The sequence below is a fragment of the Pleurodeles waltl genome, chromosome 1_2 (genome assembly GCF_031143425.1).
Source record: "Pleurodeles waltl isolate 20211129_DDA chromosome 1_2, aPleWal1.hap1.20221129, whole genome shotgun sequence".
NCBI classification, from domain to species: Eukaryota; Metazoa; Chordata; class Amphibia; order Caudata; family Salamandridae; genus Pleurodeles; species Pleurodeles waltl.
Window position 1 is genome coordinate 883,482,261 of NC_090437.1, and position 517,663 is coordinate 883,999,923.

Consider the following 517,663-nt stretch of genomic DNA (forward strand, 5'->3'; position numbering starts at 1 on the left):
TTGACAAAGTCCATACCACAAGAGAAGAAGCATTGGCAAAAGTGTGACCCATTTACTTTCCCACTGCTTGTTTAATCTTTAGCATCAGAGCAACAAGAATAAACTAGTTGAGCAGCTTAGACAAAGAGACCTTTATGGTGGCTGTTGCTCCCTATAGAAATTTAAAATGCTAAGTAACATAATATATGCATTAGTTACATAAAAGTGTCCTTCCCTTAAGCTGCCCTGTTACCCCATTCGAGCCTAGAAGCTTGATATAAGCAGTGTCTACAATTAGAGACACAGATCTTGAATGCAGTGCTTCAGAGGACATCTCCTTAGAGGAAACGGGTTCAGAGGAAAATCAGCAAGTTGGGCAGCATAAACAAAACAGAAAACATTGATTTTTTTAAAACAATTTTTATTTAAAACTTAAGGTATGGTAGACACAAATAACCAGCCACTTGAAGTAACAAAGACAATATGTATACTATTAAAAGATCAGTAGTCTGACAGACTTCATCACTGGGGATGCTAATTAGTCCACATGGATCGCAAAAAGCCACACATGTGGGATATTGCAAGCCCTAGGACCCCCTAAGTGACATCCCCGGTTGAAAGGATTTTTTTTTATCTCAACACTATTGCCCATGTAAATTAAACAAGACAATTAATACTCTTTTTAAAATGCTGAATATGTTTCAATTTTTCCACTTCTTTTTCCACTTAATTTGCACTAGTAGCTGATGCGATGTCCAGATTTGCAACAGGCAAATTCTGTGAGGCCTGAAGGAACAAATACAGGCAGAAGAGGTATCCAGTATTCTTTCATATGGGTTCTCAATGTTCTTCTCATTCGAAAATGTACTTTATTAAAAATGTCTCCAAATAATACTAAATAAAATCCCAGCATTGATCAATCACCATCCAATTCATAGGAATATTGCCTAGAAAGAGTTAAATTATAGAGACATAGAAAGACTCCAGGAATTTCTTACACGTGTAGTGTTAGTTGTATCAAGACCACCAATCAAAGTGATGCAAAGTGGCGCATGACAGAGTATTTTCTTTCCAGCGCAAAATACGTTTTGTGTTGGAAAGTTTCCCTTTCTGTAGCGCAAATAGAACTTTGAGCTATATTGTATCAAGAGAGCGTTCCATGACTGGTATTTGAGTATTCCATACATAGCACCCATGTTTTTTGATGCAAATCTAGATCTGCAGTGATAGTCAGACCTGGCATTGCGTCAAAAAGTAACGCATCCTGAGGCAGGCCCAAAGTCTGAGAAACTTTTTATTTTTTTCTGTTAGATTTTTAACCACTGTACAACACACATTCAATGTGGGAAATCTTACAAAAAATGTCCAAGCATAGAATATGCGCCTCAGTCGCACATTTGCACAGCCCTGGCCATTGGTGTTATCAAGCATGCAGACCATCCTTCACTTAGTGCTGCTGAAATCCCTACAGTTAATGTACCACCTCAACATCCAATCTCGGTCTGAGTGTTAACACCCAGGGGAAGTATTTGTACATAAGAAATACCAACTATGACCAGTTACAGATAATATAGGTGCCCTTTTCCAACATGTAGACAAGATTTACTGATATTTGGACTTTTTAGCAGTCTAATGCATAAAGTTGAAAATCAGGTTTTGCAAGGTCTCCCCCAAAATATAACTCGAGTTGGGCCTGCAGACTCCAGTTCAGTCCGCTTTCAAGCACGAAAGGCTGAAGTTACAGTGGGATTTCCGGACTCAAGAGTTCTCTAATCTTAAAGTTTAATTTACTGGAGTGGAACATCCTCTACTATGATGGGTTTTAGGCTGTCGGAATGCTAGTTTTAACTGTGGGAACACGAGTGATCCTTGGGGAAGCAGGAGGCAGCAAGTGGGGAATGTCTTAGCAGCCCTCAAAGATGTAATTTTGTGAGTGTTCCCCAACAGTCACAGCTTGTAAGCCCCTAACCTTAATGGGAAAACTAGAGTAAGAGTGTAAATGGAAGTGTAAAAAGCCAACACATAATTGCATCGGACGGCATGGAAAAGGTGTTCATCACATTGAAAAAAGGTATAATATGTGGTGAGAAAAAGCTGAAAAAAGTTAAAAGTACAAATGTACATTTCCGTTGAGAATATGCAAATGTTTCTCCTGCTACAGTGCGGAATTTTCAAAACTACAGTATCCATAACCTTTTTCATTCATCTACTGGATTTTAATTTAGAAAATGCACCTTCAAGGTTCTCCACGTGTGGTTACTGACACCATCTGGTCTTTCCAGTGTACGCATTGGTGCATCTGAGCGCTACCCCTGCATGTGGGGAAAAAGGAATGTTTTTCACATTTGGTGGTCCTCCCCACGCACTTTGATCTTTTTGAAGAACCTTTTTATTTGATTTAAATACCTGGGATGCAGCTGCATTTTTTACCTGAGGTTCTCTTACTGGAAGCCAGAGACCAGAGTTTGGAAACTCGGCTACCCCTGTTTGGTGATATGCTTTTCGTAGTATCTATGCTGGGTGTTGATTCCAATTGGAAGAGCTCAAGCATGCCCGAACAATGTGAATGCGTTAACAGGGTATGTCAATAGTACACCATACAGAGACTAACGTAATATAGGCACAACAGGGCCACTGAAATTGAGAATATATAGCTGGAATATCCAGAATGCATGTGTCCTTCCTTGCTGAACCTCTGATATCATGAGAAGATCTAGCCAAATATTACATGTTGATCACTTGCCTCTCTATGAGCTTCAGATGTCCACGCAAATGGTGGAGCCAATTCTGCTTTCCATTAAAGTGTTATCAGTCTTCTTAGTGATATTCAGATAAGTAAGGCCCTATCTCAGTGGTTCCCAACCTTTTGATTTCTGTGGACCCCCATTTTAACGTCAGTGGAACCCAGGGACCCCCACTGAATCATCATGGGAATCCGGGGACCCCCACCTGAGTCATTACTGGAAGCTGGGGACCTAATTTGCCAATATTTGTTAACATTTTTTAATTTTCTATGCTCTTGCGCACCCCCTGAGAAGGCTTTGCGGACCCCCAGGGGTCCCAGGACCACAGGTTGGGAACCACTGCCCTATCTGATTGGTTGAGTATCATACCTTTCCCAACTTCCTTGTTCTACAATGTATTTTTATAGCAATACACATTTAATCTAATTTACAATACGACCTCTGTGTTGCTATGAGATGTATTTTACTATTTAACTCTTATTTGTCTTAAAGTTTTCGACTGGAAAATATTGTCATTGGTCTACCACTGATATTTTTAAGAAGGGGTGTTTTGATACGTTCGTGATGTACAAATGCTCAATAAAAGTCACATCAGAAAAACTTGGCAATGTTAGTGAATTTGACAAAGTTAGTATTTTCTTTTTTTTAAATGGCGGAGTTTGAGTAGAGACAAAATCGGCATAAAATACTTTAGTGGGAGAGTTCTCTCGCAAAACAATATTTTAGGATATTTATCCTGTAAACAGATTTTGGGAACATCACTGTCTTCTTTCAGCTCTGAGGATGAAGTTTAAAACTTTGTACTGTCCAAATATCTACTAAACACACTTCTGTGCACTACCCACACAGACAATCTGCAGGAGTATGTATATGCGAGTAGACATATTCCTGAAAATTGATTGTTTTAAAACTACGGTTTCCTTGTGTACTACTGCGAATGCTTATGAATATGTAAAAATGTACCCACATCTTAGAAACCTATGGGGAGCAGATTACTGATTTGTTCAGATTCTTTTGGATCCAACCCTGCATATACTGGCGTAATGTGCTTGTTCATTTATACAGACCATCTCAAGTTATTGCAAACAGTGGCAGACATTGAATTGAGACTGACAGTACAAATCAGTTATGTCAACTGAAAGAAAAATAGAACTAATGCCAGAAAACAGCTGCTCAGCTGGGCGGTCGGAGCCATCCCTGCTTGATTTGGTTGCATTTTAAGCATGCATTCCACCCTGGAAAAGGATCCATTGTTCGGTTGTGGCTTTGTCCCAGTGACATTACACATGATGTTGTAAACATCTACTGATCGGATTGGAGCAGCTCTGAAGTTCGATTTGAAATCTGAAAAAGTTAAAACAAAGGCATTGGCATCTGAGCAACAAAGCATGCACAACCGATAGAGTTCGTATGCCAAGTTACTTTCTGTCATAATGGAAGTTAAGATCAACATATCTACATTTGTCTCTTGAGCTGTATTCTTACCAATTATTTTGTAACTATCTGAAACAGTTGCCATTAATGCAGACATTTCTTAGACCTTTGGTATGTACTGTACTCAAGAAAAAGGTGCCACACTTGAACCAACCCTAGAACTTTTAGAGTGCCCCTACACTGGAGTAGCCATCTCTTGAAGTTTTTGAGAGGGTTTGTAGTGCTTCAGTTTACATAACATCTAAGCCCCTGCACATCTCCATCACAGCTGATCGGCACGATGAGGTCAAATTAAAGCAATCATTTCCAAAGATTATAGGTCTTGCCTTCAAGAGGTGGGTCTGAAGTATTTGATTTGCCAATTATTTTTTTCAATGGCACTTCTGTGTTCTTTATCGTTTATTTTTACTTCACTATTCTAAAATTGGCATTGCCCGTGTTAGAGTGGTAATATAAAAACGCCAAAATGGCTGCCGGGAAGCACCAGACGAGCAGGGAGTGCAAAGATAGGAGTGTGGAGGCCCTTATGTGAATAGAAAAGGAACTTTAAAAAAATGGGAAGCAGAACAAGGTAGCAACAGACAAGTTGAGGAGGGTGGAGCAGATAAAGCAGGGGACAGGGATGGTAGGGAGAAGAAGGGACAGTGAGGAGGGCACGGAGAGAAAACGTGCATTCCTATGAAGTGCTGTATGGATTTTTTTTTTTTAAATAGTCTCCTCAAGAGCAGTGGAATGATACAGTACATCTGATAAGAAGCAATGTAAAGTAGCAAATCTCCAGGGCTGAAACCAAAACACAACAATATAAAGAAAAAGCACTGAATAAGGAACAAAGAATTGAGACAGGTAAGAAATCCACGTAGTCATCAGCAAAATCCTAACCCAAAGCCCATTTTATGTACTGTTTTGTAGATAACAGGTCTTTAACATCACACTGCGAATGTGGTTCGTAGGCGAGACCTAAAAACAGAAACATAGCCACATTTTTGTAAAGACATCAGTCATCTTGAATCATCAAAGTCTGGCCTAGACTCTTCGTGCACAACTTTAAACCCTGGCACAGCCAGACCCTTGGTGTGCATGTTTGGCTGCTAGTACACATACATTTCAGTAACGCACCTTTTTTATACACTATTGTTGTGCTAAGGTTGACTAAGCAAAGTGCAAAATGATCAGGTTAAGGGCAAGCTTCAGAGAAACTGCAACATGGGAGAATATGTCTAGTTATGAGTTTTTATCAGGCATTTTCTATTGAAAACATTATAGACGATATCCAAATGGCATTTCAAGCTACTTACAGACTGACTAACGACGGGTTGTAGAAACATTGTGAATAAACACACTGCTGCTGTCCTATTGTTGCTCCGCTGGCGTCCCGCTTGGCGCAACGCAGGCGGGTCGGACGCACAGCAGACATAGCATGGGTCAGAGCCAGGCAGAGCCAGGCAGAGCCAGGGGACTGCCATTCCTTTCCGTAAGGCTTACCTGCAAGTGCCAGCATGCCAATCCGACGTCCGACGCCGCCATTCTTCTCCCTAGGGAGGCCCTGTATTTTCCCTGTTCCTCAGGAATTCTGGGTCCCATTAGGCATATGTGCCTAATCCAACATGGCCGCCCAACCTGTATCTAAAGCTTCTAATCCAATATGGTGTTCCTTGTTTCCTGATGTAATTTCCTGGTTGCAAGGTATAAAAAGGAGGCAGTCCTTTCTTACTTGCGTCGCAACGCTGTCCAGTTTTCCAAGTGTGTTTTCTGCCCCCTGTTTCTTCTAGGAGGTTTTTGCTGTCACTTTGTTCCTGATCATTCACCGGCACACTCCTGTCTTCTCATCCTATCATCCTGCTAAGAAGTGTTGCTGTCCTCAGGAGGTTTTTCCTCCTCTTGAGGCTCCTTCCTGCAGGCACTATCTGCTTCGGCGCTAACTTGTGCCCGAGGCACTGTGTCTACTGGAAGGGGTCACCCCTTTCTCTGGCAGACAAGGAGAGTCAAGACCGGGGCTTTCCATCCTACCCATCAAAGGAACCCTCGGGATTGACAGCAGTATATTGACACATATAGCAAGAATGATAGAATGCTATGTAGAATAACCATGTGAAAGTAGGAAGAGAAATAAACAGGGATAGACTGGCATGGCATAGGCACTAGGAGGTGAGAGAGTGTGGCGTTGCTGCTATGTAGGGGGGGCTAGGAGGCAGATGTCTAGTTATGAATATAGTGCCCTCTTTTGGTGAATTAAAGTATATTTTCAATCACAGAATTCACAAATAGCTTGCTGGAGTCTCTGAAGGTGAATAAGTCTCCCTGCCTGAAACATCATAGGGCTAACTAAGGAAGGGAATCCAGAATCCTCCATGGCAGTCTGAAATTCTGGACTGGCTCAGCAAATCATAATTCTTAAAATGCTTGCACCAATTACTTTTGTTTGCCTAAAGTATGAGTTCAGTCAGGGTGTGTAGAACTTTAAGCACACCACGCATGGCTAGTGGTCTCACCGTCTACCAGTGTTGGGTGAACTTAAGTAGGCCTTTTAGTCCATATGTTGTCGGGATTAACATTAATCGCTCTTCCCTTCATTATGCAACCATGCAGTTCGAAAGTATGAAGGTAAGGTTGTAAAATTAGCAACACTTACTATCCTCTGCAAATGATGTTAACCACAGACAGGCAGATCCTTCGAATCACAATGGTTCTCTCTCCATAACTAGCTTTGCAATAGGTAAAAAAAGGTGCATCTTTGCCACAGCAAGGTGCCAGATACTGTCTGGATTTTTTCTGTCTATGAAAAAACATCCAAACAGTGTGTGGATTCCTGCTGGGTCACAAACACACGAATGCACATTATGAATGGAAGGAGCTTTGTGTCTGTGCCCCCGTAGACAGCCAGACAATGTTTAAATTGTTTTCTTAGTCAAAGACGGTAAACATAGACCCATATTTATACTTTTTTAGCACCGCATTTACATCATTTTTTGACACAAAAGCGGAGCAAACTTACAAAATATAATTGTATTTTGTAAGTTTGCACCGCTTTTGCGTCAAAAAACGATGCAAATGTGGCGTTAAAAAAGTATACATATCGGCCTTAATTTTCTGTGTTTCTGCTCAGCACCGGCATTTAATTGTCAGCACTGGCTCTTATGATAGTCCACCACATGGTGGTGCTGTTTGTATAATTTAGAGACAACAGCAGTTGTTTATTAAATCAATATACATTTAAAATGAATAATCCCGGCTCCCTAAGCCATTCTTATAGCTGTGGGGCTTGGAGTAGTCTGAATTGTCACACTTGGAGAAGTGTGATGCATAATAGTTCTGTTGGCATCTTCATTGGCAGCACTGGTAGGGGCAATGGGAGGTACAAGCTGAAGGAGCCTCCTGACAAGGGCCCTGGCACCTATTTTTTCACAAATTAAGTATTGTTTATGCTAACTTGCAATTTGCTGAAGCAGAGGTGTGAAATCAATTGTAGATTCCTTTACTCCAAAAAAGTAGATAAGTCTGAATTCAGCAAGTGGTCATTTGTTTACAATGTTATTTTCACTGTGTAGCAACCAGGCATCACTTTAAAACTCAAATAAATAGAAATTTGGGTGAATGAAATAAAAAAAAAATGTAATGCCCCCAAAAATCTCAGTTTATGAGTCAATGCTTTTGTGGACTTGACTTACAATAGGATGTAAAAAATATAGCAAAAGTCAATAGGTAATTGCAAATGTCCTGTCATCCTGCTTTGCCACGCTTCTCCCAGTTCCAGCTGTACATCTCAAGCATGGGTGAATAATTGCCCAGAATAGGAAAGGCCTAAGAACGGATGTGTGAAAAGTGCAAGACTAAATTTTGATTTGAGCCGACTTTTGGATTGTGGGTATTTGTGGTATTTGGTCCAAGCGAAGAGAAACATAGAAACCCGAGACATTTCTGAAAACAAGATACCTTGGGGGAGTCCAAGGTGACATAGCCTGTGTTGATGAAATCAGTTTTACTTACCCAGAATACCTTACAAACTTCAATATTTGGTTAAAAATATATAATTTAGCCACTTATCTATGACAGGAAGTTTCAGACTTTGTGGGAAAGGACTCACCACCATGCATTTGCATACTTCAGTTGATAAAAACAGTACCGTACATGTGTGCTAGACCTATTACAACCGACAGAAAAAAGGACAAAATGGTGACCATGTGAAGTCCATGTAGTGTCAAAGTGACCTTCACATGGTCAAAAGTTTGGCTTATTCTTGTCCTGTGCAATAAGCTCACCCATACATTTGGGGTCATTGCTTTCATTGGTAGACTTTTGGACCATAGAATGAAAGGACTTTTGCTATTTGCTGGTTGTTCTGGAGTTTCGGTCACATAAAAGTGAAGACATTGTGCTTTTGTAACCTAAACTTTGACATTTGTGAGGCTTTCAGGGTAATATAATATGTTGGGATTCATGTAAACAATTAACATAGGTTCCGTTGGATCTCTAGTTTTTAGAAAGGTTTGGGGTTGGTAGGTTTCCCTGACTGCCGACAGACCACAGACACAAACACTGCATTCACTGCCAATAGAATATCCCCCCATCAAAAAACATTTCCTGATGCCTAGTGGGTGGAGCCCTACTCAAAATCATTGGAAACCAACACATGCTTGGTACCCCTATATGCAGATGCAGGTTAAGCCTTGGCAGAGATATATTCCATTGAATTATGTTTTAGCAAAAAACTGTTGAAAATGTCAGTCGTTGAACATTTTATGTTCAACGCATTGTCAGGGCCAGCCAATGTGAACCAGAGAGATCGGGCACCTAGCTGTAGAAACCCTAGCATGTGTAGATGTTGAAAATCCATGGTTGTTGTACCTTTCCATAGAGTCCAGGGGTGACACCTGTGATAAAAAGATTGGTACAATATAAATGGCATTTTGTTTTCCAAATTTTCCATATGCACTGCAGCAAGCTTTCAGAAACCATAGAAACCATCCAAGCTTGGTAAATCCACACCCAGTAGATCCAAACAAACAAATATTGTTGTCAAGCAGAGAAATGTTCCTACATGAGAGAGTCTAGAGGAAGTTACCATGTTTTAGAAAAATCGGTAAAAATGTGAAAATGTCATGTTCAGCATATTCTTCTGGTTAAGCCAATCAGAGCGTGGGAGGTCTACCTTACATCAATACATTGCTTAGACAATACAGAATTAGGAAATACAAAGGTTTTATACCTTCAATATAGTGCTGAATTTGATATTGTCATCACATGAGCAATGCATCATATAGGATTCTGACACAGTTTAGTGATTTGTGCTAATATTCGAATATTGATTGCACTGTTTTCTAGCAAAATCTACATATATTTGGTGTTTCCAGACTACAGGCTTTTAGAGGTGCATTTCCTTGATCAATATTCCTGGATTTATGTGTGTTCATTTGATAAAGACAACATAAATTCTCTGCTTGTTTCATTATAGTTTATGGTTGTAAGGAGTTATTAATGTGGGGGTAGCACCAAAACAAAACACCAAATGTGGCAAATAAAATCATATACTTCATATCGGTGCACAAAGCGACCAAAGAGGTTGATATATTTGAACTTCCTTATGCTGTTTATTTGTTTTTTTAAACACCCTAGCACAGTGGTGTGTGAACACCGCAGCAGTGATCTGGTTATTCTTTACCTAGAACCTATTGCAGTCATGTTCAAGAAATGCTATTGACACATAGCTTTCTTTGACATTCTCATCATCTAATGTTTCAACACCTGGCCCAAACTCTACAAGTCATTCAGAAATGGATGAGTTTCCACCATTTGGCAAAGGCTCCCTCAAATCGAGGGAGCCACACATATGGTGGGCCTCACGAGGCCGCAGCTGGGGGTCGGTGCTGTGCACTGCTGCACTAGAGTAGGCAGGTGGCAATTGGGCATTCCTGGGTCACGGTCCCAGATGCACTTGGGATGCTTAAGGATCATGTGCCCTTGGCATGTGATGGCCAAACCCATGAAAAGGGCAGCAACACCGCAAGCGTTCTGATGGGGTTAGGTTCCCGGAGCTGTAGGAGAAATGCAGGTTGGTATGTTTCACCCGGGAGGGCCTGGTCTGGCTGATGCAGGAACAGGTTGGTGTTGGGGGTCCTGGAGGTGGGCGTGTGGCTCTGAGGCTAACTGGGGATGGGGTTGGGTGGGGGGGGCATGGCTTCATCGAGGACAGAGCAGAGTGTTTTCCTACTTGGCCGGTGCTTGTCTTTGTTTTGTTCGTCCTTACTGTAGCAGTGGGTGGTGTAAGTGTCCTGCTGGACACGTTCTAGTGTTTTGCCAGCCACTCTGCTGAGGGCTGGCCTCCCATCTACACCCCACACCCACCCAACACAGGCGTCACTGATCAGGTGACCCTGCCAATAAAAAGGGCCGGGCGCACGTGCCCAGGGCTAGTTCTACAGACCATGCCACTGTGTCTGTGTAATCTCTTTTAGTAGCGTGAGGGCCTAGGGCCCCCATCACTACATTGGCGACGAGGTGGGTCTGACCCACCCCAGCAGTAATTTGGGCCAGAAGCAGAGCATTTCCTCATGAGGAGGAGAGGCCCCAGCCTGAGTGACGAGGGCACCGAATGAAGAGGAGGGCAAGGACAGCACCAACAAAGTGCCTGCTAACCCCACCAGGCATGAGGTGAGCCTGGGGGTACAAGGAAAGAACCCTCCCATCAGTGCGTGCTTTTCCCCTCTACAGACTGCCGCTGCTGAAAATGAGGAAAGCGCAATGCAGCCCCAGCCTGACTAGCACTTGGGAGGAAGGTAAAGGCTGTCCTGCTGCCCCTCCCCGCACTTGCCCTGAACACCCGCGTGGGCAATAGAATGAGCGTTCAGAGGTGCACCGAAAGAGGCGTGCACTAATGCCCAAGGCTGCCCCCCATGTCGAGTGAAGCGCGGCGTGAAATATATAAAAAAAAAAGAAAAAGGCACCTACCTGCAGCTTCTGCAGCGCCCTCCAGAGCCCCCTCCAGCCTGGTTCCTCTCCGGTGTCTGTCTCCAACAAACGAGGCACAAGAGGAAGAAAGAGTGTCTTTCAAGCATGAAAGAAGTGCACTGGTGGCATCCAGTGGCCAAAGTCGGTACTGCACCCTATTTCTATTTTAAAGTGGACAAACCAGCTTTGTTAAAAGAAAGACTACAGCAACACCCCAAAGAGTGACTGCACAAGGAGCGACGCGGACGACGCTGCACAGGGAAGGAGAAGACTGCAGCTGTCCCAGCCAAGCTGCAACGGTGGGAAATAGACGCAAGTGCCACGTGAGGCACGAGGAGAGCTCGCATGGACTGCACAGCCCCTGGCGGCCATCCACCGCCATCACCGAAAGAACGCCACATGTCCCAGCAGTGATGGACATCACCGCAGGACAAGAAAGGGACATGCCAGGCAATAACAACGGACACCCAGGAAAAGAGACTATGTCATGTGTGCAGAGAGCTGTGCCAGAGAACGTGACAACACAGGCAGAAACCCGCGAAGATGAGAGAGCACCCGAGAGCGTGATGTAACGCACAGGATGAGAGGCCGTGCCAGCTGGCCTTTCTGCACCACAAGATGGCCACCATTGGCCCATCACACAGCAGGTCGAGAGAAGCGACCAACCCTGAAAAGCACACCCAGGTTCAAGCAGGACACAGTGCCGATATGGCACTGCCTTAAGACGCAAGCACTGCGCCCTCCAGTGAAGAGGAGGCGGAAAGGAAGTGACCCGCCGTCACTGCCCTGCAATGTGCCAGAGACTAACCAAGGAGTGTCCTCCCCCACACTGCCTCAAGATGGAGTCAGCAGCAACGCGCAACAGGCAAGAGGAGAGGCGCACACCCTGAGTGGCACGATGCCACCACTGCAACACGGGGAAGAGCCCTTAGTCCTTTGACAGGACAGGACCTTCGAAAGGTCCACACAAAAGGAAGACAGGTGGCCAGACTCCACAACAAAGGAGTAGAAAGAGTGGCACAGCACCATGCTATGAAGAAGGAAGAAAGGAGATTGTGTGACATCACCTGTCACACTGCAATGCCTGACGACCACAGAAGAATAAGAGCAGAAGATCAACAGGGTGGAGAGATAGAGGACTCATGCAACAAAGGAAGAGTGCATCCATTGACAAGACAGCCACCGGGGTGCGGTGACGTCACTGAAGACAGCTAAGCGGGAGTACCAAATGTAAGACGCCATGCGCAAATCGCGTACTTGCCCCACGCGTCAAAGTGTGACCATCCAAACCACCTGTCACCGGCTGCTTAAAGCAGATGGTATCACTGCCAGCATCTGCACATGAGGAAAAGAAAGACTGCACTAGCTATGGCGAAATTCCTCCAATCACCTTCACTCCAGCAACATCACTTGTCATCCAGGTCTCCGAATGGCAAGCACCATCGTTGCCATGTGCATCACAGTATCCATCAAAGGAGCAGTTAAACAACCAGACTGGATGCCTACATCACTGCTTTAATGCTCTGAGGAACCAGTCAACCAATGACCACCTCCTCACCCTGCCTGTATCCTGCTCTCGATGGCAAGAGCAAGTCGTGACCTAGACCCATCTACACCTGTGATTGCACGAGCGACTAGGCAGTGGATCCTAGAAGGCCTTGCAGCTGCCCTATGTGGCACACAAGCAGCCCCAGCACAGACCACAAGCAGTCCCGTGGCAACCCAGACAAGGGTCCTCCCAAGCTTGAGAGAGGACTGGACATTGCCCCACTGATGAAGTCAATGAGACAAGCAAGACTGTGCAATGGAGACTTCAACAGGTCACAGCACACCAAGACTGTCCTCAGTGAATTAACACAACACCAGCTAGACATCCTCCTGATAACGTGAGAGACAATTTCCCTAAGACAATCTGAGAGCCCACCTACACCTGGTCCAGGTTGGCAAGCGCCCTGACTATGAAACATCCACCCTTGTGGTTGCACGAATGATTTGACCGTGGCTCCTGTCGGAGAGCCTGCAGCGGCCTGCTGATGGCCCACACGCAGTCCAGCACAGTCCATGCCAATCCCGTGGCAAACCCATCGAAAAGGCCTCGAGGAAGTTCCAGAGTGAAGAATCCACAAACGAGAGGTGGTCTGGAAGCAGCTCTGCCAACAAAGTGTCAGGATGTACAAAGGCTTCAGAGGAGGACTTCACGCCATCACAGATGTCATCCGTCTTCGAGGGATTGGCCTTCATGAAGCCAGGATGTCTCGGCAAGCATATTCACAGCGGACTCCACTAATGCTCGTGATGCACCAAATTCGAATGACGCACCCAATTTGAATGACGCAGCCAATTCGAATGATATGCCCTATTCGAACAAATTGAACTGTAAACACCACCAGCTTCGCCACGAGTGCCCACAGGACTGAACCACAGTGCATCATTGGACACTTAACCAACCATCTGACTGTCAGAGTCCGGACTTCTTCCACACAGTGTTCGTGCCCGGCTGTGCCTGGTTAAATCATGGACTCGTGCTGAAGCATCTGTGTGCTCCCAGCTGCAACTGCCCACTGCAATCCTGCGGCCTGCCTTCTCGAGGCCGAGAGACTGATGGTGGTGGTTTTCTGTTACTGTATTTTCTTTTGCAGTTTGGACTTTGTTTTGTTCCTCAAAGTTTTGGAGGAATGTAGAGTCCTGCTGGACACGTTCTAGTGTTTTGCCAGCCACTCTGATGAGGGCAGGCCTCCCATCTACACCCCCCACCCACCCAACACAGGCGTCACCGGTCAGGTGACCCTGGCAATAAAAAGGGCCGGGCGCACATGCCCAGGGCCAGTTCTACAGACCATGCCACTGTGTCTGTGTAATCTCTTTTAGTAGCATGAGGTCCTAGGGCCCCCAACACTACAGGTGGTACTACTTTATAGTTGCTGAGTCTCTTTCTGGGCACCAGTGAATGCGGGTGGGTATTCTTGGCAGCGCCATGAAACGTTGTGATGGTTGCTGGGGAATGGTTGTGACTGCTTAGTGATCGATATAGCAAGATGCACATATTGAGCCAGTTGGGGTGATATGTGTGAAGCTGCCTGCGAAAGTGTTGCTTTCCGCTGACTGGAAAAGTTCCGAGCAGAAGTCGGGTGTGATGCCAGTGACGTGCACATGGAATGTTTTGGGAGATCCGTGCTAGTTGTCTTGCCCTGCTTGCACGCCTATAGGGTAGGTTCTGTTCTCCACTGGGAAGCGATGGAGGCTCGTGGAACGGTGAGGTCTTCAGGCCTGGTTTTACTCACATTTCCAGGTGAAAGAATTGTCTTTGCGGTGTTCTGAATGTTTTCTTCATGGCACCAAGCTGAGGTGGAATGGGCGGAGAGCCAGTTTGAGTATGTGTTCATATATTGAGAGAGGGTATTACTGCTGCTCATCATTTCTGCCTGATTGGTCCGTAACCAGGAATCATTACGTTACTTGGATGTGAGGCATTTGCGGAACCTCTTCTGCTTCTATTTCTCAATATCCTGTCCACCACGCTATCACCAAGCCACAGGAAGCGGTTCTCCTCCAGCTGATCGAATTACCTTCCATCCCTGGGACTTCTTGGGATGTTGTGTAGATTAGGCCATGGATTCTGCGGGTAATGTGAGGCTTAAGGCTCTGTCTTTTCTTACCGCGCAGGAGGCAGCATCATTTTGCATCTTTGACCAGACTGGTGACTGGGTGCCTTGACGGCCTGGGTCCGTACTTCAGACTATTACAAGTAACAAATAATCCTTTCCGTTATTAGTGTCGTTCTGCATGAATATGCTGTGGCTGAACAACTGGGCAAACACAACAAAAGAACCCATGCTCATCTGCCATGCATACAGCAGTGCAGATGTTCACAAAATATTTTTTTTTAGCTTCAAATGCCTTCAATTGCTGCTAATAGGGTCGCAGTTAGGGCTCTCAATGCATAAGAGGAAAAGGAAAGCAGATTACAGTGTTTCTTCAATAATGGGCCGCTTAGGTACGTTTTGGACAACTTATTTCACACGAATTTAGGTCTTGTTATTGGCTACTTTAAAAGCCTTTCCTTGATTAACATCCTCTCCTCTGCTCACATGGCCTGAGGGTCATAGAGGGAGGGCTGGGGGGCTACACCCCCATCAAGAAGTGAAAGATAAGAGAATTAAAACAATGTTTGAACTTCAGGCAGTAAATATTAGTAGAGGCAAAATATGATGGAAGGGCTGGAAAGTCATTTTACAAATAACATTGTACAACTTTGTTTTAAAATAGTATTGAGTACAGAGGTATCGTAAGGATTTGTTTAGGAGCAGCTAAGATCCATTTTCGACTCTTTCATGCTGGCTTTGGCTGGGTCGATTACAGTGTACAGGGACACTCTTCCAAATTCTATCCTAATGTGTTTGAAAATCATATTCATGAACAGTGACGTGTGTTTTTTTCCATATTACATCACAGCAGCGGCTCATTGATATTACTGCAAGTAACTGACAAACCTCCATGCCTGGCAGCTTCTCTGATTTAGCATCATGAAGATGTAATGATGCTCGAGGCTGCCTGTTACAGGAGGGTATATTCGGAGAAGAGATCTACCTTCCCGTCGGTTTGTGAAGTGATACTTTCTTCTCCGCAGCTATCCAGGACATTGTTTCAAGTCAGATAGACTACATTTTGCCAATTCAAAGCATGTTCCTTGCAGATTATGAAGCCTGTACAGGTGGCCTTTTGGAGGTAGGCTGTTCTGGTCCTGCAAGCATGTAAGTCGGGTGGATGCTGATGATGAGTACTCTACTTCGAGTTAGACTTATCAGTGGGTAACCTGTGCTTTTGAAGGCATTTTACCTTATGCCCCACTTGTTGATGAAGGTGGGCTTGAAAGATTGTTCATTGAGGTCTGTGCTCATTGTTATCTCCAAATAATTTCAACGCGGCAGAACAACGCAAAACTTGTGGAGAATAGGCATATGACTTTCAGTACAATCGGTCATAATTTACATGTTACTATACTACTGGAGATGGAAGGGAGTCCCAAGTAGAGTCATTGGCAGGGTTTCGTTAAAGGGTTTCGTTTTAGGGGGCATGTGCTCATTTAGAGGTATCCGGACTCAGCTCTGAGTTGGGGCCCTAAAGTACGCAGGTTGGACCTAGTACTCCAAACAATTGCTGCCCATGTTTGTGACTGTCGGACAGTTTGTGGGATATCAGGTAATGTTGTTGATGGGGAGCTTGTGCTTGTTCAGTCAGAGATGGGTGTTGCGCTACCTCAATGATTTACTCTTTCTGGCGGCCACCTAGAACAGGGAGGTGTGCTGCGGCCTTGCAGTCTTTCTGTGTCTTGATGGGAGAGCGTGGGGGTTCCACTGGCGCAGGGCAGAATGCCAGGGGGGCAGCAATCACGATTGAGTTCCTAAGAATAGAATTGGATTCTGTGGCGGGGGTCTTGATGTTTCCATGGGGGAAGGCTGAATGCCTTTTCCAAAGCCCTGCAAGCACACTGCACCAGTTACAGGCCTTGGTTGGACAACTGAATTCCGCCTTGCAGATCACTACCATGGGTTGCCCTTTCTCATGGTCCATTGCCCAAGTACCATCACAAGGGGTTGTCCTCTTGTGGGGTCAGACGGGATAGGAGAATTTGGGAGACATTTCTGTGGGATTCTGATTGGAGTGTGGCCTGGTCAACCCAGAACCAATGAGGAGATGGGTCTCTTCTCTTATGCAGCAGGAGGCAAGTGTTTCAGGGCTATCTAGGGTCCACTTGATTTATGCAGCGGTGGCTTGGTGAGTGGGTGCAAATTGGGCTGCATTAATAACATTGGTTCCTACAGTGTCCATTTGGCTTGAACAGTTCCACAACTGGTCCGTTGTGTTCCGCTCTGACAATATGGCAGTAGTGGAATTAATCAACAAACAGGCAGCAAAATACAGGATGATTTTGAAGCGGTTGTAAGAAATTGTAATGAAGTGTTGAAAAAAAATTTGGATGTTCAAACCCAAACCTGTACTGCATCTGATACATCGTCTTGTTCCAAGATGCAGGCTTTCAGGGGCAACGGAGTCATCTGTGCCTTTCCTGGGACACTGGTGACAGATTGGTGCCCAGTCCTACCAAACTGCAAAGCAGCAAGCCTGGCGCTAAGGACCAGGTCTGCTTACGAGGGGGCATTAACCTCATAGTGCAAGTTTTAAGGGTATGTGGGGGTAGGGGGTTGGTTTAGTTTCACCTCAGTACTAGCACTGGGGTCGCTAAAAGGCGAGGGACTGATCAGTGGCATGTGCTAGGGTACCGCACTGGGGAAACATACTTTTGCACAAGGGCTGGGGGAGTGTTGAGGGGACCAAGGCTTTCTCGGTACAAAGGGCCTTGAGGGGTTGGCAGTTTTAAGGGATCAAGCCTGATTTGAGGGCACCCCTTCGAGGCACGCAAGCTGGCTGCCATTCTGGTATCCTTGGGGGGCATCTTCAGGACACCGGATGAACTCTGCCTAATTAGGGTGGTATTTACCCATGCCGTTTTGGTGGGGGTGGGGGGCAGTTGGTGGACCATGACAGGAGGAATCTTGAATGGGGGTTGCAGCTAGTTGACATTTGGTGTTTGGAAGGGGCCCGGTTCTTTAATATCCCCGTTCCAAGGTGGAACAGGTTGGCAGGAGCAACCAATTCATTTTGCATAGGGCTGCGGGTAATACGTGTTACCCTGGGGATCACCTTGAGTCATTTCTCATGCACAGGCCCAAAACACCAGTTCTGTAGAGGGTTTAACTAGGCACTGCAGGCGGTGGGTCACGACCCTGCAGAGTGTGGGTCTTGCACCTTTAGGATAGGCACAGCTGCTGCAGCGACAGCAATGGGGTATTTGGGCTCAGCAGTGTAACTAATTGGCCTTCAGTCTTTGAAGTGCTGCAAGGGCTATGTTTGATTGCACAGGTTGTAGTGGATACACTTGATCCTAGTCTGCTCACCCTCCATGAGGCAACGGACATTATGAGCATGATGGTTTTGGACATTCTTACGGGTGGAGCGCAAAGGAGGTATATGTGTCAAGTGCTTTCACTACCGGGGCGCATCAGAAGTCCTTGTGTGGTGGAGGAGGGCTGCAGCTGGTCATCTTGAGAACTTCTCTGGACACAGTATTGCCCAAAGTTTGCACACACCCCAGACTCCATCATACAACGTCTTGGTGGTAATGATCCGAATCATAGCGGCAGTAAGCAGTTGCTTTGAATTGTTGCTCCCTGGGTTTGGCTGGCTGCCTGACATTCCCCTCAAGCGGTGCTTGCATGGTCAACATTTTCCCAAGATTACAGGGAGGTTGAGAACTCGGCCAGATCTGAAGAATGATTCAATGATGTGATATACCAAAATGGGTAAGCTGTTCAGGTTCCCCAGGTTGGCGTCTGTACACAATGGTTGAATAACTGGCTTGTGTACGCTGGTTAAGGAATGGGAATGAGATGTTTCTTCAGAACGTGGTTAGCATGGTTACTCTACCACCTGCGGTAATATTGGTGGTTCGGGGGAGGCCAAATAATAGGTGAACTATGCTATGGGACAATTCAGGTCCATATATGGTATACTATTTCTTAAATAAAATGACAGTGATGTCACGGGGCCCCCCGAACGGGTGCTGGCGGGGACTCAAATGGAGGATTCAGGGGCGTGGGAGTTGTGAGTGAATGCTGGCACCTGCTCCTTCTGGCCAACCACCCGCGCATGCCCACTTGACGCAAAGCTGGCAATGGTACGTGGGTGGGTAATGATGGGTGTAGGGGGTGCACAACATAGGTATCCTGGCAGGCAGGCTGGCCAGGCCCCCTGCACAGGTTGAACCCCTGGAAGGGAATGTGGGTGGATGGGGTCCTCTCTTAAGGAGGGACCCACCACAGGAAAAAGGTAGGTGATCTCACACGAAGGCCTCAACTGTGATACACAGGAACACATTTTTAGATAGTGCTAGGAAATCTAATGTATAGCATCTCTGTTAAGGCTAGTCATCAACATTTGTAATAAAGCTGTCAATATGAAGGGTTACTGCACATGAACATTGGAAATGTGTGTTTTCCTAAATGCCAAAACTTTTCCTTTGTTATGTATAATAAATATGCCCAGGGGTTTCACGACCCCCTTGATCCAAAAGAAAACTGTGTGAAGATTTGTTTAACTGGTGGGGTGTAGGGGATGTGTTGGTGGGAGAAGGGTGTATTAGTAATAGTGAAGGCTTCGGCGATATCAGACCATATGGCAAAGGCTCCACCAAATGGGGGGAGCCGCACATGTGGCGGGCTTCGCTCCGTTGCGGCAGGGGGCGGTGGCGCTGTGCATTAGAGTAGGCAGATGCCAATTGAGCATTCCTTGGTGACGGCACCGGATGCACTTGGAGCGCTTCTCGGTCACATGCCCTCAGCACGTGTGATTGCCCTGCCCATAAAAATGGTAGTGAGACCACAAACAGGTCCTATTCTCCTGCTCGCCGCCTCTCCTGGATGCCGCCCATGATCTCCTAGGATCCGTAAGAATTTCTTTCTCCCACCCACCATCCCCATAGCAACTAGGAGTCCTGTGTTTGATTTTCCAGGTGTGATTGTCTTTGCACTTCGTGCATGTAACGTTAACCAATTTTTTCCTTCTAGAGTATACTACATTGTTGTATTTATTGTATGTTGCCTAGCGGGTGAGGTCATGATTGGTGGGACAATTTGGGTCCTTATAAGGCATAATAGGCCAGATGTATCAAAGGGTTTTACCCATTTTGTGTCTATGGGAAAATGTGTTCGTACATATGGCCCAATATTTCTTAATAAAATGACAGTGATGTCACAAGGCCCTCCAAAGGACTCAAATGAAGGAGTCAGGTGTACGGGGGCTTGCGAGTGAACACTGGCATCTGGTCCTTCTGGCCAACCACCCGATCGTGTGCAGTTGGCATGAAGCTGGCCCTTGGGGGGGGTAATGTTGGGTGTAGGGAGTGCCCGAGGTAGGTATCCTGGCAGGCAGGCGGGCCTCCTCCACAGGGTGCTCCCCAGGTAGGGGATGCAGGTGGATGGGGGTCCTCCCTTCAGGAGGGACCCACCAAGGGAAAAGGGTAGGTTCTAAGGCAGGAGACGACAATGGGACCAGACATGATCTCACTCAAAGGCCTCAACTGTGATACGCAGGAACTAATTTTTAGATAGTGCTAGGACATCTGATGTAAAGTGTCTCTGTTAAAGCTAGTCATCGACATTTGTAATAAAGCCGTAAATATGAGGGTTACTGAGTATGAGCATTGGAAATGTGTGTTTTCCTAAATGCAAAAAGATTCCTTTAGTAATTTTAATAAATACAGTATGAGGTTTAATGATCCCCTTAATCCAAAAGAAAACTGTGTGCAGTTTAGTTTAACAGGTGGGGCATAGGGGAGGTATTGGTGGGAGAAGGGTGCGTTAGCAATGGTGGAAGCCTCAGCGATACCAGGCCAAATGAAACAGCTCACAAAAACTGAATTTCACTTTCCTACTCCCCTTCCTTCTGCTGAAGTCCTTTCTGAAAGTCCGGTATCAATCAAAACCTACTGCTACGTTAATAACACTCCCACCAGTACCTTCACTGTGCTTTCACAACCTTCAAGCCCCGCGGTCATGGAATTCCCTCAATCCCTAATCAGACACATGTGTGGCTGCCTTTTGAGCCAAAAAAGACAGAAATAAACATATTGGTTCCTGAGGAATCCAAGGTGCATCACCACCAGCTATCTTAGATGCCAGGCTTCGCTCTTTCGAACAGCTTGTTTTCTTTATAATCACCATCAAGACATTCATACCCCGCTATGCTGTGCCAAGAACCAGTGCCCAAAAAAGAACATGTCCCTCGGTAGGGAGGATAAGGTCTGCTGGAATTGCACTTAGTAATGAAAAAGCCTTATTCTCTTATACTGGGTACCTGGGGCTCCCCGTGGTTGGTGGTCACTCAGTAGTGGGGATTAATCAAGCATCACTTCATTTTGCAGTAGAAGCTTTTTACTCAATAAGCTGCCCCATCCACAGTGCTCTCCCTTTCTCAGTAACCTTTACCTGAGGGGACATGTTATGGCATGAAAAAAGTATCCTTTTGATTCTTCTTAGGTTTTGGTTTCCACTACCACCTTGATCTGCTTATTTGACAGATAAACTCTATTTTTCACTGCCACATTCAACTGAAATACCTATCCCAATAGTAGTGTTTAAGTTGTGGTCCCTCACACAACTGCAACCCGCCAATCAGTGCAAATTTAATTGAACTCGCATTCCCCTCCTGTTTAATTCTATTAACTTCGCTGGACATGTTTTTGCAGTATTCAACTCTTACATGATGTTCTATTTAAATAACATAAGTTATCAAAAGATATGAAAAATACCAGTCTGTCTCCTATATTGCCCTGCAATAGCGCTCTGTTACCCCTTTCCCTCCAATTGCTTCCGTAGAAACACAACCGCTTTCCTGGCGCTCCCAGTGACTGTACTTCCAGACTTCAAAGACTGGGCTTCTGCCTGTGGTAGTTTACAAAACACCCAAAACTTGTGCTATTTAGACTGTACACAACTTTGGTTGTACCTGTCTTTTAAGATTTCACTTAATAGAAGAGATCGCACCCGGAACGCTACCATGTTCCAAGGGACAGCTGATACATGGGATGGTTAGTAAATTACCCAGTAAATTTTAACAGCCTATACACAGGCCGTGTTACAAAGCTTCCAAAGACCGTTGAAACCTCTTGGCCTCCCTTGTTTCAACATATGTCTGCAATGGCAATGGACAGCCTCATATATTTCCAATACAGGCATCCATGCATTTTTGTCTGCCCTTGAGGAAGAGGGAGATTTGAAATCAGTCAACATAATTGAAAAATTAGTGAAGGGTAGTACTATGGAAGTTTTACAAAAGGGGTTGGAAGATTCCAAGGGCCAGATGTAGCAAAGGATTTGCGCCTCGCAAATGCCGAAAATCGCCGTTTGCGAGGCGCAAATGCCTCTTTGCTATGCAGAAATGCATATTGCGAGTCAGGACCGACTCGCAATATGCATTTCAGAATCGCAAATAGGAAGGGGTGTTCCCTTCCTATTTGCGATTCTGAGTGGTATGCAATACCATTTGCGACCGCCTACGCGGTCGCAAATGGTGTCGCAGTTACCATCCACTTCAAGTGGATGGTAACCCACTCGCAAATTGGAAGGGGTCCCCATGGGACCCCTTCCACTTTGTGAATGGACCCAAAACTATTTTTTCAGGGTAGGTAGTGGTCCAAGGGACCACTACCTGCCCTGAAAAAAACCCGAAACTAAAGGTTTCGTTTTTTTTTTAAGTGCAGCTCGTTTTCCTTTAAGGAAAACGGGCTACACTTAAAAAAAAAAAAACTGCTTTATTGAAAGCAGTCACGAACATGGAGGTCTGCTGACGACAGCAGGCCTCCATGTTTGCGCGTGCCTATACTCGCTATGGGGCCGCAATTTGCGACCCACCTCATGAATATTGATGAGGTGGGTCATTGCGACCCCATAGCGAGTCGCAGTCAGTGTCTGAGACACCGTACTGCATACTAATTTGCGAGTTGCAAATTGCGAGTCGCATGGACTCGCACTTTGCAACTCGCAAATTTTTTATTTGCTACATCTGGCCCCAAATCCTTAAACGGACTGAAAGGGAACAGAGCAACAAACATAACTGAGCAAATGAGTGGGACGGTCTGTGATAGGGCTAAGAGAATCAAAGGGAACGGTGGTGAACAATGAGTAGTGGTACTGAGATTGAATGATGATCAGTGTGAGATGAGGGATCCATAGTAGAGTTGACACCAAAGCAAAACCTGTGGTTGTCTAATGCTGAACGAAGAGGCGGACATTAGTAATCAATGGAAAATAAGAAATAGGACCATGGTAGGGTCCATAGACAAGCTGTGATAAAACTAGGGGCATGATGTAGAATTTGGCAGATGGGTTAATCCATCACAAATGTGACTGATATTCAATTTGCCTTATCACAAATGCATTATATCCTAGGGCACTTGTAATAAAAACAGGTGGAATATCCACCAAGTTTGTAACAGAGTAACCCAACCACCAAAGTCTAGATCAGGCCTTGAGTAACATTTATAACATTAGTGAATATGTTGGACTGAACTGTCTTAGGCTATTATTCTGAAGTTATTTTTGCATGTGAACAGATTACAATGATTTTTAATAGGCAGATATTATTATTACATGTGTTTGTTACCTGGCCCATAAGCTAGGAAGAAGCCTCTCATCGCCATGAGTTCATTATCGTACCCGTGCCATCCCTGCTGCCACGCCTCACTCTTTCCATTTGTTCCGTTGTTCCAGAATGGGAGGTGCTCTTTACTCTGGAAGTACAAAGATGTTTGAAATGTTTGAGACTATGTAAGGCGTAACCTGTATGGAAAATAATGAGAGTAGGAAACCAAAGTAAAGTTTTTTTGAGAACCGCACCGCTGCTGCTGCCAAACACTGGGATGTTGAACTTCACCTCGTGCTTCTTTTGCCCACCACTTGACACTTCCTGCCCATCACTCTCCTAAGTTGTTTTACACCCCCCTTTTCTATCTCGGCCACTGTTTGTCTTTGTTTCGCTACCTTTTCTCTTTTCTGCCTTTCTCTGGGTTGAAGTTTGCTGATGGAAAATTCCTTCCAGTCCCCAAAAAATTACTGCTGGTGCCCGGCACCGGCAACCACTGGCACAAATTAAGCAGTTGAGCTACGGAATGAAAAGCGCACTTGCATCTGGATATTCAAAAGATTTGAACCTTGTCAAGTATTAATCAACTGAAACAGCCATACAGATTCCAGCAGACATCATTGCTAATGCTAAGAGGACGGTTGAAAGAATCAAATTTTTCTTCTCTGCACTGGCTGTAGAAAGAGTAAGGGATTGTTATGACTTGCATATAACCTATCCTTGCGACCCATGTCAGTCTGGTTCGCCGAAAAACTAAATAAATATATATATATATATATATATATATATATATATATATATATATATATATATATATATATATACCAGCATTAAAGCGACGCTAAACATAAAATCAGGGTACATTTGCATTTCATTACCCCCTCACTAAGGCCCGAAGATTCCAACAATTTTCAGTCAATCCATTCCAGCAAAGTGCGTAAATTTATTTTTAACCGCCTGCTCAGTATGACTGTATGAGCACCCCATTCCCACAGTATGAGAGGATTTACACTCATTAACCTCCCAGGAATCAGAATTCTAACACCTAAAGGGCTACGTCACCATCACAAACGTCTATTTATGGTCTATCCCAAGCACCTCTGGCGTCCGAGTTCTGCTTATTTCAAACTAGACAAAATAACATGCTCAGCCTATTCTCAATCACAGTCAAAATAGACACAAAAATGTAACAGTGTTAGACAAGGACAGATTCCATGTTTCTAAATTCTACTGTGTACAAAATAGCGATGACATATTTCATTGGTGCAGAGAAATATTTTATGTAGACACGTGTGGGTAAAATACAATTAAAAAATGTGAACTATTCAACGCATTGAAAAGAAGCACCCACAGATGATGACAGCATAAACCGGTAAATATTTTACCACTCCATTTCAAGTTAACTGGCTCATTGAATTTGATAATAATTGCCATTTGCTCGAAATGTTCTGTTATGTTTAAAAATGGAATTTGGAAGACCGTGCGGATGTTGGTATATACATAAAGTCTTAGCATGTACAACATATACTCAGCCATATACCTGCCACTGTTACATTCCAAGGCTGAAGGAGCTTGAAAAAACTGAAATTCAATGTCAATTCATCATTCAATTGAAATTCTGCAACAGAATTAGACATTTTACAACTCAAATCACACGTTTCACATTATTACCACATTTTGTCCCCTATTCTTTTTTTAAAATGGTGTGTCACTTATGCAATAGTCTGTTCATGAACAGTCACAATAATGCAAGATTTCTCACCAAATGATAGAATTACCTCGAATCCTCATAAAACATATTTGTAAATTGAACAAAAATGTCCCATTAAGATTACCCCCATATAGTTGCTGAAAAAAATAAGCCAGCCACTCTTGGTATTTGCTTCCTCCTCTATTTAGTTTTTAAGTGATCATATTTCTCAGTGGCAGCTCCTCTGCCATGACGGAAGAGCGTCACCCCCCCACTAGCAGCAACCACTGCATATCCTTTAACACTGAAAGGATAATACATTTATTATTCTTTCATTGTTAAAGGGGCGGGGCATTGGGGACGACCAGCACTGAGGGAACTGCACTGTGCACTTCCCTCAGTGCCCATGTATGTTTGGCTGGTCGTCTCAGGCCGGCCAAACACACATGCGCACTGTGCTCTCTCCAGCCCGGCACTGAGTTGCAGGGCTTGATAGAGTGGGCACAGGCTCCCAGTCTGCCTGGGAGCACACTGGCTGGGCGCTCCCAGCCAATCCTAACACTGCTTTGAGCAGCGTCAGGATTGGCCGCAGGGCAGGCTGATAGCCTGTGCCTGCCTGCTGCTGAGACAACGAGGAGTGGTGGCAAGTTTTAAAAAAATGTGTTTATTTAATTTTATTAACTCCCCCTCTACGTGCCCCCCCACCCCACCCCTAGAAACCTCCACGAGCCCCGACTTTTGCTTCTGCCTTGTCTTAATCGGTTCTTGTTTGCAGCCTCATGTCTCCTTTATTTCACTGTAAGAACCCAAAGATGTGAAAACAAGGCTTTGATGTTTTGCAAATGTTGCCCATTGGTAATTCCATGGACTCAAAATTGACATTAATCTAAATTATAGAGCAGTGGCTTTTGCTACAAAGCCGCTATCAATAATCCTTGTGGAGTAGCATTACAGGAGCTGATTTTTAACTGCAACATTTCCCAATTTGCTAAGTGAACATAATAAAACACCAAACTAGACTAAGCCTAGAATGTTGAAGGCTAAATGTAAATAGGAGCATCTGACAAAATTTGTCATTCTGTTGAAACATCAACACACGCCCATGGGCGTCTGCAGAATTGTTTTCGGGAGGAGGAGCGTCTTTGACTGTTTTTGGCGATTGCCACGGCCATACTAATGCAGGGAGCATAACACCATGACGGCCTTAGCGTTATGCTGCACTCTGAATCTGCACACCAGGTTGGACCTATACCCGGGGGGGCAAGCGCCCAAGCTTGCCCTGCCCTGTGGACGCCCATGTACACACTGGAGTTGTTGTTGTCAAAGAAATCAGTATGAAAATAGGGATGGGTGAAACATTCCGTTCTGAAGGCGGACTTCGCAGAATTTTGCCCATTCTGATTTCCGCTTCGAATGCAGTGTTCTGGCAAAACTCCGCCAACCGCCAAGTGGGGGAGTTTTTTTCTGTGCGTGCCTCACTCACATTAAATTGGTGAGCGCAGCAGAGAATTTGCATCCCCTGTTGGGATTTTTATTTGCTAGAACACATCCAGGCGAGATTTCTCAAAGTGGACGGTCACAGCAGGTTGTGACTGTTCGTGTTAGAAAAGCTGCTTCTCGAATAGAAAATCTACTCAAGCGACAGAAAGAAGCAACACCCTCTGGCACGCCACATGGTGCCGGCCGTGCTGATTTTACTGCACAGAACAAGCTCCCAGCGCTAAACATCAGCGCGAGCAGCGTGACGTGCCCAAATTCCGATCACTCGTGGAACTCTGTGGAATCTCACAGTGCTTTAAATAACTACATAGAATTCCGCTGAGCGGAACTCCATGAGTTCCACCCAGGCCTTTATAAAAGCAGAATAAATTTGTTTGCCACAATATTTAAATCTCATACCAAATCAATTGTTTTTCAAGGCAGGATTTTCACTAACATATTTTGCAGAGGATCAGTAGTAACTGAGATTGAAAAGTGCTGATATATTTCATGTTTCAATTTGAATCGAACAACAGAACGAACATTAATAGCAATGGCCTGAAGAAATGAGATAAATGCATGAGTTATTAAGGTGATAATAAAATGTGTTTGTATAAATTAGGATAAATAATAAAGTTGTATTGTAAAATGTGTCGTTTTTTTTAAACACGAAAAATAAAAGAATGTTAAGATACACAAATTTTGTGTATCTCGTCCTTTTAAGGAAAACCCTTACCCAAACTGCAGGCCATTGTATATACACTTGTATATAATGGGGGACCCAGAATAGGATTCTGAGAATTTGTTTCAATGTATATTGAGGGAAACTTCAGAATAGTTGACATAGAATTCTTGAATATCTCAGTCCACTGAATCTCCAATTGTTCTATTTTCTCCAATAGTTAAATTCAAGTGTAGAGGGGTACAGTGCTCTCAAGATATTCTTAAAATACAAGTCAGCCATTAGCTCTTGAGTGGCCGCTCTCACTACAGCCTTTCATCAAATTCCTGTCGCCTTGCTATTCCACCATATCCATCACTTTTCTTATAAGATTAAAGTCCATCCCGATCACATAAGAGGAATGTATGAAACTTAGGGCCAGATGTAGCAAAGGTTTGCGACTCGCAAACGGGCAGAATCGCAATTTGCGACAGTGCAAAATCAGAAATGGGATGCAAAAAGCCCATTTCTGACTCGCAAAAAGCGATGGGACCGTTTGCGAGTTGCATCCGTTGCGACCCCATTTTGCGACCCGCAAATACCAAGTCGCAATTTGCGAGTCGCAACCCTTATGCAATTGCAACTCGCAAATTGCGACTCGTCGCAAAAAGACCATTTTGCATGTCCCATTTACCACTAACTCAGAGCAGGTGGTAACCATTACCAAAGTATAAAAGGAGACCCAGAAGGCATCTGGGTTACACAAGATGGCGGAGATATACCTGATAGCAGTGAGAAGGAGAGTCCACGCAGCCCAGCAGAGGAGGAGGAGGGGCCACAGACAGGAGAAGATATATAGAACAAGGCAGACTCTTTTTCAGCAAACTGAGGAAGAGATCTATGACAAATACCGCCTTAGCAGCGCAGCCATCCTAGAATTAATAGATTTACTCAAACCACAGCTAGAGCACCAAACTCTGCGTGGCTGCGCCATCCCTACGCATGTGCAAGTGCTATGCTCACTGCACCTCTTGGCCTCAGGGAGCTATCAGGGGGTCATTGCTGTGGCAGGTGGGATATCCCAAAGTGCAGTGTCAAGGTTCCTCTAGGCCTTCCTAGATGCCTTAGTCACGCACATGTCCCACTTCATATACTTACCAAGGAATGAGGCAGAAATGAACAGCACCAAGCTGGACTTTTACCGCATTGCCCACTTTCCCCATGTCATAGGGTGTGTAGATGGGACACACATTCAAATATGCCCCCCTGCTAATCTAGAACACATTTTCCGCAACAGAAAGTGTACCCACTCACTCAATATTCAGGTTGTTTGTGACGCCCATTATGTCATCACTGACATTGTAGCTAAGTTTCCAGGCAGTACCCATGACTCATACATTTTTAGGCATAGTGGGATACATCAACGCCTGGAACGTGGGGAATTCGGAGACGGTTACCTCCTAGGTAGAGCCACAGACACTTGCAGACATACACACAGGTCACTGTGCACGACAATCTGGACTTCCTAACAGTGTACTTTTGTGCCCAACAGGTGACAGTGCATATGCTCTCAGGCCTTGGATCATGACTCCGTTTTTAACACCCAGCAATGATTCAGAGAGGCAATACAACAGTGCACATAAGAGGACCAGGAACCTCATGGAGCGCACCTTTGGACTCCTGAAGGCAAGATTCAGATGCCTCCACCGCAGTGGAGGTGCCCTCCAATACACCCCCATTACCGCATTTCAAATCGTGGTTGCATGCGCCATCCTCCACAACATAGCCACCCGACGTGGGCTACCTCTCACCCCTGCAGACCCAGATCCTGATGATGAAGAGCAAGAACAACCACATCGCCATCATGGGGATAGGAGTTTGGCAAATCAAGGCAGACTGAGACGGGAACACAATATTTTGGACGGTACGTGTCAACTCCAACCATACTCACCTATTAACCAAAAACTCCATTTGTTAAGTGGCAAAAAAATAACTGTTTTATTAGTGTATTAAATCAACTATTCACAAGTGAAGATTGTCCATGGGCAGTAAAATGCCAACCAGGCATGTGGAACATTAACGTCATGTGCCACATTTAATGGTCCAGGGTGATCTCTAAGACCTTCTGCCCCTCCTGTGTGGTTTCTGGAGTGTTCTGCTGCACCTGTAAGCAATTTTCAAGGTAATCGCAATTTGCGACACCTACTCGCTAATTGCAAGTTCGTTTTTTGCACACTCGCAAAAAGCGACCTCGCAATCTGTGGACTCGCACACTGCGTTGCGAGTCCGGGTGCGAGTCGCTATTTCGGAACGTTTTTTTTCCTTGCATTACAAATTGCGACTCGCATTTTGCGAGTCGCATAAACTCGCAAAATGCGAGTCGCAATTTGGCCCTTAATTCGCTCCATCACTGCAATTACTACAAAAGATCAATCTTATAATATTCAGCTGAGCCAGTGCCCCTCTGCCATAAGTTTCAACATTCTCTTTAACACATAATTCACCATTTCACCAAAATAGCCACAATAAAATATGCTTTATTCTGGCCTCTGGGTTGAACATGACTCCATCCTCTGTACTGTCTCAATAAAACTCTGTGACAGATTTTGGAGGAACATGGAGAAACATCTACAAACCTGCCCGAAATAGGTTTACTAAAATAAATATAAGTCAATGCCCTCCTAATTCTTACAATATCATCTGAATCACCCAATGGTTGATTATACTGTTAACGTTGAGTTTTATTAATGAATATTTATTTATTCTGAGTGTTGAATTTGCATAGAAAATGTATTAACTTAGAGAAAAATAATGCAAGTATTTGATGTTGCGGCCATGTAAGTGAACGGCAATGCTCACGAAGTGTACTTATTAATATGAAATGTTGAGCTTATGTTTGATTAATGTAGTAATATGTCATATTACGAGTTATGCATTTTGTATTAGCTTTATTAATTCGTAGGCCTTAACTTAGCGAAGTCTTGGGCCTAGTTGCAAGGCCTCATGTCAAGCTGCATTTCTTAGGTGACTGATAAAATGGATGCTTAGAGAATTAAATTGTGATTTTCCACTGTACTGTCCATGTGCTCGTAGCTGAAGTTCATTCTTATGACAAACTGCTTGCAGGAAGATGCTGTACTAGCTAGGATACAATGTATAATGTAGTATATGTAAGACTGACCTTCCCAGGAAAATACGATGCATGCACTGACTGGAGTATAAGCTGCAACAATATTGATACCTGACAAGCCGAACTATGAGAACAGGAGAGGAGAAGCCAATCATTGACATGTGAACCATGGAGTAGTAAACTTTAGATTTGGGGTTTTTATTTTCATTGGACTAAATGTAAACATGTGATTCTTTGACCAATACGGGTGTGGGAAATAGCTTTAGGAAATCTAACTTAGCTGGACTGCACTGAGAGTAGAGAGACACTTCACCATTATTTTCTTGACCGTCTGGAGAAGAGACGTGCTTAACTTTATTGCTTAAAGAGACTTTGCTTTTTTGGAACTTTGATGCTGAATCCTGATGTCTTGCTGACTGAACTGATGTCCTATTGACGAAGACTGTCACAGCTTGCTGAAACATATTGAGTACAGGTGTAAGACGACGTTACTGTGTGTTATGTCTATTTGCTTTTGTTTCTAGGTACCAACTGCTAATTTTGATAGAGCCATAGTTAGATGTTTTTCCAAATTTGTGTGACTAAATTGTTTTGCATGAAGCCCAAACATGCTATTCTAATTTGATTACACTTAGGGTCCTCACTTATGAAGTTCGCTATATGTAATGACAGTTGATGTCTTCCCTTTGCTGAATCTAAATGCACGCTATTTCGTTTGCGCAGCTATTCGTATTATTAATTTGTACTGTAACCTTAGAATGTGTGGTAGCTCAGGCTCTGATTAGATTGCGATTCTTTCACTGCTTTGGTCAGCCAGTATTGTTTCTGAATGTTTATCATGTGATTTTGAGATTAAGATACGTGACAGTAGCATTGTTAACATAGGGAAATAAACATTCGAACTTTTACATAAAGGTGTGGTTATTCATGGCTGCAGGTCATGGTGTGTGGAAATTTCTGACTCCTATTGATTATTGATGTCATTGATTGTTATTTGCTATTGGTTTGTGTCAATATGGGATATATGGTGGGAACAACTCGAAGCCCAGTCAAAAGGTCCATCGGCCTATACGTGTCTCCTTTGTAAGTTTACATAATGAGGTCTGATGTGCTAACAATACCACTCCACTGAACCTCTCACAACTGTCGGGGCAAACCTAAAGAGCAAATACTAGCCACCTCTCTCCTTGATATAGCCACAGTCAGACAAACTCATACTTTGAATTACAATAGGACGTGGAGGAAGAAGTTAGGGAAGGGATGGCAGGATGTTGATTCCAATGAAGGAAAATGGTCTGGTATTCATCTGATAATGCACAAGACTTTGCACAAACTTTAAAATTGTAAGGTAAATCTATGGGACCTATTGTTGAGTGACTGTGATGAATCAAGAACGAGCACCATTTTGGAAGTAGCTGGAAAAATACTGGGGATACGTTACTGAAATGAAAGGGAAGGCAAACAGGTTGACAACTATTTTTTGACAACTCTGGTTGGTTCCCATAGCTGGTCACAGTCTGTCACACACAGATAAACACCTGTATTACTGCTTGTGATTTCTATACACAAATAACACTGGCTTTCTATTCAAAATCTTTCCACAGTATTCAGAAATGAATCTAGGTTAAGGCAGATGGCACACGGACCTCACATCAAGTCATATGCCAGTTTTAGCGGGTACAAACATGACTTATGCACCATGGTTATACTGGATCTTGCCATAAGTTAGGGACTTGATCAAGAAGAAGAGAGAGTAATTTCCTGAACATAGTGTCAATCCCAATACTTCTTATGCATAGTCAATATAAACAAATATCATGGACAAGAATATTTATTAACAAATAACAAGGATCAGAATAAGAACTCACAAAGACACTCTCCAGCCCTAGCCTGCAGGGCAAATCCATTAAGCAACAACAAAAGTAGGTTTGAAGCAATATTCCAAGTTCTAACCCACTGGAGTATGCCAAAAACTGTACCTCACAGCAGTCAAACAAAGGAAGAATGATTCTTCTGCTCAGATAGCTGCTGCCAAATGGGAGGGGAATGTACTGCCATCTTAATGCAACAACTGATGTTGATTACCGGTGAGTTGGGGTGGCTTGGCCCTTTTATAGGACATTACCAAAAATGAACACTAGTTATTGCAAGAACACGGAGATCCCTTTATTCTTAGGAAGACTCTTCTGTGGACCACAACAGCCAAGACCATGAGCCTGAAGCAACTATCTCCCTTTGTCCTTATATAGCCGTGGCACAGGCCAAAGAGCGGGTAGCGGCAAACCATGTGTTGCTTGATGTTTGCCACCCATTGAGTACGGGGAGGTGAGGGTTGAAATCCAGTGTGGGCAGGCATGGAGGAGGATCATGACATAAACTATTGAGAACCCTAGGTTTAGCCAACCTCTAACTCCATCTATGTTCTTATCTTTGAGCTACATGGTCCACTTCTTTGGTAGACCCTGCTAATCCAACTCAAAGGTACCCACCATTTTTTCTGAATGAAAAAAAGAACTCAAATCTCTCATCCTGATTCAAAAATTACCCAATGCCTAAAACCTCCAAATACCATGGCACTTACCACTAAAAGAAAAATGTGCAGAAATGTAAATTGTACTTCTAAAAAGGACTGTGAAATCTACGCATCTATTTGGTACCTCATTATCTACATGTCTCTGTTCTAGTCCCTAAAACCTCGGCTAATGTTCACTCCACCAAATTAACCACCCACTCTGTTAACCTGTTCATACGTGTCTCCTTTAGTAAGGACTGCCTGATCTTTAAATAAACACATTTGAATAAAATAAATATTGAGACCAAGAGTGTATGAAAAGTGTCACTGCAGGAAAAGGCAGAGCATGATAGCCCTCAGATACAGCCACACAGATGAGCTCACTGTGAACAACAACATTTCTCTTGGACTGCCGACAGATGTGCTGATGTTCCCACTCCTTGATCATTTCATAAGAGAACCAAAAGATCCCTTGTCAGTGTGGTAGTCATTCAAAAACAGAACTTCCTAGCCTATACTACTCCTCAGGATTTTTGTGACTGAAATTCATATGATATTGCTACCTACCTAATATATCTCTCTTCCAGCTTTTTTTAACCTGCACTTCATTTTGTACACTACAATTGACACTTCACAGCTATGACCAAGCTTATTCTAGTATCATTAATGAATCAATTTACGAGCACTAGGCCAAGAATGAAAACTTGTGGGCTTTCCTTCTGCATGAACTTTGTTAATGAGGGCCAGGGCACTTTTTTCCTAGCCTCTTGTCAACTCAGTTTTCTAGCCAATGTAAAAAGCATTCCTACTTTCTATGTCTCATCACCGAGGCATGTTTAAAATCTTTTGTAATTCTAAATTGATCGATTTCATTCTTTCATGGTCTACTTCCCAAGTCATACTTTCAGAAACCTCCATTTAAAGTCCCTGTCATGACCATCTGCTTGTGGTACTGTGTAGCTGGGGAGCATGGTTTTAAAGGGATTGGACGATTACTTCCTATAAACTGAGTGCATTTATTCCCACACCACTGGTGTCAGACTCACTGCCACGTAGCTGACAACCTCTTTCTTCCTTCTGTGTTTGTAACATGGAACCATTCCTTACTCTTCCCTTCTACGTTTGTAGCACGGAACTCTTCCTTCCTCCTTTGTTTGTAGCATGGTATCCTTCCTTCCTTGTTCCTTTTGTTAATTGTAGCATGGAACCTTTCCCTCTTTCTTCCTTTTACATTTGTAGCATGGAACCTTTACCTCCTTCTTCCTTTTACGTCTGTAGCATTGAGGGGCATATTTATACTCCGTTTGCGCCGGAATTGCATCGTTTTTTTTTACGCAATTTCGACGCAAAACTAACTCCATATTTATACTTTGGCGTTAGACGCGTCTAGCGCCAAAGTCCATGGAGTTAGCTTCATTTTTTAGCGTGGACACCTACTTTGCGTTAATTATATGCAAGGTAGGCGTTCCCGTCTAAAGAATCGACTCCGAGGCATGTGCGTCGGATTTATACTCCTGGGCAAAAATCACGCCCGGGAGTGGGCGGGTCAAAAAAAATGACGTACGGCCGCTTTTGCGCCGTTTTTTAGCGCCTGCAAAAGGCAGGCGTTAAGGGACCTGTGGGCTCTGAAGGAGCCCAGATGTGCCCTCCCATGCCCCCAGGGACACCCCCTGTCACCCTTGACCACCCCAGGAGGACACCCAAGGCTGGAGGGACCCATCCAAGGGACATTTAGGTAAGTTCAGGTAAGTGTTTTTATTTTTATTTTTTTGTGGCATAGGGGGGCCTGATTTGTGCCCCCCTACATGCCACTATGCCCAATGACCATGCCCAGGGGACAGAAGTCCCCTGGGCATGGCCATTGGGCAAGGGGGCATGACTCCTGTCTTTGCTAAGACAGGAGTCATTTCTATGGGGGTTGGGAGTGAAAAAAAATGGCGCAGATCGGGTTGAGGCGAAAAAATTGCCTCAACCTGACTTGCCCCATTTCTTGACGCCCAAGCCCCATATCCCCCTACGCCGGCGCTGCCTGTTGTACGTCGTTTTTTTTAACGCACACCAGACGGCGCTGGCGGCTAACGCCGGCTAACGTCATTCAATAAATACGGCGCCCGCATGGTGCTTCAGAATGGCGTTAGCCGGCGCTAATTTTTTTGACGCAAAACTGCGTTGGCGCAGTTTTGCGTCAAAAGTATAAATATGGGCCTGAATCTTTCCCTTATTCTTCCTTCTGTGTCTGCAGCATGGAACTGCCCCTCCTTCTTCCTTCTATGTTTGTTACATGAAACCCTTCTTCTGTTCCACTGTAACGTTCCTGTTCACCCTGGGTGATAAGAATTCCCATTCTAAGCTCCTTTAGCTGTCTAGTTCTAGAACATAAGTATGTATCTAATTTGGTCCATGCCCAAAAATATAAAGCAAAGTCCATCTGGAGTCTTCCCACTCTAAATGGACGAGCATCTACCCTTTCCTCTCTGTACATTCTTCAGCAGCTTCTCTGTGTTCACGCCCCCCATTATTCCGCTCAGTTGTGACTCGTTTAAGAACCATGCTGGTTCGGCCATTCTAATATTGGTCATTAGCTAGCATGCTCACTTTTAAACCTCACAGGACCGCTCATACAGACATTTCCTTCTACAAACACCTAAAAAGAGAATCTTTCCTTAAAGGATTTGGCAATAACCTTCTTTCTATGCCTTTTCACTTCCAATTGTTCTGCTTGCATCTCTCTTTTTCCAGTCTTTTAGTAACCCTTGACTGCAATAGGCAAAGAGCGTCAGCTTTACCACACAGTTCATGAATGCCTTTTGTCTTATTGATTGCCCTCACAGAAACAGGCACCCACAACTTGCAGAGTCCTATATATTTTCTGAAAATGGCATACCTACCTATTTGTATACCCCAATTCAGGGTCTGAGTGCACCACATCTCAATAACAGCAGGGGCCATGCTTCTAGGAGGTTTGAAGATTTTTAACATTATTACCAACAGGGAAACATCCTTTTTTACGACTTTCTTTTTACGAAAGTCGTGGTTAACGAAAGCGCAACAACGCTTTTTTTAACCACGACTCCGTTATTTTGTGCCTTAACTACGTATGTTCTGAACAACGAACATGCGTGGTTAAGGTACAAAGAAGGGAGTTGGCGAAGGAGGACGACGCAGGTGAGAAGGGGTCGACTAAGGTAAGTGGTGCGTTTAGGTTTTGGGGAGGGGGTGGTGGGGGTAGGGGTTTTTAGGTTTTGGGGTGGGGTTGGGGGGGTGGGGCGTTTTTGGTTTTGGGGAGGGGTGGGGGGTCAGGGGGTTTTAGGTTTTGGGGTGGGATTGGGGGGGTGGGGCGTTTTTGGTTTTGGGGAGGGGTGGGGGTCAGGGAGTTTTAAGTTTTGGGGTGGGGTTGGGGGGTGGGGCGATTTTGGTTTTGGGGAGTGGGTGGGGGGTCAGGGGGTTTTAGGTTTTGGGGTGGGGTTGGGGGGTGGGGCATTTTTGGTTTTGGGGAGGGGGTGGGAGGTCAGGGGGTTTTAGGTTTTGGGGTGGGGTTTGGGGGGTGGGGTGAGGGATGTATGGTGAATGGTGCCTATTACTAATGCTTTTATCAGGAATGCCTTTACAACGAAATATTGTTGTTAAGGCATTCGTGGTAAAATCATTAGTAGTAAGAACGAGGTCGGTGTTCCGACCTCGTTGTTAAGGCAGTAGTTGTTTTTAAACTCGGTGTTCCGTCGTACAATCTTACCAACACGTTTAGCATTAGGATACACAGCCTTCCTTGTAGTGCTGTTTGTAGAAGCAGCCCCCTTCCATAACTGTGTAGGTTTCCATCTCCTTCTCATTATTCATGTTTCAATTTTGTGGCTGTGTTGTAGCACTGTTGGGATTCCTACCCCTGACCGAGTTCCCACTGTGGAGGATTTGTGTTTCTCGACACTATTCACCTCTCCCTGGGTCTCTAATTTAATACAAGCCCCCTCTGTCAAGAGAAAAAAATAATTTCTCATGTGTTTCCTGGCAGGCAGTGTCTGTTGGTCACAACCTTCACATCTACCACTAGGGTGGCCTTGCAGATCTTTTTTATACCATGTCTGAACTGCTTGCAGGCAAACAACTCCCCGCTTAACCTATCTAACTTTATATGTGGAATTAATTCAATGTGATGAGACTCAATTAAAATCATTAATGTTTTTATTTCACTGATCCCACCAGTACATAATGGACTGAGAGGACACAGACCAGTGCTTATAAACGAGGAAACAAACATTTAAGCAGATTTTCATCACATGCCTTGTTGTTTTTTCAACCTCCTCAAATTGAATGGGTTATCACCACTTTTAAAATGGTGGTAAAGTATTACTGATTTGTATCTGGAATTGAGTTGCAAAACAGTAATACATAACAAACTGATTCAGTATTTGGAAATGACACCCAAAAGACGCCCCTTCCAAATACTGACTCGCAAATGCACATTGTGATAACAAGTCACTGAATCATATTTTGCATTTTGGACATTTGATAAAGAATTTATCCGGCCGTAAACAGCCTGATTCTGCAAATCGGGCCGCATAGGACTGGAAAAATGCTTTGTACATCTGTCTCCAAGTGCTGCATAATACATACAGGTTTAGACATAAGAATGCATAAAGCAATTTCCCGTAGTGTTGTCAAAAAATCGTTCAAAATGTTAACACTGTTTACAAAGGTGATCAACAGGGTGCTCTAGACAAAATTCCTCTGCCTAGGATATAATTTGCAACATCAGGAACTAAATAAACTTTATTGTTTGTGTCATCTGTCTCTCTTGCTTATTACATGGTTCTGCTACTTGACATACAGAAAGCCAGATGTTTTAGTGAGAATAGTTTTGCCATTCTTAACATATTCCTGGGCTCTAGAACATATTTAGATACACAATTATGCAATTTAGGTTCCACCCACTTTCTGTCATTGAGTACAAATTTTGAAGATGTGACATTTCTAAAATGTACAAAACAGCAATAAAGGAGAATTAGCACTTCTTACAAAAAAGGAGCAAAGGTTAAAGTGCAAAACCAATGTATCATGGTGTGACAGATCTACGATTCACATGTAGTATCATGCTCAGAAGAGACTTTCCATTGCTGTAGGTAGAAAGCTATTAGCCAGGTCCCGCTTTGATCTGCAAATCAGTGCTCTTGTTTCACAGAGCCATGTATGAATACTTGACGAAATACTCCAGAAGTACGCTTTTACATACTCCTACATGTCTTGGTGTACCAGCACAAACACTCCCAATTCCCTGTTAGTAAAAGTGCAAAGAGGGCAGTCCTTTTCATTTGTACTGGCTGTATGAAAATATTCCCTGAACTTTCGTTTTGATTCCCATTTTAGAGGTTTGAGGGCCAATTCACAAAAGCATTTAAGAGTTCCTGAAGTACTGCTGCAGGTGTACTCCTGAATACCTTTGGGAGATGGCCCCCACTGTACATGTCTGATGATTTAAAATCTCCCAATCATAATGTCTCCAAATTCCCATAGCCAAATGATCTTTCCCATTTTTGATTTTTCTTTTCCAAGGGAAAGATGGCATTGGGCTAGGTGGCCCTGGATGAAGCTTTCAGCAGAGGGATCTCAATGTGAAGGCAACTTATTCCTAAGAAACGCCATTAGAATAGTAAAATCTTTCTAGGCATTGAGTCAGTGCTATTTTGGGGGGCTTCAGGTGAAGCAAATGTTTGAGCTCCCTCTTCTGGATTTCTTTCTTACAGTGCCTTGCTACACTTGTGCTCATACACCTGTTGATACCACTTGCGTCAAGGAGATCCAGGGTCGATGAATGGGGCCAGGTTGGATATTAGAAAGCTAAAGAAGCGGAGCAGATACACTGCCTTGCTGGTGTACTGCGCACAAGAAGCCAGAAGCAGGCATGCTTAGTCCATTCAGTGCCGGTATTCAGGAAGCATGCATCAGAAAGGAGTGAATAGTGGCTCAGCAGGTAAATCCTGAAAATGCATCCTTTATTTACAAGGGCATTCGCTAGGAAGGAAGGAAGGACCCACTACAGAGGACAAGACATTTGTGGCCATTAATTACAGGCCGGCCCCTAGTCTACCAGCACTCACAGAGGCAGTCCTGCAGGAGTCGGTCATACACATGTGTTCTCTTCCCCTGCTCCTTTCAGAACAGCACTATGTGATGTACGTAGGACTTTGCAGCTGAACTGGTTGTAGTTATTCTCATTGATAGCTCCACTTCCTTGCAGAAATCAGAAAGATGGTGAATAGTGCTTGGTCTGCCCTTTGTCACATGCCAATGGGACTTCGATACTTTTTCCAAACTGTTTGAAAAATAAACCTAGTGAAAAACATATGAAAGGCTCCCCTTTCAAACAAGAAATGTCAAGTTCAGCAGCTAGGACAGACTGTCAGTTGTGTTGCACATACCATCCCAACTGTAAAATCTTCTAAAAGCGCTTGGTCCAAACATATTTCCTAACATGTTTCTTTACATATTCTATAAGTCTTTATAGTGCTCAGAGCAGTGGGTTGGCGCGATGATTCAACATGTTAAGGATCCTGCTCATCGATACAACCCCAAGAAACTGAGATGAGCACCTTAACCACTGGAGAAAATAGGAAGTCATCTTCAGGGACGCCTTTAGGGTGGGGTGACCTGTGCAGCCGCACTGGGCTCTGGCCTGCAGGGGGCACTGAGCTCGGGGGGAGGGGAGGAGCTGTGTTTAGCAATAACTTATGATTTTAAAGCACCTTCTGTTCAGCTTTCAGGCAGCAATAAAAATGTCAACATAACTCTTGTGATTAATGTTCCTGCTATTAACAGAAATCGGAGTTTTGTCTAGTTCTAGTTTTTGACTCGCCTTAAAGTGGTGCAGAGTGTTAATGTGCCTGCTGCAAAGAACAGATCTGTAATTTATGTGGATAGCTGAGTGGATTAGTAAAGCCAGCCTTTACCAGTGCTTTAAAACAAATTAAATGATTGTGAGAGAGGGGATATGGAGAGATGAGGGGAACTTTTGCTGGGTGGTAGTGAGGGAATCTGAAGAAGGGGGGGGCAGAGGGGCGAAAAAAGATTGTCACACCGGGTGCCACCAGCGCTAAAGGTGGTTCTGGCCATCTTACAGGAGAGAGTTAATTTAACTGTCATCCCTTATAGATGTGCAAACTGAAGAAATGAGATGAGTATCTTAACTCCACCTTGACTGCCTGCTAAATCAATCAAAATGCAAATGTTTGCGTTTTATTTGATTCGCAGCTCCTAGTGAATCAAGTCAGTTAGCTAAGTAAAACTGCTAACATAAAGCATCCCTTATGATTGGGCTCTTAATCTAGAAATGAACATTCAAAGGATACAAAAGAAACCTGCTTCCTTCTTCAACACTGAAATGAACGAGCCAACACCACTCTTATCTTTAATCTATTCGCCCTGGGACAGTATATTGTTGCTGGCATAAAAACAAATTATTTTAGATCAAACACGCATTTTCATTCAGCCAGACAGTCTAGGATGCCTTGGCGACTGGAGCTAAAGAACTGTATACATAAACTTAACACAAAATTAAGCCTTGTCCTTTTGCACCACCCAGCAAAATTACAAAATCCCTATTGGCCCTGAGAGCGGTGCCATTTCTGGCAAGTAAACAGGATAAACAGTTCCTTTGGCAGTCCCATTTCCGGGTTCAATTTCCTCATTAGGCATAGAGTTACTCTTTCCCCAGTTGTTTATCTTCTCAGCTGTTTAGAGAACCTCAACCCAAGGAGAGCGGGACGGGGAGACGGATGGGAAAGGGCATCTTCATAATGATGTATCAATTTACTAGGTTAGTGATATTTTCTAAACAGACTACTATCCAACTTAAACAAAAGGCGCTGGCGAGAGTGCTATATATTCTTTTTTTTCTCCCTCTCCATCCCGACTGGGGACTAAACCAGGTTGATCCACCACTGTGTCAATTGCAGATGCACATAAAAAACAGGGGTTCCCCAGGGTGTGATCAGGCTGCGTGGTAGAGGGTCACCGGTCGTGTGCTGCAACAGGAAAATAAATTCACAAAAAACGTAGCGATGTACATTGAAATACAGATATAATTGACACAGGCTATTCAGTAATCCTTCAAGACGCCACCTACAAAGAAGCCACCTGGTAAATTTTGTCAGAATAGGTCTCAAAGCCCAAGCTGACATCATCAAACAAAGGAACATTCTGGAATGCCTATTGTTAAGCACTGTTAGCGGCGCAGGCATGGGTAATGACTACTGTTTCATTTTCTCTACACTGGGTGGCCACTTTAATTCAAATGAAGGAAATCCCTTGCCCAAAGCAAATAGTATTTGGTAATTAATAGGATCTTGCAACTCAGTGGATCAAACAGACAGCAAGAGGCATGGCATGGAGAACCTCTTGGACTCACATTGAGATTTTGGTTGTCAATTAGATGTCCACGGGTTAGCCATCAATAAGGCTGAAGAGAAAAGGCACTGTCTCACCATCCTAGCTGCGCACGGTTGCCATATATAAATATTTCTGCCCGTTCAGCAGAGGTTTTTTTGTTTTTTTTTGCAAAAGTGCTTGTGCCATGTTTTTATTTTCATTAGAAAATGTGAGCGGGATTAATGCAACATAACAAGAAGGACACATCCTACATGTAATTCTTGTCAACAGAATTTGTTTCCCCAAATCAATTCATACAGGTAGTTCTCCAAACCCTGAAAATGTGAGAAAATTCAATGAAACAATATTTAACATAGTGAACCAGAGAAGAATAATTGATTAACAAGTTCCTTACCTTCTGTAACGCTCTTTCTAGTACAGACTATCTAGCTGCATTCTCCTCACCTTTTGAATATTCCAGAGGGATCAGACTGGATACGGAAACTTTTGAGCAGTACCTCAGCACACCTTCAGGTGGCACCATTTGGCTCTGCATCGACACCTTTCTGGAAATGATGTGAGTCAGTTGCTTTTGAGACTGTCTGTACCCACAGATGAAGAGCTCCAAGGTCAAATTGGTTGTGACCAGTGTACAAAGCCCTAGTCTTGGGATCTTATTAATAGAGTCCAATTACAGAATGGGGAAGAAGGGATTGAATCTGTGGCTAGATAGAGTTTCTACAAGAAAGAACATTACCAAAGTTAAGAAACGTGTTCTTTTTATAGAGACTTCTACCCACAAATTCCTCACCTTTTGAATATATATCAAAGTAGTCCCTATTTTGGAAATTGGTCTGGGAAAGGACTCAAACCAGAAAGTCCTGCAAGACTGAACGGGCAAAATCCCCCTCTCAGGGAAACTGGCTGACAAGGGAATAGTGCTTCCTAAATGTATGGAGGGACACCAATGTAGCTGCCTGGCTTATGTCTAGGAGAGGGACTCCTCATGCTAACACAGTGGTAGCAGCTTTGGCCCTGCTAGGATGAGCACGCGGTCCTTCCAGTGTCTACTGTTTTGCCTGTGTGGCAGAACCTAATGCAGAGGACAGTCTAGTGTAAGATGGTTCTCAGAAAAAGATCTTGCATCTGGTGTTCTTTGGTATGATCAATATAAAGGCCAAGATCTCTTTCAGGGCCCAAGCGATGGAGCTTCACCTCCTCCTTAGAAGGGTGTGATGGAGCATAGAATGCCAAACAAATTAGAAAAAAGTACCCCCCTATATATATTCCTTTTAGGTCTGGAATGAGGGGGAAAACAAGCCTAATCAATTACAAAAAATGTACATGACCTATGTACTATTTAGAATAGCTTTCAATGCTGGAATGGACTGACCAACAACAATATTCAAGACATATTATATAATTGAATTCATTGTTTTATGTTTTCTTTCTATTGTATTCAACATAGTAGGCAAACAGTATTTACTGTTATTTTTTTTTCTTTTTTCCAATTCATCAAAACCACATTAGTACACAGAAGACCATATAATTAATGTATGCATTACAAATACATTTCACATAAAAACACTGTAGAAACATATTAACTGTATTTCCAGTGATAATGTTTATCACCCCCATAACTCGCTCCACTCTCTCATGCATACACACAAAACACACATCCTCTCATGTCCTCCACACATTTGTGTCCCAGCCACCTATAACATACACTACACATTTCAACTTGAAAAAAACGGTGTCTTAGATTTTCTGCCGTTGTGGTGTTGCAGGCTAAGATGTCTCAATAAAGCAGTCAACGTACATTTCGGTGGATAAAGAGTGGTAATAATCCACCTTCTACAGAACAAAACAACATAAACTATATATTGAGGTGGGTCAAAAAAGGGGGAAATCTGCAAAGCAGCATATAAAAACAAAAAGGTCAGCCCAGTAATTAATTTCTTTACCGTAAACTGTTAATTCTATTTTTAGAAAAAGTCAAAATAAATTAAACAAGAATCCATTGTTTGAATGTATTGCAAGCTCTCCGGTTACAGGCCTGGAACAATCCTGAAAAATGTTCTTACTCACACTGTGGTCGTTAAAGGTGCAGTTCTTTAGGAGTGTGCTTTTTGTTACACCACTATTGCCAAGTGTGTAAAAAAAGAGAGAGAGAGGGCCTTGTTATACGATGGTCATTGGACCAAGTACCAGTGTGAGGGGAAAGGAGAAAAGAGTGGCACAGGGTGGAATCAAAATGCCAGCCACCGGAGAACGCGGAAAGCCCCTGCCCCTCTTCCATGCAAATCTTTCCCCTTTTGCGTGTTGCACCTTCTCCAACATCTAGGGGCATATTTATACTCCGTTTGCGCCGAATTTGCGTCGTTTTTTTCGATGTAAATTCGACGCAAAACTAACTCCATAATTATACTTTGGCGTTAGACGCGTCTAGCGCCAAAGTTCATGGAGTTAGCGTCATTTTTTTGCGTGAACACCTTCCTTGCGTTAATGATATGCAAGGTAGGCGTTCCCGTCTTAAAAAATGACTGCGATGCATATGCGTCGTATTTATACTCCTGGGCAAAAATGACGCCCGGGAGTGGGCGGGACTAAAAAACCTGCATTTGCGCCGGATTTTAGCGCCTGGGTCAGGGCAGGCGTTAAGGGACCTGTGGGCTCAGAATGAGCCCAGAGGTGCCCTCCCCTGCCCCCAGGGACACCCCCTGCCACCCTTGCCCACCCCAGGAGGACACCCAAGGATGGAGGGACCCACCCCAGGGACATTAAGGTAAGTCCAGGTAAGTTTTTTTTTTGTGTGGCATAGGGGGGGCCTGATTTGTGCCCCCCTACATGCCACTATGCCCAATGACCATGCCCAGGGGACAGAAGTCCCCTGGGCATGGCCATTGGGCAAGTGGGCATGACTCCTGTCTTTGCTAAGACAGGAGTCATTTCAATGGGGGATGGGTGTCGTAAAAAAATGGCGCAAATCGGGTTGTGGCGATTTTTTTGCCTCAGCCTGACTTGCACCATTTCTGGACGCCCATACGCCATTTTCCCCCTACGCCGGCGCTGCCTGGTGTACGTCGTTTTTTTTAACGCACACCAGACAGCGCCGCCGGCTAACGCCGGCTAACGTCATTCAATAAATACGGCGCCCGCATGGCGCTTCGGAATGGCGTTAGCCGGCGCTAATTTTTTTGACGCAAAACTGCGTTGGCGCAGTTTTGCGTCAAAAAGTATAAATATGGGCCCTAATCTCTAAATGTCAAACCCGTCTTTCACATGGTGGTCATATCGTCCTCTTCGTACACCTTTAAATAGGTTATAAGGATTTTTCAGACCTACAAACAGGTGTCCCAGGGGGCAAAGAGAATTTTTTCTATTACATCGCTTTACTGCATATTTTTTACTTATTTCTAATGTGGATACTATGGGTGTCTTCCCAATACCTGCTGTATAAACTGTTGTAGACTATAAATGTTCCTCTCCTAGAACCATATGTCCATACAGCGGCGGCCAGCAGCTTTAGGAGGGAGGGGGGCGGGTGGGGCACACACACACACACTCATTCTTTCACACACAGACACGCACGCACATCCATTAACAACACTCATACCATTCAAACATGCACACACGCACCAAACATTCATTTTTAAAACATCACACACACTCATTCTTTCACACACGCACGCAGGCACATCCATTAACAACATTCACACCATTCAAACATGCACGCACGCACCAAACATTCAATTTGATACATCACACACATACACACACACTTACCTTCGGCCTCCAGGTCCCACGAGGGTTGGGACTGCTGCCTTCCTGAGGGAAGGCAGCAGTCCCAGCCTCGTCACAGAGTGGGATGGGGTCAGTGAGACTGCTGACCCCACCCCACTCTGTGACGAAGTGTCACTGATTGACACTCGCCCTGGGCACTTCAGGGCTTAAACTGAAGCGCCCAGGGAGAGTGTCAATTGGTGACTCTTTCCTCGTCACCCAGGGGAGGGCCTCGAGGCACCTTTGCTGGGCTGAGGAGGTCACGCCCATAGGAGCTGTGACCTCCTCAGCCCAGCAAAGTCCAGCTCAGGCAGCCAGGAGTGTGCGCAAATCGCGCATGTCTGCTCCTGGCTGCCTGAGCTGAACATGAAGAGTGTGTCAGGCTGACCTTTGTTCAGCCTGACAGACACTCTTCATGGGGGGCAAAAGGTGGGGGGGTGTGGCCCCTCCGCCCTAAAGGACGGGCCGCCACTATGTCCATATCTTGCCGCTTTTGCCAAGAAAACAAATGCCACCTATGGTCAAACGAAGTCCGCAGCATCAATCCTGAAAAGGCATAAATCAGCCAGTAAACCATCCAGGTCAACTATTGCCGGGTTGCTACCTGTTATCCTGCTAATGAGCTACTGCTTGTGCTGAGCCTATTGGCATTGATCCCAGACAGCCTCTACAGGCGTGAAAAGGACACTTGCTAAAACAACCTAATTTCTTCATTGCTGGCTGGAAGCCACCTATTTGCAATCTCGTATGTCTCTGCTAGAGTACATACCCATCTGATGTTGCCTACACGTACCCTATGTGTAACCTAATCTATGTGTCGAACACTCTTTCTATACCAATCTAGAATGCCAGTAGGGTAATAGTCTGACTGACATGGAACGAGGTCATAACTTTTGGTAGAAATTATGCTCTCGTCTGCAGAACCAGTTTGTCAGGGAAGAAAGTTGTGTATAGTGGATTAACACAAACAGCCTGAAGCTCACTCACACGCCATGCCAAGGTGATGGCAACGAGGAACACAGTCTTATTAGTGAGGAGCTGTAAGGGACAGATGTGAAGTGAGTGCACATCAGATAAGTAAGGACCAGATTCAGGGTCCATTGGTGCATCATAAAGGGAGAAGGGTAAAACATATTGCCCTATCAAAAAGCACCTCTCAATGTTTGACTTAAATGATGAAGGTGGATTTGGCCAAGGAAGCTGAAACGGTTAGCAGGTAACCCATAACCGTGCCTATAGCAAAGCCTTGCTCAGCAAGACACAAAGCAATGATAGAACATCAGACAACCTGGCCTGGAGAGGGTCAATCCAGTGTGTTCTGCACCCAGACACAAATGTGGCCCTTTGACAGACATATACACTTTTTGTTGAGGGATGGCTGCTGAAAATTTGAAATTAACCATCTCCGGAGGAAAGTTGAAGGTGTTCAGCTGCTGCCGCTCAATCTCCAAGCATGAAGGTGGAGTCTGCGATGTCCAGATGCAGACCCTGCCTCGTTGCTGTAACAGCAGTGCCTCCTGAAGGGGCAGACTGATCAGAAGACATCTGCTTAAGCTGAGGAGTTCTGGATACTATGCTCTCCATGCTCAATCAAGAGCCTTTAGGATGACTTGGGTCGGGTCAGTCCTGATCTTCTTGAAAACGCGAAGGAGGAGTGGTATCAGCGAAAATGCACACTGAAGCCCCAAGTTCCATTCGAGGCAGAATGTGTCTCTGAGCGAGAGACACCTTGAAAACTCCAACGTGAAGAAGCACTGACAACACTGTTGCAATTGATCGAGCCAAGGTTTACCCAACTTGCGGAAGATACATTGCTCCATCTCCTTGTGTAATTACCATTCATGATCCTCTAGGCATTGACAGCTGAGTTCATCTACCCTGGTGGCATTCAAAGAGCCCACCATGTAGTTCCTAAGCAGGAAAATGCCCTGACGGTCCAGCCATTTCCAAAGGTACAATGCCTCCTGACACAGGGGCCCATATTTATACTTTTTGACGCACAACTGCGCCAACACAGTTGTGCGTCAAAATTTTTACTGCCGGCTAACGCCATTCCAAAGCGCCATGCGGGTGCCTTATTTATTGAATGACGTTAGCCGGCGCTGCAGACTGGTGTGCGTAAAAAAAAATGACTCACACCAGGCAGCCTCGGCGTAGGGGAAAATGGAGGTTGGGTGTAAAAAAATGGGGCAAGTCAGGTCTGAGGCAAAATTCAGGCCTCAACCCGATTTGCGCCATTCTTTTTTACGCCCAACCTCCATTGACATGACTCCTGTCTTAGCAAAGACAGGAGTCATGCCCCCTTGCCCAATGGCCATGCCCAGGGGGACTTATGTCCCCTGGGCATGGTCATTGGGCATAGTGGCATGTAGGGGGACCCAAATCAGGCCCCCTTATGCCACAAAAAAAAAACCGAAAAAAAATACTTTTTTACCTTGGGTGTCCTCCTGGGGTGGGCAAGGGTGGCAGGGGGTGTCCCTGGGGGCATGGGAGGGCACCTCTGGGCTCCTTCTGAGCCCACAGGTCCCTTAACGCCTGCCCTGACCCAGGCGTTAAAAAACAGCACCTATCAGGCTGGGCGCCGTTTTTTAAGGCCTGCCTCTTCCTGTGTGTCAAAATGACGTCAGAGTATAAATATGGGGCACAGGCCTTAAAGTCATTTTTTGGAAGGGAACGCCTACCTTGCATATAATTAACGCAAGGCTGGTTCCCCCTTCCAAAAAATGACGCACATGGTGGAACTTTGACGCCCGCAGGGTCGGACGTCAAAGTATAAATATGGGGCAGGGTTTGCGCCGATTGTGCATCAAAAATGTTGACGCACATTCGGCGCAAACAGAGTATAAATATGCCCCAGGGTGTGAGACCCTGACCTATTTGTTGCAGTACCACATGCCCTGTTGTTGTCTGTGAACATCTGTACCAGACTTCCTTTGATGGATTGAAGGAAGAGTAGGAAACCCTCAGCTCTAGGAGGGTCATATGGAGCCGGTTCTCCACTGGAGACCAGAGGTTCCTGATCTCCACCTTTCCCAGACTGCCGCCCCAACCCCCGAGCAGCGCATTGGTCATCACTGTCAAGTCTGGGTGGGATTCAAAAAGGGGGCTACTGTTGACCCAATAGCCATCCAGAAACCACCACTGCAGGTCTTTCACAATCTCCTCTGAAATGTGGTCAGAGAGCTCCACTTGATGTTGGGACCACTGGGATTTCAGTTCCCACTGCAGAGCCCCACATATTCCACCTAGTGTGCTCAACCAGCATGATACAGGAGGTATCAGTCCCAGCAGCCTCAGAGTTTACCTCACTGAAATCCAGACGGACTAGCAGTAGGGGCAACTCTACCAAATCCATCAAAGGAGCGGTGCAATTGTTGTGGTTGGCAAGGTGGGGTGAACAGGCCCAGAGACCGTGTGGTAGTTCTGCTCTCTTTAAAACACTCTAGAGAATCAGTCTTCTCCCCTTACAGGCAGATCTCATTGAAGGGCATGTTGTAGAAGTTAGTCCAAAACACAGATAGGATTTTTCTGGGTTCCTTATTAAGATTATCCACTGCACTCTCAACAGCAACAGCTACTCCTCTTCAGCCTGCGGAAAAAGCACCCCCTTACATTCTACATGTGATGTAATACATCTCATATACCACACACCTTCCCCCCAATAAACTTGAACATTACAAAATTAAAAACAAATTTGAAATTCCTACAGATTTAAAATTACATAACAAAAAAAAAAAAAGAAATATAGCAAAATGACAAATTTCATGTAACACAATTCAGGTTCTATATCCTCTCATCCTTAACCTTGACAGCATTCCTGAAAAGTTTAAAAACTTGGACCCATGAACTTACTTCCACTCTTACTTAGAGTAGTTTTTTTTAACCAAAATATCATCCCCCCACACTTATGCTAACATCAACTACACTCTAACTTCCATCATAATATTCTTTCCTTCTTTCCACACATTTTTTCTCACATTCATTTCCCCCTTTCACACCGGACCAGGAAACACAGTCACTTTTACCCCATGATACCCAACCAGGAGCTAACGACCTCTGAACACCTCAAAGGGAACCTCACCAGTCGTACTGTGTGATATAAACCTGTAAGAATGCAAAAATTCCTTTAAACTTTCTTTCCAACTCCTACCTGCTGAAACTTCTAACTGTACACATTCTTTCACACTTTTATTGAATCTCTCAACAGTACCATTCCCCTCAGGATGATACAAAGAACATACTTTGTGCTTAATACCTCTGCACTTTAGAAATTCATCCATCTCAAAAGAGACAAATTGTGGAGCATTATCAGTCACCATTGTATTAGGCAGACCTTCGTGACAAAAAGCCTCATTGAAAAACTCAATAATTCTCCCAGTTTCAATACCACTGACAATGCCTATTTCACCCCACCTGAAAACTGATCTACAATACCAAAAGATAGTTGGACTCACCTTTTCCATGTATCAGTCCCACAATATTGACCGCCACTACATCCCATGGCTTGCTGGAAAACTCTCTAACACACATCGGAGGTACTCTAGCTTTGTACACTTTATCACTGTTACAACAGTCAGGACATTCCATGACCAGTCTCTCTATCATCAGGTCCATGCCTGGCCACCAATAATTGAGACAAATTCTGGCTTTAGTTTTACTCATCCCTAGATGTCCCACATGTCCAAACCCAATAATTATGTCAATCAACACAGACGGAACAACCACTCTCAAAACTCACAAGAGAAAACCGTCTACTACAGACAATTCATCTTTTACTCTCCAGTAACCTCCCAGAGCTTCCTCACGCTTCACATTTGAACTCCACCCATTATTTAGCACCTCACAAACTTAATGTAAAACAGAATCTTCAGCTACAGCTTTCAACCACTCTTCTTGTTCCACTATCGCTTCAGTCATACTACACACACTGATTTCACTCTCATCCTCCTCAATGCAATTTTCAACATCAGAGCTGAGTCTTGTCAAAGAATCAGCAATTTTGTTGTTTAGTCCAGGAACATAGAAAATTTCAAAGCAAAAATCTTGAAGACCAACAATCCCTCTACCTAACCTGCTAGAGATCCTGTCCAAACCCTTCCTCGCAAAAACCTCCACAAGTGGCTTATGATCAGTAAAAATTGAAAATTCTCTTCCCCACACAAAATTCTTAAGCTTATTGATTGCCCAAAACACACTCAGAGCCTCTCTTCCTATTGTGGAATATCTTATCTCTGCTCCTCGTAATGTCCTTGAGAGATACACCACAGGCCGGAGATCATCACCATTTCCAGAATCTTGCAACAGTACACCCCCCAGACCTTTCATACTGGCATCTGTCATGATTACACACTTTTCCCCAGGATCAAAGGAGCTCAATCAACTCCTGACAGCTCTTTCTTTATACATTCAAATTCCCTTTCACACTCCTCATCCCATCTGAATTCAGTTCCTTTTTAAAGCAACCTTCGCATGTGTACTGTTTTGGAAGCTAAATTAGGCAAGAATTTAGCATTAAATTCTACCATACCAAGAAAGGATAACAACTCATCTTTCCCTTCAGGATTATGTAAATTCTAAATGTTCATGACTAGCTCACGTTTTGGACATAAACCATTAGAAGTCATTTTGTGACCTAAATATTGAATTTCTGTTTTATTTAAAGAACATCTTTTCAATTTGAGAGTCAAACCATTGTCTCCCAATACAGTATGGTTAAGACTCTTTTCATCCTCAAATCATGTTCCATTTCAGTCTGCCCATGAATCACAGTGTTATCTTGAAAGTACTCAACTCCTGGTTCCGATCCCAATAAATTGTACATCATGTGCTGAAAAACTGCAGCAGCTGATACCAATCCAAAAGGCATCCTTATAAACCGATATGTCCCAAATGGAATGATAAATGTAATGTAATCTCTTCAGTCAGGATGTAACATGACTTGATGATATGCAGAAGTCAAGTGTAGAGTAATGAAAAACTTTGATCTATGTAGAAGTGAGATCATCTCATTATGTTGGGAAGCGGAAATTGATCACTCACTACGCATTTATTAAGACACCTCAAATCAATACATAACCTGATATTGCCAGATTGTTTGCGTGCAACGACAATAAGCGCAATCCATTCAGAACATTCTATTGGCTCAATCACACCTTCTTTACACAGTCTTTTGATTTCATTCTCAACATCATCTTTCATAGATACAGGAATGGGTTGTACTTTAGCAACAACAGGTATAGCCTCTTGCTTGATCTTTATACGATGTGCATACCCTTTCAAACATCCATATTTGTCACTGAATACCTCTTTAAACTCATTCAAGAATTTAGGTATTGGTGCAATCTTGTCACTTTGCACCGCAAGTTCATGCACTTCCTTAACATGTAACCTTTCCACAAATTCACTTTTAATCATTACAGGTGTAGAAGAATTTGGATCTAGAATGACATTCAACTCCCTTTGAAGTGGCCAACTCAGAACAATGTCCCCTTTTACAGGAACATATACTTTTCTAAAAATAGTGTTAGATTTGAAAGAAATATCAGATTCAAGATATCCTAATAATTCTATAACCTGGCCCCCATAGGCACCAGGAATCACATCCGGTTCCTTCAAATTCACTCTGTGACTTAATTGCTTGTCAAACAATTCATTGGCTATCAAAGTCAACCATGTCCCAGAGCCAAACAAAACCTCACTCTCAACACCCAATATAGTAACTCTATCTCTTGGAAGTTACTTTTATTCAGGTTCCACAAAAACTGCTAAAATACAATCCTCAACAATTTTTACTGGTGCTACATTGGGGCTCTTGCCTGACTTATAACATTTAGCAAAAGGACCCATTTTATTACATATCTTACATGTCATGTTGAGAGCTGGACATTTCTTATACAAAGCAAAATGGCCAACATTACCACATGTAAAACATTTGGTATATCTGAATCTAGCCCATTGACCTTGTATATTTATCCCATCATCTTTGTCACCCTCTTTTCCTTTACTTTGTTCAATCTTTGGAGAAATGTTATTCACTGCAGGATTTTTGTTTTTTTTCTCAATTCTTCAACACACGCCAAAGTGTGTTCCACACCTTTGGCCAAAGAGAAGGATCATCCTTTCCCCAGAGTTCCTGCCTTATTTTATCACTGCAACATCTTAACATAAATTAATCTCTAATACACTCTTCTATTTTGGAGCCAAATCTGCAAGATGAAGTCAACTTCCTTAGAGCTGTAACATAGTCTTCTACACTTTCATTAGGTTTTTGTTCCCTCATGCCAAAATGATAGCGTTTCAAAATTGTACTAATTTAGGCAAGTAATGCAGATCAATTTTTTTTAACATATCTCAAACTCATTTAATCAGGTAATGTTTCAAAAACCTCCTGACCTTTACTTCCAAGGCAGTGCATAAGTAGAGATATTTTTCTTTCGTTAGAGAAGTTGGTACCACATACTCTAGAACAGTGAAGAAAATATTTTTTCCACTTAGACCAAATTATGGGCGGATCCCCTGGCATAGTCAAAAAGAAGGGTGGAGGTGGAATGTTCTGCATTATTACTGTGAATGCAACAGAAAGAAAATGTGATCCTATGAACTATGGCAAAAACGTTATAAACATAAACAGTGTATAATCAAAATGCGGCTTCCCCTTTCAAAAATATGCATATAGATGTAGATATACACATTTCAACTTCAAATAGCATGTATATCACTGCTGTGATGAATAGAGTGTGTACTGCTACATGGCTTCAGCAACAATACACGTAAATGTGATGTCCGGAACTGAAATCCAAACACTTCATTGTACTAACGTAGTCACGTAGGAAAGCAAAGAGATTACTTTCTGAGGGATATGCGATTGTTTCTGTCTGGCATCCAACATCGTGTGTCACAGAAAGACCCATATGTTTTCGTACAGCAGAAGCAGAACAAGCCCGACGCATTCTTCGAACCAAGCATTCTGTAGTTACCGTGGAGCCACGAGGAATTGACAATGAGTTTATTTTTTAAACGGAAATGCGTTGAGCACCCAGATGAATAGTGTTTCTAATAAAGTGAAAGAAATTACATAATAAAAAATATATAGCTTTGTTCACCAATTCAGTTCAGATGATTTGAAATTGGTAGCAAACAAGCAAGAACTGTAGTACTCACAAGTGAATACAGCACTTAACGAATTAATCCAGTGTTTATCATAGCTAGTTCCCGGTCACAACTCCAAAAAAACAGGTACCTCTGCACCAAAGACGTTCCTTTGTTAGTGAGAATATAGTCCATGGATATCATGCTTGTTAATCAAACCATACCAGGCAACAATCTTGAATGTCGACTCGCAGGTTTCCAGAGTAGAATTCAGAAAGTAATGTTCAAGCTGCAATGTGTTGGGACACTCAAATCCTTTCCCTCAACTTGTCGCCAGTGTAGAAGTTAGTCCAAAACACAGATAGAATTTTTCTGTTTTTTTTATTAAGAGTATCCCATCCACTCTCAACAGCAACAGCTATCTCACTTCAGCCTGGGGAAATAGAACCCCCTTAGAACCCCCTTACGTTCTACATTCTAGATATGATGTAATACATCTCATATACCACACATGTCCATCAGGACGGACTGGAGATCACCTGAGAACTCAGTTGATAACTGCCACGCATTGCAATGAATGGCAACACTGGTGCCGATGGCCCACTCAATGGAATCAGTGGTGTCCAAGCCACAACGAATCCTGAATTTGGCTGCATCACAACTGTCTTGAATGACTTTAGTAAGAACAGGTTGGAAGATCTTCAGGCACACCAGGAAACACTTGTAACATCGAGTCCCAAAGAGCGTGCGAATAGCATCTTAACTAGCAGCTGGCAGCACTGATTGAGCTGCCAGACTGGTAGAGGAAACATTTCCAAATGCTTAGATTCCCTGTTGGGGGAACAGCCGGGACAGGTATTAGTGTTTGATCTGCTTGTGGAGATTTGCACCACTAGATTATTAGGAGAAGGGTGTTGAAAATAAAGCAGGGTCACCTGCAGCAAGGTGATGGCACCTGTTAATTTGTCCATTAACTGAAGGGTCAGAACAAGGCTTAGCCTAAGCCTCTAACAAGGTATTGGTCAGTGCCTCATTAAATGGAATAAGTGGCTCAGAAGATGTTTTCCCTGGCTGGAGGACTTCTGTTAACACAATGGGGGAGCTTTGACAGCCCTACATGTTACCATGGCATAGGAAGTGGATTCATCTCAGGCCGGTCCAAGGGGTGAGAGTAGACCTGTTTCTGAGAAGGTATTAAGACCATTAGCCTTCTGCAAGTCATTAGGTCAATGATCATCCTGGTAGGACTGAGCAAACTCATCAACCAGGTCATATTTGTTGTCTGAGTCCATACTAAAAAGGGAATGCAGTGCATGTGTTCTCCCTTGTGGAGGCAGTCAGTCAAGCACCTTGGTTGGGATTTCAGAGAGAACATTCGGGACCTCCTCTTCCAGTGTTGATGTAGTCGACATTGGCATCAAAGTGCTCAGGGCCGGCATAGTTTAAGTGCCGGGAGAGGGTTCTGGACTGGAGCCAGAGTCAAGGCTTGGTGTGTCCAACCGACGTCAAGGGTGAACTGCTATTGGCAGTGCAGATGGAGGGCCTCTCAGCACCTTGGGGCACAACGGCACAATACAGGAAGTCAATTGGGATCTGAAGAGCCAGAGCATAGCTGAGCAGAACTCTTTCATATGATGTAGCGTGACTGTTGGCCCGGGAACTCAGGTTGTGCTGGGACCAGCTACAGGATCGGCTCCAAAGTTGGCCAGCTTCGGGAACGAGGTTGAGAAGTGTAGCTAGGTGTCTGTTTAGGCGAATGCAGGTGGCAGGAGGAAGGCAGGATCCTGTTTTGATTTTTTGTGCTTCTTTTCAGACTGACTTTACAACTTGGACTGCGATGAAGGCAGATCTCAGGAACATCTTCCTCTACTTCAGGAACAGGAACGGCATAAAACTTTTGACATGGACTATGACTTGGAGGGATCCAGGTGAAGAATCTTTTTGCGCTTGGTGATGTAGAGCTTTGTCTCGAGATCCCCAATGGCCTTTGGGTTCATGAAGGCGTTGGAGTTGTGGCTCAACCGCAGGCATAGGTAGTGGGGATTTGACACAGACATTTGCTTGCAATAGTCCATACAGGGCTTAAAACCTGTTGTTTTGTGGGTGATATCCCTTGCACAGTGAAAAACTTTTTTGAGGGAAAATGGCTCTGAGAGACACAAAGAGAGCACCAGATCTGCATCTGGTGGTGAGGAAAGAAAGGAACTGACGTCAGCGTGCAGGGGTGGCACCGACATAGGCTTCTCATATTCTTTTGAAGAAGAACGGTATAAGTGTGGAGCCACAGGGTGCCATCTGATGGTGTGCTGAGATACTGCTGTAAAGTTTCCAGATTCAGGGCCTCATTGTGAGTTTGGCGGGCGGCGGAGGCCTCCCACCAAAATCGTTAGGTCGGAAGACCCCCAGTTCGGTCTTCTGCCCACTGGCCCTATTATGAGTTTCCCGCTGGGCCAGCCGGCGGAAACAGAGTTTCCGCCCAGTGGGAAACTACCCACGACATTGATGCCGGTTCGTAATCCAGCTGGCAATAATGTTACGGTGTGTTGGGTGTGACAGCACCAGTTGCACTTTTCACTGCCTACAAGTCAGTGCATTCGCAGTGCAGGGTTCCCCATGGGGCCCGCAGCACCCTGTCCCTGTCAGCCTTTGCATGGCAGTGGAACCACCATGCAAAAGTTGGTGGAAACAGGAGTCATAATCCCCATGGCAGCACTGCCCTGGCAGATTAAAACCACTGGCACTGCCAGGCCGCCGGCCGGCAAAAAAATGGCAGTGCTGACAGTTAGACAATGGCGCTCTCGCACAGTCATAATGTGGCTGTCAAACTACCGCATTAGCCGCGGTCCGACTGCCACCATGAGTCTGGCGGTCCTAGGACCGCCAAACTCGTAATGAGAGCCTTAGACTGACATCTGGTTACTACATCAAATATTTAAAAATCCATAGATTCTTTCAACATGCTACAAGGTTTAATGCACAATTAGACAAAACATGATTTTCCAGTATGCAATTTATAGAAATAAAACTGCTTGCCAAAAATTAAATTGCTTAAAGAGCTTGAACAGAGTTAAATGTTCTAACCTATTGAGATGCCCCAAGTCTTGTGCTAGATCACAATGATCTTGATGCCATAATACACACTTCTCACAGCAAGGTTAATTGTTCACTGGGAGACCACCCCTCAATCACTGATATTTTATTTTACTATTTTACAGGCATATTTCAGGTAAGAAAATAATTTTCAGTTCCTTTCATTTTCTCATAGATGAAGATTCTGTTATTTTAAAATCACACTTCCAACCAAGGTGCAATCTTGTAAACACACTTTAATTCAATAATTCAGAGCACGTGTCAAGGGGTCGCACACCTGTATTATTTAAAATACTCTTAATCCTGCAATATACTACCAGGTAATCACAGTACGTTTTATGCACCAGGGGGTTCTCAGGTATTGTAATACTCTAGAAATAATTAGGGTGATAGTTGTTTCCCTACAAAATCTCTGGGCACCGTGGCGTGTTCTTATCCCAAGGTTCTAAAAGGCTTCAGTGAGTTCACTTGGTTTCATAGCGCTTAACCAATCATTTAATTCTATGCTCATACAAACCTATATCAGTGCAACAGTTGACAACTCACCTGTTATTCCCTGTGATTTCCAGTCTTTCAAATGCACCTGTAGATTCTGTAAGGATCACTATCTGTCACTGTGGTACCCCCAAGAATCATTAAATCCTCAGGGGTCTATTCAAAAAGAAAGTCTGAAGTACATACTGTAGTAGTTCTTTAGTACTCGTTTACGCATTGTTCCACATGCCTTTGTGAATTGGCCTAAAACATCTAAAATAGAATAAAATTGGAATAATTGACAATATTTGTATAAAATTAGTACAAATAGAAAGGGCTCTGTCCTCTTTGCACTTTTATTATTAGGGAGTTGGATGATTTGGGGCTGACTCACAAAGGCATGTAAGAGTGCATAAAGGTGTACTCCTGAAAGAACTACTTCCCATACTCATAAATGATTTTGTGATTTAGCCCCTAAGTGTATACACAAAAATCACAATATAAATGAAATGATTGTCCTATAGTATTGTTTTCCATCATTTGTGTAGAATTTACTAACCCGATGTGGGACACTGAAGTGAAGCGCTATAGTGACCTTTGTGGATTAGCTGCTCATTCTTAGTATAGGATCAAAGATAGAACATGAGTGAATAGAACTGATTTGAAAAGCAGCGATTGGGGTATCCTTCTCAAATGACATATTTGCTAGACTGAAGTTCTGGGGTCTTATCAGGTGGGCACAAATAGGGATAATGAAAACAGAACACAAGAAACAGAGGGCATGCGTCAAAGTTTAAGGTGCCTGAATGCGAGTTCTTTCTTTTAAGGCACACTCTAGGTTAAAGCCATGATGTAACAGATTGGGTTATGCCCTGCTGAGCTCTGCAGTGAGGGACTACACATTTTAACGAAACAGCTCTCGGAGACAGAGCCTGTATTTGTGTGGGACAATGCTGTTTTAGTTACTTATGTACTCCTACTTGAATATATGGATGTGCGCAAGAGTGTAATAAACCTATACACAAGGAGGGCTTTAAGGAAAGCTGAAAATGCAGTGGAATGAGGGTTGACAAAGCCAATAGGTCTGGCTTGGTCTGCGGACAGTTGTGTAGCCCATTAGAACATGTTTCCCTAGACTATGAAATGCACATAGTAGTGGTTTATGTTTTAGACAGAATAAAAGAGGTATTGAGATTGAAAACATCACTTTGAGACCACACAAACTGAGATACTCTTTCACCCTACACACAGTGCTTATTTTGAGCCGGTGGCTGCAGGCGAGACCCAGCGGCAAGAGTGAGACAAAGGTATCGGATGTGCCTGATGGTGGATTAAGGAGGCATAAGGAGGAAGAATATTGAAGCCTTGGTACGCAACATGCCAACATTCAATAGTACCGGCTGAGGGCTTCTGAGCAAAACGCTGTGCCCCGGCATTTCATCTCTTACAAATTAATCGTCTTTTTTAACATATCAATTACATTTACTGTAGACAAGCTGGAATGCATCGTGAGCACTGATGCCACGACAGAGAAATCAGTGCCAAAGTCTCATTAGATAAGGAAGACTATATTGTAGGTGAAAGATGAAGAAAGGTGATTGAGTGTGTTTCCAGTTGTACCGAAGTTTGTCTCTTACAGACGCTGAACACATTGATGCTGTGTGTCGTGCACTATGGTATGATCACCGTTTAGTGTGGGAGGAAGCATGCTGTCCAGAAGCAGCAACATGAGCCTCTGCTGTGCAGATAAATGCACCAGTAGTTTTCACAAAAATTCATGTTTTCTAACCATGGCTACAGAGATGGGGCTCTGCATGCACCTGGAGTTAATTTTGGCACCTCGCTTTTTCCTGACATCACAGCTAGAGGCAGACAAGACACTGGCTAATAGACCCAGATAAGGAACCCCGGAAATATTGCCTCTCTTTATAGTGAAGAGGCGCACTTGAAATCACAATCAACAGTGAAACATATTCATTATCTGTACACATACCTATTTTTATTTTATTTGTTCGTAGTGCTGAAATAGTCTGTACTTCCTTACAAAATATCATCAAATCTCACATGCTGAGCGCAAGTGCGGACAGGGTGCACTCTGCCCATTACCACTAAGATGGTAGCTTCATTTGAATCACTCACAGAGTATGAGATGCTCATGCAGCAGTGAATGTTTCATGAGTCACTGCATAAGTGGGGTAGAGGAGAATATAGTAAGGGAAAAATTGGGTCTGGGTACAAATCGGAGAGGGAGAGAGAGAAAAAAAAAAAAATAACAATGTCAGAAATGGCGTTTATCAGGCATCCCGACTCCAAGATTTTGAGGTGGCCATCCTGAGGTAAGGCTTTATCACTCTGCAAAGGGATAGCCGAATAGAATGGCCATCTTAAATTCAGGATTGCCTATGAGTTGTTAATGAACACCTGAAAGCATACTTCTAAGGTTTGAAAAACTAAAAAAGGGTTGTTGTTGCTATGCAATTCACGTATAACAAACAACGTGATGTGTGATGACTGAGTTTTAAATGTGAAATAGTTCCAAGGGCGAAATTGTTCCTGGGTAGCTTGTGTTCCGGTTCAGGGAGGACCTGACCTGGCGGTCAGGGCTAAATTGTTCTCATGAGGGCTGGACTGTTCTCATGAGGGTTGGATCCAAACTGAATGGCATGGCGGGGAAAAAATGATGTATTGGTGGCGGCCTGATCAATTGCCAGTGACTGAGATTATTTGAAGCATTCCATCCATCAATATAAAAACACAGAACATGGTAATCAAGTATAAAACAAAGGTGATTTAAAGTGAATACATAAAGGTTTGCCATCTGGCCAGAACCAGTATTTTCAATTTCTGACTGGTACAACATTTAGGAAAATAGCCAAAAGTAATCATTTCCCTCCTTATCAGTACATACTTAAAAACTAAATATAAAAAGAAAGCACTGTAAAATATACTATGGTCCCTGACTGGTAATTAAAGCAAACAAAGACTGAGAGGCCAAGTTAGAAATGAAAACAGACGATTTTATTTCAACTTCGCTTTAAGTAAGATATCTGGGCTTTTGCAGAAACTTAAAAAGTTAATAAAAGACCAGTATTTTTCTTTGGGATGGATGGCAACCCTAAATTCAGATGGGATGCAGAAATCAAGATTTATTAGAATAAAATGGTCCGCAGCTGTAACCTCAGAAGCGTATAACAGGATAAATATGCAAACAGAAGTAATCAAATGTGAATAAACGGGTTGGTAAGAATCTCTAAACTAAAGATACCATCGAATGCGAGCCTTCAAAATACGTCACACTGTGTTTATTTCGTACAACGTCTCAAATAAAGGGTCAGATATGAAGAACTCTCCACCCAAAGCTGTTCATTGCGGTTAGCACAAAGAGAATAATGGCAGGCGTGGTCTAAAACCAATATAATTATCTGCAGTTTATAAGGTAAGTGTTTATAGAGCAGAACCTATTCAGTTTGCCAAGGTGGAGTATTTCTGTGGTGACATACACAGATGACTCAGGGCAAAGCATAACAGACCTCCTCTGGTGGAGGTTCACTGGATTAAGAGGGTAGTAGTTAAGTACTTCAGGATCCTGTACCGGACCCAGCCCTTGTGAAAGCAAGACGCACGTCAGCTTATCACATGCATCAGACAATCACCTCTGGGACTCAAGAGTCATCTAACAACATAAGTTCACAACTCCATCAGACAATCACCTCTGGGACTCAAGAGTCATCTAACAACATAAGTTCACAACTCCATCAGACAATAACCTCTGGGACTCAAGAGTCATCTAACAACACAAGTTCAGAACTCCAAAACGGAGGTTTTAAACAGAGCTTTGTGCTTAAAGGATCAGGTAAATTCTTGCCTCGGAGAGGGCCCACGTGATGTAAAGAATCCATGCGTGCTAATACTTATCGATCTTGTGGAATGTGAATAAAGCTAGTTCAGGCCTCGGAGGCGGAGTGTATGAAACATACATCAAAACCAAGCTCGGGAACCAGGCAAGAACAGACAGGAATAGCAGGTCTACTTTGAGAGGCAGACGAAAAGTGAGGCCTTACAAGGAAATAATGACATGAGGTCATTGCAGCAAGGAGTGGGGATTAAGAATGTCCCTATGATGAAAGTGAGATGAGGAAAGTCACTATGGATGAGGACAGTGACTAATGAGTGTACAGGACGACAATAGTGGCCACAAATCAAGCGCAGGTGAATGAAACCTGGGGTCCTGGTTCAGGACCCTGCAGACACCAGTGTGGCTGGGTTAGTGCCTGTTCACCAAGATGGCTTGAGGAAAGACTACACTATGCAGACATTGACAACATTATAAAAAAAGACTTTGACTGAATGCAGTTTCAAAACATATGCAAAGTAGGCATTAAGTAGTGGACTTTACTTTCTACAACAGTGACTGAAACTAAACCACAAACTTGGTTCCAGCCGCTTTGATGTCTAGTTTTTTATTGAATTATTTGCTACGTATCAGTTCCTAGTTTCTCTCTTAGGGCCAGATGTAGCAAAAAAGCAAATTGCGACCTGCAATTTGCGAGTCCGTTCGACTCGCAAATTGCAAGTCGCAATTTGCTATGCAGAAAGGTGTCTCAGACACCTTCTGCAACTCGCAATGGGGTCGCAAAGACCCACCTCATTAATATTAATGAGGTGGGTCGCAGTTTGCGACCCCATAGCGAGTCTGGGCCCTCACGGGGATGGTGGCCTGCTGGAGACAGCAGACCACCATGTCCGTGACTGCTTTTTAATAAAGCAGTTTTTTTTTTCTATCTGCAGCCCGTTTTCCTTAAAGGAAAACGAGCTGCACTTAGAAAAAAAACCGAAACCTTTTGTTTCGGTATTTTTTAGAGCAGGCAGTGGTCCATAGGACCACTACCTGCTCTGAAAAATTATTTTTGTTTCCATTCACAAAGGGGAAGGGGTCCCATGGGGACCCTTTCCCGTTTGCGACTGGGTTAGCATCCACTTCAAGTGGATGGTAACTGCGATTTCATTTGCGACCACTTTCGCGGTCGCAAATGAAATTGCATAGCATTGCGAGTCGCAAATAGGAAGGGAACACCCCTTCCTATTTGCGAGTCAGAAATGCATTTTGCGAGTTGGATCCGACTCGCAAAATGCATTTCTGCATACCAGAGAGGCTTTTGCGCCTCACAAACTGTGTTTTTCGCCGTTTGCGAGTATCAAAACCCTTTTTACATCTGGCCCTAAATCCTCACCTGGGCGGGCCAAAATTGGCTCAGATAAAATGCTGAAGAAATATAAAGTGCTGATGACGAAGACTCAAACAAATCTTGGGTCTTAGTCAATATAACTTCACTTATTTGGAAAACACTAAAATCCTATGCTCTTCTGAAGTTATTCAGGATTTATCATTAATTAATTGCGGGCTTTCTTCCTCGGAGTTAGGGTTATGGCTAGATTAATTTTTTATTTGGTTTAAGAAGACACCTTGACCGATCTAACTCTGTCAGTTCTCATTGTTGGCCCGATTAAGAAATTTGCTTCCGTATTGGTACTTAACGCCTGGAGCACATTTCTTATTCTATGCAGCTTCACATGCTGCAATAATGGATTTAGATATGTAATGCATTACTGAATTTTCATTTGCTTTTTTCTTCTTTTTTTTTTTTGTATTTTGACAGCAAATGTAGTATTTTCCTGTTGGAGAAACAGCGCCTATTTACACATTCAACAATTTGAGGGATGATCTTTTCCACCCTGAAAACGCATTTACTCCTGCTCTCAAAAATCTCCAGACTGTTTTCATGGTGACAAGCATTTTGTAAATACCCCCAAGCTTGCAGGTTTACTGGAGGAAATTCAATCAGACGTGAATTTATGCCATATTAGTGTAATTGTACATATGACTAAATACATTTTTGAGTGCAAAATCATGTTTTTTTGACTAACAAACTTAATCTGCACTTCAGTGCATTAGTACCTTTGTGAATCAGGTCCATAGCTTTCTAGTGGTAACAGCTCAAGAATTATCTGTATGTTCTTCATTGTTTATTCAGCCCTGAGCTCTCTACACGGGGTTTACTTCTCAAATTTAGAGTACATACTCAAAGGCTATCCCCAACAGGGGAAACCTTTACAACGCGTCCAGAACAACGCAATATCAATACCATGCATCCATTACAACGCACGCCTCTTTTCCACGCATGTCTTTACCATGCTAAATTTTACAACGCATATGCCTTTACCACGCATGCCTTTACAATGAAAATCTTAAATTTGAGTATTTCTCAGGTGGGTATATATATATATCACTTTAAAAAAAGTTACAGGGGCATTATAGTTAGGCTCACATTTTAAATGTACAAAATAATTGAAAATCATCTGTTATGGTTAGAGTCATTTCAAGTAACTATAACTCGTGCCCTAAGGTAACTATATCTCACACCCCTGCCATGCACAGTTTTCTCATCAATAATTGCACTGCAAATGTTGTAGTGATATTATCAATGATGTTATAAAAGATGTCAGGAGTGCTGCAATATTATGGGTAATTAGCAGTGCATGGCAATGGCACAAGTTATAGTTACCTTAGGACATGAATTACAGTTACTTGAAATAACTCTAATTAATAATAGGTGCATTTCTATGGTTTTGCACATTTAAAATGTGAGCCTAACTATGAAATCCCTGTAACATTTGTTTTTTAAGTAAATTTCTATGTTTGTTTTAAATTCTATTTCTTAACTATAACATCCCTGTAACCTTTTGAGTGATTTTCTATGTTTTGTTTTAATGTAAAATTATTTTAATTACTGTACCCTACTCTACCCCTGTGCCATGCACGGCTGAGGTAGGCTGCAGGGCCTGGCCTAAGGGTTGGCAGCAGGACTTGGCCTGTGGTCAGGCCCTGCGGCCAACCCCCTACAACTACCAAACACCTCCATCAAGGTTTACAGATACCTCTTCAAGGTGAAAATGCAGAGGAAACAAACTGTGCCATGCCTTCACCATGCACAAACAATTTGGATGATTCGTACTTTACAGAAATGGAGCTTCAACTTGGGCACCTGCTTTGCTCATATACGTAAATGCTTTCCATTAAGGTTTAATTTCTGTGAAATGAGCATCATTCCAGAATGAATCCTGCCCTGCCTATTTATCCAAGAGGAGGCCAGCATTTTGTGCAGAATGTCTACCAAACCAGAGTACTTTCTACTATTTAATTAGTAAGTGCTACCTTTTTGGGTAAATGTATAGTGCATCTCCTACACTACAGCTGCCTAGGTGTCTCCAGTTACCTTGTGTGTCTGTAACTTCCCAATGTGATTGTTCCTTGAGCGTCTCCATCAGATAATTTTACAAGGTGGAACAGCATAGAAAACACAGTTGGATGATTTTTACTTTATAGAGGGGAGGGACCGAAGGGGGGGCCTTTAAGGCCCTCATGGTCCAAGCTGGCTCCCTGCCTCCTGCGGGAGGTCTGTATGTCCTCCCCCCCACATATTTGTTAAATATAGCCCCAGGCTGGTTGGTGGTCCCCAGGGCTTTTAACAGCCCAAGGAGGGGGGCCCGAGAGCCCCATCCTTAACCATCAAAATAAGTATGTCCCCCGGACATAGCCCACCTAGGGGCGAAATGAAAAGCAAGCTTGGGAGACTGCTCTTGCTTTTTTTTATTTTTTATTCACAACAAAATTTGTTAATATCTGTGAGATTCGCTATGAATTAAAAAAAATATTTTTCTCTGGCGGGGTCCTGGCTGGACCCATGGCCAAGGCTAGGGGGTTGGGTAAAGCCTCGGCCAGTGATCCTGGCTGGCCCCTGGCCAAGGCTAAGGGGTCTCAAAATGGCTGCCAACACTTCCTGGTTGAAGTGATGGCAGCAAATCAAATCTCTGCTCGAGATCGGGAGGATTTGTGAAGTGTTTGCGCTTCTAGATATACAAATTTGGTTTTCCTTTAATATCTCTAAAACTACTGAATGGTTTAATATCTCCAAAACTACTGAATGGATTTACAGCAAATAAAAAATTGAACCTTCTGGACTAAGAACTACCTTTCTGCAAAATTTGGTGTCATTCCATCCAGTGGTTTGGGCTGCAGTCGTGTCTAAAATTCCTAGGAGAATTAACATGGAAAAAACCCTTTTTTTGATCCCTCTTTTTGTTAGGCCTCACTTGACGGATCACCCTAAAACTTTTCATGCATAAGACCCAGCTTGACACTTTTTTTGGAAAATTTCGTGAAGATTCATAAACAGCACCAAAGATACAGGCAAGTCAAAAAAGGCTTTTTCCTACAGAAACTACATCCTAACTATAACTACTACTGGCAACCACCAGTCGGTAATATTTATATATATATGTGTATATATATATATATATATATATATATATATATATATATATATATATATATATATATATGTATTATATATATATTAGGGCAGGGGTGTTTTTAGGGTGTAGGGGTGGATGAGGGTTTTGGGGGGCTAGGGTATTTCTAGGGTTCAGGGTGGGTGAGGGTATTAGGGTGACATGGGTATTTTTAGGGTTTAGGATGGGTAAGAGTATTTTGGTGGCAAGGGTATTTTTAGAGTTTAGGATGGGTAAGGGTATTCGGGTGGCAAGGGTATTTTTAGGATTTAGGGAGGATAAGGGTGTTTGGGTGACAAAGTTATTTTTAGGGTTATGGGTGAGTAGGGTTTAAAGGGTTGGGGGTTGATAAGGTATTATATATCTATATGTATTTATATATATATTATATACAGCTATTTACACACACACACACACACATAATATATACATGTGTGTGTGTGTGTGTGTGTATATGTGTGTGTGTGTGTTTGTATTTATATATATATATATACACTTTATACTTTCCAGCAAAATACTTACATTTTACATTTGTGTTGTAAAGGCATGCGAGGTAAGGCATGCGTTGTAAAGACTTATACTTGGTTAATCCCGCTTTGTAAAGGCATGAGTCATAATGGCATGCGTAGTTTCGTCATACAACCCCCCAGCAATACTCCCCATTCCTTATAATCAAAGACTATCTTACCATCTGAGCTCAGTTAGGAGGAAGCCATCTTAATGGTTCCATCCCACTATGGCTCTGCAAACTGGCCCAAGTACAACCCTCACAGCACATGACTCTCAGGGCACATTGACAGGCTTCTCTCGGAGGTAGAGAGGGGGCAAGAGCTCGGAACTCAACAAACAACAAACACAATAATGAGATCTCCAACCCAGTAATTATCTTTTATGAAAAAGAAAGTAATTACACATAAAGACTAAACACTACACAACGAGAATGTAATATTGGATTGTAAACAGTTGCATCTTATAGTAAAGCAATACACCTCCCTTCTCTCTAGTGCCCCTCTCCTTCCTATTATGGTAGAGGTTCCACAGTTCCCAATGCTTTACAGAGTAGACAAGGGTTCTGTGTAAGTGCAAATAACTCAAAGCAGTCTCAATCATGAGTGGAGCAAATCAGTTGAATGTCTTTTTCAACCCTTAGTTAAAAAGGCTTAAGTGGTGCTGCACTTGAATGCACTAGTCAGTCTCTGTCCACTTAAGCAGGCTAAGCCATGCGTTTTCATGCTGTTGGCTGCATTGCAGACCAAGCTGTATGGTTGGCATGGGATGCCGTTCAACCCTACAACGCTATACCTTTCTTTACAAGGGCCAAAGTGGCAGCCTCATTCAGGTCAAGGTTTGTGAGCAGACTTGCTGGGCAGGGTAGGCACAACATTCTTCAGCAGCTCCTGTGATTGGCTTCAGAGTGATGATTGGACAGGTGCAGCAGCTGCGGCCTAACAGCTGTTTGTTTACAGTGATGTTTCTGTGGCAGTTACAGCCCCCAGGCTGATCCTGGGTTCCCACTTCAGTGGCAGTGTAGCTTTTGTTTTCTCTGCTGACAGCAGCAGTACCAATAGCTCAAGCCTGCAGTAAACACCCAGGAGAGAAAGGAGTTTTCTCTCTGGTGCAATCATGATGCAGTTCACTCTGGAGCTGCACAGAGGGAACCGGGGGGCTCACAGCATGGGTCACTTCTGGCTCACTCTTTGTTCATCAGCTTCCTCTGTATGCTCCTCGTGCCAGGAACATGCTGGGTCTCCTCCCCCACACAGTCTATCCTTCTGCAGGGCAAGTCATACTCCTTCCCTCTCTCAGCAGGCAGGCAGGGTTCTAGTGCAACATTTAGATGATGTCCCCTCAACTTTGGGAGACTGGCTGCCAGGCTCACAGCAGCTGTGGTTACACAGCAGTGCTTTGAGTGCTCTGCAGACCCATCATTTCCTGAGTCAGGAAGCACTTCGGATGGGAACAAAGTGGGGTAGTTTTTACTTTAAAACTTGCTCCATACAGGAGATGTTGATCCATTGGCTAAGGTTTCAGAACTAGTTTGGGTTCGGTATCATTTAAATACCATGCTTAAGCTGCTCTCCAACCATAGCCTTTGTGCAAAATTATGTTTTTCACAGGAGCTAACGATGGTACTAGCTCCAAGCTGGAATACCAAAAATATGGCCAAAGTGAAATGTGAGTTGTTTGCAAATGGCTGTCACCAGGCTTTCTGAAACTGTAATCAGAAACAACCTATAGGGCAGGCCCTGCCTACAAACCACCTCATATCTACAGAAACGGGAGTCCCACCACTCACTATCCACTAAATGGCAGTGTGCAGAAAGAGCTACTTAATTGTCCTTGACTAATAAGCAACTCAGAATTTCTGAAGGGAGCCTTGTCTCTATACTCCCCAATTCATTGTCTGGGTGTCCAAACTCTAGCCACAGGAATGCTGGCATTATATTTCCACTGTCTGGTGATGCTATCTTCAAGCTCCATCTTGTGCCATCCTAAACCAAGATTATCTAGAAGGGATCACCAGTTCTCACACTCTTTAGCACACAGACCTACATGCACTTCACATACACAGGCTTGCACACACTTAACATGCAACCCTGTTCCCGCCAGCAAGGTTCTGGTGGTCAAAACCGCCAGAACCAGGCTGGCGGGAAGGGGGTCGGAATCCCCATGGCGGCGCTTTACCGCCGCAGTCAGAATTGGCCTGGATGCACCGCCAGCCTGTTGGCGGTGCATCCGCGGTCCCCGGCGGTCCCACGTCAAATCAGTGCGTTTGAATGACCACAATTGATAGTCCGGCACAGCCCGCAACACTGGGACAGATTAATTTGTAAGCCTGCTCCCGCAGGCCACACCGTGCGGTGAGCGGGAGTGCAACAGGTAGGTACCGCCACACAGCGACGCCACAGAGTTAGTTTGTGGGGTAGGCGCCCTAATACGATGTGCCACTGCGCAGCGCTTCCTACGTACCAGTGGATCTTGTATGACAGAGTTAAGGGCTGTTATTTGCCAAGGATGCGGTGTTTAAAAAATATTGGCCGCAGCTTGTTGGGCCTGGCGATGAGAGTTTTTGCACGGTCCGGCTGCCAGGTAGGACGCGGAGCGCGGTGTTGCTTCCGGTAAGCGGGAGGGGAGCCGGGACATGGATTCCCCCACCAGCTACCTACCTCGAGGGATGGAAGACGGGTGAGCCCGCACCGGCAGGTCTCAGCCCGCGAGGGGCCTCGTTGCTGCAAAGAGGATCCAGCCGCCGCCGCCACCCCGGAGTGTCCTTCCCGGGATGGCGCGTGACACCAGCGCCCAGGTCCAGATGGAATCCGCGGCGGTGCGCCCAGTAGGTGCAGCGCGAGCCCGAGCTCCAGCCGCGGGTCGCGAGGAGAGGCGTATCCCGCGCGGCTCGATCTCCGGGCCGGCCGCGGGACGCAGTGTTGTTGCCGGTAAGCGGGGGGAGCCTTGGCACGGAGATCCCCTACTGCTATCTACCACGAGGGGTGACGAGCGGGTAAGCCTGCTCCGGCAGGGCTTAACCCAACAGGAGTGACGCTGCAACAGAGGGGGCCCGGCCGGCAACGCCCCACCAGAATGTCCACGGTGGGTCGGTGCGCGACACCACCTCTCACCTCCGGGTAGAATCCACGGCGGTACTCTTCAGCGGTGCAACGCGAACCCGCGCTCCAGCCTCGGGTCGCGAGAGGTATTTCGCAGCGCACGCGGCGAGCGTGCTATTTGTTGATCGGGTACAGGCCGCGATCCGGCCGAGTGCCATCTGCGCGTTGGTATCTCATTTCCGGTCGCGGGCGTCAATGCAGCCCCCAGGCAGCGCACTAAGCGACGGACAGACCCACTCAAAGGGGGGCCCGGGTGCCGCTAGCAGGATGTTTGTACGGGCCAGGGATCGGAGCTGCAGTTTATGCAGCCGCTCCGGTCGCCATCTTGGCCACGCCCCCCACTGGAGCATGGTCTAAAAGGCAGATTTGCCCTATATCAGCCTTGGAGCTAGGCAGAAGTAAAGTATTATTCACCCAGATGTTATCGGTTCATATCGAAACTTCTCTTTGTCTTTATTTTGTACTCTGCAGTTGTCCTGTAGCCTTAGGTCTCTTAGATTTCTTTTCAGTCTTTTATAAAAGGCTCCTGTGTGTGATATTGGTTTTTTCACCTAGTTGGGGGTCTCACACTACCTTATTCTCCCATTGTCACCAAGTCTCCTTCTGCAAATTCTTCCACAACACCTGTGAAGTCGCACGAGAAGGCATCTTACCATGAACTTGGTGCTTATATAATCACAAACATGATCAATTGTTGTTCTAGCAATCCCTTGACCAATAGGGTCCGTCCCTTCATTCTTTCCTTACGTCTTTCATTTCAAATGTTAGTGACCCCCATAGGAATTATGACACACACCATTAAGCTTTGTAGTCCCAGACGAGTAGAAAGCCCATGGATATCATTTGTTGTGTAAATAGGTCTCCTCAGTTCCCTAGAAATGGGTTTCCTGCAAGGAGAATTTAATTGTTTCACATTTAGTGTTAAGCATTTCAACCATGTAGGATTTAACATGGTGTCAAGCTTGTTGTAGCCCTTCTCTATATATCACTTTTAGCGAGTTATGTAATGTAAATGGTGGTTTGTTCATGTTTGACACACAAAATGTGTTGGGAATGAACATCCCTTTGTAGTAACCCTCCAACAGGGAGGAGTACAAAAAAATTAACAATGTAAACATTAATGAACAGGTATAGAAATAAGGTGGTGCAAAGGAGCCCCCCCAATTCCTTACAGAGTGATTACCTAGTGCAATAACTCAGAGCATCACCTCTTACCGCCTGGCGGTCCCCAAGCAGTCCAATGTTGCCCCCTTCTCGTATAAGTGTAGCAATGAGTGCAGTAAGAGGTCACCTCCCATGGTGTAGGCCCATATGGCTTAGAGAACAGAGTCACAAGGAGTAGCCAATGAATCCATGAAGCATCAGGTCCAAGGGATGGATCCAGCAGTATCGTATTTTGTCCTGTCACAGTTTATCTGTAATGGGTCAAAGCTTCTGGCATCATGCTAGCAAGTACTATATCGTGAAAGAGATCACATTCAAAGTCTCTATGTTTAATAGGGCTCAGACCTCTACCCACTGCTAGAACTAATCATTTTTTCTGGAAATCACTAAATTTGTCCCTTGCACTCTCGAAGTTGCCTGACGAATGCTGGTCAACTCTAGGAACTCAGTCCAAATGGATCTCTTCATGCTACCCCTTTGGCAGGGTTGATACTATTTTCCCCAACAAACTGCTGATAGTGCACCCCCTCCACACCCTCCTGAAGCCCTTCAATCCAGATGTTTTCCTTTCTTGAGTGATTTTCAAGGTCCTCCATCTTCAGAGTCACCATGTCTGCCTGCAGCTGAAGAGTATGCTCAGTTAGGGTATGATTGGAGGTTTCCAGTTGTTGGATTTTAGCTTCTATTTTTACTACCCTACTGCCTGTTCAGTCTATATCTTGGTGGAGGTTGATATTTTCTCATTTGGATCAGTGTGCAAAGTTGTAAGTTTCCGCGTCAGGTCTGACTTTATATCTACTTGCATTTCTGTTGTAAATGTTTTGAGGGTATCTATCAAGTCAGCCTTTGTAAGCACCAACATCGGGGAGTGAGTCCACAGGCATCCCACTGGAAGGACTGAATAGAGTTCATTTTGCGTCAGAGTCAAACAGTGCTTTACCAGTTTTTGGAGTGGCTTTTTTGGCGGGATCTTACAGGACGATACTGAGTGTCGATAATGAGTTTTATCAATGCTCTGAGTGGCAATTTGTACAGAAGTGAGGCACTTCAGTGTTTAGTGGGCCAGCAGGGGGTCCAACCTAAACAACTATTTTAAATTTCATGTTGTAGTGAACCACCTTCAACTCAGGTCTCCTAGTTCTCTTGTTCATTAATGTCCAGATACATTAGAGGGTTCAAGTAAATTCAGACCTGGCACTGTGACAAAGGGCATCTGTGCTCAATCCTATTTACAACTTGCTGTGAACATCCCCACCACAACCCATGATTTTCCGACTCCTTGACTTAAAGCAGAGATGGTCATCGCAGAGAGGCCTCTCTGGTCTCTCTCCAGCACTTAGCATTTTTAGGCCACTCTGTGCTAATGGTTCCCCCTAATAAAGGTTTAGCACATTGATATCTTCCTTGATCTATCGATTTGCGCAATTTCAGAGAGTATTTGCAGTTTCGCTCTGAGTGTGTTTGTGGCGATGGTGAGAGTGAGGAGTGCCTTCACCCCTGGGAAAATCAGGCTTCCCACAGTGAAAAGGCCACGCTCGCTTGTCTACCTCCACCCACGGCCCTAGCATCCTCCCTTTCTTAGAGGCCAGGGGTTGAAGGCTAGTAACAACGCATCCCAGTCAATTTTATTAAATGTGACTGTTCTTTGCTGTTACTGCTCACCTCTCAGGTCCGGCGGAGTCTGCCTCTCCGTTCTTGTCCAGCACTCTTGCACTTGGGGGTCACCCTTGGCTACTTGTCTGCCCCAGCCCTTCGTTGCTCTTTTTCCACTGATGCCTGGGTTGTGGGCTGAGAACTAGCATAACCGCTATCTGCAGGAGGGCTAAGTTGTGATCATTCCAGGTTGTGCTTCTTCATCCCCGGGCGTCACTCTAAGCCTCACAGGTGGAGTGCCCATTGCCATTGTTCTGTTTATTCCTTTTTAATAACACTTTTTATTAATTTTAGATGCAGAACCTAAAATCATAAATATACACAAATCACAAACAATAACAACAAAGCAATTATGGCGTCTAATGCACAAGGACCATTCAACAATTACAAATACAGTATATATGTCACACAGTGTTTGTAGATCAGTTATTCCAGCCTCTCCCAGACTTTTTGATTGTTCGCTGAATATCCTCTGGATTTGCACACAAACTATCCTGCATGGGCACATTAAGTCATTCCACGAGTCCACTCTTCTATTGAGGGACCCAATTTGGCCCTCCGATGCTTCGCCCTGTCTTTTTTGGCAATGAGGCCCATAGGCACCAGTAGTCTACTATTGGTCGTTCCTCCCTACTCATCCATTAAATCTAGTAATACCATTTTTGGCTCTGGTGTGACCGGTTGTCCCACTATCTGGGTCAGAATAGTTCATATATAACCACATTATCTCTGTATTACGGAACATTCCCATATTATATGAAAACATTTTCCCAATTCCACTTTACACCTCAGGCAGTGAGGGTTCATTCAGACTGCTCTTCTTTTTGTTTAGTGTTGTGGGAATGTAGTACACCAGTGCAGGTATTTCAGATGGTTCCTCATAGAGACTGCCAATATTCTAGGGGCCATCTTTGCCTTCACCCATCCTCTTCTTTCAGGGAGCCAACATCTCACCCACATTGCTCCCTCAGTATCTGCATGGCATCTGTGGTATTATTCACTAAGGTGAGGTACATTTTGTATGTCATCCTAACTTGCTATCACATCTGTCTTCTGTAAGAGGAGCTAAAGCTTGTTTCTTGTTCAGAAATTACTGTTTTAGGTAATCCAACGCTTGAAAGGATTCCTGGGAGTGATCTTTGTAGTTGTGCTCCTCAAAGGTACCACCTTTGGATATCTGATGGCACGATCTACCAGATCCACGATATACATGTTGCCTGAAGCTGGGGGGGCAGAGGAGGTTAGGGTTAAATGAACCAAGAAAGTCAATACACATCCGCTTGAATGGAAGCCTACTACTGGCAGTGACACGAATGGCATCTTGGTGTTACCACCTATTTGGCAAGAAGGACAAACTCTATTGAACCTCTGTGTGTCTCTGCACATCCCTGGCCAGTAAAAAGAAGAATCCAACCTATTCAAGGTGTTTAAATGTCCTGTGTTAGAAATGGGGTCTTTGGTTGGCAGTCAGGTTACGCCCTGTCCAAGCAAGGACCCTCACTCTAGTAAGGGTAAAGGAGAATACCCCCTTGGTAGCTTGACACGAGCAGGCAGGCTTAACTTCAGAGTCTAGGTGTAAAGTATTTGTACCAACACACACAGTGACTCAGTGAAAACACTACAAAATGACAGGTTTAAAAAAATAGGAAATATTTATCTGAACAAATAAAGACAAAACGACAAAAATCCAACATACACAAGTCAAGTTATTAATTTTAAAGCAAAAGAGTCTTAAAATTTTTTAGAAAACAGGTAAAACACCGTTAGCATTGAAAAGTACCTGGGTAGCGTCAAAATAACACGCACAGGCGAGTGTGCGTCGAAAAAGGTAAGCGGCGTGTAGATTTCTCACCCGCAAGCGAGACTGTACGTCGCTTATCCTTCTCCTGTCGGGTTGGCGTGTGTCATTTTCCCTCCCCGCGGGGGGAGCGATGCGTCGATCTGGGCAGCACTCGGGTCTGGGCATGCGTTGCGTCATTTTTCCACACCCAGCAAGGTTTGCGTCATAAATACTGCCGCATGGTATCAGCAAAACCGCGCAATGTGGGTTGCAACATTAGCAGCCTCCGTCAGCGGGTGTTACGAGTCGTTCTTCCAGCTCCGTGCGTCGATTTTCCAGCTGCAATGCCAGTGGAGCGTCGATTTCTGCCACGAAGCTGGCAGCACATTGTTTTTCAGCTGCGTCTCGGAAGGTGCGTAGAATTTTTCCCTGCACGGCGGTCGGTGGGTGGATTTTCAGTCTTAGTCTGCCAGCTTCACCTTTCAAGGCCCCAGGAACTGGATAGGGCACCACTTGGCAGGGCAGGGGTCTCAGCAGAAAGTCCAGGTGCTGGCAGGAGAAGTCTTTGTTGTCCCTGAGACTTCAACAACAGGAGGCAAGCTCAGGACAAGCCCTTGGAGATTTCTTCACAAGCAGGAAGGCACACAAAGTCCAGCCTTTGTCCCCTTGCACAGGCGGAAACAGAAACTGCAGGATAGCTCTACAAAGCACAGTCACAGTCAGGGCAGTACTTCTCCTCAGCTCTTCAGCTCTCCTCCAGGCAGAGGTTCCTCTTGATTTCTAGAAGTGATCTAAAGTCTGTGGTTTTGGGTACCCTTCTTATACCCATTTTGGCCTTTGAAGTAGGCTAACTTCAAAGGAAAATCTATTTTGTTAGTGAAATACTGCCTTGCCCAGGCCAGGCCCCAGACACACACCAGGGGGTTGGAGACTGCATTGTGTGAGGGCAGGCACTGCCCTGTCAGGTGTGAGTGACCACTCCTCCCCTCCCTCCTAGAACAGATGGCTCATCAGGATATGCAGGCTACACCCCAGCTCTCTTTATGTCACTGTCTAGAGAGAGGTGCAAACAGTCCAACTGTCAAACTGACCCAGACAGGGAATCCACAAACAGGCAGAGTCACAGCAGAATGGTTCAAGCAAGAAAATGCCCATTTTCTAAAAGTGGCATTTTCAAACACACAATCTTAAAACCAACTTTACTAAAAGATGTATTTTTAAATTGTGAGCTCAGAGACCCCAAACTCCACATGTCTATCTGCTCCCAAAGGGAATCTACGCTTTAATCATTTTTAAAGGCAGCCCCCATGTTAACCTATGAGAGAGATAGGCCTTGCAACAGAGAAAATTTAATTTGGTAGTATTTCACTGTCAGTACATATAAAACACATTAGTATATGCCCTACCTTAAACTTCACCATGCCCATGGGGCTACCTAGGACCTACCTTAGGGATGTCTAATATGTAAGAAAAGGGAAGGTTAAGGCCTGGCAAGTGGGTACACTTGCCAAGTCGAATTTGCAGTTTAAAACTGCACCCATAGACACTGCAGTGGCAGGTCTGAGCCATGTTTACAGAGCTACTAATGTGGTTGGCACAGCCAGTTCTGCAGGCCCACTAGTAGCATTTTATTTACGGGCCCTGGGCACCTCTAGTGCACTGTAGTAGGGACTTACCAGTAAATCAAATATGCCAATATGGAAAGCCAATTACATACGCATTTTATACGGGAGCACTTGCACTTTAGCACTGGATAGCAGTGGTAAAGTGCCCAGAGTAACAAAAACAGCAAAAACAGAGAAACAGAGGCAAAAAGTTAGGGGAGACCACGCCAAGGATGACAAGTCTAACATCCTGCTTAGGGCACTTCGTGGTTCACTGACAGCAGGAAATACATGTACATTAAGGGAACCACCAGCCTCTTGCTAGCTCCTGGTTCAAGATTCACAGGCTCACAGTAAGGTAGTCCATCTTCACAGACAACAAAAGGTCTTCTGTCCACTCCTTTGCTTCCCTGTTCCTGGGCTTTCCATCTAAAGTGAAACCAGGATGGGGGACTCAATTTGTGATTGGCTGAGCTCATCCCAAGTAGTTTGTGTGGTAGCTAACACAGTCTACAATGCTGGCAATGACTTAGACTCCAACACCTGGCCTGCTTCAAGTATCTCATCTTCCTCTCCTTCTGGGGCAGAAGCAATGCACTCCAAAGGCATGTGCCTTCTAAGAGTCTGCCCGGATCGGTTCACTACCTTTTGTTGGTCCTTGAAAATCTGGGAGGGTCCCAGTTTCTTTCTGAGGCTTTTGCTCTGGACAACACAGCTGACGTGGCCCAAGCTATAAAAGGTTTCTGGTCCATTTCTAAATTAGGACACTCAAAACAGTGCCCAAAAGCCATCCAGAATTTTCCTTCTGTCTCACCGCTATATAAACCATTGCCAACTTGCCACTAATTTCTATCTCAACTTGAGCAATTGGCTATTCCATGTCATCCCCACTAGCTACCAAGCTTGTGCCATTGGCACTAGGGAGGCTCTCTCTGGCTTTGAGATACACCCTCCTAACCAAAATCATGTAAGCACCTGTATGCCTCAGCACAGGAATCTTCCTCTCATTGATTCTATTCTCCTACGTAACCCCCATGGTATTTGGTTGAAAGTTCTTAAGAGCATATTGGTCCTTCTTGCAAATGTACATTGTTACTAAGCTGAGTACACTGTGTCCCTCCTGTGTCCCTTCGCCCATACTCCTCAAACTTGCTATAATGGGTGCAGCTGGCAAAAGGTCTTTTACCTGACAGTCCGTCATGTAGTGATCCTTCTTGCGATACCTACAACCAGTAATCACCATTGGCTGGGAAGAGCCTTCCTGTTCTCCCTTTTCCTTGTGTTCTAGACTTGGTATTCGAATTCCTTCTTGCCTGTGTCCACACTTTGAAACTTGGGAATTGCTGTGGCAGCTACCCTCAAGTTTGCAACCAGTTTGTTGGTAGTTACTTTCTCCCTTTGGCTTAGAACTATGCTGCTCTAAACCTTTGTTAACCGTGTTAGCTAACCAAGTGTTAGCCAACACTGAACGTTTCCAGGATCCATATCTGTCAAGTCTGAGTTATTGCCAATGTGAGGTAGAGTAATCCTCCTTGACCCACAATTTCAGCAATAACTGGTTAATGGCTTGAAAACCATTGGCCCTTGTGGGTGGCTGTAATCTAGTGATCGGATGCAGTAGTTGTGGCTTCCCATTTGAGTTTCTTCACAATGATATCTTTGTTGAAGATGCAGCCCCAGGCTGATCCTGACTTCCTCCTTCAGCAGTGGTGTGGCTTTTGTTTTCCCTGCCAACATCAACCCATACCACTATCTCAAGCCCATGCTTGAATGTCAGGTGAGACAGGAATCTTTGGTCTGATCCACTCATAGTACTGTTCACTCGCAAACTCTGCAGAGAGACAAGGGGCTTGACAAAACAGGTCACTCCTGGCTTGTTCTCTTGGTTCGTCAGCTTCATCTGGGTCCTTCACACACTAGTAAAATGCTGGGCCTCTCCCCCTGGAGAATGTTTCAACTGCAGGGCCAGGAATACCTCTTTCCTCTCTCAGCAGGCAAGCAAGTTTCTAGGCTCTTTAGGCTGATCTTCAGTTGTTCCAGCATGAAGTGCAGAGTTTAGGTGATATCAACTCACCTCTGGGAGTCTGACCCCAGACAACACAGCAGTCCTGGTTCCACAGGAGCTGTTTGCGTACACTGAGGAGCACTCCCTTCCATAACAAATTATGACTGGAACAAAGTGGGTTGATTTAAATCCCACTTGATACACATTTTACACACAGGAGATGTGGCCCACTGTCTTGGGTTTCAGAAACTGTTTGGGTTCGTTCTCTTTTAAATTCATTTCCAAGCTGCTCTCCAGACAAAGCCTTTGTGCAAAGGGATATTTCTCGCAGCATCTAGCGATGGGGCTTGTTGGAACCAGAAGTACCGAAACATGCGGCACAATACCATACTGGGTATTGTGCCACATTTTGTGCTCTTTGTGTCTTTTCTCTCACTCTTTCTGTGACTTTTTTTTGCTATTTTTGTTACTTCCTGCTACTTAGTGTGCCTTTTAGCTTGCTCTTTTTGCTTTTCTCAATCTTTGTGACATTTCTCTAGCTCGCTTTCTGCCCTTTGCCATTTTTTCACACTTTTTGACCTTTGTGTTGTGTCTCTCCGTCTACTCTGCATGCCCCATTCCCAACCCACTCTCCCACTCTCTCTGTGCCCATCCTTACCTGTACCTCTTGTCTCTCTACGTCCCTGCTGTCAAGCTAGCTCCACCCACCACTCCCTGCACCCCTGCCCCAGGACCTACTTAATGGCAGACGGAAAGCCCGTCTGTGCCTGTTAGCGCCCAGCACCAGAAACCCGGGTCCTCCCCCGACACACCATGACCCCACCACTCTCCTTTGGGATTTAAACCTCAGAGGTCGTACCACCATCTGCTGACACGTGATACCACATAACACAGAAGGTGCTTTCACCTGCTCCCTAAGGCTTCACCAGCACCACTGCTCCCAAAACTCCAGCCACAAATTCCAACCACTAAAAACACTTGCACCCTTCACAGACCAAGATCATGCATGATCTTCACCACCCACTCTCTCTGCATGCACATCATAGAGATCTGGGACCTGCTAGACAACTAAGCCTGGACCTCATCTTCCTCACTGAAACATGGTTGACCTCAACTTCAATGACGGACATAGCCACTGCCATCCCTGCTGCATACGAGATCACCAGGCAAGACTATCTAAACAGACCTGAAGGAGGAACTGACATCCTCTACAAAAACACCTTCAATTACGCTGCCTCCTCTGAAGCGGGAACAAACTACATAGAACATCTCAACTTTAAATTACAAATCATAGCTAACTTCATCCTGAGTGGACCCTAGTCTCGACCGCCACCCCCCCCACCCCCCTCCACAGACCACCAAGCCAACTTCTCTGGTGATAGTACAAACTTCATAGCCACCCTTAGTCGTTGACTCCAGCACATTCATCCTCCTAGGAGACCTCAATTTCCATGTAGAAGACTAGACTGACCCCCAAGACAGCTGCCCTTCTTGACATCCTCGGAGACCTTGGACTAATTTAATGTGTCACTGAGCTCACCCACACTGCAGACACCTCCAAGATCCCATCTTCTCATCCTTCAACAACATCAGAATCAACAAATCATCACCTGAACAGAACATGCCACCATCCACAGAGAAGAACCTCCACTGCGGGTCTAGCATGCCAACGTTAAAAACCTAACAGATGCAGATTGGACCGTCCACCACAAGAGCAAACTGGAACCCACAGGCATCCTGGCATCCAACGTTGGAAACTTCAGCAAGGGGATCACCAATTGTATCTTCACTGTGGCCCTCAAGAAGCAAAGTGGCAAAGCAAAAGCTAGCTGGTAAACAGAAGACCTAAGAATGATCAGGGAACACTGCAAATAACTGGAACGAAAATGGAAAATCACAAAGGTGAAATAAAAAAAGACACTTTCAAAGTCACCCAGAGAAGGTACCACAAGCTAATCGGAGAGACTAAGAGGAAGGCCCTAGTCAAACAAATACATGTCACCTCCAACAACAGCAAAGAAATCTTCATAATTGTCAAGGACTTCCTCACACCTACAGCTGCCACCAACATCAGCCCCTCACAAGATCTGTGTAACAACCTCTCAAACTTCTTTTGCAGCAAGATCACAACCATATACAGCAGCTTTACCCAGCATCAGGAACCCGATGACCGTCTCCAAAAGTCTCCAACTGATGAACAAAGACAACACAAACCCACATGGGACACCATTAACACGGAGGAAACCACAACAATCAGGAAGACTATACACTCTGGGGCCCTGGTGGACACTTGGCCCCATTAGGCCTTTGACAAAGGAGCAACCCTATCAGAGAGGCCCTTACCAACACCTTCATGAGTACAGCCACCTTTTTAGAACCATGGAAACATACAGTAGTCAACATCCTCCTAAAGAAACTCCTTGGCCAACCCAACCGAACTTGCCAATTACGAAGAAAAACCCATCAACAAGTGCCCCTCTGACCACCTCCCCAAACACCAGCTTCTTGATGTCACACAATCAGGATTTAGACCCAATCACAGCATGGAAACAGACCTCATAGCAGCAACAGATGACATCTGGTTGATCCTCAACGGGGGAAAGCCTTCTTTTTCTGGACCTATCAGCAGCTTTTGACAATGTCTCCCATCCCTTTCTAATCCAATGACTCCACGAAACAGGCATCCAGGGACACACCCCTCAAATGGATCTGCTCCTTCCTCACCAGAAGGACCCATACTGTCAACATGATCCTCCATACTCCCTGATGCATTAGATCTAATCTGTGGATTCCCACAGGACTCATCACCAAGCTTGCCACTCTTCAGCTTCTACATGACTCCTCTGGCTGATGTCATATAAGCTAAAAACCTAAACAACCTCACATACTCTGGCGACATGCAATTGATACTGTCCCTCTCAGACAGACCAACCAACACCAGAAGCACGTTAACCACATGCATGATCAAAATGACCACCTAGATGAAATCCAATTGCCTCAAACTGAACTCGGGCAACACCGAAAAGGTGGTCTACAGGAAAGACCTGCACCATGGGACTCCACCTGGCGACCCACAGACCTTGGACCCACCCCCATACCTGTCTCACAAGCAGGGAATCTTGGACTCATTGTAGAAAACAAACTGGACATAACCACCCAAGTCAACACAGTTGCCTTGTCCTGCTTCAACACCTTAAGGATGGTAAAAACAAATCTTCAAGTGGCTAGTAGACAACACCAGGAAAAGGATCACCCAAGGCCCCATCACCAGCAGACTAGGCCATGGGGACACTCTGTATGCAGGGATAACCAATTAGCTCACAAGAAGACTGCAGACTGTCCACACTGCAACAGCCAGATTAGTTCTCAACTTCCCACTCAAAGCCTGCTTCACAACACACCTTAGGGAACTCCACTGGCTCCTCATACACAAGTGCACACACTTCAAGATCCTCATCTACAGCTACAAAGCACTCCACACCACAGGCCCTGCCTACCTGAACCCCTACATTCACTTCTACCAACCTTCCAGACACCTCCGCTCTGCAAGTCTCATATTAGCACACACCCCACAGATACAAAAAGCAGAGCAGGGGGTGCACCTTTTCATATCTGGCTCATAAAGCCTGGAACAACCTCAAACAACACATCAAAGCCTCCTCTTCTCATCTTTACTTGCGCAATAAGCTGAAGACCTGCTTGTATGAGTAAGTCCTCCAGGGCTGGCTTCACACACCTGCTACAAGGCTCCTGGATTCCCTGGTGATGAGCATGCTATAAAAACACACATAACACATATCATCATAACATAATATACGCACACAGATGTCAGTTCACAGTTCTGGGTTTTGCATAACAGCTGAACTTTCCATGGTAGAGCGTGGTAGACTGTGCTCTCACTAACTCATAGAAAAAGTTCTGGTCACACTGCAAATTCACATAACACTGTATGCTGCCACGACTTCTTTACACAGTGGACCCCTGGGAGGAACAGTATCCACTGATAGTACGAGGGCACGCTTGGTGTGGCCCTCCAGGTCACAAAAGAGGGCTGGACCTCGCATTGTCACTGAAAGGCCTAGGCTTCTGTTCATACACTCAATTAGCGTGACACCAGGGCATACCAGAAGTCAGGATACTATTTTCACTTGCAGCTGGGCTCTCAGGGTGCAGATACATACATGTCTGGTACATTGCAGGGAACTCAGAATAATGACTTTGGTATTTTTCGGTTGCTCCCTCTGAATAGTCTTACTCTCTTTTCTCAGTGTCTCAGGCAAAAAATATATACCATACCCACCTTATGTAAATATCATGGCCATGAATAAGACATTTTTCAATGTAGTCAACTTTATTTCTCAACATGCACATTATGAAGAACAGGACTGACCAAGGCTTTCAATACAGTAAATTAATCTACCCAAACAGTACACGGTGCCCCATATGCATACACAGCAAACAACGCCAGTTACAGAATAAATGACTGATATTTAAAAAATGCCCGCCATGAATAAAGTGAAATCTAATTTTAATTTGTATGGATTATTTCTGATGAACCTTTACCAGCACTTTGCTCACTGTCAAGAGATATATGTTTAGCTTCCTGACTATGATCAATGAAATAAATACTCAACGCATGCTTTATGTGCAATGCCCTCTACTATGTGTGAAGCAAAACTGTGCCAAGGACCGATGCATTTCCTTTCATGCTTTACAGGTCAATGAGAAATCTGGTACAAGTGATTTCTTAGCGTTTTTCCCGTTATTAAATCAGTACCACAAGTCCCAGAATACAAACAAACAAAAAACTCTGCTGGGCCAGGGAAATGTGAAAGTTTTGAGAAACTGGAAGGAGTGGTTGCTACTGAGCAGCACTGAGTGCAAAGCAGAATTCACTCCAGAGCAGGATGGTAGCAGTGACAGAGAATGAACATTTGAGTAAAACGAGGAGAAATACAGGGAGATGAAGAAAGGTTGATCCTGAGAATCATAGAGTTTTATAGAGCATGTACCTGAGTAATGAACCAGCCTTCCTCGGCAACAAGAGTTAACGGAGCTACAAATGTTCCATTTTTATAGTGGAATCTGTCTGGGATGTCCTTTTTCTCGTACACTTTCATGTGCTGCACCGGTTTCAACTTCTGATATATCTGTGAAATAGAAGGAGTAACATTGACCTAGAGCATTTGCATCACAAGTTAAAATTGAATTTGAAATCAGTATCTCCATTCATCACAGCTCTAAGGTGGCCAGAAGGTAGGTGGAACGATGCATGAGGAATCATACAGGTAATTTCTAGTTTATCTTTGAAAAAAACGCAGAGCAATGTAATTTGCTGGCTTTCCAGAACTGCCATTGACAAAACCACTAAGCTTGGATTGTATTTTGAGTTCTGAGCAAAATATTTAAAGACAATCATGCTGCAGTGAAAAAACTAAACAAAAGTTTAATTGCTTCCGTTAAACATACATCTAAAAGATCAAGAATGTCATGTGATCTTTCAGTGTAGTTTTTGGATGTAAAAGAGTCCCTTATGCACTGCAGTGTAAGCACTCATTAGGAGGCAGAATGATGAATCACCCAACAGCATGAGGTGAAAGGGAAGTACTTCTGTGGGGAGTAGCCGAAGCCCACTCTATCTATACATTAAAGATGTGTTGGCAATAGGTAAATTAGACACTGCACTATCAAGTCAGACCTAAAAACTCAGTAGTACCTTCCAAACTTTGAAAGTGCCCAGGAGTTTTGGGCTTAATATGATACTATCAGACCAAGCATACCATACAATTTCTGTTAATCCTTGTGGATATGTATGTATAAAACTAAAGTTATGGCCTTATTTCTGTTGTTACTGATTTTTAGATATTAATACAGACAACACAATGTGCTTGTTTGTATTTGTTTTTAAAAATGGAAAAAACACAGACAATTTGATTCTCATATGAGTGTCTCTCCATGGTGTCAGCCATGACTGGCTTCCAGTAGCTGAGTACAAGACAACGAGACAAAAATAATATTTCTTAATAAAGTTGGAATAGCTGTAGATGTTTATATGCTAGTTACAAAATTCTAATATTTTCAGGTGTGTGTATTGCGCTACTATTTATGTCTGCCTGGCACACAAAGCACCTAGCACTAGTTGTAGGAACAGACACGTCATAAAAAGTCATAACAAATTGCACCCGGACGTTTTGCAGCCAGTCATTCATTTTGTGGTGGCACCTATAGGGTGTCGAAGAACCACCTCCCTAATGAATATTCATTTCGAAGGCCTCTATCTGCATCCCCCTATGAGTAGCAACGAGGAGAGGAATTATGGTCTGCACAAAACAGCATCCCATCATCCCTGTGTTTGCATTTCCAAACAGGAAACGTTATCATTTTATGGCAGGCTGTATTCCTCAAAAGAATCAGTGCTGCTTTAAAACTAAACATAATCCTTTTTGAGAAGACGTGGTGGGGAGCAGGCAGTGGTCCTCTGGACAACAACCTGCTCGCCGTGAGAGCGACATCATTGTCAAAGGTGAAGTGTCTACTGTTTCCCCTTTCGACTCTTTTACCACCCCTTTTGACGAGTTGGTAGCACTTCAATATTGATGAATCTCCTTGCAAATCCGAAATAGGCGGACACTCCCCTTTCACTCTCATTCCTATCTGCAATTCGGATTGAGTTGTCAAAACCATTTTGCGACTCGGAAAGGCTTTTCCAAATTGCAAAATGGAGTTACTGCATGACCAAATACCATCTTGTGGTCACAAAATGTGTGATTGCATGGCTCGTAGAATCTTCAACCATAAAATGTAACAAATAGTGTTCTACAACTGGCTGTTAAACCCAAAATTGGCATGTAGGTGCACTTTATTAGTTAAGTCAATGTGAACATATAGTACTCGTAACTTTATTTTTCACCTATTGAGAAATAAGAAGCGATTAAAATCACTGAATGAATGGTAATTAGTAACATTGCTATTTGTGACAAACACAAATAGTGACTGATGAGGAGCAGCAGACCCACCATCCCTGTGCATGCCTTCCTAAATGGAAAACATTTTCAAAGCAGTTAGTGTTCCTTGAAGGAACCAGGGCTGCTTTAAAATAAATCTTGTTTGGGAAAACATCAGGGAGAGCACACAGTGGTCCCCTGGACTACTGCTTATTCTTTATGGGAGCACCCTACACTATTCACTGATCAATGGTTTGCCACGACACTCGAGGTCATACAGTAATGCATGCCATACTGAATCACAATTAAGATGTGATGCCCCTTTTATGCCTCTTCCTAATTGTGATTTGACATGCGTCTCTGGACCCATTTTGTAAGTTGGAAATTATTTACAAACTCAAAAGATGGGCTACTTACCCATACACTATTTTGTGGTTGCAAACCCCGTGATTTTGTAAATTGCTTATTTTCTGATTGCAAAATGGCTCTATACCCAAAAGAGGATCCTGTCTGCTAAACTCTAAATCGGGCCCTAAAGAAGGACAGCCTGGCTCTCGATAGGGAGCAGTCCCCAGAGATGTGTTATCAAGGTGAAACTTTAAGAGTTTATAATACCTTCCTTTCTGCTGCCACTTCAGTGAATGATTGGTTGCACAGATGAAATCCAGTACATTATTTTACTGGTACTCTCATAAGACTGTGAAGAGATTATTATAAGCCAATCTTTGTCCACAATAAAATGTTTCTAGAGACCCTGCAGAACAGTGAGAGGCCATCTATGAGTAATAGGATTGCCCAAAAGAGTTTCCAAAGAAAGGCAGAGAAGCTCGCTGGGCTCCCAAAGTTATGATCTTATATTATGATTTTAATGTCACTGCTCATAGTTTTGGCAGGTCTACGTCTTAAGGTTTGGATGTCTCTTCTTAAAAACAGTGCAAACTGCAAACATTTCAACTTGTGTTATCTAAAAACTGCTTGTTCCTGAGAAGTTTTCATTATCCTTAAATAGGTTAACGGTGGGGTGAAAATAAATTGTCTTTCCCCCAATACACATGCTATTGCTGTCTGAAAGAAAACCAAACTTCTCCAGGAGGAAACCATAGCTTAACATCTAAATTACTTTTGATTTGAGGATTTAAGGAAAGACAATGACCATGAATCACAACCAGTTTAACAAGAAAGTCGAGATTTCTAAGTCTATTTACATAGTAGTATTCGGCATGACACTGGATTATAAAGAGGTCTACCAAAAACCCTCTGCCCAAGAGCTCACTTCCATAACTCACCTTTTCACATTTGGGCAAAATTGTATTTTTTTTAAAGCTGCAAAACAGTTCTCTTAACTCAGAAAGGTTGCGGTGACAAAATATGTTTTGCTACAAATTTGCAAGCAACTTTGTTCATCAAAATGTGTATAACAATTGTCAAATCATGATCTGCTTCCCTTCTACTAAAGAGATATGGATCCACTATCTCCCTGCAGTGTGTTATTGTTGTGTTGTTCAGTTGTTGTGTTTTCATCATTTTGTTGTGGTGTGCACCGTTTTGTTTTTGCTTTGTTTTTATCTTGATTTGTTTTATATCATTGTACTGTGTTCCATTGTTTCCTTAGACTCACTAAATTTTTTTTGACTTTTTCTGTCAAAACTAGCACATGCCTTTATCTTTTCAGTGACAAACAACTCTTTACAACTGTCTAGGCCGGTAAAATAACACATCTTGAGCTCTTCATCAATTTAACACATCAGTCAGCCAAAGGAAGTCGAAAAACGGTCCTAAATCACCTTTTACAGTGCTCATTTTGTGTGAACCCATGATTTCTAAATTTGTCACCCTAAGTGAGCAGGGCACAAACAGACATGAATCCCTTGCTCATTGCGCCAAAAAGGCTAAAACAGTACCTCAATGAAGAGGGCGAACAAAATCAAAGCATGCCAGGAGTTGCATGTCTTCTCATTTAGTGGCAACTGTGGCTAAGAGGTTAGGGCTAAGAAGCCAACTTTTGGGAACTGAACAAGACTGAAGAGCAAATTGCTACCCACCTTCTGTAGGAGCACCAGCAAACTAAAAACAATGGTTAGGAGTGTGCCTAAAGAAATTCGCAGTGGTTCTGATAAACTGAGTAAGTAACCTTTTGCCTTCATTTTCCAGATAATTATGAAAAAATCGGATGCAAATTACACACTCACTAATTTGCAACAGCGTGTGCTAACTAGCAGGTGGGTGGTTTATACATCCAGAAATGGAAAATAATGTGCAATTTGCACACAATTCCGTACAGTACGAGCAGCATTTTGCACAGCTTGCACCTGCAATTTGTAGCAGGGCTGGCAAACCACAATTTGCAGAAGCAAACACCTGCCACTTTCACCCAGGTGCTAATCCGGTTTTGCGCCCACAATCACAATTACGGTGTCCCTCATGACTGAAGCCTTTTAGTCTCTGAAGGTACCATGTTTTAAACTTTGTTTTTTATAAGGTTGGTAAATAGCACACTACAAGTTAAAACAGGATGCAAAATTGACCTAAAGGTTTCTTGATTTAAGTTCTTTTTTTTACAAAGGCAGATATTTACTGTCCTTTATAAGGGAAGCTTTACCAATCATTAGCAAATGTTTCACCAACACAAAGCACACACAGGCAGCTAAATTAAAGACAAATTGAACTGAGATCAGAAAATGCAAAAAGTAGAACTAACTAGCATGTCGGAACATAAGGCAATTGCTGTTATGCTTTATAGCAAATTACATATTTCATCAACTGCTCAGGCAATGAGTGATGGGTCTATGTATAAGATATTTCCAATTCAATGAACAATCAATAATCATGTCTGTAAATGTGTCTGTTGAATGGACCAGTCAGTCTATGCATTGCACCATGCTAAATCGCGCAAAGAAAAGTGAATAAACAGAATTAGCAAATCAAAATATAACATTTTGTTAGTGCTTCTACACCCTGACCCCGCATCTCCGCTCCACCAATCGCACCCTCGCAACCCTCCCACGTGTCCACAGAACTACAACCGGCGGTAGATGATTCTCGCACCTCGCTCCAAAATGTGGAACACCCTCCCCACCCACCTGCGCCAGACCAAATACCTCCTTACATTCAGAAAACTTCTCAAGAACTGGCTGTTCGAGCAGTAGCAGCACCACCCTCCCACCCCCCCCTCCTCAGCGCCTTGAGACCCTCACGGATGAGTGGTGCGCTTTACAAATTCCTGATTGATTGATTAATTGATTCATCTGCACTTCACTTGGTGCAAGAGGGCAGAGACTCTGAACAGGGAGTGTATCATGGCCTACTTTGTTAGACATATTTTGTACTTTGAGTGAGAATAGTGCACCATTAACCTTTAGAACCCTCGAGCGTTACTGTGGCAGGCGTATCACGGCCTCGCCCAACGGATTCACGTGGAGGCGACAATTTTTATTTGTGTGCTTTAAAAAATAGGAAATTCTCTCACGAAAGAGCATGTATACAATAAAGGGTTTGCCATATTACAGGCGAATAACCGTGCCTCACCCTAATATTGGCATATTACACGGAAGAATTGTTGGGTGCATTGCCTTTTCCCTAATAAATATTAGCGGATCAGCCTAGAAAATGTAAAGTTGTTGAAACACGTGTCGGCGACAGTCTGTTATTTATTGCATGTAACAATGTACCTACATAGTAAGAATTGGAAGCACGTCTAAAAGTCTTCATTATTAAATGAACTTTGGCGTATTCCGTATTCACTGCAGATGTCCTGGACTCTATTTGTACTGTTTGCACTACTTGATATTGAATGCTATGGTAGAAATATTGCAATACTAGTGAAACTAAATCCAAAAAATAAAAAATAAAAAAGTGAAACATTATATAAATTCTGGTTCATAAAGACATGTAATTTGGTTCTGATGTAGCTCTGCGCAGTTGCTTACCTTCTGTGGCTATTATTGCTGTGCAATATCTGGGGGAAATCATTTTTTGCTACCAGTTGAAGGGTTTGGCCTGAATCTATAAAGCCTTGACAAAAATGAAACTGAGTTGAGAAAGATGGTGGTCTGATTTCACATTAGGGCATAGATTTTGGATCAGTATTCACTCTTAAGGGAGGGAGGTTACTTGTACCGTTGCTACTGCTATACTTGGCTGAGTGCGTTCCTATTCTGATGTGTGGGGCAGGAATTTGGGGAATAGGTGATCCATTACCTCGACAGAGGGAAGAGAATTGCTTTTTGAGAACTTATTGAGTGATTATATTTGAACCCGCCCTCCTCTTTTGCGGCTGTCTATTTTACACATAGAAGAGCATCCTTGACTAGAAGTGTGGTGGTTGATTGCTTGGTGTATTGCAGAGGCCTTTCTAGACCTTTGTAGAAAAAACATATGAAGAAATTGGTTTTGCGAATGTTCTTCTGTTTTGTCATCTGGTCCCCTCCCTGGGAAAAAGCAAGTGCAGGCCCTAGTGTTTGAGCTGGCGCAGGTAGTAAAATGTGGAAAAGAAGGTGTCGAATGCAAGTTATTTTCAACTCATTTCCGAGGTTTCTACCACAAGTTATCTTTGGTATATTACCGGGAGCTGGGACCGAGCACTGTTTTTTCGCTTTCGGTCAGGCATTATAAAGTATTATTTATGCTTCCAGTTGGGTCATCAGTCCAAGCTCGAGTCCAAAATATGCCCTTGCAATAATTCTGCCAAACAGTCTATGACAACTTTCTCTTTTCTTGTAGTTTTTATAAATTGTACACAGACAAATATTTAATCCCATTTTTGCGAATTAAAAAGCTCCGGCACTGCGCTCAGGCTCATGGCTTCCTGATAGAGTTACAGGATGAGGAGACGTGCCATAGTGTAAGTTTGTTTCTGCGTGTGGTGGTCCGTTCTGGAAATGCCACGTGCCTTGAGTACTTTCAAATTTTTCTATAGCTGTGTATTTGTGCTGAGATGGATTATCGTTTTAATGAGCATCAGTTTCTTCTTGTGTGTCACTTGGTTTTAACAAATTATCTTTATTTTGATGAGGTGCTATTAATGTGTGACACTTTTTAGCCTTTTTTTAACTTTGTTATCCATTTTTAAAATCTCTTTTTATTATTTTTATACATAGTTAAAAGGAAAAACAACAAGGTTTAATACTACCCCCCACAGCAGGAGCTAACACAGCAGTCACTCATCCCCTTGTTGAAGAACCTGAGAATCAACCCATGATCAGTCCATTACATCTTTATTTGCTCCAGACATGAGTAGGTAAGTACCCGCATTCCCTCACCCACATCATCATGAACCCTTCATTTTACTCTCGCTGATGTTCCCCATATCCTCCCCCAGCTCTCCCTAAAGGCAGACCTGATCCATGTTCCACTCAGCCAAGCCACCCTGGGTCATGCTTCTATACATTAATCTATGCAGTAGCAGGTCAGTCCTCGTTTTCTTGAGGGACCTAAGGCAGCGCCAAGAGCTCCCACGGATGAATCAAATGTTGCAGTATGGCCCTCACCGGGTCATCCACCTCCTCCCTGAACCAGGATGCTGCATATTGCAGGTGGTAGGCCCAATAATAAGACCAAAACTCTGGGGCTTGCATTCCCCCGACGCTCCAGGGCAGACTCAAGCCATTCAAGCGTATCCGTGCACGCCCCATCCCCCAGTAAAGTAGTCAGAGAAATTCGTCCAATTTACAAAAGCACTTTTCTGGTATGTTCATCGGTGTGTGCTGCAGTACGCATAAAACTCTAGGTAGCATTATCATTTTACTTATTGCTATCCGTCCCATTAATGACATGGGGAATCACAGCCATCTGTTGGTGCTTTTCTCAAGACCAAGCAGAGTCCATTTACTTACCTCATATGTCTCAGTCATATCTAAAATTAAGTGAATTCCTAAATATTTGAACTGTGTGGCTTGTACCTGGATCGTACTCATGTGCTGCTCCCCCCAATACTTATACATTCTGGTTCCCAGGTCTGTGACCCTGGTTCACATCTTGTCCATGTCCTGACGCAGCAACTTTAACAATGTCTAACAATGTCACACCATTGATCTTTTTGGTTATGGCCTTGTTGCCCCCCAGGATCAGCGCTTTTAGGTCCACATGGACAGTGTCGTGGCTTCCCCTATTTCCAGCTCCTCAGCAGGCATCGTGCTGTTTGCCATTCCGGCCAATCAGTCCTCAACTGTATGGTGCGAATTGGGGGCCGTGCCCGCCACCCCTTTGGGCCTGGGTGGCATCTCCGCCCCAGCTCTCTGTGCGGCAGGGGGTCATCCTACTACTTGCTTCTACCTCTCTCCAGACAGTCCTCTCTTTTTGAACGGGGTCCTTCAATATACCACTGTGAGCCGCTGTGTTTTGTTCTTAGGTGCCAATCCCCGCCACACTGCTTTATTGCACCCCTGGAAAAGGATGGAGCCCGCATATCTGAGTAATGTCCTCCACCCCCCCCCCCATCTACAAACACCCTGCGGTTGTCTCTCTTCATCCCCATTCATAGGCCCTTTGACCAGAGAAGGGCAGGCCCAACCCACTCCTGGCCTCACACTTGCTTGTCTGAACCACGAGACCAGCTCACCTGATCTAGTGTCCAACATGCTACACCATGGCTCTAGGCTCCATTCTCCAAGACCCTTTAATGATTGCAGGCTGGGCGCTTCAGGGCATTCAGGGCTCAAGGACGTTCTTCAGGGCCTTTTGATTACTGCAGTCTCAGTGCCCAAGGGCTGCCGTCCGTATAGGCCCAGGTGGGGCCACTACAATGGAGGGTGGGGCCTTAGGGATTCCCCTCTCCGGATCTAGATGCTGTGCTCAGCTACCCTTGTTCCTCGGTCCGAGCAACTGACTGCCTACCATTGCAGGCCTCGCCGTCGTTCAGCACCGAGGCCGCACAGCACTCAGCTCCTCCGCCAACGACCTCCGTCTTCAGCCGGCCACATCTGGCAAACCACTGCTCCAGCCCCTGCGACGATTTTACTAACTCGGGAGAGCCCAGCAACTTTGGCACCACCGCCTCTTTGTCACCCGGCACATCTTCACTCTTCTCGCTGCCGCTCCTCCAGCTGGGTCATCACCAGGCCGCGTCACTCCAGTAGGGCTCCTAGTGGCGCTGTCCCGGGCCCAACTCGCTTGAGCATAGAGGGATCACCACTCATGTCATGGTCACAGTGGCATGAGGGCCCAAGTGGTGGCTTCCTCCTGAAATCAGTCAGAGCCTTGGCACTGCACGTCTGCTCAGGCAGCCATCTTGGCTCCTCCTCCCTATCCAATTTGTATGATGGTTTACACATGTGCTGTTGATAGTTTTGTATTTATTGTTTTCCTTTATGGCAGCCGAATAAAGATGTTTTGTCTGTCTATTGTCACTCTTAAGTCCATGCATGCAGAAAGCAAGGGGTGTGGACAAGCGGCGCAAGATGGCGGATGCACAGGACTAAAGCTCTAGGGAGAGGACCCGATATCTGGCAACATCTGATGGCCTGGGACGAGCAGTTACTCCTGGGGTAGGTGAGACACCTCTCTGTGAATACAGTCGGCCTGTGGAGGGCCCAGGGAAACAGTGCAATGCCTGTGAGACTGAATCCCACCACAGGAATGAAGGCAGCATAATGTGGCATTTGTAATCAGTGAATGATGAGAGGGGCCTCCCTGAGAGCCGTGGATGACCGAACAACACCCCTTCCTGTCCCATTGTACCTGCAACTGTGCATGACAGTCCCAGAGTTATTGCCTGTAGTGATCGGAGCCTGGGAATCAGAGCCCATAGCCCCATGACTGGGGTGAAACTGGGGAGCGGGGGGGTGGGACTGTCAGAGGCGAGACTTTGAAGGCACCTCCCAGTTTTAACATCCTTACGCTATTACACCTGTGTTGGCAACATCTAGGCCCCACTGCTAATTCCCTCCATATTGTGCTGGACACACGCATTGTGGAGCCTGACTCTTGGGCTGTACATCAACCTCCTCAACTCACGTCCCCTTGATGTGCAGAGGGTATCTGACCATTAAAAAGAGTGGCCATTAGACACTTGCAACCCCAGTACAGGTGGGTCTGGTGTGTGACCCTGGTGGTTGGCGGGCCTCAGATTGCTACAACAGTAGCTCTTGAAGACTGTTCCTACTCTCACCTGCGGGGAGATATGTGGTGGTCACTGGTAAGCGATAAAATATGGTGTGGCTGAAGGTGGGAAGGTCCCGTATTGAAAAATCGAATATTGGAAAAATGGCCTTTGTGATTGAGATAGCAGCCACCAAAACCGAGGCACATACACTGTAATCTCTGTCATGAGTCAACCCTACAGCTGTGAAGCTGGACTCAGTACTAAATGCCATAACTGAGACCATGCTTGACCTCGGGGGAAGGGTGGACATAGTGGAGCTGGAGGCAGGACTTTTGCAAGTGGATCAACGAAAGCTTTCAGACAGAATGAAGAACATGGAAATGACCATCTGTGACCTTCAGCTGCAACTGCACTCCCTCAATAAACATATCGAAGACCTCACCCACAAAGTCAAATTACTGAAGGAGGAACTCAGTGATCTTGAGGTCAGATCCAGGTGCAACAACATTTGCATCATTGGCTTCCCTGAGGACGCAGAAGGCGCAAAGTCAAATTACTGGAGAAGGAAATCTGTGATCTTGAGGTCAAATCCAGGTGCAACAACATTTGCATCATTGGCAGAGGGCGCAGAAGGTGGTGACAACATCGCCTTCTTTAAGACTTGGATCTCCACTCAGGTTTAAACCAGGAGGCTGTCCCCCACTTCACGGTGGAGCGCATGCACAGGGTGCCTGCATGATGTCCCCACCTGGCACCACTCCGAGACCTAAAGTGGCCAAATTACTCAACTTTAGGGGCAAGAACACAGAACTACTGACCGCCAAATGCATGGGGCGCATCGCCTATGAAAATGTCCAGATTCTCCTTTTTCCAGACTGCACCATAACGGTTCAAAGCAAATGAGTGCCCTTTGCAGGCAAGAAGTGTAAACTAAGCGATGTGGGTATCAAATATTCCCTGCTATTCTTGTGAAAAACTGAAGGTGATGGTAAACAGAAAATCCGACTGCTTCACAGATCCCCGAGATGCCTAGGACTGGGTTGAATGGTGGGGACAGGACTCTCCAGAGGTAAGCGATTCTACAGTACATAAAGATGAGCCAGTGCTACCTTGTTCCAGGTCAGGGGTCTCCAGCCTTTTCTGTAGCGAGAGCTACTTCTGATCAGTGAAAATTATCATGAGCTACTGAAGGCTAAACAACTCATGCATTAGATGTATAAACATGTGTGCATATGAATGAGTTATATGTGTATGGTGACTGACAGCCAGTGTCATATATACTTGTGGCGCAGGCCATACCTTTCACCATATGTGGCATTGTTCCAAGCACAGCACAAACATACAGCCATGTTTTTAAATGGAAGTGTAAACTGCAAAAATTTTCATAATGTGGAACATTTTTCTACACTTTAAATTTCTCACATTTAAAAAATGATTGTATTTTTCAGTTTTTGCCACTGGCCACTGGGAGTAAGAGGTCTGCTGTTTGTAAATGCAACACTTTGAAAAATAATTTGAGAAAATTAAAATGAAAAGAGAACTTAATTATAAGGTAACTTTTCATTTTCTTTTTCTCAGATACAAAAGCATTGAGAAACATCATTTTGTTTTCACTTCCAAAACTGAGTTGACAAGGGCTTTTATTTAGGAGTTAAATACCTCAGTGCTTCAGTTCTTCACCTCTGTGCCCTAGCTCATACATCTGACTCCAGCACTGCTCCCTATCAGGCCCTGCTATCTGCAGTCTGGTGATAATAACGTCAAATAAACACAGCCTTCCCTTAACTTTAAAAGGAATAATGTGACCTTGTGCATATTTAAAAGTGAACTCCAGGCTGTGAGGTACACTGAAGGGGTGTGGGAGCTACTGGTAGCTCGTGATCTACTGGTTGAGGACACCTGTTCTAGATGCAGATGCCACCGGTCACCCACATCACGCAGACGGGCCCCCAGTGTCTCTAGTACTTTGTCACCTGCACAGGCACAATGAGGGAGACTCCTCCCCATAACCCTGAAACAACCTGCTTGTCTGGGGATTCAGACAACACTTCCTCTGACAAACACTCTGAAACCTCTCAGCTTAGTATGTCATCTGCCCTGCTCCCCTTGGTTACTCTGCAGACAGCTGACAATATCATTTAAATATCAACCATTGCTGGGTAATACACTTGAATGGAGTGCAGTGTCAGAGTTTGGGAGGGCCTCCCCCGTTGCCCATGTCGAGACTCCCATCTTTGCCCGTACATGTGGTGGGGTTTGCTTCCATTAGAATGCCCTGGAAGCGTTCTGCCCACTCACCAGAGTCCCTGCACATACAATGGCCCTCTACACAGGTCCATGGCCAGCTGTCAGCACATTGTACCTACACGCCCTCTTCACCAACACCACCAGACATAAAACGTGCACCAGGTCTAGTGGATGCTCCCTCACCCCTTCTGCTTCTCTGCAATGGTGCCTCTGAGTCCTCATGGACATCCTATGGATAATTTCAATCAGAGTCATTGCTGCTGTTACTTTTTCTTATGCTTGGGTAGCCAGATGTCACTCTGCCCCCTAGGGTTGGAATGTTTATGTTAACAAGCCTATATTGCATTAAACTGTTTTGGATGTCCTGAGTTGGTGTGTCTGTACACTATTCTGGCCTCCTCCCCCACTTAGGGGTTCTGCTCCTCCCTCACACTGCATCACAATACACTGACTGAATGGGTAAAATTAATTTGCTAACTTGGAATGTCTGTGGCATGACCATGACTCAGAAACAACACTCTGTACAACAATACCTTAAGAGAAGGGGGACCTACATAGCCTTTTTACAAGAAGCACACCTTGTTAAGGGGGGGCACACAACTTCAAAAGCACTTGCGGGGCTAGTTCGGAACTGGATATTTGGGGTACCCTGCAGGGGGCACTTATCTGGATCCGACGGAATGTTACCTTCTGACTTATCACCATTGAATCAGATCCTGAAGGGGCGATATGTCCTGGTGGAGGGAGTGCTGGATAGTACAACAGTATTGCTGGGATTCCTATATTCACTAGACCGGATAATCCACTTTCCTTGCCTCCCTTTCAGACCAACTGGTACATTGGACCCACATGCCCTGGATAACTGGGGTTGACTGTCACTGTGTTCTTGTCCCTATGCTGGACTGCTCATACCACCTCTACCCAAATCCCATACAGCCCATGCTAAGGCTTCATTGACACGCTGGACTACACAGTGGTCTTTGCTTGACTGTTGAAGAACTTTACATCCCCACACTAGGGAATATTTCTTTTAATACCTCCACATGACCTACACATAAGGTTGGACAGATTTCTGGACTACACAACTACTGGTTACAGATGCTGAGAACTTGGGTAGGATCTTATCAGATCATAACCCCCTCATACTTCACCTTATGTGGGGGGGTTATATACTTCCAGTACCCATATGAAAATTACAGCCCACAGCCTTGGAGGATCAAGCTTTCTGAGCAGCCACTTAGGATGCCATTACCAATTACATAACAGAGAACACCAATACTACTACCACACAACTCATTGAATGGGATGCAGTGAAGACAGTAGTACACAAACAATGCATGCACGCCATAGGTGCAAGTGTTACAATAATCTGAGAACTGGACCAACTCAATTACTCCCTGATTTGACCTAGAACGAGGCGCCATGGAGACTGAGAAGGCTCCACACTAACGATCAGAAGCACAGGAACACCACAACCACCTTTTTGACTCCCTCTGATGTTTAGATTTAAAAAACACTACGAGACCACAACTCACACAGAGGGAGATAAGCTGAGTTGCCTTGTAGCATGGCTTTTAAAGCCCAAGGTTGCCACCACACTAGTGACTGCAATACGCAATGGCTCTACCTGAGTTGTCTTCTACCAGGACGACACCCACAGTTTGTTCTATATGCATTACCAAACACTGTATAATTCTAGACAGGCCCAAGACCTCCTGCTAAGACTAGTTTCGCTCTACTGTCACACTTCTGAGAGTGACAGTGGAGCAAAGTCAGCCCGTAACCACCCCCATAACCGAACAAGAGATAAGATGCGCCATACGTGACTCTCCCACGTGCGAAATCTTGGGACTAGCTGGGCTACCCATTGAGTTTTATAAGACATATGCCCTAATTGGCAGAACTGTATTTTGCAGCACTTGTCTCCGGCATCCTACCTAGCTCCATGATGGAAGCACTACTGTTCTCCTTGCCTAAGCCAGGCAGAGACCCATTGGAGGGGGGCTCATATTGGCGATGATAGGATATGTCTACAAAATACTCCGTAAAATTATTGCTACAAGCCTACTTGCTTGCATGCTCCATTTAATTCTCGAGGACCAAAATGGGTTCATACCACGTAGATCCACATCCCTAAATCTGAGGCAACTTCATAGGCTCCTCAAGGAAGCCCCAGATACTCAACTTGCCTGGGAAAAAGTATTTGCCATGCTTGAATGAAAGTACATATTTGCAGTTTTAAGGAAGATGGGAGTGGGTAATGTGCTGATTTAGCCAGTCAAGCTATCATACATAGAACAAACAGGCGAAGTAAAAATTGGATAGCTGATTTCTGCCCCCTTTCTGGTGTGGCACGTGACAGGAATGCCCACTTTCACCATTGTTTTTTGCTTTGGAAAATGGAGCTTCTGGCACAGCAACTATGCCAGTCTGTCCAGAACTGAGGAGTGCTGAGGAGTGCTGAGGAGTGCTGTTCTGCGGCAAGATACACTCAGTCTTAACTGCTGAGATGGAATGCCTTTGGAGCATGGCGGCTGCTGAACAAGCCATGCATTGCCTGACCTTATGTTACCCTGAGAACTGGGTGACACCCTGTCTCTTGGATCATGAAGGTTATTCTGGATAATAAGGTAGACCCACTTGCTGGGCTATTCGGTCAGTGGGAACGTGACCTGGGACATCCTTTAACTCCCAAGGATTGGCAGCCAGTGCTTCACTTCCTGTATAAAGTCTCACAGGACGCCCATTTCCAATACATTTAGCATAACGTCCTACATCAAGCTTACCTAACACCAGCTAAGCTGCATAAAATGTATCCTATGACTTTCCAAGAGTGTCCTCAATATAGACACTCCTGGGCAGATATATTGCATATATTTTGGCACTTCCCTACTGCACACATCTTCTGGGAAGAGGTCTTTACTATTCTACAAAAGACCATGGGTGACAAAAACCTGTTCAAGATAGATCTCTGTCTCCTCTGCCTCCACGGCCGCCAGAGGACATGGGGGGAGGGGTGACAACAAGCTTTTTTGATCTGGCGCTTGTACTGGTCATATGCACAATCACAATGCGATGAAAGGCATTGTCACTCCCTGGGGCCTCACAATGGCAGATGGTGATGCTACACTGGTCCGCATCCTGGGCTGATGATCTGCATGCATTTCAGAGCAATCCTGATTTCAACCCTGCCTCGCTGTAACTGCGGTAATGACCACCAGCTCATATTGAGGAGACAACTATGACATGCCTGGTGGGGCTGTCACAGTACAATCCACACACCAATGTTTCTGTACCTGAACAATGAAAATAGCGGTGCTTAATTTAAGCCAGTGGTTGCCAGTGGGGGGAACCTTCACTTTTATTTGGGCACTAGGACTATTTCTGCATCAAAAGTGAAATAGAGGTAAAAACACAGAGATCGGAAGATGGAAAGACGGCAAAACCGCCACGAGGGGGAAAGCAGGGACCTGCAAAAATGAGAGAAAGGGGCAGGGAGTATCTGATAGATTGAAAACTACCATGCTTGGTTTGTGGCACACTGATGTTTAGTTACACAGGCTGCCGGCTTCTGAGCAGAGCTTTGGACACTGGAACCTTTTCTTTCACAAATTAAACACCGGAAACTTAGCTCAATGTTGATTCATTTGTTCCCTGTTTATTCCCATGCTCCATTGTTTGCTGTGATAACTTGCAATGGATTTCATGATTATGCGATGGAATTGCTAACACTGGCTATACACAAAACATCATAGACCAGGGGTCTCCAACCTTTTCTGTAGCGAGAGCTACTTCTGATTAGTGAAAATCATAATTTGCTGCCGAAGGCTAAACAACTCTCGTATTATTATCAAACACTCCCACGCCAAACTTCTTTGACTTTAAGCCTAATGTTAATAAAGCCAGATACTATGGTTTGAAGAAAATACTTTGACTAGGGGAACTATGAGAGGGCTGCCTTGTGTGTCAGTGAGAGTGTGGTGTTTGGGGATGTATGAACATGTGTGCATTTGAATGAGTTATATGTGTGTGGGTAACTAAGAGCTGGTGTCATATGCACTTGTGGCACAAGGCATACATTTTGCGATATGTGGCACCATTACAAGCATAGCACAAACATACAGCCATGTTTTTAAATGGAGAAATGTAAAGTGAAAAAATGTCTTTCATGTGGAACATTATTCTACACTTTACATTTTTCCAATTAAAAAAATTATTGTATTATTCAGTTATAAATATTGCTCAGTGTTCTACTGGCCACTGGGAGCAAGAGGTCTGCTATTTGTAAATACACTTTGACAAATAATTTGAGAAATTTAAAATGAAAAATCAACTTAATTATTAGGTAACTTTTCCTTTTCCTTTTCTCAGATGTAAAAGCATTGAGAAACATAATTCTGTTCTCACATCCAATATCGAGTTCACAAGGACTTTTATTTAAGTGTTAAATACCTTAGTGCTTCAACTCTTTCCCTCTGTGCCCCCGCTCATAAATCTGACTCCAGCACTGCTCCTTACCAGGCTCTGCTATCTGCAGTCTGGTGATAATAATGTAAAATAAACACAGCCTTCCCTTACCTTTAAAAGGAAACTGTGACCCTGGGAAGTTTTAAAAATGAACTCCAGGCTGTGAGCTACTCCGAAGGGGTGTGGGAACTACTGGTAGCTCAAGATCTACTGGCTAGAGACACCTGTCATAGCCTATTGCCATTTTGGCTACCTGCATACTATGCTGTAATATGCAAAAACGTTCATAAAAATTTGGAAAGAATACAAGCAGCAAGCATATCTAGCTGGCCCTCAGTCAGTGTTTGTGTTATAGACCAGCACTAAGGGAAGTATTAATAGCAAGACTCTATTATACAGTTTCAGTAGTAAACTTATGTACCACGTGCACTACATCCTACTTCACTGCAGCTCTTTACCACTATATGACGCCCACGACTGCAAAGAACTATTCGGCATCGTGAAGGAACTCTCCAATCCGAAAGCCAACTCCAACGACATCCCGCCCTCCCAGAAACTCTGCGACGACCTCTCCACCTTCTTCCACCAGAAAATCACCACCATCCACGACAGCTTCATCACCGGTCCACCGCCAGACCCCACCCCCGACGTCTCCTCCCGCGACTGCCGCCTCACCACCTGGACCCACGTGGACGAGGCAGTAACCATAGCAACCATGAACACCATCCACTCAGGCTCCCCCACGGACCCCTGCCCCCACCATGTTTTCAACTCAGCAAACGCCACCATCGCCCCCGAACTCCGCAAGATCATCAACCTCTCCTTCACTTCTGCCACCTTCCCGGACAGCTGGAAACACGCAGAAATCCAACTCCTCCTCAAAAAACCCAAGGCTGACCCCAACGACCTCAAAAACTTCCGTCCGATCTCTCTCCTCCCTTTTCCAGCAAAAGTCATTGAGAAGATCGTCAACACTCAGCTCACCCACTTCCTCGAAGACAATTCCATCCTGGACCCCTCACAATCCGGATTCAGACGAAACCACAGCACTGAGACCGCCCTCCTCGCCGCCACAGATGACATCAGACATCAAATGGACAACGGCGAAACCTCAGCCCTCATCCTCCTCGACCTATCAGCCGCTTTTGACACCGTCTGCCACCGCACCCTACTGACCCGCCTCCAGGAAGCCGGCATCCAAGATAAAGCCCTCCACTGGATCTCATCCTTCCTCTCCGACAGAACGCAGAGAGTCCGTCTCTCCCCTTTCCGCTCCAAAGCCACCAACCTCATCTGCGGCGTCCCCCAAGGATCCTCCCTCAGCCCCACGTTGTTCAACGTCTACATGGCCCCCCTCGCTCAACTGGCCCGCCAACATCATCTCAGCATCATCTCCTACGCCGACGATACCCAGCTCGTCCTCTCCCTGACCAAAGACCCGCTCACCGCCAAAACAAACCTCCACGAGGGACTAAAATCTATCGCCGATTGGATGAACAACAGTCGCCTGAAACTCAACTCCGACAAGACGGAAGTCCTCATCCTCGGACGCACTCCCTCGGCCTGGAACGACTCATGGTGGCCCTCCGTCCTCGGACCCCCACCCACCCCTGCCAGCCACGCAAGAAACCTCGGCTTCATCCTGGACTCCGCCCTCACCATGTCCAAACAGGTCAGCACCGTCTCCTCCTCCTGTTTCAACACCCTCCGAATGCTCCGCAGAATTTTCAAGTGGATTCCAACAGAAACCAGAAAGACGGTGACCCAGGCCCTCGTCAGCAGCAGACTTGACTACGGCAACGCACTCTACACAGGCATCCCAACCAAAGACATCAAACGCCTCCAACGTATCCAAAATGCCTCCGCCCGACTGATCCTCAACATACCCCGCCGAAGTCACATCTCCCCTCACCTAAAGGAACTCCACTGACTCCCGGTAGACAAGAGGATCACCTTCAAACTCCTGACCCACGCTCACAAGGCACTTCACAACACCGGACCCTCCTACCTCAACACCAGACTTCACTTCTACACCCCAACACGTCAACTCCGATCCGCCAACCTCGCCCTCGCCATCGTACCCCGAATCCAGCGCAAGACATCCGGCGGCAGATCCTTCTCCTTCCTCGCCGCCAAGACCTGGAACTCTCTCCCCACATCCCTTCGCCAGACCCAGGACCTCCTCGCATTCAGAAGGCTCCTCAAGACCTGGCTCTTCGACCGATAAACCAGCAGCGCTCCCCTCCCCACCCCCCCCTCAGCGCCTCGAAACCCTGACGGGTACATAGCGCGCTTTATAAATACTATGATTGATTGATTGATTGAAAAGGATACAATATGGTGCTAGACGTACAAAGCACAGGGATAAGGGTACATGGCAAGAATTGGGGATTAAGGGTCATAAAGAAAAGAATGCGCTCTGGAAATTTGGCCTCTAGAGAATCCCAACACTCAGTGCTTAATTTGAGCTGGTGGTTGTTAGCACTCATTTTAGGGGACCTGCACTCATTTTTCCTCACTGGACATTTCCCAAGATCAGGAGAGGGAAAAACAAATAGAAAAAGAGGAAGACACTAAGGGAGAAAGCAGGAACCTGCAAGAGTGAGCTTAAGGGGCAGGGAGAGTCTGGTAGTTGTTTAAAGATGCATAAGGAGGATTCCATACAACTCAGCCTTGGTATTCGGTACGCTGACATTTATTAGCGCAGTTCGGGCACCGGCATTCATTCTTTTGCAAATTAAGCACTCCCGACAATCACAATGGCAGCAGAACAAGCAGAATCTAGAAAAAACTGGAATACAATAAAAAATAGGTCAAAACTAGGATTCTTTAAAAGTCGAAAAATATACTTGGATATTTCTTCTTCCATTTCTATTCTTTCCCAGTATTTTGGAATTGGAATGTACAAACATTCCCAGTGGTATATCTAGAAAGCTGCACTGGATGCTGATTGCCAGAAGTACTACTGGGACTGCATAATTGTGCACGGTGTACAATTATGCAGTGAACAAATGGAGCCGGATTGTTGAATGCAGCATGGTGTGCACATGCACATTTTTCTTTTATGTGCACATATTTCTTTTTTTTCTACGGGGAACATTTTTTAGAGGCAATCCATACTTTTCCATCCTTAGAAAGAGAGTTACTCCTACCCTTTGCTCGAGTAAAACTCCATCAATTCCAGGGTGGGAAAAGCGTTAGCTCGCAATTTGTGAATGGACACTTAGGGCCAGATGTAGCAACATTCAGAATTGCGACCCGCAAATTGCGAGTCAGAGCGACTCGCAATTTGCGAGTTGCAATTCTGAATGTTGGATGGTGTCCCTGACACCATCTGCGATTCACAAGGATGACGCAAAAGCCCATCTCATGAATAATCATGAGGTGGGTCGCAATTTGTGACCCCCTTGCGAATGGCGGCCCTCACAGGGATGGGGGCCTGCTGCGGACAGCAGACCACCATGTCTGTGACTGCTTTTTAATAAAGCATTTTATTTTATTTTTTTGTAATGCAGCCCGTTTTCCCATTTCAAAAACGAAAAATGAAACGTTTCTGTTTCATTTTTTCAGAGCAGGCAGTGGTCCCGAGGACCACTGCCTTCTCTGAACTTTTTTTTGCAGGGCCATTCACAACCCCCCATGGGGGCCCCTTCCCTTTTGCGAATGGGTTACCACCCATTTCAAAAGGGTGCAAAATGCGATTGGTTTGCGACTGCGTTCGCGGTCACAAACCAATCCTGCATTGCGACTCGCAATTAGGAAGCAAACACCCCTTCCTGATTGCGACTCGCAAACCCGTTTTGTGATTCGGTAACCAGGTTACTGAATCGCAAAACGAGGTTTGTGCATTGCGATGTGCTTTTTGCACGTTGCAAACAGCGAAATTCGCTGTTTGCGATATGCAAAAAGCTTTCTACATCTGCCCCAAAGTCACATGTTTCAGAACACTTACAAACTTACATGGCAACCCAGGCCGTGTTCTGCCCACAATTTGCGAGGGGTTTAGTACTGTATAATTCTACACATGCTCATGGCAGAGAATTAACCAACGGTGAAAGCCTTTAGGCAGTTCAGGAAGGTTAATTTTGGTAAAAACTGTATGTTAACAGCCAAAAATGCCTTTGTCAATTAAGTCCACATTTTTTTACACTAATTTTGGGCATATCACATGCAAGGCATCCTGTATAGTATGGACAGAATCACAGCAAAACCAAAAGAAAGTCACAATTTGAAAGCACTGAAAGTTAGAACTCATGTTGATTGCTGCACCAGCTGCTGCTGAGTGGTTGGCTGATATTTGCAAGAAGAAAATCTATAAAGATCCGCAGTATTGTGGAGACAATATCATGCTAAACTATTGTATCAAAATAACTTCACAGTAGGGATATATAGGTAAGCATAGGTTTACTATAAGTCAATGTATGTCGTTTGTGTAGTTAAGAAAAGGAAATGTATACCTTCCTTCATATACGTAACTTGATGGCATATTGGCAGTCAATACTGTGGTTACAATGTTTTTGTAGCACCATATTTAGCTCCCTGAGATACTGACATACAACCAAAGCTTTGGTATCCTCATTGAACCCAGTATATTAAAGTACAACAAATACACCTTTTAACATCCATTATCTAGTTTCAAGGGCCTCTGCGTTTTAGTGTGGGATCTTGGAATGAACTAGAACATAGGAATTGTTTTGTAATGTGTAAGGGTATCTAGTACTTGGGTTTAGCTGGTTATATGTGGAAAAATAGGGTGACAGTTATGGGCGGATAACAGGCACCACTACAACTGGCTGTGCCTAAGTATCACTGGTCTAAGGAGAGCTAGGCTTCCCAAAGTTTGTGCCTGAAACTGCCTGGTGTGTACCAAGGTGCATTTAGGAGAGTTTACTTGGATGACAAAAGGTAGGCAATGGCATGCCTTTCAGTGATAACTCAGGGCAAGTGGGCATCAGCTCAGGGAAGGGACCTGTAAAAAGGAACGAACACAGTTGGCCCTAGCACAATACATTACAAGTGCATCGCAGCAATAGAGCTACCAAGAAGACCTTCTAGAAATATTGCACAATAATTTATTTTGTATTTGTACTGCTACCATGGCTGAAGCTACGCCTGACTAGAGCCCAGAAGGGGACAGAGTTGCAACCTTTCTGGGATGGTGAAGGGTCTGGACTGGCTTTGGTGTGCCCTGTTACTGAAGGCCACGTCAGGCCTGGTTGTGTGAAACAGCAAGCACATCTTTAAGCTTTGGGTCCCTGGCATACCCTGGGTCCTGGGGAGGTGTCAGGCAGGCAGAAGTGGACACTGTCATCCAATTTCCACCCCAGGTCTACCAGGCTAGGATGAGGGATGTAGGGCTATTGTATGACTTGGGTAGGGTAGATGCTGTGTGCATGACTATATCCTGCACTTAAGTGACATCCTGTTCATACAAGATAATTAAACCAGGAAGCAGTGTGGATATTGGCCAGCCGGCGACCTGACCTCTTCTTGCATCTCGATGTGAGAATGGCCCTTCAAGACAAATTTAAGGGACATGTTAATGTACTACATAGGGTGGTATAGGCAGCAATATTTTCAAATGACAAATGACAAAAGAATGTAAACAAACCACAAGTCCCGAATGAAGCAATTTTGACTACTAGAAAAGGAATACGACTAACCAGAGTACTAAACAAATATCTGGCACAAAGTTACAACAGAAACCCATAAAAGGATAGAACACATGAGCAGACAATAGGCAGAAGACAATCAGATGGTAGATATGAAAGAAACCAAAAACAGAAAAGGAGAGAGAACATGACAATTGTCACAGCGAGGTGTGCCAAGCAGAATGAGAATACAACAGTTCACAGGATCACCTGGCGTTAAACTAGGTTCTCTAGTAACAGGTGAACAAAAGCCACTTTGACAGGCCCAGGAATCATCTTTGCCATAAGAGGACTATATTGAATTGCAGTAAGGTAGAAATCACGGTTCCCCTAGCTGCGACAGAAACTTGAGGGCAGGGGTCATTCGGTGACGCAAGGCTTGACAAGAAGACAAGAGTTTATCTAGATCTGCCTAATCAAGAATTAAAACTCTTTCAGGTAAGGATGGGCATCGTGCAACTCATTTGGTCTGGGGCAGTCAGACCTTGGGTACTCTACAAAGCCATCACAAATAGATTGTATTTTTTTCAAGAAAAAGGAAGAGTAAGACTCCACTGAAACCAGTGAAGGTTCAACTTTGGATTTTATCAACTTGGATATTTGCTAGAATAGTATTGCTTATTGGCTCATCTAAGCAGGTCATCATACTTTGGTAACTTGTAGCTGTTCTTAGGTTCTGGATCAGAATCTTACCTCATAGATCCTTCTTTGAGCAACAACACATTTGCGGTTATCAAAACTTTTGTGTCTTCCTAAATGAGCTGATTAGGTAGATCTTCCTGAAACATTACAGCAACTTCACCCTTTTCTACCAATCCCTGCATAAATGACCAGTTCTAATTTTTTTATAATACATGGGAGTCTGTAATCCCTGAGAAAATCGCCTGCCTCTAATTTCTTTATAATCGGTGACTTGTGACGCACTCAGTCGTCATTTAAAAAAAAATCATCAGAACTCGACTATTATAAGTCATTACAGTGGAGTTCTGACGTCACAATGTCTGCTGCTGGAGCCAGCAGCTGAGGGTAAAGGCAGGTCAGGTCACAGAGCATAACTGAACTTATAATAGTAGCGTTCTAACATTTTTTCTTTGTAAATGCCGACTGGGTGCGTCACAAGTCACAGATCATGCACCGAAGTTTTAGGTGGCTTGGGGGAAAGGATATGTTGTGGCCATGTAGTATATGGGATAAAGTACCCACTGGCGTACATGATAAAAATATTGCAAGTCACCTTTGAGTTCCATAACCTTATAAAGAAGCTCAGCCTTTACCATCGGTCCTCTATATGGTTACTGAACTCAATGGTGACTTGCAATATCCATCCAATGTATGGCAGTGAGTACTTTATCCCTTATATAAAACATGGAATTCTGTATTCCCTGTATAAACAGCAGTCACTAATTTCTTTTAACTGGCGCACTAAGTCGCAGATTATAAAGAAAGGACGTCAGAACTCGACTAGTATAAGCTTATTACAGTTGAGTTCTGACTTCACAATGACTGCTGCCAGCAGCCGAAATGAAAAGCAGGTCTAATAATGGAGCATAATTAAAGCTCTGTTTTAATAGCTTATAATGACAAACAGAGAGAATATTTTTTTTGTAGTCCTTAGCTAGAGTAACACTAGAATCTTTCTGCATGTTTCTACACGTTCCAAGCTACTGCAGATTTTTTTCTTTTAAAAAACCTGACTTGTATTGAACTGTTTCAAATAACTGTTTGCAACAAATATCTAACATGTTTTAGATGTGATTCATTTTGCTGCAGATGTTTTAATTTTTATTCTTCATGTTTGCAAACATACTCGCTCTTACATATTAAAGAGCTACCCACCAAGTTTTTAAGTGGTTTGTGGGAAAGGTGATGGAGTGACCATGTATTATAAGAGATAAAGTACCGTCTGGCATACATGATAAGGATATTGGAAGTCACCTCGATGTTCCATAACATTAAAAATGAACTCTGCCTTCAGCCTTGTTTCTCTATATGATTTTGAACCCCTCCATGACTTGCAATATCATTATTATTAATTATGATGTACAACAAGGGGTACTTTATCCCTTATCTATTTAAGTGGCATGAGACCGTCTAGTACAGAGACACAGTCATCAGACCATCAGGACTCGGTCACTCAAAGCAGATGCAGATTGACAGTGAGAATTAGCCCTTTGACATACGGATGATTCTTTGCAGCATAATGGGGGACAATCATTCTCTCCGTTAAAGGACTAGACAAGGATATAGCTTTAGATATATTTGCTGGCCATGGATATTGAACAGACTATACAGGACCCACAATGTAATATTTCTCTGCTTAGAGTGACATTATCACCATGGAAATCTAGTTATTCTGATGAAAAAGCTAAAATGGAATCTCCCAAATAGAAATTTGCATTTACTGCTTAATGGCTGATTTCAGGCTCAAACTGCTGTATGTATCCACACATACTGTATCTCAATTGTTACCAACAGATTCTAACTTTTGAAAAACATCAACAATGGAATTGCTACACTAAAAAGGAATGTGCAAGAGGTAACATCATAAAGGCCAGGTCTGTAAGGCACATTTCCTCTCCATGGTACTGCTGGTTCACCTAGTCAATGGGCTGGAATTAAAATCTGTAATGCCAGCATTTCTGTGTGGTTTATGACCAGGTGAGAAACCCTTGATCAGTTTTTATCCTGAAATTTATGATCTGAAAAAAATCAAAAACTGAAACAATGACAGCTGTATGTACACAGTTTCAAGTATACCCTTGAACTGACCCCGATACATCCTCTCTGGCAGCAACTAGTATAGACTGCTTTGAAATAACAGCACATTTTTCAATTAGAGAATGTAATTGGTCAAGCATGGTACGGCCAGAGAACATGTAATGCCAGAGTCTGAACGAAACAATAGATTACAACAAAGCTGCATTCCAGCAGATCTCAGGCCTACTGTACATCAATACCCTGGTGAAGCAGGACAAATGATGTAATGTACCAGAAATAAAAAGAAGAGTTATCACACCAGCTGTAGGCCGCTGACTCTCTACTAGTGACCAGATCTTGTAGCAATCTGCAAGCTATTGTGAACAAAAGGAAAGCTTATTTTAAACAAACTTCATTCAAGTGAAGTAAGATAAAACCAAGATAAAGATGTAGGGCATAGAACTCTGTGAGTTACTAAGGGAAGCTTCAGAAACAACTAGAGTGCTATTGACATTTTGGAAGAATTTACTCCAATTTCCGTCAATCCATCCCAGCCCGAATGAGACTAAGATAAAATACACATGGAAGTGATGGTCAGGGAAGCAGACCTGAAGTATGCAAAGACAAAGACAAAATCTGCATTAATGAAATACAGCTTAGGAACAGCTGTGTGAGAGAATTTGTTAAAACAGCACCCGAAAACACACTGCACCAAAGAATCAGAAGAAAAGCTGATGGACTCAGGATCTTGAAAAGACTGATCTTGTCAGAAGTACCACACTTCCTAAAACAGCAAAAATGACTAACAAGCACTACGGAGTAACTTGAGAAAAAAATATCTTAAGAAATTAGCTCCAGCATTATTTCACAATCTGTCACAATTTTGATAGGACAGGCTGTATACAGTATATAGGAAGGTGCCTAATATTTTTGCATACACAGAGAAAACTCACAGTGAACCGCAATAACAATTGCAACAGTCAGGGTGGTGGAGCTTGCCGCCGCGGAAGATGGTGGCTCTCTGCTAAGGCTCCAGCAGTAAGGATGAGGCCCCGGCCTTTCTTTATATCCCCTGATGTGCATCACCAAACTGCAGCACTGGATTTCTTCGTCAGAAGTGTCAGAAAATCCACAACAAACAGTTTTTTTTTTCCTGTGACACGCCCGTCATAGAGAACTTCAACTCCTTTCATGCGGCCTGCCTCGTGACCTGACATACACAGCTCAGAAAGGCCCCTGCATGGACACAAGCCCTTGCTCGACTATAAACAGCAGTTACATCTGATGATCAAGTGGTTGAGGTCTTCATTTTGAGGTACTGTTGTTGTGCTCCGGGCAACCAGAGAGGAGACGGGTGCATCTTTCCTTCCCTCACAAACTATGCTTAGTAAGTTTTACTCTCGCTTATAGCCCGCCTGATTTGGAGCAATAAAAACTTTAACCTGTGTATTTTAAAAATGTTTTTCCTCTCTTCAACCCTAGTACTCTCTCAACCGCTATTTGAGAATATTTCACACTGGCCGGACAATGTCTTTATATTTTTTTTAGTTTTGTGACATGCTTTATTATTTACATCAACCACAAAAGGCCTATTCTGCAGTACCGTTGCCTAAAAATTTAAGGAAATAAAGTAAAGAAAAGAAAAGAAAATACCTTCTGATGGCTCTAGGAGTCTGCAGCTTGTTAATACCTGCTACATCTAGGAGATATATTTTCCTAGCTTAGGTAGTATTGGACATTCAGACCTGAGATTCAGCCTCACATTATTTTACCCTCTTCTTCAATATCATTGACCTGGATCCAGTGCAAAGCAGAGAAACATTCATTCTTCTTGACCACTCATACTTTCATGTTGAAATTCAAACACATCAGACATTTATCATACAGGGAGGCTTTAATGTCAACTTCAGTCAACAAAGACCCCTCGACCACTATGGCAAGCTCCCTGGATCTTCTACCATCAGCAAAGGATACTCAACTTAAGGAACTGTTGGACATAAAACATGTGATTTCTTCAGTAAATAATGCAGTATCTGCGACTACCCTGGAAGTACAATATTTAAGGGGGTAAGTTAACCAGTTTCAATCGTGCATGCAAACAATTGATGATCGCCTCACTGAAGCTGAAAAACGTCTTGATAAAACTCCCAAACACAGTCAAGATATTTGCTATCTTCAACAAAAAACAATCAACCTGGAATGCCACAGTAGAAGGGACAGTATCAGAATTATTGGCCTTCCTGAACAATTGGAAAGAGACAACATCTTGCAATTCTTAACTAACTTAATCCCCACGGTAACCAAAATTACTTTCACTCTCAACTTGAATTCCAATGTGCTCACCGAGTACACTCAGGAAACTCCACTTATACCACGCAATCTCATCATATACTGGCCTGCTGTCTATGTCATCAACATGTACAATAAATCATCACAGAAGCAAGGAAACATGTACCATACTCCTATAACAAAGCACAAATTATAAACAGTGCAGAGTTTCAGCCCCACCACTAACCACAAGAGGAAACAATTCTTAGCACTTCGTCCTAGATGGAAGAAAAGAGACACTTAAAATACAGACTCCTGTAACCGGCAACCATTACCATAACACATAAAGGAAAAACGAAGAAATATTTTGACCCTCACAAAGTAGAATTATTTCTAAATGACATAGATGACAAGGAATCAGAAATGGAACATAAGGCTACTGCTTCATCAACTACGTGTGAACCAAGCAATACCTTTACTTCAGATTCAGAAGAATGTGGGAGATGCAAAATTGTTACAGTAACTGGTCTCATGGTGGTAAACATAAGGCTTGGAAAGGGTCCCAACCTAGAGGTAAATCAAGATCACATTTGAAAACTTGAACCGAGACAATTTTTGAAGTCAAGGGAAACAAAAATGTTAATTTTATAAATGTAAAATGTATCCTTTTATATCTTTATATAGCATTGTTTACCTGATAGGGGGCTTATTACTTTTTTACTTCTGGGCTGTAATTTGTAACCACTAAATCTTATGCATTATTATTTTTCTAGTTTGTTTATGATGATTCAATGTATTTGTATTCTGCTCAATATTATATTTCCACCTTAATTGTATCTTTCAATTTATGTGATGAATGGCTTATTTAGACAATCCTTTTTTTAGAGCTGATAGCCTCACCTCTTCCTCACTCCTTGCTACCTCATATGCACTCCCCCAACTAAAAGTTTTAATAGAGTCTATACTGTTGTCTAATCACATTGTGTTGGACATATTCCTAATTATTATTTGTATTCTTATTGTTGTTAATTCTACAACCACTAGGATAACTACTTTTCATTGTACCTGACTGTAAAATATTATAGAATCAGAGTTAATTGTCTCACGTTATCATCATATCCTGCATATACATTATTTTACTCACCATATACAACTTCAAATATATCTATTGACTCATACTTTTTCTAATTTCCTTTATCTTTCTCATATTTTTTCCTTCTTTTTTTACTCTTCTTACTACATAATTGCATTATCTTCTCCAATTGTTTGCTACACGCTTACCACCTCATGTATTCTTTACACATGAAACCACTAAAGATCACATCTTTAAATGTACATGGTGTAACACATTTTATCAAGAGGAAAAAAATACTTACTTATATTGGTCAGAACAAACTAGATATGGCAATACTTCAAGAAACCCATCTTAGTTCACAAGAAAGTGAAAAATTAAAACGAGATTGAGTTGGTCATGTCATGCAAGCATCATTCTTCATACAACACCCATTGACAATTCACCGCCATTCTCTTTAATAAATACTTACCCTACAAGATACTAAAAAAGTGGGAAGATTTAGAGGGTAGATATATCTTTGTCAAACTCCATTTTCACAATATTTTTCTAATTGTGTGATCAATATACACCCGACAGACTCTAAAACTATCTTTATATACCAACGATTATCATTTTTTGGATCCACTCATGTAATAATAGGAGGGGACTGGAAAGTTACCATTGACCAATTCATTGATAGATGAGGGAAACCTGACATTCATCACAATAAAGACAGGCACATGTTACTTGACTTCATCAAAGGTTACCATGGAGGCTGTTGCATCCAAATGAAATGGATTATACCTTTATATGATGCCCACACTCAATACGCACAAGAATTTACAATTTCTTAGTTTCTCCCTCAGTCCTACAACTGATAAAGAATGTAAATATTGTCCCTTGTAGCATATCCGATCACCAGTCACTTAGATATAGGCCTATCCCACTCCCCGAAGCCCCCGTGGAGACTCAACCTTTCCTCATATAAGTCTCCCAAAGAAAAACTTCAATTATGTCTGCATGTTGAACAATTTTTAAAAGATAATTAACATTCAGTTTCTAATGCATATACACAGTGGAGTGCAGGGAAAGTGGTAATAAGATGCTTGATAATGAAAGACACAGTACTTCATAAAATACAAACAAACTACATTAGAATTGGCCTTGAAAAATAAATCTCAACAATTACAAATACTTATTCCCAAACAGAATCCCCAGAAATATTGAAGAAAGGACTACCTTCAAAATTTACTTTTAACAATCTCTATACGTCTTATGCAGAGAAATGGTTATTCTGTATTCATCAGCAACACTATGAATGCAGGGAAAAATCTGGGAGACTAATATCTTATCAATCACGCCAACAAGAATCATCCAGAGTGATTCCAGAGAATTACTCATTCATCCTTCGGAGATCTTGTCACAATTTCAGAATTACAATGAAACACTTTACACATCCGTGAACTGTTTGTATCAGAAAGAAGAAGATACCTTTTTTACAAAACCTAATCTCCCTAAACTAACACAAGATTAAAGAAAAGACTTAGAAGGAGAAATCACAATAGATGAAATAGTTAAGGCAGTTGACTGTTTGGGTACTGTAAAGCACCAAGGGGAGATGGATTCCCAATTGAATTCTATAAAATTACCAAAAATTATTCTGTCCTAATCTTAAAACCTGTCTTCAATGAAGCATTACGATTGGGACATTTTATCTGCTGATTTGTTATGGGCTCACATTAGGGTAATCCCCAAACAAGGTAAAGACTCTTTAGCACGTTCAAGTTATAGGCTGATCTCATTAATACACTGATAGATTAAAATTCTAGCCAAAGTTTTAGCCAACCACCTTAACTCGATCATTACTTCTCATATCTATCCAACTCAAGTTGGCTTAATTCCAGGTCGATCCTCTGATAATCATCTCAGGACAATTTCACACTTATTATGGCAATTATGTAATTGTACTGAGGAGAAAGTCCTGCTCTCCTTGAACACAGAAAAAGCTTTTGACAGAGTAGAATGGAGTTACTTGTTCTATACGATGGAAAGGATGAGACTTGGTTAAATGTTATCACTTTTACTAGAGGCATGTACCATTCACCCACAGCAGCCGTCACATGCAGTAGCTTTATTACCCCATATTTTCATATCCATCATGGCACTAGACAAGGTTGTCTACTGTCTCCGTTGTTATTTCTTTTGGCTTTATTGCCATACAGCAAAATGTGGATATTAAAGGCACTGAAACCACTGAAACCACTGCAGAGGAAACTAAAGCCTTTTATTATGCGGGCAATATCCTTTTGACTCTTTCACATCCAAAAACATCTGCAACCTCTTTAATTTCACAACTAACCACTTTCTCAAATGTTTCTGGTTACAAACTTAATTGGTCTAAATGTGAAACCTTACCTATGACTCCCATTACCACTAGAGCCTCTATTGGCAATCTCCCCTTTAAATGGTTACATTCCAAATTAAAATATTTAGGGATGCGCCTTAACCCTGGCTTAAAAGAAATGATGATGGATAATTTGAATCCCATCATTGACCAGGTTAAAAGAGATTTTCACCGTTGGACATTCATCACTTTGGGTTAGAGTACAAATCTTTAAAATGAACACAATCCCTAAATGTAATACATTTTTTGGAATGATGCCAAATTCCACAATCCTTTTTCAAAACAATGTCTTCTATTATTTCTCAATTTATATGGGGTGGTGATAGGCCCCGCTTGAGCGGCGCAGAATTACACTCTTCTTCAATGAATGGTGGTCTACATCTTCCACAATAGAAAATAACTGGATTGCACAACAATTTGGGTTAAACTGGAACAGTCTTTACTCAAATCTGTCACTCCACTTGCCATTTATTACACTAAACGTCCACGATCTATGAATTTTTCTAATCCCATTACTTACTCTTCTCAGTTAGCATGGCAGAAGCCACACACCCTTACAAAAACATGTATGTCTATACTCTCAAGCCCCCTTATGGAATAATGCAGATATTATGTACAAAGGGGAAAGAACTCAACTGGCATACTAGAGCTAAACATAAAATACTCACACAACAATACTCTTTAAAATCCTTCACAAATTTAAAACAAGAGTTTTATCTCACTACATCACAATTCAATAAATACACTCAACTAACTTCTGTCCTTTCTTCCAGCATGGCAAAATCCCAGGACCTGACTTCCCAGTCACCAATTGCACAACATATTCACAGTTAGAAAAACTTCTGAGAAACTGCCTCTCGTATTTTTGCCATTCTAATTGATCACTCTTTGTTCAATTGAAATATCCAGTACACTAAAAAACTGGTGGTCCTCACGTTTGAACACAGCATTTTCAGATAAGGACTGGGACACCTTACTGGAAAGCTACAACAAAGGGCTTAGAGACTCCTGTCTTAAATGTAATTACTATAAAATGTTACATTGTTGGCAGTGGTCTCCAGACAAATTACGCTCAATTTACTATTTAATGAACTACACCTCTATTCATTTCTCCTTAGCAATCCTTTATCACTTTTGCATGATATTTCTGGCTTGTCTCTCATTCTCATTCATATCTTTTAGTGTCTTTCTACAGATCTTAGCTTGGAAAAAAATAAATATTCTAAGTTTCTGGAAGACAGATGTTACCTCGACATTTCATGCATGGCTGGAAGACATATTTTATGTGGCTCCGTTTAAGAAAATTATCTATAAGTCGAATGATAACTTACAACACTTTGATCATATTTGGGGCCCTTTTCTTGATACACGACAATCTTGAATTTGTTTATTCATGTACTATTGTTAGATCCATACTTACTAAAGGTATTTTGTCTATTTTAATATTTATGCTCGCTCCTAAATCTAATTACCTTGATGAGATGATTGATCTCCTTTGTATGTAATTACGGTATGTGAATATTATTTTTCTTTTTTTTCTTTTCTTTGATAACTGGTTTATATCTTCTTTTGTATATCATACACACTTTTTTTGTTTATGTAATGATACCTGTATGTGATTTAATATTTTTTCTTTTTCTTTCCTGAAAAATCAATAAAGAATTGAGATACAAAAAAATAAAATTGCAACCTTCAATACAAGCTCAGGAGTAAGGAAGGTCTATAGGATGGATACTCGCAAACATTTTCCCAGAAGCCAAAAAGTATGGTCTGTGTCAACAACAAAGGATGCATTGACATCAGCAAGGTGAGGGTCAGGGGTGATGTAAGGCCTTTGTCCCCTTAAGGGCTATTCGGTGATAGAGGGGGGCAAGCTACAGAAAGCTTGAGCCAGATGCTTGAATATGGCTCAGATAATTCTGGGCTCGATGATCCAAGAGAACTTTGAGCTGAGCCAGAGGCAGGCACATGTCTCGAGCTTGGCTCCAGCCTTCTGTGGCTCACCAATGCGGCTTCTGTCTGCAACTCATGCTCTAACCTCATGTGCCAAGAATTAAATACAGAGCATTACATTTTGATGTAAAACATAAGAGGGAAAGAGATACCCATCTTGTGGCTGAATTCAATAATTTGAAGTCAGGAAACCTGGGAACAAACCCAACGTCCACACTTGACCAAATTGTGTAATCCTAGGCAATTGTTTTATTTCACTTTGCCTCCTTTTTCTTCGTGATCACATATGTGAGCACTTTGAAATACATTACTTCAGGGTGTGTGCTGTACAAAACATTTTGTTGTGTTTGATTTAATAAACTATAATGTTGCTCCAAGTATAATAACAATCTGGGTTACCCTGAGGCGTGCAGATGACAAATGACTTGCATTTTGGTTGGCACTGTTGTCAGGGCGGGGAAGGCATGCATGTTTCTAAATTCATGTTTGAAAAACATCTCAATGCAGTGATATACTATGAAGTACTAAGGTGAAATGCTTCTGTATTTCAATCCAATACCCTTTTTGAATTTTGAAGAGTATATCATGTGTTCACATGTTTGCTGAACAATGTCTTTAAAAGTGAACGTGTTCCTGAAGCTACGTGGTGCAGGACACCTTGTTTGCTTCTTCCACTTTACTTTAGCAAATGTGTAAATATATTCTTAAAAGCGCTAAACACATTTGTGAGTGTTAGTGCTCTCTTAGGTAAACAGCAACCCAGAGCTGTGTTCACCAGGGGGCTGCATGTAAAGGTCAGGTTGGCTGCATGCTGCACCCCGGCTGTAATTTGAGTATCCCAGTTCTATAGTATTTCACCTAATTTTGCCATGGTATTGAATCCTAATAGGACAACCCCAATAGGCCTGGACTTCGCAAGCCCATTTTTAATTATTTTTTTTATTGCAAGCAAAAGTATGCCACTGCCTAGGTATGGCAGCCACAAAATAATAATAAAATAAAACCAGGATACCCTCCTGGGTGAGTTGTGCACTATGCAAATATGTTTAACATAACAATAGAATGTGATTTCTAGCAGGTAGGCATAATTAGAACCGGAATACCTTTTAGTTTAAATGCACATCACAGGAAAATATCATACTTTTTGGTGCAAAGATTACTTACTATTGTCTTTGAATCACTGTAATCTGAAAACATAGTTTCCTCATACAAAAGTGACAAAAACGATTAAAATCGAAAGAAAAATGCATTGGTGAAGTAAAGTATTGCCCCTCCAGCCCTGCCACTGAAGTGCACTACATTTTAGGCAATGGTGCACATGTGATCTGCCAAAATGATGTCACTCGCGGTGCAAGAACATCAATGCCTGAAGTGGACTGACTGGTTGCCTCAATGCTATATGATGTGGTTAGTGGAAGCAAAAGGTGAATGACAGTTGAACAGACCAATGAATGAAGAGTCCTATGTACTATTTTTTATTTATGATTTTTTTTATTGTCTGTTGATGCAAATAGAGCTGGCCAGATCTAAAAAGGCATATGATGAAATTAACTTGCCTGTTGGGCATGGACATTCATTAAGGATAGCTAATAATCTAAATAAGACAATCGATAGATAAACAGACTAGCCACAGTGAGGTGCAGATAAAAGTAAGGATTATGCTTCCTCCTACTGTCACCCTTCTGCACCTCATGCATCTCTCTGCACCTGCTTTAGGTATTTATCTGATTTATGCATCACAAGTGTTCACACATTTTTATATTTTGTTTCTTTGTTGCACAATTATTGAATGGTGTATTATACAGCTGAGCGTGAAACATCAGGATATGGCATTATACTGAAAGTGGATGGCTTTTTCCTGAATAATGATTCTGGTGAATTGTTAAAATATTGCAGTATATGAAGGCAGCATTGAGCTCCCACTTTAGGTCCTCATGAAACATTTTCATTCACCAACAGAATTGAAAATAGTTTCACCTATACCTGTTTGGATTCACTTATGATCAAGAAATTTATTTTCGGGAACTGCTGGACCTGATATCCTTGGCACAGTTCCCCCAAAACTTTGTCTTCCATCCTCCTTGTTTTTGCTGGTTTCGTTTAGCTGGTCTTAGGACTCTGTACACTTTACCACTGCTAACCAGTGCAAATATGTTTGCGTTCTCTTCCTAAAACATGGTAACATGGGGTTACACCCAATTGGCATGTTTAATTTACTTGTAAGTACCTAGTAAAGCGGTACTGTCTGTATCAAGGGCATGTAAATTAAGCACTACTAGTGGGCCACCACTTATTGTGCCACGCACTAACGAAGACTTTAAACTTGTCTCAGGCCTGCCATTGCAGCACTTGTTTGCAGTTTAATTCTGCCATTTTGACCTGGCAAACTAAACCTTTTGCCAGGCCTAAACGTCCATTTTAACACGTATAAGTCATCCCTAGGGTAGACCCTAAACAGCCTATAAAACAGGGTGCAGTGTATTTAAAACATTGGAGGACATGTACTCTTAACTTTTACATGTCTTAGTAGTGAAAAACCTTTAAATTCGTTTTTTACTACTGCGAGGGCTGTCTCTCCCATAGGATAACACTGTGTTACCTTATTACATTTAATAAGTGATAACTTTCAATTGGAAGCAGGTAGGAATTGTGAGTTTGGTGTCTAAAGAATTGTATTTTAAAACACTTTTTCATGGTAAAGTCAGATTTTAAGTCGCAATTCTGAAAATGCCACTTTTAGAAAGTTGGTGTTCTTGTCCCAACTATATTGAGCCTGCAAACTGTGTCCTGAGTCACAAGACTAGATATACCTGGCAGCTGGTCTTTGTGTATTGGTCCCAGACGGTGAGACAAAAGAGGAATAGGTTTTGGCAGGATGGTTCATCTCGGTCAGGATGAGAGGGAGGAGCTGACACTTGCACATCAAAAGACTCTGCCTCAGCACACTCATAGAGAGTTCTGCACTAGTCTTTTATGCCCGAGTCATACTGAGCCCAGGGCAGGGAGTAATGAATGTCAGACACCTCTGTAGGGGAGAAGGGCACCAGAAGCTTTACCCACTTCAAAGTGGGTACCAGTTATAAATAATGGACTCTCAGACCCAACTCTTCAGATCACGGACCTGTGGACTCTGCCAGGCAGAAGGACTGCCCAGCTCTGAAGTCTGCCCTCTGACCTGCGTACTGATCAAGGACAGCTTTGCCGCCAAAGGCCTGCTGTTGCTGCGCTAGTACTCTTTTGCTACCTTGAGCTGGCCTACTGATTTCACTGCCACAACTTTCAAAGCTACAGGGATGTAACAGGCGTCTTCTACGTCGATGCAACTCTTCCCATTTCGATGCATTGCAAAGCACTCAACCATCGACTCCAGCTCAGTGCGATGCAGCTCGTCCTCTATGCCAACACATTTTATTGCAAGTCCTTGCAAGCCCATGCATCTTCTTCAATGCCAACATAGCCCAATGCATATCAACACAGCTCAACACTGGCCCAAGGGGGGCGCATGTCATCCCTGCACCAACGCATTGCATCGCAAGTCTTCACAAGACCTCTGACTTCTTGTAAGACAATGCAGGACCTCACATCGCAAGCCTCGTTGATGGTCATCAAATCCACCAGTGTGTGATGCATCTTCATGCCGGACCTCATGTCGCAGCTCCCCATCAATGGTCCATCGATGCCAGCCTGTGCAGCTCAACTAAAGGACTTCGCATCTCGACGCCCAGGCTTCAATGTACTTTTAGCAGACTGAACTCAGTCCTGTATCTTGCCCACACTGCATCACAGTCCGTCTGAACTTGGATCCAGCTTCCCACAACCAGATAACTGCAGTGGGTGCTTTTTGCTTCCTAGTGCTTGATTTTCACAAAACCTTTAGAATTGTTTATCTCTGGTTCTACTAATTGGATTTGTTGTCATTTTGGTGTAAAATAATTTATTAGAAGATACACTATTTTTTTTAATTGGTGTTAGATTTTTATTGTGTTGTGCTTTCACTTTATTACTTTTTGAAGTGCCTCATAAGAACTTTGCACATTGCCTCCAAGTTAGGCCAAGCTACCAGAGGATTAAGCACAGTCCAATTTGGAGTTTGCTTGTGTTTCTGACAAGGATTGAGGTTGCTGCTTGAGTGAGGTTTCACCCCTTTCAAACAGTAAACCAATTTCTTACAGGGACCCCTGCTCAAACCAAGCTGAAAAGCCTCACTCAAAGAATATGTGAAAACAATCTCAATGGCAATTGGAGTAAGTGTAATCACAGAGTTTTACAATCCAAGGTAAATTTACAGTTTGCCATTTGGGTGTTATACTTCCCCTCACACAGATATTTATGAGGGTATTTGAAGCATTCTATAGCCATCTTTGGCCTCTTCTGTATGCCTAAGGAAGGTGAATATGGTGGCATAATGTAGCCATAGCCAAGATTTGATGTAATGCTATTGTTGGTCTTTGTATCTACCACAGTCATAATTTGATATGCGTTCAGTAATTTTGCACTGAATGTGGCTTTTTGCCCACTTTCTGGATGTCACTTCCTGTGATGATATTTTATGTGAAGTTATCCATCCAAAGGCCACATTGTTACTTTCCCATACCCTATGGATTTTAGTGACTTTGCATCAGTAAAGTCCTTGGAGTAATTTTAAGCTGCTCAAGCATCACTCTTACTGCTCAATTTATGTAACATTTTCAAGTTACTAAAACTGATATCATAACCTGTAAAAAAGCCAAGGATAGAACTACCTGATAGATAAAGAAATAGCTAAATCTCTTACCTGTGCATGCTTGCCTTCCGCTGGCCATAGATTCACAACAGGCCCCCTGTCCTTCATCATCACAATATCACTAAAGTTGATGTAATTCTGGAGCTCTATGACCTTCTCCATCCAGGACAGCTCTGTCATCCCATGATCAGAGAAGAGAATCACGTTCAGGTCATTCTGAAGGCCCTTGTCCTGTTTAAAGACACAATTATGACAGCTCTCTCAGATTGAACAAAACAGATGATTGGTTACATTAGCACACACATTTCCTACTCAATCTAGCATGATTTTGACATAATAAGCTCCAATACATATAAAGGGGTACAGTAAAGTTGAGTAGTAACTTCATCACATCTTGGTTTTACTTGCCTGCCAATAATGCGATCAAAAGCGGAGAACAAGTGTGCATTCTACTCAAAGGAATATTCTGCTGAAGGAATACACTGGCCATCATCACCATTACAGTAAAGAGAATGATGTGGACAATTTGTAGGTGAAGTTCACTCATAAATATGATCCCTATCCCCTGCTCTAATTGAATGGATATAGGAGGGTGACCAGGGAGCACTATAGGAGAGAACGAGAAGATAGTATTCTATCAATCCTTGGTAAATAAACCACTTAATCAGAGAAGCAGCCATATTCACTTAACTGAAAAGTCATATTTATCATACTTTTAATGGAAAGTATTAGGGTGCTTTATATGAAGTGCAATAATATTACAGTAATCAATGAAAACATACATTGGAAAACAATGAATACTCAGATGTAATCTACGGAATATGAAAATGAAAGGGGAATATATTTAATGGTTTGCATGAATTTCATATTAGCAAAAGGTGTAGCAGAGGGTAAATAATATGTATGAATCAGACCGGAGCTATGTGGGTGTAGGGCAAGCATTGGTTCATGAAGACGAGGAACAGTATCAGTATTAAATGGAACCACTGAAGCAGTCTGTGAATATGATACCAGAGAGATGTAAACACTACCAACGTCATCATTTACCACTCACCCTGGCAGGAAGAGATTCCCTTTTGTAATCCATTTCCATCTGGGTTTTAATAAAGTGGTAATTTTCATGTAACAGTTTGAGACGTCAAGTGGGAGATAGATTTGTTTGGAGTGCTCTGCAACATGCAATGCTACAACATCTATAGGAATAGCCTTGACTGCAGAAATGAATCTCTACTTTGTAAATCAATGTGATGCAAAAAGCAGCATTGGCTTACAGGGTATTCCTCAAACTGAAGGCCTTGCATTCCTCTAGCAGTATCTATACCAGCGGTATTACGTTTTACAGACCAGTGCATGAGTAGCTCATCCAGTGAAAGTTATTCCTGTGCATTTGGGATTTGGAGCCCTATTTATTTTGATATAGTACCAGACTATAATCCCCATAATATTATCTGACAGAAATATTGAGTCTTAAATCTAGTGCTAGACCCTGTTTGGGAGGTCATGGATCAGGCAGGGGCTACTGGGCATTGACTTTGTAGTTGAGGTAATTTCCCACTGTTGTCCCTAATCCAGTCATAGGCTCTGCAAACTGATCCAAGTACAATCCTTTCTACACTTGACTCTCAAGCTAAAAAAGGCAAGCAGTCACAGACTTCTTAGGGAGATAGTGTGGGGTGCTGGAGCTCAGCACACAACACTCAATGAATAGATACAGTGATCCTAATATCCAGGCCCATGCTTGTCCTTACAAGAACAAAACACTTTACTCAGAGTATAACGCTAAATAATACACAAATCAATGATTAAACAAATTATGGTCTTTGAGTGCAATACCCTTGTCGGTTCTACACCTGCCCCTCCCTCTCCACTCCCAAATGATTGCATCTAGCTAATGAGTCACCTTCTGGTGAGTTGAAGGATTAGCAAGTATCCTGTCCTGGTGTAGTTTTTATGTGGTCTCAGTCAAATGTGCTACTTTTTGTGGGTTTACTCCTCCATAGGATAGGTGCTCATCGCAGGCTGCTTTGTGCTGGTGGTGGCCCTCCTGCACACCAACTGGGGGTCACAGTGAGATGGCAAATGTTGCTAGAGGATCCAAGCCAGGCGTGGGTAATGTCAATCAGGTCAGTGCACTGGCCCAGCTCAATCACTGATGCTGTGCAGGTGTGGGCCCACATGCAACAGTCTTCAGATTGCTGCTAAAGTTGCAATGTGGCCCCAAAGTCTCAGAGGTTGCAGTCCTGAATGGACAGAAAGTTAGGTTCAGCCCTATGGGAGCCAATGGCAATCATAAAGCTGCAACCCTCAACCGGGCTGAAGTAAATCATGCAGATAAAGCCCTCATTTGGGTCTACAGCCTATGGGCACTTGTAGAACTCATCTTAGCCTACCACAAGTGGTCAGCTTAAGCCTTCACCCAGGCCTGCAGCAAACATGCAGCTGCATCCCCGACTGAGCCAACAGCAATCACACAATTGCCACCCGACTGGCCAATAAGGAGCGCGTCAAGGTTCTCACTAGAAACAGAGATGAGAGAGTAGGGTGGAGCCCAAAGGCACTAGCATCCTCTTAGTTTGCTCTAAAGTAGTCCACTCTTCCTGGATGTCCTACAACCACTGGAAAAACGCAGGTCCTTGCTCCTCCCAAGTGGCCTTTTCTCTTGTAGGGCCCAGTAGACTTCTTTCCTATCTCAGTAGGCAGATTTCTAGGCACATCCACAATATCTCCAGTAAAAAGTCCAAGCTTTATATCATATCCCCTTCACTCTGGGCTTCTAGTTGTCAGGCAGACTCAAGCCCTGCATGTACAGACGTCCTTTCAGTACTCTGCAGAGACCACCCTTCCTTGGTCATGAAGAACACTTAACTGGAAGAAGGTGGGATGGTCCCCCTCCCTTTCATATGCAACTTCTAGAGAGGGAATGTGGATCCACTATCTCAACTGTGTTCTCCTTTCAAGTCTTCTATTCAGGCTCTTCTCCAGAACCAGCCTTTGTGTAGAGTGATGCATTTTGTGGTAAGTAGCACCGTGGCTGCCTCCACCCTCATGCACCAATAGCAACAAAAAAAAAGGTCTACGGTTTCTGTATCTAGCTGTCACCATTCCATCTAAAGGATTAATCAGGGACAGGCAAAAGGGGAGCCCCCACCAAGAGACTTTTTCACCTTTCATATTGAAGTCTGCAATCTCACCCCTCACCCTAGAATCTACCAAATGACAGTACTCAGGTTGATAAATCAGCAGCTTTATTTCCGCCACCACCACTCTTGACAGTGTTCTCACGACTGTGGCAGTAGTCTCCTGCCAGAAATGAGGGCATGCTTGCTGTGCCTTCTCCTGGTCACAGGACAGGTCAAAGACCTCACATAGTCAGAGAAAGGCCTAGGCTAAACTCAGGATACCAGATATATGTGCAATTGGGCACTCAGGGTAAGGAAAGACGCCCCTATACCATGCTGGTGACATTTCCATCCCAATTTATGGTTTACACTAATTGGGGATAAAAATAGAAAATTTGCATCAAGTGGGATGATATTTTTATAAATTATATTTAGGACTCCATAAACCTGCAAGATTATATTTTTGCTAAGAATATTTTGACATACAACCAAGTATCCCATTATAAAATTGCACAGAAAAAAACCTGGACTAGATTAGCTACTCAAGCATGGATATGGGAAACTTGAGAGCTCTGTTACATTGCATTTAAAGCTGACCAGCCGTGAGTTTATATAGTGTGCTGTCCAATAGCATTATAGGAGAATTGCAAATATTTCAAAGTGCAGCATTTTCATCTAACCCTAAATAAAAAGCCAAATATTTACAATATGACAACGTGTACTGCCCAGGTTGGCTCTTCTATTTTATAAAGGCGTGCCTGCATGAAACAAACTCTGTCAAAATTTAAGTTGAATAAGGCAGAGCCTCGCCAGTATCACCCGTCCTGTGGACACAATTTTTCCCCCGCCCAGTCATCACCTAGATATCATCGTCAATTTTAACTCCTGCAGTTTTGTTTTTTTAAATCCAGTTCTACTTCTTTACATTTAAAATTCCTAATTCTATTGTGGTAAGGTCCTCTCCATGGAATGTTTTGATGAACATATCATGGATAGCTTATGGAGCCCTAAATCTCTTCCTTCATGTTATCAGAAATGTCATATTCTCATCCGTATTCCAACCTATGGAGTTCCCCTTAGTCTTTTGCTTATTTCACATATTCTGTCTGCCATTGGAACTAAGGTGGTGGTCAGGCAGTGCTATCTGCCGCAACCTTAGCTATGTAATCTATGAACTTTTTTCTATTTTTTTTGCCGACTGGGAATCTACCAAGAAAGCATAATTTAGCACAACAGTCAATGCCCACCACACTGATTCCTCTAAATATTTTACACTTTTTTCCCAAAACACATTACAGAACACACTATACACAGTAGACAATACGCACACAATTTGCTTTTGTGACACTTGTCATCTTTGCAAGAATTAACTTTACAAACTAAAAATAGTCACATTTCTTGCAGATTTCAACTATTTTCAGGTATTTGTTTATGTGCAGACCCTCATATTCTAGTCATCATCTTCAATTCATAAGCTGCATTTGATCATAAATGTATTTCACCAAATGCCAAGAATATCAGGTCGAGAACACATACTCTTCGAACTCCATCTGAATGACATCACTGTGTTGACTCAACCTTAGGTCCTCAGCACCATTCAATTCAATGCTAAGGGGAGTAGGGAAGTACACACAGCAAAATATGCTAGTCTACTTGGTCTATATTTACTTTTTGTTTTTGCTTTCATCTTTAAGACTTTCTTTCAAGATGAGAAGTAGGAAAAGCAAATGAGCAGTCAGTAATGCATCGGCTACTATTGGTTGCCTCTAACTGTCCTCCATACACCACTACCTCTTACATCTCTCTTTACAGTGGTTTCACCACAAACTAAAGCTACATATCATTCCAATATTTGCCCTACAGCCTCACAGGCCTTTCATTGCTACCAAGAATCTGCCATCCGCTGACCCAGCCACACTTTCCAACTAAAAACTCATCTCCCTCCTACCATACTAGGCAAAGGTCTTAGAGAAACTAATCAACCAACACCTCACTCACAAGTTCAGTAACCACCAGCTCCTCGATGCCATGCAGTCTGGATTCAGGCCCAACCACAATACAGAAACAGCACTCATCGCCGGCAGAGAAGACATCTGCATGGTCTTTGACAGAGATACAGCAGCCTCTCATACTCCTGGACCCTTCAGTAGCATTTCACGTGGTATCAAACCCCATCCTCATCAGATACATGCACAAGGGGAATTCAAGAACCCGCTCTCTGCTGGATCTGCTCCTTCTTAACTGATAGAACACAGGCTGTCAGCCTGGCATCTAACTCTTTTCATGTATGAAAACTCACCTGCGGAGTGCATCCTGGTTCATCACTCAGCCCCAACCTCTGAAACACACATATGATCCATCTGGTCATCATCAACCACGCACACAACAGTATGACCCTCTCTTGCGCAGATGACAGGCAACTCATACTCTCCCTGTTGGGCAAGACCCCCAACTCAAGAAACAGGTTCATGCCTGCATGACTGGAGTTGCTAACTAGATGAAAGTCAACTTTCGCAAGCTCAACACTGACAAGATGGAAGTAGTGACCTTTGGCAAGAATCCCTCTCCATGGGACAGCAACTGATGGCCGGCTAAACTCAGACCCACACTTATACCCAGAACCCCTGCCTGGAACCTCTAAATAATTATTGGCAGCAAACTGGATATGACAGCACAAGTCAATGCTGCCACTGTATCCTGCTTCCACACACTGAGGATGCTGAGGTAGACCTTCAATTGTCTCCAAAGAAACATTAGAAAAATTATCACTCACACTCTAGTTACCACCAGATAGGACACTGGTAACAGCCTCCACACTAGGATCACCAAGCAACTCGCTAGAAGACTGCAAACCATCCAGAACTCAGCCGCCACACTAATCCTCAACCACCCACACAGAACTCACACCACACCTCAGGGGGCTCCACTGACTCCCGATAGACAAACATTATCACTCTCCTCACAGACATATTTAAAGCACTACACAACTTAATCCCCACCTATCTGAGCTGCTGCATCTCTTTTTCTTCCAACCACCGAGCAGGAATACTACTCACACACATCACATGCATATACAGAACCAGATCTGGAGGCTGGGCATTCTTTTACAATGCTTCTAAAGCGTGGCACGGTCTCCTTATCCACATCCAAGCCTTGCCCACACTTCATGAATTCCACAAGAAGCTGAACACCTAGCTTTTGAATTTATGAACCTATCATAGGCAGGACAAAGCATACACGCCTGCCCAGCGCCATGATACCCTTACTGCTGACAGTGCACTTCACAAATACATATAACATAGCATCTGCACTCTCAGTTCTAAGCAAGTGGCAACCCTACAGAAGAAAGAGTCTTCCATCTAGTCCTTACATCTCATAAAACTGATCAAATCACACGAGAAAGTATTTGGAATCTACACTTCCAATAGTGACACAATCTTTGTTGGCCAATTACCCCTTCTCTTGAGACGAAAAGGCTAAAGCTATTATTTCTCCACAGGGATTTGTCACTGAAATACCCAATTAGGTCTACCTTTGTACAGCCACTTTATTGCAGGTCTTTCTAAAAAACCATGACAGGGTCTGGTAATTCTTTGATTATAGTTGCAGCTAGTGAAGTGAGATTGCATTGCTGAGAATGCTGTGATAATATGCATCCCTCCACCAACTAATCTCACTGTGCTAACAATGAGATGCATAATAGTATTTGTGAAAATCAGAGACTAAACCCTCCCCCAAACTCCTTTTTGTATGTATCTTCACCGTTCCCTTAAAGCACAACATCTCTAAAAATAATCTTGTTTATATTGCGTCCATTCTAGGGTATCACGGCTCTTGTATCATTGTGGTCATTATTCAGAAAAGATACGGCAATAGGTAAGAACGTTTATCAATGTTGCTATTGCTATACGACCTATTCAAGGAGAGGTGAGGTATGGTGAATCCAACCCTTTGAAACCTCCACTTTGATGATGGTTCTCCTCGGGTTAAATTGGCAAACCCCATCTTTGTAAGAGTGAACAGGTCCAAACATTAAAATATGTGCAAAACCACCTCTAGTCCCACCTCCAATAAGCACTCTCTGCAGAAAAGAGATAAGAAATACAAGAGAGCTTTAATACTATTTATGATCAGCCCCAGACAATATTTTAAATTCTTCAAAAGATTTAATCAAACCTCTGATAATAGCTGGTGTTTCCTTAGGGCATAATATAAATTCATGAACAGAGAGTGAAATATTATGCCTCATCTTTAGGGCATACATTTGTATTTGCCAATCTACGTCTCACCAGCAATGCCAGTGGCTCCATCATAGTGCAAATATGAAAGGTACGGGGGCAGCCTATCTGGATCTCCCTGTACTGACCAGCTCTATAGAGCACAGCTTGTTCTGACTTTTACCTCGATCACCATGTACATCTCCACCTATCTGGTGGAGTTAGGTCAAACCTGTATCTTACTATAAAATTAATCATAAAAGCCCAATAGACTGAACCTTCGAGACTGAGACATCCAGACTTCATACTACATAAACACCTGATTTCCTTTTTATTTTATTAAATACCAGAAAATAAACATATGCAGATTTAGAGTGTATTGTGCAATCTGCCCTGGTCAGCCTCCAGCTGACCATTTTGCTAACAATTTGTGTCATCAACAGCCACTGGAAAATCCTTTTTTATACGCTTGACGCATCAATTTCCTGGTTCTGAGTAAGAGTGCATGCACCAGTTGTGACAGTTTCTTCTTGCCTAGTGCAACATATACCCCACCAGAAGTTGGTGTGTGACTAATTCACTAAACGCCCAATAAAATTCTGCAGCGGCCGTCACCCATTGTTCAACTCAATTTGGGTTTTGGATATCCTGTCCTAATAAAGATGCTCTTGGTGTAACAGACACAAACATTTGTCCTTTCTACCTCATGTGGCTCCTCATGGTGTCTAACATTTCCTTCTTCTTCTCCTCAGCTAGAGTTAGCATACGCACATAGGTGAAAACGACATTTCAGAAGAAGAGAGAGCCAGGGCCCTGCCAGGTGAGACCACCTCATGTGCAACAACTGCTGTATTGACATCTGCTGTCTTTTTGCTTTCTGCAGAAACCCATCACCAGGGTACCTGAAAAGCACACATTGCTATTTCTATTGCCCGTTCACTGCTTTTAGGTTTAATTGCTTGACATTACTCCAAAACAGTTGTTTTGCCTCATAAACCTCTTGTTGCGTGTCCTTGCACTGATGGTGCATTTCAGGTTCTGATGTGCCGTCTTTGTCATGGTCACTGGTTTTTCATGGCACTGAACGCTGACCCACCCTGCTTTGTGTTCTTTGGTGAATGCACTCTTCACTTTGCAATGGAGATTACAGACGCATTTCATGGGATTTGGGTGTTGTTTAGTGTACGGTTATCTAAGGATTCTAGAACAGCGGAACATATTGGGGAGGAATAAAGGATTAAGAGATGAGGGATAAGTGCATTTTGAGGAGTTTACAGAGAAGCAGGAGATAGATGGTTTTATGGCAGGGGACTAGCACTTTAAAAAGGCAATGTTTTGTGATGCGAAGCCAATGCAATGGCACAAGATGTGAGGAAATATGTGGTCTTCTGCTAAGGCTTAAGATGGATCGGGCAATCACATTCTGAAAGTGTTGAAGACGGAACATAAAATAATATGGGAACTAATGTACAAAGAGTTACAATAATCCAGCCTCGCCAGAATCAAAGACTGAACTACAGTTTTCCTATAGCAGACTGGGATATGATGCGGAATGTTACGGAATGTTCATAGCACCAGAAAATAGGTCCTGCCGCGTTGGCAATCTGCTCTTTGAAAGATCATTTATTATCAAAGATGATATTCAGTTTGTATGCAGAACCAGATGTATTCAGATGAGCCCCATTCCCGGGACCACCAAGATGTACACCATGCTTTCCTCTCTCTAAGAATGACCTACTGTTTCATCTGAGTTAAGATGAAGAGAACTGTTATTCCTCAGTCGGGCTACAGGTAGAAGACAATCCTGAAAGTTGTCACAAGAAACTACAGAGTTGCAATCTAGGTGGCTAACTGCATATCATCTGCGTGCAAGTTAAAGGTAGCATTGCAATTCTCGATCAAAGCAGCCAAAGGAGCCACATCAACATTAAATAAAGTGGGACTAAGGGCAGATGCTCCGAGCAATACCACCACATGAACGCTCTATGAGAAAACAAGTGAGAGGGGGGAAGTAAATCATTGTTTTCCCTTAATAAGAAAGGTGGTGAGCCACTGAAGCACAGAGCCTTGAACGTTTGAGGCCCCGAGCAGCTTTCGAAGAATGGAACGAGAGACTGTGTGAAAAGCTACTGAGAGATCTAAGTCAATTAAAGCTAATTTACCCCCTTCATCAAGGATAGCTGAAGTATCATTGCCAACCATGGTAAGGACAGTTTCCATGCTGTTGGCTGGACAGAAACCCAGTTGCAAGAAGTGCAACGATGAAACAAAATGATAATTAGTCAGGATGGTCGTGTCCACAGTGGCTTTTTAAAAATAAATTTTAGAAGGGGGGAAGATAGGGTGAACTTCCAGGGTAATGTTACTTCTCCAGTGACAAAGGAGAGCTTACAAAGCCAAAGCACAGTCACTTTCTATGAAGCAGGCCAAAGACACTGGGCATGAATCCAGCATGAAATCATATTAATTTGAGTTGATTTTTGTCAAACACAAAAGTGACGTTATCACAAGGGGATTGCAAAGATTGAGTTCCCTACTGTTGTTACTTGCAGTTTCAATGTGTTGAATGTAATATTGCATATATGCAAGGTAATCACACTTTTGTAAATTCGCACATTCTTTTCATAACCAGCTTCCTTCTATAGATAGTAGATGAGGCGCCAAACTCTTTCCGATCTTTTACACTTTCTTTTCATGTCACCTAGCTCAGGGTTAATGACGTTTGTGGGGATTCTGCTTAAAGGACCTACACTATTTCTTTGGGATAACAAACAATCCTTGCTCATTAAGGCGAGGCTTCCGTGCAAGACTGGTGGGTGGCCTAAACAACTTTGTAGCCAGCAGGGACGGCTAACTCAATATTATGTACTTAAGAATCTATAATCCAAGCTTCAGTAACTAAGACCAGGCCAATGACATGTTTGATAACAAAATCATGAATATCTAAGGCATACTTCACAAGCGAGAGAGAATTAATAAGTATGCACGAAATAGCAAACTAGGCCAGCTCTCTCAGACCACAGGACTGAAGAAGCAGGAGAAGAGCTTTAGAAAGGTGTGGACAAGCACAATAAATGTGAGATGGCAATTCAAAGTACCTTAGGGTAAGTGAGAGATTTCATACTGGGCGTGATACCATGAAGAGAGAGAATGATGACCCTTCTGATTACGAAATGAAGGGAACGTCAACCAGCAGCATAACCTGCCCTCTGCCCGGCTGGTGTGTATAGGGGTGCAGACAGGTTTGCTTTAAACTCGCCATACATGTGCTACATGTGTCTAAATCGGGCCAATCCAGGAGGTCGCTGTGGATGAGGGGGTGGAGTCTGTCACTAGGCAACAGAATGTTAGTTGCTGGTCAGAAGATGAAATTTCGAGCCCAGTGTCTTCCATGCTGTGTACTGAAACTATTGAGAGCCGAAAACAAAGTAAAAACAAACTAACACAGTGAAATGACCTATAATAGAATATTGAGACGCAAGTGCACAAAGTAACTAAATAAAAGATTAAAATTACAAGAGTGTGGCTGGTGGGCCAAGCAACCCAAACTGCAAGGAAAATAATAATAAAAAAGGCCAAAAAAGCAAGGCTCACTATCAGCAGGTAATGATCACTATCATGTCTAAAATAGTCAGATCCGGGAAGCTGCGGAGGCCGGGAAGGCCCAAGGGCGAGGTCTTTACATAGGCACTAGAGCGCTAGACCGCGTAGTTGCCAAACAGAATATTACAAGTGTAGGCCAATGCCGTCCATGATGCGTACTGCAACTGCGCAGAAAAAGAAAAGCCAGAACAAAGCAAGACAAAGAATTGAAATATAAAATAATAAAAAGGCATGTGTTAGAGTGTGAGGTAACTAAAATAAAATAGTAAAGTAACATAGGGTGAAAGGTTGGCCAGGAAACCCAAACTACAAGCAAAAATAATAAATATGGTCAAATAAAAAGTAATTTTAACTCGAGCGTGTAAGTGCAGAGAGTGCTGCATGAACAGTGCAAACCTAGGTTTACCGTGGCGCCCAGCCAGGCTCCCACAGGGGTTAGTGCAGGGTGATCTTAACCTCTCATCTATGTGGAGATTTTGCACCACCTGCTACACGCTTTACAGGTACAACACTAATGCCACACTGTACTAAACAACTGACAAAGCCACATCTCCAGGCTTTTATTTAGTGAGAACATGCTCCCAGTCTCCAATAAAACAACCCAGGAAGCACGTGGGCAGCAGCACTGCAATCTTCCTTCACACAGGGAGCAAGTACTATTTAGAGCACAGCACTGACAGCATCACAGTTAGATGGCTAGCAAGAACGTAGATTACAATTCTGTAGAAGCTGCCCGCATTACTACGGTAATAGTCGGAGTACAGTCATTCACCAATGCCTGGACCTCTCCATCTGTCCCCAGGCACGGAAGAGGCCACCTCTGTGGTACAGTCCCCAGGATTTGAATGTGTGACCAGCTGGCTATGAACATTTATGCAGTAGATAACATTAACACACAGTGCAATACCTGCCAACATTGAATCTAATTCAAGTAACACCACTTTAGAATAACATACTTCGTTCACCTCAACTTAATTTCATGTCTCGTGAAAATGTACCTGTTACTTAGTGATCAAGTTCCAAGTAAATTTGTCATGTGAAAACTTATGGTCAGAGACCCAAGTTATGCTGTAGCGTTACTTGTGAATGTTGCACTTTGCTGTCCTTTCTCTGTAAACACCCACATGGAGGTGATGGACATTACACCTCCCTGCAGAATATATAACTTGCAATCAGGTTTTCATCAAAGAGATGTTACTGTATAAAATTCCCCGGCTTCTGTACAGCCCCTTTCAGCCACTCGCTTTGATCTGGTTTTCATGTTTTGCCACCATTTGTATAAGCTGTCCACCAAGGCCACTGCACAGCGTTTCGTGGATGGTAACTCTGTCCCATGTTTGTAATGGAGCATCAATAGTCTTTTTATTACACCGCATTTGCAGCATGATGTGTAGCTTGGTATTGAGCCCATGTACTTACTTTGCTAACTAAATGACATTTTAATGGCTGGTTTATGGCTTTTTGTTCAGAAAAAGTGTGCTTTTTTGATGCCTAAGCCTGTCATAAAGGCATGCCGTTATTCAGTAATTGGCCTTGTGCGTTCATTTGTTTTACTTCTGTGCTGTGATAACATATTGTTGGATTTACAGCTTTTCTTTACATAAAGTAAAGATGTGCGTGACTATAGGTTTTCATAAAGATGCAATGGAAATACCAACCTTTGTTAAACGTATCTAGCATGCACTATTTTGCTGTAAATGATTAATTTAAATGGCATACACAATGTATACTTAATCTTATGACTTGTTTTCTTTTCTTCTTTTAAACTAACCTAATTGTGCTGCCAACTGAAGGGTTATCTTTTGTTTCAAAGGTGGTAAGCTTGACTTTTATGACAACAGTTATGCATGTTCTTGCATAGTTAATTAAAACCTTTGCAAAACAATTTACACAAATTTACAATGAGAATTTAAAAGCATCCCAACAATATACATTTGGTAAAGTGTTGTTGCCATTAAAACCACTATATCTCAAATAAGTGTCAGTGTGCCAAGGTTCCAGTAGGAAAAGATGTGCTATCTTCCAAGTAAAAGTTCCCGGTGCCATTAGTGCCAGTAAGTAAAAGCCTTTGGGATGCACCATTTTGTTGTGTGTTAACTTAATGGGTACAGTAACCACCTAAGTAGATAGGATGATTCACATTTATTGCACACTTATCTAAACACACAGACTAAAATATAAAATTACCACAAATCCATGCAATATTGTGTGACTGCCATAGACTCAATTAATGCTAATTGGCTAAAATCAATTTCACGCTACTTGTGACCACTTCTTCCTTTCCAGCGTTTTCCTATGTTTTTAAAATCTGTTCCACCGTAATTAAGAATTTCACAAAATTGAGTTTTATGATCTTATTCTTTATTGTAAGATTTCATGAATGAAACAGTAAATACTTTTACTTACTTACCCTTTCCAGAACACCCTTCTTTGATAGTAGAGCCTAACTATGCCAATGGTGTGTTTAACATGGCAGCCCTACTCCCAGCTTTCATGCCATAGTCCTGGATCCCAAGATACTGCTTCGTTATGAAATGTTCATTCTAAGGCAGATGATTCACTCAAGTTAGGCAAATGCTTCCCTTAACAAATAGCCAGACCTAGCTCCTTGACAGCATTCATCTCTACTCGCTTCAGTGGATAGGTGAGAATTAACAACACCCTTAAAGCTCAGAGGTAAATCTGCACTTCTGCTCGGGTTCAAACAAATGATCTCAAATCCCTCCTCTGGATGGGTTCCACATCAATAGTGGGTTCAGTCACCCTATGTCTGAACTGCTTAGCCATAATTTCATTAATTTTAACTTTTAAAAACTGAGTGATAAACACAGTTGGGTCAGCAAATGCCAGACACTGTCTAAAACGTTCCCAAAGGAGGTCGAGTGAAAGGTGAAACCTTCTGCAAACTTGACATAGAAGTGAAGGTGCCATTGTAAACTCTAGATACACTTCCCCTGGTTATTCTTACGGCATAAGCCAGGATATCCGGTTCCCAGTGACAAGCATACTCCCCTGGTGATTCTTACGGCATAAGCCAGGATATCCGGTTCCCAGTGACAAGCATACTTCCCCTGGTGATTCTTACGGCATAAGCCAGGATATCCGGTTCCCAGTGACAAGCATACTTTTGGCTCGTCTCCCGACTCTCCCTTCTTTCTTTCTCTGAGCTTGAATCATTGTTTTATATTCACATGGCAAACACTTGGGAGGCGGCACGCCTGACTGGCCTACTGGAATAACGCGTTGGAGGCAGTGACCCAGGCGCAGGAATAGGGGTGCGGGGGTTGCCGCAAGATCCCCAAGATAACCTTGCAGGAGTTCAGAAGGGAAATTAGCAATAAAGATGACTTTACATTTTGTATTTATCTGGTCACATTTGCTGTGAGTTTAAAGACAGAGGTCAAATGCCAGGTCTTCTGCTTACTTAACATGGAGAACGGCGTTTTGAAGGAATGCTGGTATATGAACCAACCAAGTAACAATGGCGCTGAATTACAGGAAGTGTAAAGGAAAATGCTGCAGGATGTAAATGTTGTCTCACACAACAAATTGTGAATACCTATAAATTAACTTTACAAACGTTTCAAAATATATCAGCAGCAGAAGTTCAAATGAGGCACATACTTTTTTAAATATATATATTTTTATAGTACTGGAGGTTAATGGAAACAAATGTTCTATTAGCATCACAGCAAACCAAGACACTTTACTTGAGTGGTGCACAAACGATAAACATGAGCCGAAATCAGATCTCAGCACATTATTGTTTGTGTGCTTCGTAGGTTTAGTAGTATAGGCACATGCCTCATGAAATGTAGTAGCCATGTTAATGAAAAATGTGCTCTTTGCAAAGGCAGTAGCCTAGCACACCATGCTTCAGTCATATACGTGAGTCAATGTTTTCCACACTAGACCACTGGACACTCACTGCTCGCTCGCCAGCTGTCCTGCTGAATGGGTGTGGCTCATTTGCTACACTTTGTGAAACACTTGTTTTTTTTACAATCCCAAGGACTTTACTGACTTACATTGATTGTTTCAGTGCCACTAGGCAGGAAAGGAGGACATCTGAGAAGGCTATACTGTATTAGGAGCTACAAAGAGTTGCACTACCTACACTGTGAAAGTGCTTATTCCGTTCAGCACAGACCTCAAGGCCATATTCTCAAGCATAGTTTAAACAAAAAAGCAACCAATTCATCCTCGGCTTCTCCAACAACCTGAGAAGATAGCCTACATATGAGGAATGCACAAAAGTGTCCAAACATGATTTATTCATGCAGTAAATTTCAATGAGACTCCTATTGACATGTCCTTTCACCAAATGGTCTAGAAGGTGGACAAAACACAGAAGCATATTTTGTGAAAAAGTGCATTAAACAACAGTGTTTTCCACCCAAAATAAATTATCCTAGCAATAGCGGGACAGGGTGTGTCTCCCTCCCAAGCTCTTAGCAAGTATCTCTTAGAGGAGTGCGCAATGATACAATGGCGATCTTAGAGGCCAAGCATAATCTGATCAGTGCCCTTAGAAGGAAAACATGTCTGAGAGAGAGGGTGGCAGGAGTTATTGATATTCGGTACATCTGCACAACAGAAGGTCCGTAATGAACAGCAACTGGAAGAACCTGTTAAGAGAACTGATTCTCACGGTTAGTTAAGGAGCCCTCCTGACATCCACTGATATGCACCACACATACTTAACCGTGAAGACTGAAAACATAGCAGATAGTTAAAGCAGTTGAAGGAAATCACACCTGGGAGAGTCAGAGTAGTAAAAAGGGAGTTTTGTAAAGTGCTAGAGCAATATGAAGAATTCACAGAGAAAGTCCTGGAGAAAGTTTTCAAATTTAATGGTGTCATATTGAGTCCATGCATCTTGGTGGGTGGCAAGGTGGAGGAACTTGGGAGTCTCAGCATAAAAGCCCACTTAAGGGTTTAGTGTTCTGATGCATGATACCCGATGTGGTTCTTCATTAAGCTTTGGAAGGAAAGAGACAGCTATGCTCCACACTTCAGAAGTTCAGAGCACAGCATAAAAGTTAAAGAAAAGAACTCAAGACTTAGTTATTCTCATCCTAGCTGGCCTTCTGGGCCCCAGGATCACAGACTGGAATGGCTAAAGGACACACTTTTCGTAAAACTGGGCTTCATAACCTCTCCACTCATTTGCTTTGTGCAGAAAACAGACAAGAGTGATGGGAGATGTATCATTAAGGGAGAAGATGCACTTAATACTAACTATGTTAATCTCCTAGAGTTTCCTGGTGACCATGGTGGCACAATAGAATATTCAACAAAATTAGTTTTGTCTAATTATAATCGGAACCGGAAAAATATATAAGTGCATGGGTTGGAGATAATTAGGCAACGTATAAATCCATTTATTCATCTTTTATATCAATTTCCGGTGTGATTTTTCACAATAAGCAGAATTAGAAAACAATTATTTATATAATTTGGAGGTAATGCACTGCTTAACCAACCATTTCCAATTTCTTGGAGGTGTTTCTTGGCTCTTGGCAGTCCTGCTCCCTTTCCTCTTAGAAGATACTTTAGTATGTTTTGTAACATTTATATGTGGATAGTCATAAGCTTTAGGAGCCTTTTGAAATAGTCTGCAGCGCCAACATTGCTCACTTTTTTATCAAGATACAAGGTTAGTCTTCTGTCTGGTAAAGTACAGCATGGTTTCTTATAACCCCATCATGTTCACACCTATAAAAAAGGATCTCAGAATGCTCATGAAATTCAAGTGATGAATAAAGTCATTATTAGTATCCATTTTTCAGTTAACTTACCTTGATTTGTTTGATCAGGTCTTGCAGCATTTTGTCCACTACCTTTGTGGCTTCCTTTGTCTGCTGGGACAAGGGACCATTATGGTGGCCTTCCACATCAACACGTTCATAGTACACTCCTGCCATATCTGCACTGCCATTACTGCAAACACAGAAGAATTAAATCATCAGTGTATGTACCTTATTGGACACTTATCCAAGGAGGCTTGAAGTAGTTCTAGGATAAGCAACTGGTCCTCAAACTATTTCAAAATTCAAGTACATTTCATTATAAAAAGCAATTGAACATATTTTCAAGTGCTGTATTCTGAAGCACTAGGCCAAACGTTGACAAGAAAAAAGGCAACAGTATTCTTTATAGATTATCAGGTTTAAACAAATATTTTTTCATGTTCACTATTTTAAAGGTGAACATTTCTTTGCAGTTAATATTATAAAAAGGAAAACGTGTGTGGTCTTGGACGAAGCTGACAAAATATCTCCTTTAGAAAGTGAAAGTGGATAACAAGCAGAAGTTACAATAAAGGGCCACAAATCCCCTGAGGTTGGTAGCCCTCAGGATGTGAACCAGGTCCTGGACAATTTAGCACAAAACTGACACATAGACAGGGGCGTGTCCTGAGGTTATTTTAGCATTTATATAGGCACAATTATTTTACCTTGGGTCTGAGGCCTGTGCCCTCTCACCTAGTCAATTGTCATTTTATTCCTCTCATTATTATAGCAAGGCTTCATTTTAGTGGCGATGTTTTATAATTTTTATCATTTGCCGTTCCATTCAGGAATACAATGTCTACCCTACACAGAAAAATACGGGTTGTCACGGCTGGGCAGTTCTCAGCACAAGATGTGTTATTATAAAACAACATGCTGCCCCCACCACCTTAGATGGGACATTCCAGCCATACTGCAATCTCATTCTGCACGTCGTCGCAGTTTCTTCTGAAACTCCACGCTTCCTCTTCGTCTACGTGGATGGACTCCCAGCAGACTAACAGACCTTTTCTTTACATCTGAACACTGGTGGGGGGATTGGGCTTTCTTACCGGGACTAGATGGGCGGATTAGGGCTACCACTGCTATTTGCTCTCTTGTAGAAACTTAGTAGTGTAGGGAGGGATATTAGATACACTATTATGACAAAACGGTAGGACTCTTCCTGTTTTTCACTTTCCTGGTCACTGCTGTAATAGTGTTGAGTTTCATTATCCTCATAATCGTATTTCATGGCTTTTTACATAGAATGCATATGCTTCAATAAAACCTATTGAACCAAAATCCTGCTTCTGTTTGTCTTTGCATGTATGAGGTTTGTGTAACTGAGCGAGAGGTGTACAATCTGTTCTGCCATGACTTAGGGTGTTTGATAGTGTGTAGATAACTGTTATTTGATGTTTTCCTATTCTCTGGAGTTAAATGTTTGCTGTGTACCACTGGGCGAACTTCATAGCAGCCAGAGCTCCTAGGAGACATGAACGCATATAATGGTTTCATTTCTGGTAATACTTTTTTCTCCAGCAAGTGTGTTGATGAGTGTTTTTCCTTGTGAGTTTCACTTCACCATCTAGGAACTGTTTGTCTTGATGATCTAATACATGCTTCTGTTCATCCAGTGCTATGAAACAGGCATACCATTTATTACACACATGCAGAATATAGTCCAGCTGAGGAACATTATACGAGAGAACCATGGCATACCTTGAGGTAATAACATATTTTGCCTTATTACATACTTACCATACAGCACGAAATGAACAGCCGAACAGTCAGGGATAGTGGTGAGCCACAAAAGCATATAATGACAATGTCTGAATTGTTTTTATTATTATCTGAAACACACTTTCATATGCTACCGATTGGCATAGTGATGAACATCATCTCCAGACACAATTTCTTTGTAGCCATTTTTATTACAACAGTGAAATATTGTTCCTGAGCACGTGGCAAACTGAAGTATTGCAATATTTCAGTAAGTTTCTTCAGAATTGACTGTAAAATCTATTTTCGGCAAATCTATTTTGAAAAATGTGCTTTAAAATTCATGGTTTACCCTTGTTTTTCAATAGTATTTTTGAGGCAGAACTACTCTCCCCATCATGCCAAAAGGGAGCATGTAGCTACACTGCCTTGGCACAGTGGGTTGGTCTAAAATATTTCCCATTGGTGGTTTATCTTCACAGACCAACCTTGCCAAAATGAGTGCTGGCTGTCCTACACTGATTTCTGCATAATGCAGAGCATCAAGAACTAAGTCCCACTGATAGGAGGCCAGTCCTATTCATTCAATACATGAGTGGTGTCATACTTCACTAAGTCAATTTTTATTAGGCAAATTAACGTGAATGGCTTTTTTGTCACACTTATATACTGTCTGCAATAAGAGGAACATAAGGATGCTAGTTTAAGCAGCACTGTTTCAGTTATATGGTCAAAATGGATTTTGGAAACAATATTTAATTGGGTTTTGTAGTACATCAAAGCAGGGTAGCTTCATCAGTTTAGTTTAAAATCACTGCTGGTCTGCCTTAATAACAAAAGCAGATTGTATTTATTTTAGAGGTAAATGTTATGGAAATTATGAAAGATCCTTTTTAAAACTGACTGATTCCAAAAACAGTATTTACATTGAGGAAAAAATACTGCACAATTTAAATTGCTTCAAACGTACGTCGTTGTTCCGAAAAGATTAAGATGTTCAGAGGTCTATGCATCTTCCGCACTATGATTTGTGGAAAAAGAGGACATATGTGCGTTGTTGCAACCACTCCATGTTTGACAGTGACTACTCCCGGCTTATAGTTGTAATCCTTTGACGCAATAATCTTAGGCGTAGCGTTACCACTCTGCACACTCCTGTGACTAGATATATATCATGGAATTTTCAGTATGAATTTTCTATTGGGCTCCTCTGGTAAGAGCAGAGAGCAGTACTGTGCTATTGTAGTCGATTTAAGGAGAAATCTAAAATTCTAAATAAGAATCTGTACTTAGGACGTCATCACCAGTGGCAGTGCCCCGTATTTCAAGTCAGAACTCCTTTCTTTAACCTGAAAATTACTGATACCGCATGGTACAGTAATGACCCCAGGTGGGATTTTTCCCCATTACTAGTTTTGACTCTCAAATGACCATAAAAAAATCAGACACTGAGCACCAACGTGGTTTGTCCCCGTTCGCAATTCTCCAGGTTTTTCCTGGTCAATTTGAAGGGGTAAATTACAGAATATGTGGGCTTGGGGGAAACAATTTGGGAGAAACTTCTGTTTCTTCCTGAATCACCCCCGGGATTGAGATGAGGAGAATACTAACGATGAGCCCTATGCCGAGCCCAGTGGAAGGACAACCGCATGAAACCATCACTGTGGCCAATGCGAGAACACTTCATCAGTAATTCTGCACTTGTAAATACTAAAACCATGGGGTTCGGTGATCTCAGAATGCAGAAATAAGACACTGTTCCAAGTTTGCCCCTAAGGAATGGTGAACTAAACAAAATGCACAACATACAACCACAACAGTGGCCCCAGAGTTTCTTACCTCAAAGATTGAACAGCATCAATAACAGCTATCGAAAAATTGGCATCGGATGGCGTATTGTAGTACGCTCTACAATAGTTTGGTCTGACACCTAGGATTTCCACTTCACAACCTAAAATTATATAAAAAAACAGTACAGAGAAACATCTGAGAATTAATAACTGGAGTATTTAGGGATTTAAAAAGCATATGCCATTGCTCATCTAAAAAATGCCAACTGCATAAATAATCAGACCATGTGTGGTGTTGTCAAGCGCACAGTAGGTTGTTATACTAAATGTTTAGTGGCACTGCTTTTTTATGGTGTGTGGCAATGACAAAGTCACCAGAATCTATAATGGTTGCCCAATAGAAGCATTTAAATAATTAGATTAACTTTCTCTGTACGAGGTGTGCAGAGTTAGAGGTTGAGAGTACCCTTGTGGAGAGTCGAACATTTGGACCGTAGCCAAGGTAACCAACGAGCAGCTAGTTTGCAATTTCCATTTCCAGGCCAGAAAGTGTCACACGTAGGCCTCCTCATAAGTCACTCACATACACCAATTATTGAGACTCGTTTGATTGGGCCACGTATATAACAAGCATTTGCAATGCAATAGGCATCGCATTTGCTTGAGTTAGAGCTATTGATGTTGTGAATTTATAACTGGACATTTCTTGCCACATAAATTGATCAACCCTGCTTCATGATTTGGTATTTTCCTGCCACATAATTCCAGTGCCCTTGCATACAATTAAAGCACTTCCATTTACCTTCTTCATCTATCTGCAGCAAAAAATGAAAATAATGCCATTTAGCATCCTAATTTAAATCTGCCATGCTTATTCCAATAGAATACTACTTTTACCACCCCAGCATTAGAGTTGCTGGCTGGGCTAACACAATTCCCCAAAAAATAGACACAAGACAGCCACAGAGGAGTAACAAGAGGAATAAACTAAAAGGGTCACCCAAAAATATCAAGAGTGTTCAAACAGTTATAGTGTAACAAGGATGTTGAGTTGTCCTGAATCATGGCCATAATTGCAACAGGGAGAGATTATTAAAAGATATACAATTATCATATAAACTCAATAAAAAGATGTTTCAGAAATACATTTTTGTCATTAGACTGTGATTACAAATTAAGCACTGTGAGCTAAATGGGTTAAAAGTGGCTTTACATATATTAAAAATGCTACAGATGGCTTTAGAATAATGGTGACTCAGTATTCCCACTAAACCGCAACAGCTGCACATTGCACAGGAAAGCTTTAGGCAATAGCATATGATTATTTACAAATTAAGCACTGCAAGAGTGAGCTAAAGGGGTTAAAAGTGGCTGTATATATATGTGAAAAATGCCCACGATGGCTTTAGAATAATGGTGCCTCAGTATTCACACTGAACTGCAACAGCCGCGCGTTGGAAAGAAAGCTTTAGGCACCTGAATGTGATTTACAAATTAAGCACTGAGTGAGCTAAAGGGGTTAAAAGTAGCTGTATATATTTAAAAAATGCCAGAGATAGCTTTAGAATAATTGTGCCTCAGTATTCACATTGAACTGCAACAGCTGCGCATTGGAAAGAAATGTTTTAGGCACTGACACGTGGTTGTTTACAAATTAAGCAGTGCAAGCTAAAGGGGTTAACTGTGGCTGTATATATATAAAAAATGTCTGAGCTGCGCATTGTAGAGGAAAGCTTTAAGCAGCAGCACATCATTTTTTTTAACAAATTAAGCACTGCACTAAAGGGGTTAAAAGTGGCTGTACATATATTAAAAATGCCCGCGATTGCTTTTGGCTTTAGAATAATGGTGCCTCAGTATTCACATTGAACTGCAACAGCTGTGCGTTGAAAAGAAAAGCTTTAGGCACCTGCACTTCATTATTTACAAATTAAGCACTGGGTGAGCTAACAGGGTTACAAGTGGCTCTTTATTTATTAAAAATGTCCAAGATGGCTTTAGAATAATGGTGCCTCAGTTTTTTCATATTGAACTGCAACAGCTGCGCTTTGCAAAGGAAATCTTTAGGCATCGGCATGTGATTATTTACAAATTAAGCACTGCGCTAAAGGGGTTAAAAGTGGCTGTACATAATAAAAATGCCTGAGATGGCTTTAGAATAATGCTGGCTCAGTATTCACATTGAAATGCAGCAGCTGCACGTTGTAAACAAAATCTTTAGGAACCTGCACATGATGACAAATTAGGCATGGTGCTAAAGGGGTTAAAATTGGCTGTAAATATATAAAAAATGCCCGAGATGGCTTTAGAATAATGCTGCCTCGGTATTCACAATGAACTGCAGCAGCTGTGCGTTACAAAGGAAAGCTTTAGGCACCAGCATGTGATTATTTACAACCAGCATGTAATTATTGACAAATTAGGCACTGCTGCTACATATTATGGACACAGAGTAAGATTTTTAAAAAAAAGCGTCACATTGGGAGAAAGTATAAAATTGTCCATTGTGTAACAATCGTATGTAATGTGGCTACATAGTAACAAAAAGTAAAGGTAATTTATAGAAAAGGAGAATCAAGTGTCATGCCTACCATGGAGCCTGAAGGAGAAACAAAAGAAATAATGTGAAGTAACTGGTAGTCATGCAAATCTCTCCAATACTGCCAATTGAGTTCCCGCTGGGTAAAACTTAAATGTGCCATGGCTGCCATTGAGTGCCAAGGAGAAATAAAAGAAATAATGTTAAATAACTGGTAGTCATGTAAAGCGCTACAATAATGCTGAACGAGTTGGCGCTGTGCAACACTTGAAAGTGCAATGGAACGTGAAGGGGAAACAATGTCAAGTAACTGGTAGTCATGGAAAGCGCTCAAATACTGCCGATCAAGTTCACTCTGCGTAAAAATTGAAAGCGCCATGGAGCCCGAAGGGGAGGGACAAAAGAAAAAAGTAGTTCGCTCACAGTAAAGCATATTGACAATTGTGCAATAATCCATGTAACAGGGTTGGTCTTCAAGGAGTAACAAAGCAACCTGAAGGCGGGACAAACATAAAGCATGGAGCAATGACATGAAGGGATTTTTGAAAGGAAAGAACAAATAAAAGTGATGGGCTTCAGATGGACGTGGTTAAAAGCCACAGAATAGATAATGACTGGCTGCAAGCGCTTGCGCACCCAACCTAAAAAAGTAGGGAACATTTGCAAGTAATGTTGGTTGTTGAGTTGCCTGCCTTTTCCTGCAATGGCCCTAGCTGTTCGATCAGCAGTTTGTTTACATGTGACACTTGCATGTTTTTAGTGTGTTTATCAGGGACATTTTAAGGATTTCTGGGACCGTGGACCAAACGTAATTTAGGGGGCCCTATTTAGAACAGCTTTGAATTTATGATCTAATTTCAGCCCTCCTTGGCCAGGTCATTCACAGAGTACAGGCACACTAGTCCACAAATGTGTTTACCTGTAATATTCATGAATAGTGATGTGTGTTTTCAATATTATATAATATATTATAATCATATTTATATTATAATAATACAGCAGCAGCTCACGAATATTATTGCGAATAATCTCTGTGAAACCCCCTCCCATTTCTCAACTGTGAAGGCCTGTGACGGTTTAAATAAACTTTGCTTATGGATGCTGCATAGTGTGGAAAAATAAACATTTCTCTGCAAAATATCTGTAATTGACTCCCATGCATCACCCACATTAAAATAAATTAAAGGAAAACGGTATTTAAAACAACCTGTTTAAGAAAGTTTCAAGGTCATCAGGACAACACCCTCAGCTGAACAGAGCTGGCTCTATCAGGGCCCTCTGAAAGGCTGGGGCCTTGACCAGACCCCACCTTGCCCATGTTTTAAAACGTCTCTAGTGTTTATGTGTTAACAGGTCAGAGTAGTAACAATGAAAAACTGACTTTGGAACTGGCCTCTGTAAAGATCTATATTCATGTTATTAACTTTGCAGTCAAAACCACTGATAGATTTCTAGAAAATGACTGTAAACACCTTTAAAGTAATTAGTGTCAGCAACGCAGTCAATGTTTACGTGCCACAGGTTTTACTTCACCCTGAATGCCATAAGATAGCTGGCTCTTTGTAGAAGTTATGTTTGTTTTTTCACACAACATATCACTCGTGTAGTACAGAGTCACCTCCAGGTGTTGGACTGAGTTCAGGTTTTCATAGGTGTGTATGACTGGGTACCATTGACATGTGTGGAGCTGAGGCCGGAGGGAGTGCACATTTCTCACTGTGCTTGTCAGTGGGTCATGAAGGTGGTGAGACTATATGCTCGTCCAACTCTTGGTCTCTCACAGAGAGATTTTCATACATGTGTACATTGTAATTATGGGAAAGTGTGTGAAGGAAGTCTACAGCTGTAGAAATGTGGATGGCACCAAAGGAAGTGCAGTGCTTGGAGGTGGGCTGGTGGGTTATGTGTGCGCGCGGGTGGCCAGGTGGAGGAGGTGAAGGATGTAGGTGCAAGAGAACGTGAGAAGATGCGCTGGAGAGAAAGAGATGAGGTACAAGTGAAGCAGATGGATAATTTCTGAAATAAATGAGGAACCAAGGGGAGTAAGTGTCTAACAGAGCGGCAGACCGTTGAGGAAAGCAGTGTGAGGGGGAGTTAAGGAGTGAATGAGACACTCTGAACACCACTATTCCTTCCACAGACCTCGAAGATGTTTAACTCACAGTCTTATACTTTCAGGTTTGAAATATCTTGTCTCCTTTCAATGCCCTACTTGTGACACTAAGTGCTGCATCATTGCGAGTAGAACAAGGAAGTCATGTCCATGTAAGGACGTTTCTGAAGTGACGTCTCTTTTGTGTAATGGTTTAGACCAGTGGCGTGGCAAGGGTTCCATGTGCAAGTAAACAGAATTGGCCTCTGACCCCAGGCTAGGTATTAAAACACAATACCAAAAGAAAACAACCCAACTTCATGCTATTGGTTCCAGAAAACCAAAATCCCCATTGAGCTCTGAATACAAAGCTGAACACAGAAAGCAAGACAAAACCAGACAAGAGACAATACAATAACAAACAAACAAATAATCAAATATAATTTATTGGATAATGTCTACATAATATATATTAAATCTAATCAATTAATGAGTAAATAGAAAAACTAGCTGAAAAACATGATTAAAGCCACCCCCTATGTTAAAAACCAAAGGAAATTCACAATCATACAAACTCAATCACACTATAAAAATACACCTGAGTACCAAGGAATTGTAAACAAAAAACGAAAAACAGCAATGTTTCTACTAGTGATATAAATCAGAATAATGAACTGTAAATGTAGTGAAGAGACAAAAAAAAATAATCTTTTTTACATTGATATAGAGTCTCTTAGATTAATTGCTTTTGTAGTTATGGTGTATTAAAACACATCAATATCTATGGTGCAGGGGACTCTGGTCCCCTGAGGACTCTGGACACTGGTGCCACTACTCTGCTGCACCATTGATAGCTACACCCCTGGTCTCGAGAGACTCAAACTAGCTGCAGCGCTCCCGGAGAACATGCTCACTGGGTACACCATAATGTGTCCACTCCCAAGCCTGGTAAAGAATAGTACGAGGACCATACTCAGATCACAGGACAGCTGGCAGAAAGATGCAAAGGGAGAGGAGAGCCAAGAAAGTCTACTTATAGTCACAATATATGCCAAAGAAACGTAACCATCTCTGCATCTTGCCCCTGTGACTGCAGCTAGTGACCGTTCTGCCCAGTTTGACGTCTTGCCCCACCTTTAGCCCTTAGCAGCCTCGTATTTGCTGCTAAATGGCTGGGAACGGGCAAGAAATGCAAACTGCAGCAATTAAACTGGTATTTGTGTATGTGAAAAAAGGGACTTTATCTGTGACTTAACTACTGGGACTGCTGCCCCACCTGCTGTAATGGCAGCATTACGAGTAGAGTCCGACAAGCTTTTAGCATCCTCGGGCCTGACTCTTCAGAGTCAGGGTCAGTGTCTCCTGGTGTCTGCAGTGCACAAAAGTCTTAACCGAGTTCTCTTGCACAACAAATTATTGAATTTTCTATTATACACCACAACTACGTCGCTTTTTACTGCCTTCTTTAATACAGTACCCAAACCCTTTTATGTCCTGAGTACTAGCTTCTATCCCAGGAAGCCCTCAATCCCTTGCCAAGTCCTACAGTTGAATGATACTGGAGTTACACCCATAAGTTAATATATTTTAGAGGTCACTCTTCATTACTGCAGATGAACATGAAGTGTCCAGAAAAATAGTTCGAACCCATCACGCATCTTCATAGAATATCCACACTGCCATCACAAGACCGATCACAACATTCACAGCTTGAAACCCTACCATCACCCATGTTCTTATTCTTTCTAAAATGAAGAAAATACACAGTTGTTCACTGCATTACCTTTTGCAATGTAAATGGGGTGAGTCACGTATACCCATAAGTTATGGTATATTGTTCCCACATAACCTTAGTAATGAGCTACAAGCATCCTGCAGGCCATGGTGTTTTATAGGGATTTGTATTTAGCGGTTTTTGTTCCTCTCTCAACATTTGTGACATTTTAACACACAAATATCACAGTGGCTCAAACTGCATATTGAAGTCGAGTAGAGGTGTGCACCGCCTTTTCTGAAAAGGACAATCAATGTTATTGTACGAAAAGCAGTTTATTCTCTGAATCGCACTGTTTTTCTAAAAGTTAAAAAATGTGTTGTGCTCCAGTGGTTTTACAGTATGACTGCATAGTCCCCACCCAAAGGAATGCATGGAGTCTCGGTGTGGGGCTGAAAGTCAGTGTCAGAATGGCCAGATTCTGGGTTGGAGTAAGGGACAATGGCATTTTTAAAACTAGTTTGAACGACTTTAAAGATCCTGAGTTAGGTCTTTCAACAACGTGGGGCTTGCAGATGTCAGGATTCTCATCAAAGTGTGAAGATGGGGACATTCCTCAGTAGCCACTGAAGATCAAGGCGTGCCGGAGTAATGCACTTGGAGTGTGATCGCAGCATGTGACGTACACCTCCTGTCAGGGTAGTCCTCTTTCAGGTCCTATTGAATCAGTAGGGGAGGGATCCAGCTTTGAATTAGCTCTGGTGAACTCCTACGTCCTGATATTGTATGCACACCCACAACATGACAGCAAACATGAATCATTGTCCCTCAAACAGAGAGTGGAGTGAAATGTTTGAGAATTCTTAATGCTGAGTCTGAAATCACACTGTCCCCCAGTGTCATAGGTGGCATAAGTATGTTATATTTAGCCTCTCCATTTTTTGTGTGACATCAACCCTCTAGTCACCAGGCCCTGCAAATCTGACTTTTTGAAACATAGATGGGGATCTGCCTCTTGCATCCTCCTCACATCCCTAGCAAATCCCAAAATGAAAGAAGCATTTGCAATGCAATAGGTCTCACATTTACTTGAGTTGGCACTAATGGCATTGTAAATGCATAACAGGTCTTTTTTGGACACATTAATAGGTCAACCCTGCCACATATTTTAGTCCTTTGTGTCACATATTTCCAGTGGCCCTACATATAACTAAAGGGCTAGTAGGCCTACTGGAATATTGTTTTAAACAAGACCCTTAAAACACAAAGTACTCCCAGGTGCAAAACATATTTACCTGGCAATTTGACAGGTGACATTGCCCAAGGGGCAATGAATAAACAAATTGTACTCCAAGAATGCGTGCTTACTGGATCACTGTCCCTTTACTGCAGTCTGGGGAGTCGAACAAAACACCCATGATTTTTCGCACACCTGAGGAGAGCCACCTCACATGATATTAATGATCCTCAGTCAGTCTTGAACTGAAATATTAGTTGTAAAATATTGACCATTGTAAAGCATAATCAACTGTAAGCTCTCCTCAAGGTTAGTTTTATAAATACATGCACACACAGCTCACGTTTCACAGACTCAGACATGTGTAGTTAATCTAGTCAGGTTTCTGTTTTGTATTCACAGCTTGTATCACATTATAAAAATCAAACTACAATTTCCAGAATGCAAAACTGAAACATAAACTAAATGAGCAAATCATGCATCGAACTAGGGAGCTGGATAAGTAAAACTACAAGTCCCTTAATTTTACTAAATATGTGTGCTGCAAAGAACATGTACTAAGCAGATTAGAGTGCATATCATGTCAAAATGTCAAAATAGTTCTGGCGATTAATATTCATTCTGGAGAGACACATACTTTTGTCTAGTGGACGTCTGGACTCATTATAAGGTAGTGCAGGGGGGTTAATGTGCCTGCTGCAAAAAACGTGTGCTAGGCAAATCACAAAGTGCATGTAATGTAAAAATCTCAAAATAACTCTAGCAATTTATGTTCTTTCTGGCGAGAGAATGTACTTTTGTCTAGTGGAAACTTGGAGTCATAATAAGGTAGCGCAGATAGTTAATGTGCCTGCTGCAAAGAACGTGTACTAGGCAAATCACAAAGTGCATGTAGTTTAAAAAACGTCAAATTAACTCTGGCGATTTATGTTCTTTCTGGAGAGAGAACATACTTTTGTCCAGTGGAGCGTACTTTTGTCTAGTGGAAGCTAGGAGTCATCATAATATTAATATAATAATATATAATATTAATATTAATATGCCTGCTGCAAAGAAAGTGTACTAAGCAGATCAGAGTGCATATAATGTACAAATGTCCAAACAACTCTGGCAATGAATGTTCTTTCTGGAGAGAGAACATACTTTTGTCTAATAGAAGCTTGGACTCATTATAAGGTAGCGAAGAGGGTTAATGTTCTTTCTGGAGAGAGAATGTACTTTTGTCTAGTGGAAGCTTTGACTCATTGGGTAGCGCAGAGGGTTAATGTGCCTGCTGCAAAGGACATGTACTAAGCAAATCGCAAAGTGCATATAATGTAAAAATGACAAAATAACTCTGGCAAGTTATGTTCTTTCTGAAGAGAGAACATACTTTTGTCTAGTGAAAGCTTGGAGTCATCATAAGGTAGTGCAGAGGGTTAATGTGCCTGCTGCAAAGAACGTGTACTCTGCAAATCACAAAGTGCATGTAATGTAAAAATGTCAAAATAACTGGCAATTTATGTTTTGTTCTGAAGAGAGAATGTACTTTTGTCTAGTGGAAGCTTGGAGTCATCATAAGGTAGCACGCAGGGTTAATGTGCCTGCTGCAAAGAACGTGTACTAAGCAGATTATAGTGCATATAATGTAAAAATGATACCACCAATCAAGTTTGCACTCTGAGCGTGCGCAATGGCAGCCATGGAGCGCAGACAAAAGAAAAAAGTAGTTCGTCCACACTGAAGTATGTCGGCAATCATACAATTATCTCTGTAACAGGGTCGGTGTCCAAGGCGGTAACCGAACCGTCCCAAGCCGGGAAAAATGTGAAGCATTGAACAATGACATCAAGTGATGTTTGAAAGGCAAGCCCACGAACGAGTGAAAGTGATGGGCACGAGGTGGGAGTGGTTAAAAGCCCACAATACTTACAACAGGTCAAAGCGCTTGTGCGCTCGACCTAAAAAGTCAGATGTGAAAATGGAGAGCTGCACTCTCAAATCAACTTAATCTCAATACAGTAGAAAGAGTAAATTATGAGTGTTGATTATGGGATGTTGAGATCTTTATAATCCACCTGCCACCTGAAGTGGTATCAAGGTTTATAACTGAAGTGTACGTCATGCATAACGTGACAACATCGCACTTGATCAATGCTATAATTTTATAACAAAAAGTAGCGCAACTCGGTATATAAGTGTACAAGGATCTAAAAATATGATCATCAACCCAAGTAAATCCTGTCAGAGATAGCGAAGAAAGTTCTAGATTATTTTCTTTCATGTTGAAAGGAGTGATGCCTCTTTAGTTTGTAGGTGCATTCAATATATCCTAACAGTTTTTCTTAGACACACAGGAACATCAAATACATCTGACCATCAAATAGGCATTTTGTTTCATGGCGAACTTTTTCATGGCTGATCGATGGCCAGATCCATAGGGTATATCTGAACCTGAAATTGACAACTCAATGATCATTGGATGAAAAAAAAAAATTATCAGCTTTTGATGACGTGTTACCGAATTGTATAATGGAGAAATTCCACTACCTATAATTTAGACAACCTTGCACTTTCAATACCACAATTGAAAGTGCAAGGTTCTCTAAATTATAAGTAGTGATTTTTCTCAATTAAATGGCCATTGTTAAATAATTGATGAGTTGTGATAGGACATAAGTAAGTACGTGGTCAGCTGTGTAAACAAAGTGGGGAGGTTCACAGGTGAATAATGGGTAACTATGACTAAGTTAAAAAAATGAGAAGGCATGTGCCAGTGAGCTGGATAGGAGAGACTCATAGTGTAGGATACAAGTTGTCCTGGTATTTCTCCTAATTTAGTGAGGATGCACTGGAAAATGATAGAGCTTATAAAGTATATAAAAGGGCCTGATGTTAAGTCTATTACTTAACTAGAATCGATTAGTTACTGGTAACAGGGAGATGATGTAGTTTGTATAACCATCATGGAGTAAGGGCTGGAGGAAAAGTCAGCTGAACAAAAATTCGGGAATACAAAGTGATACAATGACTGGAACAAAAGCAGATGACATAAGGCAGTACCACTAACCCGATCAAAGGGCAGTGCAGACATGAAAGAGAGAGAAAGGGAGAGTGACTGAGAGGGGAGTGAGTGTGTGCGCGTGAGTGAGTGATTGAGGCTGCTTCCCAGTGAATAGGTAGTAAACTACTGTTAATTACATATGCATCTTGAAATAGCCCTTCTTCCATAATATTGTATCACAGCCATCTCCACAGATGGAAAGTGGATCACTCTTGGAAGGGAAGTATCAGGCAGTCTGGATGAGTATTCTATTATGTTTAAGTCTAATAGTAGTAGCAGAGTTCAAATATTAATACGCTATAGATATAATTTTCTACAGAAGTGAGTAGTAAAGAAAGAAACATGTAAATACTGTTACGGAATGCATAAAGATGGACATAAGTGATTGCCACATCCAGCGACCTCTGAGATGCTCAAAGCTAAAGAGATGTGTATGGACATGGTCCGCGTGATCTGTTAGTGGTATTTGGCGACCCCGAATAAGAGGAATTCATCATGGAACTACAGCTCTTTATTGTCTGTGGATTGAGAAGAGATTCTGGCTCTGTACAAGAAGGTTGCCTCTCCCTATCCATCTAAGTGCGGTGGTGCCAGGTCTGTGGGAGCTGATGACCCGGTGACTTGTGTGAATGGGTTTGTGCGGGCTCAGTCTGACAGAGTCTTGGGCGTAAGTACCAGTGAGACACTGGCCTCCAATGGCCTCAGGCTCTGGTGGCCGACTGGTATTGCTTTCAGTGCAGGCAATGCTACTTGGCCATGCTGAGAAGACATTCCCATTTTTCCATTGGGGTTGCACTCCGTGTGTGTGTGGGGCAGGGGAGGGAGATGCACTACAGATGCCAATGTAAAATGAGCTCTGTGGGGAATCTTGCTTGTCTTTTGCCCATGTAGTACTCTGTGTCTAGAGAGATTCTTGCACAGCTGCTGCTTATGCTTCATATGTCCTGTGTGTGTGATTGGAGAATGTACAGTTGCTGTATCTGTTATGGTTATACAAGGTTTTGGGGACCTCAGAACGCAGGGGTAAGAAAGACACCCACCTAACCTAAATCAACTTTTAGAACAAAATAGATAATTTTAGTTTTTAGTTTAAATAGGTTTTACCTACAACATCTTCAACACTGGGTAACACCCTATGCATGCATTTATTCCATTAATCTTTAAATACCATATGCTTTACAGATTTTCTTCTATAATTTAATGGAACTTTACTTATTAAAAAACCTGACAAATCATAAAAACACTTTGGAATGATTTTCTCACTACGTTAACATTTGTTTTAATCCTCCAATGCAGTATCACAAATCACTCATCTACAGCTCTGCATAAAGAATAGGTGTATCACCCCGGGGTGCACACACATACAGATTGCTTCTAGAACATCAGTTCTTTTAGAGGTAGATTTCTGCTGGTTTCAGTAGGTGCTACATAAACTATGAAGAGTTTTGGTGGTATTTCATAATGCCACTGCCTTCCTCGTAACACAGACACTCTCACAAATCGTTTACCAAAAAAAATCAATATATTTCAGGAGAGTATACTTTATATAATTTGGCCTATAATCTATTATGCAATAGGTGATAAGTATAGGAGACACTGTATATACTGTGCTAGGGAATCCTCCACCAGAGCACGTCTTTGCACCCTGCACACTCCCTGGCACCCTGTGTTCTCCCGTTGCCCTCTGAGATCTACTGTTGCACCGAGCTGTTCTCCAAGCTGTGCTAACATACAACAAAGGAACAGCATGGGCACTAGAGGTGCAAGTGTCCCTAATACAAAGAACAGTGAGCAGGGCAGGGGTTTTTATGGGGGGTAATTGGCATCTCCTACTGCTATCCAAAGCTATCTTCTCTGCCAATTGCTCACTTATACACATTTCTTGGCAGTATACAAAACCAGAATAATTGTTGCATGTATGACAACAAGGTAAGCCACAGGAACAACAGCGTGATCCTCCATCTATGACAAGATGGCCTGGTTCACTGGCTATAGTTTATAAGCTAACCTAGATGTACTCATGTGAAGTAAACTACTATTGCTGCCCTCCAGTCGCTCCCGTTCCCACAGTTGAGAAAAAATAGCCTTTACACAGTTACTACCAGCTCACGATTCCTTCACCTCTCCACATATAACTTCCAATGTACTTACTACAAACGCGTGTATGCTGTCATGGCTGGGTCGCCTACATTTCTTGGACACTACACAGACAGTGCCTACGGCTTGCTAAAAGCATGAACATGCAGACTAAACATGTCCGATGGCCATTATCCATACTGTGGAACATCTGGTTATTTACGACACCGCGTACTTCAACTTTAGTCTGTGGCAGCGGATGTCTTTTGAGTAAAGAGACCTTAACGTTACACAACCCAACATAAACACAGGAGTCACTCATTCTTATTAGGTCTTCTGACTATTTAAGAGTTTTACCCTAAAAGTATAACAGTTTTAACAATTTTCCAAATTGTCTGGCAAGCAGCCTGAAAATGTCCCATTTAGGGTCAGGATCGAAGAGGAACATGTTAACGCTGGATTTCAGAAGAGATATTACTGCACACGATATAGAGGGGCCTTGTCGAGACCTTGGTGTATAATAAACAGAAACTGATTTAAGGAAAGGATATTCCATAAATCAGACAATTATAGAATGTAAAACAATCTGTCTTTTCTCTCATACATTGACTGGTTGGCTAGGGAAACAATTTAATAAAAAAGCGGTCTACCCAGGCACCCTTTCCTACACAAATGAGCATGGGGAAGAAATAATACATAACAAACGACACGTCAAGGCTGAAATAAAGTAAATTATAGAGTTAAAATAGGGAATTTAATATAATGAATGGAGTAAAAAAAGTGAAAAACTTTGTTCATCATATTATGTATATGTAGTGTAAACTACGATCCACTAAAGCCAGGACATGGACGGCCTCGTAGACACTACAAATATTTCTTAGCGTCATATGCAGGTCTGATGTGTTGTGTGCAAAGTGTTGCTTTTGTATTAAGTTCAGTAGTTGTCATGTATGCAAGTGGGACAGTTTGTGCTCTATTCACCACAAGGAACATTAACACTTCTTTTGTAGATTTTAACAGAGCCATGTGCATTAAATATGTAAAACTACCAGAGGGCACATTTCTGCATATTTTTGTGCTGCACTAACATTTTCATGCCAAACGGCATATTTTACATAAATGCAAAATAGCACTATCTGTTTTCCATGAGCAGAGTCCAAGGTTTTTGACCCTTTGAGGTCTCTGCATGGCTTCTGCACAACAGCGGTTGCAGGTGGTTTGGTGTCACTCAAGGACACGTGGTACCCACTGCTACTTTTGTTGTGTTATCAAATTTGAGAAAGACAATACAGTTTGTGACACGAGGACCCAGGACTTTTGAAACGGGACTCGTTGTCCCACTAGCCTCGTGGAGGGTGCGGAGCCACCAGAGGAAAGCGGAAGCGCTCTTAAGCGCCACACCAACGCCTCTGCGCGGGACGTGCAGTTTGTGACACTGGGACTTGGAGTCCCAGGATTTTTTAAACGGGGCTCGGTGTCCCACTAGCCTCGTGGAGGGGGCGGAGCCACCAGAGGAAAGCGGAAGCGCTCTTAAGTGCCACACCAACGCCGCAGGGCTGGGCCATCCCTCTTAGTCTCAGCAGAGGGGGTAAATGATTGAGTTTTAGCCCTCAGACAGATCATGGACAAGGTTTTTTCTTGTATTATCCCTTTTATAATCCCCATCTGTAGTAAACCTTTATGGTGGAAGAAAGTTTTTGGCTTTCCAGCAACCCAAACAGTGGCCGCTCTCTGTGACTGACTTGAGAGGCATCTGGGGCACTTGAAGATATCCGTGAAGATGGGGAGGAGAAAGTCTTTGCTAACTGGGGATCAGGGAGGAGGGGAAAAGGGTAAATCAACTCTAACTTAACATTGGATTCCTTTCTAGGGCGTGCTGTTGGGGTAGTCACGAGAGAGCTTGACCTGGCTGAAAGGAGACTCTTGCTGGAATTGGGTGACTGGCAACAAACTTCTCTGAAGATGGTCATTTGGGGACCATCAAGGGTAAGGATGGACAGTCTCGGGATAGCCAGCGGGATTTGCCCAAAACCCAGAGCAAGTAGAACCAGAGGGGCCCGGGACAAAGGGTCTGTGAGGAGGAATAAGGAAGAGCAAGAGGCTTTTGATGGCCTCTTCTCCGGGCAATAGAAGCCCTCCTTCGAAAAAGAATAAGTCTGCAAACAGACCTGGGAAGAAAACTAAACTGCCCCAGCCTGCTAAGCCTAACTTGACCCCGTTGGGTTCAATGGATCAGTGCCCTGGTTTTTGCTTTGAAAATTTATTGCCAAAATTTTAAGAATTGATCGAGTCTTGTTTGGCCCTGGTAATAGAAGAACTGTGGGTGCTTGAAATGGCAGTCTCTCAGATGAGTGGCAAAAAGAGGCCAAGGCTGGCTTCTGAGAAAGAGGGCCTTTCAGGTCTTAGGTGGCAAAGCAGTGAGGCCGAGATGGTGCAGCAGCAAAAAGAAAAACCTAAATCCCTGTTGAGAGAGACGCAAAAACCTTTTAGTCACCCCATCTCAAGGGCTGCTGGCCTCCACTCAGAGACCGTTGTGGGAGTCTCCTCAGTAACCCCAGAGACAAATTGTAGGAAGGAGGGTGGGAGGATTTTTGGCAGTGGGCATACGGATATTGTGGGTGTGACTCAAGAAAGGAGTGAGATTCAAAACTCATATGGGGGAAATTGTCCCCCCTTGTCTGTTTAGAGCTTCCTCCAGCCTGTGCACCCTATGTGGTGGTGCTCACTGATGTTCCCCCCTTAGTATCGGGTACAAGTGAATCCACAGCCCAATTAAAGAATAAGACCTGCCATTGGCTGAGTAAAAATAGTGACTTTGTGTGTAAGGACTTTGAGGATATCCTGTTTGTCTGAAGAATTGACTGGGTCGGGCCCCGGGCAAAGGTTGACAATGGGGACTGTGTGATTATAAATTGTAGACATCCAGGCCTGGCCCAGAGGATCCTTTTGTCACATCGTTTGGCATTTCAGCTGAAGAGTAAGATTGGCGCTTTCCCTTTAGGTTTTTTCTATAATCACACCCAGTTGAGAGATGATACCTCAATTAGGAATCCTAGTCCTGGGCAGGGTGCCTCACAGCTAAATAGTCTGGGTTATGTTTTTACTCCCTCTAGAGAGTTGGAGAGGGTGGATTGACGTTATGTACAGAGTCACATGGGGGGGGTGATGAATTCTCCTCCTGATACCTTGAATACTGTAGGACGGGATGGTTCAAATATGAATTGTTGCCTCATTTCCTGGAATGTAGCTGGGTATGACTCTAGGCTCTTGGACAGTAATTGGTTGAAGTTTGTGGCACACTATGATTTTATCTTATTGCAAGAGACCTGGTCAGATGGGATGGCTGTATGGGATGGTTTTCTAAGTTTTACAGTCCCGGCCGTAAGGTCCCAAGGCAGTTGCCCAAAAGGTGGTTTAGTCACCTTAATTTGATTCTCTAAAATAGCTAGAACGTATCAAATTACGTGTAAACATCAGGGCTTTTTAATCACCTGGGTAGTCTTCTCAAACAAATTTAATGTTGTGCTGATCAATTTCTACAATGCTGTTTGGGATTCTGGGTGCCAAATTGAGGTGCTCTTCTCTGTTTTGCAGAAATTGAAGTGCAGACTGGAGGGGTTTGGGTTTGCTTTTTGCGCTGTGGTGGCAGGGGACTTTAATGCCAAATTAGGGAGCTACAGCACTATGGAGAACCCTTTTGAACAGGATTACAAGATAAAGTCAGTAGAGAGGACACATGATGTGATGGGTGGGGCATTGAATAAAGGCTTAAGGAGTCTGGGTTTCCTGAACTTCTGCGACCTGCGAGTGGTGGGTACATATCTGCTCCCACTTTTGTTGGTAGGGGGGCTGGAACCACAATTGACTACATTTTTGTGTCCTCTCCTTTAAAGAACATGCTCGTGGAAGGTGAAGTAGTAGTGCAGCATCTTAGTGATCATAACCCCCTCAGGATTTCTTTTAATTTCCCTGAGAAAAGGCAGAACTTAGTGTGGGGTGGGCCAGTCTCAGTGAGACCCAAAGACCAGGGTAGACGTCTCGGCTGGAAACAAGTTAACATTCAGCAATTAACAGAGAGGGTAGTGGGTAAAAACTCAAATATGTTTTTAGGAACTCTCTTGGCTGATTCTCCAAGCCTAGGGGAAGTCATGGATGCTATATCCAGAGTAAATAGAGCCTTTAAAGAAGGCATGACTGTAGCTGCCCAGCGCCCTTGTAAGCTTCAGGGGGGTTGGTTTACCAAGCCCTGCTATGAGGCCAAGCAATCTCTGAGGAAGGCCTTAAAGGGAAATCCGAGAGATATAACCTTAGTAAGAGATGCAAGGGCCCACTATAAATCTGTCCTGAGGGACAGAAAGCAACAGCTTAAGGAGCAAGCCTAGGAGGATCTGGAAAGGGCAGCTTTACTTAAGAACCCCGGCCTGTTCTGGAAGGTGGTCAATAAGGGCTCTATTGAAACAGAAACTTCTGAGGGTTTGGGTTGCAATATCACCCCTGAGATGTGGGTGGCCCACTTTTGTGGAATTTTTTCTGGGTGCCCTATAGGAGACCAAAGGGGTGGTCAGCAGGGACACTCCCCAGATCTAGCTATTAGGTTTAACCTAGAAGAGGTTAAGGAGGCGCTGCAATGCAGCGCAAGTCACAAAGCCCCGGGTCCTGATACTATTCCAATGGACCTATACAAATATTGTCCACAGCTTTGGCCACCCATTTTGCTCAATGTTCTCAATGCAGCGGTGAGTGTAGGAATCTCTGCTACTTGGAGATAGGCATGTATTGACCCTGTTTACAAAAAGGGCAATCGTAATGATCCGAAGTCGTATCACCCGATCTCACTATTTGCTCCTCAGCAAAAATTCTGGGTGGGATTATCCTAAAACGCATTGAGGATTGGATGTCTGATAACACAAATTTGGCTCAGTACGGCTTCAGGGAAGGGTTAGGTACCCTAGAGCAATGTTTAAATCTGCTTATGCTGATTGGCAAGTATACACAGGCCATGAGGGGCACCCTGTGCCTTGCTTTTATGGACCTAAGCTGCGCCTTTGATAAGGTAAATCGTAGTAAGCTCTGGGATAGGCTTACCCAGATGGGCATGGATCCTCTTATCGTGGAGCTGCTTCGCTATCTTCACTTAGGTACCAATGCTAATGTGAGGATTGGGCAGCATGGTGAAAGTACGGAGTTGTTTGAACTAAATAGGGGAGTGCGACAGGGGTGTGTTCTGGCCCCTACCCTTTTTTTGCTGTACATAAATGGGTTGTTTGATTTCTTAGCTGAGAGATGCAAGGACGCTCCTAAAATCAATGGCAAGAGTATTCCTGTATTGATATACGCGGATGATGCTCTTCTAATGGCCCGCACCATGAACAGTCTAAGTGAGGCGGTTAAAGCATACGAAAGTTTCATGACATCGTTAAACTTGGAGATAAATTGCAGCAAATCACATTTTATGGCCTATGGTAAACCTCTAGTTAAAGTGGGTGCATTAAAATTAAAGGAACAGGTAATTGGAAAGGTGCAGGATTTTCCCTATCTTGGAGTGATCTTTGATGATAAGGGTACTTGGAAATCCTGTATCACCAAGAGAGGGAGGATTTTTAACTCCACTGTAGGTGCTACGTTTGAATTTCCTGCCAGGGTTGGTAACAAACCTATAAAGCCCCTGCTTGAGGCATACAGGTGTAAATGCCTTCCAGTTCTGTTGTATGGGGCCCCACTCTGGGCTTACATGGAAAATAGGACCCCTGTGACTGAGGAAAACCTATTATTGATGAAGGCTATTAGGGGTGGGTCAAAACACTTCTGGGTTTTGTTTGCACCTTGAGCTGGATTTGGATTTTATAGAAGACACCATTAAATTAGCTCCCGTTTTATTGTGGATCTTAATATGGACAAGTGAATTTGCGCCCCTAAACAGGGAAATCCTGCGTTATTGTTTGTGATGCGATCACGCTAAGGAAATTCCCTGCCTGGCTTATGTAAGAAATTTTGTTAATGCATTGGGGCGCTCCGACATTTTTGATGCTCCAGAGGGTTTATCCAGAGCGGACAAAAAGTGGGTAAAGGAGAATTTTCTAAAAATGGCAATAGCTAGGAGGGAGGAGATGGAGCTAAGGAAGAAATCAGTGAGGGATTTTATTATGATAAAGATGGGGGTGGGCCCAGAGACCTACCTCTTGGAGGTTAAAAACGTAAGGGAAAGGACCCTCATCACACGATTTCCTTTGCGGGTGATCAGAACCAATCTGTGTTTCCCGCTAGGGCAGTTTGATCAGAACACTATAAAACTATGTCCGTGTGATGGTGTTTGCCCGCAGACCCTACTGCACTTTACTATGTTTTGGGAGCTATATACACCTTTTAGGAAACAATATTTAGTCCCCCTTTTGAGGGATAGAGGTTTTGTGCAATACTGTCCAGCTTTTTTGTGGTTATGTATGTCTTGGGAGGCGATGGTGTGGCGAGGGATTGGTTTCTTTTTTAAAGGGAGCAATAACTTGGCGGAATAGTGTATATTGTTTAATTATGCTGAAGTGTTTATACAAATTTTTATCTTAAGCATGGTACCATCAATTTTGAGCTTTATAATTCTGTTTTTAATTCTTTTTTTTTCTTTTTTTAAAATTGTTTCTAAACATAATTGGGGGTTATAAGGTTTAAGAGATTGTGATGTGTTGTGAATTCATATGTTTTATGGGTGAGAACCTTTTTTAACCGAATAAAATGATTTTGATTTTGATCTGTTAAATGTGTCTAACAATTGGGAAAGAGCCCTATTGTTAAAATTCGGAGCAGGCACTATGGGCCTCATTCCGACCCTGGCGGTCTGTGACCGCCAGGGCGGAGGGCAGCGGAAGCACCGCCAACAGGCTGGCGGTGCTTCCAGGGCTATTCTGACCGTGGCGGTAAAGCCGCGGTCACAAAAGGGGAACCGGCGGTTTCCCACCGGTTTTCCCCTGGCCCAGGGAATCCTCCAAGGCGGCGCTGCTTGCAGCGCCGCCATGGGGATTCCGACCCCCTTCCCGCCAGCCTGTTTCTGGCGGTTCTCACCGCCAGAACCAGGATGGCGGGAACGGGTGTCGGGGGGCCCCTGGGGGCCCCTGCACTGCCCATACCACTGGCATGGGCAGTGCAGGGGACCCCTAACAGGGCCCCATACAGATTTGCACTGTCTGCTTTGCAGACAGTGAAAATCGCGACGGGTGCCACTGCACCCGTCGCACCCCTGCAACTCCGCCGGCTCCATTCGGAGCCGGCTTCCTCGTTGCAGGGGCTTTCCCGCTGGGCCGGCGGGCGGCCTTTCGGCAGTCGCCCGCCGGCCCAGCGGGAAAGTTGGAATGGCCGCCGCGGTCTTTTGACCGCGGGGCGGTCATTCGGCGGTAACCGCATGGCGGGCCGCGACCGCCGCCCGCCGCGGTCAGAATGACCGCCTATATGTTTTATGTTGTTTTTTCTGAGGGGTGATTAAGGGAACCTTGAAGGGAGAAATGTGCTTGTGATAATGTGTCTTCTCAATCCTTATTGCACTTTGTGGTATTTTGTAAGCTGTATAAATCTTTTAGAGTTCAATATTTATTGCCTCTTTTTAAAACTCAAAGTTTTAAACAATGCAGAGTTGTTCTTCGATTTTTAAAAATTGCTACCCAGCACTGATGTCTGCTTTAGAATGGGCAGTTTTCCTAAAGCAGTTGTATCTTATCATAAAAGTTTCTGTTTGCAGATCATATCTCTGTATTTATTATTGTTCACCCCTACAGTATTTCGTATGTGTCTTTTATATACTGTGTATATTATCTCTTATGATTGTCTTTGACACTCGAATAAAGAATTGAAAATTGAAAAATTGAAAGACAATAAAAGTAACACAAAAGCCCAGCACCTCATGTCCAACACTAGTTGCACCAAGAGTCAAACAACCATGCCCTCAGAAAGAAGTGTATTGGGATACGGAAATGTCATGTCAGCTGAACAAGACCTCAAAACAAACAGCCAGTATTTATTTTTTTCACTTGTAAACGGAACTTTATTGCTTTGAAATCAATAACACAACGTTACATAGCCACGTACATAATGTTGATAAAATATGTGCAACTTCATCACAAGATACTCCTCAATGTAGCATTGCTCTCCTCGGTATTGCAACCATTTCCCCCACATTTTCCCATGTTTCTTGGGGCAGTCACGTCATATATCCACGTGGTGTGCATCTTCCCGTTTGGGACACCAGTCCATCGCCTGTTTCCAACGGACCAAGGAGGAGTGGAGGTGAAGGGAGTTGAAGGCAGAGTTTCACGTTTTCTCTATTTCTCTCTCAGTCAGCATGGTTCTGATTCCCACCAAGGTTGTGTCTCCCACTGTCTACTACTCACTCATCCAATCTAGAACTCCTAAGAGAGCTATCTCTGGGGTTGGGTCTATTGGCCGCACCAGTGCTCTAGATAAGGTGTCGAAGAATGCCTGTCAGTATTGTGCAATTTGAGGGCATTCCCATACCAAGTGGAAAAAATGTGCTTGTGGTTCTGGGCCATGTCCAAAGTCATGTGATAATTGTGCCTGCATTCCAGATTCTCAAGGGAATTAGATAGGTTATGTGAAGGAAGTTGAGTTGAATGAGTCAGAGCCTTGCGAATATGAGTAACACTCTGGGTGACATGCGTTACTCCAGTAGAGGGCCCAATTATCCCTCTCAGTGGGACTGCAATAGTGTAAAGTGGTCTGGAGAATTAAGTATGAGGGTCTTATAAATCTGCGAGATGCCCTTCTCCTCTAAGGGACCCATAAGAATTCAGGATTCTAGAGGACTAAACTCTGGGACAGTACCAAGAGAACTGCGGTGTTGCATTTGTTTACTCAAAATTATGACGTAGTTGTAAGTATTTTAAAAATTCAGGTTTGTGTAGGATGAAGTTCGCCTGAAGGTACTGATGGTACTTAATATGGAAACCATGCCATAGACCTCCAAACGTAGAGATCCCAATGTTGTCCCACACTCTAAACCAGATCAAGAAAGATGAGTCATGTAGCCATTGTGGAGTCCATAGAGGGGTCTCAAGTGTCTCCAGTGTGATCCATTTGTCCCAGCCAGTCCACCTCAATGCCAAGCGCCATCTAAGAAGGTGAACCCGAGTCTGCTCTGGAAGGTACAAGGGTATGGAGTTCCCATAAAGCTTAGCCCCATGTTTGCCACTTCCAGGTGAAAAGCTGGAGTGCTCCATCCCCACCACCATTCAGCCATTTATTGAGTACCTACTGATGGGCCACCCATTCATAGAAGCAGATATCTGCCATGCATCCATCATGAGGTGAGTGGACATATATACTGCATGCGATCTGGGAGGGATGGTTAAGCCATAGGAAGTCATTGTCAGCCAGTACAGCAGCTTGCTCAATTTATTCTCCCATTTGTAGACCCTGTTCATCAATGCTAGTCAGCGTTGGCGATCCTCACCAAGTGGCAGTTGTCAAAGTAATTCTATCTCCAAAGCCAGACGGTGGAGCTTAGATTTGGTCATGTGGGCATAGCCAATATATTCTAACATTAGGACATTAAGTTCCAGGTCAGTCATTAGGTGGTGTTTGGCCCATTCCTTTGTCTATGTGATTCTGCATATGGTGGCCTTAACTGCCACCCACAACACACTGGGAGAGTCTAGTGTGTCTTGGTTTGTAGTAATTGCCTATTTTTTTAGCAAGAAAGTTTCTAAATTCACGTTGTTGCATGTGCTATACACTGAGTCACCACATTGGTTGGGGTCCTTCTATCTGATGGCTGAAGACTAGGGTTACAGGAGCATGGTTGGATATGCCACAAGTTAGTATGTGGGAGCTTGTTGTGTGTGTGAAGTCAATTTTGGTGAGAAATATTAGATCAGTGCACAAAAATTAGTTGTGTGCTGCGGAGAGGTGAGTGTATGCCTGAACCCAGGGCTTCCACTCCCTTCAGGCGTCACAGTGTCCAAGACTCTCTGTCCAGCCCTGCAGCCCTCCACCCACTGTAGCTCGGTTAGTCTCAAGGCCCATGGAGTCTCGCATGGGGGTCATGATGTTGTTAAAGTCGCCTCCAATAATGGTAAGCCTGTAGTAAAGGGGGAGAATTGCCCCCTCAGGTCATCCATAGTGTGGTGAATCAAAGTGGTACAGACATACTGCTAATACAATGGTGTATATGAGCTCCTAGGGTTCCCTTGAGCACAACATACCGTTCCAGAGGGTCTAGGTGCACGATGGAGTTGACCAGGGGAAAGGCCTTATGGAGAAGCACTGCTGCTCCACTACAACCTTGTGTGTATCCTGTATGGTAGACTCTATCATATCCATAGAGGGCCAGGAAATGGTAGTTAGTGTCCAACGGGTGAACTTCCTGCAATAGCAAAACAGCAGGGCCACGGTGTTCAGCAAAATGGAGCACCGCCCTTCACCTAGTTCAGTCATTAAGGCCATTGTCATTCCATGTTATTAAGGTAAAGGAGCCCATATCAGGGGGGGTGGAAATATTATTTAGGGCCAGCATGGCCATTACTATGGGTCCTCTAATAATGGTCTTGAATTCCATGAGGTTTAGGTGTGAAGGCTGTAGGTACTGTGGCAGGTGTTGAGATATGTAGACCAAACAAAACATTGAAAACTGCAATTCGATAAAGCTGAACTCGGCTAATGTAACAATCCTCTGTGTCACAAATAGCGTTCACTACCCCACACTTCCCTCCAGAAGCATCTGTCGCTCCACCCCCCAAAAACAAACTAATTTAAACTGAGGTGTAAGTCCAGGTAAATGCTCCCCACTCAGGTCTGTGGTGGCCCATCATGTAAAAAAGATACAGGTGTCTCGACAGGGATCATGAACATCTTGGTCTCTAGAGACTTCAGGAAGTGTCTGCTATGTCTAGATGAGAATCTTGGTCTAGAGGTTTAGTTGGTGAGAGCCTCTGGGGCTGTTCCTGTGAGTGACAGAGCTCCAGGTCAGCTTCAGAGTTAGAGCATGAGGTGGCCATCAATGCTTGGTGACTGCGTCTTTGCAGTTTCCGGTGGCCAGTGGGGGTACATTCACAGAGGGGTTCAGTGCTGGAGCAGAACCCCAGGTGGGGGAGGGGTTGCACCGTAAGGGTTGTTGTTCCATTGCCAACTCCCACACCAACTCTGGATTGTCAAAGAAAAGGCGCTTAGAGTTGTGAATGACTTTGAGTGTTCCTGGGATTATTAGCATGTTCTGCACTTTCATTGCGTGAAGTTTTGCTTTAACCACTTCAAATGATTTCTGGAGTTGTTGAACATGATTGGGTAGTCTGGGAAAATCATTATGTGCTGTGACTGGTAGGTAACATCTCGTCTTTTTTTTTCCCTAAATCTATTTGATTAGTTAAAAACATTTCAACTGTTACAATTACATAGTCGGATGTAATGTATAATATAGTGTCAAAGACATAATCAAGGGGGAATGCATACATGACGATTAGGCACACAGTCAGAGCAGCATCTACAATATATTCTGGGAAAATACCCCAAGACATTCAGTTAGACTGATAGTAACAACTGCCATTACAGGTGAGCATGTGACGTGAGTGGTCGGGGTCAACGCCATACATCCATGATTCTCCCAGATCAAGCCCTTAGGGTCCAAATAATTTAACCCCAATTTCAACAGAGATGGGGATCTTTCTATACTTCCAAAGGAACTCACTGAAGGCAAGCATTATCCCGCTCTAAGCATGTGTGTTTTTGGGAGCAGTTAGTGTAGATATTCCGGTAGTCCAAAGGGGAGAATAGGTGTGCGTGCTCGAGGAGTCCCGCAAGTTTTTGGCCTCTTCAGCGCAGGTGAATATCGTTCTTAGCTTCAGGTGTCATTATGAGCTTGTCCCATGTGTCATAACCTGTGCCCAGTTGACCACTATCACGAAGGGATTTCAGTACACGTGTCTCTGTTCGCGCCCATTTCAGTGTCAGCTGGTGCCAAACGGTAACCTCCGGTGACGTGCACTTTCCGGCTTATGGCAATTTGTCTCTTGTACATAATAAATGCCGGGTCTGCCAATCTGTGGAGATGCCTGTCTTGTGTGGGCCGGGGATGAATACCTTATAGGCAGAACTCTGTGGTGCGGTCAAATACCTGGTCTGTTATGTCAGACATGTCTGCCACGATTACCCGCCACATTCTCAACAGTAAGGGGCATATGGTAAAATTCTGCTTCAGTAGTCCTGCTGCGTGGACAACTAGGGGACGAGGCACGGAACATGCGTTTAATATGGTGTGGAGACAGATATGTCTGATGAATGAAGTTAAACTGCGTGTACCGGAATCAGGGATTACAGGATACCTCTTTGTTGGAGAGCCTCTGCCCACGTTTTGGTCGACATGGGCTTTGGGAGAACCATATTCCATCTATTGAGTGCCACTTCCAGTTGTGTAGTACCGGGGATCGATAATGTGCTGTAAAGGAGTGTTATTACTTTTTTTCAGCCAGCGCCTGATAATAGTGTGTGAAGGATAGGAGATTGTGAAGGTTCCGTACCATTGGTCCCCCAAGCCACTCTGAGCAGTCGGTAGACAGCATGATATGTCAGGAAGTGTCCCGAACTCAGAGAGGTGAGGTTTGTGAAGGCCTCAAATGACATGAGGGCACCATCGTCAAAGTAGTCTCCTCCCGTCTCCATCCCTGCTTATATCCAGGAAAGATCATGGGATCTGGACAGATGCATGCTTTCTGGCATTTGGTCAATAGGAATTAAGGGGGAGTACAGAGGGAAGGGGCATCTGCCCGCACATAATGGCGCCAACAAGCATGGGCAGATTTCATGAAAATGTCCTCAACAATCCCCCATTGCGGTGCCCGCAGAGGAAGATGACCTTCTAAAGACACCATTGCGAGTTAAAACAGCAGGTGTGACAATGGACAGCCCTGTCTAGTGCCTCTACCAATCAGGAAGCTCTCCGAGATTAGTCTGCCTGTCTTCACCCTGGCTGACGGTTTAGCGTATAGGGCTCGGACCCATCTCAAGAATCCCTGCTCAAAGCCCATATGGTGCAATGTAGCAAATAGGAATTCCCAACTTAAAGAATCGAACGCCTTTTCGATATCAAGGGATAAAGCCACACTATCATATGCTGTGGATGGGGTATCATGTAGGATACATGAACCGGGCTATGCACCAAGGGGATAATTCTGTTCACAAGAAGCTTGCCCAATATTTTACAATCAAGGGCCCTCATTAAAACCCTGGCGGCGGATGATAAAGTGGCTGTAATACCACAAATAGGCTGGCGGTAATAAATATAAAATTATGACCACGGCGGAAACCGCTCAGACAGGCAGCAACTTTAACACACCGACCGCCAGGGCGAAACCAACAGGCACCACATCGGTAGCCGCCATCAGCCAGGCGGAAGACAATGTACCGCCTACTGTATAATGACAGTCCAATCCACCACCTTTTCTGGGGCGGTACCAACGACATCAAAAGCCTGGCGGAAACGCTGCACAGAAGGGAAATGACTCACCTCTGGACACTCAAGGAAGAATTACGCCGCCAAGGAGCCCGAGTTGCATGTCTTCCCCGTGCTCTTCTACCTTTTTCTCCACTACGAACACCAACACCGGCAAAGACGACCACGGTGAGTACTGCAGCCTAGCACACAGGGGTGTGGGGAGGAAAAAGAGAGTGACACACACACGCAACACGCAACACCCCCACCCTTAACACCATACAGACAAGCAGATGCAGTAACATTACATATTCACCCTGTAACCCTCAGGGATAATGCAAGGACAACTACTATAGTGTAAAAAGGCTGTAATCAGATAAATATAGGTGAAATTAGTGCATCCAAATCAAAAAGTATATACATATTTACAATGCAAGTGACACTGCCCACTCCTCAATATCCGTGGATCACATGGCCACATCACAAAGTCCAAGGCCAAGGCCCAACCTCACACCTGCAACAACACGGAGAGAACACTGCAGGGGCATCAGGTTGAAAATACACAGGCACCTCAGGGGAACAGGGAATGGGGGGTCACCTCAGCCAGAAGATGGAACACCACTGGTCCTGGAGGGGGCAACATACCCTGTGCTTGGTCCTGGGTTCCCTGGGCCTGTCATCCCCTGTCATACAGCAGTCCTCCCAGCTTCCCTGTTGTCCTGTGCCTCTGTCCCCTAAACCGTGTGCCCACTGACCCCAGGTCCCTGATCGTCCTGTGTTTGTGGGGTGGCCTGGGGTCCCTGTAGTGGTGGACACACTGCTAATTGGTGTGTCCTGGGAACAGAGGTATGGGCCCGCTGGGTGGGTTCTGTGGTGGTGTTTCCTGAGGGGGGAGGCTCTGTGGTGGTGGGAGAGTGTGCCTTGGTAACCGGCTGTCCGGAGATCCCTGAGGTAGGTCATCCAGATCCAGGGGAGCAGAGCTGCTGTCATCACTGTGGGCCTCCTCTGGGGGGGACTGGATGTAGCTGGCACCTCTTCTCCAGTGACATTGGCTGGGGGACCTGTGGTGATGTAAATGCAGTGTTATTGTATCTGCGTGTGACATCATGTGCATGGGTGCGTTGCCCTCTATGGTTGTTGTTGCCCTGGCAGATTTGCCTTTGAGTGAGTAGCTATTTGGTGGGCTAGGTGATTCTCTCCAGTGTGTATGCAGTGGTGATAGGTGTCCATGCAGGTTTGTGAGGGGTGTCTATGCATTGGTGTTACTTGCAGGGCTTGGTATTGGGATGAGTTGGTTGTGATGGTGGGGTATGTGGGAGGTGGTGAAGTGATGGGAGTGAGGGTACAGGTGGGGGTTTGTGATGGCATGCAGGTAGGGGGGTGACAGTAATAGAGATTTGACTTACCAGAGTCCAGTCCTCCTCCTACTCCTGCCAGGCCCTCAGGATGCATAATTGCCAAGACTTGCTCCTCCCATGTTGTTAGTTATGGGGGAGGAGGTGGTGGTACAGCTAGTTGGTGTCTTGCTGCTGTGGAACGTACCTTCCCCTGTAGGTCATTCCACCTCTTCCTGATGTCGTCCTTTGTTCTGGGGTGCTGTCCCATGGCGTTGACCCTGTCCATGATTCTCTGCCATAGCTCCATCTTCCTAGCAATGGATGTCTGCTGCACCTGTGATCCAAATAGCTCTGGCTCTACCCAGATGATTTCCTCCACCATGACCCCCAGCTCCTCGTCAGAGAATCTGGGGTGTCGTTGTGGTTCCATGGGTGTAGTGTGAGTGGTGTGGGTGAGGGTGTGTGGGGTGATGTGTTGGGGTGTGTGATGTGAGGTGCGTGCATGGTTTATAGGTGATGTTGTTATGTGGCTCTTGCTGTCTTTCTCTGGTGGCAATTCTTTCTAGTTGTAAAGGGTTGTGGGTAGTGTGTTTTATAGTGGTGTGGGTGTGTGGGTGTGATGTGTGTATGGGTGTCAGGTGTGTGTAGTTTGAATTCACCAATAAAGTGTTGTTTTGTTTGTGTGTGTGTATTTTGAGCACAGCGGTATGTACCGCCAATGGTTTACCGCCATTGAATGTCTGCCACGGTGATTCGTGGGTCATAATGCTGTGGGCGTAGTTCTGTTGGCGTAATGGTGTGAGTTTTGCTACTGTCAGTTTATCGCTGACCTTTGGGCTGGCAGACTTGTGTGTGTGGCTTTATAGTGATGTAATATGGTTGACGGTTATCCGCCGCTGCAGCGTTATGTTGGCGGGAGTTGGCATGGCTGTGAGCGGGATTTACCGCCAGTGTCATAATGAGGGCCAAGGTTTAGGAGGGATAACGGTCTGTAGGAGCGCACATCAGTGGGATCACGACCCGGTTTATGCAGCACTACTATTATTGCCTCGTGCTGCGAGCCAGGAACCTCCCCAGTGTCCATGCTTCCTCAACCACTTTCATCAGGGGTTGGACGAGGTGCGCCGAGTAGGTGGCGTAATAGTCTATCAGCAGGCCATCCGTACAAGGTGTTTTATTACGAGCTATCTGTGAGATAGTTAAACGTATTTCCTCTGGTTGCAGGGGTTCTTCGAGGGTCACCTTCCGCTTTGCTAGGGGTGTAGTGCTCAAGAATGCTTCCATCTGTTGGAGAATGTCTGCCACGTCTGTTTGGTATAGCGTACTATAACAGTCACGGAAGGCGTCATTAATGGCAGCCTGGGAGGTAGCCGTGTTCCCATTGGCTAGCTTAATCTCCCCGATTGGCGCATGCTGGTGTTCGTCGTGAACTAGCCATGCCAGCAATCTGTCTGAACGGTCAACCTCTGCATGTAGTCGAGTTAAATAATATTGATAGTCATGTCGGCAAAGGCGTAGATTAGCGTCATTAAATAATTTCTGCAATATGCAAAGCCGCTCAGGAGTCGCCAAGTGGTTCATGGTTTCTGTTTCCAGCACCTGTATGTCCTTCTCTAGTGCAGTGACTTCCCTGTGTAGTGAGTGTCAGACCTCCCAGGTGGCCCATATGCAGTGGCCCCTTACTACTGTCTTGTGGGCATCCCATTCCGTTGCTCGGAGAGCAGTTGAGCCATTGTTTTGCTGCAAATATTGTGGGATGCAACCGGCGAGTTCCTTTCTAAATGGGGTTTCCAGCAGTGCCTTAGTTTTCAGTTGCCACGTAGGAATAGTGGAGCGCTGTTTACCCCACTGTATAGTAAGCAGCAACGGGAAAGGGTCAGAGATCGTACAGGCAAGGTATTGCGAGTGCACAATCGTGTGGCCCAGTGATGTAGATCCCCATATTAAATCTATCCTAGTGTGAAGATCATGTGCTGATGAGTAGTAGGAGTAATCACTTTGTATTGGTTGTCCAGTACACCATATGTCTTAGAGCCCTCTGTCCTTAACCCAAAATGCCAAACATTGGGACGTCCTCCTACTGACTGCGCCTCATAGGGGGGGGATCGAACGGTCAAGTTCCACATTAGGAATGCAATTAAAGTTGCCTCCCCATCGGCAAGGGGTTAGCGGATCCCCATGGAGGGTATTAAAGAAGTCACCCTGAACAAAATTAGGTGCATACACCTCCACAATCGACAATGGTTTACTGTCGAACAGTTCCTCCAGCACAACATACTGACCCCCTGTACATCTCTCTGGTACCGCTGGACTAATGGTACCCCCGGCGCAATCCATACCATGATCCCTCTAGCAAATGCTAAGAATGAGGTGCCATATACCGGTCCCGCCACTGTTTCCTTAATTTCTGCAACTCACTATCTATGAGATGCTTTTCCTGTAATATAGCAATATGCACATTTCGACATTTAAGGAATGAGTGAATTCGGTATATTGTAACTAGTGTGGTCATACCACACACATTCCATTACAGGACATTATAGCTCTGAGTGATAATATCATTGTGGGTTCCCATAGTAAAATGAGGCCACTAAGCATATACAACGTGGTCTTTCCTCACAAGTGAGGTTATGTGTACCCACAACCGTCTATTATATGCATAGTGACATTTCAATTTCCCACCTTACAACCCCTCAGACAATAATCTGTTCTACGCCCTTTCTCTGCAACATCAATTCAAATAGAACCGATTCAACCAGTCTTAACAGCAAGCTGGTGGCACAGAGGCTCATCGCCATTCAGCCCCGTTAAAAAAAGTAGAACATTCAAACAGCATTCGGGGGGAATAACTGTCCATGTGGAAACCTTCGAGCGGCAGGAAGGGCGACAGCTCTCTTCACCAGATGCAGCAGCTACTTTTCAGGTTAGTCACGTTTCTATATCTTAAGTCTATGCCTGCAGCTTGGCAACCTGTCACCAGATCCCAGAGACGAGGGGAGAAGAGCAGGGTGAGCTGAACCTTGCCTCTTCTCTGATGTATCCGCAGCTGGGGAAGGGGGCCCAGCAGGTTGTCCCAGTTACGCGTAGCTCCATATTCTCAGTGGAGCCATGAGGCCATCGTGTTAATCAGCAGTGCTGTCTCAGGGTGATGGCCACTACTGATGAGAGAAAGGTGTCCGAGCTGCAATGCCATATTCACAAGACTCCCTCGTCACCCAGGAAGGTCAAGAAGGCAATTTGCAGTGCCCTCACCCTATCAGCAAAAACAGAAGCGTGACTTCTGGCCCGACCAGCCAGGACTTCCAACAAGGAGTGACCACCATCTTGGCCTATCAAGCCATGCACCCTCAGACAGTACATTTCAACAATCATTTATATTCTAGACACCAAGACAGAAAAATTACGATACTACTTGGAGCATTTTTTATTTTGATTTCTCCTCTTTTGAAATAATTGGTAGTCCTATATCTTACCAGGCAGAAAGGTATCCGAGATGTTACCATCAGTTTCCAATTAAGTATACAAGTAATAACTGTATCTAAAATGTGTAAACAAATTGTTAGTTTTTTCCAGATCCGTGAAGTTCTATGGACTGCACAACATTGCCAAAGGTGACACTGTAGGTGTTTCTCAGGGGCCAGGATGGTGGGTATCTGGTCTGAGCTGGAACGTGTGCTTCCGAGCATCCTTGACGCTATGCAACAGCATGGGCAGACGTCAAGGTCTAGAATAATGAAGGTGGTATGAAGGTGAAAATCAGATAAGTATAATGTTATGAAGTTATGTTTAGAATACCAGAGGGGAGGATGACGGTGACGAGGGAGAGGTAAAGCGAGTGGAAGTCGGCTGGGAAGAGGACGGATGCCATGTTGTATATTTGCAATACACTCATGTTGAACACTTCAAGAGATCTGAATTCTTTGGTGGGAGCAGCACTTCATATAACATAATTATTATAATTTCAGTAAGTCTAGTATGATTACTCGGAGTTGTTAAAAATGTAAAAGAACATCAGCTTTAATTACACCTTAAAATATATACACATAGTAAAAGCTCAATGAAACCGGAAGACATAACACAACACAAAAAGCATACAAAGTATTAACAATGAATACAAAATAGCAACACTGGGCACTAAAGTGATGATGAATATATACTGCTAGCAATCATTACATAGCTCACTTTCATTACTCTACTCATAATCAGATATTTATAATGTGGAATGATTTCTGTCCTCTCTTAGAAAACAAAGACCAATGTGATACTCCACCAAACATTATGACTCCCACTGTGAGTTCCCAACCACCTCAGTGATTGTACATATATGTTATCCGGGACGGATCTTGATCTTCTACTATTAAATCATGGACACATGTTATTATATGACAGGGGGATCTGAATGCAGGGCCAGACTGGCATTTGGGCATCTGGCATTTCCCAGAAGGCTGCAAGTTGTGGGGCTGCTTTTCAGTTTCGATTCAGCCCTGACAGGATCTTTAGCCTCAAACTCCCGTGGCTTAAAACTTAGTTTTCATTACACACAATTGGTGACCTTTCAAATGAAGCTACTAAGAATATGCATGTATATGTACTTAGAAAATGTAATCTATAGGTGATTCAAGCAGAGGGCTTGGAGCTGGAAGTCCCTTTGGCATCAGTGAAACTGTAAAAACAAAGCCACCACTGTGGAAGAAGGAAGTGCAGGCTCATCTAGGCCTTCAGTAGTATACTGCAGCTCTGCATGCTTATTAGTGGATGGGCCCTGAAGATACAATTGCATGCAACCCCAGTATCTGACAGTCATTACAGACCACCCATCTGTTAGTAGAAGAATAAGGATGGAAGTGTGAAGAAGCTGAGGTTGGTAGAATCATATCAATAGTGCTTACATTTGTAGTTTACCAGGGATGTATTTGATTCCTAGATACCACAGTGGTGCTGTACATACCTGGGCACTTTGGATTCTGGCAGGATGATGGTGCTGTAAAACCAACTCAATATAAATGGCTTCATTTGAATACTGGTTATATACCAGATAAATGTAAAATTAGATTACACTGGTGCTGTACATATTAGGGAAATATGGACTGTGCCATGAATCTGTTGATAGGTATACAGAGCTATATAGATTCTGGCATGACAGTAGTATGGCCACATGAGGATAGTAACCGTACCCAAAGAATACCACTAACAAGCAGCCTTGGAATGCTAAGCAGCCTATTGGCATGCAAGCCAACTACTACCACAATGAGCATCACTGTCCCTTTTAACCATTAAAGCATCACACTTGACAGAGTGACATTAAGAGCAGTACATGTTCAAGCAGCACCCATTCTAGGCTGGAATAATTAGTATTGTATGATTAGAGGGCATAAGATTTTGTATATAACCTAAACTAGAACATGGAGAATGATGAGCAGTATATGCTCGCACATACGATAAGCATGGTCTCAATTGACATAAACGTTGTTTAGGTTAGTGTGTATCCATCACATTATCTATTTTCAGACTCATACATGGTTTTCTATTTTGGAGAAATATTGGCCGTAGACACTAAGGCAGAACGTGAAGTATTGAAATACTGTTATAAGATGAAGGTGATGCATTTTGTGTGACAATCCATCAATGTCATCACCATCTATGCCTACCCTGGTAAGCATCAGATTGACAACAATGTCTGCATTTTCAGATTCAGTTAATGTTTTCATGCAAAGTGAATAAAGTTCACCTTCAACATCAACAGTATCTGCTTTTTCAAATTCAATTGATGCTGTTACGTAGAGCACGTCAGCTTCCACATCACCAATTGCACCATTTTCACCTGTGGTTTTAAGATCCTCATTTTTAAGAGACTTATAGAAGCTTCACCATCATCTACATCTGGAGACAATTCATGAATGTTTACCAAAGTTCGAAAATGTTTGGTCTCTTCCATATTATTACAGACAAATCAGCATTATTATCATAACAAAGGGAATCTAAACTAAATCAGAAGCTCCTATTTTTTGTAACATTATAAAGCATTTGTAATCAGCTTAATGCCTTTTAATCTTTTTGAATTAGTCGTTGAGCTTTTTCTTCACAACCACAATAATTGAAAAGTGAAATAAGATAAAAGAGAATAGTATTTTTAATTTATTTTTGGAGATAATATTCACACCGTGGACTTGATTATCATCCCTGGGATGCTATAATCATCATATAGTTTATCTTTGATTTATCACCCCTTTAACATATATATGTTTATTTAGGTGATGTTTTAAGTATAAATGCACATCTATAATGTTGTTATTCATTACAATGTGATAATGATAATTTGGTTTGCTTGAATATATTCATGTTTTTTTCTGTATGGACTGAATAGTCTTTCCAGTGACTGTTTTTAAATAATGATCATGGCTTCAAAGAAATTGACACCCTGACTTTTCACTTATTGTTTTCGAACAGTAAGCAATGATTCACAAATCTTAAGTAAGTGAATGGTCAGAAGGTCTTTACTACTAATAGTTCAATTTGAAAATGTTCAACAATGTTCTGGCAAACCATATAAACTAGACTAGAGGATTATGAACTAGACAGGAAAATCGTACCAGGCAGGGATTCAAGATGAAGGGTCATAGAAAAGCTGTTATTGTCTTTTCTTTTTGAAGGCTACATGGAAGGCACATTCAGCCTTCACTCAGACAATTTGAAGGCTTGTAGACAGGAACAGTAGATGCTATTTATTTGCAGAACATTGGTTCTGAATCTTCTAAAAAAGTCAAAGAGATTTTAGTGCTCAGCTTAGGTTAGTTTGCAAAGAGAATGGAGGGGTTGAGTATACAGATGTAAAGATTTGTGATAATATCATATTGTTACAAAATGTTCTACTATTCTACCTCCTGGCAAGTATCATTGACACTATTTTGTTTATTTTTATAACAGTTGCTATTCATATTGTGTGCACAATGATAAGATTTTGATTGCAATAAATCTTGAAAATATATTCCTGGTTTCCTTGTGTTCTTGAGTGTTCCTATTCATGATGAAAGAGATTTTGGGGTTCCACAAACTATCCCTGTGAAATTTTACAGGACTGATTGTTACATAGAACACACTTCACTAAAGTAGTGCTCAGTTGGTTGTGTCATGGTTGCTGTCCACCTGGTTCTCTGTCTCAGGTTGGCATACTGTCTCAGTCCCTGGTACCCGAGGGTTTAGAAAACCCATTTGTCAGGCCGTGTTCGGAACAGAAAACGCATTGGTGATTTATTAGCTCCAGATGTTAGCTGGCTGTAAACCCTATGCTTTTATTAGACAAAAATGTGAAACATTGTTTTGCAAAATGCAGTGTTTGGATTAATTTTTTGCAGATTTTGTTTTCTTTTTGGCAGAGAACCCGCCCCAAGCCCACTGAAGATGGAGTAGCTCAATAATTACATTCACTATTATTATCCAGTGCAGAGCTCGTTTGGACATTTCTGCCGGTCCTGGTTTTCGTTCCTAATCCAGCTCTGAACACTCAATGACTGCACAATGATCGACATTAGTGAATGATTGCTAGTACATTGGAATTGAACATAGTGTGCCCAGTTCATAAAGCCATTTGCACACCCAGGTTCACCATAGGTGCGCAAATCGCTGGACTTACTAAATCACAAGCGTAAATTACAAACACATAATATAATTGGGTGGAATAAAATTAGGTGGAAGTAAATCAGCTGTTAGGGCAGGGAATGGCAAGGAGTGGGTGTTCCATAGTGGACATTAGTGGAACACTGACAAACCTCTTCTTTAGTAACCATTCTTAAACTCTAAAAGGATACATTTCCACCACGGGTAAGGCTGGAGACTGACTCCTGGATAGCACTCAACCACGCACCCATACAACTAAATATATCTATACAGCAGTAACTTCAGAGTGAGAAAAGGCACTGTTGAAACCTTACCAGGCCAGTAATACATGAAGACCTTCTTTTGCTCCTTTCTCATGGTCACCCAGAGAGGCTCTGATCCATTCCACCACATCGGAAGCAGGCTGTCTTCATTAGCACCAATATCAAAAGATATGTTTGTCTTATGATCCCACATGTAGTTTCCAACCATCTGATGCACCTCAGTGTGACGACCTGTGGGGAAAATCAAAAAGAGTGTTAACGTCAGTGCATGATTGTACCCTTATGGCTCCTACAACAATCACACTTAAAAAGTTATTCAAAATCATGAGTTGGTCAAGGAGTTCAAGTTGGTTATTGTGTACACTCTTCTGTCTGACTTCCTAACACACAAAAAGTCCAAATGGAATCAAAAGAGAAAACAATGGAAGGCAAACCACTGGACTCCTCTATCGGTTTTGTTAAAGACTCTCACCTACACTATTAGGAGCATTCTTCATCATCGGGTCTCTTCCTGGTCCCTGTAAACTAAGATGGGCTCAACCATATTTCAGGGAGCCCTTAAGACTGAACAGAACTACTGTTCCCATGAGACCACGAACGTCACGTCATAAAATACGTTGAAGATGCTTCCGTCAGTCGGACCGACCACACACCAAATGAGTTTAAGAAGACCTGCTTGCTACCAGTTTATAGAAAGAGAAGAAAAAACCGGGTATATTTAGGTATTGAAAGGTGACATGGCATTCTTGATGACTGTGAGACTACTGGGGCATGCCCCCCTCTTCTTATGTCACACAGCATTTTCCCACAATAGGGTAAGATAATGATGTTTTTCACCATTCACGTCTTATGTGCGGTACATGTTATGCATGAATGGTGTTCTGTATGAAATGCATGTACAATCCAATTTGGATACAACTTGCATGTGTATGTGCTATGTGTGTCCAAAGGACTTGCAATGCCTATTTTGTTAACCAATTTTTATTGAGTTTTTAAAGCATATACATTGGTCAGTGTTACATTCGGATTTATCTGCTACATGAGCAGTTAATGTAACACATTTGAAATGCATGTATGAATATTCCGAGTGCCTAAGGCAAGAGTCATCGGTTTGATTTTAAACTGAAACAGTAAATAAACCTGGAAGTCAAAAAAACGAACAAAAAAAAAAGTAAGATTATTGAGTCGTTATTACTAACATCAAACTTAGTGGTAACAATTTAAGATGGCTTTGTACTTTTGTCGCTCCAACCCTTATCTGGTAGGAATTGCATACAGTGGCATAGAGGTAGTCTGAGTCATTAATCTGTCGCGCCATGTGTGTGGGTGAGTTGGGATGTTGAGAGAGTCCCAGCCGCAGTGCGCATCCTCCAAAAGGAATGCTCATAGGCTAGTTAATGCTTAGAATGGGAGTTGTTCTTTGCATGTCAGAAGCTCTTGCATATACATCTCCCACCTGGCTGTAATAGGGACTCAACACAGTCCTCGTGCTTCTTCCTGTTTAAGCGACACACAGTTTTGGCTTTACCCCATTTCAGTAACGCTTCACACCAGTGGTGTAGGCCTGGGAGAGTGTGTGATTTCCAATGCTGGCGATGATGAAATGGTTGGATACTTTTGCTCTTTTTGGGTGTTTAAAGAGGCCAACTATAATGTCTTCAATAGTGTATGTGTCAGTCCATTCTGCTAATTCTGTAAGGGCTTCAGCAATGTCCTTCCAGCAGTGGGGGCAGTCTGAAGAGGAACCAAATATTTTGCGTAGGGATTCTGGTGTGAGGTAGGCCCTGTGTAATATATTGTGCTGTACATACTGACATTTTGCATTCCTTGACAACTTCCTGGGGCATATCAGTGATCTGTCCCACTCTTTGCTTGCAAATTCTTTACCAATATAATGCTCCCAACTCTTACGGGTCAGTAGTAGGGGATCTTGGACCGTGTGTGACAGCGCTTGGGTAAACCATGTGATCATATGGCGACCATTGCCTATGAGATGGAGGGTATGTACCAGTGGGTTGTGATCAGGCCCTGAGTCTGTAATTTGCCATAATTCAGTTAGGACTGCGAGGAGTCCACCATATGCAGGAAAGTGTCCAGCAGGTATGTCCAGGTCTGTTTGTAATTGGTCAAAGGATATAGGCGCTTCATCTCTAAAGAGGGTTCCTAGTGTGCCAACTCCCTCAGCCTCCCGATGCCAAAGTCCCTCACACCCTAGCATTGCTCGAAATGGCTTATTGGCAGCTAGTCTAATTTCAGGGGAATATTGTGGGGCCACAGGCATAAGTCTGAGACTACACCCATAACTATTGTAAGCTACTTTCAGTACAGTACTGGAGAGCAGGGGTAGTGTAGCCAGAGGGAAAAATGTTTCCTGTACTACTCTTTGTTCACTGCTAAATGTGGGCTGTCCTAATTTTTCTAGCAAGCGACCCGCTAGCCATCAGGTGGGCCACTGGAGCTGGGTGACAAAGTAGTAGTGCTCAAAATTGGGTGCCCCAAGGCCCCCTTTTTACTTGCGTAGTGCTACTCAGAGCCTGCACCTATACCAGATAAAACTTCCCAATGCAGCATGTATCTTGCTGAAGAAGCTTCTGAGGATGGCTACAGGGAGATTGTGGAAATAGAACAATAATTGTGAAAGCATAACCGTTTTGGACAAAGCAATCCTGCCCTGGACCGTAAGTGGGAATGTGCCCCAGAAAGTCATCCGTGAGCGTAGGGATGTTGCGGTTTTTGTAAGGTTACCATCTATCAAGACCTGAGTCTCATGGTAAATATTTATCCCCAGATAACGAAAGGTGTGAGGCTCCCTGCGTTATGCCTGGAAGTCCACTAGGAAATGCTGCGGTGGACAATCTGGGTGCAGGGGGAACAGACATGATTTGGCCCAGTTAACTCCCAGTCCTGATGCAGCTCAAAATGCAGAAAGGATTGTTATATCATTGATGCCTTGTCTAATATCACAGATGTAGATCAGAACATCCTTGGCATACAAAGAGGCAGTGTGTATTGTTCCCTCCATTGGTATGCCCCAATCCCCAGCCTGCTGAAAAAGCCTCTGAGCTAGTGGCTCCGTAGCTAGGGCAAAGAGGAGAGGGGACAGAGGGCAGCCCTGCTGTGTTCCCCTACTCATCAGAAATTAAGGAGAAATGCATTGCCCAATCTTCACCCGGGCTGTGGGGGTCTACATGTAGGAGGCTTATAAAACTTTACAGATGGCCCGTGATACCCAGTGTTTTAAAAGTAGAAAACATGTATTCCTAGTCCAACATATCAAATGCTTTTTCTAGATCTAGTAGCTGGCATGCAGCATATGGCTACTACGAGTTCTATGACACTGTGCAATCTTCTAATATTGATCATCATGGCTCTAACAGGGATCTACCAGGAATAAAGCTATTTTGGTCTATTTGGACTAATGTGGGCATATGTTCTAGGTGCCTAGAGGCAATGATTTTGCTTAATATTTTGTCATCAGACCCAAGCATGGATAGTGGGCAATGTGAGGTCAGTTCCATTGAGTTCCGGTGGGTCTTTCCCAGTTTTGGGAAGGCATATCAGCAGAGACTCTCTAAGGGAAGGTGGAAGTCTGCCTTCTTGTAGGGCCTTCTGAAAAACATATAAAAGCTTAGGGGCTAACATAGGTATGTAGGCTTTCTAAATTGTATGGGAAACTCATCAAGACTGGGGGTTTTGCCTGTGGCTGCGTTTTTGACCACGCCACATATTTTCTGTGTTGTGATGGGTACATTAAGGTCTTCTCTGATTACGGGCCCCAAGATTGGATAACGTGACCACCCGGAGGAAGGTATATATGCTCTGTATCCTTAATACAGGAGAGAGGTTATATAAGGCTTGATAATATGTGGTAAAGGCTTCTTGTATGTCTGTCTCATTCCTGAGGAAGCATGAGGGGGAATGTTTAATCACTGTGATAGGTGATGCTGGGATGGAACTGCACAGGAGCCATGCTAGCAGATGACCTGTTTTCTTCCCTTCTGCATGCATTCTAGCCTGGCATGCTTTGAAGTCTGGGCATTTTCGTTGCTCTATTAATCGGGTGTGTATCTCTAAAGCAGCAACAAAAGCAGATCGAAAATGGATGTTAAACATAAAAAGGAATGCATACAAATAAATCAAGTATGAATTTTTTTTTAAATAACAGTGAATACATTCCTTAAATAGATATCAAAACATCAACATTTGTGTGGAGGTGGATTTCTTTTATTATATCAGGAAGGTCCAAATATAAGACAACTTAGGGAACTGAATCAAATACTTTAATCAAGGAAAAATACACTCAAAACTTGATCTTAAGTAAATAAAAGAGATGGAGTTGGCCCAACCCCTAGAGAGTATAATAAAGTTTTCCAACAGATGCTTCAACATAAAATAACAGGTATTTATGGACAAGGAGGGAACAGGTCGTGCCTTGGTATAAGAAACACTATTTCTAGGGCATTCATTTTAGTCCTGATGAAAACAGATGGTCCAGGGTAGCCTATACAAAAAAATTCTGAAACATGTTGATACTAGAAAGGGTGTATGGTCATTATACCCTGTCAACTCCCAACATCTGTTTTTATCTATGCCATAGACACCCATTACTAAAGGAATACGTGGGTGTCAATAAGATATTTATTATCTCCCAGAAGTCCCTGGTTGAAAGACTATCTTCCTGAAATATGGTTGAGCCCATCCTAGTTTATAGGGACCAGGTTGAAGCCCAGTAATGAGCAATGCTTCTTATAGAGTGGGTGAGTGTCTACAACAAAAACTATAGAGCTTTCCTGTTCCATTGTTTTCCCTTTTGATTCCAACTAAAAGGCTGTTGACCATAGGTGGTAGGATATCTTTGTGTGATGAGTAATTGATTAGGTAGACTGTATACTATATCCTGGAATTTCTGTCTTCCATCCCCGGTCATAAAACTGCTTTGCATAATCGGATTCAGGTCTATTGGCTTCCTGAATAGTCCAGAGCTCATTGTAGCTTGCATCGTCTATAGTGGTCATCCAGGTTTCCTACTAGAGATGCACAAACTACTTATGCTCACATAAACAAACACATATAAAAACACATATACATTTTAAAAAATCAAAATTTTATTTTAATAGAAAGATTGGAGCTTTTCTAAATTCAATTGAGACCATCCTTCATCCAAACTATATTCTGCCTGATTCACCTGCACTGCTCCCACGAATCAATCTGAATATACTAATTTAATTTTTAGCCTCCACTTAAATTCCTTCACATTTCTAGTATGTATTAAAATGTTCGTTTGTACATTTAGCTTTTTTTATTTATCTACACTTAATTAATCTGTTAATATTATTTAATTACCAGAGGAGGCTTTGCTGACCCCCACCGGTGTCCGGACCACAGGTTGGGAACCACTGCATTAGACAATAATTAATTTCACTGACCTCAGAGAACTGTATAAATAGGTATTTTGCAGTTAAAAATTAAAGTGAAGGGATATAAATCAGTGCCTAGGTATTTGTTATTAAGAAACAGATACTCTAGTATGTTTTAAAAGTGGATCCCATAACTTCTCAAGAATAGCCAGTTGCATTTGCATTTTAAATATTGTTTGTTCCAAAGTAATAATTTGCGTTTTTTGTCTCAACCAATATACTATACATTGGCACATGTGGAGCAAGCCTGGACTGGCAATACGGGGCATTGGGAGTTTCCCCAGGAGGCTGAAATGGTGGGGGCTGCTTATTTTACTCGGGGAAAGGTTTTGTAGCAGTACAGCAGATTTAAAAAGCATTGCAGAGTTCCTTGTAGATCCAACAGTTTTCAGACAACAATAAAAGTGCCAAGATAGTTCTGGTCCTTAATGTACCTGCTAGAGAAAGATCACAGTTTTGTCTAGTGGCAGTTTTGACTCATCTGAGGTAGTGCAGAGGGTTAATATGCCTGCGGCAAAGAACGTGTACTATGCAGATCACAGAACAGTATTTTATGTACAATGCTCAGTGGGATACTGCTTATGTCACAGAGATCCTTTTGTTACTGTGCAGTTCACAATCATAATCTAGCACAGTGAGCTATGAACTTCCACCAACGAGCTGCATGCAAAATGCGTGTACAGCTTAGAACATTATGTTTTTCCCCAGTCTTTGATTATTCTAATTTTGCTAAAAAAGGGTTTGTTTGGGTAGAAATAATTTGTTATTAGTAAAGTCAACCCTAAACACTGTGTTACATTCTGATTCCTGAGTTTATGCTTCCTCAGACTAAGCACACCTAAAAAATGCCTACCGATATGGATGACATGTGAATCCTACCCCTTACTCTCATGTAACATTTTCTATACACTGGTTCACACACATATGATTGTTTCTGTACGCACGTGAGATGTAAAGTTCTGCACCACCCTACGCTAGCAAGACAAGCGCTACAAAACAATTCAAATATATGTAAGAGAGGGGCTATGGAGAGGTGAGAAGCACTATTAGAGGGTGGTGGTGAGGAAATCATTGAAGAGACCCTGTAAAGATTGCTGTATCCTGCTGCACTGTAAGGCCATCACTTACTATGCTTTAAAAACTAATACAATTGAATTTATAATGAAAAATGTATGGTAGAATAACCGTTTTCACAATTTTTTCCCAAATTTTCTTACGGAGGGAGGGAGAAGCCTCTAAGCCTAATTCTAGTTGGTGTGTGGCTTGTCAGCTGAACATGGGGGACAATCCGGCCGTCATTATAACCATGGCGTTCATCAGACCGCCAGGGCCGTGGTGGTGGTCTGACCGCCTCAAAAAGAGGTGGCCCGACTGCGGTTAGACTGCCACATTATGACCACGGTGGTTGGGCCACGGTCAGACCACCAGCACTGCCAGTTTCCCTTCACTGGAGGAACTGGTGGTGCTGGCGGTCCTAATCTGCCAAAGCAGCGCTGCATGCCGCACCATCCTGGGATTACGACCCTCCCTCTCTGCCAGTTGCACCATGTAAATGCTGGTGGAGGCGGGGTTCAGGAGGGCCCATGGGTGCCCTTGCACTGCCCATGCAGTTAGCATGGGCAGTGCAGGGGCCCCCAAGGACAGCCCCGTTGTGCAGTGAAAAGCGCAACGGATGCTGTTGCACCCTACGCACCGCAACATTGCCAATTGCCAATTAAGAGCCGGCATCAATGTTGTGGGTTGTTTCCCGCTGACCCAGAGGGGAACTTGCAATGGGGCCTGCGGGGAAGGTGGCAGCACTCGCGGCAACCTGACTTCAAGAGTTTGGTGGGCGGCCTTTTCTGCCCCCCAAACTCCTAATGGCCCCCTTAGTTACTTTGCTCTGCTCTGGTCTGTACTTTTTCCTGGTCCATCTACCATCCGGGGTCACATCTAGCCCCAGGACTGTGCACTTGCAGACTGCTGACATCTCGGAGAGGGATCCCCTGTCATGCTGGGTGCTTTGTGGCCTGCAGGGGCCACCGAGAACCGGAGCAGCAGCTTTTCGACACATTGAGATGGCAGCTATAAGCCGCAACATGTGCTGCTGACTGAGCCTATTAACAGCTGGGCCCGAGATAGCAGCACGAACAATCTGAATGGAGAATCTTGGGGCACACATTGGTGCTCGACCCAGGCTTGCACGGTGGAGAGGGTCGCCTAGGCCCGCTAGGCCCCTTGTGCTTTGCTGCAGTTGTTAGGCAGTTGTATGGTCCCTGAGGTGACGGTGATAGTGAGAGACTAAAGCCCTGCCCAAGAATAGGTGGCGCTGGACCTGCTGTGTCAGGGCACTTGTCTGTGCCTGGCAGGGGGCCATATCTTGACTTTGGTGCACTGAGTCTTGAGGCTTCTATCACTGGTGGCAGGGATTGAAGTGCTGGCCTGCGGTGCTTGATAACCCTGATCCTCTGTCTGACCTTTCTGCCCCCCTGGTATCTGGGGCTGCTGGTCTAGTTGTGGAGGAGGGCCATGGTGGGCCCTGAGGGTGAAGTGCACTCACCTGATCACTGGCACGAATTCTGGTCTTGTTGATCCCTGGGCAGAGAGCAACGGGCCAGTCTGCCGTGTGCTGACCTGCAGCAGTTTGTCGGACCAGACTCTCTGGACAATATCGGGGAGCAGAGGTCTGGTTGAAAGGACGAAGATGCACTGGCCCCTGCGACTGCTGATACGCATCACTGACTGACGGGCAGCAGTGTGGTGCCTTCTACCCTTTTGGGAACGCCTGCGGTGACACCGCCCCAATTGGCATTGTGGAGGTCCCTGAAGTGTGAGACTTTAGATTGTGAGGGTGCCTAGGGCCACAGGGGACTTTCAAAAGCTGGACTTCCGTGCCTGGCACCGGCAGAGTGGCTTTTTTTAGACCCTGTTGAGGGGCCAAGGCACAATCCGCCTTTTGGTACCTAGTGGGGCTGAATGGACGCTACATCCCTGTCACTTAGCTGGATGTGCTGGCACTAATTCTGACAGACATTGCTATGCCTGCCCCTCTGTTTGCCTCACTGGCCTGTACTGTTGAAAGCTACACCACAGGCTTGACACTCCATAGATCAGAAAATGTGGAAACCCAAGACTCGACAATTAAACACTCAGGTGGGAGTGTTGGGCTAGGATTACCATTCAGGAAGAGGCAGAAGGACCTGAGGGCACATCTCCTTTGCTACAAGCGCAATGTGGTAGGATAATAGCCACCACTGCAGACACAAAAACTGCACTACATCAGGACATTGGTGCTGTTTCAGTGGGGCTGGGCATTCTGAGGGCAGAACACCACAGACTTGCTGATAGGGTAAAGGATGTGGAGTCGGGAATTGAAGAAGTACATCTGGCACACTTGGGCTTAACACGACAAGTTGCCGCATTGAGAGAGTAAGTGTATTGTAATACAGGGCTGAGGATCCGAAGGCCACAATCAATGGAATAATGTCCGCATAGTGGGGCCCCATGATGGCACCTAAGGCATTGAGATGGTGGCCTATCTTGACAGTGGCTTAAGGCAGAGGCCACGTCAGGGCATCTGACACACTTTTTTGTCCTTGAACAAGCACACAGATTGTGTGCCCGGCTGCCGGCCCCTGGAAAACCACTCCGCCTGTTGGTAGCAAAGCTCTTGCATTTCAGGGATAGGGAAACCCTTCTGCAGAGAGCTTAAAAAGATGGCCCACACAATGTTGGTAACAGCAAGGTGACACTGTTTCCGGATTACACAGCCATCGTACATGGGAGTGAAAAGAACACTTAGGCCCATATTTATGCTATTTTAGCGCTGTATTTGCATAATTTTTTTATGCAAAAGCGGCGCAAACTTGCAAAATAAATTGTATTTTATAAGTTTGCGACATTTTTGCGTCAAAAAGCGTTGCAAATGCGGCGCTAAAAAAAGTATAAATATGGGCCTTAGAGAGAAGGGGATCCAATACTCTTTGATGTTCCCCGCGAAACTGAAAAATATGCTGGAAGGCAAATCCCACTTTTATGATGACCCCAGATGGAGGATCGGCCCCCCCCAGGGCCCCGTGGTGAGGTGGGAAAAAATAACCGTGGACCCAGGAAAAGGCCACAAAAGACCCCTAGTAAACCGACCAGGATGGAGACAAAAAGGGACAGGGCGGCTGCCCTGCAGGCAGCAGCAGGCATCAAGACTAAGGCGCGGTTTAAGTTGGAGCCAGAATCTATGTCGGACAAGCAATCAGCAGACTCGGACTCAGCGGTACTGGTGCAGGCATGGGGAGATCTACCTATGGTGGCCTCCCCAGTCGTTGGAAGAACTACTTTGGCACTGAGGTCCACAGGAGCATAACACACGTGGTTGGGAAAAGTCACACCTCTGTTGTGGGAAATACCAGTACATGCAAGACAGGGACCTTTTTATTTGACTGCTCTAAGTGCCAACTGAGGTGGCTGAAAAGGTCCACTATTCGGAAACAACTATGTCACAGATCGACAAAAGTGTTTAAACAAAGCAAGACTAGCCCCTGAAGGACGGCTGCAATTAGGCCAGAGCAGATCTCTGCACCTTGCTTTTCTTTCCTCCAGCATCCCCTTCACTTAACCCCTTGTAGGAGTCTGGTGGGATTGGCTAATGACTCTGGTTTCTGGTTAACATAAGTTTGGGCGGCCGGTCGTTACCAAGCTGCTCTGGGAAAGGGAGCTTTGTTTTCTGTTTCTGGTGTGCTGCAACTGGGAAGACCGGGAGCGGGGGCAAAATGGACTCACAGAGGGACAAGCGGGGAATAGTCAGTTACAAGTATCCCAATGGCTAATAAGAACACAGTGTGAGAAACTGGGGCTGATTGCAGAGGCCCCATAACTTTTTGCCCCCATTTTCCACTTTATGCTGGTGTTTTCCTGACTCTGATGGTGCCCTGGGTACTGCTAACCAGTCCCAGGGCCTGTGCTCTGTGTAAAATGGATATGCAAATTAGGCTAATTATAATTGGCTAAGTTAACCTACCTATAAGTCCCTAGTATATGGTAGGGCATGTAGGTTTAGGGACCACAGCATAGGTGGTGCACACCTAGGTGCATTGCTGAGGTGCCCAGTGTCATTTTAAAAGCAAGCCTGCCTTGCTGGCTGCTTTTAAATTAAAGTTATATGCAAATTCGACTTTGGAATTAAAGGTACTTCCAAAGTCTTAAACTACCTTATTTTTACATATAAGTCACCCCTAAGGTGTGCCCTATGTGCCCCTAGGGCTGGGTGCCATGTAACTATAAGCAGGGACTTTATAAAAATAGATTTATAAGCCCTGGTGAGGTAAAAACAGCCAAATTCGTTTTTCCCTCATTGAAGTAAATGGCCTTCATAGGCTAGAATGGGCAGACTTTATTTTAAATTTTAAAGTCTCCTTAAATGTTACATACCAAGAATTTGGTATCAAATTGATTGTTGTAATAAATCCCACAACTTCCAGTTGTTGGATTTAATATAACTAGTCCAGGTAAAAAGTTTAGACTTTACCTAAAAAGTTGCCAATTTCAGCTCTGCATTGTTTTTGCTGCTGTGCTCTGATTGGCCAGCCTGCAGCAGCTTCTGCCAGGCTACTTTAATGAGGTGTGAAGTGGCCTGGCTTCACACAAAGGAATGTGCTTGGTGGAGAGAATCTCCCCTCAGCAGATGGTGAGGCAGGAAGGGGGAGGGCTGCCAAACTGGTCTTCAAAGGCAGAGAAGGACATCTGGAGCACCCAGCAACACCCCCACATCCTGCAACCCCAGACAGCTAGGTGCTCCCTTGATTAGATTAGGAGAGGGCAGGAGAGGGGTGTGTTTATGATTTTTAGCCACACCAGTGGGTGGGCTCAGCCAGATGTAACCTCCAAAAATCAGATTCATCCATGTTGGATTTTTAGAGACTGTTGCCTTCTGGGATGGATTTTTGCCACACTTCCCAGGAAGTGGTCATCACAGGGGGACGACCCTGTCCCTGATTGGAGAACCAGGGACCCCCTGCTTTTCACCCAGGAGCAAGGATAAAACTGGCAGACCTGCACCCACGCCTCAGATCCCCTCCAGAATTCAACAAGAAAGGAACTAAAGAAGAAGAAGGACTGCCCTGCTGGACCCCTGGCCTGCACCTGGACCCTGCACTCAGAAGGACTGCAGCAGCTGCACACTTGGGCTTCACCACAAGAAGGACTTTGCCTGGCTTCAACTGGTTCAAGGAGGGACTCCCTGTTTGCTACAGGTGAAAAATTGCTAAACCAGAGTCCCCTGCACCAACTCCTGAAGAAAGCGACCAGCTGACCACTGTCCAGTGGCCAAAAAGGAGTTTTCGCCAGGTGCATTCTGGGAGTTGAAGTCCGCACCCCCCAAGGACCATCACAGAACTTCTGGACCCTTGGGGTGAGCTGTGGACCCCAAAAGAACCTTAAAAGAACATCTGGGTGAAGCCCCAGAAGTTTGGAAAAGATTTGAGAATTTTTGGAAAAAGGCTCCAGAGAGGGACCGACCCGCCGCGGAAATTCTAGCCGGCTTGCCTCAACCGCGACCCGGCCTGACTTCGTGGTTCGTCCCGGTAAAGAAAAACATCCAAAAAAGAGACTAAGTCCGAACGTAAAAAGTTGACCGGGACCTCCCAGCCATCGTATCCGAGAAGGGCTCCATGGACGTCGGATCAAGATCCAGGTTTACCCCGGTCGAAGGATTTTCATCTCGAAAAAATGACTAAGTCCGAAGGTAAAAGTCTCCACCGAGGAAACCCACATCGCGTATCCGGACAAGGGCTCCAGGAGGTCGGATTCAACTGGCAGGTTCGTCCCGGTGAAGAAAAACTTCAAAATAAAGACTAAGTCAGAAGGTAACTTTTTAACCGAGGCCTCCCGCGACCTGTAGCCGAGCAGGGCTCCATCGCGGTCGGCCTGAAAGTTTGACTTTGCCCCGGTCGAGGTGCAACCAGATGACCCGATTGGCGCTTTTTGTTTCTAAGCGCTAGAAAAGTAATAATTCTTTAAAAATTCATATCTCCGGTTCCCCTGAACCGATTTTAATCGTTTTTGTGTCATTTTAAAGATAAAAATATAAACTATTTTTATAAATTGGTTTTGGATTTTTAAACTGTTTCCTGTGTTTTATTTAATTACTGTTTTGTGATATTTGAATGCTTTACACTTTGTCTCCTAAGTTAAGCCTTGACGCTCGTTGCCAAGCTACCAAGGGTAGAGCTGGGATTAATTTACTGAGACCTAACTGTACCTATGTGGAGGTTAGTGGCTTGTTGCTAGGTGTAGGTACCTACCTGCCCTACCAATAACCCATTTTCCAACACACAGGGTTTATATGCATGTCCTGGAATGTGTGAGGCATGGGATCTGCAGACAAACACCAAAACAGTTATAGATATATGAAATGCAGGGGTACACAGTGCTATGCTGCAGGAGACCCTCTTTACAGGGGTAGAGGTAGAAGGACTGAGCTCTAGATGGTGAGGCCAGCCATACGCCACTTCCCACCTTGCATATGCTCGAGGCGTGCTGTCATGGTTGACAGCCAGCACCCCTTTTAAACCCTTACAATCACGGATTGATGTGGCGGGGAGATACAAGCTGATGAAGGGCATGTTACTGGGGAAAGAAATGAGTATATACACACCCAACCATGAACAGTTGCCATGTTTTCAATCCCTGTCAGCCCCACTGGGGCAGCTAGCTGACAGAGACCCATTGGTGGGTGGGGATTATAACTGTGTCACTGATGTGATTCTGCACTGTTCTACACCCCCTCTACCTGGGGTGCCGGCCCATAAGATAGTGGCAGGTTTTAGGGAGTGGCTCCAGCATTGGGAGCTGACCTACATCTGGCAGACCCATCATGGTATGGAATGAGACTACTCTTTCTCTTACCCCATATATTCTTTACCCATCATCTAGACAGATTTATCTGTTCGAGAAGAATGATCTGATATATCACCTTCACATAATATTTGGGGATCACAGCCCCTTGCTCCTAGAACTCCGACTGCTGGTGGATATGCTTGTGATCCTGACATGGCGCTTCAAGACGGTGGCACTGGAGGATCCATGCTATCAGGAGACATTACGCACAGCCATTTTGATATGAATCAGGGAACTGCATCATCCACCTTGCTGGAGTGGGAGGCCTTTAAGGGTTGTAATCCGAGGCCACTGTATGGGACAGTCTGTGGGTATTAGTAAAGAACTTAGGCCCATATTTATACTTTTTTAGTGCTGCATTTGCGTAATTTTTTTATGCGAAAGCGGCGCAAACTTACAAAATATAATTGAATTTTGTAAGCTTGAGCCACTTTTGCATCAAAAAATGACACAAATGCGTCACTAAAAAAGTATAAATCTGGGCCTTAATGCAGAACTCCTCACTTTAGATACCACGTTTCATATGCTCAATAAGTCCTTGGGTCCAGATAAAACTATACATCAGCCTTTATTCGACATGAAGGAACGGTACAATATCATACTAGAAAAATTGTGATGCCACGATTTCAAAACGTACACAGTGAGAACTCAGGACGAAGAAGGCAAGTGAGGAAGGTGTGGCTCATTTGATCTGAATTATGGGGTACCCCATCACACACCTGATGTCATCAACAGGCATGCAGATCCATTCACTAGAGGGTATAAATTATGAGTTCCGACAATACTATGAAACATTGTATAGTGAGCCCTGTATCCTCTCAAATAACCTTTTGGATGCAGATGAGTTTTTCCTCCTTCCAACACTTGACACCTGAGGTGTGGGAATGTGCAGGGGTCCCAGTGACTGCTCAAGAAATTAGATGGGCCATCAAGGACATGGCTACTGGTAAGACCTGTGGCCCAGATGGGCTCCCAACAGAGTTCTATGCAACTTATAGGGACCTGTTGGCCCCTAGACTGGAGGCACTCGACGCTGTGTCCTTGAGGGTGGGCTGCCTCCCAGATACCACATAAACTGCAACAGTTATCCCTCTCCCCAAAACTAAAACTGCACGGGCACCCATCACTGCATTCTGCCCATTGTCCCTGCTTAACAAAATCATGAGTAAAGTCCTGGGCTACATATTACTCTCCTATATGCAGGTCCTAATCCAAACAGACCAGAATGGGTTAATTCCACACAATGGCACATCCCTTAACCGTAGGAGACTCCACCATGTCCTATATCAACCAGAGGTCTGAAACCAGTCGAACTCAGGCCCATATTTATACTTTTTGACGCAAACCAGCGCTGGCGCTGGTTTGCGTCAAAAATGTTACTGCCGGCTAACGCCATTCCTACGTGCCATGCGGGCGCCTTATTTAAGGAATGACGTTAGCTGGCGCTGCAGACTGGTCAGAGTAAAAAATAAGGACTCAAACTAGGCAGCGCCGGCGTAGGGGAAAATGGGGGTTGTGCGTCAAAAAATGGTGCAAGTCAGGTTTGAGGCAAAAAATCATGCCTCAAACCGGACTTGCGCCATTTTTTGACACCAACCGCCATTGAAATTACTCCTATCTTAGCAAAGACAGGAGTCATGCCTTAAAAAAAAAACAATGGCCATGGCCAGGGGACTTCTGTCCCCTGGGCATGGTCATTGGGCACAGTGGCATGTAGGGGGGCCCAAATTAGGCCCCCATGGCACTTTAAAAAAATAAAAAAAAATACTTACCTCAACTTACCTGTACTTACCTTGGATGGGTCCCCCCCATCCATGGGTGTCCTCCAGGGGTGGGCGAGGGTGGCAGGGGGTGTCCCTGGGGGCAGGGAAGGGCACCTCTCGACTGCTTCATTTTTTGGGCGGGAACACCTACCTTGCATGTCATTAACGCAAGGTAGTTTCCCTCATCCAAAAAATAACGCACACGGAGGAATTTTGACGTCCGCTGGCTTGGAAGTCAAAATTTGAATATGGTGCACGGTTTGCACCGAAGCGTCAAAATGTTTGACACACATTCGGCGCAAACAGAGCATAAATATGCCCCTCAGTGCTTATGTCAGTGGACCTTGAGAAGGCCTTTGATTCAGTAAAGTGGGTGGGATTACCTGATGAAGGTAATGTGCAAATCGAGACTGAGCGAGGCCTGGATTAGAAGGATCACCCTGCAATATACAGGACTTACTGCAAGGGCTAAAACGGGTGCCACCATCTCCGCCGCTTATGCTATATCCTGAGGCACAAGACGGGGCTGCCCACTGTCACCAGTGCTATTTGGTCTTGCCGTAGAACCATTAGGGGAATTGTTCCGAAAAGAAAGGAATGGTAGTGGCAATGTAGTGGACAGATCTGAACATATTATTTCACTATATGCAGATGACATCCTCCTTTATTTATCCGGTGGCACTGCACTTGGGAGGCTCATCTTCTGTCAGCTGTCAGTTTGTAAAAAGAATCTGATGCAAACCACATACTGTAATGTTTAGTTTTGTGTAATAAAATTGGTTTATTAAAATTGTTGGTTGCTAAAATTAAAAACCTATTAGGAGATAATGTGTGAGAGGGGCCCCGAAATTTCGACTGCCTAGGGGCCTCCACAGGGTTTAATCCGGCACTGCAAGTGCCCGCAGACACCCGGGCAGCAGTGAAAAGAACCAGGACAAGGAGATGCTGGCACGGAATTAGAAACAGGGAAACAGTCACTGGGATAGGAAGGCAGATAACTCCTCGTGCCAACACGTCCACTGGGGCAGGGCGCTACTGGCACATGGACAGGAGCAGGTGGAAAGAGAAACACCGGACCAGTAAGACAGAGACAATGGGACAGGGTAAATAAGCAGCGGTGCACTGACAAAGGAAAAGGTTACAGCACCTCACAAATCCTAGTGCAGTCTGCAGAAAAGCCGCACCTGTCCAGGCGCGCATCCCACCGTCATGTTTGGTGTGTGGGGCGAGAACGTATTAAACTCAATGCAACACAGTCCAATGAAAGACTACAAAATGTACCCTCTATTAGTTATATTATCAAGTGGACTGCGCTCCTCCAGAGAGATGGCTAAGGTTTCTCTAAAATCCTACAACCAATATATTAATAATATATATTACCCAAAATATCATAACAACAACCCTAGCTCTTCCTTTGAAAAACATGATTCTGCTCCCTGAAACAGAGGGCTATGTAGAGGACCAGAAGGGCAATCAGGATTTAAAATTAAATGCCATAGCACTGCTCCCCCAGATTATTTCTGAAGTCAGTTTGTGAAACTTTACCTTCCTTCTTTACCTTAATTTCCACGTCAGTGGGATCCACACTTGCTGCAGACCTGTGCTATTACATTTCTGTGCAAAGTCTGGTACTTGCACATAACCCCCCAGATCCCCACATCCTGAGGGTTACAATGCCAGAAATAGGATTCATTGCAAGCAATCTCCACCTATTGCAGGTATGGATTCCAAATCATCCAGCCTCCAGACCTCTCTGTTAGAGAGGAGCGACTACTGGCAGAAGGTGTTAGGAGGGCACAGATGCACAACCAGCATTCCTCTGCGTGTCAGACAGCCCGGTGCAGCCTGATGTGCTCTTCCTGCCTTGTTCATTCCCAGTGGCTACCTGTTTTCTTGCACTTTACTACTGACACTGCTCATTAAGGACAGCAGATGGAGATACAGTCTGCCAAGACTGTGAACCACTGGGTATGGAGATGGTCTGGAGAACTTCAATTTCATGGCATGGCATCTTTAGTCCAATTAGGCTTTAGCAAGGTCATACTCAGTTACTCTTGGAACACCTGACTAATAGGGAACCTGGCAGTGTATCAGTGCTATAGCAATAGCAATTGCAAAACTGGCCTCAATATATGGAGGACCAACAGGTGCGGAGGTGCCCACAGCTCGTACATGCATTCCATGGCGCATGGGTAAGAGCAAAAGAGAATGAGTGGGTAGCACATAGGTGGATGCTGAGAGAAAGCGGGAAAGAGATGGAACTGTCAGTGGGTCCGTCAATCAATTGTAGCTCATACCCCAAGCCTGGCCACACCAACCCACCAGACAGCACGGAAATCCTGAAATGCTGTTAAACATGGGCACTTAGGCAAATTGCAGGAACTCTGCTGCGAATGGAGCTCTTCTCTCTTCAGTCACACAGCACGCCTAACTAGAAAGTTACCTTGAGCACAAATCAGAAAGTGTATTTCTCACCCAGGGTGAGGTTGAAGACATGAAAAGGTAAGTCTCTCTACTAGTAGATCTGTTTCCTAAAAACACCGACAAGAGAATTAGGGAGCTATTGAAGACAGCAGAGACAACATCAGACCCAGTAGGCGCTCATTGGAAGGTACTGGTCTTCAACAACAAATTATTCTGTGAATGACTGGGGTTGAAAAGTCAGGAGGATCAGAAGGGGTCCCTGTACCAATCCTGAGAGGGAACTTTAGGGGTAGCTTCAGTACACATCCTAACAGCTGCATTTCAAACTGTATAGATCATGTCCATGGCAACAGTAGCAGCTGCTGAACTGCACATCTCCATGGGTTCTTCTCCCTCCGCTCCCTCGCCCCCAAACCATTCCCCGCAGGTCTTTCATGGGTTTCTTTTCCTGTGGAAGGAGACCGTGTAGGAGTTGCAGGGATTTCTTGGGGCTGCTGTGTTAAGGAACCAGCTTGGTCTTGACAGTGGGGTTTGTGGTGGTGTTTGAAGCAGGGATGTGGCGTTCCAATGCTGCAGTAGATGCTGCGCATGGTTAGAATAAGGAATGCTGTTTCAGTCCAAAGCTATCATGAGTGTATCTTTTGTTATCAATGTACATCCTTGTGGTGTGCTTCTTGTTCTGTTCGTTTAATAAAGACATTTTATCCAGATGATCCTGTCAATTATTCTTATCAATAATACGATGTTTAGAAATCTCAGCTAACTGGCAAAGGTGCCACACATAGTGCTGCAATGTATCAAGCTAACTACCATGTGTATCCTTCATACTAACATCTCAGACGCCTCAGATGCGAGGAGGGACAGCTCAGCAGGCTTGCGCTCAGGTGACTAAAAATTCAGAAATAACTGTGACTACAATTCAATCAAATGTCCAGCACTTAGACCGAAAAGGGGTGAAGTCAACAAAACAAATTTAGGCCGCCGTTTGACTGACTGCTAGATGTCCACTTTAAAGGTATTACCAGGTTTTGCTAGTTGGTGTTAGTTAAGGGAAAGCCCCAGTTAAGGCTTAAACTCGGCTCTTGATCACTGGAATTATAGCATAGGCTACTGGTGCTGAAGCTGGGCTAACCACAAAATAAATATCCCAAGTTTCCAAAGTTCACGAGCATGTACATTGAAACCGATTGGTCATGCGAAGGGTATGCATTGCCATGATGACACAGTGGACTCACTGGATCACCAGTTAGAACTGGGAACCTGGACTTTAGAGTATATGTCCAGCTTCAAACTCGGATTTTCCAGAATCATAGGAGCTGAGCACATGTTTGAAAAGGTACTAGAATCAGGCACACCGAACTCAATCCCTTTTTCAAGTTAGCAGAGTGAATATTCTCCGCGAGGCCAGCCTGACGATGCAGACTGAGTTTCTCCAATGCTTAGAAAGGCATCATGCAACGCAGACAGGCACTGGATGCCGGGCACCGCTGCAGTGCAAATGTTCTGGATGTGGATGCAACTTTCCTCTCCCATCCAAACATCCACAGAGTTTCTACAGTGTATGCCCAAGAAAAGCAGCATGTACGCTTTCTACGTATCCTCACTGGGAAAAGACACCCTAATGCAGGCCCAACATTTTTTACACCATTGGATTCTCGGAGGAACATACACCCATTTGCATATTGTCTCACATGAGACATGTGAAAGATGCCACACACGACAAAGACTGCCATTATGGGGGAATTAGTGAACTTTACAAGGCACAGTGGTACCCACTCTCTCACAATCCCCCACAGGGATACAGGCTTATGCTCCGTACTAAAATCAGCCTCAATCATCTATCAGTTTCTCTGTCACCAGGTATGAGGGCACAGTAGATGTCCATTTTGGAATCCACCATCAAGGCCTTTGTGCTCTGCTGAGAGATTAGCAATTAAAACACGGAACACCTCCAGTAGATACAAGGATTGTTCAGTCTACCAGGGAAACCCACAATTCTGGCAAGAAAATGTTTAGCATGGACAAGATAAGACAGATTTTCTTTACCTGCATACATTTATTTTCTATAGCATGTCCCTCCAATCTCCCTAAACCTTTGAGAAGGTTTGCCAGAGTTTCCATGTGAAAACCCTGCCTTAGGGTTTTCATTGTTCACTGCCATCAGCCAAATTGGGCATATCTGGTCCCGGGACAATAAAAATGAGTCTCATACAAGTCGGCTTTTAGCACTTTAAAGTTAAAAAAAATAGCGAACTCCTTTTCAATTACAACTCAGTTCTTTATTTTGGGTGAAACGGTAACTGGCTGCTGCCTCCTATTGAGGTGTCTCAGTAAAAATTTGAACCATTGCCCCTTGTCACAAAAGTCTGGGTAAAACGTTCATATCAAGGAGCTTTTATTAGGTTCCAGGAACCCCGTGTTGTTTTCTTAGTTTCCAGGGGGGCTAGAAGGATGGTCACTCCACTTTCACTGCGGTAGTGTTTGCGTGTTTCTGTGCAGGACCTTTAAAAAAATTGCTAAATAAATTGCTGTTATGTTGTTTAAACACACGCCTATTTGATGCACCAACACAAACTATATGTCTTTTCAGCATAGTGAGAACTATGTAAAAACCTAAATCACAAACCATAACCAGACAAATGCTGCTCCTCAAATGTCCGGAGTCCAGCAATGCCAAATATGAGTGGAAATCCTTGAAAATGTAGTCTGCACAATCAGTTCTACAATAGTAGCACAGATCACTAGACTGGGCCAGAACCACTGTTTATGGTGCACTGTTCACTTGATGGCAGATATCAATTGCAGGAATTTATGGAAAGTGTAAAAACTATACATTTTCTAATTCTGTAGGGCCTAAATAATCTATTGGTGCATGCCAGGCCTCCCTTGCTGTTATGGCTGGCCAACAGGACACACTGAACTTTATACTTTTCAGATTATAGTAATTGTTTTTATAAAATGGTAATTCCTCCAGTCTCCCTCAGACAGGAACATAGAACTGCCACAGCTTGACCCCTTAACTTTGTTCATCAGTGTCTTTTCAGCTGGGGGTACCATGTATATATTGATTTCCTTGGGACTCAGTGTACCCACAGGCAATAAACTGGGTTCAGTGCAGTTTGGAAATTTGAAACACAGCTGCAAGCAAAATACTGGTTTAGGCTCCCCCGTCCTTTGGTTGCAGATAACGCCCATGGCAACATATTTTTTTAACATCTACACATCCTAATGTTTTTATCGATGGGTGCCCGCCCTCCACCCAGACAGGCTGGCCAGGGCAATGCACTGAGCAAGACATTTGTCAGATATTCAGCATTCCTTTCCTCAAAATATGGGAGTTTCATTCAGTCTTCCTCACACAAAAACCCTTCCCTGCCAAGGCTTTGCCCCAATCTGTAATCCCCTGACTCTTCTGAGTGTGGGGTTATCAGATGTGTGGATGTCCATGGATTTGATCAGAGATCCTGAAATCACACCTGTATTTTAGCAGGAGACTTCATCTGGGATCTTTGCAGTGTTTGGGCCCACAGTCTCCAGGCACCCAGGAGACCATGCCAGATACAGACTTTTCTAAAACAAGCACCCCAGAGGAATATTAGGGAATTTGGCTCGCATGAATCTCAACATGTGTTATTACACAAGATTCCCTGCAAATGTCAAGGTATGGGCACAACAAATTCTTCAATTTCCTGCAAAAGAAAACACCAGAACATTAGGCAAATGGCAAATGGCAAAAGCCATACAATCCAAAGTTACTACATCTTTCAATAAAAACGATACCCCACATGTGTGGGAGAACCTATAACAAGGAGCAGGAACAGGGCAAAATTTACCATGTACAGACCGCTTTGACACTATTATGACTTCACACAGTCAGATTTTGTGTATTCCTGTCAGTTACAATAGTCACATCCACACAAGTGAAGTATTATTTTATTGAAAAATCTCTGTTTTTCAAATGGTTGCAGTTTGCTGCGTGCCCTGGGTAAGAAATTGTAGGGGCATCCCCACAAGCCACATGGTGCAGGGCTCCTCCAGGTGTCTAGTTTTCAGAAAGTCTGAGCTTATTTTTGTTAAGTGCTGGTTGATCCCGTCCCCAAATACCACAACTACCCACATTCCAAAATCCACTCTCATTCCAAACTTCTTTCTTGCACTTTCCAGAGTTGTGTTCTTGGAGCTTTTCTGTCTCGGGCAATACATGTGCATGCTCCCATTTTAAATGGGAGAAGTATAAGCATGCAGGATGGTAGGACATTTGCTATTACCTTTTACATTTTTCAGTATTTTTAGCTTCCTGTTGTAAGTTTGTTGATATAAAAGAACTCCTTAGGCAAAAATGTCTACAATGCCCTACCATTAGGAGTAATAGATTCTTGGGGTCATTTACAAATTATACAGCTTGTATTCACCCCAATCCAATTCTATTCATTAATTTCGTTATCAGGTGTTGCACGTTTAATATACAGTGTAAAACATTGCAAACCACATATTGATTGTAAGCTTTGGGTAACGTGGACTTTTAAACAAACTAAAAAAACTATGCATGTTTAATATAGAAATAATCTGTCAGATACAATGGTATACTATTTTTGAGGATCTGCACAATAACTTAGAATTTACTAGCTTGTGACTGGTATGCTTCTTTCCAACAATTTTGTGCCCCAAGGAGTAAAGCATTGCTTTCATTTTGTCCTAGGCTAAGAATACATCCAAACAGCATATGGCTCATCTCTGGGGAACAGGCACTGCTCTGTGCACCAGCAAAGAGTAAGGCACAGCTTCGATTGCTTCTTACTCTAATGAAAAATTCCAAATAGTGTCTGGCTGGGGCACAGGTACAGTTCTCTGCCCTAGCCAGGAAAGAAGTGTTGTTTAATTTTTTTCACAGGCTAAGAAAAATAATCAAGCCAGTCTCTGGTTCTTCCTTGGGCACAGACATGTGTGTTACATATGACAAGTAGCTAGAACTCATCAGGTTTACAATTCTCTATTTTGACTCATCTAATTATTGTACATCAGCCGTCTTAACTATCGGGCTGTTGGTCACTGCAAGACTTTATTGAATACTGTTATTTGGGTCCTGATGTAGAGTTTGTCGGATATCCCGTCCGCCGTATTACGATCTATATAGGCTATTATGGGATCGTAGTACGGCGGAAGGGATATCATTCAAGTTTGTGACGGAGTAACCCCCTGTGCCAAATCTCTCCAGAAGCCTGAATCCACACAGCTTGCCAGCACAGTCTATGTTATTCTCCAGGCGAAGGAGCAGTAACTGGTCAATGGCCAATTACCTGGAGAGCAATGGTCTCTTACCACAGATGCCCCAAGCCTTTGGGTAGATGAATAATTAGCTTATCGAAGTGCATTAAAACCTTCAACTTACAGGTCAAGCAATAATGAATGGTACACTTAAAATGCTGTTTAGAATTTACCAGCCCCTGGGCCTAATGCATAAACATTCATACTTTACCGACTCCTTAAAGGAGGCGGTAACCCATTTGCAAATCGGAAGGAGTCTCCAAGGGACCTCTTCCGCTTTGTGAATGGGGGCGGCAACATTTTTTCAGAGCCACAGACCACTGCCGACTCTAAAAAAATGAAAAGAAAACTTTTCATTTTTATTTTTGAAATGCATCCCGTTTTCCTTCAAGGAAAATGGGCTTCATTTAAAATAAAAAAACACTTTATTTAAAAAGCAGTCATAGACAAGCTAAAAAACATGAATCAAGAACTCATTAAAATAGGGATTTATAACTAAACCTAATAGTCAAGCCAGATTTTAACCTATTATGTTGAAAACTGCACTTCTAGAAAGTTGGCATTTTCTGTCCAAGCCCAATGTGCTTTTTTTGCCAGTCCCAAGGGTCCCCCTGACAATTAACAGCTCTCCTGTGGTGTGATGTGTATTGCTACCATATATTGGACAAAGGACTTGAGTGTGGGGATGTGTAGATTTTCCTGACAGGATGGTTGGGGAGGATTTGTGCCCTGTCATGACTGTACTTCAAAGGGTAGCCTGGGGCTGTACCCACCCCCTTTCTGACTTCAGAGGAAGCCTACCCTGCCAATTGCAGATGCAGCTCACACATGGGGATATCTGCACTTTGTTCCATTAGAAAGACTGGAGCCAAACCCAGGCGAAAGGGAAGAACTAACCAGAAGCAGTTTTCGAGTTAGACAAAAAGGCGTACCTCACCCACAGGCTGGCACAGGGCATAAAAGTGGCATCCCCAGAACCTGAAATCAGAGCACTCCTTGTCCCGTGTGGATTAGAAGAACTGTCCTGTTGTTTGAAGAAATTAAAGGAACACTGGACCTGGTTGCCTTGAACCCAGGACCCGAGAAGTGACTCCAAAGGTGTCAGCTGATCTCCTGTGTGAACCACAGGGATATAACAAGTACCAGAGGCCTTTCCTGCCTCCCAGCTGACCAGACTCAACTGGACGTGACCTGGTCCCTCAGGTGATGTCTGTGACCTCTGTGGGAATGATCCCTGACCTCACTGCTGTCCTCAAGGTCCTGGACCCTTGGCTGGATCAGAGAGCCCTTCTCCCTGTCTAACTGAAAGTTTCACCGGATCCATTGCCGTGTGATGCCGAGTTCCGCAGCACCTAACTGAAGACTTCACTGGATCTGACGCAGAGCAACACATAGCCCCACAGAGCCACACTGTGCATCTCCTGATTGGAAACCTCACCGGATCCAATGCACCGCAATGCAGAGCCGCATCACACAGCTCCTCATTGAAAACTGAAGGCTTCACAGGATCTGGCACTGAGCGAGCCGCACACAGCTGTGCAGCTCCTGACTGAAACCCTCATTGAATCTAGTGCAGATTGTCACAGAGCCATGCCTCACCATCCTCCCATCTAAGCCAGAAAGTAAAACTTCCAGTGGGATGAACCTTGTCCTGTATCTGACTCGCGCACCATTGTGGTGGACATGAACTTGTGAATTTGCTCTAGTCTGGTGCGTTTTGATGCCATTTTTTCCTAAAACTTCAAAAACTTTGGTTCTACTGATTGGATCTTTGCCATTTTTATGTCATTGTATTTATTCAAATGTACTCTATTTTTCTAAATTGGTTTGGGATTTACCTTGTGCTGTGTTTTTACTTTTATTACTGTTTGAGTGCTACATAAAGACTTTACACTTTGCCTCCAAGTTAAGCCTGACTGCTTGTGCAAGCTACAAGAGGGTTATCCACAGGTTTATTTAGTCACCTTTATGGTCCACCCTGACAAAGAATGTGATTATTAATATTTGAGATGGGTTCTCACCCCACTAATACTTTATTTATTACTCTCCTCTCTCCCTTCGTGGTACAGGGGAAAAAGCCTTGGGAGATGTTCATTTGCTTCTCCGGCTCCTCAATTTCTCACCCCACTTTACTCATTTAGCTTTGGATGTCCAACCCACTGCAATTGAGATCCTCATACTTCGCTGTATGTCTCAATTAAGGGAAGAGTTAAATGCACTAAGTTTTGAGATGAAGGTGGTACTTATTTGTTTATTCTTCATGGGTGAAGTTCTGTGTATGCTGTGTTTGCTCGTAAAAGACTATGGCTCACAGACAAATTAGTACCTGATCGTATCACCACAGTAAGGATGATGCCTTTCTAAGCAATCAAAATAAACATTTTACTTTTCTAGCTGTGTTAGGAAAGTTAAAATGCCTAGTTAAGGACTGAACATGGGAGGTAGCCAGGAAATAACAGCCTTGGCTTCCACTTTGGAACTAAGGGAACTTCTGACTGACTGTCATGCAATAGAGGAGGCAAGTTATTGTGTAAAAGAACATTGCCACATAATGTGTCAGACATGTTCACTACTTTTACTTACCAGAAGTCACTTTAAGACAGATAAACGCACCCATGGACCCTTCGCCTGCAACTCCTGCAAACGCATCTTCCACCACGCAACTACCACGACCACAAGCCCACGCGCCATCAACCACCTCAAGTGCATCCTGATCAACACTCGTTCCGTCCACAAGCACGCCGTTGAACTTTGGGACCTCCTGGACTCCACAGCCCCAGACGTCGCCTTCATCACGGAGACATGGATGAACGCCTCCTCTGCACCAGACATCGCTACCGCCATCCCCGAAGGCTACAAGATCTCCAGAAAAGACCGCACCAACCAAGTAGGAGGAGGTGTCGCCATCATCTTCAAAGACTCCATCAGCATCACCACCTCCACCGAAGACCCCCCCCTCGCCGCTGAACACCTGCATTTTCAGATTCGCACCGACCCAAGGACCACCCTCAGAGGATCCCTCGTCTACCGTCCTCCCGGACCTCGCGCCTCTTTCAGCGACGCCATCGCCGACTTCATCTCCCCGCACGCCCTCGCCTCACCGGACTACATCCTCCTAGGCGACCTCAACTTCCATCTGGAACAAAACAACGACCCCAACACCACCACCCTGCTCGACAACCTCGCCAACCTCGGCCTCAAACAACTGGTGAACACCGCCACCCACATCGCCGGACACACGCTCGACCCTATCTTCTCCGCCAGCAAACACGTCTTCTTCAGCCACACCTCTGCCCTACACTGGACCGACCACAGCTGCGTCCACTTCACATTCCGACGCGAGACCTCCCACCTCCGCACTCAACCCACCCCTCGTCGACAGTGGAACAAGATCCCTGAAGAGCAACTCTTCTCCGCTCTCGCCGCCAACCAACCCACCCTCACCACCGACCCCAACGACGCAGCTCTCAACCTCACAAACTGGATCTCCAACTGCGCTGACAACCTTGCTCCCCTCAAACGCACGCATCGACAGACCAACACCAAAAAACCTCTCTGGTTCTCTGACACCCTCAAAGAATCAAAGAAAACTTGTCGTGCCCTTGAGAAGGCCTGGCGCAAGGACCACACCGCGGACAACATGACCGCCCTCAAGAACGCTACACGCGAACACCACCACCTGATCCGCACTGCCAAAAGGAACTTTTTCACCGACAGACTAGACAAAAACAGCCACAACAGCAGAGAACTCTTCAGCATCGTCAAAGAGTTCTCCAACCCCAGCGCCAGCGCCAACGCCGTCACGCCCTCACAGGATTTGTGCGAATCCCTCGCCACTTTCTTCCATCGCAAGATCAGCGACCTCCACGACAGCTTCGGACACCAGACCCAACCATACACCACTGAACCCGCTTCCCCGGACATCACCCTCAACAACTGGACCCACATCAACACGGAAGAAACCAAATCCATCATGAACTCTATCCACTCCGGCGCCCCTTCGGACCCCTGCCCGCACTTCATCTTTAACAAAGCCGACGACATCATCGCCCCGCACCTCCAGACCGTCATCAACTCTTCTTTTTCTTCTGCTACCTTCCCCGAATGCTGGAAGCACGCTGAAGTCAACGCCCTACTAAAGAAACCTACGGCTGACCCAAGCGACCTGAAAAACTTCCGCCCCATCTCTCTTCTACCTTTCCCAGCCAAGGTAATAGAAAAGACCGTCAACAAACAGCTGACCACCTTCCTGGAAGACAACAACCTGCTCGACCCTTCACAAACCGGATTCCGAACCAACCACAGCACGGAAACCGCCCTCATCTCAGTCACAGACGACATCAGAACCCTGATGGACAACGGTGAAACAGTCGCCCTCATTCTCCTCGACCTCTCGGCTGCCTTTGACACCGTCTGTCACCGCACCCTAATCACCCGCCTACGCTCCACCGGGATCCAAGGCCAGGCCCTGGACTGGATCGCCTCCTTCCTCGCTAACCGCTCCCAAAGAGTTTACCTCCCTCCGTTTCGCTCAGAACCCACCAAGATCATCTGCGGCGTACCTCAAGGCTCATCGCTCAGCCCGACACTCTTCAATGTCTACATGAGCCCCCTCGCCGACATCGTACGCAAGCACGACATCATCATCACCTCCTACGCCGACGACACCCAACTTGTACTCTCCCTCACCAAGGACCCCGCCAGCGCCAAGACCAACCTACAAGAGGGTATGAAGGACGTCGCAGATTGGATGAGGCTCAGCCGCCTAAAGCTGAACTCTGAAAAAACGGAAGTCCTCATCCTCTGCAACACCCCGTCCGCCTGGGACGACTCCTGGTGGCCCACGGCCCTCGGCACCGCACCGACCCCCGCAGACCACGCCCGCAACCTCGGCTTCATCTTGGACCCTCTTCTCACCATGACCAAGCAAGTCAACGCTGTGTCCTCCGCCTGCTTCCTCACTCTCCGCATGCTCCGCAAGATCTTCCGCTGGATCCCCGCCGACACCAGAAAAACCGTGACCCACGCCCTTGTCACGAGTCGCCTGGACTACGGCAACACCCTCTACGCCGGGACCACCGCCAAACTCCAAAACCGCCTGCAACGCATCCAAAACGCCTCGGCCCGCCTCATCCTCGACGTACCCCGCAACAGCCACATCTCCGCACACCTGAAACACCTGCATTGGCTCCCAGTCAGCAAAAGGATCACCTTCCGTCTTCTCACCCACGCACACAAAGCCCTCCACAACAAGGGACCGGAATACCTCAACAGACGCCTCAGCTTCTACGTCCCCACCCGCCCCCTCCGCTCCGCTGGCCTCGCACTTGCTGCCGTCCCTCGCACCCGCCGCTCCACGGCGGGTGGGAGATCTTTCTCCTTCCTGGCGGCCAAGACCTGGAACTCCCTCCCCACCAGCCTCAGGACCACCCAGGACCACTCCGCTTTCCGGAGACTCCTAAAGACTTGGCTGTTCGAGCAGCGATAACCCCCCCTTTCCCCCCTAGCGCCTTGAGACCCGCACGGGTGAGTAGCGCGCTTTATAAATGTTAATGATTTGATTTGATAAATCAATATTTAAGGACAAGGCTTGTGAATGGAGCATGAATGGAGGGAATGGTCTATGAGTATTAACAGAATGACCATTCTACGTGAATTAAAGAAAATTATTCTGACCTGATTAATTGCCATGTCTTATCCTCTGTCCTTGAAAAAAGATATACTCTAGGTCACTGAAGAGTGTACTGAATATGCCTGGTTCAGCCGGATTAGATAGATGAGATATGTAGGGGTCACATTAAAAAGCTATGTGAACAACTATGAAATGTTCTGTCCATAGGCTCCTTACACTGATCCAAATAGGTTTATAATTTATTGGACTTCCCAGATATCCACGAGTCCTTTAAAAAATCTACCAGATGTTGATTTCCATCAGTGTCCCTCCTCCTGCACGTTTGCTTGCACTAATAAACACACAAAAAATGTGCACTAGCATACCAATCTTACTGTTTCCCTCTCTCTTCCAGGACAACCTTATTCCTGGTGGATAAACCCCCGAACTGACATCCTTTTAAATACTTAGGTGCTTCAGAACATTTCAATTCCATTTATACGCGTCCTCCGACCTTTTTATGACGATATATACTTGTGCTCAGAGGTGCAAATGATATATAGCCTGATGTGCATTCCAATTTACAGCCATGAACCTACTATGTGTAGGGCATATGTGCCTCCACTTCCATCTGAAAGCTATCCACTATAGGGTCCGTGTCAGGTGTAGAAGGTGTTAATACTGTTTAATTCTTCGTCATAAGTGTGCAGCACTACACAGTAGCAAATACCACACAAGGGTTAGGGAGTTAGCGGATCCGGGCTTCGTTTGCCTTGTAAGTTTGTGAACTCCCACAAACTCGTAAGTTTGAGGCCATTTATAAACTCCTAAATCACCCTTATATATCCTCAATATGGTTGGCGTTTTACTCAAGTAAGGGACTGGAGTAATTTCCCTCCCATTGTGAAAGGAAAATTGATTACCCACAAATCTGGGAGGGCATCCCGTTGGCGCAAAATGAGTTACCCACTGAGAAAATAACAGTAAAAAAATAACGTGGCTCACTTTGGACACTCTGCCACTGGTGTACCTTTCCAGGTGTACTAATGCAGAATTCTGTGTATTGGGGAAAGTCACAAAAAGTCTTCCGTGTAAAAATGGCTTGAAGGCATTTGTATCTGAAAGGGACTTGTAGATGATTTTTACTACTATATTTTTATTTTGCAAGATTGATCTGCATTGTATATGCGCTGTATTTGATGTAAGTTTTTTGATATTTAGTTGTAAATTTACTTCTGACCTTAACTTGTGTGACGTTTAAAGCAAGGTTTCAATAACAATGTCATTTGTGATGTACATATAAAATACTATGAAAAATTGTTGTTAAGTAATACAAAAATAATTTAAAGAGTTTAGTTTTATGAACGTTTTACTGCTATTTTAGTTGATTTTCCTCCCCCTCTGTAAACCCCCCCTGCCCCCCCCCCCTCCCCCACCCACCACCACCTTACTTATTTAGTCCTAAGTAACAGGCAGGAAAGGAGAATGCTTTGTCACACGAACAAGAAAAGCAAAGTTCACAGACACGTTGGCCATGAACACCAGAGCATCGGACCGAAAGCACAGCAACTAGGTCTAACGTTAACGCGTAAGAGCAAAGTGCAATTCTGCATGCCTGCGTTGGCATCTTAAACCTACATCTACCGCATTTACCAAAACTGTTTATCAGTTCATATGCATAATTCCACCAGCTAAAATGCAAGTCCTAATTAAAACATTTTTTAAAGTGGCAGCAGCGAGAAATATAAAGCAACAAGTATTGTTTTGGGGTAAAATGCATGTATGACAAAATTCCTCATACAAAGACTCAGTGTACTTTTGTGCATGCACTCCATAAGAGGCGGAATGATACACCAAGCAATCAATAGCATGAGGTGAGAGAGCAATGGTGCCTTAGGCAGAGCCAAAGCCCTTTCAGTATATAGTTCGGCTTTTGTGGACCCCATACCCAATCATTGTATGCATCCAGGAAGCTCCACTGTATCATTAATGGAATTCGGGGACCCCCTTCTAAGTCATCATTGGATGATTTGAAACGAAAAACAATGCACAAAATTACAGAAACAAGCATTCAAACAAACAAATTCACAAATTATCAAATATTGTATTGCATTCACAAACTATAAAAAAAATATGTATATATATTTAAATAGGAAGGTGGGAGATTTTCTACATTCAATTGGGGCCAACCGTTGTTTATACTATATTCGGTTTGGTGCCCTTGCATTGCTCCCATCAACAAGTCAGAGAGTGCCAACTTAATTTTATCATCTAATTTCAAGTTCCTTCACCTTTATAGATAGTTTTCAAAATTTCAGTTTTACATTTTGCTACTTTATTAGTTTGTTAATATTTTTTTATTTACTGAGCAGTCGCAGACCACCTGAATAGGTGTTGCAGACCCCCATTGGTCCCCAGATGATAAGTAAAGAACTGCTGGTGTAAATGATTAGCAACAACTGGTCACAACGCTGTACTGTTAAATCAGTCCTAAAATGGATCCAATGTGTATTTTGCCAATTTATCTTAAACAAAGGAAAGCTACTCTAGAGCACCAAAAGGAAATCTGCTACACATCACTATTCAATGCTTAATTTGAGCAGGTGTTTGCCGTTGGGGCCCACTGGTACTCATTTTTGGGGACCAGCACATATCTTTTCCTCATCAGACTTTGAGGGGACACAAAGCGAGAAAGCAGGAGCCTACAAGAGAGAGATAAGGGCGGCAGGGAGGGTGTGGTAATGGCGCGTCAACATTTAATAGCATCGTAGCAAACGAGACTTGGTCACTGCAACTCATTCTTTTACAAGTTAGGCACTGGCCACTATTTATGTCCTGTACACCCTGACCTCTGGCCTAATTAAATCATACAGTTAATGCTACTGGAGAGCATGGGAATGAAATCTTGGCCTCGATTTCCTGGTCGGTTCTTTTGTGGTTTAAAATGACATCCAGTGCCTGAAGCAGGGCCGCGGACTGTTTTTTTAGGAGCAAACTAAACAATGCATGTTCTTGTCCGCGCTTTCTCTCGGGAACGAATGTTTCATATTTTCGGGTGCCTCTGAGTAACTCTCTAATCTACCCCTGCCTATTCACGGTGCACCACGGAGTAATGACAAAGGCAACATCTTTTATTAAAACGAATCCGCCAGACTGGACGCGAGCCCACTGAGTCCCGCGGAATGTGTGTGCTCCAGACAAGTGACCCAGTTCGCACTGGTGAAGTACAGACGATCCCCACTTCTACCCGTAAACGTCACTACCTGCCCAGTGCTAGAGAAAGCACAAACAGAAATTCAAGTATTCCGAGCTCTGCATTGCTTTTTTTCACCTGTTATCACCTCTCCACTCAAAGCATTCAGAATAATTGACCACGTTCTGTCAACCTGAACATCAGAGAGCTCCGAAACCCTTCACCAGCTCAGCGATGATGCATTTAACCCATGAAATGCCAGGCCTTTTCACTTCCCGCCAAGTGCTAAGCTAATTTTCCATGTTTGAGTTCACAACAAAACGTCTATCAAAGCAATGATACCCACGGACATTTGTCATCTCCGTTTATGCACAATAAAATCCTGAGCAAAATGGTTTACTGTTTGTTAACATATCGCATAAAAAAGACAAATCATGTAAACGACATCTTTTCTCCAACACAATGTGAAAAATGAACCACAACTATTTTCTCAAAATGGTACTCCCAACATCATATTGCTAGAATTATGTTCAGAGCTTTCTGAAACGTACTTTAGGGAGAACAAAAGAAACTCTTTCCACAAATATATTGTTTTAGGTGCTTAATTTTGTCTTTTAATGCTATGTCATTTTTTTCTAATTATTTCAGACACCTAACTAGCAGCACTGTGTGTCCAAACAATCACCCTTTCTCCACAACAAAGCTAATATATTCGATTTGTGAATTCATCCAATTTTCACTCTCCTACAAACTCGATAACTGGTTAGGCAGATCAGTGTATTTTTCAGTTTCTGGTTTATTTAAAGGCATATAATCTAAGCTGTGCCAATATATTGTTGCCAACATGACACTTCTTTTTTAATGACTTGTATTAAAAGCAAAATATATATATTTTACCCCTTAGAAAGGCCTTGAGAGCTTTAAGGCACGGTGCTGTATATTGTTTGGTAGAACATATATTTGCATATGTCCTAACTTGTCCCATTACAGTACAAGCCCTAAATTGTCCCATTGGCAAGTACAGAGTTACAGGCTTGTATCTCAGTCCTGCTAATGTCTGAAAGGGACCATTAAAGTTGATATTTCAAGGTATCAGATTAATCGTGGCATCAAACCAGATGTGATGCCGAAGTTGGATTTAATGTCACTTTTAAGGCCTGTTGCAGAGGGCGCTGTTGCATCCCCCCCACAGGGAATCACCAGGGTGTTGGATCAAAAGATGAGCTTCAGAGGACAAGCCGTCTTTGATAAACAAATGGCAACCACACTCAAAGAGGTGGCTCCTTTGTTCAGGTAGATGGGCTAGTGGCGGGAACAGAGAGAGGAAACCAGTTGCCAAACAGTTTTTCAGTGGGCATGTAGCCCACAGATAGCCACACCTCCAGAGCCCTAGACAGAGTCAGATGACCCCCTATTCCAGTACCAGGGCCATAAAAGCTAAAGTAGCCCTTTCTTGTAAGTCAGTAGTCACTTTCTTCAAATCGCCACTATCAGCTGACATGCAGTCAAGAAGACCATTCCTCAATGTTGCACCCACAGCCTGTTGGTCCCGGAAGAGTCATCAGAGGGCTGATTGGTCACCAAAAATGGACACTAGCTCCCACCAAAGGAAACTGCTTGACCTGCTGTGACCAGTAGCCCAGTCATAACTGGACTTCTGCTAGACCAAAGAGGACTTTGAAGGACATTGACCCCGTGGCCAAGGTCACCCCACGTAGACCGTGGTATAACCCCAGGAAGACCCTTGTTAACCACAAAGCACCTAGGAAATCTTAAAGTAGCCTCAGCATCCTGCATCCATAGCATCATGACCACTCCATAGTAAGTCAATGGCTGCCCTTGCATAAAGTGTGCAACAGGACTTGAGACTGTTTTGGTGAACAAGTAACTGTCCAAATACTCCTAATAGGCCCCTGTAACCTTCTTCCTATTGAAACCGGTTGCCGTCTGGGCTGTAGTAGTCAAACACAACTCTGTAAAAATTTTAGTATGTTTCTAAACTTTACGGTTACCAATACTTGCTGGTGTTTTATACTAAAAAGCTGATTTTTATGTTTTACTTAAAAATCTATATCTCCGAAACCCTCCGGTGGATTTTGACTCATCTTGATGCCCATAAATATATAAAAAATTATATATTTTTATAAATTAGTATCAGCTTTCTTTCACGATGCATAACTTTCTTATTCTGTTGTTTGGTGTGTCTAAATGCTTTACACTTGTACCTTTGTTTAAGCCTTACTGCTTGAAAGCACAGCTACCAAGGGTTGAACTAGAGGTGTTACAAACAGTCCTGACAGGACCCAAGATGGTTTTGTGAGTGTAGTACAAAGTTAGGTCCCACAACCAGCATAAAATACATCACAATCCTCACATAATCACTTCCTTTTTGTTAGCCCCCTACCAACCATCAAACATTTAACTAATTGACAGGAACCACTGTGAAGGTGGTTCCTGTCAGAAGCTAGAGTTGTCCTCTGGACCGGCAAACAACTCTAAACTCATAGTACATTTACTCCATCAGGGTGACGCTCAGTAAGTAAATACAGATGAACGTGTCCTTTTCCTGGAAATTATTTCAAATTATTGGAATATTTTACTCCATCACTTGATGGAGTGCAATCTGTACACCAATGTCTAAATCAGGCCCTTACTCTCTCCAGCTGTGTTCAATCTTTAAATGGAGCTGTTAGAATTCCGGCTCAGGAGGATTACATCTTCATCCTTTCATTAGTATGATGATGCACCCAATTAAGTTTACACGTGTTATCAGAGGCTAGCATCCATCACTGAAGCAATTCTCCAAATAATACTTGTCTTCTAGAATGGTGGACTGTTATTTAGGCAAATTATGTCATTATTCCTACTTGGGTGAAGTTTGCTTGTTTATTGGATTTTCTTTTCAAGCACATACCACCTAACACTCAAGCAGTACAATATGATTTTCCTTTTCTCTGGCTTGTAAAACTGTTCATACCACCTAGTTGTTTTTGGTCATGCCTGATAAATATGGGGGGAAAAAAGTGGATTTTATGACCGTTCGTTGCAGTTAGAAGCATAGATTAAGTTCCAGTTAGGGTGCCATAGACATTTATACTCCATCAACTCTTCTTTTTTGCCGCTAAATTGCACATTTCCGCTGGTCTTTTGCATATCTGACATGGTTGAACATTCCTTGTGTCAATAAATTCCTGTCCAGTCATACATACCTTTTCAGCAGACTCTAGACTGTGGAATACACTTCTGCAACTATATATAGTCTGTTAGAGAAAAATAAAAAACCTTCTTGACCAGAGAGTTTTTTGAAGGATGTTTTGCTTTATGATAATGTTGTGCATGTACTTTGAATTAATATCTGCATTCTCGCTATGGGTTTAACAGTTTTTACTATGGCTTAACATTAGAATGCATTCACATTTTTGCATGGGCCCTATTTTCTTGGCAACGTTTGCACTCCATTAAATAATATAATAAAAGTAAGTAACTTATGGATGTACATTTTTCTGACTTTTAAGATGCCTCAGTAAACACAAATGCTCCATATTAATCAAATTCTCCAAAACCTTCAGCTGAGGCCGAAATAGTATTGTTCTGCTGTTGTTTAACCACAATCCTTTGTTTGCCTTAGTAAAACAGATAAAACGATGTTACTCCCAAAGAAAGCCATGGAGGTCTAGCAGTAGATGTATTTGTGAATGCTAGGACCGGTCACTTCAAGAACAAACCTGAACCATCCGGGCTTCTGTGACATTGTGAGGCTGTATATTTACTTAAAGAAAATACATATAAAGTAAGAGGAAGCTATTTTGTCCTGGAATTAGGTAAAGCAAATTCTCAACGCCACCAGTTAGGTTGCTGGACCAAACCATCTGGTTCAGGTTGAACATTTAATGTAACACTAGTTTCTGTGGAGATCGAAAATGTAGGTGATCTTGGAGTGGGTGGTAAGGAAGAGAAGGTTGTGACTTTAGAGTAGAAGCTTGTAACTTTAAGAGAGAATTACATCCAATAGGGGAAGGGCAACAGCTTTGTATGAGATATTTTTCTTTTGAAAATTCTCTGTTCTCCAAACTTCCAGGCAGAGCCGTCTAATGATGTAGGCTAGGGGGTGTTGTCAGTTCTACATTCTGATTGTCTACCATAAAAGTAGGCTATCCCGCTGCAGGTTTGCGATTACCCCATCATTAACAAAGCATAAAGACCTACAGCCACTTCAAACTTTCTGAAGGCCACCTGCCAAGCATCTCATGTCGCTTCCGGTAAGCACCCCACATTTATTGGGATGTGAGCAGAGTTGTAGCTCGATTGTCTGAATACCTTTTTGAAACCATTGTAGGTGGAAAGATTGAAATAATTTCCAGGAAAAGAACACATCCATATGTATTTACTTACTGAGCTTTAAAAAGTATTGGCACTAAGTCACCACCTGTTTTACATAGGGACTTAAGAGATGCCAATGCTTCCCCTTAATTTATCCTCAAGGTACTCTTGGACTTTGATTTAATTCCGACAATTTGTCTTCTCACCTTCGCCATGGCCTGAGAGCAGAGGTGCCATTGCTTAAAACAGCAAAACAGACATCACAGATAATCGGAATTTCTCTGTGTAAAAGAGCAGAAGGAACTCACACTCTTTTTGCCAAAGAAAGGTAATACAAATCTCATTTTGTCATAGAAAAATAGGAGGGTTCCAAAATCTCCGCTGACGTTGGGGAGTCCACTGCTTCACCAAGTGCTAGTAGTTTTAAGAGCCATGTCTTTTGGAATGCATACATTACAATATGACCAGATCTAAGGTCCATTTGAACAATTATCAGAGGTATTTGGCAATGTATTCACCTTGCAGGGCAAGCGCTGTGGCTTAAAAGCAATATAACTCCACATAAACTCACGTTGGTGTCTGACACACAATTCGTCAGACAAGCCTGGGTAAAATCTTCTTTTAATCCATCCTTCCTCTCATCTACTGCTTTGAACTATTTCAACACAAAGGAACGGAGACGAAACAATGCAAAAAAAAACTTGCTATCATTTGGTGTGTATTGCTGAACTGGAAACATGGAAATGAACACAGCCATGCAGGGAGGAAAGCCTGGGCCAAAAGACAGCAGACACCGTGCAGGTGAACACTTTCATGCATAAAGAGTGGGAGCGGGATGGAAGGAGCTTGCAGGCCTGTACATGTCAGAAGGAATGAGGGACATACCATGAATGGCAGAGGAGGGTACACGTGGCAGAGAAGAAATGGGTAAGACTACATGCAAGTGAATGAATATGAGAAAAAGACATGTCGGGGTAGGGGACATAAAGAGCAGCTGGGAGGCTGGTACACAATAGGGATGATAGAGAAAGGTGGGGGAGACAGTGAGAGGAAATGTGTGAGAAAAACGAGAGATGCTGCTTCGGCGCATGCATAGCTGCAATGAGCACCTAAATAAAATGTAAAATATTGATCTTTTCTGCACTCTTAAAACTCAGACCACCTACCACCAGTTGCGGCTTGCGGGGATTACTGGGGGTAAGACGTCAGGCTCAGGTGGGTATTGCCCTGTGGCCAATCCTGACTTTGCTCAAAGCAGCGCCAGGATTGTGTGGGAGCACCCAGCCAGGGCGCTCCCAGGCCTACTGGGAGCCTTTGCAGGCTCTCTTGAGAGCCCTGTGCGCATGTGTGTTTGGCCGGCCCGAGACGGCCGGCCAAACACACATGTGCTCTGAGGGGAGTGCACAGTGCACTCCCCTCTGATCCTCACCCCAATGCCCCGCCCCTTTCACAAGGAAAGGATAATAAACATAGTTTATAATTCTTTCCTTGTGAAAGGATTTACTGTGGTTGCTGCTGGCAGGGGGCGATGCTCTTCCGACATAGCGGAGGAGCCACCACTGCCTACCCCCTCCCATGTATATTAACTTGTAATTCCTGAACCACAGATCCTGCTTGATGTGAAGCCAGTGCTTAATTTGTGCTTGTTGTTTCCGGTGCTGAGCACCAGCACTTATTTTTGAGGTCCAGCACTTATTTTTCTGCTTCAAGCATTAACTGCGAGCAAAATGCACATATGGGAAAGACAGAGGAAGAGAAAAATGAAAAAGTGTCACAATGGGAGAAAGCAGAAAGCTGCAGGAGTGAGCTGAAGGGACAATGGGTGGCTGTAAATGGATTAAAGAGGCCTGAGATGGCTTCATGATTACCCTGCCTCAGTATTCGGTGTTCGCACATTTAATTACAGCAGCCGCATGTTTAAGAGGAGAGCTTTGGGCACCGGCACGTTTTTATTTACAAATTAAGCACTGTGTGAAACCCTTCATCCTCCTGCTCTACAGATGGTAATGAACGAAGAGTGCCATGCTAGGGATATCTAGGTGGAGATTTGAATCAGAGGCCTTTGCATTTGCCCACAGCTTCACTGGTTCTTGTTCTACTGTCAGTTATGCTGGAGTGATTAAACACATGGAGGATGGAAGGCATTCTGGGTAAAAGTAGAGGTTCACATAACTTAATTAACCCGTTCTTTTGATCCCACCACACAAGTAGTTTCTTGGCATAATAGGAGATATTAAACGACCCATCCACCAAGGATTGAAGCAAAGTCTGCATCAGCAACATTATTTCAAAATGTCAGCTATTGGACACCGACACACTTTATCAACTCTAACAACCTATCTTGCTTAGCTTGCGAAAGTTATGAGATTCACTAAGGCAACTTACCTCACAGACCACACATCTACATGACATCTTTCAGTCTTTAAACTTAGCGTTTTTTAAGATGTTTCTAATGATGTGCCGTTGAGACTGGCCTAACCTACCACCACTATACACTATGGTAAGTCCTTCTTATTATGTCCAATGTTCTTGAGGACAACAGTAGTCTCAGCCCAAAAGATGCATGCCTGTTATTGTCACTAACATAAGGCCCCATAGCATAGCACACGTGCCATCACTAAACACTCTGGGCGGCTTACAAGTCTTCCTAGGACCCCAACTTGTGTCAGAACAGACTGAGAAGGACATAGGGACCGTGACCACAATAGGACAAAATGTGAAAACTCTTAGCACTGAGATTCAGTCATTTAAAAATCTTCATGTATCTTTTCTGACTAACCATATCCAATAGAGGATTGCATCAGCAGAACTCACAGTTTGATCCTTCTTAGCTCTGTCACCCATGACCACATGCAAGACAGAGTCCTTACTAATTTAAGTCCAAGTTAATCTATTAAATCCCTCCAGTTGATCAGGATTTGCACCGCACACAAACCTGCACATCAAGTTGTTTTGCGGGCTACACTCATTGCAAATGTATTTTTCATTAAATGCACCGTTCTCCGGAAACCTTAAGAGGGAAGGAAAAACCTAGGATGATTTATTTAGCCATCAATGCAAGATATTGTTAAAAACAACTGGAGGTCACAACACCAACTTCATACAGAAATAATGTGAATTATTGGCTGAGACCAGTTTAGAACGCCAAGGCGCCAGGTGTCTCTAATACTCAAAAATGTACCCAACAATTCCACCAGTGAAGTGTCAAAAATAAAGACTATTCCAAATTCTTTTTTTCTGTTTGTATGGAATGGATGCATGTGAAAATAGTCAACAAACATAGTGCAAAAACACATATTAAAAATATAAACAGCCAAATATGTAATCCTTAAAAACCCAAAGGAAAGGGAGTTTGACAGGATTTAGGAATTCTACAGTCTATTTTTCACATTGAACCACCGGAACACTGCGCAGCAGTTACAACATAACATTTGAATATTGAGGAAATCATGACTTTCATACTAAGGAAAGGAAATGAGGTAAGATAATAAGGAATTAAATGTCTAACCAGGATGTCTGCCCCTATTGGCCTTTCTTTGATATTTGGTACAGAGTTAACACGTTGCTGCTTTTAGTGCTAAAATAGATACAGTTATCAGATAAAGAAGACTTTAACTGTTTTGATTAACTTTAATGGGGTGTCAGGAGGTCAGCGAGGGTGGCCCTACCGTGCAACAGGAAGGGAAGTCCAACACAGGCATCAGGCAAAAGGTTGTACCATCATGAACGGGCATAAAGTATGCCAACAAGAAAATACACTGGGGTTCCCCTACTCGGTTCATCACTCCAACGCCCCCCCCCCACACACACACCACAAATACTCTGCGCCCCCAAGGAACCCCCCTCAACATGAATCCACTTTTAAAATGCAGTTCATGCCTTTTCAGCCAGTTCCCAGGTATCGGGTGCCAGCTCCCAACTAGCAGTCTAGACTCAACGCACCCAGACACAAGCCGCTTCAGTGGTTTTAATGAAAGACCCAGGGCCCTCCAGCGTGGTGGTAGAGTCACGTTTGGAAGGCCACTACTAAATCGTTATGTGGTGCCGATCATATTACTTGTCAGGCGTCCCAGGGAACTCCACCTTCTTCCAGTTGGAGGCTATTGTCAATTTCGAAGTTCCCAGGCACTGGAGGCTCAGGTGCCCTTTGTGATGTGTCTTTACTGTCAGCGTGTTGGGCTTGAGCCCTAGGAGCATCACCTGCAGAGTCGGGGAGGGGAGCGGGTATGTTAGTACTTTTTGAAGGAATCTAGAGACCTCTTCCCAGATAGGACGGATCATCAGGCCCGCCAAGCAGATATGAAGTGCACCTCCAAGAGTACCACAGTCTCTCCAACAACAAGGGGAAGCTTTTTGGTGCATACAATATAGCCTGTGGGGGGTGTGGTGCCATCCATACCAGACCTTACAGTAGATTACTCTCACCAATGTAGGCGTGGAAGATTTGTGTCTGTCCCTGGCTGTGATCTGTATTCCTAGGGAGCGTTCCCATCCCAGATTGTGTTTCCATATCTGTGGTCTATCCTGCTATGGGAGGAGTTTGTATAGCACAGAGATTGTGCCTCAGGTGCCTATGAGCTTTGGCAGGCCGAGTTCAAATGTTGTTTTACCTCTAGTAGCTCATGCACGAGCAGCAGGTGCATTACCCAATGTCAAATCTGTGTATATTGGAGCCTCAGAGTCCAGGAGTGCAAACTCGGTTTTACACTGGATGAAAGATGTGGGGAAATTAGTGTCTTACATATCTGAAATCATCAAACAGCCTTCCTTCCACCACTTGTGAAAGGCACGTCCCTCCAGGGCAGGGGTAAAGGCCGGGTTGTAATGGATGGGAGTGTAGGGAGATAGGTATTTCACCTGTCCTCTCACTTCTACATATGTGTCCCAGGTCATGAGTGTGGTGGCCACAGGGGTACTGATGTATGCATTAGGTGGTCTACTGTGTCAGTTCTACCAGACTAAGACCAAGAGGGGTCCTGCACTATGGCATGATCCATTCCTCGCCATTTCTTTTCCGAGTTCAACATGGGCCATTTTACCACAGTACGCAGTTGGGCTGCGGCATAGGAATGTGGTATGCTCGGGCTCTAAGGACCCCTGCTTCTCTGGGTTGCGTCAGCAAGTTTTGTGGGAGCCTGGGGGTTTCGCCTTTCCGGATGAACGCCATCCAGTACCGCTGGATGGGCCTCCGGTATGTGGGGGTCAAGCCATGTCGGCAAGGACTGAAAAATATAGTAGGTGTGGAAGAATATTCATCTTTCCCAGCCAGGAAAGTATCGCCACTGATTCTGCACAATGGTTGAATAGGGAGGTTAGTTTAGGAATCAGTCCAAGCAAGTACGTTTTATAAAACTGGACAAGGAGGCAGTTTGATCACGGTATTTTATTAGATTCTAAAGACTTAGGGCCTGATTTAGAGTTTGCCAGATGGGTTACTCTGTCACAAACATGACGGACATCCCATCCACCGTATTACTATCTCCATAGGCAATAATGGGATCATAATACAGCGGACTGGATATCCGTCACGTTTGTGATGGAGTAACCCCCTCCACCAAACTCTAAATCAGGCCCTTAATGGCTAGACAGGCCTCTTCTGCAGAAATAGAGTTCTCTAGGTATTGTCTCTGGGTACCCATAAGCAGCAGAAGGCCGGCCTGCTCGAGGAGAGTAACTCCTTCAGCAGCTGAGGTAGGGGAGCTACTATAAGGGCCATAGAAGTAGTGGAAATCTTTCATCATCTTGGAGTCGGTTATGAGGGGGGTCCTGTACCAGGCACGGCCAGTCCTTTATGGCGGAGGGGCCACACCCCCACCTTTTGCCCCTCACGAAGAGTGTCTGTCAGGCTGAACAAAGGTCAGCCTGATAGACACTCTTCATGTTCAGATCAGGCAGCCAGGAGAAGACATGCGCAATTTGCGCAGACTCCTGGCTGCCTGAGCTGAACTTTGCTGGGCTGAGGAGGTCACAGCTCCTATGGGCGTGACCTCCTCGGCTCAGCAAAGGTGCCTCAAGGCCCTCCCCTGGGTGATAAGAAAAGCATCACCCATTGACTTCGACCTGGGCGCTTTAGGTTTAACCCTGAAACGCCCAGGGCGAGTGTCAATCAGTGACACTTCGTCACAGAGTGGGGTGGGGTCAGCAGTCTTACTGACCCCATCCCACTCTGTGACGTGGCTGGGACTGCTGCCTTCCCTCATTGGCTGACCTGAGGTCAGCCAATGAGGGAAGGCAGCAGTCCCAACCCTCCTGGGACCTCCGAGGCTGTAGGTAAGTGTGTGTGTGTGAGATGTTTTAAAATGAATGTTTGGTGCGTGTGTGCATGTTTGAATGTTATGGTTGTTGTTAATGGATGCGCAGGCGTGTGTGTGTGATGTTTTATAATGAATGTTTGGTGCATGCGTGCATGTTTGTGGAGTCAATGCCATTCCGCTGCCGCTGCTATGAAATCGCCTTGTATGAGTGCTTTAGGGGCATCTCAGACTCCGGGGATAGCGACCTCCCATCCCTCATTAGGCTCAAAGTATTTGTCAATGCAAGTACCAATTTCCTGGTGGATAGTGGGATCTTGGTAGAGAAGAGTGAGGTGCCACTGACTGGGGAGCTGCCGTTGCATCATTTCTTAGGCAATTTGCACAGGCACATGATCAGAAACACTATATGTCCTATCTGCGCGAAACTGAGTAGCCCCATAAGTGAGTTACTTTCAAGTATGTACAGGAGTGTGTCCGATGGACATGAGAGTAAAAGGTAAACTTTGAGGCAGTCCTATTGTGTTCCTGCCAGGCATCTTAAAGGCCAAGATTTTCCAGATTTTTTTTAAGTGACTAGAAAAGGTTCCTGTTTGCACCCCTTCCCCTCCCTCTCTGTCTATATGGATGTCCCAGGCCATGTTAACGTCTCCAGTGTGTATGATCTCCCCTCTAGCCCACCCCACAAGGCTCTCCAGGAATGTTAGAAGAAAGGAGTCCTGAGCTGTGTTGGGCGAGTATACCATCACTTTGGTGATAGGGTGCCCCTCCAAGACGAAAACCAGTGCTAGGGATCTTCCCTCCTTGTCAGTCTTGATCTGAGACCACCAGGGGTAGGTTAAATCTTACATATATAGCTGCACCCTGCTGTTTAGTCTGTGCCAAGGAGTGATAAGCCACCGGCTTCACAGGATGCTTAAACCTTCCCTGATCCCCTCTGAGGAGGTGTGTCTCTTGGAGGATATATTATCTGGGTTATAGTTTCAAAGGGTGTATCATATGGCCCCACACTTATTAGGTGAGTTCAAACCATGCACATTGAGTGAGATTATTTGAACCACGGTGTTGGGTGTAAGATATGGCTGTATAGGCTAAGGCCAACTGCTATGAAGTAAACATTGCAATGTAGTGGATACTGGAATAGAGCCTTCCTCCCGAAATCCTCAAAAAAAAAAAAACATGTATTAAACTGATCATCAATAAACCAAAACCTAGTCAGGACCAGTGGAAAGGAACAAGCCCTCTCCAACAGTTGATAGGTAAGGGCACAGAGTGCCTTTGAGAACTCGTTATCAGGGACAAGGACGTCCCACTCCACTGACTGGACCGACATACTCAGTGTCAGCACTGGCCAGCTGGGCATCTATGGCCCCTCCAGGAGGGTATGTGGTCCACCCCCACCTCTGCTAAGCCCAGTCCGTATCTTGGCTAGTCTTCACAGCTTCCATTGACAGTGTGTGACCCTTCAAAAAAGTGGCTGGACCAAGCCCCCAGCCTCTCAATGCAGGATTCCCACAATACCAGGTGCTTATAGGAACAGTATTTATCCTAGTCCCGCAATTCAAGCATCAAACTCAGAGGAGGCCACCAGGGTCACCTCAGGGCACTCAGTTGCCACCGTAGTGAAAGGCACAAAAGGTCTGCCCATCTGCATAGTTACCACAATTCCACACCATAACCATGCTTGTGCCACTCTACAAGACGGGGTTGCCTGGAATATAACCATGAAGTTTCTAGTCAGATAGGTGTTTGCCATCATCCAGTCCCTGGACCAGCACCCCAAGTACTACCACGCAGGTGCCTCCAGGTGTGAACCAAGTTCTGAGATTGGCTTAGGTCCTCAGTGTCTGAGCTCCGGGGTCCAGGTAGGCCATTGGGCTGGAGACCCACTAAGGGTGCAGCCCTCCACACATCCATGAGAGTGTGGCACTGGTGTCCAAGTTCAAAGGAGATGCCAAATGGATACGTCCACCTGTAACAAATGCCAACTTCCTGAAACTTATGTGCAACTGGCCGAAACTCAACTCGTCTCTATAGTGTAAGTTGAGTGACATCTTGATATACTGTGCAAGAAAAGTCCTGAAAGTTCATCACTCCTGCTCCTCTGGGGAGGCATAGAATTTCCTCTTTTTCAGAGAAGTAGTGGAATTTGATCTCTAGGCCTCTGTTGCTGGGACTGCTTTTTTTGTCCTACGTGTTGGACTCTGTCTACCCGGATGAGAACAGGTCAATGACAAAGACCTCAGGATTGGCGTCTGTGACCTCTTCACTAGGGCACAGAGCCACAGGTTATCAATTCTTGAGTGGTTTTCGAGGTCTTCTAGTTTATCAACCGCTTGTATGAGCTTTTCATGTAATGCTTCACATTGGGCTGTCATATCACTCTGAGCGCTCATAACTTGCTTTTCAGTGTCCAGGGTCCTTTGACCCACCGAATCTACATCTATGTGCAAGACTGTGATCCTTGCAGTTAAGTCAGAGTGAATTTCTGCCAAGCCTGCAGAGAGGTCCTGTTTCAGATCGTCTCTGAGCTCCGATTTGAAAGTTCAAGACTGTCCATCAGGTCTGCTTTAGTGAGCGCCATGCTGGGCTTCTGCGGCTTCCAGATGGGTCACTGCTATGAATGCAAAGAGTCTGCCTCAGGAGTGAGTCTTCTTTTTATGGGGCAAGAAGCTTTCCCCACCCTCCAGTGATGGTTTAGTCTCTGTGCTGTGATTTACACGTAATTCACCACTTGCCACCATAATAGCTCTCCATTATTCCTGGTCTCAAGTTACATGCGCTTGCCCTCAAGGATCCAGCCCAAATGAAATACTGGCCAATTTCATTTTTATGGGCTCTGCCCTCCCATCATGGGCACAGTGCTGGAACGCTGACCTTGGGGGCACTGTAATTTTGTATATCTCTGGAGTTGTGTGCACCACAAGATGCCTCATCCTCCCTGGCTCTGGAGTTTCCTCCTCTGCGGCCACTCATGGCCCACATGCCACTGTCACATGGTCCACTCCCTATTGGTCTCACCGCTCCCACTTATCTCGAGCCGCAACACCACACATGAGCTGGCTCCCAGGTAAAGCCGCAGGACTGGGGGCTCATCACCTCCACTCTGCAGCTCATCAAGTCCTCACAGCTGCTTGACTTTCTTCCGCAGGCCCAATCTCTATAACTCATGGCCTGCTTTAGTCCAGGAAACTGTGGCAGAAAGGCAGCACCCTGGGGGCCCATGCTGCACTCACCGTTCACTGGGTTAGGTCCACAACACTTCTTCTCAGCGGGTCCCCCAGGCACAGCTGCAATGCTAGGGGCTTCACCTCCTCCATCCCAAGGCCCAGTAGGACAGCACGGCCCTCCAGCTCTCCCGTATAGTCCTCTTCACTGCAGCCCACGGCTTGACCCACTCAGGGTCTCTTTAACAGCATGGGGGTCGCTCCTGACCCGGGGCCAGGGCTCTCACAGAACTCAATAGAGTCAAGTTGGTTCCCCTAATCCATGGAAGCTGGTATTAACGAGTGTGCCCACAGGACATAATAGCAATATGTCGTACGCCTTCACCATGTTGCTGATGCCCTAAACCTTGGAAACACCCCCCCACAAAAATGACTTTAACAAACATGGACACTCTTTATAGATCACAGAAAAAAGATTATAAATATTGGCCTGAGATCACCAAATCTAAGCAACAAACTTGGCAATGCCAATAGAACTTGATATAAGGGATGTTGTATGGTAAATACAATGGGAAAGGATGTGTATTTGTGTGGATGCAAAGAACCGTAGAATAATACTGCTGAAAGTTAAAGGGTCAGGTGACAGTTGCACTATCAAGCCAGACCAAAAACTCCATGTCGATTCATGTCTGCCTTCTTCCCATCTGATCTACTGCCAGAGAAAAACAACATACATTATCTAGTATCTAAGTCACTATAATAGCATTACAGCACCATGTGTGGGCACCTGAAAGTTCAATCTCAGGCAGCTGGAGAAAAAAAATATCACAATGTGGCGGGCAAGCACTTTTTGGTGGAAGAACCAACTTCTGCCCAATCAAAACATGTACTCCTGCCTCCCAACATGTGAGCAGGACCAAAGCGCCTCTCCTGGTAAGTCTCACATGTCTGGCAACAACTGTGCTGCCAGCCCAGACCATAAAAAGGATTAGGCAGTGTCCATCAAAGGATGAAGTGTCCTAATCCAAATACATGTCATTTATAGGGGAACATGAAACTTTGACTCAGACAGTATTGAACTGGAAATAGTTATTTGAGTTTGGCAAAACAGTACACTTTGAGTGCATTTAAAATTGGGGAGATTGCTGACACAACTGCTACATAGTACAGAGACAGACAATAAGGACAGATGTACTACCATTTATTTTATCATGGTGTACTGAAGAATAGACCAATGTAAATGTATTCAGCATTTGCAGAGTGCATGACGACCAATATCTCCGATTTGAGATGCAATTAAGAGCCAGATACAAAGATATGTGAGAAAACACTTTATCATGATCGCTTAACATGGAAACAATTTTCCAAATAATTTGAAAAAGAAGTATATGAGGTGCTGGGAAAAGTAGACATCGTAGTTGTTTCTTACTTCCGTATGGTCATTCCTGCCAAATATGGACCATATATATATGGAGGTGTACCTAGAAGTACATTTAGTATGCAGACATACACCAAATAGTCAAGCATTTAGGTCAAGCACGAGCCACATTGTTCTTTCTTTATCAATAAGGTTCAAGAGCAAATATACAGACCTGCTAAAAAAGAAACAAAAAACATTTGATTTGTTTTTTTCTCCTATATTAATAAATATGTGAAAGAAGAATTTATCAGAAAAAACGCTTTATATTTTATTAAATGAACATATATGAGTGATTGGATGAAATTGCGTTATTTTTTGAGAGGCGTGGGAGCCTCACTCAAACAGTAAGCACAATTCTTTTAGGAGTGAACCACAAAAGTCACTCTCCACAAAGTAACCCTCTGGTAGTTTTGCATAAAGGCAGTTAGGCTTAACATAGAAGCAATGCATAATTTTTTTATACAGCACTCAAACAGTAAGAAAGTGAAAGCAAAACCCTAATAAAAATCCCACACCAATTTAGAAAAATAGAACACATTTAATAAATAAAATGACACCAGCATGATAAAAATCTAATCAGCAGAACTGGAGTTATGATTTTTTAAAGTTTCTAGTAAAAATACATGCCAATTGCAGTTATCTGGTCAAGCTGGACTGGGACAAAGTCACAAGTTCAAGCCAACTGACATGGAGCATGGTCCGGGTACAGGACAGAGTTTGGCCCGCTGGGAGTTGCAACCTTTTGTTCCTGATTCTGCAATGCGCAGTCCTGCGTCAGTCTATGCCATGCTCCTTCTGTTCCAGTGAAGCCGCAAATCAGAAGCTGGGAAATGGTGCGATGCCAGGTCCCTCATTGATCTGCACCATGCTGCATTGGTTACGGGGGAGCTGCTGAATAGAAGCCATGATGTGCTGAGGTGTGAGGTTCTGCATCTGTCTGAGCTGCGCTGCGTCAGATCCGATGACCTTCAGTTGCGCAGGAAGGAGTATACTGGCTCCAGCCAAGGGTCCATGACCACGAGGACAGCATTTCAGGGGGGTGCTCAGAACTCACTCACAGAAAGGTCAGCAGAGGGGGACCAAGTCAAATGCAGTTTGGCCAATTGTGTCCCTGTAGCTCAAACAGGAGGTGAGCCAACTGACCTTTGGAGTAATTCCTGGGGACCTGTGGTTAAGGAAAGCAGGTCCAGGCTTCCTTCCTCAGACAGCAGGGCAGTCCTTCTTCTGAATCTTTCACAAGTCCAGAAGTATACTGTCGTGGGATTCTGAAGGTGCCACTTTCATCCCCAGTACCAGCCCGTGGGTGGGGGATGCCCCCATTTGTCTACCCTTCCCCCTTTCCTGGGTTTGACTTCAAACTGTCTAGGGTAACAAAGGTAGGCCTAGGTGGGAGCTGCATTTGTCAGTTACAAAGCAGACAGCCCTTAAAAGTCAAGAAGAGGATGGGCAAGTCCTGAGGTTCCACTTTGAAGCTCAGGAAGGGCCCTCCAGGACAGCTTGCTTAGGAAAGCAACACCCTGCCCCACACCCAAGGCCCTTTTGCCCTTATGCCTGGAAGGAATACACAAAACACACCCAAGGCCCTTTTGTCCCCATGTCTGGAATGAATAAATAAAACGCCACAGGAAAGCATTCACAGTCATGTGACCTTGGATACTGGCAGAAAAAGCACATTTGGGTTAGAGAGAAACGTGCTAATTTTCTAAAAGTGGTATTTTCAGAACAGTAACTTAAAATCTCACTTTACTGTTAAAGAGGATTCTAAATTACAATTCATTTGAATGGAAGAAGCAATTTTCTGTCTGTTCTGAAACTGAAGTTATCACTCATTAAGTGTAATAAGGTAACCCAGTAGTATTCTATAGAAGGAATAGCCTTCCAACTGTGAAAAAAGATGCACTCTGCCATGGGAGTGGTTAGAGCCTACATTTGGGATGACTTATAAGGATTAAAAAGGAAGTTTTAGGCTTGGCAAAATGTTTATTTTGATGGGTCAAAATGGTAGTTTTAAAACTGTACTACAGACTGCAGTTGCAGGCCTGAAACATGTTTCAGGGTGCTACTTTAGTGGGTGGCACAAGGAGTCCTGCAGCCCACTTGTAGCATTTAACTTACAGGCCATGGGTATATGATGTACCATTTACTGGGGACTTACAAGTAAATAAAGGTGTCAATTGAGTGTATGCTAAGTTTACGTTGTTTAAAGGAAAATCACAAGCAGTTTGTCATTGGTTATCAGGGGAAAAACACACAGAGTCCTAAAGTCAATAAAAATGAGTCCAGCAAAGCAAGGGAGTGAAGGCAAACTATTTGGGGGAAAACCACACCAAGAATGTCATGTGTTGCAGTTCTTAATGGATGTTAATCATTGTCTGTTCTCCCAGGTCAGAAGAATTAGGAAATATTGATCTGAGAAATGTAATATACAAATACATGTGTGTTAAACCCACCAGCCTTAGGGTGGTCTCCCACCAAACCTTTTGCCTACTAACCTCCAGTTTTTGCTGGATTTCGTCTTTGTGGCCTTAGGACTCCATGCACTTTACCACTGCTACCCAGTGGTAAGGTGCTTGTGCTCACTCCCCTAAACATGGTTTGATTGGCATGTTCCTAATTGGCATATTTAATTTACTGAAAAGTCCCTTGTACAGTGGTATACCATATACCCAGAGCCTGTAAATTAAATGCTTCCAGTGTATCTGAAGCAATTATTGTGCCATTCACGTAAGTAGCTATCTAAAACATGTACCAGGCCTGCCAGTGCAGCTTGAATGCAGTGTTACACTGCCATGTCGACTTGGCATTTAAATCCCCTTACCAAGCCTTAAATTCCCCTCATATTACATATGTTATGTCACCCCTAAGGTAGGCCTAAGGTAGCCCATAGGGCAGGGTGCTGTGTAATGAAAAGGTTGGACATGTACTTTTAAGTTTTACATGTCCTGGTAAAACTCCTAAATTTGCTTTTCCCTACTGTGAAGCCTACCCGTACCTTAGAATAACAATGAGGATTCCTTATTGTATTTAACAAGCGGTAATTCTTAATTGGGAGCCGGTAGATATGCCATGTGTGGTCCCTATTAAATTGTAATAATAAACCCTCTTTAATGGTAAAGTTGGATTTTATTACAATTTTGAAAACACCACTATTAAAAAGCTAGCATTTTCATTCCCTTAGTGCCAGCAACCTGTCTTGGGTCACATGACAGGGTGTAACTGATAGTTAGACTTTGTGAATTCCTCACACACTCACACAATAGAGGTATTAGGTGTGCCTCAACAGGTCATCTGCTTGCCGGATGGGGGTGAAGCTAAGCACAGCCCCACTTACACCTGTATAGCCTGTGCTCTGCTTTCACACAAAGGGACTAACAACCCTGTATTGTCAATGAAGCCAGCTTGGATCCAGGAGAGTCAGGAAATTCCATGTACTTCAAAGAACCTTTCCAGAAGCTTCTACCACCTTCCAGAAAAAAAGCACCAGCCTATAAAAAGAGGACCTCCATATCCACTGTTTAGTTCACTACTGGACCTGTGGAAAGACTCTTAGAGGACTGCGTGCTCCTGTGACCTGCTGTGCACTTTGTCAGATGGCTGCTGTGCCTGGAAAGACTGCTTTGCTGCCTGGAGGCTACCTTGAACCCTCAGAGGCAAGCACTATATCTTTGCCTGTACCCAGGACTACTAGAATTGCAGAAGTGACTCTAAGGGCTAGTTTGCTCGCCTCCTGTTCAGAGCCACAAGGACATAAAGGCACCCACCATTTTGAACCTGCACCTGGACTCAGCCAGAGCGAGTCCCGAACCCCCACCAGTCCTGGAACTTTGGTTATGGTGTTAAAAGGTGATGGGCAATTTTCAAAATGGAAGATAGTCAAAATTTGGCAAAAATTTGGTCCAAGAACCAAGAAGAAACCAGGACCAACCTGATTCCATATCCACTCGACGTGCTTCGCTGATCAGATTCACTTTGCAGCTTCTCCTACTACGTTCTTCTCCAGAGTAGCAAATCAGTATCAGTGATCTTTCACCAAATGGGTATCCAACCTTGTTAAACTGTCCTTGACTACAGCCCTCTACTTCGTCCTTCTAAAGTTTTTCAACTTGCATTTCGGTGACTAAGTCCAAAAGTAGAAATTTTCATTGCAGCTTTGACCCAAGGCCATCTGACGACGACGCTCCCTCCGAGGACACCTCCTGCTGCCTTGCCCCGCTGAACTTTACCTTCTCAGACATTTTTCTTCAAGAATTTTCCTAAGTTCAAAGGTAAGCAGTGACTGTGCCCAATCCACTTCTTGTATCCAAAAGACGTTCCATTACGATCAGCCTTAACTTTCAACTTTGACCCATTCTTTCACGACTAGATGTCTGCAGTTGGCTCTTTGATCTTTTACATGTTAGATTTCACTTTAAAAAACTTTAAAATTCATAACTCTGGCTCTATTGATTGCATTTTTGTTGTTTTGGTGTCAAATAATTTACTAAGATGTACTCTATTTTCTAGATTGGTTTGGGGTTTTTCTTACGTTGTGTTTTCACTTTATTACTGTTTGTTCTCTGCAGAAATACTTTGCACTTTGCCTCTAAATTAAGCCTGACTGCTTTTGTGCCAAACTACTCAGGATTAGGCACAGGTTAATTTAGGGACTTTTTTGTGGTTCATTTTTCAAGGGATTGTGACTGTTGCTTGACCAGGGATCACACCCCAATCAACCAACATCCCAATTTCTCACATATGCATGTGTCCTTTCTGGACACAGCCTCTTGGATGCAAACATATGCAGTGTACTGACTCCTCCTGTCCTTCACTGGCACACCCCCATGTCGCTAGTATAGTCATCAGATTTTCTGAAAACAATATTGCCCTCCATGTGGAGAAAAATTTTGAAAAAACATGTAATCATTTCAAAGAGAGTTGACATTACTTGCCAGAATCTGTCAAGCTGAGAAACACTTCAGATATATGTTACCTGAAAGGCCAAAGTTCAACAGTACAGAATTAGTTGTGTTAAAATGTATAGGACATCCACCTTTTTCAGCCGTCCATAAATCGGTCTGGTCAATGACTGTATAATATTGAATTAATGCATACCCAATCCTGAGTTCCTCACTTTAGCAAATGCAGAAAAAAACTGAAAGCTTGAGCCACTAACTGCATTAACACTCACTTACCTTGTCAGCAGATCGACAATACCCATTTAACTGTTTTGCGATTTGCAAAAAGTAACATCTCACAGCTATTATGCTATGAGTTAGCTCAAATGTTAGGTAACGTCTTGTACCGCATTTGGAATTGGAACCCTTGCCTTTTATGTGCATCTCTATAGCCGCAGCTTTTTCCTTAATGCTACTTGTATGCGGGCCACAATATGCAGAAAAAAGAACCTTTATTTTATTGTGTAACTCCCAGCCAGATGCAACCAGTTGATTGATGGTCTGCATTCATGAATGCATTTTTGGTACATCCCCCAGGGTACCTTTAAACCCTTCATGAACGAAGGAACTGGTCAAGGATTGTGGTAAAACTATAATGAATCTCACATATTAGTGTGACACGTCAAAGTGTGCTTTTTACTCACTATCCTTGTACGTGTCTGCATGAGTGCCAGTTGGTAACCAGAGAGTGATGGCACATCAAAGGCAAAGTACAGCAGAACAGATCATGTAGATTTTTATTTTGGCCAAAGTTAGGGCCATATTTATACTTTTTGACGCACAACTGCACCAACGCAGTTGTGCGTCAAAAAAGTTAACGCCGGCTAACGCCATTCCAAAGCGCCATGCGGGCGCCTTATTTATGGAATGACGTTAGCCGGCGCAGCTGACTGGTGTGCGTCAAAAAAAATGACCCACACCAGGCAGCGCCGGCGTAGGGGAAAATGGAGCTTGGGCGTCAAAAAATGGGGCAAGTCAGGGCTGAGGCAAAATATTGGCCTCAACCCAATTTGCGCCATTTCTTTTTACTCCCAACCCCCATTGAAATGACTCCTGTCTTAGCACAGACAGGAGTCATGCCCCCTTGCCCAATGGCCATGCCCAGGGGACTTATGTCCCCTGGGCATGGTCATTGGGCATAGTGGCATGTAGGGGGGCACAAATCAGGCCCCCCTATGCCACAATTTTTTTTTTTTTAAATTACTTACCTGAACTTACCTTAAGTTCCCTGGGATGGGTCCCTCCATCCTTGGGCGTCCTCCTGGGGTGGGCAAGGGTGGCAGGGGGTGTCCCTGGGGGCATGGGAGGGCACCTCTGGGCTCCTTCCGACCCCACAGGTCCCTTAACGCCTGCCCTGACCAGGCGTTAAAAAATGACGCAAAAGCGTCTGGACGTCATTTTTTTTTACCCGCCCACTCCCGTGCGCCATTTTTGCACCGGAGTTTAAATAAGGCGCACATGCCTTGGAGTCATTTTTTAGACGGGAACGCCTACCTTACATATCATTAACGCAAGGTAGGTGTCCACGCTAAAAAATGATGCAAACTCCAAGATCTTTGGCGCTAGACGGGTCTAACGCCAAAGTATAAATATGGAGTTAGCTTTGCGTAAAAAAAAACGACGCAATTCCGGCTCAAAGAGAGTATAAATATGCCCCTTAATGCTTTAAATAAACTGCGCGCTTTTCCTGGAAAGAAAGAGAAATAATTTCCCAAAAGATCTGGATTCACCTTTCCTCATCTCATCAGATCTAGCTCTTCTTCAAGGAAATGTGTATATACGGTTGTGTATGTTTCAGAAAATATACTACTACTTTTCTTCTTGTAAGTGCTTTTGGGGATCACCCCCTAGAATTTTAAGGACATGCTACAAGGCGCATTACAGAACCTATTAATGTTTCTAATTCATAAAGCATTGGCGTGAACAGATTTTTTAATCACACAACTGTTAGAGTTAAGTCTGATGGGTTCGCTTTGTCCATGCATAACGAAGCTGATATGCTTTTTCCCGGTCTGAAATGGAAGACGAGATCTAAAACTACATAGGTTTTCAGAGCTAAAGAGTTCAAACGGACCCTCTTTGATGAATTACAACAAGGGAAAAACATGTTTGCGACTATTTGTGCTCCCGTTCAGTGGGCATGGGAACTAGCAGTTTGGGATGGGTTGTTTTATCTGAGAAGGACCAAGACTGATTTGCCTATGTTTTGTCCAGAGCTATGGTAACACTGGCCAGCTAAACGAAATTCCAAGTGCCAAGACTAATTATCAGTGGTTCCGAGTAAATCAAGGATTGCCATTCATCACGTGCAGAGCTCCATGTGCCATTGGACTTCAGCTGCAACTCACTAAGAGGGCCCAGGAAGTCCAGATACAGCTTGGGAATTGCTTGTGTTCTGTTTGGAAAGGACATGGGCTAGGAGTCCAGGCTAGACTTCTATGGGGTGTTATTCTCAAGACTAATATTCCTGTGGTTGGTCCCTGCTAGCAAGAACCCAGATAATCTAAACAAGTATTGTCAAAGCCAATACATCTGCTGTTGTCAAACTGATGCAATGGTTATTTGTTGATTTTTTTATCGTAAACATAATCCAGAAAAAAACACCTCCGACACACTTCTCTCTAAATCGGTGCTTGCAATGTAAGAAATACATTAAAAAAGAAATTAACGACATTGTACCATCTTTGTAGAACAGCACGAGTGATTCCTAGCAAGCAGCTGAACTTAGAGTAGCTATAGAAATCATTTTTAGTTTTGAAACACATCACAGAAAACCATGATTCTTACTGGTGCAAAGAAAAGGTACCACTGGCTTTCAATAACTGTAACCTGAAGATGTAGTTTAAACATTAAAGTAGGACTAAACAAAAGTATAAAGAAAGGAAAGAAAAAAAATACATGAGTAAGCAGGCACAATGCTATCACTAACAGCAGGGACAGCTGAAGGATTTGAGGGGCCCTGTGCCAAACGTATTTTGGGTGGCCCTGCTCAGAACAGCTTTGAATTTATGATCCAATTTCAGCTCTTTCATGCCCTCTTTGGTCAGGTACACTCATCCAAATTCTAAATTTGTTGACATGTAATATTCTGCAGTAGTGATTTGTGTTTTCAATATTGTAACACAGCAGCTCACTAATAGTACTGCAAATAACTTCTGTGACACCCTTACATTTCTCATGTGTGAGGTCCTGTTTTAATCTGAAAGAAACTTTTTAATAGATGTCTCATGAAACATAAACACACTTTCTCTTCAAAATGTCTGTATTACACTCTCACACATCACCCACAGTAAAAAATAAATTAAAGTAAAATTGCTTTTAGCAGGCATTAAAAATGATGCCAAAAATGGTGCAGGGAATTCTTGTATATTTCACGGAGCCATTTTTGTGGGCCTCCTAGCACCGGAACACCCCCTTGCATACATTACACCTAGCAAAGGCATAATGTGGCTCAAGGGGTGCAATGCGAGCATTGTGCCACTTTGTGAATACAGCACAGCAAAAAATGCCTTCCCAACGCCACATTAGCGTTAAAAAATGAAGCTAATGTGATGCAGGAAGGCCCTAGAGGCTGGTGGATATGCCCCTCAGTTTCAGCCCTACTAAGTTTCCCAGGTCCATGCATGATGTGATGTTCAAGTCCAAGTTTTTTTTGTTAACCTGGTACTTCTAATCTTGTTTGTTCCTTTATAAAGCAGGACTGCAAGCCCCAAAATTCAAAGAAAAAACCTGAACTGAAGCAACACATGAAGTGTGGACGTGGAAACTTGGCAGCTTTGAGAGTTAAAGAAAGGATTTAGGTGACTTTGAACAAAAATGGGGAATGGTGTAAAATGTCTGAGTAGTTCTGGCTCGGAGGCATGAAATGTAAAAGGTGCAGGGGGTGCTCAAGAGAGGTACCCCAACCTATTAACATCCGAAATGTTGGAATGGATAGAGAGGGCAGCAGTCAAGAATTAAACTGCACCATTTCATTTCCTGCCTCAAAAATAAATTCAGTGCTCACTGGTGGATATCAAAACTACACTAACATCTTACTACATCTAAATATCCTTTTGGTTGCACTCTACTGCACCTCATTCCCCATTCAATTCACCAGCTGTTTCATTTCTATAAGGCACAGGATGGCTCTGACTACTCATGCTCATTTAATCAAATCTATCTGCCCTCATTCCAACTTTCCTCGCTGCCAGATGTCTTGAAGTGCAATTTGACACCCATATACTCATCACCCTCTACCACAGCTACTAGTAGTAGATCTTTACAGGTTAAAAAATCTACCCCACCACACTTTTTTTGCCATAAGGCCCATCAAGTTCTTACCACCAGCAGCAAGGCTCAAGTTAAGATCCTCTTCTTAGTTCCCAGAGCCAGACCTACCCTCTTCCTGTTCATTTGTTGGCCCCTCCACTCTCTGCTGTGTGAAGTGTCCATGGCCCAATTAGACAAAAGGATGACAGTGCTTATTTTAGAAAGATAAATAAATGCAGAGAACCTAAACTTTTGTTAGGACCAAGCAGCTGTAGAGTGCCAGTGCTGCCCCATACCACAGCAGCTTAGTTTTGATTCCACTTCATGCCTCACAGTTCCTGCCCCTTTTACAACCTCCTGACCTGCCCACACTTCCTGGCCTATCAACTGGCAGGTTCTCTTTTACATTGAAGTGTAAGGTTGAGGCACAGCTGCTGGTTTGCTAACAACATCTTGGGGACATTCGGAAAGCTTCCCTGGGAATGCATTCCCCCTATTGCTTACCATTGGCTTTGAGACTCATATTTGGTTACTTTCTCTTTGCTGGCTCTATTTGTTTTAGGCTGTCCATCTTGAGTTTGTCCATTCTGTTGCCCAAATTCTATTTACTGCATTCTTCCACCCATATTGAATTTCTGTAAACAGGCCTTTAAATATTGTTCTTATCTTGTCACATTTGGTGTGCTTTCAAAGGCATAGGTCAAAAGTCAGGATGCGTCTTCCCGGGAGTTTGGCCTTTACTTTTCTTTTTCTGACCTCAAAGGGAGAGGATTTATGTGACAATGGTGCTGACTACTGGAGGTATGCTTGAAAAAGGCTATATGATGTTATTTTTTTCCTAGCACACAACAAAATGTTAATGTCTGTAAATGAACGGTGCAGATATTTTAGAATATATCAGTTAGAAAAGCACAAATGAAGAACATTTTTGTTGATTCTGAAGTGTAGTGGAAACAAATATTTTAATACAATCAAAACAAATAAATACACTAGGTGATGTATTTCCACACATTATTATTTGTGCACTGTATACTTTTATCAGTAAAACTGTATCTCAGTGCAAATATGATGATAATTTCAATTGAAGATTCATTGTCTATCATGGCTATGCCATGCATTCTTCACTTTACCCCAGTCCATATTAACTCTGCACCACTCCACATTATGCCAATCCAGTCAACACCACTCCTCACTGCACTCTCCTCTTCTCCACTCCTCTCTACAACTTGCTACTCTACACCACTCTACAACCCTCTACACCACTCAACTCTGTGCCAATGTACTCTACCCCACACTACTCCACTATGCATCACCACACTCTTCACCACTGCACTTTACAACACTCCACTTTGTGCCACTCCACTCTGCAACACTCCACTCTGCAACACTCCACTCTATGCCACTGCACTCTATGCCACTGCACTGCTCCACTCTATGCCAGTAAACTATATGCCAATCCACTCTACACCACTCTAATCTGCTCTGCACTCTATACCACTGGACTTTATTGTGCACTACTCCACTCAGAAACAATCTACCCTACACCACTGCACTCGGCGCCACTCCACTCTGTGCCATTCCACTCCATGCCACTCCTCTTACTCTACTCTGCAATTTACTTTACATCACCCTACACTAGTGCATGCTACACCACTTTTCTCTAAAACCAATTAACTCTGTGCCACTGCACTCTGCATCAATCTATATTGCACACTGCACTCTATGCCACCATACTTAATCTGCAACACTTTATGCCGCTGCACTTTATGCCATTGTACGCTACATCGCTGCACTATATGCCATTGTACTCTATGCACTCTACACTAATTTACTCTGCACCACCGTACTTTATGCCACTTCACTTTAGGTCACTCTGCGACACTCCACTCTATGATACTCCTTAGACTCTACTTCGCTTATGACATTTTGACACTCCACAACGCTCCATGCAACTCCCTCTATGCCACTTTACTGTACCTTAGTCTATGTCACACTACTCCATTCCAAGCTGCCATTCCACTCTCCCTCACTGCTCCACTTTATGCCACTCTACGACAATCTATTTCACTTTACAACACTCTACGCAACACCCTCTATGCTACTCCACTATGCTGTACACCCCTCATCTCCACTCCTCGCCCTTCCACGCTACGACACTCTACTCCCTCCACAACACTCCACAACACTCCATTCCACTCTACTTTACGACACTCCACTCCGCGCCACTCTCCTTTACCCAACTAACTGTTAGCCATGCTGGACAGCGACCTCGCTCGTGTACAACATGGCTAAAACATACTGGGAAAACTCTTGCATAGGCGAGACATGTTGAATTTGCCAATGCTTGCCATCTTTGCTTTCTCCATTTTTACAGTTCTCGGTCTTCCTCCCTTTTCTGACTTTCTCTTGCTCTGGACTAAAGTGCAAAAATGACAAAAAATCGTAGACCTGAAAAAACATCAGTGCCGATGCCCACCACCTGCACCCTCCGTTCTTCTGCTCTGATTCTGGAAGGTGGCCTGGTGTCACGCTCCTGTACAAGGAGGGGACTGATTCCAAAAGTCAGTGCGCCAAAATCAGGGACAAGGAAAGCTATACCAGTCCAACTGGTGCCCTGCATTTTTTTTTTAATTAATTTTCTTAAGAAAAGTATGCTCCATCCATTACTTCTCGGGGCTCCTGCAGACAGGTATTTTCGAGTCGCATAAGCAATCCCGTGAAGAATGATGATACAACTGTTTTCAAGGAGGTGTAAAGTTGCTTGCGCAGCATCGGTGTTGCAGATTAACCAGCTGGCCTTGCATGTTAATAGATGGACTTTTGTTTCCTGCGGGCTTCTCGAGCAAACGGCAACAAAATGCGGGAGTAGCTCATTCAACAATCGTCAGCGAGACAAAATAATCTCCGATTAGGCCGTCCAAGGACGCCACATCACACGAGCAATGTGTGTGAACGGGGGGGAGAGCAGCGTTCACAGCCACAGGTGCAGCCGCCGTCCGCGCTGGGAGAACGGACTGCACCGGGGAGTTATGCTCCCGAGAATGTGCATTAAATGGAAGCATGCGAGTGCAGGAACTCACTCTTTATTTAGTGTACATGTTTGCTCGTAAGAATTGCCAGTACTCTGCGGTTAAATGCAATTCGGAAGTACAGGTACTAGGTGAGAGAAAACACAATATTCTCTAAAATTACCAATATTTTTAACGACTTTAACATTTTTTAAACTGAGGGGGAGAGTGTCTTTATGTTTTTGTTTGAATGTAAGTTAAAAAAAAGCCTGGTGAAATCCGGCACACATCTCACCCTACCCGACTGAAAGGTCTGTATCCAACTATTAATCAGAAAGTTCATTTATTAGGGGGTATAACACTGCACAAACACCCCTGAAGCTACGCCCCTGTGCTAGATGTTAGTCCCCACACTGAATTCTGCTCCTTGTCATTCTGCATGATAGTGAAAGGCAAAACTTAGTACCAGAATGCAACGTGATGGAAACTCAACATATCACAGCTAATCTAGCACGATTTAAGGGTATCAGTTAAATACTCTGTACAACTCTCTTTATCTGTGTGCGCGTCTTTAACTTTTTTTCCTCACAATATTATGTTGCGCCTTTTTCCTAGTGCAACATCTCAGCGCTTTCAAGCACCTCATACCTCCCGCATTTCTCTAACCTCTGTGGTCGGACAAGTTTAACTATAATTCTGGACGACCCCTGCCTGGGTTTCTCCCACCAGTTAACTGGGGATACGCACACCGTACCATATGTCACCGACGCAAGCAGCTGGCACGCGGTACTCACCGGTCATGAGCGTGTAATAGTTGGGGTAGGAGAGGGAAGGGAAGTCGGGGGTCATGTAATCCACTTTCACGCCGTTTTCCACAATAGCTCTGAATCCCGGCAGCCCCTCGAGCTCCTGGTCATTGATGTAATCGAAGCGGAGGCCGTCTATGAGGAACGCCAGGAGCTTCCGACCCTGGCAGCGCGAGCCGGCCAGGCAGAGGGTGAGGAGGGCGAGGTGCAGCGCCTTCGCCATGTCGCCAGTGCCGGTGCCAGCCTCCTGTCTGAGTCGCCACTGCACCGACAGCACGAGAGCAGGCTGCAGCAGCCACCCCGGGGTGGACCTTAGACAAGCAGCAGCTCACGCACACTTGTGCATGTCAGCCACAGAATTTAAAGGTGCAGCACGTGATGCGCATGCCTTTGTTCTGGTTAATTAGCCAGAGGAGCGCCCGACACCCCGTACAGCGCTCCAAGGCCTCGTATAAATGCAGTTACATTACAGTACTGAGGCGGCTACATTTAGAATCCAGTGGGTAGATTTCCGAAGAATCGTGCAGTGCAACCTGAACTAAATTAAGCAGAGTGAATAGCCCCACTTCCCTCTGCCTAATGATCACTCTGTGAATTGAACGATTCCACTCGACATGACAGCCCCTCTCCCCTCTCACCTGTCAGCATTTTCTTTAATTCTAAACTAGTTTCTTGTGGCTACTCTGCCCACACCCTGGGCATGACTACCACTTCACACCCACCCCTTAAAAAAAAGAAAACATTAACAGAAGAAAGGTGATCAGATATCCTCTGCAAAGTTTTGTGATCGGCGCCAGCCTCTATGTAAGCTTATGTAATATTGTTTGATCTACAAAAAAACGTAAACACTAAAGCTGCACAATAAGAAACTGGGGTGGAATTTCATACTGATTATGGTAAATCCATAACTAAGTTTTACATGCCTCCACCGTGCAACCAGCTAAATCCAGCTGCTGTAGTTAAAATGACCAGTTTCCTTATTGGTAACCTTTAGTACTTCTGGGTCCATCTTTTTCATATTCATCCCATTCTCAGCGCATCAGTGTAATGACAGCTACAGATAAGTAATCAAATCATTATCTCTTGAGGCCACTTCCTTATCCCTTCCTTTCCTTACTTCACAAGGATGTGCCCTGTCAAAAATGAAACAAGCATTGTGTTTTTGTTTTTTTCTTACGCTCGGCCCAGGGGAGGGATGAAAACTGTCCTTTGTAAGCGCAGTATCAGTCATAGTGGCGATGACAGCCATCGAGGACATATCCGAAGGCGGGTCCCTCGTCGCCACCCCAGCGGTAACTATCGCTGGGCAATCACTGGGGGATGCCGGTGCCTCAGACCCCTGCCTGACTTCACCAAAGCCAAGACCAGGCCCCAGAGATAATCTACACCCAGTGAGAGTTATTTCAGTAGACACAACCCCAATGGCTCTCTCCAGCATTGTGTCTATGCTTGTAGGTTTAAGGGGCTGCATGCCATTACCAATAACTCTCCTTTTGTCCATATTGCTGAGATAACGACCACAGTTAGGGTGATAGCATCTTCCAATTTACCCAATCTTGCTGGGTGGGGGAGTTTTCCAATACCCACATTAGGGGTGTGGCCCAGTCCAGCCTCGTTCCACCCCGGGCAGGTGTGGCCCGTTCACATCCCGTGCAACGAGGGAAGTGGAGCCAATATATGCGCCAACTGGCGCGCAAAAGGGTGGCGTGCGGCTCCTGCGCAAAGTCAGATGGAGCCCGTAGTCCTGCGGCTGATGACACTGTCCCCTGTGAACGACTGCTGTCTCTCCTCAGTCCTCTTCTCTTCCTGACTCCCAGAAGCACGGAAGTCCACCCAATTAATGTCTCCCTCGTGTTAAGTGTCACAAAGCAGTGCAAAATGCTGTTTGCCCTGAGGAAAGGGCACCTTTCAAGTGCAACAAAAACTTTTGTGCTTTACAAGTTGTCACTGCATGCATCACTTTACATGTCTTTTCCCTGTAGCAAATCCTTAGTAAATGTGGTACCAAGTTTCTGATAAGCATTTCCGGATTTCAAATTTTAAAAGTTGTGTTTTTTGTATGAGCAACTTTATTATAGAAGGAATTTTGTCTGTCTGTCACTTTACCGGGCCTGTGGAAGGTGGGAGTCCTGGGCAATTGCCCACTTTGCCCATGCCTTAAAACTTCTCTGAGCAGGTTAGACACTGAATTCCACATAAAATTTTACTATTGCCAGTAAAAAATCAAGATCCAAATGCAAAAAGAAATGGCTTTATTAGTAATTGTTCAAGCTTCCATTAGGAACTATTGGGTTGGTGGAAAGCAGGCAGCTTGAGCTTTTGGCTGTTTTCCTCCCCCCTCACCTCTCCCAGTTTCTGAAGGTTTAACATATAATTCAATATTATTTGGCTTCACAAAGTCTTGAATGAGCCAAAATGAGGTAATACATTCAAAGCTGTTCCAAATGAGGGGGACCCCAAAATATATCTTGCCCAGTGCCCCAGAAAGCCTTGAAATGGGCTTAACCCAAAAGTCCAGATACACGTAAATTTTAAACCTTAATTTCTCAAAAATTACGTAGTGAATTTACATCAAATCGCAACAAGTTTCTGGGTAAAGGTCTTGCTTTCTGCCAAAAGTGGTATAATTCTATTCAGCTGTTTGGGCTGTAATGTTGTTCAAAAATTCCTATGGAAATTGAATTGGGAAATTGAGTTTTGTGAACCCCCTTTTATTCTCAGCCTCCCTTAATGGTTCATCCAATAACCAACGAAGAAATATGCGCCAAGTTTATGGATATTCTGGCTAGGCATTTAGGGCCATATTTATACTTTTTGACGCAAAACTGCGGCAACGCAGTTTTGCGCCAAAAAAATTAGCGCCGGCTAACGCCATTCTGAAGCACCATGCGGGCGCCGTATTTATTGAATGGCATTAGCCGGCGTTAGCCGACCGGCGCTGCCTGGTGTGCGTGAAAAAAAACCACGTACACCAGGCAGCGCCGGCGTAGGTAAAAATGGCGTTTGGGCGTCCAAAAATGGGGCAAGTCAGGCTGAGGCAAAAAAATCGTCTTAACCCGATTTGCGCCATTTTTTTTTGGCGCCCAGACGCCATTAACATGACTCCTGTCTTAGCAAAGACAGGAGTCATGCCCCCTTGCCCAATGGCCATGTCCAGGGGACTCCTGTCCCCTGGACATGGTCATTGGGCATAGTGGCATGTAGGGGGGCACAAATCAGGCCCCCCTATGCCACAAAATTAAAAAAAAAAAAATACTTACCACAACTTACCTTTTCTTCCCTGGGATGGGTCACTCCATCCTTGGGTGTCTTCCTGGGGTGAGCAAGGGTGGCAGGGGGTGTCCCTGGGGGCAGGGGAGGGCACCTCTGGGCTCATTCTGAGCCCACAGGTCCCTTAACGCCTGCCCTGACCCAGGCGTTAAAAAGAGGCGCAAATGCGGGGTTTTTTGCCCCGCCCACTCCCGGGCGTCATTTTTGCCCGGGAGTATAAATACCACGCACATGCCTGGGAGTCATTTTTTAAGACGGGAACGCCTACCTTGCATCTCATTAACGCAAGGAAGGTGTTCACGCAAAAAAATTACGCTAACTCCATGAACTTTGGCGCTAGACGCGTCTAACGCCAAAGTATAAATATGGAGTTAGTTTTGCGTCGAATTTGCGTAAAAAAAAACGACGCAAATTCGGCGCAAACGGAGTAGAAATATGCCCCTTAAAACCCTTATCGGATCGCATAAATGCTTTTGAAGGTCACTTGGTAACTTAGACCGAAACCAATAGGTTGTCAAGCAGTGCACCTGGGAAAACTGATCCTTGCTGGATCCACTTCTGCCCGGGAAAGTACCGTATGTTCATCAGAGCAGCTCATTTCGAAGCAATTAACAGGTAGAACCAGTGCTTTAAATGGGCCGGTACTGTCTGGTACTGAGTACCGGCACTTTTTTATTTTGAGAGGGAGAGTACCCGCACATCTCAAGAAAAACGTAATACTTTTAATTGGAGAGTACCCGCACTTCTCAGAAACAAGCAGGTACTCTGGTACAGAGTACCTGCACTTCTATTTTTCCATTTAAAGCACTGGGTAGAACCCCTGCTGTGCTGGATATTGCAGAAGTACCTGCAAGCACACATAGTGGTAACAGTGCCCCTGTTCACGGCCTGAATCATGGCAAGTCGGGCAATGCTTGTATCCGCAGTGTCATTTATCAAATAGGGCAGAACAATTCAACCGGAACATGAATAAAAAGGATGACTCCATCCTAGTGTCACGACCCTCAATCTTCCCGCCGCTGCAAGTCCTTATGCCCTGGTACGGACAGGTGTGCCACCTTTGAAGAGGGCTCAAGTGGAGTCATGGAATCACGCCCATAATAAAGTTCCCCATTGGCTTGGCAAGGACCAGAATTTTAATATGGGCCTGGCACATGCGGTTCTAATGAGACGCGAGTAAGCTGGGTGGGCTCCTGGGATAAAGACATTGAAGGAGCTTTTATGGTTGTGAATTGCAAGTGCCCTAGTACTGTGGCAACAATATTGGCATAAGCTCTATGAGAACAGGGAAGGTTTCTAACATTGTTACACTTCCACTGCGGTACTTTTATAGCCCCTCCCACAAGCCACAAAATGTTCTTAGCAACAACAGATAGGCAGTGGTATCGGACGGCAATGGAACTCATTGACTTGATGAGCTTGATGGACCTGTGGATTGGGAGGGGTAAGAGATATAGGTGGTTCCCAAAGCGGATTACAGAGGCCGCTCTCCCTTTCCAATGCGCAAACTCTAACTTCGATGTAAAAAAACAGGAATGCCAGCAGATCTGTCTGTAATGAGAAAGCATGCGTTTGGTTGCCCTGCCGTAGTTAAGCCTTGTCCAATTAGAATACTGAGATGGAATGTTGCAGGTTTGTTCTCAAAGATGAACCTTCCAGATTGGCACAAAATAATTAACACATAAGATGTATTGTTTTTTCAGGAGACTTGGGCCTTTAGTCCGAAGTATCAGAAGGTTTCATGTGTTTCAGTGTACCAGCCACCCCGTCACATTTGGGCGTGCATCTGGTGGCCTAAGATATGGATCAGCCTGTTAGTTGGCTGTCAGGCAGAGAAAATTGATAATAGAGACTGTCAGGTGGGTCGTCTTAAGGGGAGGTTGTCTCTGTACTTGATTATTTTTTATAATAATGATTTTATTAAAGTACCTCACCAATATTTTGTGGGCTTGTCGGATAGTGTCTCTGCAATTGTAGGGAGAAGGGTACTGAAAAGACAACAAATGAATTTATGCCTCAGGAGAGATTGTAATGCTCAATTGTCCAGCGCCTATTCGGGGGCAAATCTAAGAGTATTACAGGCATTGACACCAGAGGCAGAGAACTGGAAGCCACATTGGCTACCTTTAATCCAACTAGTGCATTAGATATTGTTGGCACTAAAGACTCAGGGCTGCCTACCTTTAGGGGCATACATTGTTCCTCTATAATTGACTGTATGTTTGCATCACACAATTTAGTAAATCAGGTGTGCTATGGGACCATCATCAGTGCATACTTTGGTGACCACAACCCTTTGTAAATAGTCTTAGATGCACCACTTAGGGGGGATTTTCAATCTCTTGTAAGGATTGGTGATTTTTCCCCTTCTACTGACAACCTCAGACTACATTGGAAATTGGCCGACCCTGGGAATTTCCTAGGTAGGATAATCTCGGAGAATAAAGAGTTAGTCATGGGTTGTCTGAAAGAGGAGGTAGATGATCAGGGAGACATTGTTTGAAGTGTTATGCTCCAGAATCCGTCAGTCCTGACCTAAACCTTTTAAAAAGAAGCAACATGATTTGATCATGAGTGTTCACAAACTGTCTTTTACGCAAGGCCCTGAATGAAAAGCCAAGAGATCCTGTGACTGTGGCTACAATGAGAAAACAATATAGAACAGTAACATCTAGAAGGCGTAATGAGATAGTTATTAATCAGTGGGATACACTGGTATACTGGGCGCGCTCGGAGGACTGTAACTCTTTTTGGAGAGCTGTGTCAGGTATACCATCCCTTGATTAAACAACCACCTCTATTGGTTGTCACATAAATAGTTCTGCATAGGAGGCTTACCTTTCTGCGATCTATTGAGCCCCAGAGGTATCCCCCAAGGAGCCAGCTCCAATGGGACCTTCTTTCTCAATACGGGTGTCACTGAAAGAAGTAACTACTGCCATACTGCAGAGTAAGGGTGGTAAAGTACCAGGTCCTGATGGTGTCCCAGTTAATTTAATTAAATGTGAACCGGACCTATGGTCACCCTTGCTGACAAATCCTTTTAATAATTAAAGCCATAGGAATACACCAGCTTTGTGAGGGGACTCAGTAATTGTCCTTATTTAAAAAAAAAGGTGATTGCTCTAAGCCGCACTACTATTTCACTCATAGACATTCCTGCAAAACTTTGGGCAGGGTTCTATATCCGGGATATTGGAATGGGTGAACAAGAACGATATTTTAAGTGCCTGTCAGTATTGGTTCTCCTCTGGGATGGGCACAATAGAGCAATGCTTAAACTTGAACCTAGTGATCAGGAAATACGCAATGGCCAAACAGTCTTCTATTTTTTTTAGCTTTTATGGGTCTGTCAATGGCCTTCGACTGCGTAAGCCGGCCGAGGGTGTGAAATATGCTCTTTGAGTTGGGGATGGGTACCAATTTGGTGCATTTATTCACATATTTGCACTCGAATACTTAGGCCAAGTTTAGGTTTGGTCAGAATGGTTAGACAAAAGACGACATTAGCATTGGTTGCGGAGCGCGGCAGGGGTGTGTGCTCGCCCCATTGTTATTATTTTGTATATTAATAATCTCACTCGCGAGTTGATGATAAGCACCCAGATGTCCCCAAAATAAATGGGTATTTGCAGCTGAACATGCAATCGACTGACAGAGAGGATCAGCACATCACTGTCCATGGACAAAAGCTACCAGTGCGCCTACTGAAGATTTCTGCTGCAGCCGCATGGTTTGCCCCACACTGCTCTGCCCTTGTGTGATTTACCTATTGGGCCTCCTTACCATCTCTGTGAGTGGTAGTTGGAAAACACAGTGAAAAGGGTCCCCAGCACCAAATCCAACACATAGACACATGTCAAAGACTCAATTGAAACACATTCTGGATGCACAATCTCTTGGCCTTGCTGCCTCTCACGCTGAATCACTTTTGCAATCAAATGGCATTGCCCCCTGCCTTCTACTATCCTATGCCAACTTTAAACTGGCAACTGTATTCTTGTGCGTTAATACATCTTCTTCTGAGACACAGTCCAAATGCCTCTCCTCTCTTTTGAATGTCTGCCTTAAGAGGGGATTTTAAAGCTCAAGTCTAGTGTAATAGACAAGATTTCTCAGTTAGTCAGTCAAAAATCTTTTTTCTGATTTTTAAAGTAATCCATAAAAGGGTGCACATACAAACGTTACATTAAATACATGACTTAATTTGGGAAATAAAATTTGAGTAAAATCAGCGGAATTAAAAAGTTAAAAACCTTAGGAATTATAATCAAATGATATTTCTGACTAAAATTGTCCAGTAAATTAAGATGAATTAAACAGTGTTAAAAAATTTGCAATTAGGTAGCAAGCAGTTCCATATGTTTATAAATTATTTCCCCACCTTTTTTCTCTTTTTTACTACTGAGGCAATAAAACGATAGATAGCACCAGAAACCATATCAGATTGTAGTAACTGTTAATAATGAATTGCTTCCTTACACGTCCTAATGTTTAGTGACCTAAATAATATGATTAAAAAGTCCCTTCTCTGCTCTTTATATAATTCACAGAATAAAAATATATGCAGTTGCATTTATGCTGTCTGAGAATCACATGGGCAGGGTAATAAATCCCTAGTGCTATATGCCTTCAATTGGTAAGCAACCAAAAAGTAGGCCATACCCAGCCAAAACCTCATCAAGTAAAATGTATAATGTTGTGGGACAGATAAAGCTCCATTTTTGGGGTAGTACATAAAGGGAGATATGCTGCCACCTTAGCTTTTCCCAAACTACAGCTCCATCTGTCCTCTGCAATTTTTACACGCAACTCATTTTTAATCAGTGCAGCAACCTGTTTAGGAATTGACCTGGGATTAATAAACAGGTATAATCGCTATAATAGCTTAATGCTACCCAGCATTTCCTTAATGTATATTAACCATGTGCACCTCTGCACCCCTTCCAGTTTCAGACAGTCCAGGATCAATGACTGGGTAAGGGCCACTTCTGGTCTAATCCATAAGGACAACCAGATAAATACTGGGGCTAACTTGATCACATCCTCAATAAAAGGAAGTCTCATTTCCTCATGTGGAATAATAGCAGGTACACCTGTGGGAAGTGAGAGCTAGCTCCTCAGGAATTTATTTTCCCTTATTTGCAGAGGTAGTGTGCTTGAATATACCCAAACTTCTGCGCCATGTATAACAATTGATGTAGGCATTGCTTAGTATATTGTGATAATTGGTTTAAGTGGGGTAGAACTCAGATTGATGATAGATTTGCGCAATGCTACCCCGCCTGATTATATTGTGAGACCCTAATTTCTCTGAGATGGAACACTCACTGTCAAAGGGAATTCCCAAGTAAGTAAATGTGGTTACACAGTTCAGGCGGGTATCTCCAATATAAAAACAGGGGACCCTACTTCTAGGGTGGCCACACACCATGGGATAGGTACTAAACATAAACATGAACTCCACAAATTTATTTTGCAACTTTTGGAGCTCCCTCCCCATTCTAGCCATGAGGACACAGTCATCAGCATACAACAATACAGATTGTGGTCTACCTCCAATTTTGGGTGGGGGGGGGGGAGGGGGGAGTCTGCCTTCACCTCTGTCAGGGCTTCCTGTAGACCGATTACATAAAAGGTAAATAGAAAGGGGGGCAGAACACACCCTTTGCTCAACACCTTCCTAACATTAAAAAAACAAAAATATTCCCCCTCCAGCCCATATCTGACCTTCGCTTCCACATCACTATGGAGTTGCGGCAACAAGTGCATGAACTTGGGATTTGCTCCTTGTTTGATCAGCATTGCCCATAGTTTGCTCCTAATGACATTATCAAATGCTGCAGTTAGATCCATGAACGTTAAATGTAAACATGCTTATCTGGCCCCTACATACTTTTCTCTTAACATGTGCAGATTAAAGCATTGGTCAATCATCCCCAGCACCCCTCGAAAACCATACTGTGCCTGAGAAATAATATTATTGTCATATGCCCATGCTTTCAAATGATCCAAAAGAATGCTGCCAAAACTTTTCGCTGTGGAGTCAATCAATGAAATAGGACAATAGCATGCAGCATCTTTCCAATCACCTTTTTTGAAAATTGGGGATATAGTAGCTTTGGGCCAAGCTAGGAGAGGAGCAGTGGTTACAGCAGCTCTTAAAACATGAAAACAGAATTGGTGCCCACAAATCTACATTGCTCCTAAAAAGATCAGCTCGGCCTTATTTGGGAGTGAACTGTTATTTGGCAATATCACATCACCCAGATGTATAACCACTTCGTCACTATTAGGGTTCTCTGATCCTCTAACACATATTTCACACAGTCACCCACAACACGAGTAGATCTTTGTAAAATGAGTGATCAAGCTGTGTTCCGGTAACAACCTCAATATCCTTGCTTGTATTTGCAGTAAAGAAAGGAGTATTAACTACTTTCTAGAACTGTGCCCCATCATTCACAACTGAGGCATCCACTAATGTCTCCCACACCTCCTCTCTAATCATCTTTTTCCTTAGTGAAATTTCCTCCTTATACTGGGCTCTACACTTTATAACTTCAGTCTGATTCCTTGGAGTGGACTTTAAAGCCCGTATAAGTTCAGCATGGGCACATGTGCATGTTTTATCAAACCATTTAACTGGTTTATTTTGAATACGTTGAATTGGTAAAGGTAAGTAAACATTAACAGATGCACAGATATCTGCAAAGGCTCCCAGCACCTGAGTTGGTGAAAATTCAGTGCTTAAGCACTGTTCAAATTTTAGCATGTTATTGCTGACTACATAGGATAAGAGAGCCTTTGAATCCACTTGTTGACATTTACATTGCATACCTTTATTCCTAATATATTCAATAGGGCATCCCAGTCACTGCTCACCCACTCTCCTATATCCATTATGAATTGTGAGAACCAGCGGATTATGATCACTTAATCCACTGGTAATTACCTGGAAGGCACCAATTTTGTTAAACCAAGACTTTGATATCATTATTTGATCAATCACTGAAACACCCCCCCTCCCTGTTAATGTTATATCAGGGGCAGTGTGGTTAGGTATGATATCGCTCGTCAAAGCTAAATCATAAACCCTCATGAGATTATTTAATTTATCCCCACAAGGGTTATGAGTAAAATGAGAATAATTACTAAAATCATTACAGAATCCCTCACACACCTTATCATCCCCAATAGTACAAAGGGTGAGGTTAAAATCCCCACCCACACAATTACATATTCCTTATCCATACAAGATACCATTTCCTCAATACTATTAGCGAGGGAATGTATGATTTGAATATTAGATCTCAAGAAGTTATTATGATAGAAATTAACTATTAACATTGTTGGGCTACCTTTAGAATATAGTACTACTAACTGATAATAGGGATAGTCAGTCTGGAATTTAACCACTTTAGCACCTGAAGAAATCAGAGTCATCAGCCCCCCGCTCATTCGTCCAGCGGGCCCCGTTTTGCCAAAATTGTAATTGATTGAAAACCATTAATATAGACATATGAGTGGGCCCATGTTTCTTGTAGGCACACTACCTGCTTATTTTTTTATCATAATGAGCCAATTACTATTTGTGACTCTTTCTCTAATTTTGGCCACATTCCAGAAGAGCATCTTCCAATAATGTGTAGAATTCCCTCTAGTCTTTACGGAATGTATAATGGGATCTATCCCAAGAGTATCAGGGGTGCAGCACTTTTTTTCCAGCAAGGGTGGTTTAAACCATTTCTCCCCAACCTTCTTGACCTCTATCCCATCACTCAGATAAACAACACTACATGAGGAGCTACAGTTGAGCCCATCCAATTTATTATTGGGGATGTGACTCACAATTATCAAATTAGTTTGGACATATGGCCCATCGCTCTCCCCAAGTCAGTATACCTCTTCCGGGGCCTTCCAAGGGGGCATAGCAATTCTGGGTGGACACAGCAACATTTAAGGTTTCCCCCATCCGGGGGTTCTTAGCACAATTGGGCTGGTATAAATACCCCAGAGATACCACTAGTATATTAGAATCTCTCTCCTGCTGGGTTCCAAACTGATTCAATATCCTTCCTACCTGACAAGGATTTCTAACGTTTACCACCACACAGTCACCAGTTACTCACTTCTTAGAGTGGCCTACCCACTGAACCCTCCTTACACCAATGATACCATTACAAAGAGATTTTAGTTGGTGATCCTGCTCCATAGTTGTGTGGGGTAACTTAGGAATTTTTTTTAGTACAACTACATAAGGAGTACATTGGGGAGGGAGCTGCAGTACATGTAGGTTTTGGCCCTTACGATAAAGATCTGCCTCAAATTTCTGGGATCCTTCACCTTCAGAGCCCGTCAACCTCCCTCAGCTCCCTAGAAGTGCACCTAATATTTTCTCATGAAACACATTAATACTGTTTGGGCGACCCATGATAATATCCATTGTCTGAGTGAGCACTCTCGGTCTAGATTGTGCATCCCTATTTTGTTCCCCACTAACAGAGTCTGCTGATGGGCCCAAAGAACTGCTCTCTTTAACCCTCTCCGAGCCTTGGATGGGTAATTTGTTAAGTTTCCGGACTCCAAGAGATCTTTTAGGATAGAATCAATACTGTTCAGTATACCGATCAGAAGTTTAAGTGCTTTCCCCAATATGGCCTTATGAAACCTCCATCCAAGCACTTGCCCTCCGAATAGAGACATCCCATTGGACCCTCTGAATATCTCTGTCCTGTAGCCTGTAACTATAACTGGTACGTCTGGGTTGGTGACCTTACCAGGCCTATGGGATTTAGATCCTTTCATCTTTGTAGTACCCAATTTCTGAGGGGCCGTCTTCTTATGATTAGTGGGTAGAGAGACAGTTCCATCTTAACACACATTTTTGTCGTTAATAGTCACATCAGCACCACCAGCATCCCTACCTGAAGAAATATCTAACTCCTCCTGAAAAACACAGCCATTGTGGGCGCAAAAGATTTTACCCTCATTCCTTCCTTTCACAACCTCCTGAGCACACCCACCCATCGCCCCTAGCAAAAACTGTTGGCTACATTCCTTGGCTGTGGGCTGCAGAGGGGGAACAAGTGACATCCTGGCCGCTCCCAGTCTGTCTTCAACAGATTACATTTTGGTATTTAGGGCAGACATAGCCATAGTAAGAAAAGACGCAATGGAGACTGTAGACTTTGGGGGTCATTCCAAGCTTGGCGGGCGGCAGGAGCCGCCCGCCAAGCGGGAACCGCCAGAAGACCGTACCACTGTCAAAAGACCACAGCGGTCATTCTGGGTTTCCCACTGGGCTGGCGGGCGACCGCCAAAAGGCCGCTCGCCAGCCCAGTGGGAAACACCCTTCTACGAGGAAGCCAGCTCCGAATGGAGCCGGCGGAGTGGAAGGTGTGCGATGGGTGCAGTAGCACCCGTCGCGAATTTCAGTGTCTGCTAAGCAGACACTGAAATTCAAAGTGGGGCCCTCTTACGGGGGCCCCACGACACCCCTCACCGCCATCCTGTTCCTGGCAGTCGAAACCGCCAGGAACAGGATGGCGGTGAGGGGGTCGGTTTTCCTCAGGGCAGCGGAAAACCGGCAGGACACCTTAGGAGCACCGCCAGCCTGTTGGCGGTGCTCCCGCCGACCCCGGCCCTGGCGGTCAAGGACCGCCGGGGTCGGAATCACCCCCTTTGTCTCCTTCCCAGTGGCAGAACTTGCAACCGCACTCACCTTCCTCTTGCCCATTGTGTAGATGTAAGTACAGTTAGAGTAACAACTGGGAGAGCCCTTTACCTTAGGGGCCCAAAACCAAGGGGAGGGGCCTAGCCCAGCCCAGCCTCGTTCAGGCACGGGTGGGCACAGACGGGCCCGCTCTTGGCACTGTCTTTGCCTGGGCAAGCACCGGGGCACGTCCCACACACGTCCCGCGCCGTGGTTGCAACTAGGTGGCCTTAAGCGCCTCCAGGCACAAGTGGGAAGTAGTGCCCGCTACGCGTGCTGGGGGATGTGATTCAGGCTCTCGCAATCTTGCATTCTCATTTTACATAGGCGAGGGACTAACAAAGGTTGAGTATGGATAACATCTGGGTCAATATACTAAACCAACCACATCCCCACCCCAGCATCAAAGCATTGAAGTACCTTCAAACTGCCAAATTTGGGCCCATATTTATGGACTTTGTGGTGCAGGGCAGCCCAACAAGTCACCTTGCTGCATTGCCCTGCATCACAGGGAAAGAGCAGGAATGCACTGTATTTATCCAATACAGCTAATTCCTGGCCTTTTCCCCTGCACTGGCATACTTTTGGCTGCCAGCACCAGTGCAGGCACCCTTGCACCATGGTGGAAGGGTGCCTGCGCTTCATGCAGGATTGTTTTTGTGCAAAAATGGACACCTTCCTGAGAGGCTTTTTCCTCTTTCTGTGTGCGCTGCAGAGTGCAGCACCTACAGAAACAGGAAAAAAAGAGGGGAAATAAAGATACTTCTCATTACGTCTCACTGGGTAGGCATAGGATTTTGGCACATTCCCAGGTTTACCAGGCCTGGAAGATCCAGGAATGAATAAAAGGCAAGTGTTCTGTGGGAACACCCATGCAATGACAATGAAACTCCTCCCTTTTTAAGGCCATTCTAAGCTGTGCAAAGTGTCTTTGCGTGGCTTCAAAAATATGGCTTAGTGGTCTGCGCCATGCGTGCACCACGTTGCGTGGTGCAAGCATGGTGCAAACCCCTCATAAATCTGGCCCTTGGTTTTCAAAATTAAACACTTTTCGACACTATTTATTTTTCCAAAAGACTCAAATAAAATCTTCTGTCTGAAATTTCTCAAGATCACAGTTACCCACTGGCATGGCCATTCAAGCACCAATCCCATGAAAATGTGATTTGGCCCCCATATTTCTACTAAGGCCCCTAATTACTACTTGACGAGGTAAACCCAGTCAAAGCATGATGTATGTAGAGTGTTGCTGTGCGACGTAACAATTAAAGGGTCAAGACTGCCTGGGTTCTAGAACATTTCAGTGCTTGCTTGATTAAGTAGAGGAACCAAAAACTGAAGTAGGTTGGGCTGCTAGAGATGCAGCTGAATACCTAGAAGACATAAACAAGTTCCTCCTCAGATGAACTTAAATCCTGCACGTTCAGAGAGAGTGGGATTCTGTCATAAACAGACCCCGTCCTCTTGTAAAGTAGGGTTTATTCACAGATAGAGCATTACACAAGGTCACATTACCTTTTTAGGCATGGGGAGATTGTGTTTTGCTCAGGATCACAGGATGTTAAGCTGATGCTGAGACTCAAACCTAGTTCCCCAGTTCCCAAGTCTGCATCTCTGGTCATAACACCACAGCTGAGTCCCTGCATACTTAGTGCTGAACACCTGCATAAATAGAGCAGGATTTATGCACTGATGAAGCTGAGCTATTACAGATAGTCTGTAAAGTTTCTTTACAGACAGTCTATTCCCTGCACTAAACCAGAGGAGAGTCCGTATATACCTAAATACCTAATCGTGTTGATTCATAGAGTGTGTTGAGCCAGTTCAGAGGCAGAGCTCAGATCTTTTAGTATTAATTACTACAGTGTAAAATATGAACTTCTGTGGGGACTGAAATACTGGTGACCAGCTTCTAATCTGTGGGAGTATCACAGGCCTCTCACCAAGGTTAGTCTCTGACATGTACTGTCTCTGATGGGGAGTCAGGAGGAAAAGGTGGGAGGACAGATGAGAGTGAGAGAGAAGGAATTGAGGCACAAAAGTTTGGAGAAAGAAGGACAGATAGAGAATAGTGACAGAGAAGAAAGAGAAAGTATGAATGAATATGGAGGGAAATAAGAGAGGAAAAGGAAATGACAGGAGAATGTGCCTGGGATGGAAAAGAGGAGTGAAAGTGGGGGAAATGGGAGATGGCAGAGTAAATGATGTCTGAAGAAGCAGATAACAATGATGCTAAGGAAACCTTTGCTGCACATTTCACCTATCACGTTTGCTCTCTCCTCCACCAGATGCCCGACTGTTACCTTGTGAGTGGGCAACGTCACTGCTGGTTGTGGACGTTGCAGATACAAAGAAAACATTTCGATAACAGTTCTTACGTTTTTTTTTTTTTTTTTACAAACTAAGCACTGGACATGGTTGAAGATGTTGCACACATAACATAGTCACTAGGTAGCTATGTTTTACTATTGTAGAAGGTGGTATAACCACTTTGGAAACTGTTTCACATGGGACATCAAGCATTAACCTTTTGCATATTGTTGTGAGTTTAGTTTTTTATTAAGATCATGTATAAAAATAAATATTGACATATCAATTTAGTCGGTTTCTGTAAAGGTAAATTGTTTATTAGAAAGATCACTACCACAGGCACATCATGACATTGGAAGCATCCCTAGCACAAAGAATCAATCAATCAGTGTTTATAAAGCGCAACTTCTCACCCACAAGGGTCTCAAGGCACTGGTGGGGGTAAAGAATAGGCACTGGACATGTGATAGTAGAAGTAGGAGCAGCACAAGGTGCTGTCAAGCAGAGGATATACAAAAAGGAAAGCAATTGTGAAAGCTTCTCTGCAGAACAGATAGAAGACGTGCATCAGTAGAAACGTGTCCCTCTCTCGCACAGAACAGGAACAGATAGGGCAGCAGCAGTGCAGCTTTGCTGACTCTTAGAAAAGGTGCAACATAGGTGACAGCAGTGCAAAATTCCCTGTCTTACAGAGCATGTATGTCCTGGGCAGCAGCTATGTAAGTTCTACTATATATTGGTCCCACAGTGAAAGCTTTCTTTCCTTACAGAAGAGGTAATCCTTGACAGCAACAAACATGCGTCTCTTGCTCGCAATAGGTAGCAGCTGTGGAAGTTAAACACCCATTAAAAAAACACAACATTGTAGCTGCAGTGCAAACTTTTATCACTGACAGAACATGTTCGGCACAGGATGTAGGTTACATACAGCTCTTTGGAGCATGTGCTAAATCCATTGAAATGGGTATATTGCTGAACGTATGATTGCTACTGCAACTTTTCCTGCCACTTTCCCTGCAATGGCATTCTGACAGTAGTTGTGTAGTCACACTCATATACTTAAGATACTGTCATAGATACTTCGGACATATCCTGAAACTCCTGAAGATGTCACATTGAGTCCTGCTGTTACCACAACCCCTACTTTTTCATATCCAGAAGCATAACTGCTGTCTCTGTGTCTTGCATTCAATGCCTGCAGGTCTTAACGCTGCCATGCACTGCAACTCATGCTCTTGTTACTGTAAGCAAGTGCTGCTGCTATCATATGCTCTCAGATCCTGCTGCTGGCACTCTGAATTCCATTGTTAATGGAGATAACTCATGCCAGTGCCCTGCTTCAATGCTATCATCTGCTGGTGATTCAGCTGTCAGTCCTTCTGTTATCAACTCTGTCGGTGTGATTGCAGCAGACAACCCCTAAATTGAGTGGATGGATGTGTGAAGCATTACTGATGTGAGAGTTTGTCAACTTCAAGGGTACAAGAGGAGGATTTTCCTTCAGCAGCCAAATTGTTCCCTCAGCAGACAAAAGGTTTACGCAGTTTACATAGCTGTCCCTTCCATCATCCTGCAAGAGATAACTTGGCATCTGTTCAGGTGGAGGAACATGAGCTCATCACTGGCTAGTGGGGCAGGTGTTGTCCACCAGCTGGAGCTACAAGATCCCAGAACGAGGGGGCAGCAGGTTCATAGGCATGCTCACACCTTCCCACATACATGGTCTATGCCCAGGTCTCCGGCTGGTTCTCCTCATATCTCGCAATCTAATCCTGCAGAATTGTCTTGTGCTGTGGATTCTCACCATAACAAGATGTAATGTAATTGTTATACAGTTTGAGATCCTTCATAAATGTGGCTGACAACATTATTTGCCAAAATGCACTTCTGGTGCAGCATCCACACATTTACATGTTGACATCTTTATCCAACCCTCTTTCATTTGGACGAAAAAGGAAAATGTGACTGAATGCAAGTTTAGCCTAGGCATGTGTCTGCATGTTTTAGAGATATTTATACTGCAGCTCAGAAACAGAAACTGGTTTTGAAGTTGTAATTGCAATATTAGCATTTTCCTGCCACAGCAGCGGATAGCCATTTCAAACAAGCATTTACAATGCATCGGGTCTCGCGTTTGCTCGTGTTAGAGCCGATCGCGTTGTAAACTCCTAACCCGACTTTTCACCTATCGGGCAAAAGTGCATTTATGCACGTAACCCGAAAAAGTGAAATCAAGTAGGTAAAGCGCTTGACTTCAGCCAAGCGAGATCGGGCTCGTAAATTAGTTTAAAAAAAAGTCCACCAGCCGGATGGAAAACAGCGAGCCTCGCATGTTTTCTGTACTTGGTCGCTGCGCTCGAGGAGGGCTATCCACCGGAAAAGGCATGACCTATGCGTGCCTTCGACTAATGAAAGCAAGCCGATTTAATTAGGGAAGCCCACGAACCAATAAAAAGCACTGACGTGAAGTTGACAGGGCTCGGAGCCCTTTTCTAAATACTAAAGAGTCTCCCTGCTATACGCATGCGCGAGTGCATGCAAAGCAGGCTCGACCCTAAAAAGGATTGAAGGGTCAAAGACAAAAAAAAGATGAATCAACCCTTTGTATACTAAATTAAATTATCTAAAATAATACCACAGTAAAAAAACAAGGGTACATCCGGACCATGATCTCTGTTCCACCCTGATAGGTACACTGGAGATACATTACTATTAATAAACGAGTACATTGTTGAGAAATAAGTAAATATTTATGTTATTTATCATGTTACACTTTAATCCATAGTCAATATGCACATAGACAAACCTGAACTTTAAATGACAGACAATGCAATTAAGGTGTGACCTCCACATAATACCTACATACCACAATAATTTGAATTTGGTCTACTCCCTAGACAGCATGGGGAATACAGCATAATGCCTATGGGAAACTATCAAACGAACATGTATTCACAAGGAGTGATGAAGGTGAATGTTTGGGGCACTTTCAACTTTAAAAAAAAAATGTTTTATTGCATCGATTAAAGAAGAAGATGTGGTAGTGACTAAGGGCCTCATAACTAATTTGGTGGTCCGTTGACTGCCATGGCAGCGCTGGCAGTCCGGCCCCTGTCGAGTTGGCGGTCCAACTGCCAGATTCCAAGTCAGATGGGCCTATGGCGCAAAGACGCTGCAGTCCCATTGGCACCAGCAGGCAGCACAGATCACCGCGGTCACCAGGCAGAACATACAGGCCGGCAGAGCCTGTGTTGTCACTGGACACATTACAAGGTTGCACACCACCAATGTGACTGTGGCCATCATCCTCAAAGTTTTGCCCCATGGAGCAGACATCTGTCACCTGCTGGCATACAATAGTGGGCCAATGCAAAACGCATTTCCACAGATCTCACACAAGGTAATGCACACATCTATTTGTCACATACATAATGACCTAATAATAAGAAATGATGATACAAAATCATGCCATGTTGATGACAATAGTACAATAGCCTGGAGAAGGTGACATGGAAATACACAATTCACACTGGAAACATATCAACAATGCGCATTACACCAAGTGATATTTGTCCCAATAGAGTCAAGGAGGTAAGTAAAAATGTTAAGATAGACCACACGTGTGGCATCGAAATAAACACTGTAGAAATCATATACAATATGTCAGGGAAAGATGCCCCCAAAATACACAACAAAATGAACCAGCAAACCCCAGGGTAATCACCACTATTGTCTGGCACCCCTTACAATGACATACTCTAAGTGCCTCAGTAGAAGCCATTATTCATTGGCATGTTGGAGAGACACAGAAATTTGCCACTGTAGAAGGGACTTGTAGAAGGCCCTCAACATTTTGCCCAGTGGGAAGCTACATTAATGTCCCTGTTGTGGTGATGCAAACCCAGATGTCTGTCTGGATCAATGCCTGTACTGTGATTTCAACATAACTGTAAGACACTCCATGATGCATGCCAACAGTCAGGACACAATTTTTAACCATTACACATGTGCAGTGCAAGGATGGTAAAGTACAGAGAAAACTGTGCAATGAGGTACTTACCTGCTACTCAGACACCAATATAGTATGTTGCAGGGCACAGATGGCATTTCATTTTACAGTGGGACATGATCCTCCCCCATCAAAGGTAATTTCTGCAGTTGAGATATCCAGTCGCATTTTGAGGGGCATTTGTGATGCACTTCTTTGAGTTTGGTCTAGATACATGTTGTGGACACGTGTTGTAAACCATGGGGGTCACATGTGATCATTGTGTTATTAGCATGTGTGATGTGTACTGGTTGCCATATCTTACCCTCCTAAAATGACTGGTCACATGTTATCATTGACATGCAACATGCATGTAGCTGGGAACACAATGACTAATGTTAGAACTAATTTCTTCTCAAATATTGGTGCCCAGGGAGAGGAAGGATGCATCAAACACCTGTCTACCGTCCACTCCCAGACCTTCACACCATGAACGAATGCCATACTATCATGCACTACCGCCTGAATAGGCAAACAATAGTGGACTTATGTCTTCAGTTGGAGCCAGATCTGATGCCAGCTATTAGTTATTCAACCAGCATACCACCCATTGTACAAGTCATGTCAGTGTTGCACTTCCTAGCCACAGGTTCCTTCCAAAATACAGCTGGCATGTCCCAACCTATGTTCAGTCTGGTTTTGAAGGATGTCCTTTCAGCAGTGTTGAAACACCTGGACAGCTACATCGAGTTTCCCCGATATCAGGAGTTAGCCCATGTGAAGGCTGAGTTTTATAGTTTTGCACACCTCCCACATGTGGTGGGGGCTATTGATGGCACACATGTTGGCTTGGTCCCACCGCATGCCAATGGACACGTCTTTTGAACAAGAAAGAACTTCTTTTCAATGATTGTGCAAGTTCTGTGTTTGGTGGATCTCTACGTTTCACAGGTCTGTGCCCGTTATCTGGGTTCAGTCCATGATACATTCATTATGCAGAACAGCACTACCCCCTAGGTGATGTTACGACTGTATCCAGAGAGGGCCTGGCTGGTTGGTAAGACACATCTGTCCTGTTTGTGTGTGTGTGTGTGTGTGTGTGTGTGTGTGTACAATGTCTGGTGCCACAATTCAGATAAGAGGGACTCATTGTTTCACATATGTCCCATTCCTTAACAGGAGACTTTGCATATCCAAACCATCCTTGGTTGTTGACACCACCAGAGAATCCAACTACGCCAGGGAAAGTCTGCTTCTTTGAGGCCCATGGAAGAACAAGGCGGGTAGTGGAGCAGGCTTATGGGCTCCTGAATACCAGATTTCAGTGTCTGGACTGGACTGGTGGAGTTCTCCTCTACTCACCCAGAAAAGTGTGTCAGATCACTGTGGCATGCGGCATGCTCCACAACATTGCCCTGCAGAGAAATATCCCATACATCCCAGAGAAGGGGAAGCCTGGTGAGCCATCTGAAATGCCAAGTGAGGATGACAGTGGTAAAGAGGAAGGAGCGGACTTGCAGGAAGATCTCATCAAAACCTACTTTTATTGAGTGTAAATATGTCATGTGACGTAATGACTGTGACTGTACGAAGAACTGTAATCGTTATAATGTGTGTATTAGAGTGTTTGTGCATGAACTGGGAAGCTAATACTCTGCAATATTCAGCCAAAGAGCATGAAAGGTTAGCCTTTGACAAATCCCCACCTTGATGTAGCTACAACATTTGTGTCAGTCTCATTGCAATGTAATTTTCTTACCAGGTGCTTGCCATATGAATTGGTAATAGGATTTTATTTCAAGCCTATACTCCTTGTTTTCTCATTGTACAGGTACCTCCACCATAGCATCCTTATGTGGGCATGTCAGGGTTGTGACATTGGCAGGTACCTGATGCTGTTCTGGCATAGGAAGTGGACATGGATTGTTCCAGATAATGTAGGTCACAGATTTGAGGTACATGAAACCTGTGCCAAGGCATCTTGGAGAATGTTTGGGTGGAAGGTCAGAAGTGCACATTGTACTTGTTCAGTGTGTTGTTGTGGACCGACTGCATCATGTATGTGATCATGTGGCCATTAAATATGTTGACATCAACAGCAAGCAAGGCATTCACCTTTCACATAGGCTAACCACTCTTGTATGACCTGTATGTGGCTCTAGATGTGTTTCATCATTGCACACCACAGTGCCTGTGCCACAACACTGACATATGTTTTGTGTCATACCACCAGATGCATGGTCACTGGATCATGATGGGCCTGTTGTCAGAGACTGTTGTACTGCCCTCTGTCTGTACCTTGGTGTATGTGATGTTGTATTACTTTGGTATGCTATGTGATAAGGATCAAGCTGGTATCACCATCCATTTTTCTGTTTGCCTTCTCTAGGACAATGTCTGACAAGGCCCTTTCTTCCATGGCCTGGGGGGATGTACCTTGGTCTGTGTACCTTAACACAATTTGAGTCACCCATTCTTGGTTATGGCAGTGCAGAATTTTCTACAGCCGCCTTTCTACTATACAGTGGAATAAAATGTGTAGTGTGAGCCGGCATGTGTACCAATATGTTTGATGGTTATAATCCTTAGCAGGACACTGTACCTGCAGCACATCCCTCTGTGCACTAGTGTCTTGTGTCTTTTTCAATTGCTTCACATAATCATACATCTCTACACAGCAAATTTTGAAACAGAAGCCAGCAGACACAAACTTTGTGATAGGTGGTATTTATTGTAGATTTGTGCATAGAATAAGAATAATGGACATGATGGAGCAGAATAGTGAAGGGTTCTGTCATGGTGGATGAAATCATTGTAGTAGATGCCACAGCATTGGAAGTCCAAAGTTAAATACACTCCTCCCATTGGAAATGGAAGGTGGTTGAGGAACAGTCAAAAGATTGAACATGAGGCACTCAAAGGAGGTCATTTGGGAAGATATCACTTGCTGGCAGTGGTAGGTGTCTTGCCATCCACACCTCTGTAGCAGCAGATCACCCCCCTCACGCAAGCGGGCACGTCCAGCAAAGTGTCCAGCACTTTGCTGGATGTCCCCATTTGCTTGGAGGTTGATCTGCTGCTACAAAGGCAGGGGTGTCTGAGGTGGGTTCTTCCACTGGCAGGGCCTCCCTTCCAGTGGCTGGCACTGTTGTTAAGGTGCCAGGTTTATACATGCCACAGGAAGGGGTGGAGTCTTGTTGATTCCCTGCTCAGAGTGGTGGTGATGTCCCTCAGCACCCCTGTTAGGGAGGCCATGTTGGTGTTGGGGGCCTCCCAAAGTGCACGCACTTCCTGTATGAATTCCCTCTGCAGCTGCTTCATTTCGCAGAGTTCAGTTAGTACATGGCCCATCACGCCTTGGGACTCCTGATAAACTCCCAAGATGTGGCTGATGGTGTCCTGGCTAGGCGCATCCCCAGTGGCCTCACCCCACTGGCCCACAGCATCCCTCACACAGACCCTAGCCCTACAGGCCTATGCCCTTGCCACAGTGTGCCCTTTCCCACTGGTTCCTGGACAATCATTTTCAGAGATGTCGGGTGCGACTCAGGATCCTTGATTGGGGGCACAAGATGGTGGTCAGTGTTCTATAGGCATAGGTTGGGGAGCGCATGGTTGCCCATGATGTTGAGGCAACCAGGCTAAGAGGGGATGATGTAGCCACAGTGAGACTCATTGGTGGGGTCTGACCAGAACTGTCCTTGACGTCCAGATGCCTAGAAGTGTTGTCAATACTGAGGGCTTCATCCTGGGAGTGTTATGGCAGTCTCTTCAGTGGCCTCTTTGTGGCCAGGTGCAGCACAACCTGTTCATGTGAAAGATACGTTACTGGTTGAATTGTGACATCTAGCTCCAATCATTTTCAGTAACATTTCATAGAGACCTTGAATGTTACTGATTGTATTGTGACATCAACCTCCAAAAATTTACAATGACATTTCACAGAGTCCTTGTACATAGTTGTTTAGCAGTTAAAGCTATTGTGACAGGTACACATGATAATGGTTGCTTTGACATGACATTTGTGGCGCATGCCAGCTCTCCTTGGCTGTCACAGCTACTGAGACGTGTAAAACATTGTTCCTTGTGGGATGGCCTGAGAGTGTCAACTTGCCTCAAGTGCAGACCAGACAGTGGCAAGGCAAGATAGGTTATTGGCCATTTTGAGGCATAGTTGAATGTGATACAGGCAGATCGAGGAGTTTGAACTATATGTGACAAAAGTCATCATGTGGTTAGTGCAATGTTAATGTGTGTGCTGCCAATACCAATCTGGTTTTGCCTTTTATGGCCTTTGAGATCTTTGTTTAGCACACTGGCTAAGCTGTCCTGCCTGTCCTCAATGGTTTCATCTTGGGTTAGTAAGTCATTATGGAGCTAGGTAGTCAGACAAATCTCAGAGTTGGGCATGATCTCTATGCTGCTCACTCCCAGGGGAGTGAACCTCAAATGTGACTTATCAGGCAGGGGTATTTGATCAAGTTACCACTGGTATGGTTTTTTATATTTGGAGAAACAGTGCCTGCTGGGAGTCAGAGTCATGTCATTGTTTCCACTGCACACACTTGACAATTTACATTGTCCAAGGTGTTTAGAGTTAATTTGGGACTTCTATTCTAGGATGGGTTTGGGCAAGTAAACACTGATTTTGGTTTTGGAGTATGTGTGACAGGGTCTTTTGGGCTTAGCTTTCCGGTCACTCCCTCTGCTTCCCTTCATTTCACAAATGGTATCTTCCCAGGTAAGTACACATCAATTGGGATTTCACAGACATGGCTATTTATGTATATGGACACTGAGCTTGTGTCTGTAGAGTGACCTACATAGGTTCCTGGTCTTAGCAGTCCTGTCACTCCTTCTACTTCACAATGGTATCCACACATCTGAGTAAATTGACATTGAGAGTTGAGAAACTGTGCTCTTTGATCAAATGTACACTGTTCTGGTGTATGTACTCAGAGTGACAGTGCCTCCTGTGAGTTGCAGTCAGGGAAATCTTGGTACTTGACACACATGGCCAATGTCATCCTCTAAGGTGAAGACACTTCATTTGTGAGCTGACAGACAGAGGTATTTGGACAAGGGTACACTGTGCTGGTGCGTGAGGCTGTAGAAACAGTGCCTCCTGGGATTTGCAGTCCTGTCTCTCTCTACACTACACACACCATACAAATGTTGTTTCCCCCAGGTGAGTACACTTCAATTTAGAGTTACTCAACAAGGGTATTTGGACAGGTGCACACTGGTCTGGTGGTTGGAGTTACAGACATAATACCTGCTGAGAGTTGCAGCCAGGTCACTCACTCTACTTCACACACTATACAAACAGTATCCTACCAAGTGAGTAAAATTTCTTTGGGCATTACCAAACAAGCGTATTTGGACAAGTGCCCACGGTCTGGTGGTTGGAGTTACAGACACAAGGCCTGCTGAAGGTTGCTGTCCTGGCAGTCCCTGTAGTACACACACCATACAAATGTGAACCCCCCAGGTGAGTACACTTCATTTGTGACTTGCCAAACAAGCGTATTTGAAGCCGTGAACACTGGGCTGGCAGTTGGGGTCAAAGACACAGGGCTTTCCTGACCTTTGCAATCCTGTTAGTCCATGTAATTCACACACTATACATATGTGAACCCCACAGGTGAGTACACTTCATTGGAGAGATTACCAGAAAGGAATTTGGACAAGAGAACACTGTGCTGGTGATTGGCATTACAGAAACATTGCCTTCTGGATGTTGCAGTTTTGTCAGTCCCTGTAGTGTACAGACTATTCAAATGTGAACCCACCAGGTGAATATACTTTATTTGTGACTTCCCAAACAAGGGTATTTATAGCAGTGAACACTGGGCTGGTGGTTGGAGTTACAGTAACAGTGCCTCCGGTGATTTGTAGTCCTTTCACCCCCTGTACTACATACTCCTTACATAAAGATAAACCCCAAGTGGGTACACTTTAATTGGGAGTTCACATACAGGAGTATTTGGAGGGGAGAACACTGGGCTGGTGAGTGGAGTAAAATTAGATTAGGGAAAATGTGAGCTGTGGCATGCATGGCACAGCATTTTGTTGACATTTGTAGTGTTGTGACTTACCAGGCTCCACTCACCCAGGTATTCCTGTTAAGCTCTCAGAATTCATCATGGCCAAGACCTTCTCCTCCCAGGGACAGAGATGTAATAGGGCACTGGAAGGGCCACCGCAAGTCTTCTTGGCCTGCAGCTGGTGCCATGAGTCCAAGGAATGGACCTTGCCCCTGAGGTCATTCCACCTCTTCCTGATGTCCTCCTTTGTGCACAAGGTGGTTCCTGTAGCACTGACTTGATCAACTATCCTCTCCCACATTTCCATTTTCCTACTGAGAGGAGTGTGCTGGACTGGGCTCCAAACAATTGTGGCTCTACTCTAGTGATTTCATCCACCATGACTCTCAACTCATACTCGGTAAAACATGTTTTATTGGAGTGTGACATGGTGCTGTACAGAAAAGAAAAATAGGTGACACTGGGTAACTAAACTGGGGTAGTGCAAAAGGGTGTGAATGGAGTGAAGTGTGTGCAGGGTGTGGTATGGGATGTTGATAAAAAATGGAAGGGATGCCTATTCTATAAAGTTAAATGTCTCATGTGTTCTGGCTTTTTAGTCTTGCAGTGAGGATGTAGAGGATTGTGGTGTGTGAAGGGGTGTGTTTTATAGTGTTCTCTGCAGGTGTGTCCAGTGTAGCAATGTGTGTCAACTGTGTTGTTTTCAAATCTATCCTATGTGCCATTGAGTATTACTTTGGTGACTATGAACTGCCATAGTTCGGACTGTCATTGGCTGACCACCATGGAGGCCCGCCACTGTGACTTTGGGCTTGTAATACATCCAGTGGTTGGTCACGGTGCTGTTGGGACTGCCTATTTCTGGGCCTCCGTGCCGCTAGTGGTCTGCGTTTTTTGGTTTGCCGTCGGCGGTCCTATCTGTGTAACTCATAATAGGGCGGTCTGAAAGACAGTCAACATGGCAGTCTTTTTGGGGCCGCCAACATGGAGGTCTGGGGATCCGACCACCAAACTCGTAATGAGGCCCTTAGTCAACCCGGGAAGCTTGGTTTGAATCCAGCTTGGAACTTGACTGAAAACTGTGCCGTTCTTTGCAAATCACTTAGGGCCTGATTAAGAGTTTAAGAGATTAAGAGAAGAGATTAAGACTGTCAAACTGAAGAACCAGAACCTTTTGGGCCTGGCGGCGCAGGGTACGCCTAAAATCTCCTTGGATTCACCTGCCTCAACTAACAGAGACACGGGACACTCTGTCAGGCGTAAAAGATCAGATTTTATTAGCTGCAGCTAGTACAGTTGTCCAAGAAGTACACAAGGTATGTTCTCAGGAGACTGCCACTTTACTTTGTGGCGCACAATCTTATATACCGTATAAAAACATTTATTAACTACATACACTCCCAGAACACATAGAAAGGAGCCAGTAAGAATGATGTAAAGATAGAGCAGAGTCAATAGAAATGTCGGAAAACAAGACAGAACAAAGTATCAAGTGACTTAAGGTTGCCTCCCCTCCAGCTGTGTTTGTCACCCCTCCCTTGAACTAATTCATTAACCGATCCACAACGAAGTTGCATGTGGTGCGATAAGTTTGTGTGCGTTTGGAGGACAGTTGTGAAATGAGAGAATACTAGCAAAGGACAGCGAAGGCCAGACGATAAGATAAGATTGGCGGAGAATAGTGTGAGCCTACAGATAGTTGAAACAAGGATTAGAAAACCAGACAGGGATTAGTGTACTCGGTCAGACCTTAATACCAGTCTTGTAAAGATAGAGGCAGAAGACTGTTTTGAACACCATGTTGCAGAATAAGCAGAAAAGGCAGAATGGACTTCGTTCGCTGTGCTGCCTGAGTGAAGGCAACATAAAATGGCGGCGGGCCACAAAATGGCGGGTCGATACGATCGTATTAAAAATCGAATTTCCTCAGACCCTCCTTTTGCCAGAACTCAGGCAAGATACACAAACTCATGTTAATCTGAGTCGATGTCTATGGCCATGAGGTCATCAAGCTGTTGCTGTACCATCATTTTGATATTCTCTGCTCTTTGTGACTTGGGTTTGGGAATACATGCAGTATCACATAGGTTGCAGATGGCAGGACCGCAGTGCATACAAAGACAACAAGAGAATATAAAAGCTAAAATTACTCCAAAGAATGTCAATACCTTCCAACCCCATTTGGACAGTAATCCCCAAAACCACTCTGAAAAGGACCAATCTCCTTCGTCCTGATGAATCGACTCGGAGATTATGTGTAACTTAGAGATAGCTTGGTATACTGTCGGAGCGTCATTAGGTATGAAAATACAGCAACTTGATCCGATCAATTTGCATACTCCACCACGGTCCGCAAGAACAAAGTCTAAGGCAACACGGTTCTGCAAGGTCATAAGACGATCAGCCTGTAGTTCAGCTGTAATGTTACTTAAAGCTCCTACAGTGATGTCTATGGTGGTTTCTACGACACGAACCAATTGCCTTATATTTCTGCTGTTGGCCATTGGACCCCAGAAGGGAAGAAATCCTTTGAGGAAATCTCCTCCCTCTTGTCCTGCTGTGTCTTTCGAATCCACAATCCCTCTGCCATATCTATTTTTATGATGGTTCGCAGGAGCGGTGTATGTAGGGGGAAGAAGAAAGGCTATATAACAAGTACCAGAAAAATCAGCTGGCAACCATGTATAAGCCCTATCGTGGCAAACGAAGTATGTACCTTGAGATGGTACTAACGGCAGTGAATTCAGGGCTGAATAAACATATGTATGGGAACATAAACTTTCTCTTTGTCCGGTGTTTGGAGTTCTACCATTTATTTGCAGACAGAAATTTCCTTGTTGGGGTATGACCCGTATCGGAGGAGATTTTCCTTGCTCAATCTTATCATTGAGGCTGGAAATGTAATTAGTTATGTTCCAATTGGTATATGCTTTTCTTTCATCTATGGAAGCTTCACTTTTTTCCATGATTTTAGCCATAGCTACCATTCCCTTTATCAATAAACTATGACTGAAATCTGAACCAACACTATGTGAACTGACAGGTTGTTTAATTTTACTTTGATATGCATTATTGAAAATGACAAAATAAGCCCAAGCGGAACCTTCATAGGAGAATGGAAGAACTAAATATGGCATTCCTTTTTCTACTGTATGTGGTATGAGTCCACACACCCAACAGTCAGTTGTATTGATCACTAACTGATGTTGATGTAACAACTGGACGAAGGAATTGTTAAAGTATTCAGTTCTTCTGATGAGTTCATGCTGGGGAAGAGTGTGGAATAGGTGCGGAGAGATAGTAGAAGAAGATGTAGTGGTAGGAGAAGAGACAACTTTTTGCTGCAGAGTAATAATGATCCAGTTTACAGATGCCAAAAGAATACACGACAATATAATGACGCATAGAGCAATACTACAACGACTACATATTTCTTTACAATTATTCTTTACATTTTTACTTTCTCTTTTATCTAATGTAGCCTCCATCTTTCTAAGTGGATGCTCACGGCAATCTTCCTCAATCACTGTAGTCACGATTATCTACCGTCCTATGACACTGTGAGGTCCTGCAGGCCTATTGCCACTTACTCAGGTCGTGACTAAGACTCCTACCGTGACCCTGCAACCGGGATAGAGTACTACATAGGAGAGAAAGTTACAAGTTCTTTGGTCTTGGTCTCAAATTATAGCGTTCCTGTCCAGAGGCAGTCTGGTTTTGAAACAATGTTCCTGGATTTGTCGTGTTCAAGCGACGATGCGATGGTGTTGCTTCTTGAAGGATGTCGTCGTCCTCTTTCTCAGAAAGTGTTCCAATTAGACGCGCATCACTGAATGGTACAAATTGCGGAACTTTCTCACTTTCAGAGTCACTGATGCCTCTACGGACCCACTGATCGAAAGGCAAAGGCAAAGGTACTTTCTTGCAGTGCACGGCATGCACCCAGTTTTTCTTTCCTTCGACTTTAACTGCTGTTCTTGTGGTCAAAAGAACCAGGCGTGGCTCTCTCCATCGGGGCTCCAAATTTCTCTGTCGTTGGAAATTTTTCGTGCAGAGCCAGTCACCTGGTCGGATGGAATGACCTGGGTCTGTGGAAGCCTCTGGTAGAGCACTCTGAACCTGTTGATGAAGAACACGCAATTTAGTTGTAAGGTCATGCAAGTAGTCAATCAACATCGGGTATGGCAAGTCTGAGTATTTCTTAGGGCGAGGAACTCCCCATACATTAGCTGGGCGACCAAATATCACTTCGTAAGGGCTAAGCCCCAAACGAGAGTGTACTGCTGTTCTGGTGGACAGAAGAGCCAATGGTAAAGCATCAGGCCAATTAAGTCCTGTGCTAGCTTGCACCTTAGCAATTTTAAGCTTCAAGGTTCCATTGTAGCATTCTACTAAACCAGCCGACTGTGGGTGATTCGCCGCGTGGAACTTCTGTTTTATGCCAAGACCTGCACAAACTTTTTGCATGACTTGACCCACAAATTCGCTCCCATTGTCACTCCAGACAATGCGCGGCAAACCAAACCTAGGGAAGAATTCTTTCAAAAGTATTTTGGCAGTTGATAAAGCAGTATTGTCCTTCAGAGGGTAGGCTTCTACCCATCTAGAAAAAGCACATACTACCACCAGAACATATTTGAGGTTGTTGCATCGTTCCATGTGAATATAATCGATCTGCAACACCTCAAATGGATATGTTGGAGGAGCAAAATGACCTGCTGGAGTTGGGGTTCCCTTTCCCGGATTGTACATCAAGCAAACAATACAATGTTTTACTACATTATTTGCACACTTTGGGATCCCCTCATTTTGCCACACTGGAGCCAGAAGTTTACATATTCCTTTTGCACTTAGGTGAGCTGGACCATGTGCCATAGTAACTACAGGTAGTACATAAGCATCTGGTAACAGCCAACGTTGATGTTCTGATAATTCAACCCAACATCCCATCTCATCTAACATTCCTGTACTTTCCTTCCACTTTCTCAACTCATTCTCCGTAGCCTCTCCTTGAATTGATTTCACACTCTCTACTGTATCTTCACACATTCCCTTTTCTCTTACGCAGTTTGCGGGACCTGCAACATACATTCGACTTGTGTTGTCTCTGGCTGTCTTTTTCGCTACCTCATCTGCAAATGCATTTCCTCGACCAACATCGTCCACAATCTTTTTGTGTGCACTACACTTCACAATCGCTATCTGAGTAGGCATTGTAAGTGACTCAAGAAGTTCAGTCACTAATTGACCATGTTGTATCTTAGTACCATGGGAAGTAAAGAATCCTCTTTCCTTCCATAAACGCCCAAAGTTAAACGCTACACCAAAAGCGTATTGGCTATCAGTGTACACGTTTACTCTTTTTCCTTCGGATAACACACACGCTCTAGTTAAGGCTATCAATTCAGCTGCCTGAGCTGAATTATGTCTAATGCGTGCTGTCTCCACAATCGTATGCAAAGTAGTAATAGCGTAGGCTGAAACTGTATCTCCATTCGGGAGCTTGAAACAAGAACCATCTACCCATAGTGTTCCATCTGGATTCACTAATGGCGTGTCTTTTAGGTCAATTCTACCCTTAGTCTCTTCTTCAGTACGGAGAAAACAATCATGCTGTTCAGAGACATCTCTCTCTTCTGGAAGAGGCAACAAGGTAGCTGGATTCAGGGTATTACATCGTTTGATGTGTATGTGACTAGCCAAAAGCGTCAGCTCATATCCGGACAACCGAGCACTCGTAAGATGCTGCGTTTTTGTCCTATTTAGTAAAATATCCACTGCATGTGGCACCATAACAATGAGAGTATTATCTAGCACTACTCCAGCAGACTGTCGAATAGAAATTGCTGCTGCCGCTGTCGCCTTAAGACAACTAGGCAATGCTTTAGCTACTGGATCTAACGTAGCTGAGAAATATGCGCATGGTCGCTGTTGGTCTCCAAAACGCTGCGTTAAGACTGACAATGCACAACCCTCTCTTTCGTGGACATAGAGCGTAAAGGGCTTACTGTAATCAGGAGTACCCAATACAGGAGCAGAACACAAAGCAATACGCAAATCAGTAAAACTCTTCTGACACTCGTCAGTCCACGGAAGAGGCTGAGGCGTATCTTTTAAAGTTAGCGCCAACAGCGGTTTAGCCAATAAAGAGAAACTCGGAATCCACTGTCTACAATAAGAAGTAATGCCCAAAAAGGCACGTACCTCTTTTTGTGTGGATGGCACTGACATTTGTGCAATTGCCTGAATTCGTTCGGGGGTCAATCGTCGTCCCTCCTTTGACAAGAGATGACCCAAATAAGTCACCTCGCGACAGACATATTGTAATTTAGAAGGAGAAACCTTGTGATTCAGATCAAACAAATGACGCAACAGTGCAACGGTCACGTTTTTGCAAATCTCCTCTGAATCAGCTGCAACTAATAAGTCATCCATGTACTGAATGAGAGCGGCACCGGACGGTAAGGAAAAGGCATCAAGATGACATTTTAGAGCTTGACTGTAAATAGAGGGACTTTCACAATAACCTTGAGGTGCGCGTTTAAACCGGAAGCTTCGGCCTCCGAGGGAAAAACCAAAAATATCTCTACTCTCTTCGGCGATGGGAATACTAAAGAAAGCATTCTTTAAATCAATAACTGAAAACCAAGTCGCTGTAGAAGGTATCATCGTCAACAGAGCAGTGATATCTGGGACTACAGGAAACTGCGGTACGACAATCTTGTTTACCTCCCGAAGATCAATTACAAAACGATAAACAGGAGGCTGAGAAGGATCAGTGCGTTTAAGAACCGGAAGAACAGGACTGTTACATATATTTCCTCTCGTTTCCTCAACCACACCCTTCTGAATCAAATCATGGACAATTTCCAGAAGTGCTTTCTCACCTTCAGTAGAGATTCTGTATTGCGGAATACGTGGCATTTCAGCATTGGGCTTGAGAGTAACAACATAAGGTGGGATCTCAAGACAACCAACGTCATTCGGACCCGTAGCCCAAAGCGTTTCGGGAAGAGAAAGCAATTCAGGTGGGAATTGATCTTTTGATAAGTAAATTGGACTAGTCATTTTCTGTCCTAGAGTGAGGTATACACCAGAAGGTGAACAATATATCGTAGCATGCATTCTTTTTAATAGATCTAAACCCAACAGATTTTCACCACAACCATTCGTCAGAAGAAGCGGAGCTTCTAAATCATAAGGGCCTATTGAAACAGGCAAAGGGCAAGAAACTGGATTGCGAACAGGGGCGCCAGAAAATCCTACAGATACATTCGTTAAGCCAGACAAAGGTGCGCCAGGGAGTTTAGAATGAATGATAGAGCTTCTCATGGCACCAGTATCTAAAAGAAATGGCTCTGAAACACCCATTGTAGTGACATTAACATAAGGTCCATTCTGATCCACTGGAATTGACGTAACCCCCTTACTTTGTCCATGGCTGTCCTATTCAAAATGAAGACTTTCATTCCCTCCTTCAATATACTGATCCTCACTGTAATACTGTGTAGACCTAACATTTTGCTGGTCAAAGTAATTTCCGGAATTTGGAGGAACAAAAGAACGCTGCCCTTGGGTTAACACACCTCGACCTCTACCTCTATTTGCTGACTGAAGACCACCACGACCTCGTGAAGCGGATGTTGTTCCATTACGCTGCAACAATGCCGGACAATTGTTCTTAAAATGACCTTCCTCCCTACAATAAGCACATTGATTGGGACCTAGCAAAGGTCTTGGAATGAATGGTTCAGGCTTTTGATACAACCTCTGAAACTGCGGAGGCTGTTGAAACTGAGGCTGAACATAACGAGGAGGATAAGCCTGTTGCAAGAGAACTTTAGTTTTTAATTCTTTCGTCTTTTTCTCTTGTTTTTCCCTTTCTTCTTTGTCTCTATTCTCATAATATTGTGCAGTAGCCAATATCTGGGCGGAAGAAGAAACTGCCCATGAACTCTCGGAGTCTTTTAGCTTGTGTGATAGTTCAGGAAGCAAGTTATATACGAACTTATCCACAAATAATCGCTGTCCCCCTTCTGTAGCCATATCTTGACCACTGTGATCAATGAATGTCTCCTCGAATCGGGTAAAGAAATCGGAAACACTTTCATCTTTCTTTTGTTTACATGCTGCTAGCTTATCCCAATTAACTCTCAAAGCAGGCATCATTGTTTTCATTAATGTAATAATCCTACCAGGGAGTTCTGAGATCAAAGCGTCGGGCTTTGCACCACCTACTTGACCTCTATCTGCGGCAATAATAGCGTTCCAATCGCCGCCTAATTCTTGAGCGTGATCTTCTCTACGAATTTTAGCCCATATTGTCTGTGGAACTACATTTCCCATCAACATGTCAATATCTGCTAGATTCATAGTACATGCATCAACTGTTTGCGACAACTCTTTATAGTAACCAGCAGGATTTTTGCGTGAATCTGGTAGTGACTGTTTAAGTGCTAAAACTTCAGACCTTTTCCAGGGGACATGTATCCATATGCGCTGAAAATGCGCAGGAATAGCTGGATTAGCACCTGCTGCTGCAACTTCTTCCTTCCATATTGGAGAAACCTCTCTCATGGGATAGTTTTTCAGTGCTGTCCTAACTGAAGGATCAGAATCAGGAAAAGTCTGTGAGAACAATAGGGATCTGAAAGAAATAAGTGTTCTGACAGCGTTTTCAACCTTAGGACCCACAATAAGTCCTTTGTCAAAGTCAGCCTGAACATCTAACAGATCCTGTGGGACCGAACCCAAATTCATATCCTCCCATTCTTTAGCGAGAGTATCGCACATAACTTTAAAAACATATCTCTGCGTAGGTGCATTCCATTGCAGAAAGGTGGACATAATATCAGACGTACTATATTGGGGACCCTTCTTGATCCATCTACAAGCAAGTGAGTCCAATTTTTCTCGCTCTTCGGAGTCTGGGAATTGACTACGAGACTGTCTTCGAGAAAAAGCTGGAGACACATTTAAAGCTTCAAAGAAAGGTGATAAGAGACCAGAGACAGTATCGGTAAATCGCTTACGCGTAGATGGAGAATTTGACATAAGGATAGGGGACAAGGTATTAGGTGAATTAACTAAAGGAGCATTAGGATTTGCCAAAGGAGCAGAAGGCAAAGGAGTTAAAGGCAAAGCTGGCATAGGCAATACTTGAGGAGGCAAATGTGGAAAAGCTGGAGCAGGCGGAAGCACAACTGGCGGCTGAACAGGCTGTAACATTGGGGGTGCATTAGCACCTTGTACATAGGGCGGAGGCAATTTCAATAAGTGGGACATTAAGGAATCTTCCTCAAAATCTTTTCTTTTATCAAGGGAAGAGATAGGCAACGTCGGATAGCATTTATCTATTGCCATTCGATGCTGTCTGTCTGAAATTTCCATTGCATTATCTATTTCATCATTTTTGAATTGCTGAGCAGCCTGTATAATCGTCATTCCCTGTGTTTTCCTATCTCGTTTCGCTTGTTTAATTTCTCTCTGTTTGGCTTCCTTACGCCAAAGGCGAAAAGAGTCAAACATTGCCGGCCGGGCTTTTCTTTTAAATAACGTTGCTTCTAAATTATCTAGCACATCAGTTTCGAAACTACCATTTTCTGGCCATTTTAAAACACCATCTTTCTTTGTATATCGGGTCCATGTCTTATTAAAGGCAATAGGACCAACACCATGTTTAGAATAGAGCTCATATGTGGGAGTTCCAACCGAAGGAATCGGACAGGAGTCCTCAAGCTGGGAGTCCCTATTACAACCAAAGCAACAAAGTTTTCCAAACTTAGTCAGACCAGACATCTCACGATTTTTACTGGCTGTTCACAAACATCAAGGGGGTAAAACTTTCGGTTTACACAGCACAAATGCACTTACCCCTCAGCTTTGGCCACTGCAATGGCCAAATCTAAGGACCTAAGGACAAAACAAAGACCAAAATTTGTGGGCGCGACCCACCAAATACTTAACTAAGGATGTCTTCTTACACCAACAGAGGCCCGTCTATCGTCTCGCTTTACCATACATCATCAAAGAAAGGGCCAAGGCAGGGCGGCAGTCAGGGCAGCAGTCGTCAGTAGCCGTCAGGAAGGAGTAACCGCGCTGAAAAAGACCTTCGGACCACTTCGACATACAGGGGTCGCTTGACGTGGCTCGCGATTCCTCCAGAATTTTCTTGCGGGGTTCCTCACGACCTTCAGGCAGAACCGGTACCGCTGAAGCCGCCCCACGTTGGGCGCCAGTTGAAGAACCAGAACCTTTTGGGCCTGGCGGCGCAGGGTACGCCTAAAATCTCCTTGGATTCACCTGCCTCAACTAACAGAGACACGGGACACTCTGTCAGGCGTAAAAGATCAGATTTTATTAGCTGCAGCTAGTACAGTTGTCCAAGAAGTACACAAGGTATGTTCTCAGGAGACTGCCACTTTACTTTGTGGCGCACAATCTTATATACCGTATAAAAACATTTATTAACTACATACACTCCCAGAACACATAGAAAGGAGCCAGTAAGAATGATGTAAAGATAGAGCAGAGTCAATAGAAATGTCGGAAAACAAGACAGAACAAAGTATCAAGTGACTTAAGGTTGCCTCCCCTCCAGCTGTGTTTGTCACCCCTCCCTTGAACTAATTCATTAACCGATCCACAACGAAGTTGCATGTGGTGCGATAAGTTTGTGTGCGTTTGGAGGACAGTTGTGAAATGAGAGAATACTAGCAAAGGACAGCGAAGGCCAGACGATAAGATAAGATCGGCGGAGAATAGTGTGAGCCTACAGATAGTTGAAACAAGGATTAGAAAACCAGACAGGGATTAGTGTACTCGGTCAGACCTTAATACCAGTCTTGTAAAGATAGAGGCAGAAGACTGTTTTGAACACCATGTTGCAGAATAAGCAGAAAAGGCAGAATGGACTTCGTTCGCTGTGCTGCCTGAGTGAAGGCAACATAAAATGGCGGCGGGCCACAAAATGGCGGGTCGATACGATCGTATTAAAAATCGAATTTCCTCAAAACTCACAGTGGTGGTCCAACTGCCGCAATCCTGGCAGTCTGGCCACCAGATTTCAATCCTGGCAGTTGGACCGCCTGGAGTCTACTGCCAGGATCAGTGATCCAGATAGGTTGGCGGTGGTAAAAGTTGTGGTCAGCCACAGTGGTGCTGAGTTCGGCACCACCATGCTGATCTTGATTTTCCTTTCTGCCAGCCTTTTCATGGCAGGGTCCCTGCAATGAAAAGGCTGGCAGAAAGACAGAGTTGGGGCCGCAGGGGGGCCCTAGCACTGTGCACAACCATGTCATGGGCGGTGCAGGGCCTGCCATCTGCACCATTGGAATGCGCACTGTCTGCTGTGGCAGAGAGTGCGCATTCTGAGGGAGCCAAGGCCAATGCCGATGGACTGTTTCTACCGATCTACTGATCTACTTGAAAGAGGTTTAGGAAGTTTATAGTATCTTGAGGCTTTGTGTCCTGACCTATTGGACAAATTAACCAGCATTAGTAGGGAAGGGCCTTGATATGTGACTATATCTTTGGATATACAGGCTTTAAATTTGAGGAAGTCGTAGAAATCCTGATTATTTAAGTTGTTCTTGAGATCTTTAAAGAGGAGCGGATACTTTCTTGGTCCTAATTGTTTTAGAAAGTGGATACTTTTGGATGACTAGTCTTTCCAAGGTAGTGGGGTGTCATTGATTTTTATTCTAGTGTTCTTCTAGAGAGAGATCATATTGAATAATTTATTTGGATTTCAGGGTGACTATCCAATTTTAATAGGGCAAGCTTAGTGTTTATTTTAATTTTTTTTTTAATTTAATTGTAAAATAGTAATTTATAGTTTTGTAGCAGGCTGTGAGGTTTGTAGAGGTACAGGGTGGGAAGTTAATTTTGTATAATTAATGTATATATATTTTTAAAATAAATATTACTTGTTTATTTTATTTTTAGGTATGTACATGGTGTGAATACATTTTTAAAAGTTATATTTTAGGTGTGGGTTGTTGCACTTCTAGGGGTATCGTGTGGGAAGTTAATAAATTAATAATTATTAATTATTCATAAATTATGAATTCAGTAATTGTTGATTAATTATGTAAATTGTGTAAATATAATTTGTTAATTTACATATATGATTGAGGTGCGACTATAGTGTGGGGATTTAATTAAATAATGTTTTAATAACAATTGTTTTATATAATATTATTTAAACCATGTATAATAATTGTAATTGTTTAATTGCTTTTATGTATATATTTACTTTATGTTAATAGTTTTATTATTGCATTAAATTAATAGGGTATTGTTATAGTGACACAGCTTAGTCAAGAGAAATTAACAGTTTATTTAACAGACTCCTTGAATGCCATCTCTCCTCTCCAGGTTCCTTCAAATTCTGGCCACTCCAAAATTCTAAGGTGAACTCCCGGGTGTTCCATTACCCCCACATTCTAAGGAGAACAACTGGAGTGTACCATCTTGAAATAAATTATACACTACATGAAAGGCTACTAACTTCATAAAATGTAACTGTGTGAACTAATTATAATACATGATATTCACAGATTATAACATATCTCCCTTCCTCAATAATGAAACACAAATTCCTTGTGCCATGACGGATGCATTATTGTCCTTGCGTGTTTATTCAAGCTGCTCCACTCAAGCGAATCTTCCACCCTTCCATCAGGCTCCTGCCTTGTCCTTGCATCACAGTCATTGCTGCAGATATTCTGTCCATGCTCCATACCCTGCCATCCTCCAGAGTTACCACATTCTTTTGTACCTTAGTGATCCTCATAGGTTTAGAAAATTTGCTGCCATCCTTCCGAGAGGGTTCTGGAAGCTTGACTCTAACCCATTGTCCCACTCTCCATGGTTTACTTCTAGTACCAAATTTGTCATCATACCACATCCGATACTTCCCTTGATTCTGTCGGACACATACCACAGCTTCCTCACGCTGCACCCAGTGGGGTTCTCCTCCTTTCAACCAGTTGGGATTAAGTTTGGTTCCTGGAAGTCTTCCGTTAAATGAAAGGAATGGGGAGATTCCTGTAACCAAGTTAGGCGTGGTATGGTATGACCACAACATTTGTTTAAGAGCTAGTTCCCCTGATTCATGGGATATTGAGGCCATTTGCAGTCACTCCTTGATCATTCTGTGGGCTCTTTCTGCTAGACCATTTGCTCAGGGATTGTACAGCTCTGTTCTAAAGTGGTGGACACTACTTTTCTTTAGAACTCCTTCATTGCTTCTGATGTGAACGGAGCTCCGTTGTCAGTCACTAATGCGCCTGGAATTCCCTCCCTCGTGAATGCCTCAGATAAGAAACCAATTGCATCTTGGGTGGTCACCTGACTCACAATTTTGGTCATTATCCAGTGTGAGTGGTAATCTACCAATACTAATATGAATCTTCCTATTATACCAGAATGTGTAAAGGGTTCTAAAATGTCTGATCCTAACTTGTCCCAGGGTTTTATTGGAACATCTATGGGAGACAAAGGAGCTCTAAGTGTAACCTTAGTCTTATCGCTCATAGCACACTTAACACAATCGCTCACTGTGTTCTCTACCATCCTATCCATGGTGGGAAACCAATATGTAGCTCTAAGTTTGCTTTTGGTAAGGTTCCTTCCCAGATGGCCCTCGTGAGCCAGGCTCACCAGTTTGTCCCATAACTCACAAGGAGGTATTATTCTCTCCCCTCTCATCACCATGTCGTTAGAAATGTGGAGTTCCGACCTCACCTCCCAATACCCTTTCAAATCTTCTTCCAAATATTTGGATCTTTCTGGCCATCCCTTGACTATCTTTTCCTTTAACATTTCTAATATCTGATCATTCTTAATTCCTTTAACCCATTCCTCTTTAGTAAGACCTGCTAAATCTACATGCAGCACCGGTTCAAGAGCGTCACCTCTCTCCTCCTCCTCTCCCTTCCTCTGTAATCTTGACAAGAAGTCAGCTATGATGTTCCTCTTGCCAGGAACAGACTCCACCCCAAAGTTAAAGCCTTCCAAGCCTAGGATCCACTTGGCAATGCGTGGAGTGGCATGGTCTCTTCCTTTGGTGGTGAATATGAAAGTGAGGGGTTTGTCATCTGTCCTGACACAAAAGGCTAAGCCCCACAGGAAGAACCTTAAGTGATTAATGGCCCAATAACATGCCAGTGTCTCACTCTCTATCGTGGAGTAGTTCATTTCTGCATCACTAAGAGATCTGGACGCAAATGCTTTGATTCTCTCTTGCCCCCCCACAACCTGAGATAAGGTGGCCCCTAGACCCTTCCCACTAGCATCAGTAGTTAGTAACATTTTCCTCTTTGGGTCAAAGTTTCCTAAACTTGGAGACTTGGCAATCAATCAATCAATCAATCAATCATTCTATTTATAAAAGTGCACTACATACCCGTGAGGGTTTTAAGGCGCTGGGGGGTGGGGGGTGCTGCTACTGCTCGAAGAGCCAGGTCTTGAGGTGTCTCCTGAAGGTGAGCAGGTCCTGGATCTGTCTTAGGTCAGGCGGGAGGGTGTTCCAGGTCTTGGCGGCGAGGTAGAAGAAAGATCTGCCACCGGAGGATTTGCGACGGATGTGGGGGATGGAGGCTAGGGCGAGGTTGGCTGAGTGGAATTGATGGGTGGGGGTGTAGAAGCTGAGTCTGTTGTTCAGGTAGGCTGGTCCGGTGCTGTGGAGTGCTTTGTGTGCGTAGGTGAGGAGTTTGAAGGTGATCCTCTTGTCGACGGGGAGCCAGTGTAGGTCTCTCAGGTGGGGGGTGATGTGTCTGTGGCGGGGGATGTTGAGGATGAGTCGGGCGGAGGCGTTTTGGATGCGTTGGAGGCGTTGCAGGTGTTTGGAGGGGATGCCTGCGTAGAGTACGTTGCCGTAGTCGAGCCTGCTGCTGACGAGGGCCTGAGGTACTGTTTTTCTTGTTTCAGTTTGGATCCATTTGTAGATTCTGCGAAGCATGCGGAGGGTGTTGTAGCAGGAGGAGGAGATGGCGTTGACTTGTTTAGACATTGAGAGGGATGAGTCGAGGATGAAGCCGAAGTTTTGTGCGTGGTCGGTTGGTGTCGGGGGGTACCCAGCGAGGCTGGCCACCACGAGTCATCCCAGGCGGAGGGGGTGGGCCCAGGGATGAGAACCTCCGCTTTGTCCGAGTTCAGTTTCAACCGGCTGCTTCTCATCCAGTCGGTGACGGCCTTCATGCCCTCGTGGAGGTTGTTTTTGGCGGTGTGTGGGTCCTTGGTGAGGGAGAGGATGAGTTGGGTGTCATCGGCGTACGAGATGATGTTGAGGTTGTGTTGACGGACCACTTGTGCGAGGGGGGCCATGTAGATGTTGAACAGCGTTGGGCTGAGGGATGAGCCCGGGGTATGCCGCAGATGATGTTGGTGGCTTCGGACTGGAACGGGGGGAGGCGGACTCTCTGGGTTCTTCCGGAGAGAAATGATGTGGTCCAGTTGAGGGCTTGTTCTTGGATCCCTGCTTTGTGGAGGCGGCTTTTCAGAGTGTGGTGGCAGACTGTGTCGAAGGCGGCTGACAGGTCTAGGAGGATGAGGGCTGATGTTTCTCCATTGTCGAGATGGCTTCTGATGTCGTCTGTAGCGGCGAGGAGGGCGGTATTGGTGCTATGGTTTCATCTGAAGCCGGACTGGGAGGGGTCGAGGATGTTGTCTTCGAGGTATCGGATGAGTTGTGTGTTGACGACTTTCTCAATGACTTTTGCCAGGAATGGGAGCAGGGAGATGGGCTGGAAGTTCTTCAGGTCTTTGGGGTCCGCCTTTGGTTTTTTGAGTAGGGCTTTGATTTCGGCATGTTTCCAGCTTTCCGGGAATCTTGGTGTTCCGAAGGAGATGTTGATGACCTTCCGTAGGTGTGATGCAATGGCTGTGTCTGCTTTGTTGAATATGTGGTGCGGGCAGGGATCTGATGGTGATCCGGAGTGGATGGAGTTCACGGTCTTGCGAGTTTCGTCGTCGTTGTTGCTGGTCCAGGTGGTCAGGCGGTTGGTGTGGGTGGAGTTCGTGGGGGGCGGGACAGGCGTGTTAGAGATGGTGGGGGTGTTGAAGCTGTCGTGGATGTCAGCAATCTTTCGGTGGAAGGCGGTGGCTAGAGCGTCGCACAGTTCTTGGGACGGGGATGTCGTTGACGGTGGAGCTGGGGCTGGAGAGCTCCTTCACAATGTTGAAAAGTTCTTTGCAGACTTGGGCATTGTTCTCCAGGCGAGTTTTGAAGGAGGATCTTTTTGCTAGCCTGAGGAGTTGGTGATGGCTGCATGTGGCGTCCTTGAGAGCTGTGTGGTTGTTGGGTGTGCGTTCGTGGAGCCATTTCCTCTTGAGTTTCCGGCAGTTGAGTTTGGAGGCTTGGAGGTCGTTGGTGAACCAGGTAGCTTTTATGTTGGTTTGGTTGTTGGAGGGTTTCTTGAGTGGTGCGAGGCGGTTGGCGCAGTCGTTGATCCATAGCCTGAGGTTGTGGGCGGCAATGTCAGGGTAGGTGGGTGGTTTCAGGGCTAGGGCATTGGTCAACTGTTCTTCGGTGACTTTGCTCCAGCGTCGTCGGGGTGGTTGCTCGGTGAGGTGGTGTTTGGTTTGTTTCTTGAAGGTGAAATGGATGCATTGGTGGTCGGTCCAGTAGAGTTCGGTGGTGTGATTGAAGGTGACGTGGTCGTTTGTAGAGAAGATGGGGTCTAGAGTGTGACCGGCTGTATGGGTGGGTGCGTTGACAAACTGTCTGAGGCCGAGGTTGTCGATCAGGGTGGTGGAGTTGATGTCGTTATTGTTTTCGAGGTGAAAGTTCAGGTCCCCAAGGAGGATGTAGTCCTTGGAGGCGAGTGCATGGGTGCTGGCAAGGTCGGCGATGGCATTGCTGAACAATGCCCTGGGTCCAGGAGGTCTATAGATGAGTGTTCCTCTGAGGGTAGTGTTGGGGTCGGTGTGGATTTGAAAGTGAAGGAGTTCGGCGGAGCTGAGGGAGCCGTCCAGGTGGGTCTTGACTTCGAGGGTGGCCTTGGGGATGATGGCTATGCCTCCTCCGGTTCTGTTGGTGCGGTCTCTGCAGGAGATCTTGTGCCCGTCCGTGATGCCTATGGCGATGTCGGGTGCTGAAGAGTCGTTCCACCAGGTTTCGGTTAGGAAGGCTACGTCTGGGGTGGTGGAGTCAAGCAGGTCCCAGAGCTCGATGGCATGCTTGCGTGCGGAGCGAGTGTTAAGGAGTATGCAGCGGAGGTACTTGGTCTTGGTCCTGGGAGGTTTATGGGTTCTGACGCAGGTGAAGCTGCAATTGTGGCAGGAGAAGGGTCCGTGTGTGCTTTTCGGAGTGGCCTGGAAGCAGGTGGTGTCTCGGCTGGCGTTGAGTGCGAGGAGGGTGCCGGCGTCATAACGGAGGCTGGTGATGTGGCTGTTGCGGGGTCCAGGGGTTCTGACGCTGGGCGCGGTCCAGGCGCGGACGGGCGCATCGACCACCATTAAGAAGGGAGGGGGAGGGAGGAGCAGCTGGAAGGCGGGAGGCGCGGGCGAATGAGGGTGCGGGGAGCGGGAGAGAGCGGGAAAAAAAGGCGCAGACTTGGAAAAGTGAAAAAGGGCGAAAAAGGCTAGAAAGGTAAAAGGTGAAAAGACAAAGAGTGAAAAAATCTGAGAAAAGGCAGACAAAGAGTGAAAAAAGTTGAGAAAAGGCAGACAAAGAGTGAAAAAGCATAGAAAAGGCAGAAAGCAAGGAAAAAAAGCAGAAAGAATTGCAAAAATGCCAGAGAGAACACTCTAGCAGATCGGGTCCAGGAGGGCCTTGATTCCTAGAAGCAGCGAGTGCGGGGAGGGGGAGACACGGGCACGGCTCGGTGGTGCTGTGCGCACGGGGAGTGTATTCCCTGGCCAAAATAGGTCAGGAGACACTCACCTTAGTGCGCAGCGACCGCCATTAGGAAGGGAGGGGCGAGGGAGGAGCAGCTGGGAGGCGGGAGGTGCAGGTGAATGGGGGTGCAGGGGGGCAGGGTGGGAGAGAGCGGGAAAAAAAGGGGCAGACTTGGAAAAGTGAAAAAGGGCGAAAAAGGCCCGAAAGTGAAAAGGTGAAAAGACAAAGAGTGAAAAAAGCAGAGAAAAGGTAGACAAAGAGTGAAAAAAGTCGAGAAAAGGCAGACAAAAAGTGAAAAAGCAGAGAAAAGGCAGAAAGCAAGGAAAAAGGAAAAAAGCAGAAAGAATTGCAAAAATGCCAGAGAGAACACTCTAGCGGATCGGGTCCAGGAGGGCCTCGATCCCTAGAAGCAGCGAGGGTGGGGAGGGGGAGACACGGGCACGGCTCAGTGGTGCTGTGCGTGCGGGGAGTGTATTACCTGGCCAAAATAGGTCAGGAGACACTCACCTTAGTGCGCCGCGACCGCCATTAAGAAGGGAGGGGGAGGGAGGAGCAGCTGGGAGGCGGGAGGCGCAGGTGAATGGGGGTGCATGGGGGCAGGGTGGGAGAGAGCGGGAAAAAAAGGGGCAGACTTGGAAAAGTGAAAAAGGGCGAAAAAGGCCCGAAAGTGAAAAGGTGAAAAGACAAAGAGTGAAAAAAGCAGAGAAAAGGTAGACAAAGAGTGAAAAAAGTCGAGAAAAGGCAGACAAAGAGTGAAAAAGCAGAGAAAAGGCAGAAAGCAAGGAAAAAGGAAAAAAGCAGAAAGAATTGCAAAAATGCCAGAGAGAACACTCTAGCGGATCGGGTCCAGGAGGGCCTCGATCCCTAGAAGCAGCGAGGGCGGGGAGGGGGAGACACGGGCACGGCTCGGTGGTGCTGTGCGCGCAGGGAGTGTATTACCTGGCCAAAATAGGTCAGGAGACAATAGGTCAGGAGGCAATAGCCTCCTTCAAATTGTCAAATGCCATTTGCCAATCCAGACTCCACTCAAAGGAGATTTTTTTTTAACAGGGTTCTCATGGGGGCCGTGACCTCAGAAAAGTTGTGTATGAATTTTGCCATGTACTCCGCTAACCCCAAGAATGATTTGAGTTCATTCTTATTAGTGGTTGCTGGGGCTTCTTTCACAGCAACAACCAGATCACATTTAGGTTCTACACCATCCTTCGTTAATTTATGACCAAGATATTCTACTGATTCTACCCCTATTTGGCATTTATCCCTCCTGATGGTCATGCCCGCTCCAGCAAAGGCTTCAAATACCTTCCTCAAGGTGGTATTATGTTCGTAATCTGTATTTCATAAATCAATATGTCGTCCTAGAAACACATTACATGGTCTATTCCTTGTAAAATACTGTGCATGATCCGCTGGAATACGGCTGCAGCAGAAGCCAGGCCGAACGGCATTCTACGATACCTGAAAGCTCCGTATGGAGTAATGAAGGAGGTGAGTGAACGAGATGAAGGATGGGGTTCGACTTGATGGTGTGGTGCCCTCTACGCCGGCACGACACTCAAACTCAAACGCAAACTCCAGAGAATCCAGAACACAGCTGCATGCCTCATCCTGGACCTCCCCCACCACGAACAAATCTCACCACACCTCAAATCCCATCACTGGCACCCCATAGACTAGAGAATCACTTTCAAGATCCTCATCCATGCACACAAATCCCTCCACAACACCGGCCCAACCTACCTCAACGAAAGAGTGAACTTCCACACTCCCACCCGCCACCCTCCATTCTGCCGACCTCGCACTAGCCACAGTCCCCCGCATCCAACGCACCACCACAGGAGGCAGGTCCTTCTCCTACCTCGCCCCCAAAACCTGGAACTCCCTCCCTATCAACCTCCGCAAAACCAAAGACCTCCTGCTCTTCAGAAAAGACCTCAAGACATGGTTGTTCGAACATTGACCTTCCCGCCCCCTAACTCCCGCCTCCCCCCAAGCGCCTTGAGACCCTCACGATGAGTAGCGAGCTCTATAAAGTTTTTTGATTGATTGATTGATGGTATGCAGAAGACAAGTCTATCCCACTGAAACATTTAGCTGGACCTGTCATGCACATCATTTCATTTATCCTGGGTAGGGGAAACCTAGCAACCCATATGTTGGCGTTCAGATCTCTCAAGTCAACACATGAACGTATGCCTCTTCCACCAGGTTTCCTGGAGACTACAATGGGGGCCAACCACATGGAACTTTCTATAGATTCTATGACCCCTTGCTCCATCAGTCTGTTCAGTTCTTGTTTTAACAGTTCCTGCATAAGGTAAGGAATGGGTCTGACCTTATGAACTACAGTTATGGCAGTTTCCTTTTCCTTTATTCTGTGTTGGTAATCCTTCAACAATCCTAATCTGTCCCTAGATAACTCAGGGAATTCCTCACATATACTCTCCCCACATCTAGTCTAATCCACCAGTAGATCCTGTTCCTTGTTGTTGGAGGCTAGTTTGATGCCTAGCTCTTTTTGATGCCTCCACCCTAACAGATTGGATCCCTTGTTCGTGAAATACACGTTGCCATTAGTATGGCGATCCTTAAAGTTATATGTAGCTTTAACATACCCTTCAGAGGTATAGGATCACTATTATACCCTCCAGGATTAATGTCTGCTGGTTGTAATTTATATCCCTTATCTTGGAAACTATCTTTAAATACACTGTAATCCATAAAAGTGAACGGTGAGCAAGAGTCTGCAAATGCCCTTACGCAGATGCCATCTAGTTCAATATCACAAGTAGGATATACATTATCATTCTGTCTAACATCATCTGTCTCTTTTAACCGTAGTACGAATTTATTTTTTAGATCTTGAATTTCTTCAACTCTATGCATAGTTTTCCTTTCATTCCGTTCATTCCTATCAATCTTACACACACGTGCATAATGCCCTCTAGCACCACACTTCTGGCATAAGCAATTGCAAGCAGGACACATGGGGTTATTAGCTAAGTGTCTACTGTTTCCACATCTAAAACACTTACTCTTGCCCCCCTCAATATTAACTGCTGTGTTTTTCTTGAGTGAAACTTCATGTATCCTAATGTCTTACTCCTGATTTAACTCTCTGTTCTCCTGTTTAGGGCAGACTTTAAGTTTCCTCACCCCTTCAGACTCTGGGGAGTGTTTAATTTGCTTCATGCACTCAGCTGTATGCTCTATACTTTTTGCTATATTTACAGCCTCCTTCAGAGCGGGATTATAGGCCAGTAACTTTTCCTTCACTTTAAGATTATTGGTTCACCTCACTAGTTGATCTCGAATTAAGGAGTCTTCGAGTTTTCCAGACTCACATGTGTTGGCCAAACCCCACAAACGTGATGTAACTGGATACTTTTTTGTCTTTTCCCTGCGTTCTACTGAAAGATTTATGTCTCTCTAGGACCGCATTGACCTTGTGTCCAAAATGACTCTCCAACTTGTTGACCGTTTTTTCATATTCATCTAAACTTTCTCCCTCATCCTCCCCTTCGTCATTAGGATTAGCCAAACTTTCATAGACTTTTCGTCCATGAATACCTAGATTATGCAACAGTATATGTTGTTTTCTCAAGGCCGTGAACTTCTCCCCACCTATAGCTATTAAATATGATTCAAACAATTTTGACCGTTCCTTCCAAGGTAGGTTAGGTTCACCTGTTTCATTCAGGAACGGGGGAGGTTGAGACATACTGGCTGCTGCCATAGTGTAATATGCAATGCCTTGACCTTAATCCCTGGAAATGTACTGGAGCAGATGAAAAAACTTGTACCATGTTATCACAAGCAATGGACACTCGTCACTGGTTAACACAGGTAGAACAGCTCATACACAAGACCCACAACCAATTAAATAAAGGTTACCCTACACAGCTCTTAATCAGCCTCCTGAAATAATTGAGTCACCTTGGGCAGAGTGTCCAACCCCATACCCTCCCACACAAAATGTTGAGTGTTAATCCATACCTGTAATTGAATAAAACACATGGGAGTTATACTATATATTGTTCTTTAGTCAATATCCTTGTACCCGTGTTACCTCACCACTTCGATCGTACCGCGATGTTGTGAAGTGCAGTATTGAAGTGCACCCTAATATCGCAAGTATTGCTGTTGTCCTTAACTCTGTTGCCACAAACTATATATCTGTTTTTTTCCGCTGACACGCCGCAGCCACGAAACACAACCTGGAAGGATTCAAAGGGGCCCAGGTCAAAAGACAGAAGTCCGCCTCACACGGAACCGCGGCGGTTCCTCTCTGACAGGGATTCGCGTCAGAGATCACAGCGCTCCAGCTTCCCTGATGCAATGCCGCTCACGTCCGGAAACGTCTTGCACTCGTTCTCGGACGGTGCTCTTCACTCCTTGGCTGGTATGCAAATTGGCCTGCCGTACACGCCCACAACTGTGCCCATAACCGGGAGGCTCTGCCACGCCAATAGAGTCATGCACAGCGGCACCTAAGTAAGTGCCTGAAGCGAGCTGAATTGGAAGTCCAGCTTACTGAATCCTGTACAGCGGCACAGCTGGATAATTACCTGGAGCGGGTTGGATTAGTAGGATGTTTACAGTAGATTAACCTCTTCTTCCTGATTTACCACATCTCTTTCTTCTTTTCCTTAATTTCCTTCAGGGAGGATTATTTTACGTGGGGAATACACCTCCAATAATGGTATCAATAGTGTTCTTAGTAGTAGTGGCAATACGTATTCTTAATTGGCAGCGCTTATCTTCCTCAACACAGCGAAGTGCCACTCTCCAATCCTCCCAATTCCAAAATGCTTCAACTACCACACGGCTACTCCAACTGAGATGGTGAAGGAAAGTCAGGGGCAAGGAGTCCTTACTGCCCCCTGCGCAGTAATCCCATCCTTGTCGCCATAAAAAGCTGTCACATGACACAGCTTAGTCAAGAGAAATTAACAGTTTATTTAACAGACTCCTTGAACGCCATCTCTCCACTCCAGGTTCCTTCAAAGTCTGGCCACTCCAACATTCTAAGGTGAACTCCCGGGTGTTCCATTATCCCCACATTCTAAGGAAAACACCTGGAGTGTACCATCTTGAAAGAAATTATACACTACATGAAAGGCTACTAACTTAATAAAATATAACTGTATGAACTAACTATAATACATGATATTCACAGATTATAAAAGGTATGTGTTTGAAGGGAAGTACTTTTCCTACAGTTGCACAGACTGGAGTGAGAATAATTAATTTTACCCTTCCTGAGTCCAATGATTTCCTTACTGTTGCACCTACTGGAGTGGGAATGATAAATTTTAGCCCTCCTGTGTCCAACGTTTTCCCTACTGTTGCACTGACTGGAGTGGGAATAGTAAATTTTATCACTCCTGAGTCCTGTGTGTGCGCTGCAAGTAGGTAGGTTCCTTTGAAGTGTAATCAGAGAAGAAATGTACTCCTCCCAAGCTATACTCTCATGAAGATCCACTTCCTGTAAGCCCCGGAACCTTTTGTCCCATCTGGAGGCAATACACATCACATCACAGGACAGGAGAGTCATTAGTTGTCATCTTTGGTTTAGACAGAAAAAAGACAACTTTTTAAAAGTGACATTTTCAGAAAAGCAATTTGTAAAGTTTTAAGACTCAGAACACCAGGATGGGGGTAAGCTGGTTTATTGAAGTAGTAGACAACAATCTCTACATGTCTCCCTGCTCATCAACTGTCTGCTCTCTGCCCCAAGAATCTACAATCTGGAATCTTGTGGAGAAGCATTGGTTGCTAAGACACTGTTGCACATGGTTGCATAGATACAACATGTCCCCCTCCCCTTTTTTCATTAAATAAATTCAACTCATTCACTACATTTGGACACAAAAAACTACACAAATTCTCAACTAGAAGTTGGACTTTAATCATATAATACATTAAGTAGCAAAAAGACTTATCATGCACATACATAATCTTTTTGCAGCACAGGCCTGCATATTTGTTTGTTACTCCTCTGGCACCAGGTGGTCCACAAATATCCATTGTTACTTTCTGCCAAGGTTTTTCTGGCAACTTGGATTCTTCAGACTTCTGAGTTTTGTCACTGCACATACATGCCACACAATTCCGAACATGATTCTATATTTCTCTGTCCATTATGGGCCACCAAAACATCAATTTTGGCCCTCCTTTTTGACCTGACATGCCAATGTGTCCCTCATGTAGCAACTCTAATAACCTGGATCTCAAACTTATAGGTACTAACTAAAATAGGGTCCAGGTAGCAAAAAGAAAGAAATGCAGACTGCTTATCTTGACTTCCGTTGCAAAGGTCAGATGAGGAAAATGACATAGAGTATGCAGAAGAATAGTTAGTAGCCATCATCAGTGAGTCCAGTGGAGGTGCCATTAATGAAAATGAATGGAAGCATGCTATTCCAGAAGATGAGGTTATGAAAAAGATTGTTACATGTTTTCCCAGCACAATTAGTCAAGTGGAGTGTGTAAAAAAGGAGTTCAGTGCTTACAAAATGGTGTGGCCAGAATTATTGACAGTAGATAGAATCTTGTGGAGAAGCATCAGTTGCTAAGACACTGTTGGACATGGTTGCATAGATACAACAAAATCCAGCATTGCTTTGAAAGAGGATTGTAAATTACAAATCAAATCTTTAAGAAGTATTTCTCTATGTGCTCCAAAACTGAAGTTATCACTTATTAAGTGTAATAAGGTAACCCAGTGTTAGTTGATGGGAGAGTTAGCCTTGCTAGATTTTCACTGTAAGGACATTTAGGGGGTCATTCTGACCCCGGGCGGTCCAACGACCGCGGAAGCACCGCCAACAGGCTGGCGGTGCTTCTGGGGCCATTCTGACCGCGGCGGTAAAGCCGCGGTCAGAAAAGGGAAACCAGCGGTTTCCCGCTGCCCCAGGGAATCCTCCACGGCGGCGCTGCAAGCAGCGCCGCCATGGGGATTCAGACCCCCTTCCCGTCATCCTGTTTCTGGCGGTTTTCACCGCCAGAAACAGGATGGCGGGAACGGGTGTTGTGGGGCACCAAAAGCTTCACTGAGAAGTCTTCACATCGTCGGCCAAAGCCCTACTAGCGAGGCCATACAAAGAGGTACTGCACTTCTATGCAATATAAAGCTATACAGTGAATGAAGGTGGCCACAAACAGATAGAGAATAGAGTGTTAGCTGATAGAATAGTTGATAACAAAGCATACTGTTGTTACACTTACCAGATTCTCGAGCAGAAGAGCTGTATGACCTCACTGATGGGTGGGGAGACCCAAGAAGAAGCGCAAAGGTTGTACTTACTGAACTGTTCAATACCTGAAGCGGCAGACCACCAAAGCTGCTGGGTGGCAGCTCAGCACAAAGTCTCCAGAAAGTGAAGGGCTTCAATAGAGACCAAGAAAGAGATCACAGTTCCACGGACTGTCCAACATGACACAGAGACCAGTACGTCACAAGGCCTCAGAGATGGGGTGCATGAACAAATTCACCATGACCGCCAAGCAGAGTCAGAGAGAATTCCAGTCGCAGTGTCAGCCAATCCTGTGAACAGTTACACTGCGGCCACCTTCCTGAAACCACCGCCACCTTTGATACCAGAAAAAAGCAAAATATTGGCGATAGGTGTACGGCCTGGATAGAGACATTTGATAATTTAACTGATGAGCTAGAAGAAACTCATATCAAAAAGATTATCACATACCTGACAAATCTTGCTGGTGATGGTGTAAATGAAGTTAAAGAAAATGCTGGGAGCTGATGAAGTTGCGTACTGTCAAATTAAAGAATCCTTGAATTTAAATTCAATCCAATGCCGAATGTAGATTATAAAAGGTACATTTTCAGCCAAGAACGACAATGAGTTGGTGAAACCATAGAAAAATTTGTTGAGAGACTGGATTCGCTCATCAAACACAGTAGCTTCAATTAATTTTTTGATGAGCAGGCAATGTGTCTCAGAGTTATTGCCAGATGCCTATCAGAGTCATTCAGACGACGAATGCTGAGAGAAACCCTTAGTCTGGAGTGAGTTCTCATGGCTGCCAGAGCTGAAGAATGTGCTGACTTACAAGCTGCTGACATGGAGGCCAGAGGTGCCCAAAGAGAGTCATTCATGAACATGAAAAGTAAGCAAAAACCGAAAGCTGAAGGACACATGGTGATGTCCCCAAGGAAAAAGGAGTTGTGTTTCAGGTGTGGATTGTTGTTTTTATGATGGTAAATGTCCCACCACTGGATAGATATGCAAAGGCTGTGGGAAGGAGAGCCATTTTGTAACAGTTTGCAAGGTGAATGAAAAAGTAAGTGCATCATGACAAGAAGATATAATGGGTGAGCGAACGCACATCCACTAGGCCAAGCGGCAGCGTCAGTTGAGACAAATCTACACCAAATGAAGTTCATTGTCATCTAAATCATTGTCAAAAAGTTTGTCAGTATCAACATCAAGTGAAAATTAAGAAGATGATTATGCAATGTTGATATTTACCTCAGAAAAATGTGCACATGTTGGATTGGCCGTATGTGAAGAAAAATACCACTCAAAGAAAAGTCGACATGAAAAAGCACCAAAGTCATTCAAACATCATCCAAATATTAAACTGAAATTAAATGGCTGTTTAATACCTTGCATTATCAACAGTGGTGTGTCAATAAATATTATGCCTTACGAGAAATATAAGGAACTATCTACATTAGCACAACTGAGGCCATTGAAAACTAAAGTGTGCACATGGGCTGCATCAACGCCATTGAAAAGCAAAGGTTAATTCGTAGTGATGATGAAACACAAGGAAACAAAAGTGCAAGCACCCATTCATGTGTTTGAAGGTACAGCGTCAAGTGCCTATTTACTTACTTTCAGTACAGCTGCAGGTACGGGACGGATCTCAGTGAACTACTGGTCTGATGCCATGGGATTCTCCCATAGGGGTAGTGCCCAAAAAGAGCAGTGAATGAGCTGTATGCATCTGTGTTGATATGCGTCAAGCAAACAAGCCAATTGAAAGAGAACAACATCCAGGTCTGCACATTGCTGGCATGATGACACAATTGAGAGGTGTGAAAGTTTTCTCTCACCTCGATTTAAATAAAGGACATTATCAGTTGGAACTCAAGGTACATTACAACCTTTCCTACACATATTGATTTGTTTCGATGTAACAGACTAAGGACCTGATTAGAAGTTCGGTGGATGGGAAGACAAGTCCACCGAACTTCCAACAGGGAGGTTGCAGCTACACTGGCGACCTCCCTGCCGAACCCATTATGAGTTTCCCGCTAGGCTGACAGGCGAAACCGAGGTTTCCACCCATCAGCCTAGCAAGGAACTGACTAGTTTTGTCTCCAGCTCAAAATCGAGCCAGCAGCATTGCTGTCGCCTGCAGGGTGCACCAGCACTCTCGCAATGTTCACTGTCTGCACAGCAGACAGTAAACTTTGCAAGGGTTCAGGCAGGAGGACCCCTGAATTGCCCATGCCAAGTGCATGGGCCATGCAGAGGCCACCCTGTGGCCCACTCCACCTGTTTTCCACCAGCCTGTTCATGGCAGTTTTACCTCTATGAAAAGGCTGGCGGAGAACGAGGTCGACCACCAGCCTCGTAATGAGGCCCTAAGTTTTGGTTGTGTCATCAGCTGTAGAGATGTTCCAAAATTTCATTAGATATATCATACAGCCTGTCATGCATACTTTCATCTGACATATTAGTTTTTGGAGCTACACAGCATGAGCACAATAAGGCGGTCATTCTGACCGCGGCGGGCGGCGGTCGCCGCCCGCCATGCGGTTACCGCCGAATGACCGTCCCGCGGTTAAAAGACCGCAGCGGCCATTCCAACTTTCCCGCTGGGCCGGCGGGCGACCGCCAAAAGGCCGCCCGCCGGCCCAGCGGGAAAGCCCCTGCAACGAGGAAGCCGGCTCCGAATGGAGCCGGCGGAGTTGCAGGGGTGCGATTTTCACTGTCTGCAAAGCAATCATTGCTGACCATCTTTGGTAATCCAATTGCCAAGATGCCTCCTCAAATTGAATGTTGGGGTCTAAGATTACAAGAGTACAACTATATAATTGTGCATCATGCAGGGAAGCATCAAAACCCTACCAAGTCCCCAGAATGCCTATACTGTGTCAAGGTACCCCTTATAAGAGAGCTGAAGCCTACATAAATTTCACTGTGAAATCAAGCAGTCTTGCTTCCATTTCCTTCGAGCAGATTGTCACTGCCATGAGTCAACATAGTGACATGTTAAAGCTGAAATACATTATTGCAATAAATCACGGAACCAACAAACTTGACCTCTTACCAGTGACAGTGAATACCAGAAGTTAAGAAATATCAAAGATGAACTGTCCATGACGCAAGAAGGCATTACCATGAGGGGTTCGAGAATTGTCATTCGAGAGAGTCTGAAACAACAGATAATTGAAGTGGTCCATGAACCACATTGTGGAATCATTGCCACAAAACGAGCTCTCCAAGGTAGTTTGGTTTCCTCACCTCGATGAATGAGTTGAAAGAGAATTAAAGGTCTGTGATCTTTGTAAGTGTCTGTCATCCCAAACCACTCAATACCCCGTAAGCATGTCAGAATTGCCAAAGCATGCCTGAGAAAGAATTGCTGTTGATTTTTTCAGTCCGCTTGACAATAGACATCACCTGATGGCGATTGTGGGTGAATACTCCCGTTTTCCATTAATAGAAGATCTCATGTTTATCACTCAGGAAAGAGGCATTGAAAGATTAGATGGCATCTTTGCGACATGGGGCATTCCTGCGATTTTACAATCTGGCAATGGCCCACCTTTCAATAGCCAAGAATCCAGAGATTTTCTCAGCCTGCTTAATGTGAATCACCAGAAGAGCACTCCTCTTTGGCCACAGGCTGATGGCCTTGTTAAATGTTTTATGAATATATTAAAGAAAGCTGTTCAGCCTGCTGCATTGGAAAAGCTCGATCTCAAGACTTTCTTAAGCTCTACCCTACAAGTTTACAATTTGACTTCTCATTCGACCACAGATGAAAGTCCTGCAACGTTGATATTCGGGAGAGCAATGACGACCAACTTACCTCAGTGGACCAACACAAGTTCAAGACGTGAGGAAGAAACTTGTTTAAAAGACTTGGGCCTGAATTTAAGAAAACTAGTGCTGCATCCAATGTAGCGTCACTTTTCTTGCTCCCATTAGAACCCCCCCTACCGCCACCATGTGTGTACCATATTTGATATACGACGCACCATGGTGCAGGGTAGGGGCAATAGTGTCAACATCTTTGATGCTATTGATGTACTGTGCAGGATTAGCTCCCAAAGTTTGGCGCTAATCCTGCAGAGTACATAGGGCCCCATTGAAAACAAAGGTATGCCCCTTTTTAATGCCTGCTCTGTGCAGCTGTTACAAATAGCTGCTGAAAATGGCACAGTGGAAGCTCTTACATTCTACTGTGCCATTTTTGTGGCCCCCCCTGGCTCAGGCATAATGTGGTGCAAGGGGTTACAAAGTGGCGCAATAATGCATTGAACCACTTTGTAAATGTGGCATGGCGAATTTAGTCTCAATGGGCCACATTAGCATCATGAAAAATTACGCTACTGTGGCGCAAGGAGGTGCTGTACCCTCTTAAATCTGGGCCTTAGGTCATAAATAGAAAATTAAGGCCTATGCAGACAAGAGATGACATGTAGAAGACATTATCTTCACAAGAGAAGATCGGGTGCTCGTCTGTCAGCCAAAGAAACGTAAGTCTGATGCTTCATTTGATGCTGAGTCATTCCATGTCGTAACCAGCATAGGACACATGGTGACTGCCCAAAGTAATGGGAAATGTATGCAAGATTCCTCACATTTCAGACATGTGGCTCATCACTCATCAGATGCTGATATCAATGTAGAGACTGGTTCGGAACAGGCAACTAGAAAACCCTAGGCTGTTATTGCTCCTACACCACCAATGCAGATCATGGACACTCCTGTTGCTGATTCCCAGTTTCCGAAGACACAATCGGGACAAGTAATCAGAGCACCAAGAAGGTTCACTGAGAAGCTATAATTGTATGTTTGTAAAAAATGTATTTTTTTTATTTAACAGAGGGGAAGAAGTAGTATTGTGTGAGTGTGAATAATTACACGCTCTGGCTCCTAAGAACTCAGTAGAGCTGTAATGTTAGTGTTAGAACCTGGTTAAGTGAACGCAGGTTTAGAATGTTGGGTTCACAACTACACACAGAAGAATAAAGATGAGTAATACATAGCTCCATGTGTGGTTTGTTGATTGGTGGGTACCCAAGTTAGGGAGGATGCTACAGGACATATAAAACTTAAGTACACATGTTCTATGCACTGTGCCCTATGAGCCTTTATGGTTTACCTTAGGGGTGGAGGTTTAAGTATTCAAAAGGAAGGTTTAGACCTGGCAAAAGGCTTAATTTGCCAGGTTAAAATGGCAGTTTTAAACTGCCCTACAGGCTGAAGTGGTACGCCTGAGACATGCTTTACAGGGCTACCGTTATGAGTGGCACAATGAGTTCTGCAACCATCTATTAGCATTTAGGGGGCCTGGCTGGGACCGCCAGAATACCGCTGTGCGGTCAAAAGACCGCCGCGGTTATTCTGGGTTTCCCGCTGGGCTGGCGGGTGACCGCCAGAAGGCCGCCCGCCAGCCCAGCGGGAAACACCCTTCCATGAGGATGCCGGCTCCGAATGGAGCCGGCGGAGTGGAAGGGGTGCGACGGGTGCAGTAGCACCCGTCGCGATTTTCAGTGTCTGCATGGCAGCCTGTTGGTGGTGCTCCCGCGGTCGTTGGCCCTGGCGGATTTTACCGCCAGGGTCAGAATGACCCCCTTAATGTATAAGTGCTGGGTACATGTACTGCCATATACTAGGAACTAATAAGTAAATTAAATGGATCAATCAGGTCTATGCCATGTTTAGAAGGGAGCGCACAAGCACCATACAACTGGCTATCAGGTGTTAAGTGTGCAGAGTCCTAAAGGCCAACAAAAACATGTTGAGCAAAAGAAGGCAAAAACCCATTGTGACCCTGCAGAAGGGACCAGGTCCAACACTCACCTTTAGTTCACTACCTCACCTCTCCACCTCCTCTTTATACCTCTGTTTACTGTCATTCACCTCTCTAAACATCATACACCTTTGGGCTGCCTCTCTTTATTTACCTCTTTTTGTGTATCTTCAACTTGTGGGAGCACAACAATGATGCGGAAACACGATCATCCACTGATCAATCCACATCTGTGCACAGGTGAGTTACCATCACAGATACTCACCCTCAGAGGACGACTAAACTTTTGGTCTTGGTGACGGAGTCAGCAGTCAGAATCGTGTTAGCTCACAAACCAATAACATTATAAGCAATAATAAACACCATGAATAACTCAACACTAAAACAAAACTCCAACCTGAATAAAGTTTCAAAACTTTATTACAATCACAAAATCAGTGTCCCATAAATGGTGCCCAGAACTAAATTATAAACATATATGAAAACCATAGGCTGGCCAAAACATCTACAAAGTTTTAACCAGCTAAATATCAATACCATTAAAAATTCCAAGAGAATAATGTTGATTAGCAGCAACATAATATGAACATTGTTAGCAGATGATGGTGACATCAGTGAACATCAAAATACAGATTTAACAATCGATTTCAGAACTGGGCCATTCCTAACACTAGCCAGAATTGAGACTTGCACGTGTGGGAACGGGCTAACACATACCGGCAAAAGTAAAGAAGGCAAAAATAATTTGGAAAACATCTAACTAGGATACCTAATGTAAAACTATGCTGGTGTAAGTTACTAACTGAAAAGGAAAACAAGAAAACACAGTTTGTTAAACTCAGTCGTCTCCCCCTGCTGGCACACCCTTCTCCAACTCCAGAAAATATTCAAATGGATCCCACCAGACTGCTGCAGGACAGTCACCAATGCCTTAGTCACAAGCAAACTTGACTACGGCAATGCTCTCTATGCTGGCATCACAACGAGAAATATCAAAAAGCTGCAACTCAACCAGGACGCCGCCGCCAGACTTGTCCTTAACCACCCAAACCAAGAACAAATCTCCCAGCACCTGAGGACCCTCCTCTGGCTCCTGATAAAAAACTAATCAGCTTCAAGCTACTCACCCACATGTACAAAGCCATACACAACGTCGAACTGGCATACCTGAACCATCGGGTCTCCTTCCACACCCTGCTCAACTGGCTCTGGCCACTAACCCTCGCATTCGAAAACAAAAAGCTGGAGGACGATCCTTCAGCTACATCACAGCAAAGAGCTGGAATAACCTGCCCCTAGACCTCAAACAAAGGCCATCGCTCACCATCTTCAGGAAAAACCTCAAGAGTTGGCTCTTCAGATGATGCTCCATCCTTCCCTCACTCCCAGAGCCTTGTGACTCTCACAGGTGAGTAGCCGCGCTTTACGAAAACTGATTGATTGATACCTCTCCTCATGGGGTAGCAGACAGGATGATTCCACAGGAATGATCTCCTTCTTCCAGGGTCAGTTGACAGCAGCATCAGGACAGTGCAGGACACGAGTTGCACTTAGGACAAATCAGCAGTTCAGAGTTAGTTGGCCTTATTAATACTGAACCACATAACAGAATAGGGCAGTTAAGACTATGATGAGAAAACTTATCAGAAAACTTAGAACAGAAATGTAAAAGAGCAGACTTAATACAGAACTCTGGACAACTTAAAGACAAGAGTGGACTGATTTCAAGACAGCTCGGGGGGGCTGTTGCTGATTCCAAAATTCTTCATCAATTAAAATAGCCAAAATCCATTTGATCCATCTGGTGGGCACACACTGAGGGGGTCATTATGACCCCGTCGGACAGTGTTAAAATAGAGAAAAGTACTGCCAACAGGCTGACGGTAATTTTCCCCATATTAAGACATTGGCGGTTTGGCTCAAGCCAAACCGGCAATGTACCACACCGTGCGCCGCGGCAGTAACAGCTGTCACTAGCCCGCCTGCGGGATTATGACCCCGCCTACCGCCATGGTTTTCGTGGCAACCGTACCGCCACGAAAACCATGGCGGTAGGCACTATCAATGACAGGAAATACCTTCCCTGTCACTGATAGGGGTCTTCCCGCCCTCCTCCCCCTCTTCAGGAATCCCATCCCCCACCTTTCCAGACCCCCCATTCATTCATGCACCTTCATGCACACACGCACACACACATTCACACACTCATTCTCACTTTCAGGCACGCATGCAGACATCCATTCACACACACATCCACACACACTTACATACATACAGGCACACACGCACGCATACACACAACACAACATACACGTACTCACACATCCATACATGCACACACACACAACATGCAACACACACCCACATTCACAGGCATGCACACACACAGCCACACACACCCAACACCCAACACCTCCTGCCCCCTCCCCTGTCAGAGCACCAGACTTACCTTCTGTGAGGGGGTCCTCCGGCAGGAGACGGGACGGGGCGCTGCTGCCAGCAGCAGCATCCGCCAGCAGAACACCGCCAGGCCTCGCCAGCATGGCCACAGCTGGATTTCCGCCATCCTTCTGGCGGACATCCGGCTGACGACTGGTATCTGGGGCGACGGTCTTTTGGCAGCCATCGCCGTGGTGGTAGGCGGTATATACCGCCAATGTTATAATGAGGCCCTGAGTGTTGATTTCAGTATCCAATCATTGTAGATGGCACCACCAAGTTTTGAAACTTTATGAAATTCTCTCAGCAATAGTCCATTGTTTCTACTATGACTTCATACTGTTCTACTAAAATATTACATTTTCTAATAATCTGCTACTTGCAGTTCCTTTCTCATGGCACACAATAAATGGATCTAAAATTCTTTCACATAAGCTTAATGAATTTTCCTGTGCAATTCGGCAGCTAGAACAAATATTGTTACGGTAACTAAATTTGAAACTTACTCGTCCCTAGAATACAATAGAACTTTCAGCATTACATCTTGCAGCATAAAGAAGAAAATTCAAGTTAAAGGACACAGCGTGACAAGTAATATTTTCCTTGGCTACTTGCAAAATGAAGCTTCAGGCCTAGTCAAGTTAAGAAAGCCTAATGCACATTAAAACAATTAATACATTATTAAAAGTATTCCGAACCCATACATTTAAATCACATATGGAAAGTAAATTATTTATTGAACAACATTATTGTAGATGGCACCAACAAGGTTTGCAACTTTATGAAATTCTCTCTGCAACAGTCCATTGTTTCTACTATGGCTTCATACTGTTCTACTAAAATGTTACATTTTCTAATAATCTGCTACTTGCAGTTCCTTTCTCATGGCACACAATAAACTAAACTAATATTCTTTCACATAAACTTCATGAATCTTCCTGAGCAATTCATCAGCAGCTGATTGTTACATCAACTAAATTTGAAACATACTCTTCCCTAGAATACAATAGAACATTCAACATTAGATCTTGCAGACTAAAGAAAATAATTCAGGTTCAAGGACACAGAGTGACAAGTAATATTTTCCATGACTACTTGCAAAATGAAGCTTCATGCCTAGTCAAGTTAAGAAAGCCTAATGCACATTAATACAATTAATACATTATTGAAACTATTGCACACCCATAAATTCAAATCACATATGCAAAGCAATATTATTTATTGAACATCATTCATGTTATGTCAAAGCAATTTTAAACCTATACCTATTTTCTTATCACATTATTCATTAGGAAATCAGTGTAAGTGAGTTTATTTAATACTCAATACTTAATAACACATTTCATTTCTACTGTTTGTACTCAGAAATAATACTTTAAAGTTAATACGTATTAATAATTCACTCAATAATAAACGCACAATGTTTTTATTAAACGTGGTGTCAGAAACACGATTGGTAGACATAAATGGCTCACTGAAATTCAAACGTGCACATTTTAGTTTCTACACTATTTTCTATTGAGCCTTTTAAAATGCACGTTTATTGGCGGCCATATGCTACTTCTATGCCACTAACAAAACATATTCTCTCTCAAACTCCTTTGTTTCCCCTCTCTCTGTCTCTCCCTCTTACACATAAATGCTCATCTCTCTCTGGACATTTGTCTCTTTTTCAAACTACCCTGTCCACATCAACTATCCCTTTTAACCTTTTTCTTTACAGATCTCTCTACCTCACTGTCACTTCCTTTTTTTCTATCTCACAACTTTCTAACGCTGTATAAGCCTCATGTCTCATTCTCTATTTCAAAGATTCCTCTTTTTTCACTCTACATATTTCTCTGTCTATACTTCAGTCCTCTCTCTGCATTTCTTTCTTACCCACTACTCTCTTTACTTTACCAGCCTTTCTCTTCTCATTTTGCTCTCCCTATCTTTCATCTCTTTGTTTATTCTCAGTCCCTCCGTCTATGTGTACCTCTTGTTGCGTTATAACTAAGGGTCTCTGCAAATGGACTTCAGCAGTGTGCAATAGTGACAGGCTGAAGGCCCTGTGTCCAAAATCATTGGCAGCCACTCCCTGCATCATATGGTCCATAGCCATGTGAAGAAGATGGCTGCAGGGCATGAACATTGTCAAGACTTTGTGCCCCACCCTCCATAGGAAACCAGCCCCTGCTGCATACAGCATTCAAGAGGTTCAACAACGGACCAGGACCTATTATCACAGGGTCGTGGACATGTGGCTAGGTTTCGCAGACCCTGGAGGCAGCACTTGTATCTGCAAATCTTAATGTGGAGTTCACAAACATGCTGGTGTAATTCCGTTCATTTGTTTTTTTCTGTCTCGAAGAGCAAAGAATCAAAGGGAAACAAATTTAAAGAGCGATAGTCCAACGTCTTTGATATTCTAATAACGCTGTTGCCCCATCACAGACCTGCATGAAATTTGCAGATTCATGTGTTTAGCTTACTCTTCATATATTGAGTTTCATGCACAACCATCAAGGAAGGTTTGAGTTAAATGGAGTGTGTAAAACACGTTTTCAGCCAAAATCGAGCCGGCGGCATCGCTGTCGCCTGCAGGGTGCACCAGCACTCTCGCAAAGTTCACTGTCTGCACAGCAGACAGTAAACTTTGCAAGGGTTCAGGCAGGAGGACCCCTGAATTGCCCATGCCAAGTGCATGTGCAGTGCAGAGGCCACCCTGTGGCCCACTGCACCTGTTTTCCACCAGCCTGTTCATGGCAGTTTTACCTCCATGAAAAGGGTGGCGGAGAATGAGGTCGATCACCAGCCTCGTAATGAGGCCCTAAGTTTTGGTTTTGTCATCAGCTGTAGAGATGTTCCAAACTTTCATTAGATCTATCATACGGCCTGTCATGAATACTTTCATCTATAACAATGACATATTAGTTTTTGGAGCTACACAGCATGAGCACAATAAGTGTCTCAGGCAAGTGTGTTATTTAATTGTTGAAGCAGGTTTAATACTAAATGCTGAGAAATGTAAATTCAATAAGACAAAGCTAAAATTCTTTGGCCATATCTTTTCTGATGGGGCATGACACCAGATTCAGCTAAAGTGTTACTGTTGTCAACAGTCAGCCCCCTACAAGATGTTTACATATGCTCTCATTCCTTGGCATGGCCAGTTACTATTCCCGGTATATACAAGATTTTGCCACTGTAACTACTCCATTGAGAGAGTTGACAAAATAGAATGTTTCATTTCACTTGTCACATGAATGCGAGCAAAGCTTTAAGAAATTCAAAACAAGCTACTGAAATGGCATAATTCAATCCTACGTTCCATACAAAAGTTTTTGTTGATGTTAGCTCTAAGTGTTCGGCGAAATCCTTGCAGAGCACGGCAGACACCAAAACACTAAAAGGCGTATTGTGGCACATGCAAGCGAAATTTTGTACCGGACTGAATGTGCTTATTCATCACCTGAGAAAGAGAGTCTAGCAGTAGTGGGGAATGTGAACATTTTCATGTGGAAATTATTTTACGCTTGTGGCAAATCATAAATCATTGCTGACCATCTTTGGTAATCCAAAAGCCAAGATGCGTCCTCAAATTGAATGTTGGGGTCTAAGATTACAAAAGTACAATTACACAACTGTGCACCATCCAGGGAAGCATCAAAACCCTGCCGACTATTTCCCCAGAGTGCCTATACTGTGTCAAGGTACCCCTTATAAGAGAGCTGAAGCCTACATAAATTTCACTGTGAAACAAAGCATTTGTGCTTCCATTTCCTTGGAGCAGATTGTCACTGCCATGAGTCAAGATAGTGACATGTTAAAGCTGAAAGACATTATTGCAATAAATCATGGAACCAACATACTTGACCTCTTACCAGTGACAGTGACTACCAGAAGTTTAGAAATGTCAAAGATGAACTGTCCATTACGCAAGAAGGCATTACCATGAGGGGTTTATGAATTGTCATTCGAGAGAGTCTGCAACAACAGATAATTGAAGTGGCCCATGAACCACATTCTGGAATCGTAGCCACAAAACAAGCTCTCCAAGGTAGTTTGGTTTCCTCACCTCGATGAATGAGTTGAAACAGAATTAATGGTCTGTGATCTTTGTAACTGCCTGTCATCCCAAACCACTCAATACCCCGTAACCATGTCAGAATTGCCAAAGCATGCCTGAGAAAGAATTGCTGTTGATTTTTTCAGTCCGCTTGACAATAGACATCACCTGATGGTGATTGTGGGTGAATACTCCTGTTTTCCATTAATAGAAGATCTCTCGTTTATCACTCAAGAAAGAGGCATTGAAAGATTAGATGCATCTTTGCGACACAGGGCATTCCTGCGATTTTAAAATCTGGCAATGGCCCACCTTTCAATAGCCAAGAATCCAGAGATTTTCTCAATCTGCTTAATGTGAATCATCAGAAGAGCACTCCTCTTTGGCCACAGGCTGAGGGCTTTGTTAAATGTTTTATGAATACATTAAAGAAAGCTGTTCAGCCTGCTGCATTGGAAAAGCTCGACCTCAAGACTTTCTTAAACTCTACCCTACAAGCTTACAATTTGACTTCTCATTTGACCACAGATGAAAGCCCTGCAATGTTGATATTCGGGAGAGCAATGACGACCAACTTACCTCAGTGGACCAATACAAGTTCAAGACGTGAGGAACAAACTTGTTTAAAAGACTTGGGCCTGAATTTAAGAAAGGTAGTGCTGTATCCAATGGACTATCACTTTTCTTGCACCCCTTAGCGCCCCCCCTAACGCCACCATGTGTGTACCGTATTTAGTATACGACGCACCATGGTGCAGGGTAGGGGCAATAGTGTCAACATCTTTGATGCTATTGATGTACTGTGCAGGATTAGCTCCAAAAGTTTGGCGCTAATCCTGCAGGAAAAATAGGGCCCCATTGAAAACAATTGTGTGCCCCTTTTTAATGCCTGCTCTGTGCAGGCGTTAAAAATAGCTGTTGAAAATGGCACAGTGGAAGCTCTTAGATTTTACTGTGCCATTTTTGGGCCCCCCCCGCCGGCTCAGGCATAATGTGGTGCAAGGGGTTACAAAGTGGAGCAATAATGCATTGAACCACTTTGTAAATGTGGCATGGCGAATTTAGCCTCACTGGGCCACATTAGCATCATGAAAAATTACGCTAATGTGGCGCAAGGAGGCGCTATACCCTCTTAAATCTGGGCCTTGGATCATAAATTGAAAATTAAGGCCTATGCAGACTAGAGATGACATGTAGAAGACATTGGTGGTCATTACAACCCTGGCGGACGGTGTTAAAGCGGCGGTAAGACCGCCAACAGGCCGGCGGTAAAAAAATAGCAATTACGACCGTGGTGGAAACCGCCAACAAAGACAGCCACTTTAACACTCCGACCGCCACGGCGGTACAAACAAACAGCGCGACGGTCACCGCCAACAGACAAGCGGAAGACAATGTACCGCCCACACTATTATGACAGGCCAATCCGCTACCTTTTCCGGGGGGGATACACCGCGGATAAAAACACGGTGGAAACAGGAATTTAGAAGGGAAACCGCTCACCTCTACACACTCCACGAGGAACGAGGACACCATGGAACCAGAACTCCAAATTCTACCTGCGATAGTCTTCCTGCTCCTCTACCAGGAGCACGAACGCCGGCGGCGAAGACCGACACAGGGGAGGGGGAGGCAAAAAACAGGGACACACACACGCAACACCCCCACCCCCACCCTCACCCACTACAACACACACACTAATGCATATCAATACATCACAGTTACACTCCCCAAACCCCCCAGAAGAATGCAAAGACCAAAGAAAATGAGTGTAACCATCGGAATATATTACAAACAAGTAGGCAGAAATATATATATACACCATGTACAAAATATATACCAGGCATAGTAGTCCAGGTACTGCACAAAGAAAGTCCGTGGAACACTGGGACCACACGGTATGGGCGAGGCCCACACAAGATCCCCGACCATGACGGAGAGAACACTGCAGGGGCATCTGAGAGCAAGAAAACAGGCACCTCAGGGGGAGGTAAAGGGGGGGCACCTCAGCCGCTTGAGTGCACAATGCTAAATCCACGAGATGGCCACATGCCCACTGTTCAATCCTGGGGAGTGCAAAGCCACAGTCTCTCAAGTCTCTACAGTGGGTGGTTTGCCCACTGTTCAATTCTGGGGAGTGCAAAGCCACAGTCTCTTAAGTCTCTACAGTGGGTGGTTTGCCCACTGTTCAATCCTGGGGAGTGCAAAGCCACAGTCTCTCAAGTCTCTACAGTGGGTGGGTTGCCCACTGCCATATCCTGGGGAGTGCAAAGCCACAGTCTCTCAAGTGGATAACAGTCTCCACTGGTTCTGGAGGGGGACTGGTGCCCAGAGTGCTTCATCCTGTGAAGGACTGTGGTAGTGGATAACAGGCTCCACTGGTTCTGGAGGGGGACTGGTGCCCAGAGTGCTTCATCCTGTGTAGGACAGAGGTAGTGGATGGATGTCTCCACTGGTTCTGGAGGGGGACTGGTGCCCAGAGTGCTTCATCCTGTGAAGGACAGAGGTAGTGGATGGATGTCTCCACTGGTTCTGGAGGGGGACTCGTGCCCAGAGTGCTTCATCCTGTGAAGGACAGAGGTAGTGGATGGATCTCTCCACTGGTTCTGGAGGGGGACTGGTGCCCAGAGTGCTTCATCCTGTGAAGGACAGAGGTAGTGGATGGATGTCTCCACTGGTTCTGGAGGGGGACTGGTGCCCAGAGTGCATCACTCACCCCGTGACGGACCCATTTGCGTCAGTGCCCCTGCCGCTCATGGGCTAGCAGTGCTTGACTTAGCGGTGCCCTGTTCAGCGGTGCTTGAGTTGGCGGTGCCCTGTTCAGCGGTGCTTGAGTTGGAGATGCCCGATTCAACGGTGCTTGAGTTGGTGGTGCCATGTTCAGCGGTGCTTGAGTTGGCGGTGCCCTATTCAGCAGTGCTTGAGTTGACGGTGCCCTGTTCAGCGGTGCATGAGTTGGCGGTGCCCTGTTCAGCGAGGCATGAGTTGGCGGTGCCCTGTTCAGCGGTGCTTGAGTTGGCGGTGCCCTGTTCAGCGGTGCTTGAGTTGGCGGTGCCCTGTTCAGCGGTGCTTGTGCTGGCGGTCCTTCATGGCCCATGCCCTGTTCAGCGGTGCTTGTGCTGGCGGTCCTTCATGGCCCAGCGGGGCTTGTGCTGGTGGTCCTTCATGGCCCAGCAGGGCTTGTGCTGGTGGTCCTTCATGGCCCAGCGGAGCTGGTGCTGGCGGTCCTTCATGGCCCAGCGGGGCTGGTGCTGGCGGTCCTTCATGGATCAGCATGGCTGGTGCTGGCAGTGGCCTCCTGGACAGCTGTGCTGGGGCTGGCGGTGGCCTCCTGGGCAGCTGCGCTGGGGCTGGCGGTGGCCTCCTGGGCAGCTGGGCTGGGGCTGGCAGTGGCCTCCTGGGCAGCTGGGCTGGGGCTGGCGGTGGCCTCCTGGGCAGCGGGGATGATGGCGGTCTTCTCGGCCGTGCAGCTCTTCCCAGACTTGCCGGGTTTCTTGTGGCCCTTCCCCACCTTGGAAGGTGTCACAGCTGATTCCACACTCCCAACGGGACCTCTGGGAGCGGCTTTGGTGGCTGGAGTCTTCCCCCTCTCCCGCCGGGCACTGGCCAACTTCTGATGCTTCACAGGTGGGGGACTGTCTGTGCTGTGGCTCCATGCCACACTGGCTGTCCTGGTGGCCGGTGCACTCCACATACCGGTGACTACAGGCACCACTGGTCCCGGAGATGTTGTGGCTGAGGTGCTACTTCAGGACATATGAGATGGACGGTGTGGGGGAGGTGTGGGAAAAAGGTCAAAGCTGGGCAGGGAAAGTTTTTGGGACACACTGGGACGGGTAGCTGGAGGGGGTTTGGGAGTGGAGGAAGAGGTGGTGGTAGTAGGAAGTGTACGTTTGGTGACTTTGGGTGCAGGTGCATGCGCTGGAGGTTGTCGTGAGGTGGATGGCTGTTGGGTGGGTGTGTGCCTGCATTTGTGTATCTTGGGAGAGGGCGTCACAGACACACTGAGAGAGGACACAGGGGACGTGTGAATGGTAGTGGGGGTGGTGACTGTACGTGAGCGGGGTGTGCTGGTGGGTGTGCTGGTGAGGGACCTAGTGGCTGTAGAGGTAGTGCATGTAGGTGTGAATGTAGACGAGACTGGGAGAGAGGAGGGAGAAGACGAGGAGGGGGACACAGTGGAGGCAGTGGATGTTGGTGTGTCTGCATGTGTGTGTTGCTTGCGTGAGTGCCTGTGGGATGTGTGGTGCTTATGTTTGCCTGAGCTTCCCTTTTGTGTTGACGTGTGTGCAGTCTGGTCTGATGGTGTGCTTGGGATAGGCAGAGGTACAGGGGATTGGGTCTGGGTGGAGGAAGTTGGAGGGGGGAGGCTAGAGACGGGGACAATGGCTGCCATCAGTGCTGAGGCCAGAGTTTGAAAAGCTCGGTGAAGGGCCGCCTGACCAGAATGAATGCCCTCCAGGAATGCATTAGTTTGTTGCAACTGCCTTTCTACACCCTGGATGGCATTCAAAATGGTAGACTGCCCAACAGTGAGGGACCTGAGGAGGTCAATGGCCTCCTCACTGAGGGCAGCAGGGGTGACTGGGGCAGGGCCTGAGGTGCCTGGGGCGAAGGTGATGCCCACCCTCCTGGGTGAGCGGGCACGGGGCGAAGGCTGAGGGGCTGCTGGGAGGGGGGATGGCGGCTGTACCTGTAGATGCGGGGGGCACAGATGTTGCCACCACCACAAGGGTTTCCATCAGAGGACGAGTCTGTGTCGCTGGTCTCAGCTCCTGTCCCCGCCGTGAGCTCCCCTCGTCCTCCGTCCCACTGGTGAATTGCGAGTCCGCAGTCTCGACCTCCAGGGCCATGTGGGATGCAGCTCCCTCGTGCTCCGGTGCCACTGCTCCTCCGCCTGATGATGCTAATGCACACAAGAACAGGGAGACCACAAAAAGGGGGGGGACGACAGAAGAAAGACATGTTGAGTGCATGGATTACCGCTACCGTTGGCGGATAAGACAGACACAGAAGCCCCCTGCACTACGCCGCACTCTTGGGCTCCACTGTTCAATTTCTGGTTAATGGCCTACAAGGCTATGGATGACATCTGCACACATAGATGACACAGGGGCATGAATAGCTGTACTTGGCAGTCTACAGAGGTGGGCTGGGGTGCCACATGGCCTGCCTTACGGAGGGGCCTTGCCTACGGAACTCGCCCTGGCCTAGGGAAACCCACAGCCCTCTTCCCCCACCCAGACAACTCCACTGCGCGCAAAGTCAGCAGAATGAGAGTGTACTCACCCCCTTGTGTCTGCTGTGATGCCCTCAAGCGCCCATCCAACTCCGGGTAGGCCACCGCCAGGATCCTGAACATCAGGGGGTTCATGGTGCGACGGGCACCCCTCCCACGTTGGGAGGCCATCCCCAGCTGAGCCTCCGCCGTCTTCTTGCTCCAGCGGCGAATGTCCTCCCATCTTTTACGGCAGTGGGTGCTCCGCCTGTGGTAGACCCCCAGGGTCCGGACGTCCTTGGCGATGGCACGCCAAATATCTTCCTTCTGGTGGGCGCTGACCTACATGAAATGTACAGGGGAAGAAGAGAAGTCATTACCAACTGCACCGTCAAAGTGATTGGCCCCCATCCCTACCCTTGCCATGTGGCACATGCATTCACCGTCTTTCATGCACGCAGCACTCTGCCCCCTTCCTTCTTACATCCAGCCCTCTCCACACAGGCATAGCCCATACAACATGCTCTCTGTGTACTTACCTGTTTGTCTGGAGGACCGTAGAGTAGCGCGTACTGGGGGAGGACCCCATCCACGAGCTTCTCCAACTCCTCCGATGTGAAGGCAGGGGCCCTTTCCCCAGACGCACGAGCCATTGTCTCTTCCAGACCGAGGTCACAGCAGCACTTGCAGTGTAGGTCCTCTCCTGTCGAAGATCAGGTATCGAGTGATTGAACAGATAGAAAATGGCAGTCACGTCTGCGGCGGTGCGTACCGTCACCACAGGTGTACATCGTCATTGGCTCCTGGGACCCATAGGGTCCAATGTTAACCAATGCAGCATTGCGCCGCGGTCTTCGACTGCCTACCGCGACGGTGTACATCGTCAGCGCAGTTACCTCACATCCCATTGTCCCACTTTATAGGTCAGGCTGCCGCCATTTCAGGGGCCCACATGGCTTCATTTTCAACTGCGTCACACATACCTAGGCCTATTCTAAACACACATACAGGCCACCTTTTGTGTATGATTGGTGTTTTGGGTAAACTGTGGGTACGTACTTCTGAGTTGTTTGACTCTGTGCTTGCTGTTTTCCTTCATAGGCACCGTCCGCTGGGACATGTGAGGAGATGGTGACATTCTCCGGTGTACCGACCGTTGGTGGACCTGTCGACAATGAAGGAGCAACATTTGATAATCACCTACAGGCTTGACCGTGCCACAATCCAAGAACTGTGTACCCAGTTGGAGCCAGACCTGATGTGAGTAATCCGCCATCCCACAGGAATCCCCCCTCAAGTGCAGGTACAATGAGGCCCATGGGCCAACTAGGAGGGTGAACCAGCGGATCTTCGGCCTCCTGAAGGCCAGGTTCAGGTGCCTCCATATGACAGGTGGATCCATATTCTACTCACCAAAGAAGGTGTGCCAGATCATCGTGGCCTGCTGTATGCTTCACAACTTGGCTTTGCGACACCAGGTGCCTTTTCTGCAGGAGGATGGTCCAGATGGCGGTGTTGTTGTAGCTGTGGAGCCTGTGGACAGTGATGAGGAGGAAGCAGAGGAAGAAGACATGCACAACAGGGACTCAGTGATACAGCAATATTTCCAGTGAGACACAGGTAAGAACACAATCCTGCCTACTACATGTACTTTAACACTACCACCTCTCTCCTGTCTGTCGTTTTCACCCAGTGTATGGTTACTGAGTTGTCACTTTCCCTTACGGTTTCACAGATGTGGGTCCCACTGTGTGACATCTGCTTAGATTCCTCATGGACTAGAGCTGTGTGACATAGGTATGTTGACATTACTATTTAAAAAACATTTTGTTACTGTAATTGCCAATACACTATTTCGAAATCACAGACAGACTCCAGATCATGTTGTGCTTTAGGTGTGTTTATTTAAATGCTAAATATTGGAGGGGGTAGTGAAATGCTGAGGGGTGATGGCGGAGGAGTGTCCATGGCAGAGTCCAGTCTATTAGTCTCACAGGTGCATTGCCCATATGGGCATAGGAAGTGATGCTGGGGCAGTTTAATTATGGACAGGGTGACAAAGTGGGACAGTAGGATGACAATCAGGGTGGTCTCATTTCTTGGCGGGGGTCTTGGCATCGTTCTCTGTCTTGTTCCTGGATCTCAGTGACCGTTTGCGGTTGTGGTTCTCCCTCTGCAGGGGGTGAGGTGCTGGTGTGGTGGTCCTGTGGCGGGGCATCCAGTCCACTAGTGCCGGCGGAGGTGGTGGACAGTTCATCGTCCATGCTAGTGTCAGGGGCCCCTTGTAGTGCCACAGTGTCCCTCCTGGTGTTGAGTAATTCCTTCAGCACCTCTACGATGGTGCCCAGGGTGGAGCTGATGGTTCTGAGTTCCTCCCTGAAACCCATATACTGTTCCTCCTGCATGCGCTGGGTCTCCTGAAACTTGGCCAGTACCGTTGCCATCGTCTCCTGGGAGTGGTGGTATGCTCCCATGATGGAGGAGAGGGCCTCATGGAGAGTGGGTTCCCTTGGCCTGTCCGCCCCCTGTCGCACGACAGCCCTCCCAGTTCCCCTGTGTTCCAGTGCCTCTGTCCCCTGGACCGTGTGGCCACTACCACTGCCCCCAGATCCCTGTTCTTGTTGGGGTGGTGGATTAGACTGGGTTCCCTGTAGTGGTGGACACACAGCTGATTGACGTGTCCTGGGGACGGAGGTATGGGCCCGCTGGGTGGGTGCTGTGCTGGTGTTTCCAGAGGGGGGAAGGTCTGTGGTGGCCTGTGCCTGTGTGAGGGGAACTGACTGTCCAGAGGTCCCCGATGGTCCGGGCTGGTCATCTAGATCCAGTTGGACAGAGGTGCTGTCATCACTGTGGGCCTCTTCTGTTGCTGGTGTGGACATGTGTGGATCCTCCCGTCCGGTGATGTTGGGTAGGGGTCCTGCAGGGGTATAAAAGGATGTTTGTTAAATCTGTGTGTGTAATGGTGTGCAATGGGTGGGTGACCGTGTACCCCAGTGCTAGCATTCCTGTGTGGGAGCTTGTGTAATGATGGTTTAGGGGAGTGTATGGGTATGTGCAGTGGCCATGCTTTGGTGATGGGTGTCCATGCTTTGTTGTTGCATGCAGGGCTTGGTGTTGGGATGTGTGCTTTGTGATGTTGGGACATTTGTGAGGAGTTGGGGTGCTGGGGGTGAGGGTGGGGTTATGTGATAGCATGAAGGTAGGGTGGGGGATGTAATAGTAAAGCTTTGACTTACCAGAGTCCATTCCTTCACCTACTCCTGCGAGGCCCTCAGGATGGAGAATCGCCAAGACCTGCTCCTCCCATGTTGTTAGTTGTGGGGGAGGAGGTGGGGGTCCGCCGCCAGTCCGCTGAACCACCAGGTGAGACCACGGAACGCACCTTCCCCCGTAGGTCGTTCCACCTCTTCCTGATGTCCTCCCGATTTCTTGGGTGTTGTCCCACTGCGTTGACCCTGTCCACTATTTTGCGCCATAGCTCTATCTTCCTAGCTATGGAGGTGTGCTGCACCTGTGCTCCGAATAGCTGTGGCTCTACCCGGACGATTTCCTCCACCATGACCCTGAGCTCCTCCTCCGAGAACTTGGGGTGTCTTTGCCGTGCCATGGGGTGGTGTAGGTGATGTGTGGGGTGGAGTGTGTGGTGATAAGTGTGGTGATATGTAGTGGTGTGTTGTGTGAGGTGCGTGGAAGTTGTGTGGGTGATAGTGTTGTGTGCCTGTGGATGCTGTTGTTCTTGCTGGTGGTGTCTCTCTCTGGCCTTCTTTTGGAATTTTTTGTCGTGGGGGTTTGTGGGTGATGTGGGTGTGTGTTTTATATTGTAATGGGTGTGTGGGAGTGGTGTGTGTATGTGTCTCAGGTGTATGTATTTCGAATTGTCCAATGTGGCTGTGTTTTGTAAGAGTGTGTGTATTTTGACCGCGGCGGTGTGTACCGCCAATGGAATACCATGGTTGAAAGACCGCCGCGTGGATTCGTGTGTCGTGATAGTGTGGGCGTATTTCTGTTGGCGTGACGGTGGAGGTTTTTGTTTTCGCCAGTTTATCACTGACCTTTGATGTGGCGGGCTTGTGTTGGTGTCTGACTTTTGGCGGATTCCGAGATGTGGGTTATAATGGCTGTGGCGGAATTCTGCGGCTGCTGCGGTGTGTTGGCGGTCTTCTGCACGCCGGTAAGCGCCTTTTACTGCCAATGTTGTAATGACCGCCATTATCTTCACAAGTGAAGATCAGGTGCTCGTCCGTCAGCCAAAGAAACGTAAGTCTGATGCTTCATTTGATGCTGAGTCATTCCATGTCGTAACCAGCATAGGACACATGGTGACTGCCCAAAGTCCTGGGAAATATATGCAAGATTCCTCACATTTCAGACATGTGGCTCATCACTCATCAGATGCTGATGTCAATGTAGAGACTGGTTCAGAACACGCAACTGGAAAACCCCAGACTGTTATTGCTCCTACATCACCAATGCAGATCATTTACCCTCCTGTTGCTGATTCCCAGTTTCCGAAGACACAATCGGGACAAGTAATCAGAGCACCAAGAAGGTTCACTAAAAGCTATAATTGTATGTTTGTAAAAAATGTATTTTTTTTTATTTAACAGAGGGCAAGAAGTAGTATTGTGTGAGTGTGAATAATGAAACCCTCTGTCTCCTAAAGAACTCAGTAGAGCTGTAATGTTAGTGTTAGAACCTGGTTAAGTGAACGCAGGTTTAGAATGTTGGGTTCGCCACCACACACAGAAGAATAAAGATGAGTAATACATAGCTCCATGTGTGGTTTGTTGATTTTTGGGTACCCAAGTTAGGGAGGATGCTACAGGACATATAAAACATAAGTACACATGTTCTATGCACTGTGCCCTATGCGCCTTTATGGTTTACCTTAGGGGTGGAGGTTTAAGTATTAAAAAGGAAGGTTTAGGCCTGGCAAAAGGCCTAATTTGCCAGGTCAAAATGGCAGTTTTAAACTGCCCTACAGGCTGAAGTGGTACGCCTGGGACATGCTTTACAGGGCTACCGTTATGAGTGGCACAATGAGTGCTGCAGCCATCTAGTAACATTTAATGTATAGATGCTGGATACATGTACTGCCATATACTAGGAAGTACATTAAATGGACCAATCAGGTGTATGCCAATTTGCCATGTTTAGAAGGAAGCACACAAGCACCATACAACTGGCTATCAGGTGTTAAGTGTGCAGAGTCCTAAAGGCCAACAAAAACAGGTTCAGCAAATGAAGGCAAAAACCCGGGGTGACCCTGCAGAAGGGACCAGGTCCAACACTCACCTTTAGTTCACTACCTCACCTCTCCACCTCCTCGTTATACCTCTGTTTACTGTCATTCACCTCTCTAAACATCATACACCTTTGTGCTGCCTCTCTTTATTTACCTCTTTTTGTGTATCTTCAACTTGTGAGAGCGCAACAATGATACGGAAACACGATCATCCATTGATCAATCCACATCTGTGCACAGGTGAGTTACCAACACAGATACTCACCCTCAGAGGACGACTAAACTTTTGGCTTGGTGACGGAGTCAGCAGTCAGAATCGTGTTAGCTCATGAACCAATAACATTATAAGCAATAATAAACACCATGAATAACTCAACACTAAAACAAAACTCCAACCTGAATACATTTTCAAAACTTTATTACAATCACAAAATCAGTGTCCCATAAATGGTGCGCAGAACTAAATTATAAACATATATGAAAACCATAGGCTGGCCAAAACATCTACAAAGTTTCAACCCGCTAAACATCAATACTATTAAACATTCCAAGAGAATAATGCTGATTAGCAGCAACATAATATGAACATTGTTAGCAGATGATGGTGACATCAGTGAACATCAAAATACAGATTTAATAATCAATTTCAGAACTGGGCCATTCCTAACACTAGCCAGAATTGGACCTGCATGTGTGGGAACGGGCTAACACATACGGGCAAAAGTAAAGAAGGCGAAAATAATTTGGAAAACATCTAACTAGGATAACTAATATAAAACTATGCTGGTGTAAGTTACTAACTGAAAAGGAAAACAAAAAAACACATTTTGGTGAACTCAGACGTCTCCCCCTGCTGGCACACCCTTCTCCAACTCCAGAAAATATTCAAATGGATCCCAGCAGACTGCTGCAGGACAGTCACCCATGCCTTAGTCACAAACAAGCTTGACTACGGCAATGCTCTCTATGCTGGCACCACGACAAGAAATATCAAAAAGCTGCAACTCAACCAGGACGCCAACACCAGACTTGTCCTTAACCACCCACACCAAGAACATATCTCCCAGCACCTGAGGACCCTCCACTGGCTCCCGATAAAAAAACGAATCAACTTCAATCTACTCACCCACAACGTCAAACCGGCATACCTGAACCATCGGGTCTCCTTCCAGACCCTGCTCAACTGTCTCTGGCCACTAACCCTCGAATTCTATAAAACGCCAGAGGACGATCCTTCACCTACATCACAGCAAAGAGCTGGAATAACATAACCTGCCCCTAGACCTAAAACAAAGGCCATCACTCACCATCTTCAGGAAAAACCTCAAGAGTTGGCTCTTCAGATGATGCTCCATCCTTCCCTCACTCCCAGAGCCTTGTGACTCTCACAGGTGATTAGCCGCGCTTTACAAAAACTGATTGATTGATATCTCTCCTCATGGGACAGCAGACAGGATGATTCCACAGGAATGATAACCTTCTTCCGTTGACAGCAGCATCAGGATAGTGCAGGACACGAGTTGCACTTAGGACAAATCAGCAGTTGAGAGTTAGTTGGCCTTATTAGTACTGAACCACATAACAGAATAGGGCAGTTAAGACTATGATGAGAAAACTCATCAGAAAACTTAGAACAGAAATGTAAAAGAGCAGACTTAATACAGAGCTCTGGACAACTTAAAGACAAGAGTGGACTGACTTCAAGACAGCTCAGGGGGGGCTGTTGCTGATTCCAAAATTCTTCATCAATTAAAATAGCCAAAATCCATTTGATTAGTCCATCTGGTGGGCACACACTGAGGGAGTCATTATGACCCCGTCGGACAGTGTTAAAATGGAGAAAAGTACTGCCAACAGGCTGACGGTACTTTTCCCCATATTAAGACAGTGGCGGTTTGGCTCAAGCCAAACCACCAATGTACCACACAGTCCGCTGCGGCGGTAACGGGCGTCACTAGCCCGCCTGCGGGATTATGACCCCGTCTACTGCCATGGTTTTCGTGGCAACCTTACCGCCACGAAAACCATGGCGGTAGGCACTATCAGTGACAGGGAATCCCTTCCCTGTCACTGATAGGGGTCTTCTCCGCCCCCTCCCCCTCCTCCTCCCCTGGAATTCTACCCCCCTTCCTTTCCAGACCCCCCATTCATTCATGCACCTTCATGCACACACGCACACACGCATTCACACACTCATTCTCACTTTCAGTCACGCATGCAGACATCATTCACACACACATCCACACACAGGGCCGTATTTATACTCTGGTTGCGCCGAATTTGCGTCGTTTTTTTCGACGCAAATTCGACGCTAAACTAACGCCAACTAACGCCATATTTATACTATGGCGTTAGACGCTTCGGGCGCCAAAGTGCCCGGAGTGTGCGTCATTTTTTAGCGTGAACCCCTTCCTTGCGTTAATGATATGCAAGGGAGGCGTTCCCGTCTTAAAAAATGACTCCCAGGCCTTTACGTGGTATTTATACTCCCGGGCAAAAATGACGCCCGGGAGTGGGCGTGGCCAAAAACGGCGCATTTGCGCCGCTTTTTAACGCCTGGGTCAGGCATGGCGTTAAGGGACAAGTGGGCTCAAAATGAGCCCAGAGTGCCCTCCCCTGCCCCCAGGGACCCCCCTGCCACCCTTGCCCACCCCAGGAGGACACCCAAGGACGGAGGGACCCATCCCATGGACATTAAGGTAAGTTCAGGTAAGTATTTTTTTTTTTTTTTTTGTGGCATAGGGGGGCCTGATTTGTGCCCCCCTACATGCCACTATGCCCAATCACCATGCCCAGGGGACAGAAGTCCCCTGGGCATGGCCATTGGGCAAGGGGGCATGACTCCTATCTTTACAATGATAAGAGTCATGTTGATGGGGGATGGGCGTCGAAAAAAAATGGCGCAAGTCGGGTTACGACGATTTTTTCGACGTAACCTGACTTGCCCCATTTTAAGACGCCCATACGCCATTTTCCCCCTACGCCGGCGCTGTCTGGTGTACGTGGTTTTTTTCCACGCAAACCAGGCAGCGCCGGTCTGCTTGCGCCGGCTAACGCCATTCCATAAATACGGCGCCCGCATGGCGCTTCAGAATGGCGTTAGACGGCGCTAAATTTTTTGACGCTAAACTGCGTTAGCGCAGTTTAGCGTCAAAAAGTATAAATATGGGCCACAATTACATACATACAGGCACAAACACATACACACAACACAACATACACGTACTCACACATCCATACATGCACACACACACAACACGCAACACACACTCACATTCACAGGCATGCACACACACAGCCACACACACCCACACACACCCAACACCCCCTGCCCCCTCCCCTGTTGGAGCACCTGACTTAAGTTCTGTGGTAGGGTCCTCCGGCAGGAGACGGGACGGGGCGCTGCTGCCAGCAGCAGCGTCCGCCAGCAGAACAACGCCAGGCCGCGCCAGCATGGCCACAGCCGGATTTCCGCCATCCTTCTGGCCGAAATCCGGCTGACGCCTGGTATCCAGGGCGACGGTCTTTTGGCAGCCGTCGCCGTGGCAGTAGGCGGTATATACCACCAATGTTATAATGAGGCCCTGAGTGTTGATTTCAGCATCCAATCATTGTAGATGGTATCACCAAGTTTTGAAACTTTATGAAATTCTCTCAGCAATAGTCCATTGTTTCTACTATGACTTCATACTGTTCTACTAAAATATTACTTTTTCTAACAATCTGCTACTTGCAGTTCCTTTCTCATGGCACACAATAAACTGATCTAAAATTCTTTCACATAATCTTAATGAAGCTTCCTGTGCAATTCGGCATCTAGAACAAATATTGTTACGTTAACTAAATTTGAAACTTGCTCGTCCCTAGAATACAATAGAACTTTCAACATTACATCTTGCAGCATAAAGAAGAAAATTCAAGTTAAAGGACACAGCATGACAAGTAATACTTTCCTTGACTACTTGCAAAATGAAGCTTCAGGCCTAGTCAAGTTATGAAAGCCTAATTCACATTAAAACAATTTATAGATTATTAAAAGTATTCCGAACCCATACATTTAAATCACATGTGGAAAGTAAATTATTTATTGAACAACATTATTGTAGATGGCACCACCAAGGTTTGCAACTTTATGAAATTCTCTCTGCAACAGTCCATTGTTCCTACTATGGCTTCAAACTGTTCTACTAAAATGTTACATTTTCTAATAATCTGCTACTTGCAGTTCCTTTCTCATGGCACACAATAAACTAAACTAATATTCTTTCGCATAAACTTCATGAATCTTCCTGTGGAATTCAGCAGCAGCTGATTGTTACATTGACTAAATTTGAAACATGCTCTTCCCTAGAATACAATAGAACATTCAACATTAGATATTGCAGCCTAACGAAAAGAATTCAGGTTCAAGGACACAGAGTGACAAGTAATATTTTCCATGACTACTTGCAAAATGAAGCTTCAGGCCTAGTCAAGTTAAGAAAGCCTAATGCACATTAATACAATTAATACATTATTGAAACTATTGCACACCCATAAATTCAAATCACATATGCAAAGCAAATTATTTATTGAACATCGTTAATGTTATGTCAAAGCAATTTTAAACCTATACCTATTTTCTTATCACATAATTCATTAGGAAATCAGTGTAAGTGAGTTTATTTAATACTCAATACTTAATAACACATTTCATTTCTACTGTTTGTACTCAGAAATAATACTTTAAAGTTAATATGTATTAAACATTCACTCAATAATAAATGCACAATGTTTTTTAATAAACGTGGTGTCAGAAATACGATTGGTAGACATAAATGGCTCACTGAAATTCAAACGTGCACATTTTAGTTTCTACAATATTTTCTATTGAGCCTTTTAAAAAGTATGTTTATTAGCTGCCATATGCTACTTCTATGCTACCAATAAAACGTATTCTCTCTCAAACTCCTTTGTTTCCCCTCTCTCTGTCTCTCCCTCTTACACACAAATGCACATCTCTCTCTGGACATGTGTCTCTTTATCAAACTACCCTGTCCACATCAACTATCCCTTTTAACCTTTTTCTTTACAGATCTCTCTACCTCACTGTCACTTCCTTTTTTTCTATCTCACAACTTTCTAACGCTGTATAAGCCTCATGTCTCATTCTCTATTTCACAAATTCCTCTTTTTTCACTCTACATATTTCTCTGTCTATACTTCAGTCCTCTCTCAGCATTTCTTTCTTACCCACTACTCTCTTTACTTTACCAGCCTTTCTCCTCTCATTTTGCTCTCCCTATCTTTCATCTCTTTGTTTGTTCTCAGTCCCTCTGTCTATGTGTACCTCTTGTTGCGTTTATAACTAAGGGTCTCTGCAAATGGACTTCAGCAGTGTGCAATAGTGACAGGCTGAAGGCCCTGTGTCCAAAATCATTGGCAGCCAATCCCTGCATCATATGGTCCATAGCCATGTGAAAAAGATGGCTGCAGGGCATGAACGTTGGCAAACCAACCCCTGCTGCATACAGCATTCAAGAGGTTTAACAACGGATCAGGACATATTATCACAGGGTCGTGGACATGTGGCTAGGTTTCGCAGACCCTGGAGGCAGCACTTGTATCTGCAAATCTTAATGTGGAGTTCACAAACATGCTGGTGTAATTCCGTTCATTTGTTTTTTTCTGTCTCGAGGAGCAAAGAATCAAAGGGAAGAAAATTTAGAGAGCGATAGTCCAACGTCTTTGATATTCTAATAACGCTGTTGCCTCATCACAGCCCTGCATGAAATTTACAGATCGTTGTGTTTAGCTTACTCTTCATATATTGAGTTTCATGCACAACCATCAAGGAAGGCTAGAGTTAAATGGAGTGTGTAAAACACGTTTTCAGCCAGAAAAAAAGGTTAAGGAGATGGGGGATCAAAACATTTTTCATTTGCTAATATCTAAGGTTCTGTATCACTGACATTTACCACATTTGGCAGACAATTTAGTATATTGAGTTTCTGCAAATCCATTAAGAGGATGCACAATTACAAGGGGGCAAACAAATGTTGATGTGCTAGTAAGTTCAGAGCTGATTAATGAATTTGTGTGGTATTTGCAAGGCTGTAACCAAGTTAGGCCCTGTGCAGCAATCTCAGGTTTCAACAAGATCAGAAAACAACTTCAGACAAAGAGGCCAAAGAAAAAGGGATGGCCAAAGGAAAGGGGACGCTCTCAGCTGGAGCTGGCCATGCAGTTGGTGCTGAAGGCTTTGTGCACTGGGATGCAGCACGAGGCCTGGCCAAGGTCTATTCTTGCACCCAAACAGCTACAGACTGCCAATTCCTGCTGCGCATAGCCTTCACCTTTGTACCGCAGGCTTGCTAAAGTGCCTGACATGTTCTAATAATTTGTGGTGCTGGCTACTGTTGCACTGGGTTTTGACTCAGCAGCAAGCCCAGATTTATTTGCTTTTTTGATCACCTAGTTTTAGGACTTTTTACTGAGGGTGAGCCACATTACTGGTATCTCAACCACAGTAATCACCCGGTGACAGACTGCGCGTGTTTACTGCCAGTACCCACCTTTTAACTTAAGCCTGCTGCGACGTACTGAGCGACACTTGGCTGGGTACATGTGAACACATGCACACGCATTGGTCCACGTGTGTGGGCTGCACATGGGAGACTACTGTTGTCTACTGTTGTGTGCAGCCCGGTAACAGCACACAGGTAGTTTGACGCAATGAGGACTCTGCAGGCATAGGGTTTCACCTGGGAAAGGCCTCATGAGGGAAGTGTACACTATTAGGGAAAAGTCAGTGTGCTTTACTGTTTTAACTAGTGAAACTCTATTATACACCTAAGGAGGTATCTGTCTTAGAGTGTTGATTCCCTTCTCCTTGACCTAGAGAGAGTATTGATGTCTTGAACTAAAGTATAACCTGTGCAGGAAAGTCAAATTTGCCACTTCCAGAATGATAACTTTACATCTTGTGGGTTATTCAGAGTTTTCATATTCCACTGGTTCAGCTTAGGATCAGAGCCCAGGCCTGTTGTCACCCTGCTGTGTCCAGTAATTACATTCTCTCCAGCAACAGGAATATAGGCTGCCCCCACACAAAAACAAGCAATTAGCACTACTTCTCCTTGATCCTGAGGAGGAAAGGGGTGGGGCAAAAGGCTCTGTATCAATCACCCAGCTGCAACACTGCACCAGGGATGGGCCTGCCCAAACCCCCTGAACAAAGGAGAGTGCCCAGACAACTGGAGCCAAAGACCTCGGACCACCTTTGAAATTCTAGTGTGCAGGTCCCTAGCGGTGATGTCAGCGACGGTTGGAGCTGAGACCCCCAGGATCTGATGTGACCAGTGGCTCCTTGATGACGCCATTTTGGATTGTCCCAACATGCTGTGCAGGCGGGTTGGGACAGTGGTGGAGAGGTGATGTGGCATCCCAGGATTGGTCAGGGGTGCCTGTCTTCTGGAACCTTCCTCTCCCCTTCATAAACTCTTGCACAAGAGGAAGACTTCTTTCTTATTTTTTCTTGCCTGCAAACATTCTACCTGCTTTGCTGCTGGATCCTGGGACTTATATGGAGAACTAGAAGGAGGAATCCCCTGCCCCCCCTACTCAATATCCAGGATTCTGTCCAGTTGACCTCAGGGCCAGTGAGGCTGGCCCTCTTACTGCCCCTGGTGACCAGTTGGCAGAAGCCCTGGGCCTTTCTGTGCCTACCAACAAAGCCACAAAGGAGAACTGGCGCAGGGAGCCAAGAGGACCAGCATTTGGAGGACTGCAGTGCATTGGAGTTGAAGGATGGTTTTTGCAACTGCCCCTGGTGGAAAGAGCTCACCATCAGAAGTACAAAAGAGCCCAGGTTTGTCCACATTGGCCCAACGGGGCCCGGGTTATAGCATTTTACAGTTTGCCCACCTTTGACCTTCCCTCCCTCGGAGCGCGTGGGGCTCTGCTGCCATGCGATTGATCTCTCCCGGGGTGGAACAGGGCCTGGAGAACAGTGCAAGAAAGCTACATTGTTCACGTTGGGGTAGAAGGCATGCATGGGGACCCCTCCCCTTGTTCTAATCTCGCCCGGGAAACCCATCCGCCTGGTGGACTTATGAAAAAGAGGGCCAGGACCCCATCTCCCGACCCCCAGCTTTGCAGAATGCAGGGAAGTGCCATCTTCAATCTTTCCCTTCAGCAACTCGCAGGGCCCAGGACCCCATCCCTGGGCCCTGGGAAGCCAGCCACACCTGCACACGTCTGCCCGCTTGAGCGGGAAGACACAAAGAAGAATTGCGGATTCCTGCAGCCACACACAGGAGTGCAGGCTGCGTTGGAAGTCGATGAGGGCAGCCCAGGGTGGGCTTCCCATGCTGCCCTCCAACGTCCTCCAGCTCTGGTGTGCCCATGTGGGACCAGGCACCCCTCCAATCAGGAAAACCAAAAGGGAAACGCGGCACGAAGCTGCATCAAAAATTCAATCAGATGGGAAAACTTTATTGCGGCTATCCCAGGAACAGCAGGACAGCTGCTACTATGTTATTCACTGCACTTGGGGAAACTCGCCCCAGAATGCATTGTGAGCCTTTCATTTGCTTCATATATTTGCCCATAACTCAGCTTGTGGTGGTCCTAGGATGATGGGACCACGACCAAATTGTTCAGCATGATGTGTTCTTCGTGGATCATCTTCTGGGTTCAGTGTTCAGCAAAGTGTTCTCCATGGATCATCTTCTGGGTTCCCATCCTAAATTGGGGGCAATCCCAAAATTATCGCTTTTTCCACTTTTCAAGGCATTTCAAAGGCCTTTCATGGCTGGAGCTTTTCCTTTACAGCTGAGGGTAGTCTGTCTTTTGGAGGCTTAGTGTATGGAAGGCCTGAAAATGTACACACTGTGCCCTCAAGGGGTTGAATATATGGTTATACTGTAATGCCTTCTAATGTAAAAACATTGTAATGATATTGCATGGAGTTATGCCCTCTAGGGGCTGAATGTTTAATTACATGCAATGTTTTTCCCCATATTGCTTTCATGTGGTTATGCCCTCTGGGAGCTGATTATATGGTTACATTACAATGCTGTCAAGTATATGAAAGAACACACAAACACAAAGTTTATTTCTGATAAATGTTTTTATTGGATTTCTATGATGATTGCATATGTTTTATTGATCCACCATTATTGTAATTACAACAATGATTCATGGCAAAGTAATATCATTATTATCCTGTGCTGTTGGAACACATTTGGTATGTTTCTGTGACCCCTCCAGGGGGTCACCAGTGGTTGTACAATGTCAGCTATGGTATGTTCCATATGCCAATGTATATTTGTAAATTGTTGCGTAATGCTTAGGCCCTCATTATGACATTGCCAGTAAGTCCCGCTTACCGCCATGCCGACTGCCGCCAACATACCACAGCCACTGCGGTTTACCGCTACCCATAGTATGACCCAGACATAGCAAATCGTCACTATACAGCCACAACTCTGCCAGCCCAAAGGTCGGTGATAAACTGGCGGTAGCAAAACCCACACCGTTACGCCAACAGAACTACGCCCACAGCATTATGACCCACGAATCACTGCGGCAGACATTCAACTCCGGTAAACCATTGGCGGTACATACCACCGCTCTCAAAATACACACACACTAACAAAACAACACTACATTGGACAATTCAAACTACACACACCTGACACACGTACATACATCAAACCCACACACCCACAACACCATAAAACACACACTACCCACAACCCTTTACGACTCAAATAAATTGACAACAGAGAGAGAGAGAGACACCAAGAGCACCCACAGAACCAGAGCCACAGAACACCATCACCCATACACCATCCACGCACCTTACAGCACACACCCCAACACATCACCCCACACACCCTCGCACACACCACACACACTACACCTATGGCACCACAAAGACACCCCAGGTTCTCAGAGGAGGAGCTAAGGGTCATGGTGGAGGAAATCATCCAGGTAGAGCCACAGCTATTCGGATCACAGGCGCAGTAGACATCCATTGCTAGGAAGGTGGAGCTATGGCGGAAAATCGTGAACAGGGTCAACGACGTGGGACCGCACCCAAGAACAAGGGATGACATTAGGAAGAGGTGGAACGGCCTACGGGGGAAGGTCCGTTCTGTGTTTGCAAGACACCAGATAGCTGTACAGAGGACTGGCGGTGGACCCCCCACTCTCTTCCCCACAACTAACAACATGGGAGGAGCAAGTCTTGGCAATACTGCATCCTGAGGGCCTGGCAGGAGTATCAGGAGGACTGGACTCTGGTAAGTCAAATCTCTATTACTATCACCCTCCCACCTGCATGCCATCACATAACCGCACCCCTACCCTCACCCCCATCACCCCACCATCTCACATATACCCCACCATCACAACCCACCCATCCCAGTACTAAGCCCTGCATGCAACACCAATGCATGGACATCACTCACAGACCTGCATGGACACCCATTACTAAAGCATGCACATTAGAGAGAATCACCTAGCCCACAAAATCACTACTCACACAAGGCAAAGCTGACAGGGCAATCACAACCATACAGGGCAACACACCTATGCACAAGATGTCAAACGCTAAAACAATAACACTGCATTTACATCCCCACAGGTCCCCCACACAACGTCACTGGAGAGGAGGCGCCAGCAACATCCAGTCCCCCCACAGAAGAGGCCCACAGTGATGACAGCAGCTCTGGATGCCTGGATCTGGATGACCAACCTGGCCCATCAGGGATCTCCGGACAGTTGGTTACCCAGACACAGTCCCATACCACCACAGAGCCTCCCCCCTCAGGAAACATCACCACAGTACCCACCCAGCGGGCCCATACCTCTGTCCCCAGGACACATCAATCAGCAGTGTGTCCACCACTACAGGGACCCCAGGCAGCCCCACAAACAGAGGACAATCAGGGACCTGGGGTCAGTGGCAGAGGGCACACGGTTCAGGGGACAGAGGCACAGGACAACAGGGAAGCTGGGAGGACTGCTGTGCGACAGGGGGAGGACAGGTCCAGGGAACCGACTCTCCAGGAGGCACTCACCAACATCCTGGAAGCATACCACCGTTCCCAGGAGACAATGGGCCAGATACTGGACAAGCTGCAGGAGACCCAGCGGCTGCAGGAGGGACAGTACCTGGGGATCAGGGAGGACCTGGAGGACATCCAAACCACCCTGGTCACCATTGCAGGGGTGCTGGCAGACACGGCCAACACCATGAGGAAGGCAGTGACACACCACCAGCCACACCGATGAACAGCCCTCCACCTCTGCTACCGCTAGTGGACAGGAGGTCCCGCCACAGGAACAACAGGCCACCAGCACCCCTCCCCCAGCAGAAGGAGAACCACCCTGTCTGCCTTGAACTGCCATTGCTCCCCTTCCTATGCCCCATTGGACAATGCACCTGTGATACCAATAGACTGGACTATATACTGGACTTTCCTCCACCATCAACCCAGCCCATTCCACTACCCCCTCTACTTCTTAGCACTTAAATAAACACTATTTAAACAATACAAGTATGGAGTCTGTCAAATTATTGAACAAAGTATTTGTTTAACAAGCTTTAAACACTGCAATACAACTGTACAGGAATACATACATAGGAATGACCTGTAGTAAGCTGCAGTCAACACACCAGGTGCCAGAGTGGGGTTCAGTATCTGAAAATAGAGATTCCAAAGGGTACAGTAAGTGGCCATAGAATTGGGAGAATCTGCCTGCCATGTACAATGTCAAATACAAAACTGTCAATGCAAAGTGAAGTTACAGTGTCTTACCTGTGTCTCACTGGAAGTACTGTTGTATAATAGCTGTTCTGTTGTCCTCATCCTCTGCCTCCTCATCTTCACTGTCCACATGGTGCACTACTGCCACACGCCCATCTCCAGTCTCATCCTCCTGCAGAAAAGGCACCTGGCGTCTCAAGGCAAGATTATGCAACATGCAGCATGCCACGATGATCTGGCACACCTTCTTGGGTCCAGGGTTCCACCTGTTAGATGGAGGCAACGAGACCTGGCCTTCAGGAGGCCGAAGGTTCTCTCTATTATTATTCTTGTTCGCCCATGTGCCTCATTGTAACATTCCTCTGCCCTTGTCCTGGGATTCCTCACAGGGGTCAGCAGCCATGAGAGGTTGGGTTAACCAGAGTCAACTGCAAATATCGAGGGATACCTGTTAGCCAAACACTAACCCTTATGGCCAACACCATACCCATACTCAAACATATACTGGGTGGGAACCACGGGCTCACCTATTAGCCACACCCGGTGCCTCTGGAGTTGAGCCATCACATATGGGATGCTGCTATTCCTCAGGATATAGGCATCATGCACAGACCAAGGATACTTTGCATTGACATGGGAGATGTACTGGTCCACCAGGCACACTATCTGCACATTCATCGAGTGAAAGCTCTTTCGATTTCTGAACACCTGTTCATTTCTCCGAGGGGTGGGGGACAAATGCAATATGTGTACCATCAATAGCCCCAGTAATGTTGGGGATGTGTCCCATTGCATAGAAGTCAGCTTTCACTGTGGCCAAATCCTCCACCTGGGGGAAAACAATGTAGTTGCGCATGTGTTTATTCAGGGCAGACAACACTCTGGTCAGCACTACTGAGAACATTGGCTGAGACATTCCTGTTGCCAAGCCCACTGTCACTTGGAAAGAGCCACTTGTCAAGAAATGGAGCACTGATAGGACTTGCACCAGAGGGGGGATCCCAGTGGGGTGACGGATAGCAGCTATCAGGTAAGGCTCCAATTGGGCACACAGCTCTGTGATTGGGGCCCTGTCCAGTCTATAGGTGAGGAGAATATGCCTGTCCTCCATTGTTGCCAAGTCCACCAGGGGTCTGTACACAGGGGATGTCTCCATCTCCTATTCATCTGCAGTGGTTGTAATCTAGGGGGCAATACGGTGAGCAGCTGGTCAGTATTCCACATTTTCAAACGCTACACTGCATTGCATGTTGTGACTGTAACAGTATGTCGTTTGATAGGCCCAAATGGTGCATATGTGTACTGTGACGCAGTTAGGTGCCATGGCCTGCCCCCCCCGAAATGACATCTGCCTGTCCTGTGTGGATGGACAAGTGGAAATGAGGTAATGCCGCTGACGTTGTGCGCCATTGCGGGAGGGGGTCGAGTACCACAGTGCAACTTCTTATTGGTTGTCATTGGGCCCTATGGGTTACAGTGGCTAATGGTGATGTACGCCGGCAGACGTGACCCCCATTTTCTATCTGTTCACTCACTTGCTACCTGACCTTCAACAGGAGAGGACCTACATTGCAAGTGCTGCTGCGACCTGTGTCTGGAACCGACCATGGCTCATGTCACTGGGGAAAGGGCCCCTGCCTTCACCGCTGCAGAGTTGGTGAGACTGGTGGATGGGGTCCTACCCCAGTACCAAATGCTGTATGGGCCTCCAGACCAACAGGTGAATACACTGTGAGCACCATGCATGGGGCATGAATGCATGGAGTGCTGTGTGTGAGGGCCACGTGTAGGGGGGGTGGGTGGAAGGGTTATAGGCAGCGTGATGCATGTATGGTGGGCAATGTCTATGCGTAAGGGGATGTGAGGGCTATGGTGGGCCATGAGTGTACCAGGCCGGACGGTATGACTGATACCTTTTTCTATTTTCTTTTTCTACAGGTCAGCGCCCATCAGAAAAGGGGTATATGGCATGCCATCACCAAGGACGTGCGGACCTTGGGGGTCTATGGCAGGCGGAGCACCCACTGTCGCAAACTGTGGGAGGACCTGAGACGCTGGGCAAGGAAGATGGCAGAGGCCCAGCTGGGGATGGCCTCCCAACGAGGAAGGGGTGCCCATCGAACCCTGACCCCCCTGATGTCCCGCATACTGGTGGTTGCCTATCCGGAGCTAGATGGGCGCTTGGGGGCATCACAGCAGCCACCAGGGGGTGAGTAGAGTTTCCCAATATACTACTTGTGTGTGGTGGGGTGGTCACCGGGTGGGGTATGTGGGCCTGTGGGTGCCCCTCGGCCAGACTGGACATTGCAGGGTAGGTCCCATGTTGGGCAGGGTTCTGATGTAAAATACCTCCAACCAAGCTAGTAGGCATCCACTACTGGGCAGGGGTCGCTGGGTCTCAGGTACGCTGCTATTGGCATTAGGTATTCCTGTCCATGGGCTGGTGACTAACATTGTGACTGTTAGTGCATTGCCTAGTGCGTAGGGCTGTCCCCTGTGTGTGTGTGTGTGTGTCGTGTACGCCAACGGTGGTGCTGTTGCTGCCATTGACCAAGCGTATCCTTTGTCTATTCCCCCCCTTTTTGTTTTGTCACCCTGTCCTTATGTGCATTAGCATCATCTGGCAGAGGAGCTGAGGCACCGGCGATGGAGGGAGCTGCATCCCACAGGGCCCAGGAGGCCGAATCCACTGACGGTGAGGGCACCATTGAGACAGAGGGCGCCACCACGGCGGAGACTAGAGGGGACAGTTAGGACAGTGATACCTCCTCCAATGGAAGCTCCCTGCTGGTGACGGACACCTCTGTGCCCACCCCAACTACAGGTACAGCCGCCACCGCCCGTACCAGCACTGCCCTCCCAGCAGTGAGGTTGAGTCCGCCCAGGTGGTACTATCCTACCTGGGTGGGGCTAGGTGGTCAAATGATGAAGCATGATACTATATAGTGTGTGAGACCACCTAGTCCGTAAAAGGAAATTTTCCCAGAGTTGACATCCCCGTTGCATCTCTCCCTATGTTCCAGAAGAAGAATCAAACCCCTGTGTAGAATAGGCAGTTAAATAACAGACCTGACGCATCTACTGAGAGAAGAGACACACAGTTTAAGACCCTTCCTGACAGACCCAAATTGACAGCGAGTCGATCATGCAGACAAAATTCACTCATCCTATTTAAGGTAGATGAAAACCACAATGGGAACATCAAAAGTATGGTGGGTCAAAAAAAAGAGGAAAAATTACCTCCTGTTCAGTTATGTGGATTGGGAATTTTAGGAAAAGGGTACAGCAGAACTAGAGAACTACTGTTTCAAGAAACATCCTGATTAATTCCTCTGATGTTTGGCAGAAGTGATGGCTGTGAGAAAGATGACCCCCCCCCATGTAAGTTTTGTAGCCCACATGGCAGGGTGCATCATATTTAAAAGCAGGACAAGTAGAAATGTAATGCTAACATATCCTTACAGTGTCTAGCCCACAAAGGCTATTTCTCATAGTGGCTGGCTTAGCTATCCCATGTAGAAAACCAGCATACAAACTGAAATACTAATGCTGTAGCTTGGGAATGGGGCTAGGTAGAAAACATATTAAACAGCTGTTTTTAATAGTTATTAAATATCCAATTCAATGGGGAAGTTGTATTTCCTCTCCAACTTCTCCCAGCCAGTAATTAGCAACGGAATAGGTGTGACTGGGGTGTGAAATCCCTCCAAGGAACTGCATATTAGGTCACAGGAGATTGACAGGTGGGCCTGAATGGGCAGTGATGATACATTTGAACTCAGCAAAGGGTGAGGGCTGTGAGCATCCTTTTAGACATTACAGTATCAAACTCTGCTTGATAGGTCTACTGGGTTTACATATAATACTGGGGATGCAATTTGAAATGTTGGGAACAGGATGCCAAGACAAATTTTGTGTATCCACTGTCTGGTTGCTGAAAAACCCTGCATTTGTTTTATCAGACTTCTATCTCTGGGTTTTTGGAGGCTACAGTGGCTGCTTCAAACTGGATTTTAGTGTTAGATATGAGAGGTCACTAGGAATACAATAGTACATACCCACACACACCAATCACTCAGAGGGCAATGTTAGTACAGCCAGACACTTTTGCTATGTTGAAAATACCCAAAGTGGGTAGGGTAGGCCCTCGGAATGTTTACCCCATTGGTTAGGATATTCCTAGGAGTCATTTCCCACACTACTGCATGCCCAGTATAAATGTTGCATCTTCAGGCACCCATGTCAGAACTCTTTCTGAACCTGAGGAAGAACAGAAGAAGATTAAACCTGACTGTGACTTGTAAAGAACCCTGAAGGACTGGACCTGCTTTATCTTCTACCTAGGACAAAAAAGTGGACTCCAAGGGTCATATGACTGACCTCTTGATGAAGCTACAGGGATACAGAAAGCTACAAGAGGCTTTTCTTGCAACTGACCAGTGGCTGCTGCACCTAGGCTGGACCATGTTGTTGTCCTCTGCATGATAACCAATGCATCTCTAAGTGCCTCCCTTGAGGTCTTGGGTGGCTTTAGATGTGTACTCCTGTGGTGGATTGGGACTTAAAGGACTAAGTCAGAAGGTAAAATCTTTAACCAGGATGAACCTAATTGAAATATCTGACCTGCGCTCCATAGTAGTCAGCCACAAATTGCGCCTAGGACACAGTTTACTGTGATCATTGATTAGCATTGGTGCTTTATGTTTCTTAGTGCTATTTGTACTTCCAACGTAAACAATTTAGCTCTGGTTCCCCTTATTGGATTTATGTAATTTCGGTGTCAATTTATTTGTTAAAGTTGACTCTACTTTTCTAATTTGGTTTGGGCTTTTAATTGTTTTACATTTTAACTTTATTATTGTTGTGGTACTGCATAAATATTTTTCACATTGCACTGGTTTAAGCTGGTCCGCTATGTGTCAATGAGGGGGTTGTGCTCTGGGTAGTTTAGTGACTTTAAAGGTTCAGCCTGACAAGGGTTGTGATTATTCCTTGAGGTAGGTGGTTAGCCACCCCAAATAATATGCAATTACTAACATTGGTATTCAGCAATAGGATACAGAACTTCTGTTTTGCAGTACCACACTGTGATTTCAGTTGAAATTAAATATCCCTTTGTAAATTGACAGCAAAAAATGACTTTTTGGAGTTTTTAAACAGCTTTTGGTCTTAACTATGTAATTAATTTTTTTTTTCCTAAATTCACTGTTGCCCTCAATGTTTGCATCCTAATTTGTTAGGAGAATAGAAAGTGGATCTGGCTAACGTGTTGAGCGTTAGCATAGCCGAGCTGAGAAGCATGTTCAAGCAAAGGAGACTGAAACTGAACAAGCAGTCCAACAAAGTCCTCAGAGCCTTGGTAGACGTTTGTCAGCTACAGCACACCTGAGAGGACACTGAAGGTGATGTTGAAGAGGGGAATGGGGAATACTCTGAAGAAGCCCCAGTGCCAAAGGAGTATGCCACGAGGAGCAGCATCACCTGCTTTGTCCAGGGCAGGAAGCAGTTTGTCCTCCCACAGCTGGTCCTCATCAGAGTTGTATGACAGGCAGATGGAGAGTGTCTTGAAATTGCAGCTAGTCATGTTTTCCCTTGAGGAGAAAAAGTTGGCCTTAGCTGCTGAGGAGGAGGAAGGCAGCTGCTGCCCTGGCCAGTGAGGATAAACAGATCGCAGCTGCTCTGGCAGTGGAGCAAAAGTTGACTTTGTAGGAGAGAAAGGCTCTGCTGGCCATAGAAGGAGCCATCCCAAAATTGTCTTGAGGTCCCAAAGGACCTCCAACTCCTTGAGGATGGTAGTAGGGACAGTGAAGTATCTTGTAGATGTAAAGAATCCAAATCCCCAAAGAGATTGGGGAGGGCAGTCAGTGAAAGCACAAGTCCATTGCTTGAAGGGATACCTTATTGGCCCAATAAGTAGTTGGCCAAATGCTTTATGCCCCCATGAAGGAAGCATGTAACTCTAAGTTTGGTCTGAACATAGAGAACCATTGCTTGATGTTCAGGAATAGCCAGAAGCAGACACAACAGACATGGGTGGATTTTGCAGATTCTTATCTGGATGGTTGGACGAAGAGCAGCAAAGTAAATGATTTTGATGGGCTGCACAGTTTGGTTATGAAAGAGCACATTTTAAGAAATTGTTTTACAGAATTGCGTCAGCACCTGATGGACACCAAGCACACTGTGTTGAGGGTGCTTAGAAAGGAGCTGACCTTCAATCCAGCATCAGATTGTCCAGGAAAGTACACAGGAGTAACCACAGGAAGGCTGGTTCAGGCTTGTTAGAAATGGGGTCTTTGGTTGACAGTCAGGTTACCCCCTGTTCAAGCAAGTACACTTACTCTAGTCAGGGTAAAAGAGAATCACCCTCAGCTAACCCCTGCGTACCCCCTTGGTAGCTTGGCAGAGCAGTATGCTTAACTTCAGAGTGCTAGGTGTAAAGTATTTGTACCAACACACACAGTAACTTAATGAAAACACTACAAAATGATACAACACAGATTTAGAAAAATAGGAATATTTATCTAAACAAAACAAGACCACAACGACAAAAATCCAACATCCACAAGTCAAGTTATGATTTTTTTAAGATTAAACTCAAAAATAGCGATTAGAAACAAAAATGCTTCGATGAGATGTTAACACGGCGTCGTGACGGAGTCGTTCCCAACAAGCCAACACCAGCGGTGCCGGACTCGGAGTCGTGTAGACCCCCAAGTACAGTACCTTTGGTGAAGAGTGAAAACAAGCCGATGCGCGAAGTCGGGGATCGCGGCGTCTGTGCTAAACATTGAATCCGTACACTTCGAGCGGCGTCGGTCACGACGTGGTGCGGTGGCTTCCACGGAGTCGCGGACTTCAATGGGGCTGCTGCGGCGTCAGGCCTGCGAAGAACGTCGCGTTCCAGCGAAGGTCACGGCTTCGGGTGCAGGCGGCGTCCCCGGATTCAGCAGCGGCGTCGGTCCGGAGTCGTCCGAAGTCGATTTCCTTGGATTTCCACCAGCTTTCCGTTCAAGGGCCCAGGGACTGGATAGGGCACAACTTGTCAGAGCAGGAGTCTCTCCAGAGACTCCAGGTGCTGGCAGAGAGAAGTCTTTGCTGTCCCTGAGACTTCAAACAACAGGAGACAAGCTCTAAATCAAGCCCTTGGAGATTTCTTCACAAGATGGAAGGCACACAAAGTCCAGTCCTTGCCCTCTTACTCTGGCAGAAGCAGCACTGCAGGAAAGCTCCACAAAGCACAGTCACAGGCAGGGCAGCACTTCTTCCTCAGCTATTCAGCTCTTCTACAGGCAGAGGTTCCTCTTGGTTCCAGAAGTGTTTCCCACGTTTGTAGATTTGGGTGCCATTCTTATACCCATTTTAGTCTTTGAAGTCACCTTTCTTCAAAGGGGACTCACACCTACTTGTGAAATCCTGCCTTGCCCAGGCAAGGCCTCAGACACACACCAGGGGGTTGGAGTCTGTATTGTTAGAGACAGGCACAGTCCTTTCAGATGAGAGTGACCACTCCATCCCTCCCTCCTAGCAGAGATGGCTAATTAGGAAATGCAGGCTACACCCCAGCTCCCTTTGTGTCACTGTCTAGTGTGAGGTGAAAAACAACCCAACTGTCAAACTGACCCAGACAGGGAATCCAAAAACAAGGCAGAGTCACATAATGTTTTAAGCAAGAAAATGCTCACTTTCTAAAAGTGTCATTTTCAAACAGACAATCTCAAAACCAACTTTACTAAAAGATGTATTTTTAAATTGTGAGTTCAGGGACCCTAAACTCCACATGTCCATCTACTCTCTAGGGGAATCTACACTTTAATCATATTTAAAGGTAGCCCCCATATTATCCTATGAGAGAGACAGGCCTTGCAACAGTGAAAAACAAAATTGGCAGTATTTCACTGTCAGGACATATAAACCACATTACTATATGTCCTACCTTATCCATACACTGCACCCTGCCCTTGGGGCTACCTAGGGCCTACCTTAGGGGTGCCTTACATGTAAGAAAAGGGAAGGTTTAGGCCTGGCAAGTGGGTACACTTGCCAAGTCGAATTTACAGTGTAAAAATACACACACAGACACTTCAGTGGCAGGTCTGAGACATGATTACAGGGTTACTTGTGTGGGTGGCACAACCAGTGCTGCAGGCCCACTAGTAACATTTGATTTACAGGCCCTGGGCACCTCTGGTGCACTTTACTAGGGACTTAACAGTAAAACAAATATGCCAATCATGGAGAACCAATTACATACACATTTTAAACAGGAGCACTTGCACTTTAGCACTGGTTAGCAGTGGTAAAGTGCCCAGAGTAATAAAAACAGCAAAATCAGAGTCCAGCACACATCAATAACCTGGGGAACAGAGGCAAAAAGTTAAGGGAGACCACGCCAAGGATGAAAAGTCTAACAAGGCTCTTCTACAGGGAGGGGACAGAGTAGTCCCCACAAGGGCCCCAAAAGAGTTTTGAGGTGAAAGAGTCCCAGACACTTTCAGAGCACAGGAGGGGAGGTTTTGATTGGTGGTGGCTCAACCATTCCTACATCCACCCTGATGGCCCATGTAGTCCAAGGTAGAGATAACTCCCAGGAGGAGAGAGTAGTGCATGTCCATCCCTTAGTGGGGAGGTGGATCTAGCAGGTAAGCTTGTTGTTTCTAAGTGTAGTAGACATCACTTTCAGGAAGCCAGAGTAAATGGGTTCCCTGTCACTGATCTGAGGGACACCTGTCACAGCCACACCATAGTGGTAGCAAGCCTAGTTTGCCCAGAAATGGATGTGCCAGGACAGGTGTAAGGTAATTGGCTTTTTGCAGGTTTACCCTCACTTTTTGCCCCCATTTGATTACTAGGTACTGGTGTAATGGATGTGAAATGCTATGCCCTGAGCCCTGCTAAACCGGACTCAGTGCATGTTGTCTAACTCAACTTGTTTTTAAGTCCTTATATGGTACAAGTCCTTATATGGTCCTTGTCCTCCGGCAAAGTCCCCACACTTACCTCACGAACCAGGCATTTCAGACAGGAAGATAGTGCCATTGGACCCTCTCCATCTCTGGAGTTTGTTTTTGCTTATATGGTACAAGGGGTACCTGGGGCCTGTCAGTTGAAGTCATGAACTGAATCACTTGTTGCACTACCACAAGTACAACAAGGTAAAACATGGCTCTCAGCCAGCCACTGCAGACTGGAAGGGCAGTTTAAAACTGTTAGCTCAACTTTGCCATTTAAAGTAATGCCAAGCTCAAACCTCCCTTTTTATTACTTTTGGGTCCCCCTAATGTAGGCCGAAGAAGCCCTAAGGTAGGGTGGTGTATGTTAAAAAGTGGAACATGTACTTTTGCATGCTCCAGCATAAAATCCTAAATTGTTATTTTTTTTACTGTGGAAAGGCAAGTATCCCCATGTTTCCCTGCTAAATTCTAAATTGGACTAATAGGGTTGGTACTGTGAGGTGTCAAAAGAATCAGTGCACTAAATTTGATTTCACAGTAAAATCAAATTTAATGTCACTGGTGGGCAAAGTGGAACTTTAGAATTTGCCACTTTAGTTGCCCAAAGTTTCCAGTGCCCATTTACTGTTGTACATGAGGTCTGTGATGCAGACAGTTTTCTGCACAACTGGAGAAACATGCTAATGACTTCCAGGAAAGGAGACAATAGGGGCCTGCATAGGAGGGAGGTGTTACCTCCCCCACAGCTGGAAGCCACTTCAGTGTTGGCCACAAAGGTATGCTTAAAAGGAGAAGCCACCGTTGAAGGGCAAATAGGAAACACTTGGCTGAGGGACTGTTCTATTGTTGAGGTAGACAGCCTGGTCCTAGGGACAGGGAAAGGGAAACCAGTTGCTAAACCAGTTTTCCAAGGGCATGTAACTCCCTTGGTAAGCACACCTCTTTGGTGGACTAGGGTGCTCTGGTCGGCAAAAGAGGAATCCTGCCATGTTAGAAGTAGGTAGAATGGTGCATCTTCGGATAGCCAGATGCCACACCTCGCAGGAAGAGGTCATCAGGAGGGAGGGAATGTAGTAGCCCATTGGCTACTAACCACATCCTACCCTGAGGGCATTTTCTGGGCATAAAAGGGCACCTCTGGCACTTAAAACTCAGATCTCATCTGGACCAGAAGAAGGACAGGAGAAAGACTGCCCTGCTGCACCACAGAGCCAGCAGAGAGGTGCTGCACCAGCATGGATTGCACCTGCTGAACTTGGTGGCAAGCTAAAGAGAGGGACTGTGCCTGTTGTGGTCTGTTCATGGAGGAGGCATCTCCGAAGCCCAGCCAAAGGAAGAGACTCCAAGGGCCAGTTGGCTGACCTTCTGTCCACAAAACAGGGCCACAACAACAGGAAAAAGACTGGTGGGGCGAGTGTGTAGCCCAAATCTTCAAGCCTCCGCCTCTTATAGGCTTGCAGAAAAATAAGTGCTGATCCCCAAAAATAGATGCTGTGGCCCTCACTGGCATCCACCAGCTGAAATTCAGCACTGCACAGTGCAAGTTCAAATGGCAGTGTGTCATTGTGCAAATGATAAAACATCAAGCTAAAACAATTCACAAAGGGGGAAAAGCCAACGGACAAGCCAGAATATAGCCTTAGAACCCGCCGTAGCGGGCTCTACCGGCTATTAAAGGCCCGCTCCCGCGTTAAATGCCCGAGCCGAAGGTGAGGGCATTTAACAAGGGAAAGGGCCTTTAATAGCCGTTAGAGCCCGCTACGGTGGGTTCTAAGGCTATTAGAACATTCTGCCACTCAGGGCAGAATGTTCTATTTAAAAAAACAAATTGCTCACGGAGCCCGAGGGGATTAAAATCCCCTCGGGCTCCGTGAGGCTTTGTTCACAGCTGTTGCTGTGAACAAAGCGAACATTGGAATGTTGGCGCTGCGGTCTTTTACCGGCCTGTAAAAGCCCACAGCAGTCCATTGTCTTCAATGGACATGCCAACATTCGAATGTTCTAATACTGAATAAATAACTCTGTTGCTGTCACAGTAAATATCTCACTAAGAATGGAATTTCTTAAAGCCGGGAACCTTGATGCTGCTTTCTTTAGATCCTTCCATGCCCTGCTCACTGCTTCCCTTTTTGTAGCTAGTGATGCGCTGTCACTATTATTCAACTTGTTTCAACATGTACTAATGCATGTTAATTGTGTGCTTTTATGTTAGGTTTGATCCCAGTGATTTTCACATTAACCCCTTCGCTGCCAAGCCTTTTCCCCCTTAGGTGCCAGGCCTTTTTTGTTGCTATTTGGGGCAGTTCGCACTTAGAACCTCATAGCTTTTTGTCCACATAAGCTTCACACGCCCAATTTGCATCCTTTTTTTCCAACATCCTAAGGATTCTAGAGGTACCCAGTGTTTGTGGGTTCCCCTGAAGGAGACCAAGAAATTAGCCAAAAGACAGTAAAACAATTAGTTTTCTTTTTTTTTAAATGGGGAAAAATGGCTGCAGAAGAAGGCTTATGACTTTTACCCTGAAAATGGGATCAACAAAGGGTTTGCAGTGGTAAAATCGCCATCTTCCCAGCTTTCAGGAACAGGCAGACTTGAATCAGAAAACCAAATTTTTCAACACAATTTTGGCATTTTACTGGGACAGACCCTGTTTTTACTATTTTTTGTACTTTTGGCCTCCTTCCAGTTAGTGACAGAAATGGGTGTTAAACCAATGCTGGATCCTGGAAAGCTAAACATTTCTGAAAAGTAGATAACATTCTGAATTCCGCTAATGGTCATTTCTGTAGATCCTACAAGGTTTTCCACAGAAAAGAACAGCTGAAATGAAACAAAAATTGAAATTGAGGTTAAAAAAAAGCAATTTTTCTCCACGTTTTACTCTGTAACTTTTTTCTGCGATGTCAGATTTTCAAAAGTAATATACCATTACGTCTGCTAGACTCGTCTGGGTGCGAGGATATATTGGGCTTGTAGATTCATCAAGAAACCCAGAGCCAATAAAGGAGCTGCACCTTGCAATGGGTTTTCCTTGTATACCTCGTATACAGCAATTCATTTGGTGAAATATAAAGAGTGAAAAATCGGTATCAATGAAACCTTTACATTTCCAAATTAGGCACAATATAAGGTGTTGAGAAGCAGTGGTTATTTGCACATCTCTGAATCCTGGTGACCCCATACTAGCATGTCAATTAGTCGTCTTTTTTACACACTGTCTTACAATTGGAATGAAAAAATGTAGAGAAAGACAAGAGGCAACAACATTTGTTCTGCTACTCTGTGTTCCCCCAAGACTCCCGATAAAAATGATACCTCACTTGCGTGGTTAGGTCTAATGCCGGCGACAGGAAACGCAACATGGACACATCACATTGAAATCTGACGTGTTTGGATTTTGGCCTTTAGCTCAACCGGCAGCTAGGGAAACCCAGCAAACCTATACATTTTTTTAAACTCGACACCTAGGGGAATTCAGAATAGGGTGCCCCTGAGGGGCAGATGGGCCTTCCGAAAATAGGCCAATCTGCCCCCAAGAGTGGCAGATATGGCCAACAGTAATGTGCCCCCATGGGGAGCGACAGTTGCCCAAGGGGCTGCCCCCCCAAACAAAACACACACATACACACACACCAATCCCTTGTGACTGAGTGGTTTCTGCCCCCGGGGGCAGATAGACCTAGTAGAAATAGGCCGATCTGCCCCCAAGGGCACCAAAAATGGCTTAAATTAAATTTGCCTCTCCAGGAGAGCGACCCTTGTCTAAGGGGTTGCTCCCCTCACGTGAAACTGCCCTAAAAAATCCCTGGTGTCTAGTGGTTTCTGCCCTTTGGCATAAGCAAAATAGGCTGATATCCCCCCAAGGGGGGGGCAGAAATGGCCTGAAGACAATTTGCCCCCAGGGTAGCGACCCTTGCCTAAGAGGTCGATCCCCACATATAAAAAAATAAAACAAACAACAACAAAAAATCCCTGTTGTCTAGGGGTTTCTGCCCCCCCGGGGGCAGATCGGCCTAATTATAATAGGCCGATCTGCCCCCTTAGGGGGCAGAAATGGCCTTAAATTAATTTGCCCCCCTGGGAAGCGACCCTTGCCCAAGGGGCCGCTCCCCTTATTCAATAGCCTAATAAAAAAATTCCCTGGTGTCTAGTGGGCATTCCTGCTGCCCGATCGCGATGCGATCGGGCAGCAGAAATGCAGAGAGAGACATGAAATGAGAGGAAAAGCCTTTCCTCTCCTTTCATTCCTCTCTCGTCCCATCCACGTGATCGGAGGAGAAATGCTTTTGCATTTCTCCTCCGATCAGCGGGGTAGCCTCTAATGACGTCAGCGCGTGGCCGCACGCTTACATCATCAGACGCCACTGGAGGTCCACGGTGGCGGAGGTGGAAGGGGAAGCGATTCCCCTTCCATCCCTGCCCATGGGAGAGGAGTGCGAGGCCATCGGGGGGAGGCCCCATACCAGGACTTAATGGTTACGTCCTCGGCATCCGAGAGGTGCAAACGAGGACGTAACCGTTACGTCCCAGGCACCCGAGGGGTTAAAGTTGATCATAGTTAAAGTGTATATATGTTGAGTTTAGCCATATTTAATGTAGGCCTCTCTTTAACAACTCATGCTAGCGTTTACAATTTTGTTTTAGCTGCTGCATATTATCTCCCTCTTTTCTCTATTCAGGAACCAAACACTAAACTGCCATAGTTTGAATAGTCAGTTGTTTAGTTTTCTTGAAAATGTTATTATTGTTAGATTCACTGTAAATGAATAATTGGTTTCATACGCCAGTGCCCTGGACTGTCTGGCTATGATGACCCATCCAGTACAAGATATCTTCTTAGGGCCATCCATTTGTGAGCTTCCTTTCTGCGATGACTAGGAAAGAGAGGGAAGACACTTTATTAGAAAATACTAGATTTTTATTCTTCTTGGAAGCTGTAGGCAGTAGTTCTTCATTGAAGAAATCATATGTTTCATTGTGCATTGCTGAGTTAGCTTTAAATGCTCCTTTTACTCTTCGAGAGCTGATGCCCCTTTCCTCTTTCTTGAGACCTTATGCACATTTGCCTCCCCAGACTCTCACTCAAATCATTTTCCTTTCTCTGACCGGACCTTCATTGGGTTTTCTTCATCCCCAACCTCATCTGAATTATCAACTTAGCTTTAGGGAATTTCCTTTCAGTGGAACTGATTATTGTGCAATTTGTATAGCACTGTCTTTAAATATTTTGTGTTTGTATTTGGTTTTTGACTTGCCTTGGATTATATTGAACCATGCTGAAATAGGGTGATTACTGATTTAAGACAAATCTGACTGATTTGAGTTTGTAACTTTGCTATTATGCTAATAAATGTTCATGGTTTGCAAATCTACTCCTCTCTGTCATCCTTGTGGGGCAAATTGTGCTTCACTGTCATTGACATGTTGCCGGACTGCTAATGTTAAGCCTCAATTCAAGACAAAGGTCCAGCCACCCAAGCACAGCTTGTACTCGAATTTGCACCAAAGATTTGCAAAGGGCAACCCCGGTTTTGCACTATAAAAGTTGGCGTTTGGCAGATTAAGACTTTGTGCTGCTTGTTTTGCAGGCTTCACAAGGATCGACTTTCAGCACCAAACTAATCAAATCTGTTGTGTGTTTACAATTCAGAATAATACGATTGGGCTTGAAAAAATACATTTAATTTGCTTTCTCCATTTTGGTGGAAGCATAATAACATTATTCTGTGACTTACCCCTAGGACCACTAGTCATTCCAACAGCAGAAGAATTTCATTAAACAAAAGTAGCAGGCTTGATTAATTGAATCCCTTTAACATCTTCTAGATTAGAGGAGCTCTGCAATGACAATAGAAAAGTAAGGACAGGGGACCTCTCCTAATATAATGATCATTGGACTGTGATCGCTCTCCAAATCTTGCTCAATCATTATATCCCTAACAATGACATAATCAAGAGTACTACTACCTACTGGGTTAATGGAATGTGAATGTAGGGTGGTGGTATCAGAATTATAAATACCTAAGACCACCCTCTGGCCTGCTATATTACAACCTTTCAGTATAATATTAAGCCAAATCTACAGCTACAACCGTGGCAGACCCCTCAGGGACAATGGGACACTTGAGACAATAATGCATATTTATAAGGTTCTAATTCCCCTCTATATTCATCATGGAGCCTCTTCAACTGACTCTAAGCCCTTGGGGTGTAATCTTTTAAGATGTCTGCATTAGGGGCGTGGCCTAAAACGTGATGGAGTGAGACATTTGTGTTCGTCTCTCCGGGCTCCGCATCCAAGAAAACACCGGTAGAGGCCTCCAACACCAACTCCCCACCCGCCTGACGAAGATTGCCGTGATCGAGGCCGGGGCCGGTAGGCAGTAAAAGGCCCTGAGGACCGTCCTGGGCTGGTGGGGTAACTCTGCCATTTTGAGCACTGCGCCTGAACCTCTGCAGCCTGCTGAACACCCTGAGGTTTCCTTATGAGTGATGTTTGCAGATCCTCGCCTGTCCTTCCCTGCAGTCTGGCCCCAACCGGGACCCGAACTCCGGCACCACAGCAGCACTCTGGGACTGCCATGCTCTTTCCTCTGTGTGTGGCCCACCGGAGCGGAGGAGGGAGGAACAGCCTAGCATGGTAGAGCTACACAAGAGGATGCCTGGGCCCAGGTGGGCCCTGCAGAAAGGAACTATCGTGGGCGTTGACGGGACTGCAGCACTCAGGTAAGCCCGCCCCAACCATCGCCGTCCCAGCTGAAGGACCTGAGGCCATCTGCTCTGTCATGCGTCAAGGCCTGGACTGGACAGGGGCCCCACAAAACAGAACCCTTCAGACTTGAGGTGAACGTTATAACACTGCTGCTGCACGCTACAGCTGCACCCAGGAGGGCCATGCCTGGAGGCGTGGAGCCTTTACCTAATGCGGCCATTAGGGGAAGCATCTATAGAGCTCACGTCACCTACCTGCAGTGCCTACTGAAACCTCATACAAGGGAGGTTAGACATACAGACATACAGAGAAGTAGAAATAAAACAATAACACAAAGGAAGACACATTTATTTGAAAAGACAAATAAAGACTGAACCCCGCAAACCCAAGGTGCATACTCACGTGTCCATTTGTACTTACCTGTCACAGACCCACTTAACACCCTCTTTTACATATCTACAGCTGGGCTTCCTTGCTCGTTCATTATAATGCCATGCTCAAATTGTCTTGCCGCTGTATCTACTGCATATATTGAGCTTTGACACTTCTGTTATTCCTGTATTTCTGTAAACCTCAATAAACAGATTTCAAACAAAAGAGGTCATCATTGCAACACATTATTCGGTAGCCATGAAGAACTTGATTGAATTTCTTCTTTGAACCACCATGCAACTGGCCAGATGAGAAAGGCTGTTTGGTATTTCAAGTGAATTTGGGGAGATCAATGCCCATTAGCTTTTTTATTAATTTTAAATTGTATTCTAGCTTTTTTTGGATTTCCAAAGAATTCTGTAATGTATTTATCTATTGTTTTGAAGACGTTTAGGAATAAAGAAATCGGAAACATACCAGTTAAGAAGTTAATTAGAAGTGTCACCATCATTTTAATGGTTTCAATATTTAAACACCAAGTGGTGAATTTGGGCAATCAAACAGTTTGTCAATGTTTTTGCCTCATTACATGCACCTGAGTCCCTCAAGTCCCTATCATATCATATTCCCAATTAATTTACTGAGTGATGTTGCCATTTTTCACTGGTTGATCCTAATATGGAAGAAGAATGAAGGTAATTTAAAGAAAGAAGTTGTCCTTTTTTCTGTTTAGGGTGTATCCTGATACAGCTGCATATCCGTTAATTAGCAATTGGATTTCAGATACATCATTGCGACTCCCTCCTCAGTGAATATCAATACGTTGGACCTATATGCCGCTACTGTTTGGCTTCTGGATCTAAAGGGAATACATTTTATATCTTTAATGGTTCTTAGTGAGGTTAGTAGAGGCCCAATAGCTAGTGGCAACAGCAAAGGAGATAGGGGCTATCCACACCTGCTACCTTGAGAGAGAAGGGAGGAGTTAGAGAGATTCCCATTTACTCTTATGGGGGCCTCGGTCTCAAGTATAGGGCCATTGACATTCAGATACATTCCTCTCTTAATTCAAATTTACTTAAATTAAGAACAAATTGAAAAAAGGTCCACAAGACTTTGCAATATGTTTAGATGCAGAAAAGGCTTTTGATAGAGGCAGGGGTGTTTAAGAATGTTGCCTTTTTCAGGACATGGCATATCACACATCAATCTTTCTTTTAGAAATCCTTTTGTTCAGGACATATTAAAAGGTGCAATACTTTTTCTGAACTTGTTGCCTAGATTTTTTGCATAAATCTTGCAGTCAATATTTATGAATGAAATGGGTTGGTAATTTATAAAGGGTCCTTCCCTTCTTTAGGTATTACTACTATAGTACTACTAGTGGCATAACCTTCTACTTTCCCCATTTGGCAAAGTGGATAAATAGAGCTTCAAGAGAGATTATGGGCCTCATTACAAGTGTGGTGGTCTTTAGGGAAGACTGCCACAGTGGTGGACGCCAAAAGACCGCCATGTTGGTGGTAATCCGACCACCATATTAAGAGTTACACTGCGAAATCTGGCAAAAAGCAGCCAAATTACAGAAACCGACAGAACACTGGAGGATGGAAAAGAGGCGGTCCCACGAGCAGCACCGCCAGCCCGACAAAAATCCTTCCATCAGATTATGATCCACAAATCATGACAGAGGTTCTTCTGCGGTGGAAAACCTTTGGCGGTGCAAATCGCGGCAGTCTCAACTCACATCACACTGAACATAACACACATTGGATAGTTTGAATACCCCACACCTGACACACATCCACACACACGACACACCTACTCACTGCACTATATAACACACCTCTACACAACCCACAATCCATTGCAATCAAAATGCACACACAGACAACCAACATCCAACAGAGAATTCAAATTAGCAAGAATAAGCACCCATTTACACTTCACTATGCACACATCACACACCTGCACAACATACTAAACTCACATATTAGTACCACACACAATCCACATGACCCGTCACCCACTCACATCACATCACCAACTCCTCACCATTTACCTATCTCTGCACCCTTTCACTTTGAACACAACCACACCATCTTCACAATCACTACCATGTCCACACAAAACAACCACGTTTCACAGATGAGGAGTTGAGGGTCACAGTAGATGAAATTGTCAGGGTAGAGCCACACCTGTTCGGAGCACAGGTCCAGTGAACATCTATTACCAGGAAAATTGAGTTGTGGCAAAGTATAGTCAACCGGGTGAATTCTGTAGGCAGCTATTCACGCCTAAGGGAGGACATCAGGAAGAGGTGGAATGACCTCAGGGGGAAGGTACATTCCAAGGCATCCAGGCACCAGCTCGCGGCACTGAAGACTGGTGGTAGGCTCCCACCTCCTCCCCCTACATTCACATTTTGGGAGGAGAAGGTCCTGGAAGTCCTGCATCTTGAGGGCCTGACAGGAATACCTGGGGGAGTGGAGTCTGGTAAGTACCCACAACATTCATGTCACTCAATTGTCCAATTGTCCAGTGCTGCATGCTCCCTCACCACCTAAACCCACCCCAATTAAAACACCATACACCACAACTCTATCCTAAGCACCTGATACCTCTCTCTGGCATGCCACATGTCTACTAAATTAATCTGGCCCCAGAGCCCTTGGAAATGGCCCATGAAGTACTGGCTAATCATAGCACTACAACTCCCAGAATGCAATATTCCAACATTTTTAAAAACTGATTGGTCTACTAGTGGACGGTACACTGGTGGTTGTCTTCCTCTCCTCATAGCAGGGTAACTATGTGAAAAGATGGAAACAAGCAGCATGCACACATCATGTAAAGTTAAATAAACAACTCACACATCTGCTGTTGAGGTCGGTTACAACCTCTGACATCTACAGTACAGCACATAGCTATGCTTCCGGTGACACCCTCTTTGGTGCACATTCCCTCAACTATTGAACTACACATACATATTCATCTGTTACTGAACATGTTAGTAAGTCCCACCGACTTGACGTGTCTTACACATATTGTTATACATTATCTACATTTCATTTTCAAAGCACATAGGAACCTCAGAGTAGGTATAGATTGCTATCCCCACATGTCCTCCATTTACAGAACATTCACTGCACAGATGCACATATGGACAACTAAACATGAAAGCAGTACTTGCAGACATAGTGCACAATATAGGATATAGTTCATGACACAGATTTTAAAACTCTTCCATACATGAAATGTGCTTAAAATGGCAGCCGCCTGACCTATTGTACTGGACATGTGGAAGTGACCTGAGTCCGACGGCGGAAGTCGTCATGGCGGTACTCGTCACAAAAGCAGTGGAAATTGCCATTTGAAGACATTGCTGCCTCTGGCGATGTCCGCCAGTGGTGACGGTCATTTACGTGGCAGAACTGACCGCCATCTTCTGCAGTATTGCTCACTTGACTCCTGACACTGCTGCCAGCAAGACCTCCACTACCTGAGCTGCTGTGTGCTGGGAGCTCTCATGCCACATCCTGCAGGTGATAGGACTCCACCCTTCACCCCTGAAGAGCTGGATAAGCTTGTAGAGGAGGTCCTACCCCTGTATGTTTAGCTATATGGTGCCCCAGAAGAGCAGGTGAGTCCAATGCAAAACCAATGTGTGATAGGTGTGGTGTATGATGGTGTACCTGAAATGTAAAGCTGCGAAGGTGTTGATGCATGTAGATGCTAATTTGTAAATGAGTGTGAGCTAAGAGGATGGGAATGTTTGCTTACTTGCTGTCACTGAAGTGTTCTGTCCACTACTATTGGTATGGTGCATGTGGACGTGACTTGTTCCTTTTGTCTGTGTCATCCATGCAGGTCAACGCCCATCAGAAGAAGGGAATTTGGCATGCCATCGCCAAGCAAGTGCAGACCCTGGGGGCCCACAGCCAGCAGAGCAGCCACTATGGGAAGCGGTGGGAGGATCTGAGACGCTGGGCCCCAAAGAATGCAGAGGCCCAGCTGGGGATGTTCTCCAAATGAGGGAAGGGTGCCTATCGAATCTTAACTCCCCTAATGGCCTGCATTTTGGCGGTGACCTATCCTGAGGTGGATGAGAGTTTGAGGGCAGCTCAGCAGCCACAAGGGGGTAAGTACTGACTGAATCCATGTACTTGCCTCTGCAAGTCCAGTGTATGATTGTATACGTATCTCATTTGTGACAATGTGGTAAGTCGTACAGGTAAAGTGTCACCTAAGTAGACATAGTATTCCAGTTGACAACATAGCAACACAAATGTGGCCATAGTATTGTGTATAGGGACATGTTCATAACCCATGTCAACCAAATGGTATGGAGATGCAGATGTGACTGTGTTATATTTGTAATTCTACTCAGCCATACATATGTGAAACCAGCTGTGTCATCCAACCCACCCAGTTTTCCCAAGTCAATTTACCCAATTAATTGTTTCTCCAGTTTTTTGGTCTCAGATCAGTCCTATTCCATGGAATGTTGCTCTTTGAGCAACATTGGGTCTGACAGATGAGTAACAGGGCCAAGTACTCCTGTGTCCTGAAATAGATGGAAACTTCATCTGAGGCCATCTCCCCTAGCAGGAGTTAGACATGTCAAACTCACTACACTCCCTATGAGGTCTGAGGAGGTATCCCTATTGTCAGCTCAGATTTATACATTGGTAAAGGGAGTTTTGATCAGGGTGAACATCCTACATGTTGGAAATCATGTTGGTAATGATACATTGACATTTCAAGACATAACATTGACGTGTACTAATACCTTTTAGTCTCATGTATATGATTATGAGAAGGTAAGTGGCTAGTTTGCTGATCCCTTAGCCCATGTAAATTGTCCATGCTACATAGGGCAATACCATAACTATATGACTGCAACAAGAATTATTTCATGCCTACATCGTGTGTAAATTGATACTTCATGACTACTGAAATATTAAAACCTGTTCTTTGGCAGACTTACCTTTGCAAACCTGAGGCTGTTTGGACAGATTTAGTAATGGATCTGCTCATTTCTGCCTGACTTAATGGTGTATCATGTGTTCCATTAGACATAAACATGTTGGTGTTATGGGATATGCTGTCATTAATTTTGCTTGACTCTAGATGTATGTGTTATTCAGAGTTACCTTAGTAATTAGTTGTTGAAGTGTTAGTTCTGGACTAAGGTAATAGGAATCACATGTCTGGACAGTTGTTAGTGATTAGGGTGTTTAGATGTAGTCATGCAGAGGTTTCTAATCAGCATGTATGGTGGAATGATATGAGCCCTTCATGCACAATGTTTGGTGTCCATTGTATTGGTGATGTTATTATGCTCTCCGTGGTTGTCTGTGGATGTATCCTGTGTGTTAAGTAGACCCCCTATTGCAGTGCATAGAATAGTAGCCTATGTGTCAATGAGTTAGATAAGTGGGTCCAGATACTCTTTATGAATCTTTTCATTGTATTCAGATAGATGTTTCAATGACATGCTATGTCATTTTGTGAGCCACATAGTTTGGATATGTCATATGCAGTGTTTTCATCTGAGGTGTTGGAAAGCAACATGTGTGTTGTATTTGATGTGAGATGAGTTTAATTGAACATGACTACTGGTGATGGATTGGGCAGGTGTGGAGTAGGGGGAGGCATGCTATTGTGTTATCAGCCAACTGCATTTCCCTAAAATGATTTGTTGATAGACAGTGATGATATGTATGGGGAGAGATTTTTGATGTAGCCAATTCATCTTGTGCATGATGCTTTTGAGTTACTGGTAAATTGATGGGATGGCGATGTAGTGGTCATATGGTAGGCTTATGTTGTGGGTTAGACTGTGGTCCCATGAGTATTTTGGAAGTATCTAGGTGTGACATGATGTAGGCTCTGAATGGTTTCTACCTGGGGCTTTATTTGACATAGATGTGTTGTTACTGTTGCGTATGTTGTAATGTATGTGTATGTTAAGGATGTGATGACCCTCTCTCTCTCTCTGTTTCTGTGCAGCAGCATTGGCAGGCAAAGGAGACGAGGCACAGCCGAGTGGGGAAGCTTCTGGCCATGGCACCCGGAATGCTGAGACCACCGACACAAAGGGACCCAGTGGCCCGGAGGGCGAGGGGAGTGCCACACGGGGGACAGGATCCACGTCTCCATCATCGGAATCCTCCTCCAGTGGACAATCCCTGGCAGTGGCGGACTCATCTGGCACCACCCCAGCACCATCTAAGTCCGCCACCCCCTTTACTACCACCGCCCTCCCTATAATTCCCCACCCAGTTGGCTGTGTTTGCCCACCCAAGAGGGAGGGTGTCTTCTTTGACGCAGGCACCTCTGCCCTTGCCCCTCCCTGTCAGCCCTGCTGCACTCAGTGAGGAGGCTATTGGCCTCCTGAGGTCGATTTTTTGTGAGTCTGTCGACCATTGTGAATGCCATCCAGGGACTTGCAACTCAGATACAACAGAGTTCGGGGCACAAAGATGTGCCTCAAGTCCATGTTGCACTATTTCTATTTGGACTGGCCTATTGCCTTGGACATTTTCATATTTGTTCTAACTTTTAATAGATAAGTGGACCAACCAGTTGTTGGTTTCGATATTTGTCCTGCATTTCTTTTCTTAAGCCATATTTGGAAATGGCTGACATTGTTTGTGTGTGAATATTTGTGTGTAAGCGGTCCTTTTTTTGTTATTTTGTCTGGGCAGCATGGGAGGTTGTGTGCAGTGCATTTGTCCCCAGTGATGAGTGTGTGCTTTGACTGTGTGCATCATTGGTGAATGATATGTCAGATACGTTGTGATATGTGTTTGCTGGGTATGTCAAATGCTGCGTTGTTTTGGGTGTGTGTTCTTTCCCTTTTGGTTGTACGTTGTGTTGCATGTGTGATTTTTCAATGGGTAATGTCTATTGTGGTTGCTTGCCAATGCATTGATGATGTTGATGTTGTGGTATTGTAGTGTCGATTTGTGGTGCTGTGTGCTGTTGTGTGTAACTGTGCCGGTGCTGTGTTTGTAGGAGTGTGTTTTTGACGTGTGTGTGATGGCTGTAGTGTATGTACTGTGTATGTGCATGTGTGTATGTGGCTGTCTGAGTGTGCGTGTCAGTGTCAGGTTACGTGTGTGTGTTGCCCTTGCTACCTGTACTGATTGGTATGTTGTGTGTGCGTACAAACTTAGGCAATTTACAACAGTGACAGGCAAGTTTGTGTACTCATGGTTGCTGTCTTCATCTTCAGCGTTGAGTCCCGTGTCTCTGGGAGAGTAGGAGCAGCGGGAAGACATGTAGTTCAGGCTCAGTGCCTCTCCAGACAAGTATGGCTTCCTAAAGGTGAGTGTCTCCTTTTATGCAGTTGGTTTCTGCCTGGGTTTCTATGGTGATGCGACCGCAGTGGAAAACTTGGCAGTCTGCAACCTAGTAATCTGTCTGGCGGAAACATGGTCTCTGCCGACCTGCAGGTGGCTACCATCGTCTGTGGCAGCCAGACCGCAGTGGCAGTGCCGGCGGTGCTTTGGCTGTATTCTGTTGTGAATTGCGCCATGGTCATAATATGACGGTCTTCTCCGCCAGTCTGTTGGCGGTTTGACCGCCACCGCCAAAATGGCGGTCCTGGTACCACAAAATTCGTAATGAGGGCCAATGTCTTGTGAGAATTCTTTATAAAAATCTTCCAGTGAGGGGATGAAATCATCATTCCAAGGTGTTAAGTTTCTTCTCATTCTTGCTTTTCTCTCAATCATTGCTCTGATCTTTGATCTAACTACTCTCTTCCACTCTCCTCTTTCCCTTCCCCTATCCCTTACCTCCCACCTTTACAGGTTCTTTTCTACTTAATGTTTAGCCTTGGAGCCTTGGTATTTTCTTTCCCAATTGTTATAATATACAATGCTCTAATACCATTCAATGAAGAAGCACTCGAAAAACATCACTGTAAATAAATAATTAAATAAATAAAAAATAAATCTTTCACTGTCACATTATAGCAAATACCTTCGACAATGAGGTGGATGTCATGGTACAACACATTCACTCATCATATACCCAATTAAAGGGTGGCCCCTGTGAAGAGCAATAAGGACCGGTGGTGCAGACTGCCATATTACGACCGTGGCGGTTTGACCACTGCCAAACCGCTGCATCCCCACAGGTTTCCACCTGCAACCCGGCAGAAGTCGAATAACAGCAGAGGTTATTCCAACTAGGGACACCACTAGTATTTTCCTAACGGTCTCACTACCACAAAAATGCTGGCGGAAAGGTATGCAGACGACAGGAAGTTGCGTTCCTGTCGCCCAGATACCCCCCAACACACCCGGACACATGCACCCACACACACACAATGACACAAAGACACACACACAATCACACAAAGACACACACCCACTCACACATGCACTCAAAACATTCATCCACATGGACACGCATACATACCCATGCACATCACACACGCATACACTCTCCATCCCCCACCCCTTCCTTTCAACTACATACATACACGCACCTGCACTCATGCACTCACTCGCATCCCCCTTACCCCTTACTCATTCACCCATGTACACACCCCCACCCCCATCCACGTGCATACACACACGCATCACCACATAATTCTGTGAGCCGTCTCTTTCTGGTGTGGCGGTGCAAGCAGTGGAACCGCCTAAGCGCCGCCGACCGCCGTAGTGAATACCGCCAGATATCCGACTGCCGGTGGTGCGGCTATCCGGTGGCAGTCATAATACAGTGGTCGGAAGACTCTCAGCACTGGCTGCCATGGCTGCGGCGGTCTTAGGGAAAGACCGCTGCAGTCATAATGAGGGAAATAGTCTCTCTGAACACCAAAGTCAAGATATTAGAAAAAAGATTATCGATGACTACTATAAACTTAGAGATGATAGAATTTTACTTCTAAAACAAAGATCAATGTCAGGGAGCCACTTCAAATGGGTCAAACTGGATCGAATGATTTCACATTGGATACAACCGAGCTTAGAAAAGGAAAAAAGATGTGATAACACTAATTTCTAAAAATCTGGCCTAGTGATGTTATGATGGCCACAGAAGAAAGATGGCTGAGCATGACCTTAAAGAAGGACAAGACAAAGAGTTTTATGATTAACATCCATGCGCCACATGCCAATACAACATCTATCGGGACACATATTAATAATATTATGTATGAATCCGATGGAACCTGTACCGTGAAACTACAGAAGTTTGGGGTTGTAGTTTAGTAGGAGAAAACCAAATTAGCAACCATGCCAGGTCAGCCATAAAGGCTTTTACTTGATGATAAGTAATAGGTGGAATACCCGTGCATAAAAACAGAAGCCCAGTCCCTGGGTTTTCGGTAAACAGTAAAACTGCTTATATGTAAAAGAGAACAATCACATTGCTAAATCTACTCACCAAGCCAATAACACTACATGACATTTCTCACAAACACACGTACCACAGGGTAGTTCATCAGAAAGCGGCTTACTACTGAGTCCATCAGTACCGATTACAGCAAGGGCTGCAGAAGCGTGCCATGGGTAGAGACAACCCTAAACAACAGTGACCGAAAATAGCAACTCCAGGCATACTTAAAGTCTAAAATGCTTTAATAACAAGCAAAATAGCAATACCGCTGCACATACAGAGAAAGGTTTGCCTTCCCAAAGCCCTCGAGAACACAGTGCTACCTCCTCCCCAAATTTCTCCATTTTTATACATTTCCCTCACAGAAGAAACAGCAGGAATGTTCGTGTGATACAAACTGAAACTTAGATAGTGGAAGTAAGCAGATGCTCAGCTTTCTCATGAAAAGTGTGGAAAAATGCCTTGAAACACAAAAAATGGAGGGAGCTTCCCTGCGGCGCTAGCTAAGTTCTATATTCTCACTTTGGTGTGCCAAGTATGAAAGCTAGGCTGAAACACACTGAAAGCAAGAAGGCCCAAACAGTTACAGAGTTACAGAGAGATACATCGTAGGCAAACAAAAAGGCTTCGGGTTAATCAACATGGCGGTTGATATTAAATCGTTGTAAAACAGCAAAACGAGTTCACACAACTAACCATGTTAAGGGTTTGTTAAAGCGTGACTTTATGAAGTCGAACTGACAAAACTATTCAGCGATGGAGGTGGTGAAGCCACAGAAACATCCATGACACCAATGTCAGCTGGACTCTTTAGACAAAACAGTGTAAGTTACTATATCTTGGGGTCACACGGTGGAAGATATATTTGGTGAACTCATAACCCCATTACCGAATTACTGGAATTCTTGAAGGCTTCAGATGGAGAACAAACAACAAAAAGGTCATGAAGTGTTTTTGTCTGGCAGCATTTGATGTTTTCAAAGCCAGGCTAACATATCAGAAAAAAACTGACAAAATGTTGCTAAAATATTTTAACATGGAACCCTACCTTTCATTGTCCTTTCTCTGACAGTAAACTGAAAATAGTAACACTACCCTTGGGGATATAGGCAGTTGTAAAAAAAGGCAGGCATTTTCAGTTACCCCAGCATCCTGATAAGCCTGTGACTCAATCATCAAATGAGACATAAAAAAATGACTAGGTTCAAAATAAACCAAAGAACATCATGTTTAAATTCAATGCTTTGTTATTCTCATTTATTACTTCTCCATCATTTTCTTTATGTCCTATTTTTATTTATAACAAACACACGGCAAAACTAAAATTCAGTAGGGGCAATTCAAATGCATTTTCAGGCTTAAAAGTAGGTTTACTGCTGACTATAGTTATGCCAAGTATAGGCCAAAGGAAATCTAGCAAGCATAAATTGGTTTACTATTGCACATTTCTCCACCACAACTGGGGAGAAATCTGCACTGGTAAGTAACTCCCATTCAGCTGACTCCTGGGGGAAAGCAGTGGACTGAAAAATGTATGCTTAGATTTTTAGGTGTGTACCCACAAACGCAGTGCTTAATTGGTTAATGAATAATACAGGGCCCAAAGTTTTGCTCAGAAAACCGCAGCCAGCTTTATTTTATGTCCGCGTGCCAATTACCATGGCTACATACTCTTGTTTCCAATTCATGCTACTTTAATCCACGACCCTCCCTGCTCTTCAAGTGACTCTTGCAGGTTCCTGATTTCACCTTTCTGCCCTTTTTACGTCTTTCTCTTCCTCCTTGTCACCTTTTTTGTTATTTATTATCTTGCTCTGGATCGAAGTTTGATTGGGTAAAATTAAGTACTGGTACCCTATAAATGTATGCCAGTGGGCCCCACCGTCAACCACTGGCTCAAATTGAGCACTGCACAAACCTCCATGTTTGTGGGCATCTACAAACTTTGATTGAGCACTTTCCCACACTGTTATTGGTTGGAGATTTACTCTAGCAAAGATATGGAGTAAACTTCCCTTCCAAGATGGGATGGAGCATATGTTTAGATTACAGTTCCTCATTGTGGAAATGGGAGTCTGGGGAATATGTCACTAATTGTTCCGGTAGCAAACCTGAAAACCTGCATCCAGAGCTACTTTCCAGGCATACCAATGGCAGTGCTAACGGGTGGAGTCGCATACTGGTCACAGGTCAATCCCAGTCATCCACAGAGAGCTCCACTGGCTCTCCATCCACAAATGCAGACAATTCAAGCTCCTCATGCATGCATACAGGGCACTGCAGAACATAAATCCAACATACCTGAACAACTGCCTTCACTTTCACCAATCCACCACACAGCTGCGCTCAGCCGCACTCTCACTCGCACACACCCTCCTGGGAGACCTTTTATGGCATACCTTGCATAGACAGGTAGCCCTCCCGAAACTGCAGCTCCCCCAAGACATGGGAGGTCTGGGAGTGTCCAATTTGGACCACTATTTTTAGAGGCCCAAGTGCAATGCATCTAATGCTGGCTAGAGGGCTGCTATTTGGCAAACAAAAGCATGGTTGACCCTGCAGTATCCCAGACAGTGCTTCTCAAATCAGTGCTTCCTGGGGCCTGCCCACAGCCTCAATCCCAACACCTTCTTTGGGTGCCCCTCGCATGCCTTGGCAGGGCACTTCAGCTCACCTGCCCATTGACCCCTATGCCCTGGCTATCCCCCTGTGGGGCTAAAGAACCCAGAGCAGCTGCACCACGAGTGAGATGTTGCACCCCTGTCCCCAGGCACGCCTAGATACACTGGGAGACCTAATCCAAAATGGACCGGGCTCTCCATGAGAAAGAGTGGGCCAGGGTGCAGGCCTCCCCAATGAAGGTTTCCAGGAATGGCTGCCACAAAATCATCCAATTCAACATACTCCATAGAACCTATCTTTCCCCCAGTGGATCTCCAGGATCTTTCCAGGAGCACTAGACACTTGCGCCAGATGATCTACGGCCTATATTATGGGACTGCATCCACATTCGTCCATTCTGGGAGGAGAAATTGCACCGCCTTGAGACAACAAAGGGAATAACGGGGATCAACTCTAGGAAAGTTTGTGCCTCGGCAATTCTGAGGCGCCCCAAGAGGCGTAAGACAGCTTTTCACTTCATAGATATGGCACTTTTTCTGGATAAGTGCTCCATCACAATGAATTAGAAACTGTCTATACCCTTGCCTGAGCAAAAACAACAAGTGATGGACGGAATGCTGAACATTGTCAAACACTCACCCCCAGTCACAGATCTGGGTTTAATCCATCGTTCTTTTGCTCACCATGCCACCCCAGTTTGGACCCAGCCATATGCAAATCAGTCTTGACCCTGTTCCTCATGGGAACAGTCCAGCCCGAACTGCCAAGCCAGGTCCTCACTGGACCGGAAACAAGCATCCTGGGACCGGTTTCAGGGTTTCACCCCTCATCAGCCAGGCTAGCTTGAATCGAGAGGCATGGGGAGCACGGGACCCACGTCTGGGCATACCCTTCCCACTTAGGGCGACAAAGCAAAGGTTTCACCCCTCATCAGCCAGGCTAGCTTGAATCGAGTGGCATAGGGAGCACGGGACCCACGTCTGGGCATACCCTTCCCACTTAGGGCGACAAAGCAAAAACAACAAGTGATGGACGGAATGCTGAACATTGTCAAACACTCACCCCCAGTCACAGATCTGGGTTTAATCCATCGTTCTTTTGCTCACCATGCCACCCCAGTTTGGACCCAGCCATATGCAAATCAGTCTTGACCCTGTTCCTCATGGGAACAGTCCAGCCCGAACTGCCAAGCCAGGTCCTCACTGGACCGGAAACAAGCATCCTGGGACCGGTTTCAGGGTTTCACCCCTCATCAGCCAGGCTAGCTTGAATCCAGTGGCATGGGGAGCACGGGACCCACGTCTGGGCATACCCTTCCCACTTAGGGCGACAAAGCAAAAACAACAAGTGATGGACGGAATGCTGAACATTGTCAAACACTCACCCCCAGTCACAGATCTGGGTTTAATCCATCGTTCTTTTGCTCACCATGCCACCCCAGTTTGGACCCAGCCATATGCAAATCAGTCTTGACCCTGTTCCTCATGGGAACAGTCCAGCCCGAACTGCCAAGCCAGGTCCTCACTGGACTGGAAACAAGCATCCTGGGACCGGTTTCAGGGTTTCACCCCTCATCAGCCAGGCAAGCTTGAATCCAGTGGCATGGGGAGCACGGGACCCACGTCTGGGCATACCCTTCCCACTTAGGGCGACAAAGCAAAAACAACAAGTGATGGACGGAATGCTGAACATTGTCAAACACTCACCCCCAGTCACAGATCTGGGTTTAATCCATCGTTCTTTTGCTCACCATGCCACCCCAGTTTGGACCCAGCCATATGCAAATCAGTCTTGACCCTGTTCCTCATGGGAACAGTCCAGCCCGAACTGCCAAGCCAGGTCCTCACTGGACCGGAAACAAGCATCCTGGGACCGGTTTCAGGGTTTCACCCCTCATCAGCCAGGCTAGCTTGAATCGAGTGGCATGGGGAGCACGGGACCCACGTCTGGGCATACCCTTCCCACTTAGGGCAACAAAGCAAAAACAACAAGTGATGGACGGAATGCTGAACATTGTCAAACACTCACCCCCAGTCACAGATCTGGGTTTAATCCATCGTTCTTTTGCTCACCATGCCACCCCAGTTTGGACCCAGCCATATGCAAATCAGTCTTGACCCTGTTCCTCATGGGAACAGTCCAGCCCGAACTGCCAAGCCAGGTCCTCACTGGACCGGAAACAAGCATCCTGGGACCGGTTTCAGGGTTTCACCCCTCATCAGCCAGGCAAGCTTGAATCCAGTGGCATGGGGAGCACGGAACCCACGTCTGGGCATACCCTTCCCACTTAGGGCGACAAAGAAAAAACAACAAGTGATGGACGGAATGCTGAACATTGTCAAACACTCACCCCCAGTCACAGATCTGGGTTTAATCCATCGTTCTTTTGCTCACCATGCCACCCCAGTTTGGACCCAGCCATATGCAAATCAGTCTTGACCCTGTTCCTCATGGGAACAGTCCAGCCCGAACTGCCAAGCCAGGTCCTCACTGGACCGGAAACAAGCATCCTGGGACCGGTTTCAGGGTTTCACCCCTCATCAGCCAGGCTAGCTTGAATCGAGTGGCATGGGGAGCACGGGACCCACGTCTGGGCATACCCTTCCCACTTAGGGCAACAAAGCAAAAACAACAAGTGATGGACGGAATGCTGAACATTGTCAAACACTCACCCCCAGTCACAGATCTGGGTTTAATCCATCGTTCTTTTGCTCACCATGCCACCCCAGTTTGGACCCAGCCATATGCAAATCAGTCTTGACCCTGTTCCTCATTGGAACAGCCCAGCCCGAACTGCCAAGCCAGGTCCTCACTGGACCGGAAACAAGCATCCTGGGACCGGTTTCAGGGTTTCACCCCTCATCAGCCAGGCTAGCTTGAATCCAGTAGCAAGGGGAGCACGGGACCCACGTCTGGGCATACCCTTCCCACTTAGGGCGACAAAGCAAAAACAACAAGTGATGGACGGAATGCTGAACATTGTCAAACACTCACCCCCAGTCACAGATCTGGGTTTAATCCATCGTTCTTTTGCTCACCATGCCACCCCAGTTTGGACCCAGCCATATGCAAATCAGTCTTGACCCTGTTCCTCATGGGAACAGTCCAGCCCGAACTGCCAAGCCAGGTCCTCACTGGACCGGAAACAAGCATCCTGGGACCGGTTTCAGGGTTTCACCTCTCATCAGCCAGGCTAGCTTGAATCCAGTGGCATGGGGAGCACGGGACCCACGTCTGGGCATACCCTTCCCACTTAGGGCGGCAAAGCTGGGGGTGAATGTTTGATTGGTTCCACATTCCATCCATCCAGTTACGCTATCCCACAGCGTTTGTATTTTGCTTTGCTTTTGCCGCCCTAAGTGCGCCGGGTATGCCCAGACGTGGGTCCCGGGCTCACTGTGCCACTGGATTCAAGCTAGCCTGGCTGAGGAGGGGTGAAACCCCGAAACCGGTCCCAGGATGCTTGTTTCCGGTCCAGGGAGAACCTGGCCTGGCAGTTCGGGCTGGACTGTTCCCATGTGGAACAGGGTCAAGACTGATTTGCATATGGCTGGGTTCAAACTGGGATGGCATGGTGAGCAAAATAATGGATGGATTAAACCCAGATCTGTGACTGGGGGTGAATGTTTGATTGGTTCCGCATTCCGTCCATCCAGTTACGCTATCCCACAGCGTTTGTATTTTGCTTTGCTATACCCTTGCCTGGCTTGGGTGCATACCTTCATTAGGATGGTGGAGGCAGAGGGGACTGTGCTCTGCCAAGAATCAACAGCCCATAGCGCATATCTGGGAAGACTTGCTGCCTCAGATGATGGATCCCCTGGCCCCTAACAAACCCCTATTGCCAGCCAAGGGCCCTGGCACACCCCTTCCCCCAGACAACACAATGCAGCCTTTGGGTGGTAAGGGACTTGGCAGCAGTTCCCAACCTCAGACCCTCATGCCAGAGGGCAACCTTTAACTCTCAACCCCCCCCCATGCACATAACATTTAAATAATTACTCATCCTCATAAAGAAAATAATCAGGCACCCTCACACCTGAACCCCACTCTGCTGGATCTTAGGCCCCAACTTCCCCCCAAAAGTTCCCATTTTCAGCTCACCCTGTCACACTCCCCCAGTCTCCAACAGTTGGGGGTTATTTCTCGTAGCTGGATCTTCCAGAGTCTATATGAGGTATATGATGGAACTTACTGCCTCCATGCATCAACTCGTAACCTAAGTTCCCTTTCTGTAATGCACCCTAAACTCAATGTTAATGTATCTCTGGCTAGGTAACTATAATGTGTCATGTGTTTGCAGGGGGCCTCAGACAACCTGGTGCGGCACAGTCAGTTCTATATTGACCCATTTGTATTTCTCATAAAATGCAATAGAGTTTGTTTAAAGCAAAAGCAGGATGATAGCAATATAGTGCCTACAAACTGTACACCCTATCCGATGCTATAAAAATAGAACAAATGACTGCCCCATTCCAAAATGTGATCATGGTATTTTAAATAAGTACTTTTATAAATCATAATATTTAAAAAGCAGTACCGTCACACCGCAAATATTAGCTGGCTACAAGTTATAACTGTTAATAAATAATATATAGCTCAACGTGAAGTTTAGGTACTTCCACACAGAAAGTTACATCAACCAATTTAGAAAAAGCTTTAGTGCAGTATGACGCGCTACATGAAAATAAATTATTATTATGGTTATTATTATCCTAAAGTCTATGAAATCAGGATCACTGCTGGACCGAGGGCCCACAGACTTACTTAGGAAAGAGGGAGATATCATTCTGTCCATTTTGACAGATATCTTCAATTGCTCCTTGGAAAGCAGGAGTGTATGGAAACCTGCAGTTGTTAAACCCCTACTGAAAAACCCCTCAGCCGATCCTTTACGCGTAGAGAATAAGACACCAATCTCCCTCCTTCAAGGGCCCTGCAAAGTCCTGGTGAAGTATGTAAACAAGCATGTGTCCTCATTTTAGAGCACACGCTTTTTTCTAAGGGTGGGCGAAACTCGCGGAATTTGACTCTGGATTTCCACAGAGTCTCATAAAAACTCTGTGGGATTCGCGGAGTTCCACCTCGGAGTGGAGGCAGTTGCAATCGGTGAGCAAGTCCAATGCCAAGAGGTTGGCAGAGGATTTGCAGACCAGGAATTAGTTACGGCACAGTATGAGAGTTTGTCTTAAAGTAAAATACAAAAATCTAACATTTAGAATGTTAAAATACAATTGGCATGGTCAAAGAAGTATCCATACTGGAGAAACTGCTCACATGAGATGCAGAGAGTTTGAGGCCTCTGGGGAATGCACCACTGCAGGTGCTCTCATTAGGCGCCATCAAACAATCCTGGGCACTATTAAGTGCTATAAACATGTTACCTACACACGCCTGTGGCCTAACCCACACAGAACATTCATTACCTGGCTCCAGCACCCACGTCACTGAGGAGCTTGCCGAAGAGTAGGCGCAAGTCCTGGCTTTGGTGTCCCAATCCTGCACTCTGAAGTCCGCTCTGAAGACCGGGCGGACACACCAGCTCCGCTCCAATGGTCAGCGACTCATTCTCCACTGCAAGTCAGACTGAGTATACTAGTGTCAATAATGATGCTGTACAGTGAGCAAACCGGAAGTGAGAGAAATCAATGTAAAATCTTAGAAGTTATTATTTCTAAAGTTGCGAGGCAATCACCCAGCTGAATGGAATGAAGGGCACTTACCCGGGGTGTTAACGGATATTCAAACGCCACCACCTACCTAATTCCAATCAGCAGAACAAGGTTCCCCGTTGATTTTACAGGGGCAATGGATAAAAAACCTTGAACCATAGGCATGAGTCAGGCAGCAGCGTACTGCAGGCGGGGGTTTCTCCCCCACATGGGCCTCGATTCCTTGCAACACATTACCTAGCTCGTCACTAAGGGGTGAAAATAACCAGCTTCTTAAAGGAAATGCACTCAATGAGTCTCTAAAATGAAAAACTTGTCCAAAATGAGAACAACCCACACAAGGACAGAGATGGGTAACACACTGCGATGTTCAAAACAATTTAATTCAATTGAGTAATATTAGTTCTTAGTAGGTGGGCCCTGGTAAGCTCCACTACATGGTGGTGGTTGGAGTTTTTACTGAACTCCGTGCTCCAAGCGCAGCGTGGAGGCACAAAACTCAGCAAATTCTTTTGGGGTTTACCACCCGCCCTTACTATTTTCCATCCAACCCAAACAGGCTTTAGACCTCGTAGTACTACCGAAACTGCTCTATTTGGAGCTACAGAAGAAATTAGAGTCATTCCTGATCAAGGCAGCTCAGCAGCCATGATTTTGCTGGATCTTAGCGCTGCCTTCAATACCATATCCCATCCTGTTTTATTTCAAAGGATGGAGGAAGCAGGAATCTATGGAGCCTCACTTAAATGCGATGCCGCATTCCTTGAAATCAGGAGTTTCCAGATATATGAAGAATCTCTCCTCTCTGCAAACTGCCACCTAAAATGTGGTGTGCCTCCAGGCTCCTCTCCAGCCCCACACTATTTAACCTGAATGTGCTCCCATTGGCGGAGATAGTGCAAGCCCATGGCCTTGCTCTGGCCTCACACACAGACGACACTCATATCTTCATATATCTCACCTCTGATACTTATAAGGGCTCCAGTCAACCAAATGCCTGTCTGAAACAGGTAACTGAGTGGACGTTCATCAGTAGTCTTAAATTAAATGGTGAAAAGAATGAGGTGTAGGTAACAACCCCTCTCACTGTCTGGAGCTGCACTGGCCTGACAATCTAGGTCCACATCCTCTACCTACCCCGCAGTCAAAAGGACTCTTAGGAAACTGCTAAGTTGGTTTCTATGCCATTTGCGTAGAGTGGTTGTACAGGGGCTGGTAAATTCTTGCCTGGACTACGGAAACTCTCCTTATCTAGGATGTCCTAACTTTGTGATAAAGAGACTTCAAGTAGTCCAAAACGTAGCTGCATGGATTCTCTTCAAAATCCCTAAGTTCCAGCTGGCCACACCAGCCCTAGCAGCTCTTCACTGGCTTACCTGTGCACAAGTGAGTCCAGATCAACCCACTTTGTCTTGTCCAACTCGCTATGCAGAAAATACAGCAGCTACTGAATCCCTATACTCTGAGGAAATCTCTTTGCTCCGAGGATCTGAAGCTGTTGCAGGTCCCTAAGGTCAAGAGAGCAAGATGTGGAGGGTGTTCCTTTACGTATCTAGCCTCCAATACAATAGGACAGAACAGAATAGAGAATAGAACAGAATAGAGAACACAATAGAATAGAGAATAGAACAGAATATAATAGAGAACAGAATAGAACAGAACAGAATAGAAAACAGAACAGAATAGAGAACAGAAGAGAACAGTACAGAATAGACAAGAGAACAGAATAGAGAGCAGAATAGAACAGTACAGAATAGAGAAGAGAACAGAATAGAGAGCAGAATAGAATAGAACAAAAAACAGAATAGAGAACATAATAGGATAGACCATAGAATAGAATGGAGAACAGAATAGAATAGGAAATAGAATACAACAGAATAGAGAACAGAACAGACTAGAGAACAGAATATAGAACATAGTAGAACAGAGAACGGAGAACATAATAGAATAGAGAACCGAATAGAATAGAGAACAGCATGGAATAGAAAACAGATCAGATAATAGAATATATTAGAACAGAACAGAATACTATTACAGATTAGAACAGAATAGAAAATAAATAGAGAACAGAATAGTTAATATTAAATTACTGTACTGCTTGGTGTAGGTTCTACGCTGCAAGGCTCTACCCTGCATGGGCTTTACCCACATTTGGCAGTATTAGGGCTTGGGTTTCCAGATCACTCCATGTCAGCAGGATACCATTTATGCAGGCGGGGGCATACATTTGACAAATTAGTGCATTCTTCGAGTTCTATTTTTTATTTATTTTCAGTGGAACCAGTTGGACTAAATTACCTCATAACCAAGCTTTGTAAAACTTAAGGACTTGAAACATAGTACCCTATTGTTATGAAGCAATTTTGCAATCGAAAGTAAGAAGCATGAGATGACACAGGCCACCAAACAGCTCTTGGTTGGAATCAGCCTCTGACACAATAGCTCTTAGACATGGTCCAACATTCTGAGAAGCACAAATCCATGGTACAGTGTTGAAAGGTATTATCCTATTGTGAAGCAGGCACTATTAAGACAACATGTTTACTGAGTATGCTGTACTTCTAATGAAACAATAGGTCTTCCCGTGTTTTAATGACAAATACACCATTTGTGATGGTCACTACGTCTACTAACACAGTATTTATGTTTTTAATGTGTCACAATAGGTCAATTTCTGAAATTATAAAAACTGGGAACTACATATTTCTAATGGGAATAGGAACGTTTTTGCAACTAACAAAGAGTGATAAATGCGGGACCTTAATGAAAATTGCAAAGTTGTAAAGAATTCCTGAAGTCACTATCCAATCTTCTATCTCCATGGAAACAAATGTATGAAACCACTTCTCCCCATCATTTGCCATAACTTCTTTGCTTCAAACACTGAGAAATAGATTGGAGAATTGGCTTCAAACTCGTAACTGGCAAAATAAACAGAAGCTGAGGGTTGTATTAGTGACCTAGAAGACTCTGGACGTAAGCTGGAAAAATACCTACTCCTCAATAAAGCCGAAAATGTATCATTACAGAGAGAGGTAGCAGATGTGAAAGACGACAATCTGATGGAGCATCTGAGAACTATTGGCCGCCCAGAAGGGTTAAAATTAAATCAGATTCATGCTTAATCTTCTTGGAATCTTAAATTCCTAAAGACACTGAAATGAACTTAAAAAAAGACTGATTTGGAAAGGGATGATAGAGTTCCCACAAGGAAAAGGCACAAGTACAATCTACACCAGAACCTTGAGGCCCAGGCTGCAGGCCTTGTCAAATTTAAAATCCACTTCAAATGGAAAACACGAATCTACCGCAATTCAAATGATCTCTCAGCATTTCTGGATGGCCTGATACAAAAGTGATAGAGACCAACACAACCAAACCAAAATAGATTGTTCAGCCATGCTCAATGCAGATGCTCCTGCACTGAGCTAAGCAACATGCCTCTTTTTGTAATGTGAAATTCTAGCTTGCCATATATTATATTACCAATTAGGTCTTCTTCCCTAATTTAGGAGATAGCTTAGTATGTCTAATAGAACAATTGTACCTTCTGGTTTATTCCTTGAAGCATTACTCTACGGTAATCTTAAATCTTGCAGGGGCTTAATTTGGGTCAAGCACATGCTAATCAGTAAGTATCTCTCACAAATATTTAATCCAACAATCAATATATTGAAGATTGGAACTCTCATAACTGTGTGTAGCATAATAATCTGGTCCGAAAGACAGAAACATGGTGTACCAAGTGTTCACTATACATTTAGACTTATTATCACCAATGTTCATTAGTACACTTTCTTGGTTACAGCAATCCAAATTAACATCTACCCACAAGTCCACTGATTGGCTCCTTACCATGTCTCTGAAGCCTCATTTCTATACACCTGACCACTTGTTAATTGGCTAGACTCGGTACCAATCACTACTCACTTAAAAAATTGCCAGTTCTAAAAGGAATAGGTTTTTCTTACTAGTAGGATGATTACGGTTACCACACTTAAGTAAATAATAAGTGCTGATTTCTTGTTACACATTTTTCTGCTTCAACTGAGGCTCTATTCATCTTGTTTTCTTGTATACACATTTCTGCTTAACTCAGAATGTACTAATTTCTTCCCTAAGGAAGCATGTCTTTTTCTGTGCTTTGCATAGGTGGTACTGTGGATATCAGAGGGTGGTGGGGTTGAGGAATTGGACATTTTGGAGTTATTCCTCTCTTACTTAAAAATGTTCTATGCTTTTAGCTTAGATGTGTTTGTACCAATTCCCTCTCCAGTCTTAACTGCCACACTATCTTCACACTCACAACTACACCACAAGGAGTTAGGGCACTTATTTCCAATATGGATCATCAGGATACCACCCCTGATAAAATTGGTCCATAGTTTCACAAGTGTCTTTTCCCACAGAGTCATTTCTGCAGTAATAGCACAAAGCTAAGTGAATAAACATTTTTCTGTACACTCCACCAGAATATCGAATATGATACCAAACATGTCCAATAAAACCATTAAAGCAACCATCTATGGTTCACACTATAAGGGAAGAACTTAAGCTTGTTTCATGGTGTTTTGTCGTCTATGAAATAGGGGATAGGATTTTGAAATCAGTTATTACTAGATGGAGAGGACAAAATGTCATCTTTTTGCAAAAATGAGCTTCTAAATAGTTCTGAGCTGCAAGTGTAAGAGATTCTAAGGAAATCTTTTACTTTATTCTCCTTATACTCTCCCACCTTAGATTTACCAATGAAAATGTCTTAGATAAATTTGAATATTAAAATTGTGATTTTGTCTAAAGAATATGATTTGAAGTATTTATGCTTCAAAATGTTGGTTACCCATCTAATCAATTCATGGAGTAATGCAGGCGTGTACCCTTATATTTCTAGTTTGCCTGACCCCAATCTACAGAACATCAATTTGGAATATAGATTGGCTATTAACTCAAAACTGTATGCGATGAAGCTACTTAACTCTTCTGTTCAAAGTACTGGTTATTGCAAATGTGGTATTAATATAGCCTTATATCACACTGCTGAAGACTATACCAGTTGCTAAAGGCCCTGAACCGACAGGTAAGGGCCTATAATGAGAGAGAGAGCCTTTAACAATCACTTTACCCCAAGACAGAAGGATAATAAGGCTGGTAGAAAATTCCACCCTCTAAAGGTGGATGTTCTAAATTAAAAAGGCAGAAACATGAGGACAAATATTGGAATGTTGGAACTCTGGGCTTATACCAGCTTTTATGAGCCTGGAGCTACTCCGTTGTCTTTGGTGTAGCTCCCAACATTCCAATGTTCTAATATGAAAAATACTAGTGTACACCTTATATTGGATTGTTTTATATTTATATTTAGAAAAGGTGTAGATTGTTAAGGTCATTTTAAAGAAATATGATATCAAAACATGCCAGGTAGCGTTAAAGTTCTTATGTGCCATGAATGTTTTAGAGGTAATAATTGCAGGAGGGAAATTTCTCCAAGCTGTAGAAAGGATATTAATGGGGTCTAATTTATTTGATTATTTGTATTCATTAATTCTAATGTATTTACATCCTGATGTTTGAGTTATTTTATAATATTCAAAATAATTATTTTATTTTAAATATATGTATTTGTGTTTTATGTATGGAATAGTTTAATAGATCATGGTTCTAATAAACTTATATTTGTCTTGTCTAATCTTGCCAATAGTCAAGGGGATTAATTATCTAATAAAGTGTAAGAAAATGTCTGTCTATGCATTTAAACTTAAGGAAGACATCCTGTTTTCTCAAAGAAGTAATAGTCGGAGGTAAATAGGCCACATCCCTTAAAAAAGAGGATGGACAAATGAGCGCATATGCTTTGCAGAGAAATCAACAGAATGGGGTTATCACAACAGCAAGAAATTTAAATATAGCAATTCTTGATAGTGAAAAGGACAAGGGAGGATTATGGCTTATTGCAAAATTCCTGAAAGGTGACACATAATTATTGTGGTAAATATCTGTGCCCTAAACTCTGATACCTAAAATTCTAGGTTGATGTCAAAAACAAACTTAAACACATACTTAATGACACCCTAAGCATATGTGGAGACGACTTCACCATGACACTAGACTGCACCCATAATAAGTGGTCACACGGTACAAACCAGTCCTCTAGACCATACAAGAGGCTTCTTAATTTTGCAAATAATTACTTCAATTTGAGAGACACATGGAGACTCCAACATCATGACACCAAAGATTGTTCCTTTGTTCTGTCACCACATCAATCTTACTGAAAAATACATAACTTTTTATTACCAGGCATTTACACAGGAAAAAATAGAAGACTGACGATTAGAGCCAAACCTAATATCTGTCCATACAGCCATCACTTTAACTATCAATTGGCATTCAGATGCTTCAGTATTTAAAAATGGCAACTTAAAGAAAAATTACTGACTGAAAATCATAATATTCTAAAAATATAATATGTTATCACAAACTTTTTTAGAGACAAAGACAGCCATAATATAAACCCTAAACATCTGAGATGTCTCTAAATACACCATTACAGCTGTATTACTTATATTCGATCCAGCAAGAGTAAACTGCAACATACAAGCTAAATAACCTGGAAATAATTAAAGAATTTAAACTAAAACACAGGTCATCAAAATCCAAACATACTATAAATGCTTTAAACCAAAAGAAATAGGAGTATAATAACATTTTATGCAACAGAGGAGATATACAGAATAACAAACAGAAACCTATAAAGAAACAATTAGCCTCCAACCTAATTTTAAAAAGTTGTAACAAGTGAAAACTTCCAGTGCAAACAATGGAAAAATCAGTGCTAAACTCTCAGAAGACTCTGAAATGTTTAAGAACGTTTACACTGGCCTGTAACTTGAAAAAAAGAAAATGCCTCATTATGAGGCTTGCGGGTCAACCGTTGGTCCGCCAGTCCCCTGGAGAGGAGACCACCGTGGAGCTGGCGGTCCCCCCTCCGCCGGGCCCATTGCGAGGTTTCCACTGGGCTAACCGGCGGAAACCTCTGAAAACAGGGGTTCCAGATGGTCAGCCCAGCGGAAACCATGAGACAGCATTGACCTCGGCTCATTGTACAGAGGGTGCCCCCAGCACCCTTGGAATGTGTATTCCGAGGGTGCTGGGAAGAGGTGCCCCTGCACTGTACACAACTTGATCTTGGGCCCCATCACTAGGTTTCCACCAGCCTTTTCATGGTGGGGTCCCCGACATGAAAAGGCTGGCAGAAACTGGATTTGTGATCAGCACAGAGGCGCTGAACTCAGCGCCGCCGCGGCTGACCACGACTCCGACCACCGTCAGTCTGTCGCGAACCAGGCTCCTGGTGGGAACGGCAGTCCCCTGGCGGTCTGACTACCAGGGTTGTAATGTGGCGGTCAGACTGTCTGGAGTGCGGCGGTCCGACCGCCACCCTGGCATTGGAGGTCCTCAGACCGCCATTGTCTTAATGAGGCCCAAAGTATCCACACGGAAACTCAGCCCTAAACTCATATCTCAGATATAACCATGCATGAAGCACAGAAAGACCTTTAGTCCAGAAACCACTTTGTGTGCTTCATGCATGGTCAGGAAAGGCTCCTAGGCTGGATGGATACACCTCAAAATTCTACAATACATTCTAGGAACAATTAAAGTTCTCTGTACTAAATTTATTGGACCTTGGTGAAATAAGAGGCTCCATTACTAAAGCACTGACTGCAGTTATCCTCAAACAAGGGAAATACTATTCTTTCCCTATAAACTACAAAAATCTACCATAAATCTTGACTGCAAAATATCTGCCAAAACACTGGCAAACTATATACCATAATATCTAATTCCCATAACTGATTGATACCAACCAATCAGGTTTAACAGCACATAGATTCTCAAATGACAATACTAGACTGTTTTGCCATATCATAGGAAGTGCTAGACAACTAAACGGTTACTGTAGCAATTTCCCAGGATTCTGATAAGGCATTTTGCAAAGTAACATGGTAATTCCACACAGCAACACTAAAAGGTCAACCACGGATTTTATTAAAATAGTAATGATCAGCCACTAGCGTTAGAGTAGACAGTGTAACCTCTGACCAATACCAGCTAAAATCAGGGAACATGCAAGGTTGCCTTCTATCACCTGCCCTGTTTCCTTTTGCTACTGAACCCCTCTTATTCTCTATCAAAAATCAGCACACAATTTCAGGTATTCCTTTTGGGACCTTAATGGGGAAAGCAGCTGCATGCAATGATAATATATTAATTTTCTCAGAACAAGCCAATGGAGTGAATGCTGCCCTAATGTATATCCATAATCGATCTGTACTCAGCAGTAACTGGATACAGAGTAAAAAAATAAAAATCCAAATTCAGACCATTGAGCACCTGTGCTCCAAACAAGTAATATGCAACTCTGGTCTCTCCTGGCAAGCAGATTATATAAAATATACACGTATTAAATGTAATGATAATCTAGCAGCATCAACAAGACCCAAAGAAGTTAATTCAATTACAAAAACAGCCGACTTGCTAGAAGGCTGAGCCCCTAAATTTGTTACATGGTGGGGGAGAATGGAAACAATAAAAATGATGATCACCCACATGGTAAGCTAACTCATTAGTATAATACCAGTCAACTATCTAACTAATTCTTCAAAGATCTGCACAACATAATGCATATATTTGTATGGCATTCAAAGGCATCTAATATCACTCTTTGAACTACAGAGATTAAAAAAAATAAAGATGAAGTCAATTTAGCTGATTTCAAAAAATACAAGACAACATCCCTCAAAGACAATGTGCCCATTGGTTCACCCCAGAGTCCACAATAATCCCTCCTTGGATAAAAATTGAAAGATCAATTATGAACCAACTCTCATTTATTTTGTTCTTTTCCTCAAATAAACTCTACCTACTTGCTACTTCTATTAGAAGAAACAAATCGAGCCCTCCTATCATTAAATAATAATAAACTAGAGACAAAAATTATAAACACCACCATGGTATCTATATGGTCAAATGTAGCCATCAAAACTAACAACCTTAAGGTGGGATAAATGGATAATTTGGATCAAACAACTTAGTAGCTGCCTATTTTCTATACTGCATGAAGCCTCCTTCCTGATGAACATGGATTTCTATGTCTTTCTAAAATTCAAAATGAGTATATCCTATTCACCCTTATGTGAGTCAGACCCTTCTGTCCCCTGTGTGGCTCTCTTGCTATTAAAAAGACCTACAAGGATGTCCAGGGGGTATGTGGTGTGTAGGTGGGATGTGTGGGACTGACTGTACAACTTGCTGTGTTACAGTTGTTAACGGGGGTTGTATTATAATCTCCTCTGTATATTTGGAGGCCAAATCAATAAAATTTGCTATGTAAAAAAAGGCCTACACATACCTATGTCCTAATAACCAAAATATATTTTTTAAGCTACACAACAACGAGAACAAGAGTGGACAAAAGAGGTCACAGAAACTAACTGTCTCGTTCTTTGGTCTAAAATCTGGTCACTACCCTTTGATTGAAAAATTACCTCATTACTCTCACAAATCAAATTCATGTTACTCCACCATACCTTTGGACACCACCTAGACTTTTCAAAGTAGGCATCAGAGATAATAGCACCTCTTGGAACTATAGTAACATCAGTGCTGATATGGAACATACGTTTGACTCCTGTATTAATGCAAAATAGTTTAGGGATAAGATTTATGATCATATCACGACTATACATAAACTACTGAGACATTGAATAATTACACTACCACAAAAAACAATTCGCTGTAACTAGAAAGACTCCTAGACCACCCAAGCACTGATAACTCCTTCCAGGACTCCCCATGGGTAAACATCTTACGTGGAGTAAACTTGACTGTTAGTTTGCAAAACCAAAAACACTGTAACTGTAACACATAAATGCCTATTATTCCTGAGTATGACTGTCCTATTGAGCAGTTCAGGTCTGTACTTTACTCCAAATAATAAGTGTCTTCCTTTTATTTACACCCAGTTGCTGCAGCATTCATATTAATTTTAACCCTTTAAAAAAAAAAGAACCCGTGATCGATAGCTTGAATGAGTTATTGCCCATTCATTATCCCAATTGTTACGATAAACGAGAACTAGATGAGGATGCTTCTGCTTTGCCTTGTCCTGTCCTTCTCTCCCCTCTTCCTTCCCTCCTGGAATTTAATTCGCCAGATATTGTGTCGTTCTTGATTTCAGTCCGGTACGTCTGTGACTTAATTAAAATATCAAAGGGAAAGTGTTAAAATCAAAAAAAGAATTTGAAAATCAAGCAAGAAAGATACAGAGAAAGGAAGGGAAGAGAGGGAGAAAAAAGCGGGAGAGATCGGAAACTCCTAGCCCAGTTCCAGTATTTATTGGCCTCTCTGAGGCACCATCGAGTGTGTAAATGTGCGAAACTGTCGCGGAGGACAGTGGGACGGGTCTTGTACACGCCACGTGCACCAGCGAGAGAAGGGATGAGACCATTTCACATGTTTATAGGGACCACTCAGCACAGGAGGGGGGGGGCAGAATTTGTTGACGTGAAACCGCTGCTCATCCATATTGAGACATCACGAGTTGAGGTTTGTTTTTTAAGCAAGCGTTGCTGCAAACTGAGAAATTATTACAAACTCACTCTTCATCTGTTGAAACCGAGTTGCAGGTCCAGTGGTTAATTACTGGGATTTAGTTGCAAAAAAAGGGGCATGTGGTATCCCTAAAACACTGGGCCCTACCAGGCCATGGTGAAATGCATGTAAACGCGGTGAAAAACGCACACCGGACTCTCCACCGTCCTCACATTACATGTTCTGGTCCCTTTGGTACACTTGATTTTTAAGACGGAGTTGAACGTTTCACATTTGCTGTTCCATCCACTCAGGTGATGGTGATGGCCAGCAGACCTGCTCTGAAAACGGTATAAGCACCACTGGCCACACTGCGAATAGGCACAGGCAGGGCTTAATTTGAGGCGGTGGTTTCCGGTGCATGGCACCGGTACTTACTTTTATGGGATGGCACTTACTTTTCTGCCTCAAGCATTTACTGCGAGCAAAAGACGCATATGGGAAAGACAGAGGAAGACAAACGAAAAAGCGTCACAAATGGGAGAAATCAGAAAGCTGCAAGAGTGAACTGAAGGAGCAGGGCGTGGGTGTAAATGGGTTAAAGAGGCCCGAGATGGCTTCAGGATGAAGCGTGTTTCAGAGGAGAGCTTTGGGCACTGGCACATTGTTATTTACAAATTAAGCACTGAGCACAGGTATTGCCAAGCCTGATTTCAAGGATTAAGGAGCCACCTCTAGGAGGAAAGAGAGAAAGGTTCAAGTGATATGGAAGATTGATCGAAGGCAGGTTCAACAATCCGAGAATTCACCATTACCGTTGTGACCGAGTAACCTAATACTGAGGGCGCGGCAGGTGACACATGTTGTGTAACATCCCTGAGGGTTATTGGTATTATGAATATGATAAATTAATGTTTGTATGATAAATACAAAACTAGATGGTAGTGTCTTAATGAGACCGGAATGTTCGCTTGAAAGACGCCACCGACCTTTTAAAAAAAAATATTCGTATTTCCTGTTTGAACTATAATGATTTAAGTGCTTATGAATGTATTTAAAAGAAGAGGAGTCAGGTGAATCACCTAGGCGCTGGACACCCCAAAATAACCATGATGGACTTCAAAAGTAAGTGAGCATTAAAGAATAGAATACATTTTTTAACTTGTTACATCTGCTCTACTTTAAAAGACAGGTCAAACTTGAGACTACTCTTCTGACAAATCACTGCTTATTCTTTTAATATGGAGACTGGTATTTACTTTTCTTTCTCTGACTGCAAACTGTGAGGATACTGTAAAGTGAAACTATGTAACCATTTTGCTGATGTGAAAGGGAAGGCTGCAGGATGTCGTTTTTTATAACATACAATAATGTAATCACTTGTAAATGAACTGTACCTATATTTCAAAATAAATAATCATTTAGGAAAGCCCAAATGAAGCGTTTTTCTTAAAATCCTGAAGTGTGTTGGTAAAGATTTTAATAGGATCAAAACAAATGAAGACACTTTACTCAGTGATAAGCAAATAAAAAATATTAGCTGAAACCCTATTTTCACACATTATGGTTTGTGCGCTATATAGTTTCATCAATATAACTGTATCTGCAACTAAATGTGCTGTCTGTAAATTACATTGTGCTAACGCACCATGCTTTAATAATACATTTACGAGTGTGCTCCAGAATGCAACACCAGATACATACTACACCTTTACCCCTCTTCCCCTGAATGGAAGTGGGTCATTTGCAACACTTGAACTTTGTTTGATGATTGATTCTTTCTGAATCCCTATTAGTTCACTGATGTAACACTGGTGACAGCCCTCTCCCCACCAACACTGAAATTGTTACAGCACCACTGCTATATCACTCTCTCTCGCTCATTGACTCTCACTTCGTTTCAGTCCGTGTCACTCTCTCGGTCTATCCCTCTCTTCTTTGCTTGAACCGAGTGATCATAGTTCGACAAGGGGGTACTCATGCCTTCTGCCCCGATATTGATGCATCTGGTGCAAAGTAGGTCACTTCTGTCATCTTCAGCCATTTTCCTCCACTATTTTCACAAGGCGTGAGAAGAAAGGGGCTGCTGGGGGCACAGCTACTCCTGAAACCGGCCGTCCACACTTCTTTGTTGAAGGTATGGGGTGGCCTGGTGGGCCCTATTAGATCCCTTCCTCCTGAACAAAGCCTCGCAGATCCTCACCACAATGCAGGGTGATTGCGTCCATTAATGCTCCACCTATGGTGGTGACTGAGGCAGGAGCCAGTGACACGGTTGTGAAGGGGACACGGTAATTCCTGGGTACCCAGCCCTGTATCGCGGGCCAGGAGTGGGAGGTGTCAAGTCCCACAACTTACAACACAGCCTCTTCCTACCAGACAAGAGTGTGTGCTCTGGTCCTTGCTCCTGCGATGCAACAGAGAATTTCCTAGATTAGGTCGCAACCTTCTCACATGCAGGAAGCTTGAAAAAACTAGGGTCTTCTTGGACATGGACAACTCTTGTTCCATAACAAGTGAAATGCACTGTGAAGAGTACTACATTTGCCCAGTCATGCTGAAAAAATTGTTTCCAAATCCATGCGCTAACTTCTCCACTACAACATAGTCCACACTTGGGCTCAAAAGAAAGCAATGCAAATGCGGGAGAGGATCTTGGCCCAAGTATGTAACCTGCAGCTCTAAAAGAAACCCTGGGCTGCAGTGCAACAAAGAAACTACTTTAAAGCAATATGCCTTCAGCTGCTGGGGCCTGCAGGATGTGCCACTGGGATGCTGAGCAGCTGGCCACAAGTGTGTGACATTAGTATTATTCAACATGGCACATGAGTGTTTTATTATCAGCACAACGCTAGATGATAGTGCCTTCTTGTGGTCTGGATAGGTGTGTGTAGATGACACGGTGTCCTTTTCCTTGTTTGACCCGTTGTAAATGGTTGCAGTCGTTTAAGAAGACACTTGAAAGAAGAGGCGTCTGACTGATAACTCTCTCTCTCGTTCTCACTCTGTCTCTTCCCCCTCCGCTCTCTCTAGTTCTTGATTGGAAGGATCGTGGTAAGGTGAAGGGGGTAGGTCTGCTTTCTGCCCTAATACAGACTATGCTCCCAAGCCTCTGGCACTAAGCATGCCACTGCCCCTGTCAGCTCCAGCCGCTTCAGAAGAGTTGAGTGGGCAGAGGGGGTCAGGAGAGGGCCATCTCACTAGTAGTGTGTGGACAGTTCTTTGCTTACATAAAGGTTACAGTACAGATTCCATTTTGTTGCCTGCGCATTAGGTTTCCGAGGACACCACGTCTTGGCTGACGCGGTTAGCTCCATGATTTAACAGGGCTGGTACAATAGTTATGGAGGAACATGTTTAGCCCGTGGCTATATCATGTCCTGGCTCATGTTTGGTATCCAATCGCTAACTTTTATTGCCCCATTGTCAAAGGCCAAATTCAGATAATGCATTTGCTCTTCTTTGGAGCAATTTGATGTCAGGAAGGAGCAATTTTGCTCGAGTAGTAAGTGCATTTCGTTGCGATGGAGGAAGTCAGCTTGATTCTTGTGGAAACATTCTGCATGGCGTTTGTGTGGACATTTTCTTGGGGTTGGCTTGGCCGTCCCAGAGCCCATCCATGGGCACATTTTCCGGTGTAAGCGGGCAGTCTCATGACTCACACAGGGGCAGTGTTATGTCTCCAGTGACCGGTGCCTACATACCTTCGAGCGGAGATTTGTACATATGAATGAAATGGAATTGACTAGATCGTGACTTCATACTGACTGAGTACTGAGGAGTCGGCATGGCGCCGCAGAGGTGGCTCGGGCTTCTGTCACCTCTGTTACCCCATTGTCAGTCCGCCATCGAAATGGATAACGTCTAGCGCCCAGCCAATCACCTGCACCTCTTCTTCTGCGCCTTTTTCTAACTTGGTCAATCAATCAATATAACTTTATTCGGGTTAAAAAAACAAATAGTAAATACATCGGCACGCAGAACCACAAATAGCTAAGACATTGTTTGTAAAAGCCTTAATCACAAACAGAAATAACAAAGAAATAAATCCGGGCATCACGGTCATACAATCCAGTTGGCAAAGAGTACAAATTCATCACTTCTACTTTATGTCCGACGGCGTCTGAGAGAAACTATTGGAAGAAATGTCACAGATCTTTTCCTGAGCTGAAACCAGGCTGCGGGTATACAACAACTGCCCTGCGAACAAGAATTATTGGTAACATTCATAAATCTTCGTCATCATCAGGCTCAAGGCCATAAATTCGCCCATTGAAATTGCCCGTGATAATGTATAACGCATTGAATTTAGAAATTGATAGGTCAATGAAAGAGTAACAAATTATAAAAAATACATATTAGAGCTGTTAGGAACAGCACATTTAAAAAAAGAACCATTAAGTATATGAAACATTGAGGATGACAGAGCTTGTAAGAATATTAAGGCGGACCTGCAGTGGGTAAAGTGAATACATTTTCAACACTGGCACGAGAAAGCATCTGGGATATTTAGTATAATAACCACAAAAGAACGGAAAATGCAGAAGCGTGTGAGGGGACTTGTAACAGGGCCACACAGGCACCTTGCGGAGGAGACTTCGGGTGGTTCCTTGTCTTAATCTCAACATCAACCCTCGTTCCACGGAGTATATTTGGTCAGCAAATACGGTTCTATAAGGATGGGGGAGAGTAATAAAAATTCATGTTGAATAGAGGGTTTTTTCAACTCTGTCTGGGCCTAGAGCTTTCCTCATAGAACGCTGTTTTCAGCCAATGACCATCAGAATTCCTAATACTTTTAGAATCATCAAATAAGGTAGGTTTGCCCAGACTTGGTGTACTTTCATACTCACACACATTGGTGCTACAGGTAGCCATTGGGACACACCGAGTGTTATAAATTGCCAAAAAGGCTCAATGGGTTCCCCCCCTACTAATGGTATAAGATTAAAAAGAGCACCAATCAGCAGAGCATATTTCAAACATCTGGAGGTGATGTTGCTATTCCAATTTCCAGATGAATCAAAATTCACCTCCGGGAGGCTATTCACTACTGACAGAACATTTTCATTACAGGTAATAGGTCTCAGATTAGACTTTTCACCCTCACAAACCATAAAATGGGACATGCTATGGTTAATATCCATCTCTAAATCGCTCATAAAAATGGAAAAGGACTATATGATCCGCTTAAGACTCTGAGTATTCTGATTCAGTGAAAGGAGCATCATCTATGTAGAGAAGGGCGGGCACTTGATGTCTAACTATCCGAGGAACGTCAAGTCTGCATTGGACCAAGTGGGAGTTACGATCATTGATATATAGAATAAAAAATATGGGTGCTAGTATGCATGCCTGATGCACCCCTCTAGTCAATTTAAACGACTCAGAGCGCTCATCATTTGGTCTGTACCGCACTCTGACTGATGGATGTAAGTGAAAGCAGTGTACAAAGCTAACCAGGGCAACATCCAGACCATGCCTAATAATACTAGCCAAAGGTTTGACTAGTTAACCCAGTCTGTTGCGGTAAATAGGTCCATAATACCAAGGAACAGAGAGCTGTTCTTTGTAATCACATATCTTCCAACTAATAGGTGGAGATTCAAGCAGTTCAGCAGTGCTCAGACCCTCCCTGAATCTATATTGTTGCTTTGTTCAGCCCAGGATCTAATTCGATTAAAAATCACTCTGTCAATGATTTCTGCAGAGGAATCAGTCACTGAAAAGGGGCGATAGCACTGAGGATCGGTAATATCCTCTTTCTTAAACAAGCATTTTCAATGCAACGAGGCTCGCATTTGCTTGAGTTGGAGCTATTTGCATTGTGAACTCCTAACATAACTTTTCTTGCAACACAAATTAAACGGAAAAAAACACAGCGCGATCACGCTATGTAAAATGCAGTGCGATCGTGCTGAAATTGAAAACGAAAAAACGGAGCGTGATCGCGCTATGTAAACCCCAGCGCAATAGCGCTGCAGGGAAAATTAACAGATAAAGTAGTTCAGAAACCAGGCTCAAAACATCGAGCCTCGTATGTTTCTAGTAGTTTACCGGTGCTGTGTAGGCGGGCTAAACACCGGAAAAGGCATGACGTATGCATGCCTTTCACAAATGAAAGCAAGCAGATTTTAAAGAGCAAGCCCAGGAACCAATGAAAGAGACTGACGTGACCTGGGCGTGGTTTGAAGCCCAAAGAGAGATTACTTTATGGACGGAGCGCTTTGCGTTCGCCCATAAAAAGGGCACAGTCACAGAGGTTGCCCAAGAAACAGGTAACACATCAGCTGCCAGAGAATTAAACAAGTTGATAAGCAGTGGAGCCTATAGATCCACGTTACATTTTAAAAGATCTATGGGCATGCTTTCTGGGCCTGGACCATTTTTAGAGGGGTACTCCAGAAGCGCAATAATATCCTCCTCCACATCAAATTTTAGGCTCGTACTGAAACCACCATCGAGGCAGTTGTGGCTCGTCCTGGGTAGAGAGTAAACTGCTGAAAAATGCCATTGTAGCAGCACCAAACAGTACAGACACTCAGTAGAGGCAGCTGGGGTTGTTCAGGTAAGTATTTATTTGTTGTTTTGAATAAGTGATGTATATGGTTCGGTACAGTGAGTTGAGGATTAGTTCTTCATTGAGTGAAGTTCGTTTTTCCTAACGTGTTTCTCTCCCTCTTCTCCTTTTACTTGGTGTTTGACATCTACTCTCGGGCTCCCGGGTTGCATATAGGGGAAAGAAAAGGATAAATATCGATGGTGAGTGGGATGACAGCCGTTACATACGTCCTTCGCTTAGCTATACTACTGGGGAATGGGTTCGGGAAGGGGGGGGGTGCGCCAGTGAGGACGGTGGGTTGTGTCTTTGTTTCCTTATCTCCTAAATGTGTTTACTTTTGGTCGTGCTCGTTACGTGCTCCTTTTGGTGCCCTCTGACTCCCTCCCTGTCCTCCCCTCACCCTGCCTCCCTCCCTTCCCCAGCTCGTTCCTCTTTTAAGGTGCCCCTCTGCTCGTCCACAAGGACCGTACCTTCCAGAGCCACGACCCTCCGGGGCTGGCTCTATGGTGGTCCCCTCGTTGCTCTCTGGTCCCCTCGGGCTCCGGCGCCACTCCGCTTCCCCTGGCTTCGTCGTCCCAAGTTCCTGGACCGCGGGGCCGCCCTCCGTCTTCGGGATTGTCACTCGGATTGCGTGGCTCTCCTCCCCCGCCGTTGCCGCCGCCTTTCTCCTCGCTCGTTGCTTTCTCCGTCGCCGTCTCCTCGCTCGTTGCTTTCTCCGTCGCCGTCTCCTCGCTCGTTGCTTTCTCCGTCGCCGTCTCCTCGATCGTTGCTTTCTCCGTCGCCGTCTCCTCGCTCTCCGCTTCCTGGGGAATCCACGGTCTTTGACCTCCCGCCGGCCAATCCGCTTGGGCCCCGTCATCGGTGGTTGTCAAGGCAACCTCCGAATGCCGTCCTCGTGGTGGACGCGTTCCCATGGCAACATGGGAACGCAACAACACTTGCTCTGCCGGTGCTGTGCCTCCGATCGGGCTGACCCGGTCACACACCCTTCCCCAGGAGCTGTCCTGCTCTAGGACAGTGGTAGACAGGGGAAAACGAGACAGATAATCCGCGGGGGCTTGGTGAGATCCGGGTACGTGTCGCACCTGAAAAGAGAAGGGTTGGAGTTCAAGGAACCAGCGGAGTATTCTGGAGTTCGAGTCCTTATGTGCAGCTAACCATGTCAGGGGAGCGTGATCCGTGAATAAAGTAAAAGGTCGGCCCAGGAGATAGTATTGTAGACAGTCTATGGCCCATTTGATAGCCAAACATTCCCTCTCAATAATCGGGTAATTACGCTCCCGAGGACATAACTTCCTGCTGATGTAGACTACGGGGAGGTCAAGGCCTTCCGCATCAGGTTGCGCTAGAACCCCTCCAAGCCCAACATCCGAGGCATCGGTGTAAAGGTGGATGGGTTTCGTAAAATCCGGGCAGCGTAGTATGGGGTTGGAGGTTAAGGAGGCCCTAAGTTGTTCAAAACTCGCATTCTGTGTCTCCGAAAACGGCAAAAGCTGATTGGGATGGTGTTTAGCGAGAAGGTCCGTGAGGGGGGCTGCTATGGAGGAATAGGGTGGAATGAAACGTCGGTAATAGCCCACTAATCCTAAAAATGAACGTAACTCTTTTTTGGTGTGTGGAAGAGGGGCATGCAGGATAGCCTCCACTTTTGGATTCTGAGGTTGTAGAGTACCCTGATTAATCCGATAACCTAGGTATGAGATGTCCGTCTTACCTATGATACACTTCTTGGGATTGGCTGTTAAGCCGGCTGATTTGAGGGCATGGAATATCTTCTGTAGGTGTATCAAATGTTCTTCCCACGATTCGCTAAAAACGACTACATCGTCAAGGTATGCGGCAGAAAATGTAGGAAAGGGTTTTAAAATCCTATCCATCAACCTCTGAAAGGTTGCGGGTGCCCCGTGAAGTCCAAAAGGCAGTACAGTGAACTGATATAACCCTGATTGGGTGGAAAAAGCTGTTTGCTCCTTGTCCTGAGCGGCTAGGGGAATCTGCCAGTATCCTTTGGTTAAGTCGATAGTGGACATGTATTTGGCTCTCCCTAGTTTTTCGAGAACGTCATCTACTCGTGGGATGGGGTAAGTGTCAAAGAGGGAGTTTGTGTTAAGTTTGCGGAAATCGATACAAAACCGGACGCTACCGTCAGGTTTTGGTACTAGAACTACCGGTGAACACCAGGGACTCCTGGAGGGTTCGATGACTCCTAAGACTAACATCTTTTTGATTTCTTCTTCAATTATTTGTTTTCTAGCTTCTGGAATGCGATAGGGATGCTCTCTAGTGATTGTACCGGGATTTGTTCGTATGTTGTGGTAGATTAGGGAAGTTTTTCCTGGCTTCTCGGAAAACAGCGGTTGCCACTGTTTCAACATTGTATGTGCCTGTTGTTTTTGTCCTCCAGACAAGTTATCGTTCACCGAGGGTAAACTAACCTCTGGGGATGGGGTGGTGGGGTAGAACTCGATATCTAATCTCTTGTTGGGACATACGAAGTGACCCATTTCTATGGTTTGGTTAGGCTGTTCGGGTGTTTCCCATTTTTTTAGTAAGTTTACATGATATATTTGTGTTTTCCTCGGATGGGAGGATATTTCAATAAGGTAAGTGACGGGGGAAACCGCTTTGATAATGCGATACGGCCCTTGCCATTTGGCGAGGAGTTTGTGTTCGGAGGTGGGCCTCATTATTAGGACTGGGTCTTCGGGTTGGAAAACCCGTAGTTTGCTTCCTTTGTCATATTGGAGTTTCTGAGCTCGTTGGGCCTCTTCCAAGTTGGCATGCACGTCCGCCCATAAACTGTGTAGGTGTTTTCTCAATTTTTTGGCATATTCTAATAATGGAGTTCCCTCTTCCTCCGCCTCAGCCTCCCAGGCTTCTACCGCCATGTCCAGTAGGGAGCGAGGTTGGCGTCCAAACACCAACTCAAATGGGCTATGCCCCGTGGATGCTTGTTCGTGGGTCCGTAGGGCGTACAGAACCAGTGGGAGCTTTTGGTCCCAATCTCTCCCTGTCTCATTGATGATTTTTTTAAGTAACGTTTTAATGGTTCTGTTATATCGTTCTACCAGTCCATCTGTTTGAGGATGGTAAACGGACGTTCTGATCTGAGCTATTCCCAACGTTTTGCACACTTGTTTCATTAGGGTGGACATAAAGGGGGTACCCTGGTCTGTAAGGATTTCATGGGGAAAACCAAGTCGAGCGAATATATTAATCATGGCTTGGGCAACTGTTTTGGTTGTCATACTCGTCAGGGGAATAGCCTCTGGGTATCGGGTGGCGTAGTCTACAATGACCAGGATGTAGGTGTGTCCCTTTGATGAAGGAATTAAGGGCCCGACCAAGTCCATCCCTATTCGTTTAAAGGGAATATCTATAATGGGAAGGGGTAACAGGGGTGCCTTCCTGGGCCTACCCGGTTCGGTTAACTGACATCGGGGACATTGGGTGCAATACCTTCGTATATGAGCATATACCCCAGGCCAGTAAAATTTTCTGAGTAAATACTCTTCGGTTTTCTCTCTTCCCAAGTGTCCCCCCCCCTGGATGACTATGTGCTAGTGCCAGAACATGATCACGATAATCGGTAGGTACTAGAAGTTGGTGTTTACGTATACCCAACCGAGTGGTAGTTACTCGATACAATAAGTTATTTTTCACTACAAAGTAGGGACCCACCTCCTCAGTCTCTTCTGATACGGCGGACCTCCAAGCGTGGGTAAGGGAGGGGTCCTCTCTCTGCTGTTGGCTAAAACTACTAGGGGCTTCTTGAAGTTCTGCCACTATTCCCCCACACGATTTTTCCCCTGCCGTCTTCCGATATTCCTCCCTCTCATGTCGTTTTTCCTTTCGTGATAATCTTCTACGATCAGCTGGACACTCAATACAACTCTCTGCGAAAGGAGCCTCTCTCCACCAATCTGTGACCACCTTGTTATCTCTAACGTGATCCAACAACTCTTGGAAGTGGATATAATCTGTCCCAATGATACACTCCTCGATTAATTGGGGCATTAGTCCTACGGTTAGGTAATCCTGATAGGGTCCCCACACGATTGGAAGCACTTTTATAGGATACTGGACCTTGTCTCCGTGTATACAACATATGGTTACCCATTCTTTCTCCTCGGTGTCGTCCTGTATCAAGTCTTTTCTAATCACCGATTGGCTACAACCAGAATCAACCAGGGCGTATACTCTTTTCCCGTTAACGGTTATCATTAGTTTAAATTTGAGGGCACCCTTTCCTGTACATAGTACCCTCCTCCTTGTCATTCCTATCTCCATTGGTTCCCCAGTATCCTGTTTTTGCGGACACATACGTGCGATGTGTCCCCATTCGCCACAATTATAACATTGGGGTCCCATTGTAGGTGGACCTTCCGGAAATCTTCGTGGTACTAGGTGGTCGGGTGGGCTTTTTACCAAGGTCTTTGGGCTCGGAAGAATTGGTTTAAGGATGTTTCGTGTCGGAGGGTTCCTAACATCAGTAGACCGGTGGAAAGCACAGGCGAGATCAATGGCCGTTTCAGTGTCCACTTTTGGGTGTTGCCTGATCCAGTGTTTTGTAGACGGTGGCAGACCGTCTAGGTATTGTTCTAGTATGATGGTCTTGAGAACCTCCTCTCGACTATTTCCTACATGGCCTAACCACTTCAACGCCAGATCTTTCACTCGAAAATAAAAGGTTCTAGGATCTTCATTGACTCCCCATTTGATTTTACGAAATTTAACTCGGTTAAATTCTGCATCATGGCCCACCCTTTCCAGTATACTAGTTTTTATGTCTTGATAAGGGGTGTCACCACCCGGGTTGGCGGCTTGATATGCTGACTGTAGGATACCTGTGAGTAAGGGAGCAACGTACTGTCCCCACTTATCTTCCGGCCACAGGGCGGAGGAAGCCACTCTTTCAAAATTGGTAAAAAAGGACTCTGGATCCTCGCCCTCCTGGTATTTCTGTAGTACCGAACTAGGTACGTTCGGATGTACCTTGCTAGCGGCAATAGTCTCAGTTAGTTTTTTCATCGCGCTTTCATGGACTAACTGATTATTAGCCAATATGGTCGCCTGACTCTTCAGAGCAGATTGTAGGGCCTCCCGATCCTCTTTAGCTTCCCGCTGTTGGGCTTCCCAGACCAGCTGCAAATGCCGTTGCCCCTCCGCTAGCTGTTTGACCATGGTCTCTAAGGACGGACTTTCACTCATAGTGTATACTGTTTGGACTGCCCGAGGGGGGGGTTGAATCCCACTTCTGACACCACTGTAGCAGCGCCAAACAGTACAGACACTCAGTAGAGGCAGCTGGGGTTGTTCAGGTAAGTATTTATTTGTTGTTTTGAATAAGTGATGTATATGGTTCGGTACAGTGAGTTGAGGATTAGTTCTTCATTGAGTGAAGTTCGTTTTTCCTAACGTGTTTCTCTCCCTCTTCTCCTTTTACTTGGTGTTTGACATCTCCTCTCGGGCTCCCGGGTTGCATATAGGGGAAAGAAAAGGATAAATATCGATGGTGAGTGGGATGACAGCCGTTACATACGTCCTTCGCTTAGCTATACTACTGGGGAATGGGTTCGGGAAGGGGGGGGTGCGCCAGTGAGGACGGTGGGTTGTGTCTTTGTTTCCTTATCTCCTAAATGTGTTTACTTTTGGTCGTGCTCGTTACGTGTTCCTTTTGGTGCCCTCTGACTCCCTCCCTGTCCTCCCTCACCCTGCCTCCCTCCCTTCCCCAGCTCGTTCCTCTTTTAAGGTGCCCCTCTGCTCGTCCACAAGGACCGTACCTTCCAGAGCCACGACCCTCCGGGGACGTGGCTGGCTCTATGGTGGTCCCCTCGTTGCTCTCTGGTCCCCTCTGGCTCTGGCGCCACTCCGCTTCCCCTGGCTTCGTCGTCCCAAGTTCCTGGACCGCGGGGCCGCCCTCCGTCTTCGGGATTGTCACTCGGATTGCGTGGCTCTCCTCCCCCGCCGTTGCCGCCGCCTTTCTCCTCGCTCGTTGCTTTCTCCGTCGCCGTCTCCTCGCTCGTTGCTTTCTCCGTCGCCGTCTCCTCGCTCGTTGCTTTCTCCGTCGCCGTCTCCTCGCTCGTTGCTTTCTCCGTCGCCGTCTCCTCGCTCGTTGCTTTCTCCGTCGCCGTCTCCTCGCTCTCCGCTTCCTGGGGAATCCACGGTCTTTGACCTCCCGCCGGCCAATCCGCTTGGGCCCCGTCATCGGTGGTTGTCAAGGCAACCTCCGAATGCCGTCCTCGTGGTGGACGCGTTCCCATGGCAACATGGGAACGCAACAACACTTGCTCTGCCGGTGCCGTGCCTCCGATCGGGCTGACCCGGTCACAGCCATACCCAACGTTTGGGAGCAATATGACTTCTGATGGGAGTTAGAGTAGGCCAAGAAATTCTGGCATCTTCAAGTTTATTGGCTTCGATAAGGATGAAGACATTGTTGCCATTAATCTCCTCCTTCCTAGGGCGGAGGAAGAGTTTATAGAATGCACTGCATGAACAAATTCAATACTTATTCCTGGGTCTAAGGCGCAGCACAAAACATACATTTCTGTTTGAAGCAGACCAAAGCACATTAAATCACCTAGGACTGATTTAATGGAATCAGGAACAATTTTCAGAAGCATTGTTCTCACAGTGCCATATATTTAGCAAAAGACTGAAAATCAACCCTCCAGCTTTGTTCCCAACTAAACACTGCTCAAATGCCCGCAAATGATTACAATTAAAGCTGCTAGGAATTTGGTTGGGTTCCGCAATTCCCAAACCAACCGCTTTTCCATAGTGTACATTGGGACGCCCGCACCGGACCAAATTGCCCATAAAAGCATCAGGTAGCCGATAGTCAAAGTAATGGGGTTATGATCCCCAAAGCACAGATTAACAGTTTTGCAATTGTTAATGAGTCAGTGATCCATATACCAAAATGCAGTCAATGACTGTGGAACAGCCAAAGAAGGTCGCTATGTCGTGATTGGCAAATCGGCTAAATTAGTGGGTACTAATTCAATTCTTTTTCATAACATAGTTAACCAGCTCATGCTTCCTCCTATTTCATCCAAGCAGAAGGTGGAGTATTACAATGGTTTCTCTGAGATACAGATCAAAATGTGCTACAGTTGATACAGCATTGCAATCCCCGCAAATTTTAACATCTCTCCTTCATTGGACTTCTGCTGGAAGAGAACATATTAGCCACTACTTCAAATAATTTTTCAAAGTTAGCAATTTTAAAATAGGAGAAATCATCATATAAAAATTAAACATGCATATAGAAAAATTGTTAGGGCGTTCAGTTAGCAGAGCATGACTCACAGGACTAGCAGTATTATTTAGGGGTAATCTTACCATTAACAGAAAGGTTAACCCAGACAGATAAGCCCTCCCTTAGTTCTCCCCATACTAGAGGATAATAGCTGCAACAGAATAACAGTTGTAACCATTAAACTGAATTTCATTTGTCTTCTATGTCTCCTGTAAAGCTATAATATCAAAAGACTTCATAAAGTCGGACCAAACACTGGATTCTGACCTCAAGGCTTACCCTGCGACATTCCAGCTCACCACGTTCAAAGCACCACAGTCATACACATAAGCGGTTTTAAATTGGCATAGGCTACCCACTTCCATGATAGCATGACGGCTGGGATTAGCCAACTCCAGTCAAACTATTCCTTCCAAGCTATTAAATAGAGTAAAGCGATTTTACAAGGAAACAGAGCATACATCCGTCATACAGGAGGGATAGGTTGATAATATGGTGCTGAGGAGGGGAACATACTTGGTTTATAGAAATAACCAAAGGGATATGCATGTATGATGCTTGGCCCACCAAGAAGATTACACGCCCTTGAGAGAAGAAAACTAACCACTTTTGGGTTTTTAAAATTAATTGCCATAATATTGCCTACAAACTTCTATGAAGGGCAAATCTACGCAATCCTTCTTACATGCAAAATGTTATCCAAGTTTCTTAGGTCAAACTCCAAAAATCTGTGGAACCAATGAGTCACCTTATTTTGAAGCTGGTTGTAGTTCTCCGGTGCATTTTCGGTCAGTGGAGAACATTCATCAAAATCAGAACAGGACAGGCTTCAAGTGGCAAGTTAATAATATGAAGCTTGTGTGTGGGAGACCTTGCAAGCTTGTCTGATAAACTGCTAATAAGTCAGGAATTGCATCAGGCACTGGTAATCTAGATGGAATGGTAAAGGACATCTAGGGGGCTGAGACAGAATGAAGGCCCCCACTGATGAGTTCTATGCAGGTCTGGGCCAGGGGACAAACTCTGTCTACAGTTTTTCCAAAGGGTACTTGCCTGGGGCTAGACAGTGGTTGCTGCAGTGTTGACCTGGGCAGTAAGTTTGAGGGCTGTGTACAAACGTGGTCTTGAAACGCACCATCCATCCTTCCCTCTGTTGCAAATCTGCGCTGCCACAACCAATTAACTAGCGATCTAACCAGCTTCCTTAACAATGCCTCCAACTTGCTATAAAGTTGATCACAGATGTCATCTACATCAATTTGTCCAACAGCATCTGTAGTAGGTAAGTTGCCATGGTGTTGGTTACAAAATCTCTAGTTGCCACTATGGGAGCTTTTGCCAGTTTCCACTTGCTTTTAGTAGGGAGTGTAGCTAAGGAAGAAGAGACAAAAGAATAAACAGACAGTTGGCTTGCAGCCGTTATGCTGTTGGTGTGAATGGTCTCACCTTCAAAGGGCGGGATATGAGCCATAGAGCCATAGAGCCACCTGCACATAATGAAGTACAGGGAACCAAACCGTCAGTAGAAAGATGGCTCTCAGAGAGCTCAATTTCTTTAGTCAGCATGTCCACAGCTCTGCCAATAAATATATCATTACTACTAGAACATGCATCAATGGTAGATCCAGAAGTCAAGTATGTTATGCCTGCAGCTTTTCTTTTACCCATGATGGAAAACCAAGAAGGATTAACAAATTCTTACCCCTAAAGTATTTTGTGAAGATGAAAACTCCAGCAGCTTTTGGACAGTGGTGTAACGAAACTTGAGGCGCCCCCCCTACAAAGTACATGGAGGTGGAGGCCCGACCTAGTCAGGAGCTCTTAAGCCAGTGGTCCACCGCTCTTGCACAGTGCAGTGTACTGTGCTGAGAGGCCCCCCTGGGGCTCAGGGGCCCCCCAGCACTGGTCGGGGGCTGTGGGGGCTATTGCTATACCACTACTGTTGGGGGCAGAACCAGCCTGGCGTCAACCAGCTGTGGATGGGACAGATGGGCCTGCCATTGGCCTAGGCACACTACAGGTTCCCAGATGTCGGTAAAGCCCCAAGTGATGCTATGTTGCACCACTTCCTCCTTGACACCAAGAGTCAAGAGCCCATACAGCATCAGGGTTGAAAGTGGCTTCATTAACGTCCTGCACTGTGGGTTCCTGGGCTACTTTTTTTAGAATCAAGAGTTGCTTTGTTGCTCCCCCTGCTCCTCGACATCTGGGGGATTCTGGACCGTGGTCTAAGTCAGTGGGATCGGAAAGGCACGATGTGCCTATACTTTTATGATTTATGAAACACGTTCACCTACTTTCTGTAAAAAGACAACCGTCCCGGGAGGGTTAATTCTGACAGTTTAAATGCCTGAGCTGAAGTGTCATTCAGTGAGTCTGCTGTGCGGTGAAACCAAAGCCAGGCAGACAGCTAAAGAAGCCTCCTGCAAAGGTGCCTGCTGCCTGAAAAAAATGTAAATGTGCGCTAGAGTTAATCTGCAAATGTAAAGGATGCTTGGGAGCCTGTACTGGCTTTAATGGACCTAAACACTCGTAAGCTTTGTGATGACCAAGATTTATTCTTTTGGAACACCATTTATTGTATGGAATGTTTTGGACCGAATAGGAATTTGTTAGATGGTCTATCCTCATTAAGATCTGTTGAAAGATACTCAGTTCCAAGAGGGCCGCCACAGTTTTGTGGATTGGTCATGCGTTTTATAAGGGGTAAGGCCTTCCAGGCATTGGGTTAAGAGGGACTATTTGACCACCAAGGTAGTTATGACTGTATATCTGTGTTTAAAAAGATCTGGATTCACTTTGATGTTTGAATGCATCATATTGTTGCCAATTTTTTGTATGAAATGTTTGGACTGATCAGGAATCCAATAGGTTTGATGAAAGATATCCTGTTCCAAGATGGCCCCCACAGTTGTGTGGATAGGTCATGTGATTTCTAAGTGGCCATGCCCTCCAGGCGTTTGGTCAAAAGGGACTGTTTGTTTGCGTGCCTGAGCTTTATGATTGATTCCAGCCTGGTGGGAGTTGTCGTATCTGTGGTGAAGTAAGTCATATTTGTGTCTAATGCATTTATGTTCCTGAGCGACTTGAAGTTGAGTGTGTCTGTGGGAATATGGTTAATAGATTGCCATTTATTTTGTCTTCATGTAGATTACATCATCTTTTCTTTACACTGGAGTAACTTACTAGCGGTAAACATGGTCCTGTGGGAGTCCTACTACTGTAGATCGGATGTTAGAACTTTACTCTTGACTTGGTATGTTTTTTGTTTAGTTGTATATGCTGGATGAAAAGGATTAAGGAGTGCTGTTCTAGGAAGTTGATGCTGAAGCAAGTATTAATATGCTGTGTTGCTTTAGTCTTGGAATTGGTTTTGGGTATTAGTTGGTTCACTTTGCTTGGAGGTATCTAACTTTTGTCAGTTGTTTGAGGAGCACTGGTGAGTGATTTTATTTTAATTTTACGTATGTGTATATGCATTTATGTATGTATGTTTGGATGTATATATGTGTGTGTATATATATATATGTATGTATGTATGTAAATATATATGTATATAAATTTGGTGTTGCATGTTATGACGATGTGAAAAATACATGTTTTACACTGAGGTTTATGTAGGTTATTTTTTGGGGTGCTTTGTAAGTGGGCGATTCACTTGCATGCACAGCGTGGTTTGGTATTCTGCTGCCTTTTAGTGTTGTTTAGCGTTTTATTAATGTGGGTGTGGGTTATTTATTGTGTTGTAGAGCAACAATTATTGTGATTTAATCCACTTTGACACATTGTCCTGAGGATGGTCTCATTGACGGTTTGAGCCTTGGGAGACCGAAACATCGACCTTATACTGTCCATGACGCAATTCTTCGCATGAGCCGCTGGAGTCCCTTTAGGAGTGATTTTATGATTGTTTGAAAGACTGCATATAAGACTCAAACCTTTTGTGGTTGGAGAGTCAGGAGTGTTGGTGCTCTCCTTCTGTCCCTTGGATGTAAAGGGATTGTGGACAAGAGGGGTCACCAATGCATTTGCATAAAAACAAAAAAAAATCTCTTTGTTGGTTTGCTATGTTGATGTATATATTAATTGTGAATATATAAAAATTCTTCATTTTCCCAGAAACAAATTACACGCTGTTTGAAGATTTATTTATTTATGGAATTTAATCTATGGGTAATTACAACATTAATAGTATTTAATATCGCTGAAATATTTGTATGCAAATGATTACTCCATAAACATTGTGTGCTTTACAGCTTAGCTTACCCAGTTCTGTGGGGAATATTGGGTTACCCTGTTTATTTGTATCAATGATCTAGGCATTAAATCTGGACATTATCTATTGCTATGAGCGATTCTGGGCATTATCTGTTATGTGAGGTCATGGCACTCATACCTCTGGGATGTGAACTGAGTTCTTTTAATTGTAATTGCATTTATATCACACTTACTCCCCTTGGAAGTGTTGAAGGGAAAATAATGTAAAAAAAAATGCTTTACGTATACTCTGGGTATTAATAAAATGTATATTTTCGAAGCATTATTTTATCTAAAAAAAATCTGCGCATTTTATAGCAGTTTATCTTGTATTGTGTGTAATGCAAGTTTAAAATAATGAATTAGATATTAACAGTGCTTTCTGTCACAGGCTTTGACCTCGTAGCACTAAAAATACACGTGTCTCGCATGCCCCAAACAAGACTTAATTTTGCAGCTCTCTGGTTACACAAAGACCTCTGCAGTGCATTAATTAGTAGAGGTTTCATAATGTACTATAATGTATTTCCCACTGAGAAAACATTTATTTATTTTTCATTTAAGCTTCATGTTATTTTATATGTAGACACCTGACCATGAAAGACACCAAAACACTTACAGAATATTTTATTGTTTTGGCCACCCCTTAGACCTTGTCCACATGCTCACTGGCCCTGCCCCCACTGCATGCAGCATCACAGTTCCCATACATTTTTAATGGACTTCGGCCACTGATTCTGGGCACTGTAGTCCGAGTCCATATGGCATCATGGCTGAAAGAGGCAGCAGAAGTGTCCCACGCTGTAGGTTCCCGTGCTAGTTTTAAGCCCTCAAGCGTCAGTTTGTTGCTCCATTCCCTCTTGACATCTGGGGGATTCTGATAACTGTAGTCAGAACCCGTACAGCATCAGGGCTGAAAGTGGCGGCATAAGAATCCCGTGCTGAGCGTTCCTGGGCTACTTTTAAGCCCTCAAGTGTTGCGTCATTGCTCCCCCTCCTCATTGACACCTGAGGGATTCTGGGCGCCGTAGTCAGAAATTGGCAGCGTTAGTCATACATCAATTAGATGGGAAAATAAGGTATAATTATATAGAAATAAAAGAATGGATTAATCATCAATATGAACAAAAAAGGCAGCAGGTCAATGAGCCTTCAACTGATATAATATGATTTTGATATGATATATCTTTATTGCATAATTAATAAAAATCGTTGCAGTCAGCAATATACATAAAGGGGTAAGAATTGAAAGCCAGAAACGACCAACGGGGTTTCTAACTACACATAGTAAAAATAATGGTACCTAGATGAGTTATTGGAAGCCCACTTAAATAAGGATGTGTGTTTTATCACTGGGGTAATTACATGAACTGTCCCCTCCAACTCCGTGCTGTCCATAATGTTCTGCATATAGGCTGTGCATTAGAGTAGCATTAAAAAAGTTGTTTAGTCATGAGCTAAATATTTTCCACAGCTTTCACAGTTGTTAGCGCATGCTTTAAAAGGAGTTCTGCTTTTAATATGAATTTTGCTAGACGTCATGTGCTGAGGTGTCAGTCCTTTGAGGCAAAATAGCTTGTCGGCATGATCTGATGCTGTTTGAGATGAGCATATTTTTGAGGTACAATTTACGCCAGGGTGACAGTGCAGGCCATATGCATAGAAGGTTTAAGAAGTCTTCCTGATGTTATGCACATAGCCTGCATTTCCCGTTTTGTGAGAGTTTTAGCCATTTTGGAACCGCGTCCAGTGAGGGGAGTAGACCAACTGCCTTCAACTGTGAGTTCCCACAAGAATAATTTGGTCCTGAATGGGGTCGAAAATGCTGATTCCTGCACAGAACCCTGTGTGTGCAGGATTCGCGATTCTGAGTACTGGGTACACACAGCACCTTGCAGTTTTCCCATGGAAATTTCCAGCAAGTCAATCCCGCTGAAATTTGGTGGGGATAAAACATGTGGTATATCCTGATACATGGGGAACTTGGTGCTGAAAAAAACAAATTCTGAACATAGTTACTAATTTTTCGAGCTGAAAACCCAAAACAGGAGGTATTTATCACCATCCATAAATATTGTAATCCACAGTGTTTGTGTTTACTTGCTGAGGTAAATACCTCACGTTGTGGTAAGTACCGCTGCTTTTCTAGGCCCACTTAGAATCAGGGACATGGGTTTAAAAGATAACCACAGGTCTGCAAGCCGTACGTTGGTTTCAGTCCTTTTAGCTGTTTTTATATTCCTCAAAGAGAAAAATATTCAAACTACAATTACGAATGAATGATCTGCGCTCTTTTTGTACAGGTGCGCACGGTCCCCGCGGAAGCATTTTGAGGCCCGCGTGTGTACATCAACTGCAGGACTAGTGACTCAATCCCCTAGAAATAACTTTCAAACCTGAGCTCCACTTTATTTGTTTTCACGATTTGAACAAAGGGAGTTGCCAAGTTCTATCCCTGCCATAATAAGTCTAGCGGTGTTTTCCATTAGCCGCTATATCCATTTGTATTTCCTTATATGTCATAATCACATAATGAGGCATATTAGTGGGTTGACAGCTGTGAAACTGTTGTCACCGTTAAGCTGCACTTTCTATTGAAAATATTTTTTTTGGTTTGCTTACAACATTGGCATCATTTGACAGAACACACCTAGTGAAACTGGCTAGGTTTCAGCACACCATGTTTCCTACTGATGAATGCAGGGGACAAAAAGCTAACAAGCATTTGTAATGCAATGGGTCTCGCATTTGCTGGAGTTAGAACTATTAGCGTTGTAAGTTCCTAACTGGACTTTTCTTGCCACATAAATTGAAAATGAAAAGTAATCAGTTTACATAAGCAAGTCAATTCAAAGCGCCGTGGCCACCAAGAGTGTGAGCGCAAGAGTTATTGGCTCCCTGAGTGAATGTCCAGAATGGATAGCGACTGGGATAAAAGGCTAACCGAAACCATAGGAGGGACCATCACACGCTGTAACAGGAGAAAGTGTGATGTAGTGGGATAGCCAACAAAAATGTTCACTTAGTGAAATCGCCTGGGAGGGAACTCAGCACACAGAGGATAGATATTTCACAAAATGCACCAATAAAAATTAAGTATTTAAGACAAGCACAACAAAGAATGAATAGCAGTAGTGGGCGTGGTTAAAAGCCCCCAGAGAGATTACAAAAGGTCAGAGAGCTTGCATGCTCGACCCTAAAAAGGGGGTGTCATAAAAGATGCATTGCCCATTTTAGCCCCCATAGGAAATGTACTCGCAGCTACAGCAAAAGCACCTAAAAGATTTTTTCACCAACTCTAGCATGAAAGAAGAATTGATTGCTCTGTTTTGATTTGGTGCAAATCCACACAGTGGTTTTTGAGACATTACGGTTTGCAAAAGTTGTCCGCTGGCTTCAAAAGTTTCATTCTATGTCATATTTTGACTGTTAAACTCATGAGAAGGAAAATTGAGAGCACTGTCACTCACATTTTAATTTTCCCAAAATGTGATTGGCTGATGAACTTCTTTATTTTAGTTATATTTTGCAATCTTTTAATTTACAACAAAACATACTTTGGAAAACTGCCCAGACTCTGAAAACTTGGCAAAAAATTGAAAAAATGCACACTTAGTGGATGCTAAACACATAAAACTCCCAAATTGTGATCGTTTGTGGCAAAGTTCTGTTTTAATTTGTTTTAATACCCAGTTCCTGGTTCCCCTCCCAGGCTTTCCAGAAGCGGTATCTTGTTAGGCAGCGCTCTAGTGTTTTTCTTGTGCTGGGCGTATAAAAAAAAAGTCCAAAAGCACACCAGACACAAGCCTATCTACGCCTGTCCGCGTCCTGTACGGAGCCAGTGCCAGCCACTATGTTGGTTTGGACACAGAACACCCCATGTGTCTTAGATATAGCACGGTAGAACTCTGGGCCTTTAACAAGTCTACATGTTAGTCTGTTTTACCACAATGTATGAGCCCTGCATCCTGCATTAGCTGCAGTACCTCTCTCTCCAATTTGAAAATATGGGCTTAGTAAGTGGTGTTGGCATGGTGAAGTGTCTTTCTAAGATTAATGCAAAGCTTATCAATAGTCGTTCCTTGCACAAACACGCACTGGACATTTTCAACCTTTTCAATGATCTGCAGCTAGACGTTTTATGATTGAAACCTGGATGAGAGAAAAATGTATTATCAGACATGGAATTGGAGTTTCTAGAGAACTATGTGTGCATTGGGATAGAGTGGGTAAAATGGGTGGGGGACTTGCCATTTCCTATACAAACAATCATAAATGCTCTACATTTCTGCTAGAGGACTTAAAGGGGGCAGAATCACTGAACTTTTTTTTTATACCCACCCAACAGTCTGCCTTTTGTGGAAGTACTAATTCACAGTCCCCTGGGATATGCTGGGGAATTTGGCAACTCTTTTGATCAGGCAATTGCAACTACATAGTAAATTTCACAAACGTTACCATCCTTGGAGACCTAAATCTCTATGGGGATGCTGTTAAAGATGTAATGGCAAAGTCTTTTCTAGAGACAGCCACCTCTCCCAACTTATCTTTGTACTCCATGGAGCTTACCAATATGTCAGGACACTATTGACTTGATTTTATACAACACTTCTGTTACTACCCACACCGTGGTGGAGGTTACTTGGTCGGATCACTTTCTAATACCATTTGTTTGGCATCCTCCTAGGATGCTGGCGAAGAAACCCTTGAGTGTTACTTCTCATGCCAGATTTTGCCATTAAGTGCTGATTTCAGATTTTCAGAGGATACTAGAACTCTCCAGACCCGCACTTTCGGGTGAAACCAATGAGGATGAAACAATGGCTTTCAGCTACCGTGGATGCTGTAGGCCATGTTAAAATTAACTGTGGACATGGGCTCATGCCATCTGCCACTTGGTTCTCCTCTGAACTCTCTGCCAAAACAAAGCATTGTAAAGTGTTAGAGACACTCTGGAGACAACCACCCTTAAGTAAATATCATAATAACATCAAAGTGGAAAGCAGTGTCTTCTATGCCTATGCTAATAATAGTCCAAGGGAGATTTTTAAAATGGTTTCTCGCTTTATGGATCCTAAAGAACGATCCCCAAATCTTGAAGCTAATCCAATTTTTATGTCACAGGTTATGGGACTTCTTTGAAGAAAAAAATATTAAAATACAGTGTAATCTATCATCCTTTACTTTGGCTATCCCCGGAGATGAATATCCCTCAAATTGAGCTCCCTCCCCTTAGCCTAAGCTTCTACAATTTGTATCCCCTGAAAAGGAGCAGTTGGCAGCATATTCTATGAGCTGTAAATCTGGCTCACCTTTGGACCCTTACTGCCCCAGTTCTGAGACAGATTGGTGAAAGAATTTCTCCAACTTACCTCAATCTATTCAGCTCCTCCTTGCTAGTGACATTCCCCTCTTGAATAAGTCTACTGCCGATATTTCTTCTGATGGAATCTAAAGTCTTAGAATCCATTGTCAACCAATATTTGGAGTTCATTGAAACTCACAATCTTCTCCACCCCTCCAGTCCAGATTCCATGCATGTTATTGCACTGTGACAGCCCTGCTAGACATTGTGGATTCCATCAAGTGGACTCTGGATTGAGGACAGAATGCTGCCATAATTTTATTAGATCTTTCATCTGTGTTCAACGCCATCTCTCACAATATTCTGCTCCAGTGTCTAGCAGATATCGGACTGGGTGGAAAAGCCCTGAAGTGGCTTGGCTCCTTTCTAACTGACAGAGAACAGTCAGTATGGATGAACGCATCCTTTTCCAAAGCTCAAACTATTAAGTATGGAGTCAAATGGTATTAAGATTATTTCGTATACCATTAATACCCAGCTTCTTTTTTTCTTCTGAGGTACCTTTGGACTCAGCTACGGAATCTTTCTCGATCTATGTGAGGACACTATCATCAGCTGGCTGAAAGAAAATCACTTGCAAGACAAATCAGATAGAACGGAAATCCTTCTAATATGGCTCCTGATTGGTCTAGTTGCTGGCCTAGGGATGGACCTCGCCCAGGGATGGAACTTCCCCCCCTGCCTATGGAATTGGCAATAAATCTTGGGGTTATAATTTATGATCAGATCTCTTTTAAGCTTTTAAGGGCCAAATCTTCTCTGTGGTAAAAGTGTGCTTCTTGGTAATGAAGGCCTTGAAGATATTTCTACCTCTACTACCCTGGGAAGCACAGTAAATTGTTGTAAAAGTGTCTATCTCATCCATACTGGACTATGCCAGCACTTTGTATCTAGGCCTTCCAGCTTATGTGATTCAATGACTGCAAGTAATGCAGAAAATGGAGACGCGCCTCTTATTCAATCTCTAAAGGTGCACTCCTACATCCTCATATTTAAAACAGTTACATATGCTACCGGTCAGTAGAAGAATTACCTTCAAAGCTCTGCTGCTTGCCCATCATGCCCTAAACAGAGTAGGTCCACATTATCTGAAAAAGTGAATTTATCTGTACTTTCCTGGCAAGGCGCTCCACTCAGGAAAGGCTCAACTGATTGCTGCCCCAGGTTACAAAAGAACTAGGCAAGGGGGTGCATCCTTTTCGGTGCATGTGGCCTCAATTTGGAACTGCTCATCTGTTCCTCTCAGAAATATGTCAAATGGGAATGTCTCATGTAAACAACTGAAAACATACCTCTTCAGCCTGCAATGTTTACTTTCTTTCTGCATGCATAATGGTGCCAGGACACTCTCGAAGTAGCTGTGCGCAGTACAAATCCCATCCATCATTCATTCATTCATCATTTTGTATTTGCAAAATGTGCCATTTTACCATGCTTGCAAGTTTCAGTGAATTTGCTAGTTTGACAAAGACAAAGGCAATAAACTTCTAAGGCACCATTGTATTAAAGACTGAAGGGCAGAGAGCATGAAGGGCGATAAAGAAAGACACAAGTATGTCATGGAGTTACAATAAAAACACGCGGATGCAGCACAAGCTACTGAAGAAATAAAGTTTGAACTTGAAATCAGGAGTATCAAGAAAATGCAAAAAAAAAGATGGGAAAAATCAAATGATTAAGTTGGTAGACCTATGGTTAGCAGCCTCATCTTTTGGGATTGTCAATAAGCACTGCCCTACCTTGGATCCAGGAGCCTTACACACTACTGACCCTCACCACAAACACTACTGGCTGCACACAAAATGATATATGAGACAAGAAGTAGAAGCACAGAAAGTGGAAGAGACTCTCTGCCTTGTCCCTCTGCTGGACACAGATGGTTACAGATTGGAATGAATATCTAAAGGCAAATAAAGAGGTGTGTTGTAATCTGTCATTCAACCCCCTGCATCTAACTTTAGATGCATTTAACTTTAAAATATCTCTGTGTAACCAACTCTCTGTCTCCCAGTGTAAACCAGACATTTCCTGAAATACAACATGGTATAAGTGACGACTATAACACAGCCTCAGCTCTCCGTCCACCAGTATGACAACTACATCTGGCCTCATATGTGTGCCTTCTGAAATTGTCCAGGTCTTTTCTGATAAGCTTCCTTACAACTAGAAAGTAATGAAACATTTGTTAATGCTCAGTAAATCCATATCCTGACAGCTCATATAACTTACATGACATCAGCATTATTACCCCAACTGATAGACCTCAACCAGATTGCTTTTATCAAACAGATAACAGATGTTATTAGCAATAACATCAGATGTATAGTCTACTTGATAGAGAGGGTAGGCAAAAAGAAAATCCCACCAGTTCTGTTATCCCTCAATGCCAAAAGGCCTTTGACTTGGTCGGTTGGCTATAACTCAAAGCTGTATTTAGCGGGCAGAATGAAAGATGTATGCTCACGGGATATAGGTCCTAAATGGTGAATGATCAAAGCTGCCCCACCTTTCTCCTCCACATCGCACAAGGCAGGGGTGCCCTCTCTCACATTTACCTTTTTCTTTTAAAGTCAAGCTTTTTGTGATGAAGATCTGATCCTGCGAAGACACTAGAGTAATTAATTTTGGAGGAGATGAGCAAAAGGTATGACTATTTGCAAACAACATTCTCCAAGCACTACCAGACCCAGAGAGGTCACTCTTAGTAGTTGGGTTTCTGCTAGATCAATTCTTAGTCTTGGAACTCAAGGTCAACTAACAAAAATCATTTATCCTTAAAAAAATCTGTTTCCCCTGACAGAGGTACAGGAGCTACATTCGGTATCCATGTTTCAGTGGGTTGAACAGTCAATCTAATACCTGGGACCAAATATCAACCAGTTGGAGTCATGGAGAGGAGCCAACTGGCAGTCCTTCCAGAAGACAACCAGGGAGAATCTTAAATGCTAGCAACAACACTGTGTGCCTTGGTGGGATCGCATTAAGGTGGTAAAGATGAACATTCTCCATAGAGTCCGCTACTTTTTAAATTAATTACTGATAAAAGCTCTGAACAAGAACATAAGATTATGGATTGTAAATAGGGTGTGGGGAGACTGAGAGTTGCATGAAAGATCCTGATGGTGTCCAGGGAGGGGTGAGGGTTTGGAGTGCCCCAATTTGCTGGACTACTGCAGGGCAGGACACCTTTGCTTCATACCTGAGCAAACAGTAAGTGAGAGTTAGAAGAAGTGCCCTGTATATCACACAGTAGTGTGTCACTCATTGTGGGATCTTGCTTGGCCCAACAGACCCCAGCATCCTCAAAATGCATACTTATCTACTCCAACGTAATTGGTGCCAAAGGTGTGGTACAGGGTGACAGTGCGAAAAGAACCAACTTCCTTCCCATCACCAAATGCATCTGTTTTATCTAATCAGGTGTTTACTGTGGAAATGAACAGGGAATCCTTGGATCGCTATGCAAATGGAGAATGACATACTATTGTGGACCTCTTTTCCTAAGGACATATTAATATCTTCTTTGACCAACGTAAGTTCGACTTTGCAATACCCAGAAAAACGTTTACACCATTATTGCCAACCAAGACACTGGACCTTATACCCATTCAACACAGCAGCTACCACCTGGGACCTGACTACATTTGAAAAACAAATCTATAGCTAAACCGCCTCCACTGGACCCATCTACGGCACCTAAAGAACCATCCAGTCTACAAAGGAGTAATGAATCTTTTCAATCAGTCAAGGTTGGAGACTGTCCTGGTCAATGGGTTACCGAAGGCCAATGCTAGACTTGATGAAAAGACATCCCTAAGACCTACTGAAGAATTTCTCAAAGAGAATAAGCCTACAGGGTGATGTACCAATAATTCTAGTACATGTAAAGAGACTCTCCCTAAACATAAATGTTAAATGTTGGTTCCTTGGGAAGGAGAGAGGGTCCTTTTCACACATTTGGTGATCATGCATAGTCATACAGACATTTTGGAAGGAAATCCTGGGACAGGTCACGGGAACCATGGGCATCATCACAGGACAGGCTGAGCATCAAAACCCTGCAGAGAACGTCCATTGTCAGAACTGCACAGAATTCTGGACTCACTTACTGTAGTCAGCTAAGATCCAGCACGCCAAGATTTGTGCAGTTCCGTTCAGGAGATAAAAGTTAAAGATGGGTCGAAAACAATGTGTTTTGCCATTGTAGTTTACACAGAATATTGTGCTTACATCTACAAATAAAAATGCTGAATGGTTTACACCAAGCTTGTTAAACTTGTGTGCTTTTCTTGGATTGATTTAAATTGATTCAGTAGTTGTTGAGAAACTAACAATTAAATAGGACGCCAGTGCGGTTCAAAGCGTTTATATTAGTTGGACATTTTAGTCCAGAGGGGTTCAAGGACTAGATGTGAGGACATTTGTGCCCTAAGATTTAAAAAAAACTAAAGACTTTTCATTGGGGAGGGACCATTTCAGGTCTGCGGACAAAAACCAGAGGCTGTGAACCAGTCAATAATGATTGGCTGGCCACAAGAGTAAAATTACTCCTGCAGCCGCCATTACAGAATGTGGGTTATGGTCCTTGTGCCCCAAAGAATAAAATTAAAATCCAAATAAAGGGGTAGGGTGAGGACATTCTGCACCCAAGCCTTAACTGCAAAAATAAATAAATGTCAGTGTGCTGTTTACTGTGAACTATTTCCTGAGGTTGTGGACTCGACATACCTAAACTGGTGCCAGCAGTATGTGGCCTCATCAAGTGAGCTGCAGACTAAATACACCTGAGATGGCACTCACAGAGCACGGCCATTGAGTATGTGGCCTAGTTGTTAAGGCTACAGACTAAAGACACAACTTTTGGTGTGTTGAGTTTGAGACCTTGGAAAATAGTCTGTGGGCTCCATCACATTTGGAGGGCCACCATAATATTTTAAATGTGCCATATATAGATATAGATATATTACCTACCATAGGTAGTTATAGTTAGGACCTAGTTTCCACAGACAAGCATTTTTTGTTTTTCCAATAACTTTGGCGCCACTTGATGAATCTTTAGGAAATTTTCAAAACATATATTTGGTCAGTCCAGCTGCTGTCTTGAAAGTTTTGGGGTGATCCGTCAAGCAAGGTCTGAGAAAAAGGGGAGTACCAAAACGCATTTTCCCCATTCATTTTCCTATAGGGATTTTGAACATGACTACAGCCCGAATCACTGGACGGAATTACTCCAAATTTACCAGAAACCTAGCTCTTGGTCCAGAAAGAGTGCTTTTTGTGATTTGGTGTAAATCCGTTCAGTAGCTTTAGAGATATTGAAGGGCAAAAAATATAGATATCTTGGCACCCAGATACTTTGCAGATCCTCTGCGGATCAAGACGTGGATTCACTAGTTAAAGCAAGAATCTGATTGGCTGGCAGGATATTGTCAGGGAAGTTGCAGCTGCCATTTTATTACATCGGGGACTGACCAAATGGGGGCTGCAATGGAGATAAAGGGGTAAGGGTAGAGGTTCCCAAACCCCATGGGGGTTTATTTAAATGACATAAAACATTAATTAATGGGTTGAAATAGTGTTAAACAATTTTTCTTTATCATTTGCTGAGATCTGTGGATTCATCCGCGGGACCCAGTGTGACTCCGGTGTAAATCCGCAATTGAATCCGCTGATTTTGCAAAATATATTAAAAAAGTATAGTTACAATCACACACACTTTCACACCCAGATACACCCTCTCACACCCACCCTCACAATCAGACACACACTCTTACAGACACTGTCCCTCCAAGAGAGACTCTCACACACTGACACACCTGAAATTGTATTAAAAAAATTTACAAATTAAATTAAAAAATAAAGGTTACAGGGATGTTATACTTAGGTTCTGAATGTACTCGCACAAAACCATAGAAATTCAGCAGTTATAGCTGGAGTTATTTAAAGTAACTATAACTTGAGCCCTCACCATGCACTAATAATCACCCCAGATATTGCAGCACTCCTGGCAACTTCTATAACGTCATTAAAAATATCAATAAATCATTAGCAGTCAAATTATTGCTATTTATATAATGTATATATATGCAAAAACAAAAGAGAACGCTGGGTAGTTCCCAAGTTTAGGTGGAGAGCAGCTCCAGGAAGAAGCACCCTGCAACACCACAGACACTCTAGATTTGATCACCTCAAATGTCTGTTTATCTAGCAAAGTTTTTAAGCATAGGATCAGCACAGTGCTATCCATGCTGAGCTAGATAGGGATAAAGTATTTTGCCATTTGTACAGCAAAATCTTTAGGCATAGGATTGACGTAGTGACATCCTGGCCGAGCTGTAAAATTATAAAAGCCATTCATCAGTCAAGGCACAATATTACAGCTTTGGACTGGTAAAATACCACCCATGCCAACCTGGATATGTATATATATATATATATATATATATATATATATATATATATCACCCAACACTTAATTCGGCAATTCCCTCGCCGTATATATATACACAAGAGGTTTTTGTTCACTGTTTGTCAACATGGTGACGCCAATCAATACACTAAATATATTACATGTCATGTGACCAAGACCGTTTGAGGTAAAAATTCTCTATATGCTGAACAAAATATTGGCTGAGGCGCAAGCTAGCTGTAGTGGCTTGTTTCTTCTACCTATACATGTGATGGTTGCTGTTGATGCAAAATATATATATTATATAGATATTCTTTATTTTTTATTTTTTTAACTTAAAAACTTTTTACAGGGACGTTAAACTCAGGTTCTGAATTTACTCATACAAAACCTTGGAATTTCAGCAGTTAGAGTTATTTCAAGTACTAATAACTCACAACCTAAGGAAACTATAACTCATGCCCACACCATGCACATTTTGTTCTTCAATAATTTAATTTCTAATGTTTAATTGATATTTTTATTGACGTTATAAAAGTGGTCATGAGTGCTGTAATATCTGGAGTAAATAGCAGCCCATGGCGAGGCCGCGAGTTATAGTTACGTTATTGTGCAAGTTATTGTTACTTGAAATAATGTCCCTGGAACCTTTGGTTTTTAAAGTGAATTTCTATGTTTTTGTAATTCTATTTTCTAACTATAAGGTCCCTGTAACCTTTGTTTTTTTTTCAGTGAATTTCTAGTTTTTTTTTCAACATAAAATAATTTTCATTACTATATGTTAATCCAACCACTGCCGCGCACAGCCTTTGACTATACAAGATGCTGGTCGGATGCAGGGCCGTTGATCGTGCGCAGCAGGAGTTGACTGTGGCCCCCTCCAATGTTAAAATAGCCCTGTGAAGGTGGTGGTTCCCGGAGCCGGGTGTCCGCAACAGACCCCCTTCATTATTTTTGTAATCAGCCCTGGGGAGGCTGCGGACCCCAGGACTGCAGGAGGGCCGCACTGCCCCTCTGCATAATGTTAATGTTAAACCCAGGGAGGTGGTGGGGGGTCTACAGGATCCCCCAGTACAATAAATACATTTTGCCCCACAGAAGTGGTGGTCCCCTGAAGTACTGGGTCCCAAGATGGCTGCCAACACTTTCTGGTTTGAAGTGTTGGCAGCCAATCAGAGCTCTGCAGCTCTCTGCACGATGTCTTATTATTAGCGAAATCACCGGGGAGGATCCACAGCCCTAGATATACAAATGTATTTTCCCTTTAATATCTTTGATTGACACCAAATAAGCAAAAGCATAATCTGCATACTGGAATCTACCTTTCTGACAAATTTGATGTAATTCCATTCAGCGATTCAGGCTGTAGTCGTGTTCAAAAGTCCTATTGGAATTAATATGGTAAACGCATGTTTTTTTTACTAGCCCCCGCCCCCCTTTTCTTTGCCCCCGCTTGACGGATCACCCTGAAACTTTCTGTGCGTAACAGTTTTTGTTTTGGAAAATTTTGTGAAGATTCGTCAAGTGACGCCTAAGATATAGGCAAGTCAAAAAACTCTTTTTCTATGGAAACTGGTGACCGCCAGTAGGTTTATATATATATATATATATATATATATATATAAGGGATGCAGAGAAATGTGGGAAGTTCTCAGGTTTAGGTGAAGAGTAGTTCCAGTATAGAGGCACAGTAATTCTGCTCACCTCAACATTTTCAAGCATTTGATTAGCACAGCACCATCCATTCCGAGCTAGAAAGGAACAATGTATTTTGCCATTCATGCAGCTAAGTCTTTAAGCATAGGAATAGCACAGTGCTATCCACGCTCAGCTGTAAAATGACAAAAGCCTTTTACCACTTCAGGCACAGTTTTACAGTTTTGAATTGGCAAAATACCATTTAAGCCAACCTGGAATCAGTAAAAGTAACCTGTGACATGTATTTCACTATCATTATAGCTCTTCAGAGAGATTTAGCTATGTCCAGACACAAGAGGGCATCCCGTATAAGTCAAAACAATACCCTTTCAGGCTTAGAGTGCAACATAAATTATCCAAAAGAGAAGCAGAGAACTCTAGGTAGTTCTGAAGTTTAGGTAGAGAGCAACTCTTGTATAGAGCACGCTACAATGCCAGTGACACTCTAACTCTGCCCAACTCAAATGTCTGTTTATCTAGCAAAGCTTTTAAGCATTGGATTAGCACAATGCCATCCACACTGAGATAGAAAGGGACAAAGTGTGTTGTCATTCATACAGCAAAGTCTTTAAGTATAGGAATAGGACAGTGCTAGCTCCTTTTAGCTGTAAAATAAATATAGAAGTGTCCTGGGACCATATTCAGATTGTATACTCTGCTCAATTGTTTCCAAAGTGTGCTAAGTCTGCAGCTCTTCTCATGAAACCATGGACCCTGTGTGCCTAGGAATGAGAGCTGTATGTCCTGTATAGTTCACACAGGTCTACAGACAACGTTATGTTTCAAAGACCATTCTGAGATTCTGACTGGTTGCCAACTGAAGTAACCTTGCTCCACAAGAAAAAGTGCAGAAGTTCCATATTTCCCTTCCTTGACAAGCCACTGCTCCATTTTCCCTACCAAGGCACAATCAGGAGATCCAAATTGGTCCAGATGATCAGCAACAGCTGCACAGGAAGTAGAAAACATGCAGTTCTTGGACTACACTGGAGAGAAAGACGAACACACCCAGAAGCGGGAAAAATATCAATTTACGTAATGTTATGTGCAAACTCTGCAAACTGAAGTTGAGCCATGTGAGGACATCTAAATTCTAAGCACAAGATGGAGTACGCAAGGCAGCAGAGGGAGAGAGAATGTGTGGAGGTGCAAAAGCCCACAACTTTGCTGAGTATGCCAGAAGAGATGCTGCTCCTAAGAGTGTTCGCACCAGTGCACCAGGCCACTCTTGCCAGTTGGGCGCAGAGTCTAGCCACAGGCTAGGCCCTGTGGCAAACCTTTGTAATGCACAACGGAAGGCCCCGAAAACAACCCCCAATGTACACAGATAAAGTCCATGCACAACTGGGGTTGGCTGATTGTGGATTGTCCTGGATTGCGGGAATTAGTACAAACAACTGTCTTGTATTTGTTATTTCATTCTTTTTATTTTTAGTCAAACAAATATAGGGTTGATGATAGCCCAGCGTTGGTTAATCCTTCCTCTGTTTCCTTTTAGCACTGTTGGCCATTGGGACCACCATTCCTGAGCGTCCCCCTCAAGAGAAGGAGAAGAACTCAGGTAACTGTTTTTATGTTCTGTACAGTCAATGTCACTGTTTGTGCCCAGGTGAGGGATTTTCACCCTGTGTCCAATGTTATTTTAATGTTACTGTCACCAATGGGGATAAGAAAACAGAAGACCGGGTCTTTATTCAAGGGGGGGGGTATACCTTATTTTTTAGTTTGCAGCCACTAGAAGATAAATTCTACATTAAAACCAACTGCAAATAAACCATAAACACAGCTCTTTAACAATATTGCCATTTAAATGGAATGTCTTTTCCTCATACAACTAAGCGCAGCCCTTTTTAACTCTATGGGATTGTTTGTTTAGTTTGTCCCTGCTGGTTCCTTTTCCCACCTCTTGCTTCTACCCAGGAGCCAATTGCCTACCTGCGTGAGCCACGTTCCTCCAGGAATATAGCAAGCGACTCGTCCCATCGGTGGCATCCTGATGTCCTTGTCTTGCCGTTCTTGGCTCCTGCTTCATCCCAGTTTTTTGCACCTCGTCCTCCTTCTCTAGTTTCCTCCGTGTCTCAGGAGACAGCCAGGGTGCCTTCCAAACTTCTCGGCTCCTTAGAGTGCCCACTTCCTTTTTCCTCCTCCCCAATGATCCAATCCGGTGAGTCGTCGTCTCTCTTCCAATCCAGGAAGGAGAAGGATGGAAAGTGGTCTCCTAATGTCTCATCCGGTTCCACCTGACCTTCGGACGATGGCTGCGAAAAGAGAATATTATGTTCAGTAGTAGGCCTCCGAATGTTCCAAACATGCCAAGGGCTCTGTCATTCTTGGTAAGTCCATATTCACCTTCCGTGTACCATCGATGGATGGGGGCAGAGACTGTCTGCAAGCGAGGCTCGACAGCGAACCCACTGTTTACACGGCCAAAGACTGTGTGCCGTGAGAGTTGGCCACCCGCGGGTACTAGGTGCAGGGTAGACTCTCTGGTCTACTCCCCCCCCACTAGCCTGGATTGTGCACAGTGCAGGTTGGCCAACCACACGTGGATGGGCTCCAGGGCTGCTGGATACCCAAACTCCAAACATTTAATTTAACACAAAATGTCAGAAAAGCCTTGCTCCCTTCCCAAAGCACAGTATTCGGATGCAGTAGTCTGCTGACCCAGCTCCTGCCTGCAACCACAGGTCATTTTGTTGAAGAGAGCTATATTTGGTATTGTTGAAGTGCTGCTCTGGCAGTTGCAAGTAGGGCCTCGGTTGGGAGCTTGCACCACCTGGGTGCCCCAATTTCAGCTGGCCACACCATGACTGTGCAAGGCAAGCAGGCATTGTGGACCATTTGGAAGGTGTTTTGATGTTGTACATGTATGGCGGAGACTACTCTGACCAAGCCTGTGCAACTATGGAGCCTGTGAAACCTGAGGGTGTTATTAGTGGCCCAGGATTGCTGACCTCTCAACATGTGGCTTCAGCTCTCATGTCTGTCCCTATTTCTGCAGCTTCTTGTTGTTGGGGCATTCTCCATTCCTGAGCACCAGGGACCATGGTATCTGTGTGTTAGGTCCCTTCTGAGAAGCAGAGTCACAATGTTGCATGTCACTTGACTTTGGCATACTTTGAGGTGCCATATAGGGTCAAATAAAGTATAAGCTTTCAAAATACACCCTGGGTGGTAGTGCAGTATATGGTATATGGTCAGTTCAGGGCATTACCCACAGGAATGGACTTCATATGACACACCGTGGTATGTGTTCAGATAGGGTACTTCTTCCATTCATGGAATCAATGTCAGTATAGCATGTTAATCACAATTTATCGTAGTTCACTGACCCTTGCTTCTTATTATATTTTCTTCGAAATTCCCACTCTGTTTGAACCAAAATATGACTAACAGTCTAATAAAAAACATTCATGAATGAATAACAGTGCATCGCCTCATTGCCTATTAAGTCACTATAACAAAGACACTATGATGGGCCATCACAACTACAACAACTACAAATGGTGATGTGCCATTAAGCGGCTGATCAATAAATGATAAGGGTCAATACAGTGTACAGAATTGTCACTAGGTGCAAGAGTGAATTTGTTTTGTTCACTGGGAAAATATTGTGCATGGTAGATCCTCCTCCTTTTCTGCCATGCAACCAATAAATATTGGGTGTTTTCTCCCACCAGCCACCATGTAAAGACATTTACTTCTGATTAGACAGGGCCAAATTTGCTACCATTTTCAGGTGAAAAACTGCAAAATTAATGTAGATAACCACAATCCTGTAGTTTTGTGGGTTTTCTTTTTGCAAGGCTTCCCACTAGGACACCCACAACCCTCCACCTTCCTAAAATGTGTCAGTGCAGCAATTATATGATACTGGAGGGATTTTCCAAATGTATAATTGCACTTAACAAATGTGAAATTCTACTAATCCTAGTTCTGTGAATAGGGCTTTTGAATTTGTGTTCATAAATCTCTGTGTTTCTTGTGAAAGTCAGGTGTCAACAAAGCCTAAGACCAAGATGGGTGATGGGATGCACGCTCTATGGGTCAAGGATAACAATTTTGGACCATCCCACGACATCTCACGCAGTATCAACCGAGATACTTGATTAGAAAGGGTAATAGTGTGCCGGCTTACCTAGACGCAGGTGATTATCACTGGACTGAAACACCCCAGGTTTCTCGCCCTCTGAGATGCTGCCAAAGCCTCACGTTGCAGTTTCCTGTTACGGTTCAGGAATACAGTTCTGCTTCTGTGCCAACCCAGAGAGCGAAGGAAGAAACTAACAAGCTCGGTATCCAGGAACCCCAGCAGAACTGGAGAAAAGGCAGTCCAGTCCAAACAAGAAAGGACATGGAGAAACACTGCACTGATGCCTTCTCCTCCCCAAGAAGAGGATCATACTGGATTTGAATCCGGTCTGACAATTGGGGAGTGGGGAATACAGGGTGAAATGCCCCACACTTGATTTAAGGCAGGGCAGTGGGATATGAGCTGTAGTGGAGCAATCTCACTAGAACCTGGCACAGAACTGCTTCCCCCAAACACTTTTCCTACTCCCTTCTCCCAAGGCTGTGTTGTTCAAGTCATGTTGGGGCTAAGAATGGTAGGCCTAAAAACAGACTAAGTGGTCTCAAGGACCTTTAGTTGAAAACTGAAAGTCCCTGCCTAACCTAATGTAGATGGAGAGAAGATTGTAATAATGTTGGCCCTATCTAACTTAATGAAAGTGGAAAACACTTTTACTCAGAAAAAACAAGAAAGGCTTAGGCTGCTAGGCCTAACCAGCCATAATGCAAATTGAAAATAGGCTAAGGGGTTAATAGATTTTACAAACAATTATGCAAAGGGCCTGCATGATCTAATGGAAATGAAAAGAAGACTTTATAACATCATTAAAAAAGAAAGTCTGATGAGCTGAGCAGATAAAAAGATTGTTAGCATCTAAGCAAAGTAGAATGAGGGAAGACTCTTCTTCCTGAATCATAGAAATTGTATATTTTTTTGAAATCCATGTACAACTCCATTACCCAGAAAGGAAACATCCAACCCTATCCCAGGACAAACTGAGGTTCTTTTAAGAGACTACACAGCCAAAAGAACACTCCTTAACAAACAGAAAACATCCCTATCCCAATTATCAATAGCAATAAGAGACAACTCACCTTTTGCCGTTTGAATCTGAACTATCTCATAGAATATCAGTCAGTATCATACGTGGCACAAGGCACATCACCCTAAATCTAAAATGCCTCCGACATAATTACAGGTCAGCAGTTAGACACAGCATACAAATAATAATCACCCACAACCTGGACCTAATATTCCTAACAAAAACATGGCTCAATAAAACCTCACTACGAATACTAGACAGACTGATACCACAAAGTTACTCCATCATGAGGTAGGGCAGAAGCATCAAAACAGGTGGTTGATTTGCCATCACATACAAAAACAATCTCTAGAATGTAAAAATCTTTCTAAAGTTCAATCTTCTATAATTTTAATGCCTTTTAGTTAAAATAAGAAAAAAGAACCCTGCCTCTACTGAACTCCACATCTTCTACCAACAGCTACAACAAGTAACTATGTTAATTTCAGAGACCTTATTGAATCACAGAATGCAAAATCAGTGACAACATTTTCCTTGCAAATTTCAACCTAAATTGGAGAGATATAAATAACCCTGAAGTATAACTTGTTGTCCCTCCTTCCTAGAGAATAATAATCCAATCCAACTCTGTAATTTGTCCACACACACAAGGTTCCAGAGCTACTCACTATGAAAGCTGGAAGCTTGATGATAGACTCCGTCATAGCAGTGGACTGGTCAAACCACAACATTATCCTTCTCACTGGACTTCCTAAAAATCACATCATAAGGTCAAACCCAAGCAACCTAAAGAGTGGGAGAGACCAAAGAAACGTAGACAAACTATCACTATCCTACACGTGACTAACACATGACAAGGAATTCTATAATCACTAGTGCTTAACAAACTCACAAATCAGTACTCTGAGTCCATGTCTAAGATCATTGCTATAATAGCCCCAAAATCCTTGAAACAAAAAAGTCTAAAAAATCAGCACAGTGATTCACAAAGGAACTCAATGAAGTAAGCAAATCTCCCGGATCTACAGAACGAGTAGGGAGCCAAAACCCCTCAAAAGTAAATGTGATTAAACTGTGTTTAGCAATGAACAGATACAAAAAATACTAAGGGCCTGATTTAGAGTTTGGCAGATGGGTCACCCCGTTACAAACGTGATGGATATTCCGTCCGCAGTATAACGATTTCCATAGGATAAAATGGTATCAGAATACGAAGGATGGGAAATCCTTCACATTTATGATGGAGTAACCCCTTCTGCCAAACTCTAAATCAGGCCCTAATTCTTAAACCCAACGCATTCATCTTCAAGGCACGGTGGCAGGGGGTACTGGCAATGAACTAGCAGGGTGATCAGTCCAAGGACTAGCTGGGTGAGACTGGGACAAGAGTGGATATAGGGTTTGTGTGTGGTCTCTGAAGGGAATACAAACAAGAGAGTAGCTGTACGTTTCAAGGGAAGTAGGACAGTGGCAGAGGGCTGAAGCAGGTTAGAACAGGCTGTGAGTAGGGCACTGGAAGTCTACAGGTAAAACACAAGTACACACAACAGAGATATAAAGCAGGGAAACAATAGACAAACTATCTTAAATGATAGTTTGTCTGGTCCTTAGGAAATTATTTTCTCTGTGAGGTTAAAAGATCTCACACAAAAGCAAGGAGCAGATCAATCACACAGAGCTCTGGAGACACCCAGCAGCTCCTATGGAGAAGGTGTGCTGGGAGTTTCTCTGTGCCAAAGGCACAAGCCTTGGAATCTAACTGCCACCCTTGGAAGCAATGAAAATCCGGATAATAAAACAAGACAAAACAACAGGAAACAGAAAAAGGAAGACCAAAACAGAAACTTGTCTCAGACAAAAGCAGGACTGGAATCTTGGTCAGGAACAGGACTGAAATTATGAGATTGAGGCTGGGAAAGATCTGCACTCAAACACGGCAAAATAGAAATATGCAGACAAATAGGAACACAGGATACAAGGCAAGGAGTCTGCAAATAACAGGTCAGGTCAAGAAGAGTGCAGACAGGAGACTATGAACTATGGCTAGCACAGGAACAGAGATGCAGGAAAACAAGGGACAGAAACAGATACTAAAAATAGCCAAAGATAGGAAAGTAGGTACAGGGAAAAGGAAACAGAATAAAAGAACAAGCCTGTAATAACAGGAGTAGGAACACAAAGCTCAAGGAGACTCAACAGAAGCCAGTTGCAAACTGCTGCACCCTGCACTCACGGGGTTGAAATAGTTAGGGGCTAAGAGGAGGAGAACATGTGCAGGGAGCTAGCCAGGTGCAAGGAATTAACCAGGTGCAAGGAAAAGGGAAACCACCATTGAAGGGAAGGCTGAACCGGGGCCTGGAGACGGGAAGACCAGGGGAACCAGGAGACACATTAAAGGAAATAAGAAAACTTCGAGCTGAGTATTCATCAGAGCTAACCTAGAGAAAGGTCCAGAATGCAAATATAAAGGTGTCAAAATAAGAGTACGATCCAGGAACAAATCTAATGAACTGGAAACCACCAACCAGGATGTGATCTAGAAAGGGTCTGAAGACAGAAGGAACTACAAGGACCATAATGCATTAGGGACATGGAACAAAAACCTGGGACTTAAAGGTGAAGCAAAACTAAGTATGGTAAGCATTGATGTATTTATGGACGTATCTTGAGTTAAAGGCAGGTTTGTACAGGGCCCCTGGGAGTATCTAGTGGCAGGATGGCAGAATCCTGACACAGGGATAGATCACACTAAAATTTGGCCAACAAGACTGTTTGAGACTGGGCCCAGACAAATGTTCATGAACCATGCACCCAAAAATAAATGCAAAGAATTTTCCACTTTCTCTGTAGAAAAAATTGGAAAGATGGAACTCTTAATAACTATCACACCTAATACACATACAAGCATTGTCAGTTCTTCAATGACAACACACAACTATACTTGAAACTCACCTCTCCTAACACCTGGATACTCTAGCTTCAATCTTAGATATAATACCACCAAGAACCTGAATCTATACCTTTACATTAGCAATATCAGTAAGAGTGCACAATTCCAACTGGGATTGCAATGAAGAATCAAACATCTGCTTCCATCCTCCAACTACAAACAAGCATTCAGGCCCTTGTCCTGTTTTGAGTGAATTATGGCGGCGCTCTCCTAGTACAAAATCCCAAATTCCCCCTGGATCCCATCAGCGCAGCCAGGCATGCAGCCATCAGACCGGGCAAGGGATTCTGGCATTTCAAACATATCTTCTTGAACCTGGAAAGCCTTACAGTAGGGCACCCTTAAACACTTCACTCAGAAAAGGGTGGGCTAACGTTATGGAGAATGACGTTAGCCGGGTGGGGTGGCGGTATGGGAGTAGTGGGTTTAGCTTTAAAAAATGACATTAGGCTGGTTAGAGTAAAAAAAAAAATTACTCTAACCAGCCTAGTGTAATTTATTTATGCTCAACCTACCATACCACATGACTACTGTCTTATAAAAGACAGGAGTCATGCCCACCACTCCAATGGTCAGTAGAGAGGACAAGGGTCCCCTAGCCATGGCCATTGCACCCAGTGCCGTGTATGGGGGTCCATTTCAGGGCCCCCACTGGCACTTTTAAGAAAATACAGAAATACTTATCTCTACTTACCCATACTTACCTGGGATGGGGTCCCCCATCCTCCACTCTCCCTCTGGTTTTGGTGAGGGTGTCCCTGGTGACTGGGAGGGTACATGTGAGCTTATTCCATGGTGTTCCACCATGGAAATAGGCTCACAGGTCCCCTAACGCAAGTCCTGACCCAAGCGTTAAATAATGGCGCTAAGCAAGCTTACCGTCATTATTTAAGCCGCCTCTCTCCCGTGCACCATTTTTGCATGGGAGGATTAATAAGGCGCATGGGCCTTATAGTCATTCTTTGCCCGGGAACGCCTACCTTGCATCTCATTGACACAAGGTAGTTTTTCGCAGGCATTAACTCCAATATTTTGGCGCTAGACATGTCTAGCGCCAAAAAATAAATATGGAGTTAAGTTTGCACTGAATTAACGTCAAAAACATTTTACGCCAATTAAGCACAAACAGAGTATAAATATGCCCCTAAATTTCTAAACCAGGCCTTTTGTTTCATTTAAACATTTGGGAGTTGAACAAAGCTCCTGGGGTTACAATGCCATCAAAGTAGACCCTCAAAGATGCCCCGTCACAGAGATTGCCTCTACAATCGTGCAATACATAAAGATAGCTAGTTTGAAGTTTTCTTGTTGCACCAAATCAACTTACAACTCTCGACATTTCATTAACATACTTTAAACTGAATGTAAAATAATAATACATAAATGAAAAAAGAAAGGCCATATGTTGACCAATAGGGCCTATCTGACCCTTACATCACCATTGAAAACTTTAACTCCCTTATCGACACAAAATGTTCCTTGGGCAGCTAAGTAGATTATGGCCCTCATTACAACCCTGGCGGTAAATCCCGCTTACCGCCATGCAGAAGAACACCAACACACCGCCGCGGCCGCGGAATTCCGCTACGGTCATTATGACCCACAGCTCGGAATCCGCCAAAATATACACACCCACACTGGTAAACTGCCGAAAACAAAACCTCCACCGTCCCGCCAACAGGAATACGCCCACACTATCACGACCCACGAATTCACGCGGCGGTCTTTCAACCGCGGTATTCCGTTGGCGGTACACACCGCCGTGCTCAAAATACACACACATTTACAAAACACTACCACATTGGACAATTCGAAATACACACACCTGATACACATACACACACCACTCCCACACACCCAATACAATACAAAACACACTCACATCACCCACAAACCCCTACTACCAAAAATTCCGAAAGAAGGCCAGAGAGAGACACCACAATGTACAAACAAGCATCCACAGGCACTCAACACCATCACCCGCATAACATCCACGCACCTCACACAACACACCACTAAATATCACCCCACACATCACAACACACACCAACCCACACATCACCCACACCACCCCATGGCACGGCAATGACACCCCAGGTTTTCTGAGGAGGAGCTCAGGGTCATGGTGGAGGAAATCATCCAGGTAGAGCCACAGCTATTCGGAGCACAGGTGCAGCACACCTCCATAGCTAGGAAGATGGAGCTATGGTGAAGAATAGTGGACAGGGTCAATGCAGTGGGACAGCACCCAAGAAATGGGGATGACATCAGGAAGAGGTGGAACGACCTACGGGGGATGGTGCGTTCTGTGGTCTCAAGACACCACCTTGCGGTTCAGAGGACTGGCGGCCAACCCCCACCTCCTCCCCCACAACTAACAACTTGGGAGGAGCAAGTCTTGGCTATTCTGCATCCTGAGGGCCTCGCAGGAGTAGCTGGAGGAATGGACTCAAGTCAAATCTTTAATACAATATCCCCCACCATACCTGCATGCCATCACATACCCCCACCCTCGCCCTCACCCCCATCACTCCAACTCCTCACAAATGTCCCAATATCACAAACCACCCATCCCAACACCAAGCCCTGCATGCAACAACAAAGCATGGACACCCATCACCAAAGCATGGCCACTGCACATACCCATACACCCCCCTAAACCATCATAACACAAGGTCCCACACAGGAATGCAAGCAATGGGGTACACTGTCACCCACCCATTGGATACCATGGCACACACAGATGCAATAATCATGCTTTTACACCCCTGCAGAATCCCTACCCAACGTCACCGGACAGAGGGTCCAGACATGTCCACACCACCAACAGAAGAGGCCCACAGTGATGACAGCAACTCTGTCCAACTGGATCTAGACGATGAACTGCCCACCACCTCCGCTGGCGCTAGTGGACAGGAGGCACCGCCACAGGACCACCACACCAGCACCCTGCAGATGGAGAACCACCCCGCAAACGGTCCCTGAGATCCAGGACAAAGACAGAGAACGATGCCAAGCCCCCCGCCAAGAAATGAGACCACCCTGATTGTCATCCTTTTGTCCCACCTTGTCACCCTGTCCATCCTCAAACTGCCCCAGCTCCACTTCCTATGCCCCTTTGGACAATGCACCTGTGAGACTAATAGCTTGGACTCTGCCATGGACATTCCTCCACCATCACCCCTCACCATTTTACAACCCCCTCCAATATTGAGCACTTAAATAAACACCCTTAAAGCACAAAACAATCAGGAGTCTGTCTGTGATTTCAAATTAGTGTATTAGCAATTACAGTGACAAAATGCTCTTTCAAATGTAATTTCAACATACCTATGTCACACAGCTCTAGTCCATGAGGACCCACATCTGTGAAATCGTAAGGGAAAGTGACAACTCAGTGACCATACACTGGGTGAAAACGACAGACAGTAGAGAGGTAGTAGTGTTAAAGTACATGTAGCAGGCAGGTTTGTCTTCTTACCTGTGTCTCACTGGAAGTATTGCAGGATCATTGAGTTCCTGCTGTCGATGTCCTCTTCTTCTGCTTCCTCGTCTTCACTGTCCACAGGCTCCACAGCTGCCACAACACCTCCATCTGGACCATCCTCCTTCAGAAAAGGCACCTGTCATCGCAAAGCCAAGTTGTGAAGCATACAGCAGGCCACAATGATCTGGCACACCTTCTTTGGTGAGTAGAATAGGGAACCACCTGTCATATGTATGCACCGGAACCTAGCCTTCAGGAGGCTGAAGGTCCGCTCTATAATCCTCCTAGTTCGCCCATGGGCCTCATTGTAGCATTCCTCTGCCTTTGTCCTGGGATTCCTCACTGGGGTCAGTAGCCATGACAGGTTGGGGTAACCAGAGTCACCTGCAAATGGCGAGGGACAACAGTTAGACACACACTAACTCTTAGGGATATCCCCAGACCCAGACAACTATTCCCACTGATTTGGTTCCAGGTGCTCACCTAATAGCCACACACGGTGCCGCTGGAGTTGCCCCATCACATAAGGGATGCAGCTATTCCGCAGGATGGAAGCGTCATGCACTGACCCAGGGAATTTGGCATTAACATGGGAGATGTACTGGTCTGCCAAACACACCATCTGCACATTCATCGAATGGTAACTCTTCCGGTTTCTGTACACCTGTTCACTCCTGAGGGGGGGAGGGGGACCAAGGCCACATGTGTCCCATCAATGGCACCTATGATGTTGGGCATATGTCCCAGGGCATAGAAGTCAACTTTCACTGTAGGCAAATCCTCCAACTGAGGGAAAACGATGTAGCTCCGCATGTGTTTCAGCAGGGCAGACAACACTCTGGACAATACGTTGGAAAACATAGGCTGGGACAAACCTTATGCTATGGCAACTGTTGTTTGAAATGACCCACTTGCAAGGAAATGGAGTACTGACAGCACCTGCACTTGAGGGGGGATTCCTGTGGGATGGCGGATAGCTGACATAAGGTCTGGCTCCAACTCTGCACACAGTTCCAGGATTGTGGCACGATCAAGCCTGTAGGTGATGATCACATGTCTTTCCTCCATTGTCCACTAGCGGTCTGTACACCGGAGGATGCCGCCATCTCCTCACATGTCCCAGCGGACGGTGCCTATGGAGGAAAACAGCGAGCACAGAGTCAACCAACTCTGAGGTACGTAAACACAGCTTACTCAGAAAACTATTCATAAACCGAAATTTGCCTGTATGAGTGTTGAGCCAAGTCCTAGGTATGTGTGACGCAGTTAAAAATAAAGCCATGTGGGCCCCTGAAATGGCGGCTGCCTGACCTGTAAAATGGGACAATGGGATATGAGGTAACTGTGCTGGCGTTGTACACCATCGCGGTAGGCGTTCAAAGACCGTGGCGCAATTCTGCATTGGTTAACATTGAACCCTATGGGTCCCAGGAGCCAATGACGATGTACGCCAGCGGTGACGGTACGCACCGCCACGGACGTGACCGCCATTTTCTATCTGTTCAATCACTCGATACCTGATCTTCGACAGGAGAGGATCTACACTGCAAGTGCTGCTGTGACCTCAGTCTTGAAGAGACAATGGCTTGTGCGTCTGGGGAAAGGGCCCCTGCCTTCAGCACGGAGGAGTTGGAGAAACTCGTGGATGGGGTCCTCCTCAGTACACGCTACTCTACGGTCCTCCAGACAAACAGGTAAGTACACTGGGAGCATGATGTATGGGCAATGCCTGTGTGGAGTGGGGTGGATGAAAGATGGGGGGGGAGAATGAGGCGTGCATGAAACAACGTTGAGTGCATGTGCCACATGGCAAGCGTAGGGATGCGGGCCAATGACTGTGATGGTGCAGTTGGTAATAACTTCTCTTTTTCCCCTGTACAATTCCTGTAGGTCAGCACCCACCAGAAGAAGGATATTTGGCGTGCCATCGCCAAGGACGTCCGTACCCTGGGGGTCTACCACAGACGGAGCACCCACTGCCGGAAAAGATGGGAGGACATTCGCCGCTGGAGCAAGAAGACGGCGGAGGCCCAGCTGGGGATGGCCTCCCAACGTGGGAGGGGTGCCTGTCGCACCATGACCCCCCTGATGTTCAGGATCCTGCGGTGGCGTACCCGGAGTTGGATGGGCGCTTGAGGGCATCACAGCAGCAACAAGGGGGTGAGTAAACTCTCATTCAGCTGATTCAGCGCGCATTGTAGGTGTCTGGGTGGGGGAGGTGGGCTGTGGGTTCCCCTAGGCCAGGGCGAGTTTTATAGTTAAGTCCCCCTTTTCAGGCAGACCCTGTGGCACCCCACCCCACCTGGGTACAGTGCCAACTACATCTAGTCAGGCTCCTGTGACATCCATGTGTGCAGAAATCGGCCATAGCCTTGTAAGCCATGTCCCAGGGATTGAATAGTGGACCCTAAGTGCGAGGCGTAGTGCAGGGGGCTTCTGTGTCTGTCGTGTCCGCCAACAGTAGCGGTGTTGCATGCACTCAACATGTCTTTCTTCTGTCTCCCCCCCCCTTTTTGTGGTCTCCCTGTACTTGTGTGCATTAGCATCATCAGGCGGAGGAGCAGTGGCACCGGACCAGGAGGGAGCAGCATCCCACATGGCCCTGGAGGGCGAGACTATGGACTCCGAATTCAACAGTGGGACGGAGGGCGAGGGGAGCTCCTCGGCGGGGACAGGAGCTGACACCAGCGATACGGACTCCTCCTCTGATGGGAGCTCCCTTGCGGTGGCGGGCCCATCTGTGCCCCCGCATCTACAGGTACAGCTGCCACCCCCCCTCCAGCACCTCCCTCCAGCAGCCCCTCAGCCTTTGCCCCGTGCCCGCTCACCCAGGTGGGTGGGGATCATCTTCGCCCCAGGCACCTCAGCCCCTGCCCCTGTCACCCCTGCTGCCCTCAGTGAGGAGGCCATTGACCTCCTCAGGTCCCTCACTGTTGGACAGTCTACCATTTTGAATGCCATCCAAGGTGTAGAGAGGCAGTTGCAACAAACCAATGCATTCCTGGAGGTCATTCATTCTGGTCAGGCAGCCCTTCAGCAAGCTTTTCAGACTCTGGCCTCAGCACTGTTGGCAGCCATTGTCCCTGTCTCTAGCCTCCCCCCTCCAACTTCCTCCACCCAGACCCACACCCCTGTACCTAGGCCTATCCCAAGCACACCATTAGACCAGCATGCACACACCTCAACACACAAAGGAAGCTCAGGAAAACATAAGCACCATACATCCCACAGGCACTCACGCAAGCATCAGACACATGCAGACATACCAACATCCACTGCCTCCACTGTGTCCCCCTCCTCCTCGTCTCCCTCATCCCTCCCTGTCTCGTCTCCACTCACACCTGCATGCACTACATCTTCAGCCACTACGTCCATCACCAGCACACCCACCACCACACCCTGCTCACGTGCAGTCACCACCCCCACTCACATTCACACATCCCCTGTGTCCTCTCCCAGTGTGTCTGTGAGGCCACCTCCCAAGGTACACAAACGCAGCCACTCACCCACCCAACAGCCATCCAACTCACACCAGCCTCCAGCCTCCAGCCCATGCACCTTCAACCAAAGTCAACAAACGTACACCTCCTACGACCACTACCTCTTCGTCCACTCCTAAACCCCCTCCATCTACCCATCCCAGTGTGTCTAAAAAACTGTTCCTGGCTAATATTGACCTCTTTCCCTCACCTCCCCCACCCCGTCAGTCTCCTAGGGTCCGACTCTCCAGGTCCCAACCTAGCACCTCAGCCACAACATCGGCGGGACCAGTGGTGCCAGTAGTCACCGGATTATGGAGTGCACCAGGCAGCAGGGCAGGCAGTGTGGCAAGGAGCCACAGCACGGACATTCCCTCACCTGTCAAGCATCAAAAGTTGGCCAGTGCCCGGCGGGAGATGGGTAAGACACCAGCCACCAAAGCCGCTCCCAGGGGTACAGTTGGGATTGTGGAGTCAGCGGCAACACCTTCCAAGGTGGGGAAGGGGTACAAGAAAACCGGCAAGTCTGGGAAGATCAGCACGGGGGAGAAGACTTCCATCAGCCCCACTGCCCAGGAGGTGACCGCCAGCAGCCCCACTGCCCCAGACAGGACCGCCAGCAGCAGCCCCGCTGCCCAGGAGGCGACCGCCAGCAGCCACACTGCCCCAGACAGGACCGCCAGCAGCAGCCCCACTGCCCAGGAGGCGACCACCAGCAGCCCCACTGCCCCAGACAGGACCGCCAGCAGCAGCCCCGTTGCCCAGGAGGTGACTGCCAGAAGCCCCACTGGCACAGACAGGACCGCCAGCAGCTGAACCGCTGCCAAGGACACTGCCGCCACAAGCACCGCTGCCAAGGACACCACCGCCACAAGCACCGCTGCCAAGGACACCGCCGCCACAAGCACCGCTGCCAAGAACACCACCGCCGCAAGCACCGCAGTCCCATGAGCTCCAAAAGCTCTGATGCTACTGAGGCCGCCACGAGCAGAATGAAGCACTCTGGGCACAAAACCCCCTCCAGAACCAGTGGAGATTGACATCCACTACCTCAGTCCTTGGCTGGATGAAGCACTCTGGGCACAAAGCCCCCTCCAGAACCAGTGGAGACTGTTATCCACTACCTCTGTCCTTGGCAGGATGAAGCACTCTGGGCACAAAGCCCCCTCCAGAACCAGTGGAGACTGTTATCCACTTGAGAGACTGTGGCTTTGCACTCCCCAGGATATAGCAGTGGGCAACCCACCCACTGGAGAGACTTGAGAGACTGTGGCTTTGCACTCCCCAGGATAAAGCAGTGGCCAAACCACCCACTGTAGAGACTTGAGAGACTGTGGCTTTGCACTCCCCAGGATTGAACAGTGGGCATGGGGCCCCCTCGTGGATTTGGGGTCGTGCACTCAACCGGCTGAGGTGCCCACCCTTGCCCTTCCCCCTGAGGTGCCTGTTTTATTTCTATCTGATGTCCCTGCCGTGTTCTCTCCGTCTTGTTCGGGTATCTTGTGTGGGCCTCGCTCATGCCTTTTGGGCCCAGTGATCCACGGACTATGATGGTGGACTCCCTTGGACTTGTGTTCTTGGTGTATTTAATTGTATATAGTATAAATGTATATATTTGGATGTATGTAATTGAATATTTCACAATTTTTCGACTCATTTCCTTTTGTCCTTGCATTCTTCCATGGGGGTTTGGGGGGGTGTAACTGTGATGTATCATGATGTATTAGCGTGTGTGTTGTAGCGGGTGAGGGTGGGGGTGTTCCGTGTGTGTGTCACTGTTTTTTCCCTCCCCCCTCCCCTGTGTCGTAGGTGCAGTACTCACCGTGGTCTTCGCCGCCGGCGTTCGTGCTCCTTGTAGAGGAGCAGGAAGATAAAGGCTTGAAAAATCTGGAGCTCTGGTTCCATGGCATCCTGGTTCCTCGTGGGGTGTGCAGAGGTGAGCGTTTTCCTTTCGAAGTCCTGTTTCCGCTGTGTTTTTGTTCGCTATGAATCCGGCCCGATTCAACCGCAGCTTCGTCTCTGTAAACTGCGTGTTCCCTCAGCGACTCTCCTCAGCGCGAGTGTTCGAATGGGCGCAACCTGGTGGCGTTTGAACATCGCTAGTGCACTTTAAAATAATGAAAAACTATTGCGAAGGAACAAAAAACATTCCAGCAACATTATCGAATAAACAGTTCAAAATAACAATATTCGTTAAAACTGTCACAGTTAAATACACAAATAGCGTAAATAAAGGGAGCAGAGTAAATGAAAGGAACTTATCTCAGCTGCGAGGAGCGAAAAAAGAGGAAGCCTGAAGATAATTAATGGACTATATTTGGACTGCCTGTTCCTGATTGGTTTCCTGTTTTATATTTTGAATGGTTAGTTCTGGTACTCCGATTCCCAAGTGTTCATGGGAATAGTAGTTTTATGTATTGTTCGGCTGCTGTTTAATAAAGTGGAGAAAGAAGGCATGATCCTTTGCCTCCGAGTCCTTAATAGTATTGAAACTTTCCGTTACGATAGCTAGGAAATTTTTAATTCTATTTTTACAATAGAATGTGATGTGAGGTGACCCATGCTGTCCTGGCAGACACGGCACCATGAGGCTAACACGAAGGGTAAAGATACGGATAGCATAAAAACTCATAAAATATTGATTTGCCATATATTGCAGAACAGTACAAGAAGATATATCTTACCCCAAGGCTACTGACGTACACACAAACCACTGGTTGGAGTGCAATATTTCAACTAAACAGCTCTATTATTCTTGCTATTCATAGAGTGTCCACACCCACAGTGATCCGATTATGATTTAGGCCTACAGTGGAGTAAATAGATTCAGCTGGCAGCCTTGAATAATGCCTGATGCGTGCACTTTGTGGTCAGAGGGCATTGTAACACACTAACAAAAAGGAAGTACAGTTATCTTTGGAGGCAAAGTTCTCTTTCTGCTATACTTGTAAGGCACGGTGGGAAACTCCAGTGAATAACTGACATCATAAAATAAGCATTCATCAAGTTCAAGAAAGCAAGAAGCCAAAGTGCATAGTAATGAATAACCCAAGCATCTGATATAGTCAGAATTGTCATTCTAGGGGGAAGAGGTCAGGAATAGATAGACAAAACAGTAAAGATAAGTACACAAGCATGTGATCCAGCAGACTAAAGACAAGACAGCATATCGAGCCTACTTCTTGCTGTCATTGTTAGGTGACTCACTGAAAATAGCTCTCTGGCTGGTTCATTACAGAGAGAGCACTTGAATATTAGATTGCTTTTGGCACGAACTTAGCCTGTGATTTTTCTCTCCCTAACAGGAGAATTAATATCAGTAGTAGGTGGTGAAAATTGGTCTAGAGCACATAGGCTGTTTTGCCAGCATGGTCGCCTCCTGGATCTTGCACCTTTTATTTGCTGGACTTTGTTGTTGTTCCTATATTTAAGGCACTTTCATTAAGCAGTCTGGGGTAAAGCCTAACAGAATTTCCCCAGATAAATAAATAACTTCTCCTTGCTGTTTTCTCAGATGCTTTGGGTTGTCACCCTCATCCCTCTTCTGTGTGAGCTTCTCTCTTTCTTGACTTTGGTATTCATTCTCCCTGCTTCTCTCATATTCTCTTGCTCAGTTGTTTATTCTCTCTCCTGTTATTTGTGGTGCATTGTGTAGCCCAGTCATGCCACCATAAATCAACTTTGACAGCACCATCTGACACAGGTTCCTGTCCGTGCACTGGGTGTTAAGGCACCTTTGGTTGCGTGCAGCAGCTTCTAGGCTTGCCTTGCTATCAATGTGTGACATCCGAGGCCATTTCGGGCCATGTATGGGCTGCAAGTGCCATGTCTGCTATGCGACTATCCCTTCTGGCTCTCTCCATAGCCACGAGTGTCCCAGCCATCAGGCATCCCAAGGACCACTGTTATGGCAACTCTCTCACTTCTGCCCAGGTACTGGCCACCCTTATGTGTTATTGATGCAGTTTAACTGTGCTGTCTCGGCCACGCCGCCAGTGGTTTCACACAGTTTTGTAACAAAACTTGAAGGGGCATCCCTGCAAAGTAATGGAGGGTCCGCACTCCCCCTAGACTTAGTCAGGAGCTCTCAGGCTGGGGTACTGTGCTGAGGTGGCTCCCAGAGGTTGGGCCCCCCCCGATCCATGAGGGCTGCAGGGTAAATGTTACTCCACTGGTTTCATGGCCAGTGGCAGCTTCCCCCTTTATCGTTAAGCCCTTGTTGCTCAATAGAATCCCACAAGTCCAAGAGCGCCTGTATGTTTGAGAATACCCCATTGCTTCCTCTGTCACCCCCTCCTGGAGTCCTTGGCATGACCAGTTTAGCAACTTTATGATTCCTTAAGCCTTCCAGGCTGCTCTCTCCTGATGGGGGCATTTGAGGAAATGGCTCTTTTTGCATGTTCACCCCCACAGCTTGGACTGATGCTGCTGGTTTTTCAATTCCGAGAGTACACTGAGGCCTGATACACAGACTTCAATGCCAGTATTCTCTTTCCTTGCAAGTATATGTCAGATAGGCTATCCCCAGTTGGCAGAGATTGACTTACTTATAAGCACCTAGTGTATGCTACCCGGGCCATGTGAGGCTGTCTACCCAGGTCTGCAGCACTGATTGTGCCACCCTGTGTGTGACAAAGTACCAAAATGGCTCCCAGCTTGCTATTGTTGCTTTAAAGGGCGGTTTTAAACCTACTAGGTCGACTTTGCCAGATATCCAGCAGAAGAGCCCACACCCAAGTATGATAGTTAGGCAGCAGCCTTCTGAAAACCGATTACCCCGTCAACATGATCATGTTGCTTCTCGGAAACAGAAAGCCATGTCAGGCTTGCCTTTGAACCGTTAATCATGCAAGTATATCAGGAGAATCTGAAAGCTGTAAGATTAATTTAATAGCACATGGTAAAGTGAGGTTATGAATACCTCAACCATGCTGCCCATTGAGCAACACTTACAGTAGAGACATGATGCTCAGATATGATCCAAGGTGACCATTTTAACTGCACTATGCTCCTTCGGTACCCCCAAAATCCCCTCCACTGAAAGGGTTTCAAAGGTCAATGTAAGCTCCAATGTGTGACATACGTGGTCGCTGCGCTGCGTTAACTTTGGTTATTGCATAGAACTTCTTGCTCCGACCACATGGGTTAACTGCCTTCTTATCTGTCTTGCTGTGCTAGCAGCGGCGCCGAAAAGCACCTCTGATGTCAGCCACTGGGAATACATCATGTACGTTTAAGCTGTACTAAGATTAATGCAAGTGAGGTAGGCGCCTTGTAGGGGGGCCATGTTACTTATGACTTTAAAAAGGAACACTGGTGAGCAGCGCTCTAATTGTCTCTAGTTTCAGAGATAGATACCCTGTAACACAACTAACACAGGCCATACTTGGAATGCACGACTTCAGAAATTAGAAAAACATTGTCTAATGACCTGGAGAGGGATCCTGCAACACTTTTTAATTAAAGGCTCACTTGGTCAGATAGGCATTGGTGAAGACAAATGTGGATACCAAGCCATGGCTATCATGAGGTGCAAACCTTGGGCCCCTTATCTTGCATAATAGCCCATCCCCGCTGAGCCACGGGTGAGAATCTCCTAGCCTCTGTTTAAACATGCCATACGCCGGCATCGAGAACGAACTCACCCTTGCCACTGTACGGTTAAAGCTAACTGAATGAGCTGTAATCAAACAGTTCTTAGGTCCATAGCTATCAAGAAAAACTTTTGTCTGCACATTTTTGGGTGGGAAACTGAGCACTGACCCCAGTCTCAGCCTTAGGCTTCAGGAGGGGGGTCACACCCTCCTCCTGGCACTGGATTCTTTAAAAATGACCTTGGCCAATCTTGAGTGCAGGATTTCAAGGTGCGGCTACCTGCGGAAGTCAAGGAGGTGGGCGTGTAGGTATGCCTTCTGCTTACACGCCCCATGCTCCACTTACTCCTCCTCCCCAATGCCCGTACATCCTGGAGTCTTCGGGGCGCGTTAGCAGCTGTCCCCTCATGGTACGGCTTCGCCTCCTCGGCTAGCTCTACTTCTCCTTGCTCTTGTCTACAGTCTCTAGGTCCTGCTGTTTTTAGCAGTCCCAGTTCACAGCGCTGTGAAGGGGTGGGGCAGCGCGCGCAGGGGGGAGATGGTTTGGGGGGTAGACGGGAGGATACACATTAAATTATATTTAAAAAAAATAAAAACGGACCTTTCTTGCTTTGTCGCCGCACTGCCGCCACTCTGTCTTACTGGTCGCAGGAGGCACAGGCTCCCAGCCTGCCCTGCGGCCAGTCCTGACACTGCTCAGAGTAGCATTAGGATTGGCTGGGAGCACACAGCCAGGGCGTCCCCAGGCAGACTGGGAGCCTGTGCCTGCTCTCTCCAGCCCGGCAACACAGTGCCGGGCTGGAGAGAGCCTACTGCGCATGTGTGTTTGTCCGGCCTGAGACGGCCAGCCAAACATACATGTGCACTGAGGGTAGTGCACATTGCATTCCCCTCATCCTTATGATCCCCAATGCCCGCCCCTTTAACGAACAAAACGATAATAAACATGGTTTATTATCATTTCATTTCTGAAAGGATTTGCAGCTGCTGCTGCTGGCGGGGGGGGGGGGGAGCTGAGAGGAGCTGCCACTAGTTTTCAGCTCCACAAATTTTATAAGATTTGTTTATGCTATGACTTTCCTGGCCATAAAAGCTCATTCTTACTTTTATTCTGTCTTGTCTTGACTACTGTTCCACTCTGCTGATAGCATGCTCTGGCTATTTTATTGCCACCGTAAAATTGGTGTCTAATTTTGTGAGCGCCTTCTTTTTACACCTCACTTTCTATTGGCTCAGTTCTCATTTTATGCCTTTTCTCTCTTGTCTAACTCTATATTCCCCACCTCGTACCCTCTGCTTTTCAGTTCAGGCTGCTTCGCCCTGCACAAGCTCTTTCCCATTTCCATTCTTTTGCTCCTTTTTCTCCAAAGATCTGGAACTTTCTCCCATTGTCAGTATGCTGTTTGTCCTCGTTGCACATAATGTGCTTCTTTGAAAGCCTATCCTCTCCAAGATGTCTTCCTTGATAACTTTCAGTTTTTATAAAGATTCTCTGAACCTTCCTCAAAGTACACCTGTCATGCTCCTTTATTGATCTGTAACGCTTTTATTTCTTGCCCTTTTGCTCTGTACAGAGCTTAAGCCATACGAACTTTATAGATACAACAAAATAAATAAATATGTAAATAAATAAATGCATGATCAGTTGCTTCATACATTTTGAAATAGTACAATCATGCAAATATCTTACATTATTGTAATAATAGCAATAGTAGGCGTACAATAAGACGAAATTAAAATGCAAACAGGAGCAGCATCTTGATGGAAAATGAGAATTGGTGTAGCATGTGTAGGCAATGATAAATATCTACAGTGAGATTACGACTCCATAGATGTCTGTAGTATAATTACTGCTAACAATAAATGATATTGTCTAAAGACAAGCATTGAGGAGGGCGAGGAGGACCAGTTATTTATCTGGCAGGAGTTGACTTGTATGTATGTTTTGAACAGAGTATCCAGTGGCAATTCTCTTGCTTATGATATTGAAAAGGATGATATGTTTTACAGTATCTAAGACTGTTGATACTAGGGGCAGGAGTCAACAGCTGCAGGATGTTCGTGTTGGGCGGCAGCACCACCGAGCACTCAGTCCCCAGCGCTTGGTGGTGCTGCCACCCAAATCCAGCAGTCTCATTACTATAACAGGAGTCTCTATGACACTTGGAGATGTCACATTTATGCCTCGTACACAAGCTACTGGGTGGGAATGAACCCTAGGGACATCCTAACAAGTGGGGGTAATGGTTTCTGAGTTAGCCTTATGCACTTTAGGTATGTTCAAGATGGACGAAGTCTTCAACCACACTAAACTTGTGCTCTGAGAACTAGTTGAGTGTGTTTGTGGGTGGAGTGTACGATGGTAAGCCTAGCATCCATCCACATCTAACACCCAGTTTTAGGCAGTCCCTGTACCCCTAATAAAATCAGAGACAGAAGGATGGTAGGTCAAAGCAAAGCTTTCATCTACCAGACAGTGAATACTCACAAACTGTTTGGTGTTCTGTTTCCCTCCTTTAATGTGTGCATTCAATGTCATATAATAACCCCAGTAGACATATCAAGCATATCTTGAGACTTCAGCAGGATCTAACCCTGTGATGCCAATAGGAGGCCCACTGTGATGGACATCAATCTGGCTGGAGGGACAAAAAAGAGTGCAGGCATGGATGTTAGCTACATCTGCTTGTGACAGGGTAGACCTCTTTGATGTTATTTAAGTTCCTGGGCATAACCCAGATGGCCAGCATGCCAGCGAAACAGAAGAAGACCTCCCCACACCCAAGGCCTTTGTTTTATCTCTGGGAGCAAGTTCACACATCATCAAGGGGGCTATTCAGTTCATGGGTGACAGCTAGAAGCTCATGCAAATGGATTTCACAAGGCTTGAGGCAATTAAAAGGCAACTTTTTAAAAGTACCTGTTATCAAATGTTTATTACAAATCCTACCTTACTGTTAGACCTGGCATCCTTGAGTGGTCTCCTCTAACCTTTTGCCTCTGCTTCCCATGTTGTTGCTGTGTGCTGGACTCTGTTTTTGCTGTTTTTGTTACTCTGGTCACTTTACCACTGCTGACCAGTACTAAAGTGCAAGTGCTCCCTATGTGAAATTGTATTTGTAATTGGCTTTTCCATGATTGGCATATTTGATTTACTAGTAAGTCCCTAGTAAAGTGCTCTAGAGGTGACCAGGGCCTGTAAATCAAATGCTACTAGTGGGCCTGCAGCACTGATTGTGCCACCCACATGTGTAGCCTTGTAAACATAGCTCAGACCTGCCACTGCAGTGTCTGTGTGTGCAGTTTTAAACTGCCAATTTGACTTGGCAAGTGTACCCACTTGCCAGGCCTAAACCTTCCCTTTTTTATAAATGTAAGGCACCACTAATGTAGGCCCTAGGTAGCCCCATGGGGAGGGTCCAGTGAATGTTAAAGGTGGGACATATACTGATGTGTTTTACATGTCCTAACAGTGAAATACTGCCAAATTAGTTTTTCACTGTTGCAAGGCCTGTCTCTCTCATAGGTCAACATGAGGGACTACCTTTAGATTTTCTTAAAGTGCAGTTTCCCTTTGAGAGCAGATAGAGACTTTGAGTTTGGGGTCTCTGAACTCACAATTTAAAAATACATCTTTTTGTGAAGTTGTTTTTTTAGATTGTTAGTTTGAAAATGCCACTTTTGGAAAGTAGGCATTTTCTTGCTTTAACCGTTCTGTGACTCTGCCTGTTGGAGGATTCCTTGTCTGGGTCAGACTGACAGTTGGGCTGTTTGTGAATATCCTCTAGACAGTGACACAAAGGGAGCTGGGGTGTAGCCTGCATAGCCTGATAAACCATCTGGGCTAGAGTGGAGGGAGGAGTGATCACTTATACCTGAATGGGCTGTGCCTGCCCTCACACAATGCAGTCTCCAACCCCATGGTGTGTGTCTGGGGCCCGGACTGGGCAAGGCAGGATCTTGTAAACAACAGAGACTTTTCTTTGAAGTTGGGCAACTTCAAAGGCAGAACGGGATACAAGTATTGGACCCAAAACCCCAGACTTTAGATTTCCTCAAGATTTGCTTCTGGAACCAAGAGGAACATCTGTCAAGGAGAAGAGCTGAAGAGCTGAGGAGAAGTGCTCCCCTGCCTGTGACTGTGCTTTGTTGGGGTATCCTGCAGTTGCTGCTTCTGCCTGTGAAAGGGGACAATGACTGGACTTTGTGGTATATTCCTGCTTGAGAAGAATCTCCAAGGGCTTGGACTGACCGTGCCTCCTATTTTTAAAGCCTCAGGGACAGCAAAGGCTTCACCAACCAGTCCCTGAGTCTGCATGCTGTGGACTCTAGCTTATCAGAGGGTGCCATTCCAGTTCCTGGTCCCTGAGAGTGAATTTCTAGAAAGCCCTGTGAAACAATGCCTGACGACGCTGTGCGACTTCGCAAGGACGCTGCCACACGGAACCCATGATGCCGCCTGCTCCTGAAGCGTGGACCTCGCAGAAGTGTGACAACCCGACCAACATCGCAAGCCCCGCATCATCGATGCCGCTGACGTCCCAAGAACTCGCAAGGTCGGAGTGTCGTAGCACCGACGTTCGTGACACCCGACTCCGTCACAGCACCTGTGACCCTGTGAAGTGACAGTGACCCCGTGAGGTTGCCCTGCAGCATCGAGACTTCGCCAGACTTAGAATTTTGCCGGAGGTGCCCAGAGATCGACTCCTCACAACCACTGCCGCCTCACCTCCACCGCTCTGCAGCAAGGACCCAATGCCTCTTCGTGACACCTCTGCTCCTTCGCCTCGCAGCACTGGAACCGACACCGCCTCAGATTCAGCGACGCCTCACTCCCCGACTCCAGGCACCGGCTTGTTTTCCACACTTTGACTAGGGTACTGTACCTGGGGTTCCGTGTGACTCCAGTGGCATTGCATTGTGGGAAACAACTCTGTCACCAAAACGCCTAACATCAAATTGAATCATTGGTGCTTCTAGGCACTATTTTTGCATTTTAATAGCTAAAATCATATTTTTAATTGTGTATTGTGGATTTTTATAATATTTGGTCTTGTTTTGTTTAGATAAATATTGGTTATTTTTCTAAACCTGTGTGGTGTCCATTTTGTAGTGTTTTACTGTATTACTGTGTGCGTTGGTACATATACTTTACACATTGTCTATGGGTTAAGCCTTTCTGCTCGTGCCAAACTACCAAGGGGGTGAGCGGGGGTGGACCAGGTGTTCTTCTCCTTTCCCTGATTAGAGTGTGAGTCTTTGCTTGGACAGGGGGCAACCTGACTGCCAGCCAAAGACCGCATTTCTAGCATTTACCAGTACATTTGGCTTGTAATAAATATTTTTAAGAAGTCCAAGAATGAACTGCAACTTATTCCTAAGTAGCTATGCATTATTATTACATTTAGTATTTCACCCCAATGCTTTCCTATGCTACAGCAAACGCTACTGCAGTGAAATTTGCTTTGAGGTGCTAGTCACTGTAAGGGTATGTTTAACATTAACCTTTACATTACCTACTTTTAAATACCGTGCACCTTTCCTTAATAAGCCATAAAGCTTACTTAGGGTTGACTTATAAATATTTAAAAGGAGGGTTTTAGGCCTGTCACTCTGGGTTATTTTGACAGGTTGAATTGGCAGTTTAAACCTGCACAGCCATGAGACTGGTAGTAGGCCTGCAATCATGGTTGCATTGTCATTGTAGTGGGTGGCATAATGAGTGCTGAAGCTCACTGATCACATTTAACTTACAGGTCCTGGATACACTGTGGGTACTATACAACAGGACTTATAGGTAAGTTAAATATGCCAATGAGTATACCAATTATACCATGTTGAAATGAGGGGTCAAGCACTTCACCACTGGTTAGGAGGGGTACGGTACACAGCGTTCTATAGCCAGCCAAAATATGGTTCAGCAAAATGCTAAAACATTCAGGGTGATCCTGCAGAAATGGGAAAGTTTCAACAATGCAACAGTTTTTGAAGACAGTGTGGGCAGGCAAGAGGAGCCAATGGAGTCCGATCAAGATGGGGATGATGACATCATATATCTTCATGTCATTGATGAGATGTGCAAGAAAAATACAGAGAGGAAAGCTGCGGGAAAAGATGAATACATAATGCTTAATCCATCCACCAGTGGTCTTTATTTTGTAATCTCATCAGCCCAAGGTTCACTTTTATAAAGGCTGAGGAGTACTCACACTAGTTCCTCTGAGATGCTCAGTTTACATCAGCTGGACAAGTTGAGGTAAGTCAAGCTTTCAGTCCAGCTTGAGTCTGCACTGGTAGTATGATTTCTTGTGCTTATAGGGTTCAGGATCCAGCATGGTTTCACATGCAATGACTTATCTAACATGCCTATTCAATAAGCTATTAGTTGCTGTTACTTCCATGTGATGGTTCACTGCGGCATTAGACAAGCCACCAATGCCATGCATGCATTTCTGTACAAGTGAGCGTGAATTTGCTTCCTCTCTCCTTTCAGCTCTGGGGTATACATATATACATTCGCTGAAAAAAACAAAGGTTACAGGGACACTATAGTTAGGAAATAGAATTAAAATAACCCTAGAAATTCAATTAAAAAAACAATGGTTACAGGGATGTTATAGTTAGGCCCACAAGTGCACAAAACCATAGACATTCACTTGTTATAGTTAGAGTTATTTCAAGTAACTACAACTCACGCCCTAATGTAACTATAACTCGCACCCGCTAGTTTTTTCATCATAAATTTTATCGTAAAAATGACATTGATATTATCAATGATGTTATCAAAGATGTCATGAGTACTGTAATTTGTAGGGTAATTAGCGTGCATGGTGAGGGCGCAAGTTATACTTACCTTAGGGTGCAACTTATAGTTACTTGAAATAACTCTAACTCTAACAGGTGAATTTCTATACCCTTGTAGCCACATAACCCCTGTGCTGCACATGGCCTTCGGGCCCTGTGGCCAACCCCTATAGCCACTCAACCCCTATAGACACCCAACCCTTTGGCCATGTGCAGCAGAGTTTGGCCACAGGGCCTGGTCTACGGCCAGGTTCTGTGGCCAACCACTATAGCCAACCTCTATGTTGCCCAGGTCCTGTGGTCAATCCCTATAGCCTCCCAACCCCATTAGTTAAAAGCCCCAGGAAGGTGGCTGTATCTGGGGCTGCCGGGGGAGATCCCGTGCCCCCCCCTTCCCCTGGCCGATTTTAGCCCCAGGGACCTCATCCCCAGGGCCCAGCCTCACCTTTTTTTTTTTTAAAATATTTCGGAGGAGTTTGACCCCAGGGACCCAATCCCCCATGGGCCGGCAGTGCACAGCGGGGGTTGGCTGCAGTGCTTGGCAGCAGTCTAGGCCCTGCGACCAACCCCTAGATCCACCCAACCCCTGTAGCCACCCAACCCTGCAGTGCACATGGCCTTAGGCCATGTGCAGCAAGGTTGGCCGCAGGGCCTACAGCAAATCCCTATAGGCACCCAATGCCATGCACAGCGGGGGTTGCCTGCAGGGCCTAGGCAACCCTTATGGCCACCCAACCTACCCTGTGCACGGCAAGGTCCTGTGGCCAACCCCTTTGGCCAACCCCTATAGCTGCCAGGCCCTGCGGCCAACCCTTATAGCCACCCAACCCCATTAGTTAAAAGTTCTGGGGAGGTGGCAGTTAAAGGGGCTGTGGGGGAGGACGCACTGCCCCCCTCCCCTGGTCGATTTCTGCCCTAAGGGCCTCATCCCTGGAGCCTGGCCTCAACTTTTTATTTGTATGTTTATTTTTTATATTTGGAAAGGTGGGACACGAAGCCCCCTCCCCTGGCAGAGTTGAGCCCTAGGGACCCAATGCCCGAGGGCCCAGCCCCACCTTTTTATCTATTCTTTTATATCTGGAGGAGGGGGTCCACGCTGCCCCCCTCCCCGGCCAGGCCCTGCGGCTAACCCCTAAAGCCACCCAGCCCCATTAGTTAAAAGCACCAGGGAGGTGGCAGTCCCCAGGCTGTGGGGGTGGGCATGCAGCCCCCCTCCCCTGGCTGATTTTGGCCCCAGTGAGCCCAGCCTCACCTTTTTATTTATTTTTTGTATTTGGGGAGGAGTTTGCGCGGCCCCCCTCCCCTGGCTGAGTTCAGCCCTGGGGACCCCATCCATCTCCCATGGCATGGCCTCACCTTTTTTTTTTATTTTATTTGGGGGAGGGGGGCCATGCAGGCCCCCCTCCTTTGGCCAATTATGACCCCAGGACCCCATCCCCCGGGCCCAGACTTGCACAGCGGGGGTTGGCGCACCACTTGGCAGCAGGCCAGGCCCTGCTCCCAACCCCTATAGCCACCCAACCCCTATAGCCACCCAACCCAGCTCTACACTTTGGCTATGCACAGCAGGGTTGGCCAGCATGGCTGAAGACCAGGCCCTACGGCAAACCCCTATAGCCACCCAACGCCATGCACGGCGGGGTTGCCCGCAGAGCCTGGGCAACCCCTATCACCCCACAACCCTGCGCTGCATAGCCTTTGGACGCACTCAGTGGGGTTTGGCTACAGGCCCTGGTCTGTGGCCAGGTCCTGTGGCCAACCCCTATAGCGACCAGGCCCTGCAGCCAACCCCTATAGCCACCCAACCACATTAGTTAAAAGCATCAAGCGGTGGCTGTCCCCAGGGCTGCAGGGGGGCCAAACGCCGGGCCAGGCCCCAACTTTTTATTTGTTTTTAACTTTAGAGGGGCTGAATGGCCCTCCTTTCCTGGCTGATTTTGGCCTGAGGACCTCATCCCCCAGGGTCCAGCCATCACTCCTGGGTGCCCCACAGGGCATCCAGGGTTCTTTGGGGACTGCGAGGGGAGCCTCAAGGCCTCTGCGGTCCCAGCCGGCTTCCCACCTCCTGCAGGAGCCAGCAAAGCTTTTGCAGACAGGAAGCTGCTAAAGATGTAGCTTCCTGTCTGCAAATGCAATGTTTCCTTTGTTTTCCTGCCCATGGGTGGGCAGAGAAACAGTGGAAACTGTCCGCTCTGAGCAAGCAAAGTTGTTTCACAGCTCTCGCTTCCTCAAAGCAGAGTATTTGCTCCAACTTGCCGTCAGCTGTCAAAGCTGCTGCCAAGTTAGAGCAAAATGCTATGTCCCGGAGATGGGCATCTCGGGACATAACAGGAGCTGGCCCTGTGGGGTGGCGGTCCCAGAGCCATGAGTGCCACCTTGAGGTGGACCGCGTGGCCCCCCTCCAACATTAGTAGCCCTGGGGAGGTGGTGGTCCCCGGGGCTGCGGGGGGCCCAGTTGCCCCCCAACATTATTTTGATGAACTGCCCTTGGGAGGTAGTGGTCTCTGGGCTGCAGGCCAGCCTCGCCATGCACTGCTAATTGCCCCAGATAACGTCAAGAAAAATATCAACGAAACATTTGCAGTCAAATTCTTATTGGAAAAAAAAAACTGTGCATGGTGGGGCACGAGTTATAGTTACCTTAGGGTGCGAGTTATAGTTAGTTGAATTAACTCTAAATATAACTGCTGATTTTCTATGGTTTTGTGTGAGTAAATTCAGAACCTAACTATAACATCCCTGTAACCTTTGTTTTTTTAAGTGAATGGATATATTCCCTCCCCAGGCAGATCTGAGCAGCTCCCTCTCTGTGAGAGCAATTGTTTCTTCTGTTTCACTTCCTGCATCTTTGCAGGCAGGGAGACAGAAGAAACCTCTTCTCGTAGCAAGGGGGAGCTGTTTGACAGCTCTCCCTCGCTGTGAGCAGAGTGTTTGCTGTGACTTGGCGGCACCTGTAAAACTGCAGCTAAGCCACAGCAAACAGCTATGTCCCGGGGGTGGGCACCCCAGGACATAGCAGGAGCCAGCCATGGAGGGTGGTGGTCCTCAGAACCATTATTGGCTCCTTGAGGGGGGGAAGCGCGGCCCCCCTCCAATGAATAGCCCTGGGGAGGTGGTCGTCCCCGGGGCTCAGGGTCGCGTGCTCCCCGCCCCATAGTCAATTTTTAAAGTGCCAGGGGAAGGTGGTGGTCCCCAGGGCTGCATGGGGGGGCTGTGCAACCCCATTGCACTCAATTTTGAAAGTGTCCTGGGGAGGTGGTGGTCTCCAGAGCTGCAGTGGGCCGCACAGCCCCCACACACTCAACTTTAAAAGTTCCCCAGGGAGGTGGTGGCCGCCTGGACTGCGATAGGGATAGGCGGCCCCCAGCATTACTGTAGAGCTTGTGTCCCGTGGAGGTGGCGGACCCCGGGGCTGCAGGGGGGCCAGGTGCCCCCCAATTACTTTTGTGGTTTGGCCCGGGTGAGGGGAGCCCCCCGCATATATACCTTAGGGCATGAGTTATAGTTACATGAGGTAACTCTAACTATAACTGGTGAATTTCTATGGTTTGGTACGTTTAAAATGTGAGCATAACTATAACGTCCCTATAACCTTTGGTTTTTTAAGTGAATTTCTATGTTTTTTATTAATTCTATTTGCTAACTATAACGTCCCTCTAGCCTTTGGTTTTGTCAGTGAATTTCTATGGTTTTTTCAACATATACTAATTTGAATCACTATACGTTAATCCAACCACTGGCGCACACATCCTCCAGCCTGGCCCTGAAGCCAACCCCCTATAAGCCCCCAACCTTGCACGTCCTTCATCCATGAGCAGGGAAGGTTGCCTGGAAGACCTGGCCTGCAGCCAGACCCTGCGTCCAACAACCCCTAACCACCCAAACCCACGCTGTGCACAGCCCTTTCGCCATGCGCGGCAGGAGTTGGCTGCAGCTTCTCTGGGTGTGAGAATAGGTGTAAGAGGGTGTATCTGGGGTGAGAGTGGCTCTCAGATTGTCTGTGTGTGTGTAAGAGTATCTACATCAGTATTTTAGTGGGTGCATCAGTGTGTGCATGGGTCTGTGAGTGAGTGCATGAGGGTGTCAGTGGGTCTGTGAGTGGGTGCATAAGTGTCTAAGTGGGTGTGGGAGTGGAAGAAATTGATTGAAAGAGAGACAGAAAGAGAAAAAGAAAGTGAGAGAGAAAGAGTTTTTTAGGCTTTAATATCTCATACACTTAAAATGTGATATTCTTTTTGGTTGGTTTTAACAAAAAATGTATTTAATATTTTTAAAAAGTACAGATTTTTTTTATTAAACAAAAAAAAATGGAATGAATCCAGCTGGACTTGAAACCCCATAGCTCAGTGTGAATGTCGGTGTTTTCCCTTTTTTTCTCTTTTTTTTAGCTGTTTATAGGCAATGTAGGACTGCGAGAGAGCCATCAAGGGCTCCCCTGCATTCCCTACGTTTTTTTTTTATTTAAAATAAAAAGCCCTTTACGGGCTACGTGTGACCGCGAGGAAGCCCTCAAGGGCTCCCCACTTTCATTTCATTATTTCATTTGTGCAGCAATCCAAATTAAAACTCTCTGACGTGTTTCAGTCCATCCTGGACCTTGCTCACAGTTTTATTTTGGATTGCTGCACAAATCAAATAATGAAATATCAATAAAGTAAGATTACCGTATCCTGTGCGACTGGAAGCTGGTTGTTTGGAACAACGCAAAGGAAAATATGTAGCAGCAAGGTCCAGCTGCTATAGGACACACCCCGCAGTTGTTGAAGAGGGCCAAAGTCCTAACGTGGACTAAATATATACATATATATTTAGTCCACGTTATATATATATATATGGTTTCCCATCACTTGGGTTCTCTTATGTGTTTGACTAGTCACTGATTGTATATTGCACAAGTAACGGTTTGGGTTTATTTAGACAGGATGAATGGAAATAAGTTGATATTTATTTGCAATTTACAGGTGTAATGTTTTCTTGGTTTCCTTGGTCCAGAGGAGACCTTTAACTATCTAGGCCAAAACGTGTCGACTTACATCAAAGGAGTCACAAGAAGGAGAATATATTTTTAGAATAGATTAGGAATAGGAGGATTTATAGGGCTTTGGCCCCTTATCCCCTTTTGTACAGGACTACGCTGGAAGAGTTGCGACAGTCACCTTGGCTTTGCAAAAACGTGAGGAAGCAACAAGGAATCAACATATTTCCGTAGCCATATATTACTAAAACGAAAGGAAAAGCAAATTGACTATGTCCAGTTTTAAATTTTCTTTGTTGGTCAGAACTTTTCAGGATATGGTTGTTTGACGGTTACCGAATTGCAGGTAATGGATAATATACTTATATAAATGATTTCTGTTATTAAAATAACGAACGCCAGTAATAATTAATTGTATCATTGATGGATTAATTATTATCTACTAATCTTTCTCCACAGCTTTCAGATCTATAGTTCTCTTGTATTTACAGCCTAGGGACTCCGAAAGGTATATGGGCAAACCTCTTATGTTTTGTGCCAAATTGACGAGATGTGCTGCAGCATTAAGGATGCCCTTAAGAGTGCCAGTGTGGAGTCTGGAAAGCCATGGAGCAGAGCATTTCTACCATCTAGATATGAGAGAATAAGGGCTTAAACAGCACTTCTAAAGTCACTTTTTGAACTAAATGGTGTTGCTTTCTTCAGAAGAGAGAGCTGGTACCAGGCCGTCTCTGATGTTTTGGAAATCTGCTCCTTGAGGCTAATATTGGTGTCCAAGATGAATCCAAGTGACTTGGCATTCAGTTAAAGTTGATGTTTGAAGCTGCCAAGCCTTTTGCTGTCTTTTTTGACAGCTTTTATTTTGGTTTCTCCAAATAAACGTTTGTGTTGTGTTTAAGTCAAATTTTTCTTTCTAGATGTATTATTTAAGGGCTTGGTGTTTAATACTTTTAATAAATGTCACATTTGCACACAAAAATGCCACTCAGAGAATAAATACTGGTAACTCAGCACAAAGTTTTGCAACAAACATTCAAACCATGGCAAGGTTTTTGAAATCCCACAGACTGCAATCAGTTAAGAATGGCCCAATGATTAGGAAGACAAAAAAGTTGCTTTTGCTCAGAAGTCAAATGAGGAACACATGTTTACTGCTAGATCAAAACTAAAGCAACCGTTAAAAGCTGAACTGTGAATTGCACTTTGTCCTGTCGCAGAGATTTTATCTGCCCTTCTTAAAATGTTGTTCATTGTGAGCTTTACAGACATAACAAATAAAGCAGCTTTGTCATTTTTTATGTCCTCCTGCTCACTGTTTCTAATTTTACCTTGAAAATAGTATGTGTAATGCAGATAACCCTTACAGACCATTTTTGCATTCGATATTCAGTTAGTCCGAGGTATCACATAACTTGGAGAGTTCAATATTTCAAATGGACGCGTCGTTTTTTAGGGTCGAGTCTGCGTTGCATGCGCTCGCGCATGCGTATCGCAGCGAGACTCTTTTGTATTTAGAAAAGGGCTCGGAGCCCTGTCAACTTCACGTCAGTGTTTTTTATTGGTTCATGGGCTTCCCTAATAAAATCTGCTAGCTTTCATCAGTCGAAGGCATGCATATGTCATGTCTTTTCCGGTGGCTAGCCCTCCTCGAGCGCACCGACCAAGTACAGAAAACATGCGAGGCTCGCTGTTTTCCATCTGGCTCGTGGACTTTTTTTTCTCTAATTTACGAGCCCGATCTCGCTTGGCAGAAGTCGAGCGCTTTACATACTTGATTTCACTTTTTCGGGTTATGTACATAAATGCACTTTTGCCCGATAGGTGAAAGGTCGGGTTAGGAGTTTACAACGCGATCAGCTCTAACATGAGCAAACGCGAGACCCGTTGCATTGTAAATGCTTGTCTAATATTTCTTTCACAAAGATGAGACTGAATCTGTGTCTACTCTCACACAGTACACGTTATCGATCGGTACTGGAACTGGACTTTAGAGTGCAGTACACCTCACAACAAAAGAAAGAGAAGAGTTGATTGGATGGGAAGGGGTAATTAGTGAAAGGATTCAGATGACGTCTTGCCATCACATCACTTACCATGTGTATCTGGTGAAGATCAGTGCTTGACATGTGCTTGCTGTTTCCGGTGGTGAGCACCAGCACTTATTTTTGAGGGCCGACACTTATTTTCCTGCCTCAAGCATTTACTGCTAGCAAAAGACACATATGGGAAAGACGGAGGAAGAGAAAAAACGAAAATGTGTCAAAAAGGAAGAAGGCAGAAAGCTGCAAGAGTGAGCTGAAGGGGCGGGGAGAGACTGTAAATAGATTAAAGAGGCCAGGGATGGCTTTAGAATTACGCTGTCCCAGTATTCAGTGCTCGTACAGCCGTGGAGCAGCCGCGTGTTTAAGATGGGTCTTTGGGCACCGGCACGTTTTTATTTACAAATTAAGCACTGGTGAGGATGAAGCATACACATGTAATCTATACGTTGCAAGGTTTGCATATAAAATCCTCATAGAATTACTTACCAAGTCCACATTAAAAATGATTCATACTTGCTAAACGTATTAGAGCCCATTCAATTCTAGCCTTTGTTAAAGGTTATTGGTAAAAATGAAATCAAAATATCCATTGTCCGCATGTCAAGCTCGATAGTGAACAGCAATGCTCATCTGTGCGCCATCATCCAACTGTTACATTGTTTCACAGTTTGTCAATGAATTCCATATAGTGTCATCTTTATGTAACAAACCGACTTCTGAGAATCCAGGAAGCCTGGGGAAAGAACGGAAGTGGAGGGAGTTTTTGCAATTATTTTCTATAAAACAAGCAGTGATATCACGAGAGGATATATGTGTCCGGCAGAGCAGTGCTCATCAATGTCACTCCCCAGGGAACTGAACTGGTTGCTGACTGAAGCACCAGATAAATACAAGCGCCAGGTTTAAAAGGGATGGAAGTGGAGAGAGATAGAGAAGCTGGTCCTGGTTGGCAGACCGGTGCCACAAGAACTGCTAATCTTGTAGAGCTTCGCACACAGTACACACAGATGTTAAGTAACCTAACCCTGCCTGCTAGAACTGCTAGAACTGCTAGAACTGCTAGAACTGCTAGAACTGCTAGAACTGACGCTGGGCTGATATGCTTACGATACCTTAACAGTCTGTCCCTACCTGGGGCCTCTGCACTGTACTCGCTCAGTGTGTCTCTTTAACATTCTGACAAATAAAGAAACGATTGAACAACATTAAATTATTGGTAGTGTGACCCCACTGAACACTATAAAAAATATGACTGAGTCTATAATAGAGCTGAAAGTTCACAAGACTTCCTTGCTGTGTGCTGCCTGTTTCTTGTACAAAAGCACAATAAGGGGCTGATTTAGAATCGCGCAGAGAGTGCACTCCATCGCACTGGTGATGGAGTACCCTCTTTGTCAAATTGAGGGTTTACCTGCCTCATTTACCGACAGGTGGAACTTAAGTATGTCAGTGACAGAAACTACTACGTCTCCATCGCTGACACACTCCTCTGATGGCCCAACAGAGTAAGGGCCCTCGGAGGTTTGACGATTCAACCAGTGCTTAATTTGTGCTTGTTGTTTCTGTTGCGGAGCACCGGCACTTATTTTTGAGGGCCAGCACTCATTCTTCTGCCTCAAGCATTTGCTGCGAGCAAAAGACACATATGGAAAGACGGAGGAAGAGAAAAACGAAAAAGCGTCCCATTGGGGGAAAGCAGAAAGCTGCAAGACTGAGCTGAAGGGACAGGGAGTGGCTGTAAATGGATTAAAGAGGCCCCAGATGGCTTCAGGATTACGCTGCCTCCGTATTCCATGGTTCCACATTTAATTGCAGCAGCCACGTGTTTAAGAGGAGGGCTTTAAGCACCGGCTCACTTTTATTTACAAATTAAGCACTGGATTCAACCATCCACCCGATTAAGAGTGGGTGGTCGAATGGCCAGATGTCATTGTCCCTTCCTGCAAGATAAAACCTGGCAGCAATGGGCAGTGAAAAATGCAAAATGATGCCCACGGAATGGACGACAACTCCCGTGGTGTGGAGGTGTCATTAGTTACTGTACTTTCAAAAACAAAATCCCATTTGGAAATTTGTTTTTGAAAATACAAAAACATGTTAAACGTTTGATGGAATGTACCTTCACTTTGACTGTACCATCCCTTAAACGTTTAATACATTCACAGGAACAGCCATCATGACGGTTCCTGCCAAGGATAAGAGATGTCCACTGGGCCTACGGACATCTCTAAATCTGGCAGGCGGAGGACCCTCAGTATGTTGGGACTATAGATGTATTTACCTCTGTCCACCAAAGCCTAAATCAGGCCCAAAAGTTTTTTTTACAGTAATTCTACTGGTTAATACAATATATGGCTGATGTTTCTATCTCTCAATGGTGTCTTTACCCTCATGGGTCTAGTTACATTAATCAGTGCCATTAGCATTCTCATGCAGACATGCACGAACCACAGACTTGTGAATTCTTTTAATTGAGGTTTCTGCCCACATGTTATGAAAAGCTGGGCAGTATTAGCTGTTGGTGTTAGTTTCGAGTACTATGGATTTTAGAAAATACATTTTGTGCTCAAACTTATTTTCTCTTTGTTTCTTCTTCCAGGTCCTGTAGAGATGTCTGGCAGATTGCAGCCTGTGTAGGTGCCAGCTTGTTAGGTGCACTGATTGGTTTTGCAAATGGTGACCATGCAAGTCTGCAGATGGCCAGGAGTGGCTGGGGCACATGCTTCCTGGAACAAGCTAAACATGAGATCTGCCCCAGTCCTGATTGCCTTGGGAGGCAAGTGGGAGGACGGTATGATATAGATACAGGTGAAATTTAGGATGGCTGCTGGGATGTTCTGTTTCTGATCTGGTAGGTCTTCTGATCTGCATCTCTCAGCAAGAAACTGGTTCTCACAACATCAGTGCTCCTGGGCTCCTCTTTATTCACCAGCTAGTGCCAGTCCCTGCTACAGCTCCACATTGCATGGGCCATATGCTCTTACTAGCATCAGCCGAGCATGACGTAGTGCTGTGCATGGCAGAATGTGTCACCTGGCCCTCTTCATACCTAGCACCATAGCATTAGGTTTCCAAAAACCCTACAGTATTACCTCTGAAATATTATATTCTATAGTACCCGGAGTGAGAGCTTAGCTGATAGCAGAAAGCAAAGACATAATTACCAAGAATTTCAAAAGACCTGCTTAGAGCAAGATATCAACCTATAAGAATGCACTTAAACTGATAAAAATGTATATTTTCAAATAAGGAAGTAGGCAGGAAAAAGAGGATCCAAAAGTATGTTCTCTCTTGCATATTCCAGATGTTCTACCTTTTGAAATGTTTTAGATGTTTTCCTTCAATATGCATGTTGGCTGCTAATGGTGAGAGACTGGGGGCCTGATTATTGAACTCGTCGAATTACTTTCACCTTTCAATGTACTATAAATAACTGCCTTACAAATTGTCTAGTTAAAACAATACAAAGGCATTGTGTGCCTGCCAAAGGTTTCTCTTTTGCCATAGTTCGTTGAGTCATTAATTGTCAAGGTTCATCAATGCAAACAGCAAAGGTCTGGCATGCAGAATATTCAAAAATGTATAGAAGGCTATTTTTCAAAAAGCAGACGGAGTGTGGAAAATTGTGTGCACACTTCAGGCTGCCATAAATAGGAGGATCTCCTCCTGAAGGAGATGATGAACCTCATGTAGGTAAATGCCTGCTCTTTTCCTGACCACTACTCTACTGCGTCAGTAATGAATGCCCTCACCAGACAACGCCCCAGAAAACGGCATTGACTTTTTCCCATGGATAGATGAGGATGGTACAGCTATCTATCTAGGACTTTTGACTTTTGCACCACCGCCAGTACTTGGTGTAATAGGTGTGCCATACTTAATGGCTCTCCCAAAGAATGCAGATGCAATGATCCCAACCCATGCCCCATTTGTTTTCCATCCAAGATAGTCGTGGTGGCACTGATCCCTTTCGTGACCCTTTTAGCTTTTTGAGATGCCATAACTAGTTAAGTAACTTTCTGTAAGGTCTGCCACAGAGTTGCTTCTTGTTTTCCTTGCAGACAAGCGCAGTCTGGCTGATTTGTGGCACTGACGAAATGTAAACTGTAAGCTTTGCACTTGTATAATACACTACTCAACCGTTAGGGTCTCAAGGCACTGTACGCATACCGCTGTGGAACCCCTCCTGGCTTTTCCCTGTGAGTCGCCCACTCCTGGACTGCCCCAGGGTGAAACCAGGCATCCAAGCACTGTCAGGGCCGTTGTGGAGATTAAGCAAGCTTTTGCCCAGAGTTACACAGTGGGACCCATTAATTAGATTAGGCACCAAGGTGAGAATTATCTGGTCCAAGGGAATTGAGCCCAAGACCCGCCGAGGCGGGAATTGAACCCTGGTGCCGGCCAGATCTCTGCATCAGAGTCTGCCGCTCTAACCATTGTGCCACACTAACCATATATAGCCGGATAACATAATTATTCCAATGGATCATAATTGCTTTTTCTCCTGAAAATCTAAGGTTTGGTGGATGAAACAGGTGGCATCAGGATGAGTTCAAGTCAGGTAAAAGTAAACCTCAGGTAAAAATTGTGGTTCCATGAAAACTACGTTTGGAAGAGAAGGAGATATAGTGAAATTCGAATGTGGTGATAGTTGAAAGGGAACAAGAAGTGACAACGGGTATGAATGACAGATGTTACAGGATTTAACTTACACAAGAAAATGGAGAAAAAAATATCTCCAGTGACTAGGATAATCGACCCCGGCGCAGTCAGGAACCAAAGCACACAAGCCCTCGCCCACACCAAGTGGCATGCCTTATTATTAGGCTGCGCCGCGCCCAGGATGTAAGTCCAAGATGGGGCTTTTAGGGCTCCTTGGCCAACTGTTGGGAAGCTAATCTTAGAAGTGGTTCTGTCTTTTTTTTTTGTTAAGGGAGCAACAATTTACATAATATTGAGATCGATACCATAACTTTATTTTGAACCCCACACTTGCAAAATTAAAACTTGTACAGTTAAGGTAAAACTTGACCCAGCCAATATTCTATGAAAAGTCGACATGTTTCAGTTTGTTGCTGTGCCTTCAGAGTTCATTGTACAGGATGGAAAGCCACTAGATATTTTTTCCTTCTTAGAGTCTAACCATCATTAAAGCTATAAAAGTAAGAAGAATACAACAGTCAAGAGTGGCTATAGTCTTTGTCTCTGCTGCTTGCAAACAGGACTAGAAAAAGAGTAATTCTGTATTATCAGGTATTGGCACTGGTGGCTCCTCCGCTACTTCGGAGGAGCGTTGCCACACCCACCAGCAGCAGAGGCTAAAGGATAATATCCTTTAGTTGTGAAAGAAGCCGGGCATTGGGGGTGACGAGCAGTGAGAGGAGTGCACTATGCACTCCCCTCAAAGCGCATGTGTGTTTGGCCGACTGTCTCGGGCAGGCCAAACACACATGCGCACTGTGATCTCTCCAGCCGGGCACTGTGTTGCCAGGCTGGAGAGAGCAGGCACAAGCTCCCAGTCTGCCTGGGAGTGCCCTGGCTGGGTGCTCCCAGCCAATCCTAAGGCTGCTCTGCGCAGCGTCAGCATTGACTGCAGGGCAGGCTGGGAGCCTGTGCCTGCCTGCTGAGGAGACGACGGAGGATCGGTGGCGTGGCGCAGAGGTACGTTTTTTTCATTTATTTTTTAAATTTTATTAATATCCCCCACCCGTGCACCACCCTTGCAAGCCGCAACTGTTTTTTGGAGGACATAGGGCTGGTTGGGCTATGTCTGTAAGCTACGCACTCTGTTGCGATCAGAAAGTCCTCTACGTGGTAAGAGACGTGCACTTCTGCACTGGGTGACAAATTGTATTGATATCTGGAATCCCTGATGCTGATTTTTGTTGTCATAGGAAAACATGGATTATGTGTGTGCTCCATGGCATAGGCTTGTTTCAATAACTGCAGTCTTGGACCGGGAGGGGACTCTAAAGCGCTCACCTCATAGTGGTGGAAGGATACTTCCTTCATCAAGAGTTAAATAGCATGATCCCTGAGGTCACGTGGTCCATTTTAACCTGTGTCACTGGACTGAAGCCTACAGGCTCACTCACTTTCAAAGTTCCACTGCTGTGTACTTAACTCATCCTTGGCCTACATCAGATTGGTGTGAAGTGCTGAGCAGTGCAGAAGTAGTGTGTCTGCGCTGGGTGTATGTGTGCCTGGGAAGGGTGCAATACAGGGATAGTGCAGTTCTGAGCAGTGCATGCATGGTAAATGGATGCACTGGATTACATGTGCCTATGAGTGGACAGTACATGAAGGATGTGGTATAGTGGAGTGCGTTTAAGCCATATGCTTGTGCTGGATGTATGTGTGCCTTGGAGTGGTACAATACATGAAGGATAAAGTGTGTGAATGTAAAATGCATATGCTGGTTATATGTGTGCCTATGAGTGATACAATGCATAAAGAATACAATGCTGGGCAGGGCATGCATGTTAAATGCAAATGTATGTGTGCCTGTGAGTGGTACAGTAAATGGAGGATATAGTATTGGTCAGTGTGTGTATGTTCTATACATGCACTGGGTGAATGTGTGCCTGTGGATGGTATGATGCATGGAGGGCACTGGGTTACATTTTGGGAGACCCAGGCCTGCATGGTGAAAGATTGAGAGGGGGTAGAGACATCCCCCCAGACAGATTTGTGCATTGCTGATTCCTGTAAGCTGAATGGGACACACACTAGAGAGGTGAGGACCAGGCCTCACCTGCACACTTCAAAGGGCACACTTTGATTCAGTGAGAAGTCACAAGGAAGGGGCCTGGTCACATCTCAGGAAGGAGATAGAGCTGATAAAAGAATCATAAGGAGTAAGGTTGTGGGCCGTGGGCTAACATTTGAATGCATACATCACTGTGGTAGACATCCAGGTCTGAACTCTCGCCACTCCCCTGGCCTGTGTTGCCAGACTATCAGCTTTGGAGACAGTCCTGCTGTGACAGACTGCTTTTCAAGAGAAAAAGGAAGCAGAGGAGTGGGTACTTCAATAGAAGCAGAAAGCCAACATAAAACTTCAAAGTCTCAGACCCTAAACCATGTTTGCTGTCCGGAAATGACTATAAGAAGGGGAGTTTGGTACCCCAAAAATTGTCATCTGCTAAGCAGCCAGACAGTCTGTGTGAAGAGGGGGAGCTCTGCAAGACTTCTGCCTGTGACCAGGACTGGGGGCCGAAGCCTGCTAGTCTTTCTGCTGGGTGAGAGGACATCACCTAGGGATACCAGGAGGACCTGTTATGGAGCCTGGAGCACCAGTGCCTGTCTGCTTTCCAAGACCAATGTGCCCTTTGATGAAGATGGGAATGCTGGAGGGAGCGAGGTCCAGTGGAGCACCATGTCAAGTGGACTCCCTGAATGATGTGTGAGGAAATGGCTGCTGCAACGATTGAGTCAGTGCCTGTGTGCAGGAAAAAGATAGTGACCCCCATATGCCAGGAGAGGACCACTGTGAATTTAGCCTTGTGACGTGCTGTGCCAATCGGGCCAGAGTATGTGTGTGGTAGTGAGGCTATGAAGCTATATGCCAGGGCCCCAGAGAAAGTCGGCCATGTGGAAGGAAGCTGCATCCCAGTGTTGTAGCAAAGCAGCGATCCTGTATGCCAGGATGGGCCACTGGAGAAAAACTGTCACAAAGTAAGGGGCCAAAGCAGTGACCCCGTATAACAGGAGGGGCCGCCATGTACAGTATCACCGTATTGATCCGGCTGGAGACCGTGGACTGTAAGTTGAGTGATTTCGGCATTAATGGCCCGGGGGAACATGTTGCAAGTAGCAATGCAGCACTAAAACACTGGTCGACTTTAACAGAGTGTCAAAGTGGACTGTTGAGACTCAGATTGCTAGTAGGGCATACCCTGGATGCTACTAACAGTGAATGGGGAATAACCACTATTGCTAACAAGAGAAAAGAGTGGGACAGGGAAGCGCCTTAGAAACACAAGAGCCCCATCAGGGAGTTTGTGTAATTGTGTGTGTGTATGTCGTATCATGAGAAAGGGCCTCTTTTGACACAGTAGTCTCCCACGTTTTGCTGGATTCTGATGTAGTTTCAAACTGTAAGTGCCCTGGGCTCCTGCTAAACAGGTTCCCAGGGCCAGATCTCTTTCCCCAAAACTGTACTATGTTTGCCACTTCAGCCAAATTTGTAAGTCCATAGTAAATGGTACCCCTGGTACCAAGGGCATGGGTACTGAAGAGGGCACCTCAGAGCTGCAGAACCAATTTTGCCACTCTGAGAGGCCCAACACCAGTCTCATGCAGACTGCTATTACAAGTGCATGACCAGGTGAATCTAAAAGTTGCAAACTCAACATGGCACTCACCCAGAGTGCCATGCACACTAAAACTGCATGCAATATAGGTAGGTCACACCTCTGGCAGGCCTCACAGCCCTACGGCACAGTACGCTATAATGCATGTGAGGGCATATGTGTGCATAAGTAAATATGCCCCTACTGTGTCTTTTCCAAACCTTAAGACATAGTAAGTGTCCAGGGAAGCCATAGCAAATGCATGTGCTGAACACTGGTCATTATGAGTTCTCCAGCTACATGATGGCCTCTCTGAACCCTGGGTTGTTTGGCATCAAACAATTCAGAATAATAAACCCACACTGATGCCAGTGTTGGATTTATTATAAAATGTACCCAGATGGCATGTTAAAGGTGCTCCTACAAAATCTAACAGCCCCGGGATGATTTCTGACTGGTCCTAACCAGTCTGCAACCACTAGACACAGCTCTGGACTCCTGGGGTGAGAGCCTGTGCTCTCAGGAGCCAGAACATAAAGCCCTTCCTGGGTTAAGGTGTTACACCTCCTTCCCCAGACAGGCACCCTGCAAAAGCAGTGAGCTTCAAAGACTTTACCAACTTTGAAATCTGACCTCTGCCTCTGCTGGTCGTAGCAGATAGCCACCCAACAGATTTGTCTCCACGCACTTTAGGTGGGGAAAACTGTCAGGAAAACTAGCAATGATATGAGGAATGGCCATCACCAACCTGCACCACCCTTAGGGTGTGGCAGGCAAGGTGACCACTCCATTTTATTTTCCTCCATCTTGGATGGCAGGAAAATAGTCAAAAGAGTTAGAGATGTGACCCCTTCCCACAGGAAGTGGTCACTTAGTGGGTGTAGCCAACCTCAGGTAGGTGGCCCATTGACCACCACCAGGTAATCCCCTAATGCCCCCCAAACACAGTATTTAGTGGGCATGCCTAGACCAACAGATCAGATTCAACGGACACAAGAAAACCAGGAACAAAGAAGACCCAAGGTACGAGAACAGAATTCCTGCTGCACAAAGAAAAAGGCACCAAATCCTGCCTGCTGTTTCTAGGACTCGACAATCGCAGCTTAGGTGCTGGCTGGAAAACTGAAGAACTTTACAAAACCCCAGAGTACCTCCAGCCTTCTGAAAATTGGCAAGCACCTCACTTAGAGAGAAGGTATCACTCTCCTGCAGTCTGCAGGCAAGAACCCAGTGAAGTCCAGTTCACTGACTGGCTGCTGATGCATGAACTAGACCCAGCAGCCTGATAACAATCTACACAACAGACTTGAAGGGCTAAAACTACCAGTGTGCCAAGTTTGGTGGCACTGGGACTTTCAGAGCCTGAGAAGTACCATTACCCCGGGTACTGGACCCCCAACTTCGGGCAACAAGAAGGAAAGTGCATTCCCAAATCTGAAAAGCCCAGAAGCAAACACCAGTAATAAGACTTCTGGATACCCAAGAACCACTCCCCAGAGTGGCCCCGCTGACCTGCAATCTACTGTCCAAGTGACCTGCTCCTTGCTCCAAGGACGATAAGATGCACGGTTCCTGGCTGACCTATGTGCACTGCACCCGGCCTCCCTGGCCCCTGCATCAACAAATCAGCGGTGCTCTATGGTTACCTAAGCCCTTTCAACATCAACCCTCTAAGGGGACCCACCGAGGTTACCTTTAAGTCCACCTGTGCAGTATGTTTCCAAGTGGTCCCCCTCTCCGCTGTGCATCCATCTCCAAGACTTTCAGCAGCTGCTTCCGCTTGACCGGGAACTGCCCGAATGTCTATGGCTGGCCCACAGGACTTCTCAATAACATTGACCTAAAAACAGAAGGTGATTCTTGTGAAGGCATTGCTTGATTTTACATGTAAGTTTCAAGATTTTCCCATTCCTTCCTCACGTGCGTAATTACGCACAAAATCAGAACATTTTCTAAACTTTAAAAAATCATAACTAAAAAGGTACTTACTCTAAATTGATGATCTTGATATTACAAAATGTATAAAAATCTCAACTATGGCCCTCATTATGAACATGGCGGTCCGTTCCGCACCGCCGGAGGTGGCGGCAGAAACCGCCAACAGAGGAGCGGTCCGCACCACCAAATAATGAACCAAACGAAACTCTTGCATCCTGCCACCACCCACCGCCAGGAAAGTAGTCCTGCTGACGACGGCAGAGTCCACCCACAGGCCATCGGAAAGGCCCAAACCGCCCATCAAATTATGAACACCATTCCGCCGCCAGTTCCGGGGCGGGAACCACCACCACACAAAGCCAGGAGGAAATGAAACAAATAGAAGGAAACACTCACCGGAGTACCACAAAACGTGCAGCGGCAGCCATGGACAGAGAGCTGCAGGTCATGCCAGCCTTGCTCCTTGTCATATATCTACACGACCGAGACCACCGACGAAGACGACGACGGTAAGTACTGCAACCAACGACACAAGGGAGGAAAGGGTAAACTTACATACCCACCCACTACTCCCACCCTGCAAAGCCCCCCCACCCATTCCCAGCAGCACTAGTCAGACACCTCACACCAAGAGGGACGTACCCGACCGGAGGCCACTGCAACGTGGCCATAGGACATACAATAGCCCCATACACATAACTCATTGAAACAAACACCAGGGTGGAACTGCGTGCAGCCCAAACACAGGCCACACCGAAACTTTATTAACTCGCTCAGTGAGCTAGATGAAGCAAACAGGGCCAATGGCCAGTCCAACAAGATTCAATTGTCCCTGGCCACAACTGGCCACACCTGACTCCCACAAGTGCTGGGTACTCCACAAAACGGGGCGCCATAGGGCGATCCAGGCACCTCACGGAATGGGGGAGGGGGTGAGGATGGGGATTTACGACAGGGGTGGGACTTAGACTTGCGGGAGGAGGTTGGAAGGGGGCTGGGCTTCTCCTTTGAAGGGGGTGGGGGCTTTTTGGCTCGGGTGGAGCTGGATGCCTTAGGCTTCTTCACTGGAGAAGGGGCACGGGAATGGGAAGGCTGGACCAGGGTGGGCTGAGATATGGAAGGTGCGGAAAGGGCAAGGAGGTGGGCACGTTTTGGGACAAGACGGGGTGGGCCAGTGGGTTCGAACAGGTCTACACGGGAGAGGAAGAGTTTCTTGGGAGCAAGTGGGGTGGGCGTGGATGAGGGCATGGGAGTGGAGGCAGAGGGAGTTGATGTATGGGGTGTAGGTGTGTGTGTAGTGGGTGCCGGTGACTGCACAGTATGCTGTGGTGTGGTGGATGTCTGATGGGTGGGTGTCTTGCTGCGTTTGAGCGTTTTGGGAGGTGGGGGGTGGACACAGTGGGAGAAGACAGACAGCTAGTGTGGATGTATGTTGGGTGTGTGTCTGCAAGTCGGGTGAGTGTGCTGCATGTGTCAACTACAGTGGAGGTGGTGAGTGTAGGTGTGGTGTATGGGGTGCATGAATGGCTGTCTGCTATTGTGATGAGTGCAGGAAGAGGAGCAGTAACAGTGAGTGACGGTGCAGTGCATGAGGGTGTGCATGTAGAGGGGACAGACAGGGAGGCGGAAGAGGCTGGCACACTGGGGGAAGTGGACGTTGTTGTGTGTGCAAGTGTATGTTGGCTGTGTGAATGCTTGTGGTGGGAGGTGTGGTGCTTGTGTTTGGAAGTGTGTTTTTTGTGTGCTGGAGTGCTTGACTGTGTGTCTGAATGTGTGCCTTGGACGGGTAAAGGGAGTGAGGTGCTGGAAGGGGTAGAGGAGGTTGGAGGGGGGACGGAATGGCCAGGGAAACTGGCTGCCGTCCAAGAGGAGGCCAGAGCCTGAAAAGATCTCTGTAGGGCAGACACGGCACCGTGAATGCCATCCAGAGAGGCATTAGTCTGCTGCACATCTGATGCTAGCCCCTGGATGGCATTGACGATGGTTGTCTGCCCTACAATGATGGTTCTCAGGAGGTCAATTGCCTCCTCTGTGAGGGCAGCAGAGCTGACTGGGGCAGGGGAGGAGGTGCCTGGGGCGAAGAAGACGCCCACCTTTGTGGGTGGGCGGGCACGGCCAACTCGGTGGGGAGCAGACGGGAGGGCACTGATGGTATGGGTGGTGGCGGAAGATGTCACAGTCGTGATTAGTCCACAAGTGTCCACCACCGCCGGAGGACCCCCATCGGAGGAGGTTTCAGAGTCACTACCACCACTGGTAGTAGCCTCCCCCGTGGAAGTCCCTTTGCCCTCCCACCCACTGGTCCCCTGGGCATCTGTTGTCTCTGCCTCCGAGGATCCGTGGGCCACTGTCTCCCCACTAGCCGGTGCCTCAGCTCCCTCGCCGGATGTTGATACTGTACCAGACAAACACAAGAGAACAGGGATGGGGAGACAAAACAGGAGAGACACTTGTTAGTAGCTGAATGCTGATACACAATGGCCAGACATACACCTACCCAGCAGACACACCCAACAGGTTGCACCATGCACTAGGCCCATGACCATGGCCCTGACTACTTAGCAGTAAAGTGACCTACAACCATGTTATGTCATTGCATTGAAGCTGAGGTAGATGAAACCTGACAGGGACACCCCTACACCCTTTGGGGAGCAGACAGTAGCTGGACACTAGACAAAACCCTGCTCTAAGCCCCATGACCCTATCGCACACACACTCATACTTCCAGGCTGAAGTATGGGCTGTGAGTACTCACCCCCTTATGACTGCTGTGCAGCCTTCAAGCGCCCATCCAAATCTGGGTACGCCACCACCAGGATCATTGGCATTAAGGGTGCCAGTGCCCGACGGGCACCCCTACCACGTTGGGAGGACTTCCCCAGCTGGGCCTCACTGATCTTCCGCACCAAGCGCCGCAGGTCCTCCCACCTCTTCCGACAGTGGATGCTCCACAGGTTGTAGACCCCCAGGGTACGTACCTCCTTGGCGATGGCATGCCAATGTGCCTTCTTCTGGTGGGCGCAGTAGGGAGACACAGAGAAGAAACACAGAGGTCAGGCACCTGCACGATGGCAATAGCTGGCTGATTGTTAGACATAGGACAGACAGTACTCCCAGAAATGCAGGACAGTGGCCCACAGCATTCCATGCACCAAGCCCCATCCTGGCTCACAGGAACGCACATCAGAGCAATCCACTCCATCCATTACACACACAGTGCCCCCCAAACCCGGACTCACCATTACCTCTGGCCGGCCGTAGATTCTGCCGTACAGGGGCAGGACCCCTTCCACCAGTTTCTCCAGTTCTTCCTGGGTGAGGGCCAAGGCCCTTTCCCCTGCACCACATGGAACATCCATAGCCAGAGGCATGCCACAGCAGTACACGGAGTGGAGTACTTCTCCGCACAAGATCAGGGAGTCAAGTGAGCACAATATGATGAACGCGCATACGTTGCGGGGCTGAATGCACCGTCACCGCCGGCGGCGATCATGATACGCCAAGATTCCCCATTGGCATCCATGTTAACCAATGAGGGTGCGAACAGCGGTAAGCACCGCCGAACGCTGTGACGTCAACCGCTAGTGGTCTTAGGTCACTTCCACAACGAAGGGGCAGAACTACAGTGGGCAGACATTTTGCCATCACCTACGCATCTTGAAATTTAATTTAGTCACAATGCTGGCCCTACTAGCCATATGATTCACATATGTCTCTATACATAGAGTATATTATCACACATGATTTACTCCGTTCCCTCTCAGTGGTGACAATGTACATCTGTCAGGTTGCAGTTACTGTACAGACACTACTATGAACAATGCAGTGAATGTGTTTAGCAAATATGCCTGTGTATGTGTGCACATGACTCCTTGTTCTTACCCCTCACAGGTACAGACCCTTGTGGCAAGGTAGGGCTCCTTCTGTGTACAGACCACTTGTGGATATGGGGACCATGGTGGAGCGTCAGATCATTATCACTTACAGACTCACACGTGCAACTATTCAGGACCTATGTGCATTAATGGATCCTGCACTGACTCCCGGAAATCGTAATCAGCATGCCATTCCAACTGAGGTGCAGGTGCTCTCCGCACTCCATTTCCTGGCCACAGGCTCCTTTCAAGTGACAGTGGGCATGGGTGCTGGTTTCTCACAGCCAATGTTCAGCCAGGTACTTACAAGATTTCTAAATGCATTTGTACAACATCTGCAATCCTATGTGAGATTCCCCCAAAGTGCTGATCTCCCTGCCATCAAGTCAGACTTCTATTCCTTTGCAAACATTCCCCATGTTATTGGTGCCATCGATGGAACCCACATACCCATCATCCCCCCAAGAGTGAGTGAACAGGTGTACAGAAACAGGAAGAACTTTCACTCCATGAACATCCAATTGGTATGTACAGCAGACCAGTATATATCCCATGTGAATGCCATGTTTCCTGGTTCAGTCCATGATTCATTTGTTTTGAGGAACAGTAGTGTGCCACAAAAGATGGAACAACTCCAAGAGGACAGAGGGTGGATCATAGGTAAGTGTGCCTGTCACTAACTGACGCATTGCTGAAAAACAGCCTGTCAGACTAAGGACATTCCAATGACAACTCTGTATTGACCATTTCTCTAGGTGATTCTGGCTATCCAAACTTGCTTTGGCTCCTGACACCAGTGAGGAATCCGAGGACGGATGCAGAGAGGAAATACAATGAGGCCCATGGACGTACTAGGAGGGTGATAGAGCATACTATAGGTCTCCTGAAGGCTAGATTTCGGTGCCTACATATCTCTGGGGGTTCCCTGGCCTATGGGCCTGATAAGGTGTGTAGGATAGTGGAGGCCTGCTGCATGCTGCACAACATGGCAGTGAGACATTCAATCCCCCTTTTGGAGGTGGAGGATGCTATAGGTCCTGATCTGTTACCTCAGAGAAGTGAGGAGAGTGATGGTGAGGATGAGGATGGGGAAGATGTAAATTCCAGAAACCAACTGATACAACTCTACTTCCAATAACTGTCTGGGACTTCAGCCTGTATTTGTGGTTAGTGACTGATACTGTAAGTGTGCCATGTCAACTAGGGGGAATTGGTCATGATATGTGATTCATGGACCTCTTCAGCATGGTACAGACAGACAACATAAGCATTCCCTTCTTTACTTTTTAGAAACACACTGTACCAGCAGCATGCACAATTTGACAATAAAGTTTATCCCTGCCTGTTGCATCATTACTCCACTTTGTTCAACATTGAAGACAGGGGACAATGTTACAGGTGAGATATGTTGTTTATTGGTGGAATACAGTGAAATGTCCTATGTACAGTGCTGGAAGTCGTTATGGTTGGTTGTCCTCAAAACCGACTTGGTGGCAAGCCTGTTTGATTTCTTGGGTGAGTCCTATTTGTAGTTCTGTTCATCATTTAGCCCTCAGCTAAGTGCAGTTTGTGAATGGGTATTTTGGTTGCTTGGCAGTAGCAGCAGTGTTCCAATTGTTGGTAGGAGGCTTGTTCTTAGCTGCGTTTCCAGTGCCATATCTTGGCCTGAGGCTACATTTGGGCGCCTGCTGTGGAGCTCCTTGGGGTGACATGGTCGGCCCTTGTGATTCCTGGGAGGGTTTTTCCTGTGCAGTGTCAGCTGCTTGGGACAACTGTTGCTGGTTGTCCAGGGCTGTTGTGGGGGCATCTTGTCCGGTGTGGGTATCTGAGGGTTTGTTGACCAACTGCAGCAGTGCCCCAGCAATGGTGGCCATTGTGGAATTGTGTTCTTTCCACTGCTCCATGGCCTGTTGGTGGTGTTCCAGCTGCACCCTCTGACTTTGCTCCAGGGTGTTTACAATCTGTGCAAACCTGTCTTGGGTATGTTGGTATGCCCCCAATACCTCTGCAATGACGTCCTGGGCTGCTGCATCTATCCGGTGCCCTACCCCCTGACCCACTGGGGCACTTGACCTTGCCCTGGCCCCCTGTGCCTGTGTCTCCTGTGCAGGTCTGGACGTGCCACTAGTAGTGGGGCCCTCGTCTTCCTGCATGTTTGGGGTGGGAGACTGTGGCCTCTGTTGCAGTGTTCCACCTGTTTGTGCCCTGGGTCCACTGGTGTGGGCATGCCTCCCCTGGCCTGCTGGTCTTGACTGGGTGTTAGGGGTGACAGTGTTTTTCTGGGTGGGGCTGTTGCATGGTGAGCATCCAGGGCTGTGTGAAGGGCCTGCCTGCTCATCTGTGTCCAGGGATCCTTCACCAGTGTCCTGTGATGTGCCTCTGTCTCCCTGGAATGCTGTGGCACTCCTTGTCCCCTCCATTAGGGTTGCATGGGTGGAGGTGCCTGTTTGGGGACATAGAATTGTTTCTTACATATGCAGGAGGGTCTGAGGTGGGAAGTACTGTACACTTTAGTGCTGGTGTGCCTTTCAGTGGCCTTCAGGGGTGCCTTTGTGAGGTGCAAATAGCATCTAGTGGCAGTGGTGGCGTTACATTGTGGTGGGGGTTATTATTCCATTGTGGGAACTTGCAGGGGTGGGTGGCTGTGCACAGCGGTAGTGATGTGGGCCTGGTAGTGAGTTGTGGGTGATGCAGGGTGGTGGATGTGGTGGGTAATGGCTGGGAGGGGTGTGGGTCTAGGTGGGGTTGGGTGCTGCATGCATTACAGATATTGTGTATATGGGGTAAATGTAGACGACTTACCCGAGTCCATTCCTCCAGTGAGTCCAGTGAGTCCCTCTGGGTGCAGGATGGCGAGTACCTTCTCCTCCCAGTCGGTGTAGTCAGGTGGTGTTGGTGGCGGCCCTCCCCCAGTCTTCTGCACTGCGATGTGGTGCCTGGATGCCCTGGCCCGGACCTTCCCCCGCAGGTCGTTCCATATCTTGCGGATGTCATCCCTGGTGCGTGGATGGTGTCCCACTGTGTTCACCCTGTTGAAGATGGTCTGCCACAGCTCCATTTTCTGAGCAATGGGTGTGTGCTGCACCTCGGGCCGAATATTTGTGGCTCCACTTTTAGGATCTCGTCCACCATGGTCCTTAGCTTCCTTTCGGTGAAGCATGAATTTTTTGGGGGGGACATGATGAGGGTAGTGGATGGCGTCGGGACTGGGGATGGTGTTTGGGTGCTCCTGTGTGGGTCGATGTGCGTGTCCTGTCTGCTGGCGTTCTCTGTCTGGCTCTGGTGCTCTCCGACTTCTGGTCCTGGTTTTGTTGCAAGGGATTGTGGGGTGTGTCTGGGGGTGTTTTATGGTGTTCTGGATGTGTATCAGGTGTGTGGGTGCTAAGCCTAGCCGATGTGTGCAGTGGTTGCTGTTGGGCCAACTTGCCGCCCGTGGCAGTCGCAGACGCCAATGGTCATCCGGCCTCCACTGTCCGCCGAGGTCATTTGTGCATCTTTATTTGGAGGGCGGGATGTGGGTGTGCTTGGCGGTGGCGGGGTAGGGTGGGCCGGGATTCCCGCCGACAGGGTCCTGACGGGGAGTGGTGGTGAGGGAATGTTTGGCGGGTTTGGGTTTTTTGTTCATTATATGTCGGGTTTCCATTCGCCGCCGGCATAATTATGTTCACCACCGCCACGGCGGTCGGTGGTCTTTCCCGCCATGTTCATAATGACCACCTATATTTGTAAATTGGCTTGAGGTATTCTTCCAAGTGTGTCCACATTTATTGAAAACTGTGAGGACAACAAATGCTTAGCACATCTCCAAGATAAACCTAACTGCTCACCCACACTGCCACAAAAACAGAGCATTAGGTGGTCTGCTTTTTACCTCTGGATAACAAGGTGGTGGTTGCTTGGACTCGCTGCACAGTGCATGTTATTTTCATACACTATATAGAGAGCCAGCCTCCTACAGTACCTTTCCTCTGTGCTGGTAGGAGTAGAAAATAAAATACTTCCCATTTTTCATATAAGTATTTGACTGTACAATTACATTGCTGCATCTGCTGCAAGGATTTAGAGTGTTCTCTTCCTTGTATCCATATATCTCCCAGACGGAGTCTTGGACAGCTTGGGCCAACCATACCCTGAGAGTCAAGTGCAGAAGGGGTTCTTGGACCTTCTACTCAGAATCCATAGTAAGTTGGGCCCCAGAGCTTCATGAGTAAAAGGCCTCAATCCCCTCAATTGGGCCCAATATCCCCTGCTTGCCACATGGCCAGCTGAAAGGAGTTCTGACACATTCACACTGTCAAAATATCATGACTGATGTGTATGCAGGTCGGTCTAGAGCAGGGATACTGAAAGTACGGCCCACAGGCCTCATGCGGCCCCTCTGACCTTTACATGCAGCCCCTGGGGCAACAGGAGCACTGGGCAGCTGTTTGCTCGACTCCACACTAACAAAAATATTAAATACACACACAGTGAATACACACACAATTATTTACTTCCAACTTAATTGGTGTTAAAGAAAGGAAGTAACTAGGGACTCCTGCACTTAACTTTAGAAACGCCTTCATTTTTAAAGAAATCTTGCAGCATAAGTGTAAAACTAAGACAGTGCCTTCAATTTTAAAAAAGTGTATTTAGTTAACATGCAGAACCTTTTCGTCTTAGTACAATTTATTTTATCAGTGCATTGAGATGTATTCATTTAAAAGTGATAGTTTTCAAACATACATTTGGAAACCTAAATTTGGAAACATTAATTATTTCCCTTACCCTGAGAACACCACCAATAGTAAATTAAAGAGGCAAGTCACTTGGTATGTGCACTTTATGGGTGGAAAGGGTTCCTATCGTACATAAACAACATTATAGTTTATTAAATCAAACATAGAAGCAGGTTTTGTGCAGTGCACTCCATGAATCATGTATTTCGAGGTCATCTTAAATGTGATAATGCAGAAAAAGGAGGGAAAGTGACACTAAACAATTACCTAGGATCACACAATTTGGAAAAGTGGGTAAGCCAGGATTAATTCCAGGTTTTCTGGTTTCCCATTGTTTATTTCAGCCTCTAGATGTATATCCTGTGCTTCCCCTACACCTACCTTGCCATCAATTCCCCTAGCGACCCCACCTGACCGCCACTGCCCTGTCATCAATGCGGCACCCAGGCCCGTCACAGACCAAACTTTTTGGCCCCTGGGAAAATGTTTGCGCGTACCCAGGGTCTAGAGTGATGTGTGCACTAGAAAGCTAGGCTGGTGCCTTCTATTCCATTACATTTTCTGAGGTCCAAGGATAAGGATTCTTTAATCATCCCTATCTTTAAAAAGAGTATCACTGGTGGCAAGCTTCTCCCAGTCATGTGGGTTCATTAATGGTATTGTCTTCATTTACATCTTGGGCCATCCAACAGTTTAAGTGGAGGCTATAGGGTCTTCTGCTCTAAACGATTTGTCCCTAGCCTTGCCCTCCTAGTACCTAGATACCTTTCAGATTAGGTGCACCTTGACTTGAGGAGTACTTGGATCATCTAATGAGCATGAGGTAAAGGAATCCAGAGCTGAAATAGGCTTGTAAATGATAAAGCAATCATCATACTTTGCTTCATATACCATGGAGTGATTGTTGAAACAAAAAGAGCAAAAGGCCAGGCCCTGCCTGCAGTTTATGGTTCATATATGTCGAAAGGGACGCAGGAGAGCAATTATCTTGTATCTGTGAGCACAGAACACAGTAGAGAGTAGACCTTATTCATCCTGACTTGATGGAACAGTCTGCTAGGGCACAACGGAGTGTGTTGAACATCCAGACGGTGCTTTGAGGCTCTTACAGACCATTGTTGGGCATATGTGGACCTCCGGGCTGAACGGCGCCTGCATGGGAGAAAGCAAAGTGTAAGTGGGGTAGGAGCTGAGATATTCAGGAGGCTATCCGGGTGGTGCACCCCGACTTTCAGAAGCAAACTGAATAAAGTACAGATCCCTAACGAGCAGCAGGAAGGGAGAAACAGATTGCCCAATCAGTCTTGGTTCTTTTTCACTCTCTCAGAAGAATTACTCGTCATCTTGCTACAGATCTGCAGCATGTATGGATGGAAGCATGGAATGAGGAGCATCTGGGCTTCCCAGCAAAATGGACCAGGCACGGTTGGAAAGGCAAAACTGATTTACGGAGCCATTCACATACCATAGATGAAGCTGGGAGTTGTGTAAGGCTATTTGGGGCAGAAAGAAATTCAATATTACACTCTCTTGATAAGATATTTTGTCAGCCACAGGCAAAACTTGGAGGTCACAGAATAAGTGTGAATGCTGCAAATTTGAAGCTAGTATTTAAATTTAATTTATTTATGTAAGCAAAAAGGTTTGCAACACTGTAGGAATATATATTTTTTTAAAACATAAAGAATTATTAGTACAGAACTCACTCACACTGCAGTCAGTACAGAGCAAAACTAGGTAGCAATGAGAAACTAAGAGCACAGTGGAACTAACTGTTCAAAATGCAGTACTTACTAGTGTAAGACCAGCATTTAGAAACTAACATTGTTAAAAATATTGTACAAATAACATTGTATTTTGAATGACTGACTGAATGAATGAATGAAGACAACTATATAGCATCTAATGCAACAACCTGCTTCTCTATGCAGGTCTGTAGAAACCTACATGGGGTGAAAAGAGAGCTTTTAAACAAACAAGGGCAAAGCAACAGCAAGTTAAAATGTGACTGTTGGGCCATTAGCATTGTCACTGACTCTTTGCTGTGGCACTCCCAAAAAGGAAAAAAATAAAATGGCTACCAGTGCATCAAGGCACGTGTGTCCATCAATATGCACATATGGTCGGCAAACTTGCAATGTTTTTTCTTTTACTTGAAGAGGAAAACAATTCCAAGATGGCTGCTATTGTTTTCCAACTAAGAGCTTGATTGAGTGGCAATTTTAGATTTTTGTATGAAGAAAAAGCATTCCAAGTTGGGCACCCATGTGTGTGCCCGCATGGTGATGCACCGGTGGCTATTTTGCTATTTTTATTTAAAAGTTAATTCACCTTTCCTTGATGCTCAACAGGGAGAGGGAAGCAAGGAGCTAGATAGCAGTTCATAAAAAGTGTCAAATGAGGAATGGACTGGGGAAAAGGTGAAAACAGTTCGATAAAAAATGGAACTGTAAGAGGGACTTGAAGTGTCAATTTACCAGATCATCAGTTATGGTTCCAGCACATCACTGAGAGGGCCACCAATCCTTTGTGGTTTTGAGATAGTTAATAAAAGAAGACTATGTTCAGGGTGCACATTTTCTTCCAGCAGCTTGCTTCTCTGGCGTGCTCCTGTTTTTTCTTCCAAAATTCTTTATTATTCCAATTTATTACCATGAGACATTTGCATTGTAAGGTAATTAAACCAGAATTAACATGTTATCGACATTTACATAACCCTGTAATGATCTATAAATTAATCCCCACAACAAATGCCTCCCTAATTTGAGTTGGGAAATTGCCAGCATCAGCCAAGAGCCTGCATGAATGAGATTTGTGACAAGTAAACAGCTATTCTCCCTTCGCAGGAGTCACTGTTGCAATACAGATGACAGACAGGTGCTTGATTTACTCAGTCAAAGGGTGCATGTAAGAATGAGAAATATAGCAAAGGAATTCATTCATGATCTGTAAAGTTACAACATAAGAAATCAGACAACAAGCTCATAATGCCTGTTCAAATGTGAGATAAGGAGCTATGCTCAGGTCTGGCCTTAGCCAAGACCTTTTGATTTTACCAATATTATATATAAAACATACTTATTTACAGGGGCTTTCTCCCAGCCCTCTTGTTCCCTTGATCTGTTGTAGTGTCAGTCACGTTTTAATTCTGCCCGTTACAGAATACAGCATGGTGCAAAGGGCCGGCCCGCTTCAGTCATTGGCTAACTTCACTATGCGTGACAGCATTCTGCTCATTCACAAGGAACATATCCACATGCAATGTAGTTTCCTTCAGTACCAGGGACTACTATGGCAACGTATGTTTTTTGGGACCAAAACGCATTTTTGCTTTTAGCCAATCTGTTTTGTTCTGTCTAGGATCCAGCAACTTCCTCTTCAATAAAGTTTTACAAAAACCATGACAAAACAATACACGTATTGGCAAAGTCAAATGGCTTGCACCCAAATGCAGACCCATGACGTCTTCAACTCTTGTTTAGCAGAGGTGCCACCCCTTTACAAGTATTGACTCTCGATAAGGTTTGTTATGTGCATAACTGTGCATACAGTTCTAAAAGTACTTTCTGCACAAAACTTTGTGAGAGGTTGAAGAGCTAAAGTGTCAAAGATGATACTGAAATGTTACATTGCAGTGGAGACGCGTCTTCACAAACCCTGACAGTGCTCGAGCACAAGATATTAAATTTGCTTCTCCCTGTGCCCTAATATTGCCCCTAGGGTCATAACTTTGATATAAATAAAGGGGTAGAGCTGGAAGCATGATTTTCACCAGAGGCAGTTGGGCCCACTCTAGATGGTAAGCATAGAGCTATATTTAAAATGGTAGCACTCATTACCTCCTTGCTTTATGACACTGAGCGAGGGCGAGGCTGAGAGAAGCCAGAGAGAGAGTCTCTGTTTCTTCCAAAACACTCCAAGCTAATTACCAAAGATCAAATAGAGATGTATTTAGCACGCCCATCATGTGAGCAAACAATAGTTTGTGTTCAATTAAAATACTACTGTGTCTTATGTAATGCTAATCACCACCTGAGAGCACTACCCAAAAAACCAACACCCACTACATTTAAGTAAGCAATCCAAACAGGCAGTAGCACAAATGTAGTTTAATCCAGATGACTAAGACATCGACCGTTCCAGTGTTTGAAGGCAGTGATTTCAAGGCCACCCATTGGCACTGTCCATATCCATCTTTTAAAAAAGACTGGTCCACGGAGAGGGAGGAATGTTTGGACTGTGGTCAAATCATTCACACAGACTTCAACATCCTCAATAGCTGGGTATGGGAAAATACAAACTTTCGAATTAGAAGGCCACAAGACAGGCTAAGGTACTAGCAGGTGTCTTGTAGGACTCTTGCTCATTAAATACACTGCCCTTCTCTGCACCAGCATAAGTTAAAGATCGATGTGACAGCAAAAATAAAGGTGTTAAATCTATATGGACCCTTGGAGATAAACATAAAGAGGCATATTTATGCCAGCTGCGCATAACATGCGCAGCTGTTGCATCACTTTTTGAGGTGGGCAAGGCAGAGCAAATCGCTGTGTTGCCTTATTCTGTGTTAGGGAGGCCTTCCATGGGTGATTTGATTGGTGTTCCCACACAACATCCATGAATTTTGACTCATCCTCAGATTTACAAGACCTTGCAAACCTGGGGATGCACCAAAACCTTTCAGCTCCCCAGGGGAGATGCAACAAGGAGAAATATCTTTATTTTGCCTCGTTGTTTCCTCTTTCTATGTGTGCTTTACGTGTGCTGCATTCTGAAGCACCCATAGAAAGAGGAAAAAGCCTCCCAGAATTGTTTTTGTGCAGGAAGGTGTCCCTTCATGCACAAAAACAATCCTGCCTACAATGCAGAAACCCTTGCACCACTTTGCAATGGTGCCTGCATTGGCGCTAGGCTGCCAAAACGGCAACAGCGTAGTGGGAAAGGACAACAATGCGCCATATTGCAGAGATACTGCACATTCCTGTCCTTTCCCTTTGGCACAGGGCAGTGCAGCAGGGTGACTTGCTGCGCTGCCCTGCATCAAAAGTCCATTAAATATGGGCCATAGGGACAGACAAGAATGAGCTTACCCCACAAACTAAATGGCTCTCGTGCTGGTAGAGGGACACAAAGTAGTTTGTCCAGGATAACACAATGCATGCAAGTAGGTAATTGGTATTAGGCACTAGAATGCTGGACATATAACAACACGTAACCCATTGCAAAATGTTTCCTGTCATTTCATCAAAACAATCTGTGCTGGTCCCTATATTTTAATATATTCAATGACACCAACACCAAAGCCTGAAATTGACAAAGTCCTTCACTAATCACTAAAAGCATGTTAATTACTTTAACTGTAGTTATGTGTGATGATTTTGACCGTAGATGTTAAGAGACAGTAAAGGGGAGAAGAGGAAAGTGACTGAGAGTTGGAGGGCGAGAAGGCAATCTATGTGTATAGATAACACTACTTATATTGAGTGTTCTAAAGTTATTAATGTGAAGTGTTGCACTGAAATTAAATACCGAGGTGCATTCGCTGTAGAATTAGGAATTCATATACATTGTGTGCCTTAATTTTATTAACATCCTCTCCTGGAGGTCACTTAGGAATCTGGCCTAAGTGGCAGTGATGATTAAGGGCCAGTAGTACAGAGATCAAAGAGAGCAAGAGTACCCTGTCAAAGGTCCTTCTCACCTGAATGGACATATCTTGCTGCCAATGACTGAGAGAGAACATTTGGAACATTTTGTTATAACAGTTCAAATCCAACTAACCCTCTTTCCTTAAACTGAACTTTGTGGCTGAATTGAGTTTTGAAATTGTATTGTTACTAAACAGAGTGACGCATTTTATACTGGATGTGATTATTAGTGCATTTATTAGAGACATTTAAATAGACTTTGTAGAAAAACAAAAAAAAGGCCTTAGGAAGACCCACAGAGATCTTATAAATAAATAATTGTATTGCATGGACATTGGTCTGCCACTCTTGCACAAGTGGGAATCAACAGAGAGACTTTGCTGCTGCTATATTTTGCTATATGTTCTGGGTTCAGAAAAGTCATATAACAACAGTGGTAGGCGTGCACACATACTTACAGGAGTGATAGATGTAATAGCTATAGTAATAATTGCTTTGCTTGTAGTATTTAGGTTATCCACACACTCTAGTGTAGAGGGAATTAGACTTACAGGTGTTCCAAAAGCACAATTTCCTACTATGATAGTTTGCAGTTATTTGATGAGAAATATTTACATGTAGATACAACTAGAGGAGATTATTCACTGAATGTCTATTCTAAATTGCTTTACAAATATGTTGGGCTTGATACGTGTGTATGCAGTTGCCAACATCTACTGCAACGGGTATAATGTATTATCGTGTTCCCTTAACTTATGGTTTGTCATGTAGTTTGTTGCTGACCCTATTCTATAGAAAAAGACATCTACAATATTATTTTTCAAATTATGACATAATTTTCTCAGAGATTACTTTGCTGAACCATCTAAATGGTCAACCTAATACTGAAGCACTAGAAATAGTTGGACACTATGGCTCTCATTATGACATTGGTGGCCAGGTGACCGCCATGCCGGCGATAGCAGTAGTACCGTTTGCCAGGCTGGCGGTAATGACTGCCAAAAATGTTGACCATGGTGGGAGTCCCTCCAATAGACAGCCAATGTATCACCCCAACCGCTAGTGCGGTACGACCACTGATCACGGCAGTAGCCACCTACAGGCAGGCGGAAGACAAGGATCCGCCCACAATATTATGACATAGCAGACCGCCAGGATTTCTGGGGCGTTAGCACTGCCACCAAAAGCCTGGCGGAAACACATCATATAAAAAGAGACACTCACCTCCAGGGACACAGAGGAGTCCACCGCCGCCATGGAACCAGAACTGGAAGTCTTCCCGATTCTGTACCACACAAAGACCGTCCAGGAGCACCAACGCCGATGAAGATGACGACGGTGAGTACAGCTGCCTAGCACACAAGGGAGAGAGGGGAGAGTGACACACACACGCGCACAACACACACCATACTCAGGCCAAACACCCAGAACTATCTGCAGTGTAAATCGACAGCAACAGAACCCAGGAGCAAAGAAAGCTAGGACACATACCTCTGGTCCAACCACTGTAATCATGTTGGATAACAAGCGTAAATTTAAAAAATGATAAAGTATATATGTACAAGCAGGCCCATTGACCGGTCCAAAGTCCACATATGGCCACAGGGCACGGTCCAAGGGCCCAACTTGACTCTTGACAACATTGGCACTCCACTGGGCAGGGGCATCATCGAGATGGCAGGCAGGCACCTCAGGGGCATGTGGGGGTGGGGGATTTGGGAGGGGTCCTTCTGGGTAGGGGCAGAGGAGCAGCCTTGGGACGGGGGGCCTGAGTGGCACATTTGTTCCCCTTAGTGGTGGGGGAACTCTTAGGGGCTTGTGCAGGAGTGGAATGAGAGGCAGATGGACTGGCTGGGGGGATGGGACTCTCCTCTTAGGGGCAGGATGGGGAGGGGTAGGAAAGAAGTAAAGGCGGGAAAGGAAAAGCTTCTTAGGAACAGTGGGGCGGGGTGTTGGAGGAGTAATGGGAGTGGAGGTAGAGGAAGTGGTCGTAGGAGGAGGTGTGCTGGACTTGGGTGCAGGTGCATGGACAGTGTGCGTGTGTGAGGTGGATGGCTGTTGGGTGTCTGAGTGGGAGCGTTTATGTGTCTTGGGGAGTGCAGACAGGGTGGGGGAGGACAATCAGGACGTGTTCATGTATGTTGTGGTGGTGTCTGCAAGTGAGGTGGGTGTGCTGCATGAGGTAGTGATGGTGGTGGTGGTGATGATTGCGTATGTGGTGTGTGGGGTGCCTGTCTGTGGGTCTGCTGTTGTGGTGTCTGTGGGCAAGACTGTACAGGTGGCAGGATCTGGGACTGAGGATGCAGTGCATGCAGGTGTGAGTGCTGATGTGACTGTGAGGGAGGAGGACGAGGGGGAGACAGTGGCGGCAGTGGCTGTTGTTGTTATTTGTGCATCTGTGTGTTGGCTGTGTGTGTGCTTCTGGAGTGAAGTGTGGTGCATGGGTTTGTCTGTGCAAGTCCTGTCTGTTGTTTTGGGTGCATGCTTTTCAGAATGTGTGTGTGGGATGGGCTGGGGAGAGGAGACAAGGACTGGGAAGAGGTAGCTTGAGGGGGGACGGGAAGAAACAGAGACAATGGCTGCCATCAGAGAGGAGGCCAGAATCTGAAACGATCTCTGTAGGGCCACCAAGCCACCGTGAATGCCCTCCAGGAAGGCATTGCATTGCTGCATCTGGGATGCCTACAGAGATGGATCTTAGGAGGCCAATAGCCTCCTCACTGACGGAAGCAGGGCTGACTGGGGTAGGGCCTGAGGTACCTATAGCGAAGGAAACGCCCACCCTCCTGGGTGAGCGGGTACGGGCAACTGGGTGGGGGGCTACTGGGAGGGCGGTGCTGGTACGAGGGGTGGCGGAAAATCTTGTAGCCAGGGTGGTCCCAGAGGGGTCCGCCACCACCAGGGAGCTTCCATCGAAGGAGGGATCCGAGTCAGATGTCTTTGCTCCTGCTTCCCCCGTGGTGCTCCCCTCGCCCTCCATCCCACTGGTCCCCTCGGCATCGGTGGACTCTGCCTCCTGGGTCCCGTGTGCTGCCGCTCCCTCACTCGCCGGTGCCCCTACGCCTTTGCCAGATGATGCTAATGCACACATGGACAGGATGACAAAAGGAGAGGGTGGGAGAAAGAAAGGGAGCACAGGGTCAATCACAACACCAACAGGACAGTTGGCATACACTTCACATTCACTCCTTGTGACCTACATTGCGCAGTACGGACCACTGTGGCAAACCATTGTCTAGGTACTACAGCAGAAAGGAAGCCAAACACTACCATCTGCACTCCTACAGGGACCAACTAAAACCTGTCTGCCATTGCATGCTAGCTACCTAGCAATACCAAAAATGCATTCCACCTTAGATAGCTAAGCAGGACCACGCAGGAATGGCTAAACCGGCATTTTGGGGCATCCACTGACTGCCACCTTTCACCCAAATCCCATGGCAGGCAACCAAAACATGTATACCACACACTCTGTACTCACCCCTTGTGGCTGCTGTGCTGCACTCAGGCACCCATCCAACTCAGGATTGGCCACCGCCAATATGCAGGCCATTAGTGGGGTCAAGCTACGACGGGCACCCCTCCCCAGCTGGGCCTCCTGCGGTCTTCCGGGCCCAGCGTCTCAGGTCCTCCCACCGTTTCCTGCAGTGGGTGCTCTGCCGGCTATGGACCCCTACGGTCTGCATGTCCTTCGCGATGGCACTCCACAAGCCCTTCTTCTGATGGGCGCTGACCTGCAGAGGAAACACAGGCAAAGGGAAACCATGAATCAGACAATCCAGCCTGTCAAACAAATGGCTCACATACCTCATTTGCTCCTCATCAAACACACACATGACCCGTACTTCTGAATGCACACTGCCTGCAGCCATACCCCCACAAATGACACACTGCCAGCACACACATACATCTACATGCAGCCATGTTGCATTCAACGTACCCATAATGCACTCACCTATTGGTCTGGAGGCCCATACAACTGCCCATACAGGGCTAGGACCCCATCCACAAGCTTCTCCAAGTCCTCCGGCGTGAAGGCGGGGGCCCTTTCCCCTGTGGCACAGGCCATGGCAGGTTCCAGACACAGGTCACAGCAGCACACGCAGTGGAGATGTATCATCGTTGAAAGTCAGGAATCAAGTGAAGTTGTAGAAAGAAAATGGTGGTCATGTCCGCGGCGGTAAACACTGTCACCACCGGCGTTGATCATCATTGGTTCTTGTACTCCGTAAAGCCCCATGTTAGCCAATGAGGAATTGCACGGCGTTGCAGACCACCTTCCGCTATGATGCCTAACGCTGGCAGAGTGAGGTCACTTCCACCTGTCCCTGCATACAGGACAGGCGGTTGCCATGTCCTACTGCTAGTACTCATGTCTTGAATTAAAATGTGCGTCATTGGTGTCGACTGTACACACCTAGACAATTCTAGTTTCCTACATACATACATGCTCTGTGTACTATGGGGTTGTGTGTCCATAGGTCATATTGTCACATCCATTTCACTTTTGGCCCACTTAGGTACCAACCACTGCGGAGGAATAGGAGGAGAGGCAAGCACCTGTGTACAGACCCCTTGTGGACTTGGCTACACTGGAGGACCGGCACATCATACTCACCTATCGTCTAGACGGGGCCACAATCACAGAGCTGTGTGCATAATTGGACCCTGATCTGATACCTGCTATCCATAGCACCCCCTCTTGTGCAGGCACTGTCAGTGCTCCATTTCCTGGCAACTGTTTCTTTCCAGGTGACTGTGGGCTTGGCTGCAGGAATGTCACAGCCAATGTTCTCGAATGTGCTTGGAAGTGTTTTGGCTGCCTTGCGCAAACACATGAGCAGCTACATTGCATGCCCCCAAATGGATGATTTGCCTACTCTGAAGGCTGGATTCTCTGCAATGGGATGCATACCGCATGTGATTGGGGCCATTGATGGGACCCATATTGCCTTAGTCCCTCCCAGGGCAAATGAACAGGTATACAGGAATAGCAAGAGTTTCCACTCTCTCAATGTCCAGATAGTGTGCCTTGCTGACCAGTACATCTCCCATGTCACTGCCAAGAATCCTGGATTTGTGCATGATGCCCATGTCTTGAGGAATAGCAGCATCCATTGGGTGATGGCACGACTACAGAGGCACCAAATGTGGCTCATAGGTGAGCTTGAGTCCAATGCATGTCAGCATATGCCTACGGGAGTCATACCCTATGCCATTGTACATGGCTAATGTGTGTCCCTCACTTCTTGCAGGTGACTCCAGCTACCCAAACCTGTCCTGGCTGTTGACCCCTGTTAGGAATCCAAGAACAGGGGCTGAAAATCGCTAAAATGAGGCACATGGGCGTACAAGGAGGATTGTGGAACGCACTTTCAGTTTCCTGAAAGTCAGATTCAGGTTTCTCCATTTGACAGGAGGATCCCTATGCTACTCCCCTAAGAAGGTCTGCCCAGTCACTCTGGTGTGCTGCATGCTGCACAATTTGGCCCTCAGATGCCATGTGCCCTATTTGCAGGAGGAGGGGGTGGCAATGCACCTGTGGCAGCAGTGGACACTGAGGACAGTGAGGAGGAGGAATAGGAGGAGGATGTGGACAACAGGACACATATCATTCAGCAGTACTTCAAATGACACTCAGGTAAGACTGTTGATCAATACATGTCTCCATTTTAGTAATGCGCTGTCCAACAATACGATAGACTTCAAATTCTTCATGATTATCCCTACGTATAGAAGGTGGTGGGGGAATAGGTTGAGTTGGGGGAGAAATTATTTGAGCAATGAGACATGAAATACTGGATGCATTTTATGTTCACTGGAAAGGTTCAGTTTCATAGCTGCAGGGTTGATAACTTTGGCGATGGTGAAGGGACCTAGGAACCGAGGCTGTAGTTTACGAACCCCTGGTATGGATAAATAACAGGTGCTTAGCCATACTTGATCACCTTCTGCATATGTTGGTGCAGATGTATGGTGTTTGTCTGCTTGTTCTTTCATCTTTTTCTTGGTGTCAATTAGGGTTTTTTGGGTCTAATTCCAGACGTTTTGTAATTCAGATAAATGTGCATGTACTACAGGTACCTTTTGGGATGGTAGAAATGGTATGCACCTGGGATTATAGCCTAGATTACAATACAAAGGTGACATGTTATGAGCCGAATGAATGCTGTTGTCATATGCAAATTCAGCTAAGGGAATTGCTTGCAACCAACTGCTAGTTAAAGTGGTAATTAAACAACGTAGGAACTGTTCCATGGTTTGGTTAGTTCTCTCTGTTTGACCATCTGTTTGTGGATGGTGTGCAGAAGATACGAAGAGAAGAACATAGTTCCTGCCAAAATTTAGATACAAATTGTGTTCCTCAATCAGAGATATTTACAGTTGGCAGGCCATGAAGCCAGACAATATGCATTATAAAAGGTTCAACTAGTTCTTTAGCAGTTGGGATTTTAGAGAGAGGAATGAAATGGGACATTTTTGACAATAAATCCACCACCACTATTATGCATGTATTGCCCTTATCCTTTGGTAATTCGGTTACAAAATCCATACTAATAGTATGCCATGGAGCTGGTGGTACTGGTAGAGGAATGAGTTTTCCTATGGGGGTGGTGTGTGAGGATTTCTTACAAGCACATAAAGGACATGTTCGTATAAACTCCTTTATGTCTGCATCTAGGGAATCCCACCAGAACCGTTGTGTGCACAAGTCCTTAGTCTTACGCTCTCCCGGATGTCCACTCAAGGAGGACGAATGACACCATTGAATAACCAGCCCTCTCAGATTCTTAGGGATAAACGCCTGATTATTATAAAATACATTGTCAGAAATTGATTGGACTGGATGTGCTAAGCACTGTTCCATATTTTCCTTCTGCAATTCTTGTTTTAATTTGTCCAGAAATGGGAGCTTGTCTGAACAACTACCTATATTTTTTTCTGCGGGAATCATTGGAATCAGTGTTATTTGTCTTGTATCTGATTGTGTTGTGGTGTTTTGGAGATGTGGCAGGGCATCAGCCTTAAATTGTTGTGTACCGGGTCTATAAGTGATTATGAAATCAAATTAATTAAAGAAAGAAACCTATCTCATTTGTCGTGGGATAAGTGCTTTTGAAGATCTAAGAAACTGTAACTTCTCATGATCTGAATAAATAGTGATGGGAAAACGAGCTCCCCACAAATTATGTCTCCATTCTTGAAAGGCCAATTTTATTGCTAGAAGTTCTCTTTTGGCTACAGTATAGTTTTGTTCTGCTGGTAAAAGTTTTTTTAGAGAAGAAGGCTATTGGATGCATATTCCCAGTTTCAGAATCTCGCTGAGAAAGGATTCCACCTACCGCCACTTGTGAAGCATCTGCTTTTACATAGTAAGGTAGAGAGGGGTCAGGATACCTTAATATGGGTGTAGTAGTAAAACTCCCTTTCAATGAGTCAAAAGCTTGTTGTGCTTCGGGGGTCTACTTAAAAGATACTCCTTTTCGTAACAATCAAGTAAGTGGAGCCACAGTGTCAGACAAGTGGGAGATAAACCTTTGATAGAAGTTAGCAAATCCAAGTATAATCTGGATTTCTTTTACGTTTGTGGGCTGTGGCCATTGTAAAATAGCATCAATCTTTTTTTAATCCATTTGGACCCCTTGTTTTGACAAAACAAACCCTAGAAATTCCACTTGAGGAACATGAAATTGACATTGTTCCAACTAGGCATACAAATTATGTTCACGTAATTTGCGTAACACAGCAGAAAATTCTCAATTTCTTTTTCATTGTATGAGTAGATTAAAATATTGTCTATATAGACTACGACACAGCGATCCAAGAATTCACTATGAATGTTGTTTATAAAGAATTGAAATGCCGCGGGGGCGTTACACAACCCAAACAGCATCACACATTATTCAAAAAGACCGTATTTTGTGCGAAAAGCCATCTTCCATTCGTCACCCTTGCGGATTCTGATGAGCTGTAAGCTCCGCGAAGGTCAAGTTTTGTAAAGATTGGGGCTTTGTCAAGTTGGTTAAGAAGGACCTGAATCAAGGGAAGCAGGTAATTGTTTTTTTATGTCACCTTATTAAGGGCTCTTTATTCAGTACAGACCCTAAGATCCCTGTTCTTCTGTGGGACAAAAACATAACAGACAAAACAGGGGAAGTAGAATGGCGAATAATGCCAATTGCCAAGAGCTTGTCTGGATAGTCTTTTAAATACTTTGTTTCTGGCTTCGATAAAGCATATATCCTATTACAAGGTAATGTGGCACCTGGAACCAAATCAATTCTACAATCAAAACTATGAAGAGGTGGTAAACTGGTTGCTTGAACCTTATCGAGCACATCTGCAAACTCCTGATATTGTTCTGAAGCGAACTGTCACTAGTGGATAATGAGACCAAACATAACAAGAGAGAATCCCAGTTTGTTGCCTCTTGGTAACAATTCTGAAGACAAAATGGAGAACTTAGTGTCACAGTCCTGATATCCCAAACTATCCTTGGGTAATGTCGTTGAAGCCAGGGTACTCCTAAGATAACTCCAAAAGTAGGAGTGTCAATTAAATCAAAGCTAATAGATTCAGAGTGACCATTGTCACAGACTATTGTAATAGGTTCAGAATAATAAGTTAGTAATCCTGAGGATAATTCAGAACCATCAATGGCCCGAACAGCCTCAGGTTCTTGTTTGGGGAGAAAAGTGATCCCTACTCTTTTGGCTAATGAAATATCCCAAAAATTACCTGTTGCCCCAGAATCAAGAAGAATAGATTGGACTTTTCTTAATTGGGTTTGGAAAATTATGCTCACTGTTATTAGGAAATGGTGTGGAGGTCTAAGAAGAGTATATCTGGAACCCTTTGAGGTCTTTCGTCCTTCCCCCAAAGGACAGACCTCACTTTCCCTTGGGCTATTGGGTCTCAAAGGACATTCTCGGGCAAAATGACCTGCTTTGCCACAATAGAGACATAATTTCAAAGAACGTCTCCTATCTTTTTCTTCTATGGATAACCGAGAACGGGTAACCCCTATTTGCATTGGTTCACTACTTTCCTGACTCTTAGGGGGTCATTCTGACCCTGGCGGTCGGTGATAAAGCGGCGGCCAACCCGCCAACAGGCCGGCGGTCCAAAATATGCAATTCTGACCCTGGCGGGAACCGCCAACACAGCCCGCCGCATTAACACTCCGACCGCCACGGCGGAACAAACAAACAGCGCAGCGGTCACCGCCAACAGCCAGGCGGCAGACAATGTACCGCCCACCCTATCACGACCCACCAATCCGCCACCTTTTCCGGGGCGGGAGCACCGCCGATAAAAACACGGCGGAAACAGACTACGAACGGGAAAACGCTCACCTCCACATACTCCACGCGAGATTACGGCAGTATGGAACCCGAGTTACAGGTCATCCCCGCACTCCTATACCTGCTCCTGTACCAGGAGCACGCCCAGCGGCGCGGAAGACATCAGTGAGTACTGCACCTACGACACAGGGGAGGGAAAAGATTACCGGCACACACCCACCCACCCACACCCACTACAACACACACATCAATGCATTCCCACAGATCACTGTCACAACCCACAAACCCCCCCCTCCGAAATAATGCAAAGACCAAAAGAAGAGATCTTAAACGGGCAGATATATTGAAAAATGGACAGCAGTAATCCAAATAAATAAATAAACTATGTACAAAATATATACATCAACTATATGTAGTCCAACCACTGTCCGTGGACCACAGGGGTCCTGAGCAAAGGGGCAAGGCCCAGTCCCACGACAAGAACTCCACGGAGAGAACACTGCAGGGGCATCAGAAAGAAAAAAGGACAGGCACCTCAGGGGGAAGGGAAGGGGGGGCACCTCAGCCACTTGAGTACACGACGCCAGATCCACGAGGGGACTCCATGACCACTGGGCCATCCTGGGGAGAGCAAAGCCACAGTCCATACAGTCCATACAGTCCATACAGTGGGTGGCCTGCCCACTGGGCCATCCTGGGGAGTGCAAAGCCACAGTCCATACAGTCCATACAGTGGGTGGCCTGCCCACTGGGCCATCCTGGGGAGTGCAAAGCCACAGTCCATACAGTCCATACAGTGGGTGGCCTGCCCACTGGGCCATCCTGGGGAGAGCAAAGCCACAGTCCATACAGTCCATACAGTGGGTGGCCTGCCCACTGGGCCATCCTGGGGAGTGCAAAGCCACAGTCCATACAGTCCATACAGTGGGTGGCCTGCCCACTGGGCCATCCTGGGGAGAGCAAAGCCACAGTCCATACAGTCCATACAGTGGGTGGCCTGCCCACTGGGCCATCCTGGGAAGTGCAAAGCCACAGTCCATACAGTCCATACAGTGGGTGGCCTGCCCACTGGGCCATCCTGGGGAGTGCAAAGCCACAGTCCATACAGTCCATACAGTGGGTGGCCTGCCCACTGGGCCATCCTGGGGAGAGCAAAGCCACAGTCCATACAGTCCATACAGTGGGTGGCCTGCCCACTGGGCCATCCTGGGGAGTGCAAAGCCACAGTCCATACAGTCCATACAGTGGGTGGCCTGCCCACTGGGCCATCCTGGGGAGTGCAAAGCCACAGTCCATACAGTCCATACAGTGGGTGGCCTGCCCACTGGGCCATCCTGGGGAGAGCAAAGCCACAGTCCATACAGTCCATACAGTGGGTGGCCTGCCCACTGGGCCATCCTGGGGAGTGCAAAGCCACAGTCCATACAGTCCATACAGTGGGTGGCCTGCCCACTGGGCCATCCTGGGGAGTGCAAAGCCACAGTCCAAACAGTCCATAACAGACTCCACTGCCACTGGAGGAGGCATGTTGGCCAGAGGACATCCTGCAGCCCTGCCCGAGACAGATCCTGCCCTGCCACGTCTGCCAAAGGGCCAGCGGTTCTTGCCTGGAAGGGCCCAGTTCAGCGGTTCTTGCCTTGAAGGGCCCAGTTCAGCGGTTCTTGAGACGGCGGTCCCCAGCGGAGCGGTGCTGGAGACGGCGGGGCCCAGTTCAACGGTTCTTGCCTTGAAGGGCCCAGTTCAGCGGTTCTTGCCTTGAAGGGCCCAGTTCAGCGGTTCTTGCCTTGAAGGGCCCAGTTCAGCGGTTCTTGAGACGGCGGTCCCCAGCGGAGCGGTGCTGGAGACGGCGGGGCCCAGTTCAGCGGTTCTTGCCTTGAAGGGCCCAGTTCAGCGGTTCTTGCCTTGAAGGGCCCAGTTCAGCGGTTCTTGCCTTGAAGGGCCCAGTTCAGCGGTTCTTGAGACGGCGGTCCCCAGCGGAGCGGTGCTGGAGACGGCGGGGCCCAGTTCAGCGGTTCTTGCCTTGAAGGGCCCAGTTCAGCGGTTCTTGCCTTGAAGGGCCCAGTTCAGCGGTTCTTGCCTTGAAGGGCCCAGTTCAGCGGTTCTTGAGATGGCGGTCCCCAGCGGAGCGGTGCTGGAGACGGCGGGGCCCAGGTCAGCGGTTCTTGCCTTGAAGGGCCCAGTTCAGCGGTTCTTGCCTTGAAGGGCCCAGTTCAGCGGTTCTTGAGACGGCGGTCCCCAGCGGAGCGGTGCTGGAGACGGCGGGGCCCAGTTCAGCGGTTCTTGCCTTGAAGGGCCCAGTTCAGCGGTTCTTGCCTTGAAGGGCCCAGTTCAGCGGTTCTTGAGACGGCGGTCCCCAGCGGAGCGGTGCTGGAGACGGCGGCCATTCTATGGCCAACTGCTCATTGCCTGGTGGTGCCCTCCTGGGCAGCGGGGATGGTGCTCCTTCAATGCCCACCTGGGCTGTGGGTGGTGGGGCCCTCCTGGCCAGCTGGGCTGGGTCCTCCCTGGGCAGCGGCTATGGGGGTGGTGGGCTCTCCCTGGGCAGCTGTGACGGTTCCTCCCTGGGCAGCGGCTATGGGGGTTGTGGGCTCCTCCTGGGCAGCTGTGACGGTTCCTCCCTGGGCAGCGGCTATGGGGGTTGTGGGCTCCTCCTGGGCAGCTGTGACGGTTCCTCCCTGGGCAGCGGCTATGGGGGTTGTGGGCTCCTCCTGGGCAGCTGTGACGGGTCCTCCATGGGCATCCAGACATGCGGGCTGGTGGGCTCCAATACCCCTGCACCCTTGTCAAGGGGGCTGCAGGGCTGGTGGTGGCTGAGGTGCTCTTTTTACCCCGACGAGAAGGAGGGGGGGGCTCAGGGTCAGGAAAGAAGGTAGCAGTAGAGAGATAGATTTTCTTGGGACAATGGAGAGTGATAGGTACAGTGGGAATGGGAGTGGAGGGAGAGGATGTGGTTGTAGGTGAGTGACGTTTGCTGTCTTTGGGTGCAGGTGCAGGAGGGATAGGCTGTCGTGAGGTGGATGGCTGTTGGGTGGGTGGGTGGCTGCGTTTGTGTGGTGTGGAAGAGGGGGTGACAGACACAGTGGGAGAGGACACAGGGGACGTGTAAATGGCAGTGGGGGTGGTGACTGCACGTGTGCGGACTGTTCTGGTGGGTGTGCTGGTGATGGAAACACTGGCTGATGGTGAGGTGAATGAAGGTGTGAGTGTAGACGTCACAGGGAGGGAGGAGGGAGACGAGGAGGTGGGGGTCACAGAGGTGGAAGTGACTGTTGGCATGTCTGCATCGGAATGTTGCTTGTGTGAATGTCTGCGTGATCTGTGGTGCTTATGTTTGGATGAGCTGCTCTTGGGTGTTGAGGTGTGTGCAGGCTGGTCTGATGGTGTGGGTGGGACAGGCAGAGGAACAGGAGACTGGGAGGAGGGAGTTAGTAGAGGGAGGCAGGAGACAGGGACAATGGCTGCCGTCAGTGCTGAGGCCAGAGCCTGGAACGATCGTTGATGGGCAGCCTGACCCGAATGAATGCCCTCCAGGTACGCATTGCTGCGATGAACCTCCCTCTCCACCCCCTGGATGGCATTCAAAAGGGTAGTCTGCCCAACAATGAGCGTTCGGAGGAGGTCAATGACCTCCTCACTGAGGGCAGCGGGGGTAACAGGGGCAGGGCCTGAGGTGCCTGGGGCGAAGGAGATGCCCGGCTTCCTGGCAGAGCGGGCACGGGGCGAACGCTGAGGGGCTGCTGGGAGGGCGGAGATGGTGCGCTGGGTGGCGGCTGTACCTGTAATGGCGGGGGGCACGGATGTTGCCCCCCCGCAAGGGAGCTCCCTTCCGAGGACGTGTCTGTGTCGCTGCAGGGTCCAGTCGTCCCCGTTGTGGAGCTCCCCTCGCCCTCCGTCTCACTGGTCCAGTCAGACTCTGTGGCATGGCCCTCCTGGGCCATGTGAGATGCAGCTCCCTCCTGCCCCGATGACACTTCTCCTCCGCCTGATGATGCTGATGCACACAAGCACAGAAAGACAAACAAAAAGGGGGGGGGAGAGAGAAATAAAGAGATTTTGAGGACATGGATCACCGGTACAGTTAGCGGACATGACAGACACAGATGCCCCCTGCACTAAGTTGCGCACTTGGGGTCCGCTACGCATTCCGTGGAACATGCCCTACACGCCTAGAGTTGACAACTGCACCCATGGATGACACGGCCCAGGGATGGCTGTACTGACACACTACTGAGGGTGGTGGCTGGGGACACAGGGGCTTACGGGGGTGCCCAGCCTACAGATATCGCCCTGGCCTAGGGGGACCCACAGCCCTCCTCCCCCACCCAGACACCTCCACTGCGCGACAACAGAGTAGATTATGCTTGTACTCACCCCCTTGTGTCTGCTGTGCTGCCCTCACGCGCCCATCCAAATCAGGGTAGGCCACCGCCAGGATCCGGAACATCAGGGGGGTCAGTTGACGGCAGGCACCCCGCCTACGTTGGGAGGCCATCCCCAGCAGAGACTCAGCGGTCTTCTTGGTCCTGCGGCGGACGTCCTCCCACCTCTTGCGGCAGTGGGTGCCCCGTCGATGGTGGACCCCCAGGGTCCGGACTTCCTTGGCGATGGCACGCCAAATCCCGATCTTCTCATGGGCGCGGACCTATGTGACACGTACAGGGAGGGAGAAATACCACGTTCAAGTTTGTCTGCATTTTCGTTGCCAGTGGCCCAACGCCCCCCATCCCCGCCAGGCCCCCCGCCATGCCCCCCGCCAGGCCCCCGCCAGGCTCAACATGCCTCCCATCCCTGCCAGGCACCCCCGCCATGCCCCCCGCCAGGCCCAACATGCCCCCCATCCCCGCCATGCCCCCCGCCAGGCCCAACATGCCCCCCATCCCCGCCAGGCCCCCCGCCAGGCCCAACATGCCCCCCATCCCCGCCAGGCCCCCCGCCATGCCCCCCGCCAGGCCCAACATGCCCCCCGTCCCTGCCAGGCCCCCGCCATGCCCCCCGCCAGGCCCAACATGCCCCCCGTCCCCGCCAGACCCCACGCCATGCCCCCCCGCCAGGCCCAACATGCCCCCCATCCCCGCCAGGCCCCCCGCCATGCCCCCCGCCAGGCCCAACATGCCCCCTGTCCCTTCCAGGCCCCCGCCATGCCCCCCGCCAGGCCCAACATGCCCCCCATCCCCGCCAGGCCGCCCCGCCATGCCCCCCGCCAGGCCCAACATGCCCCCCATCCCCGCCAGGCCCCCCGCCATGCCCCCCGCCAGGCCCAACATGCCCCCCATCCCCGCCAGGCCCCCCGCCATGCCCCCCGCCAGGCCCAACATGCCCCCCATCCCTGCCATGCCCCCGCCAGGCCCAACATGCCCCCCATCCACGCCAGGCCCCCCGCCATGCCCCCCCGCCAGGCCCAACATGCCCCCCATCCCCGCCATGCCCCCCGCCAGGCCCAACATGCCCCCCGCCAGGCCCCCAGGCCAGCCAGTGTCCCCAAATCCATATTGAATTAAACTCACTTGTTGGTCTGGAGGACCGTAGAGTAGCGCATACTGGGGGAGGACCCCATCCACAAGTTTCTCCAACTCTTCTCCAGTGAAGGCAGGGGCCCTTTCCCCAGACACATGAGCCATTGTCCCTTCCAGACCGAGGTCACAGCAACACTTGCAGTATAGGTCCTCTCCTGTGAAAGTTCAAGTCGCGAGTGAATAAGTAGATAGAAAATGGCGGTCACGCCCGCGGCGGTGCGTACCGCGGCGGGGCGTACCGCCACCGCCGGCGCACTTCGCCATTGGCTCCTGATACCCATAGGCTTCAATGTTATGCAATGCGGCTTCGCGCCGCGGTCTTCGACCGCCTACCGCCACGGTGTGCCACGCCAGCGCATTGACCTCACATCCCATTGTCACACTTCACAGGTCAGGCAGCCGCCATTTCGAGGGTCCACATGGCTCAATTTCAACTGCGTCACACAGGCCTAGGCCTTGCATAGCCACTCATACACGCCATTCACTGCATAGAGAATCGTTTACTGTGCAAGCTGTGAGTACGTACCTGTGGGTTGCTTGACTGTGTGCTCCATGTTGTCCTTCCTAGGCACCGTCCGCTGGGTTTGGCGAGGAGAAGGAGGAATCCTCCCGTGTACAGACCGCTGGTGGACCTGTCGACAATGGAAGCACGCCACATTATCCTGACCTACCGGCTTGACCGTGCCACTATACATGAACTGTGTGCCCAGCTGGAGCCCGATTGATGTCCCCCATCCGCCAACCCACAGGGATTCCCCCTCTGGTGCAGGTCCTGTCAGTACTCCATTTCTTGGCAAGTGGGTCATTTCAGACAACAGTGGGAATTGCTTCTGGGATGTCTCAGCCCATGTTTTCGAAGGTGTTATCCAGAGTGTTGTCTGCCCTGATGAAATACATGAGGAGCTACATCCTTTTCCCTGAGGTGGGCGAATTGGCTACAGTGAAGGGTGATTTCTATGCCCTTGGACATATTCCCAACGTCATTGGTGCCATTGATGGGACCCATGTGGCTTTGGTTCCCCCCCAAGGAAGTGAGCAGGTGTACAGGAACAGGAAAAGTTACCATTCTATGAACATCCAGGTGGTGTGTTTGGCTGACCAGTACATCTCCCATGTCAATGCCAAGTTCCCTGGGTCAGTGCATGACGCCTACATCCTAAGGAATAGCAGCATCCCTTACGTGATGGAACAGCTAGAGAGACACCGTGTATGGCTATTGGGGGACTCTGGGTACCCCAACCTGTTGTGGCTACTGACCCCAGTAAGGAATCCCCGGACCAGGGCAGAGGAACGGTACAATGAGGCCCATGGGCGTACTAGGAGGGTGATCGAACGCACCTTCGGCCTCCTAAAGGCCAGGTTTCGGTGCCTGCATATGACAGGTGGATCCCTAATGTACTCACCTAAGAAGGTGTGTCACATCATCGTGGCCTGCTGCATGCTTCACAACCTGGCTTTGCGCCGCCAGGTGCCTTTCCTGCAGGAGGATGGTTGAGACGGTGGTGTTGTGGCAGCTGTGGAACCTGTGGAGAGTGACGAGGAGGAAGACGACGGGGCTGAAACAGACAACAGGGACAGAATCATTGCACAGTACTTCCAATAGGACACAGGTAACAATTCAAACATAATTTAGTAAATGTAAACTACTCTCCTGCATCTCTGCTGCCTGTCTATTTGCCCCAGTGTATGATGACTGAGTTGTGGCTTTTCCCTCCCTATTTCAGATCTGGGGTCCCCACTACGAGTCCTGTGCTTCGTTTCCCCATGGACTACAGCTTTGTGGCAGCGGTTAATTGACTTCACTATGTACAAGGACATATTTGCACTGTCATGTCAATTACAATATTTTGAAATCACAGCCAGACTCCAGATAGTTTTGTGCAAAATAGGTGTTTATTTCAGTGCTCAAAATGGGATGGGTGGTTTCAAGTGGGTGGGGGCTATGGTGAAGGAATGTCCATGGCAGGGTCCAGAGTAACAGTCACACAGGTGCATTGTCCATAGGCCTGTGGAGAGATGGAGCATGGGCAGTTCAAGGATGGACAGGGTGACAATGTGGGACAGTGGGATGACATCAGGTGGTATCCTTTTCTGGCGGGGGTCTTGACATCCTACTCTGTCTTCTTGCGAGATCTCAGGGCCCTCTTGCGGGGTGGTTCTTCTCCTGCAGGAGGTGGGGGTCTGGTGGGCTGCTGTTGTGCGGGGTCCTCCTGTCCACTAGCGCCGGCGGAGGTGGTTGGCTGTTCTTGGTCCAGGCTAGTGGCAGGGGCCCTTTGTTGTTGTTGAGTGTCCGACCTGGTGTAGATGAGTTCCTGCAGCAGCCCTACCATGGTAACCAGGGTGGAGGTGAGGGCTCTGATGTCCTCCCTGTACCCACGATAGTGTTCCTCCTGCAGTACCTGGATCTCCTGGGACCTGGCCAGTACCGTCGCCATCATCTCCTGGGAGCGGTTGTATGCTCCCATGATGGTGGTGAGGGCCTCGTGGAGAGTGGGTTCCCTGGGCCCGTCCCCCCCCCCTGTCGCACAGCTGCCCTCCCAGTTCCCCTGTTTCCCTGGGCCTCTGCCCCCTGGCCGGTGTGCCCACTACCACTGCCCCCAGGTCCCTGTTGTTGTTGGGGTGGTGGGTTATCCTGGGTGCCCTGTAGTGGTAGACACACCGCTGATTGACGCGCCCTGGAGACAGAGGCATGGGCCCGCTGGGTGGGAGCTGTGCTGGTGTTCCCACAGGGGTTTGGGTCTGTAGTGGTCTGTGGCTGTCTGAGGGGAACCGACTGTCCAGAGGTCCCCGATGGTCCGGGCTGGTCATCAGTGTCCAGGTCGACAGAGCTGCTGTCATCGCTGACGGCCTCTTGGGTGGGGGGTGTGGAGAATTCTGGGCCCTCCGTGGCGGTGTGTTGGCGGTCGGGTCCTGCAGGGGTATAGAGGTATGGTTATAGTTTCAATGTGTGCCATATGGGTGTATCTGTGGGTTCCCGTGTCCCCAAGTGCTGGCATTCGTGTGTGGGGGCTTTGGTGAGGGTGGCTTGTGGGGGGGATGTGTATATGCATTGGGCATGCTTTGGTGATGGGTGTCCATGCTTAGTGGACGCATGCAGGCCTAGGTTTTGGGATGTGTGGGTTGTGATGGTGAGACATTGGCAGGGAATAGGTGTGCTGGGGGTGGGGGTGAGGATGGTGGTGGGGGTGAGGATGGTGGTGGGGGTGAGGGTGGGGGTGAGGATGGGGGTGGGGGTGAGGGTGGGGTTCGAGGATGGGGGTGAGGGTTGGGGTATGATTTGGCATGCAGGTGGGGGGGAAGCAGTATTGAAGCTTCAACTTACCAGAATCCATTCCTCCGCCGACTCCTGCGAGGCCGTCAGGATGCAGGATGTTCAAGACTTCCTCCTCCCATGTTGTAAATTGTGGGGGTTGAGTTGGGGGTCCTCCGCCAGTCTTCTGCACGGCGATGTTGTGCCTGGATACCATGGAACGCACCTTCCCCCGTAGGTCGTTCCATCGCTTCCTGATGTCTTCCCGATTTCTGGGGTGCTGTCCCACAGCGTTGACCCTGTCGACAATCCTCTGCCATAGCTCCGTCCTCCGGGCAATGCTGGTGTATTGGACCTGTGTGCCGAAGAGCTGGGGCTCTACCCGAACGATTTCCTCCACCATGACCCTGAGTTCTTCGTCTGAGAAGCGGGGGTGTCTTTGGGGTGCCATGGAGTGGTGTGTATGATGTGTGGGGTGGAGTATGTGTAGTTAAGTGTGTTGAGTGTGGTGGTGTGTGTTGTTTTGTGTGTGGATATTGTGTGGGTGATGGTGTAGTGTGCCTCTGTGTGATGGTGTTCTGTGATCGCTGCTGTGTCTCTCAGTGCTTCTTTTTGGATTTTGGTCGAAGGGGTTTGTGGGTGATGTGGGTGTGTGTTTTATATTGTATTGTGTGTGTGGGAGTGGTGTGTGTATGTGTATCAGGTGTGTGGAATTCAAATCGTCCAATGTGGCTGAGTTTTGTTCGTTTGTGTGTATTCTGACCGCGGCGGTGTGTACCGCCAATGGAAAACCGCGTTTGAAAGACCGCCGCGTGGATTCGTGGGTCGTAATGGCATGGGCGTATTTCTGTTGGCGTGACGGTGGAGGTTTGGTCACCTCCACTTTTCCGCCGACCGCTGGTCTGGCGGTCTGTTGTGGCTGTCGGATTTTCGGAGGTTTGGCTGCTGCGGGTCAGAATGACCGTGGCGGATTACCGCGACCGCGGTGGAATTATGGAGGATTTCTGACCGGCGGTAGGCGCCTTTTACCGCCGAGGTCAGAATGACCACCTTAGTCTCTTCTTTTTCTCAGCTCGTACAACATTTGTCTCCTCTACCTTTTTTGCCTTTTCTTTCATGTAATCGATGATCAATTTTAATGACTAAATCAATAAATTTGCCACAATTTTCTGGCGGTTCTACTATCAGAGACAAAGGGGGTCATTATAACATTGGCGGTATAAGGCGCTTACCGCTGTGCAGAAGACTGCCAATACACCGCGCCGGCGGCGGTAGACCGCCACAGCTATTATGACACACATTATGGAATCCGCCGAAATACAGACACCCACACAACACCGCCACACCAAAGGTCAGCGATAAACTGGCGGAAACAAATCCTCCACCTCCACGCCAACAGAAACACGCCCATGCCATTACGACCCACGAATCCACGCGGCGGTCTTTCAACCGCGGTATCCCATTGGCGGTACATACCGCCACGCTCAAAATACACACACATCTCCAAAACACCGCCACATTGGACAATTAAAAATACACACACCTGATACACATACACACACCACTCCCACACACCCAACACAATATAAAACACACACCCACATCACCCACAAACCCCTACGACCAGAAATTCAGAAAGAAGGCCAGAGAGAGAGCACAGAATAGACAACCCCATCACACAGAGGCACACAACACCATCACCCACACAACATCCAAGCACAAAACACACTACACTCACCACACTCATCACCACATACACCACCCCACACATCACACACACCACCCCATGTCACACCAAAGACACCCCCGCTTCTCCGAGGAGGAACTCAGGGTCATGGTGGAGGAAATAATCCGGGTAGAGCCACAGCTATTTGGCTCACAGGTACAGCACACATCAATAGCCAGGAAGATGGAGCTATGGCAAAGAATAGTGGACAAGGTCAACGCAGTGGGACAACACCCAAGAAATAGGGAGGACATCAGGATGAGGTGGAACGACCTACGGGGGAAGGTGTGTTCCACGGTCTCCAGGCACCACATCGCGGTACAGCGGACTGGCGGCGGACCCCCACCCCCTCCCCCACAACTAACAACATGGGAGGAGCAGGTGTTGACTATCTTGCATCCTGAGGGCCTCGGAGGAGTCGTTGGAGGAACGGATACTGGTAAGTCAAATCTTAAATATCACATCCCCCACCCTACCTGCATGCTATCACACACCCCCACCCTCACACCCTTCCCTATCACTCCAACTCCTCACTAATGTACTAAGAACACATACTACACATCCCAAACCCAAGACCTGCATGACACAACTAAGCATGGACAGCCCTCACTAAAGCATGCCCACTGCACATACCCAGAACAACCCCCAACCATCAGCACACAAGCCCCCACACAGGAATGCCTGCACTGGGGTTCACACACACCCAACCATTGCACACCATGACACACACACATGCAATAATCATGCTCTTATACCCCTGCAGGAACACGAAGGAACGTCACCACACCAGAGGGCCCAGACAACACCACTCCACCCCCAGAAGAGGCCCACAGTCACGACAGCAGCTCTGCCCTACTGGATCTTGATGACCAGCCCGGACCATCGTGGGCCTCAGGCAGTCGGTTCCCCTTGCCCAGCCACAGCCCAACACCGAGCTGCCACCCTCTGGTAACACGCGCACACCTCCCACCCAGCGGGCCCAGACCTCCCTACCCAGGACAGGTCAATCAGCGGTGTGTCCACCACTACAGGGCACCCAGGGTAACCCACCCCCCCAACAACAGGGACCTGGGGGCAGTGGTAGTGGGCACACGGTCCAGGGGACGGAGGCACAGGAACATAGGGGAACTGGGAGGGCTGCTGTGCGACAGATGGAGGACAGGCCAAGGGAACCAACTCTCCACAAGGCCCTCTCCTCCATCATGGGAGCATACCACCACTCCCAGGAGACGATGGCCATGGTCCTGGACAAGTTGCAGGAGACCCTGCGTCTGCAGGAGGAACACTATTTGTGGTTCAGGGAGGACCCAGGACCATCGGCTCCGCCCTGGGCACCCTCGTAGGGGTGCTGACGGACATTCAAAAGACCTTGAGGGACACCGTGGCACTCCAAGGGGCCCCTGACACTAGCCAGGATGATGAAATGCCCACCACCTCCGCCGGCGCTAGTGGACAGGACGCCCCGCCACAGGACCACCACACCAGCACCCCACCCCCTGCAGACGGACAACCACCACGCAAGCGGGCCCTGAGATCCAGGAACAGGACAGAGCAAGATGGCAAGACCACCGCCAGGAAATAAGACCACCCTGATTGTCCCCCCACTGCCCCACTTTGTTACCCTGTCCATATCGGAACTGCCTCAGCTCCACTTCCAATGGGCAGATGTGCAATGTACCTGTGAGACTAATAGACTGGACTCTGCCATTGACATTCCTCCACCATCACCCATCACCATTTTACAACCCCCCTTCATTTTTTGAGCACTTAAATAAACACCCTTGAAAAACTAAAAAAACTGGAGTCAGTCTATGATTTGTAATTGTGTTTTATCAATGACAGTGTCAAAATGGGTTACCCATAGGAAGGCTAACATACCTATGTCACACATCACAAGCCCTTCAAGGATGCAAGCAGTTGACACGTAGGTTACCACATTTGTGAAACTGAAATGGAAGGGGACAACTCAGGTAACAAATAGTGAGTGAAATGGAGCTACAGGTTAGAGGTAGACGTGTGAAAGTTACTGTAATGTTAAACCTGAAAATGTACTCACCTGTGTTTCACTGGAAATATTGCTGGATGACTGACTCCCTGCTGTCGTTTTCTTCTTCCTCAGCTTCATCCTCATCACCGTCCACAGGCTCCACAGGCTCCACAGCTGCTACAACACCGTCATCTCGATCATCCTCCTGCAGAAAAGGCACCTGGCGTCGCAATGCCAAATTATGGAGCATGGAGCAGGTGATGATGATGTCGCACACCTTCTTCGGTGAGTAGAATAGGGATCCACCTGTCATATGGAGGCACCTGAACCTGGCCTTAAGGAGGCCGAAGGTGCGTTCGATAACCCTCCTAGTACGCCCATGGGCATCATTGTACCATTCCTCTGCCCTGGTCCTGGGATTCCTCACTGGGGTCAATAGCCAGGAAAGGTTGGGGTAACCAGAGTCCCCTAATAGCCATACATGGTGCCTCTGGAGTTGACCCATCATATCAGGGATGCTGCTATTCCTTAGGATGTAGGCGTCATGCACTGAGCCAGGGAACATAGCATTTACCTGCGAGATGTACTGGTCTGCCAAACATACCATTTGTACATTCATGGAATGATAACTCTTCCTGTTCCTGTACACCTGTTCACTCCTGCGGGGGGACCAGAGCTACATGGGTCCCATCAATGGCACCTATGACGTTGGGGATATGTCCAAGGGCATAGAAGTCACCTTTCACTGTAGGCAAATCCTCCACCTCAGGGAAAATGATGTATCTCCTTACGTGTTTCAGCAGGGCAGCCAACACTCTGGACAAGACGTTGGAAAACATAGGCTGGGACATCCCTGATGCCATGGCCACTGTTGTCTGAAATGACCCACTTGCAAGGAAATGGAGCACTGGCAGCACCTGCACGTCAAGGGGGATTCCAGTCGGATGGCGGATTGGTGACATCAGGTCTGGCTCCAACTGGGTACATAGTTCCTGGATAGTGGCACGGTCAAACCTGTAGGTCACGATTAAATGTATTTCTTCCATTGTCAACAGGTCCACCAGCGGTCGGTACACCGGAGGATTCCGCCATCTTCTCATGTGTCCCAGCTGACGGTGCCTAAGAAGGACAACAGCGAAGAACCAGTCACTATTCCTCCAGGTATGTACCCACAGTTACACACAAGACTACACCAGACAAAACCCCTTCCTGTATGTGTGTTGAGTATAGGCCAAGCTATGTGTGACGCAGTAGTAAATGAAGCCATGTGGGCCCCTGAAATGGCGGCTGCCTGACCTCTAAACTGGGGCAATGGGATTGTGGGGTAACTGCGCTGGCGTTGCACACCGTCGTGGTAGGCGGTCGTAGACCTCGGCGTAATGCTGCATTGGTTAACATTGGACCCTATGGGTCCCAGGAGCCAATGAACAGGTGCGCTGGCGGTGATGATGCGCACCGCCACGGACGTCACCGCCGCGGACGTCACCGCCATTTTCTATCTGTTCACTCACTAGATACCTGACCTTCGACAGGAGAGGACCTACACTGCTAGTGCTGCTGTGACCTCGGTCTGGAAGCGACGATAGCTGCTGCGTCTGGGGAAAGGGCCCCTGCCTTCACTGCACAGGAGTTGGAGAAACTTGTGGATGGGGTCCTCCCCCAGTACACGCTACTCTACGGTCCTCCAGACCAACAGGTGAGTACACAGGGAGCACGTTGTATTGCCTAGGCCTGGGTGGAGAGGGCTTGGTGGAAGAGGGAAGGGGGCAGACTTCATAGGACATAAATGCATGGGAATGAATGGGCCACATGGCCAGAGTAGGGAGGGAGCCACTCACATTGACGGTGCAGTTGGTAATGACTGTTCCTCTTTCCTTGTGCATGTCATGTATGTCAGCGCCCACCAGAAGAAGGATATTTGGCGTGCCATCTCCAAGGAGGTCCGGACCCTGGGGGCCCACCAGAGACCGGGCACCCACTGCCGTAAGAGATGGGAGGACATTCGCCGCTGCAGCAAGAAGACGGCGGAGGCTCAGCTGGGGATGGCCTCCCAACGTGGGAGGGGTGCCCGTCGCACCATGACCCCCCTGATGTTCCGGATCCTGGCGGTGGCCTACCTGGAGTTGGATGGGCGTTAAGGACATCACAGCAGACACAAGGGGGTGAGTACAACCTCATTCTGCTGACTTTGCGTGCAGTGGAGGGGTCTGGGTGGGGGAGGTGGGCTGTGGGTGTCCCTAGGCCAGGGCGAGTTAGGTAGGCAAGGCCCATCCGTAATGTAGGCCATGTGGCACTCTACCCCACCTCAGAAGAGTGCCAAGTTGAGGTATAGTTGCCCCTGTGGCATCAATGTGCGCAGATTTCCACCATTGCCATGTAGGCCATATCCCAGAAATTGCATGTGCAGAGGCCAGGAGCACGGCGTTATGCAGGGGGCTGCTGCGTCTGTCTTGTCCGCCAACGGTAGAGGTGTGCCATGCACTAAAACTATCTTTCTTTTGTCTCCCCCCCTTTTCCTGCTCTCCCTGTACTTTTGTACATCAGCATCATCAGGCGGAGGTACAGTGGCACCGGAGCAAGAGGGAGCTGCATCCCACATGGCCATGGAGGGCCACACCACAGACTCTGAATGCACCAGTGGGACAGAGGGCGAGGGGAGCTTCACGTCGGGTACCGGATCACCAACCAGCGACACAGACTCGTCCACCGATGGGAGCTCCCCTGTGGTGGCGGCACCATCTGTGCCCCCCACTTCTACAGGTACAGCCGCCACCTCCCCTACCAGCACCGCCCTCCCAGCAGCCCCTCAGCGTTCGCCCCGTGCCCGCTCACCCAGGAGGGTGGGCATCACCTTCGCCCCAGGCACCTCAGGCCCTGCCTCAGTCACTCCTGCTGCCCTCAGTGAGGAGGCCATTGACCTCCTCAGGTCACTCACTGTTGGGCAGTCTACCATTGTGAATGCCATCCAGGGTGTAGAAAGGGAGTTGCAACACGGTAATGCATTCCTGGAGGGCATTAATTCTGGTCAGGCTGCCCTTCAGCGAACCCTGCAATCACTGGCCTCAGCACTGATGGCAGCCAGTGTCCCTGTGTCTAACCTCCCACCTCCAACTTCCTCCACCCAGACCCAATCCCCTGTACCCCAGCCCATTCCAAGCACACCTACAGACCAGCATGCACACATGTCAACACCCAAAAGTAGCTCAAGCAAACATAGGCACCACACACACCACAAGCACTCACACAAGCATCACACCCATACGGACACAGCAGCATCCACTGTCTCCACTGTGTCCCCCTCCTCCTCTTCTCCCTCCTCCCTCCCAGTCTCGTCTACACACACACCTGCATGCACTACATCTACAGGCACTAGGACTCGCACCAGGACACTGCGCACCACACGCCGCTCACCTGCACTCACCACCTCCACTGCCATTTTCGCGTCCCCTGTGTCCTCTCCCAGTGGGTCTGTGACACCCCCTCCCAAAGTACCCAAACGCCTGCAATCACTCACCCAACATCCATCCACCTCACGACAGCCTCCAGTACCTGTACCTGCACCCTAAACACCTAAAGTGACACCTCCTACAACCACATCCTCTTCCTCCACTCCCAGACCCCCTCCAGCTACCCATCCCAGTGTCCGTCAGAAACTGTCCCTCTGTCAAATTGACCTTTTTGCCTCCACCCCCCCCTCCAATTCATCAGTCCCGTCGTAGCGCCTCAGCCAAAAAGCCTCCAATACCAGTGGTGCGTGTTCCAGGTTTTTGGAGTGCACCGTCCACCAGGGCAGGCAGTAGGACCCGGAGCCAAGGCACTGGTTGCCCACCCCCTGTAAAGGCTCTGAAATTGGAGAGTGGACGACGGGACCGTGTCAAGACTCCTGGTGGGACAACAAGTGAAATGGGATCGAAGATGATTGGTGAGTCAGCTGTTACTCCAAAAAAGGTGGGGAAGGTCCAGAGGAAGTCTCCCCAGCCTGTTGTGAGTGTCACGGCGGAGAAGTGCGCCATCATTTTCGGCGGTCCAGACACAACCGCCAGCACCGTCGTCACTGGTCCGGAGACCACCGCCGGAGTCACAGCCCAGGAGGGCCCAGGTATCGTTTCTGGTCAGGAGACCACTGCCGGAGTCATTGCCCAGGAGGGCCCAAGTATCGTTACTGGTCAATAGACCACCGCCGGAGTCATTGCCCAAGAGGGCCCAAGTATCGTCACTGGTCATGAGACCACCGCCGGAGTCAGTGCCCAGGAGGGCCCAAGTATCGTCACTGGTCAGGAGACCACCGCCGGAGTCAGAGCTCAGGAGGGCCCAAGTATCGTCACTGGTCAGGAGACCACCGCCGGAGTCAGTGCCCAGGAGGGCCCAAGTATCGTCACTGGTCAGGAGACCACCGCCGGAGTCAGTCCCCAGGAGGGGCCAGGATGCCACAGCCCCGCTGCCCAATGATGGAACGTCATGCCACACACCAATGTCCAGTGTGGAGATCGTCATGCCACACACCAATGTCCAGTGTGGAGATCGTCATGCCACACACCAATGTCAGTATCAGATCCGCCATGTCAAAGCACCGCTGAACAGTCCTGAACCGCCATGGCAAAGCACCGCTGAACAGGGCAAAGACCGCCATGTCAAACCACCGCTGAACAGGGCAAAGACCGCCATGGCAAAGCACCGCTGAACAGTCCTGAACCGCCATGGCAAAGCACCGCTGAACAGTTCTGAACCGCCATGGCAAAGCACCGCTGAACAGGGCAAAGACCGCCATGTCAAAGCACCGCTGAACAGTCCTGAACCGCCATGGCAAAGCACTGCTGAACAGGGCAAAGACCGCCATGTCAAAGCACCGCTGAACAGTCCTGAACCTCCATGGCAAAGCACCGCTGAACAGGGCAAAGACCGCCATGTCAAAGCACCGCTGAACAGTCCTGAACCGCCATGTCAAAGCACCGCTGAACAGTCCTGAACTGCCATGTCAAAGCACCGCTGAACAGGGCAAAGACCGCCATGGCAAAGCACCGCTGAACAGGGCAAAGACCGCCATGGCAAAGCACCGCTGAACAGGGCAAAGACTGCCATGTCAAAGCACCGCTGAACAGTCCTGAACCGCAATGGCAAAGCACCGCTGAACAGTTCTGAACTGCCATGGCAAAGCACCGCTGAACAGGGCAAAGTCCGCCATGTCAAAGCACCGCTGAACAGTCCTGAACCGCCATGGCAAAGCACCACTGAACAGGGCAAAGACCGCCATGTCAAAGCACCGCTGAACAGTCCTGAACCGCCATGGCAAAGCACCGCGAACAGGGCAAAGCCCGCCATGTCAAAGCACCGCTGAACAGTCCTGAACCGCCATGTCAAAGCACCGCTGAACAATCCTGAACCGCCATGGCAAAGCACCGCTGAACAGTCCTGAACCGCCATGTCAAAGCACCGCTGAACAGGGCAAAGACCGCCATGGCAAAGCACCGCTGAACAGGGCAAAGACCGCCATGGCAAAGCACCGCTGAACAGGGCATGCACCGTGTAGGAATAAATGGACCGCCACATCAGGCATCCTTATCCCATGTGCAGCTGGGACAGTGACAGGACAGGGACTTTCACGGGGAGACTCATCCAGTCTGGGCACCAGTCCCCCTCCAGAACCAGTGGAGACTGTGGCTTTGCACTCCCCAAGATGGCACAGTGTGCAAGCCACCTACTGTAGAGACTTGAGAGACTGTGGCTTTGCACTCCCCAGGATGGTACAGTGGGCAAGCCACCCACTGTGGAGACTTGAGAGACTGTGGCTTTGCACTCCCCAGGATGGCACAGTGGGCAAGCCACCTACTGTAGAGACTTGAGAGACTGTGGCTTTGCACTCCCCAGGATACATCAATGGGCATGTAGCCCCGTCGTGGATCTGGCTCCGCATTCATGTGGCTGAGGTGCCCCTCCTTCCCTTCCCCCTGAGGTGCCTGTAGTGTTTCTATCTGATGCCCCGGCAGTGTTCTCTCGGATTTTGGTCAGGTATCTATTGTGGGCCTCGCCCATGCATTTCTGGACTGTTGGTGCACGGACATTGTTGTGTGCATATCTGCACTACTTCTTGTATTGTATATATTATTATGTGTGATTTAGAGATATATATCTGTATATTTTTTAATGACATGTATATTGACACATTACAATGTTTGACCGAAATTCTCTTTGTCTTTGCATTCTTCCGGGGGGATTGTGGGTTGTTAATGTGATATTTTTTTACTGCATTGGTGTGTATGTTGTAATATGCGAGGGTGGGGTTGTTTGCCTCCCCCCTCCCCCGTGTCGTAGATGCAGTACTCACTGGTATCTTCTGCGCCTACGTCGCTGTTGGTCGTAAATGAGCAGAAAGACAAGGGCAGGGACTATTTGTAATTCCGGGTCCATGGAGTCGTCGTTCCTCGTAGCATGTGTTGAGGTGAGCGTTTTCCCATAGCAAAAGCTGTTTCTGCCGTGTTTTTATCCACGGTGAATCCGCCCCGGAAAAGGTGGCGGATTGGCCTGTTGTAATAGTGTGGGCGGTACATTGTCTTCCGTCTGTCTGGTGGCTGGTGACCGCCGCGCTGCTTGTCTGTACCACCGTGGCGGGCGGTGTGTTAAAGTGGCTGTCTTTGTTGGCGGTTTCCGCCAGGGTCATAATTCCCTTTTTTTGTCCGTCGGCCTGTTTGCGGTATTACCCCACCTTTTACACCGTCCGCCAGGGTTGTAATGACCCAAAAAAATGTCTTTCAACTCATCTCGGAGACCCCGATAAAATAATGAGGTTCTTTTAGTCTCTAGCCAATGGGTTTCTGATACTAATCTATTGAAAGTGGTTACGTATGTTAAGAATTCTTTATTCCCTTGTTTCAAATTTAAGAACTCAGTATCACTGGATTGCATAAAGGTGTCGAGAAAAATGTTTCTTCATTTGGGCTTGAAACTCTGGGAAATTATACAAAAGAGGGTCATTCTCTTGGACTAAGGGGATAGACCAATTAGCAGCATTCCATGCAAGGTACGAAAGGACAAAAGCGACTTTTGCGGCCTCTCACAGAAAAGCTGCGGGCCTGCACAAAAACTGCAAGTGACATTGGTTCATGAATATATCAAATTTACTACTATCGCCAGGGAATCTTTCTGGCAGAGCCAATGGAACTGGTGTAGGGGCCACTACAATGAGTTTCATAGGTGTTGCTTCTTCAAGTTTAGAAGGTTCATTAGGAACAAAGGTTGGTGGTTTGAGAAAGGGTTTGTCTGTTCTAGGAATTGCACCTAACCATGGTTCCCCTCTAATCTTCTGTCTCTCAAGTTGTTCTCTAAGGGAATAATATTCCTCCCTCAATTGCGCTGCCTCAGCCTGAACCTGTATCAGTGCCCACGCAAGATCTTCCATGTTGACCTCTGTCTGAGACATCTTTGCTCGGGCGGACTTAATTTTCGTGGGCTTGGCTTTCTGACAAGACCATATCCACTCACCTGAATTCCAGGTTCCGAAGGAGCGAAGAGAATAAAACCCTCACCCCTAAACACTATTCTTTCATATCTGAACTGAACAGGGAACAATCACATAGTCTCTGGGGGAAAGGGATAGGGAACAGGGATTTGGGAAGAGAAGAGAAACAAAACACTGGTTCACAAAGGAGCGTCACTAATATTCTAAGAAAGTTGCCTCAGGGTTTGGTGCAGGAATTTCTAAGACCAAAAACAAACAAAAAAACAAAAGAGCTACAAATATCACAGATTCTTTCAGCAAAATAACAATTATTATTATCATTGATTGAGCAATCACCGAGCCTTTCAGCAAAATCACAATAATTATTAGCACTTGAATGCTCAACTATGAAACATGCTTTTGTAACTCACAACAAAATTGTTATAAAATCAAACTTATGAATTAATCTTTTGTTATTCGTTTTCACACAATAGACTTGCTCCAAAAATAATCAGAATAAACGTCTAATTTTGCATAGATATCGAGCGATGCTTTCAGGAGTTCACAACACTTAACTTCAATGCTGCCTTTAAAAATAATTCTCAAGCTGTCTTTGGAAAATAGTCTTGTATCACTGGTTTCTCAGCATCGACAAATGTTTTTCATAATGCACCAAAAGATCACTAACCTCAAGGTTGAAAACAGGGGAACGAGAGGGGGATTACTCATGAACCGACTTCTCCTGGAATGTTTTCGATTATTTGAGGGAGATGGAATACTGTTCTTAAATTCTCTAGCCTCTGCAAAAGTAATCCGCTCCAGAGAGGGAAGCTCCGATGAAACCTCGCACTGAAATGAGGACTCCACAAAGAATCACGGAAACTCCATCTGAAACGGGAACACCTGCGAGCAAAGGCAGGCTCGAAGCCAAGCATAGGAAACACCTTGACAGATCTATTTATAGACCGGTGATGAGTCATCAATCACTTCTGATGATTCATATGAAGGTATTCTGGTGCTGAGTCATCAGACACATGCTGGTGATGAGTCATCAAACACTTCTGATGATTCATATAAATTTGATATCTCCATAAACCACTTGGCACACAGTTCACAAATGGAACAGCACTTGCTTTTATCAATATAAACAAACATGCAATGTAGTTTTCCTCACAAGTTACAGGGAAGTGCTGTGCTGTAAACACATTCATGACATTTCATCTTTCTTCATACATGCTGATTTATTTTGTGAGGGTGCAGCAAGAAGCGTGCATGTGTGAGTACAAGTCCTAACAATAACATTACAGGACATTTACACAGGTTAATGTAGTTCAATGCAGTTGAAAACATTGAACATTTCTTACTGATGAAGCACTATTACTCTAGTTGTGTTCAAGGGTGTTTATTTGATTGAGAAATATACAGTGGGAAGTGCAATGGGGTGATGGTTGGGAAAAGTCCAGTGTAGTGGGCCAGTCTGTTAGTAGCACAGGTCCAGTGTCCATGGGGCCATAGATAGGGTAGCAATTACAGTCCAAAGTGAACAAGGTGACTCTGTGGAACACAAGGGGGACATTCTTGAGGGCTCATTTCCTGGTGGTGGTCTTGGCAACTGTCTCTGGTGTCTGTCTGGGTCGCAAGGAATGTTTGCGGGGTGGTTCACCTTCTGCAGGGGGAGGCGTGTTGGTGGCCTGTGAGTCCTGTGGCAGGGCCTCCTGTCCACTTGCTGCAGCAGATGTGGAGGGCTGGTCAGTACACTGGCTGGTGAAAGGGGCCCGCTGGTGTATTGTGTACTCATGCATGACATTCGCCATGTCACTCAGCACCCCTGCAATGGAGGCCATGGTGGTATCCAAGGCCTGCAATTGTTGCATGGTCTCCTCGTGGTGTTCCCCCTGCAGCCCCTGGTTCACCTGCATGATGTCGATCACCTGAACCATCCTGTCCTGGGGTTTTGGTATGTCCCCAGGACATTTGAGAGTGCCTCCTGGGCAGTCGGTTCACTGGACCTGGCGTCCCCCTGGCGCACAGCTGTCCTCTGATTGTCCCTGGCCCCCTGTGCCTGTGTCCCCTGAATGATGTGCCCACTCCCACTTACACCAGGACCCTCATTGTCTTGCCTGTGTGGTGTTGACTCGGGCCCCTGTACAGGTGGGCACACAACTGATTGACGTGTCCTGGGCACAGAAGTTTGGGAGCATTGGCTGGCTGCTGTGGTGTTGAAGTCTGGGGGGGTTCCTGTGGTGGACTGACTGTAGAATGTGGTTGCCGACTGACCTGTGGTGCCAGATGGGCCGGGGAGTTCATCCAGATCAAGTCCTCCAGAGTTGCTGTCATCCCTGAGGGCATCTTTTGGTGGGGGACTGGGTTGCCATGGCACATCCTCGCCGCTGACGTTGGCTGGTGCACCTGTGGGAATGTAAGTGATATGTTAGGGTGATTGTCTGTCACATATTCTCCACTACTAGCATTCTCTATGGGTTTGATGTTGTCCGCCCACCTTGGTAATGGGATTTGTAGTTCTAAATGCTGTCCATGCATTGGTGGTGGGTGTGCATGTAGAGCTGGGAGGGATGTGCCTACAGTGAGCATAGCATTCAGGGGTAGACATTTAGGTGTGGAAATATGGGATGGTGCACTGTGTGGGATGGAGTGGGGTGTAAGGAGTCAGGGTGAGGGGGTGACATGGCATGCAGGTCTGGGTGGTGGTGGGTTGTCAATGGTGACTCAGTGTCCAGTTCTCCAGGTACTCTAGTGAGGCCCTCAGGATGCACTATTGCCAAGACTTTCCCCCCCCCATGCTGTGAACTGTGGGGGAGGAGGTAGGGGTCCACCTCCAGTCCTCCTGATGGCAAGCTGGTGCCTTGGTGCAGTGGAACACACCTTCCCCTGTAGATCGTTCCACCTCTTCCTTATGTCATCCCTTGTGCGGTGGTTTGTTCCTATCGCATTTTACCCTGTCCACGATCCTCTGCCATAGCTCCATCTTCCTAGCAATGGAGAACTGCTGTACATGTGCTCCAAACAGCTGTGGCTCTACCCTGACTATTTCCTCCACAATCATCCACAACTCCTCATCAGTGAAACGGGGGTGCCTTTGTGGGGACATGAGTGTTGTGTGCTGTGTGTGTCGTGCAGAGGGTGATTTGTGATGTGGTGGGTGTGTGGTGCGTGACGAATGAATAGGTAGTTGTGGTGTGTGTGTGCAGTTATCACTGGGATTGGCATGGCAAGGTGTAGCGTTCTTCTCGTGTTTGCAAAGGTTTGTGAATGATCTGGGGGACTCTTTATAGTGGTGTTGGTGGGTGTGGGGTGTATGTATTTGTGTCAGGTGTGTGTTTTTTGTTCTGGCCAATATTGTCTTGTTTTGTTTTTGCTTGGCCATTTCAGCCGCGGTGGTGTGCACCGCCAATGGTTTACCGCCATTGAATGTCCGCTGTGGTGATTCTTGGGTGATTATTTGGAGGGCGTTGTTTTGTTGGCGTAACGGTATGGGTGCTAGTTCCAACAGTTTATTGCATTTGTTGGGTCTGGCGGATTTGTGGTTTGGCTGGTTTCTGTCAGTTTTGTGTGTGTGCATGTCATAATCTCGCAGACAGATGTTTGCCTCCGTGGCAGTGTGTTGGTGGCCATCACTGCAGCGGTATTCGGAATTTACCGCCAATGTCATCATGAGGGCCTATATGTTGCTTATGCTCATAGACACTATTTAACCTGTATATTGACAGATGTGAAGAAGAAATGTATAGATCCAGTAGAAGGAGAAGAAATGTAATGGCCAGAGCTGTGAATCATACATGTACACAAATGTGGGCTAAGGAGGAGCTTGAACATAAGGTAGCAGAAGATATAGTGGCTCTAGCATTAGATTGGCAATATCATGGGAGATTAAGGCCCTCATTATGACATCGGCAGTCTTTTCAGCAGACTGCCGAAGCCACGGGCGCCAGAAGACCATCAGTGCTGGCGGTCTTCTGGCCACCATATCACAAGTACTGAAGGATTTCCGCCATAATTTCAGTGAAAATCCTCCAGTAGTCATGTTGGTGGTCAGAGGTGCATGGGCGGTTCCAGCACCGGCCGCGTCCCGCCAAAAAGACTCCACCAGCCATATTACGACCTGGCAGGGTCCTGATGGTGTGGCGCTGCTGGTAGTGGAAGCACCTGTTCCCCTTCCATGCTGAACGATCGCCTCGCCAGACAAGGTAAGTTGATCGTCCAACAGATGGAAGGATGGTGTTGGGATTGCAGGGGGAATGGGGAAGTTGTCTACCGGTGACAGGAAAGAAGTTTCCTGTCACCGGTAGCCTTTCCGCCAGGGTTTTTGTGGCGGTGCTCCCTCCGCAGAAACTCTGGTGTAAAGGCGACTCTTGATACCGCCGGCGGTCTTCATTGGACCGCCAGGTTAGAGATGCTAATCTCCAGCCTGGCTGTCCAATCACCCTGGCGGTACAGACAGGGATTTGGCAGGTTGGTCTTCACCGCTGGCCCATCGGCAGAGAGACAATGCTCCCATTGTATTCAATGGACCTCCCTTGACTTTGCTGGATTAGCACCATATTTTTTGGTGCTAGTCCACCAAAGAGCCACAATAGTGTCAAAATTGTTGACGCTATTGGCCTAACGTGTGCCATGGTGCACCATACTGCAAATACAGCGCACACATGGTATCGTCAGGGGGTCGCAATGGAGCACAAGAAAAGTGGCACATCATCTATAATGCGCCAATTTCTTGTAAATATGGCCCTGTGTGCCTTAACCTTATTAACCTCTTGGGTATGGAGGGCAGCTCAAAGCAGTCCTCCGCACCGTTGCTCAAGTGTAGAGGATGGCTCCAAGCCATCCCCACACAAGAGGCAGAAAATCCCTCTGGTGCAGGCACCAGAGGGATTTCATAAAACTGGAAAAAGCCTTGGGAGCTGGGGAGGAGCTTCCCCAGCTCCAGAGGGTATTTCAGTATTTTCATTGAAATGGCAATCGGTACGCATGGTGTGCTTGCGTCATTTCAATGAAAGTGAAATGAGCAGATTGGCTCATTTCACTTTCCATGCTTTGGTGCTCATGGGGCTCCATCAGCCTCCCAATAACCAATGCTGATGGGAGAGCTATCATTGGAAAGGGGAGTCTCATCCCCTTCCCACTGGTACTTTTCCCTAATGGATTCCTGCTTGGGGAGCGGCGCAGGATGTTTTGAATGATCCATCTGATAAGAGATCTATATCTTGATGTGATGGCTTGATTCACCATCAGGAGCAGGATTGGTGCAGCGTAATTTTAGCTCCACCCCTACCGTCATACATCTATGTGTATAGGTAGCAGTACATATATTGATTTTTTTAACCTTGTTAATGTAAAGTGTTGCACTCAAATATAATACTGAGGTGCATTCACTTTAGAATTAAGAATTCATATACACTGTGGCCCTCATTATGACCCTGGCTGTAAATCCCGCTTACCGCCACGCTGCCGGCTGCCAACTTACCGCAGCAGCGGCGGATATCTGTCACCATATTATGACACACACACCAATCCGACAGAATTCAGCCACAGATACAAATCCGCCAGACCAAAGGTCAGTGATAAAGTGGCGGTATCAAAACCAACACCGTTACACCAACAGAACAACGCCCACCACATTATTGCCCACGAATCACCACGGCAGACATTCAACGCCGGTAAACCATTGACGGTACATACTGCCGCACTCACAATGGACACCCACAGACAAAACAACACCACATTGGACAATTCAAACAACACACACCTGACACCCATGCACACACCACACCCACACCACTATAAAACACATACCTACATTACCCACAACCCTTTACGATTACAAATAATTGACACAAGACTGACACCAAGACCACTTCCACAACTACACACACACACCACATACATCCCTCACGCACCCCACTTCACACACCCCAACACACCCTCACCAACAGACATCACATAACACCCATGGCACCACAAAGGCACCCCCATTTCACTGAGGAGGAGTTAAGTGTCATGGTGGAGGAAATCGTCAGGGTAGAGCCACAGCTATTTGAAGCACAGGTGCAGCAGATATCAATAGCCAGGAAGATGGAGCTATGGTGGAGAATTGTGGATAGGGTCAACACCTTGGGACAACACACCCAGAACAAGGGACGACATCAGGAAGAGGTAGAACGACCTACGGGAGAAGGAACGTTCCATAGCAGCAAGACACCAGCTCGCTTTACAGAGGACTGGCGATGGACCCCCACCTCCTCCCCAACAACTCACAGCATGGGAGGAGCAAGTCTTGGCAATACTGCATCCTGAGGGCCTGGCCGGAGTAGGAGGAGGACTGGACTTTGGTAAGTCAACTTTCCACTATTATCACCCCCTACCTGCATGCCATCACATACCCTCACCCTCACCCTCACTCCCATCACTCCACTACATCCCACACACTCCACCATCACATCTCTCTAATCCCAATGCCAAGCCCTGCATGCTGTACCAAGGCATGGACCCCCCTCACAGCTCTGCGTGGACAGTCATCACTAAAGCATGCGCAGCATATAGAACTAACAATCCCGCCATACACCAACATACACAAGTAAAAGCTGGCAGGACAACACCAACCATAGAGGGGAAGCCTGGGATGTACAATATGTCATACGCATTACCCATAACACATGATTTACATCCCCACAGGAACCCCAGCCAATGTCACCGGAGAGGAGGTGCCAGCACTATCCCGTCCCCCAACTGAAGAGGCCCACAGTGATGACAGTAACTCTGGTCTTCAGGATCTGGATGATCTACCTGGCCCATCAGGGACCACTGGACAGCGGGTTACCCAAGCCCAGTCACAGACCACCACAGAGCATCCCCCATCAGGAAACAACACCACAGCACCCACCCAGTGTCCACAAACTTCTGTCCCCAGGACACCTCAGAAAGCAGTGTGCCCACATGTACGGGGACCCCAGGCCACACCTCACACACAAGACAATCAGGGATCTGGGGTCAGTGGCAGTGGGCACATGGTTCAGGGGACAGAGGCACAGGCCACCAGGGACACTGGGAGGACTGCTGTGCACCAGGGGGAGGACAGGAGCAGGGAACCGACTCTCCAGGAGGCACTTTCTCAGATCCTGGGAGCCTATCAACATTCCCAGGACACGATGGGACAGATCCTAGACAACCTACAGGAGAACAGGCGGCTGCAGGAGGGACAGTATCGGGGATCAGGGAGGACTTGCAGGCCATCAACAACACCCTGATCTCTGTAGCAGGGGTGCTGGCAGACATGGCCAACATTATGAGGGAGGCAGTGTTACACCAGCGGGACCCTGCCACTAGCCAGTCATCTGAACAGCCTTCCACTTTCGCTGCCGCTAGTGTCCAGGAGGCCACGCCACAGGACTCACAGGCCACCAGCACCCCTTCCCCTGCAGAAGGTGAACCACCCCGCAAACCTTCCCTGCAATCCAGAAAGAAGCCAGAGACACTTGCCAAGACCCCCGCCAGGAAATGAGACTCTCCTGATTGTACAAACAGACTGGAACAATACCCTGGACTTTCCTCCATCATCACCCCATCCCATTGTAATTCCCCTTCTATATATTAGCACTGCAATAAACACCCTTGGATAAAAATCGATTTCGAGTATGTCATGTATTTCAAATATGTATTGATTGAAACAGGTACAACCATTGCAAATAAACTGTACCTAGAATGAGCATTGAATCAATGACCTGTAGCTGGCTGTTGTGATCACACAGGAGTATTTGTCAAATCACCAACATCTGCAAAATCAATAGCCAGAGGTAACAGTAAGTGGGCATAGAAGTGGGAAATACCAGCATGCCAATGCCACACAGAACACAACCAAAGTCATTGAAATGTAAAGTTGCACTGTCTCACCTGTGTGTCATTGGAAGTACTGACGGATTACAGATGTTCTGTTGTCCACATCCTCATCCTCTGTCTCCTTATCACTGTCCATAGGATCCACTTCTGCCACAGGGGCATCTCCAGTCTCCTCCTCCTGCAGAAAAGGGACATGGCATCTGAGGGCCAGGTTGTGCAACATTCAGCATGCCACCACTATCTGGCAGACCTTCTTGGGTAAGTAGCACAGGGATCCACCTGTCAGATTGAGGCACTGGAACCTGGCCTTCAGAAGTCCAAAGATCCTTTCAATGATCCTTCTGGTTCACCCATGTGCCTCATTATAACGTTCTTCTGCCCTAGTCCTGGCATTCCTCACAGGGGTCAGCAGCCATGATAGGTTTGGGTAACCAGAGTCACCTGCAAATATTGAGGGACAACATTTAGCCACACACTATCCCATATGGCAAACACCATGGGCATACACCAACATATACTGGGTGGGAACCAGGGCTCACCTATTAGCCACACCCTGTGCCTCTATAGTTGGGACATTACATTTGGGATGCTGCTATTCCTCAGAACAAAGGCATCATGCACAGAGCCAGGATACTTAGCATTGAAGTGGGAGATATACTGGTCCGCCAAGCACACCATCTGCACATTCATAGAGTGGAAACTCTTACAATTCCTGAACACCTGTTCATTCTGGCGGGGAGGGGACAAATGCAATATGTGTTCCGTCAGTCACCCCTATTATATTGGGGATATGTCACATTGCATAAAACCTGGCCTTCACAGTGGCCAAATCCTCAACCTTGGGGAATGCAATGTAGCTGCACATGTGTTTTATCAGGGCAGACAACACTCTTGTCAGCACTATTGAGAACATTGAGTGTGACATTCCTGCTGCCAAGCCCACTGTCACTTGAAAAGAACCAGTTGCCAGGAAATGGATAACTGATAGCACTTGCACGAGAGGGGGGATCCCAGTGGGCTGACGGATAGCAGATATCAGGTCAGGCTCCAATTGGGCACACAGCTCTGTGATTGTGGCCCGGTCCAGTCTATAGGTGAGGATAATGTTCCTGTCCTCCAATGTAGCCAAGTCCACCAGGGGTCGGTTCATGGGGGTATGTCTCCATCTCCTATTCATCCGCAGCGGTAGGTAGCGAAGGGACAAAAGAGTGAGGAAGCTGTCACAAACTGAACAATGGACCCACAACAGTAGTCTGCAATCTGTAAACATGTTATGGGGCAGTGTGATTTGTCAAGTATGTGCCTACTTCTCCTGTGACCCAGCATTATTCCATAGCCCCCACTCCCTGAAATGGCGTCCGCCTGTCCTGTGTGGAGGAACAGGTTGAAGTGAGGTAATGCCGCTGACTTGACCGTGGCGGGAGGCGTTCGGGAACCGCCGTGCAATTCCTCATTGGTTAATATTGGGCCCTATGTGATACAGTTGCCAACGTTGATCTACGCCGGCGGTGACGGTATGCCCCGCCGCAGACGTGACCGCCATTTTCTATCTGATCCCTCACTTGTTTCCTGACCTTACATAGGAGAGAACCTACACTACATGTGCTGCTGTTACCTGTGTCTGGAACCTACCATGGCCCGTGTGACCGGGGAAAGAGCCCCAGCCTTCACTTCAGAGGAATTGGAGGGACTGGTGGATGGGGGCCTACCCCAGTACGGACTGCTTTATGGGCCTCCAGACCAACAGGTGAGTACACTCTGGGCATGATGCATGTGGCATGAATGAATGGAGGTGTGTGTGAAGGCATTGTGTAAGGGGGGAGGGATGTCCTCTTGGATAGGTACACGTTGAGTGCTTGGCTATGTGTGTGCTAATAGTGATGGAAACCGGTATGGTGGGTCATCCGTGTTACAGGCTGGACTGTTTGTCTAATGGTGTTCTCCTGTCTGTATTGTCTCTGCAGGTCAGCGTCCATCAAAAGAAGGGTATATAACGTGTCATCGCCAAGTAGGTGCGGACCCTGGGGGTCTATGGCAGGTGGAGCACCCACTGTCGCAAACGGTGGGAGGACCTGAGACGCTGGGCATGGTAGACCGCGGAGACCCAGCTGGGGATAGCCTCCCAACGAGGAAGGGGTGCCTGTCGAACCCTTACCCCCCGATGGTCTGCATACTGGGAGTGGCCTATCCAGAGCTGGATGGGTTCTTGAGGGCATCACAGCAGCCACAAGGGGGTGAGTACAGTGGCCATCATTGAAGGAAACAGCTAGAGGGGTGGTATCCGGGTGGTGGTTGTGTGTCAGTGGGTCCCCTAGGCCAGGCCAGACATAGCAGCAAAGGTCCTTGGGGTGGCTAAGGGTCTGAAGGGGAAATACTGCCTAACTAGCTTGTTAGCATCCACTACTGGTCAGGGCTGCGTGGGTCACAGGTGTGCTGCAGTTGGCAGTGTGTGCTCCTCCTCATGCCTTGGTGACTAGCAATATCACTGGTAGTGCAATGCATAGTGCGTAGGCCTGTCCCTATGTGTGAGGGTGCTGTGTATGTCAACGGTGGTGTTGGTGCAGTCATCGACACAGTGAATCCTTTGTCTCGCTCTCCCCCTTTCTTGTTTTGTCATCCTGTCCTTATGCGCATTAGCATCATCTGGTGGATGAGCAGAGGCACCGGCGACGGAGGGAGCTGCATCCCACAGGACCCTGGAGGCAGAGTCCACCAACGCTTAGGGCACCAGTGGGACGGAGGGGGAGGGGAGCACCACGGCGTAGACTGGAGGAGACAATACAGACTTTGATACCTCCTCCGATAGGAGCTCCCTGATGGTGGAAGACACCTCTGTGACCACCCCAGCTACAGGTACAGCCGCCACCCCCGTACCAGCACCGCCCTCCCAGCAGCCCCTCAGCTAGTTGCCCGTGCACGCTCACCCAGGAGGGTGGGCATCTCCTTCGCCCCAGGCACCTCAGGCCCTGCCCCAGTGAGTCCTGCTGCCCTGAGTGAGGAGGCTATCGACCTCCTGATACCCATCTCTGTAGGGCAATCAACCATTGTGAACGCCATTGAGGGGCTGGCAGCCCAGATGCAGCAATCTAATGCATTCCTGGAGGGCATTCACAGTGGATTGGCAGACTAACAGAGATCGATCCAGGCTCTGGCCTCCTCTCTGATGGCAGCCATTGTCCCTGTTTCTACCGTCCCCCCTCCAACTTCCACTTCCCAGTCCCAGTCTCCTCAACCCCAAACCATCCCAAGCACACAGCCAGACAAGCATGCACACAGTACAACAACCAAGAGTGTCACAGGCAAACACAAGCACCACACTTCATCCCACAGGCACTCACACAAACACCATTCAGTTGCAGACACGACAACATTCACTATTTCAACTGTCTCCCCCTCCTCCTCCACCTCCCATCCAGTTGCATCCACACTCACACCTGCATGCGCTCCATCACCATCCACTACCAGCATCATCACCACACCGAGCAGAACACACACCTCACTGGCAGACACCTCCACAACTTCCATGCACACGTCGCCTGTGGACTCTCCCACCGTGTCTGTTCCCCCTCCTAACATACACAAACGCAAGCACTCAGACATGCAACAGCCATCCACCTCACAACAGCATACAACCCATGCACCTGCACCCAAATCCAGCAGACAAAAACCTCCAACAACCACTCCCTCATCCTCCACTCCCATTACTTCTCCCTCTTCCCGCCCCATTGTCCCTAAAAAGTTTTCCTTTCCCAGATTGACCTCTTCCTTACCCCCTCACACATAGGGACAAGCCTACGCAATATGCATTGCACTACCAGTCCTGCACGTGTGGCCAGGGTGTCAAGGACCCAGCCAAGCACCTCAGCCAAACAGTTTGGCCAAGCCTTTGCAGACGGTGACACACAAGGATGTGACAGATCAAGTAGCATGGGATGACACTTGCATGTATGCCTTCTCAGAGCTGAGAGAAAATCTCTGTGGTGCCCCAGCGCTGGCAATACCTGATTATAACAAATGCTTCACTTTGTTTTGCAGTGAAAGGGAGGGCTGCACAGTCTCAGTGATTACTCAGATGCTTTGGAATGCTCACAGAACCGTTGCCTATGTTTCAGCTATCCTTGACCCAGTAGCTGCTATGTTGCCTGGCTGTCTTAAAGCCGTGGCTGCAACAGGTGTCAGCATTGACCAGTGCAAAAACATTGTTATCGGTCATCTTTGAATGGTTTTGTCCCACACACTGTGGAAATATTATTGACCCCTGCATGAACTCAACATCTCACCAATAGCTGTTTGACCAAGTATGAGCAGGTTATCCTTGTTGCAACTAATATCACTCTTAGAAGATGTGCAACTCTCAATCCTACCAATTTGTTGCCCATTTCAGAAAACAATGTCATGGAGGGTGAAGTTGAACATGACTTTCTCACTGTTACTGAATTGTGTACTAAACCAAGACCTGACTTACAAGATGTACCACTTCCTGAATCAAATCATGTAATGTTTGTTGATGGCTCCCTGCTTGCGAGACCATGAGGACCTGAGAGCTGCCTTTGCAGTTTGTACTGTCTCAGGTGTGGCAGGACCTTCCTGGCTTCAAGGGGTGTTTTTGGCACAAATGGCTGAATTGGTTGCCCTTCCAAGAGCATATTTTGTTTCAGACCGGCTAAGAGCAACCATTTTCCCTGATAGTCGGTATGACTTTGTTGTCGACCATGACTTTGAACAGTGACGGTTGAAACAGAGATTCATGACCTCTTCAGACTCGCCCAAACAAAATGGGGAAAGAGTGTATAATTTGCAAAAGACATTTCAGCTACCTGCCCAAATTGCAGTTGTGAAGTCTCACAAGGGAGAACATTTCGTAAAAGTCGGAAACAGGTATGCTGATGAGGTCGCTAGATATAGTGCCTTAAATGCTTGTACTTTTTTTAATGGTGAATATCAAAACCAAGGATCAGATGAGGCCAATCACAACCTTTTCCTAACTGTGGCAGATACATGGGAGGAAGTTAAGAAACTGCGGGAGGAAGTGTCAGAAGCAGAACAGAAAGGTTTGGTTAGAGCAGGATGTCTCAAATGAAATGATGATGACATCTGGGTTTCAGGTGATGGAAGAACTGTGTTGCCAGACTGCTTGTTATACCCAATGGCGAGACATTATCATGGACCAGCTCATGTAGGAAGCAATGCCATGGTGCGATTGTTTCGGCAGGCATGGGTCAGACTAATGGCTGAAGCACTATGTCGCAGATGCATTATGTGTCAGCAGATGAATATAAGCAAAAGAACTGCAGTAACACTGAGTCATATAGGGAGGTCAGAAGGCCCTTTCAACAAGATACACTTGGACTTCATTGAGATGCCTGCGTTCAATGGACTGAGATATGTCCTACTGATTGCGTGCATTTTCTCACGTTATCTCACAGTAGCAAAATTGTTGTTGACGGAGCTCAGTCCCAGGTTCCGAATCCGGACTTATCTGGAGTCAGACCGAGGTACTCACTTCAACAATGAGGTCCTGAGAATATTGTGTGCAGCATTGCAAGAGGAGCAAATGTTACATTGCAGCTATCAACCTGGGGCTTCCGGTATCATGGATCAAGTCAGTGGGATGCTGAAAACCAGACTGGCTAAAGTGTGTGCTTCCACTTCTTTGCAATTACCTGATGCGTTGTCCCTTGTGCTGATGAGTCTTCGCAGTACTCCCGATAGGAGGACAAGACTGTCTCCCCATGAGATAATCATAGGAAGAGCCACGAGAGTGCCAGCTGTGACTGCAAATGCACTTGTTAACATTACAGATGACATTGTTCTTGATAACTGCAAAGGACTGTCTGATGCGCTGTGTTCTGTTTCATCAGGTTGGAGAGGCTACAGCTCTGCCTCAAAAGGAGCAGTGCCATGACCTTAGTCCCAGTGTCTGGGTTATGGTGAAGAAGCATGTGCGCAAGACGTGCTTGGAACCTCAGTTGAGAGGACCCTACCACGTTATCTTAATCACTACAACAGCTGTGAAGTGTGGAGGTCTCCCTAACAGGGTGTATGCTGCACATGCTGGTAGAGTCCACTGTACCCTTGATGATGTAACAGCACCTCTCCTTGAAGTGCGGGTGGTTACAGGGAGACAAAGGGAGCAGGTTAGTCAAGTTGGTGGGGACCAGCAGGAGTCTTGGAAAGCACAGATGTAGCCTGAGGAGAGTGTGAGCGAGTCAACAGTTGAAGTTCGTGTAAGAGGGTCTCAACCTGAGGTGTTGACTTCATCCAACTCAGTTCCTGGTGAAGGGCCTAGTGCTACAGCAAAGCGAGCTGTGCCTGGAGACCAGTGGCAAAAAGTCAAAGCCTACCTGAAGTGGGAGTACCACATACTCTTCCGGAAGACACTGAGGAATCTGTCCTAAGTGGCAGTGATGATGAAGGGCCAGTAGTACGGAGATCAAAGAGAGCAAGAGTACCCGTTCAAAGTTACATCTCACCTGAATGGACATATCTTGATGCCAATGACTGACAGAGAGAACTTGGAACATTTTTTATAACAATTCAAATCCATCTGACCCTCCTTGAACTGAACTTTGTGGCTGAACTGAGTTTTGAAATTGTATTGCCACTAAATGGACTGAGACATTCGATCCTGGATGTGATTATTAGTGAAAGTGAACTGTGTGTTTTATTAGAGACATTTTAATAGACTTTGTAGGGAAAAAGAAGAGTGCCCAGGTCTGAGTCTGCAGAGACATTGTAGGGTTGTCATTTAGAAGAACACAGCGTAGGGCTCAGGAAGACTCACAAAGATCTTGTAAATAACATAATTTCATTGCATGGACATTGGTTTGACGCTCTTGCACAAGTGGGAATCAACAGAGAAGACTTTGCTGCTGCTGCATTTTACTAAACGGTCTGAAAACAGAAAGTCATGTAACAAACAAAAGTGTCAGACGTAGACACATACTTACAGGAGTGATAGTTGTAATAACTATAGTATTAATTGATTTGTAGGATTGAGTTTACCCACACACTCTAGTGTGGAGGGAATTAGACCTGCAGGTGTTCCAAAAGCACTATTTCTTTCTGACGATAGTTTGCCTTTATTTGATGAGAAGGATTTACATGTAGATACATCTAGAGGAGATTATTCACCAAATATCTATTCTAAATTGCTTTACAAATATGTTGACACTATGAATGCTAGGGCTTGCTCTGTGTGTATGCAATTGCCTGCATCTACTGCAAAATGTATAATCAGATTTTCCTATTTTATGATGTGTCATGTAGTTTGTTGCTGAGCTTATTCTATGGAAATGGATATCTCCAATATTATTATTCAAATGGTGACTTAGTTTTCGCAGAGATTTCTTTGCTGAAAAATCAGAATTGTCAACCAGATACTAAGACACCAGAAATAGGCACACATGCTCACATGTACAGAAGTGTGGGCTAAGGAGGAGCTTGAGCATACAGTAGGAGGAGATATAGCAGCTGTAGCATTAGGTAGGCAATATTGTGGGAAATTGTGTGTACACAAAAGCAAATCTGAATAAGACACAAATTTGGTAGGTAGGAGTGAATGTCATCATACCTTTGAGTTTCATGGAAATTGTGGATTAAATTTAGATGGAGATTATACTTTTATTCCTGGAGTTTACTGTGTTTGTCGGAAAATGCTTATTATAGGTAACCCAGAAGATGGTATGGAACATGTTATGTGGGAATAGTTTTTCTGAAAATCTGTCATGTGAGACATCTTGATAACCCAATAGATAGAGAGACGAAAAGAGGTGCTAGTGAAATTGTTGAACACAAATTTGGTGACATTTTCCCATCTCTAGGAATGATACTGAATTCCCAAAAGATTAAAAGGTTGTCTACTGTAGTTGATAAGCTGCCTATGAATACAGCTAGAGCATTCCTAGTTATAGATACTGAGATGGTATGATTAGAAATAGGCCCTCATTACAACCCTGGCGGTCGGTGTTAAAGCGGCGGTAAGGCCGCCAACAGGCCGGGGGAAAACAAATGGAATCAGGACCATGGCGGAAACCGCCAACATAGACAGCCACTTTAACACTCCAACCGCCACGGTGGTACAAACAAACACAGCAGCGGTTACTGCCAACAGACAGGTGGAAGACAATATACCACCCACACTATTATGACAGGCCAATCCACCACCTTTCCCAGGGCGGATTCAACGTGAATAAAAACACGGCGGAAACAGGTCTTGGAAGGGAAAACACTCACCTCTACACAACCCACGAGGAACCAGGACGCCATGGATCCTGAACTCCAAATACTCTTTGCAATAGTATTCCTTCTCCTCTACCAGGAGCACGAAAGACGGCGGCGACGACCACGGTGAGTACTGCACCTACAACACAGGGAAGGGAGGAGGGAAAAGAGAGTGACACACACATGCAACACGCAACACCCCCACCCTCACCCACAATAACATACACACCAATACATCCTGCAACATTACATTTACACCCCCCAACATCCCCTGGAAGAACGCAAGAACCAAAGGAAATGAGTTGAACGATTGTAATCATGAAAAATCCATTAGTTAAAACTTTATATACAGTATAAACAATTATGTACACCAACCAATCAAGTCCGGGTAGTGCACCATTCATAGTCCGTGGACCACTGGGCCCAAAGTGCATGGGCGAGGCCCACACTAGATACCAGACTCGAAACGGAGAGAACACTGCTGGGGAATCAGATAGAAATGAAACAGGCACCTCAGGGGGAAGGCAAGGGGGGCACCTCAGCCGGATGAGTGCACGACGCCAGCTCCACAAGGGGGCTCCATGCCCATTGATGTATCCTGGGGAGTGCAAAGCCACAGTCTCTCAAGTCTCTCCAGTGGGTGGGTTGCCCACTTCTTTATCCTGGGGAGTGCAAAGCCACAGTCTCTCAAGTCGGTGCTTTGCCCACTGCTTTATCCTGGGGAGTGCAAAGCCACAGTCTCTCTAGTGGGTGGGTTGCCCACTGCTTTATCCTGGGGAGTACAAAGCCACAGTCTCTCAAGTCTCTCCAATGGGTGGGTTGCCCACTGCTTTATCCTTGGGAGTGCAAAGCCACAGTCTCTCAAGTCTCTCCAGTGGGTGGGTTGCCCACTGCTTTATCCTGGGAAGTGCAAAGCCACAGTCTCTCAAGTGTCTCAAGTGGGTGGGTTGCCCACTGCTTTATCCTGGGGAGTGCAAAGCCACAGTCTCTCTAGTGGACGCTTGTCTCCACTGGTTCTGGAGGGGGCTTTGTGTCCAGAGTGCTTCATCCTGCCAAGGACTGAGGTAGTAGATGTGATACTCCACTGGTTCTGGAGGGGACTTTGTGCCCAGAGTGCTTCATCCTGCCAAGGCCTGAGGTAGTGGATTTGATTCTCCACTGGTTCTGGAGGGGGCTTTGTGCCCAGAGTGCTTCATCCTGCCAAGGACTGAGGTAGTGGATGCCTTTCTCCACTGGTTCTGGAGGGGGCATGGTGCCCAGAGTGCTTCATCCTGCCAAGGACTGAGGAAGTGGATGCCTTTCTCCACTGGTTCTGGAGGGGGCTTTGTGCCCAGAGTGCTTCATCCTGCCAAGGACTGAGGTAGTGGATGTGATACTCCACTGGTTCTGGAGGGGGCTTTGTGCCCAGAGAGCTTCATCCTGCCAAGGACTCACGTAGTGGATGTGATTCTCCACTGGTTCTGGAGGGGGCTTTGTGCCCAGAGTGCTTCATCCTGCCAAGGACTCAGGTAGTGGATGTGACACTCCACTGACGGTGGTGCAACATGCAAGCTGCCCCTGCTCCTGGAACTGATCACCAGCCTCGTACGACTGACCACTGGGGATGGCAGCCATGTTTGCGGTGGTGCCACTGGCTCAGGATGTTGTAGGCTGGGTTGGGACCTGGAAAGGCGGGCCCTAGGGGACGGACGGAGAGGAGGTGTAGGGAAGAGGTCAACATTTGATAGGAAACGTTTTTTAGACACACTGGGACGGGTAAATGGAGGGGTTATGGGAGCGGAGGAAGAGGTAGTGGTTGTAGGAGGTGTTCGTTTGGTGACTTTGGGTAAAGGTGCATGGGCGGGAGACTGTTGTGAGGTGGATGGCTGTTGGGTGGATGTGTGACTGCGTTTGTGTACTTTGGGAGGAGGGCTCACAGACACACTGGGAGAGGACACAGGGGATGTGTGAATGGTAGTGGGGGTGTTGATTGCACGTGAGCGGTGTGTGGTGATGGGAGCGCTGGTGATGGAGGTAGTGGCTGAGGATGTAGTGTATGCAGGTGTGAGTGGAGACGAGACAGGGAGGAAGGAGGGAGACGTGGAGGAGGGGAACACAGTGGAGGCACTGGATGTTGGTATGTGTGCATGGGTATGATGCTTGTGTAAGTGCCTGTGGGATGTGTGGTGCTTCTGTTTGCCTGAGCCACCCTTGTGTGTTGAGGTGTGTGCATGCTGGTCTGATAGTGTGCTTGGGATAGGCTGAGGTACAGGGGATTGGGTCTGGGTGGAGGAAGTTGGAGGGAGGAGGCTGGACACAGGGACAATGGCTGCCATCAGTGCTGAGGCCAGATCCTGAAATGCTCTCTGTTGGGCTGCCTGGCCAGAATTAATGCCCTCCAGGTATGTATTTGTTTGCTGTAACTGCCTCTCTGCACCCTGGATGGCATTCAGAATGGTAGACTGCCCAACAGTGAGGGATCTCAGGAGGTCAATGGCCTCCTCACTGAGGGCAGCAGGGCTGACAGGGGCAGGGCCTGAGGTGCCTGGGGCGAAGGAGATGCCCACCCTCCTGGGTGAGCGGCCACAGGACACACGCTGAGGGGCTGCTGGGAGGGCGGTGCTGGTCGGGGGTGGCGGCTGTACCTGTTGATGCGGTGAGCACAGAGGGGCCCGCCACTGCAAGGGAGCTCTCATCAGAGGAGGAGTCGGTGTCGCTGGTCTCTGCTCCTGTCCCCTCCGTGGAGATCCCCTCGCCCTCCGTCCCACTGGTGACTTCAGACTCCGTTGTCTCGCCCTCCAGGGCCATGTGGGATGCAGCTCCCTCCTGCTCCGGTGGCACTGCTCCTCCGCCTGTGATGCTAATGCACACAAGAACAGGGAGACCACAAAAAGGGAGGGAGAAAGAAGAAAGTCATGTTCAGTGCATGCAATACCGCTACCGTTGGCGGACACTACAGACACAGCAGCCCTCTGCGCTACACCATGCACTTAGAGTTCCCTAATTAATCACAGGGACATGGGGTACAAGGCCTATGCCCGATAGCTGCACACATGGAGGTCACAGGAGCCTGACTAGGTGTAGATGGCTCTTACCACTGGTGGGGTTGGGGGCCACATAGCCAGCCTCACAAAGGGTCCTTGCCTACAAAGCTCACCCTGGCCTAGGGGAACCCACTGCCCATCTCCCCCAACCAGACACCTCCTAATGCGCATAGAGTCAGCTGAATGAGAGTGTACCCACCCCCTTGTGGCTGCTGTGATTCCCTCAAGCGCCCATCCAACTCCGGATACACCACCGCCAGGATCCGGAACATCAGGGGGGTCATGGTGCGACGGCCACCCGTCCCACGTTGGGAGGCCATCCCCAGCTGGGCCTCTGCCGTCTTCTTGCTCCAGCGGCGAATGTCCTCCCATCTTTTCTGGAAGTGGGTACTCTGTCTGTGGTGAACCCCCAAGGTCTGGACGTCCTTGGCGATGGCACGCCAAATATCCTTCTTCTGGTGGGCGCTGACCTAGAGGAATAGTACAGTGGAAAAGGAAAAACTTTAACTGTCTGGACCGTCACAGTCATTGGCCCATGTTCCCACCCTTGCCCTGACGCACATACACTCACTGTCTGCTCATGCAGGCCTCAGTCCCCTCCTCCACCCTCCCACCCGTATCTTCCATCCACACCACTCCAAACAGGCACTGCCCATACAGCATGCTCACAGTGTACTCACCTGTTTGTCTGGAGGACCGTATAGTAGAGTGTACTGGGGGAGGACCCCATCCACAAACTTGTTCAACTCCTCCGAAGTGAAGGCAGTGGCCCTTTCCCCAGACACATGAGCCATTGTCTCTTCCAGACTGAGGTCACAGCAGCACTTGCAGTGTAGGTCCTCTCCTGTAGAAGGTCAGGTATCAAGGGAGTGAACAGAGTGAAAATGGCGGTCACGTCCACAGCGGTGTGTACCGTCACCACCGGAGTACATCGTCATTGGCTCCTGGGACCCATAGGGCCCAATGTTAACCAATGCAGGATTGTGCCGCGGTCTTTGACAGCCTACCGTGACGGTGTACAACGCCAGCGCAGTTACCTCATATCCCCTTGTCCCACATCACAGATCAGGCAGCCGCCATTTCAGGGGGCCACATGGCATTATTTTTTAATATCTAGGCCTTGCATACACACAGAGACAGGGACATAGCGGATTGACAAATGTGTGCAATAAATTCTTTTTTTACTACCTCAGTGTTGGCTGACTCTGCGCTCGCTGTTCTCGTCCATAGGGCACGTCCGCTGGGGCAGGTGAGGAGATGGCGGCATCCTCTGGTGTACAGACCACTGGTGGACCTGTCGACAATGGAAGAGAGACATGTAATAGTCACATACAGACTTGATTGTGCAACAATCCATGAACTGTGTGCCCAGTTGGAGCCAGACCTGATTTCAGTTATCCGCCATCCCACAGGAATCCCCCCTCTAGTGCAGGTCCTGTCAGTACTCCATTTCTTGGCAAGTGGGTCTTTTCAAACTACATTGGCCATAGCTTCAGGGATGTCCCAGCCTATGTTCTCTAACGTGTTGTCCAGAGTGTTGTCTGCCCTGCTGAAACACATGTGCAGCTACATCGTGTTCCCTCAGGTGGATGATTTGCCCACAGTGAAAGGTGACTTCTATGCCCTGGACATATCCCCAACATCATAAGTGTCATTGATGGGACACATGTGGCCTTGGTACCCCCACGCAGGAGTGAACAGGTGTACAGAAACCGGAAGAGCTATCATTTAATGAATGTGCAGATGGGTGTGTTTGGCCGACCAGTACATCTCCCATGTGAATGCCAAGTTTCCTGGCTCAGTGCATGACGCTTACATTCTGAGGAATAGCAGCAGCCCTTATGTGATGGGGCAACTCCAGAGGCACCATGTGTGGCTAATAGGTGAGGACAAGAACCCTATACCCTGTGAATAGTTGTCTGGGTCTGGGGTTGTCCCTAAGGGTTAATGTGTGTCTAACAGTTGTCCCTCGACATTTGCAGGTGACTCTGGGTACCCCAACCTGTCATGGCTGCTGACCCCAGTGAGGAATCCCAGGACAAGGGCAGAGGAACTCTACAATGAGGCACATGGGCAAACTAGGAGGATTATAGAAAGAACCTTCGGCCTCCTGAAGGCCAGGTTCCGGTGCCTCCATATGACAGGTGGTTCTCTGTACTACTCACCAAAGAAGGTGTGCCAGGTCATTGTGGCCTGCTGTATGCTGCACAATTTGGCTTTGCGACGACAGGTGCCTTTTCTGCAGGAGGATGGTCCAGAAGGAGGTCTTATGGCAGCTGTGGAGCCTGTGGACAGTGAAGAAGAGGAGGCAGAAGAAGAGGATATCGACAACAGAAACAACGTGATCCAGCAATACTTCCAGTGAGACACAGGTAAGAAGACATCACTGCCTCCTACATCTCATACAATTGTTAGACCTATCATATGTCTGTCACTTTCACCCAGTGTATGGACCCTGACCTGTCACTTTGCCTTTCCATTTCACAGATGTGGCTCCCACTGTGTGACCTCTGCTATGTTACCTCATAGACTAGAGCTGTGTGACATAGGTATGTTGACAATACAATGGACATTGCTATTTTCCTCAGTTAATGCAAATACACATTTGTGAAAGCACAGACAGACTCCAGATTGTTTTGTGATTCAAGGGTGTTTATTTAAGTGCAAAATAGTGGAGGGGGTTGTAAAATGGTCAGGGGTGATGGTGGAGGAATGTCCATGGCAGAGTCCAGTTATTTGTCTCAGAGGTGCATTGTCCAAAGGGGGATAGGAAGTGGAGCTAGGGCAGTTGATGGATGGACAGGGTGACGAAGTGGGACAGAAGGATGACATTGTGGTCTCATTTCTTGGCGTGGGTCTGGGCATGGTTCTCTGTCTTTGTCCTGGATCTCAGGGACCGTTTGCGGGGTGGTTCTCCATCTGCAGGGGGTTGGGTGCTGGTGTTGTGGTCCTGTGACGGTGCTTCCTGTCCACTAGCGCCGGCGGAGGTGGTGGGCAGTTCACCGTCCAGGCTAGTGCTGTGGCCCCTTGTTGTACCACAGTGTTCCTCCTGGTGTTCACAAGATCCTTCAGCACCCCTACAATGGTGACCAGGGTGGTGTTGATGAACTTGAGTTCCTCCCTGATCCCCAAATACTGTTCCTCCTGCAGCCGCTGGGTCTCCTGAAACTTGGCCAGTACCGTTGCAATCGTCTCCTGGGAGGGCCTCCCATGATGTTGGAGAGGGCCTCGTGGAGAGTGGGTTCCCTGGGCCTATCCTCCCCCTATTGCACAGCAGTCCTCCCAGTTCCCCGGTTTTCCTGTTCCTCTGTCCACTGAACCTTGTGCCCACTGCCACTGCCCCCCAGGTCCCTGCTGTTCTTGGGTTTGTGGGTTTGCCTGGTTTCCCTGTAGTGGTGGACACACTGCTGCTTGACGTGTCCTGGGGACAGAGGGATGGGCCCACTGGGTGGGTGCTGTGCTGGTGTTTCCTGAGGGGGGAGGCTCTGTGGTGACATGTGCCAGTGTGTGGGGAACCAACTGTCCCGAGGTCCAAGATGGGCCGGGCTGGTCATCTAGATCCAGTTGGACAGAGCTGCTGTCATCACTGTGGGCCTCTTCTGTTGGGGGAGTGGACATGTCTGGAACCTCCTGTCCCGTGCCGTTGGGTAGGAGTCCTGCAGGGGTGTAAAGGCATGATTATTGCATCTGTGTGTGCCATCGTGTGCAATGGGTGGGTGACCCTGTACCCCAGTTCTTACATTCTTGTGTAGGACCTTGTGTGATCATTGTTTTGGGGTCTGTGTGGGTATGTGTAGTGGACATGCTTTGGTGATGGGTGTCCATGCTTTGTTGTTGCATGCAGGGCTTGGTGTTAGGATGGATGGTTTGTGACAGTGGGACATATGTGAGGTGTTGGGGTGATGGGTGTGAGGGTGGGAGTATGTGAGAGCATGCAGGTAGGGTGGGGGATATGGTAGTAAATATCCCTCCTGCTACTCCTGAGAGGCCCTCAGGATGCACTATAGCCAAGACCTGCTCCACCCATGTTGTTAGTTGTGGGGGAGGAGATGGGGGTCTTGAGATGTTGTCTTGAGACCACGGAACGCACCTTCCCCCGTAGGTCATTCCACCTCTTCCTGATGTCATCCCTAGTTCTTGGATGCTGTCACACTGCGTTGACCCTGTCCACGATTCTGTGCCATAGCTCCATCTTCCTAGCTATGGAGGTGTGCTGCACCTGTGATCCGAATAGCTGTGGCTCTACCCGGATGATTTCCTCCACCATGACCCTGAGCTCCTCCTCAGAGAACCTGGGGTGTCTTTGCGGTGCCATGGGGTGGTGTGGGTGATGTGTGAGGTGGTGTCGGTTGTGATGTGTGAGGGGATGTGTTTGTGTGTGTTGTGTGAGGTGCGTGGATGTTGTGTGAGTGATGGTGTTGTGTGCCTGTGGATGCTGGTTTGTTGATGGTGGTGTCTCTCTCTGGCCTTCTATTGCAATTCTGGTGGTAAGGGTTTGTGGGTGATGTGGGTGTATGTTTTATATTGTATTGGGTGTGTGGGAGTGGTGTGTATGTGAATCAGGTGTGTGTATTTTGAATTGTCCAATGTGGTTGTGTTTTGTAAATGTGTGTGTATTTTGAGCGTGGCGGTGTGTGCCGCCAATGGAATACCGCGGTTGAAAGACCGCTGCGTGGATTCATGGGTCGTGATAGTGTGGGCGTATTCCTGTTGGCGTGACAGTGGAGGTTTTGTTATCACCAGTTTATTACTGACCATTGGTGTGGCGTACTTGTGTGGGTGTCTAGATTTTGGCGGATTCTGAACTGTGGGTCGTAATAGCTGTAGCGGAATTCCGCCGCCACAGCGATGTGTTGGCGGTCTTCTGCACGGGGGTAAGTGGGATTTACCGCCAATGTTGTAATGAGGGCCATAGTGTTGTGCAAAACAGACTTGCGTTAGACATTCTCCACACAAAAGAGGGAGGAGTCTGCAAGATGTTAAAAGTTCAGCAGTGCTATACGTACATCCCTGATAGAAGTAAGGACTTGAAAAACTATATTAAGAATATTACTGACCTAAAGAAAGATGTGAAGGAATTGGAAGCAACAGGTGGTTGGGAAGCAATGGGGAATGGATTGTCCGCTATAGCCAGATGGTTTGGAAATCTAGGGTGCGGAATTGTTGGAAGCATCTTGAGACCCCTATTAATAATGGCTCTTTGTGGATTATTCTTGTTTGGACTTTACAAGGGATACAAGAGAGTACACATGAAGATGGGCCTAAGGAGGAAACGAGCTGACATAGACTTTGAAGACAGAAAGAGCAGCTATTATGATGACATGAAACATCTGGAGGAATACAGAAGAATGTTTTTTTTTTTAACTATCTGGTTTTGAATGGTCCATCTAATAAGAGATCTATATCTTGATGCAATGGCTTGACTTGGCATCAGAGGATGGATTGGTGAAGCGTAATTTTGGTTCCACCCCTAACTCAGCATAAAGCTAACAGAAGTTCAAAAGGAGCTTTGTCTTCTTTACCCTTACTTCAGTGAGTAGGTCTCATTCTTCCAGCTTCAGGAATGTCAGGAATACCTTCCATTGTATGAGAAAACAAGCTCACCTCTGTCTTGTGTTGCAGTTCAGGCATTGGACATACAAAATAGATCACACAGGCCCCTATTACTCTGGCTCGCTCATCCAACCCATGCATGTACCATGCACGTCATATACATGCACAACATACACTCATGATATTAGCATTAGGATCAGGGTTAGTGCATACAAGTGGAACTTTTCACTCCAGTGAGGCAGATAGCAAGCATTGACAAAGCCAATAGGTCTCACCTATGCATGGGTTATTGGCTTTGGCAATTGAGTGGGGGTGGGTAACAGGGTTAAGGTGGATAACGGGGGTGGGGGTGGGTAATGGGGGTTCGTAAGGGAGGATAACAGGAAGATAAAAAAAGGTGCTATGAAGCAGCCAGCGCTCGATGTTTTATATTGTTTTATGTACTTCTGTTAGTGGGAGAGGGAGAAGAAGTAGCAGACCAAGTGTGACACCAAAACTCTTTCCCCATAGACCAATCATTTTGTACAGTGTAGCACTTTGTCGCCTCATCTGGTGTTTAATGCACTATTAAAGTGCCTATTACAATGGGAGCAGCTGTCCAATGAACAGACAGTACAAGAACATTGGACACAGGAAGAGCCAGTAACATATACACGGACAGTATGGGGGGTTAACAGAAAAGAACCTGTGCGAGAAACTGGAATAGATTATATTTATCAGTTAAAACAGTGTATACCACAAAGGGAATTGTTTCCTGGTGCTTATATATTCAGTCACTTATTCTCCCACCTCAATTCTAATCCTTACAGCTAAGCCAAACGTTCATGTTTTGCCAGCAGGTTACAACACACTTTTCTGCAGCTGGCACTCAACCCATTGAGCCTTGTCTAGCTCCGTCCGTGGCAAGCTCCTAGGAGGCCCCAGACTTGTATTTATGGATCTTTGCTCGGTCACGTTTCAGTGGACTCCAGATTCTGGATAAGAGAACCCACAGCCAGAAAAGCCACAACCACCATAATAACTGTTTTTATAGCATATGATGAACGTTTTGAAGGTTCGTAAATAATACTCGTATTAGCTGCATGAACAGACCTCCTCGGGATGAAAGATCTCTCTGTTTGCACGAGCAAATGCTCATGGCCGTGTGAAACTGAAGGCTACGAGTAATGAAACCTGTAACCTTCAAGTGCTACACAGAGCTTAGCAGCAGGCGCCCAGCCCATGCGCTATCTTCCATCCCTCCCCTTCCATCAGATTTGGCGTGTATTCCCTCAGAGAGGACTTGTCCCACCACTGTGGTTGAGAACTCACTCTCTCCTGGGGACCCCAGATTCAATTCAACACCTCCCTCCCACCTCCCCGACGTACCCCAGAGCAGATCAGTTTGGAACCTCCACTGGCCTGCAGGGTGGAATACTTCCAGCTGGCATCAAATCATGCCTAGGGGCTGGAGCCAACAGGTAATGAGGCACATGCACCATAAGTTCTCACAGCCCAACAAACCCCACAAACGAGACTATTTTGCACGAATCCTAAAACAGTGGAAATGCGTATGCCAGACAACGCATAACACTACAAGGTTGGACACAGGCAGGTGGGCTAGTGAGGGTACCACACAAGCAAGGGAAGTTGTGCCTACCGTCTCCTGGTACCGTAGAAGACAACTTGAATTGCAGTGCAGAAACCCCATCGCACCCCTCTTTATCCCGGTACTACAGTACCTGCTGCACCTTACACTTCTACGGACCTGTACACACAACACTATACCAAGACCAGAACACAACACAAACACTGACAAAGCCAATAGTCTATTTGCTTTGGCAATGGGGTGGAAATGGGTAATTAGTTTGGCAGGTGTGGGTGCTTAAAGGGCAGATTATTGCTAGCCGCTTCATAGCATTATTTTTTTACTTCTGTCATTGGGAGGGAAGAAGAACAAGCATTTGCAATGTAATCGGTCTCGCATTTGCTCTAGTTAGAGCTATTTGCGTTGTAAACTCCTAATCGGAATTTCCTTGCCACATAAACTGAAATTGAAAAGTAAAACAGTTTCACATAAGAGAGCTGACGGCCGCCAGGAGTGTGAAGGAGACACACAAAAGGAAACAGAAGTTCGCTCACAGTCAAACGTATTGGCAAAAGTGCAATTATCCAAGTAACTGGGTCGATGTCATAGAAAGCGCTCGACTACTATCCAGTGAGATCACGCTGGGTAGGAAAGAAAAAGAAAAAGTAGTCAAGAAGCTATCCGGAAAATAAGGAGCCTTGTTTGTTTTCAGTAGTTTACCGGTGCTCTCGAGGAGGGCTAAACACTGGATGCATGCCTTTCACTAATGAAATCAAGCGAATATCAAAAGGCAAGTCCATGAACCAACAAAACTGATGGCCGTACTCGGTGCGTGGTTAAAAGCCCACAGAGAGATTACAGCAGGGGCAACAAAAAAAAAAATAGGTGCAAGAGATAGTGGTGGGGGAGAAGAAACATCATGAGACTGGGGAGAGAAGAAGCAGGATGGGAGCGGGTGCGGTAAGGTAAACCAAAAGTGATATGATGGGGCCAGCATTGACCACGTTTTAGCATTTATTTTTAAAAGAAATAGTACGTGTATCATAGCGCAAGCAGGGGTTGGCTAGTGGAGGGGCTTTAATTGAACTAAATTAATCTGTGTGTGGTCCTTGCACCACTTTGGAAAAGGAAGTGGCACATGGCATGCACTACCCAATTAGTATGCAACGTAGAAAAGTGGAAACACTGCAAACGAATGGCAAGCCATTGGCGGGTTCTAAGCCCATTACTAAACACAAGAGTCTCGCAAACGAGTGTGCATGCCCTACCGCATGCTCAAGCAGGAGAGACTTAAAAAGGTCTGGTCACAACTATGAATTCACAACACACTGCACAGTGCAAACACCACCTAACATACTAAACCCATGACAGGGTCAGAAGTCCACTGGTGGTTCAATGAGGGCACATTTGGTACACCCCTACAGGTCAAGGGACAGGACTAGGGCTCTGTGCACACACTAAAGGAGTGTAAGCTAGATCGAACTTCAAAAATCAGGATACCAGATGCAAGCAGTCAGGCACTCAGGACAGGAGAACACAACTGTCCACTAAACAAAGGACATTCCAGTCCCAAAGCTTTCATCACTGTTGGGTAAAGTAAAGGGAAAAGAGGTGGATGAACCTTTATTCTTGTTGAGGCAATGAATGATGCAAACACAGACTTTTATTAATATGTATATCAAAAAGAGTATGACAGCTAATATAATCTCTATTATCATCATCCCAAAGTGTGCTTTTCAGTTAAGGCCAAATACTTCTTTGTCAAGATTGAACCCATCATTAATTTTCTGTGACTCCTGCACATTATTAGAAATATAATCTATCTGGACATCTATACTAAATGAGACATTTGGGGAAGAATGAGGAGGATTCTGAGCCTGTGAAAGCACAGACATTACCTTTGGTAGCTAGGAAAAACTCTAAAGCCATTTTGTTCTTTAAAATTACAGTTCTCTGAGATACTAACGAATCTGAGATTCCCTCTAAAGTGACTGCGGTTACATTTTCTATCGCTTCTAAAACCTTGGCAAGTGATTGAAATTGTTTCATCTGATTCATGGGGAACTGGATGGTGAAGAAGTAGACAGTTCCTAATAATTCTATGGGCAGTCTTTTGTGATACAGGAGTCTAGCAGGGATATGACAGATAGCTGGAAAGATGTAAGCCCTGTAGCATGATCCTGACCAGGCTTTTGGCAACCATTAAACATATCAGTAAGGAAATTATCTGAGATACAGAACCATCTCAGGCCAGACTGCATCAACATTTGCCAAGCTCAATAAAGCAGAATATGCAAATGTAGGGCTGGACATAGATTGTCCCTACAGCTAACTAGATTAGGAATAACTAGAAAAATAAAAAGAGTGAGCGTCAGCATGCTAGCTTCTATTCCAGAAAAAGGAACATGTCAAGGGAAATGGCAATCAGCAGGGAGAGAGAGATCTCCAGAGGATTCTTCATCAGCAAAGCATCAGGATCAGCAGCAAAGTCCGATCAAGAGTGTCATCAGGAAAGGTGCAAAGAGACTGCACAGAGTCCAGAGGTCTGAAAAGCCAAAGCGAGACTGACTAAAACTTAAGAAGTCCATCCCTATTCTAAAATATTATTCTCTGATTCGTTGATCCAATAGCACTGTATCACGCATAAAGGGCATTGTCAAATTAAAATATCGATGTGACTTTAGGTTGCAACAGTCTGTTTAATTCCCAGGTCTAGCCTGAGAACATTTCCTTTTTCCGTGTGACTCTAATAGTTTTGAAACATTTTGTATTCCTTTGCAATATTCCAATTTCTTTCCAGGGTATACAAAATGCTCATCTTAGTTCCACGTGAATCCATATATCAGTTGAAACTAATTATTTCATGTTAAGTCCACATGCATAGATGTTCCGGACCAAGGTCACAAAAACTAAGTCTCTGTGCAACTGAGCCAAGAAAACTATAACTATGGAACAGAGCCTAGAGAAAGACTCATGTTAGAAAAACAATTATTCATCACTTTACATGACTGCAAATACGAGCTCTACAGGTCAGGTTATACTAGCACAAGAAATATAAAATGCATTAAACATACTTGTTAATAAAACACACATAATATGTAGACTTATAAATTCAGCATTAATAATAAACCATCAGAAAGAATAAGTAAAACATTTCAATATAAATTGTAAAACTTTGTTAATGTATCACTTTAGATAGAACAGAGAAGTGCATTTATTTTTATACACACATCTATTTAAACTTATAAATCACACATTAAATATTGAAAAGGATTATTCATTTTGATACTAGCAATTCATCTAGAGTCTAGAAAACACTTTGGTACTATGTATTTCTTATTAGCACATTGTTAAATTCAGTGGGCACAATTGTGACGACCACAAATGAAAACATGGGGACTTTTAAAATATGTGTCAGTGCAGCTTTCTATGTTAGGCTGTCAAACTTGAGACAAAAATTGCCACCATCTGCTGACGTCTGGGTTACTAAAAGCATTACTAAAATTTATGCTGAAACAGCTACACTCTCTGGAGCATCACTGGGCAAGTGAGCACAGACCCACATGAAGAATATTAAGATTTTGTTGGTACTGCTCCACGAAATGCATTTAGTTATTTCAACTGTACGAAAAGCTTAAATATGGAAGGTGGCAAGAAGCAAAGTACAGTTGGTCTCCTGCTAACTACGACTCAGTCCTTCAGGACAGTACCACACAGTGAGCCAGACAACAAGGTCTGCAGTAAAGATCGCTGGCCAGACCGACCACAGGATTCCGTTATGGGAATGCCAACTTCCCAGCTGGTGGAGGTATCAGTTGGAGTGAGAGGCTGCATTTTGGGTGATGTTGAGAGGGAGGAGCAGCTGTAACCTCGCCTTAAGCTGTTGAAGCTTGGTGATCAGGTGAACCCAAAACAGGTTGTGCAGAAAACAAGTGTGAGTCATGGGTACAGCAGAGGCAGGGGAGCTAAAATCTGGGGGTCCAGTGGTCTGTTTGCAGTGGCTGCAATGAATCTAGGCTGGCGTCCCACAACACTTTTCAGTGGTATTCATGGTAAGGGGCAACACCACTTGAGCTGGAGGATAAACTTTTGATGATGAACACATACATGGACCCAATCTACGGACTGCAAGTTGTGAAAGGCTTCACTCGGACAAACAGCAAGGGCAGCTGAGACCTGAAAAAGGAAGCTGTTGAGAAAATGAATAAGTTGTTTGCAGTAGTAAAGTAGCTTATTCTTTAGTGTGTGATTAAAGTGCTCAATAGCCCCTGGTGATTCTTGCTGGTATACATAGTGAAGGTGTTGCTAGGTCCCTAGAGCCTTGCATAATGCCTGAACTATGGAGGAAAAAAAGTGGAAGTAGCAGTGGATAGCTGAGGAGGGACCCTAAATCTTGGTATCAAATCTCAGATTAGCCTTTTCACAACTGTAATATTTCTGCCCATATGCAAGGCTATGCCTCAACTCAACTTTATTTTCATTTTAGTTAATCATGCAATATAGGATGACCATTTTAGCACAGACAAGGTACACAGCTATATATAATTTTAGTGCCTTTGCCTATGGGGAAGAGCATGCATTATTCTTTCGTGAATTAGCACACATACTGTATTGCAGGAGCCTCAGTCGCAACACTCAGTACCACCCTACGCAAGTGACAAGTGTGTAAGCAGCCGCACTCATCCAACCAGCAATCCGGCCGCCATTTGAAACCTACTACACAGTACCACTCACCTCCCTATCTGCATCCTCATAATTCCTCACATGCACCAAGTACTCCTGGTATGCAATGGAGTACAGTGTAGCATAATATCGCGGTCAATGTTTGGGTATGACAATACGTCATTTCAGTATGCCACTTTTATTGTGGGTAAATGGTCTTTCATCCAGCTCATCGCTACTTTACGCCACACTAGTAATAGGCCCCGGGCCACAAGTCACCTGTAAGCCATAGGGATGTCTTTGTCATTACCTAGAAGAGCCACCAGAAGTGTGCTGGTCGAAGCCTCCTCTGTGATCTCCTTTAATGTTTGAAATATCACAAGCCAGAAATACTTCACACAAGGCGTTACCACGCTATGTGGGCAAAGCCCGCATCATACACTCCGCAGCACAGGCAGCGGGAGTCATCATGGAGGCCATATTGGAATAGTCGAGTAAGGGTGTAGTATACTCTATTGAGGTACTTGAAATGTAATACTCAGTGGTGCCCGTTTAGGGACACTGTGCGGACTACGGAGCAACAATAAGTCCACTGTTTTGTCACTAATGTCTATGCCCAGATTCTCCTTCCAGTTACAAAGGACCTTGGCAACACAAGGTCGGCGGGCCACATGCGAGTAAGCACATAATGTCACGATTATCTGAAACAGTGACACTGCTTGTAGTACATATGTGAGAGCTGGCATCTCCAATGGCTCTACTTGTGTATCATCTATTCAGGCTTGTAATGTGCAACACACTTGGTAACAACAGAATTGCACAAGTATAGTTCTGTGTAGTGCTGTGCATGGAGCTGAGTCCAGTCACGGAGAACCCCATTCTCAAAGAAGTCACTCATGTTTCATATTCTGATCCTCTGAAGTGGGGCTACAGCCACCTTCTCTTGCCCTAGTGGAAACCACAGGCACTACGCTAAGGGGTGCCACTGGGTATAAAGCAAGGTCTTGGCTTGCAGGTCCCACAACCTGTTCCAGAGGTAGTGCCTGGTGCCTACGAGGTCTAATATGTGAAACCAGCACTTTGGCTGTCGAGTCAAACTTGGGGTATGTACACAGGAAGCGTTGCATCCCGTTCTGGCCAAATATGCAGCAGATCCATTGGTCCATGAAGCCAACAGTAGGCAAACATGTATTGTGCCACTCTGTAATCAGCTATGAGGTCTGGTGGGTTAGGCCCCCTCACTGCGTGTGGTTGGGTGAGAGTATCCCACTTACTGGCGGTTGCTTCCTGACCCAAGCCAGGTGCAAAGCAACGTGTGCAGAGTTCAGAAGACAGAGTTTGGAAGCAGAATTGAGATGGTTGCGAATAAGAACAAAAATCATGGTAACACCACCATCTTCATAAAGGCTATGCAACCTCAAAGGGAGCCGAGCAGGCGATTCCAGGGATCTATTGCTTCAGTAAGGCGGTGCACCCCCTTCCTGTAATTTTCTGGTATCACTAATTGCGGGTCGGTGAATGACTAGTTAGCGCACCGGTTCTGTTGTCAACCTAAGCGGGAACTCCGGTTGTATCGGTGTCGTGGTGACAGGGAGGGGAAATTTGAGGAATCTGTCCCAATTAATATGTAATCCAGAATGACCGCCAAAGCAGGCAACCTCGACCAGCAAGAGGTAATGTTCAGGATTGCAAACATAGAGAAGCGTGTCATTTGTATAGGTGGACACTAGGTTGTAGTGTGGAAAGCGATTGATGCGGTGTGCATGGCACTCCTACTGCGCACATACCAGAGGTTCTGCAATGAGTGCACAGGGCAACAGGCACAAAGGGCATCCCTGGTGCGTGCCTCTCATGATAGTAATGGGGGCCGTCACACGATCGTTGAGCCATAGCCGGACTGTTGGTTCATTGTAGAGGATCCGTTTCAGAAAAACATCGCCCACTCCACCATGGCACAGTACAGTGAAAATAAACCCCCACTGCTTTCTCCGAGTCTAGAAATTTCGTTGTGGCTCGCATTTCGGGATAGATGTGGGATATTGTGCCAAAGAGGGTGTGAAGAATATAAAGGAGACATCGGGCAGGTATAAAACTAGACTGCTTGGGTCCAACGATGTTTGGTAGCAGCAGCATCAGACCGTTAGCCAAAAAGTTAGCGAGGATCTTTGTATCTGTGTTAAAAGTGACAGTAGGATGAACAATTATCGGCTGACTTACCCAGTTTAAGTAGAGTAACTAGCAGGGCTTCCGCATGGTTGGTGGCATACGCTCATCTCGCACCATCTCCTGACCAGGTGAGACACTAGTTTGTCTCCATAGGCTTTGTGGAAGGCCACTGTCAGACCGCCTGCGCCTGGCACCTTCCTGTTTGGCATATCTTTCAGCACATCCACGATTTTGGAGGGACAGGGTGGTGCCACGAGTCACACCCTATGAGCATCAGTCAGCCATTTCATGGTGATGTGAGTTAGGTAATCAGATGTGACTTGTTCATCATAAGCAATATGGGAAGCATAGAGATTGGAATAGTATTGGTGGAACTGGTCCGCCACCTGGGTGGCCTTATGAAGAGACATGCCCTGCTCATCTATAATAATTAGGCCCGTATTTATACTTTTTTAGCGCCGCATTTGCACCGCTTTTTGACGCAAAAACAGCGCAAACTTACAAAATACAATTGGGGCATATTTATACTCCGTTTGCGCCGAAATTGCGTCGTTTTTTTTTTACGCAATTCCGACGCAAATCTAACTCCATATTTATACTTTGGCGTTAGACACGTCTAGCGCCAAAGTCCATGGAGTTAGCGTAATTTTTTAGCGTGGACACCTACTTTGCGTTAATGATATGCAAGGTAGGCGTTCCCGTCTAAAAAATCGACTCCGAGGCATGTGCGTCGGATTTATACTCCCGGGCAAAAATCACGCCCGGGAGAGGGCGGGTCAAAAAAACCCGCATTAGCGCCGGATTTTAGCGCCTGGGTCAGGGCAGGCGTTAAGGGACCTGTGGGCTCAGAATGAGCCCAGAGGTGCCCTCCCCTGCCCCCAGGGACACCCCCTGTCACCCTTGCCCACCCCAGGAGGACACCCAAGGATGGAGGGACCCACCCCAGGGACATTAAGGTAAGTTCAGGTAAGTATTTTTTTTGAATTTTTTTTGTGGCATAGGGGGGCCTGATTTGTGCCCCCCTACATGCCACTATGCAAGGGGGCATGACTCCTGTCTTTGCTAAGACAGGAGTCATTTTAATGGGGGTTGGGCGTCGTAAAAAAAATGGCGCAAATCGGGTTGAGGCGATTTTTTTGCCTCAGCCTGACTTGCACCATTTGTGGACGCCCATACGCCATTTTCCCCCTACGCCGGCGCTGCCTGGTGTACGTCGTTTTTTTTAACGCACACCAGACGGCGCCGGCGGCTAACGCCGGCTAACGTCATTGAATAAATACGGCGCCCGCATGGTGCTTCA

General features: G+C 45.5%; 1 protein-coding gene across 1 annotated transcript; it reads right to left on the bottom strand.

The window, feature by feature from the left end:
• Window positions 1-390: 390 nt before the first annotated feature.
• Window positions 391-234,895, bottom strand: ENPP6 (ectonucleotide pyrophosphatase/phosphodiesterase 6). Its single transcript, XM_069199390.1, has 8 exons — window positions 234,425-234,895; window positions 174,789-174,968; window positions 139,452-139,563; window positions 135,915-136,056; window positions 119,226-119,405; window positions 81,741-81,878; window positions 23,322-23,448; window positions 391-4,067 (listed from the first exon to the last, which is right to left on the bottom strand). The coding sequence occupies exons 1-8, from the start codon at window positions 234,657-234,659 to the stop codon at window positions 3,850-3,852; spliced, it is 1,332 nt and encodes a 443-aa protein (XP_069055491.1). The 5' UTR covers window positions 234,660-234,895; the 3' UTR covers window positions 391-3,849.
• Between the last annotated feature and the right edge of the window lie 282,768 nt (window positions 234,896-517,663).

Bases quoted from the DNA above. Each gene is read 5' to 3' on its own strand.
- ENPP6 (XM_069199390.1), bottom strand. From the start codon at position 234,659: ATGGCGAAGGCGCTGCACCTCGCCCTCCTCACCCTCTGCCTGGCCGGC. The intron at 119,406-135,914 runs GTAAGTTAACTG...GTCTTTAAACAG, and splicing joins ACCTGATCAAACAAATCAAG to GACAAGGGCCTTCAGAATGA. The intron at 4,068-23,321 runs GTAACAAACACA...TAACTTTTTCAG, and splicing joins CTTCCTAGCTTATGGGCCAG to ATTTCAAATCGAACTTCAGA.